General features: G+C 40.5%; 1 protein-coding gene across 1 annotated transcript; it reads right to left on the bottom strand.

Annotated features, from left to right (window-relative positions):
• Positions 1-162420: 162420 nt before the first annotated feature.
• Positions 162421-530368, bottom strand: csmd2 (CUB and Sushi multiple domains 2). The gene is made up of 72 exons (XM_033975230.2): positions 529512-530368; positions 487039-487255; positions 438513-438625; positions 393471-393665; positions 380968-381175; positions 316363-316475; positions 312754-312831; positions 307157-307244; positions 304207-304331; positions 296538-296659; positions 288556-288659; positions 283884-283996; positions 276325-276507; positions 270381-270571; positions 268384-268519; positions 264054-264248; positions 261070-261208; positions 257507-257694; positions 257200-257388; positions 254798-254914; positions 254118-254333; positions 252512-252700; positions 250737-250906; positions 250471-250627; positions 249044-249235; positions 243519-243645; positions 236575-236777; positions 236301-236492; positions 236000-236138; positions 234883-235070; positions 229774-229968; positions 228957-229073; positions 226945-227058; positions 222882-222977; positions 222609-222812; positions 220371-220495; positions 217241-217337; positions 215260-215364; positions 214989-215107; positions 213174-213243; positions 211576-211692; positions 211293-211502; positions 208907-209095; positions 205980-206157; positions 201578-201723; positions 201403-201483; positions 201156-201269; positions 195276-195464; positions 193733-193879; positions 191011-191199; positions 190349-190534; positions 189970-190164; positions 189095-189268; positions 188820-188993; positions 188484-188657; positions 184939-185127; positions 183643-183816; positions 182367-182549; positions 181367-181543; positions 179186-179365; positions 178914-179087; positions 178644-178817; positions 178208-178281; positions 177694-177805; positions 177427-177606; positions 174720-174785; positions 173594-173755; positions 171129-171241; positions 169326-169413; positions 165199-165331; positions 164070-164247; positions 162421-163115 (listed from the first exon to the last, which is right to left on the bottom strand). The coding sequence occupies exons 1-71, from the start codon at positions 529657-529659 to the stop codon at positions 164088-164090; spliced, it is 10779 nt and encodes a 3592-aa protein (XP_033831121.1). The 5' UTR covers positions 529660-530368; the 3' UTR covers positions 162421-163115; positions 164070-164087.
• Between the last annotated feature and the right edge of the window lie 46348 nt (positions 530369-576716).

The following is a 576716-nucleotide window of genomic DNA, read 5'->3' as shown; positions in this document are numbered from 1 at the left end:
CTGGAGTTGTGTTTTGTTTCATTTACACATGTTTAACGCACAAAACCTGCATATTTAGGCTGAGTTTTTCTCTCTCCGCTGTGTTTTTAAACTCCATACACCTTCGCTAGAATCATTTGGATGATTTCAGCCCTGGAATTGCCGATTTCTTCAGAATAAACGATAAAACATAACTTGAAAACATGACATCACAAGGTGGAACGTAGCATTTTCAGCTTTGGAGATGTAGACAGACTAATAATGCAGCTCATAATGCAACTCAAACACATGCAAATGAAACAAAACACAACTCCAGGTGCGTTTTTGATGAAATAACAACATTATAACATGACTTAAAGCTCATAAGAATCAATTGTGTGCAATACAGGACCTTTTAAAACTGATATAGTGCAATATATAGTCATTGTACACGTAATAGAAAACCGTGCTTTTTTAATTCCACGTGCCTTGATACAAAACACCAGTACCTGACTCTGATCTGATGCTCTCTTGTTATCTCCCTGTAGCCTCCACGCTGAGGGCTGCAGAGGCACAGCTGGCACAAGCAGCAGTCTCAGGCAGAAGGACGCTCGCTCAGCACCAAGGGCAGACACGACGGACGCTGCACCTGCACATGTGCTCGGCCAGCTAAAGGAGGAGGGCATTTTTTCAGCCGGCTGTGCACAAAAAAAGGTGAACAAATTAAAACGTACAGATTTTTATTTGGCATTTTTTTGGGGCAGTTTTGTTGTTTGTTTTTTTACTTACTAGGTCAGACGGTTGCAGGTTGGTGGTTCAAAACTTGTGACCGCTTCAATCTCAAGGTGTTTAGGTGCTCTAAGGTGCTCTTTAAGTATGATGCACTACAACGGAATCAGAAAAAGCCCAAATTTGAGGGTCATTTATCATTGTCTTGTTGCAGCTAAACTAACACTAAGACATTTTAATAATATTTAAATAGTCACCTAGCGCTTTTCCACCTTCAAGGCACTCAAACCGCTTTACATCAAGGAAATACTCGCCCATTCACACACACATTCATACACCAGAGTACACAGACGCTGGTGTATGAATGTTGAGTGCGGGATTCAAACTGCAAACCTTTGGATCAATGGGCAAACACGAGCAACTGAGCTACTGTCGCCCATCTGTGTCCAGTGTTTTCTACAGGCTTCTACAGTTTGTGTGTTTATACTGTATGGTTATCTTTCATCTGATTTGTGTTACAGAGGTCCCTCATTTATTGTGGGGGTTACGTTCTAAAAATAACCCGTAATAGGCGAAATCCACAAAGTAGTACAGTTATTCTATATGTTTTTGGCTGTAAAACCCCTCACCACGCACTTTATACACTTTTCTCACACAGGCGTTAACATTTTCTCACATTTCTGTCTTGTTTAAACTCTCTCAAAGTTCAAACCTTCGTAGGCGCCTTTGTCGGTGCAGAACGTTTCATCGACGTTGCGTTTTTGTTGGGGAGAAAACTCGCAAACGTACAGCACTTTAGAGTTACACTGCGATCCAACGTTTATGTAAATTTGTCTGAACACATTCTGTACTGTACAGGAGACACGGCACGGAGGAGACTGATGGACAATGGTCTACAGTCAGTGAAAAATGAGTGAAACAGCAAAAGGTGAACCACGATGTAGCGCGGGACAACTGTACTTCATCATGTTATCTGTAAATTACGCCCATAACATACAGAATTAGCTGATAATGAGCTAGTTATCATGATTATTTTTGAGTATTCCCATTGATCAGATGAATATAGTCCCCCCAGACTTTTTTAAGCTGAAAAAAGACAAAAAACTGAAATGATAATTACGCTTTTTCCTCTTTAACATACAAGTACATCATGTTTAATCTTTAATCAGCCATTCTTCGAGAGACTATACATTTCCCGCTCCACCATCATCTCTAAAATCCTGCAGGAAACGCTGGACACAGATGGATTTTTATGACTTATTTATCAGTTGATGGCGCTTGGCTGATGTTATGTTACTTTTTAAATCCCTGGTGTACAAAATATCAGTGAATAAAAACATGTAGAGGCGAGCGTGTACATGTCATCCTTGTTTTCGCGACAAAAACAGCCAAACCTCATGATGTTCGATGGAAACAGGCTTGCACCAATGCTCCGATGAATCACCTAATAACACGGACACCTGTAGTGGATGGACTAACAATGGCCTAGATTTGGTCATGCTCTGGGGACAGTTGGAGCAGTTAGAGGTTCCACATTTAGAACCTAATTGACATGCTACACCATGCACTGTGGTTAGAAGCACAAAAACCAGCGCTCCATCTCTGCCTTGTGACTGATCTAATTCTGTGTATGGAAAAAGCAAGGATAGGAAGCTAATTTAATTTTAAAATAGATACAGCTTTTGGCTCACCAGATTTCTTTGAGTAATTATATTTGAGGGGAAGAGGTGAATAGAAACGAGTAAGCAAGAGTCTTTAAATCAGTAAAAGTAGTTGTATTGTGTAGCCAAATTGTGTTTGGTTTGTAACAGCAATAACACAAAGAAGGCAAAGTGATATTAGTTGTGGTAGTCGTTGATGAATCGTAGGACCAGAATTGAAACATTTTTAAAGTGGCAGGTGTAGTAGTGTACACAAAATAATACACGGAAAAGGCTCTTTGTTTCATAACAGATGATGGATTTGAGTCCATTGCTGTTTTCTCTATGGAGAAGTGCATTAGCCATCGCTGTTTGTTAGAAGAAAACGGCACTATATGAAATGTATCTTTAAGGAACTACTTCAAAAACTGCCAGAATATCGAACCTGTTTGTTAATTAGTGTTACGGGAACATTTAATACCAGATCACATGACTGCATAAGGCTAAGGCCGAGCTGCACGAAAACTGTGACAAGGAAGAGGGATTTTGCTTCACAAAAATGGAATACAGGGATCCCTTGTTTATCGCGGTGGTCACGTTCTAAAAATAACCTGCAATAGGCGAAATCTGCTAAGTATCAGCTTTATTTTTTACACTTATTCTCTATGTTTTTGTCTGTAAAACCCCTCACCACACACTTTATACACTTTTCTCACACAGGCGTTAACATTTTCTCACATTTCTCTCTTGTTTAAACTCTCTCAAAGTTCAAACCTTCGTAGGCGTCTTTGTCGGTGCAGAACGTTTCATCGACATCGTGGGTTTTGTCGGGGAGAAAACAAATTGCAAACATACAGCACTTCAGAGTCACACTGTGATCCAACGTTTATGTAAATTTGTCTGAACACATTCTGTACTGTACAGGAGACACGGCACGGAGGAGACTGATGGACAATGGTCTACAGTCCAACAGCCAATCAGGACGCAGAACACAATGCACACTCATATGCTGTAAAAAAACATGAAAATTGCACACAAAAAAACCTGCGAAACAGTGATATAGTGAGGGACAACTGTACACTCCAAGGAAAAGCTAAATTGGACACTTTGGTGACATAATCGCAATTAAATAATGCGACAGTAGCTCAGTTAGTAGAGTGTTTGTCCATTGATCTGAAGGTTGGCGGTTCGAATCCCACTCTCGACATAAACATCATTGGTAGAGCGATCAGATGTCTGTGTACACTGGTGTATGAATGGGAGAGTGATTCCTTGACGTGAAGCACCTTGAGCCTTAAAGGTGGAAAAGCGCTGTATAAAAATGTGACCATTTACCATAATCTGTCATCGAACTTTTATACTCACACCTGCATCTGTTTTGAATGTTTGAAAAAGATAGTCCATGTGCTCTCATTGGGTCCCCTGTGTAATTAAAGACAAAGAAAGAAAGCAGTAGTCATAGTAACAGCAGTAACAGTTTAATTACTTAACGTCACATCACATTAACCCAGGTCCCCAAAGGCCACCTGCAGGTAAAGCATCCACCCACCTAAACAGTAAGTGCGTGCAGTCGCCATGTTGCTTAACAAGTTCATTACGACCTCCGGTGTCCGACAGGCGACAGACCACAGGGGGGCAGGGCAGGGGTGGAGTTGATAAAGACGACTTGCCTTGGCCCGCTGGCTGCGCAGAAGAGGTACCGGTGTTTAGGTTCAGTGAAGCAAGACTCCCAGCCCCAGCACATGTCGCACATGTCCCGTGTGACTTCAAACCGTTTGTAGACACAGAAAAGAGAGCTCAGTTTAGCGTTATAGGGTAAAAAGTAACATCACTCAGAATGCATAGCCACAAAAGTCCTGTAATTAGTAGACTGAATGGTCAATTTGGCTGCTAAAACAGAAGAAACAAATGAATCAATGGTTTAAATAAGAACAAAAAGAGGAGAAAGAGTAAAAAAAACACATATTGGAATAAAAAAAAAATGTAATTAAAAAGTATGTGGGTGTATATTGTATAGGAAACATAAACAAAGCGTTGAATTTATGTCTTAAATGAAGATAGAGGTGAGATTTAATAAGTTTTCTTGTTCCCACTCCTTTTTGAGCTTATATAAGGATTAATTTGTGAAATGTGCACCCAATAGTGTACCCAATACATGTGAAATAAATAAATAAATAAAAATAATTAATATATTGCTGAAGTAAATATAGATGATATAAAATATTCTAAATGTACAAAACTGTTAAAAAAAATATGAAATGCAATAAATAAATAACAGAATCTAACACTTCAGTAGTCAGTTTCTAACTATAATGATCCCCCAAAAACTATTCTAAATGTACAAAATGGTTAAAAATATAAACTGCAATAAATAAATAACAGAATGTAACACTTAAGTAGTTTATTTCTATCTAAAAGGAGTCATAGAAGTTCATAATTCAAAACTTTCAGCTCAAATCGCATCGCAGTACCTAAAAATACCCCAAGATCACTACTACACCACTAGCGCAAAAAAATCCAAACTCCCAGGCTAAATATCGACCCCCAAAAATTATCGTTCCATCTGTCGATATAGTATTCATCGTGACAGACCAATATCTCAAGTCTGAACCGGCGCGGAAAAGAATATGGTGCTAAAAACAGATCAGTAAATTAAAGCCAGTGCCAGCTTCTCCTTATGGCGGAGCGTAAGTTACAGATGTCAAGTTATTCTACAAAGCGGCACAATGGCTGACGTAGAGGACACAGAGGAGTAAGGAAGTCGAGGGAAGCCGCAGCCAAGTGGCCATGTGCGCCTCAGTGCTGTTCCAGTCTGTTTGATTCATAATGGCGCTGATGGCAGTTGGAGGCAGGGGCCAGGAGGGGCGTTGTTGGCAGGGATTGAAAAGAGGGAGTGAACAGCCCTGATTTGTAATGCCCCTTATGCAGCGCAGGTTACCGTGTCAGCACTGGGTCACTTCGACAATGGTCATCGACAAAGCTATCCGGCCTCTAGGAACAGCCTGCCACGAACCATACATCAGCTATAATGCGACTGTAGGTGTTCTGTGAAGAAAAAGAACAAGTGAAGTACTAGGTATTATGTCAGGCTTTAAAAAGGCAAATGGAAATGCGTGTTGCTGCCACTTGGGGGCACTGGCGTTCTTAAGAATGAATTACCTTTCACATCTCAGGCTGAAATCTGCAGCTAACAGGTCCATACTGCTGCAAATTATATAATGTTATTCTTCCTTTTCATGCTACGTGCCTTTATTTGCTGCTTTTTCCATGTCACGAATAACACGCTTCCTCAAGTTCAGTGTTGTTTAAGTGAGCAGACTGAAGCGTAGTTAAGATACGGGAAGTGAGAAAGGGAAAAGACGATACAGAATGTTCACTATTTTACATGAAGTGGAGAGAACTAAAACTTTAACCCACCACGCTGACACAGGTGAGCTGCCGTATGTTCTGCCGCTCTACTGCTGAGCCACGAGCCAGCGCCAGAAAGCACATTTGTCAGAGGTGTGTGTGTGTTTTTTTAGGTTCTGGCAGCTGTCACTCAGAGGCTTTTCCCCTCAACAACACATAAGCTCAACAAACACTCCCAAAAAGGTGTACGTGACGCTGACCTGACTGAGGATGTGTGAGTACGTGCTGATATGTGTCCGTTGTAATACATTCTGTTCCTTTGGTGCTTTAAAAAAACACAAATAAATCGTACGATAGGGCAAAGAATCACAATTTTTTCTCTCATTTTGAACACACTGACTGAATAACTCTTGTAAAAGTACACTGCTGTCAAAGCTACACCACAGAACAGAGCCGGGAGCGTGACACGTGTTCAAGGTTTAGACCAAAGTTTTTAAGAAATGAGGTCAAGCATTTGGCAGCCGTGTTCCGTTAATGGCATTTAGCATTTCAATTCACCCAAGAATAGCCAACTACTTGACAGTCAAAAGACCATCTTAAACTAAACAGTGAAAAATGCCAGCGCTCCCCAGTCGGCCGTCTGTGGAGAATGTGTATCAGTCCAGACAGTGGCCACAACTACTGATAAGGTGGAGGGAATAAAACAACTATTATTTAAATATATGAGCTCTGGTGTGAACAGGTCAGATCATATTTAATCAGAAATATAATAAATGTAATATAACAACTTATCAGGGTGAGTCCATATGAGAAATTCCATATTGTCACTGTTTATATTCGTGTCAACTCAAGGCCCGGGGGCGAAATGCGGCCCGCCATGTCATTTTATGTGGCCCGCGACAAAGTCAATTTGGATGTATGTCTGTCTTAAAATGTCAGTTTATCAGGAGTTACGCAGTTAGACAGACATATTTTTTATATCTTTGCAAATTTGAGACGAACCATTTTGCTGATGTGACCCTCGGTGAAATTGACACCCCTGTTTTAAGGTAAGAGCCTCTTTAAGTAGACAATTAACAAACGTGCAACATGCAGTCATGAACCAAACTGATGACAAACCAGCTCATTTAGGTCTGTTGAATATCCAGATCCTGTTTTAAGTACTATGACTGCTACAACAACTACTAAAATGACTACAACTACTTCAACTTCAACATTCTGTCAACTGTTGGTTTAAGTTGAACTCAACCACAGAGTGAGAGACAAAACACTAGTCATCTATGTCTTAGTCATGAATGATTTTCATCTGACAAAATAATTATGAAATAATGACTGTTATTCCAGAGTATTCACCCTCATGAATTATCATTATAGTGTCACCTAAGGGACCATCCCACAGTCACACTAAATTATCCATCATGCACCAGTCTGAATAAATGATGAAATAAAAATATGTAGTTACTGTGCTGTCAGCGCCGAGTGACGATAAACTGACAGGATTATTAAGACAGTGCAGCAGCAGCACCAACAGCACCACCAGCAGCAGCATCACCAACAGCACAGGCACCAGCAGCACCAACAGCACCAACAGCACCACCACCAGCAGCATCACCAACAGCACAGGCACCAGCAGCACCAACAGCACCAACAGCAGCAGCAGCACCAACAGCACCACCAGCACCAACAGCACCAACAGCACCAACAGCAGCAGCACCAACAGCACCAGCACCAACAGCACCAAAAACACCAGCAGTACCAACAGCACCAGCAGCACCAACAGCACCACCAGCAGCAGCAGCAGCACCAACAGCACTAGCACCAACAGCACCAAAAACACCAGCAGCACCAACAGCACCAGCACCAACAGCACCACCAGCAGCAGCAGCATCAGCAGCACCAACAGCAGCATCAGCAGCACCAGCAGCACCAAAAACACCAGCAGCACCAAAAACACCAGCAGCACCAACAGCACCAGCAGCACCACCAGCACAGGCACCAACAGCACCAAAAACACCAGCAGCACCAAAAACACCAGCAGCACCAACAGCAAAAACAGCAGCAGCACCAAAAGCACCAAAAGCACCAACAGCACCAACAACAGCAACAGCCTTACAGCAGCAGCACCAACAGTACCAACAGCACCAGCAGCAGCACCAACAGCACCAGCAGCAGCACCAACAGCACCAACAGCACCAACAGCACCAACAGCACCAACAGCACCAGAATAACCAGCGGCACCAGCCCGAACAGCATCACCAACAGTAGCAGCCCCCAGAGCAGCACCAACAGCAGCAGCACCACAGCACCAGGAGCATCAACAGCAGCAGCAGCAGCAGCTCCAGAGCACCAGCAGCACCTGCCCCACAGCAGCAGCCCCACAGCAACAATGGCGCAGCAGAAAAAACAGTAAAAACAACATCATGATTCTGCCAATAACTAAATACATAGATTTGGCATGTGACATTGCAGATATAATAACACAGCTGAAATAAAGCATCTATTCAGCAGGTAATCCCACAATTCAACAGTATTGTAAATATTTAAATACATTGCAGGGCTCCAGACTGACACTGGTGGGCCAAGATTTTAATTTGGGTGCAGCAGAACACCACAAGAACATTATCTGTGTGCACCAAAACCCAAAGCTTATTTAATCCATCGTAATATATTGTCCTTAAATAGGTTACGTTGTAGTTACTTTCACCCAGATACACAATTCGTACTCTAGATTATACCCTTTCAAACTCTATACTACACACTTATTTATGAAAAAAGGGAAATATTTTAATTATCACTCAATCATAAACATTAATCAATAAAAAGCTACTAAATATTGGCTTCAAAAAGTAGTCCAAGTGAGAGGTCTGTGCTTTTAAGGCTCTTTGCAGTTCCCTATAGCACATGCAGAGTGAGACCTGTTACTTTCAGTTTCAATAGTTGATCTTTGATGTCTTTCGCTGTCTAGTTTTATTTTCTCTTCCACCTTCCGCGTCGGCAACTTCATTTAAGTAACCAAACACAGTGCGGAGGATCTGCAGGTCTGGCGCTTCTCTTTAAAAGGTAAATACTGTGCGTCTCATTCACAAATAGATAAAAAAAAGCCAAAGTTATGGGCTCCGTGGTGAATATTAAGAGCTGTGCACATCGGCCTTAGCTCTGACTGGCTTTAGCGGTTTGGTCAGAAGTGAGGCAAGAGCGAGGAAATGAATGGCTTTTTGATTCGGTTGTCAATTAAACAATCATTTAAATCTGTTTTCTATCATTTAATCCACATTTATTATGAGAAAGGACACAGGGGAAGGATGTTTTCCAAGTCCAAGTGCATAGCATAGTCAGAAATATTCAGCAAATCAGAAATTCTCTATATTTTGAAAGAGGAAATGAAGGACATTTGGGTCTGCTGCAGTTGGTTAGGCTTAGTAGAAATATACATGCACTGAATTTGTAGCATCACATTTCTGCTGCTTTAACAAAGGCACTAGATAATCTTTTCACTGTAGCCATCCTCTGAGAATTGGGACTGATAAGACACAGCCTCCCAAAATCTCAAATTTCAATTTCAAGTATCCATTTCATTGCACATTATATACTCACACTCCTGAAACACTTCCTCTGCAAAGGTAGATCTGTTGTCTCTTTTGCGTTCTGTTCTGCTACTGACTGAGTATCACTTTTTGAGAACCTTAAACACTATTTGATGCTATAACGAGTAACAAATATGGAGTCAACACATTTGAAAAAGCACCAAAAAGATGGGAGCTCGTGGTAATAATAAAGATGCTATTTCGTGTTGACAAAGTGCTAAAAATATTGGCAGTAATGTGTTGTGACTTTGGTTTCTCAATCCTTAGCACACAGCCTCTCTCACACTACACAAACCTCACTACACACACTACACACACTGCACACACTCCACACACGGCACACACTGCACAGGGCTTTAGAATGGCTTTGATCAATAATTGATCAAGGGAATCTTCTAACTGTTCAAAGCGTGCAAAGAGTCTGCGGAGGAAACCACTTTGGCTTCTCTCAGTTCCACACAGAGCGGCGCCCGTGAACCAGTCGCAGCTCCAGCCACTTCTGAACAACCACCAAACAAACCATGGTAACAATGGGGTGACATGTCTGACAAGTCTCCAGACCAGCCAAGTCACTGACAAGGACAAGGACAACTGTTCCTCACCCGAACGATGTTTCCCAACACTGAATCATTTCACTTTTTTTATTTTTATTTTTTTGTTGGCATCAAAACTGAGCCAAATCATAATAATAATAATGCATTAGCGTTATCTTGTGATTTTCCAAATGCCGTTTTACAATGTTGTGCTTTATTCATTCAGTCCATAGTCAGTGGCAGAAAGCCTTTATTGTAGCCACAGCTGCCCTGGGGCAAACGGACAAAAGTGAGGCTGTCAGTCTGGGTCATCTTATTGACAGGTGGACCCAAACTAGAGAGCTGCATGTCAGGATCACTGCAGTTTTTATTTTGTGTTGATAGGACCAATAATAATAATCATTCTTGAGAATGCAATTGTATAATATATTAAGCCCAAAAGCATGTGTGCGATGCTGCTATCGACAGCATGTAATTATAGCCCCAAGGAGAGAACATTTTGTTCACACAACCACAGAACCATGTGGCCAAACTTCCTTGTAAAAGTCTGATCTTGTCAGATCTCAGAAGCTAAGCAGAGCCGGGCCTGGATAGCACCTGGATGAGAGGCCGCTGAGAATACCAGGTGCCACAGTGGGGCGCCAGTGGCAGAAACTGAAGTTATGTCCTTAGGCAAGACACTTTACCCACATTGCCTTGTATGAAAGTGGTGTGTGTGTGAGTGTGTGAGTGTGTAGGAGGGGCTGATGGCAGCCTCGCTCCCGTCAGTCTACCCCAGGGCAGCTGTGGCTACAATAGTAGCCAACCACCACCGAGTGTGGACTGAATGAAAAATGCACAAAATTGTAGAGTCTGGAAAAGCAGAGACTAATTATTATTATTAATTTTATTTTATTATTTTATGATGTTATTATTTTATACTAGTCAATATTAGAGAACTATTGCACTGCTTGACCATTGACTGGTTCCACACAACACACACAATAACTAAAGCCACTTCTAATCCACATCTAATCCACTGCTGTTAAAGCTACAAAACAAAGCCATAACAACAATACCGTGACATTAACTAAAGCTCTGGGACCTGCCAAGTGACATACGTCTGACGGCAGGCAGCTCAGGCCAAGGTAACATGTCACCTACTGGGCTCTCAAATGTCTGGAGATCTGAGATCTGAAAATGCCACGGCCTCCGGGTTCAAGCGCTTCCTGATGGGCAATTTTGCTTGAGAAATCTGTCCTGGGTCCAATGGCTTCGGCCCCACTTGACGCCTCTATTTTGTGGCCCATGAAAAGGACATGTCAGCCTGTCTCGTGAGGTGATTGTCCTCTGTTGGATGTGCATAGATGCAGAAGTGATGCGTCGCTTGAGGAATAAGTGAAATGCCTCTGATGTATGTCAGGCCTGTCACACCGTTCTGTCCTGATTGGGGACAAATTCATTTGAGATATTTAATGGTGCGTTCACGAAGAGTGGAATTAGTTTGGATGTTTCAATACCAGTCTAAATGGGTTTTTTGTGTTGTCCTGATATATATTTTTTTCTTTATCCGATCCAATACTTTGATACCGATACCAGTCCGTCATGTTAGCGCTGTTATTTTTCCAAGTTCAGTGTCCACTCCAAAGGCTAAAAGAAGGCATCAAAGAGGTAACACAAAAGGCTTTTCTGTCATTATTGGCAAGTGTCTGCAGAGCCTCTACAGTCCACATTTAACCTGCTCTGGGTGTTAGCATTTGCTTATTTTCAAGACTCCATCTTGCTGATCACGGCTCTTTGTTGTGATGACGTTTATGGCGACATCAGCTCCTATTGGGAACTGCAGTTTTCTAACATGAAAATCAGTGGATGTTTCAGCTGAATGTTGACATTTAAAATGTGCAAATTATAACATAATGATCCGCAGGTGTCATAGATTATAACTATACAGCAGATACAAGCACACAAGATCTTCTCTCCTCTTTTTAAAAATGTCTGAAAAAGCTGTAAAAGTTCATTTTAATCTTTCCATCAAGTTATCATGATTAGATCTCTAATCCCTCACCTCAATATGTTCTTAAGCACATTGGAAAACTTTCTGTGAGTAGCAGACTGTCATCACGCCTCTGCTAACAGCTAACATGCTAACAGCGTAATCTAATATGTTATTTACTAGATTATTTTCTAGATTAGAGCTGAGTAACTAAACCAAACAAAGCTCCAGAACTGCAAATCATCTGCAGACTTTACCAAAAGGCTATTTCTTTTTGGCAAGTCTTTTACTCTTCAAAGTTATGACTGGACAGAGAATACATTTTACAAAGAAGTCATGTAGCAGCAAAAGAAGCATAAAACCTGTTTTATGATTTTACTGTTAAAATTTTATAGACCCTTCTTACTTTTTGTCACTGAACACGACTTGAACGTTAAAGTCGTTTGTGGGAGGCAGAAGCGGAGCTAAGGGACAAAGTGGGACATGCTTCATGTGTTTCAATCAAGATCCCATGATTTTTTACTGCTGCCACTGTCCCAAACCCCAGTGCACTACTTGTGCAACCACGCCAATTTTATTGTAGTCTTTGAGTATTTATAACCAATTGACTAAAATCCTCTGAAGATAATTCATTCCAAAGAGTCTCCATGCTCACATGTGGTTGCAGCAGCACAGTCCTGTCACAGCCTCTGACTTACACGGCCTCTTAAACTGTGAAGAACTGTGCCACCGGAAAAATTGAAAGGAAAAAAAAAAATGGAACCACTGTGAATAAAAATAAAAGCCTGAAAGTCTAACAGGTCACCCTGTAACCTTCAACCGATTTCTTAACATTCCTCTGGTCTTTTCTCTGTTTAACTCCTGCGACACAAGTAAAAGGGGAATAGATTAGGAAAAAAATTGGAAAGAGGAATAGTGCAGCTTCAGTCTAGGAGCTGTTTATTTTGTCTGCGGGCGACTCTGTGTGTTTAAACAAGTGCGAGTGTGTTTGTTAGTGTGGAGGGGTCATGCTTTTGTGTTTACTGCGGAGGCTTGTACGGCTACCAGGTGTGCTATTGCGGCCAGAGCACGAGACAATAGTTGAGCGAGCGAGTCTGGGCCAAGAGAGCTGCACAGACTGAAGGAGAGAGAGGGAGCGGGCAGAGATGAGTGAATGAAAAATTCATATGGCTACAGGTCCCAAAAGCCCTTCTGTCTTTGCCAGGAGTCTTCAAGCTTCAAACCGCTGGGCAGTGGTGAGGGGACTGTGCCAAGGAGCGCGGCAGAAACGCACGTAGAAATAAAGGGGGGAGAGTCAGTAGTGCTACATACGAGACAACGTGTTTTCACAAAGCCCTTGCACAGATTAAGCAATGTAACCTATGTATTACCGAGACATTATTTAGTATTTACCCCCAATTAAACGCCCTCTTGTCCATAATGCATGCACAAGTCTCTAAGGTTATCGAAACCAAGACTTTGCTCTGACAAGAGGTTGTCAGAGCAAAATCATCAGGACATCTTGATCTTTAATATTTGTATGAACTGTCGGAAACAATGTCTTGAAAATGGTGACGTTTTCGTTTGCCACTAATGTTAACGATGAACAAGTCTAATGTAATTGTGATTAAATTAGTATTTTTAACGTGTTTACCTGCCCAGGGACTGCAGATGAAAAGCAGCAGTAGCAAAATCTAGTACAAATAGTTTTTTTTCTTTTGTAAGATTAATGTATTTGTACACGGTCCCTGACAAATGAACAAAGAAAGAAAGAAATTGTATATTGATAGCATTAGTCATGAGCCATTACTGATGTTTGTTTAGTTAACTGGGGTGAAATATGATCTGTTTAACGCGAATCCTATGGGGCACAAAGCAATCCTGTATACGAGGTTGGTTCTATATCCATTACTAAATAGTGTTGAAATATGGTTTAATGCAAATGAGTCCAAATGAGAAGCACACAACAGACAAATATACCAACACGGGCATACGGAATAAATGAAATGATAAGGATCTGTGCAATTACAAAGACAACATCTTGATGCATAGCCACGAAACTGTCCTGAGCCTGACAGAAGACGGGGAGAAGACGCCTCGTGTTAGTCAGTACTGCAGTGTTGCCATAGCCACCGCTGCATCCTCTAGATCTTCAAAATGCGCGCAGATACGGGGGTAGAACTTTAACCACTCTACCTCTGCCTCCCATGTCTGTGAAAGTGGGTCAGCCAAAACACACACACACACGCACACACACTCACAACTTGTCACACAAAGGAGCGTCACTTTCGGGGCTGGCTCGAGCTCGTCTGTGAACCACGATCAAGGATTTGGAGAGACAGGGTCCTGAAACGGAGCTGTCTCCCGGGGGCACCTGAGAAAGAGCACAAAGACTAACATGATGTGTTTGATGGGGATTGTCTAATGCCTCAGAGCAGTACATCAGCAGCATTTAATCAGGCAAGTCAACACGGGCTGCGGAATATTCATTTGACGGCAATGGATTACAGTGGATGGCAGAAGTATCGTCGCAAAAGGGTTTAGGAAATCATGTTTTAGAAAATTGAACCACTTCAGTGAGGCTTATAAAGCAGCTACGTCTGGATTCATGTATGAATAATTGCATTCCATTACTCGAGGATCTTTTTTGGTCTTTCTATCCCAGGCTGCCCATTCGATCACACGCATGTTAATGTGTACTGAGGAGTAGTTCTGTTTCTGTAGATTGTGCAAAGAAGTGAGCTAAGTGAGAGTGATTTATGGATTTACTGATCAAATGGCAAAATCAAAACACAAAGATCATGTAGAGCGGGTTAATACGAACATTTTAAGATCAAAATGACGAGTCTGACAGCAGCAGGTACAGAGAGGAGCCAGTTTTTCAATAGAAAGTGAACTGGAGCCAGAGTCAATGAAGCAGGAAGTGCGTCCATGCTCACTTCCTGTTTGGAATGTGGCGACTAGCAGGTTAGCCATGTCCATTTATATAAACAGTCTATGTTCCAAACACGTCCAAGGGCGTTGATATTAGAGAAAAAGACAGAAATATGAGCTGCTAAAATAAAGTTTGCCCCAAATAACAGGACATTTTGTGGTTTACAGTGGACATGCTTACCTAAATGATCGTAGTCATTGTGAGTTGAGGATTACATTTACTCAAATTGTGATATTTGTGATACATTGTGCAGCCCTAACTAGGCTTGTCACGATAACACATTATGAATACTACTAAAAATGATGGTACTGAAACCAAAGCATATAAAAGAATTATCTCCTAAAAACTATTCTAAATGCGCAATATCGTTAAAAATATGAGCTGCAATAAAGAAATGACAGAATGTGACACTTAAGTAGTTAGTTTGAATGACAAACTTCTATGACTCATCATAGACACAAACTCAAATCTCATCAGAATGCAGAAAATGAACAAAAAATGTCAAATTAGTACAAAGAAAAAGTACCCACTATAAATATTACGTCCCAAAAATGATTGTTCCATCTCTCACTTACTGAACGATAAGTCGATATAGTATTCATCATAACAGGTCTAGCCCTAACGTTGCTTTCCTTCACCATATGTCCAGGCACTTATATTTTTTACAGCAGTATCAGTGTGAGAAAGTGACAGCCTCCCCTGTGACCGCAGCAGTGACTTCCCAACCCCCATTTTAAGTGCTGGTGTAGATGGCACGCAGTCACTTCATCACCAAAAGTGCACACATCCATCTGGTGTACCTACGCTGGTTTACTGTCATGGTCAGGATGGTCGTTTCTGCCTTGGAGAGGAATCAGGCCCTGGAGAGAGCAGAGGGGTAAGGGCCATTTACCAACAGTATAAGACATATGGAACATAAACACATAACTACTGACTTGTGCACACGCAAACACTCCGACCATTTACCCACATGCCACTAGTGTGGTGAGTGATGGCGGGGGACCCAGATGTCAAGGAAAATATCCTGGATACCACGAGTCCCAGGTTGGCTTTAGACTTAATTTGCATAGACTGTTAATCTAAGTACTCCCAATAGTACAAAAAAATGAATGTTATGGGTTCACATTTCATCTAAAAAATATTTAAGTGTGGTATATAAATTTGAATGACATGAAAAATATAATAAATTTACCTATATTACGTTTTAAAGCAGGAGTCTCAAACTTGCGGCCCGCAAGACGATATTTTGTGACCCGCAGGACAATATGAAAGTTTTATGTTAGTGTGGCATTACCATGTTGTGTGTAGAAGGTTCCGCCAAATCAGTAAAACCTTAAACACATGTGTCACACGCGCTGTGTGCTCCCGTCGCAAAAAATTCAACAAGTAACAATGTATATCCATAAAATCTACAAGAATTGGCATATTTCCTCATATATGTTGAAAACAGCGGTGACTTTTGCAAAGATTTTAACAAAGCTTTTTTTGTGGAATACCTGATGCGGCCCAGCTTCACCCAGACTCTGTCTCCTGCGGCCCCCAGATCATTTCAGTTTGAGACCGCTGTTTTAAAGTGTAGTTACTTTATTTTCTAGTTCACTGACAGGTTTTAACATGTGAACTAAAACCTCTCTCTAACATTGTCTACATTTCATATACTTATGGGCTGTAAAGGAATAAAAATACTTTATTATTAGCCACAGACAACAGGCAGTGGTTTCATTTTGTCGTAAAGTGCTGCCTTTACAAAATACACAAATGTACCAATTCCCAAAAGAAGTCCAGTTAGGGTTATTTAATGGGAACTAATTCATATATACTGTTAAAATAAAGCATGGTCTAGAGCTGTAAATTGAATAAAACAAGACTTAGCTGATTTAACTGATCTCAAAATCTCTTTCCGGTCTATAAAGCTTGTGTCCTGAGGTGTTTTACTCTATTGCATCTCTAACCCTGTGGCTATACTGATGCCACTGTAGCTCATGTTCTATACTTTTTCTTCTTTCATACATACATACATACACTGCCTGGCAAAAAATCAGCTTTGATTATGTCACTCATTCGCTGTTGCATTGTTTCGATTTCGCTTCTGCAACGTCAAAAGATTTATTTCCATCCAGTGTTGCATAAATTTTTCACCCAGATGTTGCATTGATGATGGTCGAGTCTGACGCTGCACAAAGCTTCTCCAGCACATCCCAAAGATTCTCAATGGGGTTAAGGTCTGGACTCTGTGGTGGACAATCCATGTGTGAAAATGACGTCTCATGCTCCTGAACCACTCTGTCACAATTTGAGCCCAATGAATCCTGGCATTGTCATCTTGGAATATGCCCGTGCCATCAGGGAAGAAAAAAATCCACTGATGGAATAACCTGGTCATTCAGTATATTCAGGTTTTTGAGCACAGACTGTTGCTGAACCTAGACCGGACCAACTGCAGGAGGAGAGGACCCATTTGCTTAGTTAAATCCAGATGACAACTTTTTTTTTGGAATATACACACACACTTTTTATTTTTGGAAAGCGCATTTACCGTCATCATTACAACCAATATAACTTTACTTTGCTTGCAGTTTCACGCGCACAGATTTCTCCCCTCTTCATCTTCAACGCCGTTCTTGGATTTTCTTTTAAAACTCCTCCAAAAGAAACTGCCTGTTCTCTGTGTTCTTCCAGCGGTGCCCATGTGTCTCGGGTGATACGATGAGCCGGTGACGGGAGCAGAGCAGCACCGATCTGAGTCATGGTCTCCGGGGAGCAAGCGCCGTGATCAAGTGGCCCTCTGGGAAAGCAGCCGAAGCCTTACCTAAACAGCCTCCTTCTAATTCTCAGTCATCTCCTTTACCACTCACTAACCCGGCTTCATAAATTCACGCACCCGCTCCCCGTAGACCCATACTATACTGAAGCACGTCAAAGAGTAAAAGTGATTGGGGACTATTAGCTCATGTCACTGTGAAAAATATGTGTGGCTTTAGCACGTGGTTATATAAAGCCGCAGGAGAAGAGGTTATACGGATCATACAGGGCCAGGCGTTTTGTCTATCATCAATTGCAAACAGTGAATTACAAGCAGGTCTTTTGTTCAGACAGGTCATCGATGGACCTTTTGGTGGATGAGCCTAGAAGAGTACGATTATTACATGGTACTACAGGGCGCAAACAAAAAAAAAACACAAGAAAGTACCAGATTTTCGCACTGCGGAAGGAGGGAGAAGGTATTTCAAACCCAAGCTCTCGCAAACCTTTTAGCACATTGATAATATCAGCGTGCGTTCATTTGAAGACGTGGATTTGGAGCAGCTTTCTTCAGACTGCAAAGTGAAACTAGAATGGACCACCCAAACAAGCACAGCCAATAATAAGTACGGCACCTTCTTATGAGCTGAAAAGGAATAAAAATACTTTACTATTAGCCACAGACAACAGGCAGTGGTTTCATTTTGTCGTAAAGAGCTGCTTTTACAAAATACGCCAATGTACCAATTCCCAAAAGAAGTCCAGTTAGGGTTATTTAACGGGAACTAATTCATGTATACTGTTAAAATCTAAGTATGTTCTATATCAGAGTATGTGTAAAAAAGCTGTAAATTCAATTTAAAAAAAGACTTAGCTGATTTAACTGATCTCAAAATCACTTTCCGGTGTATAAAGCTTGTGTGAGGTGTTTTACTCTATTGCATCTCTACCCCTGTGGCTATACTGATGCCACAGTAGCTCCCGCGCTATACATTTTCTTCTTTCTTTGTCAACTTTGCCCTTGTTTCCTCAGCTCCTACTGCTCTCTTGGACCACAGTGGCCATAACCAGGTCCAAAAGCCTGCAGCATCGCACGCAGGCACCGCCACAGCAGCTGCGCTCGACACATGTTCACCCAAAACCCTCCTTGGTTCATTTCCTCCTCCAACTCGACTTCTTGTCATTGCAGTCGCCACACTCTTTGGGCACATACGGTCCAGTCTAAATAGGTGACCTTCCCCCCCCATGGGTCCAGTTTTACACCGTTCACTTCTTTTTCACGCGCTGTTCTCCTTCAGCTCGTATACGGTCGACAAAACCCTGTTGTGAGTGACAAGCCTCGACGTCTCAGCAGGTGTGACAGAACAGTTTGAGGCTAAAGTAAATTCTTAAAAAGATCTTACGTGCTAGAAAATGGTAGAAAATGGCACTGGCAATTCTCAGATAAGAAACAGAAGAATCATTTAGTCACAAGTCAGAGTCACTGCCAGATGATTCCCACTTGTAATTCCAAAGTATCTCAACTGTTCCAGGTTTTTTTTTTGAGAGAAAATATGTAAAGGATGTTATTCTCATGAGGCTAGTTATGATTTTGTGTTCCATGGAGTGTGTTGATTATTGTGGTGTCAGATTTGGTAATGAGCGTTTACGTTAGTGTAGCATCATTGTGACATTACAAGTAAAAAAATCCAATAACCAGTGAGCGGGTGCCCAACAAAGCTCAGGTGGATCTCAAGTACCTGCCCATTCGCCCTCGTGGCCAACATATATTTTAGGTTTAATATTTGTCCAATGAAGACAGCAGATGTGTAAAAGCTGCTTTAAACGTTGAACTTTTGTCACGATCCCTGTCTGTCCTGCCTTATTTGTTGTCCTTTCCCCTCCCTCACGTGTCTGAGCTGGAGCTGGGGCGGAGATCTTGGCTCCTCCCCTGCGCACCTGGAAGCAATCACAATCATCTGCACCTGCGATGGATAAGAGGAGCCAGGACCCGACACTCGGCGCCAGATCGTCCGCGTGTTCATGTGAATACACCTTGCGTGGCTCAGTTCATGTTTTTTTCCTGCTTTTTACCTTGCTTACCGGATACTTTTTGCTCCTCACCACGGATTGGACCACGGCAAACTCCTCGCTCCCGACTCACCGTCTGATCTACCGTCATTTGCCTTTTTGCACTTTTGTAAATAAACACTGTTAAAACTTCCCTGAGTTCTGTCTTTTTGGTTCCTCATGCCTAACGTTACGACAACCATAAAGTGTTCTACTCCACCGAAGCTTTTAGCCATTTTTTTCTGACAATCTGATCCATATTTACGCTGTTGTGAGCAAAACAGCGGATTAAATCTCTACTGTCAATAGTGCGAGTATTTCTCAGTAAAGATCTGTTGAATCAAGTGTGTGGACAAAGGTTTTAAGGCTACAAGTCCACAGTCCACAGTCCAGTGTGAGTCTGCGGTTCACAGACAGGGGGCGCTCAGGGCAGTAAAGCTCAGGGAATGAGCAAAAGTTGGGGCTCCACGGGGAACCACTCACAAATGATCAGTATTTGTAAAATGGGAGTTAAACAATTGGCTGTTTTGACATTTGGAGAGAAGTAGGATAAAAACATAAAACTATATCCACTGTTCTGTAACACACTGCTAAGAAATGGGATTCCGTTACACAAAACAAACCAGATTACAGAAATTAGACTTATTTTATTAAAGATTTCTGTGGGAAGAGCCCCCAGGTTCCCTCTTACTTTTCCTTTTTGGCTCTGTCTCCCTCATGTTGGTCCCTCAGTTCATATATACCTGTGCACAAAGCTTTACCGCTAAACCTCAGCAGGCGCACACCTAAACGTTATTTCTAAATGAGCTGAATGAAGTTACATTTGTTTTTAAACTGTAAAAACTGATAACTGGAACCCTCCTCTGATATTGCCACTACATTTATTATCCATTCCTTTTTGTGCATTTTGATTTGATTTTATGAAAAGACAAATGAACACATATGTTTGGGAACACATGCTAAAAAAAAAGCTTGTTGATAAAGCTGATAAAATCTTGACAGATGGCCCGATGATTAGTCACGTTGATGGAACAGAACTAAGGATTTAGAAACTGCATTGCTGAAATAAGATGGACTTATGGCTCATGTCTCTTCACACCAGCTGCGTGCTCATCATAACCAAAAAAATCATGTTTTATTCCACAACTTTTAAGTCTTCACAGATAAATGACTAGCCACATACTTTAGCCAAAGAAGCACAGCAAATAATCAGATACTTTTTGCAAATTTCAGAACTGTGTCTTCAAATATCAATAGTTTGAACACCCTGAGGTGAGCAGAAATGAAATTTATCAGGCCTAAAGCTTGCGTCAATATCTCCCAACATTGGTCCCTGACTCCAGCAGTTTGTTCCATTACTATTGCCGCGGCTTTATCTCAAATATGCCTTTTCCAGTCCATTATGCCCACTTTAGAGTCCTATAAGGTCATTAATCCCAATCACAGTGTTCATTTTCACACATGCCAGACCATTATTCTTCACGTGGCATATCTTTTTAGCCCTCCTGTAACGCAATCACATGCACAGACACAACGCTTCTACTTAGTCATTCTGTTTGTGTGTCCCTGTGTGCATACAGACAGACATAAAGGGCTGTGAGAGGGAATCACAAGACGATAATGATCAGAAGATATCGCACCAAATATAGGCTTATGGGCTTCAAATCTATCCTTGATGACAGCCAACATCAGTGGAGTGCATTTGGTTTTTGAAGCACAAGCAGAAATGATTTGCCTTATCCACAACATTTGGTGTGTTGTTAAAAGCTTCTCGTCCCTCCAAACACAATATAATCTTTACATCCCAAAGATTACTGGAGCCTATGGATGTTCTGTACAATGGGTTAAATTGCCCTGTTGTCAGTATAAAATTGTCTTCTTCAAGTGCACAATAGATAAGTGGCCTAATAAGACACATTATAGGTCACAGTACAACACATGTATGTTTTTCTTTACATTTACCATTTTCTACATTTTAGATACATATAGAAGACATCAAATATAAGAAGCAAGATGTATGGAATTATGAAGCAAAGAAAGTGAAACCTAAAATATGTAATGAAAACTATATATTTTTTTGTAATATATTTTATATTTTTCAAATTACCCTCCCTTTGCTTTGTCAACAGTGCTGTAAACCCTCGGCCGTCTCTCAATGAGCTTCATGATGAAGTCACCTGAAGTGGCTTTGATTTCATGAAGCGCAATGTCAGGGTCAAGAAATGTCAACTGTTAAAACCAGTGATAAAAGTAAAGGGTGACTGTTGTTGCAGTGTTCTTTACTACACTCCATATGTGTTCATTCATACTCCAGTGAGAATCTACAATGTAAATAATCATGGCTGGTAGTGTATGTGTTATTTATGTTGTTTTTATTCTTTGACAAATAGTTAAATAGCGAATTTGAAAAACAATTCATGACTAATATCTTAATTAATCTAATTGAGTTGTGCTTTATTCAGTTTGTGTTATAGCTCTATCATACAGGCCAAACATTATTATTTATACAATATAACATTATTTTTATTTGTTGTTTTAGGCTATGACACAAAGAGGGAAAAAAATGCCATTTTGATTGTGCCACTATGCAGCTTAGTATTCACCCGTGGCCACAGTGTTGAGAGGGAAAAGTCCTGCAGTGGGTCGAGAGCAGAAACATAATAGAAAAACTCATTTGAAAGGAACTCAGGAGCTGAAGCGCATTAAGCCCAGCCGCAGGCCTGAATGAAAGATCATGTCCAAGTTATACTTGTTTTTTTACTCTTTTGTGTTACAGGCAAAAAAGGAAATGGAATGAGACAAAATAGTGAATAATGGCTGCTGACTAAACAACTGTAATAGTTATACTTTAGCGTGTAATCTACTATTGCAGACAGTGTAATTTAATTATATAATGAATACTTAGCAATACATTAAATGAACCACTCTCTACAGGCTGCATTCTGCAAAAATCTATCATAAAACTCAAAATAACAAAGTATTTCTAATAAGTTATCCCATTGTCCATCAGGAGACAAACCAATCAAAGTGATATGGCAGATTCATATTGCAACTGTGTGCAATGTGTCAAGAGACACAATGGCAGGATCTCAACCAGGAAAACTTTGGTCAGAGACAAAACCGCCACCACATAAAAGTATAAGTGTCACAGCGACTACACAAACACACTGAAAACAATACAGTTTGTGAATTTGATTACAATAAAAAGAATAATAAATATGTTTGTTAAATAATACAAATATAAATGAATAACAATACTGCAACATACATCAAAAATATAAAATCTTAAAAATGCAGCTGAGACTCAAAGATCATGATCCTGTTTTTACCAGACGCTCCCTGATGTGAACGCGTTTCTTCTAAAGCTCCAGTCAGGGGAACACTGCCTCTAATTCCACCTGGGGTCTTAACCTCCTTTTCTTTTTGCACTGCGTGTTTCTGACTTGAGCTTCTAACAGGCACCAGTTTAGCCCATTTTCTTTCATTTTGTTGAGGTCAGACAGGAAGAACACCTGTGGGATTCACCTTTTGAGGTACTTTCTCATTCTTTACTTCCCTTTGTTCGCTTTCATCTCCTCGGCCAAGGACAAAGATCCTTTAGGCAGTGATTCAGTCCCTCTACAGTATCTCTTCTGTGGTCTCAGGTCTCAAACTGAATTGACAAGCAGTAATTGACAGTATGGATATTTTGCACAGGTCCATTAGGATCCATTACTGCATTCATGATGCTCCATACCTGGGCATTTCCTTGTGCTTCCCAAATGTCATCTGGGGCTCTGAATAAAACATCATCTGTCTCTCAGTCATGGCGGATTTACCTCGGCGTGAACTCTGCAGCGTCAATTTCCCCTGACACATGAGCCTGCGGAGTGACTGACCCATCCACTGACTTATAGAATACATTCAGTCATGGTGGTCTTATGTCATAGGATACAGCAACAATGCAGCAGAACAAGTTTCTGAATGGACTTTTATATGTGGCATTTTAGGTAACGCTTGGGGGTAGTCTGGTGGTTCTTTCTATTGTGAACCCTAGAATACCAATACAATACTTTTAGTCTGGACCAAAATCAACTGGTCCAGGTCCACGTAACCCCAAACAAACCACACTCTGTGAATAAGACTTGTTATTGCACATACTCATTCTGTTTAGTATGCATTCCACCATTTATTGGATCCCCATTTTGATGGAAGATTGCATCGACAAGTCACGGCTTAAGGACTTAATCCGGGAATAGAGCGTCACACCAATGAAGGGTAATTTAAGACTTGGAGAAAGTTCGCTGCCAAATGTGTTTCTGAAGACTATCTGGGTGTATGGAGACTCCACAAAATATCAAATACAGCTGCCTGCTTCAATTCTCCTCCCCCAAATCTCATTCTGAGCTACTAGACGTAGATGTCTCAGGTCTAAACTGATAAGTTGCCAGACCTGAAGTGTCTTTTAGAAGGTGTTTCTGGGGAATTGAATTTCAATCGTGCGGGCGGTAAATGAGGAGATTTATGTGGCTGTGCGTGGGAAAAGTGTATAACAAGGCAACGGCAGCAGCAGCTGTTCACACCCGCACAAAGAAGGCATTAGAGCTTTGACCCACTTCAAGATAGTCTACAATATGACCCTATCGCTAATGCTGGTATAATGAGCATTGTCAACTTTATTCTCTGTGTCACTCTCACAGCATTCACTCTTCTTAAGGACTCTTCCAGCGGAAATGTGTGGCTTTGTTGTCAGGAATTTATCAGAATGAATACAGTAGAAGACAGGAATTATTTAACTCTCCTTGTAGCTCTATTCCCATTTCCCTTCCCTGCTGCTCCTGCTCCAGCCTCTGATGTCAGACTGATCGAGCTTGGAGCGCAGACACTCGCCGTCAGGTCACCACTAATGGAATCAACATGGCTGACAGATAAACCCAAAAGAAAATAAGTTGTCAGAGACGTGGGCCTTTCATCAAGCTCCATCACGTGTGACCCAGCCCCGACCCCCTCCCTCTGAGCACTGCAAGTCTTTTATCTTCACTTTGCCAAATCCCATTTCAACTTTTTTATTTCGATACTAGAAAGCAGCAAAATTGGGTTACAAATTAGGGGAAACATTTGATCTAATTAAATGTCACACGTAAACATTTCTTATATATTTTTTACAGCATAATAAAAGACCAGGAGGAGAAGAACATCAAGTTATTATAGTGTGGTGTTGTGATTGGATACAATTTTCAAGCTATAATGAGTAAAAATGCAGGTTTAAGTGAAGAAATTAGTAAAAACTGAAGAAAAAAAAGTGCTTCGGGACACCAGCAAATGAAACGTGACACATGTTGGTCAAACAGATGTAGGACATGACGTTGGAAACACGATCAGGGCAGTGATGATTGTCGTGCACCTTGAATATGACAAAGAAGAAAGAACAAAAAAGAACAAAAAAATCCCCCAAAAAACCTATTTGACTTTACAATGTCTATGGACACTCTTGTTGTACTTTTCCTGCACAAAGCAAAAGTGGAGAAGCATTGACGCACAGCACTAAGTCACTCAAGTTGTTACTCACACATCAATCTTTCTGAAGAATATTTCCACTTGTTTCCACTGAAAATGCTTCCAACAGGCTGGTCGTGACACCATTCTCGAGAGTTATTTTACCTGTCAGAGATAATGCCAGTGGCTCAGAAAAATAAAACCTTTGCTTGAGACATGTCTGAAGTGGGAGTTTGAAAGATGATAAATTACACATAACTAAACATTAACAGCACAATGACTGGGCTAAAAATATATAACAACTTTTATTATATTATCATACTCACTACTCAACATCAAGGTTAATGAAAAGAGTTCAACGTGCAGTGCAGTTATATAGAAAATATCCCAGCTGTAGGGCCTTTGTATAGAGCACATCTTGACTGGATAATCTATTTCCAATTATATTATCAGTTACACTCACTCAATGCACCGTCAATTAACAATGTCAAAAGCTAAAAGGAAAGAACTCTCTGAAAAATCAAACAGAAATGCATTAATTCAAGTCCTGAGCACATATACCCTGCCCATTGTTATTTTAATATCCATTATACAGTCCAATGACAACTGTAACTTACATACAATAAATGAAGGCAATAACTGTTTTAGCAATTAATCCCAATATGCAGTTTATCCACTGATCTGAAGGTTAGTGGTTCAAATACTTGACGTAAACATCACTGGTGGTCAGATCCATTGACCTACACATTGGTGGTGCGATTCCAGCTCCCACAGATGAATGCTGTTGTTGTGTCCTTGGGCAAGACACTTAACCTACCTCGCCCCTAGTGTCTGCAAACACTGGTGTATGAATGTGTGAGTGAACGGGTGAGTGGTTCCTTGAGTCCTTTGAAAATGTAAAAGTTCTCTATAAAAATGTGACAATTTACCGTTTAGAACAGGGGTGTCAAACTCAATTTCACCGAGGGCCACTTCAGCAAAATGGTTCATCTCAAATTTGCAAAGATATAAAAACTGTGTCTGTGTAACTGCGTAAGTCCTGATAAAGTGACGTTTTAAGACAGTCATACATTTAAATTTACCTTGTCGCGGCCGCATGAAATGACATGGCGGGCCGCATTTGGCCCCCGGGCCTTGAGTTTGACACATGTGATTTAGAATATGCAACACACACGCAGCATAAGAAAGAAGAGATTTCTTGAGAGCTTAAAAATAACTATTAGAATTCACTGCTAATCATATTTTTGCTACAGCATTGCTCACACTGTGGTCAATGAAGATGTGTTATTGATGTGAATTGATGAATCTAGTCCAGTGTTTAAACAGCGCTGCACATAACAGCAGTATCACAGCAACATGAAAGTAACAGCTGTGAAAGTCAGCAGAAATACATTAAGCCAGGGCTAATTTAAAAGCAACATATTTATCAAGTCAGAAGAGATTTCAACATCAATGCGATTACCAGCAGTTGTCTAAATCTAGGTCAAAGATTTTGCATATTATAATGATTCTCCTTACGCAGTACTTTAGAGGTTCACTAGGAGCCACTGGTGATCCATGCAGAAAAATTGTGTTTTGGGGGCATGCAAGGAGGTAAATGTGCTCAGTGCGTTAGAGCAGCCATCCTATTGCTTTTGTATACCGACAACCATGCTCCGTACCCCACTCGACAAGATAAAAAATTCAAACTGGACTCCTAATCCCAGACGCTATCTCTGTTCACTTCTGCGTTCTAAGCACAATAATGAAAACTTCTTAACACTGTAGGGCATTTTTACTCAAAAATCCCTCAATCAGTGCCTGTAAATCAAAGTTACGAGCTCAAGAAATATAGAGCTGGCGTAAATATTCAAGTACTATGATGCTACTGCGAGGATTTCTACAGTACGTGTCAAACACATACCTCCAGGCAGAGTGCGGAGTGTGTCGATCCTTTGTTGATCTGTCTCGAGTCATTTCAACGCAGTGGGCTTCTTTTCGGGGCCTTATGTTACGGCGTTAACTTGCCAGCTTGACGTTTTTTGACAGCTGTCTACTCTTGGAAACCAGGATGACAGAAGTAGAAAACCGTATCTCCTTACTGACTCAAACCTAGAGCTTGTGAGCGGCTCTTTGACTCGGTGGCGACTGTGGGAAAATCCTAGTCGATCGCCATAATGAATGAATGAAATGCGACTGTAGCTGTGAAAAGTCTGCTCCTGCTTTCACGGGACGCAGTCAGCCAAGCTCTACCCGGGTGCGGCATGATACACGGGGTTGTCGTGGTGCAGCTAAACCAATGGGACCAACTTCTTCTACTCCAGGGGTGCTCAGACTTTTTCAGTATGTGAGCTACTTTTAAAATGATCGTGTCTGAAAGATCTACCATCTAATACAAAAATGTTAAACATATATTTATTTGTAAATGTATTCTGAATTCTTACATGTACAGTGCATTTTCATGTTCCTTGCACAACGTCATGAGATAATACTGCACAACACAATTGAACTTCTTACATGTTCATAATTACTTGAATGATGATTACTGCTCTGACTTGCACTGAATAGAATCAGTGAGGGATGAATAGTTCGGGCAGTAGCTTCTGACAGCCAGGAGTAAAATTGCATTTTTCGTTTAAAAGCGATAACAGAGCTAATCATGTTGATTACAGTTTTGTCTTTTTTTTATAGCCACACAAATCATGTTAAACGAAGTATCAGAATTTACTGCATTTTTTCACACAACTACTTCTATTTTACACATCCATCCGTATTTTTTCTTTTACGCATTGAATAAATGACTGGAAAAATCCCCGCAGCCCCGCGCTCTCATTCGTCACCTTCGAGGGACAACAGAGGCAGATTACTGTAATGATGGTAAAATATTTAGATAGCCCCATGTCTCCGCTTTGAGACGCCGTTTGAATTTACATGAGAGCACGACTGGTTGCAGAGTTATGCTGCTGGAAAGTCCACAACCGCGCTCTATCAGCGACGATAGGATCCAACGCTATAGGGTTAAACTAACTTGCACTTGTTTATGCGTGTGCAGCGCCCATGATGTGACCTAGGGTCAGGTGTAATCTGACTGGTTGTCCTGTATATTAGTCATGTGACTGGATGGATGACGGGACGTGATCTACCCACAATGCCTTCGCGATCGACAGGTAGATCGTGATCGACGTAATGAACACTCCTGTTCTACTCCATCTTGCAACTGGTCCCTTGTTACAAATAGTAAACAAAAGGGAAAGCGCTCACATCACATCATCATGCAAGTCCTAATCAAAGGCATTCTTGACCTGAATGAGTTTTAATGTCTATGAAGTCACGAGGAGTTACAATCTGCTCTTAGACTCACTGCATTATGAAAACAAAATCGAAGTAATCCCCATGTCCATATAGATACTGCAAAACGTGGAAAAGAGGGCGAAAAGTTGCATCCTCATTTGGTAAGGGAACTTCGCTCAATAAGACCTGCCCCTAGCTCCTCATCAGTTCGTCTATGGTACGCCACATAGTCATCCCACCGGCTGAAACTGAGTGCCACCCTAGAGCTCTGGTATTATTGCTGTTGTCTAGGAATTCACTGCCCACACCAGAGCTGAAACTGAAAAAAATAAGAAGCTTTTGGTTATTTTGCTTCCCAAAAATGGAACAAATTTGAAGAACATGCAAAACTGGATACGTTGGTGCCACAAATGCACTTCAAGAATCCATCTAAAATCACACCTGCTCCTGTTTTTAATGTTTTAAATGGATCTATGCAGCTATTTTATTTGTTTTTGTTTGTATAGTAGCGCATTTTAACTGGGCGCTCATGAAAAGTAGTGTCGTACTCTCACTGGGCTCTTCTGGTAATAAACTAAATGAAGCATATAAAGAAACACACAATATTTTGGGCTACCAAGGACCATGTGGTGCATACAGCCAGTTTTTGACACAACAGAAAGTGCGGGCGCATAAATTAGAGGCTGCTTGTAGGATCATCAGCTGTGACCCACTTTGACTGCAGCTTCCAAAGAGCATTTATGCACTTGGAGTTAAGCAGTGGACAAAATCATCTCATTCAGTTGGGGTTTGCAGAGGGAAAAAAGGGGGGATGACTGGGGAGAGATGACTGATGACAGGTGCACAATAGCAGGCAGTACATCTCTCACAGTCACATAGCCAAGTTCTACCTCCAAGCTCCAGTGCCCATTCATCCGTGGCTGGCTGTTTTTGTTGGGTTTGTTTGTTCTGACATGTTAATAGGACAACTGATGGACGGGCGGGCAGATGCAGGGAGAGGGCCACCGGGCTGCTGGCTTGTTTTATTTTCTGACTCCAAGCAGGAAGGTCATCACAACCATACCTCACCTGACTGTATACTCTGGCTCCGTTTACTGCAGCTCACTCTTTGGTCTCCACTTTCAGGCTTCATCAGCGAAGGTAAAGTCCGTCCTGTCATTTCCTCAGAAAGTGAACAATTGCCGAGAACGAGAATTGCGTTACCGTCATGGATGAGTCAAAGTGAAACTAGGTTCAATCGGTCAGCACGGACCAAAGCGCTGCCTGCGTCTCTCCATCTTGAACAAATAGTTCCCGCTGCCCCAACAAGAAGTTATTATTTTCGGATTTTAGGAAGTACTGAACATTGCGCTGAACCATAACTCTCGCAGTTGTTCGTACTCACAACAAAGTTAACAACATTGTCATCCGTAATCCATCACAAAAAAAAATAAAAAATCCTCCCCAAAAACTGAACCAGCCACAACCCAAAGTTTAAAATAACCTCGTCAGAAAGAAAGTAAGAAAATCCTCAAAATCTTCGCACAAAAAGCAGAACCAAAGTAGAACAAAATAGTTAGAAAAATATGTAAAGGAATTTCTGTAGCCTGAAGACTGCCAGAAGGAATGTGTTTTCAAAAACCAACAAGATAGAAGAAGATAGGCATTGTTCTGTTTTTCAGCCATGACAGCCAGAAAAATAGGAACAAGAAAGTTTTGTAAAATGTCTTCAGTCAAAGTGAACTGAGCCACCTGATCAGCAACGACAAAAGAGTGGACTGAGTGAGGGAGATAAAAAAAAAAAGTTTCACACGACTTCTGCTTTTGCTCAGAAAGGCCTGTGCAGAAAAGCCCGGAGCTCTGTTTAGTCAGACTTGTGAGCCATACAAAACATTTATGGAGGATCTGCCACCTGCTTGTCATTATGGAGAGGCTACAGCTTTGCCTGGAATATTCCATAGTATGGCATTAAACTTACTCCTCTCCATGGAGACAATCAGGACCTCCAGGCCAAGTAACAGATCAGATGCGTGTAAAGACAGGCATGCACACAGTGAGAATGATTTTAGCAATGCAAAATGTGAGTTTAATGTCATACTGTGGAACATTCCAGGTAACGCAATAACATTTCCACGATGTTTAAAGAATGAAGCTGGGCAATGTGGTCTGAAGCAGGATGCAAACTCCAAAAATTCCGATTCAACAACGTTTATTCAGAGTCACAGTGGTCAAATGTGGCAAAATAATACATATTTACAAAAAAAATACCGTGCTTAACTTAATAAAAGCAACAAAAATGAACAAAAAACTGAAAAAAGGAAACTTCCACGTGTACCAGGCTACACTGATGTTCGCCCGATGGACTAAACCTGAGTACTTTTATATTCTCCCCAGCAGGAAAGACCTCTCCCAGGTAAGAACGAATCATTTCACAGGTGCGGATCAGATTTTAACTTTAGCAATATCTCAAACTAAATGCTTAATTATGAGGGTTTAAGGGTTTAAGAGGGTTTTAAATGTTCAAAATAAAACTATAAACACTGAAATACTGAAACCAAACTACACAAAGACACTAAAACAAAAAGAAACTCAACCCAGTTCTCTCTTTCACATGGTACGATCCGCGATTTTGCCCCCCAAGGTTTTAAAAATGGCCGACATTGGGCATTGGGCTGTTTGTCTGGACCATGTGGAGACTCAGGTAAGTATGAAAGTACATGTATTGAACTGAATTGTATAACTGAAACGTATAGGTTCAATGAAATAAAATATCTTTAAAGTACCTTGTGTATGTGTGGTATTTACTTAAAGGTGAACTATAACTAAACAAAGAAAAAAACAGGATAATCGTGTCTAGTAGTTTAGCTGGTTAAGCAAAATTAGGGGAAATGAAAGGAACAAATGTGCAAAATTAAATAAAACTGATGTGAGTTTAATGGGATAAAGGCTCACGTTGTCACAGACAGCTTTGTGCGCAAGTGACGACTTAAACCACACATTTCATTTTCAAAAGAATTCTAGACTCAAAGTGCGGCTCATTTTGAATAGACTTTTCAGATTGCATAAACTTATCGAGGCTTTAGACGTAATCGTGATCCACCGTAGCCCACAGTTAATTCGTTACATGTCTCATACGTTAACAGATTTTTCATTTTACACATAACGGCTACACAAAGGCGATGGCACACCAAATTGGATGAATCAAGACTTGTTATAATTTGCCTGCGGTTAATTCTCAGTATTTGCATTCACTCTGTATCAAAGACTGTGTAAAGAAGTGGACTAGGGGAGTGTGACGTCACCAGTAACATTCAGTAGCTCCAGTCAAATGAAGCTCAGCGAGGCTAGCGGTTATAGCGGCGAATTTAGAGCCGAGTTTCATATTTGGACTTCAAGACACGAGTATCATAGCAACCAAAGAGCCAATCCAGAGCGAGGCTGTTGAAGGTAACGCCCCTTCTCACCCACATTGCTGGTTTACAATGAAGCGACCTCGAGAAAAGAAGACACCTGATTTGTCATGTTCTTCCGCAGGAAATCCCAGACTTCCCTCACCCCAGACACGTCCTCCAGCTCCTCCCGTGGGACCCCAAGGCGTTCCCAGGCCTGATTTGTCTTTTACTAACACTCATATCATGATTTAAGGACACAATAGCGAAATAAAAACACCAAGATCATGTAGAGCGGGTTAATACGAACATTTTAAGACCAAAATGACGAGTCTGACAGCAGCAGTTACGGCGAGGAGACAGTTTTTCAATGTAAAGTGAATTGGAGCCAGCAGCGTGGTCATGCTCACTTCCAATTTAAAACGCGGCGGCAGTCTAGGCGCCGTCTACGCTCTGTATCCATCTTAAGAAACAAACTGTTCACTCTCCCCACACGCTCCTCAACAGGGTCGCTATATATTTGCTCGCCTACGTAATTGACTCTTCATATATAAGAGGCAGTAAAAGTTTATGACTATCAACTGTAACAACAAGTGAGCCGTCTTCTTTTTTACCCAACTATTAGCTAGAGGAGGCCTGTTGTGAACCTCCAATTAATTACTTACTCTAGGGATAGCTAATTGCCAATTGTTGTGGTTATTAGCTGATTAGAGGGTGGAATTGACAACCCTGAGAGGCTGAGAGAGGAGGGGACATGCTTTAGTTGACATAATTGGTTGGAGTGTGCAGTTTTGCAAGCGGCTGTCAGGGTAGAGGATGGAAGCGTGATGGCATGCACAGCCTCTTGGTGATTTTATAGAACTGGACTGAGAATAAATGGCTCAAGGTAACTGGTCTTATGCTGTAGCGGTACGGTGTTCCACTGAATTAGGTGATGCAACTCATACTGTCATTTCATATTTGTCTGTGCTATTCCCCTCACACTCTGGTCAGACCATTGAGGTTTTTGAGCCACTTTTGCAGAATTTAGAATAGATTTTTTTTTTTTTTTTTTTTTTGGTTTTGGGAAGAAATTAATAAGGGAGGCCCGGGATGCTGCTTAGTAATCCTTCCACTGGGGCCAACCTTGATGGTTGAAATGACAAATTTAGACATAGACGGTTCCAGTCCAACAAATTAGATCAAGCAAATGGTCCGTGAAAAACGTAACTCTGTGTCCCTGGAAACAAGTGGGAACCAAACTGCTACAAGAAGTGAACTTTGGAAGGTAAAGTTTAAGGAAGTATCAAGACCTTCACACTGTTTGTCGATGGAAATATCGATTCTATAGTAGGAATTTTAATTTTAACATAACCTTCAAAATCTGGTGTTGCAATAACTCACCAAGGGAGTATACTTTTGTCTATATAAACTGTAAAGACTAGTCAATACTAACACTACAGATACAAAAACAGACAATCTACAATCTGCTTAAGCATGAACTATGGTGTACTACACTGTTCAGAGACAGAAAGGGATAAAACCATTTGATAACTGACCTGCCCAGAAATGTAGCTATTTAACCTTTTTCAATTATGCAGCTCCTAGAATAAAGCAGAGTCTAGAGTGTCCTGTGTATGCGTGAGGGGACAGTACAAGTTGTGCGTTTGTAGACATGAAAAAATCAGGTTAATCCCACTTTTGATTTGTGAACCTAAATACCATTTCAACTGCACATACTGTATACTCGCCCCCAGACACACTGATTAACATTAGGCTACTTTCAATACTTGGATATTAGATAACATCACACATGTCTAGAAGCATACTGCTGGGAAGAAAGAATTTTAGTGAACCCATATGACTTGGTGCTGCCTGAAGCATACCCTTGAGGCAGAAAATAAGAAGAAAAAAAAAGAATAAAACCAGCAAAATAAACTTTTGAGTAAGGAAACAAGGAGAAGGCCAAGTTTCAGAAATACTTTCAGAAATATTTCCTTGCATTGGTGTGGATGTTATTAGTAACGTTATTAATATTAGAGCAATGCGGCTTAACCCCAACAAGCAAAGATATAAAGACGAGTCAGTGTATGCGCCGAATATCAAAGATTATAGCACAATAATAGATCAGAGAAAGCAACATGACTGATGGGTCCAGGTTCTTTCTATCGCACTATGATAATCAGACTATTTTACAAGATGAAAGATTGGCACTTCTGTTTTGCATACTTCCTTGTCCTTTGAAGGTTTTGCTTTTTTTTTTTTTAAAAGATGCCACCGTATGCAGATCATCAGAGATCAAAGATTTGAGTGGAAGGCGTGAGGCCGACTCAATCCCCGCATTTTCTTCACCCGCACAACAGGTGGTCAAATAATTAGCGCGTTTAAGCATGGCCAGTTTAAAGACTTCACCATCATCAAGGTGAACAGTTTGAAAAAAAGTGTTTTCTTTGAATGCTACTGAACTAACCTGCAGGCAGGGTTAAAGACTTCAAATAGGGATTGCTATATATCAGTTTGTTAAAAAAAAAAAATGAGCGCTTTCAAAAATGACACATGGAAAGGAGCAAAAATACGCTGTGAGGCATTCTGTTGATTTGGACAAACACGAAATAATTGGATATTTTTTGTATTGCAGTTACTGCATTGAAGTAGCTGGGTGGACCAACCTATGGGCAAAAAAAAGGTAGAATCTCCCAGGGCCATGTCTCTTCTTAACAACGAAGCAAAGACTTGTTCAATTACCGCTAACTTCCAATCAATACAATGACCTACAACACATGAGTGAAACTTGGCTGCCTTCACTGATACCTCCATTTTGGGGAAAAACTAAAAATCTTCCTACGCTATAGATTTTCTCCCTTGTCCTAAGGCTGGTCAATTACATCGATAACTCCCAACAACAACAACAACCAAAGAAAATAAGGTGAAGGAGCTCCTCTGTGAGTTCACTCTCTTCTTTTGCAATCTGTGTTTTTGCCTCTTTTTTTTTTTTTTTTTAAACGAAATTCTATTAAAGTCTTCATGCAATTTTGTAGCCATCCAAAGCTGGCAGCGTAGTGGTTTTACTGCTCGTCTCTCATGACAAGATTGAATTGCTGCCTAAAGGTTGGCAGCAGAGAAATATGGCCTGTATGCTAATGGAGGCACAGGGGGCACACTACCACAAGGAGGAGTTTGTGCCAGCCTCGTTTTATTCGTATGAGTAACGCCAACTATGTGTGCAGCCAAATGTGGGAGGTCTCTGCGTAATCACATGACTGAAAGTTCAACCTTGAAAGTCGCCACCTGGATTTAACTAAGCAAATAGTTAAATCGAGCTTCCTGCAGTTGTTCAGATCTAGGTGCAGCAACAGTCTGTGCTCAAAGAATAAGGTCAGCTGACACCTGAATATACTGAATGACCAGGTTATTCCATCAATGGATTTTTTCTTCCCTGATGGCACGGGCGTATTCCAAGATGACAATGCCAGGATTCAAATTGTGATTCAGGAGCATGAGACATCATTTTCACACATGGATTGTTCACCACAGAGTCCAGACCTTAACCCCATTGAGAATCTTTGGGATGTGCTGGAGAAGCTTTGTACAGCGTCAGACTCGACCATCATCAATGCAACACTGGATGGAAATAAATCTTGTGACGTTGCAGAAGCGAAATCGAAACAATGCCACAGTGAATGTGTGACGTAATCAAAGCTAAAGCCAGTCCAACGAAATATTAGAGTGTGTGACCTTTTTTGTTTTTGGTGGCGACTTTTTTTTTGGCCAAAAAAACTCCTTTCAAATTTGACATTTACCACCAAGTATTATAAGACTAATCCTCAAGGACAGCCTTGAAATCAAAGACAAAAATCTTTGCCATTTCTCTGCAATTAAAATAACAGTGGTTAAATTTTCCTTGAAGGTGAAGACTCATTTTAATCACAAAAAGCCTGTTTCAAATTGATCCTTTGATATGCTATAAGGTCCCCATTAGTATGTACACCAGATGAATGAAATAAATGCAAGTAGAAGCATTGTGGATGTCACTGATCTCAATGACGAGATTCATCCACATTTCAGTAATCCTTCAAACCTCGCCTCAAAATCGGAATCAAACTCCTAAAATGGAAGCGTTCTATTCACCCTGCTCATTATCTCTCCTGTGTGGCACATTGGGGTGATTTGTGGTTGTTAAGCTTCCATGAAGGATCAGACTTGAAAAAGGTTTTGCCTCAGGAGTTTAGACGTACAAAAGGAATAAACAGAATGGAGAGGGACAAAAGGGAAGGTTTCTGTTCTGGTTGTTCAGTTGCTCAAACTCGGAATCCTCAGAAGCGCTGGGAACTTCGCTCCTCCAGGGTTATTTGATGACGCAAGACTCGAAGAGGGATGCTGACAGCGAGAGTTGAGAGAGAAACTTCTGCCACTTCACAAGTTCATTTTATATTCTTGAAAACATTGGGGTAACTATGAAGTAAAAAAAAAGGCTTGTTCTTAAAGTGGACATAAAAGGTTTTGGTCGTTTGTATGTTTTCCATGGGGTTAGTCTCCACCATCAAATTAGGATGACATTTTTAGGAATGACAAGTGATCCATTGCAAGTTTGTAGAAGTGCACTTCCTTGATTATATAAAAGCAGACCTACTGTGCTTGCGTCTGCTATTGAGCTATAATTTATGACACCCGTGGATCATTGTGTTATAATTTGCACATTTTAAATCACAATATTCATCAAAAACAGCTTAATAAACTAAATAAGTCCGCTGACGTTAGAAAACTGCGGCGCCCAACGGGAGCTGACGTCGCCGTAAACGTCATCGCAACAAAGCGCCGTCGAGCTGTCGGTGCCCCCTATGGACAGCGGCAGATCACACTAGTGAGTAGCGGATATTTTTGTACAGAAATGACTACGTGACGCTGCTGAATTCTACGCGTTTCATCGATTAAGAAAATAAAACTGGATAATGAAGTAAGTAGGTCACAATGGGCGTGTATCGGTGGTGGTGAAAACCGGGATTGATCGGCAATATAAAGTCTTGAAAATAAGCAATTAAAGATTTCCCAAATATGCACAAATCACTTTGAGAGGGTAAATGAGAAGGGGAAACAACTATAACTTGTTTAAAAGCTCTGAAAAGTCAATTTTGCAGAATAGGTTTGACGATTTAACGATTATTGATACAAAGTAGATGTTTGTGCACTCATAGACAGACTTGGCAAACTTTAAGAGGAATTGCTTAGATTTTGGTTCGATAAATGAGCCTTTTCTGTCAGGTTATGCATTTCTAGTGGTTGTTTTATTTCCGTTCTTTTCCTTTTCACAACTCCATGTGACTGACTGCTGATTTGAGTATTCACATTCAGAAGCTTAAGTGCTCTACTCTACTAAGTGTTGTCCAGTATTTTAATGTTTGAAGTGTCAATCTGCTGTTATTTTTCAACAGAATTATTTTGTCAATCAGTCCGAATATGTACAGGCTTGAAAATGTGCACACTGCAAACAGCTTTATATATATATAATTTTGTATTTTTCATGAAAAAATGAGAATTGGGCAGGGTACCAGCGGTTTCTTTTAAACATGAAATTCGTACTTTTGCTTTTCAACTTGCTTGGATAACCACAACCCTACATAGCCTTTGCTTAGATAAGGGAACACAACTTTCTCCTATACATCTAAGCCAAAGAAAGAAAGGAAGGAAGGGATATTAGCCGAGAAGAGGATGCAGGCGAGCTAGCGTCTGACAGTGGAATTATGTGGATGGCTGGCACTGGTAAAGAAACGGTGTCAGATCCTCGTGCCAACTGATTGATGGTTATCCTTCCTCACAGCAGTACACCAGCCTTCATTTGTATAATAAACAACTGAAATGTAATCCAAAGTACTTTAGTGTGTCGGCCTTCCCCGTCACTTTAGCCCAGTTGTCACATTCTCCGCTGTTCTAATCTGGCTCTTTCCATACAGTGCCATACTATCCCCTCAGAGATAATGGTCAGATTGGCTTGACGCTGTTGTGCCTCGACGCATCAGTGGTTTGTTTGATGTTGTTTATTTATGTGACCATTTGGTTCGGCCCACGGGAGCGCGGCATAATCGTGTTTATATAAGTGGGCTGACAGTTTACATTTGTGCGCAAAAGTACGGCAAATCATATTATATCAAATAAAAGAAAAAATGCTGTTTAGTTTTGAGTTGGATTTCATGACAACATAATATTCCAGCCTTTAACTGTTTACTATCCAACATTTGCAGTCATTTTAGTGCCATACTGAGTAAAATTCCAAGCAAAGCAATAACATCTCCATGGAGACGAGAAACAAGAAACCCCAATAGGATTCAAAGGGTCCAGTTTTATTTAGCCACGTTTGCCTGATCTTGTAAAAGGGAAGACACAGGAAAGGATGAATTCATTGTATGTTCTTGACCCATTTGATGTTCATTATTGTACTGGAGTTGCTGGTTGGATTCCCAATATATTCTTGTATTAAACTCCTGAGTGAGACTATTTACATTGTTTACTGAATTTATGTAGTTGTGACAAGAGCTTCCACTAGAGATATGCCCATATATCAGGAAAATACACTGCCTGGCCAAAAAAAAAAAAAAGTTGTCACCTGGATTTAACTAAACAAATAGATCCTCTCCTCCTGCAGTTGGTCCGGTCTAGGTTCAGCAACAGTCTGTGCTCAAAGAATGAGGTCAGCTGACACCTGAATATACTGAATGACCAGGTTTTTTCTTCCCTGATGGCACGGGCATGTTCCAAGATGACAATGCCAGGATTCATCGGGCTCAAATTGTGACAGAGTGGTTCAGGAGCATGAGACGTCATTTTCACACATGGATTGTCCACCACAGAGTCCAGACCTTAACCCCATTGAGAATCTTCGGGATGTGCTGGAGAAGCTTTGTGCAGCGTCAGACTCGACCATCATCAATGCAACATCTTGGTGAGAAATTAATGCAACACCGGATGGAAATAAATCTTGTGCCACAGCGAATGCATGCTGTAATCGAAGCTAAACACGGTCCAGTGAAATTTTAGAGTGTGTGACCTATTTTTTTGGCCAGGCAGTGTATTTGAGAGATATTTAGTAGTTACTTTTTAGCATATCGACTATTGGCCTTAAATCTACAGCAGAGTACGATATTTTGTTTTGTTCAATCCGCTGCTAAAAAACACACAAAGCTTTATATTAACACTTTAATACGAAGGGATAGCTGCAGAAAACATGACTACACAGCTCTTTTCTACGTTTAAAGTAAAAACGGGCTTGGGGGAGTTTGTCTTCTGCTTGAGAGAAGGTTTTTATTCTGCACTCTTCTGTTTTAATGGTAATTTTATGATGATTATTTGTGATTATTTATGTTTCGATTTGTGTGATTTTAATGTCTTTTTAATTCTGTACTGCACTTTGAATTACTTTGTCTACGAATTGTGCTATACAAATAAACTTGCCTTGCCGTGTAGTAAATTTAAAGGACATAATTTGGGGAAAATAATCCAAATCGTTCCTACATATCAGCACAAAAATATTGGCAGAGCTCATAGGTCATTGGTTGCTCTGGATTCTAAACAATCATATCGGCATCAGACATAAAAAAACAAACAAAAAACAACATATCGGTCGATCTCTAGCTTCTACTGCATCATAATAAATTTGTCGTGGTAATTCCCCAAAGTACCATAAGTACAAAAAGTGACAGTTCTATGAAAAAACAAAATATTCACCAAAAATTCAATTTCAAAACTTTCAAACCTGCCGTCTTTGAACAAACTTTGGCCACTCATGTTCCAATGGGTCCCCAGCCATTTACATAATGCAAGACATCTACAACACCAAGGAATTACAGCACTCATACTCACCACTGCAAATGAGGCAATTATTAAAATCATAAAATAAACTATTCAATTTCACCGCCAATTATGGGCACATTTTTCTTTTTATTCATTTCCGCTGACCTTTTATAGACTCGCATTTATCTAGGAGATTACAAATAGTTTTCTACTGGCTTTCAAACTGGGAAGAAAAATGTGTCCCCAGCCACAGACTAAGCACAGCTAATGAATCACGACACTGACGCGGCAAGAAAAGTCACGAGAAACATGAAGAAAGCTCCGGCAGTGTTTAAAAGGGACTGGCAAATGTGGGCCGAACGGCAACGCCACAATTGTAAATGGGAAAGAAAGAGCGATTCTGAAGTCTGAAAGTTGAGTTTTATGTGTTTTTCTGGATGAGGAAAATACGCAGACAAGTTGAGATACTTTTGAGATATTGGTAAAAACAAGAGATGCACAATATATCTCCAAAGTATATTGATATCGCAATAATAAATATCGCTACAAAAAAATTGAGATAAAGTACAGTAAAAATTTAAATAAAGGCAATTGATTAGGTATGTGATTGAACCATTGATGAGGCTCTGTTACAGTGAAAATGGCAAGAAATCCAGTCCCGTCTTAATGTGCTTCATGTAACTAATGGAGCCCAGATAGAGGTGTTTTAAATGAGGTCTGATTAACTCAGATTTAGATATCTTGTCAATTGCCTTTGTAATATATTTCTTTAATTGCAAAGAGACTTTATGGACACCCTGTACATCATTTTAATTTTGGTTAACACAAAGGCTTTCAGGGGGCCCTAAGCTGAGTTTGTCTCTTGGGCCCTCGACAGCGGATGCCTCCTGGCTCAGCTATTGGTGATTCACATTTGACACATTCTGACTCTGCTCTCATCACCTTGACCAGTTGTTTTTGTGTTTATCTGAACAACATCAGACTGAAAACATCCAGAATGTCACAATGAACATAGTCACAAGAACAGAACACAAACATAAAGGGGGGTCAAGATTTTTGAAATTCTAGACATTTTTCTTCATTTCTTGTGGATTTTAATGTGTTCCAGTTGACGACAGTGTTCTTACATTTACATTATGTCGGGTCCTTGCTCCGGTGTAAACACAGATCTGCCCTCACCTCTGCCCGACTAATGTACAGTTGCAGATATTTTGCTACTATAGATATAAATCAAATGCAATTGTTTGAGAGGGATATTTAGGCTGCTGTAAACACACAAGCCCTGTGTCCAATAAAACTTGATATATTATATTATTTTCAATATAAATGTATGGGTTTTTGGGAGCCCCCTGGTGGCCTCGGGGCCCTAAGCCGCTGCTCAGTCTGATTATAGGTTGGACCGGCCCCCCACAAAGGTTATTCAGAATTAAAAAGTTAATAAGGGTGATATGTTTTGTTTCATTCACACATGTTTGAGTAACTTTATTATTAGTCTACATCCTCAAAGCTTAAAATGCTCTGTTCCACCTTGTGATGTCATGAAGCAGTAGTTTTCAACTTAGTAGGTTCTTTTACGTTTAGTTTAGTAAAGATTGGAAATTCCAGGGCTGAAATTATCCAAATATCGAAGGTGTATAGAGTTTAAAAACACAGTGGAACACTTCCTGTATTCGCACATGACATCACAAAATGGAACAGTGTTTTCTGAGAGAAGAACTCAGCCTAAATATGCAGAATTTGTGTCTTAAACAAGTGTGAATGAAACAAAGCACAACTCTTGGTCTGTTTGTGATGAGGAAACAACATTATATTATAAAATAGATCAGAAAATAGAGTAATATGGCCCCTTTAATATAACTGAAATTAAGTGTAATATCATAATAATATTGATACAGCCATTCTGCGTAACACAATCATTTCTAATCTCATTCAGCCCGAGCGAGCACACCTGCCCCTCCCTGTTGAGTTTACTGGCTCGCTGTGGCTTGATGTTGACCGGTGAAATAATGAGGAGCTTTCTTCTTGAGCCGCACCTTTGATATGTTAAAGCAGTAACACACACCAACTGGCAGCAGCAGATGAGCCGTGGAGCGCTTCCCTTCTGGAAACTAAAGGCACATGAAGAGAGTGATCAACACAGATTGGAGCTTTGATATGTGTGCACTTGCTCTTTACATTTTCCATCAAAAGGAGTTTAGCGCGGCTCTTTAACTCACACACAGGCTTCTACGTGACAAGAAGGGTTTATGTGAAGTCTTAATAAACCATTGATGTAATCCCTCTTTATATATGGTACAAATGTTCTTCCCGCTAGAACATTTAGGTTTGCTCAGGTACTCAGATCAGAGTGGTGTTACAAAGGTGGTGATGGTGAATACCAACCTGGCTCACCTCCGATGGATATGTGCGTTTTACACATTATCAGTCTGGGATGGCGATCGGAAAACACAGAATGTCACGACAATTATTTCAAACTGATTGGTCGAAGCGTCGTAACAGCGGAAAGAGACAAAAATCTAACTTTTGTTAAATCCAGCTGAGAGAAAAGCGCAGACGTCTTCCCCGTCCACAAACGCACACAGATCTGACCTTCTGCACATTTCTCACAAGCGCAATCATCTGTATTGACGCTGAAATGGGATGACGTGCATCTGTCTGCGCCGCCATATTTGTTTTGGTTCACTTGGGCACTTGGCCTTTGGATTCAAATTTCAATGCTGCTCAGTGATTGGTCCACTCTGAGCTTGTGAACTCATAAATATCACGAGAATCCATCTTACTGTGCGAGGTTAGGTGAATACCAGTTTTCAATTTTACCCTATGGTTTTCTGTAGCACTTTTGATACAGCACAAGGCGTGAAACAAACCAGGAAAAGTCTATTTGTCCTGTTTATGTGATTGCCATTTCTGGTGTCTTTTTAATTAAGGGTCAAGAATAGAAAGGTAAATGTGCAAACGTGGTGATTTTGGCATTTGGAGAAGAGGTGACTGAACAGTTTAAGATGACCAGGTTAAGTGTGCGGTTTATTGCTTCATCGATCTATTAACTATGACCTTGAATGAAATGAGCAGCGCATGTTTAGAATCGCAACAGATCCCTCGTTTTACTAAAAGAGCTCTGTGTGAAAATGATATTTACAACAGAACAAGTTACACAGAGCAAGTGTTAAAAGCCTAATTACACTGTACACGCTTTAGTCGTCTGAAATAACAGGTTTGCATATGTTTACGCCGCCCAACGTCTGATTACTTCATTCAGATGAGAGGAAAATTACATCCAATACACCGCCATTATAAAGACCCAAATTCTGCTGAAACACTGCGGACAGGATACATTATCATTGGCATTTACAGCTAAGTAAGTATTTGAAGAAGGAATCTACTGGGGACTACTTCTGCTTGAAAGGTTTTCTCAGTGAATAAAGTCATCTAAAGATTTTGTCTGGTTGGAAATGTTGTTGATGGCCTTTAGTTGATCCGTTTGTGTACATTTTCTAGACAAAATAGGCATGAGTCTTCTGCGTATGACCTTTGAACGAGTTGCTTTTGGGCTTCAATCTAGGTCCAGCAAATAGTATTATAGTATCAAGTATAGCAGGTTTGGTAGCTTGTGTACTTACATAGACTACCACAAAAAAGTGAATATGTTTTATTTTATTTTTAGTTCATGTCTTGCTACTCACGTTCTAACTTAAACATAGACCGTAATTAAAGAATATAGCCCAGATATTTCAGTATGTTTGATTGTGTAATCCCTCAGTTGTCCAATCAATCGGTCAACTGGGGAAAAAGTTGCAGGAGTGAAGACGTTTTCCTGCTCATCCAAGTCGCTTCTTCAGTTCTCGTCAGATTTCTGCTAGACACTGCCTTATATCTGTCTCAAGGGAGGAGCTAACACTGAAACTGACACAAATATTGTTTACAGTTTCTGTTTGTTGGCTAGGTTTAATGAGCTACACGTGTGACCTGCGCTTGAGTCATACTTAGCATAATCATTCAGGCCCCTAATGACTGCTCTCACATTGATTAGCATAATGGCTAGCACTATTGTTTTCTTAGTTTAGATATAGATCTGAGGATGGAGTTATAAATAGGAGATACATTATGTGTACAGCCGACATTCCTGTTCAAAAAAAGGGTTCGATTTTAGCCAAAGTTAAAGAAGCTTACTATGTTCAAAGGAGTAGTTAGTGGCTATAAAATGGAGATGGAGATTGATTGTGAATTTTAAAACACAAACTGTACACAAATGGTTTACTTCCTACCTCACAGACAGAACATTTATGGTAAGCTTAGACACCTACTCCTCTCAGGTTCATAAAATCACATGTGGTGTGCCCCAGGGTTCCATTTTAGGTCCTAAGGTCCTATACTTTTTAACCTGTACATGCTCCCTCTTGGTGATGTCATCAGGAGACATGGAATCAGCTTCCACAGCTATGCAGATGATACACAGCTTTACATCTCCATGTCTCCTGATGACACCAGCCCAGTGGATGCTCTTTTTAACTGTATTTTAGACATCAAATCCTGGATGGCAGAAAACTTCCTCCAGCTTAACCAGGACAAAACTGAGGTTTTAATCATCGGTCCTGAGGCCCAGAGAGAGAAACTTTTACCCAAATTACAGTCACAGTCTTTTAATCCATCATCAAAAGTAAGAAACCTGGGCGTTATTTTTGACTCTGAGCTGACTTTTATTCCACACATTAAAAACATCACAAAAATTGGTTTTTACCATTTGAAAAACATAGCCAGAGTCCGTCCCATTCTCTCTCGGGCCAACACAGAGACGCTGATGCATGCTTTTATCACCAGTCGTATAGATTACTGTAATGCCCTGCTCTCTGGTCTTCCCAAAAAGGCGATTTCAGGTCTACAATTATTACAAAATTCAGCAGCACGTGTCCTGACTAAGACCAGGGGGCGGGACCACATTACACCGGTTTTAGAATCCCTGCATTGGCTCCCTGTGTGTTTCAGGATCGATTTTAAAGTTCTTTTACTGGTTTTTAAATGTCTTAATGGTCTTGGGCCTTCTTATCTTACAGAACTGCTTTTATCCTATGAACCCTCGCGGCCCCTGCGCTCCTCCGGCAGTAGGCTCCTAGTCATTCCCAAAGTCAGGACACACACGCATGGAGAGGCCTCTTTCCAGTTTTATGGCCCCCGTCTATGGAACAGCCTGCCGGAGGACCTCAGGGCCGCAGAGAACATTCAGGTTTTTAAAAGCAGGCTCAAGACCCATCTTTTTAGCATAGCTTTTGATTAGTATTTATCATTTTAGTTTACTTCTCTATTTATTTAGTCTTATTTAGGCTGGCTAGTGTGTTTATGTTTTACTTATGTTTTATTTACTTGTTTAGTTTTGACTTATTTTATTATTTATTGATTATTTTATTATTTATTGATTATTTATTGACTTATTTATTAGGTTTGACTTATTTTATTATTTTTAATCATTTTAGATTTGCCAGTGTTTCCTCTGAGGAGCCCTCTGCACCGGGAGCTGTGGTTGGCTGTGGCTGCTGGGCCCTGGCTCGTGGGCCCTGGAGGTTTGGTCTTGACCTCATCTCTTCTCGGGGCCCTGGGCTGGTGTCCTGTGGCTGTGGGTGACCCTGTTCCTGGTGCAGATGGTTCCTCTGGTGGCGCTCTCTCATCTGGTTCATCTTTATCCAGCCTGTTCCACTTAAACATATTTTAAATGAAACTGAGGTATTTTAACATGTGTTGAGGTGGGGGGTGGGAGTGTGTGTTGGGGTGGGGGGTTGTTTGGTTATGATTATTGATGTGTTGGGGTTGGGTTGTTGGGCTGTCGGGTGGCTGGGTGGGTTTGGTGGGTGGGACTGATTTTAATGGTTTGTAAAGCACTTTGTGTTACTTTTTTTTTTGTATGAAAAGTGCTATATAAATAAAGTTTGATTTGATTTGATTTGATTTAAAACATTTTGTATGCTTGAACTAAAATAAATAATACAAAAAAATAAAAAAAATACAGGAAGTGCAAGATAAACACGCTGATATCATGTTTCACACAGTCACAGAGCTACACAGCGACTCCATTTGTTCCAAACTTTAGTGCTGAAGAACAAGAGGACAGAGCATGACCCTGTGAAGAATAGACCTGTGTACCTCATTGTGCACGACTCTCTGTCATGCTGTCCAGCCTGCCTCCTTCTCTCACCTTTGTTTTCCAACACCTTGGAAGGGGAAATGATGAGGAAAGGCCACAAATGATAGAAGAGACACCTATCTGCTAGCGAGCGAATGCATTATTGATCCCTGTAGCACTATCATTTCGAACACTCAGTCTCAAGGATCTGGTTCAAAGTAATTGCATCCACGCATGCTGGATCTTTGAACTTTTTTTTGGCAATATCCTCCAGTAGTATACTTTAGGGAACGGGTTAAAGCTCAATCCGCAGACTCTCCACAACTTTTTTCACGATATTAAAGTTTGTTATTAAGTCTATGGCCGCGTCAATATTCAATAAAGAATAAGAAAGTTGCAGAAGAAATAAATAAAACAGGTGAAATGACTGTGGATCTGTGGCTGTCAGCGCCAACGAACACCGCGCTCTACCAAGTCTGCCTTTTTTTTATCACTAACTTTTTATTTTATCTTCAATTCTACCTTTTATAGTTCATTCTTTCACTTGAGCTCACTCTTTTCACTCGCTCTGTCTTCCCTTCAACTTCAACATGCTTTAGCCCGTCACACGCTACACATAAACACTCACGCATGGTTTATTTTTATCCATTATTATTTTTTGACGCTACAAACTGTCTCGTTATGTCTTCTGTCTTGTTATTTGTATCAGTACATCTTGTTATAACTGTGTCTTGGATCTATAATGTATTTAAAAATGCTTAACTTGTATGTCTCTCTGGCTTTAAATAAATACATAAAAAAAAAAAGTTTGTTCCAAGTCATACCCCAAATTTGCTTTCTGGGCATCTCTATCAGACAACACACACAAAAGAATGAATACAAGAGTGCGATGCCAAACACATTTTAAGGATTACAAGTGGAAAGAGCGACGTAAACAGCAGGCGGTTTTATCACAGAGAAGCGATACCAGATGACAACATGTGCCAGTCCTGCCCAGGGCAAATCAGACGCTATATTAATTATAGTAAATATGTGTCCACTTCACTCTGATTGTGAGCGTCAGCCTGTCTGCAGCGAACAGATAACTTCATAAATACAAAATGGAGGACAGACGCAGCCCTGGAGGCGAAATGTGGAGGCACGGAACGTCGAAGTTAAAAATGCGCAGGTGTGAGGTCAGTGTTTAAACAAGTGAGTGGCAGGACAATACAAGTCACAATTCAATTTTAAAAGAGTTAATTAGCAAAACTTTGAGCACGTTCTGTTCTCCAGACGAGGATGCTTCTCAGGCCTGTCGTGATAATTACTATATCGACTTATCGTTTCGTATATGAAAGCTGGAACGACGTATTCTGGGGCTCAGTATTTATCACCTGTACTTTTTTTTTTGCAATAATGGTGAGCTTTTTGTTATTTTATCATAATGCGACGGGATTTGAGCTGTAAAAGATAGAATGAGTACGGATGTAAACTAGCTATTGTGCTAATTCCCGCATATTTACATTGATGCTGTTTGTTGACATGTTGATTAATATGCACTGTCCTAATTAAAATACATAAATAAAAAAAATAAATACATTTCTTTGGCTAATTATTGGTTGATTTTGTTATGTTTGCTGCAACTCATGCCACATAATGATACTGTCTATTTAGAAAATGGTTTACTGGGATTATCCTGCTTTATTGTTATTGTATAAGTGAGATTAAGTAGTTTCAGTATTATTGTTTATCACAGTATATCTATGTAGTGATATAGAGCTTCAAAATGTGTTATGACAGGCTTAATGCTTCTTAAACCTCCATTACACATTTTCTTTGCATTTTGAAGATGAAGTCAGATGTTCAGGTCTAGTAGAAATAGCAAAACAAAAATTCAATTCTGTCAATTGGACAAAAGACGTTTCGCTGCTCATTCAAGCCGTTTCTTCAGTTCTGGTCAGATTACTGGTGGACACTGATTTATATCTATCTGAAGGGAGGAGCTAACTACACTGAAACTAACCATCAAGATCCCAGTCTGGGCGGAGACTCCGGCACCACCCACTACACACCTGCAACTGATCAATCAAGCCTGCACCTTGGGAGCACAAAGATGAGGATCCTACACACACCGCCAGATCGTCAGTGTATCCTCCGTGGTACAGTTCCTGCTTGGCTCAGTCTGGTTTTTGTGATTATGGTCATAGTACTCAGCTGTTTTTTCTCGTTTTTGCCAGATCCCGTTTCTTGGACTCATCTTGCACCTCAGCCTCCGACCCAGCTTCCTACAACTGGTTCGAAGACATCAACCTCCAACCCAGTGCTCTACTACCTGCTCACCAACCATCATTCATATTTCTTTGTTTTTGCCAGATCCTGATTCTTGGACTCACCCTGCACCGCAGCCTCTGACCCAGCTTCCTCCGACCAGTACGAACACCTCAGCCTTCGACCCAGCTCTCTACCACCTGCTCCGTCAACCAACATTCACATTTCCTTGTTTGTAATAAACTGTCAAACCTTTACCCCGAGTCTGTATCTTTGATCCCTTCAGACGTTACGACACTAACACACCTATTGTTTACAGTTTCTATTTGTTGGCTAGGTCTGTTAAACTACACCACTTAAAACAGTTCCATCAGCAATCTGACCAGAACTGAAGTAGCCACTTGGATAGTAGCAAAACATCTTTTGTCCACTTAAAAGGATATAATTTTTCTTTTGCTGTGGATCCTACCTGGATGACTGAGGGATTACACAGAGTCCAGTGCAAATGTTCTACATATTAACAAATGAACGTGACATTTATTAATTTATTCATCATGGTTTGTTTTAAATATTTCATTTTTCTATCCCTGACCCTTATATTTTCCTCAGGTCGTTATTGGTGTATTGTTCGTACCGGCACGTGTAAGCAGCTGCAGATAGAAAGCGCTACCACATTTCTCAAGTTGTTTCATTATTGGTGCAGTCAGGTTTCCATCAGGGATCGGGCGGGCACAAGCCGTTAGCTCTTGTCTAATTCTCTGACTCACCTTTCTGTGGAATAATGGAGTATGGAGGTTTACACCACTCCAGCCATTCAATTACACCGCCTGAACATGATTCCCTGTGAATTGCAAACACACACACATAGGAACACAATCTCTTCTCTCCTCTTATAGATGTAATGGAACTCTGTAAATAGGGCCATTTTGAGTTGAACAAGCTACAGAATGAATTACACCATAGGCTCCGTGAGTAAAGGCAGTGGCATAATGGATTTTCCCCTTTTTTCCCCCCATTTTTTCCCCCTTGTCGCGTCTCTCTGCAGCATTACGTGTCCTGCCAGCCCAGCACATGTAGTGGATAGTCGCGACGGAAAGATGAGATTTCGAAAAAACAAAAACCCCAAAAAATAAAAAACGTGGGGGGCCTTTCTATTGCCCTGAAGGCTAATAAACTCAGTGTTTCTGTTGAGCGGAGGAGAGATAACTTTGTCCTTGGCTCGCTCATAACCTCATCAGAATCACTCAATGAATCACGGAGGGCCATAACTCAACGGTGGGGGCAGCTGGGACACAGTTCAGAAATACCCTTGGTGGGGAGGAGTGGAGGTGCATTGTGGGTAAAGCAAACATGTCATGAGGTGCACCATAAAACAAAAATGACCAGTAGCATTTGTATCCTTAATAAATAGCGCGTGGAGACTCTAACACAAGTCATTTTATATTACAAGGTGGACTAGCGGTGGATGTCGGGAGCTTAAGAACGCGGGATTTCACCTCAGGTGAAACATACGGCACATGTATTATTTTCTTCTCATTTTAGATAACAAGTAACTTAAACACAAAACTGACAGAACCATTTTCTTTTGTGATAATAAATGGCAAATGGTTGCGTTTTTATATAGCGCTTTTACACCTTCAAGGGACTTTAAATCAAGGAATCACTCACCCATTCACACACATTTATACACCAGTGTACACAGGCACAATAGCTTTTGTCTTTATTATTTATTTTATTTGCATCTTTATTTATACATGAAAAGCCCAATGAGAGCACTCAGACTTCCCCTTTCATGGGTGCTCTGTTCAAGTATATAAAAATGCAAAACAAATAAGTACATAAGTCATTAATAACGTTAAAAACAGGTGCAGGTGTGGGTATAACTGCAATTTGGTAATCTGGTAACAAGTTAACATTTTGCTTTTTCTTGAGATATATTCCATTTTTGTCAAGCAAAACAGCCAAAATCCCCTTTTCCCCACCTCAGTTCTAGTGCGTTTAGTCTTTAGTCTTATACAATCGTGATCTTAAAAAGCAGTAGTAAAAGTAAAAATAGCAAGAGCGGTTGAAAAGTGGTAAAATCTGTGGAAATAACTGGCACAGGGATGTCACAATATCATGTTTTAGTGTTAATACTATAGTGAGATACAGTACAATTACTGACGTCAAATTCACTTACACTTAGGCCTGTCACGTAACAACTAAATATACACGATAAACGATACTGAAACCAAACCATGACGCAGAATTATCCCTCAAAAAGGTATTCTAAACGTACAATATTTATACAAAAAAATAAAGGCAATACATACATGGCACAATGCAACACTTAAGTTTGTATCTATAAGTCATAGAAGTAATTTATTCAACCCTCAACAGCTCACATCTAACGATACAGAAAAATAACCAAAACTGTCCCTGTAGTGCAAAGAAAAAGTACCCAGAATAAAGAGTACTGAAACCCAAAAATGAGTGTTCCATCTGTCATGTTCTGAACGTAAAGTCGATGTAGTATTATTGTGACGGGATTACTTACACTGGACTTTTACGTTTTACATCAAATAAGGATGACAGTAGCTCAGTAGGCAGAGAGTTTGTCCACTGATTCACAGGTTGGCGGTGCGATTCTAGCTCCCACAAATGAACACTGTCGTTGTGTCCTCGGGTAAGAGACTTTATCCACCTTGTCCCCAGTGTCTGTGTACACCGGTGGATGAATGTATCAGTGTTTCCTTTAAGTAAAGCGCTTTGAGTGCCTTGAAGGAGGAAAAGCACTATATAAAATTGACCATTTATCAAATAGTGCATATTTAAGTAAAGATCTGGGAAAAACAGGGATACGTGAGGAGACATAAAGAGACGCGCTGTGGCCCTGACTCAGAGCTGTCACCTAAACAAGAGAGAGCCTTTTCAGCGACTCCTTTTCAGCACCAGCGCTCGGCTTATCATCAAGATGAACCAATGTTTTGATCGCTATCTGTCAATCTTTTCAGTTTTGGCACAGCCCTAATCACAATTACTGACAAAATGATTAATCTAGACATCCCTAGTGAAAGCAATACACGTAAAAGCATAACAAAATGTATATTGAGTGAAATACAAAAGCACTAGAACATTCAGTACGCACCGCTTGTACTCTTGTAGGTTACATTTTGTTGTGACGTCTTGCGGCTTAACTCGACACAAACTCTGAAGGGGCTGAGCTTCTAGTTTGTGGATGAGCTTGGTGCAGCAAACAGACTTACATTGTGAATTAACCGGATTATGTGTTTTAAGAGGCTTGTCAGGTAAACCTCCACCTGGCTGCCTAAAAGACCGGAGCCGACTCTGAGCGAGACGCCGCACTTTGAAGTCTTGACTATCTCCTGCATGACTGGCATATCTGCGAGCACGCCGCAGCTACAGTGGTACAACACAAGGGTTTTTGGGGAGACAGGTAAAAAGGGCTGTGTATGCACTGACAGAAAAACACATGAGATTAGACGGGTTTATGTGTACTGGAAAACTCATTTTGTATTTCAGTATAAACAGAGTTACACGCAATATTTGCATGGAACACGGCACTGTAGTACTGGTGGTATGCAGCTAGTGAGGCTAAGTAAAAAGTTAAAAAGCAATTGTTGGACAGATTTTTAACTCAGTAACTCACGACGTAGCACAAACCTGCAATAAATGCCACACAGACACAAAGTAATACTTTATGTGATCTTATACTAGTTTTGCAATCCGGGAATCCAAAACTATTCAAGAAAGTCAAAGTTTGTCCTGTTGGTATTGGTCTCGGTATCGATTTTCTGGCAATATCTTCGTACAAAGCAATATAGCATAAAGTCAACAGCAGGACTTGGCGAAAATATTGTGCTGCTTGCAGTCCTTTGTCTCCCCCTTGGCTCATCTCTTCTGTTTGAACACTGAGCAACGTGACAGAGCTAGCACCTGGCTCTCCGGTGACACCTACGCCGCCAGGCCTGTAGCGGGGGTTGCACTGCACATTTCCCCAATGCCGTCGGAGTGACACGTTTACTTCATCACCTCTTGAATCATACTTCATATCATTAAAACCTTACCCCGGAGAGAGATTTGCCTTCAGCTGCTTTCAGAAGACCTGTGCAGCAGACGCAGCACTTCCTGGTTTATTAGCAAAACGCGCCTCAGATCAAGAGTACGTCTGACTAAGAGAGTGCCAAGAACTTAGTCAGGATCAAAAACCTCTGACAGGAGCAGAACGTCTCCGTACCAAAAACCCAGCGACATCGCAAGTCAAAAACCTCACTTCAGAATGAGAAGTTCACGGCAGCATTTAACAAGCGGTGAGACAAAAGTTACTCAAATTGTACAAATGAAGATTGCGTTTGGTTTAACAATTACATCAGTGCACTTATATTGTACCCATAGTCTGTATAAAGAAGTGGACTAAGTCAGCGTGACGTCATCCATTTGGCGTTCAGCTCCAGCGAAATGGAGCTAATCGAGGCTAGCAGTTACAGAGGTATCATAGCAACCAAAGAGCCAATCCAGAGCGAGGCTGTTGAAGGTAACGCCCCTTTATGTCCACACCACTGGTTTATCAGGGAGCGGGCACTTAGCAACGCTGTCAATCAAACCTGTTGCCAAGGGAATCAAGGCTCCTGATTTGTCTGTTATTAAAGTTCATATCTTAAGTTACGGACACAATAGCGAAATAAAAACACCAGGATCATGTAGAGCGGGTTAGTACGAACATTGTAAGACCAAAATGACAAGTCTGACAACAGCAGTTACAGAGAAAAAAAACTTCCTATTTGAAAAGCGACAGTGCATTAGCTATGTCCATTTATACTTACAGTCTATGCTCGTACTCTAGCCGCATTTTCATTTACTCACATGTACTTCTGCTGGAGTAGGCCTCCGACTTGTCTAAACAATGTATCCTGAGGGGCTGCAGAATATTTTTCACTCAAATCTGAATTTGAGTTGGCGTAAAAGCAGCACTTACTAAGATAATAGAATGTCCTCTGCAAAGAACATAATTTACTTTTTATAGAAGAAAACGTCTGTAAATATGTTCTGAAATGTACTGGATTATGAAGTGGTTTACAATGAGCAATTTTTAAAAGTAGAGATAAACCTAACGGGCTGATATTTGGTCATTTTCATCTATTTATTTAGATATTTTTAGCGTTTCAGCCTTAAATCTCCAACAGTCTGCTGCCAAAAAATACATACAAAGCTTTATTTTAACACTTTAACATGAAGTGATAGCTGCATAAAACATGACTACAGCAGTTTTATACGTTTATGGTAAAAAAAAAAAAAAAAAAAAGGGCTTGGGTAGAGTTTTGTAGTAAATTAAAATAACTTAATTGATATAGATATTGGTAGAGCTTATCAGCCATTGGTTAATTCTAAACAATCGGCATCGGCCATGAAAAAAAAAAAAATTGGTTGATCAACATTTAAACATCTCACAAAATTTAATTACAATCATAAAACTTATAAAATAAATCAAATTGCAGTTGTGTCTGTAATCCCTCAGTCATCCAGGTCTGATCCATAGTAAAAGAAAAACTAAAATCTGTCAACTGGACAAAAAGTTGTAGGAGTGAAGATGTTTCGCTGCTTATCCAAGCCGCTTCTTCAGTTCAGAACTTATATAACTTTGTCAGATATCAATCATTATCAATCTAATCTGGCAAAAAAACAAAACAGAAACTCAACGTCAACTCAATCCCCGGTTTAAGGAGGACGTGAGGGTAAACATCACTCAATGCCCACGTTATCTACAACTTGGACTTGTGGAAATAAAACACGACAGATGAAATAAAACAGGAGTATGGACTACTACCGGAACCATTTCGCTGAATTGCACGAAAAAAATTGGTAAAATTGTCAAAAACCATCATTGCACTTACAAGTTACACAAGCTTTTAGTTTCCCAAAAATGGATGCAGTTCAGTCTGAAATGTAGTGGCCTTCATGTGCACCATCATGATATAACCAACCAAATCTCTTATGTGATGTAACAAACCAAATCTCATGTGTTATGTAACCAAATAAAAGCTTATAAAACTTCATCAGAACCTTGTCTTACTGTATGAAGCAAATTACATGAATATTTTAAGGCCAAATTACATTCATTGCATAGTTTATGATTATTATTCCATCCCTATTAACTCCCCCATCTCTGTTTCCCACCACTAGGTCAAATTCTGAAGTATTTTTGAAGTATATTTAAAGATATATTGTTGAAGAAAATATAGGTGATGAACAATAGTATTGCAACGAATTGATGGCATAGACATGAAGACCCTAAAACAGGATATTTGCTCCAAAAAATATATAAATGTACAATATGATTAAAAAAACACAAACTGCAATAAGTAAACATCAGAATGCAACACTTACGTAGTTATTTTGTATGTATAATGGGTCATGGAAGTTATTTATTCAATCCTCCACAGCTCAAATCTGATAATAATACAAAAAAATAACAAAAAAATCCCCCTCTAGTACAAAGAAAAAGTACACACGATAAATATTGACCCCCAAAATCCATTGTTCCATCATCATATATGGGACGATAAGTCGATGTAGTACTTATCCTGACAGGCCTACCCATCACGTCTCCACAGATCTGACCTTAAACTTAAATTCACTTTCATTTTAAAAAAACTATGTGTGCCTGTCAGACGTCCAATCTTTACGTTGTTACACTGATACTGTTGCGAGATACTGCGGATAGGCCTGTCACTATAATTACTATATCAACTTATCGTTCAGTATATGAAAGTTGGAGCAATATTTTGGTTTTCTTTGCACTACGATAAGATTTAAGCCATAAAAGTTTGGATAACTTCTATGACTCATTACACATGGTAAATGGTCACGTTTTTAGCGCTTTTCCACCTTGAAGTCGCTCAAAACGCTTCACATCAAGGAACCACTCACGCATTCACACACCAGAGACACTGGGGACGAGGTGGGTTAAGTGTCTTGCCCAAGGACACAACGATAGTATTCATTCGTGGGAGCTGGAATCACACCGCTAACCGCTACCAACTGAGATACTGTCGCTCCAAGTACTACAGTTTGTACATTTACAGTAGTTTTGGGGGTTTAAATCTGTTCTTGGCTTCTCGTCAGTGGCATAAATTAGCTTCAATATTACCGTTTATCATCTGTATTTACTTTTTACGCAAAATTTGTTACCGTGACAGGGCTAACCGCGGAGCAACGGTCACACGTGTCACCCAGTTCGCAGCAACACAGAATGACGTGTGGTAAATGCATATATGAGACACAGCTGCTCTCAGTTTGACTCACAGCTAATTTTCCCTTTTAGGAGATTATAAATTAGTAGCGGAATATGAAAGCACTTTACAAAGTGACATAAACAGTTTGAAGTAGGAGATAAAAACTGGTCTGACAGCTGAAAGTGTGGATGAGCCAACTGAGCCATTCACTGCATTAAACTTTATTAAGCTTACAGTTGCCCAATTAAAGTCAATGATTGGTTTTGGAAATGTAGGGAAAAAAAACTTTGTATACTATGAAACTCTCTGCTTGTTCATCAGCCTGAAATTTGTGAAAAACACTACCAACATTACACACAATATTTTTGGGGGGTTAATATTTATCGTGTGTACATTTTCTTTGCAGTAGTGGGACTTTTTTGTTTTTTGGCTTTATGATAAGATTTAAGATGTACAAGGTTGAATTAATAACTTATATGACTCATTACAGATACAAACTTTCTGGACTATAAGTCGCACCAGCCAAGAAATGCAAAATAATGAAGAAATATACATATATAAGTCGCTCTGGAGTATAAGTCGCATTTTTGAGGACATATATTTTACAAAATCTGAGACCAAGAACAGATATTTTATCTGAATAGCAGTACAAAACACTAACACATTTATATTTATTCAGCTACATGAAGCATAGACAGAACTGAACATGTGTCTGGTTTGTTAACGTAAGATATTAACAGTTAATCAGATAAATAAAGCATAAAAAAACAAGCAACAAGTTTACTCTGGATCTCACTCCAATCCACTAAATCCATTGAATTCTTCGTCCTCTGTGTTGCTTCTGAAAAACTGTCAACTCCAGAGGTAGATGGCGGAGCTGTCATCAGATTCAGTAGAATATGATTTTCTTTTAGGAGCATTTCTGTTCAGTCTTTTGAGTTACCGTAATGTTGAGATTTCAAATGTTCAGAGGTACAGGAGTAGTAGATGCTGATACACAAGGCTATAGTGCCCTCGCGCAGTCGTCAGTGTGACAATAACGAAGATGTGACATTATATATTTGAATAATTTCACATATAAGTCGCACCTGAGTATAAGTCGCACCCCTGGACAAACTATGAAAAACACTTATAGTCCGGAAAATACGGTCCTAAAGTGTTCCATTCTACCGTTTTTGTTTATTGCAGCTCATGATTTTTTAACAATATTGTAGATTTAGAACATTTTTGTGGTTTAAATCTGTGTTTTTGTTTATTTTTGAATTTGTTTCTATATTGTTTATCGATTATTTTTACTTCAGCAATACATCAAACTTCAAAATTAGTTATCGTGACAGACATTTTATCCACAAGTGTATTCGATTAATAAATAAATATGATACGATATGATTTTGTCTCTACTGAAACTTTCTTCGAGGTTAGAACATTCACTTTTTTTTTTTTTTTTAGCCTGCGAGCATGTTTAACTTTGACCTGTAACTTCAGAAAGTCAAAATCCCAAAGCAGCACAAAATCCCGGTCAGTTTGATGAAAAGCAGTCACTTGACGTTACTATCTCGAGAGTTCTCTCCAAGTGCTACCATCTACTTGAACTTTGTTATGTTTCGCCCTAGGAGTAGCTGTTTCAAACAATTGGATAAAAAAAAGGTGATTTCCCCTGGACCTTCCGTCTAGTAGCTTTAAAACGGTCAGCACTTTTAAAACTAGACAAAAAAGAAAAACTTGACCACTAAAAATTGGACTGGGTTGGAAAGTCAAACTCTAAAATAATTTGATGAAGGTTTTAGGGCTTGAGACTTCGCTGGCATAATCTGAATTCATGTTCGAGTTGTAAAAGTAAGTTTGCAGTGTTATCTACAGTTCATTGTTTGTGCATGTTTTTTATTTGTAAGTCGTTTGTCCACATTTAAAGCAGATCTATTGTGCTTGTGTCTACAATATAGTAATAATCTATGACACCCATGGATCATTATGTTATCATTTGCACATTTTAACCTCCTGAGACCCGAGCTCTTACATGAGATGCTTTATTCATTTCTCTTTGTTATTTGGGCTGACTGGAACCAGATGAGTGTAAATACAAAGAATTATCTTTTCACATTATGTAGTTTCTGGGAAAACATTATGTAAATTTATTAAGATCCTGAAAACAGCAACATTTGTCCTGAATGTAAAGACAAAATTAGAAACAACAATTGTGCCTCTTGGATCAATGTGTCTCATGTGAAGAGCTGCTGACAGGAGCAGGAAGAAAGAAAAAAATAAAATTAAAATTAAATATTCTAAACATTCTAAACTGTTAAAAAATGAATACATATAATATATTTGATTTGCATTGTTGTTGTTCTTGTTACTGTTATTCTTCTTCTAAAAATTTGCATTGTGGCCTAGACAACCCAAAATGTGTTGTCCACATATGAGGACGCCAGGTCTCAGGAGGTTAAATCACAATGTTCATCTAAAACGACATAATAAAAGAATTGTTTGTTTTATTATGTCGTTATGTCTCACAATGACTTCATCTTTAGAAAACCGCAGTGCCCAATGGGAGCCAACCTCACAGCAAAGATCTGTGAAGTTGTCTGCCTCTCCTATGGATAGCAGCACATCACACTAGCAACTAGATGCTCCCAAATCCTACGTGCATCACTGATTAAGAAAATCAAATTGAAGAACGAAATAAGTACAGATCAGTGGGCGGGTACATGTGGCGATGAAAATGGCATCTGGATCTGATTAAATACGACTCAAACATGCACGAATCACTCCAAAAACAACGTCAAGAGGGTAAATAAGAAGAGGAAACAACTATAACATGATAAAAAAACGGCCTGAAAAGTCGCTTTAAACAGATTTTCGTGCACAAAGCAGTTGAATTCATAGCTGACATTTAGAGATCACTTCTTTTCTTCACATCTATAACTTATGCAGTCCTGGCTGTCAAGTGGGCTGCATGTATCTCCATGGCATCTATACGCAGCCCACTCGAGTATCAGTACTGCATTGCGCCGCTGAAAGGAAAGTACAGAAGTAATTTCCACTGTGCCAAAGTCAAAAATGGATGGCTCTCGCTGGTAGGACTGTCTCGATAATTACTATATCGACTTCTCGTTCAATACATGTTAGATGGAACAATCGTTTTTGGGGGTCAATATTTATCGTGGGGATTTTTTCTTAGTGCTAGTAGGAAACGATTTGTTATTTTTCTTTATTATGATGAGATTTGAGCTGTAGAGGGTTGAACTATGAACTTCTATGGCTCATTATAGACACAAACTACTTAACTGTTGCATTCTGTCATTAGTTGCAACTCATTTTTAACAATTTTGTACATTTCAAATAGTCTTTGGGACATACTGTTGTTCCTCACTATATCGCGATTCACCTTTCGTGGTCTCGCTGTTTCGTGGATTTTTTTGTGCAACTTTATATGCTTTTTTTTATGAACGTGCACTGTGTTCTGCGTCCTGATTGGCTAAGGGACTCTAGACCATTGTAGACCACGTTCGATCGCTAGCATTTTTATTTGCAGTATAGGAAAACGTTATATTTTTATTTCTCGAACACACATTTGGGCCTGAAAACATCTTGATCTTTGGTTTCATTCTGTAATACTGCACTTATTTTTTAAATCTACGAAGGTTTGAACTTTGGGAGTGTTTAAACAAGAGAAAAATGTGAGAAAATGTTAATGCCTGTGTGAGAAAAGTGTATAAAGTGTGTGGTGGGGGGTTTTACGGCCTTAAAACACATAGAATAATTGTAAAAAATAAATCTGATTTTGTGGATTTCGGCTATTGCGGGTTATTTTACGAACGTTTGTTGTCGTGACAGGCCTAGGCAAGTTTATTTGTACAGCACAAATCGTACAAAAAGTAATTCAAAGTGCTTTACAAAATAAGACAGACAACAAATCAAAACATAAATAATCACAAATCCTCGTCGTACTACTAGCCTACTTCCTAGTCACAATGGAATATAGAATACATTGCGCATTTTTATCCCTCTGCTGATCTCTTGACAGGTCTGCAAACAGTCTTCTGCATATCCGTGAACGTACTGCTCGAAGACAGAAGGCGCTCGCAGCTATTGAGAACACAATATTTTACTCGTGCCTATTGGCTGTCGAGTACTTCTTACCGCCATCTTAACCAAAAGATTGCCGCTGATGAGTTTTGGTCCCTCGATGTCTCGTGAGGTCGAGAAGCTGCCATTACAGACACGCCGCCGCACACGAAGCCGGGCAGATGACATTATTGATCACTTCACATTTTATGGCATGTTGACAGAGTTGAAGCGTGCCTTTATGAGTTCGGCTGCGGAGAAAATACTACCTCATAAAGCAGCGGGGATACAATATGGCACCAGAGCAGGGACATGCTTGTGTAAGAATGAACAAAGGATGAGCGATTTCCAAGTGGGTCTATGCACTAAATTTAGAATGAAATCATCTCCGCGCAAACTGTATCAGAGCGAACAATACAAGAGCAAACAATACATTACGGGTTTGTATTACCGATGAGATATCCATATTACAGATGGTGAATGGACACGTTTTTATACAGCGCTTTTCCGCATTCAAGGCTCTCGAAGCGCTTTACATCAAGGAGCTACTCACCCATTCACACACGCATTCACACACAGATGTACACAGACATCGGGTTAAGTGTCTTGCCCAAGGACGTGACGACTCATATTACGTATTCATTTGCGGGAGCCGTCCATCTGTGGGTCAGTGGATCTTACCGCTCGAACCGCCAACGTTAAGCTCAGTGAACAAACTACCAACTGAGCTACTTTCGCCCCTAGATATCATTCTTAGGTAATTTATTTAGATTTTTTTTATATACAGCCTTGTAAACTATCTACAAAGTTGTATTTCTTGGGTTATTTGTACAGAAAATACTTGAACCCCTCTCGAAAGTAAGTACGTCGGAAAAACTACATATATATGATTTTGTATATGCAATTTGACAGTGTAAATAATAACTAATATATAGTAATGAAAGTGCAACGGTCCACGGAAATCATGTTACATAGGCTGTAGTTGTTGTAGTCAAATACAATGTGCAACCTTCAAAGAGTTAGACGCCACAGGACCTCACACGCAGATGATTCATTTGAAATATTGTACAAACACTCCCAGTCAGTGGCTATGGCTGCGTTTGTATCCTGCTGACAGAGTTATATTCATGCAGTAAATGTGGGGAGTAATACAGGCACTTGCACAAGATAAAAGATAAAAGTATTGTAATCGCAATTTCGAAAAATTTGATCTTGACACAAAATACACGTCCCATTTTGCCTTTTATTCTGCACCTCTTTAGGCAGTGGCTATTTCGTGTCTTTTTTTAATCACAGGCAAACACAGCGATGGCCAAAGAACGAACAAAGACGTGGGAGATTATATTCCCATTAAAATCTTGGCTGCTTCCATTGTTACTGACATGGCAGAGATTGCTGCTGTGTCGAGGGCACAAAAGAGCAAACATGTTACAAAGGACTCTGTTGGTCTCTGTCGGTAAAATTCAAACAACACATGCACCACATACGCACCATGTTAAGTCAGGGGCGGCGGGCTTTGGTGGGGTCTCTTGATGAGTTCATTCTCCCGTGTGTTGCTGTGAAAGTATATCAAAGGCACAGAGCTCCCCTGGATCAAACAGGGCTGCTCCGTGTTAAATAGGCACATATGCATTACAGAGACATGGAGATGGAAGTAAATACCCCAGCAGGCGTGCACAAGCACACTGCAAGGACAACACAAACTGTGTAATGTACGAGCCCAGCCCCACAGTAATACACACATGGTGAGTGTGGCCAGTGGACTGCACCGTGAAACGGACAGCCTGCTGTTCTCTCTGATCACACACTGAGTCACTGCTTCTCTGAGCAGCAGAAACACCCAGCGCACCGTCATGTTATGTTACATAGTTAACACGATGTGTTATTAGAATTACAAAACTGCAAAGGTTTAAATGGAAAAATATATGGATGTTTTATCCAACAAGGCTGATGATGATGGGAATGTTTCTGATTTTGTTGCTTGCAATTGCCATTTTATTGATTTATTTTGTTAGTGGACAGTGGGAGTAAAGTCTTGCCTAAAACACAAAGGAGGACAGCGCTTGTTAGCAAAGACCAATGTGCCACTTACACAAGGTGTGTGGGTCTGGTTTGTTAGATATTGATTTCAAATAAAATGAAAACTTATGGGTAAAGATAAATATTTACTGCCATTAGCTGCAGTAACAAATTTCAACATTGCCAAACACTTTTCCAATGACACAAAATCGTACCAATGAAACACCAGTCTTGTGTTGTTTTTTTTATATGGTCTAATTGTTGTGTGGATGTTTCATGCAAATACAAAAGTGATTTTTCATTATATGGACAAAAATTATTTTTATAATGTGGACACAAAATCTGAAAGCAGTTTCTTCGGCTGCATCCAAACTGCTGTGGTAAGGTAACTGTAATCTTCACAAATTGGGTTAAAGTACATCTCTGTAGCATATGGAAACAACAGGATGACTATAATTTGATTTATGCGTATGTCAAATAAAAAGGGTCATCTGTTGCCTGCTTTCCCTTGCAACTTTTATAATTACAATTAAGGCAGGATCACCATCTGCTGCTCATTATGGCTGTCTCAGTAAGCACCCGCATTGAAAGGTTTATGATTTGAGATTTTTTTCCCCCTGACTTCGGCTGCATCAAGGGTGAACCGGCAATTTGTTTTGTTTCATTCTAAGGAAATCAGCAGATAAGACTTTGATACAGCTGTGTGTTTGCGTGAGACTAATCAGTAATACCCAGGCCTGATGGAGTGATACATTGATCGGAGGAGTTCCACGCTGAGGCACATTGGGAGTGTCCTGCCAGGCGGCCAGCTCACACGGAGAAGCAGAAAAGCAGTGCATATCGCTCTTGTATCCCAGTCTCATTTAGCAGGTCCTCAAAGGGCCCATCAGCGCTGGGCTTTATCTGCCTTATCACACTGGCCTGGCCGCACACCCATTTGAGACAGGAACACTGCACAGTCTGGCTCCCTCACCCTGTGTCTGGGCACTTTTCAAAGCAAGTGAGTGGTGCACTGTGTTCTAATTGTGTTATAGAAACTGGAGTTGAACTTTCTGGGACAATAACAGCGTTTGGCTCAAAAAACAACTGGACATGGTAAAAAAAAAAATGTTTGGACCTTTATTCCTCACAGTCTATAAAGTGTTTGTGTTATTTTCATATATGTCTGTGTAATCCCTCAGTCATCCAGGTTTGATCCAGAGTTAAAGAAAAATTCAAATCTGGACAAAAAGTTGTAGGAGTGAAGATATTCAATTCTCATCCAAGCCGCTTTTTCAGTTCTGGTCAGATGGACACTGCCTGAAGGGAGGAGCTAATTACACTGAAACTAACCCACCTGTTGTTTACAGTTTCTGTTTGTTGGCTGTTTCTTAACTGTGCTTGAGTCACACTTAGCATAATCATTCAGGCCCCTAATGGGTGCTCTCACTCCTATTAGCATACTGGCTAGCCCTATTTTCTTTGTCTTGATTTGGGTCTGAGGATGGAGTTATAGATGGGGGATAAATGATGTCTAAGGCCAACATTCCTGTTCAAAGAAGGATTTAAAAAAATTAAATTACTTCTTAAACCTTTCAAACAGTTTATCCCTCATTGTTTTAGTTATGTTTATGTGCTGCTCCATCTTTGTGATTGTAATAAATATTTTAAAAAATACTACAATTATTTAAAGGTGCTTTGCGCAGTTAAAATACTCAAAATAACTATAATTCACTCATAGTTACAGAAGCAAATACCTGATGCGCAGAGTGAGTTTTTTTCTGTTTCCCCGCGGCTCCTTTTATAAGCTCAAACAGTCGATTATATGAGAGCGATCAGAGTTTGAAAAACCCGCTCTGCCTCAGCGGAAGTGATGCAATGCGCGTCCTCTTTTCACTGGATCTGACTTCCCGATACGCCGCCATAACTAAACGCAGCAGGGTTTTCGGCGATCATGGCGAGTTAGAAGATGAATTCTGCATCGTCAAGAAAGAGACCGGCCTCCATCGCTTCCCAAACACCATCAAAAACTCCACGTAAAATCAAGAAATTTTATCTAGTGCGACCAAAAGGACAAAACTAGAGTCCGACGGGCACCAGTGTCAGACGAGAGTAAAAATCAGCGCAGCACTTACAACCTGGAGAGAGCTCAGATTTTAAGTCGGTATCTCGCTTATTTCTCAAGCTAACGTAATAGTTTTAGTTTGTTTATTGCTGTGAATTGGTAAATAGCTGTGTCTCTGCAGCATTATCGCTAATATAGTTATGATTATGTAATTATTATCATTTATTTATTATGATTTAAGTAAAGCGTGCCTCATTCGCAAGCGTATTTACATGAGCCATAATCACATACTGTAGTAACAATTGTTTGGAAAGCTAATTAGCAATTCACGAGTTTGCCAGCATAATCTAATCAATATAGAATCGATGTTTCACCAGCGAGTTTTCAGCTTGATCAACATTATAATGACGCAAATCAAACGTAAATCCACTGTAGAACTTCACACATGTAAATAGTGGCCTTTTTTGTATCCTGCATAGTAACAAAGGCTTCATGGTTTACATTTATCACAAGACTAAAGCAGGTCCTAAAGGTCTGGTTGCAGAATGCACCTACTGTGACTTCTACACGTGTGGGATTAGTCCACCCTCCCAGTTCAGTCAGTCAGATTCTGATGGATGACTTATTTTTGCAGAGACACCCAGGATTAGTATTTGACTGATCCAGCTCTCTTAAACATGTGGATTGGCCGTGACACACTGACGTATTTGACAGAAAAAAATGTTGGGATGACGTTCAGGTGGCAGGAGCATGACTTTTGGCAGAAAAACAAGTGTTGGAGGTTTAAGAGGAGAAGTAAACAAAGTGCACCGTTTTGTATTTTGTTGCAAATTATATTCTCATTATGTAATTTGCACATTGTGATGGTGTTTTGTTTTACATCAAGTCTATGTAGAGAGTAATCCAGAACTTCTCATCTAAAAAACTATGTAAGTAACTAATTTCATCTTTTCTCGTGGATAAACCATGTATTTCATTTATAATTATACATTATCTCCATGTTCACGCTGGATAGATCACATAGATTTTGACCGAGAACTGCCCTCAAACCCATAAGATTCTGATTATGTCCCACCTATATGTTTGAGTAATGTTTTGTTTCAATCCAACTCTGAAATTCTAAAAAGTGCTATAGGAAGTATAACTTGGATTTTCTCTTGTTACACAGAGTTGGTGATACACTTCAGAAAGAAAGTGACAGACTTCCCATCACTGGAGTAGAAGAAGCTGTACTGGACAAATGACAACAATGAGCAAGGGGACGAGACACCGCAGGAACCTAAGATTTTGGAGAATTCCCCTGTTCCCAAAGCCAAATCGCGTGATTGATGAATGTGACCTTGTAAACCAGCAGGCCTGCTTTGCATATACAAAGAACTAGCTCCAAAAGGCCCATTTTCTACAACTGCCAATCAGCAAAAGCCACTAGAGTGACCCTCATCTCTGGAGTTTAGTGTGACGGGAGTAATAATGTTTGAATTTTCATTTACATAAAGCTGTTCTGTAGCTACTCGAGAGATGCATAACCGTTACGTAACACATTTTAATCAGTTTCGTCTTATGTTATTTTTGGTTTAAGGAAATAAATGCTGTTTTCAGTCTCTGCACTGATGTCTGTTAATATTGTATCGGAAGTGAAAAAACTGGATCAGTGTAGCTCTAATCTTAGTGTGGATGTTTAGGGGCAACTCCACTCTAGTAGTAGTTTCTGTAAAGCTGTTAACATATGTAACTATAAAATATAACATCACATGAATTCCTGAATTGCAGAGGAAACCTATGAAAACAAAAACTAATAGAACATGCAAACAGTTTGAGAATGAAATCTGGTATGTTCTTGTTTTGAGGCTGTGACGCGTTGACGTGATGCTCATGACTTCATATTTGTTTTGATATTGAACGACTGAAGTGGCAAATAGGTCCAGTTTTACACAGCAGAAAAAGTTGCCTCACGGTTGTTAGGCAAAGTGACAGAACATGGTCCAAATTGGAGCTTTGATGCTCCCTCCAAAATCAAGCAGGGCTCAAATTAAATGATTACTGGAAACTGGATAAGAAACCACATGCTGGGATGCATTGTTAACCAACGGGATTTAGAATCTTAGGGATAAATCTTTTGATACCATTGCATTATTACATGTTTGCTGATTTATGAGAAGTGTAAAAAATATCACGTCGATCAAGCACAAGAAAGACTTGCCAAACAAAAACGTCATAAATCCGCCATGCCCATATGAGGCAAGCTTATGAAAACTGTTCTATGCATTCAGCAGAAACAGCTTGGCATAGTCGAGCACTTGTAAAGCCTGTACGAGTGTGCCCTCACGTCTTGCACCTTCTTCCTCTCGCAGACTTCAAAGCGGAGAGTGCCCATGTGGCTGGGTGTACACTGGCTTCTTGCCTCGTGGTACCTGCAGAGAGATAAGCAGACGCAGCTCTAAACACCCCTAGACAGACCCTTATCCCACTGGTTTAATGTCCTTGCGGCTAAGGGTAATGCAGAGAGATGGATGGCCCCGACCTATCGTCCACGCCGGGGTCCCTGCCTGTGAGATTGCATGGCTGATACTATCCTCCATCTCTCAGTCTGTGACAACCACCCACCTCCCTCCATCCCCCCTCACCCGCCGCCCCCCCCACCAAACCTCCCAGATCGATGCGACTCGCTGATGTGCCGTCCGTCAAAAGCGTTGGGTAAGCAATCCAGCGCCTCCCTCTGAGGAGTGATGGCTGCGAGACAGTGCATGAAATGAAGCTGGAGGGGAGGGCCACACATACATTCATATATGTGCTGAACCACTTCCTGAAACGGATCATTCAATCTGCTCCAAATGGGGTGCATTCTTTCTGACGGCTGTGCCATCTTTCCCCGTAGATCTCCTGCCCACAATCTCGCTCCACTCACATCCTTGACACGCCGTGATCAACTGGGTGCTTTTAGAGTTCAGCGGATGACCCGGACTCCCACAAGCCCCCCGTTTCATCAAGTCCTGCAGCCTGCATTCCTCCATCACAGTACATCCCTCCATCACTCTTTCATCACACCACACTTCTTTTCTGTCATCAACAAATCCAGTCATTTTTCTTACACTTGAGACACACTCTTTCCAGATCAGTCACCTTCATGTGAACAAACTGTACCTGCACTAAAGCACGAAATGGACCATGAAATGAAAACATGACTGAACCAAAAGTGGTATTTGTAAAAGCAGAGACAAATGTTTACAGCCAGACAAATGTGTATTATCCTAATATCACAGTGAAGTGTTAGGAACAGAACGATTTCTCTTTCATATAAAATCTGTATCAGTCTTTGTATAAATTGAAGTTTTCAGAGATTGCGCCAGACGATTCCAGGGTTTTCCACTGAGAACAATAATATTCAGTCATGAATTACACAATATTCATTTGCGTGGTGAGATTGTATAGCTTTTAGGACCAACATGTGAAGTAACTCATAATATAACTCATATATACTATGAACAAAGGGTCACAGGGAGCACTCTATGAGAGAGCTTTAGTTTCCTGTATTTTTGCACACTGATTATTACTATAGTTCAATTAAATTCAATTCATTTTATTTTTGTAATGCCCAAAATCACAACAACAGTTTTCTCGAAGGGCGTTCATGTTTTGGTTGATGGGGGAAACCGGAGTACCCGGAGGAAACCCATCCAGACATGGGGAGAAACATGCAAAACTCTACAATGAGCTGAATTGCTGACCGTGTGTGGCCTGTTCTGCTACATGGTAAAAAGGAATACAGCATTTTACAGCAGTTACCTGAATAGATCGTGACCTATTGATCTTTAGATTTTTGGCACAGCCCTATAAGATGGATGGTCAATCTCAATAACGCAAGTGCATTTTAATGGACAGGTTTACAGCCAACGTGACAGTAAGAGCACGTGGTACTGAAACAAAGTCACTGCTCACTTGTTTAGGTGAAAGCTCTGAGTCAGAGCCACAGTGTGTCTCTGTCTCACGTGTCCTTGTGTTTCTCAAGTTTTCATTTATCTAAATAATCTGATAATAAAAGTCCAGTGTTGCCTTCTCTCTGCTTGAGTGTGCACAGCCGTCTGACCCCATTCCCTCTCCCTGATCCAGCTGCAACTGCTAACCTTTTCTCCTCTTTTTCTCCTCTGGTGCTTCTTATTATAATCCAAGTTAGGGAATGTAAATGACTATTTTCTCACCATTTATAAGTGAAAATTAAGACCTAATTTAGTGCATGGATATCGCATGTGTTTCTGTCGACAGCAGCAGAGACATGTTCACATACTTGCTTTCGCTAACAGTAATGCGCACACGTTTAGGCTTAATATATTGTACAAACTAATTTCAAACTTTACATGTGGATTTCTCTAGAATTATTGGTCCTAACACAAAATAAAAACTGTAGTGACACCTTGTTCTTTATGCCTTAAGTCACCAACTATCTATGTTTTCAAAAAGATGGAAGAAGATCCAATCAAAACTTGAGATCAATCAATATGGGGGAAAAAAAACAAACTGATTTTCTATTGTTGTTGTTTTTTTTTTAATATCACCCACCCCTACCTGAATATATGACACTTTCCTGGATATCCATCCATCCATCCATTTTCTTCCGCTTATCCGGGGCCGGGTCGCGGGGGCAGCAGTCTAAGCAGGGACTCCCAGACTTCCCTCACCCCGGACACGTCCTCCAGCTCCTCCGGTGGGACCCCAAGGCGTTCCCAGGCCAGCCGAGAGACATAGTCCCTCCAGCGTGTCCTGGGTCTTCCCCGGGGCCTCCTCCCGGTGGGACATGCCCAGAACACCTCCCTAGGGAGGCGTCCAGGAGGCATCCTGAGCAGATGCCCGAGCCACCTCAGCTGGTTCCTCTCAACGTGTAGGAGCAGCGGCTCTACTCCGAGCTCCTCCCGTGTGACCGAGCTCCTCACCCTATCCCTAAGGGTGCGCCCGGCCACTCTGCGGAGGAAACCCATTTCGGCCGCTTGTATCCGCGATCTTGTCCTTTCGGTCATTACCCAAAGCTCATGACCATAGGTGAGGGTAGGAACGTAGATTGACCGGTAAATAGAGAGCTTCGCCTTACGGCTCAGCTCCTTCTTTACCACAACGGACCGATACAGCGACCGCATCACTGCAGACGCTGCACCGATCCGCCTGTCAATCTCACGCTCCATCCTTCCCTCACTCGTGAACAAGACCCCGAGATACTTGAACTCCTCCACTTGGGGCAGAGACTCACCACCCACCCGGAGAGAGCAAACCACCTTTTTCCGGTCGAGAACCATGGCCTCGGATTTGGAGGAGCTGATTCTCATCCCAGCCGCTTCACACTCGGCTGCAAACCGCCCCAGTGCCTGCTGCAGGTCCTGGCTCGAAGAAGCCATCAGGACAACATCATCTGCAAACAGCAGAGATGAAATCCTGTGGTTCCCAAACCAGGCCCCCTCCGGCCCCTGGCTGCGCCTAGAAATTCTGTCCATAAATATAATGAACAGAACCGGTGACAAAGGGCAGCCCTGGCGGAGTCCAACATGCACTGGGAACAGGTCTGACTTACTGCCGGCAATGCGAACACAGCTCCTGCTCCGGTCATACAGGGACCGGACAGCCCTTAGCAAAGAGCCCCGGACCCCATACTCCCAGAGCACCCCCCAAAGGACACCACGAGGGACACGGTCGAATGCCTTCTCCAGATCCACAAAACACATGTGGACTGGTTGGGCATACTCCCATGAACCCTCGAGGACCCGATGGAGAGTATAGAGCTGGTCCAGTGTTCCACGACCAGGGCGAAAACCACACTGCTCCTCCTGAATCCGAGGTTCGACTATCGGTCGGATTCTCCTCTCCAGCACCCTGGAATAGACCTTACCGGGAAGGCTGAGGAGTGTGATTCCCCTGTAATTGGAACACACCCTCCGGTCCCCCTTCTTATACAGAGGGACCACCACCCCGGTCTGCCATTCCACAGGTACTGTCCCCGACCGCCACGCGATGTTGCAGAGACGTGTCAGCCAAGACAGTCCCACAACATCCAGAGACTTGAGGTACTCAGGACGGATCTCATCCACCCCCGGAGCCTTGCCACCGAGGAGCTTGCCAACCACCTCAGTGACTTCAGCCAGGGTGATGGACGAGTCCGCCCCTGGGTCCCCAGTTTCTGCTTCCTCCTCGGAAGACGTGACAGTGGGATTGAGGAGATCCTCAAAGTATTCCTTCCACCGCCCGACAACATCCCCAGTCGAGGTCAGCAGCTCTCCACCCGCACTGTAAACAGTGTTGGTGAAGCACTGCTTTCCCCTCCTGAGGCGTCGGACGGTTTGCCAGAATCTCTTTGAGGCCGTCCGATAGTCCTCCTCCATGGCCTCCCCGAACTCCTCCCAACCCCGAGTTTTTGCCTCTGTGACTGCCCGAGCCGCGGCACGCTTGGCCCGCCGGTACTCATCAGCTGCCTCAGGAGTCCCACGAGCCAACAAGGCTCGATAGGACTCCTTCTTCAGCTTGACGGCATCCCTTACTTCCGGTGTCCACCACCGGGTTCGGGGATTGCCGCCGCGACAAGCACCACAGACCTTACGACCACAGCTACGAGCAGCCGCATCAACAATAGAGGTGGAGAACATGGCCCACTCGGAGTCCATGTCTCCAACCTCCCCCGGGATCAGGGAGAAGCTCTCCCGGAGGTGGGAGTTGAAGACCCCCCTGACAGAGGGCTCCGCCAGACGTTCCCAGCAGACCCTCACAATACGCTTGGGCCTGCCAGGTCTGTCCGGCTTCCTCCTCCGCCAGCGGATCCAACTCACCACCAGGTGGTGATCAGTTGACAGCTCAGCCCCTCTCTTCACCCGAGTGTCCAAGACACGCGGTCGGAGGTCAGATGACACGACAACAAAGTCGATCATCGACCTCTGACCTAGAGTGTCCTGGTGCCATGTGCACCGATGGACACCCTTGTGCTCGAACATGGTGTTTGTTATGGACAAGCTGTGACTAGCACAGAAGTCCAATAACAAAACACCGCTCGGGTTCAGATCGGGGAGGCCGTTCCTCCCAATCACGCCCCTCCAAGTGTCACTGTCGTTACCCACATGGGCGTTGAAGTCCCCCAGGAGAACAACGGAGTCCCCGGTTGGTGCACTGTCTAGTACCCCTCCCAGGGACTCCAAGAAGGCCGGGTACTCTGCACTGCTGTTTGGCCCGTAGGCCGACACAACAGTGAGAGACCTGTCCCCGACCCGAAGGCGCAGGGACGCGACCCTCTCGTTCACCGGAGTGAACCCCAACACGCAGCGGCTGAGCTGTGGGGCAATGAGCAAGCCCACACCAGCTCGCCGCCGCTCCCCGCGGGCAACGCCAGAGAAATGGAGAGTCCAACCCCTCTCAAGAAGTTGGGTTCCAGAGCCCAAGCTGTGCGTGGAGGTGAGGCCGACTATATCTAGCCGGTAACGCTCAACCTCCCGCACAAGCTCAGGCTCCTTCCCCCCCAGCGAGGTGACATTCCATGTCCCCAGAGCTAGTCTCCATGTCCGGAGATCCGGTCGTCGAGGTCCCCGCCTTCGACTGCTACCCGGATCTCTCCGCACCCGCCCCTCATGGCTCCTCCCGCAGGTGGTGGGTCCACGGGAGGACGGCCCCACGTCGTTTCTTCGGGCTGGGCCCGACCGGGCCCCGTGGGGAAAGGCCCGGCCACCAGGCGCTCGCTGCCGAGCACCCACCCCAGGCCTGGCTCCAGGGTGGGGCCCCGGTAACGCCAGTCCGGGCGACGTAACCGGCCTTGGTCTTTTACTTTCCATGCTGGGCTTCTGAACCGCTCTTAGTCAGACCCGTCTCCCAGGACCTGTTTGCCATGGGTGACCCTACCAGGGGCATGAAGCCCCCGACAACATAGCTCCCAGGATCATTCGGGTGCTCAAACCCCTCCACCACGTTAAGGTGGCGGTTCGGGGAGGGGTTTCCTGGATATGGCTCTTGTAAAACAATCCTAAAGATATACAAGAACCACTTTAGATTATTGTTAAATGAGCCAACTACAAAATACAACTGATATCAGCAGAATTGCGCAGTGTTTGGCCTCTATAAATACATCGCCTACTTCACTGCCCGGGTAGAAGCGTGGCATTTGTTTCTGGGACAGTCATTGGATTCTGCTGAGCTCATGGGTAAAGAACAGGGGCAGTGAGATAGAGGAAGGATTAATCAGTCTTATACAGGTTACCTTATTTGAATGCTGCCCCATATAAGAGAAAAGAGGTCACACTTACTCATGCTTAAACTGCCTGAACTGTTGTGGGTGGAGGGTGAGGTGGTGCTGCAGCCACAAAAGGGACGCTGGAAGAACAGAATAGATGTTTACTGTAAATCACAAATAAAATCAGCAGCCTACACATGTGCTATTCTTCATCCCACAGTGCATAACAGTAAGGCAACTCGTATTCAGGCAACTCATAATTATTCATTCTGAACAGATGTTTTGCTACTATCAGAATCTCTGCTTATTTATATCCACGTTAATGTGAATATAATCAGAACGAGAACACTGCGTACAGTACAGCTAATAACAATTATGAAACTGACATATGTCTCCAAAGCTGTGTGAGAAAATAATTGACTGTCGATAGCTCATTTCAAATATTACAATTCACGATCCATAGTCTAAAGCGCAACACACATCAGGCCCGAGTTGCTGTGAAGTTTGTGCATTGCTCAGTCTATAGGGTTGTAATAAAGATACAAAGACACTAAAGCTAGTATCGATACTCATTTGAACAAGTATCAATGCTGAGAAGCCTCACATAAATTGGACGTTTCCTGCAATTTATGTTTTGTGTATCTATTCTCTCATCGAAATGTTTTATCGTCGTCATCATCCCATGGTCTCTATATGTAAATCTATATATAAATGGACAGAGCTAACCTGCTAGCCGCCATGTTCCAAATAGGAAATGCTCATGGATGCGCTTCCGGCTTCATCAACTCTGCTGTCACGCTCATCATTTTTGGTCTTCCTGGTATTTTTATTTCGCTACTGTGTCCGTAAATCAAGATATGAACATTAACAGCAGACAAATCAGGCGCCTTCTTTGCTTAAGTTCACTCCCGCTAGCGTTAGCAACAGTTTTGATTGACAGCGTTGCTAAGTGCCCGCTTCCTGCCAAACCAGCGGTGCGGGTGGGAAGGGGCGTTACTGTCAACAGCGTCGCTCCAGATTGGCTCTTTGGTTGCTATGATACGTACAGTCGGAGTGCCAAATGTGGAAATCGGCTCCAAATTCGCTGCTATAACTGCTAGCCTCAATGAGCTAAACGCTGTGTATGACGTCACACTCACTTAGTCCACTTCTTTATACAGTCTATGCTTGTTCCACCAAACAAAAATAACTACTAATATCAAACCGGAGAAGGGCAGAGCCTGTAGGGGGCGTTAAAGCCAGGGCCAGGACAGATTGAGGCAGGAAGTTGATGAAGGTGCGAGTAGCCATCTTGCTGACATTTGCCATTTCTCGCCCAACTTTCTACACTTTTCACCTTTACAACTGCCCCTTTACAAAGTCTTTTCATAAAATACACTTCGACAACCCAGAAGAAAAAGGTTACATGACCTAATACAGTATTGGAAGTGTTTCTAATTGATTTGAGGGTCACTGACATGTATCTTTACAGACAACAATATACTTCCAAAACCTCTCGCTGAGGATACCCACGAGATGGACCTCGAGTGAAAGAAACTGACCCTAGCAGTCAAATCAGCGCCCTGCAATCACTGATAAACATCCCCTATGGCAAAGAAGAGGCCCGCAGCCAGTGAGATTGTATCTGAGCAAACCTGTCTCGGAAGGGCACTGAATTTTCTGTGCGGAGGTCCATTTACCACATGCTGCAGAATGGAGAGAGAGATGTTACGATAAGTGCAGGTAGACTTGGCTGGAAGAGAAAGAGGTGGGTAATAATAAAGAAAAGATAAATCTATGATACAATTAATGCAGTGAAGGCCAATTAAGCTGCCTAGATAACAAAGAGAAAAGGATCCATTTTGAACACTTGTGAGGGACAGATTAAGCTCATAAAATCCATCCAAATAGCGTGAAAGCCCAGTTCAGGATGGTGGAAATGTAACTGTGGAAAGTGTAGGGCTAGTCTATTGCAGAATGTTCGTAAGCATCTATTTTGACTTGATTTTTTTAATTTTTGTTAAATGCAGTTGCTTCTAGTCCTGTCACAACAGCACATTTTGAAGTGCGATATATTGCTGAACAACGACGATAAACGATAATATTGAAACTCATTTATGGCACTAACACACTAACCCAAGAGCAAATTTAAACCACAAAAAATATTCTAAATCTAAAATATTGTTAAAATATGAGCAGCAATAAACAGCATAATGAAATAGCACTTCGTTTGCATCTATAACACTGGGTTACAAAAAAAACATTTTTGAAAGTTGTCTGTTTTTATGCTAATTTGATTTTGAAAAATCCGATCTTCTGACTAAATCGATTACAATTTTGTGACATTATCAGTTGATTTTCTTTAATATTTCTCATCCAAAAAATGTTTTAGGAGATAAAAAATAGTTTTCTAACAGAATGTATTAATTAAATGTTACGTTGTGTTAATTGATAAAGGTAAGTACATGTAAATTGGAACGTTACGTTATTGTGCAAAATTCAGGACATGAACTTCTGTTTTTATGAACCCCTTGAATGCTCAGCAGCAGGGATGTCTCTCTTCAGAGTCCAACAGTAATCAGCCATCATGACTGCATCCCAGCATCCCTGATACCTGCTCTCCATCTCTTTTATGTCCTGATGGAATCTCTCCACCTGCTCATCACTCAGTGATCCCAGATTCTCAGGAAACCTGAACATTTAGCTCCTTTTGGGAAAAAGGATGTGGAGCATCATCATTAAAACCACACTGGAGGAATCTTTGTCACTGATGTCAGGAACTTCTACAAAGACAGGTACTGGAATTTCATCACAGTGAGCTACAGGACGACGTGCTGATTCACGGTCAGGATACTTGAGGCTGCTTCGGTTCTTTCTGTCAATCCCAGTCACATCAATAGCCCAGAAGTAGCTATTGATGTCGGCTCCCTCCAAACCATGGGAATTCCAAACTTCAGACAATTCTTCTTGCCTTTAGTCCACTGACGCAGATGCTCGGTGCATGACTTGCATGCCATGTGTGTACCAAGCTTCATCTTGGTCACCAAGTTTAATCCCAAAATAAGCATGGAAAGCACGCTTTATGAAACTTGTGACTTGATTCCTGTTAGGAACATTGGTGTATTCACCGCAGATGTAGCAGAATATGTCAGGCTTATTTTTGCAAGATCTTCTAGTCGAAGCCATTTCATTCACTTGTAATATAAAAAAATCAATTAGTCATAAGTTGGCACATGCAAAATCTTCAGAATTTGTTTATAGCGAGAAATATAACAGAATTTTGCATATGAAAATACTCATACATGTAAACAAAATCGTCCAAAAAAAAATATGTAGCTTAGTTCAGAACGTTGACCTGATTGAGCAAAACCAATGTGATTTTTGGATTCAGCACATCAAAATTATCCTAAATCAGCTAAAAAATCAATAAACAATAAATTTAGTGTTGACCAGTGTAATGAGTCATATAGCCAAAAAAACCCAACAGATTTCCCAGTAATGCAAAGGAAATGTGCACATATTGACCCCTGAAAAAGTATTGTTCCATCTCTCATTTACTTAACGGTAAATCGATGTAATTATCATGACAGGCTTATACACTGCTTCAGTACTTTAAGAAAACGTGAGTCTGGTCACCGCTGAATCTCTCCGTTTTCAAATGGCCGTGATTGACAGGTGGATTAACCAATCGGGGACACGCATGATCCGTCTGTATTGGAAATAAAGAAAACAAAATATAGCACACAGATTTCTGCAGAATCAATAAGCGAAGAACTAAACTGTTAATCTGAGGTGAACTTGATTGTATTTGTGAATCATAGGCGACCAATGAGCTTGTTCGTTTTGCATATGTCACAAAAAAATTGATCTGATTGGACGATCACGTTTGATCGAGACACAACAGAGGACGTGGAGACCAGACTGATATCAATCTGTAGAAAAAAACACTCAGTTATCAGCCTGTAGGTATAATTTGTAAGGATTATGATTGATCTAGTTACAAATGAGAAAATACAGAATTACGGGCGAGCTAATACACTGCCCATTTTCAACACAGCAGATATCTTTGAACATCAGATCAGCATGTTGTCACAAAATGCCTTCATGTAACGCAAGTTGTTCTTCCCATAAGCCCACTGCATTCTGGGGAAATAAAACATCATTATATATGCTCTGTGATGAAGCGGATTCAATTTCCCATTTCCAACTGACATCAATCGCTTATCCTTGTTAAAGTGAAATCAATAAATCAGTGACTCGGTAGGCGGTCCCAAATAAAACTTTCTTCAAAAATGTATTAAACTCTCCCATAAATCCATCTCGGAGTGTTTTTAAACGCGGTGGGTACAAGATGACGGGATCCAACAAGCCGAGCGTCTGGCCTCAGCGCGTGTATCCCCAATCTTCAAGGTTATAGCCGAGCCATTTGTTGTGCGTTAGATAATTGACTCTTAGATGAGGGATAACCATGATTTATCGAGAACGAGAATACATATTTCTCCATATCTCAGTGGTGATTTATGGAGCGATAGAGCCCGAGTGATGGCCATTTTATCTGATTGTATGTCATGCAAAGTAGTCGATCAAGTCTGGGGCGATCAGTCACACCTCTCCTCGAACTAAAATGACAAAGAGGCAAAATGCGGGTGAATTTCCTCCGCGTACTTAGAGCTCTTTAAAGGCAAGTGATTATACGCGAAGCTGTGTAAACCAAGACCACCTAAATCATGTCTAGTCCAAACAGCGAAGAAGCCGGTGTGATTGATGACCTTCTTGAGTCCACACAAGGCCTTGGAGGAGCATCAGTCACATGTGGGACACTGTGTGCTCAAGCCCATATCTAAAACATATCTGACCTTTACTTGCACACATTTTATTTCTTACTCTAACAATGCAATTCCACAGCTTATATTCATTTTCTAGGCATACATTGTTAACCACATCAGGTGAACTTGGCACTGTGGCGCTAAATTTCAACAAGTGCTTGACAAAGAGAAAAAAAAAAGCAAAAAACTTTATTACCTCTTGACCTTTTTGAAGTCAATTACTCCGAGTTTGAGAGTGGAGCTCAGGCATGTCTGTTTGTATGGCACTGCAGTGTTTTCAATTATTAATTCTCCATATCTAATTCAGGATTCAGTCCTTTCAAATTGAGGAAAGTGTTCTCCCTGCTTTAACAGTGAGATTGAACTTTATCATAAGAATGGCAAATTGGTTTTGTTCTTACACTTTAGTCTTGAGGGCTGCAGTGCCAAACGTTTGCAATAATCGACCGAATCATCTTTAACCCAAGTCACCGTTTACAGTATTTCAACACAGATGAGCATTTTATCTGACCCCCAGGATGTAGGAAATACTTGTGCCAAAACGGAGTTATCACAAACCTGAAAGTGTATTCAAAACCTCCATGTTGCAGCCATTTAAACTATAAATTACTACTTTGATACTTCCATGTTTTTTGGATCCAACTCAGTCAATCAATCAATATGAAAGATGCAAAGTGCACGTTGTTTTAGTTCTTTTCAGCCTCACACTAAGAGAACAAACAGTTTCTAGACCACACTTGTATTGTTGATTATGACACATTGAGAGTACAAGAGGTTCAGAACCACTTTGTTCAGTGTCAATGTGACTTCTCGTATAGGGTTTTTGCACGAGGCCATAATATGACATATGCTATGAGTCTACCAAATATAACTTTTATGTAATCCCATCCATATTTTGCAAACGGCACTGAACTGAATTTGATATGAATTAAACATCACTGCACATCATTGCTTTTGCCGGCTTATCAAAGTATGGCCAACAGCACGCCTCCCCAAAGTCAGGAGAGAAGCAAACTGGGGCCTAAATCACAAATGATCTGTAATTTAGCCAATCACTCGCTGCCGTCTCAGATTACATTACTGTCAGTGAAAAGAACACTCGACAAATCCACTATCGTCACAAATCCACTTCCTTAATAAAACATCCCAGTGAAAAGTACCTGGCATTACTTTGCCCTTGTCCATATCATGTTTACCATTCAGAGTGTGAAACATCTCTCTGAATAAATCACATTTATTCTGGGCCAAGCTTTAACTGGATACTGACAAATTCTTCATTGTTTCTATGAGCTACTTTCTCCATAAAAGCACATGTAGTTTTTGAGGACTCCTGTCAGCCTGTCTCTTAACTTGTGTGAGTGAAGTGCCAAGGGAGTCTCAGAGACTCCAAAAAAACTCTTGACTGCGCAAATCACTGCGGGAGCAGTATGACCTCTCCCGGGCCCAAAAATGTCTTCACATATTGTCAAAGATTGTTCAAAAAGCAACTTTAATGTGAGAGAGAAGTTGTGACTTTATGAGACACATTCATCCTTGTATATCAGCACAGGCAGAGCTTGATAGTGATTAACAGGTAAGACAGATGGTCTATTATTATGAGGTGCCGCAGTGCCATGTGGTGGAAGTTGGCGGGCAGTTTGTGTGATTGCTGCAAATTACATAAGGAAGATGTAACAGGTTTAGTATTATCATAAGCCAAACATGTTTTGTGTTGGACATTTCATGTCAAATTGTTTTGTGCACATTTCTGTTGGATTGACATAATCAACACATGTCATTATTCATCATTGAAAACATAGTACAAATGCAACTGTATTATTTCACAGGGTATGTTCGGTTGTTATTAGGGAGGCACCGATGCAGATAACAGTATCGGATATCGGTCCGATACCAGGGGGATACCAGAGGCTTGTACTTGTCAGTGGTAAAAGCTGATACCACTGTAACAGCTCCACTCTCAGCTGAACAGAGAGCTCGGAGCGACGAGGTCCAAGCAGTGAGGTGACCATAAAGAAGCAGATTAACTCTCAACAGCACATTAAGATCAGCTTTAATCATGTGACATGTCACATGACCTAGGAAAATATTTAGGACTTTTGAAGATTTTTATAGTTCTAGTTTGCAGTGCTTGTGTTTACAGTAACATGCTAACGAGCTCTGTGGTGCTGGTGAGTCTTTCCTTATTGCATGGTCACTGTAACTGACAAACAAATCCAGCGACTGGACGACTGAGTGTGTCCTGAGCATTAAAAGGGGTATAATATGTTGGTCAAAATATGTCCATGGCAAAGGTAAGAGAACACTCACTGTTATGCTAAAAGTGGCCTCGTTTGTTTGCAGACTGCACTAAATATTAAAGTTACATCTTAAAGTATATTGGAACTAAAACCTAATTAGTGATTTTAGTACAAATTTTAAACAGCCCCTCAAATTAGTATTCCAGAGAAAAAGCAAGCTATGCTGTAATAAAATAAACTATATCATCATCATTATCATATTATTAAATGTGTTATATAATAGGAATGATATAATAAAAATGAATTGGATAATAATCTGATTGGAGAATAAATCATGAAATAATGAACTGGATTTAATACTGTATTAGAACCTCTGTAAAAATTATGTCAGTATCAGCAAGTATTCAAAATGAAATACTCGTACTCGGTTTGGAAACATGCTGAACCGATGCATCATAATTGCCTCAATAAACTTCTCATGGTCCATTTTGTTTACCTTCTTGCTGGCTTGGTTATTTACTACAGGATACATAACTTCATGCCCCTGTTTTATTGTATTGAATCACATTAGACACAGAATAATGTAGTTTGAAAAATGCAAAGGTATTGACTGGTAAACTCGATGAACAATAGTTCCTAGTTTGCATTGCCTTACCTCTACACAGAACCAATTATAATGGACTAAAGCTATGTGGACGGCCCGGCGCATTGTTTCTTTTTCAAGCCTGTCAGTTCTCCAGCGATCATCAGACGCTCCCGCCTACCTTAAACAATCGACCAGTTCATTGTTCTGATGTATGTAACGGAAAGCTGCCTGAACGTGCTTTGTAGAAACTCCTCTTGACAGATCGTTGTGTTCTTGATTCGATCCAGAGCCATGGAGAGTAGAATGTGCAGCAAGCCAATAGAATCACACAAACGGCACTCTTTCATTGAAGGCTGGTCTCTGAGAAGTAAAGCGTCTAGACAGTGTTATTATTTCACCTAATCAGAGGTTGTGACATTTTGTACAATGCTACAGTCTCTGGTGAAATCGATTAGTTCTTTCGTTTCACTGACTGTTTTCTCCCCTTTGTAGTATGCATAGCACTTTATGAAACGCTATCTACTATACAAATATGTATCGTTGTGGTTGAACGCTATAAGTTACCAGTAAAATGTGTCTAATTTACCATTTTTCATGCAATTTGAGATTGTCATTTCTTTAAAAGGTCATGGTAAAGGTGTTTAATGTCCAACACATGGTAAATAGTCTAATTTTTCCACCTTCAAGGCACTTTACACATCAAGGAACCAATCACCCATTCACACACACATTCATACACCTGGGAGCGAGGTGGGTGGGTTAAGTGTCTTGCCCAAGGACACAATGACAGTACTCATCTGTGGGAGCTGGAATCGCACCACCAACCTGTGGGTCAGTGAATTTGACCACGCAACCAATGATGTTTACGTCGAGAGCGGGGTTCGAACCGCTAACCTTCGGATCAGTGGACAAACACTCTAAAAACTAAGCTACTGTCTCCAGGATAACTTGCTTCGTCCAATTCAAACTGATTTTTCAAAATGCATGTACAACCAGGAACTAGAGATCGACCAATATGTGTTTTTTTCATGGTCAATGCCGATACCGATTTTTTAGAATACATAGCAACCGATAGCGGATAAGCTCTGTCGAGATTTTTGTGCTGATATATAATTTGCAGCTTAATTATTTTCCTCAAATGATGTAATTTAAACTTACTACAAAATGACCCACAGCCCTTTTTTCCCCATAAACCTTTAAGACAGCGTTGTATCACATTTAGTGCAGTTGTCTCTTAAAGCTGGGTGTGTATGTCCTCTGCAGTAGATTGATCAAAACAAAATATCTAACAATACCTGTGTTAGAGATTTAAAGCTGATAGACAGAAATTTGGACTTTTTAGCGTATCAGCCATCTCTACCAAGAGATATGATTGAAGTGTCATAGTTCAAATCCCTACAGATCCTAAAAACGCATCTGGAGGAGCCGGTATGTACTCGTATCCTGCTACATATATCACACTCGGATCAGGCGTGGAGAGGCATTCAACTGCACGAGGTAAGAAACAGCCGAATAAATATATGTTTTGGACATGTTTGTGTACGACTGTGTGATAATGTAAGACTGATAATGGGAAAAGGCGGACGCATACTCTGAACTTTCTTGTTCTTTTAGTAAACCAAAACATATTACATTACACTACAGCAATATGCACTCACTCATCTCACTCATTTTAGCAGCAATGCCAAAGTACGAGGCGTCCCCTGCAGACTTATGTCACGGTTTTGGCTAAGTTAAAGTCAATGTAAAACCTAACGGAGTGACACTTTCAATATGTTTATTTCTACTGCAGAGAATAAATAACTTGAGTTAGTTCTTCGCATGCCTGGATCCAATGCTCAATATAAATGAGATGTTAATATCCGTCTATCAAAAGTGTCGTTATGTTAGCAATTATAGCCGCAAAGTATTAGTGCTAACGCTAAAGACGACATGGCTGTTTGGCGCACTCTGAGTTCTCTGTGTAAAAGTAGTCAAAGTCAATTATGTATGTTTCCTCGTACCGAATCTACTCCATTTCCACAAACCAATTATTTTTATTCCTGAATGCACCAACCAATATTTTCCTCACCCGACACAAAAACCCTGTCTCCTCCAGCAAAGCCCCATTCACAGTATTCCTCACTGCGTTCCGGGCCATTCTCCATTCTTCTTGTCAACTCCACACAACTGGAAGCTTGTCCCGGGGCTCAGAGCAGGCATCTCTGATTCAGGATGATGAGACTTGTTTTTCATAGCCTGGCTCACAGTAAACACAATCAAACATTTATGAGAGCTTTATGCAAGGCGTCAGAAAGACCCCAGACTCTTGCTGGATCATAATTTGCCTTCAGTCTCACTCGCCCCGGGCCCCAAGATAAAGCAACTCGGTGTAGATAGACGGTCGAAGCCAAGACCACATCTCTGGCTCGCTACTATAAAGGATTAGTTGACAGTATTGGTTTGATTCGTTTACATTAATGACAAGCTGGTGTGGGAAAGAAAACTTTAACGGACGCTCTAGAATACTCATTTTGATATTTTACAGTACTACTAACTAACTACCCTACTACAGATTGGTTTATTGACCTGGTCAGTTAATCAATACCTATTGTAAATTTGTCCATAATGACCTGTCACAATAACAGAGTTTGAAGCACGATATATTGCTACACAACGATAATACTGAAACTACTTTCTACAGAATACACCTGGGGTTTTTTTCCTTCAGGGCCGATGCCGATTTTTGAGAATCCAGAGCAAACAGCCGATAAGCTCTGTTGATATTTTTGGGCCGATTTTCATTATTTTCCCCAAATTAAGTTATTTAAATTTACTATAAACTCCCCCCAAGTCCTTTCTTACAATAAACTTTTAACAGAACCATGTAGTCACATTTTGTGCAGTTATTTCTTCTTATTAAAGTGTTAAAAAATAAGGTTTTGTGTGTATTTTTTGGCAGCAGACCAAACAAAGTAATCGACCTGTGTTGGAGATTTAAGGCCGATAGCTGATATGCTACAAAGCCAACCGATATATCAACCAACCGATATATCGTCTAACTCTACTACTTTCTGCCACTGACAGAATTAAAACAAAGCAGGATAATCCCAGTAAACCATTTTTAAATAAACAGACTCATTAAAAAGTCTGAGCTGCAAAATATAAATAGCTAAATGAACTATTAATTAGCCAAAGATGTGACTTAGTCAACCCTCTACAGCTCTAAAAATCTTAATGCTTTTGCAAAGAAAAAATACACACAGTAAATATTGAGCCCCAAAACATATATCGAATTTTTGTTGTTGTTTTTACATTTTAATGCACTTGAAAAGCACTTTGGTTCAGTTTTTGCTGTTGTAAAGTGCTATACAAAGAAAGTTTGATTGATTGATTGCTCCAGCGTTCATATATTGAAGGACAAGTGAATATAGTGATTAACGTGACAGTTCTATGCTCATCCCTGATCGGTTAAGAATGTTAACTGGCAATAGTTTTGATCTGTCTGTAATTAACTTCATACCACTAAAAGCACACACTGAAATACTCTAATCGATTCACAACATACAGCACATAATCTGTGAAACGGTCTTAAAGCTCATAATTTAATTTAACTACTCCTCATCCTTCTTTCCACACCTCCGTCTGTCCACTCATCTCTGACAAAGTAGCTACAGAGACTTGAGGGGTTTGGCACAGTTCCACTGAACCCATGTTCCAATCCCCATCCTCTCCTGGGCCAAAGTTGATACAGAGCCATCAATTCCATTAAGCCTGTGCCTGATATAAGAATCTAAAGCTTCCCTGTAGGAAAAGGCCCAGAACCTGATAAGAGCTGGCACGAAAATAGAGTGAGTTGTAATTCATGATGTGTCACTGTCTTTCAAGTTTCCACGGCCACCTTCTCCCTGTAGATACAGTAAGACAGGTCTACTAAGGGACTTAATTACTGAATATAGCAGGTCTAAAAATAAACCGTCTCCTCATAAGTGGCTTGGTTTGTCACAGAATGACACGCCAGATCATTAATGGAATCAAACGCCTACTCTTGGGTAGAACTAAACAATAAGACATGGTATCTGGCAATGGAAGGCCTGAGGTCAAACTGGTCTTCTGCCCATGTGCAACAGTAATACTCATTCTTCATTCATTCCTACTCGATCTTAACACAAACCCACATTTTTAATGACTTTTTGACTTGAATATCTGCTTTTTTAGTAATTTATTTCATTTTTAGAGGGACAAAAGGCCTACCACTGTGAGATACTTTGTCCTTCTGGTCCGTTCTGCTTTGCAATAGTACAAAACTGAATAAAAAGGCTATAAGAACTATTGGCTCACATTTCACAGCACGAGCCGATTGACATTCAGGAAACACCACAAAGATGTCGACAAGCTAAAACATAGGCTAAAAAGGGAGGTGAGAGAGAACAGGTACGACAAAACCCAAAAGGCGCACAAATCCCCTTTCTAGAAGAAGATTTTGGACTAATTCCGGTTTCAGGCGAGGCTTTCAGTGGAGACAAACTAGCACTCTGTAATAAAAGCTTCAAACCGCAGAGTCTGCCTGCTTTACTTGGGAATGCCCTGCGCTATACTGGTGAGTCTTGGGTGTTTTATCTAGGACATTTCTTCACTTAAATGACTCAAGGTGGGATAAACCCTCCGGCGCTTTGAGCAAACACTGTGGAGTTACCATTTCAGACGTTAGCAAACAGTGACAGCTATTAGCAACGGTCAGTGTGATTGGCCACAGAACAAACAATAAAACGAATGTGCGTGGTTTTTACATGACACCCAAAGAGTTATATAATCTAAGTGGATCACAGCGCTGCAAACACGCTACAGTTGATGTTTGATCGAAGCTAATATGACGTTACATCAACCACACTGCATCTTTTTTGTAAACTAATGTGTTTTTTTTTTTCATATGGCTAGTTAAACTTAATAACTAAACAAATGACATTCATACAACACAGTCCAAACAAATGAACGTGCAAAAGATTGTGCTCAAATCGCAGATAGGCCTGTCATGATAATTACTATATCAACTTATCATTCAATATATGCAACTTGGAACAATGTTTTTTGAGGTCAGTATTTATCGTGTGAACATTTTCTTTGCATTATTGTAAAATTTTGTGTTATTTTGTGTCTATATGATGACATTTAAGCTGTAAAAGTTTGAATTCATAACTTCTAGGACTCATTACATTGCAAACTAAGTACTAAAGTGTTTCATTCTGCTGTTTATTTATTGCAGCTTGTGATTTTTTTTAACAATATTGTAGATTTAGAATAGTTTTTGTGGTTTAAATCTACTCTTAGGTTGGTGTGTCAGTGAGTTTCCATATTATCGTTATCGTTTATCAGCAATATATCGAACTGCAACATATCTTTTTGTAACAGGCCTAATTGCAGAGTGCATAAACCCTCACAATAATCTTCATTTCGCCGTTACACCAGCAGAGCTCCAGCGGAAATGCTTTGTTTGTTTGATATTATGGCTCAAGGCCGGCTGTCAGTCTCTGGGTGCATTTATAAAAAGTGACGGGTTGTTGGAAGTGGAACATGGTGTACCAGACCTCACACTGGCTCTATTTGAGATTCTGGATGTTTGAGAGCTGTTCTGTTGAATAGACAAAATGTGCTCATGCAGATGTTGCGTTTTAGTTCAATTCAATTATTGTGAGAAAAATGAATGAAAGTATCCCATGGCTGCCTTTCTATTTTCAAATTTGTATGCCAGGCTGCTTCTGAGGGCGTCTGTTTCAAGGCACATACCCAAAGTAAAACATAATAGCTGATGTTGTCACTTGTATTTTCTTTAATCAGTGATGATATCCGAAATGAGATTTGAGTTTGGCTCAAACGTGGGCCGTTACATTACTTTGAATAGGTTCCCTCAAAAGCATCGTCTCGCATTTAAAGTTTTGGGTCAGACGTAGTTCCCCCCGTGATGCCCCCCTTTACAGATGGTGATTAAATCTTTAATTGTCAAGGGGAGATGGGACTGCGGCACGGGGAGCAGGAAAACTGGCAAACAGATTTTTAATTATGGCCCACTAAATTAAGATCCCCAGATTTGGTCTCATCTCTGCAGCTGATCTGTCTCCCTCCCCTCGCTGCTCGTCCCTGTCCTCAGGATGCCCCATGGCTACAACTGTATTACTCATTCACACAGATCATCAGTCATCTCCAGTCAGGCTACACCGTGGCTACTAATCATAGCATGGCCCGGGACGCTGTGGGCGGAGCATTAAGGTAAATGGACACTGGGAAGAATTGAATTGGTACATAGGCCTGTCACGATAACACATTTTGAAACGCAACATATCACTGAAGTAAATAGACGATAAACAATAATATTGAAACTAATTTATGCCACTGACACAATAACCTAAGAGAAGATTTAAATCACAAAAACTATTCTAAATCTACAATGAGCTGCAATAAATAAACAGCAGAATGAAACACTTTAGTCGTTAGTTTGCATCCTTAATGAGACATATACGCAATTTATTCAATCATTTACGACTTAAATCTTATCATATAGCCTAAAAATAACAAAAAAAATCCCAGTTGTGCAAAGAAAATGGACCCACGATAAAAACTGACCTCAAAAAGTATTGTTGCAACTAATGTGTACTGAATGATAAGTCGATATAGGTGTACAGTGTTTTGTGAGGGCTCATATTATGCAACTTGGGGGTGTCAGGATCCTCCCTTTTTCTGTTCTCCCTGTTGTCTGTCTCTCCTCCCACGTGGGCGTCGGCTTACCTGATCTGACAGCTGGCACACCTGGATCCAATTTCCCTCATTATTTGCAGTATAAGAAGTGGTTTTTCATCCGCTCCTTGTCAGTTCGCCGTAGATGCGTTTAGCTCTACAAAACAAGTTAACCTTTTACAGCATTTTTGTACCACAATCACTTTGTTCTGTGTCCAGGAGCCTCTGTCGCTGCCTTCCTGTCTCCAACCAGTCCCCCCCACACACAAAAAGCCGCAATAGACTTAGGAATAACTGTCTTTTTACTATGTTTAAATTAATAAACAGTACAAAAAAAACCCCAAAGAAACCTGTGGACCATATGGAAAATCTTGGAACATAATTCTACCAAAACACCACCAGATGGCACTAGACCAGAATCTATATCCACAATGGAACAATGAATTTAAAAGGCTAAGGCTGTTTGTGTTAAAGTTGATTAAGTGAGGCAATTTAAAAAAACAAAATGGTCGGAACAAGTTAGGAGAAGATTCACTGTGTACTCGGGACAATTAATCAAATTTTAATCGAGATTCAGTCGTACCTAATCACCAATTATATGCTTGGGGTTTTTAAGAGGCATTGTAATCATTACCAACACAACTTACCTTCTAAAACATAATTGTCGGTTGGTTGCAAACTAATTAAAATCATTTTGTATTGAAAATTCTGTCTGTGTTTAGATACATTCTTCTCACTTCTCATCAAACAGCACAGCCGACTGGGACAAGTTGTCTCATTATAGTCAACATACCGCTGTTCTCATCACTGAAAGTAATGTTGAATATTTTTTTATAGACTCTTTGGGAGCAACATGGCCAGATGTTGGATAAATGTCATTAATGAGAATTTAAGGGCTGTGCAGGAGCAGCTGGTTCCTTTTCTGCATAGTGGCCATTTTCCAGGAGAACATGTAATAAACACACGGGAGACTTTTTTTCTTCTGAGCAGAATGGTTAAGTCGTGTGTTTAATTCCACGGTTAAGATATTTTTTATCCACATATGGGTCAGAATCTGTGGTGGAATCAGCTCTGTTACTTAAGTTAAAGTACAGGTAAAACAGAATTGAGTGACTAAATTGATTAAGTAACATAATTAATTACTTTTTTCTTCTGAGCAGAATGGTTAAGCTGCATGTTTAGTTCCACGGTTTTATTTAGTCAATATTTATCGTGGAAGAAGTAATCAGTTCTGGTACTTAAGTAAAAGTACAGCTACAGAGGTAAAAAGTCCACTCAAGTAAAAGTATCACACAGAAAGTAAAGAAGTTAATTTGTGTAGTGTAGTGTAAATGTAGTGATATTGACATATTTTGGTTAACAGTTGCAATACGAGTCAATTTAGCTGCGTATTTATTTTTGTTTGCTCAAAGCTGAACCTAGAACTCAAACTTTAGTCAGGATGTTAACACGAACACGGTAAAAATAACCTCCCAGATCATATGAAAAGTAGTTTTTACTTTTCAGTCCTGTTCAAAAATACCTGCAGAATACAGATACTGATCTCGAATGTGGTGAAGTAAAATTGTAAAGCATCCACTGTAAAATGTACTTAAGAACAGTACTTTTAACTACTTTTACACTACTGGTCAATACAAGCTGAAGACAACGAGCATCTTTGGATTGGACTCCGACATATTCACCCTCCACACCTATTTCTAGATGGAAACGTTGAGTGCCAATAATAAAACCCATTGTCAACATGGTTAGAGCAGCCAGACGCAGGGTTGCACATCACGAGAGATACAACATCAATTGTGTTCACTTTTGCCCGGGCAATTTTCATATTTAGACCAATGTGATAGAGCAATCAAAACGACACAGTTCAGGGAGCGCTGCCAGGGTGAGCAGACCTTCACACAGGGAGAGAACCGTAGTTTTAAACAGGCAGAATGAGGACAGCCTGACATAGAGTTTGGGTCATCAGTGTTGTCATTAAGCATGCCGTAATGGGCCATGAGAGATGCGCTTCTGCTTTGGCGCCGGGCCGCTCGACCTGTGGATCACACGGCCATTATCAGCCAACGGACTGCCCCATTATGTCCTTGATGGAGGGGAACTCACGCTGTATGCGGCGCAACCCAAAATGATCTAATTCTTTCTGCTAATTTGCAAAAAATGTGTTTAGCAGGTGTAAAAAACAGAGCAAACATCTCGTGTAAACATACAGTAGAAATGAACATGCAGCTATCATTGAAATGCTGGCTCGTTCCACAGTCCATTCTGAAAATTAAATCTAAATACTCCAAGGCGTTTATGGAGCAGCTCATTATTGCAGACCTTGATTACATTAAAGGGATTTGTATGTTCAGTTAATTAAAAGCTATACCTGTGTGACAATCATAACTACTCTGCAATCTGTCTCGTAACATATGCGGAGCGGCGTGAGACAAAGCAGTGAGTGAAGGTGTCAGGTTTTCTCTATAACAAAACACTAATCAAAGTAAATGTCAACCCAACCACTCACAGACTATTTCCTTTTGCATTTCAGTTTCTACCTTAGGAGAATAGGAGGTGAACATGGGCGCTCCAATTCATTTTACATAACAAAAACTGTCGCTTCATCATTTTGTTCTTAAAATGTTTGTTAAAATATTTCACTATTGTGTCTGTAAATCAAGATATGAACATTGATAACAGACAAATCAAATGTTTTTTTCCCCTGAGGTTGCTCCTGCTAGCGTTGGCAACAGATTTGATTGACATCGTTGCTAAGCGCCCACCCACTGCCAATCTAGCAGTGCGGGTGGGGAGGGGCGTTACCTTCAACAGCTTCCTCCAGATTGAGTATAGTAGTAAACAAAGAGCCAGAGTCAGAATTTCTTACATGGAATTCTGCTCCAAATTCACTCCTGTAACTGCTCTATCCTCGATGAGCTTCATTTGACTGGACGCTGTGGGTGACGTCACACTCACTTAATCCACTTCTTTATACAGTCTATGCCTCAGACCTACCTGCTCTTCTAAACTTTCCAATGAAATGAATTACTTCCTCACAAATAGAAGCATCTAGAAGCGTAAACATTGCAATGACATAATGAACCAATTCTCACAGTAACAAAACACTGAAATGTGCCACTGGTTGGATCATTGTTTACCAGATTTCTATCAAAACCGTGACTCACTTTTTGCCAGCTGAAGCCTTTGACCAACACCGACACAACCACAGGAAGTGATGCCTGAACAGAGCAACGTCCCTCATTAAAAAAGACCCTTCCCACCCATCACACGGCCTGTTTCACTGCTGCCTGTGGGATTGTTGTTGTATCGTTGCATGTGAGTTGTTGCATATGACTGAATGTTTTTCACTTTACACTCTTCTCTTTTAATGTTAATTTTATGATGATTATTTGTTTGTATTGTGATTGTAATGTCTTTATTATTCTGTAAAGCACTTTGAATTACTTTGTGTACCAAATGTGCTACACAAATGAACTTGCCTTGCCTTGTAATTCTACTGGGATGAGTGAACTATAGCAGATGGATGCGCTTGCAAGTGTGCGCTGCCTGATCTCATGTGGCATTGAATCGTAATTACGGAGAGCTTTAGATTCATTTTAACTTCAGCTGCATATTTATTATATCGGCTATTTTGCATTTGCTGGTAAAATACTGTGAGAAATGACAAAAGAATAATGTTATCAGACCACATGCAGTATTAGGGGTGTTCATTAACCGGCTAACCAGTTAACCATCATTAAATACGAAATGGAGTAAAAAAGTCTCTTAAACTGCGCGTGTTTAATTTGAATTTTGTCAGAGTAACAGCAGAAAGCGTAAGTGCCCTCATATCTCTCTCACAACTGAAAAAAAAACTTGGATTTGCTCAGTCATTATAAGATAAATGCAAGTGATACCTCCTCCTCCTACCTATTATGGACTAATGCTTATTAATCGTGTCTTAATTAACAAGGTTCTCACATTAGTGAAGAAAGCAGCTGATGCAACTCTGAGATGACGCCTTGATTTGTTTTAACTGCTCAGGCTACGCTACGGCAAGCGCCAAATTTTAGCGACTTTGCAATGAGACTTGATCAGATTATCATCGTCAGCGGTGCATTTAACATTTTACGACGCTTTCATTCGGTTGTGTTTTGAACTGTTCAAAAACCTGCTTGCAATGCATTGTGGTCTTTACTGACGCGTCTAGTGACCACATAAAGTAAAGTGTTAGCATAAACTGTTAGCACCGTTAACTATTGCTACAACTGGTGGTTTAAAAAAGGTGAAAATGTACATCCCTAGTAGACAATATAATTAATCGACACAACCAAACACTCACTTGCTTTAAAGAAGACATTTTGTGCTTGTGTTTGCTCTATACTTATAATCTGTGTCAAGGGTCTCCAACCTTTTGCCTCCAGTGAAGTACCTTTAAAAAACGACAATGCCAGAGGGCTACTAATTTTAGCAGGTGCAAGAAATTGAGTAAATATCAGTGCCACAGCGAGTCTTAGATGCGTACAGTTAGATACCTATAGAACATTAACCATTGCTCATTTATTAGTCCACAAAGTTAGTCATCAACATTATACATTTACAAAGGTAATTAATCAAATGTTTGTTATTCAGTACAATTCATATGGTTCAGAAATCCATTGGTGACTGGTAGCTCAAAAACTACAGGTTGGCGACCCCTGATTTATGACATCCATGGATCATTATGTCATAATTTGCACATTATAAATCGAAATATTCATCTAAAATGACTTAATAAAAGAAACAAGAAACAAACAAGAAAATTGCAATGCCTAATGGGAGCTGACATCATCATAAAATAGCGCCATGACGTTGGTGGCACCTCCTACACATCACATTAGCGAGAAGTGGATGTTTTTTTTTTGTTTCCATTTGTACCAAAATGACTTCGTGACACTGCCGAATCCTACGTGTATCACTAAACAAACTAAGTACAAGGCAGTATGTCTATGCCTATGCCAGTGGCGGTGAAAATGAGTTGATTGGCAATATGGTGTCTTGAAAATAAGCCATAAACACGCAGAAATCACTCTAAATACAACTTCAAGTGAGAAAATGGTGAAGGGAAACAAAAATAACTTGGTTAAAAGCTCTAAAAAAAGTGTATTCAGCAGAAGAGGTAAGCCTTAATTCACAAGAAAACTTTGGCTACAAAATCTCTTTAGCAAAACACGACTCCCTGTCAAGTCATTTTTGTAGTGGTCTGAGATTTAGATGGCCAGCATGTCGCCTGTGGTAGACACTGCAAAACTCATTAAACTTACAGCACTTTGACTGGTGGGAGCAGGGGAATTGTAGCCTGTTATGTCTCTCCGCACATCTACTGAGGGCTCTGAGTCCTGATGGTGCAGCAGCCGCGGTCTGGAGAAGCAAAGAGGCTTGTGGGCAGCAGAGCTCACACTGCAGCTCAAAGAAAAACAGTCTCAAGGCGAGGAGGTAAGCCAGACAAACTGTGCTCAGAGTCAACTTGGCTTAATGCTATGAGAGCAGATTCACAATGGGTGGGGACTTGGCGTACGTGGGGGGGCTGCTTCTTTCAAAAAAAAAATTCTCGATCAAAACATTTCACAGTCAGGGGGTTGCGTCTGATCAACATCTCACGCTATCCGCTTCATCTGTTTTGTGTTTCATTAGATTTTCTTGGTGCGAGCACACAATGTTTCCTACCAATCAGAGGACGATGCTCGTACATGCATGCGTTATGTTCTTTTGGCTAACTCTTCAATGGGCTGCTGGGCTCGAAATGAATTAAAATGGTAACAAAGCAGCCAAAACAGCTTGACTACTAGCAGGGAGCCCGCAATACAATTAAAGAGGTTTTTTTTAGAGCTGAGTTGGACCACGTCACCTGCAGCTCATGTAATGTTATTAAGAAATCTAAAGCACATTACGGTGTTTTCTCGAGTGTTCCGTCAGGGTGATTGATTATGAGGCCAACAGCAGTGACATTCAGAGGTGAAATGGTCTGTGTCCAGTGCTGCTCAGCTATTCTCCAGAGTCTGACCTTTTGTTAAATACATCAATTACAACTTTACAACTCATTTAAAGTGACCACATTAAGCCCCAGAGGACAGGGGGTAAATCAGGGAGGGGGGGTGGAGTGTGTACAGTTAACTTATATGTCAGTCATTTGCATACATGGGAATTCAGAATGTACCCGTGTTAGTTTCAGGGGGATGACATTATGACTGTATAAAACCAAACTTGATAATATTAAAAATTGGCGAGACGGTGATTCAGTGCTTCTCTGTTTAATGCAGCTCGATGCTTTAAGACAAAAACACGCCTTCTGCTTTTCATAATCCACTTTAAGGTAACTCTAAACCATGGAATTGAAATAAATAAGTGTATCGGGTGAATACTGAAGTCAAATCACTGCTCTCCACATTTGCAGATACTTCTATCAGTCTCCAAGTGAATCTTTGTATTGTTTTTCCCCACATGTTAGAGCCATATGAACCATCTCCCACTCTGAGGACTAAACCAGGACTAAAACGTGGACTAAAACGTGGACTAAAACGTGGACTAAAACGTGGACTAAAACGTGGACTAAAACGTGGACTAAAACGTGGACTAAAACGTGGACTAAAACGTGGACTAAAACGTGGACTAAAACTTGGACTAAAACGTGGACTAAAACTTGGACTAAAACTTGGACTAAAACTTGGACTAAAACTTGGACTAAAACTTGGACTAAAACTTGGACTAAAACTTGGACTAAAACTTGGACTAAAACTTGGACTAAAACTTGGACTAAAACTTGGACTAAAACTTGGACTAAAACTTGGACTAAAACTTGGACTAAAACTTGGACTAAAACTTGGACTAAAACTTGGACTAAAACTTGGACTAAAACTTGGACTAAAACTTGGACTAAAACTTGGACTAAAACTTGGACTAAAACTTGGACTAAAACTTGGACTAAAACTTGGACTAAAACTTGGACTAAAACTTGGACTAAAACTTGGACTAAAACTTGGACTAAAACTTGGACTAAGCCAGGACTAAACCGGGACTAAACATGGGGAATCAGCATTTCAGTTTTCTGCATCTAAAACCTGGAACATTCTTCCTGAAGATGTGAGACAGACCTCGACTCTGACAATGTTTAAATCCAGGCTCCAAATGGTTCTGTTCAGCTGTGCAAGTGACTGAAAGGTTTTTATTCTGCACTCTTCTCTTTCAATGTTCATTTTCTGATTATTTATGTTCTGATTTGTTATATTGTCATTTTATTGTCTTTAATATTCTGTAAAGTACTTTGAATTACTTTGTGTGCCAATTGTTCTATACAAATAAACTTGCCTTGCCTTTCTGAAAGTTTAGAAAAGAGCCACTTTACTTTTTAAAACATTATTGCATTTACATAGTTTATATTGTTCAGTGCCTGTTTATGTCCCATCTGTTATTTTTGCTAACCACTGTTTGGGGTCAGTGAAACGCAGCTCGCTTCTATCTCGCTCCTAGAAGTGTTTTTTTTTTTTTTGGTTATTGCTCTACATTATACAGTAAATGTCAGTTTAAAGTGAATGCAGACAGCCTCCTCAGACGTGTTCAGAGTCTACAGTGGATCTTTAAGTCTCCTCATGAAAGCCATTCACGCAGCTATGATGCTTGTCACCAGGCATTTGATCAATGCCTAGGTTTTAAAGCCTCTTTGAAAATGTCATATCCACTTAATTTTACATTAGTCACACGGAAGACTCCAGGCCGTCGTGGCGTTATGTCTTTTACGTAGGAAATTCATGGAAATATGCGGCCACCTGCTGGACATCAATGACTTAGTGCTATTCAGAAGTGACCAGCAAACTGAGATATTACAGTTAACATTGAAATATAACGTCGGCAAATGGAAACTGCTCTTATTAAAATGGGGCTTCACTCTCTATGTGCCAGTGTGTGTCCATTTTATGCAAGAAAGGAATGCACATTTGATTCAGTGTTATTATAGTATAGTTTTAGTACTTATTTGTTGATTTAAGTGTATTTGTGATCTTTTCTTTTTTTCATTTGAATTAGGACAGTACATATTAATCAATGCGTCTACAAAAAAGTTTCCATATTAATACGCCGGAGTTAGCACTGGAGCTAAATTTCATCCGTTGTCCTAAGGCAGGTGCAAACATGAAAAATTCAATATGAAAACACAGACATTTAGACATTTAAACACACAACATGAGAACACAGTAACATGATATTACACTGTTTACAATAGAAGTGCCTCAGTCTAGAGTATAAAGAGCCCAAGACAAAAGGATAGTCATCTATGAGCACAGGACTGCTGCGTTTTCAACCAGTTCTTAAGGGTTTGTTTCAAGGTTAAGTAGTGTCCACAGTTTCTAATGTGCTCTGGTAATGTGTTCCATAATTTTGCGCCTTCATATATTGCAGTCTCCTCTTGTTAATACTCTGGTGTTTATCTCAATATTATTTTTTTTTATTAATAAAATCCTTTAAAGGTGGAGGAGCAAGCTCATTTAGACCTTTAAAAATGAGACAAGCATCCAGGAACATCTGATAACTTTCAAAATCTAAGCTATTGCACTTCCTCAAAATGTTACAATAATGATAGTTTAAAGGTGATTAAAGTGATCCTTGTGTTCACAGGTTAATAGATAATAAATGTGTGGATAAGAGTGACTTGATGTGCCAAGGGTTGAGATATTGATTTAAGTTTGGTTTTTTTTGAGTTTTGAATGTGAAAATGTGTTATATCAAAAGAAATATCATGTGTTTCCTGTTTTTTTCTTTTCATAAACGGTATAAAGAAGCAGACTAAAGCTGTTAAATGGAAACTGCTCTATTTATTACTAAAAATGGAGCTTCCCTCTCTCTGTGCCAATGGCGAGAAAACGTTGACCTACATTTAGCAATTTGCTGTGCTGAGTGTAAGCGCTAAATGCAAACTGCACACCTCACACAGTAGTAAGCTTCAACTGTTGTTTTTGATCTCCCTCTGAAGTGAAAATAGTCGTCTTAACACTAGAGGGCTCACATGTATTGTTGTACAGCGGCTGAGCTCAGGTACATTCACGAGACTCTCCCCCAAATCCAGACAAGTTCCAAGTTTATTGCCAATTAAACGTTGTAAAACGGATGTTAGATTTGACTGGTGAACGTCTCCGCCCCCTTCACATTCAAATTCAGTCATGTTAAGAGTTTAAAGCAGTTTAACCTTTTACAAATGGGTGTCAACTTCAATAGAGATCAGTTGTCATAAGCTCCCTTTAAAGTCCCTCTTTGTTGTAGGATATCGCTGTCATTCTTGGGTCTAATCTTAAAAAGTGACTCCATTTTAGGAGAAGAAGGAAGGAATGTACACGTTTTGATTCAATGTTATGTTATAGTATAGTTTTACTTTTATTTATTTGTTGATTTAAACTGTAAGTGTCTTAGTAATCCTTGTGTTCACAGGTTAATAGATAATACATTTGTGGATAACAGCCACATCAAATCAATAACATCTGCAGCTTTTTACCATCTAAAACAGCACAAATCAAAGGTAAACTGTTTAAATCAGACTTAGAGAGACTTACCTATGCATTTGTCTCCAGTAGGTTAGACGACTAACGGCCTCTCACTTGTGTACAAGTCTCTCCATGGACTAGCACCAAAGTACATCTCCGACATGTTAGTGCCATATGAACCATCTCGCACTTTAGACTTCAGGGACCTGCCTCCTGCTGATGCCCAGGGTCAGAACTAAACAAGGACTGAACAAGGACTAAATAAGGACTAAATAAGGATTAAACACAGATTAAACACGGACTAACCACGGACAAAACAAAAACTAAACAAGGACTAAAAATGCACTAAACAAGGACTAAACACGGACTAAACACGGACAAAACAAAAACTAAACAAGGACTAAAAATGCACTAAAAATGCACTAAACAAGGACTAAACACGGACTAAACAAGGACTAAACAAGGACTAAACCAGGGCTAAATCAGGACTAAACCTGGGGAATCAGCGTTTCAGTTTTATGCAGGCCTCTACTTTGACAATGTTTAAATCCAGGCTCAAATGGTTCTATTTAGTTGTGCATATGACTGAATCGTTTTTATTCTGCCCTCTTCTCTTTTAATGTTAATTTTATGACGATTATTTGTGATTATTTATGTTTTGATTTGTTGTTCTGTTATTTGAATGTCCTTCTTAGTCTGCGAAGCATGTTGAATTACTTTGTGTAAGAATTGTGCTGTACAAATAAAGTGTGAAGTTAGTTATGAAAGTTTTCTTGTTTTTTTTTCAATGATTTGTTTTGAGGGTGAACATATGTTATGCCAAAAATTATTTCCAAATATTCAAAAGCAATATCATGTCCGCCTTTCACCAAGAAATATTTTGTAATACTTCTTGCATTTTGTCCATTTTGCCAAAAAAGTAAGTATTAAATATTATATTAAAAAAGCTTTACATGAACTTGAAGCTTTGAATGAATGCCAGGACACAAAAGAGGCCCACTTTTTGTCATATAAACCCTGAATGGCATGACATTGGTAAACGAAATTAACTAGGAACAGACTGAAAACGGCTATGGCCAACTCCCCTTGAAGAATTACAGAAAATAAGTGAGCAGGCTCCTCCACCTCCACCTTCCACCCACCTAATGAGTGCAAACTGCGTCATATCAGAAAGACACGGTATAGTAGTGCGTTCATGAGCGTCTGTAAACTTGAGCATCTGGTGTCCCCTGTGGGAGTCATTAGCGCTGACGCTCATTGTTTTGTGACATCCTTCAGTGTGGCGTCCCTCACCTCGCAGCTCAACCCGGGGCCCGTCACGTAATACCTCTCGCACACCTGCCTGCACTTCCGCTGTCTTCCCGACATCAAGGCGCTCCCGAATGGCTGCTCCCACCGAAACTGAGCCAGATAAATAGTCAGGAAGAACAGAGAAAGGCAAAGAATGAGGTCTGTCAGCTTTCTACAATCCATTATGTGCGTCATGGAGGACTGCTACTCCCCTACACCTGTCTCTGAATGGTAGAAGACAAAAAGACTTCTCCAACTTTGTGTCTTTGAAGCGAGGGAGTTATAAAGGAGAAGACATGGGAAAAGATTCACTTGTTCAGCCATCTCCAGCGGAGCATCCGTACAGCCATGTGCCTTGTGCCGCGTTTTCGTAGTTCTAAGAAAACCTCCTCTCCTAATCTCACTGAGGCAGGGAGGCTGGTGCTGGCTGTTGTTCACATCTTCACACACTTTCTTTCACATCTCCACACACTTTCTTTCACATCTCCACACACTTTGTTTCACATCTCCACACACTTTGTTTCACATCTCCACACACTTTCTTTCATCTGGCCTGGAAAGTCTCACATGCTCGTAAAGCCTCAGCTGATATCGCCACCTTAGTTCTGTTCATACTTTGATCAAAATTTGACTACTTGCCACTCAGAAAATATTTAAAATAGCATGGAAAAAAAGTGTACTCGGTGTTAATTTTGACAGCAGTTATTTCAATTTAATTCAGAACAGATCTATTACCACCTAATCCTATTTGGACAAGGAATTACTTTATAATCTTGGTTAGCTACATATTTGAATGTTAACATTTTTTTCTTTATTATTATGGTTTTAAGTTAGTGCTACAAAGCTCTAATGTATTTAATAGTCTCTAATAAAACATTTTTTTATGGACACAAGCCTTGAGTGCCTTTACGTGTTAAACCAATTATTACAGCTACAAAGGATGCAATAATATCCAATACATTGTCAAGTTGCTCAAAACGACATGGTGCTATTTGGCACAGCAATAAAAGGCTTAATTCTGAAATATCTGAACAGGCAAGACAGTGTAATAAGGCCTCTCACGATGGCAATTTTTGAGGCACGATGCATCGCTACAGAGATATTGAGATAAACGATAATAAAACTGCTTTATGCCACTCCATTAAATTGATTTTTAAATATATCGTATCATTAAAACGCTTGAGCTGCAACAAGTAAATGGTAAAATGAATAACTTCTATGGTTAATTATTGGTTCATTCTCCTCTCTACAGATCAAATCTTACCTTATTACATAAAAATGGTAAAAATCTCACCATTATTGTGAAGAAATTACACACAATAAATACGATAAATCGATATTGTAATTATAATGACAGGCCTAAGTGTGATTTTATAAAATGTTATGTTATTTTCTTTTGCTCTAGGGCCTAAACTAAGAAAATCGCATCAATATCACGAGTCACGACCTTTGTATCGCGATATATAACAAATGGTGCGGAAAAATTAATTGCAACCACGGTACATTAAATAAAAAACAATCTTTTCCCACATTAGCTAGAGCAGAGCTAACAGTGTGATGTAGATAAAACATGAACACCCACCTAAGAATTTAATCACTGTTCAATGAAGTCAATCGTGGTTTCATCAGCAATGGCCTGCAATTGACCTCAAGTGGAGCTCCAAGAGGAAGAAACTCATTTTTCCCATAATGCAGTGTCCTCAAAATGCAGTTGTCATGGCCTTTGAGTTGGGGAAAAAATAACATACATCCAATCGCTGTCACATGCTATAACTGTTGCACTTGTTCACTGGGAATGGTCCAGGACGCTCTCCAGAGGATCCACGCCATCCTTCACTGGATGTGAACGGAGACAGGCCAGATTGGGAATGAACTCCCTTTATGGATTTCCGTTCCAAATAAAGTGGATCATTCCCACCAAATGGCCATGACCCCAACCCAATTAACCTGGCTATTTGTCACTTTCAAGGGCACCCACTGGGAGTTTGGGGAAATTGGCCAACTTGTCACCATCCTTCACCCTTCCCTGATCAGTAATGGAGGTTCAGGGAATGATTGAAATGATTTACCCCGTCTTCTCCGATATCTCAGTCTCATTTCTTTTCTACCACTGTACTCCATCTCTAATTTTCTGTCACACACCTCCTCCAGGCTCACTTAGCACAGCTGCGATGCTTGAGGAGTCCTAAGGCATTTAATTAAGAACCACTGTATACTGCCCTAACTAGCTTGCTAATTACTGCTGCACCTTACAAAGCAACTTGGGCCCTCCCTACTGGATGAATGAAAATACAATTGATTTCCTATGGAGGCACGGAGCCAGGCCTGAAGCAAAGCGTGATCAGGTGTTAATGAATATCAATGTTAATCTAATGGAGGGACAGAGAAAGGACAGAATGGGGAAAATAATGCTCCATATTATGATGCTACTAAACTGATGCATGTTTTACCACACAGATACAAGCTAGTCTGTGTGTTTTACCGAGGACAAATTGAGCAGAATGGCAAAGGATTTTCCTGGTATTCAATAAAAATACCACACACATCATCGGTTTGCATTCATAGTGCTGCAAGATTTATAGCAATCAGTATAATATGAATGATAACAAATCACTGGCAATACATCAGATAGATCCAGTATTTGGTCTCTGAAAAGCTGCCAGTACCTGTCCGATGCCACAGTGTGTGGATAAAAACAACAGTGAGGCCTGTAAAAGCAGAGCACATGGCTAATTTTGCAGAATAAAGTCTGTTCTAGCCTTGTTGTCTGTGCAGTTAGGTTCCAGTTGAAAGGCTAAACAAGCACATTAAATGTCTTTTATGTTGGTATTTTTTGTGTCCGCCAGGTCTCTAGAGCCTGTATTTAATTTCATTAGTAGTGCCATTAGCCATAAGCAATAAACAGCTGCAGTTCTCATTTAACCTGCTCTTTAAAGAAAAAAAAAAAATCAGTGCGGTATCGGATATGTAAATAGTTTGAGTAGTTGCTGATACGATATCTTAAAATGTGCTGCTTCAAAGCGTTTGCCGGACTCAATAACAGAACAGCCCTAATCCATCCAGAAATTCTTTCTATATTTCAACCCAACTAGTTTTGCTTTATAAAAGGCACAGGAAATGCATGAGATGACTCATCGTCCCTGAAGTTGTGATCACCTCTAAAATATTCAACCCTTTCAAGAGGAACACTGTGCCCAAACAGTCTCGACTTGCACTATGCAGCAAACCTCCCATCCCTCCTACAGGCAGCTGTATGTGCCATAAATACATTTGCTGATATTTGCATTCACACAGTCATTCATGGATGTTGAACAGTGTTCCTTGAGACAGACTCAGAGGGCATTTATTTTATCACAATCTTATTCTGCAGCAATGTAGCGATTATCAGGACGAGGGGCTTCACCCTGTCGCCTTAACACGCACTAGGTCAAGGCGTTTGTCCTCCCCTTGCTCTGCCACCATTGTTAATTCTCCTCCATTTTACACCATTGATCTCCTGCCTCACAGCCCAAACATGCAGGTCTTTGTGGGGCTGTTAAGCGGCTCCAGGGCCGGACTGTCTGGTCTCTTGTTGTGAGCATGATATCGATCTCCAACTCCCCACGAACTGTCGACTTAAGAAATAGACTAAATGCAAGGTACTTTCTTTAAAGAATGGATTCGACTAGAAATTCTTCCTGCAAAGATTAGTGTCACTGGGAGCTGTATTTTACTTTACTTACCCTATAACTTTTTGCTAAATCATAAAAAAGTGATTTACTTGGTACAAGCCTTATGACTTTCACAAGCTTTTGTGCACTTTTCCACTTCATCCCACAGAAAAGAAGGAACAACTGCACAGGACCACAGGTCAGGAACCTTTGTGCTCGCACATCCTGCAAAGACTCTTGGGAGACAGCCAGTGTTTCCAGGTCAGCCGCACAATGTCCCCTTCCCAGAACTCCTCGAGCTCGGGGTCCCTTCTCTCCTCACTTTCACTCAACACTGTGCTGGAGGGTGGCAGTGAGGGCCAAACTCACTTCCTTATTTGGCTTCCCTCGATGTAAAAGGTGCAGTGGCTCAATGTCGAATAGGGGTGGGAGGAGCACTTCAGAGCTAGAACCATGAAATAAGCAACAGGGCAAGAAAAATTGAGGCAGAAGGCTCGGTTTTGTTTGGGTGACAAAAAAAAAAAAAAAAACGAAACGAAACGAAACACACACACTACCATGGCATAGTGTGAGAATTTTAGAGTGACCCTTAATTTTCTTAGTTCTTAAATTTAGGAGATGAAAAAGGCTTGTAGATTACAGCCATTCTGTGTCTAATCCAAACGCTAGCTCAAGTAACATTACAGAACAACTATCACTGGTCAGATTTTTGCTGAAGTGATGTAAGGCAACACTACAATCAAAATGCAACACGCACATCTGATTTTAACGGAAGCTTGCTGGTCATTTTTGCAGAGGGCAGACTTAGCGTTATCAACTGCTCCAGTACCAGATTAAAATTCCTCAGAGATATTATGCTGACTCATAACACAGTATGATTGGACTGGGGGAAACTTCTTCCAAAGTCTAGGCCTAAAAATGTCAACTTGGCATGTACAGAAGCCACGGGGTCACGCCTTAGTGTGCTGATTAAAGGAAACGTTTCAAATGCAATCTACTGAGCCACACAACCGCGGCTTCGTCGGTTTGAAAACGGAGAGGGAACTTGCATCGTCAATGGCTGCCGTGGTGTATCTCAGCTCTAAATCCTAATGTTTTCTGCAAACACCATCTTATTTATAGGGGGATTTTGCAGGAATCTTCTCATAGCATGTGAGTTATTGTTCAGCCAAGAGGAGAATTCTTGTTTACCACGTTATCAAAAGGTGTTATAAACAGAAAAAACACTGAAAGCCTGCATTGTTTTAGCACTGCAATAATTCAGTGTGTGGGAAGCTATTTGAAGTCAAACTTTGATATTTATGAGCTCCGACTGGGCACAGTACAGGTAGGAGTTCTTTGGCGAATATTTAACCTGCTCACCTCTGTCCACCCCCGCGATTTAACTAACTTTAACAATTTGTCGGAAATGTAGAATTTAACACCCCTTCTACCTCGAGTGCCCCAGAACCCCCCCGGCCCTGGTGTGTGCGCTGGCAGCATTAACCTAAGCCAGAGCATTCGAGGTGTAGAAGGTAAGCCTCTGCAGTCCGCTTCATGTTTCATAAAGAGATAACGTCCACTAAATATACCCGAGGTGAGCAAAGAGATAGTCAGGCATTAGAAGAGGTATCTACAGCGAGCAGAGAGGAAAGCGCCCGCTCCTTTAATTCCAACTACAGACATTAAAAGAAGAAAGGGCTTAGGATTCACACACGTTATTAAAATACAGACACATATAGGGGAGAATACAAAAAAGGTCTTTGGGGTTGAAATTATGTGTGGTGAAAAAAATGTACTATAAATATACTAGATTTGGAAAAAAACGTGTTTGGGGTTAAGCCAAAAATCTTGTTAAATGCTACTTAAATCTGAACACTGGAATTCTAGATAAATGTAAGGCCGTTTTTCGAGCATGACCGTCAAAAATCATCAGGAATCGAGACCAGGCAATGCAGTTCATTTTTAATATCTGAGCAATGTTTTAAAAAGACAAATCGACCTTCAAATTTTCCCAAACTTGCATCTCCGATAAAACACACCACCACCAAAAAAATCCCGACCATTTTCCATATCTTTGGCAGGTTCAATGTCAGGAATATTTGGCCAAGCTTGAGTTTTTAGGTCGGAAAAATTCGCACCACAGCTGTCACGATAACTACAATATCGGTGTATATTTAGGGGCTCAGTGTTTATCGTGTGTACAGTTTCTTGGTGAAAGTGGGAGATTTGGGTAATTTTGTTGTAACACGAAAAGTTTTGAGCTGTAAAACGTTGAACAAGTCACTTTTAAAGACTAATTATTGGTTCATTCAGCTCAGGCCTTTTGATATAATACTGTCAAAATGGTTTACTGGGACTATCTTGCATTTTTATTATTGTGTAAGTGGAATGAAGTAGTTTAAATATCGTTTATCGCAGTATATCTCTGTAGCAAGATGTTGTTATTCAAAATTTGTTATCGTGACAGGCCTAACCACAAAGACAAAAAAAAACACTCGAGCATAATCGAAAAACTTCACCCGCTGTTGAACCTTACCCGATACAACACGCCACTGCAAACATCTTTGAACAGTGACTAAAGGAGATAGCAAGTTTAGCATAGCCGATGTCATAACCTGAATCTGACAAACTACTGACTAACACCAAAATAAATCCGGTGCTGCCTTTTCATTTTGTACATCCCAAAAACAGAATCAATCATTAATGGCTGCCACAAACTAAATTTCAGAGCAAATGAGAAGCGATTGCTGCTGCTGACGCACACTATGCCGTCCTCCCACTCTTCACCGTGTGGATTTTTAGCTAGCTAAAGTGGATGTCAAGTCATTGGCTGTTGCTCATTTAAATAGGATATGAAGAGAAAAGGATTAGTGAGTCTACCGTCATGCCAGCCTTCGCCTGCATTTCGGAGATTCATCTCTCAGTGTGATTAAACAGGAGACATCCACAACTCACAGGTTAATCCATCAAAATGGTACCTTGTAGAATAAGGGAGGTTACATTAATCAAGTTTGCAAATTTGTGTTGGCTTGCATGGGGCTCAAATAGATAGGTGTTGTGTATGAGTAACTGGTGAAGGTGCTTTGTCATAAACTCCAGGGGAAAATACATAACACTCCGAGTCACAAAGTCGAGAACTGAGTGACAGAGTGACAGTGACTGGCACATTAAGTCACCTTTAGATCGTCTTAGTTTTTTTTTTTTTTTATTTTGTGGCCTGTCACGATAAATACTATGTAGACTTATCGTTACATAACATAACAGATGGAACGATCCTTTTTGGGAGTCAATTATCGTGGGACTTATTTGGTTATTTTTTGGTACAGCGATGAGATTTAAGCTTTTTAGGTTTATGAACTTTTATGACTCATTATAGACACTAACTAAAGTGTTTCATTCCGTTATTTATTCATTCATATTTTTAACATTTTTTTTAAACATTAACAATATTTTTGTGGGGATAAATCTGTTTTATGGTTTGGTTTCACTATTATTGTTTATCATTTACTTGCTCAATATATCGCACTTCAAAATGTGAGAGGTCTACATTACTAAAATTATATACAACTTTGACTTTAACTTGGTAATGAACATGCAGGAAAAGTATCCCATTGTTAAACTGACAAAGACATTCTCTGTAGCATCGGCCATTAACACTCACTTACGCTGCACTTTAAAAGCACCATTAGGTGAGGTATCATGTTGCACGCTTTTAAATAATTGATTAGAAACCTAAATGACTTACTAAATGAATGACTATCTAGTGCTCCAAACTCTGAGAGCATATTGGGGAATGCCTAGCTCTCTTGCAGATTTGCACACTGTTTACTTGGTCTGTGGGGATGTACATGACTTTAGGAGGGTTACTAACAAGTAAAGACTGCGCTCATGGCCCATCGCGTTTCTCGCCTTTGTCATCTCATTTGTCTCACATGTACAAGGCTTTAGAACAGTCATTAGAAAGTAAATCTCCTTGGCCTAACTTGGCCCTATAAAAGTCTGGCATTCGCTGCTTGATAAATGGACACTCAACACTAGTTATAATGATGAATGGGAATTTCTCAATGGTAACGGTGCCACGAGGACAAAAAAAAGTTCAATGAAACTGCCCCAAAAGTGCTGCCAATAGCTCAGTGGTAAGGGATGACTGTAAAGTCTGTAGACATTCACAACATTGGTCCTTATTGAGGAGTTGGCCCAGGTGGTGGCTTGACAAAAAAAAAAAAAAAATAGAGGTGGCTTACTCAAAAAAAAATCCCTTTGTCCCACTTACATCCAAACGTTACTATGGTTACCAGCTTAATTCAACAGCTTTTCCCCATTTTTGTTTATGAAGTACAGGAGGAAAGTAGTTTACCAGCAGTGCTTAAATTGTATTTCTATTACAAACTGTAAATTTATTTAAAGTGATGTTACAACCGGCTCAGCTACGGAGGAGGGAAGTAACAGTAGACCAGATGTTAAGGTTAACTCACAATTGTAATTTATTCATTGACAAAAAAAAATAACAGAAATAGTCCAAATTTTGGTCAAATATTTTCTACAAATTAAATTATATTTTACAAAGGAATAAATAAAAAAAAGAATTCAAGCTTAACTAAATTGGACTGTAATTACTAATTATTTTTAAATTATACAAGGTTTGTAGTGTCAACAAAAATTACAAAAGTCACTGCAGCTAAGTGAGCCGGCGGCAGAGTGGACGCTTTAATGGACGTGTCCCATCAGGTGGAACTCCAGGATTGGTGGAGCGGTAAGGTGCCTGTCCAACCCAGAACACTGGAGCGGCAGTTACATCACAACAGAGCTGTGGCCCGTAACAAGCGACACAGCAGAATTTTCTGGACATGGAAAGTCACTTGCATGATTCCATGGAAAGTTAATGCCTCAGAACATTCGGATCAATGGTTTATGCCATATTGTGGAAAATTATAAGCAAAAGAACAACATTTTCATGGAGACAAGGGGCAGGAGGCCCTCGTTCAGTTAGGGCTAAGGCTGAATTATTTATAAAACATTATAAAATAATGTTTTTAGTAATGGCTTATTTTTTTCCAGTGGCACTTTAATGTGTGCATGTGATGAACAGTTGCAGTGTTTTCATGCTGGGACGGGGATTACAAGTTTAAATGTATCATGATTTGTTGGTATACTTTTTTAAAACTTTTTTTTCACTGGTTACTGCATCACTTCATTGGACTCACAAAAGAGCTGGTTTTATGAAGAGTGAAATAACATGAAAGAGGCATTCGCAGACTGCACTGGGGGTCTGATCAATGACCAACATCAAGCAAAGGAGAGAGGAGTGTAGCTGAAGTAAAAAGCATGGAGGCGAGGCAGGCCAATTTAATCACAGCCATCTTGCCTGGTAATAAGAAAGGAGCGGCAGAGTATAAATAGTGAGCAGGAGACTAATGGAACTCATTTTAGGAGAGTATTTAACCTATTTTACACTGAGACCAGGCTAATCAATTAAACGTGCTTTTAGCCCAGTTCTTGACTTTAATTACTCCTCAAATGATTATTCTCACATATACTACCTTTCTCCTTGAAATAGATATCATATTAACCATTGTGCCTTTAGCCACTTTTAGACTATGAACTTTTTTGTTTCCATTGAGTCTTTTTGATGTGTTTTCATCTATTGACAACACAAAATGTCACAAATGGAGAAATTGACAGCAACCTCGGGGAAAAAAGGCCCCTGATTTGTCTGTTATTAATGTTCTTATCTTGTTTTACAGACACAATAGCGAGTAGAGCGGGTTAATATGAACATTTTAATACCAAAACGAGTCTGATAGCAGCAGTTACAGAGAGGGTTTCTCAATATAAAGTGTGGCTAGCAGGTTAGCTATGTCCATTTATATATACAGTCTATGATGTGGGGTCAGGGCCTGGACTAGAGCCACACCAATAATATAATTTCTTGGCCAAACAGATTAAGGCTTCTTTGTCTTAAATCAATCAGTTGACACAATGACATGAGTAAAAACACAATTCCTCGCAAAGGCAATACCTGCATTAAAAGAACCGTAGCTGGAGTGACAGTTGTACAATGTCCGCTGACCCGTAAGTGCGGTGACAGTCTCAAATCCTGTCCCTGCAGACCCGGTGTCAAAGCACAAAGCCTGCTGGTCTTCAGGTGTGCAGTTAATGTGTGGAGTCCCCAGAATGCTGCAGAGGCGAGCAGTCGTCCTGTTTATTTGACAGGCAACGCTAATCCACTGCTCCACGGCGCTCTCAGAAGGGGGTAGATATAAAGCTGCAGGCCACACCACTGAAGAGAGTAATGTTGAAATAATATACCACAGAGAAGTGTGTACACTTATTCAAACTACAGCTGGGCCCTATCGTATTGCTCATGATATAGTGTTTTAGGCTTTGGGGAGGCATAAAATTAAGAATATCATCATATAGTTGTTGCATATGGAGCTGATCTTCCAGGTTTGGAGAGATGCCAGGCAAAGATTGACCTAGAGCAGCTTAAACAGTCTGTGGAGGCTCTGCAAGTCTAAAAACTCTAATAAAGGCAGAATTTATAACTGTTCCTTTAACAACTGAAACAAGTTAGATAATGTAAGAGCCTTTATCTGTGCCACAATGAGGAAATCCCTGCCTGGGATCCAGAACACACACTTCTTCAATACTTCAATGATGTGGGTCTGCTCAGCAGTGAACTTCCTGTTTTCAGATGGGCGTGATTGACAGGTGGATAAGCCAATCAGGGCCGTGCATGGTCTGTCTGTATTGAGAAAAAAATCTCAGGAGGCTCAAAAACATCTGCATAGCTCAATCGGTAAAGCACTAAATTTTGAGGTCAGATAAATTAGATTTTATAATCATAGGTGACCAATGAGCTCCTTCGTTTCACATGTGTCACTGAAAAAAATGTATCTGATTAGATCACGGTAAACCGGGCTTCAGATGCAGCAGACGGCGCGGTTATCAGACTGATCTGTTTAAATACAGAGAGATATCATTCTGGATTTGCCAGCCAGGGGAAATCCCAGTGTACAAGAACAAAAAGGGAACTAAAAATATGCAATCAAAAAAGGGAAATGAGTGTTAAAAATGGATTTTGTCCTGCTCTAATTCACACAAACACAACAAAGAAAAGAGTACAATGGAGAAAACAACATGCTTGCTTTGATTTTGTGCTATTTCCTTGCAAAGCATCTGTCATCTGCATGTGATGAATGAAGGCACGAGGAGCACAGGATCAGTTTGTCCTGCCTTTTACTGCTTTTATGCAAAACCAGCCGGGACACAGTAGGATGTTCCCAGTAAGACAGTGAAAGGCCTGTCAGCTTGACATATTTACATGCTAATGCAGCGGAGAAGCTGATCCTCTAACACATAAAATATATGATATATCCCCAACATGCTCCTTTAGGCTGACACTACATATTCTTGAGTCTCATTTTCACCTGCAAAATACAATAAGGACTTGTTTATATGGACACTTTGTTAGCGATATACCCAGATCATATTGAAAAGATGACAAAAGATTATTATTGTTGCTAATGTTACACTAAAAATTTAATTGTGTAGCTATGTTAAGACTAAATCTGAGCTTTCTTGGAAAAACTTTGCTGGCTGGGACTTCAAGAAATAAATTGCTTTTTTTGACTTCCAATAATTCACCTTTACTAAACCAGGGAAAGATTTATATGCAAACTTATGTTTTACTTTGACCGAAAATAGAAAGGTCAAAAATACGAAGGAAAGTAAATGTTCTCTTTGAAACCTCTGCACCAGAAATCAAACTTTAAGATTAGACAAACCAAGTTCTTAAAAAGTTAGAATCAAACTACAAGAATATTTCAAGTAGACTGGAGCCAGCATTCTAGCGGGTGCTCAGATGGGCCTTTCTACCGACGCACTGTGGCCCTTGCCTAACCCTGCTCTTCGAAGCCTTCAATCCCTCTGGCTGTGCTGAAAAAACTCCTCACTAACACTGATGCGGAAGAACAAGCGTAGCCGTGCACTCACACCTATACCCAGTGGATAAGCACTCTCTGACTCCGAGATGGCTCGACAGATGGATTATATCCCTGTTGTGGGTGCCTAGCTAGCGGCCGTGGGGCAGAGGTGTTTGATAAAGGCATGTCAAAACACTTCAACTTCTTGGGCTATGGGGTCTGCACTGAGGGAGGCCAAGATCGTGTCAGACTTTATGCTATGTCACGCATAGAAAAGCGTTGCATATTTTTAGGCGGCGTCTGAGAAGAGAAGAAGAAAAAGATCTTAATGCCAAAACTCTGCCCACAGCCACATTTCAAACAGAGCTGGTAAACTGGCCCATGATTTGAGGACTAAAAAGGAGAGTGAAATGGTGGAGGAAGAGAGGGGTCTGAAGGACTAAAGAGGAGTAAAAGACGAAGTTTAAATCTGTCAGCTGGACAAAATTGTTGTAGGAGTACTATGGATCAGACCTGGACAACTGAAGGATTACACAGATGACTAAAGAGGAGAGTGAAAGGGTGGAGGAGAGGCGGGGTCTGGAGGACTAAAGAGGAGAGTGGAAGGGTGGAGGAGAGGCGGGGTCTGGAGGACTAAAGAGGAGAGTGAAAGGGTGGAGGAGAGGCGGGGTCTGGAGGACTAAAGAGGAGAGTAAGGGGGTGGAGGAGAGGCGGGGTCTGGAGGACTAAAGAGGAGAGTAAGGGGGTGGAGGAGAGGCGGGGTCTGGAGGACTAAAGAGGAGAGTAAGGGGGTGGAGGAGAGGCGGGGTCTGGAGGACTAAAGAGGAGAGTGAAAGGGTGGAGGAGAGGCGGGGTCTGGAGGACTAAAGAGGAGAGTGGAAGGGTGGAGGAGAGGCGGGGTCTGGAGGACTAAAGAGGAGAGTGGAAGGGTGGAGGAGAGGCGGGGTCTGGAGGACTAAAGAGGAGAGTAAGGGGGTGGAGGAGAGGCGGGGTCTGGAGGACTAAAGAGGAGAGTAAGGGGGTGGAGGAGAGGCGGGGTCTGGAGGACTAAAGAGGAGAGTAAGGGGGTGGAGGAGAGGCAGGGTCTGGAGGACTAAAGAGGAGAGTAAGGGGGTGGAGGAGAGGCGGGGTCTGGAGGACTAAAGAGGAGAGTAAGGGGGTGTAGGCGGTAAAAAGGGACAGTGTGATTTGTTCAATCTGTATCCAGACTTCAAGCATTTCCCTTGTAGCCAGGTATTTGTAATCAGAAACACCAATGTGATGTCACATAGCACTTGATGGAAGGAGGTATGGCTGTCAAAAGTACAGAAAATCAGAAGTCAATAAAACAAAACTACATATTCCTTCCTTCTTCATCTTTTCTTTATCAGACGTAATAGAATGACACATGGTAATATTAATGAAACAAAAAAGAATACTCTAGTGTCTAATTATCTAATACAATTGTGGAATCAAAATTGGTATCGAGTATCAGGCATATTAGTAACTGAGTTCAGAATTGTGGTAACACTAGTGGAAGCGCACATTTAGTTTTGATCGGGTTTTTTTTTGGACCAGAAAGCTGCAAATGTACCTGTTTGCACCAAAATATGATGAGGAAGTGTAGACGATGCTATAAAAACTATGTACATACACTTTTTAAAAGGTCCTATATTACAAAATTGACTCTTGTGAGCATTAAGCCAAGTTGTAATGTTGATATCTCCCCAAAACCCTACCTGGAGTTGTGTTTTGTTTCATTATTTGTCTGTCTAAAACTCCAAAGCTCAAAAGGCTTTGTTCCACCTTGTGATGTTGGTAGTTTTTGAGTTAACAGCTACTTTTACCTTTAGTTCAGTAGAGATTGGCGATTACAGGGCTTGAAATCATCCAAATGATTCTAGTGAAGGTGTTTGGAGTTTAAAAACACACTGGAGCACTTCCTGTATCACCATATGACATCACAAGGTGGCACAGACTGTTTAGTTTTGGGAGAAGAACTCTAAATATGCAGGGTTTGTGTGTTAAACGTGGAAACGAAACAAAGCACAAAGCCAGGTCTGTTTGTGATGAGGAAACAACATTATAACATAGATCAGAAAATACTGTAATAGGAGCTCTTTAAAAGCACAGAAGTTGATCCAGCGTTTAGTCCCACTTTAATGGTGTTTTCTGTTTTGGGGATACTGTTCCTGGAAAAAAAGAAAAGAAAAACATGCTGACTAACAGTTCTGCTGCGACCTTGCATCAAGTTTAAGTGCGTTTGCAGGGGTAGCGATAAAGAAGGCGGGGGCTTCTATAGACGTGAGCAGCTTAAGTTTAATTGCTTGTGGTGGCAGTCAAAGTCAATATGCTGGTCAATGGCCCGTGCATCCCACAGGTTCATTTCCCCATAATTACTCTACATGCACCCGGCCAATGCATAAGTCTGTCATCATTAAAATAATAAGAATGGGTTGGAAAAGGGAGCGGGGCAGGAGAAATATAAGAATCGATAAAAAGTGACAAAGGACGACCTGGCTTGGCACGGCACGGAGCGATTTACATGTATATAAGTGGCTCCACGCGTTATAATCTCAACACATGTCAGTTAGCATCTCGGGTGTTAAACAAGTATGACAGTCAAAGGAATAGTAAAGGTAAGATGCCTGAGCTTCCTGAGGTTCCTTAAAGATGAGTCAAACATTACGTAAGCCTGTCGTGATCATTTCTATATCGACTTATCGTTCAGTATATAAAAGCTGGAATAATATATTTTGGGGCTCAAAATTAATCTAGAAAAGATGTCTGTGTAATCCCTCAGTCGTCCAGGTATGATACATAGTAAAAAGAAAATTCAAATGTGTTAACTGGTCAAAAAGCTGCAGGAGTGAAGACTTTTGGCTGTTCATTCAAGCCACTCAGTTCTAGTCAGATTCCAGGTGGACACTGCTAAAAGGTGTACTATTGTGTTAGTTTCAGTGTAGTTTGCTCCTCCCTTCAAACAGATATAAGGCAGTGTCCACCAGTAATCTGACCCTGGGCCAGATCTAATCTTTAGGGGGCCCTAAGTTGAATTTACCCTCGGAGACTCTCACCACTTCAGTGCCACATATTCATATTTGACAACATTAAGACATCATCACAAACACTTATTAAAAAAAACTGCAAATTCTAGAGATCACAACAGCAATAACTACAAGCATAAAACATATATAACAGTATAAAACCATGTGAGGTCTGTCAATGAAATTTGAAAATTCTGGTGATTTTTTTCTTTGTTTCTGATGTATTTTCATGTGTTCTAGTTGACTAAAGTGGGCTTACATTTATTAATTCTTTATGTCATAAAATGTAGAATTGGACAGAGTAGACAAATGATGTACTTCAGCAAAAGTACACTTACTCAAAATCATATCACTCAAGAAGTACAAAGTAGTGATCCAAGTTAAGAGTTGCATAAGAGAAACAGTCTGGACATAACATCAGATTTATAATCATCAGATCATTTGGACTGAACATTAAATAAGAGGATTTTAGGATCACATTATTTTTATTGTCAGGCTTTGGATGCTGTCATTTCACATAAATGTACATGTTAATGAGTAGGATGCACAGATACTCCTACTCGTCAATGAGCTCTGATACCAAGAGCCGATACCACTGTATCTGTGCTGCCTCTTGTTTGACTCACAGCTCATCTCTCCACAGAGCTGCTCTGGACATAAAGCTGCACATTCACTGTTCTGCACATTAAACACAGCTGTGACACATGTGACTGTCACAGGAAATATACAAATATTTAGGACATTATAGGTTTTAATAGTTCACAGAGGACATCAGCCCAGTGCTCCTGTTTATGATAGTAGCATGCTAATGTTGCTAAGTGGCTCTGGTGATTATTTACTTGTGCTGCATTGGAACTTATTATAACTGACAAACACATTTAGCCACTGAACAGAGCGAGTTCAGAGCTTTTAAGACGTACAGTATGTCCTTACTGATGAAAGTGTGGCCCTGGTAAAAGTAACAGTCACTGTTATGCTAACAGCTAACGTTAGCAGCTAGCGCGTTAGCCTTAGCTCAGGGCGCAGTCTGCAGAGGGAGTGGTAAATATTAAAGCCAGAAGTTTATCTAAATAAACTATATTTGAATTATACCCAACTACAGAGATGTCGGTAGATGAGATAGTCTAAGATGGTTTAGAGACAAAAGGATCAGACGCAACCAAAAAAAGCCAGTGTAATAAACAGACTCACCTGCTGTCCTCTGTCCCTCTGAGGTGTGTCCTGTCTGTCCTCTGTCCCTCTGAGGTGTGTCCTGTCTGTCCTCTGTCCCTCTGAGGTGTGTCCTGTCTGTCCTCTGTCCCTCTGAGGTGTGTCCTGTCTGTCCTGTCTGTCCTCTGTCCCTCTGAGGTGTGTCCTGTCTGCAGAATTATACACGTCCAACTTCAATGTGACATATTTCAAGTCTTCTCTGAAAAGTCCTTCTTTCCCCAAATCGATCTTCCTCTGGGCTCTTCACACATTGTCCTGTACTTTAGACAAACTGAACTTGACTAACTAAAGTCTTTTAGTCTGTAAAACACCCATTCAAATGTCCCTCTGCCTCAGTGCACCCACAGAGCACCTGGAGGGGAGGGGTCCTTCACACGTAGCTGTCCACACCACTGCCTGACTCAAAAACAAATGTAGACAGAACATACACTGCCTGGCCAAAAAAAATAACAACCAAAATAAAGGTCACACGCTCTAATATTTGGTTGTTCCGCCTTTAGCTTTGATTACGTCACACATTCGCTGTGACATTGTTTCGATTTCACTTCTGCAACATCACAAGATTTATTTCCATCCATCTTTGCATTAATTTCTCACCAAGATGTTGCATTGATGATGGTCGAGTCTGACGCTGCACAAAGCTTCTCCAGCACATCCCAAAGATTCTCAATGGGGTTAAGGCAGTGGTCCCCAACCTTTTTATCACCGCGGACCGGCCAACGCTTGAAAATTTTACCGTGGACCGGGGGGGGGGGGGTTTACTCATTTTGCTAATTTGTGGGTTAAAAACCCCTTAGCATTCCGGGTCATTTTGGTGAAATTGCCTTTGTTCTGACCTCTCCAAATTAAAATAATCACCACTATTGAACCCTCAGTAGTAAATGCACAAGTTTGGGGTCTTTGTAAAGGTAACACCCTATAGTTTTACCCACAGGTGTCAGAATCACTGTAAGTTTGTCTGCTGAGCATTTATACACTTTGGGGCGCAGATTGGCATTAGTTAATGCTAATGATTACACATGATACACATTTGACCCACAATAGCAGAATAAACTACGCTTACCGATCAGGAACAGTATCCAGTCCATCAAAACATAAGGTCCTCTGCTCCTGAGTCCACCGTGAGATCTTCACTCGGTTCCATGAGCCGCTCCAGGTCCGAGATGCCTCTAGTTTAACTTGTACAAACATCCACAGTGTCCTCGATCGCGCACTTCCTTTGTTTTGTCCGTTTCGTCATGTTTAAAACGCAAAAGTGCTGCAAAACAGTGCGTAAAATTACGCAATTACGCGCGCGGGCCGTCGGAACGCTAAGTGGTTAAGTTGACGGCGCTCAAGTGACGGAAATGTAACCGAGAGAATCCGGTCATTTTTCAAAATAAAATTTTTTTCAAAATAAACGATTGCTCAGACTCAGATAATAAATACAACGGAAATAATTAATTATTTCTTGGACGGCCGGTGGCCCGGTACCAATTGATCCACGGACCGGTACCGGTCCTTAACCCAGTGGTCCCCGGGTTAAGGTCTGGACTCTGTGGTGGACAATCCATGTGTGAAAATGACGTCTCATGCTCCTGAACCACTCTGTCACAATTTGATCCCGATGAATCCTGGCATTGTCATCTTGGAATATGCCCCGTGCCATCAGGGAAGAACAAATCCATTGATGGAATAACCTGGTCATTCAGTATATTCAGGTGTCAGCTGACCTCATTCTTTGAGCACAGACTGATGCTGAACCTAGACCGGACCAACTGCAGGAGGAGAGGACCTATTTGCTTAGTTAAATCCAGGTGGTGACTTTTTTTTTTTAGCTGAGCAGTGTATCTAGTTACTTGAAATAAACAGCAGCGGGCCATCAGGGCCTGCAGGGCCTTCTCTGCTGGCTTAAACATGCTCAGAAAAGTAAATTTATTTTATTTTCATAAATATGTAAACAAAAATCTCTATTCTGTTCTCTTTATGTCATATTATATCCACTTTGTTGACCATTTCCAATGTTGTTTATTGTGGTACAGTTTTTATCCAGTTATATTTCAGCTAGCTGCTATGTTGTCAGGCAAATCTCATTTTCCTGGGGCCTTCAGAGTAAACAGAGTAGGCCCCGTCCACTGTCAGTAACCACAGACATAATCAGTTTCAATAGCCAATCAGATCTCGATGCAAACTGTGTATATATATATATATATATATATATATATATATATATATATATATATATAATATATATATTATATATATATATATATATATTATATATATATATTATATATTTCATATATATATATATATATATATATATATATATATATATATATATATATATATATATATATATATATATATATATATATATATATATACTCAGTGCATGTCATACATACGGTGTTTGTTTCACTTCAGAGATTTTTGGGATAGGGAGACAATTGTATTGGGATGATAGACACACCTCATTTTGTGTTTTCCATGTAATGGTGCCTATTTAAAAATTATTTACTGGGATTATCTTCCGTTATTGTTGGCAGGGAGCGGGCGCTTAGCAACGCTGTCAATCAAACCTGTTGCTAACACTAGCAGGACCAACCTCTGGGAAAGAAGGTGTTTCATTCATCTGTTATTGTTCATTTGTTGATTTACTGACACAATGGTGAAATAAAAATACCAGGCTCATGTAGCACAGATTAATATGAACATTTTAAGACCATTTTAAGAGTCTCACTGCAGCAGTTACAGAGACAGGGAATTATCAATATCAATAGAAATTTAACTGAAGTCAATGGACCCAGAAGCGTGCACGTGCTCACTTCCTTTGGAACATGGCTAGCAGGTTACCTATGTACATTTATTTATACAGTCTATGGTTCTGAATGATAAAGTTAATGTGATATAAACATTCTAATAAAAAGCACATGACATTTACCTTAAGTTTAAGATATGAGTCTTTTTAGCTTCTTAAATTCAAAAGATGTTTTTTGTTCTACCAACTATAAATACGGAGTAAGCAGTGGCCATGTGGGTTTTGTATGTATCTCACAGCAACAAACTGAAAATGCTCCAGTCTCTGTGAGGTTATCTGGCTTGAAAACCCAGCATTTTGATTAAACTTTTATAGACCAGCAAAGCACAATATAAAAGCCCTATGTAGAAGCACTGCCTTGTTTGTTCTTGTTTTGATCTCTGCAAGTTCAATAAATGGACATCGCCTCAACCCCGGCAGAAGCGTAAAAAGTTATTTTCTCAGTGAATATGGCATAATCAACTATAAACTATTAAATACGCAATTGGAAAAACGCTGAAAACATAAAACTCCATAACCACATTTTAGCATCAGATTTAACTTCTACAGCGAAAACATTCACATCTTCCCTCTGTGATAATAAAGCCTCTCAATCTAATAGCCGTTTATAATTTCCCATCATAATACTGTTTGTTTTTTGGATAGAGAGTCCAAAATGCAACAGGCGCTAGTGGAGCACAGCTAATAGGAAGTGTGTGTGTTGTCATGACGCTGACACAGTGCCCACCCTCTGTAGCACGGCCATGTGTTCTAGCTCTCACTAATCCCCCGGACTTTACCAAACGCCCAAAGGCCTTCTGCAAATGTCTCACATGAAAAAATAAACAGGTGGACTTAGTTTTACAGCAGGTGTGTTTTAACAAGCGCATCACACTATTATCATTCAGAGAACTTACATGGTGATGTGTTATGGAATCAGCTCCCTCTCCATGTTAAAGACGCCCCCCCACAGTCTCTACTTTTAAGACCAGGCTTAAAACGTTCCGTGAATTAGCTTGTGGCCAGGTCAGCTAGGTGCAGAAATAAACTGTACTTTCAGTTAAGCTGCCTAGGGGGAGCTATGCTGGGGGAAGTATGGTAACCTGAGCACTAGTCTCTGTTTCCTCCTATTTTCCCTCAACATCGTTCACTATTCAGTTCACCTGGAGTTTGTTCATTGCTATTCACATGTTGTTCCTTGTCTCACACCTCTGGGGAGTGCAACTGTTTCAGATGCCTCGCCCGGTGATGACTGGACTCTAGATCCCCTCCTCTGGACCCGGACCCTCCCTTCCCTCGCTTAAATGAATGGCCCAGTGCCTGGTTGGGGTCGCTCTTATCCTGCCGTGGGTGGGCCGCCCTCTGTCCCTTAGCTCAGTGGCTATGGCCTTACAGACTTGAACTCTATCTGCAGATGGATGCGCACACATGGACACGTCTGCAGCCTGTCCATCCTGGGAGTGGATTTGTCCTTCACTGTGGTTCCCCTCGAGGTTTCTTTTACTCACTGTTTTTTTTTTTTCCTGCAGGAGGAGGGTCTAAGGACAGGGGGCACTCTGGGACACTTCTCCATTTGCTTGTTTTCTGTTGATTAATTTGCTTGTCTGTTTCTGTTTCATTGTTGATTTTCTAACATTCTGTTTGTTAAATCAATTCTCATGTTCAGCAGAGGCGACTGCTGTTGTGATTTTGGGTTTTACAGAAATAAATTGAATCGAATTGATGGCTCATTCCAAAATAACTTCAAACTTAGAACATAACTATGTGTTGGTGATGTTGGCATTTCTCAGTGGGTCTATGTAACGTGCTGATTGACTGATTTGAAAGTTATGACAGCAATTTTAAAAAGTGTTGTGTACAATATTCTGCAGCAAAGTTACAAAAATGTAGACGTTTTATAACTTTTAAAAGGCAAAACACTTTAGTTACATTTAAAACAGTTTGAAAATGGATGAAAAATATCAGGTTTATTGTGTCGTGCCTCAGCATCAGTTAAGCAAATGTTAAAAGAAAAGAAAAGCACTTCCAATAAAGAGTGACTTTTTGGGGGCTCCATCTTCAGGCAGGAAATCAAACAGCCTGGACAGGGAACGTTTCCAGATGGCATGTCACCCAGATCCCCGGTTCTGTTGTCCAAGTGTCTCCACTCCGTTTCACACCAGTGTCGACAAAACTAAATTTGGCAAGAATGTGTGTCCGTGTTAGCCGCTGTCATTCCACAAAATAATAACAATGATTTCAATATATTATAAGATGTAAATAAAATACATTAAATATCTTTGTAATCCCTCAGTCGTCCAGGCATGATCCATAGTAATAGAAAAATTTTAGTCTGTCAGATGGGCAAAAAGTTGTAGGAGTGTAGACGTTTCTCTGCTCATCCAAGCTGCTTTTTCAGTGGGCAAAGCAAAACAAAGAAAACAATAAGGCTAGCCAGTATGTAAATAGGTGTGAGAGCAGCCATTAGGGGCCTGAATGATTATGCTAACTGACTCAAGCACAGTGCACACATACGGTAGCACAATAGACCTCGCGTACAAACAGAAACTAAACAATAGGTGTGTTAGTTTGAGTGTAGTTAGCTCCTCTCTTCAGACAGATATAAGGCAGGGTCCAGCAGGAATCTGACCTGAACTAAAGAAGCGACTTGGATGAGCAGCCAAATATCGTCTTGACTCCTACAACTTTGTGTCCAGATGAGTGATTTGAATTTTTCTTTAACATTTTAACATCTTTTAACAGGAAAGACATCATGCAGGTAGAATCCCCTCTGACTTTCTTCAAAGGTCTATTGTGCTTGTGTCTGCTCTATAATTATAATCTATGACACCGGTGGATCATTATGTTAAACTTTGGACATTTTCAATCGCAATATTGATCTAAAACAACTTAAAAAGAAATAAGTTAGCTGACCTCCGCGTTAGAAAACTGTGGGGCCCAGTGGGAGCTGACATTGCCGTTGTTGTGGAATTTTTAATAGCATCCATCCATTTTCTTCTGCTTATCCAGGGCTGGGTCGTGGGGGCAGCAGTCTACGCAGGGACTCCTAGACTTCCCACACCCCAGACACGTCCTCCAGCTTTTTAATTGTATAAACCTTAAAAATATAAAATCAACAAAGAAGTTTTCTTGAATCAAAAAGTCTGGTTTATTGAATTAATTGTGCACAACTGTCAAAGCTGTTCTCCCTCGTAGTATCGTCTCTCCCTCAGCTGACAAATGAAAATACATACAGTGTATTTATACCATCAAAACGATCATAAAAGTTTAATCTTATCCAAGTGGCTGGAGGCAGCTAGACTCAGAAACAAGAGATACATCCTTGCATAACAACAGATGGTATTACGAAGGTTAGGTCAAAAAGATCCGTAACAATACAAGTAAAGTAGTGAAGAGTGCAGTGAGCGTTACACTGGAGAAATTAAACAGTTACTCCATAAGAGGATGTACCAACACCGGCGTGAGAGCAGCTCAGGACCCCAGTCTGCTGTGCATCTCCATCTCAAAGACACTAACCACTACTTTGAAGATAGTGAAGTTCAGTTTTAAGCCAAAGAAAATAAATGGATTGAGAGGGGAGTTGACAAAGCTATTTTTGTTAGGAAAGAGGTCTACATGCCTTAAACAGGAAAGGAGGCCTCTTTTAGACATCTCTCTCACATCAGTGCTGTTCGCTCCTCCCTCCAGACAGATATAAGGCAGTGTCCACCAGTAATCTGGCCAGAACTGAAGAAGCGGCTTGGATGAGCAGCGAAACGTCTTCACTCTCACAACGATTTGTCCAGTTGACAGATTTAAACTTCGTCTTCTGCTGTCAATACAAGTAAAGATTTAAGATAAAGAAAGGATAACACTGTAAACATCATCACAACAATATAGCTGCATATCACACTAGCGAGCAATGATTTTTTCCTTTAAATTTGTACCAAAATGACTATGTAACATTGCCGAATCTTACGTGTATCACCGATTAAGAAAGTAAAATTGGAGAACGAAGTAAGTACCGAGCAGTGGTGGCGTTGAAAGCAGGGGTTGATATGAAAATAACTGATTAAAGATTGCTCAAAACATGGACAAATCACTCCAAATACAACTTCGGGGTGAGTAAATGTTGAAGAGAAACAACTATAACATGTTTAAAAGCTCTGAAAAGTCAATTTTGCGGAATAGGCCTGCGTTAAAGACAGGACCCAAATAATGTAATGGATTGTAAATGACCGCCCACACTTATATCATAACAATAGCCACTGTACAATACATTAATTACGCCGTTAAATAATCTGGTTACTCAGCAAATATCACAGAATATTACATCGTCTTTCCACGTCTCTGCTGGTCGTATTAACAGGCTCCAGGGATGTCTATGGGAGAGCGTTTAATGTTATGGCAGAAGGTTAACAGCTATTTGAAAGCCCATTAAGTGAGCGTTACATTTAAAGCTTCTCAAACATAAAGCACGTTATGTCTGTGTCAGCCTTTCCCTCAGTGACCTGCGTGGACATGGCTGCATGGATGTACCACACGGAGAGACGCCGGCTTCAGGAACAAGCACCTCGTCACAACATGAAGGATTGGATTTTTATTTCATTTTTAAGGTTATCTTATCTGGTTGGAGTTTGTATTAAAATGAAAGATTGGATTCTAGCTACAACGATACAAAGTGACGAATTAGTCAGGGAATTTTTATGTTTATCTGATTAATAAAAGGAATGACAGTCTTTTTAGGGATGGGGCAATAACCAATAATATCGTTTATCATGATAAAAATAGTGGGCAATAAATAGTTTGTGGGAGATTTTATGTAATCGTGAGAATCGCCAATGAAGATAATCGCCATTACGTCCAGAACAAAGCTACTTATCCATGATGTTCTCGGCTGGATCGTGGTTGTTTTTCGCTGATAATAAAGTACAATTTTATAAAAGATGTTTAAACATGGAACCCATTTATAACAAAACTGTGACGCAGGTGAAACTGGACTCACGTGCAACACAAAAACATCGGCAAACTCCTTGTCTCGGTGCGTGTCTTCTAGATGAACAAAAATGAGCAAACAACCAAATGAACAAACAAAATGAACAAATGACGATCCAGCTCTCAAACAGAACACAGGGGGAACATGAAGGCTACACCCCTGATTAGCAATGAACTTCAGGTATGGGGAAAACGGAGGCAGCAAAACAAAGGACTGGAACAGGCTGGGAAACGAAGCTGGACTGGGGATGAACAAAACAAGCAGAAAACAGGCAGAACTGTGACAAAAACTACAACTATCCATAATGTTTTAAACTGTCATCAACGTTAATCATTGTTAGTCATAGTTATTTTGGCCATGATCGTGACACAAAATTTCAGTATCGTCCCATGGCTAAATCTTATTCGCCCTTGATTGTTGAAACAGTGTCCATGTTCCAAACAAATTTTTTCTTTCTTTATTCTTTCTTTGTCAGGGACCATGTACAAATTCATTAATCTTATGAAAGAAAAGATGATTTGTGCCAGATTTAGCTACTGCTGCTTTCCATATTCAGTCTCTGTGCAGGTGAACACACATTTCATTACGATTACACTATAAGACAAACAGTTCATCATTGACATTAGCAGTAAAATGCAATAAATCTCCATGTCCAATACAGTATATTTGCTACTGTCCAAACCAATTTAAAAAGTCAATTATGTGCAGGTTTTTACAGTGAGGCAGAACATTACGAATTACCGTATTTTCCAGGATATAAGTTGCAATTTTTTCATAGTTTGGCCGGGGGTGCGACTTATACTCAGATGCGATTTATATGTGAAATATGTTTTTTTTTCTTCATTATTATGGATTTTTTGGCAGGTGCGACTTATACTCAGGTGCGACTTATACTCCAGAAAAAACTGTAACTAAACTGGTGTGGACACATTTGATTATCTGAAATGTACTTTTCCAAATTTCTTGTAAAATTATTCAAATCTACAGATGATTTCAGAGTCTGGAGCTGATTCGAAATGAAAAAGCGACTGAGCAAAGGCTGAGGATCTGTTTGGAGCTGTGCAATTTCAGTTCACAGAGACTGAGTGGATTGAGGACTTTATTCAGAAGAAAATTTAAAACATTTTTTTTTTTTTTTTGAAAGTTTAATACATTTTTGCTAAAAATTTGTTCACTTTTTTGGCAAACCTTTCCATCTGTCTTGATATAAAAACACTCACCAATACCACAAAAAGCAACTGTCCATTGCACCACCGCTTATTTCATATCTTTAAAAAAAAAATCTATTGAAAAAGTCATATAGGCTTTTATAGAAGTGAATCCAGCTTGCGCACACAACGCTCGGCTCCTCGCCCTTCAACCAATTCCCCTTTAGCCACTGTTGGGCCTATAAACCTCCTCCATATTTAATAGTCAACTCATGTAATGTAAATTCTACTTTGTTTTATTTGCCCTCTGCTCCGTCCATTAAGCTGGCATGCGTTCTGCTAAAGATCTTAAGGTTTGCTCATAAATATGATACAAGTGTGTGAATACAGGGCGTGAGGCATATCCGGAGAGTATGCATGGGCAGCTTCAACCGTGGTCAAACGGGAATGCACGAAACAGCGTTATTAATTATACACTACGGGCTGGAAGGACTGATTTCTTACAGTGTGTGGGAGGGTTTTCAGCCATCTAGGTTACATTCGGTTGTAATCATACTCTTTAGGGTTTCCACCATCATTATTGTTGTACTGGTGTAAAATTGCCTGGGATTTATAACGCACACTTCTTCAATACTTTACAAAGATGTGAGACTGGTTACTGGGGAATTTTTCTGTTTTTAAATAGGCGTGACTGACAGGTGGATTGGCTAATCGGGGAGATGCACAGTCCGTTCATATTGGAAGTAATAAAAGGGGGAAAAAAAACATCACAAGAGACTGAAAAACATCATAGATTTGCAGAATCAATGAGCGAAGCCTAAAATCTGTTAATCTGAGGTGAGAGAAATGTGATTTTATTGATAAATCATAGGCGACCAATGAGCTGCTTTGTTTCACATGTGTCAATATTTAAAAACAGATCTAATTGGATGATTACGTTTGACCGGGCTTGAGACGCAGCGAAGGATGTGGGGACCAGACTGACATCAATCTGTATAAAAAAAACAAAGATATCAATCTGGATTTACCAGGCAAAATCCTCACTGAAATGAGTTTATCAGTGTGTTTCATAAGTTTCAGTAGTCAAAGCAGAGTTTAGACATCACACCACAGCCAACAACAACTGGCGTCTTTTCCTTTTCCTTCTTTCTTCCAAGGTCTGCAGTGTGTGTTTTATAATCAGATGCAGACAGCACACAGTGGACACATTTTTACCCCATGAGCTGCTTTTACAATATATCTGTACTGAGGCTATGACGTCATGTGTGGGATTCAGACGAACACGGCGAGTTCTTCTGGATGCAGTTGAGGATACTGTATCACTGATCACTATAGGGAAATTATTCCTCTGCATTTCAGTCATCCTCCAATGCCACTATCATGAGAAAGGTACCCATTTCCAGACCTTAAGCAAGGACTGATCAGTACTAGAGACGGATATATCGGTCGACCAATATATCAGGCCGATATTTGGACTTTTTAGCGTATCGTCAATGGTAGAAAGTAGTACAGAGATTCGATTTACTGGTTGGCTGATATATCAACTTTTTAGCGTATGGGATATCGTCCTTAAATCTCCAGCAGAGGTCGATATTTTGCTTTGGTCGATCTGCTGCCAAAAAAAAATACAAACAAAGCTTTATATTCACACATTAATACAAAGAAATGGCTGCACAAAACATGACTACATAGCTTTCTTACAGGTTTGTGGTTAAAAAGGGCTTTGAAGTCAATTTAAACAGCATAATTTGGGGAAAACAATCAAAATCAATCCAACATATCAGCCTAAAAATATCAACCATTGTCCATTGGCTGCTCCAGATTCTAAACAATCAGTATCATGAAAAACCCTTAACGGCCGATCTCTATTTTTTTTTTCTGTTTTAGGATTCTGTAAATAAAATTATGCTTATATTTTTCTCCCCTCTGATCAGAGCAGAAGAAAGTCTAACACTTGTCTTAAGTCTTTTTGGTAAACAGTGCGTCGAGAACAGAGTTTTCTTGATAGATTCTGCCCATTGTCCATGTTTTAGATGGCAACTTATAGGTTCCGTTGATGGATTCAAAGGGTCAAGGGTCTTCTTCTGTCGTATTGACCAGTTCTAGTTATTCGCTTGTCCTTCACTCATGGTCCTTCAGTAGAACTCCGTGATCACAAAAGCACACATTAACGCTAGCCTGTTGTTCCGAAATGTGAAGCGACAGATGGGCAGAATGGTGGTCTTAGGTCGGTCCAGGTTTGTAGCCCTCCCACCTCCCTGCGTGCCAGTGTACTATTGCCAAGGTATTTGTGCCAGCGAGCAAGGGCCCTGCTCCGCCTTAGGGGCTTGGCACGGCCATTTGTGGAGCTTTACTTTGTGTTCTGATGCGTGTCCCACATAAACCATCAGAAGTACAAGCAGAGGACACTTTCCACTTTAATATTCTCAAGAGATCTTCATCTTATAAATACTAGAAACTGACCAAAGTGGACCATTATGGTTGAAGTTTGAGGCATTTTAGTTCAACAGTTCAAGAGCCAAATTCACACACTGCTCTCCCTGCGGTTTTATTTGCTCGTTTACTGCGACTCCATGCCTCTATGCAAGTCATTTTGATGTGGGAAAAAGCTCCAAAGTTATAGAGATTGGTTAGAAATTGCAATAACTGTCCACAGCCATGCAGTTTAAACCAGTCAAGAAATGTTACCCGCCATTTTTAAAGAAGAACAGTGGGAGCCTCACAAGGGAATACGAGGTAGATAGGATTCCTGCAGAGAGACAACTATTCTTAAACTCATTAAAGATATGCCGAGCCTGTGACATTATTACTACACCTATACGCAGTCCTTTTTCCCCCCTCAACACTCGCTCTACAGTTAATGCAAAGATCCCATGAGAATTCTTTTTTTTTTTTATGGATAGAAATGTGTTCAGCGGTTCTTTTATAGGCTCCGTGATGTCAACTCCGAGACGATTCATTTTTACAATAGTGCTATTCATCTGCTGTCTGTTGATGCACATTTAGCATTTTCTTATAAATGAGCAAACGAAGACAAGACTTTAAAAATAATACATCCAATCAATTAGTCCTAAATCAAGATGGATGCCGTTTGAAGTTGTCACTGCCATTTTATTATGTATGGCTGTCTCTCTGCATAATTAAACACACCAAAAGCATTTTAGGCATTTTTTAAATTAATATCATCATCTTTTAATGTTATTTATTTGATTAGTTTGTCTTGTAAATTGAACAGCCAAGCCTGTCATGATAAATACTATATCGACTTTTAATACATGACAGATGGAACAATAATTTGGGGGATGTTTTGTTTACAGCAGTGACATTTTTTATTTTTTATTTTTTTATAAGATAAGCTGTAGAAGTTTGATTAAATAACCTATATGACTCTTTATGGATACAAACTGTTTACTTAAGTAGAGCTCGACCAATATGCTTTTTTTTTTCATGGCCGATGCTGATACTGATTGTTTGGAATACAAAGTAACCGATGGCTGATAAACTCTGCCAATATTTTTGGGCCCATATACAGGGCCAATTTTTATTATTTTCACCAAATTATGTAATTTAAATTTACTGCAAACTCCCCCCCAGGCCATTTTCTTTTATCACAAACTTATAAGGAAGCCGTGTAGTCACATTTTTTTGCATTCATTTCTTCATATTTAAGTGTTAATATAAAGTTATTTCAGCTGTTGTTTTTGTTTTTAAATTTTGTTCATTTTTAATAGTATTTTTTGAGGATAATTCTGTTTCATGGTTTGGTTTCAGTATCAGCGTTTATCGTGTATATTTACTTCAGCAATATATCACACTTCAGAATTTGTTATCGTGACAGGCCTAGGACCAGCTGTAAAACAGGCCGCCATTTTGTGTTTGAGTTTGATTAAGAGACTGAGCGTTACATTTTGCATTGTCGCATTCTGATCCTCTCCACATTCCGTTTATCATCTTTTTCATTCATACCTGTCTGCGCTTTCCCTTGACACTTAACTAACCTCACCAAACTGCGCTCAGTATTTATGAGTCAACAAATGGGAGGTAAACAGGAGAAGATTTCAAAAGCCACAGGCCACAGAGCAGTGAGATACTTTTCAATTGGAAGCGGAGACTCAGTTATGCCCTTTTGATTTGATTTGTATACATCAAATGTGTTTGTATGCATTATTTTCATATTGTTTTATGCGTTGGTCCTTAGTGTGACGGCTATTTTCCCTGACAAAATGCTCCTCGCTCATCATTCTTTCATGGTACTCACCTGACCAACTCTGACTTACCCTTAAAAACTTCAAAGAAAGAGCATTGAAAGGCAAAGAACCTTGAAAAGAACACTAAATACAAAAAAAATATCTTTATGTGAACTATTATCTGCATTATCACCGCTCATTCTTTTACCTTCATAGCAGTGCGGTATAATAATCTGTTTAGTCTGAAGAGATGAGTCCGTTTTTCTCTATTCACGACACCTCCTAAAAGCTCAAGCCCAATTAGCGACTACAGCTAACAGACTGTGCTAATTTTTACAACTTTTTTTAGGCTTTTGTCCCATTTTCTGTGAGTATGCTAAATATTCAAATTCCTTGGCACACAGTTGGAATGTGGGAATGTTACATGCTGGGCCACGCTATGCAGACACCCACAAATTGAACGTTGGGAATCTACTAGGACCACTTGATTAGAAGGGGGAGGGAAAGGTCAGGCCATTCATCACCAACACACCTGGTCATTACTGCAACACCAGTGGAAAGTGTGACAAATGAACCCTTCTCACGTTAATGGACTTGGCATTCTGGTATTCTGAATGCACACTCCAGTGCAACTTGGAGTCAACAAGCCACATTCATTCACTGTAGAGCACTGGAACACTCGTCACCTCTTCAGCCAAGACCTGGCAATTAACAAGCACCTACTCCAAAGAAGGGACACATAATGGATGGGGATGTGGGAGGAAATGGAAATGAATGAGAGAATAACCACTGTGGCAATATCCATTTAGATAGGAAGGCTTTGGGAACCAGCAGGCTGCATGAGAAGAATACATACATTGTTCTGGTGTCTTGACATCCACAAAGCCTCAGCTCTGTCCATGTTTCTTTTCTTCAGTTCCATCTGTATGTGGTTGGACATATCTCAGCAGGCTATGGAACTTCAAGTCACTGAGATTAGCTGAAATAGTTTCATCATGTGAATGGCTACAACTATGGAACCAGGAGAGACGGCAAAGCTGCAGCAGACCAGCTACAATGATTGGAATGTAATAAAAATGTTTTATATAATTTAAAAAAGCTATTTTTTGTTAAGAAAGACAATCCTTCTTTGAACAAAAACAGGGGGCTTAGACATCATCCATTTCCTATTTATAACTCCATCCTCAGACCTATAGCAAACCAAAGAAAACAATAACGCTAGTCAGTATGCTAATAGTGTGTACGGTATGTATGACTCAGGCTCAAGTCACAGTTAGTGTAGCTCATTAGACCAAGCCTACAAACAGAAACTGTAAATAATAGGTGTGTTAGTTTCAGTGTAGTTAGCTCCTCCCTTTACACAGATATAAGTCAGTGTCCAACAGTAATCGGATCAGAACGGAAGAAGCGGCTTGAGCAGCGAAACGTCTTCACTCCTAGCTTCCTTTCAACTTCCATTTTGTCCAGTTGAGAGATTTGAATTTTCCTTTTACTCTATCTATCTGTCTATCCATCCATTCATCCATCCATCGACCGACCGACCGACCGACCTACCTACTACCTACCCACCTATCTGTCTGTCTATCTATCTATCTATCTATCTATCCATCCATCCATCCATCGAACGACCGACTGACCTACCTATCTACTACCTACCCACCTATCTATCTATCTATCTATCTATCTATCTATCTATCTATCTATCTATCTATCTATCTATCTATCTATCTATCTATCTATCTCCACACTTATATCCACACATATACACACTCATATATACAATTACACGTTGCAGTTTTTTTTCTCCTCTTTTTGATTGTGCTGTGAAATAGGGAGGGACAGACATAATCCTCCAAAAGACCAACTTAAACCACTTTACTTGTCGTGTACCGCAGCGTCTCAAATGACCCATCCTTTCTGTGGGTAATACAGACAAATGCAATGCCATCCACACAAATATGGTTGACAATAAGTGGGCAGACAAATGTACTGACTCTGTGGAGCCTCCGTTTTCCAACACTTGACGTCACTTCTGCTCTCTGGCCAAGCCCCAAACACAACACTGGGCACCCACAGGCTACAATTACTGCGCCACTCAAGCCAAATGACAAATGAAGAACACTCCATACATCACACTGATTCCATCCTCTTACATTATGCATTTAATATCCCAAGCCACTTTCAAGGCACAGTAGTTGGTTCTGAGATTGGCCACCGTTTTTGAATACGGTATAAAATAAGGGGTTGAATAGCCTGTCAGGGAGCAGGCAGCCATGTCCACAGCAGCGGGGTCTTACGCCCGGACACTAATTACATTGACAAATTGCACTTGGCTCCGTGTCTCACAAGGAGCGATTTATGGCCTAGATGACCCTAACTACCGCCACACGTGAAGGACAAAGCACGCAGAAGGAGAAGTGTTTGAAAAAGACAGGGATAAAATAGACCCCTCGAAAGCTAAAGAAAACCTGGGACTTCTGGGCGGTGGCGCTTGTTGACATTGACCCTGGGTTTTTCACGGCAGGCACAAAGCTAATTGAATGCGCGCCTCTGTCTTGTAGTGCCGCGGCCGCTCTCCCCGACTTCAGCTAAAGAACACTTCACATCTGACACGCGGCTCGCACACAAGCGCTGCAAATAAATGCGGCTCGCGAAGTTCACTTTTCGATGTGACTAACATGGACAAAATACATCAGTGCTGGGGGTGCATTCACAAAGGCAGAGATTGGCGAAAGGTGAGACTTCAGGAAACTACAAATTTAACTGCAGCAGAAAGTTGTTTATGTTTTGAATTTTTGGTACAGAGAGAACTAGAAAGAAATTGCGGGCTTGAGGTAGGATCGCGGTACAAGTTCATCAGATAATCCATTACTGAACTAATTTAGTAATCAATAAAGTCAACTGGTGTCTACACAAACTTCAAAACATGCTGTGTGCTGAGAAATAACTGTAAACGGTGAATGTTTGATGGAAAAATGGCCTCAAGCAGCCATTAGTAGCAGCTCTAGCACAAGGAGGTGTTACAATTGCAATTACCGTATGTTCTGGAGCATAAATCACTCTGGAGTATAAGTCGCAGCAGCCAAAAAATGCATAATAATGAAGAAAAAAAACATATAAGTCGCACTGGAGTATAAGAAATTTAGAACAGACAATTTATCTTTAAAGGCAAGGCTAACGTAACACATTTATATTTATTCAGCGACATGAAGCGTAAACGGAACTGAACACGTGTCTGGTTTGTTAACATAGGATATTAACAGCTAATCAGATAAATAAAGCATAAAAAACAAGCAATTTTACTCTCGATCTCACTCCAAATCACTAAATCCATTGAATTCTTCATCCTCGGCGTCGCTTCTGAACAACTCCGCCTGCTCCGGAGGTAGATGAAGTGTCTCTTTCTCTTCTGCGTTGCTCATCAGACTGAGCAGAATATGATTTTCTTTTAAGGGGCATTTTTGTTTAGCCTTTTTCAGATGTCTTTTTTCAGTGGTAAAGGAGTTGTAGATACTGTTATGTGAAATTATATATTTGAATAATTACACATATAAGTCGCATCTGAGTATAAGTCACACCCCCGGACAAACTATGACAAAAAGTGCAACTTATACTCCGGAAAATACTGTACTTTAATCTTCAAATGGGACCAATTTCATTACACTTTGCGCAGTGTTGTAAGCATTAAAATTGAAAGTAACAAATCTTACAACTTTCCTGATGCTGGTGTGAATGGGGTAAGTGTTGGAGAACCAGACACAATCCTCCAAAAAAAAACAACCTTAACCACTTTAGTTCTTCCAAACCACAAGCTTAAAAGACCAGGGTCTGTATCCTACTGAACAAGAACTGACAAAAAGTATTCATTTCTATTGGCTATGATAATACAAAGCAGACTTCCATATATTTTTAATGATGCAGGCAGAACAAAGCTGTATCCTGGCCCAGAACGTAGACCTATTCTTTACCGACTTCAAAGGTGGGTATAATTGCAATAAAGCCAGTTCTGTTATGTGAAAAACAATTCTTAAAAAAATAAAAAGAACAATCAACAAACCAACAGCTTGCCAACAGTCAACAAAATGCGTGGCCATATGCTTGTGCGCGCTAGAAGTAAAGTTAGCGGTCTTCCTGACGCGAGTTTGTAGCTCTGTCTTATTGTCATTCACGCGGAGAAACGAAGGCCGAGCGGGATCCTGAAATCCTGCTACGATCCAGGTCTTTGTGAGCCATGTCATGGATGGTGGATCATGATCGAAATGCAAATCCTTTGGAGTAAACAACTGCAGCTTACAAATCAAGAAAGGCTGGGCACGCAAAAATGTAGAAGCTAATAAACAGAGGACCTAATCTCTGACGGTGAAACGTTCCAGTAGATTCCCGTGAGATGCATGAAACGGTTATTTTGTTGGGAACACTGTTTCTCCAAGACGAAGCTACAAGTCTATCAAATTACATGTACCTGCCGCCCGCACGTGTCTCGCGTCAAGCTGAAACCAACCTCCACACTTCTGTTGAACGCAGATATGTCACTTCCTTTTGTTTTTCAAAGTAAAACTAAATGTATACATAAGTCTTTTATATTTATATCAAACACGCTCAAGCCTTGGCATTCCAATAATTACATTTCAGTTTTGTTAACCTTTTCTGAACATATTTTAATCTTAAATTGAAATCATAAACGTCATGCTTTATAATAATCTGAAAGTGTGATTACTCGCATTTCTAAATCTAAGGTTAAATGTCCTATATTACACAAAATTGACTCTTGTGAGGTTTAATCCATGTTAGAAAGTGTTGAAGTTCAAACGTTTTAAATTGTAACAGCCCTAGAGGGAGCGCACATTTAGTTTTGAGCTGTTTTTTGGACCAGAAAGATGCAAATGTACCTGTTTGCACCAAAATATGACGAGGAAGTGTAGTCGATGCTATAAAAACAATGTACATACACAGTTTAAAGGTCCTATATTACGCAAAACTGACTCTAGTGAGCTTTAAGTCATGTTATAATGCTGTTAACTCATCAAAAACATACTTGGAGTTGTGTTTTGTTTCATTCACACATGTTTGATTAACTTTATCATTAGTCTCTGTACATCTCCAAAGCTCAAAACACTCTGTTCCACCTTGTGATGTCATGAAGTGGTAGTTTTCAAGTTAACTACGTTTTACCTTTAGTTCAGTAGAAATTGGAAACTCCAGGACTTGAAATCATCCAAATGATTCTAATGAAGGTGTGTGGAGTTTAAAAACACAGTGCAGCACTTCCTGTATTACCACACGATGACATCACAAGGTGGAACACAGTGTTTGAGAGAAAAACTCAGCGTAAATTTGCAGGATTTGTGTGTTAAACATGTGTGAATGAAACAAAACACAACTCTAGGTCTGTTTGTGATGAAGAAACAATATTAGGACATAGATCAGAAAAAAAAAAACACACACAAAAAAAAACGTACTACGGCCTCTTTAAACTTATGCGTGGACAAAGTTGAAAAGAATAAGACATCAGCTGAGGCAATGTTCAGACATGGAGTTATGTTTACTGATCATTTTGTATCAAGTCAGACCGGCCTCGGGTTTTTCTGCGTACAGCCAACGAGAGGACAGCGCAGTATAACATAAGAAAAATAGACATGCATGTATATTTTAAACCTCTTTTGTAGTCTGCGGCACACTACGAGCAAAGAAAGTGTGCCCCCATCTTTCTCTGCTTTGGATTGTACGCATCATCAAAGTGAGACATGGCCATCTTGAATACAATTAGGCAGGCCGAGCTCTGACGCTGGTCTAATCAAACAGCAGAGTATGGAGGGATGAGGGTGACAGTTGGGCTGCTGCATCTGCACTTTCATCTATTGCCCTTTTCCCATCCCGTCACTGTTCTGCCAATGTGAGCGATGTGTGTACAAATTGAGGTGCATGACAGGTCTAATTTATCAGGTCTGAGTCACCCAGCCCTTTTATTAAAGCAATACTTCTTTCCAATATCAGAGTTAAAGGCCAACTTTGTCCCGCTTTAGACTGCGAATCAAATATGCATGCTTATACACCGAGCCAAAGTACATCTGCACTTTAAGATACATGAAGTAAAGTCTAATGATGATGATTCCCACTAAAACATGTACATGGATTTAACTGTATGTGTAAGGACTTCTTAGAATTCCATGGAAAAGTGATTTTTCAGTATCACGAGAGGCAATATCCAAAGGCAAACAAGAGCTATTCGTAGAGTTTGTAGTCTCCAAATGATTTCTTGTCCTTCTACATTCATGTTTCAGAACCAATCAAGTTCATTGCAGTGCTAAGGAAAGCCAAACAGTGAAGCAATTAGAAATGTGAGAACTAATTATTAGAGGACTCTAAGTGGATCTCTGTCTGTCAATTTAGCTCATTTAAAATGGAGATTGGCTAATCTGAGTATTATGGCTGCACCGAGCCACTTTAGTTGATAATAGTTTTGCAGAGCCAAACACACTATCGTTGCATTGCATTTTTCTATTTGTTTATTATTTTTATAGCAGATGTGTGTTGAATATATAGGGGTATATCTGATGTTTCAGTTTAGCGAGCAAGTAAACATATATTGTCTCGATTCTTTAAAGTCTGTTTTAGAGCAGTTGGCTCCCTGCTGCTCTACTCACTTCCCCTGCTCCTGTTGGGCTCGTCATCCCCGTCTCATCTCTGCTGCTCCTCAGCCAACCCTTCCTTCAGCAAAGGAAGGCCTGTTGCTAGGCAACAGCCCTGAGTGTATGATTAAAACTTTGATTTCCAATCTATCACCTGAGAGTCGTGTGTGGCTCTCTCCTCTGATGCTCGCCAGAGCAGCTGGGATGAACTCACGCTTAGAAGCTCCACACTCCCAAATGTATCCGGACTGTGAAATTTGAGTTCCCATGGAGAGGCTACGCTCATCTCCAACCAGCTCTGCCCCAAATGTCATTCTAACATATGAATTTAGTTACTTCACTTTTAAGGAAGGACAAATATATGAGAAACTTGTTTCTATTTCTGTTACACCAAATAGAGCCTCGCTAAGAGCTGAGTTTTCTACTTATCTTGACAGGAATTTATATCAGACGCCACAATATTTTTATTCAGTTTTGGTTCAGGCAAAATAAGTTCATTATCTAAAATAAGAAAGTGAATTTGCAGTCACAGTCTATTGTCCAAAATATAGTAACACGCATACTGTTTTGTTGAAAATGCTCTGTCTGCATTTCCTTTTGATATACATCTACTTATTTATTTTATATATTTATATATTTATCATTTTGGCACCATTTTGTCCTAAGTCCAGATCAAAGTGAAGCTTGTTAGAGTCTCAGACACATAAAAGCATGCACACATCATCATGTCTGCCCCCTTCAGTGACAGTGAGCCCTCAGACAGATGTTACAGGCATATTCCATCATTATGACTGATCCTTATCACCCCAATGCACAATTTGATTAAGTAATGTTTCAACTGCTTTTGTGCGTGAGTCCCAGGTTCTAAGAAGATGAGCAATGTCACGACACCTCAAGAGTTTTGGCTGCGGGCGTTTCTTGGTGACACGTGAATGACATATCTCGAGCTGTAGACGTCTTCATAGAATTGACAGGTATGAGAGCGCACGTGTGGAGCTAGCATGTAGGTGTGTGTGTGTGAGAGAGAGATTCATCTAAATGGTCCCCTCTGGCAACCTTGGCATCCCAATAGGTAGAAAATCTAATCTTGGGAGCGAGGATGATAAGAAGCTGGTACCGGAGAGGAAAGAGGCAGCAGCTAAGAAGCGGAAAAAAGTGGGAGGTTGGAGGGAAAAAAAAGTGTAAGGGTGAACGGTGACAAACATTTTGTAGCTGGAGGTGAGTGCAAAGGAAAATATTGAGGGCCTAGATTGAATGGAGGGAGGAGACACAAGGGGCTTGAGCATGGGCAGCACATTAGGACAGAAAATGGGGGAAGTTAAAGTGGAGCGCAGGTGTTGACAGAATGTGTCAGGGAGCGGGTCACATGGAGGTGTTTTCAGAATTTTGGGGTGGGGAGTTTTTACTTTACAGTACATCCCTCTCTCCCTTATATGTTCATTAAAATGCACTGTCCCCATAAAATAAACAGTTTTAATTCTCTTTTCAGCGTTTCTATGACTTGACAAATAGCCTGGCTTTGCATTTGTCTCCAGGAGGCTAGACAACTGTAACGTCCTGCTCACGGGTCTCTGCAAACGAGCCTTAAGACAGCTGCAGTAGGTCCAGAACACTGCTGCTCAGGTCCTGACTAGAACCAGGAAGTACTTCACACATGTGTCCGGTGCCCATATATATCCAAACATGTCCAGTTTGCGTCGGGCCTTCCAGCTAGCCCTGAAAAGCATAATCAAGATCTGATTGGCTATTGAAACTGACTGTGTCTGGGGCTACTTACAGTGGACGGGGCCTACTCTGTTTACTCTGAAGGCCCCAGGAAAATGAAATTTGCCTGACAACACAAGCTAGCTGAAATATAATTGGATAAAAACTCCACCATAATAAACAACACTGGATGCCTGTCAATAAAGTGGATATATGACATAAAGAGAACAGAGAATAGAAAATATTTTTGTTTACATATTTCTGAAAATAAAATACATTCACTTTTCTGAGCACGTTTAGGCCAGCAGAAAAGGTCTTGATGGCCCTGATGGCCCGCTGCTGTTTATTTCCCGTAACTAGATACACTGTCCGGCCAAAAGCAAAGTTGCCACCTAGATTTAACTAAGCAAACAGGTCCTCTCCTCCTGCAGTTGGTCAGGTCTGGGTTCAGCAACAGTCTGTACTCAAAGAATGAGGTCAGCTGACACCTGAATATACTGAATTACCAGGTTATTCCATCAATAGATTTTTTCTTCCCTGATGCTTGAGAAGGCTTTGTGCAGCGGTCAGACTTGCCATCATCAATGGAAGATCTTGGTGAAAAATGTGTGCAACGCAGTGAATGCGAGCTGTAATCAAAGCTAAAGCCAATCCAACCAAATATTAGAGTGTGTGACCTTTTTTGTTTTGGTGGCGACTTTTATTTTTGGCCAGGCAGTGTATGTTCTGTCTACATTTGTTTTTGAGTCAGGCAGTGGTGTGGACAGCTACGTGTGAAGGACCCCTCCCCTCCAGGTGCTCTGTGGGTGCACTGAGGCAGAGGGACATTTAAATGGGTGTTTTACAGACTAAAAGACTTTAGTTAGTCAAGTTCAGTTTGTCTAAAGTACAGGACAATGTGTGAAGAGCCCAGAGGAAGATCGATTTGGGGAAAGAAGGACTTTTCAGAGAAGACTTGAAATATGTCACATTGAAGCTGGACGTGGATAATTCTGCAGACAGGACACGCCTCAGAGGGACAGAGGACAGACAGGACACACCTCAGAGGGACAGAGGACAGACAGGACACACCTCAGAGGGACAGAGGATGGACATGACACACCTCAGAGGGACAGAGGACAGCAGGTGAGTCTGTTTATTACACTGGCTGTTTATGGATGTGCCTTGTCCTTTTGTGATAATTTATTTTGATAAACATCTGGCTTTAATATTTACCACTTCCTCTCTGCAGACTGCGCTAACGGCTAACACGTTAACTGCTACCGAGCTAATGGCTAACGCGCTAGCTGCTAACGAGCCACTGTTAGCATAACAGTGACTGTGTTACTTTTACCAAGGCCACACTTTGACCAGTCTGGACAAGTTGTACGTCTTTTAAAACTCTCTGAACTCGCTCTGTTCAGTGGCTAAATGTGTTTGTCAGTTATAATAAGTTCCAATGCAGCACAAGTAAATAATCACCAGCACCACTTAGCAACATTAGCATGCTACTATCATAAACAGGAGCACTGGGCTGATGTCCTCTGTGAACTATAAAAACCTTTAGAGTCCTAAATATTTGTATATTTCCTGTGACAGTCACATGTGTCACAGCTGTGTTTAATGTGCAGAACAGTGAATGTGCAGCTTTATGTCCAGAGCAGCTCTGTGGAGAGATGAGCTGTGAGTCAAACAAGAGGCAGCACAGATACAGTGGTATCGGCTCTTGGTATCGAGAGCTCATTGACGAGTAGGAGTATCTGTGCATCCTACTCATTAACATGTACATTTATGTGAAATGACAGCATCCAAAGCCTGACAATAAACATAAAAATAATGTGATCCTAAAATCCTCTTATTTAAAGTTCAGTCCAAATGATCTGATAATTATAAATCTGATGTTATGTCCAGGCTGTTTCTTTTTTGCAACTCTTAACTTGGGGGACTACGTTGTACTTCTTGAGTGATATGATTTTGAAGTAAGTGTACCCTTACTTAACTGTCATTTGGCTTCATATATGTCATATTATTCAATTCTGCATTTTATGATATAAAGAATTAATAAATGTAAGCCCACTTTAGTAAACTGGAATACATTAAAATGCACCAGAAACCAAGAAAAAATTGCACGAGAATTTAAAAATTTCTTTGGCAGACCCCCCATCCTCACATGGTTTTATACTGTTATATATGTTTTATATTTGTAGTTATTGCTGTTGTGAGCCTCTAGAATTTGCAGTTTTTTTTATAAGCGTTTGTGACGATGTCTTAATATTGTCAAATATGAATATGTGGCACTGAAGTGGCGAGGACCCCTGAGGACAAATTCAGCTTAGGGACGGCCCTGTTGATAGGCCAGTCACACTGATTATATTCAGTGTGAATATGGGCTTTGGGGCATTTCGTGGTTTTGAGTAAAGTCACTTTGAAAAAAAGTTAACCTGGGAGTGCTTTGTACAATTGTGTATTTTGGTTTTGAAAATCCCACGAAATTGTTAAAGATTAATATTAATATATATATATATATATATATATATATATATATATATATATATATATATATATATATACATTTTTTTGTTCCTCTGGAGGAGTTCTCTTTCCATTGACATTGGCAAATTTGAATTATATGCGATAAATACATTTTTCCATCTGATTATTATCAGTGTGACTGTCCTGTGTGGTTCATTCGTGGGAAGATTCACTTTGGTGCATGTTTGTTGTTGCATAAAACTTGCTTTGTTGCATTGGACTCCATAGACTTCCAATATATAATGCCTGTTTTAAGAATCCCCTTTAATTAAAGGTCAAAAAAAGTTTTTGCATCTTATTTATTTTTATTTAATACAATACACAGTACACAATACACAGTAAACAATGGTGTGTCCGCTTTCTCTGTTCTACGAGAGGTGCACTTTACAGCAGTTCTGCCTTTCATTGTATGTTTGTATATATGTGTGTGTGTGTGTGTATATATATATATATATATATATATATATATATGTGTATTCAATTCAATTCATTTATTTTTGTAACGCCCAAAATCACAACAACAGTTGTCTCGAAGGGCGTTCATGTTTTGGTTGATGGGGGAAACCGGAGTACCCGGAGGAAACCCATCCAGACACGGGGAGAAACTGGCAAAACTCCACACAGAAAGGCCTTGGCGACCCAGGGATCGAACCAAACCTTCTTGCTGTGAGGCATGAGTGTTGCCACCGTGCTGCCTACACACAAAAACAAAACAACAGGACCCCTTCGTCGGTCCAGAATTTCTCTCCTCCTTCGTGAAATTTGAAGATTGTTGGGTAACAGTATTGGGTTTATGTTCCCTTTTCATTGTGGAATGTCCAGGAGAACTTGGTCGAACCCTCTTACCACCTACTTCAGAGCTGGAGGTGTGTGTTGGAGAGTTCTGCCTCGCTCTCTTCTGTCCAATCAGTCTTGAACTGGCCTGACCATTTTCAGAACTACGAGAGGTGCAAGTTCCAGAGTTCTGCACCATCCTCTTCTGGTCGACCAGTTTTGAATGGGTCTGCTGCATTGTCAGATCTGAAGATTGATGGACAAGAATAGGTTTATGTCCCATAGTCATTGTACTGGAGTGGGATTTTGGTGGCCCGTCTTTCTTCTCAGAAGGTCTGACATCACTGAGACGCTGGGGCATAGTTGACATTTTAGGCTTTGTAGGTTCAGTGCTGTCTTGTAGCAGATTAACCAGCTCATTGTATTGGAGATGACTTTTCATTATGTCCTTTGCAGAAAGAACACTGGAAAGAAACAGAAAGAAATATTATTAGATTAATTTGAAATATTTCCCCACAAAACAGTGAAGTCTAAGACTGTCTTTTTATCTATAGTAAAAGAAAAATTCAAATCTGTCAACTGGACAAAGTTTTGCTGCTGAACAAGTTGCGTCTTCAGTTCTGGTCAGATCACTGATGGACACTGCTTTTATATATGTCAATTTCAGTTTCAGATTTTTAACATTTCTTTACTATGGATCATACCTGTACAACTGACAGATTACACAGACATTTTTTTATATTTCCGTAATACTTACTATTGACTGCTTTTAAAGGCCTCCAGGTGGCTGAAGCTGAAGAACTTGTGCAACAGAATGTTCTTGGGTGTTTTCCGGACATTAGGATCTAGATGAAACATGCCTTTCAACAGATCCACAAATGCCTGTCTGTCTGAAGCCTCTGCCACTTTATTCACACCATCCTGGAAAACGAGAGGCTGGACCTGGTACAAAAACAGCTGATGTTTAAATACAGTTCAATACAAATACATGATGTGCAAGGGAGATACTTACATAAAATAGCTGGTCCAAACTTTGAAATATTCTGTTTCTCACATCACGTGGAATGCGGCCCGTATCTTTTTGATACTGCCCAGGGGTCTAAACATAGAAAGGACATCATTATGCTCATAATACTTTTCAGTCAACATTATTACAATTATAACCCAATAATCAAAGTCTGGGGTTAAGAAAAATGTCTAGTTACCTTGAGCTTCCACCGTGAAAACTTTTGATCCCAACAGAAGTATGTGGAGGTCTTCACGCCCTGTTGGAGCATGGACTTCGGAAAAGCACCCTGAGTGTCCATGATGGCTTGGAGCTTGACATGAAACAGAAGCAGAATCATTATAGTTATAACTGATCTCAACTGTATTGTAACATTGTAGATTTACAGTATGATAGTATAATAATAATCACCATGTTATACTCCGTTAGACCGTAATACAGTGGGCAGCCAATGTATAAATAGGCAGCTACACAGCCCAGGGACCAGACGTCAATGGCAGTTGTCAAAGGGAGACCCAGTAGGACTTCAGGAGACCTGGAGGAAGTATGAGTGAATGAAGTAAACAGTGTTAATTTGAAAACACAGTTGTAAACAATAATTTCTGTAGTGTCCATGAAGTACAAACCTGTAGTGCCTACTCTGCGTGTACATGCCGACCATAGAGTCTGACTGTTTCATGGCTAAGCCAAAATCAATCACCTTGACCCTGTAGGGTTCTGTGGGATGATTGGCAAACATTATGTTCTCCAGCTTCAGGTCGGCATGCATCAGCCCCATGTCCCGCAGATGATGCAGAGCAATGGCCACTTGTTGGATGATCGGCCGGATTCCACAGACAGACAGAGGTTTACCATATCTGGATTGCAGAAAGTCGTATAGACTTGTTTGTAAATGCTCAAATTCCAGACAGATATAGCCTTTGTCCACGAAGATGTGGTTCCATTTGACCAAGTTGCATTGGTCCATGTCAAGTTTCTTCAACATGTTCAGGGCAGCATACTGAAAAGGGAAAAAGGTTTAAATGATTAAAAGACAATAAAAAAGTGGTGTGGTGATCATTTCAAACAAACTCTTTCTCACCTCAGCCTTTAATTCCTCTCCTCCACCGTGAGATGTGAAGAATGGTGGGTAAAATAGTTGGGTTTTTATTCCCTATTCATAGTTGAGAGTCTGGAGTAATTTGATTTAACTCTCTCCCCACCATATTCAGAGCCGGAGGTGTGGGTTGGAGAGTTCTGCCTCTCCCTCTTCTGTCCAATCGGCCTTGAATTGGCCTGATTCTCTGTCCAATTTGAAGACTGACGGGGAACATATGTGGAAGTATGTCCCAGTTTCATTGTACTGGGTCCAGGAGAATCAGCTCTCGACCTCCTCCAATCTTTCTCAGTACTATGAGGCGTACAGGTTCTAGGGGAGTTCTGTATCACCCTCTGCCGGTCCATTGGTCCAGAATTTCTCTCCTCCGTCATGACATTTGAAGAATGGTGGCTAACGGAGTTCGGTTTATGTTCCCTTTTCACTGTGGAATGTCCAGGAGAACTTGGTCGAACCCTCTTACCACCTACTTCAGAGCTGGAAGTGTGTGTTGGAGAGTTCTGCCTCTTCCTCTTTTGGCCAATCAGCCTTGAATTGGCCTGATTCTCTGTCCAATTTGAAGACTGACGGGGAACATACGTTGAAGTATGTCCCCGTTTCATTGTACTGGGTCCATGAGAATCAGGTCTTGACTTCCTCCAATATTTCTCAGTACTATAAAGGGTACAGGTTCTAGGAGAGTTCTGTATCACCCTCTGTCCATTAACTGGTCCAGAATTCCTCTGCTCCGTCGCGAGATTTGAAGATTGTTGGGTAACTGAGTTGGGTTTCTGTTCCCTTTGCATTGTTGAATCTTCAGGAGAACTTGGTCGAACCCTCTTACCACCTACTTCAGAGCTAGAGGTGTGTGTTGGAGAGTTCTGCCTCTCCCTCTTTTGGCCAATCAGCCTTGAATTGGCCTGATTCTCTGTCCAATTTGAAGACTGACGGGGAACATACGTTGAAGTATGTCCCCGTTTCATTGTACTGGGTCCATGAGAATCAGGTCTTGACTTCCTCCAATCTTTTTCAGTACTATGAGGGGTACAGGTTCTAGGAGAGTTCTGTATCACCCTCTGTCCATTCACTGGTCCAGAATTCCTCTGCTCCGTCGCGAGATTTGAAGATTGTTGGGTAACAGAGTTGGGTTTCTGTTCCCTTTGCATCGTTGAATCTTCAGGAGAACTTGGTCGAATCCTCTTACCACCTACTTCAGAGCTGGAGGTCTGTGTTGGAGAGTTCTGCCTCACTCTCTTCTGTCCAATCAGTCTTGAACTGGCCTGACCATTTTCAGAACTACGAGAGGTGCAAGTTCCAGAGTTCTGCACCATCCTCTTCTGGTCGACCAGTTTTGAATGGGTCTGCTGCATTGTCAGATCTGAAGATTGATGGACAAGAATAGGTTTATGTCCCATAGTCATTGTACTGGAGTGGGATTTTGGTGGCCCGTCTTTCTTCTCAGAAGGTCTGACATCACTGAGACGCTGGGGCATAGTTGACATTTTAGGCTTTGTAGGTTCAGTGCTGTTTTGTAGCAGATTAACCAGCTCATTGTATTGGAGATGACTTTTCATTATGTCCTTTGCAGAAAGAACACTGGAAAGAAACAGAAAGAAATATTATTAGATTAATTTGAAATATTTCCCCACAAAACAGTGAAGTCTAAGACTGTCTTTTTATCTATAGTAAAAGAAAAATTCAAATCTGTCAACTGGACAAAGTTTTGCTGCTGAACAAGTTGCGTCTTCAGTTCTGGTCAGATCACTGATGGACACTGCTTTTATATATGTCAATTTCAGTTTCAGATTTTTAACATTTCTTTACTATGGATCATACCTGTACAACTGACAGATTACACAGACATTTTTTTATATTTCCGTAATACTTACTATTGACTGCTTTTAAAGGCCTCCAGGTGGCTGAAGCTGAAGAACTTGTGCAACAGAATGTTCTTGGGTGTTTTCCGGACATTAGGATCTAGATGAAACATGCCTTTCAACAGATCCATAAATGCCTGTCTGTCTGAAGCCTCTGCCACTTTATTCACACCATCCTGGAAAACGAGAGGCTGGACCTGGTACAAAAACAGCTGATGTTTAAATACAGTTCAATACAAATACATGATGTGCAAGGGAGATACTTACATAAAATAGCTGGTCCAAACTTTGAAATATTCTGTTTCTCACATCACGTGGAATGCGGCCCGTATCTTTTTGATACTGCCCAGGGGTCTAAACATAGAAAGGACATCATTATGCTCATAATACTTTTCAGTCAACATTATTACAATTATAACCCAATAATCAAAGTCTGGGGTTAAGAAAAATGTCTAGTTACCTTGAGCTTCCACCGTGAAAACTTTTGATCCCAACAGAAGTATGTGGAGGTCTTCACGCCCTGTTGGAGCATGGACTTCGGAAAAGCACCCTGAGTGTCCATGATGGCTTGGAGCTTGACATGAAACAGAAGCAGAATCATTATAGTTATAACTGATCTCAACTGTATTGTAACATTGTAGATTTACAGTATGATAGTATAATAATAATCACCATGTTATACTCCGTTAGACCGTAATACAGTGGGCAGCCAATGTATAAATAGGCAGCTACACAGCCCAGGGACCAGACGTCAATGGCAGTTGTCAAAGGGAGACCCAGTAGGACTTCAGGAGACCTGGAGGAAGTATGAGTGAATGAAGTAAACAGTGTTAATTTGAAAACACAGTTGTAAACAATAATTTCTGTAGTGTCCATGAAGTACAAACCTGTAGTGCCTACTCTGCGTGTACATGCCGACCATAGAGTCTGACTGTTTCATGGCTAAGCCAAAATCAATCACCTTGACCCTGTAGGGTTCTGTGGGATGATTGGCAAACATTATGTTCTCCAGCTTCAGGTCGGCATGCATCAGCCCCATGTCCCGCAGATGATGCAGAGCAATGGCCACTTGTTGGATGATCGGCCGGATTCCACAGACAGACAGAGGTTTACCATATCTGGATTGCAGAAAGTCGTATAGACTTGTTTGTAAATGCTCAAATTCCAGACAGATATAGCCTTTGTCCACGAAGATGTGGTTCCATTTGACCAAGTTGCATTGGTCCATGTCAAGTTTCTTCAACATGTTCAGGGCAGCATACTGAAAAGGGAAAAAGGTTTAAATGATTAAAAGACAATAAAAAAGTGGTGTGGTGATCATTTCAAACAAACTCTTTCTCACCTCAGCCTTTAATTCCTCTCCTCCACCGTGAGATGTGAAGAATGGTGGGTAAAATAGTTGGGTTTTTATTCCCTATTCATAGTTGAGAGTCTGGAGTAATTTGATTTAACTCTCTCCCCACCATATTCAGAGCCGGAGGTGTGGGTTGGAGAGTTCTGCCTCTCCCTCTTCTGTCCAATCGGCCTTGAATTGGCCTGATTCTCTGTCCAATTTGAAGACTGACGGGGAACATATGTGGAAGTATGTCCCAGTTTCATTGTACTGGGTCCAGGAGAATCAGCTCTCGACCTCCTCCAATCTTTCTCAGTACTATGAGGCGTACAGGTTCTAGGGGAGTTCTGTATCACCCTCTGCCGGTCCATTGGTCCAGAATTTCTCTCCTCCGTCATGACATTTGAAGAATGGTGGCTAACGGAGTTCGGTTTATGTTCCCTTTTCACTGTGGAATGTCCAGGAGAACTTGGTCGAACCCTCTTACCACCTACTTCAGAGCTGGAAGTGTGTGTTGGAGAGTTCTGCCTCTTCCTCTTTTGGCCAATCAGCCTTGAATTGGCCTGATTCTCTGTCCAATTTGAAGACTGACGGGGAACATACGTTGAAGTATGTCCCCGTTTCATTGTACTGGGTCCATGAGAATCAGGTCTTGACTTCCTCCAATATTTCTCAGTACTATAAAGGGTACAGGTTCTAGGAGAGTTCTGTATCACCCTCTGTCCATTAACTGGTCCAGAATTCCTCTGCTCCGTCGCGAGATTTGAAGATTGTTGGGTAACTGAGTTGGGTTTCTGTTCCCTTTGCATTGTTGAATCTTCAGGAGAACTTGGTCGAACCCTCTTACCACCTACTTCAGAGCTAGAGGTGTGTGTTGGAGAGTTCTGCCTCTCCCTCTTTTGGCCAATCAGCCTTGAATTGGCCTGATTCTCTGTCCAATTTGAAGACTGACGGGGAACATACGTTGAAGTATGTCCCCGTTTCATTGTACTGGGTCCATGAGAATCAGGTCTTGACTTCCTCCAATCTTTTTCAGTACTATGAGGGGTACAGGTTCTAGGAGAGTTCTGTATCACCCTCTGTCCATTCACTGGTCCAGAATTCCTCTGCTCCGTCGCGAGATTTGAAGATTGTTGGGTAACAGAGTTGGGTTTCTGTTCCCTTTGCATCGTTGAATCTTCAGGAGAACTTGGTCGAATCCTCTTACCACCTACTTCAGAGCTGGAGGTCTGTGTTGGAGAGTTCTGCCTCACTCTCTTCTGTCCAATCAGTCTTGAACTGGCCTGACCATTTTCAGAACTACGAGAGGTGCAAGTTCCAGAGTTCTGCACCATCCTCTTCTGGTCGACCAGTTTTGAATGGGTCTGCTGCATTGTCAGATCTGAAGATTGATGGACAAGAATAGGTTTATGTCCCATAGTCATTGTACTGGAGTGGGATTTTGGTGGCCCGTCTTTCTTCTCAGAAGGTCTGACATCACTGAGACGCTGGGGCATAGTTGACATTTTAGGCTTTGTAGGTTCAGTGCTGTTTTGTAGCAGATTAACCAGCTCATTGTATTGGAGATGACTTTTCATTATGTCCTTTGCAGAAAGAACACTGGAAAGAAACAGAAAGAAATATTATTAGATTAATTTGAAATATTTCCCCACAAAACAGTGAAGTCTAAGACTGTCTTTTTATCTATAGTAAAAGAAAAATTCAAATCTGTCAACTGGACAAAGTTTTGCTGCTGAACAAGTTGCGTCTTCAGTTCTGGTCAGATCACTGATGGACACTGCTTTTATATATGTCAATTTCAGTTTCAGATTTTTAACATTTCTTTACTATGGATCATACCTGTACAACTGACAGATTACACAGACATTTTTTTATATTTCCGTAATACTTACTATTGACTGCTTTTAAAGGCCTCCAGGTGGCTGAAGCTGAAGAACTTGTGCAACAGAATGTTCTTGGGTGTTTTCCGGACATTAGGATCTAGATGAAACATGCCTTTCAACAGATCCATAAATGCCTGTCTGTCTGAAGCCTCTGCCACTTTATTCACACCATCCTGGAAAACGAGAGGCTGGACCTGGTACAAAAACAGCTGATGTTTAAATACAGTTCAATACAAATACATGATGTGCAAGGGAGATACTTACATAAAATAGCTGGTCCAAACTTTGAAATATTCTGTTTCTCACATCACGTGGAATGCGGCCCGTATCTTTTTGATACTGCCCAGGGGTCTAAACATAGAAAGGACATCATTATGCTCATAATACTTTTCAGTCAACATTATTACAATTATAACCCAATAATCAAAGTCTGGGGTTAAGAAAAATGTCTAGTTACCTTGAGCTTCCACCGTGAAAACTTTTGATCCCAACAGAAGTATGTGGAGGTCTTCACGCCCTGTTGGAGCATGGACTTCGGAAAAGCACCCTGAGTGTCCATGATGGCTTGGAGCTTGACATGAAACAGAAGCAGAATCATTATAGTTATAACTGATCTCAACTGTATTGTAACATTGTAGATTTACAGTATGATAGTATAATAATAATCACCATGTTATACTCCGTTAGACCGTAATACAGTGGGCAGCCAATGTATAAATAGGCAGCTACACAGCCCAGGGACCAGACGTCAATGGCAGTTGTCAAAGGGAGACCCAGTAGGACTTCAGGAGACCTGGAGGAAGTATGAGTGAATGAAGTAAACAGTGTTAATTTGAAAACACAGTTGTAAACAATAATTTCTGTAGTGTCCATGAAGTACAAACCTGTAGTGCCTACTCTGCGTGTACATGCCGACCATAGAGTCCGACTGTTTCATGGCTAAGCCAAAATCAATCACCTTGACCCTGTAGGGTTCTGTGGGATGATTGACAAACATTATGTTCTCCAGCTTCAGGTCGGCATGCATCAGCCCCATGTCCCGCAGATGATGCAGAGCAATGGCCACTTGTTGGATGATCGGCCGGATTCCACAGACAGACAGAGGTTTACCATATCTGGATTGCAGAAAGTCGTATAGACTTGTTTGTAAATGCTCAAATTCCAGACAGACATAGCCTTTGTCCGCGAAGATGTGGTTCCATTTGACCAAGTTGCATTGGTCCATGTCAAGTTTCTTCAACATGTTCAGGGCAGCATACTGAAAAGGGAAAAAGGTTTAAATGATTAAAAGACAATAAAAAGTGGTGTGGTGATCATCTCAAACAAACTCTTTCTCACCTCTTGCTTGGCACTTCTGATGTAAGCCTCCTGGTTCTTAATCATTTTGACGGCGACAGTTTTCCCGTCTTCGATTCGGACACATTTAGCCACGTTTCCAAATGAGCCCTTTCCCAGAAAGGACTCGATCTTATAACAGGTCGAGCCAGAGAGCAGAGTACTGCCTGTGGTCACGGCCTCCACACACTCACTGGGAGCAGAGGGGAATGTGAATGTCTTATCCATCTTCTGAAAAGTCAAACAGAAACAATAAGTAACATGTTAAGAAAAATGTTTAATGAGCTTTTCTATATATGAACCAGTGACAAAGTTTGTGCACGGTAGGATTAAAATGAGCCTAATCTGACCAATTGTGCTTGGCTCCAGTATGGAACACACAAATTCAATAATACTGAAAAGTTGGTCAGTTATTGTTATTGTAATTCTGAAAGAGGAGGCAAAATGTGTGACAAGTGAGAGCAGATTGTGATGAGCTGCTTCTTTAAACAGCCCCTGCCCAAGTTTGACTAAAACTTTTAACTGTTTTGTAACTTTTTTCTTTAGAACATTCTTTAAACAACAAGTATAAACCATTTTCACAGCACTGCGTGTGTTTAGCCGTAATAATCAGTGTGATATTTAACTGATACAACTCATGCTTCATATTTTGACCTGCTGTTTTGTAAAATTATTGGCAATGCTGATTCACAAATTTTCTGGTAGTTTTGTAGTAGTTTGCACCTTACTTACTTACCTTGTATTTTGAGTTTGAGTTACAGGTTAAAGCTGTAGCGCAGATAATAACTTTGGAGCTCGCAGAAATGTGTACTCTCTCTGGGCTTTCAAGCGCGGGAATGATAAACTTTATAGATTGTGTTGGCTAAGTAAAAGCTTTGACATCAGCCGTTTCTATGCCGTTTCTATGACGACGAGTGATGTCACCGCATTCCATCCATGTGTGGACAAATAATAAGTTTGTTATGATTCAAATTATGGACTTTGCCATAATGGTGCATTGTAATGTATTGTAATTCCCCATTTACACGAGTGCAATAGTAAAAATATGTATGTGAGGTGGATTTTGTTCAGAAAAGATGAAATACCATCTTAATAGCAGTGAAACACATTTGGCTTTTGAAAATATCACTATACTAAGAGTAAACCACAAGCCTCCAATGACTTTTTCAAATGGCACTTTTGTTTTCGTAAATGAACTCTTCAAATAAGATTGCAGAAGAAATTGTTTGGTATAGGCTATATATACCTTTATGCTCAATTTACCTTGACCTCAACAAACAAACGAGCAACAAATAATAAAACCAAAAGGGCGTTTCAAAGTGTGATAAATTGGATGGAGAGTTTTTGTAACATTTGAATAATTGGTGTCAAAGTTGAGATGTTGCAATGCCAACTCCGGTCACCAGGGGCCAGTAAAGGAACTGATTATGTGTCGCAAGTCAAGTGTTAGATGTATAGATTATGCAGCTAATGTGGCTGATAAAAACGATAACGCCCAGAAGATATTTGAGCCCATATTTAGCTATTTAAATGTTTTGAAAAAGTATTAAGATAAACTTGTGTCGCTCAGTGGTAAAAGCAGCTCTTAAGGTCAAAATTAGACTGGTGTGTGCTGTCTGCATCTGGACTATAATAAAGCATTTTACCACCCACAAACCAGGAAGTTGTTGTTAGCATTACCGCGATGGCAAAACTCTGCTCTGGCCTCTGAAAGTGGAGGAAACATTTATTGCAGTGAACAATTAGGATGCTAGAAATGACTTGACCTCAACAAACAAACAAACAAACGTCTATACATTATGTCATTATCATCTTCATGTAATACGTTAATAAATAAAGTCAAACTTGCATCAACTAAGGTCAATTATATATCTGCAGTTATTAGAAAAAAATCTGTAAATTGTCAGTGGCTGCTATGGTTATATGTGCACTCGAGATCTTATTTTCACATTTCTGGAGTTGTAAACATTATAAACACTATTAGTATCAGCAAAGTCATCTAATTTCTTTCTGATCTTGGTCCCTCTGATTACTCACATTAGATCATAACACAACAGTTTCAGCAGGTAATGGGCCTGTGGAAACTGGGCCTCAACACAGCTGCAGTACATCCAGAATTTGTTTGTATTGTGATTTTAATGCCTTTCTTATTCTGTAAAGCACCAGGGCTGAACCGGGACTAAACCAGGACTAAACCGGGACTAAACCAGGACTAAACCAGGACTAAACCAGGACTACACCGGGACTACACCAGGACTAAACGAGAGCTAGACCAGGAACTAAACCAGGGTTAAGCCAGGGTTACAGAAGGACTACACCAGGACTAAAGCAGAACTAGACTGGGGACTAAAGCGGGACTAAAGCGGGACTAAAGCGGGACTAAAGCGGGACTAAAGCGAGACTAAAGCGGGACTAAAGCGGGACTAAAGCAGAATTAGACTGGGGACTAAACCGGGACTAAACCGGGACTAAACCGGGACTAAACCGGGACTAAACCAGGACTAAACCAGGACTAAACCAGGACTAAACCAGGACTAAACCAGGACTAAACCAGGACTAAACCAGGACTAAACCAGGACTATATCAGGACTATACCAGGACTAAAGCAGAATTAGACCGGGGACTAAACTGCAACTAAACCAGGACTACACCGGGACTACACCAGGAATAAACCAGGACTAAAGGAGAGCTAGACCAGGAACTAAACCAGGGTTAAGCCAGGGTTACAGAAGGACTACACCAGGACTAAAGCAGAACTAGACTGGGGACTAAAGCGGGACTAAAGCGGGACTAAAGCGGGACTAAAGCGGGACTAAAGCGGGACTAAAGCGGGACTAAAGCGGGACTAAAGCGGGACTAAAGCGGGACTAAAGCGGGACTAAAGCGGGACTAAAGCGGGACTAAAGCAGAATTAGACTGGGGACTAAACCAGGACTAAACCAGGACTAAACCAGGACTAAACCAGGACTAAACCAGGACTAAACCAGGACTAAACCAGGACTAAACCAGGACTATATCAGGACTATATCAGGACTATATCAGGACTATATCAGGACTATATCAGGACTATATCAGGACTATATCAGGACTATATCAGGACTATATCAGGACTATATCAGGACTATATCAGGACTATATCAGGACTAAACCAGGACTAAACCAGGACTAAACACGGGGTATTAGCATCCTGAAGATGTGAGACAGGCCTCTACTTTGACAATTTTTTAATCCAGACTTCAAACAGTTCTGTTGATCTGTGCATATGACTGAAAGGGTTTTATTCTTCACTCTTTTCTTTTAATGTTTTAATTTCATGATGATTAGTTACGCTTTGATTAGTTTCCATTGTGGTTTCAATATCTTTCTCATTCTGTAAAGCACTTTAAACTTGTTCTATACAAATAAAGTTGCTTTGCTATTGTGTGGGAGTGAGGTGTTTGACTAACACCTGTGTCAAAGCTCACGTGTTCCTCCTTCGTACAGCCTGAGGACCAGCCTCTGCTCTTCAGGCCACTTTACACTGCAGACATGGCCTTGAGCGCTTTCATTACAACTACTCAACGTGATTGTGTTTTCTGCAGTGCTCTGTAAGTGAGTGTAAATAGACCTACCACTAAGTTCAGTTAAAATCAGCCACATTCTCACTGGACATAGAATGTAAGTTTTAATTTTATTGTTGGACTACAATGCTACTTTACTCTTTACGTTTGTGGTTGATTTCTAACTCTGAATTACAGGCCTGGACATTATTTCTTTAGCAGGAAAACAATCAATGTCTTTGGTTGACATAGAACTCAATGCTGAAACAAAAAACAAAATCTAGCCTTACCTCTAAACTGAATTGAATTCGTTGTGAGCTTCTAGTTAAAGTTGCACTATGTAACTTTTCTAGTGGAGAGTCTGTCACCTGCTTGTCTCATGAACATTTTATTCTTTTGCCTGTAGTTCTTGATATGGCATAAACTTCTTTACCTTTCATTTATTCAGTTACAAAGCAACATCTCCATTGAGAAAATAAGGTTTTGGTCACGGCATGTAAAAAAAACAAAAATCATATAGGCAAGGCAAGGCAAGTTTATTTGTATAGCACAATTCGTACACAAGGTAATTCAAAGTGCTTTACAGAATAAGAAAGACATTAAAATCACACAAATCAAACATAAATAATCACAAATAATGATCATAAAATCAACATTAAAAGAGAAGAGTGCAGAATAAAAACCTGTCAGTCATATGCACAGCTAAACAGAACTGTTTTGAGTCTGGATTTAAACATTGTCAAAGTAGAAGCCTGTCTCACATCTTCAGGAAGACTGTTCCAAGTTTTAGCTGCATAAAATTTAAACGCTGATTCCCCATGTTTAGTCCTGACTCTGGGCACCAGCAGGAGGCCGATCCCTGAAGTCCTCAAATTGCGAGATGGTTCATATGGCACTAACATGTCGGAGATATACTTTGGACTTAGGCCATGGAGAGACTTATACACAAGCAGAGCTGCTTTAAAGTCTATTCTTTGAGCTACAGGAGCCAGTGCAGAGACCTGAGCACAGGACTTATGTGCTCATACTTCCTGGTTCTAGTCAGGACCCGAGCAGCAGCATTCTGGATGTACTGCAGCTGTGTTAAGGCTCGTTTGGAGAGGCCAGTGAGCAGGCCGTTACAGTAGTCTAACCTACTGGAGACAAATGCATGGATAAGTCTCTCTAAGTCTGGCTTTGACAGTATACCTTTGATTTTTGCAATGTTTTTTAGGTGGTAAAAAAATATATAGAATTAAATCTTGAAAAACTACAAGGCGTTAATTGTTATGGCTTTTACTTGTAACGTCTTTTATTTGTAACTCATGAATTTTGTTCAAATGTACAAATAAGTCAATCCAACAACAACAAGCAGAGGAAAAAAAAGGCAAAAACAGTAGCTCAGTTAGAGTGTTTGTCCACTGATCCGAAGTTTGGCCGTTGGAATCCCTCTGTCGACATAAACATTATTGGTTGAGCGGTCAGATCCACTGTCCCACAGGTTGGCGATGAGATTCCAGCTCTCACAGATGAATACTGTTGTTGTATCCTTGGGCAAGACACTTAATCCACCTTCGTCTCCAGTGTCTGCGTGCGCTGGTGTATGAATGTCAAGTTTTAGATGTATAGATTATGCGGCTAATGTGGCTGATAAAAACAATAGCAACACCAAGAAGATATTTCAACCGATATTTAGCTATTAAAGTGTACTAAAAAGTATTAAGATAAAGTTGTGTCGCTCAGTGGTAAAAGCAGCTCTTAGACTGGTGTGTGCTGTCTGCATCTCAACTATAATAAAGCATTTTACCACCCACGAACCAGGAAGTTGTTGTTAGCATTACCGCGATGGCAAAACTCTGCTCTGGACTCTGAAAGTGGAGGAAACATTTATTGCAGTGAACAGTTAGGACGCTAGGAATGACTTGACCTCAACAAACAAACAAACGTCTACCCATCCCATTATGTTATCATCATCTTCATGTAATACGTTAATAAAAGAAGACAAATCTGCATCAGCTAAGGTCAATTATATATTTGCAGTTAGTAGAAAAAAATGTAATGTTGATGTAAACCACTTTGAGTGCTTTAAGATAGAAAAGTACTGTAACATTTACCATTTCTAATATGGATCAGAGCAGCTGGTTTGGCCTCAGCGTGTTTCTATAGCTGTATATCATGACATGCCGCTCTGACGTTTCCCTATTAGTAATTGTCCCATTGTTATGAACTGTGAATTGCAGTAATTGGAGAGTCACTGTTGACAGGATTTTCATTTTTACTTTTCATTATTAAATATAATGAGCTATTTTTCCTTGTTCGCAGGAGAGAACGGTCAGACTCTTTTCTGCCCACTTTATTCATTAAAGAAATACTTTATGGAAACAAAGTTGAGCTAAGGAGATTATTGCATTTGGCCTTTTGTATATAAAATTGCATTTTTTTTTTTTCGTAGGGAAAGGTTATTAACTGAATTAACTGAAAAAGTTAAGTAAGTGAAAAGGGCAAAGTGTGAAAAACTGGTTGGAGAGTTTTTACAATATTTGAATAATTGGTGTCAATGTTGAGATGTTGTAATGTTAACTCCGGTCACCAGGGGTCAGTAAAGGAGCTGGTTATGTGTCGCCAGGCAAATGTTAGATGTATAGATTATGCGGATAATGTGGCTGATAAATATCTTCTTGGCGTTATTATCGTTTTTAAGTCCACATTTAGCACAGGAACATTTATAACCGTGTCTGTTTTGGAAAAAAAAGGTTGTAAAATATTTTAAAAGATGTCTTGCTTAGTGGTAAAAGCAGCTCTTAAGGTCAAAATTAGACTGTTGTGTGCTGTCAGCATCGAGCCTATAAAAAAAACCTCTATTAGCTGTGAACCAGGACATGCGCTATAAGCAGGCTAGTTGTTGTTAGCATTACCATGACGCTAAAACTCTGCTCCAGCCTCTGAAAATGGAGGAAACATTTATTGCAGTGAACAATTAGGAGGCTAGAAATGCCTTAGGAAAATAAGGAATAACTTTGGACCTCTGCAAACAGTTTATAATGAACTAGTTCTGTTTTTCACAACAGGAAAAAAACAAAAACAAAAACACAGCACTTGACAAGTCCAAATCTGACCATCAAATTGACTATTTGAAATGCAGAGCGCTGCCACTCGGGGATCTGAATGTTCACTCCAAACAGAAGTACTCAGGTTTGCTACTTAAGTAAAAGTACAGATACTGGAGCAAAATAAAAGTATCAAATCAGCATAAGTAAAAGTATTAAAGTAGCTGTTTAAAAATGTACTTAAGTATTTTGCACATATTTTGAGGTCTTATTAAGCTTCAAATGTAGTGATTTTGATACAGATTTGTACAGTTTTTTTCAATAGAAACAATTGAATCAATAGTTTTTCTAGCTCTTTTAATTTGAATATTTATCTTTCCTCAAAAAAAAAATCCTTAGCCTTTTCAGCAGCTCTCAAACAATAATTAAAAAAAACACTTTTACTTTTCAATCTAGTGAAAAAATGTAGTTTTGTAGAAAGTACAGATACTGCTCTCAAATGTAGTGAAGCAAAAGTAAAATATATAAAGTTTAAAATGTCAACTGGACAGAACGCTGTAGGAGTGAAGACATTTGGCTGCTCGTCCAAGCCGCTTCTTCAGTTCTGGTCAGATCACTGCTGGACACTGCTTTATATCTATCTGAAGGCCTGAAGGGACGACTGAAGGATCAGACAGACACTTTAAAATATATGTAAAAACTACGCTCCAAACGCTCCACCTTTGATTCCTACGTCTATTCCAGCGTCTCTGTGACTATTCCCGCTGTACTTCTCATATGAATGTAATAGTCCTACGGCGCTGCATTCGTCTGTAAATGAAGTCCATAGGTCCTCGAGTCATCCATCAACTTCCACTGGATCCACGTCACTCGGACAGAGCCGGCGCAGCGCCCATCATGGCGGTGTCACGCTTGTCACTGTATAGCCGCTGTCAGATACATCTCCACCAATCCTCCTTTTTCGCACGATTCACCCACGTCAATCCGAGACACCATTTTGAACTCCGTATTAGCCGCGCCCGCCCCGCAGCCGCTGAAGTGTACAGACGTGGCGTGATAATGAATGGCTTTTATATTCAGTGTATAAGTGTTGCTTGCCCCCCACAGGGATAGTGATCTGACAGGGCTGTTACTGTACACACTGCAATCAGTCTATGCCTTCATCCCGAGTCTTTGGGGACGGCAGAAGGGGATTGAGCCTGATATTAGCCAAGGCCCGGGCCAAACCACAGGAGAGTAAGGGGATTTAGAGGGGTAAACCTCTCACTTTGAAGTCCCCTCAAACAGCCCAGCAGGACACTGTAAAACAAGGGATTGTGGGAAACGGAGTGGTCGGTCCAGAGAAGAAGCAGATTCACATGTGTAGTCATCAAAGGCTGTGTTAAACGTGTTGTATGCAGCGGTTGTTACGTAAATTGTAGGTGAAACGCGGCTTTTGTTGATCTGGAAAATATGAAAGAAATGAGTTATACATGGAAAATATCATAAACAAACAAACAAAATGCATAATTAAGGTCGTCGTAACGGTCAAATTTTATATAGCGTTTTTCCACCTTCAAGATACACAAAGCTTTTTAAATCACTCGTTCACACGCACATTCATACACTAATGTACACAGACACCAGGGGCGATGTGGGTTAAGTGTCTTGCCCAAGGACACAGTGACAGCATTCATTTGTGGGAGCCGGAGTCACGCCGTCAACCTGTGGATTAGTGGATCAACCAGTGGTGTTTAAGACAAACGCGGGATTCGAACCACTAACCTTTGGATCTGTGGACAGTGAAGGCAGATGGCTGTATATTTATAATCCATGACACTGTGGATCATTATAATTTTTCATTTTTTTTACTTGTTAAATATTAATCTAGAATGACTTAATAAAAGAAAACGTGCGTTGACTTCTGGCTGAACTCTGATGTCAACCTTCTGTACACTCAGTCACTGTAAATGTCATCACAGCAAACACACACACACACACACACACACACAGAGCATCTTGTTTAGTGGATTCTTTTCATTTTTTGCCAAAATATCCAAGATGCTTCTAAATTTTACATGAATCACTTTTTAATAAAAATGGAGGTGAACAGGATTTTCAGAGCAGCGTCGTGTTGAATTCTGGAGCTAAAGGTCAGTCAACCTGCATGAATCACTCCAAATACGACTGGAGGCGACAGTAGCTCAGGTGATGAAGTGTTTGTCCACTGACTCATAGGTTGGCGGTGCGATTCCAGCTCCCGCAGATGAATTGCTGTCAGCGTGGGCAAGACACTGTTACTGCCCTGGCTTTTGTTTAAGGGACACTTTGATCATCATTTCTGACTTTTGTTATTGTAAAATGTGTGTTTAGTTACTTTACCTTTATTGTCTTTGCTAGGTACCTTTTTGTTTATGTATGTTTAGTTGCCTTTTGTTTAGTTCACCCCTACACACCTGTTAATTTAATCACCTTATTTAACCGTTTTTCCATCTCGATTTTCTTTCTTTTTTGTTCCCTCCCTTCCCCACACGAGCAGGGTTGTAACAGTCTCCTTGATGTAAAGCGCTTTGAGCCTTGAAGGTGGAAAAACGTTATATACAAAAGTTACCCATTTACCATTTTACAGTTTGGAGCGGGGGCATTAGAATGGAAAACAATTATCACAAGGTTAAAAGTAGATTTTGCCTCCTTTTAATCTTTTAATCGGCTTCTCAAACTGGCATATTGTTGAATTGGCCAAAATGTGTTTTTTAGCAATTAGCAATCATCCGGCGTGTGAAGTGATTTTAACTGGGCACAGACTTTATGCCAGATGCTCTACCTGAAGTAAAGTTGTGGCTTGAGATTAGCGTTAAAGATTTTGGAAAAGAGTGTTAATTTAACCCCTTAACATTCCGGGTCATTTTGGTGAAATTGCCTTTGTTTTAACTTCTCCAAATTAAAATATTCACCATTATTGAACCCTCACTAGTAACTGCACTAGTTTGGGGTCTTTGAAAATGTAACACCCTATAGTTTTACCCACAGGCGTCAGAACCACTGTAAGTTTGTCTGCTGAGCATTTATACACTTTGGAACACACATTAATTTTTTCTCATCCTCGCCTAAATTTTTTTGTTAAAATGAAGGTGTAGTAGGTCGCTTGGGACAAAAATACACTATATCTCAACTGAAAATCTTGTTGACCAATCGCATTTCAAATTTGAGGTCAGTATATATATTTAAAAATGAGAGTGTTACGCCATTTTCTGATCTATGTTAAAATGTTGTTTCCTCATCACAAACAGACCTGAAGTCACACATGTTTAACACACAAACCCTGCAGATTTAGGCTTCTCTCAAACAGAAAACACTCTGTTCCACCTTGTGATGTCATCATGTGGTAATACAGGAAGTGCTCCGCTGTGTCTTTAAATTCTATACACCTTCACTAGAATCATTTGGATCATTTCACCCCTGGAATTGCCAATTTCTACTGAACAAAAGGTAAAATGTAGCTGCTAACTTGAAAACTACCACTTCATGACATCACAAGGTGGAACTGAGCATTTTGAAGTTTGGAGATGTAGTCAGACTAATAAAAAAAAGAGTTACTCAAACATGTGTGAATGAAACAAAACACAACTTCAGATCTGTTTTTGAGAACGTAACGACATTCTAACACGACTAAAAGCTCACAAGAGTTAATTTTGCATGGTATAGAAACTTTTTAAGATAAGCCGTAAAAAAAACAACAATATCGCTGTCTGTAACGTAGAGATATATCCAACTATTGACTTTCCAAATTGTCTTATAGTTTTCATAACATCTTCCCTCCTTCCAAAATTAAACATTCACATTGTAAACAACACCAAATTGATACAAAACCCTGCCATTTCCTGAATTCTCTTTACAATAAATTGAACCAATCTCTTTTGCAGCAGTGCGTCTCTGATTAACATACAGGGACGGGAACATGGCTGCCGGACACACAGGTAATTGGAGGAAGCTGTCATCTCGCGCGCAGACAGAGGAGTTCAGACCTGTCATTGTGAAGAGTGGCATTGTGGGAGCTGATAAAAGTGACAAAGCTAATTGTGGTTGTAGCGTATCGCCGGGCTCAACAAAACTCCGGGGACCTCGGAAATGGCTTTTTTTTTTTTTTTCCTCGGTTGTTGTCTTCACATCTCCTCCGCGGGATAGTTTGAAGGAAGGCAGAGTGCGGAGGTGCGCTGTCAAGTACGGATATGGTTATAGCGCTGGAATATGAATGAGTTAATGCCAGTTGAGACGGGGACATTCAAAGTACCGTGACCCGGGATGAGGACAGGCAGTTCTGATTTACTTTACAATCCTACAGAACTCGTTAAAGAAAAGACATATTTGGTTTTTTGAATTTCTGTGAGAGAATATTTGAGTTAATTCAAAATGGCAAATACAGTAATGGTTAGGCCTGGAGTTGAATGTGCACGATGTGATTTTCTGCCAAGGGTCCGCCTCCTGCTGGTTCCCATAGAGGTGTTAATATAAGTATAGCACTTGCTTATATCTCCATAGAGACAATAGAAGAGTTACATAATGCGCCTTTAAATTGCGAAATCAACCCTAATGACGGAACTCTATGATTTATGTTTTCTAATGCCGTTTATCAAGTTTATCATGTTTTTTTTTTGTCAGATTCTAGTTAGTTCTGGATGGTTGGATGAGTTCAAATTGAATTGGACCAGTCTGGACTTGTTCTGGCTGGTTTAACAAAACTAGGCCAAATTACAGGTCAGCTCTGAGGAGAGGCGTCCCCGCTCACAATAAAAATATGGTTTTCGAGGTATTGTTTTAGCACTTCCAGGCAGAGTAATAACGTCTCCATGGAAACAGGTTGCTGCATGAAGTAAAAGTAGTAAAATACTAAGCTTAAGTACAAGTTTGAGGTATCTGTACTTTACTTAAGTACGTTTTACAGTGGATACTTTTTACTTTTACTTCACTACATTTGAGAGCAGTATCTGTACTTTCTACTGCACTACATTTTTGATCAGGACTGAAAAGTAAAAGGGTTTTCAGCAGGTCTCAGACAATAATAAAAATACTTTATTTTAACACATTCATAATTTGAGCAAACAAAAATATACAAGAAAAACAGAAAAAATATTGGTTCAGTTGTTTCTGTTGAAATGGACGTGTGCTCGTCCTGGACACATCCGCAGCTGCTCGTCCTGGGAGTGGATCTCTCCTTCACTGTGGTTCTCCTCGAGGTTTCTCTTTTTCCCACTGGGTTTTTTTTTTGGAGTTTTTCCTTGTTGAGACGGAGGGTCTAAGGACATGGGGCACTCTGGGACACTGGTTCCTGCAGGAGGAGGGTCTAAGGACAAGGAATGTTCTGGAACACTTCCCCATTTGCTTGTTTTCTGTTGTTTTATTTGCTTGTCTGTTTCTGTTTCATTGCTGATTTTCTAACTTTCTGTTGGTTAAATCAGTTCACATGTTCAGCTATAAGAGACGACTGCTGTTGTGATTTTGGGCTTTACAAAATTAACTGAACTGAATCAAAAATCAGCACAAATCTTCATCAAAAGCAACACATTTGAAGCTTTATAAGACCTCAACATATATGTGAAGTACTATAAACTTTTACTCTTTGAGTGCACTTTTAAACCGCTACCTTAATACTTTTTTCAGGTGATACTTTTACTTGAGTATTTTTGGGTCCAGTACCTGTACTTTTAATTAAGTAACAAAACTGAGTACTTCTTCCACCACTGTACATTATTCGCCCTTAGTTTGTACGATTTTAATACACCGCATTATTACCGAAACTAGCTAAACCCATTATTTCTCGGCAAACTATTATGAAAACAGTTATTATATTAACCTTAAAATGTGTTAAGCGACTATCCCAAGTTTGTTTTACCACTATAACTCATTTTCAAACATAAGTGAAAGTGAAGGGGGTCACACTGTACAGGACAATTATGGAAATCCAATCTTAGGGACAGGGCTAACTGCTGCTGGAGTGCGCACTACAGAGGAAGGGCACGGGGACACTTGTGATTAATCACCGTGGTAACTGTGGTCAGAGCGGGCCTGACTAACGCCCTCAAGAGGCTGCTCATTCAATCAGACTCAAAAGGGCTCCGTACAGGTGTACACTCAAAGCCATAGCATAGAGAGCAAACTTGGACGATTATGGAGCTGATTGGTAACACAAGGATGCCTCTTTTCAAAATCCACTTGTCTGAGAGCAATCACTACCTGCGGGGAAACAAATGAAATGATTGTGCGGATTTGCGTGAGTTTTTATCAGACCATTACCTCCTGATATGAGCAGAAAAAATATTAAGGCAGAGTAAAGCCTTGTTTTATCTGAAGCAAAAACAGACTGTGTAAAGTTTAAAGACGGGTGTTATGCAAACTCAACTTTTTGGGGGGCTAACGTTATTTCCTTAAAGGTGCACTGTGTAACTTTTATGGTGGAGAGTCTGTCGTCTACTTGTCTTCATGGAGATGTTGCTGCTTTGCCAGAAATGTCCACAGTATGGCATTAAATTATCCATCTTCTGTTTAATCCATTATATGTGTTGATTGATCTGCTTGTCTGCATGGAGATAGACACGTTTAATGCCTTACTGCGGACAATAGTGTATCCATGAAGACAAGTAGGTGACAGACCCTCCTTCCAAGCGTTAATGCACCTTTAGTACAAAACATGCTTGAAGGGGTCATCCATGCATGTTTGAGTAATCTTGTGATCTCTCCTGGGCCCTAGTTGAACCCTTCTGACAGTGAGTAGTACAATCCCACGCCTCTTGTACAAGGCTCAGCCCACAAGCCCATGTGACCCAGGCTCCTGCAGGCTTTTTTCATAAATATAAAAGTGCAGAATACAAAACAATACACTACAACTTCATAGACTTGATATGATGAGCAAATATAGCATTTTCAAAACAATAAAAGGTAACATGGAGGTCAAGAATTAATATCCCATAGAAGTGTAGTACCCCCCCTGCCCCTGTTACCCACCCCAAAACTCAGAGGAAATAAACAGGTCAATAAACAGCCTGGCAGGAAGTAGGTTTTATATTTTATTCCAAAAACTTTCAAAATAAGTTTCAAGTTCAAGAAAGTAGAATAAGCTTAGACACAATGCAAAGCATCATATACAGACGGATAAAATACATTTTATATATTGCAGACAAGCCATGGTGGGTCTTACATATGTACAATATGTATGTAAACTTTTATGTACAATCTTTTTTACACATACAAAAGCCTTTGTTTCTATTTTCTTTGTATATATTTATATAGAGATTTATTTATATATATATAGAATTTTATATACTCCCCACTAGCATTTGTACTATAATGAAAACGAAAAAAACAAAAAAAACAAAAACATTTACATATATGTCAATCCGTTTTTTTCTTTTTATATTACAAATGTTGCCATAAAAATATATCTCTGTACAAAAAGATTTGATTCATGAACATATTCTCTTTTCTGCACTGGTCTGGCGCCTGCTCCACGTCACAGGCCTTCTGCTGTTTTGTTTGTTTTGCTCGGACTTTGTAGAGGGCTTTTGTCGTCTCACTGAGGGGCTGTGGGCTTATGACGGCTTTATTTCACACATCTACTGGACTGGCATGACACAACCGGCGCACAACACACAACAGAAACGAGAGGATTTGGAATAACCTTGGTAGTAAAATATACAAACGTGTTAACCTCAGGTGATGTGAAGCAGCTCTGCAAATATGTCTCAGGTTTAGTCAGACTTGCAGTCGACTTTACAGGTGCATGAAAGTCAAACCTGTGCCAAATGTGTATCACTTTAGATCATGGGGCAACCTCCAACGGGAAAAACACTGCTCTATAATATATCTATGACTCTATCGTTTGGGCTTTTGAATTTAACCAATGCAATGATTTCAATTTGCAATAACGCTACAATATTCTTACTTTTGATGCCCCTAAAGTTAAAATTGGGATTGCAGTTGTTAATACATTTGTTAAGCTCCTGAATGACTCAACCCATGTTCAAAAATATTTTCCATTTTCCTGTGTTTGAGAATAGACAGAACCAATATTAACACATATCAAAGTATTAAACAAATGGGCGACTCTTGCACTCTTTGTCTCTGTAGATTAGACATGAACCATGAAGGAGCAGAGCCATTACTACGACTTTCTGCCCCACTATACCTCAGTGAGAAATATCTGTGAAGTTAGATGGAACTCGCAGACCTGAGCTTTGGCCCAGTTCATTACGAAAAAGATGGTGAGGAGGAGAAGCCAGCGCTGCGTCGGGCTGATAACGGAAAATGAGTCCAGGATGATTGAGTTTCTCTGCTAAACTATGCAAAGAGAAGCAAACGGCCCACCGCAGACTCCTCGCCAAGTTCAACTCGCGTTTGGGAGAACTTTTTATGAATAAAACAAATGGTAAAAATGACAGTTAGAAAAAGACCGACTTAGACAAACACCGATGTCCTTCCATTTGTGAGACTAGTTTTGATTTGATTGAAATTAGGGATGCGCCAATCAAGCTTTTTCTGATCGGATACCGAGGACGATGCTTTGGCTTTAAGTATCCATGATCCCCGATATCAACCGATACCAGAGACTTAACATATAATTTAGAGCATAAGGTAAAAAAATATCCAAATGTGTTGTAGTTTCACAAAGCTATTCTGTAAAAACTAAAGTTTAACCTTACAAATCTTATGTTTTTTGGGCTAAAATTGATCAGTAAATTGTCTTATTACATCAACGTAAAGACTAAAAAGGGATATCAGCTGAACCGATACCTTAGAATCCGATATCCGATCCACTAAAATCTAGCATCCCTAATTAAAATTCAAAGATACAACCTAGAACGAAGGAAGTGATGGAAATATTTCAACTTTTTATTAGCGTACATCTGCAGAAATGTCAACTACAGTTTGGTTTTTCTGTTATGGCCGAAGGGGGAAAAAAAAATGGCATAGGCAAAACCAAAACCAGTAACTGCGCTGAGATGCAGTATACATTAGCAGCGTGTAAAAAATGAACGGAAATGTGCGTGTAAGGGCCACTTCAGCAACTTAAAATGTTGTGGAAAATCGAGTTTATTGAGAAGTTTAAAGCAGGTACTGAACCACACGTGTCAGTACGCACGCTGTCACATGTTTCAAACTGTTTTATGATTTTGCAATTCATAAAAAAACAAGATTCAATATCTGAGAAAAAGATCATTTTTGTATTTTATTTGTGAAAGAATTGCACTTACCCACAAATTTCTCACATATTGACGTATCTCTTACTTCTAGTTATAATAAATACTTTTGGGACCAAATGTTTTTTTTTATATAAAGCATTTGAATAGACATAATTTCTCTTATTTAAAAGGATTTTGAACACAAATGGAGCCACTATATAGATGTCCGTAACATGAGGTTGTACCAAGGCACTAGAATGAATGTAAAGTGCATGTTGAGAGCCTGGGAAGGTCAACACATGTATGGAAAAAATCTACATATTCTGGCACTTTCTCAACACCTCCAACAACCTCCCCCCGCAATGAAACATCTTATTCAACAGGGATTGGCATGTCTTCTTCCAAAACTATGAAAATAAAGGACCCCAAAGCACCATTCATAATTCAACATGTCTGTCCTAATTCAATCCTTCCCTTCTTCACCAATTCTCATCCCGAGCGGAGCAAAAAGGGCCAATATTCTATCTGTACCGTGCAGATAAGCGCGGAGCCTTAAAAGTTATAAAATTGCAAAACCAATTACTTCCCCGTAGTGAAACTGATTGAAAGAACAATATAGTGATTGATTTCAAAAAGCCGGTGTTTCAGACAGGAGCCGTGTTCTAGAGGTGAGCCTAAAGACTTCATTAAAAGGAGGAACGGTGTAGAGGCCAGATGGATAGATTTTGTGTTATAAATTTGTTGTTATAAATCCGCGATTTCATTCTTTTTGGATGAATTCATTTTTCCATATAAACTGTGAAAAGATACATGAAAAAAGAAGCTATCAGAGTAACAGCTACACATTAATTGGCCTTTGTCAAGTTTACAAAGATGCACCGGTACCGTAAAGGCTCCATTTGTGGCGAGCAAAGAGTAATTTACCCGTATTTAATTCAAATTTTTCTTCAAACAAAGCAATCGATTGGGGAATATAGCTACAAAAATGCATAGTACTTGGCTAGGTCTATGAACGGGACTAAAAAATAGACTAAAAATACAATTTAAAGCATTTCCGTAGGAGTTTAAACTAAGGAGGTCGACAGTTTGGTCCTTGCTCTTTTTAATTCACACCACTACCATCGTGTCCTTGGGCAAGACACATCACCACCTTGCCTCCAGTAGCATGAGTTCTTAATTGTATCCCTAAAATAAATAAATGATGGTGTGAATGTGTGTGTTATCGCCCCTAATGAGCCCTTGTTGCTCTGATGGAATGGTTGGTTTGGGAATATTTTGGAGTTGATTCCACTGGCTTTAATGTGGTCAGTAATCCACACCGTTAAGTGCTTTTAAAGAAGACATAGCCACCTCATAACCTCCCGTGGACACAGCTGCCTCAGCAGAAACAAATGCGTTGCAGACTCCAGCCAAAAAAGAACAGAAAAAAAGTCATGATGGAGTGCAGTACATCCAACAAGGCCTTCAAAACTCACAGATTTTTAATTCATCCAAAAGCCGGAGGATGAAAGATTTCGCCAGCCTCCGGAGCAGACAGTTGAGGAAAGAAATCGCTTCCCAATAACTCACCACAGCAAAGAACGCTGCGTGAGGAAAATCAAATACAAAACAGGAGGAGGATGGATGGAACAGTCCAGGCTGTCTCCACGTCCGTAAGCTACTGGTCAATTCTTCTGATTCAAAGTTGACCGTTTTTAAAAATCCCTTTGGGTTTAGGTGTCGGGCAGGGAGAAAAGTCATCACAGCTTGGCTATCAGCTTTCCTCGAGCTGCAGTAGTTTCAGGTAGCATGTCCTCCAAACACGGAAAACGAGGAAGAAACCAGGTGAAGTCGCAAAAGTGTTGGCGTTTGGATCAGTCATGTCTTCACGTGGTTTCTCTGGGATAATATCCTGTGGGCATAGGAGCTTTTGACACACTGAGTGTCTTTGAGCAAATAAAATCATCTTTGTTTTGCCCTCTGCTCAAGGATCCACAGGTGTCCTCCGTTGGCAGGCAGTCTCCCTCTTCTGTACGAATCAGGAATGAGTGCGCTGATGTGGTGAAAGCATAAGAGAACAAGACAGACAGGAAAGTTACATTTGTGGGCACGCTGATTAAACTCTGCACTATAATTATACTAATTGTCTGTTATTATTAATCTCACATATATTGTAATGTAAATCATTCATCAAACTTAATGCGTTGTGTGCCGACTCCTGTTTCAACAGAAATACACTGCAGACAGGAGGCAACACAAGAGCTTACATAACATGACACAGGTACATTTCCATGACACTTCCATTTGACCCATTTTTTAACTTACTTTAACCTTACTCGTGCTGATATTTCATGATTATCGACCTTATTCTGCCCCGCACACTTTTTCCCTCTGAAAGCTCTAAACCGTGCTTTCTTTGCTTTCTTTCTGAATTTCAAAGGAAAATTTGGGAAAAGTTTCACCTTAACCTGATATAAAGTAAGTTGTTGTGTGTAAACTTTTCTATGTTCATGTGACCAACAAGTCAACACTGCACTGATTCTCTGGAGGCTTTAAAACGTCTCTTTAGTCCCTATAGAAATATAATTTGCTTTCAAGATCAGCCCCATGCAAAGTGGACCACTCAATAATGTTCAGTAATATTTAGAATTTTATTACATTTTTGGTTCCTATTGTTCAGTTTGACAATGTTTAAAAATAAATAAATTATAATAAAATACACCAGAAAAGAAACAACAAACTAAGACCATTAATATAATAATAATAATAATAATAAAATACAAATAGAAAATAAAATACTACTACTACAACTAATAATAATAATTAATAATAATAAAAATAATAAAATACAAATAGAAAATAAAATACTACTACTACAACAATTAATAATAATTAGTAATAATAATAATAATAATATAAAATAAGATCATCTTCTTCCCCTGTCAATGTTTATTATGCTTCATCTGTGTGAAACATAACGATAAATAGAGTGAGGAGTAGTTTGTACCTGAGGAGGAAACAGTTGCTATACCGCCGTACACACTGTGCTGACTGTGAACTCGCTCTCGTTGGCCATGATGTCTGTGGGCTGGATGTTGCGGTCGTACATGGGGTTCTCAAAAGTAGCTCGGCCATTCGTGTTCTCGTGGCCCACATAACCATTGAAGGGGACTTTGGGTCTTCTTCTGAAATACAGCACAGCGAGCAGGTCATTCGAGGGCACAAAACAGCACTCAGTAAGCCGCAATTCAGACGGAAAATAGAATGCTTGAGATTAGATGTTTAAAAAGTAGGATTCTGTTCCGAGCGCACATTGTAAACAACCCTAGGAGCTAGCAAAACATTTGAGTTGAATTTCAGAACACATTTTTAGAGCGAGATTTTTAAAAAGTCAGGATATTCAGTTCTTAGCAGAGGATACGTTATTATCTTAAAAAAAAAAAAATGCAATCTTTGTGATTTCCACCAAATGAAACTGATTCTGATCTGATCATGATATCTTGTACAGTTTATAGAAGTATCTGTAGTAATATTAGGGAATACAGTTTAAAGAGCAAATATTACGCTATTTTTTAATCTGTGTTATGTTTTTTCATCAGCCAAAACAGACCTGGAGTTGTGTTTTGTTTCATTCACATGTTTAACACACAAACCCTGCATATTTAGGCTGAGTTCTTCTCTCAAACAGAAAACACGCTGTTCCACCTTGTGATGTCATCATGTGGTAATACAGGAAGTGCTCCACTGTGTTTTTAAACTCCACACACCTCCACTAGAATCATTTGGATAATTTCAGCCCTGGAATTACCAATTTCTACTGAACTAAATTAAGGTAAAAGGTTGGCTGTTAACTTGAAAACTACCACTTCATGACATCACAAGGTGGAACAGCATTTTGAACATTGGAGATGTAGACAGACTAGTCAAACATGCATAAAATTAAACAAAACACAACTCCAGGTGTGTTTTTGAGGCGGTAACAGCTTTATCACATGGCTTAAAGCTCACAAGAGTCCATTTTGTGTAATATAAGACCTTTAAATACAATGTCAACGATATAAAAAAGTCCCTTATTGCTGTGTTGGTTTGGACCAGAGCAGAAAACATAAAAGCTGAGTGTGTGTGCGGATGTTTACCTGTGTTTGTAGAGGTACAAAGCAAAGCCTGCAATGATCATGGCTATAAAAGGCACTAGAATGGCTGCAGCCACTGAACTGCTGTTGGGGGCGAAGTTGTATCCTGGGTTTTCTCTGCTGGGATCCAAACTCTCTGCAAGAAACATGAAAACAGATAAAAGATTAAACACTGTTCTTTCTATTGTTCGCACCATGCCCTAGAAAAGTGAAAAATATCCTGCTTTCTCTGTCAGAAGCTACGAATTTAGTAAACAATCAGTTTCTGACCGATTATTTTAAGACACAACAGGTTTTAAGTGTAATATCACATGCTAGGCTACTCATTCACTAAAATGGTTAACGTCATTATCAAGATTTACTAAAAGTCTTAGTAGGCTTAGTTTATAATTTTACTTTCTGGTTGGACAGCAGATATGACAAAGAGATCCTTCCAAAACTGTATTCGTAGTAACCATAAATGTCTGAATAACACATTTGTTATGATTTGACTAATAAAAAACATAACTAAATAGACGCGTTATCACCTAAACAAATGAACTATCTATTTGTTCCTTGCCTGTACAATATCCCTGCATTTTGATGACACAAGGCAGAGGTATTCCATTTTTGAACTCAGCACTACTTCCTGTATTTTTTAGTGTTTTATGTGTTTAGTTATTTTATGTGAAGCACTTTGGTTTTTAAATGTGCTATATAAATAAACTTTAATTGAATTGAATAGAATAGATTGGCACTTAACTGATTTAAAACTATGATAAATAATTAGTAAATAAATAATAATTAGAAAAAAAACAAACATGAAAACCCATGTGTCAAAACCTGATCTCGGTAGATTTCAGAAGCTAAGCAGGGGCAGGTCTGGTTAGTACTTGGATGGGAGACCGCAGGGAATGTCAGGTGCCACAGTGAGGCGCTAGTGGCAAAAACTGACACTGGTAAATAGTCACGGTCACATTTTTGTATAGGGCTTTTCCACCTTCAAATCACTCAAACCGCTTTACATCATGGAAACACTCACCCATCCACGCACACATTCATACACCGGTGTACACAGATACTGGGGGCGAGGAGGGTGAAGTGTCTTGCCCAAGGACACAACGACAGCAGCATTGGAACACCGAGAGCGAACCACCAATCTGCAGATCAATGGATGAACGTCCTACAAACTGAGCTACTGTCGCCCCAATGTGTCCTTAAGCAAGACACTTTACCCACATTGCCTAGTATGAAAGTGGTGTGTGTGTAGGGGTGTGTGTGTGTGTGTGTGTGAGCGAGTGTGAGGGGGTGAGTTTGTATGTCAGTGTCTGAGTTTGTGTGTGTGAGTGTGTATTAGTGACGGGGTGTGTATGTATGAGTGTGAGTGGGGGTGTATGTGTGAGTGTGTGTGTATGAGCTAGTGTGTGTGTGTGTGTGAAAAAGTGTGGGGGTGTGTGTGTGTGTGTGTGTATTAGTGAGTGTGAGCATGTATGTGTCAGTGAGTGTGTGTGTATGAGTTTGTATGTCGGGGTGTGTGTGTGTGTGTGTGAGGGTGTGTGTATGTATGAGTTTGTATGTCAGTGTCTGTGTGTGCCTGTGAGTGAGCGATCAAATGTGTGCGTGAGTGTGCATTAGTGAGTGTGTATGTATGAGTGAGTGTGCGTATGGGGGTGTGTGTGTGAGTGTGTGAGTATGCGTGTGAGTGTGTGTGTGCGTGTCGTTGTCGGTCGTAGATATACAGATTGTCCGCCTCTCTTCTGTCGGTCTGCACACTCAGCCATTCCCGTCTCATTCTCCAGCACCAGATGCCACTTGAATTTGCTTAGGGTAAAAACAGAAGAAACAAACGAGCGCGAGGCCAGCGAGAGGATTATTCAGGTAGACCGGCCTCCGTGTGTGTTGTTTTTTGACAGGAGCTGAGCACACATCTCCATAACGCCCCAGTCTCCTTTTTAATAAGCGCTGTTTTCTCCATCAGAACTCAGGAGCTGTACCCGCCGCTAAGACACCTCTCTCCTGACATCCCCACACCCGCCTAACTCAGCCTCTCCCATATTCCTTTATCATGCCAGCACATGCATAATCTATGTTAACACCACTTCCCTCCATGCTCCATTTCAAATGCCTGCTCCCATGTGATTACTCTTTAACGCTCCCGTCTTCTGTCTGTCAGCACAACCAAAAGTAGCTCACGTGGCTCTGCTTCTAAAGGTCTGGAACACTTATTAGCATTAACGCACAGAGCCTGGTAAATGCACCTACACCAGACGATGTAAAAGAACGCGGAGGTGGGCTAAAATGTAGCTAAAATGCACTGGGAATTAGTGCCGATATGCGGATTGTTAGAGCGAAAATGTTACTTCACACAGTGTTTTCAGTTCCAGCTTTATTCGTGTATTTGTTCGTTTTATTTTTGTATTATTATCTATATATACAAAGGGCGGACTGTCAAAGGCTATACTGAATTGTAAAGTTTGCCTTTTCCGTGTGTGCCAAATCTCTTCTATATAATATTTGAACTTTGACGCTTTTACCCTTGTGGTTTTTAACTACAAATAGCTTCAAACTATAATATAAACTTAAAGTAGCAACACAGACAAATAGTAAATGGTCACGTTTTTATACAGCGCTTTTTCACTTTTAAGACACTCAAAGCGCTTTACATCAACTCGCCCATTCACACGCATATTCCAGTGTACAATTGCACCGCCAACCTGTGGGTCAGTGGTCTCACCGCTCAACCAATGATGTTTATGTCAAGAGCGGGATTCGAACCGCTAACCTTCGGATCAGTGGACAAACAACTCGACCAACTAAGTAACTGTCACCCGTGCAGAACATATTTGTGCAATTAGAGTTTCAATAACATGATCTATATACCATAAATTTTGGACTATAAGCCGCTACTGTTTACCTATTTTTTGACCCGTGTGGCTAATTTATATTTTTTTACTGGCTAATGGCCACTGGGGGGCGCTCTCTAGCAGCAAACGCAAAAGTTACACACGTGGGGAAAGATTATGCGCTGAAGAATACACTAGTTTTGATTTGAACTGTCATTTTGCGCATCAAGCTTCCCCTCGTCACACATGAAGAAATACAAATGATGCGGCTTTTAAGTTAAAGGCAATGGATCTGTGCATCAAAGAAGGAAATAGAGCCGCTGCACGTAAGTTTGGCATCAGTGAACCGATGGTGCGACGTTGGAGGCAGCAGCGGGAAGAAGTTAGTCAATGTAAAAAGACGATTAAAAACTTTCAGAAGTAATAAAAGCAGATGGGCCGTGTTGGTGCCGTTTTATTTTCTAAACCTGCAGGTATGTTCATCCTGTGTTGGTGCTGATTTTCAGGCACAGTTTGACAAAAAGCGTGTCTTAAAATAAAACTCAAAAAACCTCAATGTACCGTCTTTTTGTATAAATATGTCACGTTACAACATGAAAACCTGCAGCTTATATTCAAGTGCGGCCTATATATGTACAAATTTTTATTTTATTTTCAAAATTAGCTGGTGCGGCTTATATTCAGGTGCGCTCAATAGTCCGAAATTTAAGTATGTCGGACATTTTCTGATCAAATACGCAATCAAAAATCAGAAATCCTTGCTTCGAGTTGCCAGATTCTACACCTAAAACCAACTTGTGTGTGTCTTCAGTATATGACATCTCCCAAATCCCCAGGTTACGACTGTGGTAGAGTTTATTAAGATTATAAATCCATAGGGACGACATATACTACCTTTAAGATCACATCAATCACGGAAATGAACGAGTTTATTAATGAGAAAATATATTGAACACATAAATTGAAGGAACATTAAACGCTGACAGCAAATTAAATACGAGGTGCTTGGTTCAAAACACCCTGAAAAGCCTACATCCATTAACCCGTCAATCATTCCATAGACTCCAATATGTGGCCTCGAACGGAACCGATTTACTGATTCTAAAGTGAGACGTGCCCCCTCGCGCTAAATTACTGCTATACTTTGTTTAAAATGTTTTCCACTTTGCACTCTAATGAAGAATCCAAACAAGTTAAGTGCACGCTGTGAAAGCATGTCTAATTAAGTTGACTCGAGTCGTTGCCAGATTGAAACAGTTCTTATCAGCCTCGCAGCGGGGAGAAGAATGGGTAAGACAGCTCACTCACCTAACCTCTGGAGACCGAACTGGCCGAAGCCCTTCCCCTTGACAAAGCCCTGGTACACAAAGGAGTTGGACGAGGAGATGTAGGACACCTAGAAAAAGGGGGAGCAGAAGACAGTCACTTTATGTGTCACATCCAGGCCTCACAAAGAGTCAGCGGTTGGTGCGAACACGAAATGAAATACGGTGTCAAAGAGCTGAGAGGCACACTCATGGATGACATTTAATACAGCGTTTTTCTGCTCAAGAGAACAAACAGCACTCTGCGGCCGGCTACAAGACAAGTATTAGACTTTTTACACGCGCTGTACGCTTGTGTTTGAGAATGGGACCACGGTGAAGCAATGAAAGATGTAAAGACACAAGGAACTAAAATACTATAGATCTGATATAACAGTGTATGAGTCCTGGCATGTGGGCTTTTTATGTTTACTTCAAACACATTTCTATTCTTGAATCTATATTTAAAACTCCATGACATCTGCGTGTGTCTGTGTTACTCGCTGCCATTGGGGGACAGAAAGATTTTAAAAGGAGCAATGAATTTTAATTAAACTTACTCATTCATTTATTTTTTGTGATCAAATTTTTATTGTTCTCAACTGCAGCTATACAGATTAGAGTCGAATTACATTTTTCCTCCTTTTCAACTCCCCCCAATGGGCATATACATAGAACAGAAAACTTAGCTAGTAATTTTAATAATAATAATAATAAATACACAATAAAGACAAAATAAATACAAAATAAACATACAGAAACAATACAATGTAAAAAATAAATAAATACATACAAAATAATAATAATAATAATAATAATAATAATAATAATAATAATAATAGTAAATAATATTATAAATAATATACAAATTAAAATAATGAAAATAATCCCATCCAGGTTTGAATTCCTTCCATACAGTGATTGCAAATTTCCTCCATCAAAATACTTCAGCAGAAATTGCATTATACATCTCATTAATCATTAAACTGAATCATTCATTTATTTTAATTTAAGTAATAACACCAAACTTTAGTGCTTGTCTCTTAACATCACACCACACAAGCGAATGGTTGGAACGCTTTTGGAGATTTCGGTGTCGCTGTGTAGCTTTTCCAGAGGAGGGTACACCACCTGCGTGTCGCCATGGAGATATACAAGTGTAATGCCATAGTCTGAATAATGCAGGCGTGCATGGAGACGAGCTGGTAGCGTACCCTTCACCAGAAAAGTTCGACAGTGCGTCATTAGTATGTTGTGTGAATTGGATACAACAGTTAATAAAACATCTGCTTATAATCCTCATTAGATATTTATACAATTTGTTTTCTACACGCCTGGTTCAGTCACTTTTTACAATAATTACTCGTTATTATATCATAACATGCACCACACCACTACAACTGAGACCCTTACACATAAAAACGCACAAAAAAAAAACGACTCAAGCATTCACTACATAAAAGAATTGAAGCACTACCGCTTTGACCTGCTTTTAAATGAGACCGTGTTCTCGTTGCCGGAGGTGGACGAGAATATGAGGGAGCTGAGTGGAGCGAGGGAGGGGAGGGGCTCTGCTGCTGAATCCTGATTACCAGCCAATGATTTAACTGACATTTTAATTAAAGAGAAAACTCTCGGAGGGCTCTATATCTCCCGGGACTGACAAGGTTACTGTGCATGTGTGCCCTGTATATTTCATAGAATATCAGACAGCGTGTGTGTCTTAGAGTGATGAAATATGTGCGTAATTAAACTGGGGGGAAATCTAAGCGGTCTGGTAGGGCAGCTGACCCGAGCGTGCACTTACGTGTCCATCCAGGGCCCAGTTGTCGATCTTGAACTTGTTGACAAAGATTTCCACAGGGCCACGGATCTGATGGACCTGCAGCAACAGGTGAGCCTCCTCCCGTTTATATGTGCCTGGAATGAACAAAGGTTTAAGGCAAAGTGCAGCAGTAAAGGTCTTTTTAGTGTCATATGAACCATCTCGCACTCTGAGGACTTCAGGGACCAGTCTCCTGCTGATGCAGAGAGTCAGGACTAAACAAGGACTAAACATGGATTAAACCAGGACTAAAGCAGGGCTAAACCAGCACTAAACATGGACTAAACCGGGGCTAAATCAGGGCTAAACCAGGACTAAACCAGGGCTAATCCAGGGCTAAACCAGGATTAAACCAGGGCTAAACCAGCACTAAACATGGACTAAACCGGGGCTAAATCAGGGCTAAACCAGGACTAAACCAGGGCTAATCCAGGGCTAAACCAGGATTAAACCAGGGCTAAACCAGCACTAAACATGGACTAAACCGGGGCTAAATCAGGGCTAAACCAGGGCTAAACCAGGACTAAACCAGGGCTAATCCAGGATTAAACCAGGATTAAACCAGGACTAAACCAGGACTAAACCAGGACTAAACCAGGACTAAACCAGGACTAAATCAGGACTAAACCAGGATTAAACTAGAGCCAAACCAGGACTAAACCAGGATTAAACTAGAGCTAAACCAGGAATAAACCGGGCGCAAACATGGACCAAACATGGACTAAACATGGACTAAACATGGATTAAATCAGGACTAAACCAGGACCTAAACCAGGACCTAAACCAGGAACTAAACCAGGACTAAACCAGGACTAAACATGGACTAAACCAGGACCTAAACCAGGACCTAAAACAGGAACTAAACCAGGACTAAACATGGATTAAACCATTTCACTTTTCTGCAGCTAAAACCTGGAACATTCTTCCTGAAGATGTGAGACAGGCCTCGACTTTGACGATGTTTAAATCCAGGCTCAAACGGTTCTGTTTATCTGTGCATATGACTGAAAGGGTTTTATTCTGCACTTTTCTCCTTTCATGTTCATTCTGTAAAGCAGTTTGAAATACTTTGTGTACGAATCTCGCTACACAAATAAACTCCTTGCATATGATTACTGTACATAAGATTCTAATGCTGTATGTGAAGAATCAGCAATTTTCTTTTCAAACACTCACTTGTAGGTTTCAGCTTCTGTTATATGTACATCTTAAGGATTTTTCCTATTTCAAAAGACATAATATTTTATTTTAAATTGCTCATTCTGAAACCCATGGATTTAATTGAATGACTCAACAACTTGAAATGCAAACTATAGCTAAGTGGGATATATATGGCTGAAGTAAATATAGACGATAAACGATAATATTGAAACAAATTTATGCCACTGATGTAATAACAGAGCAGATTTAAACCACAAAAACTATTCTAAATCTATAATATTGTAAAAAATGTGAGCTACACTAAGGAAAAACAGAATGAAACACTTCTTTGGCTCAAATCTTATCATACAGCCAAAAAAATAACCCAAAATTTCCCAGTAGAGCAAAGAAAATGTACACACGATTAATATTAACCCCCAAAATTACAGTTTGATAAGTTGTAATAATCATGACAGGCGTAACTATAGCTAGAATTGAACAGCCTTTTAACTTTCAGATGAACAGAACAGAAAAATAAAAAAGTAAATTGTGCTTTTTTAAACATTGCCGTTGCTTAACTGCTTAAACGATACGTGTGGCGTGATTTCATGTTTTACTATTGGTAATAATGGCCTTTATGTTACACAGTAGAATTCTACGGTGGCTCTATATTCACGAGAAGAACAGCACAGTTAAAATCAAATGTGATCTTTTATATTCACAGCTGCACCATAATTGTGCCAAGAGGTTCATATCAAAATGTCGACTGCTTGGGGAAAACACCAGTCTCGTGTACATTTATATCAGATTAGGCGTGGGATCATGAGAAAATTTGGTATCACGATTTTCACGGCCAAAATAAATGTGATTAACGATTACGTAATTATTAAAGTTGCTGACAATTTAAAAATGTTATGGCTATGAATAATTATAGTTTTGATATTATGAATAGGTTCCATTTTAGTCTTTTCTTCTGGTTTCTTCTAAAAGGTGATTATCTTTGTTGCTGATTCTCACATTTGTATAAAAAGTCCCACGATAAATGATAGTATTTTGTATCGTCCCATCCCTATCACGATAAACGATATTATTGTGTATCGTCCCATCATAATAAATTATATTATTGTGTATCGTCCCATCCCTATCACGATAAACAATATTATTGTGTATCGTCCCATCATGATAAATTATATTATTGTGTATCGTCCCATCATGATAAATTATATTATTGTGTATCGTCCCATCCCTATCAATGATTCTAGATTTAAAATACAGTACAACATTCAAGAGCCTGTGTATTTTCTCACCAGCCAGTTTGAGCTCCACTCCGCTGTGGTCAATCAGTGTCCCATTAACTCGGTTGCTAAAGGGCTCAAAGGCAGTGATGCTGAGCATGGCGGGCTGCTTCTTCCCCAGGTACTCGTAAGAACCTCTCCACAGAGAGTTCTTTGCAAATACACCTCCTGGGACTAACAGAGCACAGAGCACGAGACAAGGGAGATTTATGAGTAACCAGTAGTAATTCAGGCGATAGCAAATATAAGTACTGGACTGTACCAACTCAGAGAAATTCAGCATCATAACGCTGTGTCCAGGGTCTATGTACTGCACGTTTTAATACAATTTATGTGTATAAATTAGTTTGAAGGTTCTGATTTACTGTATTTGTCATCCAATACTTGCATTTGTTAAAAGAATAAGTAGATTATAGTAAAAAGGTGCACAATGTAACTTCTCTGACACCTGCTTGTCTCCATGGATATCAGCTACGTGGAATGTTTAAAGTGATTTTTGGCCAATAAATTAAATGCAGTGGTGGATGAAGGACTCAATTTGGTTACTGAAGTAAAAGTAAAGATACCAGAACAAAAAATACTCAAGTAAAAGTATCACATGAAAAAACCTACAAAAGTAAGAGTATTAAAGTACCCGTTTATAAATGTACTTAAAAAGTAAAAAGTAAAAGTATTTTGCATGTTTTAAGATCTAATAAAGCTTGAAATAAAGTGATTTTGTTCAACAGAAACAACTGAATTCATATTTTTTTCTAGCTGTTTTTTAATTGTACTGCGGTGTATTTTGTTTGCTCAAATTATGAATGTTTTAAAAATAAACCCTCAGCTTTAAAAAACAATAATAAAAAACTTACTTTTCAGTCCAGTAAAAACTAAATATGACAGATACCTGCTCTCAAATGCAATGAAGTAAAAGTAAAAAGCATCCATTTTAAAATCTAAAGTAAAGAACATATACTTGAGATTTATACTTAAGTACGGTACTTTTACTTCATTACGTTCCACTGCTGATTAAATCCAAGATTGCTAAGCTGAATGCCATAGTGTGAAACATTCCAGGCAAAGCAATAACATCTCCATGGGGACAAGTGGCCGGTGGCATACTGGAGATTATAAATTTCATAAACAATAGCATTACCTGGCAATTTGGAGGGTGGCTCCTGCACCGTGCCCACTGGACTCTTCCCACTCGGCCTGTTATCAGCTGCAGAAAACACAAGAAAGAGACACTGACAGACCGCGACACACAGCGACCTCACCGTAGGGCGCCCAACACCCATTTCCAGCTGTACACGCTCGTCCCACGCTGGGGTCACAGTCTCACACCGCTCTCCTAATAACCCCCCCAGCGCCCGAAGCGAGACGTGCCGGAGACGAGGCCTGACTCATGAGGCGTGGGGCGGTCCCTGATGTCTACTGTACCGAGGCTCAACACGAGACACTTTCACAGCTTCCAGGAAAGCGCTTTAATAATGTCTTACTCACTGTAGGCTGAGGGGCCACTACAATTGTAAACACACCCACGCCATGGCCCCTTAGGTCGACCGGGGCTTTACATTGGAGTACAAACAAAGACAGGTATACTAGTGGTAAGTTATGAATGCACACATCCCACACAGACTCAGCCGACAGCCAGGTTCTTTATGAGCTGCCACTCTTTTGATTTGCCCTTCTATCACCAGGCCCAAAGGTGCAGTTAATAATCTCTATGTGCTGAGGCCAGTTTTCTTTCCTTTACCCCCCCCCTCCCTTCAGCGCCTTAAAAACACCCAACGCCTTGATATATTTCCGCAACGGTGAGACGCGGGATCCATCACCTGCGTGTATCTCTGACTCTTTCTCTCCGACCCTATTAGCATTCGTCTTGGCCGGATAATTGTGTGTCGATTGGACCCCTTTTCTCCTATATGTTTTTGAGGCTACCGCTATGAGGGGTGTTAACAGCGGTCTATTTGTCTGCGAGACCTTGTTAACACCGCCGGACCATTTATAAGGAGTACTTGTGCTAACCGAATCAATGGGATGTATTGGCCTAATCAAGTTTTGCACCCCTGTTAATGCATCAGTGTGTGTGTGCGTGCGTGTGTGTGCGTATGTGTGTGTGATTTCAGCCAGGGTAATTGGGTGATGGATGAGCTGTCCCATTCTGGCATGTTGGCTGGAGCGACACAAGGCTATCCATCATAATTAACCATTTCACCTCCTATTCTTACACTGGTTATTCTAAAAGTTAAATACAGCTATGTTCTTAGTAAGTTGCGAGTTACAAGTCATACTAATATTGTTTTGTTTACGTTTTTTCTTCAGCTACACGGATTCGCCAATACTACAGCCTTCTCGTTCAAGGTCCTGGCCACCTCGTGCGTCACGTTTTAGAAGTCAATATAACGTCTGTGTTTGGCTTACGCAATTTATCACTATTTCCATTGATAAGATTTGCTTTAGAGCTCTCTGTTGTAGCGACGTGACTTTGGCGAACGAGTCGGCTCTTTTGAACGGTTCCTTAAGGCAGTAGGGTCTCCAACTGGTACCAGGCCGCACAAAAACAGAAAATAATTTATCAGAGATCGCCTCTTCTCAAATGTAACGCTCGCCTGTTCCTTATGACACGCTAATAAGCTCGTCTGTAGATATATAATGAAAAAAATGACCCACCGACTGCGCGTGAATGGATCCGCGGCCCATTTGTGAGTAAACTGGGCGAATCGAGCGCGTCTGTGCAACAAGAGGATCAGCTGTTGGATCTAAAATGATGTTGGTCTTAAATGTAAATGTACAGAATATCCTGAGCACTGGAAAAACTTACTACCATTTCCAACATCCTGTCTGGCTTTTCTGCAGTGACGGCAACTGAGACTGAGCCTGGACAGAACTAGAAGAAACACTGTCTCCCATTGCTCCTCGATGGGACCACCTCATCGCAAAGAAACAAGCGCAGGGTTTCCTCTTGATTCAGCGGTGTGGTGAGTTGTATTTTTTTATGCACTTAACTTATTTTTGCCATATTTATCTGCCATGCGTAGAAGGCCGATCCGTAAAAATAAAACCTACATTATTCCGGTGGAGCAAAAAAAGTTGGGGACCCTGCCTTAAGGTGAATGGTTGGAACCAAATCTAATTTTTTTTTAAAAGAACCGAATCTTTTTCTTTACAATTTGTATACTAAATCAACACGAGCATCAAGCAGAGCAGGTGACACGAGTGAGAGATTTGTGCGCTTAAAACATTTGGTGTCGTAATAAGAGTTTTTAATTGATATTATAGTCATGCAATGCAATAATTATATTTTCATAATCGCAAAGGGTAAACACTCTCAGTTTGAACCATTTTAATCAAATTTTAGCCTTGGTCTTGTGATTAGTTCGTAGATAAAATTAGCTCTCACACTGGCTTCTGTCATATAAACGCACATTAAAAGGGCCAGTCTTTTGAACGACTCTTTGAAATGAACAGATCCAGAAGATTCGGATCCCATAAAAGAGTCGAAAGTCCCATCACTACTCACAAATTTTGGAAGCCGTTTAGCAACAAGGCGATACATCTATGTGTCTGTAGTGACCGCAGTGAGAGCAGAAAAGCTCAAAATATCGATGGTTTATGGACTTAGACACCGCGCAGGAAAATTTACCTCAGAGAAAGACGACCTCATAAACTGGATTAATGAAACGAGCGTGAGTGACGCAAAATACAACACCGGAGTCATGGTTAAAAGCTTAAAAAACTGAATACTGTACGGGCAAATGAAATCAACACCAAATAAACTCCAATTATTTTTGTGCCTTTAATGGTCTAAACTTGTAATTAAAAAACTAGTACCTGTAAAAAACAACATGGTGAGGACGTACCTGCACAAAGGGGTGGTTTGCCTGTCCAGCTCCCGTCGGATCTGCAGGTTCTGTGCTCCGAGCCTCCCACCAAGTAGAAGCCCGCCTGACACGTGTAGATCAGAGTGTAGCCCAGAGACGGCAGCTCAATGGCCCTTACATCAGACTGCGCTGGCAGCTCCGGCTGGCTGCAGTGATGGGCTGTAGAATGAAGAAAAATACAGGTTTGCGAATATCAATGCGCCCTATACAGTAAATACAATAATCTAAGTGCGTTTCTACTCCTACCTATGCACTCAGGTTGAAAGCCACTCCATGTGAGGTTAGGTAGACAGGTTCGAGATATTGATCCTTGCAGTAAGTAGCCCTTTCTGCAGTTAAAGAATACAGTACTGCTTATCTGAAAAAGGAAGAATAAAGGAATAAATACAAATATAAGAAATGATTGTCTCAGTTTCAAAAAAAATATTTCATTTTCCACCATGACGACAAAAAGTAGGCCACATTTCAAATTGTTTTGTATTACGCCAGGCACAAAGGGAATAATAGGCCAACTCTGATAAAGACAGCCAGAGTTAAATAAAGAATCAAATATTGCTTTGAAAGAAAAGCATCCCTTTATGTCTGTGTAACTCAGACAATGTTATTTTTAAAGAGCGCCATGTCAAATATTTGTTCATCATATTGTAATGTTTGCCGTACACGTGTCAAACTGTTGGATTTATTTCGACAAAAAAGTTTTAATTCAAGGTCAGATTTAGAAAGTGCCAGAAAATAAATATGACAGACTTTTTTTTCACACCTGGTAGCCTTGAGTGTTGTTCTGATTGCCAAACAGTGGGGTGCCGGGGTCTCCGCAGGTAGTGTGAGTAGGGTCTGAAATGAATACAGAGGTTTACGATCAATATAATGTAACGTAGTCCACTTAAGACAAACACAATACACACATACAGCAATTCAGAACTACGTTGCAGTGAGGAAAAACACATTGATCACACGTCAAAGTAGAAAACGTACTCGTAAATGTTTTATTCCTTCAGTACATTGCAACTCTGAAGATTTAAACTATTCGGCTGTAACTAATGCCTCACTAGAATGGCAGTTACTTTGGTCTTATATCTAGCATTGGAACATATTAGTCCCTGGCTCCCGACAGTCTCTCCTTTTTCATTTTTTTCCTGATATATCCCTTAAGCAGAGATAAGACAAGTACGAGCGAAATTCACAGTAAACATTACCTATGCAAGAGGGCTGTGTGCCGCTCCAAGTCCCATCATACTGGCAGTAGCGCCTGGCAGAGCCCACCAAAACAAAAGGAGAGTAGCAAGAAAATGATACAGAAGACAGGTAGGTGAATCCTCTGTCCTCTCTCCTGCCCTGGGCTGGTATCCCGGGGTCTCCGCAGAACACAGCTTCAAAGACAAAAATCACAGTTAATCATCAGATTCTCGTCAAACTGCCTACTTAAAAACCAACGCTTAAATGAATAAATGTGAAAATTAGCTCACGAAAACACTGAGGTTTCTCTCCGCTCCAGTTGCCGTTGCCTTGGCATGTCAGCACAGTGGGCAGGGACAGCTGGTAGCCCTGGTTACACGAATAACTGATGCTCGAGCCCCAAACGAAATCAGTGCCGACGACCTGCCCATTGGGGATGTTGGGAGGTGGCCCACACACAATGGCTAAAAAACATGGAGCAAATATTTAAAAAAATATGTTTCACTGTGATAAACCGGCACTATTGTGGAATACGAGTACGGTATATATGATCGATTCGTACCTTTACAGTGTGGCTTGGTGCCGTTCCAGGTGCGATCTTTGGTGCAGAGCAGAGTGGAGGCTCGGTCGGCGTCCATAGTGAAACCAGGTGAACACTGGAAGCTCACAGTGTGGTTGTATGTGAAGTCATTTCCCAATCGCACACCGTTGGCTGGTACTCCTGGGTCCCCGCAGTTGATCACTAAAGAGGAAACACACAAGATAAAGATTTTAAACATTTAAGACCCGACTTTATTCTATGGCTTTAAGCACAGCATGAGATGTGTGGTCCTTTGTGGCTTATATTTGTTTAATTGTTTTTGTTTTCTCTTCCATCGATCCAAGTTCTTCTGGGTCGCGGGGACAGTCTAACCAGGGACTCCCAGACTTTTGTTATGACATTCTTTGCCCTAAATCCTTACGTGTATTGATATGTAATATTATCTATCTCTTTGACCTAATTTTTGTGATACTATCAGTTACGCACGGACATATCTCTTGTTTGTTAGCGTACAAGACGATGTGTCCAGCAGCGTGAAGTCACTTGGACTAAAATAAGACTGGTACGAATATTTTTATGGTATAAACACACTGTATGTATGTTTATTTGTGAGCTGAGGGCGAGACGACACCATCAGGGACAAGACAACTTCTCTATTGATTTCATTAAGGCTTTTACTCTTAGAAATTCCACGCTTCCCTCACTCCCAACACGTTCTCCAGCTCCTCCGATGAGACCCCAAGGTGTTCCCAGGGCAGCCGAGAGACATAGTCCCTCCGGCGTGTCCTGGATCATCCCTGAGGCCTCCTCCCAGTGGGACAGGAGGCATCCAGAACAGACGCCCAAACCACCTCAGCTGACTCCTCTCCACGTGGAGGAGCAGCGTCTCTACTCCGACCTCCTCCCGTATCACTGAACAGCACATTCAAAACTTCTGCATGTGTATAAAATGTGGATTTAGATTATATTGAGGCTATAATAAATGCTGCTTATGGTGCAGATGGTACAGATACGCACAGGGGAAGGAAACAGCACTCAAACTGTCTATAATAATCCATCTAAAAGTATAGTATTATGCCCGTCTAATCTTCCAAACACTAAAATGAGAAGACTCTGTATGCACATTATTGCATTAGGGTCGATAAAACAGACACTTAAAGAAAATTCTCCAAACAAACAGAGTAAATTGTAACATATACCAACAACATTAAAGACTCATTTTACTACGCTACTTGTGCAAATGTAATTTTTATGAATCTGATTGGATCTGAGGCGTAGAGGCAGCTTCACAAACTCCACTCACTGCATGTGTGTGTATGTGTGTGTGTGTGTGTGTGTGTGTGTGTGTGTGTATGTGTGTGTTTGAACTCTCCAACATGTAACCTTTGGCTCTCTTGGATTATGGACTTCTGAAATCTGTAATGGCACTGCTTAGGCTTTATCCCCCCTATTCAGGAGAAAGTGCGCCTGGATGACCCCTATTTGCCGGGGTCATCCAGCTCTGTACGGCAGCGGCTCTTTCTGTGAACGCAGTAAAAAGGCACTCATAGTCGGGCTGGCATTGAGGGGACCGTGACATGAACCTGAAGAATGTCATGTACAAAAGGTGCGCCATGTTCTTTTGTGTTCTGGGTGTGAGCAAGTTTAACAATATGGCTGCACAGTAGATTGCAGATGCCAAAAGCATTTTAGTAAACCTGTGGATAGTTTTGTTAGTCATATCTTGAAATAAAAATAATCTAATCAAATACAGTTTAAAATAACTTGGGTAAAATAACTTACTTGGGTAGGGAAATGTGGAGGACAAAAAAGGACATAACTGGTAATAAATAATGCAAGAATGTAAAAAAAATTGTGTTAACAAATACATATATTTACACATTAATGCATAGATTTTCAGGATTAAAACGCCAACATTTGCTTGTTTTTATATTTCTGTATTAGTTAAGTCATTTCTACATTTATTTATCTGTATATTAAATTTTAGAATAATTAATTTGTAAGACATTTGTGAACATATCCATGGGTTTCAGAATAATAACAAATTAGGACCTTTGCCGTAGCAGTTAACAGTTTAAAAACAGAATATCCAATCTTTTGAATTAGAAAAAGTCCTCAAAATGTGGCATATTACAGGACGCATGAATATAGGAAATGCTGACAATGAAGTTTGATCATAAATGTCTTTAAAAAAAGGCTTACGTGAGCACTCAGGCATGTTCCCCGTCCATGTGCCGTTGACGGTGCAGTGCCGGGTGAGCAGACCGGTCGAGTAGTAGCCCTCCCGACACGAGTATGTGATGGATTTAGAAAAAGTTAAGCCGTCGTGGATCAGAATCTGCGCATTCTTTGGAGTCCCAGGATTCCCACATGAGATGACTGAAAGAGACAAAGAAGAAATAGATAAGAGTAAATAACAAGGGATTACTGTAGAGACACCCAGATATTAATCAATACTAAAACTAATATTGAAACTAGACACTCAATTGAACAAATATTGATATTGAAATAAACACCCAAACAAGATTAAATGTGACCTTTCTTGCTCGGTTTTAAAATAAGACCATTATTTTGAGTTGAAAAGTACAGTTTCATTCTAAAAAATAGTATTGTTTTATATGATCTTGGTATTGAAATTGCTGAAAACATGGAGTTATTTCAGCTCTCCTAATCATAGCTCCTCTAGAGTCTGCCCATTAGCCCGCCCCGCTGAGTCCACCGCCAGGGCTCCAGCTTGCCCCGAGTTCTCCTGAGCAGTGCCCTCGCGTTACCGCCAGATGTGGTCTGGTCCTTGAAGTCACTGCCAACCGAGAACAGGTGGGCAACCTTGGCTACTGGGCATAGTTCACGGCACACTAGAGAGGGCATTAAACTAAGTGAAGCAAAGGCGGCACTGGAGTGAAAAGTCATTTGTGAAATACGTGAGAAAACCAAAAAAAAAAAGCAGCGGAATTTGCTACAAAAATGTTCAAAACCAAATAGTTGCTTTTTTAATTTTTTATTTTACTGACTCCACACCAGTTATTTGAGCATTTCCAAAATTTTTCACCAAATTGGGCTGAGTCACACGCTGACCCTACCTGCGCTTAGCTGAATATATTATCATTAGTGTTATTTTGCTGTTACTAACGGTTACCAAAAAAACAGGCACACACTGTTCTTGGTAGACGATGGTCGGAGAATTTCCAAATACAAATGTTACCATGACACTCCGGTTGCGAGCCGATCCAGGTGCCATTAGCCAGGCAGGTTCTCTCCGGCGATCCCTTCAGCGTGTAGCCCGGTTCACAGCTGAAACGGACCACGCTGCCCACCGTAAACTCCTCGCCGAGACGAATGCCATGGACAGGAACGCCGGGATCCCCACACAGCCCAGAGGAGTCACCTAAACAAACAGAGGTGTGGCGTTACGCAAACTGGATGAGTCAACGAATATGATTTCAAATACAGGACGTTCACACCCACTTAATATCTGAACACCAATTATACTTTGTTATAAACGTCTTTATCGTCTTCGTTGGCAAAGAGTTGAGTGACCCCTATGTACAAATGTCACATTTTACAAGCTAATGGTCCACTTTAATGGTGCTGAATAAAAAGTCAGTCAAATCTTCATAATAATGGCATTATTAACACTGGGCATTCCAGAGAAACTAAATGAAAGTCATGAATTGTAACATTGGGCTGACCCTGTGCTATTTTATTGTCAGCCGGCTCATGAGCTGCTGCGTTATAGCCTGTGTGAACGCTCATTTGCACACATGGCATAATGGTGGACGGGCGTATTAGGGTCCGAGATGAGACAGATGTAAGAGGCAGATGATGGTTCATTCTCCATCTGAAGTAACCAACTGTTATTCTGCGTAATATACAAGATTAAAGCTCCCTGACCTTGATGGCTACACAGATTATAACGTGGTTCATCTAAAAGTCTAACTTTCCTAATCGAGGGGCGGAGTACACCACCACCTGCTTATCTCCCTGGAAAGGTTATTGCTTTTCCTGTTATTTTCAATAGTTTGGCATTAAATGAATCTATCTCCACATCAGGAGACGCCACGGGGCCAAGTTACAGGTCGGAGCTGTGAAAAAGCCACCCTGCAGAGTAAGAATCCATGTATTTCAATGTGTTTGTTAGCAATAAAAACATCTGTAATAGAATAGATGCAAGAAAGAAAGATTTAAGGCCATTCTGTGGAAGATTCCAGTCAAAGCAAGTCTATACACCATAAATGTTTTACCTGTCTGTTACAATTACAACAGACTGTTCACCTAATCGCGAGGATTTAATTTGGTAGAAATAAATGTTATTACTTCACCGTGTTTGAAATCCACACAGACTTTTAATTTAGTTGGAAATGTAACCAAACCTCAAATTATCATCACAAAAATGCCTGTTCAAATGATAAGCCCTAACTGTCCCAAAATCGGATTGTTTGAGGCACCATTCCCGTCTGTCTGGGCGTAGTGCTGCATACCGGAGCAGTGTGGTGGGGAGCCGCTCCACTGGCCGTCCAGCTGGCACATGCGGGTGGTGTTGCCCATGACGGTGCGCTGGCCCATGCAGCTGTAGCGGATGACCGAGCCCACAGTCCGACGCTCGCCTGAGATCTGGGCGTAGGGAGGCATGCTGGGACGGTCGCACAGCACCACTGTCCAAACACATGGGATTAAGTCTGAAAATTCTGATCAATTTCAAAATATATCTTTGTATTACACCTTTGGCAACAGATAATGACAGTTTATTAAGAACGACTGAGGTTTCATTAATTGGTTATGATTAGGAGTTAGTGTTCATGCGTTATAAAGGCTAATTATAGTGGATCTATTATAATTTTGTCCCTTATTTTAACAATCTATTTGAATTTTAAGGCACGAAGAACCTTTTGAGCAGCAAGTTCAAGCTCCGCATACATAGAGCGGTGTTTTGAACCAGAACTCGGGTCCCTAGAATAGCAATCGCTTTGAAACTTTATCAGTCTGATCAAAGATAAGATTTACGAACCAGTGGAAAAGAGCCTTCTGAATATGTATTAAAACTATTTATATTCTTAATACAATTAGAAGCAATACAAAACAAATACCCAAAAGTCACTGACACTTTTAAATCTTCAATAGCTCCTATAATTCTTAAGTTATACTCACCAAATTTTAGCGGTAGGTAAACTGAACCTTCTGAGATTTTTGCAAGATATATGGTTATAATTGTTCAGTTACAATTGAACTTATCACTGCTTAAACTAGGGGAAGTAAAAATGGTTGTTTTCGCCCTGAATAGCCCGATCCAACGCACTTTACATAACATTTGAAAGCATTTCCGGGCTTATGTTTCTTATTTGATCCTCGATATTATGTTTTAAGTCGTCTGAGGTTTATTCACAAACACCTTTTCTTTAAGATCGCCCCACAGGAAGAAATCAGGACTAGTCAGGTCTGTGGAGATCACATACTGCCCCCTGTCTTTGAAAAACACTTATTATTATTCCTTTAATGGCATTTACGCTCGGGGCATCTCTGGTATTAAAATGTCGACAGTAAAACACCACTGGGTTTGTGAATTTGACCCATGTGACTCAAAGTACCACTGTACGATGAGGGTTTGTTCCTCGGTGCTGTATTTGCTCATATTAATATCGAAAGGGCTCTTCTAAATGCTCTGAAAAAATAAAAGAGAAATATTTAGAAACAAAAGATTTATGATTTTTTTTCAACTGTCAGTGACTTTTGGACCACCCTGTACAAACGAACACACCGACACAATAAGAGTTACTCACGCAAACACTTGGGCAGAGAGCGGTCCCAGGTGCCGTCCCCCTGACAGGAGATAGAGCTGGTTCCCAGGAGGTAGTACCCAGGGTTACAGCGGTACGAGACGGCGGTCTGGAAGCTGTAGCGGTGTGGTCCACTGGAGAGGACCTGCTTAATGCTGTTATCCACATGGCCTGGCTCTGTGCAGTTCACAACTACAAATGAAAGCAAGGGCAAATATGAAAGTCGTCCAATTTCCGCAAAGAGATTCACATTTTTCAAAAGTAAAACACCAAAAAAATCTTAAAATCACCAAGCTCTACTACTACAAAAGTGACAAATTGGCTCCCTTTGTTAAAACCATCTTGTTCACTCCTAATTGGTGTTTTTGGCGGTTTGTCATTTAAAAAAAACTAAAACGTTATCGCTCACAATTTAATGTCAAAAACACATTTTGAAGTACATGCTAATATACTTCAACAAGAATATTTTTTCCCATTGGTAATTCCAATATTGACCCTTCCCTCAGCCACTGCTTTGCTTCATAATTTAGCTATTCATCCACCCAAATCCAAACGGGAAAGCAGACTCCGGAAATAAACATTTGCTTCATTAGAGTCAGTCTCCTGCTGCTGCTGAGATGCTGATGGATTGAGGAGTCAGAGGAGAAGAGGCACCAGATGGACAGAGTTAGAGAAGGAGAGAAGGAAGGGCAAAAAGGATCAACAGGAGGGGCTACTGTTACACAAGAGGCGGCAAATTAGACCAGCAAATACGGCATTTTGTTTTCTCGTTCAAACGCTGGGCCGACAGTCTTTTTCGTAGCAGTTGATAGATCTTCAGCGAGGGAGCACCCGTTTCCTGCATCATCTACATTTATCAGGGAATATAAATCAAATTGCCGGCACTCGTATTTCTCACATGTTTTTTTAGTAATCTGCAACTTTTCTCTGACAGTTTTTGAGCCGAAAACAGCAGACAGCTTTCTCAAAGTGTGACGTATCCTCTGCTTTCAGCCAATAACGCATCTGGAAATGTTCTTGTTCCTGTTCCTTCAACTTTTGCCGTGCTCCGTGTTGGTATGAACGTGGGAAGCTGAAGCAACGCAACTTCATTTTACACCTATTTTGTGCTACGTTTTTTGAGACTTGTATTGTGCATCTCTACCACCAATCTGTTTTAAAACGTCTGCACTGTCCCCGTCTTTCACAGCAACTTCACTAACATAACTGCACCAACAAACACCAACACAAACACCAAAAGGGTCCACAAAAGAAGGAAACACACTCTCACACTGGCATTATTGCGATATGAAGCCAATCTCCAGCCGCTGTTATGTTTGTGTGAGTGAACAGCTGTGTGTTGCTGCTCGCTGACTGGTTCACAATCAAAATCTACGCCGTACTATTGGCTCACGGTCGTGGTGTTTGCGTGAACCATTGACCAGATAAAAGTGCGACTTTCGTGAAAATGTGCAAGAATCTGGAGTGGCGAAAAAGCTGTTCTCATTCATTTACTTATATGTTGAAATCCGTGTCCTCTCATAAAAGAAAGCAGATAAACGCTCTCAGCCCACAACCTAAAACGTGCATTTACAAGATGATTTTGGAGATAATTGTTTTCAGAACACAGGAAGTAAAGGTTTATAATGAAACCAAGTAACGTGGATATATTTTTCTTCTGATTGTATTGCCTGGATTGTTCCACAGTACATAATTATACTTATCCATCTTGCATTTATTCATTTATAGATGATTTATGGCTCAGAAGTGTCTTGCATCCCTTTTCTCTCCAGAGATCTGAACTGTAACTTGTCTCTATGTAGACGCCGACCAGACACATGAATAACATCTCCATATAGACAGATGGCTAACCCTCCACAGGGAAAGCTACTTTAATTGTGGTTACTTAATACAAAAGTGTTGACTTTTTTGTATGGGGGAAATACAAAACTCAAAAACTTCAAATAAGTTATTACACAGTGAGTGGAAAAAACAGAATGTGTTGAACAAATCCAACCTCTAATAGCTTATAAAACACTGTGTAGGAGTGCCTAAGCAGCCATTATGCCCCAGTTTGCCTTGGCAGCCTAGCCCCCATGACAGAGCCGAAAATAAATTCATTGTATGCTAATGCATGTTCAAGTGCTCTCATTTTCATTCTCTCGTGCTGCTGCTAAAATAAATCTCAGGTCAAAAAGTGGTGCTGATGTATTCTGTCCAGTCGCTCGCTGACCCACAGAAACTCTACGTCTTTTCTACCGTTGGATTCGAATACAAACTTAACGCACACAAAACGTCAATCTTCAATCACCAAATATTGCTTTTTTTTTTACTTAACTCAGACATCTGTCACTTTATTCTTTTTTAATAAATTCTGTTTTATAAATGTCTTGAAAGCTTTTTGTTTCTAATAATTTAAAGCTCATAAGTCAATCCGTCAACGTTACTGTCAGCGCCTTGTCACACTCAGGCCCTGACCTCGCATGTGGCCTCTCTCTGTGTCTGTCACACAAGGCTCATTTAATGGGACCCAGAGGCAGATGTGGGCTCCATTTGTCAAAAAAAAAAAAGAAAGAAAGAAAGAATGTCCATATGGTGTAAAAGAAAATAAGATATTACAATTCTATGACTTTTTCCATTTCATTTTCATTTATAGAGTTTTGACATCTATACTCTTGCGGTCACCAGAGGCAAAGAGTGTGTTGTTCAAGGAAAACACCGATGTAATGTATACGCTCCCAGAATACTGAATCATACATACGCCACCTGGATTTAACTAAGCAAATAGGTCCTCTCCTCCTGCAGTTGGTCCGGTCTAGGTTCAGCAACAGTCTGTGCTCAAAGAATGAGGTCAGCTGACACCTGAATATACTGAATGACCAGGTTATTCCATCAGTGGATTTGTTCTTCCCTGATGGCACGGGCATATTCCAAGATGACAATGCCAGGATTCATTGGGATCAAATTGTGACAGAGTGGTTCAGGAGCATGAGACGTCATTTTCACACATGGATTGTCCACCACAGAGTCCAGACCTTAACCCCATTGAGAATCTTTGGGATGTGCTGGAGAAGCTTTGTGCAGCGTCAGACTCGACCATCATCAATGCAACATCTTAGTGAAAAATTAAAGCAACACTGGGATGGAAATGAAGCTTGTGATGTTGCAGAAGCGAAATCAAAACAATGCCACAGCGAATGTGCGACGTAATCAAAGCTAAAGGCGGAACAACGGAATATTAGAGTGTGTGACCTTTTTTTTTGGCCAGGCATTATAATATATACACAAGAGATGTCTCAGTCTTTACTGTTGAAGGCTAAATGGTCAACTTTTCATATAGTGTTTTTCCAACTTCAAAGCACTGTCTTGCCCAAGGACACAACAACAACATTCATCTATGTGAGCTGGAATCGCACCACCAATCTGTGGATCAGTAAATCTGACCTTTCTACCAATGATGCTTATGTCAAGAGCTGGATTTGAACGGTCAACCTTCAGATCAGTGGATTAAACACTAAACACTATGCGCCTAAAATATAAATGACACTGTTTTTGTGTAAATTACTTACTTCTACACCTGGGCAGAGGGTTGCTCCATTGTCCGTTGGCCAGACAGGTAGACTTCACAGACCCTTGTAGAACATATCCAGTGTTACAGACAAAGCGGACAGCATCGTTCAGATTGAACTGGTTGCCCTGGGTCACTCCATAAGTCGGGTTTCCTGGATGTCCGCATGTGATCGCTGAAAGAAATGAACATTAGATGAGTTTACAAAGGTTAAAATCAGGGGAGTGTGTTGTTCCAAGCCCCTGAATTAAACCTTTTCCCTATTCATTTATATTAGAGGGGGTCTGGCTGGTTAAAAGCTTATAAAAGAAATAGTTTAGTTCAAAATTACACTTACGGACGCAGACAGGTGTTCTTCCCGACCATCTGTGATCTTGTTCACAGATTCTGACTGAAACTCCGATAAGACGGAATCCTGGGTTACACTGGTACACAACGCTGCCTCTGTAGTTGTAGTTCTCTCCAGTGATCTGCCCGTTCACTATGGGCTCGGGTGTACCACAGTGTCCAGCTAATAAGACAAACAAGAAAAATATATATATAAATGAAGCAAGACAAATTATGATTATACGATTAATAAATGAAATGAATATGGTGATAAAAGAAGCCTACCTAAGCACTGGACTTGTGACCCACTCCAAAGGCCATTGGACATGCATTCACGAACACGGGACCCGACCAAAGTGTAGCCCGTGTTACAGGAAAAGATGGCTGTAGCTCCGTAGACTGTTAGCGTTCCGATTTTGTGTCCGTTTGGTGGCGTCCCAAGATCTCCACATGAAATGACTAAAAGGAAAAAGGAATAAAATACTGTATAACGACTGGATACAAAAAGAATAAGCCAAAATTCAGCTAATGCGATAGTGGAAGGTAACAAAGTAAAAGTAGTAAAGTGTAAATTTTGGGTATCTGTACTTTCCTTAGTGGATAAAGTGGATTTTTTACTTTTACTTCAGTGCATCTGAGAGTAGTATCTGTACTTTCTACTCCACTACATTTTTGAACAGGACTGAAAAGTATTTAATAAGTAAAGTAAGTATTTTTCATTACAGTTTGAGACGTGTAGAAAAGGCTGAGAGGTTTATTTTTAACATGTCCGTAGACTGAACAAACAAAAACATACAAAAACGGCTGGGAAAAACTATGAATTCTATTGTTTCTGCTACAAATTCTACCCACATCTATATAAAAACAGAACACTGATGCTTTATTATCTGAATCTGATCTGAAAATCAGTTTGAAATACTTTTACTTTTTTCTCTTTAAGTACATTTTTAAACGGGTACTTTAATACTTTTACTCAAGTGGATTTTTCATGTGATACTTTTACTTTTAGCTCTTCTTCCACCACTCAGTGAACGTAAACTCAAGCATTGCGGCTCTTGTAGTGCCAATTCAAAACATATTGTGGTTTCGCTCATAAAATCAAGTACTTCAGCAAAGAAAATACATGAACCGTAATGTAATAAAAAGCCATTTAGACTTACTGTCACAAACAGGACGTGGATCAGGGTAGTTCCAGGACCCATTAGCCTGACAGCGAATGACTCTTTGACCCCTGTAGTAGTAACCAGGGTCACATACGAGCATCATGAGTGCATCGTATTGGTTTTGGGTCCCATAAATTAGCCTCCATCTGCCGTGCTCTACAGCGTTGTGTCCAATATCTGGGCATGTCACAGCTGAAAAAGAAGAAAACGAGGTATAGTTAATACAATAAAATGCATAAAAAAATCTTAAAAATACAAATTGCAGAGATGAACTTACTAAAAAATGACTACATGACTACTACTACTACTATTTGGCAATTAATTTTGTGTCTGAATCTATTTGTTTTTTGATTTAAGTACTAGATTTTACACTTACGGATGCATCTGGGTGGTGCTTCTATAGAGCTCCACCTCCCAGACTCCTGACAGGTCACAGAGGTGGTGACGGGTCCTGCCAGTCTAAACCCGGGGTTACATTGGTACGTGGCCCTGGCTCCCAGAGAGAAGTCCTGCCCGGCGATACTGCCGTTGACAGGTGGCACGGGCATTCCACAGGACATGACTGGAAAGAGAAGAGGAGGAAAGAGACGCTCGAGTGAGAGACGAACTTGGCAGACAAAAACTTAGGTTGCAAAGTGTATTTAATGGGGATATTTGTATGCAAAGGACCTATCCCACAATGGGTTTTTTGTACAAACACCGTCCCTGAGTCGGTATTGATGTGCGGTAAACATTAGCTCGGGCAGCCATCTGCACAACAGTAAACAATCAAATCTACGGAGAGAGTGCATAGAATTCATGTGGTGATTACACCTGGTGCAGAGTTGACCAAACTGTAATGGCTTCTCTCCTGCTCATAGCACTTGAAATGATGCCTAGCACCAAAGGGTGTAAACTTTATGATGCAAGTCAAACTCAACTCAAGAAACAATCCTCTACAAGAGAATAGCATTCATAAATAAACATCATATAGCAGCTGTAAATAATTCAAAGAAATAAATGTGTTCTGACGCAGATAAAGTCAGTTTGGGTCATTACCTTGGCACAGTGGCACCGGTGCGTTCCACTGGTAGATGCCATATACGGTGCGGGTGCAGGTGGCGCTGCTCTGACCAATCAGCCGAAAGCCCTGATCACAGCTGAAGCGCAGGGTGCTGCCCAGCTTGGTGCCAGTCAGACTGTGAACGGTGCCATTCATAGGGTTGTTGGGAGGACTGCAGTAAGCAGCTACAATGAAAAAACATTACATTAAACAGTAGTTCTGGGCAATACAGAGACTAAACATTAAAATGTGGTCTCATTCCTGTGATGATCTGCTGTTATGGCGATATCTCCAGATTATATGTTTCATGCAGCTCTATATTCAAACAAACAATTCACCCGCTGCCCCTACTGGTCAGACTCCATAAGAGACAGGTGGATTTCACCAGTCACAGAGAAACTTACAAGAAGCAGATCACTTGAGTTACATCTTAAAGTCATTGTAAAGATACATGAAGGTTACATGAATCGTGATGAAATAGTTTTCATGTTGCTGTGCTGTATCCACCACCCCATTTATTTATTTTATTTCATTTTACCTTTATTTAATTGTGAGGTCTTACTGAGATTCAGAATCTCTTTTTCAAGAGAGACCTGACCCAGATATCAGCCACAATCAACACAAAACAGTAAAAACACAAAATATCACATTAAAAAACCATTTGCATCTCTCAAAAACAACATGCACACGTCTCAGTCACCACAAGTTTTACCATTTTCTTAAATCTATAAAGTGACAAGAGAGATTTACGTTATTGGGGAAAAAAGACCAGCTGGAAGACACATTACATGCCATAGTACCTGAATAGTCTCTGAAATAGGATAAAGGTCCCTAATTATACACCAAACTTAAGTTGAAAGAATCCCAACCAGCCAATAATGAATCTTTTTATATCATAATTTGTTATTTTTGTAGCAATCGCTCCCTGCAGTAAACAGCGCGTTTCGTAGCAAAGCCGCCTTGTGTCTGTCACCGTGACTGACAGCTGCTGAGGCACCCTTGAGTTCAATTTTTCACTCCGCCCTGTAGCTAACTCATTTCTGTGTTACTTGCTTTCTCTCCTGTCCCTCTGTCTGCTGCCGTATACAGCTTGTCTCACAGTAGTCTGCCCAACAGCCCGAATTGTGATCCAGACAGGCAGCTGACTTGATTGGAATAGATAAAGAGAGCGGAGGAAGGAGAGGCGCTAGTGACACGGGCAAAAAGGGATGTATAAAATAGAAAACAGTAAGTCGGGAACTGCATGCTCCAAAAATATAATCCTCCTCTCCCTCCCTATAGGTTGCAAAAGCTGTATACTTCATCCTTTCTATTGTACTTAGAGGTGCGTACAGAATTAGAAGCAACTATAGACTGTATATATAAATGGACGTAGCTAACCTGCTAGCCGCCGCGCTCCAAATAGAATGTGATCATGCGCATGCTCCCGGCTTCATCGACTCTGGCTCCAATTCACTTTACATTGGAAAAACTGAACGCCTCTAAGTGAGAATCCCCCCTAAATGTGATGATACCGTAGCGCTTTGGATCTTTGAGTGGACAAGGATAGCCGGCCCGCGGGGATCGGTGAGAAGAGCCGTTCGTGACAGGGCTGGGGCGCGGCCAACACGTGTCGCCCCTCTCCCATCTCGCACCTCATGTTTGTGGAGAACCAGGCGCTAAATCACGTGCAGACGACCTGATTTACGGAAGATATAAACATTAATAACAGACGAATCAGGCGGCTTCTTTTCACAAAATCGCTCCGGCTGGTGTTAGGTTGGATTGACAGCGTGGCTAAGTCGCTCGTTTAGCTTGGAGTGGGCGGGAAAAGGCGTTGCGTTCATGACCCTCGCTGTAGATTGGCTCTTTGGTTGCTATGATACTCGCGGTTGCAATTCCTAATATGCAACTTAGCTCCAAATTCGCTGCTATAACCGCTAGCCTCGATGAGCTTCATTTGACTGGAGCTGAACTCTATTGGTGACGTCACACTTGCTTCATCCACTTCTTTATACAGACTATGGTAGCAACACAAAGCACTCTTGGATACAAACTACAAATTAATCCATGAAACTGACAAATGATAGCATAAGATGAGAATGGAAGTATGGAACGATGCAAAAAAAACAGAGTTAATTTTTTTCCCCCATGTACTGAAACAGCCTCAAACTCGGTAACCACTCTGCAAATATAGCTTAACTTCTTCTAAAGCTTTACAAAAAGAGTGATGTGTTTTTCAGCTGGCTTCATATCGCACTCCATCTTGACAGGTGACAAAGTCTAAATAAGGTAAAAATAGACAGGTGAAGCGGGGCAGAGCAACCCCAGAACATCCGGCTGGGGAGACACCGCTCTCCGCAGAGAGGATGACGGAGACGATTAGTCAATACGGCTGAATGCTGTTGATACAGAACACGGGGAGCCTTTTAAATATTTACACAGTCATAACTCATCACCGGTTATGCAGGTGTCGTGTAGCTCCAGATCTTCCGCACGAGCCCAACAAAACAGAGCAATAATAAGAAACAAGAGGAGAGAGGTTGTACCGATGCCCTGCCCCGTGGAGCGCAATTTGGCACCGGTTTGCCGCCCTTTCCTCTGGTTGTCACAGTAATGCACCATATTTCTGGCCGCTTCAGAGCAAAGTTTTATTGACACAGGTGATAAAAATGATGGAAGAGGAAAATAATAGTGATTTACAGTGTAGTTGTAAATATAGTTATGTTTAATTCTCACCTGAGTAACGGATGCGGAAGCCTTTATGACTGGTGGTGTGATCGAAGGACCAGTGCAGGTAGACTTTGTTACTGGAGCTGGTTATGCTCAGAGGGTTGGAGTAGTTCCCACTTAATGTTATTAGGAGAGGACTCTGCCGGGATGGACCTGAGGAATGAAAGAACAAGGCACAAAGGAAATGTTTTGAGTGGGGATTTATTTATATTATTTCCATCTATCTGTTACTTAGGGTTAGGGTCTTAAATTGGAGCTAATTATGCGCAAATCAAACCCAAATTGAACAAACATAACTTGAACAACTTGGTGTAACCTTAAATCGAAATCAGTGATGGTAATGGTTCTATTTTTATATACAGTTGTCCCTCGCTATATCGCAGTTCATCTTTCACAGTCTCACTGTTTCATGGATTTTTTGTGTGCAGTTTTTCATGCTTTTTTACGGTGTATGAATGTGCATTGTGTTCTGCGTCCTGATTGGCTAAGGGACTGTAGACCATTGTCCATCAGTCTCCTCCGTGCCGTGTCTCCTGTACAGTACAGAATGTGTTCAGACAAATTTACATAAACGTTGGATCGCAGTGTGACTCTGAAGTGCTGTATGTTTGCAGTTTGTTTTCTCCCCGACAAAACCCACAATGTCGATGAAACGTTCTGCAATGACAAAGGCGCCGACGAAGGTTTGAACTTTGAGAGAGTTTAAACGAGAGAGAAATGTGAGAAAATGTTAACGCCTGTGTGAGAAAAGTGTATAAAGTGTGTGGTGAGGGGTTTTACAGCCTTAAAATATTTATAATAATTGTGAAAAATTGTGAAAATGTAGCTCTTTTCCACTGTCAAAGCGCTTTACATCAAGGAACCACTCAACATTCACACACACATTCATACACCACTGTACACAGACTCTGGGGGTGAGGTGGGTCAAGTGTCTTCCAAGGATACAACGACGGCATTCATCTGTGGGAGCTGGAATCGCCACGCTGACCTTCAGTTCAATGGACAAACACTCTACCTCTACTACGACTGTCGCTCTCCAAATGACAAGAGACACGTTTTACTTCTGAGACACTTTTATAGACGCAGTTATGTTTTTTATTGAGGGTAAACACCATTTTGTCGTGTACAAGAGCGTGATATCCCGACGACTAAATATAACAAAGCTTATGAAAGATGTTATTCAGTCTCTGTGTTATTAAATTTGCCATAAAAATCAAGATATGGTCAGTTATTTTTCCTTATGACAAAACGGCGTTGGCAGCCTCGGGGTTAGTAAGTGTCCTTTCTTGTTTAGCTGGCAGATGATAAAAAGCTCTAATCAGCAACACCGGACTATATGACCATTTTCTCTGTGCGCCTGGTAGAGATGCTGACACTGCCTTTAATCATATGCAAATGTACAGCGCTGCGGCAGATTTAAGAGCGGCTATGGGTGAGATTCCTTCATCATCTCTGCAGATTTCTTTGATAGATTCTTAAACTATGTGTTTAATTAAGCATGTATGCATTTTTCTGATGGATTCCGTTCCTCTGTGCGATTTGTTCTTACCATCAAATATTTCCAGCTCATCAAACTGCCGGCTGGTCTGAAAATGTTCAATGGTGAAGGTGACGTTGTAGCCGGGCTCCACTTTGACGACCCAGGAGCAGGACTCAAAGTGAGGGAAACTGCTGCCCGGGGACTGGCTCATGATGACCCCGGTGGAGGCGGTCAGGACTTCGTTCATTGGGCAGGTGACTGTTGCCATAAACACAAATATGCAAAGAAATTAGTTAAGAAATGTGCAATCTTTTGGAATACACCCACAGTAGCAGTTTGTAGCTGTAGTAGTAATGGTATCAGCGTTATTGGAGGCAGAAGAGATGAGGATTTCCTGTGTTTTTTGTGAGTTGCACAGCTCCGACTGAAGCGTGACAGGTCCCACACTCATCACAGAGTAGTACTGTGGTTTAGTGATTTAGTTTAGAGGCAGAGCATGTTCATCATAAACCTTGTCAACCAATAACACATCCACTTCAATAGGCTCTACTTTGACGTAACAGAACCTATAATCAAGAACAGTTCTTGCAGCGTGTCACCTGTTCACTTCAGTGGTTGAATTCCAAGTCGAGATTAGATTAGACCCACAGCGATGGAGGACACCTCAATGTGACTATAAGCATTGCAGAGCTAATTGTCATTCGGGTCCAGTTGCACCAAACACATTTGTCGATGGTGGACAAGGCGATTAGGCTATTATCATTTTAGTGACTGTCCCTGGGCATGTGTGGCAGATGTGGCCCTAAAGTGGCCAGCGACACATCTGCCTATAAGCCTCATTAGAGTGACAGCCCCTGCCTCATTCTGTCCCATCATTGTTATTCTTAGGGGACTCTTCTGTGAGATCCATTGACATTCGCTCTGTTTTAGTCAGCATTATCACACATTACACAGCATTCCTGTCAGGGGCACGCTGCTGCAGTCTGCTGAGGACACCTAACGAATCCACACAGTCTATACAACAACACCGCACAATGCCAACGCTGCCAGAGTCAAACAATGTATGTGCCTCTCCAATAAGGAGGAACAAAAGCTCCCAATGAAGACAAAAACATCAATGTGTTTTTTCTATTGTGTCATATTTTCAATAGAAGTTTCCACAAAACAAAAATCAGTAGGTGAGAACACAATGCATACTGCAAATAATAAACCCTTTTTGCCGGAGTGCAGACTTTCACAGATGTATTTTGTCTGAGATGGATAGAGTACACACAGCTGTCACTCAAAAAACAAAAGTAAGAGTGCAAAAGTGCTCCATCTATAAAGCCTTTTGGTTATTTTCTCGCGCAATTGGATGGCAATATTGCATAAAGTCCTTGATTCAAACAGACTCATTCTATACACATCAAATAATCTATAGTGTATAACATCCACACCAATACATCATACATCTCTTGCATTTGCAGTCACATTGTTAACTTGTTCTTTGTTAATTAATATACTGTTTGAGTGTTGAGACGCAATAGAGTGTAGAGAACAAAGCCAGAAGTCACCCACACATTCCTTTGTGGATAATTGAACCTTGTTCCTTGTCGCTGTATAGATATTCACTGTACTTCATCAAAAAGCTGTTGAAATGCCACTGTTACGTAACGCGCTGGGCGACACAGTCCGGCATGTCCAGCCTCGGGCTACGGCTGAACTTGGCACTTTGCAGGTCCTTCATTACACCAGTGAAAAGAGCACAGCTTCATCTCAGCGGCGTTATTAGTCCTGTTTGTGCAGTGGGTCTTTGTGTTCGGGAGCACACCTCATACTGCATGTGTGAGGAAATACGTCTTATGTGTTAAACAGCAATTTTCAATTATGCTGAACATTTCCTTTTCACCTTGACGCCTAAAATTGATTTCCTTTTTAAAAGCTAAACAGGGCAGTTCTTAGTTTAGCGTAAAATAAGTTTTAACGGGAAGTCTTCAAGGCAGAACTTATCATTGATTTAAATCTACAAAATACCAGCCCAAAATAATACATAAGAATCACTTTTTGAAGAAATATATAAAAAAGAAAGATGAATAAAGCAACGGCACACTGACAGAGGGTAGGCGGGTATATTACATAATAGTATACATTGTGTGTGGGCTGTCGAGATCTAAATGGTTCAAATATTCCACAATCAGCCTGAGACATTTTAATTGAGATATACATCCAGTCCTATGTCAGTAACAGCGTGTGGTTCAGAGCAGACTCAGACTAATTGAGGATTAAACTGGACTATATTTTGCGCTAAATGGCACTAATTAAAAGTCTTACGTTCAAGAAATTAAGACCGACATTGTCAAGCTGAAAATTGCGTTCTTGATTCATTTTTTGCCATATCACTTAGCCTCTTTTTTCCTTGTCAAAGTCGCTATATCAACACATAAGCCAGTAGTTTCATAACATGTATCCTGTGATCTTAAATTCCCTAGTACAAATAAAATCAAACGAGCTTGAAGTTGATTCACATGGTGCATTTCTGACGAGGGCTTCTCTCTTGTTGATGTCCTATCAAAGTGTCATCAAACGTGCTTTCAGCCTGTCCTCTGAATGGACCCGAAAACAGCTCTTATCTATAGACTTTTACTTATTAAACTAATCCACTTTGAAATGCAGCGTCTTTTAGTTTGACAGTTAACAGAAAGGCGCTTGGCAAAAAAAAAAATCCGACAGCCGGTGAAAAGACCTCTCCAACACTCAAGGTGAGATGGCTGCTGATGGAGCGCTATTGAAATTGCACTTTGATTGGACAAATAGAATACATGAGTAGCAAGACGACAACCTCTTAAGGGGCCATGGCGTTTGTGGATAAATTGCTTAGGTTGGGATTGAAAAATACCAGTGATGATGTGCAGACAAGTACAGATGCACAAATCACTCAGTCGTGCACAAACATTTAGCCACTCGAAGGCCATATGCATAAATCCACAATATATCAAGCCTGGAGTCGTGCTGTGGAGCTGCCCCTCTCATCTTTAATTAGTATCGGCTCAGGGGTGATAACATGCTGGTTAAAAGGAGGGGCCACGGCAATAATATGAGGCTTATTTAACAAGTGCCAGACAGCGAGGGCAAGGATAACAACGGTGATTTGAAAAAGTAATCGGCAGCTGAAGGTGGAAAAATAGACTACATTTCTCACACAAAGGTGGATTTTTTTGTCGGGAATGTTAGTAACAGGCCACTTGGTGAGGATTTTGAACATGTGATACTACCTTTAGTCGCTAAGAGTCATAATCTTTTATTTTATTATTTAGAGTGTATGAATAACTTGAGCCTTTACTCCAAAACTAGCATTCTCGAAGATACAGTCTTAAGTTTGTCATCTGTGTAAAGGTTTGTCAGTGCTTAATGTGTTTACATTTTTAGAAGACTATTGCGCTTGTGTCTGTTATAGTTATAATCTATGACACCCGTGGATCGTTATGTTATAATTCATACATTTAAACTCACAATATTTATTTAAAACGACTTAATAAAAGCTGCACATCGCACTAGTGAGCAGCAGATTTTTTGTCATTCTTGTCAAAATAACTACGTGACGCTGCAGAATCCTACGCGTATTAAGATTAACAAAATAAAATTGGATAACGAAGTAAGTACGTCACAGCGGGCGTGTGCCGGTGGCAGTGAAAATGAGTTAATCGACAATGGTGTCTTGAAAATAAGCTATTAAAGATTGCTCAAACATGCACGAATCAGTCCAAAAACAACTTTGAGAGCGTAAATGAGAAGGAAACAACTATACAGTCGTCCCTCACTATATTGTGGTTCACCTTTCGCAGTCTCCATGTTTTGCAGATTTTTTTTTTTTTAGCAGTTTTACATGCTTTTTTCACAGAGTATGAGCGTGCATTGTGTTCTGTGTCCTGATTGGCTAAAGGACTCTCCTCCGTGCCGTATCTCCTGACAGGATGAAGAGGGACAGTCAGAGGAACTGTGAAATAATTGTGAGTCACTATTAATAATTTCCTAAATGTTTGGGCCTGAAAACATCTTGATCTTTGGTTTCATTCTATAATACTGTACTTATTTTATTTAATCTACGAAGGTTTGAACTTTGAGAGTGTTTAAACAAGAGAGAAATGTGAGAAAATGTTAATCCCTGTGTGAGAAAAGTGTATAAAGTGTGTGGTGAGGGGTTTTACAGCTGCAAAACATATAGAATAATTGTAAAAAAAAGCTGACTACTTTGCAGATTTCACTTAATTGCAGGTTGTTTTTTTTAGAACGTGACCCCCGCAATAAACGAGGGACCAATGTAATATGGTTAAAAGCTCCGAAAAGTCGATTTTGTAGAATAGGTTTGACTTCAGCAACACAATTTCCAGCTATAACTTTTTTATACATCTGTACATTTGTCAGAGGAGCAACATTTCTTAATTCTGAGAGATTTTTCTATGGCTAATATTCTGTCATATCTTTGCCAGCTCTCGTATGTGTTAAAAATGACTAATATTTTGCTCATTTTAAACACGATATGCCAAACTAGTCGAACTCTCTTCCTGAGTACAACGTTACATAAGTGAACCAGACGGAGGCAGTTGGAAGGACAGCCTATACCGCCACAATGCAGATCCAGCTGCGTCTCTCTCATTGTGTCGAAAGACGTGTGAACGAGTGTGTTGGAGATATTGAAGGCGTCCCGGTGCAGGTGTGTGTGTGTGTGTGGGGGGGTTGGGGGTGTGTATGTGTGGGGGTGGGGGGGTGCGGGGTGGCTGTGCTTGTCAGGGCTCCGTGTGGTGATGTGATAGGTGCAGCTGCAGCCGGCATGTCTCCTGCATCTCAATGAGCTCTACCTTGTGTGTGTCCTGTCCCGCCTCGCTATGCCCCCTCTCCACTGTCTGCCTCGCTAATGCATTATACTTTCGCCTCATCTGGCGCTCTCTCTGTGCCGTCTGCATCCTAAAAAGCGTGTGTCCCGACTGCGATTAACAGATTTTGTTGTTTTTTTTTAAAGGCGCGCTGTGGAACTTTTCAGGTGGAGGTGTGCCATCTGCTTGTCTTCGGATTGAAACGTCTTTTTCTTCTGGAGTGTTCCACAGAAATCCCTTTAACTTCAATCATAGTTATTAAATTGCAGGTGTTTTTATTGTTAAAGAAATGCCTCGATGCACTCTTAGGGGGAGCAGGGTCGCCTCTCCGCAGATCTGGCTTGTAACATGGATTTGAGGTCATGGAGATAGATCAGTTTAATGCCGTATTGTTGACAAACCAGCTTGCGAACCATAGTGTATAATATTTTAACAATACCACAAAGACACTTACTAAGACTCTATAAAATGACCGTAGGGTAGTGGTTTAAGCACTTGCCCATGAACCATTAGATTGCCAGTCTGTTTCCTGCCTTTACACTGTGATTTTTGGAAGAAACTCCAATATAAAGTGCTAAAACATTTGTGCTCCCTATTCCTTTCCCAGCGTAAAAGCACATCATACATTTATAAGGCGGTGTGGAAAACCGGGGACCTTTGGGAACAGAATATCATAGGAAGCAGAAGTCAGCCCCAGGAGAGCAAAGTATTCACACAAATAACGAATGCAACCCAAATGCAATGTGGTGGCTGCTCTTTCTATGGGCAGCAGCAGCAGGCTCCTGGGAGAGGAAAAGGCACACATTAAATTCTATCTTATGAGATATAAATGACCCTTTGCCCTAGCGTAGACTTGCCTTCGGAAAATGCTTTTAAAGTCCTTTGAAATTGTGTTCAAATTCATATATTACTCTTCATAAAAACGGTGCCGGGATGTCAGCAGTAAGATTTTTGCTGTGACCCAAGAATATCTGACTGCGAAACTAGAACTAGAAGAATTCCCGTACACACATTCCACTCCTTTTTACAACTTTAAACACAAATGTCCTTAAAACAGATTGAAAATACATATATATTTACTTGTACTAGCTTTACTCACCATCACATGAAGGTGGCGGCCCCTCAAACTCTAAGTGCGTTCCCAGCCGGCAGGTCATTATACTGTTTCCACTTAACTGGTAACCCGGAAAGCATCTATATCGCACTATATCACCTAGAAATAAATAAAAACATTGAAAAACAGAGATAATACACGTTATTTACACTGCACAAAACACCGACTACTCTTCTCCGAGGCTTAAAGTAAAAGGTAAAAAGTTATCGTTCTCAATTGTAATTCCACGTACCAATTTTGAACTCTTTGCTCGCCATGAGAATTTCCGCGTTTGGAATGATGGGAGGAGGAAGGCAGAACTGCAGTCTATACGCTATAAAGAAAAAGATCAAAACACATCAGGTGAGCCAGGTCGTTTTAATAGTCCTGCCAGTAGAAGGCACAAACAAGCAACATCATTTACATACCTTGATAGCTAATACGGAACAGGCCGCCTTTTTCGGTGTTGCTGCGAAATCGTATTAAGACCTGATTGGATGTGCTGCTGGGTGGTTCATTGGGTTCACCATCAGTGAAAATACCAAGTTTCCTGGCTGTTTCCTGTGGACCGTCCCTAAAGAAAAAACACCAAAAAACACAAGTTATATTTTGTCCATCATCAACTTCTAAATGACCCCATTAACTTTATGTCCCAGTATGTAGACAGCTGCTGATCCACGCAGACCCCTCGAGCTAAGTATTTCCTCCTGCATAAAAAAAAAAAAAGGTTACGTTCTCACCTGTCTTGAGTTTCTTGATTGGTGCGATTGCCAATGTTTTAGCACGGTAACTTATTAATGTGTAAAGTGACGTGTAAGTGGTGGCGAGTGGAGGCAAAACGGCATAAATTGGCAGCCTTGCTTTTGTGAACGGCGGCACGCTAGCTAGCTCACTCACTTGTGTCTCAAAGAATTACTTTTACTAAACATAATTCATTCAAACTAATTAAAATAAAGACTACCCATTTATTTTTATATGCAGAGAACCTCAGTTTGTGACGTTTTTTTAGTATTATGTCTCAAAATTAGCATTAGCGTTAGCATTAAGACGTCTTTTTCCAAACACAGAAGCGTTCTCCGGTGACGTATTGCTTTAGCGTTTAACGTGTGATCTTTAAATACTTATTGACTTTAGCGTGCATCTGCAAAAAACTTCATAGAGATCAAACTGGACAGGAAGTAGTGACGCTAACAGTGAGGTTGAAACAATAATGACAAGAGTGTAGCACTTTGAGAGGCTTGTCAAGCTACTAAAGCGTAAGAAAAACACATCATTACTGCAACAGTTCATTCGAGAAATCCACTGTATGATTATGTAAAAAAAAAAAAAGAAATATATACTAAGGCAGGGGCGTCAAACACAACACATTTTCACCGAGGGCCACATCAGCAAAACAGTCACTCTCTAAGGGCCACATGTAATGTAAATAAACAACTTCTTTAACTTGTTCATTAACTGTCTCTGTATTTATTTCTTATTCAAGTTACAAATATTACATATACATTTCCATAGATGTAAAAATATGGCTGTATAACTATCTCCTAATAAACTGACATTTTAAGACAGACAAACCTTTTAATTTATCTTGTTGTGGGCCACATAAAATTATGTGGGGGGCCACATTTATCCCGGGGGCCTTGAGTTTGACACATGTGTACTAAGGGATACAGCAGCTGTTAGTGTTAAGCGATAAAGGTTAGTAAACGTATATACAGGATTATTCCGTGTTTGGAGATCACAACATTTCCTCAGCTAAAACATTCAAATCAAGAGAAGAACAAGGTGTAGTAAACACGAATAACAAATCCAGGTTAGCATCCTCCTTGCTTAGTGTCACCCAATGGGAACAGACCTTCTGGAAGCCGCGGCCTCCGTCTTGGCAGTTCCCCGGTGTGGGCATGGCCGATTAAGCCGGCTCCCAGGATTGTGGCACAACTATTCAGCTTAAAAACCATCTGTCTTTGGCTGTCAGACTGGGCATAGGAGATTACAAGCAGCTCTGGAAACGGCTGGCTGGGGAGTGCTGCCTGACAGCTCTCTGGCCAAGCCACCATTACGGGGCCTATTTCGTTGGCTGGCGAGTTCAGTGGAGAGATGCAGAGCAAACTGGGAGACATGATGAAAGGACAACTAACATCTAGGATTTGTCAGATGTTTAAAAATTAAGATTATTAAGATGCGAGTGAATCTTGGAGCCATTTCTTTTCACGTAATAATCTGTAATCAATGCGTGTATATTGACTGGAGCTTCCTTACATGATTTTTTTTTCCATCTAACCCTGTTCCATCTTTTCCGAATTGCACAAAGCGACACTGACAACAATGCGTATTTCACAACAAATCTGAAATGGAAATAACTCAGAACACAAGACATCAAACGACTCTAAGTGGACTTTCATGTTATTGTCAGGTTGCCAAATTGGCGGACAGTCACGTATCCGGTCTCTCTGCGAACTGGGACCTTTAAAGCCGGTCTCGGGAACAGGAGATCAACTGGGACTGGCAACCGTCACGCATGCAAAATCCTGGCTTTGGTTGCACATATGGCCGGTCTCAGTATGCATTATGGAGGTGATGAAAGGAGGCTTTGCGCACTTGAAATGGCACAGACAAGAAGACGACCTGAAGTAGCAAACATGTATCCCTACGCAAATATTACATGTAAACAGAGCACGAGTTTAACCCTGACAAATCCACTCCTTTTCGATCGCAGTGTGGATTGTGTCACTGCTTAGGGAATAGCCACGTCTACTGTTGGTATAATGACTAGTATGAATAAATTTTAAATGAGTTGTACAGCGGAAAAGCAGCAGTTATCCATGCTACATATAATAAAACTCTGCGGGCATGCTACTGACAAAATGTAACTGGTTGTCAATGTAAAATGACTATATTTGTCAATTCTAGCCCATATTCTACACTAATGTTTCACAACCAGTGGTGCAAGGACCCCTGGGGTACGAAAAGACGAGCCAGGGTACACTTCGAATGATTTCAGACTTAAAATAAAGATGGCGTTGAATGGTATTTGAATGTATAATAATGTCTCTGTTGTACATTTTACATTGTCTGCGTAATCCCAGGTATGTGTGTGTTGTCCAGGTATGAGCCATAGTACAAGAAAAATTCAAATCTATCAACTGGGCTAAAGGTTGTAGGAGTGAAGGTGTTTCGCTGCTCATCCAAGGTGTTTCTTCAGTTCAGGTCAGATTACTGGTGGGGAATTGGTGAGCGTGTTTGCTAGCTCTGCTCCTGGATGCTGATTTTTTTCATCTTTTTCGTATACTATTTCTTGTCTTTTTAAATGTAATGCACAAATGCCATGCACTGCGGACATACAGTAGACGGGCATTACTGGACTTTGCCAATTTACACAGTACAATTTTGATGGGATTATACTGCTATACCTGCAACCCTTTGTTCACCGCCACCCCCAGGAAGGCTCCGTAGCACCGACCGATTTAGCACACGGACCTGGGGAAAGTGCGCTGTAGATGGCATCGCAAGCGAGGCTAGAGAGGCTAGAGAGGCGGGCCCCAATGCTAGGCTAAAGGCCCACGCTAGCCGACCACCGCTACCCAGCCTGATACCAAACGTATGGTCTTTGGAGAACAAACTGGACGGGTTACGAGCGAGGATTACATATTTTTACACGCTTCTCTTTATCTTATTATTTATCTATTTTATACCAAATTTTTTTAATATACTTTTGGCATCCAGTGCGGGCAACAAAGTAAGAATTTAATTGTACAGGAAAACGTTTCTTTACTGTGCATCTGACAAAGCTTTGAATCTTGGACACTGCCTTATATCCATCCATCCATCCATCATTTTCTTCCGCTTATCCGGGGCCGGGTCGTGGGGGCAGCAGTTTAAGTAGGGACTCCCAGACTTCCCTCACCCCAGACACGTCCTCCAGCTCCTCCGGTGGGACCCCAAGGCGTTCCCAGGCCAGATGAGCCACATAGTCCCTCCAGCGACTGCCTTATATCCTCCCTTCAAATAGATATAAGGCAGTGTCCACCAGTAATCTGACCAGAACTGAATTGTACGAGTAAACGGATTTATAATTACTAAAGAAGATACTCGAGACAAAAACGGTTGGGACCAGTGTTCTGTACCATCACTTTTCAGTCACACATAATGAACGTGTAACTACAGCTACTTCCACATATTGATTATTCCTCTATTCTGTACAATGGCTCATTTAACCATTTCTCTCCATCAATAACACTCAGTCTGTGTCACATTCCACGTAATGTCAAGATTAATGAAAAGCATGATGTTGAGCTCTGTTATGTGCATCAATCACACGGGAAAACACAAATCAATAGCATGAAGAAATGTGTGAGTACGTTTCACCACAACTAGATGTGACTGATGACAAAGCTTCAGTGTGAATCGAAATGTGAATCGAGATCGAGATTCAGTCGTTTCGTAATCGCCGTTGGGCAGCTGGGGTCATGTTACTCAAGAGGTATCATGTGGTTTGGAGCAGAGTTTGGACTTTGGAGGAATAAATTAGACATTATTCAAGTATTTTTATGTTCAGGAAATTAAAATCGAAAGCCATTTTCATTCTTTATCTTTTCATAAGACGAAATCAAATCAAATAAACCACAATAAACCAATATGAGGGAAAAAAACAACAAAAACTTCATTCTTTTTTATGTTGTATAACCCAGATTTAGTTGAAGGTCAAGCACACGGTGGAATCACAAGTAGTACACAGCAAAGAATTTCAGTCAGGAATAAACCAACTCTAGCTGGCTAGTGGATAACTCTAATAATCCAATAAATAGTTCTTTAAAATATAATTGAACTGCTCACCAGACAGTGATGAAATCATGCGGCCCATGGACCTGGAGGAGTGTGAAGTTGACTTTGATGCCGAAGCCAGGGGCCACTGTGATGAGCCAGGAGCAGTCAGCCGAGTTGGGGTACTCCTCTGGGTAATTGGGGGAGAAAATGGTCCCATTGTCTGAGGTAATGTTCCCTCCACAAGGCACTGAGGAAGCAAGCAATGGAAGTGAAAGCTGTAATCAGTTAAAGAATTATTAATAGCAAATTAGATCAAAATATTTTAAAATCCCTTTCTCCCATTCCTCGTATCTCTAAACCACTCATCCGTGCTCAGTGTCTGGTATCCAAGCACTTGTCTGCACTAAAGATTAGCCTGTAAAGCCTGTTAGCAAGTAGGGACTTGGAGGGAGTGTTTTCCTAAGATAAGACCCCAACCCATTCCTATTGGGGGGTGAAAATACAGTTGGAGAAGATGATGTAAGAGGTTGCGACTTGACCAATGCTCTAAACTGTACACGGCATGTAGGAAACGCACACAAAAATATCCTAAGGTTAAAGAGAGTACACGTCTCCAAATTCTGGGTCACAGGAGTATATCCGACCGCTGTGTAATATAGGGAGGCTTAAAAGATTCAAACCAACTCAACATTTAGTGAGACTAACATTGTAGCGGGTGCCCTGAGAGATGCCTCATAGTCTCTGTGGTGAAGCATGGAGAATCAGCAAGGCATGATAATCACCAAAGTGCAGCCGTTTCAAGTAAAACCCCGATTGGGAGTTAAGCTTAGCGGCACACCCTTGGATGCCGCGCTATGGAATCATTCCCCAAGCAAAAGACGTGCCTGTTTTATTCTCGTTCCTTTCTTAGGTTAGCGGTGAGCCTTTGCCGCCTGCTTTAGCCCCGCGCTCGAGCTGGTTCCACTAATGCCGCCTCACCTGTTAAATGAGCTATTGATCAAAGTGATTGATTAAAGCCAGGACACTCTATGGAGTTGCACCTCCAGCTGCTGCCATTGACAAACATGTCAGCGCAAGTGTATACGTGTGAGCGTGTGTTTGCTTAGCGAGCCTGGCCGGAACAAAACGCATGTCCCTGATTATTTATTTACATAGAGGTCACGAGTGGCTTGTCTAAAGTGAATGTTTTCTTTATAATTAATTGCAGTGGAGACCAAAATATACCGAACAATCTGGCTGACATAAAATAGACTTATAATAAAAAATTCCTTCTATAATTATCTTTTTTTTTTTTTAAATGTATTATTATTATTAATGTATTTATTTATTATCATTATTATTATTATTATTATTATTATTATTATTATTATTATTATTATTATTATTATTGTACTGAGATAATCCATGGATTTCAGAATAATGAAACATTAAGACCACTGTCATAGCAATAATAAAAAATACAGTTAAACAAATTATAGCTGAAACCCACAGATAAGTAGCATTTTATATGAGAATAACATCAATTCCAGTCCGATTAATAAAAAAATAGTAATAATAAAGAATTGTGTTATAATCTCAGTAACATAAGAGGATTTGGAAACAGTCCAACCAATCAATTACAAATGTTTACTGTGACAGCAAGTAGCATAATGGATTAGAAAACACACGCATCCTACTCCTGTCACCAAAGGCAGTTCTCATTAAGTCACTTGTGGATTTGTACGGAGAAAATAAGATGAGGTGAATTACGGGTAATACAACTATTGTCTATAGAAGCTATCTCTATTTTCACCACGCCATTATTGGTTTTAAAGGGTATAGCAGATTAAAAATAGCTGTTCGCCAAATCCACTTTATTTCTGTTTTGTGTTTGCGATCCCAGTGTCAAGGCTGTGCTCTCCCTGTGTAAATCTGCCTGTCCTATTAAACAATCAGTGAATAATATGGGTCAAGGACGGGGAGGAAATGATGAACCTGTATGTTTATTTCAACACTGCATTTCTTGTGTTGGTTCTGAGGTAATGTTTGTTTTTTTTTTTGTTAATTAAATGTCTGTGGAATCCTTCAGTCGTCCAGGTCTGATCCATAGTCAAATGTGTCAACTGGACAAAAAGTTGTAGGAGTGAAGACGTTTTGCTGCTCGTCCAAGCTGCTTCTTCAGTTCTGGTCAGATTCCTGCTGCAAACGGCCTTATATCTGTCTGAAGGGAGGAGCTAACCACACTGAAACTGAAAACGGCAGCCTACACACAGTTTCTGTATGTAGGCTAGGTCTATTGACTGTAAACAAAAGCTGTTTACAGTTTCAGTGTAGTTGTAGTGTCCAGCAGTAATCTGACCAGAACTGAAGAATGGATGAGCAGCTAAACATCTTCACCCCTACAATGTTTTGTCCAGTTGACATTTTACTTTTGGGTTTTACTATTAATTAACTTTTGTGTTCTCAAATACACTGCCTGGCCAAAAAAAAAAGTCGCCACCAAAAAAAAGGTTGCTCTAATATTTTGTTGTTCCGCCTTTAGCTTTGATTACATCACATATTTTCTGTTGCATTATTTTGATTTCTCTTCTGCAACGTCACAAGATTTATTTCCATCCAGTGTTGCATTAATTTTCCACCCAGATGTTGCATTGATGATGGTCGAGTCTGACGCTGCACAAAGCTTCTCCAGCACATCCCAAAGATTCTCAGTGGGGTTAAGGTCTGGACTCTGTGGTGGACAATCCATGTGTGAAAATGACGTCTCATGCTCCTGATCCACTCTGTCACAATTTGAGCCCGATGAATCCTGGCATTGTCATCTTGGAATATGCCCGTGCCATCAGGGAAGAACAAATCCACTGATGGAATAACCTGGTCATTCAGTATATTCAGGTGTCAGCTGAACTCATTCTTTGAGCACAGACTGTTGCTGAACCTTGACCTGACCAACTGCAGGAGGAGAGGACCTATTTGCTTTGTTAAATCCAGGTGGCAACTTTTTTTTAATGTTTTACCTTCACATCGGGGGAAGGGGTGGTCCCAGTTTCGAGTGGTGCCATGTTCGCAGGTGAGGATGGAGTGTCCTACGAGCTGGTATCCAGGCAGACACTCAAAGGAGATGGACTGGCCCACGTTGTAGCCCGCCCCCACCACGGCACCGTAGCGGAACGGCTCAGGGTCTGGGCATTCTTGAAGCTCGTAAGCTAAACAAACAAGGAAATAAAATAAAACAAATCAAAGATAGATTCATCACAACATAAGTCATACATTTGGTCCACTTGAAAATCGTTTTGTGAAATAATTCTATGCAAATACCAAAGCGTGGGAAGAGTGGGCCCGGTGCTGCTAAATAGTCCGATTGTGGAATCCAATTTTATCCATTAAAATTTAGCAGTGACCCATTTGTTACATAACCAGCTTTTTAGCATGATTCTACCAAGACCTACATTACACCATTACGCCATTAAAACTATATTATGGATTCAAATGAGTTTGACATTCAAATTATGTTCAACCTCTGTGCAAAAGCATTTACATGAGTGGATGGAACAAGTTAGATTTATTTCATTGATGAACTTCTAGGATAAAATGTCCTTGAAGTGCACTTTTAATATTCTTGCACCGTGATTGTCTTTTGGTTTTTATCTTGGAGGGAAAAAAAGTGAAGAATCCATTTTGTACTTTTCCACATGCTGCCATTTATCTGACGTAAAACTATTCTATCCCACCAAACCAAGTCATAATTAGAAACACATAAAAACCTCACATGTACTTCAACTTACCTTAACATTATTATAGTGTCTATCTCTGCTCATTGGTGTGTTCCAAACATAGACTGTATAAAAAAGTGGACAAAGTGAGTGTGACGTCACCCACAGTGTTCAGCTCCGGTCAAATGAAGCTCATCGAGGCTCGAGCAGTTATCGAGGCGAATTTGGAGTTCCATATTTGGAATTCCGACTGCAAGTAACTCTCAAGATCCCAGTCTGTCTGTGTTTTCTGTGCTGTCTTCCCCCCCCTCCCTTCTGTGCCTGGAGATGGGAGGAGACTCTGGCACCACCCACCACCCACTACACAGAGTTTTTAAAGGGTGCAAACGAGTGGGTGAGAGAGTTGCAGATTGGGTGATTATTTATGTTTTGATTTGTGTGATTTTAATGTCTTTCTTATTCTGTAAAGCACTTTGAATTACCTTGTGTACGAATTGTGCTATATAAATAAACTTGCCTTGCCTTACACACCTGCAGCCTCCACCTCTGGAGTACAAAGGGACCAAGGATCCTACACACACTGCCAATTCGTCAGTGTATCCTCTGTGGTACAGTTTCTGCTCAGTCTGTTTTTTTGTGGTTATGGTCATAGTACTCAGTTGGTATTTCTCGTTTTGCGCCAGATCCTATTTCTTGAACCCACCGTGCACCTCAGCCTCCGACCCAGCGTCCTACGACTGATTGAAATACCTCAGCCTCTGACCCAGCTACCTATGACCAGTTCGAGCTCCTCCGCTGCCGACCCAGCTTCCTACTACCCTCTCCTCCAACCAGCATTCACATCCTCTTGTTAAACCTTACTCTGAGTCTGCATCTTTGATCCCTCAGACGTTACGACAGTATCAGAGCAACCAAAGAGCCAATCTGAAGCAAAGCTGTTGAAGGTAAAGCCCCGTCCTGCCCGCACCGCTGGTTCAGCAGGCGACGGGCGCTTAGCAACGCTGTCAATCATAACTTTTACTAACGTTAGCAGGAACGACCGTGAGAAAAGAAGGCAACTGATTTGTCTGTTATTAATGTTCATAGCTTGATTTACAGGCACAATAGCAAAATAAAAACCCCAGGATCATGTAGAGCAGGTTAATACGAACATGTTAAGACCAAAATGACGAGTCTGAGAGCAGCAGGTACAGAGAGAGGCCACAGTTTTCCAATGTAAAGTGAATTGGAGTCGGATGCACGCACATGATCTCGTCCTATTTGTAACGCAGCAGCAGCAGCTATGTCCACTTATATATACAGACTATGGTTCCAAACGGCAATTTAGAAAACATGTCTTCAACCAGTGTGGAAACGCCATGCACATAACCCACTTATTATGTAAATGGAGTGAAACACAGTTTGCCATCACAGTTGTTGAATTGGAAAATAAACTCGCCTGTTGGATTTATATAGAGGAATAATTTATTTGACACTACTTCATACAAAAGCACTGGAGCCTTTTACTGGCACAGAAGTGAAGAAATAAGTGAAGTGATCTGCAGTTTTACATGGAGAGTTTATAGGAGCGTGGGATTTACTGGCTTCTCGTGCTGATTACTCTGACACATTCCATTTAACATTATAGTAATTTTATAGCTTTACAAGAATTCATCCCACTAAGTCACTTCCAGGCTGTTCGGTTACCTACCTTGGTATTCAAATCGAAACCCGGGCTTGTTCTGTGAGTGGTCGCTATGAAAATACACCGTGGTCTCGTGCGAAGTAGTGAGGAGAGAGGAGGGGACGTCCGACCCGCTGTATCGGCCAATCACGGCGCTCGTATCCAGCGGTCCGTTGCGAATCTCCAGGAAATCGTGGTTGGCCTCAGTTGAGAAGTTGAGGAATTGAATGTGCGCACCTAAAACAATGAAAAAAGTTGGTTTTGACTGTAAAAATGAAATCTATTCTTAGAGTTTTTATATGATGCATACCAAAACCAACAGGCAAGTAGATCCTCCATGTGCAGTCACTGTTGCTGGGGTAGTTGCCAGGGAAACCAGGGCTAAGAATCATCCCCTCCATCTCCTCACGGATTCCACCACACTGAGCTTTGAGAGGATTTACAAGTGATTTATTAGCAAACCAGAGCCATACTAATAAAAAAACATTCATGAAAAGATTGTAAAAAATAGTCAAGGCTATTTAAAGTCGCTGAAGTGGAATATTAAAATGGTAAATGGGCAAATTTTTATTTTTCTACCTTCAAGGCACTCAAAACGCTTTACGTCAAGGAATCATTCACGCATTCACACACACATGCAGGGCCGGTTCTAGCTTTAAGGGGGCCCTAACCTGAATGTGTCTCTGGGGCCCCCTCCTGCCTCAGCTATTAGTGATTCACATTTGACACATTCTGACTCTGCTCTCATCACCTTAACCAGTTGTTTTTGTGTTTATTTGACCAACATCAGACTGAAAACATCCAGAATGTCACAACTACCACAGCCACAAGAACAGAACACAAACATTTAAGGGGCGGGGGTTCAAGATTTTTTAAATTCTAGACATTTTTTCCTCGTTTCTGATGGATTTTAATGTGTTCCAGTTGGCGACAGTGTTTCTTACATTTACATTATGTCGGGTCCTTGCTCCGGTGTAAACACAGAGCTGCCCTCACCTCTGCCCGACTCAAAAACAAATATAGCAGCAGCAGATATTTTGCAACTATAGCTATAAAATAAATGTAATTGTTTTATTATGGCTGCTATAAACACACAAGCCCTGTGTCCAATAAAACTTGAGATATTACATTATTTTCAATATAAATGTATGGGCTCTTGAGGGCCCCCTGGTGGTCTTGGGGCCCTAAGCAGCTGCTCAGTCTGATAATAGGTTGGACCGGCCCTGCACACATTCATACAAAAGACGGGTTAAGAGTCTTGCCCAAGGACCCAACGACAGCATTCATCTGTAGGAGCTAGAATCGCAGTGAGTGGATCTGATCGCTCAACCAATGATGTTTACGTTGAGAGCAGGATTCAAACCGCCAACCTTTAAATTAGTGGACAAACGCTCTACCAACTGAGCCACTGTCTCCCCCAGCATTCACCTAAAATGGCCAATACATAAAAAATTGCAAGGTAATGGGGCAAGGCAAGGCGCAAACCGTTTATCTCTTACTTTTAGCTTCCAGAAGTATTAATAATAACAAGAGAGAATGTGTTTTTCTCAATGTACAATGTATTTTTGTTTTTTTTCACTCAAGAACTATCGTACAGCTATGCCTCGCTTGTTGTTACGCGCTACACAAACAAAAAAGAATCGATTTTTTTTTTCAAACACTAAACTTCACAATGCTCTTACTGTTTACCGTCTGCTCCAGAACGTCTCTCAGAGTTTAATTGCAGCTGTACAGACTTACATTATCCAGGTGGGGAGTGTCATTTAGTGAGCTCAGTGTAGCATTTGCATGTCGTTTAAACTGATATAATTGGAGCAATATTTCACATTTCTCTTTGCGCATGTAAATTTGTAGAACAGTGAGGCATGAGCAAATGGATAAGAATAAGAATAAGTTAAGCGTTTTTACCTATGCACAGAGGAGGGGGGTAGTTCCAGCGTCGCACGGTCCCGGGCATACAGGTGATGTGTGAATTCCCCTGCAAAACACAAAGCAGTGCAAATGAGGTACTGCATCAATACTTCTGCTCAGCCCTCGCTCTAAGCCTGCTGCCAGTCTCCACATGACTCCACGTGTCAACCAAACGACTTAATCCATCTGATGTGACAGGGGACAATAGAAAACCACAAGCATATAAAGGTAATTAGACAGTGGAGGGATGAAAAATGCTTTCACGACAACGCGTCTTTTCTGTTTTGGGAGTACTACATGCATACATACAAATGGAGTGGCGTCGGCTACACCTGGTACAAATACAAAACTGCATCCTCAAGCCCCTGAAGAAGAAAGACTCTGCGGTTTGTGGGAGATGGAGAAGTGGAAAGTGAAGCTCGTTTTTTTTTTTTTTGGTGTATTGTTCATTTTATGATAAATTTAGAAATCCTTTATTTGATGAAATGTTCACCCAGTGCCCTGAGATGTTCTGGTGTAATGACGACAAGAGGAAATGGTTATTTAATTCTAATGTTTATAAGTTGGTATAATTTCTCTGTAAAGTCTGGAAGAAGCGGCAAATAAGTTGGTTTAAATGAGTCTATTGGAGGCAACTGGCCTATTGTATTTTATTGGTGTGCAAGACAAAATATATATATATATATATATATATATATATATATTTATTTATTTATTTATTTATACCAGGTGTCGGTGCTGTCATTCAACACATTGAGCTTTCAGTGGTGGGCAGCAGTGTATACTTAAATACATTTTACAGTGGATACTTTTTACTTTTGCTTCACTATGTTTGAGAAGAAGTATCTGTACTTTCTACTCCACTACATTTCTGAACTGGACTGAAAAGTAAAACGTACTTTTCATAAGATTTGAGGGGTTACTTTTTACCATGTTTGAGGAAACATCCTGGCTAAAGTTTTTGAGTTCAAGCTTCGGCTTTGAGCAAAACTAAAATAAATACACAAAATTCATAAGAAAAAATAAAACACTGATTCGTATTACAACTGTTGACTAGTGATATTGATTCTTTTTAAAAAAAAATCTAAATCACGACATTTACACTTTACAACATGTGTGAAATACTTTTACTTTTTAATCTTAAAATTACAGGTACTTTTAAGTAGACTTTTTTCATGTGATACTTTTACTTTAGTAACTTTTTGCCCCCGTGTCTGTACTTAAATAAGAAAACTGAGTACTTCATCCGCACTGCTTGATTTACAGTTTATACGACTTTAAAGATGAACTTTAAAAGAAAAAAATAATTTTTCTACTGCCATTTTGTCTCTGAGGGTGACACCACCAGGTCAAGTTACAGGTAAGTTCTGTGGAGCGGCAGTCTCAGTATAAATGCACATTTTTAAAGATATTTTCACAATAAAACCACTTTTAATTAAAGTAAGTAAACATATTAAAGAAGTGTAAAGTGCAAGGCTATACTGTGGATTATTCCAGGCAGACGAGCAAGTGACAGATCTGCATTTCACCTTTAAGCAAAAAGTCAGTGGGAAGATACTGCCACAATGCTGAAGCATATCCGCCATCCAAAGGTGCACTATTATTAGTCTAGTCAACAGCTCCAGTCAGAAGAGGTCAGCGAGAGGACAGAGGATTCAAGCAGGTACTTTAGCCTCGAGAAACAAAGAGGCTTAAAAATGTATTTACCCATCAATTAAACAGCACAGTGCTCTCTCTAACAGTGACATCATCGTCTCTGGACTGAATAAACTGCTAATAAAGCCCAAAACGCTGTGTACGGAGGGATTTTACCTGCAGAGTGTATCCAGGCTCGCACTGAAAAGACACCACATTATTCATCTGAAGACGCTCGCCGACCTTGATGCCGTTCATAGGCACCACCGGCTCTGGACAGTTGGTCAGAGAGACAGCTGCGGGAATGACAAATTGGCAAATATTCAGGGATGGCAAAGTTTACTACTAACTCAATACAAAGTTTAAAAAGCATTTAGTTGAAAATACTTTGGAAACCTTGCAGAAAAGAATGATTTGGTACATAACCGTCCTTGGAGCAGACACTCACTTTTGTACTCCAGCCTGAATCCAGCAGCAGAGACACTGATGTCGGAGAAGAAGTGGAGGTAGAGCTGATTGGAGGTGCTGTTGAGGAGAGCTGGGACCGTGGTGCCTGTAAGAGAAAAGAGAAGCAGCTGGTGTGAGAACTAATGCATAATTTTAAGACTTTAAGATTTTAAGACTCAATGCACTATTCCAGTTGTTATTAGTAGTGATAAAGAGCAACTAGTTAGAAATATCCTCATTCACTCAAACATAAAACTCATTACAGTAGACGTTTTTTTGCCCTATCTATGAGTTTCAGAATGATTGAAACTATGGAGCGTTGCCATAGCGATTAACAATTTAAAAAAACATGCATTGATACTTTGAATGGGGGGGGGGGGGGGGGGGGAAAGCCATTAAAGTTTCAGAGATAACAGGAAGCTGAAACTCGTGAATACCTAATATTTACTGTAAGTTCTAGTCTTCAAGGATGAGTTTGCTTAATCATTCTTAATAAACTATGTATTCGTCACGAAATAAGTCTGTTTTAAGGCTTTATTAAGGCTATGGATAGGGAATAGAGATAAACAGACCAAACCAAAAACAGTATTTCCAGTATGACTTTCCCAACACAAGGGCTAACATAAGATGAATACCTTTTGGAACAGATTTGTATCATAGCAATGAATAATATTTTACTTTTACTAAAAGTCCAATCGTGTTGATCACTTGTTCTTTACAGAGTAGCTGACCTAGTTTTGAAACATCTTGAGGATACTTTCACCACTATTACCACACCCTATGATGATAAGATAATGAAAACAAGAACATGGCCTATCTAAAGGCACAAAAAAAAAAACTCTTATACGGAATCCCACTCAAATACTTGATTATACGCATCAGTCTGTTTATTAACCATATTTTCCAAAAGTGAATGCCTTTGTGCACAGTATTCTCAAGAGTGAGTGCCCTACTTTAAGAGAAATGGAAATGAATTCAAATGCAAATCACATGTGTATATATTTAAATGTGTCTTAATATACATATTCTAATTCCAGCTTTATTTTCTGCCAACTGTGCTGCCCTGGACTTTATATGCAACCCTTACACCACATTTTAAAGTAAGTTAACTATTGAACTTAGAGAAAAGGGTAACGTATAATAACTGCATAGGATTAGCCATAATAAAGTATGAAGAAAGACACATCCGGCTCCATCAACACTGGCTCCAGTTCACTTTCTATTGAAAAACTGTGGCCTCTCTCTGTACCTGCTGCTGTCAGACTCGTCATTTTGATCTTAAAATGTTCGTATTAACCCGCTCTACATGATCCTGGAGTTTTTATTTCACTATTTTGTCCATAAATCAACATATCGACATTAATAACAGACAAATCAGGCGCCTTCTTCCCCGAGGTCACACCTGCTAGCGTTAGCAACAGGTTTGATTGACAGCGTTGCTAAGCGCTCGCTCCTTCCTAAACCAGCGGTGCGGACAGGAATGTTACCTTCAACATCCTCGCTCCGGATTGGCTCTTCCGTTACTATGATACTCGTGGACGGAATTCCTATCATGAAACTCTATAACTGCTAGCCTCGATTAGCTTAATTTGACTGGAGCTGAACGCTGTGGTTGACGTCACACTCACTTCGTCCACTTCTTTATACAGTCTGTGATTGCGCAACACTGTGATTGCGCTAACTGTCCCTGAGTCATATTTTACATAACCATTCAGGCCCTTAATAGTTGCTCTCACACTTATTAGCTCACTGGCTATCGCTGTAGTTTTCCTTGTTTTGATGATAGTTTCAGGCTAAGTAATAACTCCTAACTGTAACCCTTAATTACATAGTTACGAAGCCTGAATCATTCTTTATAAAAACTGAATAAACCATTAGTTCACTCTCAGCTACGTCGCTATTCACGCTGTAATGAGGCTAATCAAAGTGTATTTACTATAGTTTAACAGAGAAATGCACAGATATACCTCAAAATAAAATACCTGAAAAGCTGCCAAGCATGGTGTCTGTGTTGTCTCCTCCATCGAACACCTCAAGCGAGTCCCAGTTCTGCTCTGTGACGAAGCTGATTACCTGAATCTGAGATGGAGACGGAGAGAGAGGGGCACAGCGGAAAATGAATTTAACAACGTTTGGTCTGGAGAGTGAAAGGCAGGCGCACATACATAACCCATGCTGCATAAAAGAGAGAGATGCTTCAAATTGGTTAAATAAGACATAAAGCTCTATAATATTGATTTGTTTTTCATGAAACTTTGAACCGAACCTAGTCGTTAGCTTCTGAGTGACATAACTGCGTACGCTTTAAATAAATATATCCTTTGTAAGCGGTTTCCTTTCGTCACGCCTTTAAATATTAAGTCATCTCTGAAAGTACTTTTTATCTACTTTTCCCCCACTCTACTGTAACTGTCCTTCACTCTTGATCTCGCATCCTCTGTGCTGCTCAGCTTTGCCTCTGATGGTTATAGATCGGATACAAGCCAATTAAAGGGGCGGTCGGGGCTGTGGCGCTTCCCGGGGAGACGCGGCAGATCACAGATTGATCTTTCATTAGAGTTTCTGCAGCAAATGTGCCGGCGAGGCTCCTCACTCCTTTAAGTTCTCTTCTGGATCGTGACACTCCACTTTAATGTGCGTCTGCGAGGTGGTAAAAGGGGAATAACAGTTAAGAGAGGGGCGAGGATGGTGTGGGCTGAGACTGGGCCAAGACGGGGCAGTATAGTTTGGAAGTATACAAGCGAGAAAGGCGCTTGGGGGCTACACGTTTAGATTTAGGTAAAGTGTTGTGGAGGAAACAGAGGGTGGTAGGAGTATCAACTGTAATTTCTTTGCAGTAGTGGTAGAAGTAGTACTAGATAGATGGTGATAGATTATAAAAGTATAGCCTGTGCTCTCCGATCAGCTGACGCCAACCTCCTGTCTCCCCCCATCAGGACTAAACATAAGACCAGAGGGGACAGGCTCTTCTCCGCTGCTGCCTCCACCCTCTGGAACTCCCCACCCAAACACTTCAGAGACTCAGTCAGACTCAGCATGTTCAAAAAAGCCCTGAAAACTCATCTGTTCAAAACTACCTTCAAATAATAATGTCATTTTTGATTTGATTCTTTCATTTGTTTTTTTGGGGGGGTGGGGGTGGGGGGGGGTTATTATTATTATTAGCATTATTATTATTATTAGCATTATTAGCATTGTTAGTAGTAGTAATTTCATTATTATTATTATTATTAGCATTGTTATTGTCATCATTATTATTATTAGCATTATTATTAACATTATTATTGTTATCATTATTACTAGTAGTAGTATTATTAGCATTAGCATTATTATTATTATTATTAGCATTATTATTGTCATTGTTATTATTATTGTTATTATTTTTATTATGACCATTTACCAGTTAGTAGTGACAGTAATAGTACTTGCCTTAACTTACAAAGTACTATGCTAACATGTTTCTGAATGTTTTATTTACACATATTTGGAGTAAATCTATCAATCTATGTGAATTTGACCTACAAGGACAGTCTGCCAGGGCGGTGGAGCTAATAGCTGAGGGAGTGCGCTAAGGTCATTACAAAGTCTGAGGCATAAGCCTAAAAACTTTTTATCAGTCTGCCCCAGAGGCTCCGCCGACAGATTCCTGGTGGAGTTCAATCACAAACGCATCCAAGAGTGACAATATGTAAACCGCATGCTAATAATCAGATACAAAGATGCTAAAGTATGGAAAATTTAATTACTGCATGTTTCATACTTTCAATTATATCAACTTATCTATGTATTTAGTACTGTACCACACATAAGGATGGGACAATAATATCATTTTTGTTTGATAAAAAGGGTAGATTGTAACAAAGATAATCGCAATTACATCACCAGAATGTGCAGAAAAAACTTGACTCTTGGTTAAATCATAGTTCCTTTCACTGATAACAAAGTACAATTATATAAAAGTTGTTTAAACATGGAACAAATTCATAGCATTAAAATTATAATTATTAATATCCATAGTGTTTTTAAACTGTCAGCAACTTTAATCCTTATCGTGATATAATCGTTAATCACAATTATTTTGACATTTCAATATTGTCCCTGGCGTAAACACACACGGAGCGTAGACGTTCTAGATAACATGTGTCAAACTCAAGGCCCAGGGGCGAAATCTGGCCCGCTATGTCATTTTATGTGGCCGCGACAAGGTAAATTAAAATGTATGACTGTCTTAAAATGTCAGTTTATCTGTAGATAGGCAGTTACACAGTCATATTTTTATTTTTTTTACATCTATGCAAATTGGCCCTCGGTGAAATTGAGTTTGACACCCCTGTATCTAGATATTAGACCAGTGCAGTCATTGTTAAGTGCCATTAGATTCATATCCCAGTTACTGACCATTATAACAAGAGGCCAGTCTGTAAATACATTTATTGATTTTGAATATGATCTTGATAATTGTTTTTATCTATGGTGCAATGTTTCCAAGGTACTAACATTTCCCTTGGCCCATTATGGACACTGGAGTATTACAGGATGTCCATTAAGTCTCGTTACAATTTAAAAATGTTATTACAAAGCCAGTTGATAAGATATATTAATTAGATGTGTGCTGTGGTACTCAGTGGTTATAAACGTTTTCATTAACCTTCACGTTGCGTTTTTGTATTTCAACCCCTAAGAAACGGCTCCTCCTCAAGAAAAGGCACAGTGTGTATCGTGGTTTATTGAGACAAAATGGGATACGCGGACTCAACGAAACTACAGAACAAAGTGTGGAAGAGACGCGTGTCCATCTATTCAAGAAATGCATGGAGACAGAAACAGTGCTAGTGAGAAAGAAGTGAACCAAGAACGTCTGAGGAAAACATCGATTGTGTGAGAGAGTTGTATTAAATGAGATGAAAAAAACTTTGTAAACCACTGAGCGCAATAGAAAAAGTCTGATTAAATATCTTATCAATCGCCTTTGTAATATGTTTATTTTACGGACACCCTGCATATTATACTTTATTAGACAATGGAAGCTTAAAAAGACAGTAACATAATGAGTGCGTTAGCGAAGTTAATGAAGTGAAATACAATAGATTATTAATACTTGTATAGTTCTACCTGAATCCCTGAACCCTCTGGAACAGTGATTTTCCAAACACAGTTGAGGCTGTTGAGATAAGGCTCTGGAAAGCCGGGAGATAAGATGGTTCCAGTTCGAGACGTCAGGTTTCCGCCACAAGGAACTGCGGAGGGGAAAAAAAAGCAGAGAATTAGTCGTGTCAGACGCAATATGCCGCAGACAACATCGAGCTCCGCCCACTATTCAGGAAGTCACAGTCATTCATTAGCCCGCTCAATGCTCTATTGGCTCCGTCTGCTATCAGGGATACTCTTTTTTTTTTTTTTTCGCGTAGTCACAACACACCCAACCTAACCAATCGAAGCAGCAGGTGTTATACTTGAAATAATGCAAGCAAAATCCATCATGTTTTCATACGAGTGGCTTGACCTGGATGAGCTGCCACACTCTCCGTATGAAGACAGATAGCGGTTTCATAACACTCCTCTCAGCTCCGCGCGGTTCACATCTGCTGACAGCGTGCACCAGAAAAAGCAGCTGTAAGTCTAAGTCGGTGCGTTCCTATGCGTACGCGGAAACTCATGTGTGTTTGACCCTTTAGAGGTGCCACCTGTGTGCTGCACGGATGACTACAGGCACAGACTGTAGCTGGCGGCCCACGGATGTGTCAAACTAGGTGACTCTCAAGGAACTGTGTAGGAGGAAGAGAGGGTTGAGTAGTAAATACATTTCAGATGCACTGTTGTATATAAAAACGCAGTATATGAAGGAAATACACTGGGAAACTGTGTGAAAATTAAACATTGACACACAGATACATACAAAATCATGTAAAAAAAAAACTGTGTAACTCCCTAAAATTTATGAGGGTCTCTTACAACTGAGGCATCGAACATGTATTTAAATTGTATGATTTTGTCACGTTTTCTGTACTGCATAACACGCTGGTCGCAGGCTTGCCAAACAGCTCTAAATCCTCTTGAATCAATGTGTAAATGTGCGATTCATGACAACAAATCCAGACAATATCACCACGGTCATATCCTCTCCAAGTATGGTTTTCTAAAGTTTAATAATCTGCTAATAAATGCAAACATCTGTCTACTATTTAAAATTATTCATGGTATTGCTAGTCCTCGCTTAAGGTTTGTCTCACTGAGCTCAGAAAAAAACAACTCGAGTCACTAGTGCGCCCTCTAGAGGAGAGTGCAGCAGTCCAAAACGTAGGACTTCTTTCGCTAAATCGGCTTTCTCGATTGTTGCTACGAGTCAGTGGAATAGTTGAAGCCAAATGAGATTATAACATGCACAAGTTTTCAAAAGTTTGCACAGGTGACAAAGAAATGGCTAATATCAAAGAAAATTTGCACTCATTAGTGAATGTGTGTGAAAGAAAGAGGATTTGCATATCTGAAACTCAGTGTTTGTGTGTGTGAATAATTTGGTATGGAAGTGTGTGTGTGTGTGAACTGAATGTTTTTAGAAATGTCGTATTTGAGGGTGAGTTGTGTTGTATTAGATGTATGTACCATATGTTTACAGGTTTTTTCATCCATCTACACCACATGTGTCAAACTCAAGGCCCGGGGGTCAAATGCGGTCCGCCATGTTATTTTATGTGGCCCGCGAGAAGATAAATTAAAAGGCATGACTGTGCTGCTTTAATGCGTGCACTGACAATAAACAAATGAGATTTTCCCAGCAAGTGTAACTGAGAAATATTTGCAAATAATCATCACAAAATGTTCACGAAGAGGAAAATTGTTGACATGAAAGGAAGTTGGAAAGAAGAAAGGTGAAGGCGAATACAAGTTTGTGCTTTGAGGAGAAAAACCTGTATGTTTTTTGTGTTATGAGGCGGGGTCAGTACAGTCTACGTCGACATTCGGTTTAGTGACATTTACACTGCTGCACAGTTACACCTGGCCCTTGATGGCGGCCATTTTGCTGATGTGGCCCTCGGTGAAAATGAGTTTGACGCCACTGATCTACACCAAACGTATTTTTACTAAACATCAGCCTGTCCAGGGACTACAGGTGGAAATGAGTATTTTTGCTATAACTTGGCATCAAACATCTTTCCTGTTTTTTAAGGTCAATGTAAAGTTGTGCACTGTCCCTGTTCAAATAAAAGCATATCATACCATACACAAAGCTTTCAGTACACATCATATTTTATTTTTTTTACACAATTATGAAACCAAACACAGAATCTGAATAATAATTACCACTAAAAACGGTATTTTCAATGTCACTTAGTTAGCCAACTCTCTTACCTATACAGCTTGGCGTGGAGCTGTTCCACTGTGCCAGCGCATTGGGGACAGTCAAACATTCAATAGCCCCAGATCCCTCCAGCACATAACCTGGACTGCACTCAAAGCGAACGACCGCGCCAACAGCGAAGTTATTCCCCATTCGACGTCCATTACGGGGCTCGGGGACAGAGCTGCACTGGGTGGCACTAGTCCTTGGTACAGCTGTGGAGAAACAGATAGAACAGATGAGGTTATACGGGCGAGGTAAAGGTTTTCTCGTGGTGTACGTACCCTGATAGACCAAGTGAAATCCTCGTGCGCTCGACTGGCCTTTGGACGTGAAGCGGATCAGGATCTGGTTGGATGTCGCTAATGGGAGAGATTCACCTAAAAAGAAAAAAAAATGCAGGTTTTTAATCATCATCAAGATAAAATCCATAATTTTCTTGTTCTTCATACAGGTTAAACGACTTGAACTGTTGTTTCACCTGCAATATTGTTAATTTTCTCATCACTAAACCTATATTTTGATGAGTTAAATACCTCTTACTTTAGATCAACCATGTCCCATAAGTAGATAAGTCTGTATAATAACTATATCGACTTATAGTTCAATATATGAAAGTTGGAACAATACTCTTTGGTGTCAGTATTAATCCTGTGTGCTTTTCTTTGCACTACTGGGGACATTTTTGGTTATTTTTTAGCTATATGATAAAATTTAAGCTGTAAAAGGTTGAATGAATCACTTCTATGACTCATTACAGATGCAAACTAACGACTAAAGTGTTTCATTCTGCCGTTTATTTACTGCAGCTCGTGATTTTTTAACAGTATTTTAGATTCAGAATAGGTTTTGTGGTTTAAATCTGCTCTTGGGTTTTTGTTTCAGTGGCATAAGTGAGTTTCAGTATTATCGTTTAGCGTCTATATTTACTTCAGCGATATATCAAACTTATATTCGTCTTTTTGAGTGAACCAATACATATAATACAGGGTCTCTGACACTTTTAAATCTTCAATAGCTCCTATAATTCTTAGGTTAAACTCACCAAATTTTAGCGGTAGGTTAAACTGAACCTTCTGAGATTTTTGGGGATATATACGGTTATAATTGTTCAGTTACACTTGAACTTATCACTACTTAAACTAGGTGTTTTTTTAAGTGTCCACCATTTTCGTTTTCGCCCTGAATAGCCCGATCCAACACATTTTACAAAACATTTAAAAGCATTTCCGGGCTTATGTCTCTTATTTGATCCTCGATATTACATTTCAAGTCGTTTATCGTCTGAGGTTTATTCACTAACACCTTTTCTTTAAGATCGCTCCACAGGAAGAAATCAGGACTAGTCAGGTCTGTGGAGATCACATACTGCCCCCTGTCTTTGAAAACCACTTATTATTCCTTTAATGGCATTTACGCATCTCTGGTATTAAAATGTCGATGGTAAAACACGGCTGGGTTTGTGAATTTGACCCATGTGACTCAAAGTACCACTGGACAATGAGGGTTCGTTCCTCGGTGTTGTATTTGCTCAGATTAATGTCTGAAGAGTCATTCTAAATGCTCTGAAAAAATAAAATAAAAATATTTAAAAACAAAAGAGTTATGACTTTTTTCCAACTGTCAGTGACTTTTGGGCCACCCTGTATTACTCCACACTTAAACAGTATCTAGAGTACTTTTGAGCGAGTTATCTTGTTTTTAGTTAGCTGAAGAGTGACTGTGTTAATCCAGTGTATCTCATTATTTTGCCTGTTTGCTGCCTCACTGCAGGGAGGGCACACACGCTTAACCCTGGAGACAACATCTGCTTCTGAGAGCCCCTCGCGCTCTCATCGGGGATCAACCTCATGTGTTTACCCACCGTATTTTAAAAGACATTTCAATAGAGGACCTCATCATTGTTCATATCTCACTATACGACCCTGGGGCATGCTGGGTAGTTTATGAAAGGCCCCCTCGGCGCACAGTGTCAAGACAGAGTTTCATAAGTCACCGTACGGGCAGCTATTCATCTTTGCAGTTCAACACATGTCAGCGTGTAACTTATTAAGCCACTGGCCTCTGTCCAACTTCAAACCTGCTCTTAACATTCTCCACTGAGCCGGCACGTAAAAGTCAAGGACGCATAAATCTTCCGCAAAGGGTCAAGTGACGGCCTTCAAAGTCTAAATTAAGGGAAGTTAATGTTACGTCTCATTCTTCTGCTATAAGAAGATTCTGCTGATGTGATCTGATGTAGCTGTTCCTTTCAAAATATGTGGAGTAAAAAATACGTAGACCCGTTCTCGCTTAGCGCCAACATACGTGCAGTAAATTGGTTTGACATCGGCGACAAATAAAACCTTGGACAAGTACTACAACAGTATTACTTTCTCCTGTAGGCTGACTGCGGGGGTAACGGTTGCTTGGGAACTTGTGAGGTTTGTCAGAAATAGCCCGTTGTGTATAATGTGTTGTGATGTGGTTTAATTAACTATTCAATATAACGTAAATGTAATTAGAACAAACGCAGTATTTCCAAGTATTGCTTCCAAAGTCGGAAACGAGTTGCAGTATTTCACTTTTCCGGTGGACTGCGCACCACCTGCTCGTCTCCATGGAGATGTTATAGCTTTTCTTGTAGTATTCAGTGTAGCATTTCACTTTTATATTATGCATACGTGTGCTTTTGTTGTTTCTATTGCTCAAAAATACATGGGAGTTCTAGTATTCTTACGCAGAGGAGGCTTGCTTCTCCCAAGATCTGACTTCGCCATTAGATAAATGTCATGCTGTGGGACATTTCATGCAAAGCAACAACATCTACGTGGAGACAAAGAGGTGGCAGAACCCCCCGAACGGAAAGTTGCATGTTGCACCTTTCAGTAAATTAATATAAGGAACGTTTTTAAATACTTTCAAACTCAGCAGGACCACGACACATTTAGGCGACTCTGGCTGTTTGTGAATGTCCAGCCCAGTCCTTAAACTCTCCTTCAATACACAGCCCCACACGAGCAAACTCTACAGTGTCTTATTCACGTTTGGGTCACATGATTCTGGCATCAGGATGAAAAAAAGTCCTTGATAAAACTTGATTTCTGTGATAAATAATGGTCAAATCCGAAGCACCGTATTTTCTGGACTTGTCACACCTTGTTTCAGTTTGTTCTGGGGGTGCGACTTATACCCAGATGCGACTTATATGTGAAATTATTAAAACATATAATTTCACATCTTCGTTATTGTCACACTGACAACTGCGTGAGGGCACTCTAGGCTTGTGTACCAGTATCTACTCCTCCAGCACCATTGAAAATTTAAAAAAGACATCTGAGAAAGACTGAACAAAAATGCAAAAATTGTATTCTGCGGAAGTGGTGCTTCATCTTCCTCCAGAGTTGGTGGAGTTGTTCAGAAGCGACACAGAGCATGAAGAATTTAATGGATTTTCGTGAATTAGGGTGAGATCGAGAGTTTTTTATGCTTTAGTTATCGATTAACTGTTAATATCTTACGTTAACAAACCAGACACGTGTTCAGTTCTGTCTATGCTTCACGTAGCTCAATAAATATAAATGTGTTACGTTAGCGTGATGTACTGATATTCAGCCTGTTGTTCTCTATTTTACTGTCATTATTATAACTTGCCTTTAAAGATAAAATGTCTGTTTCCCATAAAAATGTGACTTACAGTTCAGTGCAACTTATATATGTTTTTTTCTTCATTATTATTGGCTGGTGTGACTTATACTCCAGAGCGACGTATAGTCTGGAAAATACAGTATTTATGGACTAATAATAACCATACACATCTTTGTCAAGCTGATTTCATCTCACAAAAACAGCCTGGATTTTGTCTAAGATGTGGAAATAATCACTCTTAACAGCTCAAGCTAAAGTAAGTGGTTAACGCTAGCAACGTTACACAGAAACAGTTTATTTTAAAGTGTTTTAATCATAATCAAGACTCATCCGTGCGATAAATCCATGCTTCTGTCTGCTTCATTCAGTCGTGTTGTGTCCAGTTAAAGACCTGCCACTGTCCACTGTTGTTTTCCCGACTCCCGTGATGCATTTTGGTCCGGTCTAGTGAGCAGCGATGGACTTTACGATACTTTACAAGGTGCATTGTAGGAAGTTTTGAGTGCACTACTTTTTCACCAAGTGGACATTCAGACAGCGGTAAAAATGGCGTGACCCCTAAATAGCTCCTTAAGTACGGAATAGCGTGGACATTTGGACACAGCCCGTATTTTTACTCAAGGCGGATACTTCATACTGTGCTAGCCTTAAAGGTTATACAAACCGATGAGTTACAGCTCAATAGAATGAGGGCAGACATTCATACAGTTGTCCCATTACCTGTGTGTGCACCAGATAAGGAGCTGAGAACACGGGAGTGCTGTGTTGCGCCGTCATACACCTCCACGATGTCGTTCAGAGCTGTCTGGAAGAAGGTGAACTGACTGAAGACCACTAAAACACATTTGACAGAAGAGAGAAGGAGTTAGACCACCTGCTCCCGGCTTCAAAAAAACACACCGCTGGTTAATATGAGTCACATTTAAACAGTAACAGCGGAGGAGAGGAAATATTCGGCTGCGGCAGTGGTCAGTGTTGGGAGGAATAGTTTGAAAATGCGCTTAGTTACAGAACACCTGAATTTTGTAACGTATTCTGTTATATGGTCCAATCAGAGTACTGTATTCTGAATACTTTCATAGTATTTTGCATTAGATCATAGTGTTAAAACGCAACATAGGATTAAAACATATTGAAACACAGGACGTATCACTCGTTTGGGGAGGGAAAAATCACACATGCGCTCATCACGTTTTCTACGGTGCCATTTGAAGCCTAAATTGTGTGATCAAATACAGTAATTTATTTCTGTTGATTTTTGGAAAGTAACTGTAGTCTGAAAACCAGCAAATTAAAGCGCAACTGCACTAGAATACAGTCAAAATGTGTACAGTGGTTCCTCGTTTATAGGCAAATAGGTGAAATCCACGAAGTATCAGCTTTATTTTTAAATTATTCTATGTTTTGCAGCTGTAAAAAAACCCTCACCACGCACTTTATACACTTTTCACACAGGCGTTAACATTTTCTCACAGTTCTCTCTCGTTTAAACTCTCTCAAAGTTCAAACCTTCGTAGGTGCCTTCGTCGGTGCAAAACGTTTCATCAACATCGTGGGTTTTGGATGCAGAAAATGTAAAAGAGCATGTAAAATTGGACTAAAATAATCCGCGAAACAGCGAAGACGCGAAAGGTGAACTGCGATATACTGAGGAACAACCGCTTTTTGATAAATGTACTTAGTTACTTCCCAACTCTGGCAATGTCCCGACATATTCAGCTTCCAAATAACTAGTGTATACTGCATCTCATGTGTCATCTACAAACGCTGAGGCACGTGCAGCCGGAGCAGTGCCACCCATTCAGTCCCCAGCACTAAGAAAAATAGCCCTTCATTAGGCCTGGTGCATCAGCCTAATGGGGAGTGGCAAGAATGGAGGCGAGAGGCGTTTGTGGCTGTGTGTTGCTTTCGGCCGTGTCATTTCCAGGAAAATGCAAATGTGGGCTTTAATTATTGCAATTTCCTCCCTCACTTTAACGTAACTGGTTGAAATATGCTGCCGAGCGGGTCCAGCTAAGATAAGCACCGAGTGATTTTGGAGCAAAGCCAAACCTCTGATGAGAAACAAAAAAAACAAAACAGATGCCTCAAAGCCTAATACTTTCTATCCCGAGACATCAGGGTCAGTTTAATATTATGATAGGATATTTTCCTTTCAAATGGACAGATGGAGATTACATGTTTTGCTTGAGGAAAGGGTTAGGTTTGTACCCTCAATGTCCCGTGCTTAATGACGTTAGGGAATAAGTGTAACTTCAAATAGTATCAACACTTAAGTGGAGATTATGACGAACACAGATGGGCAAAATAAACAACATGAATGAGGTGTTTTTATGCCTCCTCTTACATGGATTACATCGTTTTTAAAGGGAAACTACAGTAATCTGCTCCTGAGAGTTCATACGTCTCTGTGGTTAAGTCAGAACTTTACAAAGGTTGACCAAAATAAGATAAGTAGGTGTTTTTTTTCTCTAAAATAGCATGTTGTCACAAGGATGAGACACAAGGAATTATCTGAAATGATGAAATGGACTTTAAAAACACGTCAACAAGTGTAATTTAACAGAAATAAAACACAACGCAACCACTGAATGTATATAAGATGTGCATAATGTACATCTTATTTGTGTATGGGTCAGAAAAAAAGGACTTAACAAAACTGTAAGACGTTGCAGCCATAATTCTTGCCCCATTGGTGTGCACAAAATGAACAATATCGTGCATAATCTTACCATAGTCTTTGGGTACGACCACAGAGTACAGACAGGTCCTCGCCCGGCTGTAATTCCCAGGATAACCAGGAGACAGGACCACTCCCTCCAGGCCAGAGTACTGCCCACCGCACGGAGCTGAACAAACACCGTGAGCCAGGGCGGACGTGAAGAGAAGCAGGACAAAAAGGACAGAGTCAGAACGATGGCCCATAGCCAATAAGGGACCATCCCATTTCTCCATCACTGCTATACCATTCCCTCCATTCCGTCAATCCTAAATTACTTTTCTTGTCTGATTGGGACTCGGATGGAACATGTCCCTAGTGTTTGCCACAGTGAAATTGCAATGTTTTCCAAGTGTCCTTCTGGGTTAGTGCTAGTGAGATCGGCCCCAGCAGTCTCCCCTCTGTTAGTTCCAGTAGAAAGGTAGAACGGAAGTGTTTTAATAGAGCCAGTCCAGACAGTAGTCACCAAACATACCGATGCTTTTAATTCAGTCCAAGTATAGGCACAATTTAGTCCTCATTTTGTCCTTAGTTTGTCTTAAGTCCAGTTTAAAGAAATGTATATTTAATAAAGATGTACACTGCATTATTTAGTACTCTGACCTAGCCAAAGGAAAAATGCATAAAAACATAATTGTATACAGAAACTAATATGAAATCTAGCTTGCTTTGCTAATAAAGTAACACATCTCATTAATGAGATAACAAAAACATGTATACATGAATAGCTAAGGGGTGTTTTGCTGATGCATAACCTGCATGTTTACATGAGATAAAATAAAGTTGGGATCTTGTGCTGCTAACAACAGTCTCCAGATGTCAGTGTTTACCGATGCAGATGGGCTTGGGCTTGTTCCAGCTTGGCTTCCCGTCTCCTCCCATGATGCAAGTCAAGGTGGCGTCTCCCTCCAGAGTGTAGCCGCTGTCGCACTGGTACGCCACGATGGCGCCCAGCTTGAGGTCCGTCCCTACCCGCGTGCCGTTACGCACCAGTCCTGGTTCGAAGCATGACTCCCTAGGGTTCTCTGTGAAGAGGTAACACGGTAGAAAATGAGCAACAGAAGGAAATGCGCACATCTTTTCAATAAAATGATTTTATACTAAGCTGCAGAGACAAGACAAGACAAGACTTTATATTTTCACTGCTCTATTTTAATCAAGAGAGTTTGATATGGATGTCAAAATTCTAAGTGATTTGTAATAATACTGCCTTGTTTTTGCCCTACATGGATTCAGAAAGTTTCATCTTCTGGAAGGAGCAACGAGAGAAGCTGATAGTCACAAGATATGCAGTTGCCAAGGTGACCCCTGCAGAGAGCAGCAGAGGAAAACTGAAGATTTTTCTAAAGCTTCGCCATTTTGGACATTTACATAAAATTGAGCTTCAGAACTACATTTTGTATTGCTGTAGTGCCATCTCATCTGTATTTGTTCAGTTATTTATTTGTAGAGTACTGCGTGGCCCTTGTCTATCTCCTCCTCTCCTGTGAGATCGCTCAAGGTACGTATGGAAAAGGAGACAGACAGGCTGTTGATTGAGAGTGGCACGGCTCTGGCTCAAGGTCTGCTGACTGCACAGAACAGCCTCTCCCACCACTCTGCTGCGCACTCGACTGGAGAAGACAACGCACATACGCGAGCCTTCTGCGCTCTCCCACTCTGCCATGACCTACACAAACACACTGCCACCAGCGCACACTCCGCAGCACGCCACACATCACTCAGCGCTCCACAAAGATTGACGTCTTACTTACGTCTTCGAGCATTTTGTTCTACAGCGCAAAAAGCTGATCTAAAAGGACACCTGTCAATATTGATTACTGTCTACTTCATGTAGTTTGAGTAAATACATGTGTGATTGATGAAATGTGTAGCGACTGGATTAGCTACTTAAAAAAAATAAAAAAAATAAAACAGTCGGTCAAATATTAATTGTATGCTTAGATGTAAAATTATGCAGATCTGTTGAATTATTTAAGATTCTTTTAATATACAAATATAGTCTTGTCAATTATGTGGGTAGACTGTATAAAGAAGTGAACTAAGTGAGTGTGATGTAACCCATAGTGTTCATCCCCAGTCAAATGAAGCTCATCGAAGCTAGCAGTTATAGCGGCTAATTCGGAGACAAGTTACACATTTGGAATTGAAACCACGAGTATCATAGCAACCAAAGAACCAATGTGGAGCAAGGCTGCTGAAGGTAACGCCCCTTCCCACCCGCACCGCTGGTTTAGCAACGCTGTCAATCAAACCTGTTGCTAACGCTAGCAGGAGCAACCTCGGGGAAAAAAACGCACCTGATTTGTCTGTTATTAATGTTTATATCTTGATTCACGGCCAAAACAATGAAATAAAGACTTCAGGATCATGTAGAGAAGGTCAAAACAAACATTTTAAGACCAAAATGAGCCTGACAGCAGCAGTTACGGAGAGAGGGGCGACAATTTCTCAGTGTTAAGTGAATTGGAGTCGATGGAGCCGGAAGCGCGCCCATGCTCACGTCCTATTTGGAACGTGGCGGCTAGCAGATTAGCTATGTCCATTTATATATACAGTCTATGGGGTGGTCACAAGTACATTTTGAGCAAGGATTTTTTTGGATTTCACAAGTAGAAAATGTTCTTCCAACCGCGTCAAGTACAAATATTGTCACTACTACATGGAATCCACAGTAATTGACACAATATTTTACAGACCAATAATATTTAAAACACATGGGGGCAGCTCAAATGACTATTGTTCAAATGCAGAATTGTGTTGTAATACAGTGAGTTATTTGATCTACTCAATAATAGAAATGATCAAGCTAAACATTGGGATATTTCATGGCAAAGTACAGTGTAATCAATAGGAACATACCCAACATCTGAGAGTATGAAATCATCACGATCTAAACTCTGAAAACCACCAATACCAGCAAATATACAAAAAGATGCTTATTTAATCTAATCACAAACCGCACACTCCAATAACTCATTTGTTTCGCTGTACAAATCCTGAGATTGACCAATTTCATGCACTTCCAACTTGTGAGTTTGAAGAGCCCTGAGTGAACATGCAAACTCCAGGCCAAACATGCTTTTTTTTTTTTGCCATGTTGTCTGTAACAGAGGAGGTAATTTATGTATTATTTGGTTATGGTTCATTAGTGTGGAGAATTGGAAGTGGGAAGAGGGATTTTTTTTCTCTGAGCCACACACTGAGTCCATCTGCTGTACCAGATTGGCTATACAATATTACACAGTGTATCGTGCATTGCAGTAAATATTGCTGGAAGTAAGTTAAAGGGCACTGTCTGTAAAACTGTCCTACTCCATTTAACATTTATACATAATTTAACCAGTTCCACCTGCGTAAGACGAGAAGCCAAATGATCAGAATCGGAATGACTTTTATTCAGGCCCAATCGGAAACTCTTTTAGTATAGTTCAAATTCTATGTTAAGCTCAGAGACTGTGTGTATAAATGGACATAGCTAACCTGCTAACTGCCACGCTCTGGTTAAAATTCACTTCGTAGCTCCTCTCTCCGTAACTGCTACTGTCAAACTCGTCATTTTGGTCTTAAAATGTTCTTATTAACCCGCTCTACGTGATCCTGGTGTTTTTATTTCGCTACTGTGTCCGTAACTGAAGACCTGAACATTAATAACAGACAAATCAGGCGCCTTCTTTCCTATATGGTTAGCAACAGCTTAGATTGACAACCTTCTAAACCGGCGGTGCAGGCAGGAAGGGGCGTTACTTTCAACCGCCTCGCTCTGGATTGGTTCTTTGGTTGCTACGATACGCCCAGTCAGAATTTCTAATACGCAACTCTGCTCAAATTCACTCCTATAACCGCTAGCCTCGATGAGCTTCATTTGACTGGAGCTGAACGCTGTGGGTGACGTCACACTCCAAACAGGAAGTGATCATGGGCGCGCTTCCGGCTCCATCGACTCCTGGCTCCAATTCACTTTACATTGAGAAACTGTGTCCCCTCTCTCTCATCATTTTGGTCTTAAAATGTTCTTATTAACCCGCTCTACGTGATCCTGGTGTTTTTATTTCGCTGTTGTGTCCATAACTGAAGACCTGAACATTAATAACAGACAAATCAGGTGGTTTCTTTCCCCAAAGTCGCTCCTGTAGGGTTAGCAACAGCTTAGATCGACCTGCTCCCATTCTAAACCAGCGGTGCGAGCGGGAATTGGCGATACCTTCAACCACCTCGCTCTGGATTGGTTCTTTGGTTGCTATGATACTTCCGGTCGGAGCTCCTAATATGCAACTCTACTCCAAATTCGCTCCTATGACTGCCAGCCTCGATGAGCTTCATTTGACTGGAGCTGAACGCTGTTGGGTGACGTCACACTCACTTCGTCCACTTCTTTATACAGTCTACGTTTACGCCCCAACAGAGCGACGCCCAGAGTCAAGTCAATCTAAAATCGGTTAAATGTCTAATACCTTTAAGGCTGCTAATTGAAGAGATCTAGGGATTACGAATGTCCAATTAACCTATGCTCTGTTTCATTTTATCTGCATGTGTAATTCTTATTGTAATAGACACTCCCTTTAACAGTTCACAATAGAAACTCTGTAAGATACGGTGTCTCTGATCATTCTGCAACACAAGTGAAATAGTTGGTGCCTATTGTGAGCAAATAAATTTGACTTCCTCACTAAGATGCTGCACTCAGCAGAGCCCGCTAGGAATCAGACAAGAAACACAGTGCGCTAATTTATGGAAAGCATTTTTGCAACTACAACGTCCTGATCAAAAAAGTGAGAGTGCACAATGTCAGCTTTTTTATTTGTATTATTCTTTGCTGAGTAGAGATGATGCATCACGCCAAGGCTGACCAAGGTACAGATGGGAATAATTATGATCAGAGTGGAGCGGCGTAATGTTTATACTGTAGAATGCTGTAATTTTAAACTATTTAAGGTATTTAAATGTAGCTAATTGATTTATGTAATGGTTGGATAGACTTTAAAGCAGCTCTGCCTGTGAACAAGTCTCTACATGGACCAGCACCAAAGAACATCTCCCTCATGTTACAGCCACATGAACCATCTACACTCTGAGGACTAAACCGGGACTAAACCGGGACTAAACCAGGACTAAACCGGGACTGAACCGGGACTGAACCGGGACTGAACCGGGACTGAACCGGGACTGAACCGGGACTGAACCGGGACTAAACCGGGACTAAACCAGGACTGAACAGGACTAAAATAGGACTAAACCTGAACTGAACCAGGACTAGACCGGGACTAAACCGGGACTAAACCAGGACTAAACCGGGACTAAACCGGGACTAAACCAGGACTGAACCAGGACTGAACTGGGACTAAACCGGGACTAAACCGGGACTAAACTGGGACTAAACCGGGACTAAACCAGGACTAAACCTGGACTAAACCAGGACTAAACCTGGACTAAATCGGGACTAAACCAGGACTGAACCAGGACTGAACCAGGACTAAACCAGGACTGAACATGGGAAATCAGCATTTCAGTTTTATGCCAATGACAATGTTTAAATCCTCCAAATAGTTCTGTTTATCTGTGCATATGACTGAAACATTTTTATTCTGCATTCTTCCTTTTTTTAATGTTTATTTTTACAATGATTATTTATGTTTTGATTGGTTTGTATTGCGATTTTAATGTCCTTCTCATTATGTAAAGCACCTTGAAGTACTTTGTGTCCGAACTATACTATTACTACTGCTAAATAAACTTGCCTTCCCTGTTTAGTTTGAAATATCTAAATGTAAAAATAAATAAATAAAACATAAAATGGCAGCATATAGTTCAGATAATGTCAGTAGTGTTCAGTTTTGTGTCTCTATTGAGGAGATCAGTGCCATCTTAGAATACTTAGGCTTTATTCCACTGGTTAACATCTACCTACAGTATGTTCAGACAGTAATATCAATCCCTACCTGTGTACTGCAGAACAAAACCATTGCTGCTGAGAGAGGCGTCACTGCGAAATGCCAGGAAGAGCGTGTTGGAGCTGCTCTCGATGCGCTCGGGTACGTCTGTGCCATAGAAACTACCGAGCAACGAGCTGAGGGAGTCCGGCCCGTCGTAGATGTGGAGGAAGTCATAGCTTGGTTCTAAACTAAACCTACAGACAAGAATAAACATAAGACAACATTAGGGTTATGGTTAGCACAATATTATTTACAGTTATATACTAGGGCGTTTACATTTGGCTCCGATATAAAAAAGTTTAAACAGTGGTGATCTACAACTTTTGAGAAACTGTAGCTCCGAAAACAGCTCAAATATGAAAAATGTGAGGCCTAAATTGAACAGATTTTTTTTATTATTACATTATTATACCTTATGTCAAAACCTCATCTTGTCTCGCTCTCGTAGACCCAATCTTGTGTCTTGTCTTATGGAAATTGTATCTTGTCCCACTCGGTGATGGCCCCCACTGTCCCGTTAAGGGATGGGCCAGCTACTCAGTGGTACCTGGATGCTGGCTTTATGTAAATGTGTCAGACACTAATGTTTCTGTCCCCTCTTCTCTCCCTAGGACGATGATTGGTAACCCGCGGTGCCCCCACTACGCACCTTTTGCACCTTTGCACATTTTGTTGCTGTAAAATGTTAATCGATGACTAGTATGTAGAAAAAACTATGTGTTTCGTTAACTCTTTGTGTCGGTCTCTACATTTGTTGCGACTCTTGAGCCATTGGTCGTAACGCACCTCTACTGCGTACACAAAACAGTACTTTCTGACTACTCCAGCCCTAACTAGCTTTACGTTTAACAGAAAGAAAGATCATGAGCCTGAGAAACCATGAGACACACATGTAAACAATGGCCTTTTCCACTCTACTGTGTCGGCATCTATTGAAAAGTGGCGCTGAGGATTACTATAAATAGTGCTCTATTTCTCCTCCGTGACACACAGGCTGAGTGAGCACTAAGCACTGTGTCCTCTCTCTTCTTTTTCATTCCACTCTATTTACTTGTGCACAAAGCAACCACAATAAGGTGTTTACAGTCTCAGATATATAATACAAAAGTGTGTACAATCTTACTGGTTGAAGCTGAGGGAGATGACGTAGTCCTGCTGTACAGTGACTTTCCAGTCGCACTCTCTTCCGTGCGGATAAGGTTCGGGATAGTCCGGAGACAGGATGAGGCCACTGGGGCTGGTCAGGTTTCCCCCACAAGGAGCTAAAGGAAAAAAAATCAAGCATAGTTTTGGTTTTATCTGTATGGATCTAGTTGAAGACTTAAATGAACAATTCAAACCTAAATACTCTTTACAATTGTACTCAGAATGTTACCAATTAGCAGGAAGTTTAAAGCCACAAATTTCCAGGTTTGTGCTTTTACCTGAGCATGTGGGAGGGTCCGGTTGCCAGAAGTATCGCCCATTGATCTCAGTGCAGGTTATCTTGTTAGCCCCCTGCAGGATATAACCAGGATCACACTGAAAGACAACATGGTCGCCTGGTTCCCTGCTGTCTCCTCCTCGGGTACCATTCGCGGGCATGCCTGGGTCGTTGCATGAGGTCGCCGTGGAAACTGGAGGAGCAATAGAACTTCCAGTTAGATAAAAATAAGCCTCGTCGTTTTTGATGTGACAGAAGTATACTTGAGGACGCACTTGAAAACTGCAGAGCAAAGCCCTGTTTGCTGGTGAAGAAGTCGGTGGTGAACTGCAGGCTGACAGTGTTAAATGTGCTGTGTGCATCCGGAGGCAGGACTGAGCCACTCAACTCCCTCAGCAGGACTCCTCCATCCTGGGGCCCATCCCAGATCCTGAGCACGTCGTGGATCTCCTCCGTGTGGAAGACCAGAAAGTGAAGACTAGAGAGAAATAAAAGCTTTGGTAAATTCCAGTACCAAGGTCAATACTTCAAGCCAAGGTAGAAATTATAATTCATAAAACTCTATTGATTCTGCTGTAATTGCAAAATCAAATGTGGGCAACTGCAGGTGATTAAAAGCCATTCAACGTTCTGAACACACCAGTCAAATTATTATCAGTCTTATTTTATAATCTCACAGCAGTTTGCAGTTTACAAGACCTTGGCCAAGACACGGGTCCTCGTGGGTGTACTGCTGAGGCTTTCACATAGTTATGTTTTAATATTCTAGACGTTTTATCCACAAAACTCCATTTTCACAAGTAAACATTAAATTAAAATAGTTGATTGTTGGGTTGGATGGGTGGATACTTGGGTTTATACCTTAAAGTCATGAGAATGGACTGAAACAAAGACTTTTTCTATCCAAAAATGTACAGTGGAGCACTTCCTGTATTACCACATGACATCACAAGGTGGAACAGAGTGTTTTCAGTTTGAGAGAAGAACTCAGCCTAAATACGCAGGGTTTGTGTACCCCAGCAACAAGGCACAGGAAGGAAAAAACTTTGTTATCTAAGGGTAAGTGCAAAGAATAAAGGAAGAGAGAGCTTTCTTCCAAAGTGTCACACTCTGCTGGGGATGTTCCTTAATGTCAATCAAACAAATACTCACTGCCTGCCACCACATTTAATGATTTCAGTCTAGACATCACAAAGATGACACTGTCAAAATATCTTCTTTTCACTTTCACGCAGACAGCTGTCAGCCAGCTGGAGGCCCGCTAGTGTTAGATTGCACTGTGGCTTAGCATGTGTGCCTGTGCGAGATAATCACAACTTTATGTACGCACAATGCAAAAAAAAAAAAAAAGTAAAAGGTTGAAAAAAATAAGGTTGGTCCATTTTTTCCTCTCACACTGATCAATCTCAATTTTCAATTCAATTTTGTGGTTTCTTATGAAAACCAGATCGATACGACTTTTAATATAAATTTTTATGAACAAAGACAGGACAGACTTTTTAATAAACCTCTAGTGCAATCTAACACAAAAAACAGTCAAACGGATTCCGCTGAAGTCCAAACTCTGCTCCAAACCACATACTGACAGAACACTGGCTCTGGACCTCTCCTTTCCATTAAATCGACCCGGGACTATCACTGAGGTCCAGAAATGACCCACTCGCAATCTTGATTCAAGTTTGATTAATCCCACAGCTGTAAAAAAGTTTAAATTGGCGGTTTGAATCCCGCTCTCGACCTAAACATCACTGGTTGAGAGGACAGATCCACTGACGCACAGGTTGGCGGTGCGATTCCAGCTCCCATAGTGTCTGAACGTGTGTGTGAATGTGTGAGTGTTTCCCTCGTTTATCGCTGGAGTTACGTTTATAAGTCTTTTATTTGGCCATTACATTCTAAATCAAACAGTATTCAACTTATATTTATTTTATTTGTCTTCATTTATACAGGAGGACCCAATGAAAGCACTTAGGCTCTCTTTTTCATGGCCGCCCTGTTTAAAATGCAACACAAACCGAACAAACAATCAAAAACAAAATAAGTCCATAGAAAACATCAAAAACAAGTGCAGGTGTGTGTATAAATCAGATTATTAAATTGCAATTGTGTCACCAACGTGTCCAGTTTTGCTTTTCCTTGGAGTGTATCAGGTTGTACATAACATTTCTATCACGATCGAACGGGTTTAGGCTGGAGTAAAATTGACTTATAATGTCTAACTCTATTTAATAATAAGAATTACAAGAAAAGCAGCATCAGTTCTACAACAAATGACTCAATATTTAAACAAAAGAAAAACTACAAACCACAGCAGTTCACTTGAATCATTCCTGAGTCCACAAACGGACCTGGAGTGATGTTTTATACTGTACCTCTTTTTAAATGTTTCTATTGCGTAGGAGCTTTTTACTTTATCACACACTAACCCCTCGAACAGAAACACAATGACGTTTTTTACTGGTTCTAGTCGTACTTTTTTTGAATATACCTGTTTGTCTGAGATGATATTGACTCTCTCTGTTCGAATAACATCTGTAAACAAGATTATCTGCCTTATACGTCAATACGGCTGTGCTCAAATCAACAAGATCAGACAATTTTACCAGTTTTAGTTCTAAAAATAACCCGTAATAAGCGAAATCCGCGAAGTATCAGCTTTATTTTTTACGTTTATTCTCTATGTTTTTGTCTGTAAAACCCCTCACCACACACTTTATACACTTTTCTCACACAGGCATTAACATTTTCTCACATTTCTCTCTTGTTTAAACACTCTCAAAGTTCAAACCTTTGTCGATTTAAAAAAGTAAGTACAGTTTTATAGAGTTAAACCAAACATCAAGACCTGAAAACGCAAAAAAAATCTGCAAAACAGCGATGAACCACGTTATAGAGAGGAACAACTGTATAAAAATGTGATTGTTTACCGTCTAAGTTTGCAATTTGAGCTCGCAGTTACATAGAAATCCACAATATCCGTTACCTCGATCTAAGAAACAGCATTATAAACCTTATTCTACTGCACATTATTCGATTGCGCTTATTGTTATGTAGTAATGACAATATTTGATGTGCTGTTGCTATTCTCTTCACACCTACGTTGTCCTTGAGCCGCTGATGACGCCGAAAGGAGACGTGCGCGCCGACGATGTGTTGAGTTTAGCAACAAGTCCCCACTGTTTCTGCATAATTGGTGTCAGACTCGGATGCCTATATCGTGTGATGCATGAGCTGTGCAGCCAGGGGGTACTAAACAATGTGCTGCTTGTGTGAATACTGTACATAACCTACTTGGCAAGTCCTGTCACTGCGCCTGTGAGGGAAACGCACACGGAGAACGCTAACAGATGTAGACAGGCGCACTGCGGTTATGTATACTGTTAGCGAAGGTTAGAGAGGTGCTAGAAAGTCATAAATACTGCATGGGTGTTTGCTTGAAGTACAAACGTAACAAACTATAGTGTTGTTTGTACAGCACCAGGCCTGTCGTTATAATCACTACATCAACTTATCATTGAGTATATGAAAACTGAAACCATTTTTTTTGGTAAATATTGATTGTGCATGTTTTTCTTCGCGCTACAAGGGAAATATTTGGTTATTTTTTGGATGTATGATAAGATTTAAGCCGTAAAAAGTTGAATTAATAACTTCTGTGACTCATTACAGATGCAAACGAACGACTAAAGTGTTTCATTCTGCTGTTTATTTAGTGCAGTGCATGATGTTTTGGTAAACAGAGACACGCACATCTGATAAAAAGTTCCGACTGACAAAACAGCAGGAAAAAAAAATAAAATAAAAAATAAAAAACACATCCGCACTGCAGTTCTTTGGAGCTTATAATTTTTTGTATTATTTTATTATTTTACTATTATACTATTTTATTATTTTATTATTTTATGGTGGGGCTATTAAAAAAAAACAAAAAAGAGAACTCCAAAGAACTGCAGTGCAAAAGTCTTCTTATTTTTCTGCGTTTTTTTCTGCTCATGATGCTTTAACAATATTGCAGATTTAGAATAGTTTTTGTGGTTTAAATTTGCTCTTGCGTTTTTGTGTCAGTGGCATAAATGAGTTTCAATATTATCGTTTATCGTCTGTATTACTTCAGCGATACATCAAACTTCAAACTGTGCTATCGTGACAGGGTTACAAAGCAGCACGCGTAGGAAAGTGCTAAAATATTGAAAGTTTGGGGACACAGTACTGTATTGTGGGCTGCTGTTTCGATATATCGTCACGGGTGCAGCACTATCACTTTGTTGGTTGAGTAAAAATTCATATATTTCATAATAGGTTCGTGAAGATGTAGTTTAAATAAAGAAATTATGTTGTTTAAGGTCCTATATTACACAAAATTGACTCTTTGTGAGCTGTTAGTCATGTTATAATTCTGTTACCACATTAAAACAGACCTGGAGTTGTGTTTTGTTTCATTCACACATGTTTGAGTAACACTTTATTATTAGTCTGTCTACATCTCCAAAGCTCAAAATGCTCTGTTCCACCTTGTGATGTCATGAAGTGGTAGTTTTCAAGTTAACAGCAACTTTTTACCTTGCGTTCAGTAGAGATTGACATTTTCCAAAGCTGAAATCATCCAAATGATTCTAGAAATGAAGGTGTGTGGAGCTTAAAAACACAGCGGAGCACTTCCTGTATCACCACATGATGACATCACGACGTGGAACAGAGTGTTTTCAGTTTGAGAGAAGGAAGAACCCAGCTTAAATATGCAGGATTTGTGTGTTAAACATGTGCGAATAAAACAAAACGCCACTCCAGGTCTGTTTGCGACAAGGAAACATTACAAAACAGCTCAGAAAACAGCGTAATACGGGCCCTTTAAAAAGTATTCGCTTGAAGACAAAACCATTATTTACTAAATGTTTTTCAGTGTCGCTCTTAAAACATTAGTAAGTCGTGAAAATTTGCTTACAGCTTGTGTTTATAATAACCCTATTTTCTAAAGAACATCAAATCCTCCAGTAAAGTATTCCCCTCGTGAAGCGGGGAGACGCAGTGGAAGAGAGGATGCACGTCTTAGTTCTCCAGTTCTGCCTTAACTATTTTGTATTCATACGAGAGAAATGGCGGAATAGGGAGCGCTGGATTCGCCTCCATGCATACAAAACAGAGGAGCTCCAATCACTAGTCCTGTGGGGAGTCTTCACAATAGCTGGTCTGCATCAAGATGATAAATAAGTAAAGGAAGGGAAGGCTAGAGCTGAATGTATGAATGCACGGTATGAATGTGTGCATATCTGAGAAGGCTTGAGGCCCCCTGGAGAGGCGTGGATTGGATAGGCTACTCCAAATCTACTGCAACAACTACCCCCGCAACTACTACTGTTCAAAATAATAACAGTAGAAGGAGGCGGTCCCTTGCACCTCATGTTCTTCTAACAAAATTTGGCTGGAGCAAATTACAGATCAACCCCCAAACATAGCTTCAGCAGTGTAGCGTTTTACCGTCTCATTTCATGTAAGCCCAAAACAGAAAATCATACGATCATCGGGAACATGCTAGTTAGACGCCTGCTGTCGCTTGGCTCCGCTCCCCGTTTCACACGAGCACAGTAGGGTTTGATAACTGTGCCAGCTCCAACCGCACTACTTGATATACGCGGAGTCCCTGGACTACCGCATAGCAAATTCGTCTCAATAATGAACTGCGTGGGTAGGATCAAAGGCAGGGATGTGGAACATACCTTGCAAAGGAATTTGAGTGGAGCCCGAGGAGGTGAAGGCGCTAATGAATGTAAACTAACAGTGGTGAGTGCCCTGTGGAACTCAGATGTGCCTGTGCGGAGAAGGTATCCGCACGGAAATATGGAAATCAAGGATACAAAAAAAAAAAGTTTAATTTAACTTTTCAGCGGTTGGTTCACTTGTTTCAGCTGACCTATTAAAGAGGTGCAAGGCAGATAAGAATTACTGAAAAGAAGGAATGGGATGGTAATGAAATTTTGTGTCAGAGTTATGACCTTTATTTAACCTGGACAGTCCCACTGAGATTAAGAATCTCTTTTTTATAATATTATTACAAAACATTGTAAAAACGTTATAAAAACATAAAAAATACATGAATAATGTCTCATTATGAATAAGTTCTGCTTTAAAACAACAATAGAATTGTCCTTTGTTATAAGAGAAAACATAAGTATTTTTTCTGCACAATCTAGTCGTATAATGACTCTTTTCTTTGTTGGCGATCATCACCTGCTGTGCTTGTGTCGCTCTATAGTTATAATCTATGGCACACGTGGATCACAATGTTACATAATTTGTACATTTTAAAACGCAATATTGATCTAAAAGGACTTGATAAACATTAGAAAACTGAGGTGCCCAATAGGAGCTGACAACACCACAGCAGTGTAGCTGTCGGCTCGTCTGATGGACAGATGCACAGCGACAGTTTGTTTTTTTCCATTTGTACCAAAATGACTATGTGACACTGCTGAATCCTGCCAAAACAGAGTGTGTTCATCTGTGCATCACATTGGCGTAGACCGGTGCCGGTGAAACCGGGGATTGATCTGCTATGGCTTCTTGAAAATACGCAATTCAAGCTCGAACAACACGAATCACTCCAGAAACAACTTCAAGAAGAGAATTGAGAAGTGGAAATTACTACAACAGGGTTAAAAGCTCTTCTGGAAAAGTCTATTACTGCTGTCTATTTTACAGAATTTAACAGATTTAACAAAATGCACCACAAAAGATTATTGTCTTTCTTTTTTTTTATCTCAATTAGCAACATTGTTCATTGTTCCATCCCACTCAAAAGCACTGCATAATACAAATGACAGCTACTAATATGTTTAATACAGATGTTGCTTCTACTACTAACCATCTCCTCGTCTCCTCGTCTCCTCTCTCCTTCTCTCCAGTAAACAGTGTCTACAATACTACATACAATATAATCCTGACACTATAATGCTCCTTTATTCACCATATAAAACTCCAAAGAATGAACAGCACTAGATTCTGTTTAGGTGTTAAAAAATAGCAGACATTTTGCGCAGCCAGTACAAGCTATAGGCCAGACAGGCTCACGGCGGATTGATTACACCACAAAATACTGCTACAAAAAGAGACTCTATATTGGAAGTATATTGAGAAGTAGGAGATTGAAGAAACCCAGAAAAGTACAATGTAATCACAAAACTTCACAGCACTGAGAGTGGACTTAAAGGAGTGTTGGGCAAACCTAATAGTGCTTCCCGGAGCAGCCTCGATGGTCCAAATACAGTGGAGGTTGTGCTCATAGGGCGCTGGGTATCCCGGGGACAGAATCCGGCCAAACGGTTCCTCCTTGATTGTTCCACCGCACTCGGCTGCAAAAGACAGAGTTAAAAAGGTTACAAAATGAATAATAACTAACAATAATGTGAAAAATCTGCTAAATGAATTGGGTTAAGATTGTAAATGTTTGTTATGATGTTGTTTCCTCGTCACAAACGGACCTGGACTTGTGTTTTTCTGTTTCATTCACACATGTTTAACGCACAAACCCTGCACATTTAGGCTAAGTTCGTCTCTCAAACTGAAAAACGCTCACACTGTTCCACCTTGTGATGTCATCATGTGGTGATACAGGAAGTGCTCCACCGTGTTTTTACTAGAATCATTTGGATGATTTCAGCTCTGGAGTTAACAATCTGCATTAAACAAAAGGTGAAATGTAGCTGGTAACTTGAAAACTACCACTTCATGACATCAAAAGGTGGAACAGAGCATTTTGAGCTTTGGAGATGTAGACAGACATGATAAAGTGTTAATGAAACAAAACACAACTTCAGGTCTGTTTTTTGAGGACGACTGCATTATAACATGACTTAAATCTTAAAAGAGACAGTTTTACATAATGCAGGACCTTTAAAAATCAAAATCTATTCAATATGTTGCATTTATAGAGCTTAGAATTGGGTCGTCAGTTGAAATAAAGTTGAAATAACGGAGATTTCGGGATGTGTAGTACTAAAATACATTCAAAAGTCTTAAGATAAATGCATTTAGCAGAAGGGACACATCTGATTATTGACTCTACAACTTATAAATGGTGTTTTTGTCAATACATTTCACTTAACATTTGGCACATCTGGTAAGTTTTTGATGTTCGATCCCGAGCTTTATATCGTGATTTTGTTAGAAATCCATGTGCGAGTGAAACAGGAATCACAAAAACCAGGAAAACCAGGTGGCAATTCCACACGTGCGACTGCTTAGTTGAACCAAGTCACATTTTCTCAGATGACAATAATCTCTTAAAACCAATTTAATATTTTGTTTTCACTATTGTGGAGCAATCCCATTTGACAAGTGGAGGTTGAAATTGTTGTTTGCTTGGCAGCCACTGAGAAGGAAATTGGTTCCTTCACACGGGAGTAAGCAGTAATCAAAGGAATGGTCATTATTGGGCTGTAAAAACCACCAGAAAGAAAACAGATTTAAGTCAGGTTAGTTACCGTCGAAAAAACCATGTTGGAAATATTTTGACAGTCGTTGATTTGAAAGTGACTGAGCAGTCCTTTGTTGAAATGTAGTGTGGAGCATCGAGAAGTGAAAACAGAATACGTCGTACTGACACTGTAAAGTACGACCCCCACACGTCATCTTTTTGAAACGTAAAGAACTGTTATTATTTTGATTGTCCGCAGCTGCTCTACCAGATATGGCTAAAATGTTCAATTGTATGTACCGTATTTTCTGGATTATAAGTCAAAAAATGCATAATAATGAAGAAAAAAAACACGGTGCTGAGGTTGTCAGTGTGACCGTAACCAAGATGTGAAATTATTTACTCAGATGCGACTTATATTCCACTATGAAAAGAAAAAAAGTGCGACCTATAGTCTGGAAAATAAAATATTCATAAGGTGGAGACTTTAATATAAGCCCGTTTAGGTTTTTTGCCTTTTCCATCACCTACTTTTTCTATACAGTGTCCTTTTTATAGTTATGTTATGAGTGCTAGAAAAAAACCCTTAAATAAATAAATGATTGAATGAATAAATTAATAAATAAATGAATGAATAAATGAATAAATAAAATAAAATAAAATAAAATAATAAATAAATAAATAAAAATAACTAACTAAATAAATAAATAAATAAAAAAAATGTATATAAACATTTCTTTGAGGCCAGGGTGATAAGAAATTTAAGTCACTAAAACCAACTCTGTTCTGGAGCTGCCTGTTGGTGACACAAAAGTCACATCTACTCGATTACACCAGCCGAATCTTTAAATATTTTTACATTTTTGGCTGAAAACTAATTTGTTTGCAGTGGCTTTTAACACAAGCTGAGCAGGAACGCTTGTATCGTCTTGTTCTATCGTATTCTTGCATGTTTTGTTTTGTAAGATTGCACTTTATATCGCCTTTGTGCAGCACTTTCGGGAGCTGGGGTTGGATTTAAATGTGTTTTATGAATACATTTGACTTGACCGGTCTAAGCCCCTGATAGTGCTATGGTCAGTGACAATAACAGTACGCTCAGGGCATAAACATTATAAACAGTTTTAGAGCCAGTCAAGCTGTTATTCAGTGGTCCAGACCTCCCTCTGTCTCTCCTCGGCCTTTAGTCCAGCAGGAATGTCCCGGCCAACTCTCGACTTCTGCTCAGTCCTGGTTTGGGACACGCACACTAGGTTCATATTTTTCCTTCCTGTTTCCGTCCGTGACTTTTAGAATGATAAAAACTTATGTGGAAAGGTCTTTAAATGCTGCGTATAACAAGAAGCTAAAACCAGAGGATAGGATTGAACAGGCTCGTCTTCAACAGTGAGTCATCGTTTTAATGGGGTCAACCCTCGCTGAGTCAGAGGTGTTCAGAGTCAGTGGAGAAGTCAAACTCACGCCGTTTCATAACAAAAGGTAACTTAATATTTTGGACCGCTTTTGTAACTTTAACTTTTATATTCCCATTCATTAAATTACACCTTTATTTATACTATTTTAATGTCTTGGGGTTTTTTTTAGCTGGTGTTTTAGCTCGTGCAGTGAGCGTTACATTGGAGAAACTAAACAGCAAGAGCAGCTCAGGACACCAATCTGCTGTTCATCTCCATCTCAAAGACACTAACCACTCCTTTGAACATAGTGAGGTACAGATTTTAGCTGAAGAAAAGAAATGGTTTGAGAGATGAGTTAAAGAAGCAGTTTTTGTTAGGAAAAACAATCCTTCCCTGAACAGAAATATCGGGTTTAGACATCATCCGTCTCCTATTTATAACTCCATCCTCAGACCCAAATCAAGACAAGAAAACAATCGTGCTAGCCAGTATGCTAATAGGAGTGAGAGCAGCCATTAGGGGCCTGAATGATTATGCTAAGTATGATTCAGGCACAGTTCACACTTAATGGAGTTCATTAGACCTAGTTAACAAACAGAAACCGTAAACAAACAGGTGTGTTAGTTTCAGTGTAGTTAGCTCCTCCCTTCAGACAAATATAAGGCAGGGTCCAGCAGTAATCTGACCCGAACTGAAGAAGCGGCCAAACGTCTTCACTCCTACAACTTTTTGTCCAGTTGTTTTTTGTTACTTTAACTTTTACAATCCTGTTCAATCAATTTCCCAAACCACAACTTTATTTATACCATTTTAACATCTTACTTTTTGTTGCTTCCCAAATCCTGGCAGATCTGGGGGATTGTAACACTTGGGATTATATTTTTTTTAGCATAAAGTTGAACTCTTCCTTGTTCTGCTTACCTACCACCTCTGCGTCTTACTCTATACTCTTAAAACAAAAAAGCACATCCAGCATTATGAACACAAGCGGTCCCATTCAGAGCAGATCATCTACAAACAGAGGGCGATGTGTGGGATTAACATGTCTGCGGTTTTACACTGTGCCGAATGCTGTTTAGACTCAGGCTTAAAATTACCTGTCAGCTCAGGATGAAAAGCGAGAAATGCAATATTATTCTAATCACCTCCGCCAGTGTCAAAAACAGCAGTCTGTCACTTTTCTTTACCTTAGCTCACCTCCCTGAGCGTTTGGGGCCACGAAGAAACTGTCAAGGTGTCACCAAAGAAAAGCTCCCAAATATTACACTGGAATTGTTACAATGACAGGGCCACAGTGACACATGCACCGGCCACAGAGTCCCTGAATAATTATGAGCTGGAAATATGTGCAGTGTTTTAGCATCGTTAGCTTTTTAAATGAATGTAACTAAAAGGGCCCGTATTACGCTATTTCTATGTTATAATGTTGTTTCCTCATCACAAACAGACCTGGAGTTGTGTTTTGTTTCATCCACACATGTTTAACGCACAAACCCTGCACTCTGTTCCACCTTGTGATGTCATGAGGTAATACAGGAAGTGCTTCATTGTGTTTTTAAACTCTACACACCTTCACTAGAATCATTTGGATGATTTCAGCCCTGGAATTGCCAATCGACTACTGAACTAAAGGTAAAAGGAGCTGTTAAACTTGAGAACTACCACTACGCGACATCGCAAAGAGGAACAGAGCATTTTGAGGTTTGGAGAACTATACTGTAACTGTGAAAGAAGCGATTCCAGACCAGGTAGAGAGTTGAAAGAAGCGTATCTGATATCAGAGGAGTGTAGGTACAAACAGCAGGAACACGTGTTACATTACAAAGGAGCCTCTACTATTTATACTCAGAGAAAAGTACGATCTATAGAAGCCTGGTCCTGTTTACATTCTGTCCATACAAGGTCATAAATGGATATACCGTTAGCTGTTTACATGAAGATAGAATACATAACTAAAAAGATGCTTGAAGTCACTGAAAAGACGTATTACAAGGCCTCAACGTAAAGAAGAAGAGCTGTGTCGTGTAACCAAAGCAGCAAGCTCCGGGGTAAACAGCTTAAAACAAGTTTGTGTCGCATTTTTACTGAGAAACAAGTTCAATGTTTAAGACACACAGTAATCAACACAAGGTTTAAGAGTAAAGTAATGACACAAAACATTACTCTTTCATAGACTAACAATAAAGTGTTACTCAGACATGTGTGAATGAAACAAAACACAACTCCAGGTCTGTTTTTGAGGAGGGAACAACATTATAACACGACTTAAACCTCACAAGAGTCAATTTTGCGTAATATAGGACCTTTAAATAATGATGCATTGTGTTGATTTTCTTAGCAATGCCAATAAAGTCCTGGCTCTTGAACTCCAGAGCGCAGATGTTGTGGGTTAAATGAGCTACAACGTTCTAATATTTTCTGGAATAATAATGCTATAATATACTATGTAACCTTTGTGGTGCATGCTCTGCCATCTGCTTCTCTTCATTCACAAGTTTATTGCTTTGTCTGGAATGTTCCACACTCATTTAGCTCCATGGAAAGAAGCAGGTGATGGCACTAGGTCAGGTCTGTGGAAAGGCAGCCCCCGCTTACAGTAAGGATGCATGTTTTTTCAAGGGTTTTACTTTGCGCAGTACAAATGAATCGATGTGGAATACTGTAGACAGGTTCAGTGCAAAACTTTGGGACATTCCAGGCGAAGGAAGAACATCTCCACAGAGACAAGCAGATGGTGACACAAATTGTGGAACACTTTGAATTGTCATACGGGAACACTATCGCAAATTGTTCAATCTTCAAGTAATCAAATTTAACTATGCAATTAGTTTTAAATATCTACCTTTAAATCAATTCCATGTTACCCTGATGGTTATATTTTACATGTAGACCCATTTAATTTTTGTACACAAACAGCATTTTTGGCTTGAGACTCACCAACACAGAGAGGAAGGGGGCTGTCCCAGGCTCTGCGCTCCCCCCTCAGGCAGGTCAGCACTTCAGGGCCTTTCAGAGTGTAGCCGGGGTCACAGCTGTACGACACGGTGCTCCCTGCAAAATGACCTTTGTCCTCACGCTTGTAGCCGAACTGCGGGACACCTGGATCCTCGCACTTCACCAGCTCAAAACCTACGAGAAGATAAAGTATTTTTTTATTATGTCAAGTACCGTATTTTCCCGGACTATAGGTCACACTTTTTTTCAGTTTGGCCAGGGGTACGACTTATATATATGTATTTTTCTTCATTATTATGCATTTTTTGGCCGGTGTGACTTATACTCCGGAAAATACGTTTGTTAATTGTTGTAGAATATGTTAAAGCAGACTTATTGTGCTTTGTGTCGCTATATAGTTATAATCTACAACACCCGTGGATCATTAAAGCCTTGTTTCCATAGAGCCAGTAGGGGGCGTTATGGTGCGGACCCTTAGTGTTTCCACTGCATAAAGCGCCCATTTTTAGTTTTCCAAAGCGGACCACTGGAGGTATTATTTTCCAAAGCGGTTCGAAACGCTTGGGACCTGGGACTGGTTTACGAGGAACAGTGCTAGTTATAATTTGCACGTTTTAAAAATTGCAATATTTCTAAGACTTCCGCCGTAAATGTCATTAAAAACAAAGACCCGTAAAGTTGTCAGACACTCTTATGGATAGCTGCAGATCAAACTCGCGAGGAGGGGTTGGAGAATTTGGAGAAAGACGTAAGTATAGAGCAGGAATTGATCTGCAATATGGCGTCTTGATTGAAATAAATTATTAAAGATTACACAAACATCCACGAATCACTTCAAATACAATTTCAAGAAGGTAAATGAGAAGGAAACGACTACAACATGATTAAAAGCTCTGAAAAGTCCATTTTGCAGAACAGGTCTGATTGAAAAACTCTAGATTTGACGACTATCTATGCACATGTAGATCTCGTGTTGTGAGATTAACACAGTTTTATCTTATCTTAGCTTTTGTTTATTGTTGAACTAGGCGTCTTTGTGACACGTCCAGTTTTGAGCTGCACATATAGGTCAGCAGCCTGCTAAATTATTTGTGGGTTGTTTTGATCTCTGGCGTTGTAAACATTTAAAGAGAAAGTCTGGCTGTTGTAGGTTATAATATATTTATGTGGTAACAGAAGGCTTAGAGCAAGTTACAAATGTGGTTTGACAGAGATTGAGTGTCATTTTGAAATATGTACTGCGGTGTAAAGCCAGGATCCTCTCTTTCTCATACACAAAGGCTTTGTTTTTTGCACTTACAAAGGGAGCGAGACAGTGAAGTGTAAGAGTATTTGATGCACAACTGTACTATATTCTAGTATCTAATGCCACACAGGTCTCCAGCATAATACACAGGTTTATAACTCACTCGTAAAGTGCAGTTCAAAGCCTTTACTGGTGTTGTCTGCGTTGCTGATGAACTCCAGCCACATGGAGCTGGAGGTGGAGTTGAGGGTCGAGTCTAGCAGCTCGTTGCCTGTAAACACCCCCAGCAGACGGGCCTCATTACTGCTGCCATCAAAGACCTGGTGGGGAAGAGCAGAGCGAGTGGGAGGAAGAATCAGAAGCTAACATATGCTAACAAGGTTCCCATGCAGCATGCACATGGGGAGGCAGCTCCGAACACCTCCTCACTTTAAGTATGTCATCCTCCTCCAGTCGAAAGTCCCGGGCGCGGAGCTGGATGCCTTTACCCGGCTGCGTCTGGATGGAGTAGATGCACTCGTGGTTGTTGCCGTAGTAACCGGGGTAGTTTGGTGAGAGGAGCACTCCTTGCATGCCAGTCACGGATGAGCCGCATTCAGCTAGATAAAAACAGAGGCAGCGGAGAGAGCGAGGGAGAAAGAGAGAGCGAGAGCAAGGAAAGAGGAAACGAGAGAAAAAAGGTGTGATGGAGCTGGAGGGAGCAGAGATATAAATTGCTGTATGTGTTAAACTTTATCCATGCCGGGACTGGATGGTAGTGGAGGTAATAAGCACAAATGTAGATGCTAACTGTTGCTAAGTGTAGACGAATGCTGAAAAGCCTATTATCATAATCACGCCGCAATCTGAACGTGATTAACTGCAATTTCAGCTCAATTTTTTTTTTCGTCTCTGTCCATTCAAGAAGGTAGTGGCAAAGATTAAGATTTTTTTTTTTCCTCACATGAAATGTCACAGATTTTAACAGGTGCTCTATGTAGGCCACATGCTTGTGCTCATGGAGATGCTTTTTCTTTGTTTCCATGGAGATAAGATATATTAAATGCTATAGGCAAACAGGAGGCACAAAAGGACAGGTTATATGGGTAATGTATGATTTCAAAATGTGAAATTGTGCTGCCATGTGTTGCTGCCGGCCTCATCTGTTCTGTGTTATGTCTGTAGATTTTGTCTGTCTTTGTCACAGTGTTTTACTAATTGCCTGCTTACCTGCACTAACTTTTAGAACATTTTACTAATAACCAAATTAACTTTTAATACAAATTTTGTATTTTATGTGTGGTGGCATTTTACATCTTGCCATAGGGACTGCAGTTGGAAACTAGCTGTATAGCTAATACTGGCGCATTTACAAAAATGTTGATTGATGTGCATTGTCCCTATTCAAATAAACTAATAAATAAAAATAAGTAAAAAATAAATGGATGTTGTTTGCAATAAAAACACCTGCAACTAAATATATAGATTCAAATCCATACAGCGGAACACTCCAGGCTAAGAAATAACATGTCCGTAGAGAAAATAAGTGTCTGAACTATAGACTGTGTACAAATGGACATGGCTAACCTGCTACTTCTGGCTCTAATTTACTCTATATTGAAAAACTGTCGCTCTGTCTTTATAACTGCTACTGTCATACTCATCATTTTGGTCTTAAAATGTTCGTATTAACCCGCTCTACATGATCCTGTTGTGTTTTTATTTCGCTATTGTGTCCGTAAATCAAGATATAAACATTAATTACAGACAAATCAGGCGCCTTCTTTCCCCAAGGTCACTCAAGCGCTAGCGTTAGCAACAGGTTTGATTGACAGTGTTGCTAAGCGCCCACTCCCTCCTAAACCAGTGGGCGAGAAGGGGGGTTACCTTCAACAGCCTCGCTCCGAATTGGCTCTTTGGTTGCTATGATACTCGCAGTCGGACTTCTAAATATGCAACGTGCCTTCCAAATTCGCCGCTATACCCGATCTAGCCTCGATGAGCTTCATTTGACTGGAGCCGAACGCTGTGGGTGACGTCGCACTCACTTAGTCCACTTCTTTATACAGTTTATGGTTTGAACCTCCACTAGCAAAGTTACATAGTGCACCTTTAAATGAATATCTAAACTATCGCTTTCCTGTTGTGAATGACAGATGAGGACTAACAATGTGACGATGAACATAACGGTGATAAAGAGTAATAAAAAGTTTGTGACCACCTACCCACACACCTTGGCAGAGGGGAGCTCCATACTCTCCTTCTGCCCCCTAAACACACCACCCGCGCCGGCCCCTCCAGTCTGTAACCCGGGAAACAGGAGAAGATCAGGACGTCACCCACGCCGTACTGGAGGCCCTTTCTGGTGCTGTAGGGCGGGATTCCGGGGTCCTCGCACGGCTCCAAGTCATACTCTGAGAAAATAAGTAAAAATATTGGGTATTTGATTAATAGTTAAAATCCTACGGGACTTGAATTAACTACAGAATGATGTAGACTTAATCAGTTAAAACCAGTAAAGTATTTTTTGTTGTAACCAAAGCAAAGGAGAAGAAAACATTTTTGAGTGAGGAGAACTATGAGTATTTTCTGGACTATTCGTCACTCTGGAGTACAAGTCGCACCAGCAAAAAAATGTGTAATAATGAAAAAAAAACAAACATATATAAGTCGCATTTTTGGGGAAATTACCTATACACACAACTTTATATTTTACTTGTCAATTGTTTCCTAAATAGTGCTCTGTTGGGTAAGGCTTCACATTAGCGTTACAAAAGGCTGAACCGAAAAACAGGAAGTAGTTTTCCTGACCTTAAACTAGAGTTATGATAAACTAAACATTTACAATATTGCTCCAAATGAAAAATTATCACCTTTTTGGTCTTATAAATGAAGGGGAAATACATAAAGGGAAATTAAATATGGAATGTATAAAAGAAAACGAGTCAAGTAAATTTTCTTACAGGTGTTACGAACAAAACAGTGCCATCTAGTGGTCAGACAAGTGAACTGTAAAATGTATAATCAACCTTTACACAACACATACGCAAACATGTACAGAACTGAATACGTGTCTGGTATGTTAACGTAAGATATGAACCGTTAATCAGATAACTAAAGCATAAATAACAAGCAACAAGTTTACAAGATCTCCCTCCAAATCACTAAATCCCTTGGAATCTTCATCCTCAGTGTCGCTTCTGAACAACTGCGTCAACTCCGGAAGTAGATGGCTGTCATACTGGTGCGCAAGCCTAAAGTGCCCTCATGCAGCTGTCAGTGTATTAATGACGAAGATGTGAAATTATATATTTTAATAATTTCACATATAAGCCGCACCTGAGACAAACTATGAAAAAAAGTGTGACTTATAGTCCAGAAAATACGAGAAATTACTCAACAGTCCCACCCACTTTGAAGCCCGCTGAAGTTCAAAATTTCCCATTCATTTGTCCTATAGACCTTTCGAAAGATTCACAGATTTAAAACTCAAATTTTTGCAACTTGTATTAACAATTTAAAGTTTCAGAAAGTTTTTTGAAATAAAATTCTAAATCTTGTGATCATTAGTAACTTATCTGCTTAATCCCCTGCAGGCTTACAAACTTTTTATATTAATAATTTTGCAAAAAGTCTAAGAAAATATAAATATTAAATTGACTTTGGAAACCTTGAAGTGGGCAGACGCTGTTGTGCTTCATAAAATTGCATCAAAGTTAATACAGAAATGTTATCAAACCGCGATCAGTGTAGCACAAAAATAACTAGTAGTCCCCATATAATATTACACTCAGAATTTTAAACGTCTTCGGGATTTTAATTTGTTCTTACCAGAGAAAGTGATGTTGAATCCCTCATAGGACACGGAGAAGTCTGAGAGAAACCGGATCTGCGCCGTGTAGTTCCCAAAAAGCCCTGCACTTAGCGGCGGAGGGAGAGTGGATCCGGTCAGTCTCCAGAGAGGCTGAGAGAAGCTGCCATTTTCTGTGACCAACAAATGATCGTGCGGGCTCTCGAGATGGAACGTATGGAAGGTGAACTGCACACCTGGATGACGCACAAATAAAGAGCATTAAAAGTTGAGTAAAAACCAGGACGCATTTATTTAAAAGTTTTCAAAAATACAACATGCAACAGACTAATTAGAAAGTTTGAAATATTCCTAATGGTTTCGGGCGATGTTCCAAGATCCATATTTAATAAAGCATAAGACGCAAACAGAAATCTGCATCCCGACTTCCTTGTCTCGTGCTTGTTAATGATCAAACACTTAACGCTGATGCAAGACGAGCTTCCACAAATAAAACTGTGTCAATTTGATGTTATCTTTCCAACCAAACGAAGACTTGACTGCAGTTAAAATCCCTGTATGCTCTCGCCCTAGGCCAGCCTCTCAGCGTATTAGTCTGACGGAGACAGTTTGCTCGGAAGAATAAAAAAAGTCCCTCCAGAGGAAATGACAAAGTAGAGGAAATTGGGTTTGACTGGTGCATGTGTTGACAGGGGCTAACCTTTGCCATGGGAGGTCTCGATGATCCACGTGCAGTTCAGGTTGTGTGGGTAGAAGTCTGGGAAGCCTGGAGACAAAATGGTGCCCGAGTTTCCCTGGATGTAGCCACCACATAACGCTGGGAAGAAGAGACGGGGAGAACGTTAAGAACCAAGTTTAAAGTAGTGTTTGTATGATCTGAGGTGGTAGAAGGTAAAGTACAAACAGTAAAGTACAGTACTTAAGTAGATTTTTTCAGTATCGGCACTTTAAGTACATTTTATAGTGGATACATTCTACTTTTACTTCACTACATCTGAGGGCAGTACTTTCTACTCTTCTACATTTTTGAACAGGACTGAAAAGTAAAAAGTACTTTTCACATGATCTGAGAGGTTATTTTGACCAAACATCCTGACTAAAGTTTTCAAGTTCAAGCTTCAACTTTGAGCAAACAAAAAAATAAACAAACACAAAATTCATAAGAAAAGTAAAGAAATTGATTCGTATTGCAGCTGTTGACCAAAATATGTATCATTTTAATCGATATTCCTACATTCAACACTTTAACTTGTCCAAAATACTTTTACTTTTTAGTCTTAAAGTACATTTTTAAACAGGTACTTAAATACTTTTACTTAAGTTTGATTTTGTCATGTGATACTTTTACTTGAGTAACTTTTTACCTGTGCATCTGTACTTTTACTTCAGTAACATAATTGAGTACTTCATCCACCACTCACGCTCTGGTATTTTGCTTTTAGCTCAGAGTTGACACCTTTTGTTGTTCTTGTATCTGTTTATGTTGTTAACGTAACTGCTTTTGTACGTGACATTTGGTTGCTATGCCGACGAGTTGATGTGAAGGTTTTAATCGTTAGTTACTGGTCTAATTTTGGAGACTGGCTCTAGTGAGTTGAGACTGCTGTTGTTTCGCTCTTGTTTTGACGTGGGTTACGGCCTACAGTAGCTCTTATGTTCAGAAAATAAACATCCAGAAGATATTCAGCGTATTTTCTCTACACCAGAACACTACAGTGTAACGTAAACTCAAAACACACTTGATTCAAAACGACGTTATAACATTTGTACCATTTTACCAATTCACTTCTTCTGTTCAAAGTTCACATTTTAAACACATCCAAGAACTGACATAAAAATCTGAACAAACTAAAACAAGAATCGCATACTTTTGTTTGCACAGATCTAAACTACAGAGTCGGCATTTTTCTATGCAGAATAAGACGAGATGTTGTATTGTTTGTGGAAGAAATGATTGTACTTTCAAAATTGCAGACGCTGTGAATTGCTAATTGTCCTCATTTAAATTTATATAGCGCTTTTCCACTTTCAAGGCTCTCAAAGCGCTTTACGTCAAGGAGCCACTCACCCATTCACACACACATTCATACGCCAGTGTACAGTGGTCCCTCGTTTATCGCGGGGGTTACGTTCTAAAAACAAGTATCAGCTTTATTTTTTAGTTATTCTCTATGTTTATGTCTGTCAAACCCCTCACCACACACTTTATACACTTTTCTCACACAGGCGTTAACGTTTTCTCACATTTCTCTCTCGTTTAAACTCTCTCAAAGTTCAAACCTTCGTAGGCGTCTTTGTCGGCGCAGAACGTTTCATCGACATTGTGGGTTTTGTCGGGGAGAAAACAAATTACAAACATACAGCGCTTCAGAGTCACACTGCGATCCAATGTTTATGTAAATTTGTCTGAACACATTCTGTACTGTACAGGAGACACGGCACGGAGGAGACTGATGGACAATGGTCTACAGTCCAACAGCCAATCAGGACGCACAACACAATGCACGATCATACGATGTAAAAAAGCAGGTAAAATTTGACTTAAAAAATCCACGAAACGAACTGCCAATCTTCAGATCAGAGGACAAACACTCCACCAACTGAGCCACTGTCGCTCCATACGGTATCTATTGAACAAAGTGCTAAAATGCATTCATACTTCTGTGAGAACCCAGTCTAAATAACTCTTAATAATAACTATTAATTCCAACGGGGATCCAACTAGGCAATAGCAACTGTTTGTGCAGGTTTGAAATTCATTATAAGCGCAGTAGAATACGTGTGATAAATATGAGGGACTAAAATACTCAAATTAAAATGCAAATCACTACACAGCCTGCTGGCCAAGTATAATATTATTCCCATTACATTATGTTCTAAGGTAATTACAGGGTTTTGGATCTGAGAAGAAATATAGTTGTCATTTCTGCATTGCGAGGACTTAAAAGCAGTTACAATATGATGCAACACTAGCATAACATTCCACACGTTTCCTCTCTCTACCAACAACAAACAATGTCTTTGATTTAATCCTATTTGAGAGTAAACAGAAAAACCTAGCTGGCTGTTAGTCATTTCTAGGTCAGTCGCTTTGGAACGTACCGTCGCAGCTCGGCAGGGGGCGACTCCACTGGAAATTGGGTTCACACTCCAAAGGCTCCGCGTCGCTGAGTGTGTATCCAGCGTCGCAGCTAAACGTGACCAGGGCCCCCACATAAAAGTCATTTCCGTGTCTTTGTCCGTTCACGGGGATCCCTGGGTCCACGCAGTGATCCGACTGTAACTGAAGCGCTGTGCAAGAGCGGGCAACAAAGTTAGAACTGTTTCCAACTCTTATCTCAACATAAATCAACACTAGCGCTTGCGTAAGATCTGCAAACGCTCTCATTTAGGTGAAAAAAGCCCTTACTTTCATATCGTATGCGAAAACCGATGTCCGAGTGGCTCTTGTCGGTGGAAAATTGCAGGTACAAAAAGTTGGAGGTGCTTATTAGGAACTGTGGAACCTGTGTCCCCTGGTAGCTCCCTATTAGAGGTGAGGAAGGGAAACGTCCATCACGCACCTCCAGGACGTCGTAGTTGACTTCAGTGCGAAACCTAAAAAGTGAAAAATAAAAACAACGGTGTAAGAAAGTCGTGAATTTACAAAATGTCGCTAAACAGTAAGAAACAAATTACCTGTAACAGATTATTTTACCCGTTTATGGATGGGCAAAGGCTGCAAAGGAACAAATGCATAGAAAACTACTGAAATTATTTGGTGAAATGAGATGAACATGTACACAAAAGGTAAATATTGTGTGGCGAGAACATGCCTGGAAAAATGTAGTAAGATTTTTTTAGAGCTCCGGCTCAGATAAAGTATCGAGAGACGAGCTGCTGGAGAAGAGTTGGCAAATCATTTGCATATTTTTTGGGCCTGTCCCTCGTTATAGAATTACTGGGCAGATTTAAAGAAATGCATAGATAAAGTACTCAGTACTGACCTTCCTTACACTTTTGAATTGTTCTATTTGGGCAAACTTGAGGCTAATCTGAAAAAGAACTTGAATATTAAATTGTTTAGGATCCTGTTGCTAGCGGGAAAAAAGGTATTACTAGGAAATGGTTAAAGGCAGAGGCACCAAAAATGGAAAACTGGGTTGATGTGGTGCATGATATTTATGTTATGGAGAAATTGACTTATACTTTAAGATTAGAAACAGAGAGATTTGAAAATATATGGAAAGACTGGCTGAAGTTTGTAAAACCACTAAGATCAGACTTTATTTAAATGCCATTGTTCCCCCTTGTTTTGGTTCTGCTACTCAAATGTGTTATTTCTAATATTATTGTTATTTTTTATTTTATTTATTTATTTATTTTACTTAAGGGAAAGAAAGGTTGTATGTCAATTGTACAATATATGCATATTTTGTACTATAAAATAAAAAAAATCAAAAAGGTAAATATTGGTGTTTTTTCCAAATCTAGAGCCAATAGCCAGATTTTGCCTAAAAGGAAAATTCACAAATGCTGAACCTGATCATTTCTATAAGTGACTAAGACTAAGACTAAATATAATTGGCCTATACGATGTTGTGACATCTTCTGAAACCCAGCAAAACATGTGATTACAGCCCATATTATGAGCTCTATCTAGCCAGAAATAAATGAAAAAAGGTAAAATGGCTGCAGCTAACACTCATTTTGGACCTTTTTTCATAATCGTGGACTAAGCTTCACAACGAGATGATCAAACTTTGCCACTGTATTGTTTCCGTCCATACTTGTCAGTCAAATCTATACATGTGTGGGAGTATATCTCACAGGTGAGCTTTGCCACTTAGGAGGTCCATTTTCCTTCATTGTTCATGTCAGCTGTCAGTCAGTATAAACACTTCACTCATGTCGTTCACCCTCTGATGACACACACTTCCGGACTGCCTTTGTTGTTGTCCCTCGTCGCCCTCGTCTCCAGGTCGTACAGAAAGTCTCGTCTTGTGTCTGCGTGTCGGCCTTGTAATGTCCTGATACAGGTTCATGTCTAAAACGTCGCCTGTAATAACCCATCTTTACACACAGAGATCCCACCTGTGATTTTGCTTTTTCCTCGCCATGCAACAAATTTCAAGACAGACGGACTTAGACGAACTGTGATGATGAACGAGTGAAACAACAGGAAAACAAAGGAACTGTTCAAATCTATTTCAAGTTAACTGTCTGTGTAATCTCTCCGTCGTCCAGGTATGATTCATAGTAAAAGAAAACTTCAATTCCGCCAACTGCGTAAAAAAGTTTTAAGAGTGAAGATGTTTGGCTGTTCATCCAAGACGCTTCTTCAGTTCTGGTCAGATTATTGGTGGACACTGCCTTATATCTGTCTGAAGAGAGGAGCGAACTACACTGAAGCTGAAAACATCTATTTTTCTTTTAGTATCATTTTCTTTTACTGTAATTTCAAGCTAAAAATTATAGTAAAATAATAAATCCTGTGAATGATGCGGACAACGTAAACCAGGGCTGTCCAAACTACGGCCCAGGGGCCAAATGCAGCCCTCAGACCAATTTTTCTTGGCCCTCATGCCTCCTCCTAAACTGGCCAAATCGATCAGGAAGTATTTTTTTTACTACAAACTGAAGAAGTATATAACCTGAATAACATTGCACCGCATTGACACACAGACCTAAGTATAAAATAATCTTCCAAGTCTTATTAACAGTACAATGGCTCACCTGTTTCGGGCCCTTCGCTTCAAATATGTTTCAGTATGCGGCCTTCGGTGTAAAAAATTTGGACACCTTACCACTTAAACCTTGCCTCTGAAGACTCAACAACGAACTTGGGTGCCTCAATTTAAGGTCCTGACCTCATTTCAGGTGACGTTCTTTGGCAAATTCGCTCTGTGCACAACGGCAGCCGGCTAGTTTCAATCAGTGGGACAGTCCGCCTGAACGTTTCCGTCGTAAAATAATGTCTATGAAGCTTTTCCTGAGTTAATAGTAGCGCTAAACATCATGAAATCGTGACAGATCAGACGGCGGACAGGAAGCTGCGGGTGGATGTCACTGACACCATGTTAAACACTTTACAAATGAGAGGAAAACTTCAACATAGGACACTTCTGCTTTTTGAAAGGTGGATCTTTGTGTGTCAAGGCTAATGCTAATGCTAATTCTAACTTCTATTAAAACGTTAGATGTCACATACCAAGAAAATTAAACTTATTGTAAGGATGACCCACTTATTTTTAGTTGTAGATTCCAAAAATAGCACTTGCGAAGCATTAGCATCGACACACAGAGACAAACCTTTGTAAATACAGACGTGTCCTCCGGTGAGGTTTTCCCCGTAAGTGTTTAACATGTTGTCAGTGTCATCCACCCGCAGCTCCCTGTCCGCTGCCTCATCTGTCAGAATTTTGTGATTTTAGTGCGACTGGGCAAAAAACTCTGACGTGATATTACACCGGAAATGGTCAAGCAAACTCTCCGTCCGTCCGTTGTGCGTAGATCCAATTATATTTTGTTTCAGCTAAAGTAAAACGCATTTATATTACATTGGTCATGAGAATAGGATGACACCCCCACAGACTTGGAGACCTTGACAAAAGCCCAAACCTTTCCTCCACCTTTCTCTCTCTCCATGTCACACATCATTAGCTCTTCTCATATTCCTCAGTTCACCTTGACAAGCCCTCTCCGCCGTCTCCGTCCTCGCACCTGCGTAGCCACTGTAGCCCTTCCTGTTTTCATTTTGCACGTTCATAATCTCAAATCACGTCTTCGTAAATCCACACGGGAATAAAGAACTATGCGATGATGGATCAAAACGTGCAAGATCTTTAAATAAAACATAACGTTACTTTGGTTTTTCAATGTGCATTAGATGTTCTGGATTAACTGCAGTGGGACGGGACAGGGGGGGGGGGGTCAAACGATAGCGGTGAGGTAACAGACTGGTTAGCATATGGCGTCTGACGTGTATCTCACTTGTCGAAGATGATCTTGATGGGGTAGCCTGGAGGAGCCTCGATGATCCATTCGCAGTTAAGAGCTTCCTTATAGAGCTCGGGCCAGCCTGGAGAGAGGATGATTCCACTGGGGGCCTTCAGATCGCCTCCGCATGGGGCTAGGAGCAGAAAAGGCGGAGTTATTAGGCTTTATTATGAAAAAAATGTGATCGATCGGCTAAAATTATGTTAAAAATAGAATTAGACTAGCGCTAAATTAGATTATAGATTACAATTCAAGTTAAAACGTGAAGAAGTTGAGTAAAATCATTCATAAATATTAAGAAAGGTTCAAATCAGATATTGATTTCAAAGAAGACATGAGACAGGGAAGGGGAAAACGGTCCGTTGTCCGGGGCCCCAGAGTCTTACAGGCCCAGAATTGGACCCTCTGAGCAGATTACCATAATGCAAGTACCATATTTACCATATTTTCCGGGGTATAAGTCGCACTGGAGTATAAGTCGCACCAGAGTATAAGTCGCACCAGCCAAAAAATGCATAATAATGAAGAAAAAAACATAGATTCCACATATAAACTGCATCTGATTATAAGTCGCACCCAGTATTGGTCAAACTATGACAAAAAGTGCGATTTACAGTCCAGAAAAAAAATTATTTATATTAGAAAAGGGGCCCACATGAGGTTTCTTGCTCCAGGTTTCCAAATTTCTGTTGCAGGATGCAGAAATGCTATGCTATTTTGGTCATAATATACAGTATATGGAAGTAAAAGACATTCCAGTTTAAGTTGTGACGCTAATCTTGCTTCTTATATGAAAACTTACATAAAAAATAGAATAAGAATACATATAGGTTGAAATATGCCTGTTTTTCATGTACGATAGCCTCCATAAAGGATCTTTTTGTATTCAGATGGAGCTTGTTCCCTCTTTCCTCACTTCAAGGCTTTATCTCATGCAAATTGGTGACAGCTCACTTCAAGGTTAACCCTCTCCCTTGGGAACACCCATGCAATGTGCGTTTCTGTTGTTTTTTAATTCGCAAGCCCCTCCCTCCAAACTGCCGGCGCGTTCGCTATCAAACGTCTTAAAGGGAGGGGACTCTGTTTGATTGATTACACCAAAGCCACTCAGGCCTATCGACCCCCCCGTTAGCGCTCACTTTGTCGCGCATCCCTTTAATTGCCTATCCTTAACCAGAACAAGGAAAGGGCTTATGGTTCCTGTGCCAAGTGGCCCGGCTCGCTTTGAAGTGGAATGATTTAATCAGCCAACTCAGCACACTGAAGGACATCTATAAAATGCATTACGCTACAAACGCAGAGGGATGACAGATGGTCTCGCAGGAGTACTGAGCTGTGGTGGTACACTGGGGGGGAAGTGACATACTTTAATAATAGGCTCCTTTTTTGCCATATCATGAATAGAGAAAAGCGATTATGTCTATTAGAATCGCACCCCTGTCTGTGTTTAATGTGGGGCATGAAATGTAGCTACTTAACACTTAGCATTGTCTTAGCCTCAGCACCTCTGTTGGCCCGTTTCAGCCAGATATGGATAGTCTTGGATCTCTATTCACTGATCAGGAATCCAGAAGAACTCACAATGACGTTTCAGCCAGTTTTAATGGAATATTTATTCAATATTCCTCCAGCCAAAAACCAGGCGCATTAAGCTTAGTGATACCATTATAATTTTGGGGAAAGTGCCACAAATGTTAGAAAATTGAAGATGGAGAAATAAGTAACCAAGAAAAATCGTTGTAGAATTATTCCAGGTTTAGCCAATTCTTGTTGTTCAAATGTAACAGATTTGTTATCAGTTTTATCAGGTTTACTGTCAAAACCAGACTTAGACTTATCCATGTGTTTGTCTCCAGTAGGTTTGACGACTGTAACGTCCTGCTCACTGGCCTCTCCAAACGAGCCTTAAGACAGAACAGAACATCCAGAACGCTGCTGCTCGGGTCCTGACTAGAACCAAGAAGTACTTCACACATGTGTCCTGTGGCTCAGGTCTCTGGCTCCTGTGGCTCAGAGACTTTAAAGCAGCTCAGTGTGAACAAGTCTCTCCATGGACCAGCACCAAAGAACATCTCCCACATGAGCCACATGAACCATCTCACACTCTGAGGACTTCAGGGACCGGCCTCCTGCTGGAGCCCAGAGTCAGGACTAAACCAGGGCTAAACAGTGTTTCAGTTTTCTGCAGCTAAAACCTCGAACATTCTTCCTGAAGATAGAGAGAGACAGGCCTCTACTTTGACAATGTTTAAATCCAGGTTCAAAACAGTTATTTTTAGCTGTGAATATCACTGAAAGGTTTTTATTCTGCTCTTTTCTCCTTCACTGTTAATTTTATGATGATTATTTGTGATTATGTTTTGATTTGTGTGATTTTAATGTCTTTCTTATTCTGTAATGTCTTTAAATTGGGAGCTATGTGGGTCTAATGAATAATCACGATTAAAACTTAATTCATTTTTACCCAAAATATATAAATTTCATTTTGAATTGTTAATTGCTACAGCAACATTTCTAGATTTTTCATTCAAACTCCTGCAGATGAATAGGAAAGATTCATTATCAATTTTCAAATGTGCATGTTTTTAAATTGGGAGCCATGTTGGTCAAATGAATCATGATTAAAACTCAATTACCGTATTTTCCGGAGTATAAGTCGCACTGGAGTATAAGTCGCACCAGTCAAAAAAAAGCATAATAATGAAGAGAAAACATATACTCAGATGCAATTTATATGTGAAATATAAGTCACATCCCCAGCCAAACTATGAAAAAAAGTGTGACTTATAGTTTGAAAAATACGGTAATTTTTCTTCTAAATATATACATTTGATTTTGCTACAACAACCGTGTTAGATTTTCACCCCTCTGAAACCCATGCACATTCAAACTCCCGCAGATAAATACGCAGCATTACATTTCTCACAGCAAACTAAACTATAGAAACCGTCCTCTGAGTTTAACGTCCCGCCGCTCACCTTCACAGCGGGGCACTGCATTGTCCCACACCACGTTTCCATCTTTGAGGATACACGAAATGGTCTGAGAGCCGTGGGTCTTCACAAAGCCCTCCTCACACACAAACGAGATGGAGCTCCCCAGCTGAAGGCTCTCACCAAAACGCTTCCCATTCACGGGCACTCCCGGGTCAGGGCACTCATTGTGACGAAAGGCTGTGGGAAAACGGAGACATGTGAAGATAAGAGAGGGTACAAAAAGACACTCCAGCATCCATAAGCCGAGAGAGTTATGTATGTCAAGAGCAGCAAATATGGGTAACATTTTATAATAACTGCACTTACGCAATACATAATAAGGCAAAGTGGACACTGCATTATATCTAACAGGATATTTATCAGGGAAAGATGGACTGGTGTGGGCAGAGTTGTGTTTTAGTTTTTGTTGATGCAGAAAAGAGGGAGCCACTGTCTGTGTGGATGGTTATGTGTGTTAGCTACTTAGAAGGCAAGAAAATGAAACAAATGGATTGATTCAGTCAGTAAATTGAACCCGGTTTAGTTCTGAAATACACCTGCTTTAGGCTTGGTTTTCTTTTCTTTTTTATGAGTGTAAAAAACAGTACAGCTGCATAACAAAGTGGTCATTTTCTTCTAATATTTGTGCATTTGTGGGTGTCACTTTGTAATAACTGCACCTTCATTAGACTAATAAAGTATGAGCAAAGACGACGTTCATAATGAAGAAATCGCTTGTTAAGAATGGTTCTGGCTTAGTGACGACTTCACTGAGGGGTTAGGGTTAGAAGCTAGGGCGTTTATTACGTAATTAGTCCACAAAGGATCAATCTTTCTTAATGAAGTATCTGTGGACTGTGGTATTGGTGGACACTGCCTTATATCTAACAGGAAATCTATCAGGATACATATAAAACAGTGTCCAGCAGTAATCTGACCAGAACTGAAGAAGCGACTTGGATGAGCAGCGAAATGTCTTCACTCCTATTCCTTTATACTTTTCTTTTACTATGGATCAAACCTGGACGACTGAGGGGTTCCACAGATACTTCATTAAGAAAGATTGATCCTTTGTGGACTAATTACGTAATAAACGCCCTAGCTTCTAACCCTAACCCCTCAGTGAAGTGGTCACTAAGCCAGAACCATTCTTAACAAGCGATTTCTTCATTATGAACGTCGTCTTTGCTCATACTTTATTAGTCTAATGAAGGTGCAGTTATTACAAAGTGACACCCACAAATGCACAAATATTAGAAGAAAATGACCACTTTGTTATGCAATTATACTTTTTTTTTTACACTTACAAAAATGAGCCTAAAGCAGGTGAATTTCAGAACTAAAGCCGGTTCAATTTACTGGCTGAATCAATCCATTTATTTCATTCATTTTGTTTTATCTTTATTTATACAGGGAGAGCCCATTGAGAGTAATCGGACTCAAACAGCATACAAACAAAAACAAACCAAGCAAATAACCGGACAGGTCCATTTAAAACATTAAAACAGGTGCAGGTGCGATTATAAATGAACTACTATTTCAATTTTGTCCCAAGTAACATAATTCGTATTCATATTTTTGTAAGATGATAAGAAAATTCCTTCATTACGTTCACTTCTGAGGAGATGTGGCAGTTGTGTCAGTCAGTACGGCAAAAGTAGGTCACTTGCCAAAGTTCTTCAACCATGTTTTAGTTCTTATTTTTATACTTTCCTGTCAAATAACCGAAGCATATGGAACAAGTTATGTAAACATTACATCACCTACGCTCTCCTCGTCCCTATCAGCGCCCTCTGCTGCCACATATGCTGTAGGTGTTGATGAATTCTTTTATAATCATTGGACCAAAGCACAGTGTGAAGCAACTCATCCATCAAAATCATCTAATTTATGAAAAAGAGACTAAATACAGCTTGACACGTCCTTAATTAACACAAGAGATGGAAGCAAAGTCCTGCACTACTTCCAACAAAAACACAAAAAAAACTCCATCCTTACCACAGAACTCAAGATCACACGTCAGCTCCAATTAACTGCGTTCTGACATTCATTTACTATGCTGCATCGGCTATTTATTTATTCATCCGTGTTGCTAATTGACGCATTAGTCACCATGTGTTCTCCACAATGTGGCTGCAGCGCGGCACCTGGGCCGGGCTGACGACATGTCTGCAAATGAGCTCAAGAGCTGCTTTATCGCGCGCTTAAAAGTGACTCAGTGTGCCCCATTTAGGCCCAGACTTTATTAAGACAAACATCCTAATGTCTACTTAGGCCTGCCTCTGTGCCTCTGCAATAAAAGAAGAAGTTGCCAGGATAATGAATGCGCTGCGTTGTTTTGTGTATGTGTATTTTAAGGTTCTAAGCGGATATGTCTCGCTGTGATAATTTAGACCTATGGCTCATGAGACGCTGGGAAAAGAGGGGAAGAAGAAAACTGGCAACGGTGGGTGTAATTCACAATATTAAAATTATAATTATTCATGTCCTTAATGTTTTAAACTGTCAGTGATTTTAATAATTACTGTGATATATATTTGTTAATCGTGATTATTTTGGCCATGATAATCGTCTCATGCCAATTTTGGACCTGGTGTGAAAGGAGGTCAAAATGAAATGTTTTACAAATTTACCGACTCAAAACAATAAATTCTTGTTAATTAATGTTGCTATTGTACCTTGAGTAAATCCCATATACAGCGGTCCCTCGTTTATCACAGGGTTTATGTTTTAAAAATAACCCTCAAGAGCCGAAATCTGTGAAGTATCAGCTTTTTTGACAGTTATTCTCTATGTTTTTGTCTGTAAAACCCCTCACCACACACTTTATACACTTTTCTCACACAGGCGTTAACATTTTCTCACATTTCTCTCTCGTTTAAACTCTCTCAAAGTTCAAACCTTCGTAGGCGTCTTTGTCGGTGCAGAACGTTTCATCGACATTGTGGGTTTTGTCGGGGAGAAAACAAATTGCAAACGTACAGCACTTCAGAGTCACACTGCGATCCAACGTTTATGTAAATTTGTCTGAACACATTCTGTACTGTACAGGAGACACGGCACGGAGGAGACTGATGGACAATGGTCTACAGTCCAACAGCCAATCAGGACGCAGAACACGACGCACGCTCAGACGCTGTGAAAAAAACGTGAACCGTGATATAGCGAGGAACAATTGTATAACATTATAAAGTAGCTCAGTTGGTTGAGTGTTTGTCCACTGATCTGAAGGTTAGAAGTTCAAATCTCGCTCACGACACAAACTTCCACATGTGATTTTGCTATTGTTGTGTCCTTGAGCAAGACACGTAACCCGCCTCGCCCCCAGTGTCTGTGTACACTGCTGTATGAATGTGTGTGTGAATGAATGAGCGGGTTTTGAGTGTGTTCAAAGTGTAAAAGTGCTATCTTTACCATAACGTGTCTAATTTAAGTTAAAATATTTCAACATTTCTTAATCCATTCAGTGATGCAGTTTGTTGTCTAAAATAATCCCGTCTCACGTGTTGAAAATCTTTACAATTTACCAAATCCTACTTTTAAGCTCTTTATTAGAACAAAACAGCACTGACTCAACATGTGTAATTTAATGTAATCACACATTTGAAATTCCCCCGTCCTCATGACTCATTGTAATTCAAGTGAAACAATACAGTTTTGTGTTACAATGGCCATTTTCTAGGCTACAGCAACAAAAAAAACCCAAAACTGGCAAAAGAAATATTCTGTTTTCCAATAAAATGCCATATAAATCCTTCCCCCATTTTATTTTTATTTTTGCTACAGACCGAGAGTGGCTTTAACAACAATACAATGTGAAAGAAAACGAGGGCCAGCGCCGTGACACAATACGAAATGAATGCAGTAATATGGCTGCCAATTGCTCACTATAGTATCTGCATGAAATGGGTTTAGCAGCAGCAGCAGACAGCACTGTGCATCGCATCACAGTCGCAAAAAACCCATCTGGAGTTTGCTCAGAAGTCTGCACTGGCCCAGAATAGAACATAATGAGCACCGCCGCAAATGTAACTGCCAGGTAAGAAAGCACTGTCTTTGTTTGGCTTTTATTTAGATGTCAAAACTCGCTTTAGACTAAAAAGGACAGCTTTTGTCATTTATGTCGCGGGCTTTGCAGTGAGTGTGTAAAGAAAAGTGTCGCCCATGGGTGCTGGAGCCTGTGCAGCGAGCGGGTGACAAGCGCACTGATACTGCGGATGATTCATGAGGCAGTACACACACAAATAGCAGACACCCAGTACAGTTACGAACCCCGAAAATGAAGTAGTGACACGTTTTGAGATGCGTTTTGGACAGAACATTTCATACGTACTTGTAAAGGTGATGTTGAATCCTCTGTCGGTGTACGTGTGATCTGTCAGAAACTCGAGTCGTGCCACGTGACCGCTGGTTGTTATGGGAGGAGGGACCACGTCTCCGGAGAAGGTGCCCAAGATGGGAGACTCCGCCTGCAGATCACACTGTATTTAATCTCTTTTTTAAGCAGAAAAGTCCCAAGAACACTGCGACAAAAAGCTGAAAATGGATGGCATTTGTCCAAATACGATTGTCTTACACCAAGTCCCACGCAAGCCACATGAAGAACCTGAAATAACTGTAGCCTGCTGTATAACGTAGCCTTTCTAAGCTAACAATACAAGCAACTGCATGCTAACGTCTGCAGGAATATAAGAGTTCCTGCAGTTGTGGCCATGGAATTCCAGCATACACCTCCAAAACCAATGGCTGCAACTGACAAACTTCACAGGAGTTTAAAAAATTATGGATTATTGTTGCATTATCAGAAGAAAAGCCCGAGTCTTTTACCGGATTTACAAAGCTCTAGACCAGGGATGTCAAACACATTTTCACACAGAAAATGGCCGCATCAGAAAACGGTCACTCTCAAAGGGCCACATGTAAAATAAATGCAACTACTTTTTAACTTGTTCATTAACTGTCTCTGTATTTATTTCTTTTTTGAGTTACAAATACTGCATATACATTTCCATAGATGTAAAAAGACGTGGGGGGCCACATTTCGCCCGGGGGCCTTGAGTTTGACACATGTGCTCTAGATTGACGGTGGAGATGGATTTCTGCAGCTAAACGGGCTAGCAGCTAATCAAGCCGCACATGAATTAAGCCATGAACAAATTTTTAGATGGATTTTTCTTTTCTTATTTGTTTTTATTTGAAAAACTTAACCATAATCTCACAACGACTCAACAGCCCTAAGTTTGCGTAGTCGATTAACATTATAGTGTACAAATTAGCCAGAGAAAGTAGTTTAAAGAGAAACAATCCCGAATGCACTTTGCTAAACACAGTTCATTTGCTTAGAGATGTTGATTATAGAAAATAAAATCACAAACTAAAGTTAAATCAATGTTTTGTGTGTTTATTACATTGATGTGAGTGAGTTAGCTGCTAATAGGCTACAAGTACATCACATTGAGTTTTCACTATTTCACTACATCTACATCAGTAAACGCTGTAAGTGAAGGGATTTATAATAAAGTCTGTATTTTATAAACATCCCCAGGGGCCGTTTGTGATGATATAAGAAGGTGAAAAGGTCAGATGTCCAGATATTGTCGAGATAAGGCGAAATCTACGCTTTAAAATCAGCCCCGTGCCACGTAAGGGTCACTAATGTTTAATCTGATATGTTTTAAGATTAATCATTGTCTACGATTCCAAACAAAACTCAAATAGAGTCATGCGCAGTGATGTGACATTCGTGAACGAGTTGGCTCTTTTGAATGAGTGAACGTGTGGAAACGAATCGCATTTTTTTAAAGAATCAAATCTTTTTCTTTCAAATTTATATGCATTTTTTTTATCCTGATTAACGTTGAATCAACACAAGAATCAACACAAAAGCAGAGCAGACAACACAAATGAGAGCTTTGTGCACAGAAAATATAACAGTTTTTTAAATAATTTGTTAATTTATTGTTATAGTTTAACGTTGTATTTAGATTATTCATAATTTCAAAGGTTAAACACATTCCCACGCTCAGTTTGAATCATTTTAAACAAATCTTCACCTTAGTCTTGGCCATTTCGTCTATGATTAGTTTGTTGATAAAATTAGTTATCACATTGGTTTCTGTCATAAATAAATAGGGATCCAAAAGATTCGGATCCCGTAAAAGAGCCGAAAGTCCCTTCACTTGTCACGTGGGTGCTCTGTCTTTACATAGACATTAAACTGTTGAACAAATTGTTGCTGAATCTGTAGAGTGGCTAATGCTAATCGCTAATGCTAATTGCTAATGCTAACTACAAGGGGGAAAAAAAAAAAACAACATAACTACAGCCTACCTTCCCGCCATCTTTTATGGACAGAAAGTCAAACTGCTTCTCCATGCTCAGGTCGTTGAAGGCGAGGTTGATCCGGCTCTCGGGGTTAGCGATGATGAGCCACACACAGTGCATGTTGTTGCCGTACTCCTGAGGGTAGTTAGGGGACAACAGCGCCCCCGATGGAGTGGTGAAGTTAAAGAAACAGGAAACTGCAAAGAAATGAAACGATGCGGTAAATAACTTGGGGACAAATTGTGCAAAGTTAGTTGTGCTTGACCTTTGAACTCTGAGGTTTTTGCTTAAAGGGCCCATATTATGCTATTTTCTGATTTGTTCTAATGTTGTTTCCTCATCACAAACAGACCTGGAGTTGTATTTTGTTTAATTAATTCATGTTTAACACACAAACTCTGCATGTTTAGTTCTTCTCTCAAACTGAAAACACTCCAGTTCCACCTTGTGATGTCATCATGTGGTAATACAGGAAGTGCTCCACTGTGTTTTTAAATCTCCGTACACCTTCACTAGAATCATTTGGATGATTTTAGACCTGGAATTGCCAATCTCTATTGAACAAAAGGTAAAAAAGTAGCTTTTAACTTGAAAAGTACAACTTCATGACATCACAAGGTGGAACAGATCATTTCAAGACTCAAACATGTGTGAATCAAGCAAAACACAACTCCAGGTCTATTTTTGAGAAGGTAGCAGCATTATAACACAACTTAAAGCTCACAAGAGTCAATTTTACGTAATATAGGACCTTTAAAGCTGCATTATGTAATTTTTCTGGTTGCGTAGCATCACATTTAACTTGGGTATCTTCCTGGAGACAAGCAGCTGACGCCACCAGGCCAAGTTACAGGTCAGATCTATGGAGATGCGCCCCCGCTTACAGTAAGAATAGATGTTTTTCAATGATTTTTTTAAGCAATAAAAACTTAAATGTTATTCCTTGAACGCAAGATTAATGCCGTACTGTAAAACATTCCAGGCTAAGCAGTAACATCTCCATGGAGACAACCAGGCAGCCCATTCCCTATTAGAAAAGTTACATACTACACCTTTAAAGCTTTGTCTTATTATGAATTTCACCTTTGCAAAGATGGCGACTGTTTTCATCTTAGATTTGGACATGACTCATTAGCCCATGGATTGAAGAAGACAATTAGCTTTGTCCTTGAGTTAAGTAATTCCCATGATACCCAACTAATCTGATCTCTTCCCACCTGTCAAGGATTTATGGTCCAATTTAAAAGACATCATTTCTTAACAGTAAACCTGTACATACATCTACATACTTAATGCCTGTTCTTTCGTTACAGGTTACAGATGACTAGAGCCCGTCCCTGCGGCTATGGGACTTGTAGCGAAAGATAACGTAATAACAGTACCTCTTTGTGCACACAGGGACGAATGTGATTGGTGTGTGTGTGTATGTGTGTGTGTTTGTGTGTTCGTATGTAAAGCCTTGACGGAGGGTGGAACGGGTTAAGACGAGCGATTAACAGTGAATGTGCTCCTGTGTTTGGCTGTATGTTGTTTTTAGAATAGGATTTGAACAACGTGACTCTAGGTATTATCTGTTTAAATCATTTGTGGTCAGTTTATTTATTTATTTACATTTACATTGGCGTAAATGAGCATTCATGCTATAACCTGCACCAGCTTCTCTCCTCCTGATTTGTCTTGGTTAATGTTGTGCACTGTTGTTGTTGCTCTAGGCCTTAAGTTCTTTCGTGTGTGTGTGTTTGTGTCTGAATCTGTCCCCTTTCCCCATAAAATCCTGGTTGTGTGAGTTCTTGCTGACGATTGGAGGACTGTTTTCCCAGCCTGACCAATCATGTCGCTCACCTACAGCGGTTAAGGAGGTTCAGCGCACCTATTCGGGACTGCTGGTCTTATTCAGTTCATCTTTATTTCGGATTCATGGTGCATTTTTAAGAACAGGCAGGGACAGGGACAAAACAAACAGTAAACATCTACATAAAAAAAACAAAAACTGTCACATCAGTGTCTCCACATCCTGCACTGATAAAGAATTGCACTGAATCTTATGCTTATTAGTGACATTATTATTTCATTTTCTAACTTATTCAGTCTGCAGATAAAACTGTACATTAAAGTTCTCAGTACAGCTTGCAGAGTGAATGTGTAGTGACAAATATCTCAGTCGCACTGGTCCATCGTGGCCCGTAAAGCGTCATTTTAATCCACCTGCAGCCTTTGGAAACTGGCTTTTTTGTAATGAGTGTATAATGGTGATTAATATGATTTAAATAACATCAACTTTACATCATCAGAACATGACCCAAACTTGAACAAAATAGTATTAGCTTGAGCGTACAACATCCTGCATTGTCTATAAAGTGTAAATCTTAGTGGCCAGTCTGTCATTTTTGTGTCTCTTTTGTCACTGTGGTGGTACTGACTCTGTGTTTGTCAAGATATTGTCATGTATTTGTAAAATTAGTTCCTTAGTTAATCTTAACCTTTGTTTCTTTTGTTTAAAACCGTGCAAGTACCTTTTATTTAAGTCCATCTATTTTACTTAGTTTACCTTCTACAACCCTGTTCCATTAAATTACTTCTTACTTTCCCATTTTTCCATCCTGTTTTTTGGTTACTCCCCTGACCCTGCACGAGCTGGGCCGTAACAACTGTCCCTGTAGAAATAAAAAGCCATAACATACCATATCATACCATACTATAACAGTACTCAGGCTCCTTCAGGCTGCTCTTCAGTTTGTGCTTTGCCTAATTTAGAGTCCATTTTATCTACTTTTTTGTCCTCTTTTGGCTAATTTGTTGTTTAGACCTACAGTGGAAATGATGTAGTCCACGTTTAGACCTGGTTTAGCCCCAGATTAGACCTGGAATAGTCCTGTTATAGCCCTGGTTTAGATCTGAGGGCACTCCGAAAACCAAATCTTTTCTTTTGGTGGTCCATTATTAGGAAGATTGTTGCAAGTTATGATGTCATTGGTTCACCATAGTCATTACATTACAGCTCTGTTATTACATTACGGGCTTAATACATCTAAACTTGGCCAAAGTTATTACATTACTGGCCATTATTACGTTATCGTTTGTTACAGACATCAAATACGAAGTAGCATCGAAGAAATACACTTTTCATATGCATTTTCATGTTTATCTCACGGCCGTGTTTATTTTTGCTCCATAAGTTTGAAAATCTCTTTGTATTTGGCAACACTGGAACAAACAGCATGTAAAATGTGCATAAAGTCCATTCACAAAAAAACAAAGGCGCTAATGACACTTCCTGAGACGTCCCAGATCTCATTACAATAATTGTGCGCAGTGGCAAAAACAAACAGCGCCCGCATTGTCTCCACATTACCAAAATTGTTTATTCAAAAAAAGAACTGCACGGCGTATCCAAATCGAATCCAGGGCCCGAAACCTCTCCGTTACTTAACTTCCTGATGTTTATCTATGCCCGCTATTGTCCGTCCAATTATCTTATCAATCATACAGGCGGGGGGATGATGTGCCTCGTCAGCTGGCTTTCTCGTTTACCATCGGCTTCTAACGCGGTGTTTGTCTTTCATGCTGGTAATTGGCTAATATGCCCTCCTATTGTTTTCAAATCCACAGCCTCTGCTCGGCAAACTGTAGGGATAATCTGACCATTTATTATGCAGCACGCCCGGCGCACATCGGCACAAACACATAATCAAGAGGCGGAGAGAGTGTGCGCGGCTGCACTCATTCATACTGTAAATACCCCGTATACCATAATTCTTAATGAGAGGCGGCGATATATATATGCGTAATGTGGTATCATCTTTTAAGAATGGAAAAAATAAATACATTATATAAAAAATACACAGAGACGTACATATATATCTCCCATAGAGTGTGTAAAGAAGTGTAATAAGTGAGCGTGAGGTTATCCACAGCGTCCGGCGTCAGTTAAATGAAGCTAATCGAGGCTAGCAGTTATAGCGGCGAATTTGGAGCCGAGTTTCATATTTGGAAATCCGATCACGAGTATCATAGCAACCAAAGAGCCAATCCAGAGCGAGGGTGTTGAAGGTAACACCTCTTCACGCTTGTGGTTTAGCAGGGAGAAGGCACTTAGCAACGCTGTCAATCAAAACTGTTGCTAACGCTAGCGGGAGTGACCTCGTGGAACAAAAGAAGCCTGGTTTGTTTTGAGGTACAGACATAATAGTGAAATAAAAACACCAGGATCATGTAGAGCGGGTTAATACGAACATTTAAAGACCAAAATGACGAGTGACAGCAGCAGATACGGAGAGAGGGGTGACAGTTGTTTTATGGAAAGTGAATTGGAGCCAGAGTCGATGGAGCCGGAAGCGCAGCCCATGATCACTTCTTATTTGGAACGTGGAGGCTAGCGGGTTAGCTATGTCCATTTATATATACAGTCCATGAACAGCCCCCAAAAACATAATCAGGTAAGTCAATCTGTCTAAAATCTTTTACATAATAAAGGTGCAATTCGTAACTTTTCCGTCGGAGCGTCCACCACCAGCTCGTCTCCATTGGCTTGGAAACTGCTCCGTCTGGATTAGGCCACAGTATGGGATTAAACAAGTTCCGGGTCTGTGAGGAGGTGACCCCCGCTCACAGTCAGAATGCAAGTTTTTTTTAGCAATAAAAACAACTTAAAATGAATAAATGTCATACAGAGAAGTTTAATGCCATACTGTGGAACATTGGTGGCAAAGCAATAACATCTACATGGAGCCGACGGAAGACTCCCCACACCGGAAGAGTTCCACGGTGCACCTTTAATGTATGCTAATGTAAGTACGTAAATAAACAGGTAATTTATATGATATTTGCAGCGATATTATTATGGAGATCGTAATTGTCATAGTGATTTATTTGTTGGTGTTATGACTGATACAAACATGAGCAGGAAACAGGAAACAACATGCATTTATTCCTGTTACCTCCTGTAAGCTTTGTCCATCCTATTACCACACTGTTACTATTAATGTGTATTATTGCTATTTTTATGTGTGAGGGCTACAGCAACTACTTTTTTTTATCTGCAATCTTTTCCAACTCCTCAGACAAGTTCTGTAAGAATCCGCTTCAGCTCAAAGGTCAGTCCATTCATTTCCCCTTCACCTTGGGATAACTATTTCACATTTTCAAACTTTAAATAATGTCTATGTTATGGAAACACACAAACTACCCCTCAGTTTCCAATGAGGTATTTAGACATGGTGTGTCTCGGTATGTCTCATTATGTCTCTGTATGTCCTGTTATATCTCGGTATGTCTCAGTACATCTTGGTATGTCTTAGTATATTTTTTTATATCTTGGTATATTTTGGTATATTTCAGTATATCTTGGTATGTCTTGGTATATATTGGTATATTTTTTTTATATTTTTGTATATCTTGGTATATCTCGGTATGTCTCAGTACGTCTTGGTATATCTCGGTATATCTTGGTATATTTTGGTATATTTCAGTATATCTTGGTATGTCTTGGTATATATTGGTATATTTTTGAATATTTTGAAATATCTTCTTATATCTCTGTATATCTCAGTATATCTCGGTATATTTTGATATATCTTGGTATATAATTTGGTATATTTTGGTACATCTTGATCTATCTTGGTCTATCTTGGTATATTTTGGTATATCTCGCTATATCTTGGTATATTTTGGTATACTTTGGTATATTTTGGTATACTTTGGTATATTTTGGTATATCTTGGTATATCTCATTATATCTTGGTATATCTTGGTACATGTTGGTCTATCTTGGTCTATCTTGGTCTATCTTGGTATATTTTGGTACATGTTGGTATATCTTGGTATGTGTTGGTGTGTCTTATCACCACTGTATTTGACAGGTTGTTTGTCTGTCTTGGATTAAAAAACAACAAAAAAAACAACAACCATTGAGACGTGTGACTATAACGACCGTCCGCTCTGTCCCACTTACAGACACAGCTGGGCTTCTTGGCCGACCACTGGTTGTTCTTCTGACAGGTGATGTTCTTCTTCCCGACCAGCTCAAACGCCGGCAGACACTCAAAGAACAGCTTGTCCCCGTGTCTGAAGCCGGTCCCCTCCCTTTTCCCGTAAGCTGGAATCCCCGGGTCTCCGCAGCTGCCTTGGTCAATCTCTGCACAGAACACAACACACAACCATTAGGGGATTTGTGCAAACGAGACCACAACATCAAATTTGTAGTCATATCAATCTGCCATACAGCCTGGAGCGCATATCGACTCCTGCGTGCGCGTTAGATTAAAACTCGGTATCCAAAAGTGAGACATTGCAGGAACATGCATCAACTTGCCTAACCCCAGAGTCTCGGCACAAATCTTTCTATGAACCCAATAGATTTTTATTTAATTACTTTATTGGCAAAGTAAATCGACAGTTTGCGTTTTTGCAGTCTGCACAAATCCTGATGAATTATGCACCCATTTGAGCTCTTTTGAATTGGACTAATGGCTTCCCCGATAACTATTAAAGCCCGAATAGAAAGAACATTTAGACAAAAATAAATATAGCTATCGATTCCTGCAAGCAATAGTAATTAACAAACTATATATATGTGAATAAGCATCGATGGGTTTAAACTGCTGAGGGGCTATTAGCAAAGCCTTTTAAAATGTGAACTTAACTATAGGCAATTAATGACATAATATAAAACACACAAACAAACCCACTGTTTCTTGTTTTCTTGTTGCGTCACTGACAAAAAACACGAGACTGACTGATTATGTTCCATTGCATCATCGCGGTTCAACATTTCAAACTCTTCTTTGACAGTAAACACAATATTACAATCGTTTCCTTAATATTGCCATAGTTGAGATCGTCTAGATTTATTTTTTGTCTGTTTAGGGAGATCCAATAAGTGCACTCAGACTCTTTTTCATGGACGCCCTGTTCGAATGCAGATCGAGGGACAGTTTTGTCTATTATTTGTGCTTTTTTGTGTATTGATACTTGCTCAAATGAGTAGACCATGCCGTTTTGATACTAGCAAGCAAGAAAAGTGTATTTATATAGCACATTTGCAGATAAGGATGTCGCAAAGTGCTTCATAATAAGAAGTTAAAACACATAAAACTACTTCTACAACTGTTGTTAGTATCGATTAGTATGCAGGTATTAATACTTCAGGTGCGACAGTAGTTCAGTTTGTAGAGTATTCACTGATCCAAAGGTTGGTGTTTCGAATCCCACTCTCGACGTAAACATCATTGGTCGAGCTTTGAGAGTTTTGAAGATGGAAATTTATCATTTACCATTAACAACCCTACATCACAGTGTATTATAGATATGGCGACTGTCCAAACCACAGCAGTTTCGTCTCTAGCAAGAACATCTACAAGGACGTTAGAGGTCAACTCTTTCAGGGACAGTTATCGAGGTTGTCACACACCCTTATCCTCCTGAGACCTGACGTCCTCATATGTGGACGACACATTTTGGGTTGTCTAGGCCACAGTGCAAATATTTAGAAGAGGAAGAACAGCATACAAGAACAGAAACAATGCTAAAATATTCAGTTTAGAATATTTTTAAGAGTTTAGAATGTTCAGACTATTTTTTTTTTGTAAAGGCACATGTGATCTTGCTCCTGTCTGCAGCTCTTCACATGAGCCACATTGTTCCAAGAGGCACAATTGTTGTTTTTCATTTTGTTTTTACTCAGGACAAATGTTGTTGTGTTCAGGGTCTTAATAAATAGTTTTTGCAAATCATTATTCAAATGTTCTATCAACATGATTAAAACGTAGAACGAATGTCTTCATATGTGGACATAATTTTTCCCAGAAACTACATAATCTAAAAATATAGTTCTTAGTTTTTACACTCATCAGGTCCAACCAGCCTAAATAACAAAGATAAATTAATACTGCATGTCATGTAAGAGCTCGGGTCTCAGGAGGTTAAAAGTTCCTTTATGACAACAAAATAATCAATCATTTATCAAAATTTTCCAGATTTCCCAGAGATGAATGCTGTTGTTGTGTCCTTGGGCAAAACGCTCCCCTCTCCCTCCCAACCCACGTCGCCCCCAGTGTCTGTCTACATCACATGTGTCAAACTCAAGGCCCGGGGGCCAAATGCGGCCCGCCATGTCATTTTATGTGGCCCGCGACGAGGTAAATTCAAATGTATGTCATGTTAAAATGTCGGTTTATCAGGAGTTATGCAGTTACAGAGACATTTTTTTATATCTTTCCAAATTTGACACAAAACATTTTGCTGATATGGCCCTCGGTGAAATTTTTTTGATATTTCGGTGAGTTTGACACCCCTGTAGCCTGCACTGTTGTATAAATGAATGTGTGCGTGGATGAGTGACTTGTTCCTCGATGTAAACCGCTTTGAAGGTGGAAAAGCGCTCTGTAAAAATGCGTTTCCCATTTAATTTAGTCAAAATCTGAAATAATTTAGAGCTCATTTTAAACGCTATTTGTAATACATTCCAAACAACTATCTATTGTCCCACCTCTACCTGTATTTTAAGAATCACACGCTGTGCTCTCGTCTCGTCTTCTTCCTCAGACAATGGGCAAAACTGCTTCCCATCTGCGTCTTCCTCACCGTCTCCGTATAATTGTTTTCTTCTTTTACTTTCTGACAAATGTTCTCGGGCGTCTTAAAAGCTTACATCTGCACTCCCACACACGTATGACCGTCTCTATACTTCTTAAAAACCGCACGGACCAATTTCATTAACGAAACATTTATGCCGCGTTTAATATTCCGGTCAGTCCTCTCGCCGCCGCTGCTGCTTTCCCGTGGTAGCAGCTCACAGATGGAAACGCAGAGGTATCCCCCGTGGAGCCGTCCGGGATGGGAGAACGCTGAGAGGGAATCAGATCATCCACCCAGGAAAGCATGGCAGGTGCTAATACAGTTTGAAATAGTATCAGGGGTGATGTAAGGTGTGAATCCGTACTCGGCTCTTAATGATGATCACGTACGTGCAGAGTGTGTACGGGTGTCCTGAATCAGCCCCGCTCGCAGCTCACAACTCTCTGATCTCACGCAGAAGAGTCACCTCGGAGAGAGTTTGGGCCGAGAGGACACGCTGTACCCCCGATGAGAACGACTGTACGGACCAGCCGCTGCGCCGTTTTAAACACTTATGTGAAATAACAAACAAAAAACAAAACCTACTCAAGATTTTCCAGCCCCGTGCAACCCCAATTACTGTCGCTCAGACTTAAATTACAGCTTGTATGAACTCAACTTGGAGATACTAACTAAAAGTAGACTGTATAAGAGACCGGAGAGATAAACTACAGCACTGGAAACATGTTTGAATAACACATGTTTTTGTTCTTTCCAGGTAATTTGCATGAAACTATATGTAAATCATTCATCTATACTGTATTTACTTAATGGTAAACTGCAATATTGATCTGAAACGCCTTAATAATAAAAGAGGACTCGCTGTTCCAAACTGCAGACCTGAGAAGCCAAGTCTGTTTGTAGTCGTATTTCACAGCAGGCAGTTCAATTTCAGCTACACTACCAGTACACTACCAGGTTTTTTCTTGACTTTTACGACTTTCTACATTTTAGGTGCATACAGAAGACATCAAATACATGAAGCAAGATATGGGGAATTATGTAGTAAAGAAAAAAAGTTAAAAGCTACTCTACTAGATATTTTTCGACAGAGCAAAAGGCGGTCATTTTGTGAATAAGAAAATATAAAAAATATATATGTAGTAGAGTTGTGTAGCTTTTTTTCCCTGTGCTATATAATTCCATACATCTTACTTCATATATTTGGTGACATTTATACAGCGTTTTTCCACCTTCAAGACTCTCAAAGCGCTTTACATCAACGAACCACTGACGTTTATGTCGCTCCGTACAATCCCAGCTCCACCGTGGCTTAATATTGTTGTGTCCTTGTGCAAGACACTTCACTCAGCATATATTAGCGCCCCCACTGACCATTCAACCAATGATGTTTATGTCAGATCAGAGGACGAGCACTTTTATACACATTCACAGTCTTCTGAATGTGTATACAATGTAGAAAGAAGTAAAAATACAGAAAAAAAAGCATTGAATGAGGGGTGTGTCCAAACTTTTGACTGGTAGTGCACAGTTTAATTTTTATTATTATTGAAAAATGGCTTGCAACAAAGTTTGAAAGTAAGAGCTTGTGCACTCCAGCCTTGAATGCATGGATATACAGGAATACTCAAAAAATATATGAGTCGATCGAAGTAGAAGTCTGAGGTAGCTAGCGAACCTTTACCAGCAATAACATGAAACTATGAGAAAATAACTACAACTACTACTTGAATCTATTCAGAATCTAACCCGATCACGTCTTGTCAAGCCAAGTTTATTGATAAAGCACGTTTAAAACCAACTCCAGCTGCCCAAAGTCTTACAAACTCAATGTAAAGTTCAATCTCATGAAGCAAAACATGCAAAAATACAAGAGTCCCGCTCAGCTCGTGTGCAAACCCACTGCAAACAAATGGGTTTTTTCAACAAATAATTCCAAGTATTTAAAGACTGGGCAGGTTTAACACACAAAGGAAGACTGTTCTAGAGTTTGGGATCAGCTACAGCAAAAGCTGGGACCATGGAACGTCCAAAATCATCGGGTCTGCTCAGGCTGGTCCGCTGATCTTTAAGGAAGCTAACAAACCTTTACCAGCAATAACATGAAACTATGAGTAAAGAGCTACAACTACGACTTGCATCTATGCAGAATCAAACCCGATCACATCTTCTCAAGCCAAATTTATTGATAAAGCAAATTAAAACCAACCCCAGCTGCCTAAAGTGCTGTACAAAGGCGATATAAAGTGCTTACAAAAGAAAACATGCAAAAACACAAGAGTCCCACTCAGCTCGTGTTCAAACCCACTGCAAACAAATGAGTTTTCAACAAAGAATTCAAAATATTTAAAGATTGGGCAGGTCTAACACATAAAGAAAGACTGTTCTAGAGTCTGGGATCAGCTACAGCAAGAGCCGGGACCATGGAACATCCAAAATCATCTGGTCTGCTGATGTCAAAGTTCTCCTGGGAACATGGACGGAAAGAAGCTCTGAGAGACAGGAAGCGGCCAACCCACGGAGGCATTTAAAAACCATCATCAGAATCTTAAAGTCCATCCTGAAGCTCACAGCGAGCCAGTGCAGAGAGGCCAAAACGGGAGAAATGTGCTCATATTTCCTGGCGCACTGCAGCGTTTTGGACAAACTGTACGCGGTGGATGAAGCCCGGTCCAATCCACAGCGCAGAGAGCTACGGTCGTCCAATCTGCAGGTGATAAAGCCATGAACGACACGCTCCTTATCGCACGTTTGTCGTTCTTTCGTTCTCCAACACCTCAGATAAAAAAGTACATCTACGCAGTACTCCAAACGACCGCAACGTCGGTTCTTCGAGTCGACCCTGTTCAAGTACATCACATTCACATCCATTTAGTCCTAATAAACATCACAATGCGTTTTCAATCTGAAGCGTCTGAGGTCAAAGGGCACGTGCTGAAAAGGCTGGTAATTGCGCTTGATGATGGAGCCTAAAATACGAGTAAGTGAGAATGCAGATTAGATTTTGGGTGTTCCATTCTGGGAGGTGAAGTGGTTCAAAGCGTTTCTTCTTCCCCTTCATTAAGTACGACTCGTTGTTTTAATTACTCTTTGCTTCGCCGTGCTGCTCTACTTTCACTGTTATTTTTACTGATGAAAAATAAGCATTTGCTAGCAGGGGAGACGATTCAGAGTGTGCGAGACGGGCACTTATCAGAATGTGGGACTCCCTGAACTCGTAAACACAAAAGGAATCTGCGCGAACCATCTCTCCAAAGGTTTAGTGTATTGTGTTTACTTTACTGTAAGATATGAAGTATGGCATCGGTAATTATGAAGTATTATAGATGGGAATTAAAGGGGCATTGTTCAACTTTTTTGTTTTTTTGGAGGCCTAGGTGGAACAAAATTTAGCTGTAATAAAAACGATGATGTTTCCTTAATCTTGCCATTGTTAAAGGGCCAATATTACGCTATTTTTCTGATCTAAGTTTTAATGTTTCCTCATCACAAACAGACCTGGAGTTGTGTTTTGTTTCATTCACATGTTTAACACACAAATCCTGCATGTTTAGCCTGAGTTCTTCTCTCAAACAGAAAAGAAAACACTCCGCTCCACGTTGTGATGTCATCATGTGGTAATACAGGAAGTGCTTTACTGTGTTTTTAAACTCCACACACCTTCACTGGAATCATTTGGATGATTTCAGCTCTAGAATTGCCAATTTCTACTGAACTAAAGGTAAAAGGCAGATGTTAACTTGAAAACTACCACTTCATGACATCACAAGGTGGAACAGAGCATTTTGGAGATGTACGCAAACGTGTGAATGAAACAAAACACAACTCCAGGTCTGTTTTTGAGGAGGTAACAACATTATAACATGTATTAAAGTTCACAAGAGTCAATTTTATGTAATAGAGTCTTTACGTTTGCCCAGATCAAACCCATATGAAAAATCTATTCAGGAAAGGGCAGATTTTGTCAATTATATGTGCTTTTTCTGTATTGATACTTGCACAAACGAGTAGCCTATGTAATTTTGAAACTAGTTTAAGTATCAATTAGTATTTAGATATTAATTCTTTTACTTTAAACAACCCTACATCACAGAATATTAGACTAGTATAGACCTGTCCTAACCACAACTGTTGTTCTATAAGTTCATTAGAGGTCAACTCTTTCTCTTTCTTTTTCAACAATCAACTCTTTCTCTTTCTTTCTCTTTCAAATGCTCCTTCATAACGACAAAATAATCCATAATTTATTTAAGTTTCATCTAAATCTGGAGTCATTTTGCGCTAATTATAAACGTTTAAAGGGAAAAGATACACACAGATTTATATCATACTGTGGAACATTGACATACAAGCAGATGGCACACCCTCCAAAAGAAAAGTTACATAGTGCAGCTTTAATTTTCATACATATAATCTGAGGCTCTGCACTGCTTTGATTTGAAATGAAGTAAAAAGTGACTCATTTTGGTTGCATGAAGACAAAAAAGTCAATATTGGTCATATTGCTGATAGTTTTATGTGGTGTGTTTGGTCCTCAAAAACTGGTAAATGGTCACAAGTTAAGAGTCTTGCTCAAGGGCACAACAACAGCAGCATTCATCTATAGGAGCTGGAATCGCACCGACAACCTGTGGGCCAGTGGATCTGAACGGTCGATCAATGATGTTTACGCCGAGACCGGGATTTGAACCAACAATCTTCAAATCAATGGACAAACTGAACCACTTGGATGATGTTTGACTTAATTCACATCATTTTTTTTTTGTTTTTGTTTTGTTTTTTCCCCAAAATAAGGTCAAACAGGCATAAAAAAGGTAAAATACAATCTTAGTCATGTAACATATTAATATCAGGGGAAAAAATAATCAAATACCAATGCATTTTTTCTCTTTTTGTGTAAAATTGCTAAAAAAAAACAAGCTCGAACGTCCTTACCCTCGTACGAAACCTTGAAGCCCAGGGAGCCGCTGGTGTCGTCGGTTTTAAAGTTGAGCCACATCTGGTGACTGGTGCTCACGACGAGGTCTGGAGTGGTGGTTCCAGACAGGCTGAGGAGAGAGTGGAGAAAACGTGCGTTAAGGAGATAAGTCTTGATTTCTTCCATCTCATTATATCAGCTGCACAGTTATTATGCAAAAGGTTTGGGCCTGTTCCACTAAGTGTCGCTTCATCGCCAAAGGGCCTGTTTCTACGGCATCATTAAAGACATTATCACAGTTCTCAGACAGCACAAGAAACAATGGAATATGTACACTTTTTTTTTTTTTTTTACTTTTGGAGCCAGTTCTAGCGCAAAGAGCAGAGTGACAGAAAAGGAGAGAAAAAAAGTCCAAATTCAACTTAATATTGACGCTCTAACTGTTTTTGAGGCTGGTAAAATGGCTTCAGTTTGAGAAAATGAATTTGAAGTTTGGTTTTGCCATTGCAGACGACATCCATGTGTTTGTGACTGGTTTTTCAAATGTCTTTGAATGAAAAATCTCATCGTGCTGCACTTTTAAAAGCAAATAATAAACCCATGGAGTGAGTGAAGTACTTACAATATACTGTAAGTAGGATAGAATTACACAAAGGGATAAAATACTGACCAGTGGTGGAACATAACGAAGTAAAAGTAGTAAAATTTTAGGTATCTGTGCTTTACTTAAGTAGATTTTAAACTGGATACTTCTTATTTTTGCTTCACTATATTTGAGAGCAGTATCTGTACTTTCTACTCCACTACATTTTTGAACAGGACTGAAAAGTAAAAGTATTTTCATTGTTGTTTGAGACCCGCTGAAAAGTCTGAGTTTATTTGTAACATGTTTGTAGTTTGACCAAAAAAAATCTACAAAGAAAACAGCTAGAAAAAGAATACTGATTCGTTTCTGTTGAACAAAATCAGCACAAATCTTCATCAAACTCATTACATTTGAAGCTTAATACGACGTCAAAATCTGTGTGAAATACTTTTACTTTTTACTCTTTAAATACATTTTTAAACAAGTACTTTCATACTTTTACTAATATAGATTTTTTCATGTCATACTTTTGCTTTTACTTGACTTTGCTACGGTATCTGTACTTTTACTTAACTGACAAAACTGAGTACTTCTTCCACCACTGACTACAGTAAACTAATAATAATACTGCATAGGTTCTAACGGAGCACTTCAGAGTCTAAAGTTAGTTAAAAATGTGTGCATGATTACTTCACAGGTGGTAAATTACATCTGTAATAAGCCACAGCTGCCCTGGAGCAGACTGGCAGTAATGAGGCTACCGATCTTCTCCACTGGCCCCTGCGACCGCCATTAATCACTCACTTACACAACACAATGACACAAGAAACATGCGTGAAGTGTCTTGCCCAAGGACAAGACCCACACTTCTGCAATAAACACAAACTGTATAAAGAAGTCAACTAAATTATTTTTGGAATTCTGACCTCCAGTATCATAGCAACCAAAGAGCCAATCAGGAGAGAGGTTGTTGAAGGTAACGCCCCTTTCTGCCCACAGCACTGGTTTGACATGGAGTGGGCACTTAGCAACGCTGTCAATCAAACCTGTCGCTAAGGCTAGAAGGAGTGACCTCAGAGAAAAAAAGCAGCCGATTTGACGGATATTAACGTTTATATCTTGATTTACGGACACAATAGCGAAATAAAAACACCAAGATCATGTAGAGCGGGTTAATACGAACATTTTAAGACCAAAAATGGAGCCGGAAGCGCGTCCATGTTCACTTCCTGTTATGAAACGCAGCGGTTCGCAGTTACGCTGTGTCATTTTATATATATAGTCTATGGTAATAAAACGCAGTGAAAAAGAACATTTTGTACTAACTTAAAGTGCACTACTTGAAGGCACAAAATCACCTTCCAGTTCTTACCGATAGCAGCAGTGATTACTACAATATTTGCGAAATTATGACAGAAACCGTGAACGTTTAGAGTGTTTATGCCTTAGTCTATATAGCACATAAACACCCATTCATCTTGCAGCTCCTCTCCGTTCCCAAGCAGGCAAAACAATAATGCGTGAAAATGATTCTATAAAACTTTATTAAGGCATTAAATTTACACAAAATTAATATCACAACTGCAATAGAGCCATCTGGCAGCGCTGACTCCATTAGGGGGTATCAGTGCGCAGTTATCCTTGCTACTCCCCATGACAGCGGACTTGTTTTGAACATTGAGGAGCGATGATTGACAACGTGGAGCCCTATCTATTTTTCATGCGCTGCTGCATCAGGTAGTGATGAAATAAAAGGGAAAGCGGAGGGCTACAGGGGCTGGGAGGAGAACAGGTGCGAGGGAAGCAGGGAAACGGTTCTGTGGAGCAGGAGAGGCAAAAATGAAAATGACTTCTAAAGACTGAGCTGAAATGAAGGGAGGGAGTAAACGCCAAAAGAAGTTAGCGGAGATAAAAGTGACAGACCTCCTAAATATGATGGCCATAATATTATACAGGGAGCTGGGGGGTTTTTGGATGGCTTTTTGTGGCTGCTAAATCTGCCCCGGCACAATTTGGACACCACATCCTTTACAATAGAGGCGTTTAATATCATATAAAACAGTGACATTTTCTCACTCTGCACAAAATCTATATAAATTCTATATAGAGGGCATTTTGGGATGTACATTAAAGCTAACTTCATATCCTCTCAACAGGCGAAACAATTCATTCTGCTCATGTCACAGGTGGTAGGCACAGTTTGTGGTCATGGCAGCCCTGAGTAGAGAAGAATTAAAATGTGCCAGTCGATCTGTGCCTAAGAACAGGCAGCGATTTGTGGGGATGATTTTTTTCTTCACATTTGCACTTTTATGTAGCCAAAACCAAAATGACCATACCTCCAGCATCTCTCCAGCTTTTTCTTTACACGTATCATATGTAAATACACTGTCTGGCCAAAAAAAGAGTGACCACAAAAAAAAAAAAGGTCACACACTCTATTAACTCTAATATTTGGTTGTTCTGCCTTTAGCTTTGATTACGTCACACATTTGCTGTTGCATTGTTTCGATTTCGCTTCCGCAACGTCACAAGATTTATTTCCATCCAGTGTTGCGTTAATTTTTCACCCAGATGTTGCATTGATGATGGTCGAGTCTGACGCTGCACAAAGCTTCTCCAGCACATCCCAAAGATTCTCAATGGGGTTAAGGTCTGGACTCTGTGGTGGACAATCCATGTGTGAAAATGACGTCTCATGCTCCTGAACCACTCTGTCACAATTTGAGCCCGATGAATCCTGGCATTGTCATCTTGGAATATGCCCGTGTCATCAGGGAAGAAAAAAATCCATTGATTAAATAACCTGGTCATTCAGTATATTCAGGTGTCAGCTGACCTCATTCTGCTGAACCTCGACAGGACCAACTGCAGCAACACCAGCATATTTGCTTAGTTAAATCCAGGTGGCAACTTTTTTTTTGGCCAGGCAGTGTAGTAGCTAATAGCCAATGACGCATCATCAACACCGGTGCCATGGTCCACTTAATTCATAAACTCCAGCTCTCGCGGTGCTCTGAGGAGGACGTGCAAATGTCACGCGGTCAAATACGATCACGAAACTCTCCTCCTTTCGTACGATACATCCAACGCACAGGACTTGTGACCTATGTGGTATTAGATCTGTGTTTGTGACTCTGAGCGACACAAACGCGTGAAAATGCTCGGGCACACTACGTCACGATCAAAGCAGGAACGACCCTAACACTAACCTCTACGTGGCCCTGAATAATGCAAAGGATCAGCCACCTCCAGCTGCTCCTAAAGAAGCCCCAGCAGCTGTCGGGCGGAGATGACGACTGTAGCGATGATCAACATGCGACTGTACAGAGTTTGAGCTGCAAATGAACGGCTAAACTACTTGGTAATTTTGTTTTTAACCTCCAGAAGCAGAGAGAAGGACAGACAAACCTACAACCACTCCGACCACAGTCATTCACTTACACACACAGACGTAGTTGGAGTTTTTTTTTTTGGTACATTATTAATTTGCTTTCATTTCCTGGAGCTCGAGTTTAACTTAAAGCATCGACACTGCCTAATCTAAACCTAAACCTAACCTCAATCTATTTTAACCCATATCTGAACTGAACCCATGTTGTTGATCTGAACAGTTTGCACTAAAAAGAACTGGGATGAAACAGTTGACCTTCACGTTTGTGGGTGAACGCTCTAACCACCAAATCGTTTACTATAGATTTTTATGTGACGTGGAAAAATAGTAGACGCATATAGGCCTGTAGTAATTAATAAATAAAGACGAAGTTAAACTGGACTTACACATGGAAAAATGTGAAAGATTATGTCATGGGGACCTGATTTTGGTCCTCATATGGGAAGCAGGTCCCCTTAAAGACTTTAGTCCCCAAAGTTTGAGGAAATACCCACCGTCAACACAACTTTAAAACAAGGCAAAGTCAGAGAAGAGTCTTGCACAAGGACAACAACAATATGCAAAAGACAAAACTAGTTGCAGAACATTTGACTTTCACATTTGTGGGTGAAGGCTCTATCCACCAAATCGTTTACTATGGATTTTTATGCAGCTTGGACGAATAGTAGAAGTTTATTACTACATAAAGACGAGGTTAAACAGGACTTACACGTGGAACACTGTCTTCTGGTCTCCCACCACCTCACCGTCCCCGACTGTCAGCGTGTCGTAGCCTCTCTCCAGGTCAAAGTCCTCAAAGGTCAGCTTGATCACCTGCGGACAGACGGGGGGGACAGACAGGGGACACAGAGGGCGCATGGTTAGGACAGGTGTAGAGGACAGGTGAAGCAGGGTTCAAACTCCAGGTGCAGAGGAGAGTCCCGGTGACACCTGTCAAGTCCCATTCCTCACTCCGTCCATTCATCAATCAATCTCTGTGAACAAGGCGCTGGCACGTTTCCAGTCACAGCTATTCAGCCTGCTCTGGGAGTTCAGTTTGCCGTTGTTTAAAGCGGAGATACTGAGCTAATGTTTGATATCTAGTTAGAATTTATGACACCCGAGGATCATTGTTAGAATTTGCACGTTTTAAATCACAATATTCATCTAAAACGACTTAATAAAAGAAACAAATCCGCTGACTTCCGTGTTAGAAAACTCAACGGGTGCTGACGCCGGTCCCTCTCTTATGGACACTAGCGAAAAGCAGATTTTTTCTCACTTGTACCATTGCCAAATCTTACACATATCATCAAGTAAGAAAATAAATTTGACCAACGAAGTGCGGACGTCACAGTAGGCGTGTGTTGGTGTTGATCAGAAATACGGCGTCTTGAAAATAAGCGATTAAAGATTGCTCAAACACGCACGAATCACTCTAAATATGTCATGATCCCCGTCTATCCTGCCCCTTTTTTGCTCGTTCTTCCCTCCCTTCTGTGTCTGAGCCTGGAGCTGGGGGCGGAGATCTCGGCTCCTCCCTCCCGTGCACACCTGGAGCTAATCTACAATCAGCTGCACCTGGGGAGGATAAGAGGAGCCGGGACCTGACACTCAGCGCCAGATCGTCCACGTATCTCTGTGGTACTCCCCGCTTGGCTCAGTTCATTTTTTTTCCGCTTTTTGACTTTGCTAAACTTGATACTTTTGCTCCTCACCAGATCCCGCTCCCTGCTACTCCCGCTCTACCCCTGGACCACGGCAAACACCTCGCTCCCGACTCACCGATCGATCTGCCATAATTTTTGCACTTGCGCTTCTGTAAATAAACACTGTTAAACCTTTGCCTGAGTTCTATCTTTTTGGTCCCTCCTGTCAGACGTCACGACAAAATCCAACTTTCGGGAGGGTAAATGAGAAGGTAGCAACTAAAACATGGTTAAAAGCTTTAAAAAATGTAGAAATTTTGCAGAATAAGTCTGATTTAAAACTGATAAAATAACAAATATTCACTTTTTCTGTGGAGTTAGACCCTTTTACAGCTATAAGACGTGCGCAAAAAGCCAAAAGATGAACATATTAAGAACTGTAAAAGTATTCTGAAAAGATGGTGATGTGATAGAGCTTGAATAACACTATGTACAATTATATTTTGCAGCTCGATGACCATGGGATTTGTGGATGAACATAGAGCCTTGAACTAGAATCCAGACGTGTTTTTCTTTGGTCTGAATCATAATGAACGCATTGTTAAGCATAAAATATTTTGAAGATGATAAAAGATGGATGAAGAGAATAAGGTAGAGCAAAGTAAGCGAATAAAAAGAAATAATGAATGCCAGAAAGAAACAAGAGCAAGGCCGGTGCCATCAAACAAACGGCAGTGCTAAAGTAAATGGTGCATATGAGGAACTGTCCCGTAGGAGTCATATGACATATAATAAACACCTTTTATCCTGTATTTGGAAATGGGCCAGTGATTTCCGTCAAATCCTCGATGTTTTCAGGGGGGCTGCTGGAGCTAATGAAAAACCTTATTTAAATGCAAATTGCATTCTGTCCTATGTTAAATCCAGCGCCTAATGAAAATTGCCAAGGTGGAGAGAAGAGATGAATGGTGGGTTGGAAAATAGGTCAGATGGTTCGATAAAAAGAGTTCCAGAGCACAGACTCATCTCCTGCCGACAGCCAACCGGTGGAGTCGGGCACTAAAGGGGCTAAAGTGTAACGAAAAGTGTATAGGACCTTTAATCCATCAGCTCAAATCGAACCGATGGATTAAAGGTCCTACATTACGCAAAAGTGACTCTTGTGAACTTTAAGTCATGTTAGAATGTTGTTACTTCATCAAAAACATACCTGGAGTTGTGTTTTGTTTCATTCACACGTTTATTATTAGTCTGTCCACATCTCCAAACCTCAAAATGCTTAATTCCACCTTGTGATGTCATGAAGTGGTAGTTTTCAAGTTAACATGTACCTTTTACCTTTACTTCAGTAGACATTGAGAGTTCCAGGGCTGAAATTATCCAAATGATTCTAATGAAGGTGTGTAGAGATTAAGAACACAGTGGAGCACTTCCTGTATCACGACATGATGACATCACAAGGTGGAACAGAGTGTTTTCTGTTTGAGAGAAGAAAATCGCAATCTAAATGTGCAGGGTTTGTGTGTTAAACATGTGTGAATGAGACAAAACACAACTCTGCTTATGCTTTTGATGAGGAAACATTATAACATCAGAACATGAAGTAATACCGACCCTTTAACGTGAAGAATTATAATCCTTTGACCTTTACTTAACACACAGACTGAAAGCTGATAAGTCAAGTCAAATTAAGGCAATTTAAAACAGTGATGTCCTCATAGACTATCACCATAAAATAAACTAATTCTATCTTCACAACAGTCACTTTGAGGTAAGATTAGGTCAAAACAAATGGAAATTCAATGAAAAAAACGTACTAAAATACAGGTTTTGAGCAGGCAGTGTGAACACAGTTTTAATGTGTTCTGTAGAGCTGTGGTTCTTAATCTTTGTATCACATTCTGAGCCTCCTATCACAGTTCATAGGCAAACTGTATATTATCAATTATTACTGTTAAAAGTGGTTGTCTGGAGACATTTAAGTTCTAAAATTCAACGATCAAGAGTGTAGGAAACTGCAAAATTATGTTTAGAGCATCAGATATTGTATGATTTTGATGTAAATATGAAAATACAATAGCTGCAAGAGCTCATCCAATAACCTCATATATAAACCTCAGTGTAAACATTAGCACAACAATGACATTAGTGCAGGACATGTGCAATAAACCCCTTAACCCCTTCAGGACTGAGCACATTACAGACCAGTACAGCTCGCCTAGACTTTTTTTTCTTTTTTTAGCTATAAAAATCACGTTAAAGGAAGTATCGGCATGTACTTTTGCCTTTTTTCACACAACTACCTCTATTTTACATATCCATCCTTATTATTCCGGCACCTGCGCTGTGATTGGTCATCTTTGAGGGCGACGTGAGCACATTACCGTACTGACAGTAACATATTTAAAGAGCCCCATGCCTCTGCTTTGAGACGCCGTTTGAATTTACATGAAGCACAATTGGTTGCAGAGTTACGATAGACCGCGAGTCTATCGATGGCGAGGGCATCCGACGTTATAGGGATAAGAATGTAACGTGAACTTGTTTTAATACCATTTGATTTGACCTTTTGTAAATATGAAGCCAAATCCCCCTCGGAAAGTCGAAAAGTCGAAAAGTACTCGCACACTCCCAGGATCAAGTCTTTTCTGCTCTGTCTTTGTTCATCTTTGTATACGGGAACATTTGTGTCAACTTAGAGCTACTTTTAGCAGCAGCGGCTTCATGAACCGGCGGTGGGGAGCAGCATCCGTCATGATGTCAAAAGGCAGCGAGGGCGGTCCTGAGCGACCCCGCAGTCCTCTGTCTGCACCGGCCCGGGTCGGCAGGAAAAGAACCACATTAGCCCTTCTAAACAGCAGCAACGGGCTCGCTCTATCTTCATCTGGGCTCGGACACGGAGGCGGAGGCAGTCCAAAGAGCAGTTTCGGCTCGGGCTGAGATCACCCAGGGGTGTCGTAGAGTTGGGGAGAAGTGGAGAGGGCGCGTTATAGACAGGAAGGAACAGCGACTGGTAATCCAATCTCTGCAAATATTGGCACAAATTTGACCTGAATAGAACGTGTAACTGTGGGAACTGGCACGTGTCTTGTCAGAAGGATGTTTCCAGTCGTCTCCTTAAGGGGCTGGAGAACGTCGGTGAATCTGTTACCCTCACAGCATTTGAGGACATAATTTAGCACAAAATCCAGCCTAGATGTTGTGTTTTATTGTTAGGGATTGGGTCCAGAGATTGGCCATATTAATGTTTGTGGCAAAGTCCTAAACTAGACATTTGGGAATCATTCTTTCTAGCACTTGTTTTGCTTCTATAGTGAAAAAAATACACTTCAATAGTTGATTTTGTGTATTACTCTAAGCTATTTTGTTTTATGTACAGAGACTTGGTATTTACAGAGATATTAACCACAAACTAGGTCAAAACATCTGTAATATAAAGTGCTAATTTGACAATAAAACCGAATAACAGGTCTCTCTTGCCTTCCATCTTAATTTTGATGGCAAGAGAGAACTCAGCCTATTGTATATTGAGTAACTGTTAGAAAAGTACCAAAAACTACTACACAATGTTACTTAAGGGTCCTATATTACACAAAACTGACTCGTGAGCTTTAAGTCTTGTTATAATGCTGTTAACTCATCAAAAACAGACCTGGAGTTGTGTTTTGTTTCATTTGCACCTTTATTATTAGTCTGTCTTCATCTCCAAAGCTCAAAATGCTCTGTTCCACCTTGTGATCTCATCAAGTGGTAGTTTTCAAGTTGACTGCTACCTTTGACCTTTAGTTCAGTAGTAGATTGTCAATTCCAGGGCTTGAAATGATCCCAGTGCTTCTAGTGAAGGCGCACAGAGTTTAAAAACACAGTAAAGCACTTCCTGTATTACCACATGATGACATCACAAGGTGGAACAGAGTGTTTTCAGTTTGAGAGATGAACTCTAAAGCCTAAATATGCAGCGTTTGTGTGTTAAACATGTGTGAATGAAACAAAACACAACTCCAGGTACGTTTGAGATGAGGAAACAGCATTATAACAGAAAATGGCGTAATACGGAAAAGGTTTGACCAGTGGAGTCGTGTGAATTCACCTCCGTCAGCCTCGCCTTCACAACAAACGAGCAGATTTGTACAAAAAAACATTTCTCCTGAGTTTGCAGAAAGGGAGCGAGCGCTGCGGTTGCCGAGGCAGCTGGGTGGCCTTGAACACAACTCCAAAGTCAATGGCTGTGACACTTCATGATCTCCTCTGAGCGCGCTCCCAAATCTCACCATTACTCCCCTCTCCACAGGTGTCGACCACAGCTCCCTTTGTCTCGCTTTGGCCCGCTGCCAGGCTTCTCTCACTTTTTCTTATCGCTCACATTTTTCCAGGAGCAAGCCGGAGTCGGAGTCGAAGAGCGCTGAGCTAACCCCCCGAAACCGTCCTAGAGCAATTATGAAACAAATGAAACCACAGCCCCCGGGGGTTCCTGTGTTAACAGGTTGACAGTCTGCAAGTAATACTTTTTAAATTTGGAAATAGTGAGAATTCAGAATGAAATTGGGAGAAAATAACATGGATATTTTTACAATTCTGAAAATAAATGTGACTGACAATTTCTACAGGTGTGTGGTTTGGTAGATTTAGCAGAAGTGAAATGTCCATCCATCCATCCATCTTCTTCCGCTTTATCCGGGGCCGGGTCGCGGGGGCAGCAGTCTAAGCAGGGACTCCCAGACTTCCCTCACCCCGGACACGTCCTCCAGCTCCTCCGGTGGGACCCCAAGGCGTTCCCAGGCCAGCCGAGAGACATAGTCCCTCCAGCGTGTCCTGGGTCTTCCCCGGGGCCTCCTCCCGGTGGGACATGCCCAGAACACCTCCCTAGGGAGGCGTCCAGGAGGCATCCTGAGCAGATGCCCGAGCCACCTCAACTGGTTCCTCTCAACGTGTAGGAGGAGCGGCTCTACTCCGAGCTCCTCCCGTGTGACCGAGCTCCTCACCCTATCCCTAAGGGTGCGCCCGGCCACTCTGCGGAGGAAGCCCATTTCAGCCGCTTGTATCCGCGACCTTGTCCTTTCGGTCATGACCCAGAGCTCATGACCATAGGTGAGGGTAGGAACGTAGATTGACCGGTAAATCGAGAGCTTCGCCTTCCGGCTCAGCTCCTTCTTTACCACAACGGACCGATACAGCGACCGCATCACTGCAGACGCTGCACCGATCCGCCTGTCAATCTCCCGCTCCATCCTTCCCTCACTCGTGAACAAGACCCCGAGATACTTGAACTCCTCCACTTGGGGCAGAGACTCACCACCCACCCGGAGAGGGCAAACCACCTTTTTCCGGTCGAGAACCATGGCCTCGGATTTGGAGGAGCTGATTCTCATCCCAGCCGCTTCACACTCGGCTGCAAACCGCCCCAGTGCCTGCTGCAGGTCCTGGCTCGAAGAAGCCATCAGGACAACATCATCTGCAAACAGCAGAGATGAAATCCTGTGGTTCCCAAACCAGGCCCCCTCCGGCCCCTGGCTGCGCCTAGAAATTCTGTCCATAAATATAATGAACAGAACCGGTGACAAAGGGCAGCCCTGGCGGAGTCCAACATGCACTGGGAACAGGTCTGACTTACTGCCGGCAATGCGAACACAGCTCCTGCTCCGGTCATACAGGGACCGGACAGCCCTTAGCAAAGAGCCCCGGACCCCATACTCCCAGAGCACCCCCCAAAGGACACCACGAGGGACACGGTCGAATGCCTTCTCCAGATCCACAAAACACATGTGGACTGGTTGGGCATACTCCCATGAGCCCTCGAGGACCCGATGGAGAGTATAGAGCTGGTCCAGTGTTCCACGACCAGGACGAAAACCACACTGCTCCTCCTGAATCCGAGGTTCGACTATCGGTCGGATTCTCCTCTCCAGTACCCTGGAATAGACCTTACCGGGAAGGCTGAGGAGTGTGATTCCCCTGTAATTGGAACACACCCTTCGGTCCCCCTTCTTATACAGAGGGACCACCACCCCGGTCTGCCATTCCACAGGCACTGTCCCCGACCGCCACGCAATGTTGCAGAGACGTGTCAGAAGTGAAATGTAACAAAGTAAAAGTTCTGTACTTAAGTAGAATTTTTAGGTATTTGTGCTTTTTACTACTACATTTTTGAACTGGACTGAAAAGTAAAAACTACTTTTCATATGGTTTGAGAAAATGTAACATTTGTGTGAAATACTTTTACTTTTTACTCTTTAAATACATTTTTAAATTGGTGCTTTAATACTTTTACTTAAATAGAGTTTTTTATGTGGTATTTTTACTGTATCTGTACTTTTATTTCATCCACCTCTGGATTTGGTTTGGTCCTGCTCTGATCCAGATTTAGTCCTGGTTTAGTCCTGGTTTAGTCCTGGTTTAGTCCTGGTCTAGTGCTGGTCTAGTCCGGGTTTAGTCCTGTTTTAGTCCTGTTTTAGTCCTGGTCTAGTCCTGGTCTAGTCCTGGTCTAGCCCTGGTCTAGTCCTGGTCTAGTCCTGTTTTAGTCCTGTTTTAGTCCATGTTTTAGTCCCTGGTTTAGTCCTGGTTTAGTCCTGGTTTAGTCCTGGTTTAGTCCTGGTTTAGTCCTGTTTTAGTCCTGGGTTAGTTCTGTTTTAGTCCTGGTTTAGTCCTGGTTTAGTCCTGGTTTAGTCCTGGTTTAGTCCTGGTTTAGTCCTGGTTTAGTCCTGGTTTAGTCCTGTTTTAGTCCCTGTTTTAGTCCTGGTTTAGTCCTGTTTTAGTCCCTGTTTTAATCCTGTTTTAGTCCAGATTTGAGTACAATCCTCCTATATTCCCAATTTTACGTCGATGAGTTGATGATGCAACTATTATCTCAGCCTATGTTAAAAAAACAACATTTTCCTCTTTTTGCATCTTTAAACACGACCAACATTTCAAACCGACGATCTCTATCAGTTATGAAGGTTTTTTTGTTTGTTTTTTGCACTTTAGGTCAATTCATTAGGGCAAACTTCGTGATGCTGTTTTCATTCGTTCATTTCCTCCATTTCCTCAGTCGCGTGAAGACCACACTATGAACACGTGTATTTACCTTGGTTGGATCTGTGGCGGTGATGACCCAGGTACAGTTGGCGTTGTTGTCGTACTGCACTGGGTAATTCGGCGACGTAATGACACCGCCCGGTCCTTTCAGCTGTCCTCCACACATGGGCGCTGTGCACAAAGAAAAATGAAACAGAAACAATATTAGATTTAAAAAAAAAACGCTGCAGTAAGACGTAAAAGGGTCAGTGATTTTAGATACAAGTCGAGGAAATATACCGCACAACTGACCACAAATTAGTAAAGGTGGGACGAGATAGAATTTCCGCAAGAGACGAGACGCGAGTTTGGATCTACGAGAACTAGTAATTTAGAGTAAGCTTGTTTTTTATGCTTTATTTATCTGATTAACTGTTAATATCTTACGTTAACAAACCAGACACGTTTTCAGTTCTGTCTGTGCTTCATGTCGCCGAATAAATATAAATGTGTTACGTTAGTGCGCTGTACTGATATTCAGCCTGTTGTTATCTATTTTATTATTATTTTTTATTATAACTTGCCTTTAAAAATAAAATATCCGTTCTTAGTCTAAAATTTTTTGATAAATTTCCCCAAAAAAAATGCAACTTATATATGTTTTTTTTCTTCATTATTATGCATTTTTTGGTTGGTGCGACTTATACTCCAGCGCGACTTATACTCCGGAAAATGCTGTATACAAGATAAGATAAGATATGCCTTTATTAGTCCCACAGTGGGGAAATTCCAGTATTGCACCGCACAGTTAAAGAACAGAAGGAAAATGGTACATGCAATAAAACAAGATAACAGATAAATAGCTTAAAATAATTTAAAAATAGACTTAAAAATAAACTAAAAATAGACTCTAATATCACATATGAACTTTGTAATGCAATTCCACATAACACATTGCATATCACAATATATAAACTAACGTAAAATAATCTGGACCTAAGGCTATGTGCAAAAAAAAGTGTTAACCACTTTCAAATATACTCAGGTTGTTCCGGGGTTTTTGCTGCACACCTGAGCGAGGAAAAGTTAAGTCCACAGCCGAACCAACTTTCCTAATTCTAATGAGTTACGTCTGAGAGAAGTCCTTTGGGAGCCCGAGCCCAATACGAGGGTGAACGCCTTCCCGTATAACCCCTATTAAAGTCTACAAAAAAAAAGTTAAAGAAGAAACCGGGTAATTAATATAAGTCGTGATTGCAGGGGTGACTTTACGTGGAAAAATACCCTTTCTTACTCGCTACAGAGATAAGCAAAGCAGCAGCAACCCAAGTCTTCAGAATTAAAGCTGTAAATGGAGAGCGCATTTGAAGAGACCCATTTTCTCCCATGCAAACGACAGAGCTGCTTAATTTAATGAGGACTAATGTTAATTTATAACACAGATCTTCAATTATTTCAATGAGATGTTTAATCTGCATTGAAAGGGAGCGAGCGGAACAAAAAGGAGCGGCTCCAAAGGTTAAATGGGGAGGACGGAAGACAATATTCTAAAAGGGCAATATTCTCTCTCATTACTGTCATGTGCTGCCTCCGAACAGGGATGGAAACGGGGCAGACGTGGAAGGATTTGAGACAGTTTGCGGCGACGGTAAAGTACGACAGGGAAAATGATGTGTTTCGTGCGCGTGTTGTGGTCTATTAAGGTTCATCTGGTCTTCTGTCTTGTTCAGTCCTAAGAGGCGACTGCTGTTGTGACCTTGGGCTTTACAAAAATAAACAGATTTGAACATTTAATTGAGTAAAATTTGATATTTGGGCTTTTAAAAGTAGGGAAATGATTCGATTCTGGTCCTGATTAGTAAAACGCAACAAGTATACTTTGCTTTAATAGATTTTTTTTAGGTCTTTTTCCGGACTAAGGTTGGATTTGTTTTCATACCTGATACTCTGGACTGCTCACGAGTGCCTCAGAGTGGTCACACATCAGCTGGTTTAAACACGTTTTGGCGCCATCTGGCTCCAGCGGTAGGACGACAGCGCCATCTGCAGCCCGACTTCTTCAGGACAGTTTCCCAGGTGTGTGAGAGTCAAAAAGTCCAAGGGAAAGCCAGAGTCTGGACTGGGACGGAGCAAACATCATCGGGACAGAGGACAAAAAAAACATCGTTGCTGGATCGTGTCGATGGGACTTTAAACCGGGACGAGGGGGCCTTTTTACTTTCGCACACCTGGGATACTGTCCTGAAGAAGTCTGACAGCAGATGCCGCTGTCATTCTGCCTCCAACGGTAGAAACACAGCACCAAAACCTGTTTAAATCAGCTGAACACATCACAGCAACATCACGTGACCACTCTGAGGCGCTATTGAGCAGAACAAACTAAACTGTCAGGGTTGAAAACAAACTAAACCTTCGTCTGGAAAAATAAGCTATTAAAATAAGTATTCTTGTTTTGTTTTACTAATCAGGACGCGAGTCAGAATTAATCTACTTTTTAAACCCCAAACATCTAATTTTACTCAGTTCAATTTTCAAATCAACTCATTTTTGTAAAGCCCAAAATCACAACAGCAGATCATCGACTTAACCAACAGAAAGTTACAAAATCCAACAGTGAAACAGACTTTGCTCAAAAACAGACAAATTAACCAACGTTTATAGAAAACAAGCAAATGGACAATTGTTCCAGAGCGCCCCCTGGTGTTAGACCTTCCTTCTCGACAAGGGAAAGAGAAAAGTTAAAGGGTTACACATACGTCTAACGGTCTTAATTGCTCTATGGGGGATTATAACATTTTGTGACATTTTAAAAAATTACGCCAAAATATTAAAGACAATTTTTCCAGTGTCTTTGCACAGAAGAGTTTGAACGTATAAGCAGCTATGGAAGTCAAAATAAGCCAGTGTTGAACTATCTGCATCTGGTTATAAAGCGTTAATCAGGAAGTGCGCCGTCAGCATGCCAGAAAAGAAAGGAACTGGTCGCGAGGAAGGGCATCTGCTGCAAAATTTTACGCTAAAATGTTAAAGGCAAGTTTTCCAATGTCTTTGCGCAGTAGAGATTGAATGTATAAGCAGCTATGCAGGCCAAAATAAGTCTGAAAATAAGTTGTCGGTGAACTATCTGCATCTAGTTATAAAGCGTTAAGCAGGAAGTGCGCTGTCAGCTTGCTAGAAAAGAAACAAACTGGATTACTGCTCATTATCTGATCAAGTTAGACTGTTTTGCTGCAGTCGGTGGTTGTTAAAAAGCTCTCATGTCGACTGTGACGAGGTGAAGGACCCTATCCGCTTCTGCTTTCTCCACGTGACGCCTTTCTGTGTAATTACGCTTTGTGCAAATGATCGTGAGGAAGGGCATCTGTAGTAAAAAAAACTGCGCCAAAATGTTGAAGGCAATTTTTCTAATGTCTTTGAGCAGTAGAGACTCAACATATAAGCAGCTACAGAGCCCAAAATAAGTCAGTGATGAACTATCTGCATCAAATTATAAAGCAATAATCAGGAAGTGCGCTGTCAGCTTGCTAGAAAAGAAACAAACTGGATTACTGCTCATTATCTGATCACGTTAGACTGTTTTGCTGCAGTCGGTGGTTGTTAAAGAGCTCTCATGTCGAGTGGGACGAGGTGAAGGACCCTATCCACATCTGATCTCGCCACATGACGCCTTTTTCTGTATAATTGAATCTCGGTACGATTGGATTGGTCCACAGCAGCCACAGCGCGCTGGATTTAGACGTGGCTCAGTGTGACGTGAGCGGCGTATGCTTCAGAGGATGTTAAAGGGATTAAATGCACATATTTCACATTTGGATGCATCTCTTGGTGATAGGTGGTGCCAAAAAGCTGACAGCTCAACACATTCGCTTTTAATCTTGTGGGGAGATGCTGTGTGTATCCTGCCCCCTGTGGAGAGTAACAATATTTATTTGCATACAGCTAGCATTATTCTATAAAGACCTGCAAGCGTAATCTTTAATCTTATGTTCTGTTTTTTGGGGGTTTTTCAGATTTTTTCATGGCTGATATTGATTGTTTAGACGCTGTGCCAATATGGGTTGATATTCAGGGCCAATTTTGATAATCCTCACTGTATCACGTACTTTTTACCACAAATTCAGCTGCAGTCCTTTTGAGAGAGCTGTATTCTTTCTTGCAGTGGCCTCTTCTTTAAACAGGTTGTCAGCCCAGACTAAATACTGGCTTCTGATTGTGATTTAAAGCTACAATCTGTAAGTTTGTTTCATTTTTTTTCGACTACTAGATGGCAATAAATGTGAATCCTCCGGTGGTAGAATGTAACAAAGTACAAGAAGTAAAGTATTGTTCTTAAGTACACTTTTTAGGCATCTACGCTTTAGTACAGTTGAAACCAGACCTTTTCATACACTATATAAAAAGACACATACGTTTTTTTTTCTCACTGTGTAACATGAAATCAGACTAAACTTTTCCTGTTTTAGGTCAATTAGGATTATCAAAATTATTTCGATTTGCTAAATGTCAGAATAATGAGAGAAGGATTTTTTTTTTTTTTTTTTTAAATAGTCATTATAGTCATTGTACTCTATGAAAACTTCTGATGTCTGAAGAAAATAATGAAAAACTGTCTTTAAAAAATCCTTCTCTTATTATTCTGACATTTAGCAAATCGAAATAATTTTGATAATCCTAACTGACCTAAAACAGGAAAAGTTTCGTCTGATTTCTTGTCAGACAGTGAGAAAAAAAAGCGTATGTGTCTTTTTTATATAGTGTATATAAACGTCTGGTTTCAACTGCAAGTACATTTTACAGTGGATACTTTTTACTTTTACTTCACTACATTTGAGAGCAGTATCTGTACTTTCTGCACTACATTTTTGAACAGGACTGAAAAGTAAAAAGTACTTTTCATATGATTTAAGGGGTTATTTTTACCATATTCGTGGAAACATCTTGACTAAAGTTTTCGAGTTCAAGCTTCGACTTTGAGCAAAACAAAAATAAACGCACAAAATTGATTAAAAAAACTAAAAAAACTGATTCATATGGTTTTTATCAACTAAAATATGTCTCATTTTTAATCAATATCACTGCATTTACACTTAATTACACACTTAACAGTCCTAAGTCACTCCCCCTTCAGAGCGCTATCACATTAACGTTCCGCTGATGAAACTACTCCACATCGCATCAGGTTTGTGAAGTTGTAGTGTATTGTTTTGTATCATCCCTTTGAATATTTATGGAGAATTATCATGTGGGAGCGTGGATGACGTAGGCTTGTGGGCGGAGCTTTGGACAGAATCTTACAGCTATTCATAATGAGGGTTCGAATAGGGCCTGAGAGAGATCGCTAAATTACTCAAACATGCACGGGTGACATCTAAAACCTACTTTTTACTCTTAAAGTACATTTTTAAACAGGTACTTAGATACTTTTACTTAAGCAGATTTTTTCATGTGATACTTTTACTTCACTTGAGTACAGTTTTACTTCTTTATCTGTACTTTTACTTAACAAAACTGAGTACTTCACCGCTGCAATCCTCCCTCTTGTCACCTGTCGTTCGTTCGTGCTCACCTGTGCGCTCTGGTGGTCTGTCAAACTGCAGTAACGTAGCATCTAGTGGTGATATGTGAGAATACAACAGGATCAGCAATTATAACTACAAATTGCAACTTTATTACCCCCAAGTACTGCAAATATTACCCCAGTATACCCCGAATTACCAATATATCAGAAATCTCTACATCTACCCTAAGTTTTCCTCGCCATTTTGTGTAAAAATAACTATAACTCTACACTTTTTAGACAATGGCCTGTGATTCTTCGTGCAACTTTGAGGAACTAACACAAAGTACCGCAAACTTTTTTTCCTTTGCAACAAGTACATGTCTTCTTTTAAACGCTGTAGCACCTGTTATATACTGACGTGATAATACTTTCTTTGTTAAGCCTTATTGTTACCGCTTTACAAAGAATAACTGGCAGCTAGTAATCTCTTTCCCTTCAGCGGAAAACACTGAGGTTACTATGAATGAATACATTTAGAGCCTAACTCAAATTGATAGGCTAGCCGCGGTTTACAGCCAATCATTGTCACAGAAAGGCCTGAGGGTTTGGCATTTCCACAGCATATAATCACGCTGAATTTCATTTTGAACATAACAGGGTACTTGTAATAGACTGTCAGTAGGTGGTCCCATATGGATTTTCAGAGCTGGTACCCGTATCCAGGATTTAACTTGCTGTTGCAGAAAAAAGTGCCAAATATCTGATACGTTTTCATATCTTTTATATCTTCATAACGCTGAACATTTGTCTGGAGCTCTGATATTCTTGGTAGATCTCTGGTTTAATCTGAGCTTTGTTTTAACACAATCTGACTATAAAGAACTGGCTTAGCTGGAGGTGCAACAGGTGAGATAATTTGTGCGGCTAAACACTCACGTTCGCCTTTTTGTTAAAAATCTAACACCTAAACGAGACTGAACGGTTGTACTAATCACAGAAGGCTGAAAATGTGTTGTTTAAAGAGGGAGTATTATGCAAAATTAACTTTTTGGAGTGTTCTACCATGTTAAAATGTTATTTCCTCATCAAAAACATGTCTGAAGAGGTTTTACATATCATTCGTGCATGTTTGAGTAATTTAGCGATCTCCCTCTGGCCCTATTCGAACCCTACTTACGGTTAGCTGTAAGATTCTGTACAAAGCTCCGCCCACAAGCCTTTGTCATCCTCGCTCCCACACGGCAATTCTCCATAAATATACAAAAACATGATACGAAACAATACACTACAGCTTCACAAACCTGATGCGATGTGCTGAAGTTTCATTAACAAATCCCTAATGTGATGGTGCTCTGAAGGGGGAGTGACTTAGCACAAAGAGAGGGAGGGATTAAACATATTAATACGCTGTTTGGGTGAATACAACATTTTCAAAACAATAAAAAGTAACATGGTGATATGTGATGTGTTAGTAGTTGATACCCCATAAAAGTGTAATACCCCCTCTTTAATACCCCATAGAGTGTAATACCCCCTCTTTAATACCCCATAGTAGTGTAATACCCCCTCTTTAATACCCCATAGAGTGTAATACCCCCTCTTTAATACCCTATAGAAGTGTAATACCCGCTCTTTAATACCCTATAGAAATGTAATACCTCCTCTTTAATACCCCATACAAATGTAATACCCTCTCTTTAATACCCTATAGAAGTGTAATACCTCCTCTTTAATACCCCATACAAATGTAATACCCTCTCTTTAATACCCTATAGAAGAGTAATACCCTGTCGAAGTGTAATACCCCCTCTTTAATACCCCATAGACGTGTAACACCCCCTCTTTAATACCCCATAGAAGTGTAATACCCCATAGAAATGTAATACCCACTATTTCATACCCCATAGGGGTAAAATACCCCTCTTTAATACCCCATAGAACTAAATATCCCCCCTTTAAACCCCACAGAGGTAAGATACCCCCTCTTTAATACCCCATAGAAGTGTAATACACCATCTTTAAATCTATTTAGTATTTCTTCTTGAGTTTTCAGACTATTTTTCATCTTAAAACTTGTACCGGTGTTTGCTCATGTGCACATAGCGTCACCGTGGTAACTGCTGAACACTCCTCCACACACATACATGCAGTAGCCTCCCTGCAGCGCGACGCCACTGCCATCAATACCCGATAAACCGTCCCTATGGTTTGGATAAGGTGGACCGCCCGTAGTCTATACCTCTGCAGATGGGCCTGTCGTCGCTCCAGCCCACGTAGCTGTCCGTCACCCGCAGACAGCTGATGCTTTTGGAGCCCTGGAGTTCGTAGCCCTCGTCACAGGAGAAATGCACCGTGGCCCCGCGTCTGGAAAGAACAGCACAGGGCAAACGGTCACGTAGAGTCAAAAGACGTAGGTTATAGAGGTAAGAGTCCGGGGCGGTTCCGGGGAGGGGGCTTGAATGGCCAATGCACCTCTATATCCCGCCCAAAGACTTTCCCCCCACTTTCATAGCACATCCAAACGCTAACGCTAGTGGGAGCAACCTCAGGAAAAGAAGGCACCTGATTTGTCAGCGTTTCGTAGTTTTGAGTGTGTTCGCTAAGTGCCAGCTGCATTAAAAAGTAAAACTACACCACTGACCACATTACTCATTAATTATAAAGAACACACTAGTTCAAAATGAGTCAAGAAGAAAATAATATCTAATACTGAATGTGATGGCAGCAAATAACAAACTGACTTAAAATGCTCACTACAAAAACTGAACTATGTACTAAATATATGACTACAACTCATAGCAAAAGATGAAGTTTAAATCTGTCAACTGGACAAATTGTTGTAGGAGTGAAGACGTTTGGCTGCTCATCCAAGACACTTCAGTTCTGGTCAGATTGCTGCTGGTCACTGCCTTATATAGGGAGGAGCAAACTCAGACACGGGCAAACTACGGCCCTTTGGTTTTATTAATACGGCCCTCCAAACATGACCAAATTATATTAAAATAGGTCAGGGTAAAATGAAATGTAATAAATGAATTATTCATTTAATTAACGCATTTGGAAAACAATTGGTACAGTGAGTCTTGCATATTCACGCTTTGCTACATGTTCTCTCTAATGTCATTTTATATATATATATATCCTGGCTCGACCTCTGTCAAACTTTAGAACCCATTATGGCCCATGTGTCAAAAAGTTTACCCACCCCTGAGCTACACTGAATCTGTAAACATCTATTGTGCAGCCAAACGTCTTCACTCCTACAACGATTTGTCCAGTTGACAGATTTAAACTTCGTCTTCTTCTACCGACCGAGGGATTACACAGACATCTACAACTCACAAAAATATTTAAAGGTCTTGTATTACACAAAATTGACCCTTTTAAGTTTTAAGTCATGTTATAATATAAATGACACCTGGAGTTGCGTTTTGTCTCACACATGTTTGAGTAACTCTTAATTATTAGTCTGTCTACATCTCCAAACCTCAAAATGCTCTTTTGCACCTTGTGATGTCATGTAGTGGTATTTTTCAAGTTAACAACCACCTTTTACCTTTCGTTCAGTAGAGATTGCTCCAGTGCTGAAATTCATCCAAATGATTCTAGTGCATTAGTTTCAAAACACAGGGGAGCACTTCCTGTTTTACCACATGATGACATCACAAGGTGGAACAGAGTGTTTTCAGTTTGAGAGAAGAACTCAGCGATAAATCTACAGGGTTTGTGTGTTAAACATGTGTGAATGAAACAAAACACAACTCCAGGTCTGTTTGTGACGAGGAAACAACATTAGAACATAGATCAGAAACTAGCGTAATATGGGACCTTTAAATTGATCGTATTTTATCTTGATTTCAATTGCAAATATATTAAAAAACATGAATCAAACATATAATATTGCCACTGAATCAAAACTACTTCCAAGTGAATAAGACAGATATTTATATTTCACACAAAACTGACTGAAACAGATTTGTCGACGAGCAGATAATGTTATTTGTGCTGTTTCAGTAATGCACCGTGTAATGTGCATTTTCTGCCTTATGTAATAATGGCTGACATGAAAAGCGGCGGAGAATGCGTCGTTGGGAGTGTATTCATGACCATTACCCACAAATTATGAAGTAAAATGATGCTTTTATTACTGCAACAGCTACGTTTTTCCACGAGCAGAACACGGCGATTTCATTCATAATAAAATATGAGAAGGCGCAAAGGTGGATACACGGCGAAGGTGGATAAACGGCGAAGGTGGATACACGGCGAAGGTGGATACATGGCGAAGGTGGATACACGGCGTAGTAAACCAGGAAACTAAGCTCTTTTTCTTCTTTTTTTTTGTAGTATATGTTTATGACTTGGATCACCCTTTATTTCTGCATAATTATCTATTATTAGTATATTACCGTATACACTCTCGCCGTCATTATTAGTATTTCAAGCAGTTTCATAACCACTGCTCTCATTCTGATCAGTTTATCAAACACATACCAAGTTGACACACGCACATACATATTTTTCACTTCTTCCTTCTTCTTCTATTATTATTATTATTACAATCACTATCATCATTCATTTTTATTATTCATATTTTATTTACTAATATTCTTGTTGTTATTCTGATTTTCAAAAAGATATATATAATTAAACAACAAAATAACAATTCGGGTAAGTTGAATAGATGGGGAAGGCCACAATCCAGGTCTGAAATACATCTCCCAGCATCCCCCAGTCCAGGTCAGAGGGCTGCTATGAAGGGGCGGGCAACATCTGAGCTTATTCTTATTTATGTATTTATTTATATTTATTTATTTATGTATTTATTTATATTTATTTATTTTATTTATTGTATTTATTTTATTATATTTTATTTTGATTTAATTTTTTTCCCATCTATATTCTCTATATCTTCCTTTCTCACTTACAAATTACTAGTACTAGCACTCTCTTCTACCATCTCCACCTTACCCTCCCCCTCCAAAATCATGAAAATGTCACATACACAAATACACACACACACACACACTTGTCACTTACAATTGTAAATAGCTGTTACGTACAAACATTATGTCTGTTATGTCTTGCTATGTCTTACCACCACTTGTCACTATGTTGGTATGTCTTGCATAAAAAACAAACAAAAAATAAATAAATAAAATTAAAAAAAAAAAAAATTCAACTCTTACCGGAAATCCGAGCCTTTTCTTTTGCCCCGGTCTGGAATCCCTGGATCGGGACACATGTTATGTCCCTGTGCTACTCCCATTTGAGACACTACGAGAAACAAAAGAGCAGAAAGGAGAAGAATCGTTATAGATCTGTCGTCAGTCTTTAGTTAGTGAAGTCAGTTTAAGCCTCTGGTCCATTAGGAGTCCGCTAGTCCATAAAATGCAGGTTTGTTGATCGTAATTACCTGCCACGGTGAAAGGACTAAAAGTGGATAAAAGTGTTGAACTGTGCGAGTCAAACCCTGCTATTTATGTGTAATGCAACTGAGCCATAGTAAGGAAAGATTATAGAGCCTGTATGGCATTTTGTTCTCACATGTGGAGTGGAGGACGCTTTTGTGCACTGTTGCAAAAAACAAAACAAAAAAAAACTGCCCCACTGAGTGTTTTCAAATGTCAGTTTTTAAAATCCACTTTGTGCTGGAGTGTGTTGAATAAACTCATCACGAGAGGCTATTGTCTATACGAGGATCCGTGTGCTGGAGCCAGACGAGAGCCGCTCCCTCGTAAGTTGGCTCGCCGCTCTCGTATGATTCACGCGCCGCTATGTTTTGAGATATTTTGGGTAAACAAACAAAAGATTACATGACAGTTTATTATAGATTCATACTGACTCACTGTTTGGGTCTTTGAGTGATGCTTGAAATAAACGATACTCCAAAATCAGACCTGTTGTGATTGTGTTTGTGATATTGTTATAATTTACACTGCCCGACCAAAAAAAAAGTCACAAATAAGTACGAGTTGCTGCAGTTTGTCCGGTCTAGGTTCAGCAACAGTTTGTGCTCAAAGAATGAGGTCAGCTGACACCTGAATATACTGAATGACCAGGTTATTCCATCAATTTTTGGATTTTTTCTTCCCTGATGACACGGGGCATATTCCAAGATGACAATGCCAGGATTCATCGGGCTCAAATTGTGACAGAGTGGATCAGGAGCATGAGACGTCATTTTCACACATGGATTGTCCACCACAGAGTCCAGACCTTAACCCCATTGAGAATCTTTGGGATGTGCTGGAGAAGCTTTGTGCAGCGTCAGACTCGACCATCATCAATGCAACATCTTCGTGGAAAATTAATGCAACACTGGATGGAAATAAATGTTGTGACGTTGCAGAAGCGAAATCGAAACAATGTCACAGCGAATGTGCGACGCAATCAAAGCTAAAGGCAGAACAACCAAATATTATGACGGAGTATAAGGGTCACTTAAATAAATAAAAAAAATGCGGGCGCTACGAGAATAAAGTTGTAGCATTTCGACATTAAAGACGTAATATTACGAGAAAAAAGTCATAATATTACGACTTTTTTCTCGTAGCGCCCGCATAATTTTTTTAAATTTAAGTGACCCTTATACTCCGTCGTAAAATATTAGTGTGTGTGACCTTTTTTTTTTTTTTGGCCAGGCAGTGTATGATATAGGTTTTTAAATCGTCAACACATCAGCATTTAAAACACCAAAGCTTTTGTGTATAGTATAGTAGTTTTAAAGTAGTTGGAACTTCAAGTTGGTCCATATTTTTGTGTAAAAATCGGTTTTCTTTCTTAATTCCATGATAGATGAACGTTGTGTTTGTCCCTAAATAGATTTTCGACCATCCTGTATTCTATGTCACGTGTCAAACTCAAGGCCTGTGGGCCAAATGTGACACGCCACGTCATTTTATGCGGCCCGCAACAAAGTAAATTAAAAGGTTTGACTGTCTTAAAATATCAGTTTATCAGGAGATACAGTTACACAGACATTTTTTCATATCTATACAAATTCATATGCAATATTTGTAACTTGAATAAGTAATAAATATAGAAACAGTTAATTACCAAGTTTAAAAAGTAGTTGTTTATATTTTACATTACATTTGTTTACATTTAGTTACATTTATACTGTCTTAAAATTACATCTGGCTTTTTGAGAGCAACTGTTTTGCTGATGTGGCGCTCTGTGAAAATGAATTTGACACCTCTGCTAAATGTTATCAAGGGTTTGGCAAAATAAGAGTGAAATTTCAGCCTAAACCCCTTTGTCTGTAGAATAACTGAAGCATTATGTGTTATTTTTGTGCTATTCATGAATCATTGTAACATGATTAACAATTATGCTAACTGCTAACTCACAAAGAAAATAAACAAACTCGCTCGCTAACTAGTTCTCTCTGCTTATTCTGTTTTGTGATATTAGCCTAAACTGTCTCCGCCCCCACGCAGACATGCTAAAGTTGCATTTGCACTTTCCTGGCGGTGCTCGGTTAAATCATGTCATGAAGGACACGGCAGCCGGAGGGGGTCAGGTAAACAGGACGTCCCGCTGGGGCCCGCTGACACCAGGGGAGGGGTCAAATGTCTGCAGGGCCCAAATCAATGTGACACCTGTTCATTACCGCGGCGACCAATGTGGAGGAAAGAGCAGCAGCCATGAATTTACAAAGAGGCAGCTCAGCATCGGAGCCGTAACAAGAGAACGATATGTAAATGTGCAGGACTGGAGATGTGCCATTTAAGAGTCCTAGATTACACAAAATGGACTCTAGAGAGATTTTAGTGATGTTATAATGCTGTTAATCCTCAAAAACAGACCTGGAGTTGTGTTTTGTCCTTCACACATGTTTGAGTAACACTTTATTATTAGTTTGTCCACATCTCCAAAGCTCAAAATGCTCTGTTCCACCTTGTGATGTCATGAAGTGGTAGTTTTCAAGTTACCAGCTCCGTTTACCTTTAATTCAGTAAAGATTGGCAAATCCAGAGCTGAAATCATCCAAATGATTCTAGTGAAGGTGTGTGGAGTTTAAAAACACAGTGGAGCACTTCCTACTTTACCATATGACATCACAAGGTGGAACAGAGTGTTTTCTGAGAGAAAAACTCAGCCTAAATATGTAGGGTTTGTGTGTTAAATGTGTGAATGAAACAAAACTCAATTCCAGGTCTGTTTGTGATGAGGAAACAACATTAGGACATAGATAAAAAAACAGTAAAAAGAAAAAAACAAAATAAAACAATTGGTTACCAGTGAGAGGGGATCAAATTAATGATTTTTTATTAATTTATGTATTTATTTATTGCTTTTATCATAGTTAAACATTGCAGTGGGTGACACGGTGAACGCCTTGAAAACCAGATGGACCATCTCAAGGGGTGATAATGAAATAAATGAATGTAAAGCTGCACTGCGTAACTTTTTGGGGTTATTTACTGAGTTATTGGATGGATTCTTGCACCTTGGTATTGTATTTTTTATATATATTTAAGAAAAAAATATGGCAATGGTCACACGGGAGGAGCTTGGAGTAGAGCCGCTGCTCCTCCATGTTCCGGATGCCTCCTGGACGGTTCCCTGGGCAGGTGTTCCAAGCATGTCCCACTGGGAAGAGGCCCAGGGGAAGACCCATGACACGCTGGAGGGACTATGTCTCTTGGCTGGCCTGGGAACGCCTTGGGGTCCCACTGGAGGAGCTGGAGGACGTGTCTGGGGTGAGGGAAGACTGGGTGTCCCTGTTTAGACTGCTGCCCCAGAAACATAAGAGGAAGAACATGGATGGATGGACAAAAGCAAAAATAAAAATCTTGAGTCTTAACTTTTTGGTAGAAGGTCTGTTGCTTATTTCTGTGGAGATGTTGCACCACCACGCCAAGTTACAGGTCACATCTGTGGAGGGGCAAATCTGCTAGCTAGGTGTATATAACGCCGTATGGTGGGACATTTCAGACAACGTTACACAGAGCAAATGTAAAGCTTCAACTGAGGAACATCAAACCCAATAGTCCAAACTGTCATGTCCACCCAAAACTGCTATTGTCCAGAACGTGCAGTCACATATACATCTAACTTTGGCGCCTTATGTTTAAAAGTTAGAGGAGAAAAATACATAAAAGATGAGTGAGTGGAATTTTAAGTTTTCAGTGTATAAGAAGCCTGTCAAATGAAGCGGGACAGGCCAACTACGAGTGAACTCAAACACAGAAAAAAAAGGGACAAGAAAGACAGTTGTTAAAGCGAGCGGCCATTGCAATTACGGCTGGACGTGAGCAACTGGAACATCATCCTCAGACGCCGTGGCCTTTGTGCCGCCTTCAGTCAGCGTGCCCTTGTTTGCTCGGGCCAAAGGAGGAGGAAAAAACTTTGAACATTGAAAAAAACAAGGGAGAAAAAAGTTGAAAAGAGGCAACACAACAAAAGTACTTTCATGAGTTCTGTTGTACACTGCAGTGGCCGTGTCTCGCAATAAAGCCAAGTTTGAGGTGGGATTTTCGGCGCTAATGATGAACAAGCTGCAACCGAAACACACATCCTGGTAAAAGTTCTTTCTGTTTTCAGTTTTAAACTTTACAGATGTCAAATAGAAGCGTGTGTTTACCTGCTTTTTACGTGTTTTGGCTACTTCCTGTTGCCTTCGTCCTAAGCGTCACGTTATGGTGTAGTACTCTGTCTTGTACGCTGCTTTACTTGGTTTTGCTAGACAACAGGGAACACTTACGCCCTCTACTGTCCGCCGCCTTCTCCAGGACTGTTTTCCAAGTGCGAGTCAAGGCGTACGCTCCCACCGCTGGATCAGAGACGCCATCGAGATCCGGAAACAAAGTCCGTGGAGCATGAATCGTGACGAGGGAACATACACCTTATCACACACCGGTGGGATGTAGTCCTGGAGAAGCTTACGCCCCCTACTGTCTGGCAAAAGCAAGTAAAGCAGCGTACAAGACACGTCACTACGCCATCACGTGACACTTCAGAGGAAAACTACAGGAAATAGCCGAAACCTGAAGCCTGAATCACTTTAAATAAACTATAACTACGTTCGCTATGAGTGAAATCTTTGTTTGGCTAATTTTGTATGGCGCTAACTATGTGTAGATACAAGTGTTAGCAATGTGTCTTAAATATGGTTTTTACAAATGAGTCCTGTGAGTGTAGTGTTTTGTTGTCAATCACAGTATAGAAGCATTGATTTATGTGTGGAAAAAGACTAAAAACACAACACCAAAAAAAAGTCGCCACCAAAAACAAAAAAGGTCACACACTAATATTTCGTTGTTCCGCCTTTAGCTTTGATTATGACATGCATTTACTGTGGCATTGTTTCGATTTCGCTTCTGCAACGTCACAAGATTTCCATCCAGTGTTGCATTAATTTTTCACCAAGATGTTGCATTGATGATGGTCGAGTCTGACGCTGCACAAAGCTTCTCCAGCACATCCCAAAGATTCTCAATGGGGTTAAGGTCTGGACTCTGTGGTGGACAATCCATGTGTGAAAATGACGTCTCATGCTCCTGATCCACTCTGTCACAATTTGAGCCCGATGAATCCTGGCATTGTCATCTTGGAATATACCCGTGTCATCAGGGAAGAAAAAATCCAAAAATTGATGGAATAACCTGGTCATTCAGTATATTCAGGTGTCAGCTGACCTCATTCTTTGAGCACAGACTGTCGCTGAACCTAGACCTGAACAACTGCAGGAGGAGAGGACCTATTTGCTTTGTTAAATCCAGGTGCCAGGTTCACGTCATAGCTCATTGGGCCATTTTCAAGTTTCCAAATACTCACAAACTGATATCTTGTGCTGGTTGTCTTTGCTGGGCAGCATCTTCACACCTCTGGACTTCAGCTCTGTCATCTTTTTGACTGTGAAGAAACAGAGAAAACACATAACAAGATGGATGTGATATTTATATTGCAGCTAGCATCTATAATGAAGAATAATACTCTTTCCAAAACACACAGATCTTAACCACAGTCGCGTCTCAAACCCAACAAGGTGGTAACAACATAATTTCCCCAAATAGAAAGCTGTACAAAAAAAACAGCTCAATTCTCCTTAATAAAAAATAAGTCCTGAATTATTAAGTTTGATAAATATTGCACAATAATAGCCTCTAAATAAAAGACTCATTAAAATGCATATTTATTCATCAGTTTCCAAACCACCATCAGCGTTATCTGTACTCCCTTTCACACCCAGTTGCTTTAATTACTCCGACTCTTCTCCACAATGGAACTTTACTTGTTTTGCACAAATGTGTTTTCATCCAGAACCTGCTTTGGGCTCAATACTGAATGCAAATGAACATCTCACCCAATCAGCCAGAACATTATGACCACAATTAAAGACGATTAACTGATTGTCTGATTGTCTGTGTAATCGCTCCGTCGTCCAGGTCTGATTCAAAGCAAAAGACGAAAATTAAATCTGTCAACTGGACAAAATGTTGTTTACAATTTCAGTAAAGTTAGCTCCTCCTTACAGACAGATATAAGGCAGTGTCTAGCAGTAATCTGACCAGAACTGAAGAAGCGGCTTGGACGAGCAGCGAAACGTCTTCACTCCTACAACGATTTGTCCAGTTGACAGATTTAAACTTTGTCTTTCGCTATTTGTCCGGTTCTATATCTGGCATTTTGCTGAAATAGTGTTATTCATATCATCCATTTTCATCAGGGTTTTGAAGGATTTGGCCCATTTTTAAAAAGTTTATGTGAGAAAACTCCAATTTTCTGATTATTTGTGCTTTATGGCAAGGCAAGGGAAGTTTATTTGTGCAGCACAATTCGCACACAAGGTGCTTTACAGAATAAGAAAGACAATAGAATCACAATACAACCAATCAAAATATAAATAATCATCATTAAAATTAACATGAGTGGTCAGAACTTTACACCTCAGTATCTCAAAACAACACAGAACCTTAGACTGTTATAAAAAAGTGGACTAATAAGCTTATCGAGGCTAGCAGTTATAGCGGCTAATCTGCATCCAGCGACCATATTTGGAAATCCAGGGGGCAGGCGCCTAGCAACGAGACTGTCAATCAACCTGTTGCTAAGGGTAATGGGAGCAAACTTGGGGAAAGCAGGCATCTGATTGGTCTGTTATTCATGTTCAGATGTTAAATAGCGAAATAAAAACAGCAGAATCACGTAGAGCAGGTTAATACAAACATTTTAAGACCAAAACTACGAGGTTCATCATAGAAGTTACAGAGAAAAAATGCAATTGCTCACTTCCTATTTTGAATGCAGCGGCTAGCACGTTAGCTATGTCCATTTATATATACAGTCTATGCCCAGAACACAGAAAAAACCTTATAATTCTAAAGAGATATATACAATTTTACAGCTAAATGAACACATGGCGCACTATAAAGATTAGATTTTGCTGGTTTAGACTTGTCGGATGTTCCCAGTCCATAAACTGTCCTAAAAAATGTTATTATGCTTTTACTGTGTCTCCATAAAATGTGAAAGGTGAATTACAACAAAACAAGTTCAGCCATTAAAGTCACACTGTGTAAATCTTGTCGCCATGGAGATGTAATTAACCTTTCTGTCTCCGTGATAATGTTACGATCTGCGCAGAGAAGCAACCGTGCCATTAAGAACAGGCTACGTGTGTTTTCAAGGTATTTTTGAGCAGTTTCTAAGTTTATACTGCGGGATATTTCAGGTGCCGTAATGAAATCGCCATAGAGACAAGCAGGTGGCAGACCCTCCAGCGTAAAATACTTTCTCGGCTTGCTGAAAAGGCTTTGAGGAAAAAGCTTTCAGTTGCATTTTATAGACGGCACAACATGGGAAGCACTTGGGATGAAAAGGATAATCAGCCATATTCACTCAGGATCACTCCAACCAATGAGCCGAGAGCCGGGAATCGTGGGAATTTCCATGAGTGAAGCCATATGGGGGTGGGATGAAGGGGCGAGAGAGGTGCTTAATCTAATTAAAGTATAAAAGCCCCATTTCTGTGTGATCTCCTAAACATATTTATCCAACATTCAACCTGTAATCCCGCAGACTCCTCCCCGTTCCTCCCCGTTGCGTGCGCTCCTGCTCCGTTTCCCAGTTCGACGAGGGGAAGTGGTCCTTGGAGATGGCTTCTACTGGGGAAAGCGTAATCCTTTTTTCCCAAGCTTATCCCTGACACCTGAACCTCCCACAGTAATGGACCAAAACTTAATCAAAATAAAACTGAGAAAGGATTGTGTTTGCTTTTATTAAGAGTTTGACCTGTTATATAAGACGTTTTCTATGCATCTTTTGATTTAAAATAGTCTATAAATACACTACAGATTCATTTCATGTATATTAAATAAGTTATATTAAGAGTAAAATAGATTAAATATAGTTATGTTATCCGTCCATTCTCTAGTTGTTCTCAAACTATGCGTTGCAACACTGGAATTTACTCACATGGGACATTTAAAGGTTCTTTTATCTTACGGCAAAACTACAAACATAAAGTATCATTGTGTTCAGTGGTGGAAGAAGTACTAAACACAGTATAAGTACAGATACCTGAGTGAAAGTAAAAAGATACCGCACCAAAAAAATACGTAAAATTATCACATGAAAAAACTACTGTCTATTTTGTGGTCTAAAAACAAGCACATCAGTGAGGGAATGTAACAAATGTAAGTGAAAGTATTAAAGTACCTGTTTAAACATGTACTTTAAGAGTAAAATGTACACATTTTTGCCTCAGCCTCAGCAGCAGCAATAATAAAAATACTTTAAGAAAACAGAAAAGAATTCTACAGAAATTAAAACGATTCTTAGAAAATGGTAAAATGCTAATGTTACTTTTCAGGTAATGTGTCTGCAGAGGTGGACGGAGTACACAGTGTTGTTACTTAAGTAGAAGTACAGATATACAGGTCAAAAGTTACTCAAGTAAAAGTACTCATCTTTGTTACTTGAGTAAAAGTACAGATACAGGGGTAAAACATGACTCAAGTAAAAGTATCACATGAAGAAAAGTAAAACTACTACTACTACAAAACAAATCACTTTCTAAAATTTTAGTTTTGCTCGAAGCTGAAGCTTGAACTCGAAAACTTTAGTCAGGATGTTTCCACAAACGTGGTAAAAATAACACCTGAAATCATATAAAAAGTACTTTTTACTTTTCAGTCCTGTTCTAAAAAGTAGAAAGTACAGATACTGCTCTCAAATGTAGTGAAGTAAAAGTAAGAAGTATCCACTGTAAAATGTACTTAAGTAAAGTACAGATACCTTCATTTTTTACCACTTTTACGTTTGCGTTCAGCTTGTTTTTAGGCTCTGGGGGTAAAAGTTCGACTACGACCGGTGTCCTCTTGATGACACTGTATAATCTGTTGTATATACGGTAAATAAATCCGCGTCTGAGCTGCGTCTCACCTTGGTACTGAGCGCTGAAGCCTCTCATCTTGTGGTTCCCGTCAGACGTAAAATGCAGTCGGAGCCAGTTCTTGCTGCTGATGATGGGAGACGGAAGGTTTGGGCCCGTAAACCTGGACAGACAAAAACAAAAAGAAGATTATTATGAATTCAAATGTCAACAGAAGCATAAAACATGAAAAATACAGCCACAGTCCATCAACTCCTGAAGAATGAGTCTGCAGTAACAAGATGGAAGATGAAACTAATAAAACACCACACCGCAAAAGCCTCGGCGCATTAACTACACTGTAACACTCTGCTATTTTAGCGACGCAGGGCCAGGGCCGTACGCAGAAATAAGGGGGTCCTGGGCAAGACGCTGCACGTGGGCCCCCCTCTAATAGGCCGTACATTTCAGACTATAAGCCGTTACTTTTACCACACTTTGAACCCTGCGGCTTATACAACGGTGCGGCTAATGTATAGATTTTTACTGGCTAATGGCCACCGGGGGCGCTCTCTAGCAGTAAATGCAAAAGTGAGACAGATGTGGGGAAAGATTATGCACTGAAGAATAAACTAGTTTTGTCATTTTGCGCATCATGCACACACCTGCATCATGGAAAACACACAAATAAATGTACATGATGTCGCTTTTAAGTTAAAGACAATGGATCTGTGCATCAAAGAAGGAAATAGAGCCGCTGCACGTAAGTTTGGCATCAGTGAACCGATGGTGCGACGGTGGAGGCAGCAGCGGGAAGAAGTTAGTCAATGTAAAAAGACGACAAAAACTTTCAGGGGAAATAAAAGCAAATGGCCCGTGTTGGTGTTTTATTTTCTAAACCTGCAGGTATGTTCATCCTGTGTTGATGTCGTGTTGGTGCTCATTTTCAGACACAGAAAAAACTGTCTTTCTGTGTAAATATCTTATGTCACAACATGAAAACCTGCGGCGTATATTCAAGTGCGGCCTATATATGTACAAATTTGATGTTCTTTTCAAATTTAGCTCCAAAATTTACGGTAAATCAACAGGAAAAGGGTCAAATTCTGCGTCCTTAAGACAACAGACCCCCTCTTTTCCACCCTTTCAACTCCCTTGTATGCAGTATTTTTAGCTTTGACTTGTTATATCGCAGTAAGATTAGTATTTTATTTGTACTTTTTGTATTTGTTTGTATTTACCGGTGTGTGTACTCGTGTTACTCTTGTGCCTGGACAGCGCAGTCTCCAGCTCCACAAACTCACGGCACATTTAGTTCAAGGACAAACTGTTGACTTCCACTAATGCTATGCCTCATTAATGTATAAAATCAATGTAATGACTACCTTGTGGCAGAGAGCGCGTTCTCTCTCGCTCTTCCTCACTTTTTCCCCCTCGTTCTTCGTCTCTTTCTCTCACTCTTTCTTTCTCTTCCTCTCTTTTCTTTCTTTTTCTCTTTCTTACTTTTACTTTCCTTCTCTCCCACTCTGTCTTCCTCCCTTTCTCCATCTCTCTCTTTCTCTCTTCCTCCCCTTTCTCCATCTCTATATCGCTCTCTTTCTCCCTTCCTCTCTCTTCCACGCTTTTTCTCTCTCTAACTCTCTCTTTCTCCCCTTCTTTCTTTCTCCCTTTCTCTTTCGCTCTCTTCCACCCTTTCTCTCTCTTCCACAGTGTCTCTCTCTATCTCCCTCTCTTTCTCTCTGTCTCACTCTTTTACCTCATTCTCTGTTTCTCTCTTCCTACCTTTCTCTCTCTCTTTCTCGGTTCCTTTCTTTCTCACCCATTCTCTACCTCACTCTCTCTCCCTCCATTTCTAACACTCTCTCTTTTCTCTCTTCCTCCTTTTCTTTCATTCTATCTCTCTCTTCCTCCTTTAGTTTGTCTATTACTAAAGCTCACTGTTAGTAAAAGCTCATCTCTCTTCCTCCCTCCCTCTCTTCTTTCTCTCTTTCCCTCTCTTTAGTTTCTCTGTTAGTAAAAGCTCATCTTTCTCTCTTCCTCCCTCTCTTCTCTTCCTCTCTTTCCCTCTCTTTCTTTGGTTTGTCTGTTAGTAAAAGCTTGTCTTTCTCTCTTCCTCCCTCTCTTCTCTCCCTCTTTTTCCCTCTCTTTCTGTGTTTTGTCTTTCTGTAAAAGTTCGTCTTTCTCTCTCCCTCTCTCTCTTCTCTTCCTCTCTTTCTTTGGTTGTCTGTTAGTGAAAGCTCGTCTTCCTCTCTTCCTCTCTCTCTCTTCTCTTCCTCTCTTTCTCTCTCTTTCTTTGGTTGTCTGTTAGTGAAAGCTCGTCTTCCTCTCTCTCCCTCTCCTCTCTTTCCCTCTCTTTCTGTGTTTTGTCTTTCAGTAAAAGTTCGTCTTTCTCTTCTTTGTCTCTCTCTCTCCCTCTATTTCTTTAGTTTCTCTGTTAGTAAAAGCTCGTCTTTCTCTCTTCCTCCCTCCCTCTTCTCTTTCCCTCTCTTTCTGTGTTGTCTTTCAGTTCTTTCTCTTCTTTGTCTCTCTCTCTTCTCACCTGCCTGTGTTTGGTACAATATGGTATAATTATGTGCTCCATCGTTTAAAGTCAGGGGTAATTATAACCACATACACAGCCCAGAGTGAAACTGTAGTACTCTGTGTCAGAACGACGACTTTATTACACATTTAGACACATGTAGGCTTCACTTTGCCACAATGTCCCGCAGTAGGGCATTAAAACTATTTATACTGCAAAGAAAACACCTTGAATTTAGAGCCGACTTCCATATTTGGAAACTGGAGCGAGGCTGTTGAAGGTAACGCCTCTTACCATAGCAACGCTGTCAATCAAACCTGTTGCTAACGCTAGCGGGCGTGACCTCAGGACAAGAAAACGCCCGATTTGTCAGTTATTAATGTTTATATCTTGAAAACGAACATTTTAAGAGGAAAATAATGAGCCAGGGGGGTGATGTTTTATCAATATCAAAGTAAATTGGAGCCAGAAACGATGGAGCAGGAAGTGCACCCATCATGCTAGCTGTTTAGCCATGTCCATTTATATAAAAATGTATTAATTTACATCGATAAAAATAAGTTAAACGTCATATTGTGGACATTCTAGGCCAGGGATGTCTGAACTTTTTTCACAGAGGGCTGTATACTGAAACATTTGAAGCGGAGGGAGACATTGTACGTTTAATAAGACTTAAGATTATTTTTTAGGTCTGTGTCACAATGCGATGTGATGTTATTCAGGTTATAGAAGTAGAATCTCTTCAGTTTGGAGTAAAAAACATTTCCTGATCAACTGGGCCAGTTAAGGAGGAGGCATAGGACCAACAAAAATCAGTCTGCGGGCCGCATTTGGCCCCTGGGCCGTAGTTTGGACAGCCCCGTTTTAGGCAAAGCAATAACACGTCAATGGAGATAACACACGCCAGCACCAGAAAAGTTCCACAGTCCACTTTTGAATCCTACACAAACACATTTAAACATCTCATAATCCTAATGACGCACAAAAAAACAAAAATTACTAACAAAACTCTTATTATAGCGAAGGCAATTAATCAGTTATTCCTTAATGAATCTTTATTATGTCATAGTCACACACTCAGACTTTTTAAATGCAAACGCGCTGTAAACAACTTTTAATCCAATAAAAAAATGGTGGGCATCCAAACTCGCCATTACCGCTTTAAAACGCTTTGGTAAGTCACAGTTTGCAGACAGATAAAAGGCTTTGTGATATGTATGCTAATGGGGACTTCTGCTTACCCCAGATTCCTTCAGTGGTTTAGACTCGAGTCATCTGGGGACACACGAGCTTAAATGCCAACGCACACGGTTGTGTACTTTTGCTCTATGCTAGCAGCCAACGAGCGGAGCATCAATTCTCATTCCCCGGTTTTCTAAATGACATTTTCGTAGTTCATCTCCCCACCTGTTTTCATCGTACACACAACTATTATTACTAATGCGATCCAGATACGCGAGGTGGAAATGGAGGTTTTGGCTAAAGAAGAAGAGGCTAAATAACAAAAAAAAGAGGCAAAAAGTTAAAAGGGTACACAGCAGATTATTTTTTTGCAAGCTAATAACCGCTGTGCCGTGAATGAGGAATATTTTATGCCTCAGGGAGAAGTAATAAAACTATTTTAATAGCTTCTACAAATCACTGCAGTTACAAAATGTAGATGTACTTAATGTTCCGTTTCTGTTCGGGGTGACCTGCGCATAGATTAAGTTGAGTTGGTGTGGGAGCAGAGTACACCTTTTTTTATTATTATTATTATAGTTAAAAAAAACAACAAAGGAACAGAATTTTGTAGCGTTTTTGTTATTTTTATATGATCTCATGGTTTGGGTTGTGCAAAGAGTCACAAAAGTCAAGATTTAATAAACATTGGGCACTGATTAAAGGATGTAGCAACACTAACAAAAAAAAAGTACATATTTTTACATATTTTTTACATATTTTTACATATTTTGCCAATAAAACCTAGTGTTAGCTATAGATTGTGTATATATAAATGGACATAGCTAACCTGCTAGGCGCCGTATTTCATATTGTCTATCTTTATTGACTCCGGCACTTCAAGAATCCTCTGCACAACCCACTCGGCGATGTACAGCCTCGCCGCAGTCTCTATGGTAACCAGCAGCAAACGAGACATACGCTGGGCTTTTTCTACCAGATATGATCTATAGCAACAGTCGCTAACATATGTCTTTTTTTTTTTTTCTCCGATTGTCAAACTCGTCGAAGTAAAGACGCTTGAAATTCTGACTAGAAAATGTTCGAGAAACCGAGGGTGTCCTAACGGCGGGCTCATCGCTTCATCTTCATCTCTCCGTCTTCCCGAGTTGGATGCGCATTTTAAATTTCATGCAGATTTGTCTCGAGTCTATTTCCGTTTTGTTGTCCGTGGTGTGACTCAGACTTTTGATGAGCGTCCAATAAACATGCAATCAGAGTGTGTTTTAGGCAGAGCAAGGTGAGAGATAGTGAAGCTGACAAAATGGTGCTGAGGAGAGAGCGTGCTGCGCAAGTCAATCACACGATAATGAAAATATCTGTATTGTGTTAAGCAGCAAAAACCTTAATTTACAACAGTCCAAAGCTCAGGTAAACAAGGAGGGACGTGGAGGAAGTGAGGCTGTGACAAAGCATTGATTTCAGGTGATAGATGCCAGTAATGTACAGTATCACGGTACACTTTGATTGAAATACTTTTTGCATGTATCAGTGGTGGATGAAGTACTCAGTTTTGTTAAGTAAAAGTGCAGATGCAAAGGTAAAAAGTTACTGAAGTTAAAGGAAAAGTATCACATGAAAAAATCAACTTAAGTACCTGTTTAAAAATGTACTTTAACCTCCTGAGACCCGAGCTCTTGCATGACCTGCTTTATTAATTTCTCTTTGTTATTTGGGCTGACTGGGACCTGATGAGTCTAAATACAAAGAATTATCTTTTTACATTATGTAGTTTCTCAATCAAATGTCCTCATATGTGACATTTTACTCATTTTGAAAAAACATTTGAATAATGATTTTGCAAAAACTATTTATTAAGACCCTGAACACAGCAACATTTGTCCTGAGTAAAAACAAAATGAGAAACAACAATTGTGCCTCTTGGAACAATGTGTCTCATGTGAAGAGCTGCAGACAGGAGCAGGAAGAAAAACAAAATATTAAAATTAAACATTCTAAACTGTTAAAAATGAATATATATAATACATTTACATTGTTGCTGTTCTTGTTGCTGTTATTCTTCATCTAATAATTTGCATTGTGGCCTAGACAAGCCAAAAACGTGGTGTCCACATATGAGGACGCCAGGTCTCAGGAGGTTAAGAGGAAAAAGTAAAAGTATTTAAGTTAAAGGCTTAAATGTACTGATTTAAAAATGATACATATTTTGTTCAACAGTTGCAATACGGATCAATTTCTTAGTTTTTCTTATGAATTTTGTGTATTTATTTTTGTTTGCTTAAAGCCGAAGCTTGAACTCAAAAACTTTAGTCAGGATTTTACGACGAACATGGTAAAAATAACCCCTCAAATAATATAAAAAGTAGTTTTTACTTTTCAGTCCAGTTAAAAAATGTAGTGGAGTAGAAAGTACAGATACTGCTCTCAAATGTAGTGAAGTAAAAGTAAATAGAATTCACTGTAAAACCTACTTAAGTAAAGTACACACACCTAAAACTTTTACTTTAGTACAGTCATTTACTACTCTTATTTTACTAGGGATTCAAGGATTATGTTATGAACAAAGAGGCGACATTTTTTCAATAGAAAGTGAATTGGAGACAGAATCGGAACATGGCGGCTAGCGGGTTAGCCATGTCCTTTTATAAATACAGCCTATGGTCAATACTCAAAGTGAAATGCAGCAGCCAAATGAAGCTTTTCGCTGAGTTTCAGATGGCGTCACAACTTTCCATAGACTAATTATGTTTAATACAGATGGGGTAATTAAAATAAATTTGGTTAAAATGTAGACTTTTGTTGGAATACAGCAAGTTCTTGGGTCCATTCACTAATGGAAATGATCAGGTTTTTACTTTTCAGTGTTGTTCCAAAGTGTAGTGGAGAAGAAAGTACAGATACCTCTCTAAAATGTAGTGAAGAAAAAGTAAAAAGTATCCCCTGTAAAACCTACTTAAGTAAAGAAGATGCCAAAAACCTTTATTTAAGTACAGGAATTTACGACTTTTACTGTGTTACCTTCCATCACTGTGAGTAATAATAGTATATTTAATTCAAGGGACAGAGCAAAAACATCTTGTCGGGCCTGTATTACATGTTTTCTTTATGACAAATGCACTTTACACACTTCATAAGAGCGTCCTCCTGCACTGGGCTGACCCTTAACACCTCAGTTTAACGCCCACGTGAAGAGAGAAAAAGATAAAAAATGAGAAAATCTTTTGTTAAACTTATACGACAACTACGGGTATAAAGCGTCAAAGTGTCTTGCTCGAGTACAGACTTACACTGAGCATCTAAGCTCCTTGACATGATATAAACTACAGTGAATTCTTACAAAATGCGTTTTTTAATGTTATTTTGTACCAACGCCACGACATTATAAGCCAAACAATGGAATACAAGCAGCCTCTGTGAGAAGACGCCTTGTCAAATCCCCAGGGCAAACTCTCATTGTCACATTACAATGCAAAGGGTGAGAAATACTGAGCTCAATCTCAATCTATTTACGTAGCCGTGGGTCGCGTAGAGACGTCCAGACAGCTATGTGATGTGTCTCATTTCATTCTCTGCGCCTTGGAGCGTTTTGAACCGAGGTCATCATCATCATTAAGACATTCACTGGCTTCCTGGAGAAACTGAGCATACTTCCTGTTGGAATTGTATCGCTGCATATCGTCAAATGTGCTGGAAAGGGCGGAGTCTCAAGTCATAGGTCACTACTAGAGCAGCAGAGTTGGACACAGTGGTTTTCTCTACATTTACAATCCTTCTGTGTGACTGCTGAATAATATGACCATGCAATTTGACCTACACGGAGGTCCCCAACCACCGGTCCCTTACGCATTTACTACCGGGCCGCACAAAAACAGTAAATAATTTATCAGTGACCACATCTTCTACGACGTAACTTTCGTCTGTCCCTCATGACACGCTAATAAGCTCGTCCGTAGATATATAATGACAAGCTTGATAGGAAATCGCCACAGAAATCCATGTGATATAACGGCGAGTTTATTAAATCTGTGGTAGATCTGCTCTTGTCTCCGCGATGACGTATCACGTATAATGCATCAGACACGACGCACAAAAGTAGAGCCACAAGCGAGTGAAAATGAGCCAAAACATGAGCTTTTTTGCAAAGGGGGAAAGGCCAACTGAGAAGACAGAGGAGGAGACTACGACCTCCAAGAAAAAGCTAAATTTAACAGACAATACCAGGAGTCTTACTTAAAATATGGGTGATCCACTTAACTTATTTTTGCCATATTTTCTGCCACGTGTAGAAGGCCGGTCTGTGAAAATAAAACCTACATTATTCCGGTCCATGGTACAAAAAAGGTTGGGGACCCCTGCCCTTACAGATATTTAACAACAGCTTGTTAAATATCTGTTATTGGGTCTAAACCAGGCATGCCCAAACTGTGGTCCGGGGGCCAAATGCGGCCCTCAGACGAGTTTTTCTTGGTCCTCAAGCTTCCAGGTGAAATGGCCCATAATTTAAACAGTACTTTTTACTGCACATTTCTGAAAATCTACTTTAACAAGCCCATATCAAATATTTAACATGTCTCTTTGAGGATGTAAGCGTGAATAAAGGTCTAGTGGTTCAGTCTAACTTGTAATATTAACACAGATTTGAAGTATTTACTGTATCGGCGACCAGTCTATGGCCCTCAATCGACTCTTAGCTTCGTCTGTGTTTTTATATATGGCCCTTAATAAGAAAAGTTTGGACACCCCTGGTCTAATCCCTACATCAGAACTATAACTATACCTATTAAATTCACAAGTTTGGTAGGTCAGCTACACTTAAAATATTTACTTATGCACTTATCAATACCACAGTCACCCATAGTGTTCAACTCCAGTCAAATGAAGCTGATCAGGCTCAACCGTTACATGGGCGAATTCAGAGCAGAGTTCCACGTTTGGAATTCTGACAGCGAGTATCATAGCAACCAAAGAGCCAATCCGGAGCGAGGCTGTTGAGCGTAAAGCCCCTTCCTGTGCGCAACGCTGCAAAAAAGGCAACTTATCGGTCTGTTATTAATGTTTATAGTTTAATTTACGAACAAAACAGCGAAATAAGAAAAAAAAAAAACAGGATTATGTAGAGCATATTAAGATGAACATCGGCTTCTAGCGGCTTAGCTATGTCCATTTATATATCCAATCGATGATAAATACTCAAAGTGAAATATAGTAGCCAAATAAACACTTATGCTGAGTTTCACTTAACTTTCTATAGCCCAGTTATGATTAATACACATGGGGCAGTGAAAATGAATAAAAAAAATTGTTAAAACGCAGATCTTTGTGGGAATACAGCAAGTTCTTGGGTCCAGTCACTACTAGAAATGATCAGGTTCAACAACTGTGAATTTACCTTTTGGATATTTAAAAAAAATACCATGTAATTAATAAAAAAAAGACTAACTCTTACCCCCAACTGGGAGTATGAAAACCGCCCGTAACACTTTAACCACAGTGTAATGCTAATAAACTTGAGAACTGGCAAAATGTGAATGTATTTTCCACACCTCTCCAAAAACAAAATGGAGTTTAGAGTGTCTGGGCATACTGCTTCTGCTCTGACCTTCAGCTGTAACCAAGAGCGGTTTCAGAACAGGCTTTTTCAAATGAACTCTGGCGCCCCTAAACACAACGCCGAATCGCTCAGTGACGGCTTCAAACAAACAACTGACCCGGCTGTGAAATTCATGATACTATGAGGTGAGGCCTGAAGATTAAGAATAGCCTTTAGGGTGTTTTTTATCTCCTGCTGCTCTGGAGAGGAAGTCCAACCAAGAAAGAAAGAGATTGAAACTTTAGAGCGGTCAAGCCTTGAACCGCAGTGCTGAGCCAAGCTGTATACTTCTAGCTTATAGACACACCAACCGAGCGTCTGTTCTACTTCCTGTCTCACACCGCATTTATTATTAATGTTTAAGACCTCTGGCCCCATCAGAAAGCCTTGTTAAATCTTCAGAGACATCCTTTTCATGCTGTTTCCCCCCGATTGTACTATAGAATATGGGCAAATGCTTCAAGAGGTTACTACAGGGAGACAAGCAACAACTATAATCTATAGTATCTGACTTTGTTTCACTTTCATCTTAAAAAACTTCCGGCACTTTGGTTTGAGAAACTTAACAACAGCAAAAGGCATCAGAAAGTTTGAAAGGGAACATGTGACGTTTGGTGGTGCTCTCTCCGTAAAAAAAAAAAACTTCAAACAGATGTGGTCTATAGGAGACAGGACACGCAAACATCTCTGGTATGGGTGCGTTTTGCTTTAAGGGAAAACTTCAGGTACGTGCGCCAAAAAATGTGTTAAAGTTCAACTCCAAACACAAGCAAAATGTTCGACTTAACGCAGCTTTTAAACATGTTATCGTTACCTTCGTATTTACTCTCTCAAAGTTATATTTGGAGTGATTCGTGCGTGTTCGAGCAATCTTTAATCGCTTATTTTCCAGACGCCATATTTCAGATCAATCCTCGTTTTTTACCACCACGCTGCGGTACACGCCCACTGTACGCGGTGTGCTACTAACTTTGTTCTCGTAGGATTCAGCAGGAGTGTAATCATTTCAGTACAAATGAGAAAAAATCCACTGCTTACTAGTGTAATGTAAAGCTACCCATAGGGGGTGTCGACAGCTACACGGCGCTTTGTTTACGGCGATGTCACCTCCCATTGAGCAGCGCAGCTTGTTTTCAAGACGCCATATTGCAGATCGATGGTCGTTTTCACCGCCACGGGTAAACGGATACTGTGACGTACTTACCGTATTTTCCGGAATATAAGTCGCACCAGCTAAAAAATGCAAAATTATGAAGCAAAAAAAAAACATATTTCACATATAAAATGCATCTGAGTAGAAGTCGCACCCCTAGCCAAACTACGTGCTACTAAACGTCCGGAAAATACAATACTTCATTCTTCAATTTCAGTGATACGCGCAGGATTCGGCAGCGCTGTGCAGTAATTTTAGTACAAATGCAAAATAAAATCCGCTACTTGCTAGTGTGATCTGCATCTATCCGTAGTAGAGATCTACATCACCACGGCGCTTTGGTTTTGATGACATTTACGGCGACATCAGCTCCCATTGGGCACCGCAGTTTTCTAACGCGGAAATTAGCGGCCATGTTTGTTTTATTAAGCCGTTTTAGATAAATATTGCGCTTTAAAATGTGCAAGTTATAACATAATAGTCCACGGGTGTCATAGATTATAACTGTAGAGCGACACAAGCGCAATGAGTCTGTTTTAATGCAGTTACTACAAAATGCAAAGGCTGTCGGTCAAAACCTTAACACCTGGAGACTCTGTGCCAAATTAAGATTATAGCCAGGGTTAAGGTACACTTTATTGTCCCTGCATTTGACCCATTCTTCAACGCCACGGGAGAAACTGTGAGAAGCAGTGGTCAGACCGATCTCTAGACCTTGTGCTCAGTTTGGCCAGGGCTACAGTAGATTGAGGACTGCACACTGCCTTCTGAAACAAGACTTGAAGTAAAGTAAAGTCGCTCTTAGGTAGAATACTTCCGCTTTGAGTTCATATCCTAGTACTTCAATGTCTGTACAAGATAAAAACAAACAAACACTGAACTATCAAACTGAAGAATAAAACTGAGAACATCTTCCATTAACCGTTTTCTCTAGAACGGATCATTCTCCAGAGGTGGTTTACCGATTGGTTTTCGATACAATTCAAAAGCGGCTTTGCGAAATAAACCTTTTTAAAACATTTTAGTCCAAATTTTTAAACCACCGATAACTGTTACCCCAGTAAGTAAACCCAGGCACTGTTCTACTGGCAGGACTGTAGCTCAACTTGAGATTAGTTTTGCAAAAAAAAAGATATAACACATACAAATATCCATGAGCGAAAGTGTGTAGAAGAAAATCAGAAACCCATGGCTGGAAGATTGGGGCATATTAGCAAACGTAATGAAAAAAGTCATTCAAAAGTGAACCTGTCCCAAAGCGAGAACGAGGGACTCAGACTGTGACCTTATTAATTCTTTTAGCCAAACCAATTGTGAGTATATTAGAAGGCAATCGTGCTCTATAACCTTTTCCTGAACCAAAACGTGATGGTGACTTTGGAAAGCGTTTCGATAAGGTCCGTAAATGAAACCACGGCCAAAAAAAAAACGGCGTAGCTCCATTCATGCTAGTTAAGAATTTATAGCTTCTTGTTCCACAATTGATCCCTGCGTCTGTGTGATTTATGAGACTTGCTCTGAAAAGTCAAGGTGGATGTAGGCAAAGTCACATGGAGCAGTGCGGTGGGTTTCGATGCTTCTTGTGAATGGACCGGGCGACGACGCAGATCGAGGAGTAGATAGATGGACCGTTCACTCTAAGGACGTAGGAAATAAATATGTTTGTGTTCTGCAGAAATGGGCTCGTAGAGTGTGCTGCTCGCCTGCACCTGATGCCGTTCTGTTGGGACGTTTGCGGTGATGTGAAAAGGAAAGTGATAACAAGACGGGCGATTTGTACGTCATGGTGTGAATCGAGGAGTGAATACGGAGCCGGTAATTATGAACGTCAACCAGTGATAACAAAGAAATATGGTTTATAAACACAAAATACAGTTGCCCCTCACTATACCGCAGTTCAACTTACTGCTTTTGCGGATTTTTTTGGTGCAATTTTACACACTTTTTTACAGAATATGAAGAGTTTCCTCCGTGCCGTGTCTCCTGTACAGTACAGAATGTGTTCAGACAAATTTACATAAACGTTGGATCGCAGTGTGACTCTGAAGTGCTGTACGTTTGCAATTTGTTTTCTCCCCGACAAAACCCACAATGTCGATGAAACGTTCTGCACCGACAAAGACGCCTACGAAGGTTTGAACTTTGAGAGAGTTTAAACGAGAGAGTAATGTGAGAAAATGTTAACGCCTGTGTGAGGAAAGTGTATAAAGTGTGTGGTGAGGGGTTTTAAAGACAAAAACATATAGAATAAGTGTAAAAAATAAAGCTGATACTTCACGGATTTTGCCTCTTGCAGGTTATTTTCAGAACGTAACCCCCGCGATAAACGAGAGACCAATGTATACCACAAAACTCTACTCTGTCCTTCATCGCAACTTGATTTCAGCGTAATTCAGTGAAAATTTGCGTTGTTACCGTAGCAACTGACAATTCTAAAGCATTCCATCTATCACTGTGTTGTGTGAGTGGTAAAAAGTACTCAAAATGGCACCTATAAACCAGGACGCTAAACTGCAACAGATAAATGGTAAATGGTCAAAATTTGAATTAGCGCTTTCCAACTTTTTCCCACTAAAATCGCTTTACCACAAGGAACCACTCACGCAGACACTGAGGGCGAGGTGGGTTAAGTGTCTTGCCCAAGGGAGCTGGAATCGCTTCGCCAACCTGTGGATCAGTGGATTTGACCGCTCAACCGATGATATTTATGTCAAGAGCAGGTTTTGAACCACCAAACTTGAGATCAGTGGACAAACACTCTACAAACTAAGCTACTGTCGCCCGAATGTTGTACCTCAACTTATCCTTGCTGCTTTCGACTCTCTCGGTGAGTAACTAAATGAAAACAAACGCTTCGAGGTCACATTATGAGTTATCTTATTTATAGCGTTATTTTCTACACCTTCATCAAAGCTAAAGAGAAATACTTTTACCTGTATATATACGTATGCTACTTATATCTACTACATGACTCATTCTATTCAACTTTAATGAAACACTTTAGTACTTTGCATCTGTAATGAGTCATACAAGTTTTGGATTTGAACTTTTTGGATCGAATCTTAACATAACGCCCAAAAAACAACACTGACCCCCAAAAAACATCATCCCAACTTTCATATATATCGAAGTCAGTGTAGTAATGATCATGACAGGCCTATTACGGAGCGTTCTACCGTTTCTTCTTTTGACTGGAGAGAGCGTTTGTAGATGGAAGAACCATGCACTGCCCTAATGCCTGTGATTACGCTCTGTTTGCCTTCAGCACAATGACCCTCGCTCGCAAATGGCTTGTTTGAGTAAGACAGGACCAAAGACGTGGGTTTTCTCTCCATTTCTTTGCGTCTATTTAATTTGTTGCACTCGGCTGGCAGAGGGCTTGACCGTCATCATCGGGGGAATTAAAGTCAAACACGAACGCACGCATTTCCAACTCGGGGAAGCTCTGCGGACGCCATTAGTTGTGCTCGGTAAAAGGAGGGAGAAAACCAAATGAGTTTCCAAGGTCAGGTTTAAACGCAGTTGTGATAATTGAGCCAACCGTCGTAGATCTATCAAAAACAACAATAAACAAATGCCAATAATATCCCTGAGGCCCATTACAGCTGCGCCATCCCTTTCCACGAGATAGGGGAAGATTTAGAGAGCAGGAGGGAGAGCGGGAGGAGGAGAGAGGGAAGAAGAACGAGAGGGAGGGAGGGAAAGACAGAATGACCTTCACGTACGCAGCTTGTAAAAACAAACATTTGGAGCACAAAAGGCATCAGTCAGCAGACTTCTGAGGCCACTTTTATGTTGTATTCAGATCCCATTATGATGAAATATTTAATGCAAGTTTTACATCACGACTTTTATTATGTTTCTTTGAACAATTAGATAAAGAAGGTTCAGTGGTGGCATTTGTGATTCATGCAGAGTTTCAAAAAGGGTGTTTCAGATGAGGTATTTGGTTGGTTTGTTAAATGTGCATTATGTAACTTTCATGGGGAGTTTCTGACATTTGCTCATCTCCATGGAGATGATATCGCTGGAATTGAACCGACAACCTGTGGGTCAGTGGATCTCACCGCTCAAGCAACGATGTTTACGTCAAGAGTGGGATTCAAACCGTCAACCTTCTGTTCAGTGGACAAACGCTCTACCAATTGAGCTAAACAGTGCACCATTAAGTACCAGTTTAATATAATATTTTATACAAAATAGTGTCAAATGTGTTGATGTTTTTATTCATCAGTGTAATGCAAAAAATACATTAAAAACATGTATTTGCACAGGTGTAGAATTGGATGTGGAACTTCCTGCAGTACTACAGCTAAAAAAAAATACAAATTAATATATACACTACCAATCAAACGTTTGGATTCAACCTCTCATCTGTTTTTTTGTTTTTTTTTTGCTAATTTCTACATTTTATTTACATAGAGAACATCAAATATATGAAGTAAGGCATATAGAATTATGCAGCAAAGAAAAAAAGTTAAATAAATCTACTGTTTTTATATCCAAATCCTCCAAAAAGTAGCCATTCTTTGCTTTCTCGAAAAATATTTAGTAGACTTATTTAACAGATTTTCTTTACTACATCATTCCATACATCTTGCTTCATGTATTTGATGTCTTCTGTATGCAAATAATATGTGGAAAAACTAAAGCGAAAAAACGTGAATTGAGAGGATATGTCCAAACTTTTGACATACAGCGGTTTATATAGATCATTAAATGTGTTCACTTAGTTCAACTTTCAGACGATTTTTATGCCCTCCATTTTATATAACGATAAGAGATTATTCGATTATTTATAGTGTCATTTCATCAAAACTAAAAATAAATACTTATATCTGACCACATGTCTCATTTTATTCAACTTTATAACAGAATGTAAAGTTCGGGACATCGCTGAAGTAAATATAGACGATAAACGATAAAATTGAAACAAATTTTTTCCATCCATCCATTTTTTTCTGCTTATCCAGGGGCAGCGGTCTCAGCAGGGACTCCCAGACTTCTACCGCCCCAGACACTTCCTCCAGCTCCATCGGCGGGACCCCAAGGCGTTTCCAGACCAGCCGAGAGACACCGTCCCTCCAACGTGTCCTGGCTTTCCTCCTCCATTTTTTTTATATCCTCCATTTTACATAACGACAAGCCACACTGGTAATATTCTTGATTAAAAACATACGCACTCTCATTTCATTGACAAATACTCCAATAAAACCGAACGGCTTAATGATGGCGACTGTGAAGCGGACGTTCCTCACTCTGTCTCTTTCTCCGCTCGGACCACGACGGGAGCGCAGGGGTCTCGGGTTACGCTGAGTGTCAGTTGATACAGTACGAGAAGAGACAGGTGAAACCATGCTAATGATATTGAACCTGCCAACCCTGTCAGCCCTCCGCCCCCCACTACCCACTACCCACCCACCTCCACCCCTCCAACACAGACAGCCTATTGTGCTCCCCTGACACCGGAGCGTCCACAAATAACCACATGACTATTACTGCAGAGTTTGTGGCTCTGGCCTGCTGCATATGAGCCTCTGTTTACTGTAAATGTGTCTGTTATAATGATGCCGTATATCTGGAAACCCTGTAATTTGTCAACACCGATATGTCTAAGTGTATAACTGTGAGACAATGGGATTTTTGAGGGATTTAATTCATTGCTCATGCTGGAATGTTCCGCAGTGCTGCATTAAACACATCAGATTTTTGTCTAGTTAAAAAATAAGTTGAAGTACATCGGTTTATACTCCACAGATCGGAGCTTTATTTAGGCCTGGTGGTGTTGTCTGCATTGAGATACATATGTTTAATGTCATATTGTGTAACTTTCCCGGTAATGCAGTAATATCTCCATGGAGACAAGCAGGTGGTGGAACATCTACCCTGATCTACCCCTTTTTTTTGTTGGTTTTTTTTTACTATTGTTCAGTGGTGGAGCTTAACAGAGTAAAATGAGTAAAGTACTGCACTTAAGTATACATTTGAGGTATCTGTAGTACATTTTAAAGTGGATACCTTTTACTTTTACTTCACTATATTTGTACTTTCTACTCCACTACGTTTTTGAACTGGTCTGAAAATAAAAGTATTTCTCATTATTGTTTGAGAAAAGCTGAAAAAGCTGCGGGTTTATTTTTAACACGTTCATAATTTGAGCAAAGAAAAATATACAAATAAAAACAGCTGAAAAAAAAATAATAAAAAAAATAAATAAATAAATAAATTCAGTTGTTTCTGTTGAACAAAATACAGCTCAAATCTTTATCAAAATCACTACATCTGAAGCTTTATTCGACCTCAAACTCTGCGCAAAATACTTGTACTTTTTATTCTTTAAGTACATTTTTGAATAGATACTTTAATACTTTGACTTAAGTAGATCTTTTCATGTTATACCTTTAATTTTACTTGAATATTTCTTTATTCTGGCATCTGTACTTTTAAATAAGATAAATTGAGTAAATAATATAAAAAAAATTCATATTCTATGTGTTTGGGACAATGACTTGAAATTTTCTGCAATGTAGAAAATAAGAAAAATCTGAAGGACACTTTTATAAGTCAGGAAAACTTGTCCAGAGAATCAAAATACCTTGATAAATGGTCAAATTTTTATGTAGCGCCATTCACACACACATTCATACACCAGTGGACGCAGACAATGGGGGCGAGGTGGGTGAAGTGTCTTGCCCAAGGACACAACAACAGCATTCGCCCGTGTGAGCTGGAATCGCACCATCAACCTGCGGGCGAGTGGATCTGACCGCTCAACCAACAACGTTTATATCAACAGCGGGACGAACACCAACTCCTTCACAGTCGAGTAGCGAAACGTTACTTCCTGTTTGGTTTTGCATTTAAATTCGATACCAGATTAAAGACCAAAAAAAGAGCCATTCTCGGGCTAAAAACGCATTACAGACAATACGGCATAACTTCTAGATTTTCCACAACATTAAACCTTAAATGAAAAAAGTCCTCATTTATAATCATTGTCACTTTTATTGTACCAAAGCGCGTAATAACAGCTGACTAACGGGCCTTCCCCTGTGTGTTGTACAGTCCCGTGCTTTTCTGTGGGGACTTTGCCGAACCTTGTATCTTGGCACAGAACAACATGTAGCGGCCCCCCTGGCAGACGCAATTAAAAGTTTTCAATGAACCCCCTGGTAATAATTTGTAACACAAGAACAATATTGACACGCTTGACAAACGTGGTAAAGAGATCGATAGGACAAGGTAAAAACACGCGAGGATATTAAGTATTGGCTTTCTGAAATTGCCGCAGCCCTGATTCCTCAACGTCTGGACCTGTTTTTATTATTTTTGAGGTTTATGTGGCTATTAAAAGCATGCATGATTTAACAGTAGCCCATTAGTAACACCAACTTCCTGGCATTCATAAAACTAAATGGCATATAAGGCTAGGTTGCGGCAGAATTTGCTCCCGTGCACTTTTTATAATGAAGCTGGGGAATAGTGCAGAGTCAGAATTTTCTTTTAAAACAATGGGCCCCCAGGCTCTCACGTACGAAAGGCTACGGCAGTACAGAAAGGTCAACGCAAAGAGTAAGGCAACTCAATTAGCCGTGTGTACGTTGAAATAACAAGCAATCTATTTGAAGGTTGACTTTAAGAGCGCAAATATCGTATACGAGGGACCGGCACGAGGGATATTTTAAGATATGTTAGGTTTTTTTTTCTAGTATGTGATAAACTTTAACATGTGTAGATTTTAATTTCACATTATGTTCGCTGTAAAACGCTAAAAAATCGAATCAAAAATCAAGAACGGCTCAGGAAAAGACATGAGTCCATCGACCTCGTGTTAAAAATACAGCGTTGATCAGCTTCATCTCGTCATTTTCGACCTTCGCTGTCACAAATAGCAGATTTTTATTTGAAAAATGACAGCACAACAGTGAACCCGATGAAACCTTTAGAAAAGTACAGACCAGTGCGAGGAGATCTCAAAGTACAACTCAAGTAAATGAATGATGAGCGAACTCCGTGATGATGACATAAATAAAAGTTGATTTTGCAGGACGTGTCTCCTTTTGTAAAAATAATAATAGTAATGCACTGGATTTATGGCACTTTTTGTACTCTCAAAGACACATTACACAGCAGTACTCAGTGGTGGGAAGATACACAGCCCTGGAGCAGACTGATGGAAGCGAGGCTGCCAATCTTCAGCCCTCCAACCACGACCAACACGCACACACACACCACTTTCATACTAGGCAATGTGTGAGTGTCATGCCTAAGGACACAACATCAGTTTTTGCCACTGGCGCCCCACTGTGGCACCTGATATTCTCAACAGCTTTGCATCCAAGTTCTAACCAGACCCGGCCCTGCTCTGACGAGATCAGACGTTGAAAAGCCTGGATGGCCACAGGAGCAGAGTAAAGTGTGTTTAGCAGTCAGCCAACCTCATAATAAAAGTTATAGAGTACTAAGCAAGGAATGCAGTTTTAGAAGCAACAGCAGCAGTATTTTTTCACCTCTGTAGCAGAAACTTTTTTGGGAAGCATAGCCTTAAGTGAAATATACTAGTTGGGTAAATAGTAAGTATTTTTTGTATTGTACCTTCATTTTAATAGTCATGGTACTTTATTTTTCTGTATTTCGATATTTTATCATCTCCAACATACACTGGCCAAAAAAAAGGTCACGCACTCTAATATTTGGTTGTTCTGCCTTTAGCTTTGATTACGTCACACATTCGCTGTGTCATTGTTTCGATTTCACTTCTGCAACGTCACAACATTTATTTCCATCCAGTGTTGCTTTAATTTTCCACCGAGATGTTGCATTGATGATGGTCGAGTCTGACGCTGCACAAAGCTTCTCCAGCACATCCCAAAGATTCTCAATGGGGTTAAGGTCTGGACTCTGTGGTGGACAATCCATGTGTGAAAATGACGTCTCATGCTCCTGATCCACTCTGTCACAATTTGAGCCCGATGAATCCTGGCATTGTCATCTTGGAATATGCCCGTGTCATCAGGGAAGAAAAAAATCCAAAAATTGATGGAATAACCTGGTCATTCAGTATATTCAGGAGTCAGCTGACCTCATTCTTTGAGCACAGACTGTTGCTGAACCTAGACCTGACCAACTGCAGGAGGAGAGGACCTTTTTGCTTAGTTAAATCCAGGTGGCGACTTTTTTTTTTGAGACCAGGCAGTGTATTTGACCTCTACATTTAAAGGCCTTGCACCTGATTTTGGCTCAAATCTTGATCCAGAAACTCAGTCAGGATCACGTAGCAGAAGGATAACTCTTGTAGGTTTTGACAGGACCTAGATGAAACCCTAAGCAAAGATTGAACTCTCGGTTGTTTAGTTAAAGACATTTCGCACCTTCAGATCCAGTTTTATTTCACTAGTGTTTACTCTTTACACTTTTACTTCCTGCAATGATCTTTTACTACTGTTATCGCCGAATCTGTGACTACTATTGGCACGGTTTCAGCTCAAATGTGTGGAGATTTTTAAAAGCCAATAAACAACGCTCTATAGCTGTGCCAGTCCTGTACAGCACTCGGGGAGCCGCATTCCCATCTCCCTCTGCAGATTCCGAGCGTTACAGTGTGCCGTGAAGTGGATGGGCAGGCAATCGAGGTGGTAATTATGCAGATCGAATGGTACGGCGTCGTTTCATCCATTTTGGCGAGAGATTGTGCACCCACTCTCGCTCCATTTCAAATCCAAACAGCTCTGGCGTATTTGAAATTTGGTAAAACAATAAAATTACCAACCGGATAGTTCTTGGAGCTTTTGAAACAGAGTTGGGAGAAGTTGGTGTATATTCGGCGCCTTTGCAATTTCCCTCTAAGATCTGGTTATAGGATTATCTGCATGGAGCTAATTAAAAGATACACTTAACGCACAAATAAGAACAAAGCAAATTAGCACTATTATTTTCAATTATAATTCAATTACTTTAACTAGACTCAATGAAAGTACTTAACTTGAGTACTGAACATTTTCTGCAGTGGAAAGTATTACTTCCACTACTAGTACTGCCAGCATTACTATTACTATCAAAATAACGATACATACGACCTTAGCATGCGTGTGTTTGTGCAGGGATTGTGGACGAAGTGTCTTCCCCGGGGACGCAAGAATAGTACGCATCACTACCCATCCACAATTACTACTACTTCAATAGCATTACCGCCATTGCTAACATGACAATAGTGTTGCTAACTATTGCTAAGTGCCGGTATAAAGAAGCGAACGTCACCCATAGCGTTCAACTCCAGTCAAATGAAGCTCATCGAGGCTAGCAGTTTTAGACGCTAATTTGAAGTTCTACATTTGCAAATCTAACCTCAAGCGTCATAGCAACCAAACGGTCAATCCAGAGCGAGGCTGTTGAACGTAACGCCCCTTCCCGCCCACACAGCTGGTTTAGCAGGGAGCAGGCGCTTAGCAACGCTGTCAATCAAGCCTGTTGCTAACGCTAGCAGGAGCAACCTGGGGAAAGAAGGTGCCTTATTTGTCTTTTATTAATGTTCGTATCTTAATTTACGGACACAATAGTGAAATAAAAACACCAGGATCATGTAGAGCGGGTTAATACGAGTCTGACAGCAGGAGTTACAGAGAGAGGGGCCAGTTTTTCAATGGAAAGTGAACTGGAGCCAGAGAAGATGAAGCCGGTAGCGCGCCCATGCTAATTTCCTATCTGGACCACGGTATCAGGTTAGCTATGTCCGTTTATATATACCGTCTAAGCTTGCTACCAAAATCCCTCATTACAAATGCTGAAATCTCATTAAAAATAAACACGTTTGGCTTGATTTTATAGATTGGTTGAATTTTGGCAAAGATCTGGTCCCATCTACTGTAACTGCTCCCCCAGCGCTCTCATGTTGCAGCATTAGCATTATAATTCCACGCAGCAGTCACACGAGGAGCGCTAATGATTACCTCCAGTGATCATGGACTAATTAAGTTAATTCAGGAAACACATTGATGCTTTTACAGAGAAGCTCTCACCGAAGCCTCAATACATGTAATCTTAACACACTTCAAATACTCAGCTCTAATTCCACGTCATTACCATTTCCAAAGGAGATCTGACTGGATAAGTTCTGTGATGACGACTTGCATTCATGACTCGACTCGACTTTTTTTTGCAGACGTTGTCAATTTTCCCTGAACTATGTCACGATGCGCGGCTGCATATCTGAAAGAAATCGGATCGCAGTCCAAGTCTAATCCTTAATAGGATGTTTAAAATGCATGAACATGTTTTAATCCATGCGAGTAATTCAAAAATCTAAGTTATATAAGTTTTAAATGTGATATATCCCATAGCTTTAGCTGTACGTTTACATTTTGTTAGAGTTCTGTGTGTGCAGCGTAATGCCAGAGAGGTACAGATGGACGTAATTCAAAAGTTTAAGGCTTTAGTCACAAAAAAAATCCAAAATTAACAATAACTTGGGTCCGTAAAAAAGGTTAAAATAACATAATGTCGATTGAAAGAATAAAATCTACTCCCTAATTCACACATGACAGAACTGACCAAACAATAGACACACGGGGAACATTTAAATCGGCTAATGAGACCAGCTGTAATGAAAACGAGTGAAAAAAAGACTTGCATAACACTGGACAGTACATAAATACATACATAAATAGATTTAGAGGAGGATTTTGGCGGAGTTTGGTTAATATTTTCTGTTTTTCTTTACGCAGACACCGCAAACTGTGACTATGTGGATTTATTATTACGCATTTTGACTTTGAGACACTGTAAAGGTCCTGCACTGGAGACTTGATGTGTTTTCGATTGGATACGTTGCGACTCTGCATGCGATGTATTTACTGGATAACTGACGCTGGCATTTAAAGCCAAGAAACCGAAAGTTGGCACAGAATGAACAGTGTTTTTTTGGCACCAGTACTTAACGCACCTTTTCGAGTTTGGTGCCCTAGTTACCCACCTTATTCTGCGCTACCACTTCAGTTTCTGACTGCTACTGCGAACCCGGACTTCCGTTGTGGTTGGCATTTTCAAGCGCAAATCACATGGTCGATCTGTGTAAAATGGTGGACGTACCAACCAAGTCAACAACGCACCCTTTTTCTGGAGCTTCTTTCCTGTAGAGATGGCCAGCTCTGAGCAACACCACACAACTGAAATGATAATGGTGTCACCCGTGGGAACAGAAAGGTCAGTAGTATTTTTTTTCCCACTTTTTTTTTTTTGAAACGATCATGCACAAGATGTGACATATTTTCTCCCCTCACAGTCTCCCCCCGAACGCATCTCTCTGCCTCCTCTCTCGTGCCGTAACAAACCTCTGGAGACATCTGTGGAGGTGGACGAAGCACTGAAGGACATCTGCTGCTTCCTCCCCTCTCCTCTTCCTCCTCCTGCTTCCCCCCCCAGGAGACATCCAGACTCCTCTGCACGACCACACTCCTCTGCCCCTGCGCCTCTTTGTTGCTTCTGTAAAGTTTGTTTTTTGCACAATTTACAATGGCTCCCTGAGGTTGTGAAAGAAAGAGAGCGAGAGAAGACGGCTGCAGATTGGCGCGGTGTGCGAGGGAAGAGGAGGTGAGATGGGAGGAACAGTAGCAGATTCTCGGAAATGCGCTGAATGAGTCATGGGGAACGCAACTGCCAAAAAAACTACAGCACAACTTCTACTTTGGCTGTGGGTTTGTGCACTGGGTCTCCTGTCCACCCACGTCACTTCAGGTACCACTGTTTTTTTTTAATTAGTTTGCAGAGAGGCAGAGAGAATATATGCGTGGAAGAATTCATTTGTAGGAGAAGCGAAAGTGCTTGTTTTAATTTAAAAAAAAAAAGATTGTTTTCTAGGTAGTGAGTAACAGAAGTGCTAAAACTGTACTACCTCTGGGTGGCAGTAGCTCAGTTGAGTGTTTGTCCACTGATCCGAAGGTTGGCGGACAAATCCAAGGACTCACAGGTTGGAGGTGTGATTCCAGCTCCCACAAATGAATGCTGTCATTGTGTCCTTGGGCAAGATACTTAACCCACCTGAGCGATTCCTTGCTATAAAGCGCTTTGAGTGTCTTGAAGGCGGAAATGCGGCAATAATTTTACTACCAAAATTGACTACAGCCTCCTCGATAACAGATAAAACGAATTACTTCAATGTGTTTACTTATTGCTGTTTTAGAAATGAGGACTGACCTGTTTATTTTCCAACTATAAAAGACCTGAAGTTTCAACAGACTGTAGTAGTTTTTTCCAGTCCAGTCTTGTGTTTTCAATGTAGGGTTTATACGACCCAGGTAATACAGGGTTATCCGCAAAACAAAATCAATAAGGACTGACTTGGTATGGCAAAAGGAAGTTGAAAATACCTCACACAAGTCAACATATGAAGTAGTAAAAGCCAAGTAATACTTAAACTTAAATAGTTTATCAAGATTGATTCAGGCTTAGTAACCTTAACTTAAACCGCTTCATTCAAGGGTCCATATTACGCTATTTTTTCTTGTTGTTTCTTCTTAAAATCAAATCTGAAGTTGTGTTTTGTTTCATTTACACATGTTCAACACAAACCCTGCGTATTTAGGCCTCTTCAGAGTTCTTTTCTCAAACAGACAACGCTCTGTTGCACCTTGTGATGTCATCATGTGGGAAAACAGGAAATTCATCACTGTGTTTTTAAACTCCACACACCTTCACTAGAATCATTTGGATGATTTCAGCTTTGGAATTGACAATCTCTACAGAACAAATGGTAAAAGGTAGATGCTGACCTGAAAACTATTACTTCATGAGATCATAAGGTGGAACGGAGCATTTTGAGCTTCGGAAATGCAGATAAACTAATAACAAAGGGTTACTCAAACACGTGTGAATGAAACAAAACACAACTCCAGGTAATTTGTGCGTAATATAAGACTTTTAAGTGGTTTCTAAGCCTTAAAAAAATACTTCTGCATTATGATTTAAGTCTTTGTTCATGGTTGATTATCGCTATTAAAGTAGTATCAAAAATATCATATTGTTATTGTTATACTAGGATGGATTTTTCACTGCCTGTACAAAAACTCAAAGTCATCCACCGCTGACATTACGTTTCCACAGACACAGATCAACCTCTCGAGATCAACAGTTCTACGGATGACCCAAATATCCTCCTTAGAAACCATTACATATTTACTGTTTTCCCTCTATAACCGAAGACGACGCCACCGCAATTAGTCACATCAGCTCAGTTTTGATAACTCTTCCCCAGCCCTGTCTTCAAAGTCCCTACTTCAAACACAGCGCAGGTATAAAGTTAAGAGTTTAAGCCGCGTGGAAGTGGGCCAAGACTCTCCTTCCTCCATTACCGCGCCAAGACTGCAGATAGCACTGATCCCCGCTTCCATTAGCCTTTATTGGTCTTCCAGTCCCAAACCACTCCGAGAAGATACGCCCATATAGCGTTTTTATGGCAGCTTAACTCTTCCTATCCATTTCCACTGTTTCTGATGTATTTTGTTTTATGATGATGAAAGTAAATACGAGTTCCATCAGAAGGGAAGCGCTTTTTTCCTTTTTTTTTTTTTTTTACCCGTCATCTGCGACCACGCTTGAGTTCTCGTAAAACCGCCATCCAATTAAGACGAGGCTCTCCATCTGCTTCCTCCTGAGTCAGCGGTGACCTTTGACCCGGCACCTCCAGCGTGATATATATCCTCAATGCAGGTGCGTGGTACAATGCAGCCATTACTGAAGCAAAGGGATCGCTTTAACTCTACACTATACTTGACACTCTTCTATACATTTAAAAGCTCCTGTTTACTTTAAGGTCTTTACGACGGGACTGGACGTGGCACAAACAGAAGCATCGCAGCTCATAAAGGTTAATGGGCACGGCGTATACGGTTGATTAAGTTTACAGCGAAATCAGCGGAGGTCGCGGCGCCCTTTCAGAAAACTTCCAAAAGCATTATCGGATAAACACTTAAGCAGAATGGAGAGCTGAAACTTGTACAGAAAGTGTTCGCTGTGAGATGAGTACGCTTTTTGGACACGGGAGTACAGAGGCGAGAGGAAGGTTGACTGAAAAAAAAAAAAAAGTCGAACGTTTTTAGACAAAAGTTTTGATTCCGATTGGGCGATGGGATCCATTTTGAACATTTTATTATTTTATCTCGATGCGATTCTACTCACGTAACACAATAGCATTAAGCTAGTATTTTGTATTCACACTCGGGGAGAACAGAACGATAAAGTAAACGAATAATAAGTGAATTTAATTTTGAAAGAGAGAGTTTATCTGGGGCGACAGTGGCTCAGTTGGTAGAGCCTTTGTCCGATGATCTGAACGTTGACGGTTAGAATCCCGCTCTTGACATAAACATCATCGGTTGAGCGGTCAGAACCACTAACCCACAGGCTGGCGATGCAATTCCAGCGCCCATAAAAGTATGCTGTTATTGTGTCCTTGGGCAAGACACTTAACCCACCTCGCCCCCGGTGTTTGAATGGATGAGCGGTTCGTTGACGTGCGCAGTTGAGTCATTTTCCAGTTACTCATTAGAATCGATTCCTACTTAGACTGCTACAAATTCCCCTCTGAATTACAATTTTGCAAGCCTGTTTTAAAAAATATTACATGGTGCGCGATGCAAAATTAATGAGCTTTGGTTAAAAAAGAAAAAAAAAAAGAAAAAAAAATGGTGTCAGCCCCATTTTTGCAGGAACGAAGATAACGCTTCATAAAAACTACACTATTTACAGCCTTAAAGCATGACTGAAGACTGGATCCATAATGAACTGTTTATTAAGAATCATTTAGGCTTAGTGGCTTAATTAAGGGGTTATGGTTACGAGTTAGGGTTATTAGAGATGCGCCAGTACTGCAAATTTCCTGGATTGGATATCGGCTTCCAAAGCTTCCAGCTGATATCCTGGTTGGACATGTGAATTGCTGTAATAAGACTATTTCCTGGTCGTAGCCGGTCCAGAAAGTCTCATAATGTTTGAACTTTAATTTGCACCGCGGTGTTCTGTAGTTACTTAGAGATAAATAACAGCTACATGACACATTTGGATCAGTTCTGTCTTATTTTATTCTAGTTTTAAGGATATAAATACTGTTTTCAGTCTCTGGTATCGGTTAAAAGACTGTATATATATAAATGGACATAGCTAACCTGCTAACTGCCACGTTCCTAGCTGCAATTGACTTTACACTGGAAAACGGTTGCCCTCTCTCTGTAACTGCTGCTGTTTCATCATTTTGGTTTTAAAATGTTCGTATTAACCCGCTCCACATAATCCTGGTATTTTTATTCCACTTTTGCGTCTGTAACTCAACATCTGAACATTAATAACAGACAAATCAGGCGCCTTCTTTCCCCGAGGTCGCTCTCGCTAACGTTAGCAACAGGTTTGATTGACAGCGTTGCTATGCACCTGCTCCCAGGTAAACCAGCGGTGCGGGAAGAGGCGTTACCTTCAACAACCTCGCTCCAGATTGGCTCTTTGATCGCTATGATACTCGCGGTTTGAATTCCTAACATGCCACTTAGCTCCAAATCCGCTCCTATGACTGCCAGCCTCGATGAGCTTCATTTGACTGGAGCTGAACGCTACGGTTGACGTCACACTCCCTTAAGTCCACTTCTTTATACAGTCTATGGCAACAACAGATACTTTCAGCTATAGCTGGAATTTGCATTGGAACTGAAAAAGCTGCATCGGCGCATCCCTAAGGGTTATGGTATTAATGAAGTAGTTACTTTAAATAAATTTGTTCCAGCTGCACTAAGTATTTCCTCATGCATTATTAAAGCTAGGGTTAGAGTTAGGCTAAGTACATAGTTATTATAAAGTTAATATCCAGTGTTTTGACAGCAACAATATGGCACAGATACACTCCCCATCCCTCAGAGCACATGTTACTCATACTGACTCGAGCTGCGTAGACTTTTGACTTGTCTCGCCGTCTCGATTGTCTAAATTCGCTGCAGATCACAGTGCGTCTGGTCTTTTAATGTCTGCTCTATCTGACTCCGTCCCCTCTCGCGAGTCTCTGAGGGAAACATGATGCTTGTTCACGGTCACAAAGTTACAAGCCTCTCTCCTTCTATATTTAACAGGCAGGTCTATCCAGGACACTGCAGTAGTAGCATTCTCCCTCCCCCTGTGGATTAATGAGGCCTTAACGGGCTCTGTCATTAGGCTGGGTGGTCAGTGAGTAGACTGCGAAACCCTGGGGATTACATCATTATAACGTATATTATGCTGATGTACGGGCGCATGGGACTGGCATATGGTTTATGATGTGTAGATTATGAGGCAGACATTCGAGAACCATATAGTAACGAACCGTGAAAATACAAGTGTCAAGTGTGACTTGTGTTAAGTCCCAAATGTATTCACCACATAAACAATCAAAAACAAAACAAAAATGCTGACACAACATGCTGATACCACTACTAAAAGATGTTTGTGTAATCCTTCAGTCGTCCAGGTATTGCCAAAAATTCAATTCCGTAACTGGACAAAAGTTTTAGATAGATATAAGGCAGTGTCGTCTGTGTAAATCAGTTCAGTCGTCGAGCTCTGATCCATAGCAAAAGACGACGCTTGTGGCAGAGAGGCAGCAAAGAGGCTGCTGGTGGCTATCCAAAATGGGCCTTCAATAGATCTAAGAGAGCTAAAAAACAGGACAATCTGAACCTAGAAGGATAAGCGTAACTATTCCTTACAGCGGGTGTGTCTGAAAAACTTCAGAGAATTTTCAGACAGTATGAGATTCCGGTCTATTTCAAGCCTACAAACACTTTAAGACAGAAACTGGTTCACCCAAAGGACAAAACCCTGAGCTATAAACAAACTATGTGGTCTAGTCCATTCAGTGTAGTGAAGAGTGCAGTGAGCGTTACACTGGAGAAACTAAACAGACACTTCATAAGAGGATGTACCAACACCGGCGTGAGAGCAGCTCAGGACCACAGTCTGCTGTTCATCTACATCTCAAAGACACTAACCACTGCTTTGAAGAGAGTGAGGTTCAGATCTGAGCCAGAGAAAAGAAATGGTTTGAGAGAGGAGTTAAAGAAGCTATTTTTGCTAGGAAAGACAATCCATCCTTAAACAGGAATTGAACCCTGAGACATAATTTATCTCCGATTTATAACTCCATCCTCAGACCCAAAGCAAACAAAAACAACAAAGAAAAGAGCTAGTTATTAGGCTTGTTTAGGCTGAATGATTATGCTAAGTAGGTCCCAGGCTCAGTTCACACAGAAATACAGTTTTAGTGTAGTTAGCTCCTCCTTTCAGACAGATATAAGGCAGTGTCCAGCAGTAATCTGACCAGAACTGAAGAAGCGTCTTGGATGAGCAGCAGTTGACAGAATTTACTTTGGAAACAACTAGGGAACAACACAGTCTAAAAGCTTTTGATCATTGTAATACTTTAATGCAAGTACTGTGTAAGTTTGCACCTGAAACATCTTGAAGACATACATCACCCCTGAGGCATGAACACATAAACTGCACATGAACTCCAGTCTATATCCAGCCATCCTTCGACACAATAATAAATGCAGAATACGACAGTGAGAGACACGCTCCCACTGGAGACTCTAAGCATGTTAAACGACTGGTATTAATCACCTTTGTCTGCTACTGTGGTGATTATGAACACATTTATCAGCAGCAGTCTGCCAGCTGGAAGCCTCGGTACCATCAGGAGCAATGGATGAGAGAGGAGGAGAGAGGAGGAGGTGAAAATGTGATGAAGACCACCACAGAGACAAAGAGGCGTCGCACAAGTCAAACAAGTTCATGTGGTGTTGTGAGGGGAGACGCAGGTAGAGAGACATTCGTTTTACACGTCATCAGGAAAACGTTTTGAAGCCTTTTGACCTTATCCGGACCCGTGCGTTCGTTGGGGTGGCACTTCCGGTAACGTGGGAATCCCATTCATGTCGATGGAGAATTTGAGAAAAGTTTTACCGCTAAAATCTGAGAAAAAGATAAAAAATGCGCTGATTCTCTGGAGGCTTTAAAACGGCTCTGTAGTTGCTAAAAAAAACTAGGATTTGTTGTCTAGATCAGCAGCTCCATGCAAAATAATACAACCGAATGACGATGGCGATCCCACGGTAACTTCCGGAATAAGGTGAATACATCTAGATTTTTTTTTTTTTAATCTGTTTTGATCGGAACAGGAATGTTGTCTGAAGTACATTTATCAAATTGACATCACCCAAAGTCGGTTATGTTGGCTAGCAGTGCTTTACTACTGTACAAGATGCAGATTTTGTAGCAATTTAGATTTTTTTGAGAAATATGTTACCAGTGTACATTTTTTAAAATATTTCACATAAAAACAACTACTACTACATACAGTACAACACCAAAATGTCAAACACATCTCTAGAGAACTGCAGGTTTAGAAAAACAGATGTTTGTGTCTCAATGCTAACGCTAATGCTAATTTTGAGGTGTAATAAATATTAAAACAGCGTCACAAACTCAAGTATTCTACATATAACATAATTAGGTTTACTTTAATGAATTTGAATTTGAATTTTAATAGGTTGTTTGTTTTATGTTTTCCGATTTGAATAAAAGCGACTGTTAGCTCTGAGACGCAGGGAGCTAGCTAGCATGCTACTGTGCACTGAGCCTATTGCACAGGAGCGTCAAACACATTTTCACCGAGGGCCACATTCGCAAAATGGCTGCCGTCAAAGGGCCAGATGTAAAATAAATGTAACTACTTTTTTAAATTGTTAATTCACTGTTTCTGTATTCATTACTTGTTCAAGTTGCTAATATTACATATGCATTTGCAAAGATGTAAAAATAAATGTGTCTGCTGATAAAATGACATTTTAAGGCCATCATACGTTTTAATTTACAGTCGAGGGCCACATAAAATGACGCGGAGGGCCACATTTAGCCCGCGAGCCTTGAGTTTGACACCTCACTCTTGTCATATATATTCACTATTTTGTAAATAAACTTGAATTTCCCACCATTGTCCTGGAAAGCTTTCAATCTGACAGAAATCTTGGCCTGTATATTACACCACGACAACACATTTTCAAGGACAGGAACAACAAAGTGGAGATTTCTGGTACTTTCTGTGACAGCTGTACTGCAGATTTTTTTGTTCTCCCTCTTCAAATCACCTCACATAAACTCGCTGCAAAGCAAAGCGCAATAAATAACTTCCAAAGTGCCCCTGATCACTTCACCGTGTGTCTTTCAAAATATTGGGTATTCTAACGAGTGCGCTAAAACATCAGGTAATTGAGACAGGGGATCATAATGGTAGCACTATGGCGGCACTGTCATTAATTCTGTTCTCATTAATTGAAGAGCCCCGAGCTGAAATCACTTAGGAAGAAATACAGAGGTGGTGTAGTGTGTGTGCGGTGAGTCTTTGAAGGAAAATACATCATTATGTGTGTACAATGAAAGCAAGAGACTACAGGGGACGGTCGGTTCAAGTCCAATCAGTATCCTGCTAAATATGCTTCAGATTACGTTTTAAACTCCGGAGATCTGCGATGCTATCCACGCGTTAGCATATAGACGCTTTGCACGGAGCTGCCTGGATAGTTCTGGTTCTCTCAAAAAGTGAAGAGCCCGTAGACTGTTTATGTAAATTGACATAGCTAACACGCTAGCCGCAGCGTTCCAAATAGGAAGTGAGCACGGGCGCGCTTCCGGCATTGCATTGAATCTGGCTTCAATTCACTTTACTTTGAAAAATTGTCGTGTAACTGGTTGCGGTCAGACGTCATTTTGGTCTTAAAATGTTCGTATTAACCCGTTCTACATGATCCTGGTGTTTTTATTTCAGTATTTTGTCCAAGAATCAAGAAATGGACGTTAATAACAGACAAATCAGCATTAGCAACAGGTTTGACAGAGTTGCTAAGTGCCTGCTCTCTGCTAAACCATCAGTACGGGTCGGAACCTTCAACGTCCTGGCTCTGGATTGGCTCTTTGGTTGCTATGATACTAGCGGTCGGTCTTTGAAATATACAAGTTGGCTCCAAATTCACTATATATCTTTCGCTATAACCGCTAGCCTCGACGAGCTTCTATTGACTGGAGCCGAATGCTGTGGTTGACGTCGCACTCGCTTAATCCACTTCTTTATACAGTTTACAGAGGAGCCGCACTTCCCCACTCCCTTCATTGTGTATTGGAAATTAGCTGAGTCATGCTAAAATAAATCAATATTGAAATATCAAACAGCTGACAGCAAGTTACGGCTAGATAGTCACAGACAGCATATAAAAACCTTTGCTACGATATAAATACTTCACTGGAGGAAGCTTCTGTCTTTTGAAAAGTAGGTATTTGTTTCTTGAAGCTAATGCTAACACTAACTGAAATTAAAATGAATTAGTGATGTTAAAATAGCGCTACAATCTGAATGACTTTGCACAGAAAAACGTTTGAGTCGTCATTAGATGTATTTTCATGAAGTTGTTTCGTGTTTTTGAGATTTAGATTAGGTTAGCGTTAGCATTAGCATTAGCTTTGAGGTACACAAACACCTGCTTTTATGAACACAGAAGTTTCCTCCAGTTAAATGCTTAAATCGTTGTACGTGGCGTCTGTGATCATTCATCTGAAACCTGCTGTCCACTGTCTGATATTTACTTATTTATTTATTTATTTTAGCCAGACTCTGCTAAATCCTCAGAGAGAAAATAAATGGTGAGAGAACCGTAACTAGCTGGATTTAGCGAACACTGAATTGTCATGTGCACAGCGTTAATAGTAAACGTATTTTAAAACTGAAGAGTGGGCATCCAAGTTAACCGTGGGACTTTCGGCTCCTTTGTGGGATCCGCATATTTTGGATCCGTTCATTTTTAAAATCCATTTAGGAGACTGGCTCTTTTACTATTTATTTATACGACAGAATCCAATGTGAGAACTCATTTTATCTACAAATTAATCGCAGAGAGAAATAACAAAGGCCCAGATGTGTTTAAAATGGTTCAAACTGAGAGTACGAGTGGGTTTACCCTTTGGAATGATCCATAATCTAAATAAAACGTTGCACTACAGTATTAATAATCTAAAAATAACTTATTACGATGCCAGATATGTTTTTTGTGCAGAAAGCTCTCACTCGTGTCACCTGCGCTGCTTCTGTGCTGATTATTGTGCTGGTTTAAGGTTAATCAGAATTAAAATACATGCAAATTAGAAAGAAAAAAAGAAAAAAATTTGAGACCCGGTTCCCACTTTAACAAATTGTTCAAAAGAGCCGGCTCCTTCACAAACGTCACATCTCTAATCCAGATTTTTGTCTTGCGATGGCACAGACCCAAGGATCGAGTTCAGGGATAAGGGCTTATTGATCCACCATTGTCTCTCTGAACTAAAGGTAAAAGGGGCTGTTAACTTGAAAACTACCATTAGGTGACATCACAAGGTGGAACAGAGTATTATTTTGAGCTTTGGAGATGTAGACAGACTAATAAACCAGGATTACTCTAACATAAATGAGTTGGTGGTGGATGTTTGTGAGGATGTTGGTGCTGGATCACTTTTTTTCCTGCCTTTACAACCTTTTGACAGGTTTATTTTGACACCATGTCCAGAGTCCTGTCAAAAACAATTGATGTTTCTCTGTATGTCTCCATCTTTGGTGTTTCAGAAGACTTCCCTCGGTATCCAACATTACAACTACAGGTTTTGGCGTTTATCTCTCTTGTTGCAAGACGCCGTCTCCTCTTACATTGGAAATCAACAAGTTCCCAATCCAGCACTCAATGGATTAATGAGGTTATGTCCTTTTTGAAAATGGAGAAGATTAAATATTCCAAGAAGAGTATTGTAAACAAATTTTATAGAAAGTGGAAACCATTTATTGAGTTTTTTGAAAACCTTTTTTAAATGCATCTTTTTCTTTCCTTTTAATTGTTTTTTTACTATTATTATCATTGTTGTTATTATTATTATGTATTATTTATAATATTTTCATTATTTATTGTGTAATGCTCTTATTTGTCTATTCACTTAAGGTTTTTGATATATATATTTTTTATTTTAATTATTATTATTATTATTGTCATCATCATTATTATCGCTGTTGTTATTTTATTTATAATTTACAATATTTTTATTATTTATTGTGCTTTTCTTTTCTTCCTATTCACTCAAAATTTGTGTGATAGCTTTATTTTTCTTTTTTATTATTATTAATTTTTGTATTATTATTTTTATTATTATTGCCGTTGATATTTTATTTATAATTTACAATATTTTTATCATTTATTGTGTGATGCTCTTCTTATTTGTCTATTCACTCAAAATTTCTGTGATTTATTTTTCTTTTTATTATTATTATTATTATTATTATTATTATTATTATTATTATTATTATTATTATTATTGCTGTTGATATTTTATTTATAATTTACAATATTTTCATTATTTATTGTGTGATGCTCTTCTTATTTGTCTATTCACTCAAGATTTGTGTGACTTATTTATTCTTTTTAAGTTTTTGTTATATAAAAATGCAAAGGTGTGTATACATTTGTTGTCTAAAAAAACTGTAAAATATTTGTTCACACATCAATAAAAATATATGAAACTGAAACATGAATGAGTTGAAACAAAACAACTCCAGGCGTGTTACATGGATTAAACTGCACAAGATTCAGTTTAGTGTAATACAGACCTTTAAATATGAGTTATTATATTATATTATAAAAAAAAAATCAACAGTCACTATATATAATGCATGTATTCAGCGTAAACACAAGCTTCTATAACCAAAGCGCTTAGACATCGCACGGCACCGTATGTAAGACAACAGCATACGTTAAAAATAAATGTTGTGAGTGCGATATCTCCAGGCCACCGGGGGCATCAGACTCAGAGCGTGCAGGCCTTAGTTTAGATGGTAAATGTGATTACAGTAGCAGTGACACAGACCTTGTGCCGGGTGTCAATCAACATCAGTCTCACCGTGACAGAGCGAAAGGGTGAGCCCGGCGAGCGCAGACGCCGGGGAGGAGTGGTGAAGGTTGCTCCCGCTGACTTAAAGAAAAACGGAGCCCGGAGGGTAGGGACATGTCTGGCTTAGCTACGCCAGGCCTAGTGGAGGTCAATGTCACCCACGGTACCATGTAATGAGATGTGATTTGAGTGGGTTGTAAAAAGGGGGTAGACTTGTAGCTCTAATGCCACAAGAGCTGCAATTATCTAATGCTTATGGGGACCGGGTTTATTCAGAATGAAAGGTCAGCGCCAAGAACTAGAACTGGCAAGGTTTTGGCCTTGGTTTTAAGAGTCACGAAGGGGGAGAGTGCATATAATCTATACTTTATAACGCATAATGGCAGGGAATAAATGATACTAAACCTTGTCTCGCCTAAAACCTAAAAGATTAACGACTCTGTACCCGATTTTTCACGAAGTATTTGAGCGAAATGTGTATTGCAGCAGTATAAGTAACTCTTGAGGTCAAAAAAGTTCACCGTGTACTGTCTGGATCTTAATTGTAAAGTGTTATATTGTCGGTTAAACAGGAAGTTAGCATGCTAGTTGTTGTTAGTATTGCCGTGAAAAGAGATGTAACTCATTGAGGTGAATATTTAGGATGCGCAGAATGCAAAAGGTAAGTGAGGAACAACTTTGAACCACTGCGAAATGTTTAAAATGAACTAGTTTTGTTTTTCACATGTTTTAAGATCAGGTACAGCACCTTTAGTAGTTACCAAGCCGAGCTATAATGGTCCATAATGTGCTCAAGTCTGAAAGGGTTAATAAACTATGTGTTTTTTATAAATTTAAGGTCTTATATTACACAAAATTGACTATTCTGAGCTTTAAGCCATGTTATAATGCTGTTACCTCCTCAAAAACAGACCTGGAGTTGTGTTTTGTTTCATTCACACATGTTTGAGGAACACTTTATTATTACATCTACTTCTCCAAAGCTCAAAATGCTCCATTCCACCTTGTGATGTCATGAAGCTAACTTTTACCTTTAGTTCAGTAGAGATTAGTCATTGTTCATGCATTTTAACTCAAAAAACACTGGTGTAGACTGAATTATGCTCAATTTTGCTTGATTTTGGTTGATTAAACTGAAGGAGGCGGTCTCTTAACTTATATAGGGGGAGTGGAAGAGGCTTTCCTCATATCTGCGGAAGGTCAGAGGAACCGAAACATTGTGCGAATAAAAGTGAACCAGGAGTGAGACGTGTACGGGCGTTTTCTTAACCTTTCTGAATCAATTCCAAGATTTATTCAAATGATTCTAACGAAGACGCATGAATTTTAAGCACAGAATGGAGCACGTCCTGTAATACGACATGATGTCACAAGGTGGAACAGAGTGTTTTCAGCTTGAGAGAAGAAGAACTCAGCTTAAATATGCAGGATTTGTCTGTTGATTATGTGTGAACGAACCAAAACACAACTCCAGGTCTGTTTTTGACAAGAAAACATTATAACAAAGATCAGAAACCAGCATAATATGAACCTTTTACGTCTTTATTCGTGCTTTATTAAGGCTATTTGTTGCTGGTAAATTCTTTCTCTTTTTTTTAATCTCTATATATCAATACCATGCAGCCAACTTTAAGTAATACACACAGACAGTGTTTGAACAGAAGTAATCAAAAGCCACTTGAGCAGTCACAGAGGAAGAACTGACTGGCTGCGCTTTGCTAAACAAAGTGAAATATGACGAGCGAGAATCTACGACGTCCCGTGAGTAATGCCCGGCAAGCATCATTAACCACCGCTGCCAACATCTGCATGCTACACTTGTGTTTGTGTTAGCAGGTTGACAAAACAAATGGCTGCGATTTACTTGCTGACGTAGCTGAGCGAAACACCATTTATATATATATTTGTGTAACGCCGCGCTGCGTGCATGCTCACATTGACGATTGTCTGGAGCGGGAGAAAAAAAAAGTTGTGAAAAATCGCAGGTGTAGACGGGATTAGAGCAACGCCATTATATAACACGTACGCGGGGAATCCTCCATCTTCTTTCCATAAATCATTTGCATGTTTTTGTTCATAAAAATCATAACAAATAATCTCACAGGGCTTAATTAGCTAAACAAGCGGAGTGACTTCATTGGTGGGATCGCCTGTGCGCTAAAAATACACACATAGGCGCTTGTATGTACGTGGATATGGCGCCGTTGTCGACAGGGGATCTGCCACAGAGCGTGCAGCCGTGAGAGTGTGATAATGAGCGCAGGGTTCAGCGAGGGGAGGGTAAAACACTGTCCAGTACATGCACTTGTGAGTTTCTGCAAAACAAGGAAGCGGATGTTATATGTATGGATTGGGTAAAGATTCTATAGGAAGACTAACGCAATGTGGGTGGAATAAATAAAGCTCAAGTTGTTTTTTATAATAGTTGACACACTAAATATGTGTTTTTGAGGAGTACCATAAGCCTCTACTGCAGTACTCACACACGCACGTTTTGTTTCCATGCTTCTTGAGAACATTACATTGACTTATATTCATTTTCCTGGAGATTGGCCATAGTCACTACATGATTAACCTTAAACCTAAACCCTAACGGTCACCATTTTAACCGATATCTTAACTTTAAATCGTGTAGTTGATCGTCACAGGGTTTTTGGTCCCATATGAGAGGCAGATCTGTGTATAAAACCGACCGTCAAAGGAATAAAAAATGTTCTAAATGAAACGTTTCTTCCTCCAAAATTCAACTCAACACTGCCCTAATAGGAACTGTATAAATCACATATAGTTTTAGAATGAAGTCGCGTTTAACAAAACACACTAAATATCCTGCAGTGTAACACTTTTCTTTATAAAATTCTAGTGTGAGTGTCTTCATAAAGGTGTTGGTCTAAAGCACATGTGTCAAACTCAAGGCCCGGGGGCGAAATGTGGCCCGCCATGTCAATTTTATGTGGCCGGCGACAAGGCAAATTTAAATGTATGACGCATTTACACAGACATATTTTTTATATCTTTGCAAATTTGAGACGAACCATTTTGCTGATGTGGACCTGTGAAATTGAGTTTGACACCCGTGATCTAAAGAGAAGCATATATAGATTATTTAATAAAACGACAACTTTAGCTCTACTTTAAATCTATAAAAGACATGAGCAGTTTAATCCAAAGCGAGTCCTGCAGCGTGACACGAAAAATCACATGTTTAAAAAGACAGTTACACAAAAACCAGAAGGAGCTCATTGGGCATTTATGCACTAGGGGGCACTCTGGGGTTAAGGGTTTAAGCTAAAAGTCAAAAGAAATAATGATCATTTTCTTGTTTTTGTTAAATTCAACTTTTCTGAAAAAAATCTGACGTTCCAGCGACATGACAGCTGTATTTCCTAAGAAAAAAAGTATCATTCTCACTGTTAAAAAGATGTTCTTGAAGACTGGACATAATTATTAAACTGCACTAGGGGCATATAGAGTCATTTATTTGAATTTTTTGACATGGCAGATTTGCAGTGAGTGTCCAGCGGGGGCAGAAGAGGTCAAAGAACAGGTTCAAATGTCTACAATTAAAAGAGTTACACAAAAAACTGTTACACTTCTTGTGATTTTGTGATCTGGCTCCTTAAAATTGTTGTAGAACTGATTTGTTTTTGAAAATAATCACCACCCACAGATTCAAGGCAAGGAGATAAAGTGTCTTGCCCAGTGACAGCTTGCAGAGGTCAGTGCTGGGATTGAACCCTCTGACAACTAACCCACTGCAGCCCAAACAAATAGAGACAGAATATTGTGTCATTCGAGACCCAGAACTTCCAAAAGAGCTTGGACTCGGTGACGGGGCAGAAGTGATGAGTTTAATGTTATTTGATTTCTAAAACACTGTTCTTTTCCTCTCTGCGGATTACGCGCAACTTCTTTGTTTTTTTGCTGAATTGCTTCTAGCTCAGCTCCTTGTCCTCTCTTGACACCGTCTGATGCCAGTTGTTTCTGCACTTGTACACCTCCCTCTCTTTCTCTCCGTCTCTGTCTCTCTTTTTGTTTCTGGGCACCTCTGATGTCCGACCACAGCCGAACCAAACGCTAATCCACCGCAGTGCCTCCGGGGTCTCGGACGCTGCAATCTAGAGCACGGCACAGGGGCCAAACGACGCGATGGGGCAATGACAGGTCGATGAAGAATTACTTTAGAAGAATTATGTAACACCCAAATGAAACTGGAACATGCTTTGAGTGGTCGATGGTTGCCCTGAAACATGTAAAATGGTAAATAGTCACATTTTTATACGGCAGTTTTCCACGTTCAAGGCTCTCAAAGCGCTTTAAAACAAGAAACCGCTCACCGATTGACACACCAATGGACACAGACACTGGGTTAAGTGTTTTGCTCAAGGACACAACAAAAGTATTCATCTACGGGAGCTGGAATCGCACCGCCAGCCTGGGTCAGTGGATCTCCACCGGCAATCTGACCACAACTGAAGAAGCGTTTTGGATGAGCAGCGAAACGTCTTCACTCCTACAACGATTTGTCCAATTTGTTGACAGATTTAAACTTCGTCTTTTGCTCTGGATCAGACCTGGATGACTGAGGGATTACACCGAAATCTCCCAAAGATGGTTATGTCAAGAGCGGGATTCAAACCGCCAACCTTCGGATCCGTGAACAAACACTCTACCGACGAAGCTACGGTCGCTCCAACTTTGAAACACGGCGAAACCTTACAACTTAGAAGTACCAAACAACCAAAAGCACTGCTATGCTCTTACGAAATTCAAGAACAATTGTTTTCAGAGATAGAAAATCAAACCAGTGAAGGGACAAATTTGATATAATAGCTGGTTTCCTTAGCAACACCTTTAAAAACATGAAAAAATCCCGTTGAGGATCAAAGGGTTGGCAGTAGAACAGGAGGTCACGAGGTTACGCGGTAATTAACTCGAGGAGAAACTAACTGAAACGTTGGGGGGATGAACCAAACTACACCACAAATGTAAATAAATAAAGCGTTATACGTCTCATTGGAAGGTATAGTCTACAGAATGTAATATTAGCTTTGCCGCAGCTCTCCCTTATATCCCTTTCTAATAAAAAAGCGAAGTCCCAATGCAATCCTGTTTACCCAACGGTCTTAAAAAGCTTCTATAAAGGCGCTATAAAAATGACTACCTCATATTTTCATTAAAAAAGTAAAAATATAAAAAAAAAATAGCATGCAAAGGAGTCAGAAAGGCTTCGCTCAGATGTTTGAGGAAGGGAAAACAAAGGGAGCAAAGCCTTATCAGGAAACATTCTTCAGACTAAACAGGACTTTTGAGGCCTTATCAGAACAAGCACATTTAAGTTCACAGCGTTGTATCAGTGACTACAAAAAGAAACGCTGCTTTCTTCGTAGATTAGCCTGCTGCTAATTGCACTGACATAATTAGGCTGAGTAAAAATATACAGCAAATTATATGTTGATAGAGCACCCACGAAAAATCAGATAGACCCGACTTAAATGCAATAGAAAGCTACGAAAATACGAGATTTTTAGCTAGCTTTACTGTGACGGCCATGTTTTTTTAATTTAAATCAAGTACACCGCCTTTAATTAAAGTCATCATTTTAAGGAAGCTATAATATATTTCCATAAAACGGTTAGGGAAGTCTAATTACTTGTTGAGATTGACAATTTATAAAGCAATTAGCCAAAAAACACATGGCCGCGTAACCCGGATTAGCCCGTAGTACATGTTTTTTGCATACTTGCCGCAGTTCAAAATGTCAGTTGTTAGACTCTTTTGAGAATGTTAATTGCTCGACCAGTTGTGCGTAGTAGCCAGTTCATGACAGCTGTTGATTATAATGAGTGCATACCGCCCCCTATGTAACCGATAGCATCCACTCATCCACGCGTGACCTTATGGAGAAGGAAGACCGTCAATGCGAGAAAGCCATTAAGTTCCAATAGCGAAGGTAACGATGGGGTCAAGGTGGAGATATTTAGATTATTTTACCAGTAATTAACAATACAAACAAGACGTGATTTACATTACAATACTAAAAATGTCTGTAATCTCCTTGAAAGGCTATTTATTTGAACAAAGCGTGTAAGTTGGGACTGTCTAGCAATTCTGGCGCCATCTCAAAATCCACCAGGCGAATGGAAAGATATCTTTTTGGCACCTGTTTTTGGTATTAACAGTTTTGTCTGGTACCAGTAATACTTAGTCTACTTCTTTATACAGTAGTACACAAAGCGAGTGTCCCTCCTCGAGTCCGGCTCCGAGTAACACGTCATCCTCACGCAGCTCGTCTGTGTTTGGCATCGATTCTAGCAGTTATAGCGGGCAATTTAGAGACGATTTCTATATGTGGATTTCTGACCGCGAGTATCATAGCAACCAAAGAGCCAATCCGGAGCGAGGTTGTTGAAGGTTGAAGGTAACGCCCACTTCATGCTATATCAGCGATGCGGCCGGGAGGGAGCGTTACCTTAAACAGCCTTGCTCCGGATTGACTCATCGGTTGCTATGATACTCGTGGTCGCGGCTTAGCAACGCTGTCAATCAAACCTGTTGCTAACGCTAATGGGAGCGACCTTGGAGAAAGAAGTGCCTGATTTGTCTGATACTAATGTTTATCTTCTTTAGTGAAATAAAAACACCAGGATCATGTAGAGCGTACGAATACGAAGAGGCAACAGTTTTTCAATAGAAACCGAATTGGAGCCAGAGTCGATAAACCTGGAATTCATTTGGAAAGCGGCGGCTAGCAGGTTAGCTACGTCCATTTACATATACAGTCTATGATGTTAACGAGCCCTAAAAATGTTGAGTTACGTTCAAACAATTATCAAACAGAAAAAAAGGATTACACAGATTTAAAAGACACACAATTACAACACTACAACCACATTTCTTTATTTCATCCCCTCAATATTACGGATGCTAATGTTTACTTTCCACGAAGCATAATTCCTCTCCTCTCTGACTTGGCTCCATTCAAAAAGAGATTCTCTATCCCTGATCCATATCTTCCATGGAAACGGAGCTCTAATTATCCGTGCACATAGACATCACGGTGCTCGCTGTGGTTCACCGACTACCGCACCTTGTGTAATCCTCCCCTTATCACACAACTGGGGAGGCTGCACACGTATGCTAATAACGCCGCGATATTAGCTACAATGATTTCCCAACGATAGCCTGTATTTCCTATGGCGTTCTAATTTGGTTTGCCCTGGTGTGGGAAGTGGGAACCGACAAATCAGTTTCTTAATTATCTCCTTGTCTTATGCCCCCACCTGTGTCATTGTGGACCAATCAGACAATCTAATTAAACAAGGGAAGGTGGCAAGTTGCTGAACAAGATGGAAGTCTCGCGAACATGTAAATTGATTAGATGCAGTCCAAGGTACAAGCTATACCTGTTAAACGCCAGTGGAACGGAGTCAATACCTCCATCAGAACCGTCTAACAAGAACCACATCGAGATAAAAAGTTGGTAGATATTTATTTTGGTCCTCGTCGTGTCAGGGTGCGAGCCGGATTAAGAAAGATTGCAGAGCTGTTGGATCGATATCGCGCTGACACCTCGCTGGCGCATTCCCGAAATTCTCTACAAAGCAAAAAACCCACTTACACAAAGGGGGTCTAATGGATCGCATAACCATTATATCACTCGGACTTAACCCGCGGAGAAGAGGCAGCAGCCACTTCAGCAATAAAACAACATTTGGTTATTGGGAAAGTTTGCTCTAGTGGGAAAAGCCAATCAAACTGATGTGCTTCCATAACAACTGCAGCGCTATGGAATGAATCTGCCATTGTACGAAGGGAAGCTACTTACTTAACAGTGGGATTACTTTGCCGTTCAAAGTGCTGTTAGCTAGTACTACTGTGAACTGCGGAAAGACGGTGAAAAAAAAGCGGAATTAGAAATGAGGTTTTCACAAAGGAAGTTCAAGGGTCTCGGATCTTCTTCAGAACGGCTGGCAGAGAGTGACGAGCAGAAAGACAAGTAGTGTAATGATGTGGATAGTGTTCCAGCGAAGGCACTCATTAAAAACAACCCACTCTCACATGCTAGCACAGGCCAGAAAGGACCGCCGTACACGATCACAGATAGTGATTGAAATGTCACTCATAGAAAGGGGAAACCGGACTTACGGATCTCTGACCGACTTGAAAGAACGTGACCTCGCATGTATGTGTTCTTGAATTTAAGGGTTAGTTTGTGGATACAGCATTCGTAATTCAACAAACGAGATGGAACGCTGCATGGTCTTAATGTTCGGAAATGGAAACTTCCTTGGTGCGGAGTTTGTGTCCTGTGTCTGTCACTAAAACTTGAGGTCTGGGGCTATAACCTTTTGTATTAGCAATTATAGCTACAACGTTTTAGCGCTAAATTACTTACCCCTCCTGTGCGCAACTATCCCATTCTTTGTCCTGCACGTAGACTGGCACAAAAGTGGTCTGAGGAATTGAATTTGGCTGTTTAGTTCACTCCGAGTTCTCTGTAAACGGAGTGAGTGTGTGAGTTTCATTCATTAACACAAGATTAATCAACGGATTTATACATAGCGGTTTTTATAACACCCAAAGTCCTTTACCGTACAGTCGTCCTTCGTTTATCGCCGGGTTTACGTTCTAAAAATAACCAGCAATAGGCAAAATCCGTGAAGTATCAGCTGTATTTTTATTTTTTTTACTATTATTCTATATGTTTTAAGGCTGTAAAACCCCTCACCACACACTTTATACACTTTTCTCACACAGGCGTTAACATTTTCTCACATTTCTCTCTCGTTTAAACTCTCTCAAAGTTCAAACCTTCGTAGGCGTCTTTGTCGGTGCAGAACGTTTCATCGACATTGTGGGTTTTGTCGGGGAGAAAACAAATTGCAAACATACAGCACTTCAGAGTCACACTGCGAGCCGACATTTATGTAAATTTGTCTGAACACATTCTGTACTGTACAGGAGACACGGCACGGAGGAGGCTGATGGACAATGGTCTACAGTCCAACAGCCAATCAGGACGCAGAACACAATACACGTTCATACGCTGTGAAAAAACATGTAAAACTGCATCCAAAAAATCTGCGAAACACAACGAGACCGCGGAAGATGAACCGCAATATAGTGAAAGACGACTGTACGTTACTCAATCACTACACAGTCAGTTGTTGTAGCCGCAGTTGCCCCGGGACGCGCTGACAAAAGCGGGGCTGCCTCTGCGTCATCAGCCCCTCCGACCAACACCAACACGCTCGCGCACACACCCCTTTCATTCTAGGCAATGTGGGTGAAGTATCTTGCCTAAGAACACAACAACCGGCACCCCACTGTGGCACCTGGTATTCCCAATGGCCTCCCACGCGAACACTAACCAGCCCCAGCCTCGCTTAGCTTCTGAAAACCGACGACATCAGGCTTTGGCGAGCTGCTACGGCCACAAGAGGGGGTTGGGCAACTGACAAAAAATCTTCTATTCGAAAACAACACACCCAAGACGTAACAGCAAGTAGGAAAATCTAAAAAGTCTGAAATCTGAAAAGAATAAAGCCCAAGTTTCATAAGAAAAACTTCAAAATTTAGATGTATGCCGCATAGCCTTAGCTCAGAGCAAGGACTGTGAAGGCTGACACCTCCTGTCACCTTTTACCTTGCTCATTTATAGATGCCTTTTAAAGCATTTTTATGGAGGCCCACTGCTGCATGCTTTGTGATTACCGGTCAAGGCACGTTCACCAGAGTTCATAAAGGTGCCTGTGTAAATATATTCTGCTTGGCCTGGTGTCACCTAACCAAAATAATAAAAATAAAAGAGACAGCTACCAACAGATGAATGAGAGGAGGGATGGGGGTTTCGCAGAGGTGGACACACGCTGAAAGAACAAGCACGAGAGCCGCTGTTTTTTGTTTTTTTTTAAGATTAAGATACATTACCGTCCATAGCAACCAGCACGTCCTTGCTCTATTTCACCTTGTAAGTCCCTTCCTCTTTTCCATAATCCCTCGATTCTGCTTTCATTACGCACACAGGATGGCTTTTATGCCCGAGTACATTGATGAATGATAATGGAAATCATCTGCATCATAAGTCTACGCTACCGTTCCTTCATTTTGATTAAGGAAAAAAGGCACATGCGAGACACCGGACGAGAACGCTGCTGGCTCAAGCGGTTTTTCAGGTTGGAGGTTAGACTCCTTTGACTTCTCCAAATTGCCGGCCTAATTTAACCTCAGGAGTCAAATAGGATGTGCATTATTAGTCCCAAGCAAAGAAGTCAAAGGAGAAAAGTCAGGAAGTATAGTTATACAACAATATGCATAGCTGTGTGTACAAAGGTAACGTTGAAGGTAATTACAAAAAAACAAAAAAGCCCCAACAAAATAACAGTGTTGTCACGTTATAAAAAAAAAAATCAAACTCAATTTCCGTACGGAGAAAAAGACTTGATGCTACGGTGACATTTAATTTTTTTGTATATAAATGAACAGGGGTGTCGAGAGTGAGGGGGGCAAAAGGGTCTAGTGTCAGGGCCCCAGGGTCTTAGGGGGCCCCGAATTGGACAGTCTTCCTATTAATTTATATCAGAGGAGGGTCCATGTGAGGTTTCTTGCCTTTGTTATGACTTTCTTTACCTTAAATCTTTACTTGTATTGTTACGGAGCTTATTATTTTTACGGTTTTTACTATTAGAAATTCCACAACACCCAAGGGCTAATTTAACCTCTGGAGTTAAATAGGATGTGTATTATTAGAGTCCCAAGCAAGAGTCGAAGGAGAAAGGTCAGGAAGTAGAGTTATACAACAATATGCATAGCTGTGCGCTCAAAGGTAATGTCGGGGTAGGAACATCGACGGCAATTATCAAATCAAAAAACCCAATTAGTGTTGTCAGATTCAAAAACTCAATTTCCATACTAAGAAAAAGGCTTGATACTTTCTGATTTTGCTGCTACGGTGACATTTAAAGCTTTTTGTATATAACTGAACAGGGAAGTTGAGAGTGAGGGGGGCAAAGGGGTCAAGTGTCCGGGGCCCCAGGGTCTTAGGGGGCCCCGAATTGGACCGTCTTCCTATTAATTTACATCAGAAGAGGTTCCATGTGAGGTTTCTTGCCTTCGTTTTGACATTCTTTACCTTAAAATCTTTACTTGTATTGTTATGGATCTTATTATTTTTACGGGTTTTACTATTACAAATCGAACAACAACCCGGACCCCCAAATTTCTGCCGACAACCCTGATAATAAACGCAATTTTCAACACAGATCTATAGACTTTCAGTAACATTTTTGGTGTCTTACGCTAGTACTGACTGAGATCACAACCTAAAACTATTCAGGAAGTTTGTCCCAGTTATATTTCTTTTGTTTTTTGTTAGAGAAATGACACCTGCTCAATCCAGTATCTGTTTCTGTCCTCATTACTATCTATTATATCGAAGTCACGAGGTTAAGTTTAATCAGAAACATATGGGAAATTGGTGAACCTTGTTGCCGTGTCCGTGTCAGCGTGAGTCAACATATGCTGGCTATAGATAGACTGTGTACTTGGTTGTGCTTGAGCAGTGACCCACATCAGGCAGACACATCTCTGTCCACACCAGGGATGCTCAGGGACAAGTCCTGCTGCTGCCGCTGTTGCTGGGGCATAGGCCAGACTGCGAGATAAGACATCACAATGGGCTCTGTTGTACTGCAGCTTCAGATGGTGGGGAATATCGGTGCTATCGTTCACCACGGGAAGGAGGGGGGTCAACTGTCCGTGCTCACGAAGATGTCAGCGCTTTACCTTGAATGTTTCACAAAATAAGTACATTTAAAACATTAAAACAGGAGCAGGTGTGAGTATAAATGTATATCGCAGATTATTAAAGTGCATTAGTGGCACCAGTTTATCCAGTTTTGCATGTGTCCTTGAAATGTATTCCATTTTTGGGAAGCTGAACAACCAAAAGCTTATTTTTCTCCCCCCATTTCAGTTCTAGTGCGGCCAGTTTTTAGACGTAGACAGTCATGAGATCTTGTATTAAAGGTTTCTGTCTCAAAATTCAACAAACAGGCGACATATTGAGTCAGTTTCTCATCGTAGTCCCTTATAAATACATTTATACGGTGTTCTCTTCTGACAGACAGTGATGGTTAACCTACTTTTACATAGAGTGCACTGTGACGGGTTTAAAATGCATCACCTGTTATGAAACGATGAGGTTTAATGCCATATGATGGAACTTTGCACTTACATATTTCTACAGAGACAAACAAATAACTGGTTCAGGCAATCAGGCAGTAAAGGCACTCGATAAAAAAAAAACCTTTGTTTCACCACTGTAATATATTAAGTACATATGAAATGATCAGTTATGACAATTTAATTCTGTATTCAAATCGAAGAAATGTATTCAAAATTATTAACGCAGCTCCACCTACATTGAAAAAATGTATTAAACTTTCTTGCGAACAAACTCCTCGATCCATTCGGCCTCTGTGAACCCAAATTGCATAGTTCCAAAAGGATCCTCGGCCTTTGCTCAGACGGAGAATCAGCTCCAGACGCTGAAATCATCTGTAGATTTGAACAGTTTTACTACAAATTTGAAAAAGTACATTTTATATAATCAAATCAGTCTCATTAATTTGTATTGTTCTATATTCACTATAAAAACCTGCACGTAATTGATTTTTTAAACTGGTTTGAACTGTAGGAAACTGTCAAGATCCCAGTCTGCCCTGTGTTTTTTCCGGAGCTGGGCGGAGATTCTGGCTCCTCCCACGCACACCTTGCAACTAATCCATCCATCAAGCTGCACCAGGGGAGGACAAAGGGACCGAGGACCTGACACTCAGCGCTAGATCGTCTGCGTACACTCGGTGATCCCGCTTCCTCCGTCTCAGTTCAATTCGACCGGTAAAGACTTCCTCGTTTTTTACCTCTCTACTCACGACTTCGCTCTCAACTGTCTGCTCCATCAACCTTCATTTGCATAACATTAACTGTGAATAAACATTGTTAAACTGTTCACCCGAGTTCTGAATCTTTGGTCCCCCTTTTAGTTGTTAAACAGAAATTTACAGTATTGAACATGGGGACATTTATTGTATTTTCCTGCTAATGTCAATGATGAACTGTTTGTCTTATAATTGTAATGAAATTAGTATTTTAATGTGTTCACTTGCCCAGAGACTACACAGGGAAAGTAAGTAAGTAACTAAATCTGGTTCAAATCATCTCTTTTCTTTTGTAAGATTAATGAATTTGTACACGGTCCCTGACAAATAAAGAAGAAATAAATAAATAAACAGAAAAAATACATAGTGGCTCTAAGTCCCAAACTCTTTTCACCGAGGGCCATATGTTGAAAAATATTCGACACGGAGGTCCAGCAGTGGATAATTGTGGATAATTCAGATGGTTTTATTTAACATTCATACTTTAAATAAGGCTTGAATTATTAATATCAGGTCTGTATGACAATGCTATGTGATGTTATTTAGGTTATATTGGTAGGATTACTCAAATTTTCTGCAAAAAAACTACTATTACTGCTTCTGCAAATACTTCTAAGGCTATTATTACTGCTACTGCTACTGCTGCTACTCAAGCTAAAGCAGCTGCTGGGACTTTAGGCACTTGGGATTAAAATATAGTTTCATTTTCATTTTGGGTTTGAATGTAAAATGATGCACGATTATGATCAATTGGACCAATAAAAACTGGTCTGAGGGCCGTATTTGGACCCCGGGCCATAGTTTGGACAGCTCTAAGTCAACATCGGATCAATCGCTCATCCATTTTCCACTGGTTCTGTTTCGTTTTACTTTCTATACGCCAGTAGAGTCAGTCAGTGGTTCATTTTTTGACTCTTTCGCTGTTTTCAAGCTACTTTTAACTACTGGTAATGCATCTAAAACCAATCAGTTAACAGTGAATCCCTCCACCGAGCGAAGTCTGAGAACCTTGTTGACATTTTGTAAACCAGCTGTACGATAAGAACTGTAAAAAGTTAACTTAAACAGCATGAGTTGACAGTTATTAACGCGTTCTTCACTGCCCTCCTGTCTGCATCTCGCTGCTGTACCCTTGGCCGTCCTCTGCTAAAGACCACTCTTTTACAGCTCCAGCCAGATTGATTTCATATGCAACTCTACGCGCCGCCTTGCCTCTTGCCTTCCGGCTCTATCTCGGCTAATTACTCTGATTGATTAATTGACTGGCGAGACATATTGCACCATCTTGTGAAGCGTCACCCCAATCACACCCCCAAAGCGAACAGTTTGAGGAAAGTGACTCGTATAGGTGTGGAAAGAAGGCGAGAACAAAAGCAAGTCATGTTTACTCTGTGTCCAAATCGATTACCGTAGCGTTTCTATTCCCTTTTGATCACGCGCTAACACACACATCAAACTAGCGTGTTTTTTTGTTTTTTTTAGCTTTTATTTTTCCTTAGGTTAGCCACACTTGACCCAGGAAGTGGATTGAAACATCAAAGCTGCCCAGATCACTACGCTAAGCTAAAATGAGTGAGCTTTTATTGATGTATTTATTTATTATTTAATGCCATGAAAGAACCGGATTGCTGCGTTTTTTCCTGCAAGAACAATAGGCGCGATGCTACGTTGCGGTGTCAACGGGGTCCGGATGGAAGGATCTGGGGAGAAGATCAAAAAGACTTAGAGAATTCAGGTGGGTAATGGAATTATTCACAGGTCTATTTTTTCCTTGTCATGGATGTAGTGGTGTAGCCGCTGAGGATGTGGACATTATTTCTGTATTAAAGCTTTCCCATAGGAGCGAGGTAAAAGCGCAACTCTTCATTTTTTTTATCTCAAAGAGGGAAGAAAAAGCTTTTATTCATTTGCGAGCCCTGGGTGTCGATGCACAGAACTTCAAATACATGGGGGGTGTACGGATCGTAAGGCATTAGTGCTTCTGAGGGGCTGCTAAAAGTAACAGATTGGGTCCCGGTGGTGAAATGCTTAGTAAACACGAGTGAAACAAAGGCCAGGCAGGACAGAGCACTCAGGCCCATTAACCTCTGTGCGCCCGCTAGGATAAGGCCGACACATGCTAACATACTACCACACTGCAATAGGTCGTTTATCGCGGGGGTTACGTTCTAAAATTAACCAACAATAGGCGAAATCCGCGTAGTCAGCTTTATTTTTTACAGTTATTCTATGTTTTTGTCTGTAAAACCCCTCACCACACACTTTATACACTTTTCTCACACAGGCGTTAACATTTTCTCACATTTCTCTCTCGTTTAAACTCTCTCAAAGTTCAAACCTTCGTAGGCGCCTTTGTCGGTGCGGAACGTTTCATCGACATTGTGGGTTTTGTCGGGGAGAAAACAAATTGCAAACGCACAGCACTTCAGAGTCACACCGCGATCCAACGTTTATGTAGATTTGTCTGAACACATTCTGTACTGTACAGGAGACACGGCACGGAGGAGACTGATGGACAATGGTCTACAGTCCAACAGCCAATCAGGACGCACAACACAATGCACGATCACACGGTGTAAAAAAAGCAGGTAAAATTGCACTAAAATAATCCGCGAAAAACAGTGAGACCACGAAAGGTGAACCGCGATATCGTGAGGGACAACTTTACCTCTGGTGGTTACAAAAGTGACAGCCTGATTTGTCTCTTATTAATGTTCATATCTTGAGTTACGGACACAATAGCGAAATAAAAATACCAGGATCATGTACAGCGAGTTTATATGAACATTTTAAGATTGAAATGACTAACGTGACAGCAGCAGTTACCGAAAGACCTGCCACGGTTTTCCAATGTAAAGTGAATTGGAGCCAGAATTGATGGAACCGGAAGCGCGCAAATGGTCACTTCCTGTTTGGAACGCAGCGGCTAGCAGGTTAGCTATGTCGTTTATATATCCAGTCTTTAAACAAACGTTAGCTTACACCATTACACATATATGGTATAAGCAGCTTCCTGTAATATTTTGATTTAAGCAGTAAGTTTTTAATCATATTGTCTTTGCATTTCTTCAATTAAAATCCTCTGCCTAATGTGACCAGATTAAAATTCAAAACTGGGACACACCCCGGTTGGGACGCTTGGTATAAATAAAACTGGGAAAAGCGAGCGTAATTTTGTCCATTCTCGGCGCACTCCTGTCAGTCTTAATCCAAGAGACTTCTGTTGGCGTATTTATTTACCTTATGCTCATTTCCAAGCGCGGTTTTCTGCATTTTAGCTAAACAAATGACAATATGTTCTTTTTTTTTAACGGTCAAAAATAGTGACACCTGGGACGTTTCTTGACTAAAACTGGGACAAATCACTGGTTTTGGATAAATCTGCTGGGACAGGGGATACGCGGCTTAAAACTGGGACTGTCCCGGGTAAATTGGGACACGTTTGGTCACCGTAGCCTAATTATAAAGCGTTTTTACGGACGTGCTAGTTGTTGTTAGCATTAGCGTGATGTTAAACTCAGCTCTGGCTAAAAAACTGCGAAGGAGATTATGTCTGCGAGTAAAAATAAAACTGGTTACTGCAGTATTTTTGTAGTTTTTTTTACTTGTCTTTTGGCTCTCAGTCTGAAACGGCAACTCTTTACAACAACAACTACCGCAGTACGTAATTTCACAATAAAGTTATGTTTGTCGTTCCTGAAAAATGGCCGCTCTCGTGCCCTTGTAGTGGGTGGAAGCCGGCGTACCCTGTCAGAGCGAACTGTAAGACGGATTACCAATACTAGTCATTTTCTCTCTTCACTCGGGTTGCCCTCTTGGTCACGGGGACAACTCGGTGTGAAGCGTCGGGGCAGATGGACTAGCGCCCGGCACCAGGTGTGGGATGTGGAGCTATTTGAGCATTTTTGGCAGCTGCGGCGGAGTGCCTCTTACCTGCGGCTTTGATCGATGGCAGGTTGTAGATTGTGTTCTCAACCAAGAGTTTGTGTTAATAAATCCTGACTCAGACAAACAGACGTTGAGGGGCAGGGGTGGACGGTCCAGTAAAAACACATATTGATCCGTGGGTTGAGCGCTGGCCGATAAACCACAGTGTTTTTCAAATGGCCAGAGCTTGGGCTTGTCCAAGAAATGAATGCGAGATAGATTGGAATTCCATTTCACGGAGCAGATGTCTCCCGATTTTTATACAATACTTCATTTTGAATTTGTAAAATAGACGAGAAACTTAATTTGGGATGGATGTGTTATTGTCCCGCTGGAACGGCTCCACAGCTCGGCTTTAAATGTGTCTGACTCCGTGGAGACGGGCGGGGGACGTCTCTAGATTAAGTTATAAGTCAGATCTGTGGAGATGTGACGGCGTGTGTAGCAAGAGCGCATGGTTACAGGTCAGATCTGTGGACATGTGACGGCGTGTGAAGTAAGAATGCATGGTTACAGGTCAGATCTGTGGAGACGTGACCCTGTGTGCAGTAAGATTGTATAGTTAAAAGTCAGATCTGTGGAGAGGTGACCGTGCGTGCAGTAAAAGCGCATGGTTACAGGTCAGATCTGTGGAGAGTTGACCCCATGTGCAGTAAGAATGCATGGTTACAGGTCAGGTCTGTGGAGAGGTGACCCCATGCATAATAAGAACATATGGTTACAGGTCAGATCTGTGGAGACATGACCGTGTGCACTGTAAAAATGCATGGAGATCTGTGGAGAGGTGACCATGTGCATTAAGAATGTATGATTACAGGTCAGATCTGTGAAGTGGTGACCCTGTGCGCAGTAAGAACATATGGTTACCAGTCAGATCTGCGGAGATGTGACCTCGTGTACAGTAAGAACGCATGGTTACAGGTCAGATCCGCCGAGAGTTGACCCCATGCACAGTAAGAACGCATGGGTACAGGTCAGATCTGCGGGGAGGTGACCATGTCTGCAGTAAGAACGCATTGTTAAAAGTCAGATCTGTGGAGAGGTGACCCCATACAGAGTAAGAATGTATGATTACAGGTCAGATCTGTGGAGAGGTGACCCCGTGCACAGTAAGAGCACATGGTTACAGGTTAGATCTGTGGAGAGGTGACCCCGTGCACAGTAAGAGCACATGGTTACAGGTTAGATCTGTGGAGAGGTGACCCCGTGCACAGTAAGAGCACATGGTTACAGGTTAGATCTGTGGAGAGGTGACCCCGTGCACAGTAAGAGCACATGGTTACAGGTTAGATCTGTGGAGAGGTGACCCCGTGCACAATAAGAACACATAGTTTCAAGGTATTTTTTGAGCAATGACCCATTTAGTTGAATAAATTAAAGGTATAGCGCAGCTCCTTAAATTCCACTGACTTTTCTTGCAATAAAATCACCGTGGACACAAGTAGGTGGCAAACCCCAACTAGAAAAGTTACATAGTGCACAACATTGTTAGCTAGAAGGTTGTGTGTTGAGTTAACCCTTGTAAACGCATGTGAACGAATGTGTCCGTGAGTGAGTTCGGTCTTTAAGGATAACCCACACATAAACGATTATTGTCCAAACTGGGCTTAGTAACCAAACGGATTGATTGTTAAATGAAGACATGATTTACTTTGGCAACTAAACAGCGAAGAAAAAAGACAAGGACCTCCGATAGCTAACTGGAATAAATATGGCCATCAAGAAGCACACATGAGATGGCGACTATATGAGGCTATTTATGTCTTGGCAGGCCATTTCATCACTGTAAACCTTCAGATCCCCACTGCCACATTCATGCAAAGTAATTACTAGTGCGCTTGAATGCACAATGCAAACTGTCTGAATTAGCTCAGTGCCTCAAACTCGCTGAGAAACTTTCCACGTAATGAAATCTCACTCATCTCCTTACTGAAAATCACAATGGGCTACGCGATGAAAGGGAGCTGTAATTAGACAATCAGGCCAAAACTGTCTGGTCTTCATGACACACAAACACAGCAAATCTCCACAGACGTGACTAGACTAATGATGTTACTCTGTACGTTGAATGTCATACTGTGGAACGTTCGAGGCAAAGAAGTAGCATCGCCAAGACGATGACTAAGTCTAAAAAGCAGATTTTATAAAAGTTATGATAGAAAAGAAGTGGGCCAGTTTCAAAGAGACGATTACAACCCAGATTTAAACGTTTATGAATGTTTTGAAGGTCAGCCATCTTGTTTTGATTAGTCTGGTGTTCACGTACACTACCGAAAGTATGGACACACATCTCAGTCAATGTTTTTTTGTCTTAATTTTTTACTACTTTCTACATTTTATATGCATACAGAAGAATCAAATATATGAAGTAAGCTATATGGAATTATGTAGTAAAGAAAAAAAGAAATAATTCTACTAAATATTTTCAAGAAAGCAAAGGGTGGATACATTTAAATTTAAAATAAAATAAAAAAAATAGTACCATATTTTCTGGATGCTCCGGAGTATAAGTCACACCAGCCAAAAAATGCATAATAATGAAGAAAAAAACATTTATAAGTTGCACTGGACTATAAGTCACATTTTGGGGGAAATATATTTTACAAAATCCGAGACCAAGAACAGACATTTTATCTTTAAAGGCAAGTTACAAGAAAAAAAAAAATAGAACAACAGGCTGAATATCAATACAGCACGCTAACATAACACATTTATATTTATTCAGCAACATGAAGCACAGACAGAACTGAACACGTGTCTGGTTTGTTAACGTAAGATATTAACAGTTAATCTGAAAACTAAAGCAGAAAAAAACAAGCAACAAATTTATTCTGGATCTCACTCCAAATCACTAAATCCACTGAATTCTTCATCCTCAACAATAAAGACGATGTGAAATTATATATTTTAATAATTTCACATATAAGTCGCATCTGAGTATAAGTCGCACTCCAGAACAAACTGAAAAAAAGTACTACTTATAGTCCGGGAAATACAGGAGTTATTTAACGTGTTTCCGTTGCTATATAATTCAATATATCTTACTTTATAAATTCGATGTCTTTTGCGTGTATCTAAAATGTAGAAAGTCATAAAAATGCACTCAGCTCTTTACAGAAAATCACTATACGCTGTAATGAAAAGAGGCTGTAATTAGACGTTCAGGCCCAAACTGCCTGGTCTTCATGACACACAAACACAGGACCAACATCTCCCCAGACGTGGCCAGACTAATGCTGTTACTTTGGATTATTGGTTGAAGCACTTTGTATAAAAGAGCAGACCAGAGCATACAAAATGGATAAAAATCTATTTGCCCACCCACTCAACTCTGGCATTGTAACATTTAAAAACACATTCATGCTAAGAGCCTTCGCCTACGCCTGACAGTTGTGTGCCCAAAATAAGAGACCTAAAATCCATTATTTTTATGGTTAGAGAATATGTGGAGTCATTTCTTAAATGTATGACCTCGTTTTGAAAGAGGGAGTGGGTTTATCGGCCTGGTGTGATGGACGTGGACCAGTGGACTCCTGCTGAACATGTGTGGGATGAGCAGCAGAAGACAGAAATAAAATAAAATCGCACGTTTTAAAAACTTCCTTAGCAGAATAACTTCAGCATCTGATTATTTAAAAAGTGCATGGTGTGTACTTGCCGTCTGTACCTTCACTCTCATAATATCAGATAAAAACTTCTTTCAAATCTCTTTATCTGGTTTGGAATTGGTTCCTTCACTATTACATCTATCATTAGGTGTTTTTGTTGGTCAAAAGCTCCTTGGAAAGCACAGATCTGACCTGTGACTTGGTCTGGTGACATCCCCTGCTTGTCTCCATGGAGATACATTTTGACTTTAAAGCAGCTCCATGGAGCAGCACCACAGAACATCTCACACATGTTAGAGCCACATGGACCATCTACACTCTGAGGACTAAAGCGGGACTAAAGCGGGACTAAATCGGGGCTAAACCGGGACTAAACATAGACTAAACATAGACTAAACATAGACTAAACCTGGACTAAAGCAGGACTAAACCGGGAATAAACCAGGACTGAATATGGGGAATTAACATTTCACTTTTCTGCAGCTACAACCTGGAACATTCTTCCTGAAGACGTGAGACCGGCCTCGACTTTGACAATGTTTAAATCCAGGCTCAGAACAGTTCTTTTTATCTGTGTATACAACTGAAAGATTTTTATTCTGCACTTTTTCTCCTTTAATGTTAATCTTATGATGATTATTTGTGATTATTTATGTTTGGATGTTTTATTCTCTAAAGCACTTTGAATTACCTTCTGTTCGAATTGTGTTGTACATATAAACTTGCCTTGCCAAGATTTAACTTTTAGATTCGAAATGTTATCAGTGTTTCTAAGGGCATCCATCTTGTTTTGACGAGTCGACCATTCACACATATAAAACTATATTTGCAGTTAGACCAAGTTTAGTTTCTCATTTTCTGCACTGCACTCCAGCAACCTTTTGTCTGTTGTTTTATTTATTGTTTTTACATCCAGGCTGGACATGCTGACACAGAGGAGCACTGCAGAGATAATCCTTCTGCTATCAGAACACCACTGTCTCAAGTCCATAAGGTATTGGCTTAAAAGGGAGCGGCGCTGTGCTGGGGGACTACCACAGAGTATCAAAACTCAATGGGCTCTTAGATCTGCTTTAAAGGAATAAGAGAGCTGTGTTTAACCAGGGAGCTTTGTGCTGTCAAAGATAGATAAATAAAACAGAAAAAAAAAAAAAAAACGTCTGGGGAGAAGACGAGTTTGAAAAGTTAACAGACCTTAAGTTTGTTGGGAACATCTACAAAATGGCGCAATCAGTGAAACATTGTGTGGCAAGAATCGTCTTTTTTTCCCTCATTCCATAGAGTAATAAAGTTATTCAAAACACTGTCAACTTGCACATTTCAGGCACTTTATACTTATTTACAGTATCAAAAGCAGTTGTGGGAATAGCGCGCCGGTGTCTCGAGGGAGTCTTGCCGGAAGATGAAAAACTATAATGGTACTTTGGAAAACAATGTACCGAAGTACCAAAGAAAACTGCAAGTCAAATAGTTGTGAGTTCCACTTAGAAGCGCACAGGCCAGAATGAGGATCCAGCAATTTGCGAGAGTCAGGCGTTATTTACATTGCCTCAAAGTGGATAGTGATGAGGACGGAAATCAATGTGGATGCAAACAGTGTAATGGCGTAGTAATGCATTCTCCCCGGCAGGATGGGGCTGGGCGGAGGCGCAGGCGAGGCCCTGATGGGGTAAGAACACGTGAGGAGAGGGTCTGGCTCCATCGCAGTAACTTTGTTCAACGAGGATGTACGTCGGCCATTTTGAGAAGCAGGAGAAGTTAGTTAGTAAAGGAAGTTATGATATGTAGAAAGACTTTTGACAGGTCATATAAAGAAATCTGTGTAATCCCTCAGTCGTCCAGGTTCCAAAGCAAAAGAAAAATATAAAATTTGGCAACTGGACAAAACGTTGTAGGAGTGGAGACGTTTTGCCACGTCAGATTACTGCTGGACACGGCCTTATATCTGTCTGAAGGGAGGAGCTAACAACACTGAAACTCAAAAAACACCTATTGTTTGCAGTTTCTAAAGACGTAATAGTCGCGTTTTAATGTTTTTGCGCATAAAATCTCCAAAAAATATCAAAAAACATGGTGTGCATAAGTTATTATGGAACAAGAATCCATGTCAGACCAAACATAACTCTTACATTAACAAAAAGCACATTTAAAGTAAGTAAACTATAAATAAAATACAACAATGTCATGGAACATCTTGGGGTCCAATTGGAGGAGCTGGAGGACATGTCTGGGGTGAGGGAAGTCTGGGAGTCCTTGCTCAGACGGCTGCCCCCACGACCCAGCTCCAGATAAGCGGAAGAAAATGGATGGATGGAATGTTAAAGGAAATTCCGTGAGCCAATGTACAGTGATTTTTGTGAACTTCATAAGCACATTCACGCTAAAGTTGTCATGGGGAGGCTGGAGTTGTGTTTGCCGCACTACACAAAGACACTTTTCTATCACTACCAAACACAGGTACAGGCAGATCGAACCAGAACATCAACACCACCAAGGAGTAAAGATTTTACCAGAACAATGTGACTGCGTCCTTAACACGACTGGACACCGGGATGTGTTACAGTAACTTTCACATTGACTGTTTAGTTTGAACTTGGATTCGTCAATACATCTAAATGCCCTCCCACTCCGGAGGAAAGCGAGACTGTGTGAAGTGAGTGGCTTGTGCTGGAGCTGTTGTGGATCAATCAGGGAAGTGTTGTTTTGACCCTGATCCTTGGCCTTTCTTCTCCGACTAGACCAATGAACCTGTCCATCACATATCAATCAATACAACTCTCCAGTGGCAGTGCTAGCAGGAAGTACGCCTTGTGTTCTGTACATAACCCCACTGCTATTCTTAGCCTATAACGCAGACAGAGTGCCAGACAAAGCAGACGGCATTGACTGAAGACACATTACAATATGATCACAGAAGGGAATAATCAGCCCGTCACAAGAACAGGTGAACTTTTGGTCCTCAAAGCAGGAAAACTGACTAATTGTGAGTTTGACACGAGCTAAAGGGCAGCTCTGAAATTACGTTGTTCCCAGTCAAGTATGGTCAGAACAGAAGGGATTCAAAAAAGGGGTGGGACGAGACACAAGTTCCACAAGATGAGACCAGACGAGATTTCGATAATGTTCATTCTAAAGAGATTGTGTGAAGCAGGTCACTATTAGGTCTATCTAGTACTGCTTTAAAGAACTAGACCCAAAGCGTGAATGTCCATCTATCCATCCATTTTCTTCCGCTTATCCGGGGCCGGGTCGCGGGGGCAGCAGTCTAAGCAGGGACTCCCAAACTTCCCTCACCCCAGACACGTCCTCCAGCTCCTCCGGTGGGATCCCAAGGTGTTCCCAGGCCAGACGAGACACATAGTCCCTCCGTTAAACGTGAATGTGAAAGGCTCATTGTACAAATTGTTTTCCAAGTGCATTCTTTTAAAAACTTGCCGTCGGAGAAAGACTCGCTAGCTTTTCCTAATTTGAATCCCAGCAAAAAAACTTGCCTTGGTACTTTGATCGGACTTAGGTGAAAAAATATTTTGTTGTCCACTCTGTATTAAACACTCACTCGCGCTCACTATCCACTTTTCTTCTTTTGGGCAAACGTTAGCATTATAGGACAAAGGTAAAATGAACAAGATTTACCCTTACCTATTTTTCGTATAATTTGGTCACGTTCAGCGGGACGAATTAGTAAGACCAACGGGCCGTGTGTTGCCCCTAGGCCGTAGTTTGCCCACCACTGATCTAGCCCTTCGAGAGAGCCAAACTAGCAGCACTTAACCATTTGTTTGGTCCAATCCAATCTAAACATTTGGGAAAAAAATTCACAAAATAATTTTTCTCACGTGTGCAGAATCTTGCAGCAATTTACTCTTGCGAGATCCTGTCCCATTTCTATTAGTAACAAAATGTATAGAATATAGACGGCATTAGAGTTAGCCGTTAGCGCTGAGCCAGGTTCACAAAGCCTGAGTATATATCAAGTACATGTGCGTATATTAGGAAGTGGTCATCATTATTTTATGTGTGACTGATCTGTGTTTTTTCTGTGAGTGAACAGAGGTTAGTGTAGAAAAAAGGAGGCGCTGTAGTGACAGCCGCTGGCAGTTGGCAGAGAGGACTGCGGCAGCACCAACTGAGCCAATAAACATTGAAATATAGAGCGCTTCACAGTGAAAGACAGATACAGAAAAGTGTTGATAGAGGAAGTAGGTTCAGAAGGAATATGTGAGCAGTCATCTCGGAGCAGAGGGCCCCTGGATATAAGTCACTTTCACTCATTCACTCAGTAGCAAAACATTCAAAGGAAATCTTGATTGACTGTGAGCAGACTGAGGATTGGGCCTTGTAGCTTCATCTCCAAGTCTCTTTGAATCTGCGCTTGGCTATCTGGGATTTGATCACTTCCCAGACTCCCCAGGACTCCAGCCCGACTCTGCCGCAGCCATCGCGCAGCTGTGGCAGACTTGGACTCCCTCATTGTTGATATGTGGGCTTAAATACCCCCCCGGCGGCTCGGTGTAGCCGTGGACGCCTGCGGTGGTGCACCTGCTGAACCTCGCCGCTGTCTGTCACCTTTGAACTCAGCGGGAACAACAATCAGAACGACACGGAGATACTAGAGCGGGCTACATGCAGAGGACACGCGGGAGAACGTCAGGAAATGTGCAGGGATCATCAGAAGTCATGATAATCAATACAACATAAGGTCGAGCTGTGGAACTCCTGTTTCATTAAATGTTCCACAGTATGCCATTAAAGAGAGCTGTCATGCAAATATCAATTACAGGTGTTTTTGATGCTAAAATAATGCTAAAATAATGCTAAAATACCCTATTGTAATTGAATTCACCTCGCTACAAATCTGATTTATACCTTGCTTGTCTTGTTTTCATGGGAGTAGATAAGTTTAATGCCATACTGCGGAGCATGCTGGACAAAGCAATAACCAATACGACAAGCAGGTGGCACAACCTTCATCAGAACATTTACGTAGCGGTCTGTAATGTCTGAGTCTGGTTTGATGACGCTTAATTAAATCTATGTTGTTGTAACTGATTTCTATAATTATATAACACAAACATGATTAACCCTGAAAGGTTTTCCAACTTTGTAATTGAAGAAAAAAAAAAAAAAAAAGAGTAGAACTTTCAAAACAAAATGTCATAGTAATCAAATTGTTACTGTGACATTGGCGCCACGTATAAGATGAAATGAGAAATGATACAAAGGGTCGACAAAAACTGCTGCAGCCCGACTACACTGCGCTGCAATTTCAGAGCAAATAAGTAACTTTAAATAGGTTTTCGGAGCCGCTTTGGAGCAAGAGGAGACAATGACCCTGATTCATTATGGATGCTGCACTACTTTACGAGTTCAGAAGCTCCATTGTAAAATTTGGCACGGTATTACGGCGTCCCAGGCATGCAAAGAGTTTAACCTCACAGATGTTCACAGACTAGATTAGATCAGAGATCAGAGAGTGGTTATAGCGGACGGGTGAGGGCCAAGTCTCAAGTTGACATCCCAAGTTTTGTGATGGCCACTAAGGCAGTTCAAGGGGAGGCTGGGTTGGTCCCTGAGAGCTCCGTGAGAGGAGTGGAGAAGGCTTGTCCTCTGCAGGGAAGAGTGGAAGTACAGAGCAGAGCTGAGGGGGGCAGACCTCTGACTGGTGCCAATTACAGAGGTCAGACACTCACCATCGAGATGCTGACCTCTGTCTCACTGTGTACAGTTTGGTGAGCAAAAACCCACGGAAAAACTCTTGGATCCAATAAGAACTTTAATACCCTGCACTGGAGATAAAACTGAATTAATCAACTCAAACAAATGTAGTTCAAATTCCTCATGTTAGAGTTTCGAGCCTGAATGCACAGCCGTCAGACGAGCCCAACCAATGAGTATTTTAGTTTTCACATATTATTTTTGATTAGTCGACCAGTCAAACAGTTGTTTCTATTGAACATATTGGTTTTTGAAAAGGCAAGGCAAGTTTATTTGTACAGCACAATTCGTACGCAAAGTAATTCAAAGTGCTTTACAGAATAAGAGAGACATTAAAATCACTCAAATCAAAACATAAATAATCACAAATAATCATCATAAAATTAACATTAAAGCAGAAGAGTGCAGCATAAAAACATTTCAGTCGTATGCACAGCTAAAAAGAATTGTTTTGCGCTTGGATTTTTATATATTTTTAAAGAAAAGTTGAAATGTGGTGAAGTTTTCTAGATGGATCATATTTCATAGAAAACATGTGTTAATAAAGGAAATCAGAAATGGTTCATTCTTTAATGTTATACTTATGTTATAAAAGGTCTTCTGCCATCTGCATAGTTGAGGTGACAATTATGATTATAAAAAACATAATTATTAATTAATATCATGATTATAATAATTGCAGTCCTATATTAAAGGTGTCATTTCAAAATCAAGGAACAGAAAATGTTCCTTGTTTATCTGATTATTACAGTGAAATGTAGTATTAGTATCAGCAGCAAAAGAAAAATTTCATTCTGTAACTGGACAAAGGTTTTCGAGTGAAGGGTCATCCAAGTCGCTTCTTCAGTTCTGGTCAGATTCCTGCTGGACACTGCCTTATATCTGTCTGAAAGGAGGAGCTAACTACACTGAGGCTAACACACCTGTTTGTTTACAGTTTCTGTTTGTTGGCGAAGTCTAATGAACTACACTGCTGAGTCATACACAAAAAAAAGTCGCCACCTGGATTTAACTGAGCAAATAGGTCGTCTCCTCCTGCAGTTGGTCCGGTCTAGGTTCAGCAGAATGAGTTCAGCTGACACCTGAATATACTGAATGACCAGGTTATTCCATCAATGGATTTTTTCTTCCCTGATGGCACGGGCGTATTCCAAGATGACAATGCCAGGATTCATCGAGCTCAAATTGTGACAGAGTGGATCAGGAGCATGAGACGTCATTTTCACACATGGATTGTCCACCACAGAGTCCAGACCTTAACCCCATTGAGAATCTTTGGGATGTGCTGGAGAAGCTTTGTGCAGCGTCAGACTCGACCATCATCAATGCAACATCTTGGTGAAAAATTAACGCAACGCTGGATGGAAATAAATGTTGTGACGTTGCAGAAGTGAAATCGAAACAATGCAACAGCGATTGTGTGACGTAATCAAAGCTAAAGGCGGAACAACGGAATATTAGAGTGTGTGACCTTTTTTTTTGGCCAGGCAGTGTATTTTGCATAATCATTCAGGCCCTTAATGGCTGCTGTTACACCTGTTAGCATACTGGCTATCACTAGTGTTTTCCTTGTTTTAATAATAATAATACATTTTATTTGAAAGCGCCTTTCAGGACACTCAAGGACACTGTACAAGACAAAGTTAAAAACACATATTTACAGATAAAACAGAGATACAAAACTGGAAGATGGTGACAGTGACTGATTATGTGGTGTAGGCTTGTGTGAACAGGTGGGTTTTGAGTCTGGATTTGAAAAGTGGAAGAGAGTGAGTGTTTTGATTTAGGTCTGAGGATGGAGTTATAAACGGGAGATAGATAACGTCTAAACCCCACATTCCTGTTCAAAAATGATTGTATTTCCTAAAAAAAAAAAAGGTTGTTTGTATTAATATTCACCTAAAACGCACTTTAGAGGAAAGACGCACCTCCAGTGAGAAAAATAAATGAAAAAAACACTCTACCGACACATATTCTAAAGCGTACAACCGTCTTCAGCGCATTTTATTCTAAGGGAAACCGCACGGGAGCATTGACCAGTTAAAGTTTCCATCATGTTTATCTTGATAGGTGAAATAACAGTATATAGACACAGGCTGGCAGCGGTAATGAAGCTCACTAATTACTTGTCGGTCTGAGAGAGTTGTCAGGCGGAGGAGGAGCTGCCACAGATGGCGGGAGACCAGCGCAGACGCCAGGATAGCCTACCTCTTCATCATTAGAGCCGAGCGCCGTGTTTCTGTGGGGGGGGGGAGCGTGCAGACTGGATGCGGCCAAAAAAAAGAGAGTTCGAATTACACTTGAAAGTCACAGTCGGCTGATCATATAATACACACATTACCGCGACTTTCAATGGGCTCATTACGCGACCGGTATCAGCGGGGCCTCCGTGGTGTTTAAAGCAGCGAGCACTTAGCCCCCTCCCCTCTCTTATCACGCTTCCAAGTGGACAGCGTTTAGGTCGCATTTATGAACACGCTGCAATTAGGTTAAAAAGGAGCCAACCTTTAAAAGCAGTCTTTATCTGGGGAAGCTTTCTAAAGACCTGAATGCGGCGCAGATTTGTATGCGAGGCCGTTCGGTTTAAATAAGGCGGTGGTAGCGATGCGTAAGGGCTGCGTTTCGGCTGTGTCAGGTTCGTGAGGGAAGTAGTAATGATGGTTGCAATGCTGGTTGGGTTCAGGTTTCTGATTGGATAATGATTAAATTACATCTTAAACAGAAAACAGAACTGGATGGAAGGATTTTGGAACGGATTCTGAAGTAACGTTGCGAGAAACGTAGGCTTTCCAAAGAAAAAAATGAATTTCTGGTGAGCTTGAGTTGTTTCCTCGTCACAAACAGACCTGGAGTTGTGTTTTTGTTTCTTTCGCACATGTTTATTTAACGCGATCCCTGCATATTTAGACTGAGTTCTTCTTCATGTGGTAATACAGGAAGTGCTTAAACGCCATACACCTTCACTAGAATCATTTGGATAATTTCAAGCCCTGGAATTGCCAATCTCGCCTGAGCTGATCCTGTGTTCTGTGGACCTGGACCCTCCCTTCCCTCGCCTGAATGGATGACCCGTTGTCTGGGTGGGGGGGCTCCTGTCCTGCCGTGGATGGGCCCCTCTCTGTCTCTTAGTTGAGTGGCTCTGGCCCTACAGACTTGATCTCTATCTGCAGATGGCGGCACATTAGTCCTGGACACATCTGCAGCTGCTCGTCCTGGGAGTGGATCTCTGCTTCACTGTGGTTCTCCTTGAGGTTTCTCTCTTTCCCACTGTTTTTTTTTTTGTTTTTCTTGCAGGAGGAGGGTCTAAGGACAGGGGGCGCTCTGGGACAACTCTCCATTTGCTTGTTTTCTGTTAATTTTCTTGTCCGTTTCTGTTTCATTGTTGATTTTATAACTTTCTGTTGGGTAAATTAATTCTCATGTTCTGCTATTGTGATTTGGGGCTTTACAAAAATAAATTGAACTGAATTAAAAGGTAGATGTTAACTTGAAAACTACCACTTCATGACATCACAAGGTGGAACAGAGCATTTTGAGCTTTGGCGATGTTACAGACTGGTAATAAAGAGTTACTCAAACATGTGTGAATGAAACAAAACACAACTCCAGGTGTGTTTTTGAGGCGGTAACAAGATTCTAACATGGTTAAAACCTCACAAGAGTTAATTTTGTATAATATAGGACCTTTAACTTCCAAAGCACACAAAAAAGCTCTATATTTTTGCGCAGTTTGCTTTAAAACAGCATTAATAACTAAACTTTAACCATATGTTGCATAGTATTATCCAGTCACGTGACGTTTTAAAGCCTAAATATTGAATAAATCATGAAAAACCTTCTGTTTCTGTGCACGAAAAAAGTATCTAGCGCTACTGGACAAAGCATGATGTTCACAGAGCCAACATCAAAGCCATCAGCACTCCCTTGTGTCTTTCTCCAAGCGCTATCCCGCTCTACAGCTCCTGCGTTACACTCCATCACGTGCACCAGAGCCAGCGGGCAGGCGGTGGCTCTGGCCGGACTCGTCTCGCCTCAGTTGCCCTCGTCCTCCCCCCCCAGGTCCCCGAACACTCACCACTGAGAGGAGCCGTCGGTGCCGCTAACCTCCAGCAGGTCGTAATCATCCTCCAACTGAAAGTCAGAGAAAACCAGAGCGATGGTGTCCCCGGGCTCGGCCAGTATAGTCCAGGTGCAGTCGGCGTTGTTGTTGTACTCGCTGGGGTAATTAGGAGTGGTGATGACCCCGCTCTGGCCCCTCAGAGTACCCCCGCACCCGTCGTCCGCTGTCAGGGAAGAAAGAAGGAAGCGGTTATATAAAAGAAATCAAAAAAGTTCTACCTTTCTGGACGACTTTGTCACTGAGAAAGCGATTGAGTCGGATGACACGCTGGGAATGAGATCTGGATAATCAGCGAACGTCGGGGAGGATGGGCTCGTAGATCGCACACAGGGAGCATTTTACTCGAAACTAAGAACGAATATAAGCAAATTTAACCAACAAATGTCTCATCTAAAGGATAAACTCATTTTTTTTTTTATTATCAAGCCAATTCCTTTAGTTAGCATGTTTTTATATAGCGATTTTCCACCTTCAAGGCTCTCAAAATGTCAAAAAAAAAACACTAAACAACTTGTGATGTTTACGTCGAGAGCGGGATTCGAACCGCCAACCTTCAGATCAGAGGACAAACAACAGATATATTCTCAAATTGCGATACGAAGCAGCCTCAGCCTCTTTCAGTCGTTTCTTTCTGTTTGATAAAATACTTAAACGCAAACAGGTCTCGTCTAAAATTTTGCTTTTACAATCTGGGCAAAAATCCAAACTGTACTTATTTATAAGGAAAAATCATGTACTCTGCCTTTCTGTTCTCTGTTTTGACACAGTTTTGGTGCAGATCTTGTGCCAATGTTACGTTTGCATATTTTATGTTGTCACGATACTAAAATGTCACTAATTTACGGGATTAGCTTGATACTTAATTCTGATTTTCATACCGCATTGATAACGTATAACAACACAGCTCTTTTTACACAATAGAATGACATTTTAATTCAAGATAAAAACACTTACCATGTGGTCTTATACTAGTCTGAGTAAAACACTTGTCCTGTAATATTTTTAGTATTGATACTCATTCAAATCTAGTTTTGACACTAGTTTCTGTATCTATTGGTTAATGATTTCCGATACGTTTGACCTCCCTGGTAGAAACGCAAACACAGGATTAACATGTAAACTTCAAATAGTTTATATGTTAAACCTGTGAATGGATTTCATTAAAACTATATGTATAAAGATTTTAATGAAATCCATCGTGAAGCTTAAACTGTCTTTGAATGCAAATAAAACAAAGTATATGTTTTGTTTTGTTTTGTTTTTTTCTAAAAAAAACAAAAACAAAAAAAAAACAAACAAAAAAAAACAAAACATTTAACCTCCTGGGACCTGGTGTTCACATATTTGGGTTGTTTAGGCCACAATGTAAATTTTTAGAAGAAGAAGAAGAACAGCAACAATGCAAAAATGTTCAACTTAGAATATTTTTAAGAGTTTAGAATGTTCAGATTTTTATTTTTTTTTTGAAAGGCATATGTCTGCAACTATTTATTTATTTATTTTTTTATTCTGCACTCTTCTCTTTTAATGTTAATTTTATGATGATTATTTGTGATTATGTTTTGATTTGTGTGATTTTAATCTTTTTCTTATTCTGTAAAGCACTTTGAATTACCTTGTGTATGAATTGTGCTGTACAAATAAACTTGCCTTGCCTATTTATTTATTTATTTATTTATTATGTCCTGCTGTTGTTCCAAGAGGCACAATTGTTGTTTCTCATTTTATTTTTACTCAGGACAAATGTTGCTGTGTTCAGGCACTTAATAGTTTTTGCAAATCATTATTCAAATGTTTTATCAAAATTATTCAAATGTCCACATATGAGGACATTCATTTTACATGACATTTCTCAGAAATTACATAATATAAAAAGATAATTCTATGTTTTTAAACTCATCAGGTCCAATCAGCCTAAATAACAAAGAGAAATGAATAAAGCCATGAAAGAGCTTGGGTTTTAGGAGGTTAAGTAAGGCTCAAGCTACAAATCTTTATACACTAAATGTTACATCCACTGAAAGAATCGACGCTTATAAATATCTTGGATTGAAAACTTATCATTTAAAAAGACATCTCAGAATTATGTAACAGTTTAAAATGTAAATTATAACTTTATTACATGGGAAAAGGGAGTTGTCCATCACTGTTAGAAGAGAACTGTAGAACTGAAGTTTATCTATAAGGAACGACTTCAAAAACTGTGAGAATACTTCACCTGTTTGTAAATCACGGATACAAGAACATTTAATCCCAGATCACATGACCGTATAAGGCTAATGATTGGTTAAAACTGACCGAAACTGAGACGAGAAAGAGGCTTTTAGCTGTTTTGCTTCACAAAAACAGAAAATACTCCAAAGAAAAGCAAAACTGGAGACATAATGAACTTTTGTACATAGACCTGCCCCTGTTTTTAATGTTTTATATTGACTTGTTACTTATTTGTTTAGTTTTTTTCTGCTTGTGTTGTATTTTAAACAGGGCACCTATGAAAAAAGAGCCCAAGTGCTCTCATTGGATTCCCCTGTACAAATAAATAAAATAAAATAAATAAAAATATGAAAGAGAAAGACCCTGCACAACATTTCACAGGGATATTCTGCTGCTTTGCCCTAATGAATCAGCTCTTTAACCGTTTTATATATGACTGGTTTTGCATTTCAACACCAAACAAACGATACTGTGGTAATGTGACGGCCGCATGTGGAGTGGCAGAGCGATAACAGGTGAGGAAATATGTAAACAGGAGGAGCGGGGGTAATGGCTGCTGAAGGTCGCTCTGATCCATGAAGCCGACACAGCCTTGGGTCACACAGAAACCTTATGCCAGCACTAAAGTTGATAAAGGAGGGTATTAGGACGAGGAGATCAGCTCCCAGCTCAGGGCAAAGGGAAGGACATGTGCGCTGGAAGGTGTAATTGTACTGTGCCGTCTGTTAGCCGCATTGCTAACACACTGGGTTGTATTTATTAAGATACGAACGGACTCTGATATGTGAAATCACTACGGTGCTTGCAGAAACAATAACATCCACTTAAAGGTCCTGTATTACAAAAAAACTGATTGTTGCTAGTTTTATGCCATGTTGTAATGTTTTTACATCCTCAAAAACAGACCTGGAATTGTGTTTTGTTTGTTTTATTATTATTTGTCTGTTTATTTATTATTAAATTATTTTTGTTGATTTATTTTAATTTATTTATTTATGGTTTATTTTATTTATGTATTTATATTTATTTATTATGTGTATTTTATTTTATGATGTTTATTTATTTATTATTAGTTGATTATTTAGTATGATTGTTATTTTTTATTTATTTTGTTAATTTATTTTAATGAATTCATTTATTTTATTTTATTTATTTATGTATTTATTATATTTATGTGTATTTTATTTGATGATGTTTATTTATTTATTGATATTAGTTGATTATGTATTATTATTGTTGATTAATTATTTATTTTGTTGATTTATTTTAATTAATGTATTATGTTAATTTTATTTATTTTTTGTATTTTATTTTATGATGTTTATTTATGTATTATTATTAGTCTGTCTCCATTTCCAAAGCTCAAAACACTCTCTTCCACTTTGTGATGTCATGAAGTGATAGTTTTCAAATTAACGGCTCCTTTTACCGTTTGATAGTAGAAATCGGAAATGCCGGGGCTGGAATCATCCAAATGATTCTAGTGAAGGTGTCTGGAGTTTAAAAACACAGTGGAGCACTTCCTGTATTACCACATGATGACATCACAAGGTGGAACAGAGTGTTTCCAGTTTGAGAGAAGAAAAACTCAGCTTAAATCTGCAGTGTTTGTGTGTTAAATGTGTGTGAATGAAACAAAAAACACAACTCCAGGTCCGTTTTTTTGTTCTCGGTAAAGTAGTTCTTCCTTGCAACTTAAAATGGCTGTGTGTGTGATTTTTTTTAACTTTTTATTTTATTTTTTTTAATAAAGTGGAATCTGTAGCCTCAGTACACGTGTGTTAGCAGTACAGAGGCTAGTATCTTAGTACTGCTAATCAGAATCAGAAGCCTTTTTATTGAACAGTGAACACATCTCACAAACTAATAACTTTCTTCGCTGATAAAGTACAACATAAAACACTGAATAAAGTACAAATAAGCGCATCTCCCGCTCTCGCCATAAACACCATCGTTGGTCAAGTGGTCCGATCCACTGACCCACAGGTTGACGGTGCGATTCCAGCTCCCACAGACGAATACTTTTGTTGCGTCCTTGGGCAAAACACTTAACTCACTTCACCCCCAGTGTCCGTGTACACTGCTGTATGAACGTAAAGCACTTTGAGTGACGCAAAGCGTGGAAAAGCGCTGTATAAAAACATGACCATTTACCAGATCTGTATAAATAGTTTGATTATCTGAGAACAAAGAAAGGAAGTGCGATGTTAACATGCCGGTTGTTGTTAAGAAACTCCGCTCTGACCTCTGAAAGTTGTAAAAAACGCTTATAAATTGAAACGTTTACACAGAACAGAAGATCATCTCATCCTAGGTCAAGGTAAGCGTTTATTTACTTCCGTCACTTCTGCGCAAACTTGGAATAATCCGGATCATACGCACAGGACACGTAACTCACGATGAATATTTCCTGGATTAGCAACTATTCAGAAACAATTAATCTCCTGCAAACGTCAATCGCAACTTCGCAGCAATCCAATTCTTCTCTGTTTAGCCGTAGCGTTCTCTAAAGGCTATAAACACCATTAATTATTCACTTTTTTGATTGCGATTTCTATTTCGCCAAAGGACATTTTTAGCAAATACAAAATTCAGAGGCATAATAGAGAGGAGGGGAGCATCTCTTTTTCAGTTCTTTCTCGCCATAGGCCAAATCGACACCCAAAGCATCGGAGCGCTTAACAGGAAGAAACACGGGCGACTGATGCAATTCACAGCAACACGCGGAGAGTGATTAAATTGTGATTAATGCAGATTTGTGTTAATCAAAGAACCTCTTCCCTTTTAAGACTCGGAGCATTTAATAATAAAACACGATGCTAATATGATAATTCCCATGATCTTATTTTGATATCTTCATTATAGCATCTCGAGACAATGCATTTGGAGAAAGGCGGCGAACACGTGGAGCGAAAGTTCTCAGTTTGATACGATATCGAGTCGACAGTGGAGCAACGGTGGTTCTAGTGCGTCCTCTCGTCGTGTCCTTACGCAAGACGCTTCGTTCAGCCGGTATTTTGGGGGCTGGTGACGCAGATTGGTCGATTTTAAAGGTCCGATATTACGCGAACTTGACTCTTGTGAGGTTTAAGACGCGTTACAAAGCTGTTACCCCCTCAAAAAGAGACCTGGAGCTGTGTTTTTTGCTTGAGTAATCCGTCATAATTAGTCTGTCTACATTTCCAAAGCTCAAATTGCTCTGTTCCACCTTGTGATGTCATGAAGTGGTAGTGGCTTTCACCTTTTCTTCAGTAGAGATCGGAAATTCCGAGGCTGAAATGATCCAAATGATTCTAGTGAAGGTCCGTGGAGTTTATGGAGTTCCTGGTTTACCTCGTGACGTCATAAAGTGGCGCAGAGTGTTTTCAGGTTGAAAGAAGAACTCCTAAATATGGAGAGTTTGTGCGTTAAACGTGTGAATGAAACTAAACACAACTACAGGTCTGTTTGTGATGAGGAAACATTACAGTGGTCCCTCGTTTATCGTTCTAAAAATAACACGCGACAGGCGAAATCCGCAAAGTTACATATGTTTTTGTCTGTAAAACCCCTCACCACACACTTTATACACTTTTCTCACACAGGCGTTAACATTTTCTCACATTTCTCTCTTGTTTAAACTCTCTCAAAGTTCAAACCTTCATAGGCGCCTTTGTCGGTGCAGAACGTTTCATCGACATTGTGGGTTTTGTCGGGGAGAAAACAAATTGCAAACGTACAGCACTTCAGAGTCACACTGCGATCCAACGTTTATGTAAATTTGTCTGAACACATTCAGTACTGTACAGGAGACACGGCACGGAGGAGACTGATGGACAATGGTCTACAGCAGAGGTGCCCAAACCTTTTTTTATTGAGGGCCACATCTCAAAACATATTCAAAGCGGAGGGCCACAAACCAGTGATCAATGCAGTGTGGTGCTTTACACACAGCTTTGACTGAGCCGCTGTGGATTAATAAGGCTTGAAACACATTCATTTAAGGTCTGTATCACACTGCAATGTGATGTTTGAGGTTATAGTGGTAGAAATAGTTTAATTTGCTGTTAAAAGTGCTGCTTATGATCAATTGGGCCGGTTCAGCAGGAGGCTTAAGGGCCGATAAAAACTGGTCTGAGCGCCGCATTTCGCCCCCGGGCCTTAGTTTGGACACCCTTGGTCTACAGTACCTTAGCCTATCAGGACAAAAAGCATGTAAAATTGCACTAAGAAAAGGTGAACCGCGTTATATCGAGGGTCAACTGTATCACATAGATCAAAAAATTGCGTAATATCAGTCGTATTTTATCATCCCTTTAGCTTTACGCCAGAGTAACAGGTTTACAGCTTTATTAGACTCTTCTCACTTCTTCCTAGAGGTGGAGATCCGGACACCCCCCTCCCCCCCTCCCCTTCCCGTCCATCATCCGTCCTAGCTGTCACCGTGGCAACCCCCCAGAGGCAGGGCGAGGGAGCATACAGACGAGCGGGAACCTGTGAGGTGTGGACTTGAACGAGGAGGGAAACCACGACAGAAGGGGTCGGCGCAGGGGGGGAAGAGGGGGTATCGGGGATGACAGGAGCAGGAGGAGGAGGAGGGGGAGGAAAGGGGAGCGCGATGGACAGAGCAGAGAGCGGGAGAGAGATGGTGCGAGAGGTGACAGGTGATTGTTGCGCTGGGAGTGACAGGGAGGAGACGGCCCACACAAGAAAGGATGAGGAGGTAAATTGATATTCCACGCAGGACAGTTCCTTCACACTTGAGGAGAAGTCTGGGCGTCCATCTACCCCCCCCCTCCTCCTCCCCCTCTTCCTCGTCACCTCCTCGCCCTCCTCTTCCTCCCGACGCTCCCTCCGTTTGACTCGGCCCAGCGCTTCCACGCCAACAAGAAACTAAAGAGGATGTCTTTTTCGGAGCTGCACGTACACGTTTTCAGTTCGCTTTCTATCGTCAAATTACAGTTTTAGTTGGATCCAAAGTTTCTAAAGCAGCTTCGTCTTCTTCGGTGGATCGTTCATTATAATAGAAGTAAAATTCACGAGTCATTTTTATTATTATTATTATTATGAGATTGTTTTCATGCATCCGTCAATTGCTAATTTCTGCAACGACAGACCGGATCTAAACGCTGTAGCTGAAATATATACGCGAAAAATAGGATAACGACCAACGTGCGAAGCAGAACAGACACATATATTTCCATTGCGTTACTGTTTATTGTTGCCACGGTGATCTGCCAAGCAAAGCCTCGTGGATAAACATGTTGTCAGTAAACGTTTCATGGCTTTCCATAAAACAAGTCTCGGCCAAGTCAATTTTGAAGATTGAATTGGCAACAGATACTCAAGATGTACTGACCGAATATAGTGGACAGCTAAAAATGACACACAAACACACACACAGACAGACAGAGGCGCGTGTGTGTGTTTGTGTTCACACGCACGGCTCAAACGCAATGAAACAGCCTCGACTCTTGGTGGTAAATCACAGAGGCTGCCGTCGCGGTTTGGAAATTGATTTTGCCAAAATATTTTCCGAGGGATTTGATCAACTGTGCCGTGTTTTTTTGTGTTTTTTTTTTCTTCTGATAGTTAAGAATTTGTTGTGTGATCCCGGGAACAGTTTGATGAGTTAAAAATGAGTTAATTGGCTAGTCGGTTAGTTAGTCAGGGGTGTCCAAACTTTTCTCATTAATGCCCTAAGCACCGATTGAGGGCCATAGACTGGTCGCGAATACAGTGAATACTTCAAATCTGCGTTAATATTACAAGTTAGACTGAACCGCTAGACCTTTATTCACGCTTACATCCTCAATGGAACACGTTAAATATTTGATATGGGCTCGTTAAAGTAGATTTTCAGAAATGTACAGTAAAAAGTACTGTTGAACGCAATATTGGCCAATCACCTGGAAGCTTAAGGGCCAAGAAAAATTGGTCTGAAGTTTTGAAGTTCAATATATCTGTCTGAAGGGAGGAGCTAACTACACTGAAGCTAACACACCTGTTTGTCGGTTACGTTTATTGTGGTACGCTAGGTCTGTTTGTGTGTACAAGACGGATATAAGGCAGTGTCCAGCAGTGGACGAGCAGCGAAACGTCTTCACTCCCTCAACATTTTGTCCAGTTGACGAATTTTATATTTGTCTTTTTGCTATAGCCATAAGAGTGACTTATTCAGCCCTCGACAGCTCAAATCTTGTCATATTACAGCTAAAATAACAAAAATCTTCTCATTTTTGCAAAGAAATTGTGCACATGATAAATACTGAGCTGTAAAATATATTCAGTTTTCACATACAGAACGATAAGCTGCTTTAATGTTAATTTTATGATGAGTATTTGTGATTATTTATGTTTAGATTTGTTGTACAGTGGTCCCTCGTTTATCACGGGGGTCACGTTCTAATGTTTTTGGCTGTAAAACCTCTCACCACACACTTTATACACTTTCCTCACACGGGAGTTAACATTTTCTCACATTTCTCTCTTGTTTAAACACAAAGTTCAAACCTTCGTAGGCGCCTTTGTCGGTGCAGTAAATAGTTTTATTGTGATTTTAACATGTTATTTTAATCACGTAATGGCTATAATCCGGTGTGTTCAGATTCATGTTGTATTGTGTCTGTTCATTAGCATGAACTGTCCCAATCACATGAAAAATAAATAAATAAAATAAAGTAAAAATAAATTAAAAAATAAAATGAAGTAAAATAGAAAATAAAATAAAAAACAAAATAAAACAAAATAATAAAATAAAATAAAAATCTTCACTGTAAATTTGTATTCTCTTGGTTTATTATTCACCGCTCTCTGATTGGTTTTAACCTTTAGTTTTTAAATTCCGGTTTTTAGAGTACGTTCAACTGTTTTTTGCCAAGTTTTAGCCTTTTTTTAAAGCCTCTTTCAGCCACATAATGGAATAAGAGATCAGTAGGCGGCAGAACATTTCATCGACATTGTGGGTTTTGTCGAGGAGAAAATAAATTGCAAACATACAGCACTTCAGAGTCACACTGCGATCCAACATTTATGTAAATTTGGCTGAACACATTCTGTACTGTAGCGACAGACCACTGTATTGTGATTTTAATATCTTTCTTATTCTGTAAAGCACTTTGAATGACTTTGTGTACGAATTGCGCTATAAAAATGAACTCACCTCGTCTTGCTTTGCCGACTCAAGTGAAACTCACACTCGTACGCTTTTGTTTATATATAAATAAGGTCAGTGAAAAGGCAGAATTCAGAATCATAAAAAAAGTCAGTTGAAATGACAGGAGTAGCTGCGTGTGTCTCATCCTGGACGTGCATGTGAGTGAGTGGGTGGAGAGGCTGGCGTGAGAGGCCCAGCCATGTGTGTTCCTATGTGGGCTTCCTGACTCCCGGCCTGGCTGCAGATGGCAACGTGTCTCGCTGCTCGCCACTAAAACACAATCTCAGGTCCGCACGGCCGCACAGACAACAGGCGTAACTGTCTAAATTGAGAATTGAATTACCCCGGGTACAAACCTATTTAAAATGCCGCGTGCACCATCAGCATAATAGTATTTTAAGATCTAATTTAGTGCGTGTGTCATGTTGCGTTAGAGAAGACGCTCTGGCAGGTGTCGATGCCGCGGGGCGCTCGCTCGCTGTGAGGGAAGGACAACTGGCACAAGCACCTGACTGGGAGCGCCCACATGAGGTCCTGTCACTGTAAATAAGACATCAGGGTAACCGCGGAGAGCGTGTCCTGCCTGTGTGGGGGTCAACATCCTCGACATGGAACGGGCTGGATGGATGAATATTTAAGGTCATGTACAGTATGTATCCAAGTATAACTGTTCTGTTTATCTGTGGATATGACTCAAAGGTTTTTATTCTGCAGGCTTCTATTTTAATGTTAATTTTATGATGATTATTTATGAAGGTTTTGTGATTTTAATGTCTTTCTTATTCTCTAAAGCACTTTGAATCGCTATATCGCGTTTCAGCTTTCGCGTTCTCGCTGTTTCGCTGATTTTTTTTGGTGCAATTTTACATGTTTTTTTTACATCGTCTGATCGTGCATTGTGTCCTGCGTCCTGATTGGCTGTTGGGCTGTAGACCATCGTTTTCTGCGTCCTGATTGGCTGTTGGACTGTAGACCATTGTCCATCAGTCTCCTCCGTGCCGTGTCTCCTGTACAGTACAGAATGTGTTCAGACAAATTTACATAAACGTTGGATCGCAGTGTGACTCTGAAGTGCTGTACGTTTGCAATTTGTTTTCTCCTCCGACAAAACCCACAATGTCGATGAAACGTTCTGCACCGACAAAGACGCCTACGAAGGTTTGAACTTTGAGAGAGTTTAAACGAGAGAGAAATGTGAGAAAATGTTAACGCCTGTGTGAGAAAAGTGTATAAAGTGTGTGGTGAGGGGTTTTACAGCAAAAAACAGAGAATAATTGTGAAAAATAAAGCTGATACTTCATGGATTTCGACTATTGCGGGTTATTTTTAGAACGGAAGCCCCGCGATAAACGAGGGACCACTGTATAACAAATCAACACATAAATAATCACAAATAATCATCATAAAATTAACATTAAAATACTGATTAGACGTGTCATAATAATTACTACATCCACCTATTGTCCAGTATGTGAAAGCTGAATATATTTTGCAGCTGAAGTGTATGATTTCTTTGCAAAAATGTGGAGATTTTTGTTATTTTCGCTGTAATATGAAAAAAGATTTGAGCTGCAGAGGGCTGAATAAGTCACTGGTGGACAGTCCGCTACCTGATTGTCTCCATTCTCCATGGAGATGTTAATGCTTTTGCCTGGAATGTTCTACAGATTTCCTTTCCTCCAGAGAAGAAGCAGGTGATGCCACTCGATCATGTTACAAAATATGTGAGGAGGTAAAAACGATGACAGAAAGATTAAGGTTTTTTATTTTTGCAGTAAATAAAACTCTTGTGATCTGTGGGGACATGACCTACTTTATTTGTGTGTTTACTGTATTTGACTTATTTGCATGTTTATATGATTTGGGATTATTCGCGGTGTCTTGTGTGTTTTTATTGCACAGAAACCACAGAGGATGAGCGAGAGGAAGAGCGTTAACCTCCCTACAGCGTGTTTACGTGAGCTGGACGGCTGTGAGAGCTGTCCAGACTCGGTGAGCGCTGGACGTACAGGGTGTGGAGCGACGCTTTGCTCCGAGGCCCAGAGGGACGACCTGAGGCTGAGATGTCTACAGGCCGTGGACGACTGGAACTGGACGGCTCTCTACAGCTGCCCAGACGTGGTGAGTTCATCCATTTTTAATTTAATTTATTATTTATTTATTTCGAGCAGATAAATAAACACATGTATCCAGTTCACTTAATGCATATTTCACATATTTTTTTCTTATTTAAGCTCTCCAGGTCGTCCAGGTCTGATCCATAGCAAAAGATGAAGTTAAATCTGTCAACTGGACGAATCGTTGTAGGAGTGAATACGTTTCGCTGCTCATCCAAGCCGCTTCTTTAGTTCTGAAGAAGCGGCTTGGATGAGCAGCAAAACGTCTTCACTCCTACAACGATTTGTCCAGTTGACAGATTTAACTTTGTCGTTTGCCTATTTAAGCTCGAAAAGGAGTGGGTTTGAGTGAGTCTGCGGCGCATGGCGAGGGTAAACTGCAGGAATCTTGTACCTGGCACTGACAGTCCCTCTCTCTGTCCTCCAGGAGCAGTGTGGCAGCAGGAGACGGAGCAGAGGCCGCGGGGGCAGGAGGCGCCTGCAGAGTCTTGCACCCGGAGCCTCGAGCACTTCCCCATCTTTTAATCCTGTTTTTTATTAAGAAATCTCGTATTTTAGCCTTTTTATCTGGGATGGTTTAAATAGTAAATGGTTTTATTGTGATTTTAACATGTTATTGTAAATATGTAATGACTATAATCCAGTGTGTTTATATTCATGTTGTATCAGGTCTGTTCATTAGCATGAACTGTCTCAAATAAATAAATACATTAATTAATTAATTAATGTATAAATTAAAATAAATTAATTAATTAATTAAAATATAAAAAGTAAAAAAATAAGAAATAAAAATTAAAAAATAAATAAATAAATACAAATAAAAAATAAAATAAAAATACAATAAAATTAAATTTAAATAAAAAAATTAAATTCAAATTAAAAATTTACTGACATTTCACCCACGTTCACAGGTAAACGCATATTCCTTTGAGTTGTGAACATTTAGATTTTATTGTGAAGTGACGTCGACGGCCTGTGCTCTGCCTCCTTACCTCTACAGTAGGGCAGGGGGAAGTCCCATGCTGCGTTCCCGGCGGAGGTGGCCAGGCAGGACAGTGTGGTGTGGCCCTCCAGGACGTACCCCGGGCTGCAGCTGTACCGGATTTTGTCCCCGATGTTGAACGTGGCCCCCTGCTGGTGCCCGTTCAGCAGCTGTCCGGGATTACCACAAGTGTAACTGGGCAGCGCTACAAGAACAGAAAACACGCAGAGATTAGACGAGTGGATCTATCAACACACGAGAAGAATTACAGCAAAAGTACTTCAAATCAGCACAACGCCAAGTATAAAAACTTCTTCATGGAGATGTTGCTTTGCTGTATGATATTAAACAATTTGAACTTCACGCCATCGCTCCGAGCTACACGTCAGACAAAAGCACAATGCCACACCAGTAAATGATGCACGGTCGATCAGTTTAATGCCAGGAAAAGTTATAGTTCACCTTTTAAATGAAGTAAGACTCAAAACAAAACAAGACACTGCAATGTTAAACAAACTGTCGAACCAGTGTTTCAATAGTTACACACAAGTCGTGCCAACTTTCGAAGAATCTCCACACATCTGGCAGCGTCTCCGGGCCAAATGGCAGTCTCCCACACAGTCAGGGTCTGGACTGAACATGAGCCGGACTCTGGATAGAACTCAGAGTCTCCACAGGACCTGGACCGGGCTCTGAAGAGAACACAAGACCTCCCACACACCGACAAAACTCAGTGAGCGCACACAGCATCTCTGCCAGCTGTTTAACCTCTGCGATGGTTCACTAATCGGCCAAGACCAGATGGGGAAAGTGACTAAACACCATTACTGACATTATAGGTCATTTACTCGGTAATTTGACTACGCAGAAGTACGTCATCATTATGAGCATTAGAGCAGTGCTGGGTTTCAGATTTTCAGCCGACTTCTTGTTCATGTCCAGGTTCAACAGCACAATTTGTACACGAAGCAATTCAAAGTGCTTTACAGAATAAGAAAATATTAAAATCACACAAATCTAAACATGAATAATCACAAATAATCATCATAAAATTAGCATTAAAACAGAAAAGTGCAGAATAAAAACCTTTCAGTCGTATGCACAGATAAATAGAACTGTTTTGAGTCTGGATTTAAACATTGTCAAAGTCGAGGTCTGAGTCACATCTTCAGGAAGAATGTTCCAGGTTTTAGCTGCATAAAACTGAAACACTGATTCTCCATGTTTATTCCTGGTTTATTCCTGGTTTATTCCTGGTTTAGTCCTGGTTTAGTCCTGGTTTAGTCCTAGTTTAGTCCTAGTTTAGTCCTAGTTTAGTCCTAGTTTAGTCCTAGTTTAGTCCTAGTTTAGTCACAGTTTAGTCCCGGTTTATTCCTGGTTTAGTCCTGGTTTAGTCCTGGTTTAGTCCCAGTTTAGTCCCAGTTTAGTCCCGGTTTATTCCCGGTTTAGTTCCGGTTTATTCCTGGTTTAGTCCTGGTTTAGCCCCGGTTTAGTCCTGGTTTAGTCCTGGTTTAGTCCTGACTCTGGGCAGCAGCAGGAGGCCGGTCCCTGAAGTCCTCAGAGTGTGAAGAAATGGCTAATATTAAAGCAAGTTTGCACCTATTAGTGAATGTGTATGAAAGTAAGAGTATTTGTATGTCTGAAATTGAGTGATTTTGTGTGTAAATAAATTGGTATAGTTGTGTGTGTGGGGGTGTATGTGTGTGTGTGAACTGAATATTTTTCTACATGTCATATTTGAGGGGTGAGTTGTGTTGTATTAGACGTATGTACCATATGTTTACAGGTCCTTCATCCACCTACAACAAACTGTTCTTACTCAACATCAGTCTGTCCTGGGACTACAGCTGGAAATTAGTATTTTTGCTATAACCTGGCACCAAACATCTTTCCTGCTTGTTTTTTTTTTTTTTCTTTTTAAGTCAATGTATTGTTATGCACTGTCCCTGTCCAAATAAAACCAGATCAGACCAAGAAAAGAATCAGAAAACAAATCTATAGCTGGTACTGCAACGTAAAACAAGAAAAAAACAGTTCACTTGGATTTTATTTCATATGGAATTTATAAAAACATCATACTTTTGCTTTTAGTTGGCTACTTTCCGACCAAATATACAAACAGATAATAAACCCATTCAATCAAAACTGTACATTCTTGTATCGCTTGTATGGGACAAATGCACTTTAGTGGTCGCCTGGTCTCAAATCTTTAGGGGGCTGTTTTTGTTTTTCGTCATCTCCACTACATTAAGCCCAAAGCTTTTAGCTACATCTCACAAGGACATATCAATCATTTTGATCGACAGTCGCTGCTTTAGAATAAACTATCGGGTAAAAAGAAAACTCATAAAACTCTGACTTGTGGTGGTTTCAAACGAGAATTCAGATTGTGGAAAATATATAAAACAATAAAGATATCAGTCAGGTGGTTGTCATGGTCAAGAAAGGCGGCGTATCAATAAGATTTTGCCGATACAATGCATACCTCGATACACAGGCCGCGATACAATACTTTTTCGATTCGATACAATACGTTTCAAATTGATTCGGTCCGATTCAGTGAAAAATCTTGCCTTTTGTGACCCTTAATGATCAGCCCCAGCTCCATTTTCACAAAAAAATAAACATCAATGCTGCATTTATCTTCTGTTCACTAAAGATGCATAGGTTTAGTGCATTTTGCTAACTAGAAGCACACATCAGACTGTTCCACTGGTCAATATTACTCATCTACAGCTTATACGAGCTCTACGTTTACATTTACACAGGGACATGTGCGGTTTTGCAGTTTAACGGCTCTGAAGGATCACAAAATATCGACTAAATCACGACTGTGATACTAAAAGTTTTTGTTAAATCACTGTCTGTGCAAAGTTAATATGAAATACACCTGTTTTAATCATGAAAACAGTGAATCAAATGTAAAATGTGCTGCATAAACACGTTTCTTTCCTCTAAACCACATATGTCAAACTCAAGGCCCGTGGGCCAAATGCGGCCCGCCATGTCATTTCATGTGGCCCGCAACAAAGTAAATTAAAAGGTATGACTGTTTTAATATGTCAGTTTATCATTAGATACACAGTTAAACAGCCATTTTTCATATCTATGCAAATCCATCTGCAGTATTTGTAACTTGAATAAGTAATAAATATAGAAACGGTTAATTAACAAGATTCAAAAGTAGCTGCATTTATTTGACATTATATTTGGTTGCATTTAGTGACATTTATCTTACAGTTAGTTACATCTGGCCCTTTGAGAGCGGCCATTTTGTTGATGTGGCCCTTTGTGAAAATGAGTTTGACGCCCCTGCTCTAAACAGTCACAAAATGGTACAGTGACAGAAAAATTTGGTTAAATATACAAAAATATATATCGATACAGCAGCCCACGATAAACGATATTGATATTTTGATATTTTTGCACACTTCTACTGTCAAAAGTAAAAAGATTGGGCTTATGTTGCCAATTATTTCATAGATAAATTATTGGAATATGCTCGGGGTAGGCTGTTATTCTCTATGCAAACTTTATTTCCTCGCTATACGATATTTGAAAGAAGCTAGCACAGATTCGCTAGTCCTGATGGTGGTGATGGTCATGTGACTGCAGAACTACACCCATAGGAAATTTCACATCCAAACTGTTCACCAGAGGCACATTCATCCCTCGCTCCTTTCCCGCACTCACAAAGAGCACCTTAAGGACATGCTTCGCACACGTTTTCCCCACCGCAAACCTGGCAACACGCCTGTCCGATTTCACCACGCCGCTCACTCATGTGCACATTAGCTTTTGTTTGAGCCCTAGGTCTGCTCTGTTTAATCCGTTAAAGGCAGACTAACTTGTCACTTTTCAGCTCCACTGTTCTGCAACCTTTATTTTGATCGGGCAAGGCTTGCTTATTACAGCCCCCTTCCATCAAACCGAGATTAGCATCCGCACAAGGACTCGGCTGCATTAGCATACGAGCTGCTGGAAGGGCTCCGGTGTTAGCGATCAGGCTAGGGGAGACGAGTATCACTTATGCAAGGGGAATTACGTGATCTGATCATGTTGCAAGGTAATAAAATGTGAAAAAAACATGAAAAATATGAATTCATCTCAATATGAAACTTGCTACTGGGATGAGTTCTTATTTTGGATGGCCACAACATGGAAGTAAATGAGCGAATAGGGGAAAAACCTAAAGGAAATACTGTACAAAAAATCAATAAAACGCCTTGCCCAATAACCTAAAGCTTGAGGGTTTGGTTCCCGCTTCTGACATTAGTCTCGTGTCTTTGAGGGATTAAACTAAATGCGTGTTTACTGTTCACAAACGTCCTTGAGAGCGATGCATGCACAGTGAATCACATAGTAGCGTGAGGCTTATACGTACGTACAAAATGATTCAGTGCGGTTCTTGAGCCTAAACAAGGGGTTATTTTGCAGAGGCCTTGACCCCGTAATGCAGCTATCACAATGAGGTCCTAAAGTCATTCAAATCAATAGGCTTTTCTGCTTTTTCTGCATCCAAGGACAAAATATCCTCTTCCTGAAAATGTATTCAGAGTGTCACGGTGAACAGATCATCAGCCTTGATTCCAGTCACATGATTAGAACATGAACATAACCCAACTAAACTGATTTCATTCAATTGTTTATGGCCATAGACGGTGTAAAGAAGTGGACCATAGCGTTCGGCTCCAGCCAAAACTGATGCTATAATGAGTAAAATTAAGTTTTTGCTGCGTCAGGTTTCACTTAAATTATTGCACAATAGTCTAGTCCAACCATATTTGAATTATTGTGTAGAGATTTGGGGTAATACTTATAAATCTAATGTAAAATCTATTTTCTACTCCACCTAAAGTTAGAATGGTTAACCAAGCAGACGATCTCGCGCCAACAAATCCTGTTTTTGTTAAGTTAAACTAGTAAAATTGTTTGATTTTGTTGATTTGAGCACAGCTGTAATGACGTATAAGGCAGATAATCTTGTTTACAGATGTTATTCAAACAGAGTCAATATCATCTCAGACAAACAGGTATATTCAAAAAAGTAAGATTAGAACCAGTAAAAAACGTCATTGTATTTCTATTCGAGGGGTTAGTGCAGCGGTGTCCAGACTTTTTTCACCGAGGGCCGAATACTGAAACATATTTGAAGCGGAGAGCCACAAACCAGTGTCGATACAAAGAGTCAAACGGTGCATTTAACACAAGTTTGACAGAGACATTGCACCGTTTTAGGTCTGTGTCACAATCCAATGCGATGTTGTTCAGGTTATAGAGGTAGAATCTCTTCAGTTTGGAGTAAAAAATACCTCCGGATCAATTGGGCCAGTTTAGGAGGAGGTCTGAGGGCCAACAAAAATTGGTCTGAGGGACACACTTGGCCCGGGGCTGTAGTTTGGACAGCCCTGGGTTAGTGTGTGGAACAACTTTGATGACAGATTATAATAATAATCAATTAAAAAGAGGTATAAAACATTACTTTTTGAAAATTACAGGACTCAGGAGTGATTTATGTGAACTGCTGTGGTTTGTAGTTTTTTCTTTTAAATATTGAGTCATATGTTGTAGAACTGATGCTGCTTTTCTTGTAATTCTTGTACGTTGTTATTATTAAATAGAGTTAGACATTTTAAGTCAATTTTACTTCAGCCTAAACCCGTTCGGTCATGATAGAAATGTTATGTACAACCTTTTGTTTTGAATAATGCTTGATCTTGAATGTAATGACCGAATAAAATAAAAAAAAATACTATAAAAAAGAGTATCATAGCAACCAAATAGCCAATCCTATGCGCTTAAGGGAGGGTAGACAAGTATCACTTCTGCAGGAGAATTACGTGATCTAATCATGTTGCGACGTAATAAAATATGAAAAACACCTGAAAAATATGATTTAATCTCAATATGAAATTAGCTACTCGGACAAGTCCTTATTTTGAAGGAATCAAACAACCAATCTGGAGTGACGCTGTTGAAGGTAACGCACATTCCCGCTCACACCGCTGATTTGACAGGGGTCGGGCGCTTAGCAACACTGTCAATCAAACCTGTTGCTAACACTAAAGGGAGCGACCTTGGGGAAAGAAGGCCCCTCATTGGTCCGTTGTTAATATTCATATCTTGATTTCTGGACAAAATGGAGCGATAAAAACCAAAAAGACGACGATATTTCAATGAAAGCGAATTGGAGCCAGAGTCGACGGAGCCGGAAGCGCGCCCATGATCACTTCCTATTTGGCAGCTAGCGTGTTAGCTATGTCCATTTATATATATACAGTCTATTAACCAAAAATTACAGCGCGGTAAGGGTTTTACACTGTCGTTTTTACTCCTGTCCCAATCCGCTTGTGACATTTGGCGCTCATCAAATTAAAACGTGCATTCCTAATATTTCACAGCATTTTAATTTCGCGTTTTTATGGAAGGTGAATGTGGAGTGTCTGTGCTACGACGCCGCGCACACCACATTCTTGGCGCTCGCTCCTGGCTCACTTAAATGGGACCCCTGCCATAAATTAATACTATCAGCGACACCTGTGATTTCCACCAAGGCGACTCAAAATGTGTGAGGTGGGAAGACTGAAAAAGGGAGGGGAAAAAAAAGCTAAAGGATGAATGATGCGCGATTGTGGGGAAGAGATGTGCGGGCTGACTGATTCCACTGCATTAAAAGTGATAGAGGGTACCGCACTGTCAGATTGGAAATGCGTGCATATATGTGCTGCCATGTATTCAGCGCCGTGTGTGTGTATGTGAGGGAATATTCGCCCTGCTCTCTCCATTTCAGGTTATTAGTTTGGGCAGTAAATTAAGTCTAATAGTACCATAACCGGTGCAATCCCTCGAACGCGGATCAGCCTAGAGCACTGAACTGACAAATACCTTTTTAAACTCCACTGGAGATCAGCCATTTGGACGTTTTATGACTTTGAGGTAAAAATCGACGCTAATAAACTCTCAAAGACAAAAATGTAATATGTGGAGTCGGTTTTAAGAGTTGTCGCTTTCTTCATGCATCCTTTGACACGTTTAATGCTACATATTGTAATTACACAGGCAGCTTTGTGTTTGGACGATTGCCTTTTGGACACGTTTTTCTGTAAATTTTCAAGTTTTCTGATTGTGAACCTACCTGAAAACATCTCTTTCGGTGTTTGAGCAGCTCGGTCGCCTATTTCCTTGGTCTTTGCTGATGTAGAAAAGTTTATTTGACCACCCAGCCAATTGTACCCTGGCCAGAAAGATGAATTCTCACAATATTTGCGCGTTCACAAACTCACAAGAATCCATCTGGCCCGGTTCCCACTGCTGCGATGAGGCTCGGGTCACCAATGGTTCAGACCAATCACGGTGCAGCATTGGAGTTTGGGCAAAAAGCCAAAGGTGAAGCGTCCAAACAACAAAAACAGTGACGCCAACGGATGTACTTCAGTTTGTTATGGCAGAAATATGGATATTTAATCGTTTCTTTTTGGAAAAACCTGCAGAGGATTAGTGTTTTGTGCTTTTGTGGACTGGAAAGATGTGCTTTTCTCTCTACTGCAGGGGTGTCAAACTCATTTGCACCAAGTTTCTGTATTTATTAGTTATTCAAGTTGCAAATATGACATGTCTGTGTAACTCTCCCGATAAACTGACATTTTTCAAAGTGTGTATCGGGGCTCGCTGCTCACCGACCTTCACACTGCTTTAAAAACACACACCCTGAAAAATACTCTAGAGCTAGTTTCACTGATGCATGTTTTTTGGTCGTGGCTTTTGTGAACGTTTTCTACTGTGTGCTGATTACAACCTTTTAATTCTTGGACAATTTGTTGTTTTTCTTAGCTCCGTTTTGGTGTTTGGTGTCCCGCTTCGTAACACAAAAAACATACAGGTTTTTCTCCTTTTAGCTCAAACTTGTATTTAATTTAATTTATTTAATTTATTTTATTTATCTTATTTATCTTTCTATCTATCTATTTATTTTTAAATTTATTTTATTTTATTATTTTATTTATCTATCTATCTATTTATTTTAATTAGGACAGTGCATATTAATCAACATGTCAACAAACAGCATCAGTGTAAATATGCCAGAATTAGCACAATCACCTTTCTTGAAACTGCCCTGTGTGCTGCCAATTTTCCTCTTTTCCACATTAAATCAGCAGAGACTTATTTTAAAATGACAGTTAAGCCTTTAATTTACCTTCTCGCGGCCACATAAAACAACGTGGAGGGCCAGATTTGGTCCTGGGGCCTTGAGTTTGACACACGTGCTCTACTGGATTCAAGAAAAGTTTGATTTCTCCGCTTGTTCCGCTGTTGTGACGCTTTGACCGATATTCTTCACGACTTTCCGCCTTTTTCCGTCTTGTTTTTTCCGTTTTCTTTCACTGGGACTCAATCCCTGCGGCGTGAACCAACTTAAGGTATCTAAGGAGTCTACGATCGACAGGGCACAGCAGACCGTCAATACCATCAGCGTATTTGTAACCGTCTGCCATCAGTTTCACGGGCCCCGACCAACTTCTCTGCTCGCGTGGAACTGAAGCTCGTCCCTTTTGCACCCTCCCCCCTGGCCCGCTACACGAGCCCTTGGGTGTTTTTCATGGCAGGTCCATAAGTCAAGAGGAAGGCGGGATGTGACACAGCTCGTCCCTGGGGTCTGGATGCTTTAAGCACTTCCACTGCTGAAACGGCAAACTGCACCCCTCGTCCATCACTGCATCACCACACACACACACACACGTACATACACACACACGCACGGACACACACGTACACACACCACACTGCATGACATGTTCCCTATAACCCATACATGAGCCCTGTCTGCAAATATTCAAACCATCTATCACTCCACTAAGCTGTTACATCACCTACTTATTCGCCTATTTTTACCACTTTTATCATCCGTTGTCATTTCTCTTGACCGGGACGGAGGACAGTGGAGCCAGATGAAATGGAATGAATGTCCCTTGAACTTTGACCTCCACAAGACAGATGCGCTGGGTTTTCGGTTGTTTTTAGATCAGCTTCTCCATTTGTCATTCTGACGGGATTTTTTTTGGAGGGAGAAACTCAAAAGAAGCCGAAAAATGAGCAGTTTGCAGCCCGCAGAGTGAGGACATGGATTCTATTTGAACACATTTGTCTAGAGCGGCAGACAAACACAGGTGTTTGAAAGAACATCAGTCGACATTTTTAGATGTTTATACTGTATTATATAACATTTCCTTTGGTCTCAAATGGGAGTTCTTTAGTTGACACAGGAGGTTTGAAGTGAGATAACAAATTTGAGCAAATATAGATAAAACGTTTGAATCTGGCACAGAGTATATTATGAGCTCCTCTTTATTGAGACAGACTTTATGAGAATGTCAATAGGTTTATGATTACGAGTCATTTGGTTGTACGTATTTCAGTATACTTTAAAATTCTGTCACGCAGCACAGAGACTTTATTTGAGAAGTTCAATCAGTGGCCATTATTGAGTGACAAAAGTCTAACTTTTAAATAGAGTTCTAGTCATAGCAGAACAATGCTGTTTGTGATTCCTCTCTTCTTGTGCCTGTCTCCCTTTGCTATATGCCAGTGACATTGTGAGATCGATCCTAACACGCAGGTGCATTAGCTCAATAAGCAGTTTCTGCTTTGTCAAGCAGCAATTCAATCAATGCCTCCTGCTCACTACACATGGGCTGGACTAAAGCTGGCAACAGCCATCACTTCTGCTTAAGGAGACAGAATGTGCACACTAACCTCGCTCCATCCAAGAAATACATTCAAGACAAAATGTATCTTGTATTTGATTTGTTCTGTTCCCAGCAGATGACTTCACCTGTCCACCTGCTGTATTAACTCCAGATGTTCCAACCAAACAATTTCAGTATTCAAAAATGCATGTACGTGCGTGTACGTGTGTGTACGTGTGTGTGTATTTTTATTTTTTTCATTTTGAATGAAACGTGCCTAATTATGTAAAAACATATCCTCTTTTAAATATTTAATGTTTGTCTGAACGTCTGAATTAGCAGATCATGGTAGTTTGTAATGCAGGTCATCAGGGGGCGCCGGACCCCAGCACATAAAAGCTCAAAGCAGACTTCACGCGCCCTCTGGCCTCTTGTACTTCTGCTCTGTCGGACTGGGAGGTTTGCGGCGTCTCACAGGAGCAGGTAGAGAATGATTGTTTATATAATGTAACATGAGTTTATTTGACTGGTCCTGACCCACGTTTCCTGGTAGTGCCTGGGGTCCCGGCTGTGCGTCACGGCGCGATGCCTGCTTTTCACTGCAGATTGCGTTGGTGGTCCCGACGGTCCGGTGTAGAGGCCCTAAGCCGTGGTGAGGTGAATCTTGAGTAATGGTATATTGTGTTTTTTTTTTACGGCGGAATATGAAGTCATTGTGAATGTGTGAGTGTAACTGTACATTTAACTGTAGAAACGTGTCCTGCCCAGCGTGAGCCAGATTAAACCAGCCCTGGAGCTGTCTTGTTCTGGTTTGAATGATTTTAAATGAATGAACTGGTTATGAAGTGTTATGTCCATTTACCCACAACAAATGTAACTGTAAATGTGAACAAATCAAAAAAACGTCTAAAAACTAAGACAAATAACAAATAAATTAAGACGAATGGAACGTTGCGTCTGTTTTTCAGTGCACTTACCTGTGAGCTTTGGTGAAATGTTTCAGTATTGCTAAGGTTAAAATGGCCCCAGTGGATTAGACACAGACATATGATCTATTTCAGTTTGGCGAAAACTCGTGCTTTATACAGATCCTCTACAATCTCGCGTATCAGTCCGCTGCACAGGTGGTTTCATTTAACATCTAATTAGGCTTCGTGTTCTCAAGACAAACCGCATGCAGTCCAAACACAGCGCGCTACTTTACGCAATGCATGAATTTGGTCAAGAATTATGCTCATAAGACAAAGAGATAACACCCGTAACTGTACAGAGATGGCGCAGTGCTAGAAATAAAGTAAACGAACATGAATCTTTAAAAAAATCTGCAGATATAAAGACTTCGCTCATGTTTTCAGTCACCAAAACACGCAAAGCCAGAGCTGTTTTGGAGACTGACAGCTTGTGTGGAAGTGATCAGTGCCAAATTAGCTTAAAAAAAAAAAGGATAAGACCCACGTTAATTATAATTACGACAAAACTTTAGCTCAAAGTTGGATATCGGGTGTTAATATGTGTTGCCAAATATGACGAACGCGTAAACAGCAACGATTCCCGCGGCCTACAAATGTCAAAATCCGTGTTTGTATTTTGCTGCCTTATTAAAATGAATGGGACATCATTACCAGGTTGTGTGTGCAGCTATTTTAAGCCAGCCTATCGCGGAAGGGTCTTTACGCTGAATATCGCTCCCTCGCATAGTCCACTCTTTGTTTTCCACACATACAGTACGTTTACCCGTGTAATTTTAACCTTTTGCAGTTCATCACAACCACATATACAATACCACGCCAATGTGGAGACGCCAAACAAACTGCACCGATTTCCACAAACGCAAACACAGACGATGCAGTGGAAATGTGAAGTGGCGGGCGCTGGGCTGTGAAGGAGAGCTCATACGAAATAGATGGCTGCCGACAATGGGAACGCCAAAATGGAATAATGTACCGTTCAGTGTCCCTTCAGCGCATACAGGGATAAACAAAGAGGGATCGCAGTACCGGGGAGTCTTCAAGGAAAACCGGGAGACGGATGAGAGAAAGAGGGAGGGGTTTGGGCTGGAGGGACGAGCGATCAACGCTTGTAGCCTTGACTAGCATCCACGCTAGTCCGCTGCTGGTTCAGATATGGTTTGGAATTGTATTGGAAACACACAAATTGTGAGGAAATGGAGCAACTGCAATGCTTTGTAAGTTATCCACCATTTAATGTTGTGTTGAGTTAGCTAGTAAGCAGGAGATTAGCAAGAAGAGAGGCAGCCATGCACAACTCCACGGGTTATATTTTAGCTGATGAAATATTTAAAAAGGCCAGATGGAGTTGGTTGGTTTAACTCAATTTTTTATTCTTACTACACTGAATTGAGCCGAGCTTGACAAATATCTATATCTCCAAGTAATCTAAGTCTTTCTTCAACAACTTCGTGGTAAGTTTTGTACGTTCACCCGCTTCTGCTCAATGTTTTTTATTAATTTATCAATTTTATTATGCATTTACATTGTTGGTTGGTTTGTTTTAAATGCCATCCGCGTCAGACTTACGGTATTGTTTTAACTTTATGCTTATGTTTGAAATAAAACATACACAACAATATCTATGAAAAAATATGGGCATGTTCCAACTCTGGCCACTAGGTGTCAGTCAACAAACAAATACGTACTTCTAAAAAATGAATAGAAATATAAAAAGTGATGTTTCAAAGTATTTTTTACAATATTTCTGTGCTTGAATGACTGAAGAATTGAAAAAAATAGGGACATGTTCCAACTCTGGCCACTAGGCGTCAGTCAGGAAACAAACAAGTACTTCTAAAAATGAATAGAAATATATAAAGTGGTGTTTCTAAGTATTTTTACAATGTTTCTGTGCTTGTATTAATGAAAAATTGAAAAAATATGGACTTGTTCCAACTCCGGCCACTAGGAGTCAGTCAACAAACAAATAAGTACTTCTAAAAATGAATAGAAATATAAAAAAGTGATGTTTCAAAGTATTTTTACAATGTTTCTGTGCTTGAATGAATAAAACATTTACCACCAAACCGGAGAATCCCGTGAGAGTTTGTGCAAAGGTCTGCTTTTGTCTCTCCAAGGATTTACCAGTGGGCCTATAATACGTAACATCTTAGATTTAAACCATTTCTGTGCTAAAAGGCATCATACAATTGGATTTGTGTGGTCCCTGCATTTTGCCTTGCCGTTATCAACCCGTCCTCTGTCTCCCACTTTACAGGTTGCCTTGGAAACAGTAGCGGCCCAGTCGTGGAGAGTCAGTGAATGGTGAAGCAGATACGTGCAGCAGGTTTGTGTGGAATATGAGCAAAACAATGCAATTTAAAGCACACGTATAACGCCGTTTTCCTAGAACCTGGCATACCAACATGTTCGCTCCGTGTTGTGCACATCCAGGTAACGACAGCCATTCAAATGTAATTGCGAGGTGTGTTTTGTTCTTCTGACGGATTTTACCCATGTGGCCACTTACCGCCATGTTGGTTCTAGTTATGTAAACAGATGTAAAGAATTCACCCGTAGGGATCAGTAAAAGTAATTTCGAATCAGTAATCACCAAAGGAAACATGCATTAACTACCCAAATTATCAGTTTTAAATCAGGTTTTAGGTGCATTTCATTTCTTAAAGCAGACGTATTGCGCTTTTCTCTGGTATATAGTTACGATCTATGACATCCGTGGATCATCATGTTATAATTTGGACATTTTGGGTGAGTAAATGATGAGGAGAAACCACTATGACACAGCTCTGAAAAGTCGATTTTACTTTTCTTCACATTATAAGTATTTGAAAAGCCATGAAAAGGCTGTTTGATGGATCCACTACGACACTGACTGCTCCATAACTCCGCTGACGGCCCTGTTTGACATTATTTGGCAAAAAACAACGTCGAACCCTCTTCTCAGAAAGCAATACGAAAATACTAACTCCAGCCACGAGGGTTCAGTAAACGAACAACGCGTTTGATATGCATCTGCGACACTACAGTAAATCCTGGTTCAGTGTTTACAACTGACAGGAGACTTGATGGATAGAACAATTACACCTTAACTACATCACATTTAGAAGCATGATTATAGACAGTGTGAGCGTATTATGCATTTAGCGCTGTGCAATTATAAAACCAGCACGATACACTTCACATTCACTTCAACTGTCTGTTTTCAGAGGGATCGGGTTTAGCATGTCTCCGCTAATTCTCTCCTTTGGGCTAGTTGTCTGAGTGATGCCTTAGGAGCAAACGCAACATGGTAAAGATGAATCAATATGTTCATTTAACCTTGCCTTCTCCTCCTGATACGTCACCGTGCGTCTGCCGTTCACCCAGGCGAAGGGCGCTGAATCACATGTCCACGTACTTACACCGCTTGCTTACATGCTGTGATGCTTTGATTCATGGCTTGTCATTGGATGTGACTTCTGATCACCGCCAGCCTGTTCAGTCACTTATTCATTAGTTTATTTTACCCGGTCGGTGTCGAGACGCTGAAGCCCCTGTCGTTCATGCATTGGTAGGAGAACCATTCCACAAACAGATGGTTGATATGTTTTTCTTACATAATATAATGTCAGTTGTGTAGCTGCACAGCTCTGGAAATGCAAATGCACTGTAATGACATGTTGCCGTATGGAAGAAAAGCACTATACGGCCATGCTAAAAGCCTATTTGTCAAAACAGGATCAAAGTGACAAACAAAGTGTCAATGAAAGTGGCTCAGTAACAACTCGTGTGGGATTCCAAGGACATAACAACAACAAAGGTGCTTGGCTTTCACAGTTAGTTGTTTGGATAATCCCTAGTCCAGTGACATATTTGAATTCAACGACAGCCCAAACTAGTGCTGCTGATGTATTGCAATCAAACCAAACATGCTCATTTAAATCATTTCCTCTGCAGACAATAAAACATCTCACCCATAAAGCCATATCAGATCTCTAAACGTGTAGATATGTTCATATTTTGTCTTCTCTTCTCAAGCAAGCTGCCATCTGTAACATTTTTGTACCAGTAGATGTCAGGTGTGAAGCCTCCTCTGACTTGGCTCCTCCCTTCACCTGCCTCCTCCCCTCATTTGGCCCCTCCCTTCCTCTCATTTGGCCCCTCCCTTCCTCTCATTTGGCTCCTCCCTTCACCTGGCTTCTCTCCTCACCTGGCCTCTCTTCTCACCTGGCTCCTCCTCTCACCTGGCTCCTCCCCTCACCTGGCCCTTCCCCTCACCTGGCTTCTCCTTCACCTAACTCCTCCCCTCACCTAGCCCCCTCCTCTCACCTAGCCCCCTCCTCTCACCTGGCTTCTCCCTTCACCTGGCTCCTCCCCTCACCTGGCCCCTCCCCTCACCTGGCCCCTCCCCTCACCTGGCCCCTCCCCTCACCTGGCCCCTCCCCTCACCTGTGCTCTCTGCTTTTTTTCTGTCAGGCCAAAGCTGTCAAACAGGATTACGCAGAACACAGCAGGGTTTGATTGGCCACTTTAACTCCAAATAGTAGCTTTAAATTGCACTTTCATCCATATTCAACTATTACAATATAATTTTCAAATCAAGCCAGAGTCACAAAACTTGTTAGAAAAATCTCAGTCCAAAGCTAATCTCATTTTTCTCACCAGGGTTTGGTTGGTCGGATGATCTCGACCTCGGTAACCCTAAGAAAAGACCTCCCCTCTCAACACACTCCTTCTAAAGTTGTACTTGGCTCTTGTTTAAAAAGATCAAATAAAATCCTAGCAAACAAAGCATTTTCAAACTGATCTTGCTGTGAGCACTTAAAGGGGCGGCTCATTGAAGCTGAACTCAGGTGAGCAGTGGAGTGAATAAAAGGCTTCTCGTTTGACTCCGGGCCACAGGATATCTCTGGAACGCTGTTGAAGGATATGTAGTGGTTCTTTTCAAAACTCAATTCACTGCTGCAGGTCAAACGTAAGCTTTGGCCCAATTTAGATAGCGACGGGCAAAGGACGACAGAAATACTGACGGATTAGCTGATTCTATACCGCCGTGACATACAGGCTGTGTTTGCGTTCGCATTTCACGTTTCTGCTGTTTCAAAAGAAAGGTACAGAATTAAATTAGGCAAATTCATGTCCTGATCAATTCATTTACAAGAACTGATTAGTAAAAAATACTTTACAAATCAGAGAAATCAGTGAGACTAAACTTGTTTTTACTCTACTTGAAAAATAGTCACATTCAAGGCACTCGAAGCGCTTTAAATCAAATCAACCACTCACCCATTCACACACACACAGGTAGGTTAAGTGTCTTGCCCAAGGACACAACAACAGCATTCATCTGTGGAAGCTGGAATCGCACCGCCAACCTGTGGGTCAGTGGATCTGATCGCTCAACCAATGATGTTTAAGTCGTGTATCTTGACTTTTTACTTCATATTTCTACTTCCTGGTAATGTTTTTAAACTTTGCACTGCAACACGGCAATTTCCCCCATAGCGAGACGAATAATCCTTCCATTATCTTGAGTTTGTACACTGCCAAAAAAAAGGTCACACACTCTAATATTTGGTTGTTCCGCCTTTAGCTTTGATTACGTCGCACATTCGCTGTTGCATTGTTTCGATTTCGCTTCTGCAACGTCACAAGATTTATTTCCATCCAGTGTTGCATTAATTTTTCCACCAAGTTCTTGCATTGATGCTGGTCGAGTCTGACGCTGCACAAAGCTTCTCCAGCACATCCCAAAGATTCTCAATGGGGTTAAGGTCTGGACTCTGTGGTGGACAAGCCATGTGTGAAAATGACGTCTCATGCTCCTGATCCACTCTGTCACAATTTGAGCCCGATGAATCCTGGCATTGTCATCTTGGAATACGCCCGTGTCATCAGGGAAGAACAAATCCAAAAATTGATGGAATAACCTGGTCATTCAGTATATTCAGGTGTCAGCTGACCTCATTCTGCTGAACCTAGACCGGACCAACTGCAGGAGGCTCGGACCTATTTGCTTAGTTAAATCCAGATGGCGACTTTTTTTTTTTTTTTTTTTGGCCAGGCAGTGTATTTTGAATTCCCTAAAGTCACTATTAAAATATCTATTTATTGATCTTTTTTTTTTTTTTTTTCATCCAAACAAACCTGTCCCACGTAGCCTTGCCTTTAACACATTAATCATATTTCAGCCAATACAACGACAAGTGCCGTTCGGCCAATTTACTAAGCAGTAGTTATGCTGGGATGAGTCATGCAGCCTGAAATCCATTATATCGGCTGGTTCCAGTACGCTGCTAATCCCTTAACTGTTCTATAGATTTTATTTTTTTTTTTCATTCCCTCACTCACTATTATCTTTATGAAGTAATCCATTCTAAACAACCTCTTTACTAGTTCTATAAAAACATGCACACAATCATCTCACATACAGTCGTGAGTCTTGTCTTCTATAGCCTCTAGTGCTTTGAGCTAGCGAGAACCACAAGTAGAACAGGATTTTTTTTTTGTGGATTACTACTCCATATCCGTTCAAATCCCATACAGCGTTCCCCGAGCTAGACATGCCTTTTGATTCCAGACCAGTTTGGATATTTTTGTTCCCCGCAGAGGTTGCCGTTCTATAGACTTTTTCCCTTTTTCGCTGCAGTCGGAAAAATAGCACGGAACAGCACGGATACATTTAGTCTGGAAGGAAAAAAAAAGATTACGTTCATATGCATTATTGAAACGCGGCAATCGGCAAAGAAAACGTTCAAGTGCCAAATCCGTCCGCGGCGTTTGTGGGAGTGGGTGTGGAAACGGCACAGCATCCCAAGGCGGGAACATGGTAAAGCGGTATTTTAAAAATCAGCCAACTAAAGCTCATAAATAACTAATGTAATCATGGTTTTCTCACTCTACATATGCACCCATGTGATGTTGAGCAGAGGGTGACGGAGACGTGTGACGCGTTCACCGAATCGAGGGCAGATGTCCGTTAGCAACAAGGATATGTCAGATATACTGCGGCAAACGTTGTGTCTTTGAGGCCGCAAATGACTCTACAGAGATGGTCCCTCGTTTATCGCGGGGGTTACGTTCTAAAAATAACCCACAGTAGTTGAAATCTGCGAAGTATCAGCTTTATTTTTTACATTTATTCTATATGTTTTTGTCTGTCAAACCCCTCACCACACACTTTATACACTTTTCTCACACAGGCGTTAACATTTTCTCACATTTCTCTCTCGTTTAAACTCTCTCAAAGTTCAAACCTTCGTCGGCGTCTTTGTCGGTGCAGAACGTTTCATCGACGTTGTGGGTTTTGTCGGGGAGAAAACAAATTGCAAACGTACAGCACTTCAGAGTCACACTGCGATCCAACGTTTAAGTAAAATTTGAACACATTCTGTACTGTACTAAAGAAAATGCACGAAACAGCGAGACCGCGAAAGGTGAACCTCAATATATCGAAGGACAACTGTATAAATATTCTCTACCAACTGACAGTACCTCAGTTGGTTCAGTGTATGTCCACTGATCTGAAGGTTGCCGGTTTGAATCCCGCTTTCGACATAAACATCATTGGTTGAGCGATCAGATCCATTGTCCCACAGGTTTATTGGTGCGATTCCAGCTCCCACAGATGAATGATGTCGTTGTGTCCTCGGGCAAGACACTTAACCTTATAAATGTGTGTGAATGAGTGAGTAGTTCCTTGATGTAAAGTGCTTTGAGTGACTTTAAAGGTGGAAAAAGCGCAATATAAAAATGTGACTGTGACCATTTACCTTTAATACATGTAGAAGATGGATACTACTTTTCAAAACTGACATATTTGTTTTTGTAAATTAACTTCTCAATATAGTTAAACAAATAATCCTTAAAGGGGACATACACTGACAGCTTTTACTCATGTTATAACAATATTCCCTCATCATTAGCTTAACCAGTGCTCAGACAATCCCTGTTCTCCCTTAACTCCATCCTCGCCCACATCCCTGTCATTAGTCGCGATTGTTTAAACAAAATGAAAACTCTGAGTCAAACCACAAAGGGTTAAAAAAAAAGCCACGTTACCATGTTTCAAAAATAAAAACACATAAATGAAAATCTGCTGCTTGTTTTTCTGACATTCCCCTCTGAAGATGCGGGGTCTTTCAGTTTTGCAGTTTTGAACAATAAGCCAATTTTCCTGCTCATATTATTAAGCATTTTTAGAGGAATATTACGGTTTACAAAATCAAGGAAAACAAAATGAAATGCTCAAAAAAAGCACAAAATATTTGCTTTAAATGCTTGATATTAGTGCTGCAGTAAAGTTGAACGTTCAAATCCCAAAAAAATACATGTAATATAGCACTGTTTTCCATAACTATGGCTGTGTCTGAATGTCGCCCCCAGCCCCTAACCCCTCATTCACTGCACAGCTGATCATATATAGACACGCAACTCATTACATTCAGGTTATGTGATTCTAACTCGATTTCTGCAATAAATAATGATCAGATTGGACGGTAACGCACGTATTTATGGACTAATAATAACGATACACGTATTTGTCAAGATGGATCTCACGTAAACAGATTGTATTATTAATTTTTTATCAGAGATGTGGAAATTATCGCTCTTTTAACAGCTCACGCTAAGGTAAACGGCTAATGCTAGCAACTTCATACAGCAACGGTTTATTTAAGAGTTTTCCGTTCATAATCAGTGATAAACCAGCGCTTCTATCTGCTTCATTCAGTCTTGTTGTGTCCAGTTAAAGATTTGTCACCGCGCTGTTGTTTTTCCCGACTCTCGCAATGCATTGTGGTCTACATTAAATGCTCTAGTGACCAGTGATGCTCACCGCTTTTCAAGGTGCATTGTGGGAAATTTTTAGTGCACTACTTTTTCACCAACTGGACATTCGGACAGGAGCAAAATGGCGTGACCCCTTAATACCGCCCCTTGTAGGGAATAGTGTGGACATTCGGACACAGCCTTTATTTCATGTTGATCTCGTTCCCAGTTCTTCGAGCATAAATGAGTCAAAAATAATGAATGAAAAGTAATGTGCTGAAATACTACTGAGCGATAGTACTACTAAACAGACTAAAAGCCTGGATTTCTCTTTGGAGGGTTTTAGAGCAGTCTGATTTAGCAAACATGTTCTGGGAAATTTGCCATTTTTTGCATTATCATATTTATCTAACACTCCACCCCATTGTAATTTTGCGATTGTAATTAAATCCACTGCACGTTCCAGACTGTGAAACGACAGAAATGAGACTAAATATCCACAAAAGCTTCTAGTTATTCCTTTTACTCAAACAAACACAATGTGGTAATTACGGCAAGATGGAACTGATATTTGTAGCTTCTCGTCATGTTAGATTATGAAACTTTTTTGTTGGAGATTCGCCACGGGCTTGTTTCCTTTGCAGAATGTTCCGCAGTGTGTCATTAAACTTATCTTGCGTTCGTTCAGTTAAAGCAGGGATGACAAATACATTTTCACCAACAGCCACATCAGCAAAATGGCTGCTCTCAAAGGGCCAGATGTAAAATAAATTGATTTTTTAAACGTGTTAATTAACTATTTCTGTATTTAGTACTTACTCAAGTTACGAATATTGTACATGCATTTTCCTAGATGTAAAAATATGGCTGTGTAACTGTGCATCTCCTGATAAAATTACATTTTAAGACCATAGTACTTTTTAATTTACCCTGTCGAGGGCCACATAAAATGATGTGGAGGGCCACATTTGGCACGCGGGCCTTGAGTTTGACACATGTGAGTTAAAGGCATTACAGTATGTTGCATAAAACACTTTGAAAACATGCAATTTTCCTGTGAGTGGACCTGCCTCTCCAAAGATCTGATCTGGAACTTAAGCTGGTGGCAACACAGATAAGATTAATGCCATACTGTGGAGCATTTCATGAAACATTATCAACTTTAACAGCTGAAGGAGAGCATAAGGCAGACCCTCCACCTACAAAGTACATCATGCAGCTTTAATATTTGTCAGAAACTGTGAGCGCAAATCATGTTCGGCTAAAATTCTGGCACGAAAAAAACCTGCTCAGAAAATGGCCACTGGCTTTCATAAATACCAACTAGCTTCTCCATTTGACACTCCACCTTCAGGCCCGTTTTCGCCTCATTACACTAAATTGCGAGCCGACAATTAAAGTCTCAAATAGAGCGCACGGCATTGCCAAACCACGGGTGAGAGACGAACGGCAAAACAAACAGGTGTGCCTTCTCCTTCCGCTCCGGAGGCAGAGGCGACACAAATCAAAACATGGGGAAAAAACACGAATCAGCTAAAAGCCTCGGCAGATACTCGCCCACTTCCAAGCGGCATGGGCACGGGGGTTTATTCCTCAGTGACATCTCCCTGTTGTCTCTGGCTCCATACTAAATCAAACTGGAATGGCCTCCTCCTCCTCCTCCTCCTCTGCTCCCGACGCTAGTGCGCAGCAAACATTGATTCTGTGTGAGAGGAGCAGACCTGCACAAACACAGCTGACCCGTGTGATGGAGCTGTGTGAAGGAGACTGTGTGTGTGTGTTTATTCTGGTGTGTGTGTACGGTATAAGATTTATTCAACAGTGTCAATTCTGCTGAATGCACGAGGTGTATAGCAATTCTTCCAATGCAGACAAGATTAAAGGTACAGTGTGTAACTTTCTGGAGGTGGTGTATCGCCTGCATGATTCAGTGGAAATAGAAAGTTAAAACCATACTTCCTGGATGTAAATACGTTTTATGTCGTACTGTAGAATAGAACAGCATAGTCAAGGGAAACAAGCAGAAGGAGACACTGCTCCGGGCCGAATAACTGTTGTTGAGATGTAATCCTTCCCAGAATAAGGAGACAGGTTTTTGAGTGCAAAAACAAAACAAAGTTACACAGCGTAGCTTTAAGGCTGCATACATATAGGTACACTCAAAACAAAGGAAGCAGGAAATCAATGGATTCTGTCATTTCTAATTATCAGAGATCAGCTCAGGTCTTTTTACAGCCAGTCGTGGTGAAGAAGGAGTTGAAAGGCAAAGCTCTCGATTCACCGGTCAATCTACGTTCTTACCCTCACCTATGGTCATGAGGGTAAGGACGTAGATTCTTACCCATATGAGCGAAAGGAAAAGATCGTGAATACAAGCGGTTTAAACGAGTTTCCTCTGCAAGCTAACATACATGACCATTCACACAGACAGTGGCTCCCTCTTTTCTGCATCACTCGAGGAAAAACTAAAACTAAAACACAACTCTGCCCATACCAGTCCATCTTTCCCACAATCAGGGATTAATTAGAGATAGGTGAGGTGATAGGGTGAGGAGCTCGGTTACACAGGAGGAGCTCGGACTAGAGCCACTGCTCCTCCACGTCGAGAGGTGTCAGCTGAGGTGGCTCGGGCATCTATTCAGGAGGCTGTCTCGATGCCTCCCTGGAGAGGTGTTCCAGGCATGTCCCCACAGGAGGAGGCCCCGGGGGAGACCCAGGACAGGCTGGAGGGACTGTTTCTCTCGGCTGGCCTTGGGAACGCCTTGGGGTCCCACTGGAGGAGCTGAAGTGTCTGGGGTGAGGGATGTCTGGGAGTCCCTGCTTAGGCTGCTGGCCCCATGACCCGGCCCCGGATGAGAGGAAGAAAATGGATGGATGAATGGGTTGGGGCGTTCAGAGTTGTTTTTTTTGTTTGTTTTTTTTTTCTGTTAAATGGCAATGGAAAAATTATTATTGAAATATTAAAATACATTTGTTTCTAAAAAGGAACCACCCATTCACACACCAGTGTACGCAGGCACAGGGGGTGAGGTGGGTGAGGCTAAGGGCACAAAGACACAAAGACAACATTCATCTGTGGGAGCTGGAATCGCACCGTCAACCCGACCGCTCCAGCAATGATGTTTACGTCAAGAGCGGGATTCGAACCGCCAACCTTCGGATCAACGGATAAACACTTTGCCAACAGAGCTGCAGTCATCCATAAAGAGCTCGTAAACATGCCAGAAGAATGAACTGTGAGCACATCAGTTCCTTGACTCGGTGCACTATCACGTTACACTAATGTAGATACGCCAGGAACGAAAACATTTGGCACAGCACATCGCAATCTCACATAAGTATTACATCATTACAATTACATTCGAAGTGCACATGGGCAATTTCAGTTTACTCAGCAACCCATCTCGTAACCACTCTTCATCTGGAGCTATGATTAATACAGCAGAGCAGAAGCACAACTCCTCCCTAAAGCAAATACATGTACATAGACCTTTGACCTGGAAGTGGCTAACATGTAAATATCCCCAGTCGATACCGTCTGGCAGGGATGAGTGGAAGGAATCGCCCATGTCTGATCGATCGGGACGGCGCTGATGAATGGTGTAGAATTAGCGCAGGCCGGTAAATAGAGGCTTGATTAAAACCACGCAGCATTTGGATGACGCTCGGTTAATATCACTTAGGACAATGAGATAAAGAGAGCGGTGGTTAGTGTTCATAAAGCCTCTGGGCATATATTATAGATGAGAACATGCATGCTAGGCAATCTAAATGACAAATGAGAGTCCGCAACCTCGTTAATGATGAATGTGTTATTGCAGCTGATGTATAAAAATAAAAAAAAAGATTTAAGCTAGCGACGGGTTTGAGGAAGAACAGATGTAAGGAAAGACGTTTGGGATTAAATCTGTGAAAATAAGAGTGTTATATTGGTTTGTTATATGTGTATGGAGACAAACACGTGACACCGAAAGGTCAAGCTACGTGTCAGATCGCCGCGGAGGCCGCTCAGAGTAAGAACGCAGATTTCAATGTATTTTTTGAGCAAAGAAAACACCTCTAGTTGAGTAAATGGTCATGGTTTTCTACCTTCAAGGAACTCAAACCGGTTTACAGTTCACAGACACTTTGGGCGAAGAGGGTAAGTGTCTTGCCCAAGAACACGATGTGGTAGAGCAAGAATCGCACCGCCAACCTGTAGATCAGTGGATTTGACCGCTAAATCGTTGATATTGATGCTGAGGGCAAGAATCGAACCGCCAACTTTCAGATCAATGGACAAACTATCTTGCATTGGGGGCGACAGTTTTAATGCTGCACTGAGGATCATTCCAGGAAAAAGCGGTTACCAATGCCGACAAACAGGTGACAGACCTTCCCCCAGAAAAGTTCCACGGATCACTTTTACGCAAACGTTCATCTTTGTGACACAGGATCAAACACCCTTCGAAACCACAAGGGGGCAGAGCGATCACAGCTTTACACGGATCAATAGATGCGAGTTGTTAAAGCCTTGGCAGAGGTAGCTCCCACGACGCCCTATTGTGATTAAATTTTAAAACACACGGGCTTTCTAAAACACAATCTATCATTATATTGTCATAAAACACGTATGAAAAGCACAGTAGGATTTGTCAGACGTATCATAGTAACAGCAGCAGCTAACCCAGAGACCTGCCAATGAACTACTGCCCCCCGCTGAGAGTTTGTAATGCCACGCTAACACTGAACCCCACCAGGCAATCGATAATGATAGGCCCCTTAAATACCGCATCCGTTTCTCTCCCTCATTTGATGGGGCAAGCTACTGAAGAACAGATGGCACTCTCTCTTCACCTCTTCACTAAAACGTGGTTAACATAAGTATATTTGATATTTGGCTCAGGATTTGACCTCGTTTTTCCTAGTTAGACTGTACTTCCTGGTTGAACTTGGGTAGCAAAGGAGTGAAGTTAATTCCGTAACTGTTACCTAGAAACCAGAATACAAACAAGGACCAAAGCTTGTCCAATTTACTTGACAGCAGCATTGTCTTATAAAATGCATGTATAAACGACCAGGTTACAGCGAACCTTCTGTGTAAATAAATTCGACCTGCGTCCATCCATTTTCTTCCGCTTATCCGGGATCGCAGGGGAGGCAATCCAAGCAGAAACTCCCAGGCTTTTCTCACTCCAGACACTTCCTCCAGCTCTTCCGATGGGACCCTAAGGCGTTCCCAGGCCAGCCAAGAGACATAGGATCTCCAACGTGTCCTGTGTCTTTCCCGAGGCTTCATCACGGTGGGACATTCCCGGAAGGCATCCAGGAGGCAACAACCGGAACAGACGCCCAAGCCACCGCAGCTGACTCTGCTCAACATGGAGGTACAGCGGCTCTACTCCAAGAAATTCCCAAGCATGGACCTGCGTTTTAGAGGAAATTCTGAGTGTTGATGACGTAAAGGGATTCTCTACTTCCAAGACTTTTCAGCTTTTTGTTTTCAACTTTTCTCCTTCCAACTTTTCTTCTTCTTTTCCGCCACGACTGGTAGAAAAAATATATACAAGTCACATGCATTTAAAGCTTCCCTAGCGTCAATGACCTAAGCATATGTAAACTAATTCTATCGAGCTCCTTGGGTACTGTCTCTGTGCTTGGCGAATTTTGAACTTTAAAACTCTCGCAGCTTTGAAGTGGACCAACCAATTAGAGACTCCCAAATCCCATCAAGAACCCCCTTAAACCCCAGTGAGTATTGTACTAAAAGTTTTATGTTCCAAACTCTATGTACAAGCACAAAGTGTTCACAACGTTCTCCGCCTCTTTCCAACCAGAAACAATGTGACGTTAATCCTTGTACAAAACAGACACTAATCCACATAAAACAGGGATTGAGTGTGCACAAAACAGAAATAGAGGAATAAAAGGGAGAGGGATAAGAAACTAGGAAACTCACAGGCATGGAGTTATAGTGGAAATGGTGTTATTAGGCTTGTGGCAAATGTAATTATTATTTGTCGTAGTCTGTGTAATCCCTCAGTCGTCCAGGTATGATCCATAGCACAAGAAAAGTTAAATTCAGTAACTGGACAAAACATTTTAGAGTGAAGACGTTTGGCTGCTAATCCAAAAGGCTTCTTCAGTTCTGGTCAGATTACTGATGGACACTACCTTATATCTGTCTGAAGGGAGGAATCGTTCAAGTGTACCGGCTACCACTAATGTTTTCCTTGTTTTGATTTAGGTCCGAGGATGGAGTTATAAATAGGAGATAAATGATGTCTAATGATGTTCTTGTTCAAACCCAAAACCCTTCATTCTTCTTCAAAGATGGATCGTCTTCCCAACATAAAAAATGCTTCTTTAACTCCCCTCTCAAACCATTTCTTTTCTCTAAGATCTGTACCTCACTATCTTCAAAGCAGTGGTTAGCGGCTTTGAGATGGAGATGTACATCAGATTGGGGTCCCAAGCTGCTCTTGCGAAGATGTCTTCAAAAAACAGCCACTGAGAGAGGCCATTTTTGTTAGCAAAAACAATACATTTTTGAAACAGGAATGGGAGGCTTGGACATCATTTATCTAATATTGATAACTCCGTCCTTAAACCTAAATCAAAACAAGGAAAACAAGTGATAGCCAGTATGCTAATAGATGAGAGAGCAGCCGTTATGGGCCTAGTTAACAAACAGAAACTTTAAACAAATAGGTGTGTTAGTTTCAGTGTAGTTAGCTCCTCTCTTCAGACAAATATAAGGCAGTGTCCAGCAGTAATCTGACCAGAACTTGGATAAACGGCCAAACATCTTCGCTCTAAAACTTTTATCTATTTGACAGAATTGAATTTTTCTTATGTTATTAACTGTAGTAGGATAGTTGTAGTCCTAGTAGTAGTAGTGGCTGTAGTAGTAGCATTTATTTATTTCACACAGGTCATGTTCAGTTCAAATATATCCCAGCTCACATTACACCCTGCCAAAACTAGCCTCTTAAAATGGATTGCTGTAAAAACGTTAAAGCCGTAAGTATCAGTGCTGTCGAATCAATACATTTGGACAAGAATCAGTTCTAAAAAAAATAAAAATAAATCATAAACAGAACAAAATTTGATATTTCTTTAGTAGTTTAAGAGCGGTGTTGATCATTAGCTCATAATAGTGCACCGTAGACACTCAAAACGCACTCAGAAAAAGGTTTTACTGTGCAGTGTGTCAAAATCAAGTTCGAAATGTCTGGCCAGCTCGGGTAAGCATTTTCAAATAAAACAGAACGATCGCTCTACCCAAGGTTCAGCGACGTTTATTCCTTTGTCCATACATTTTTCAAACAAGCCAAATCCAAAAACGATGGCATGAAATTGCAAAGGAAGTCGAGTAAATGAACCATAGATGAAATAATTATACAGTTTAAGCTTGAATGAGAGAGAATAAATGGACAGTGCCACACTCACTTATCACTTGTTGATGGAAAATGCACTGGGAATAATCTCAAACAGGGGAAATATAAATCTGAAAATGAAAACGTAATATGGATTTGTAATGAGTAATGAGTAAATGGTTCGAGGACAAAAGCACATATTTTTAAATGAATTTCTCAGGAAAGTTTGGTTCTGACATAAATAAGAAATGTGTTTTTTTAATTAGAAAGTTTTAGAAGTTCCTCTGCAAATTCAAATAATCTCTGGTATTAGCGCAGTTGAAAACGTTTGACAAATTGTTAGTTTTAAAACAGTGGAACTCCCGAGATTAAGGCGGGCGAGATAAAAATACCTCCACGCTCTAGGGTCTGTTAATATTGTTTTACTTTGTTGAACATTGGCAGTTTGGTGGATTTAGTAAAGTGGAAATTTTTGGACCTTCATTAAAAAAACAAACCGTGGGACTATTATGGGATCATTTTAATGTTATTGTGCAGTCTAGAACTAAATTAGCGACTGTAGCTAAGTTGGTAGAGCGTTTTCCACTGATCTGAAGGTTAGCGGTTCGAATAAACGACATAAACATCGACGGTTGAGCGGTCATATCCACTGACCCACAAGTGAGTGCTGTTGTTGTGTCCTTGGACAAGACACTTAACCCACTTCCCTCCCAAGAAATTATAATAAACCAAGGCCTGCTTCGGCTTTTAGAGTTTTTTTTCATTCTTCTTCCCATTCATCCATCCATTTTCTTCCGCTTATCCGTGAGCCGGGTCGTCTAAGCAGAGACTCAGACTTCCCTCACCCCAGACACTTCCTCCAGCTCCTCCATTGGGACCCCAAGGCGTTCCCAGCCCAGCCAAGCTCCCAGTCCTTCTTGTGTGTCCTGTGTTGTTCTTCTTTGTATTACTTTTATATACACTTTTCAGTACCGTTGTCCCTCACTATATTGCGGTTCACCTTTCACGTTCTCGCTGTTTCGCTGATTTTTCTAGTGCAATTTTACAAGTTTTTTCACAGCGTCTGATCGTGCATTGTGTTGTGCGTCCCGATTGGCTAAGGGACTGTAGACCATTGTGTTCTGCGTCCTGATTGGCTGTTGGACTGTAGACCATTGTCCATCAGTCTCCTCCGTGCCGTGTCTCCTGTCCAGTACAGAATGTGTTCAGACAAATTTACATAAACGTTGGATCTCAGTGTGACTCTGAAGTGCTGTACGTTTGCAATTTGTTTTCTCCCCGACAAAACCCACGACGTCGATGAAACGTTCTGCACCGACAAAGACGCCTACGAAGGTTTGAACTTTGAGAGAGTTTAAACGAGAGAGAAATGTGAGAAAATGTTAACGCCTGTGTGAGAAAAGTGTATAAAGTGTGTGGTGAGGGGTTTTACAGACAAAAACATATAGAATAACTGTACAAAATAAAGCTGACTACGTAATCCCTGCAATAAACAAGGGACCACTGTATAACCATTCTGGGAACTTGATATAACAAATAAGTTTCTATTACCCCTGTTTCTCCGAGCGACCTCTCACCTTTGCTTACCCCACGACAGCTGACGGGGGTTATGTGAGGATGGACTTAATTACATCAAAGTCTCGAATCCAGAAAGCTGCGGCGCATGACATTTACAAGAGGCCAACCGAGCCACTTAATTACATTGTTTGATAAAGTGGCAGAATCACAGTGCCAGCGTGGTACACCTCACATAAAAACAAGCCAAGAACCACAGCCCGAGCAACCTTTCGGACCAGTCAAACCCAATGTTTTCGTGCTGACATTTTCGGCAGCCGGCGCCTAATAACCAAACACCTATGCCAAATGAGCGCAGGGAACAAGGCTGCTCCCTGTTCCTTATTGAGGAGTTGAGCTCACGGGCTTAAAAATGCATGAAGGTGGGGAGGGATGACTTCAGTGAACAGGGAGTAGGATTCTGCAGTAAAACCTGTGTTAGTCAAGTCCCCTTTGTAATCCTTTATCGCAGGTTTAAGTAAAGTATTCTTGAATCCAGGGCTTGAGAAAGCTCCGAGAAAAGATCCAGCTCCAAATAAGTGACGGTTAATCGATAATCTAAACATAAGAATAGCTGTCAGGATTTTAGATGCTGTTTGTTGTCGTTTGAGTTCAGTTTAGACTCAAAAAAAAAAGGAAAAATACACCTAGAGTTTCTTTACGTCAGATCAGTGGTAGAAGAAGTACTTTTTGTTACGTAAAGCAAAAAATACTCAAGTAAAAGTAAAAGTATCAATGAAAATATCTACTTAAGCAAAAGTACTGACGCACCTGTTTAATAATGCCCCTAAAGAGTAAAAAGTAAAAGTTTTTTGCGCAGATTTTGGGATCTAATGTGCCGGATTGTCTTTTGTTCAACAGAAACAACCGAATATTGTTTCCCTCGCAGTTTTTATTTGTATATTTTTGTTTTGCTCCAACTAAAAACTTGTTAAAATAAACCCCTCAGGCTCATCAGATGGTCTCATACAATAATAAAAATACGTTTTACTTTTCAGTCTTGTTCAAAACGTAGTGCAGTAGAAGGTGCAGATACGCGCTCTCAAATGTAGTGAAGTAAAAATACATTAAACGTACAGTAGCCACATTAAAATTAAGTAAAGTACAGATGCCTAACATGTGTATTTACGTACAGTATTTTTACTTTGTTATCGTTCACCACTGCATCGGCTTAATTTTACTTAATGAATCAGATTAATTAATTAAAATATGAAATTAATTAATTGGCTAAAGCTGGTCGTGGGGAAATGGTAATCGAATACAAACTGTGAATGAAACTGAAGCATCTGTTGGGTCACGGTGTCCAAAAATGTGAAGAATTGCAAAACTGTGATGTATCTCTTCCAAATAATAGTGATCCTAAAATCTCTTGTGCTCATTTTCCCATAAATAAAATAAAATAAAAGAGCAACAACAAGAATAACAGCAGTAATAGCAATAATTTCCCTGTGCGCTGGTTTCTCTCATTGTAATCAGTTGAGTTTGTGTCTCAGCCTATAAAGAATATCACAATAGACAATATTAGTTACGACGAACGCCCCGTTTAATCAGAGCGGGAGCTGTATTGGAAAAGCAGTCAAACAGGAAGCACATTCGCGAGAGTTATTTACATGCCACACAATCAGACTGAGCCGGGTTGACGGTTCTATCTCTTTTTCATGGGACACTTGCAGACTGTCCTCGTGTCTGGGTTGGTGGCCTTGTTTTTGTTTGGGTGCGGAGAGGGGACGTCCTGTCAGTTTGGGGAACAGCGGGAGAGAACAGAGCCTTTCACTGAAGAGACATATGCAAGAAGAGCACCGACTCCATAGACCTGGTATGGAAAATACATGCACTTACGTCTACGCAACATGGCGACGCACTGTGGTGGTTGTTTAAACGTAAATTACATTAGATCCATATAAATACAAGGCTCTGAGAAAGTATAGATTTAATATGAAGGCATCTAACGTTTAATACAATTCCTATTAGGTTTATATGGTTTTATCACTAAACTAAATGAATGTTGTTGTTTTTTTCCAATGCACATTTAAACAAACACTAATGAAAGTCTGAAAACTGAACAACCGAAATTGTTGCTTAAAAGAAAATAAGAAATTAAAAGTTTTCTGGTGGTTTATCGTCTTTTATTTGTTTCATAAAAATGTTATTGCTTTGCCCGGGATGTTTCACAATGAGGTGCAAACTCAGTTATCTTTTATTTATTCCATTCCAGGCATTTTACTTACAAAAAAATTGCAAAAATACTTCTGCTTTGGTGGAGTTTGGAGTGATTTTGCTGGAATATTTCAGGCAAAACAACATGCAGAAAAGGTTTTGGATCCTGCACCTAAAAACATAGAGTTCCCGCTTTAAAAATGAATAAATAAACTAAGTAGATTTTGTAATTAAATGTGGCAAATGGTCAAATTTTTATATAGCGCTTTTCCACTTTCAAGGCACTCAAAGGTTTACGTCAAGGAACCATTCACCCATTCACATTCACATTCACACAACAGTGTCCGCAGATAATCTTGCCCAAGGACACAAGAGCAGCATTCATCTGTGGGAGCTGGAATTGCACCGCCAACCTGTGTGTCGGTGGATCTGACCGCTCAACCAATAATGTTTATGTCGAGAGCAGGATTCGACAAAAACACCACTAACTGAACTATTAATGTACATACTAACAAGTACCGTATTTTCCGGAGTATAAGTCGCACTGGAGTATAAGTCGCACCAGCCAAAGATGAATAATAATGAAGAAAAACCCATACATTTCACATATAAATCGTACCTGAGTATAAGTCGCAGTCGCACCAGCCAAAAATATATAATAATGAAACAAAAAAACATATTTCACATATAAATCACATCTATATAAGAGTATAAGTTGCATCCACCCGGCCAAACTATGGAAAAAAAGACTGACTTATAATCTGGAAAATAGGGTAAATATGGCTGTATTGTTGCCTAGCGTCACGGTTTTTATAGCTTTTTAAATAAATGAACTGAATATGTCGACTTTCAATCAATGTAACATATTTCAAGAAGACATTTTAAAGTCAAAAGTCCAGCGTTTTGATTCTTGAGTGCTGTGGTCTGCTTAGTATTTCAAACATATGCAGCTTTATTCAGTCCAAACCCAATCATCTATAAGTAAAATGAAAAAAACGCCTTTCAGTAAAAAACAATGTATCTGGGCATTCTGATTCCATTATGCGTCCTGACCTTGTGCACTATTTGCGTAACCGCTTTTATGCTTCAAGTGCGCGTGTGACTGTAAAGCAGGACGTTTTTCCTTTACTCTTATTTACAACCCAAAGCGCATAACAACTAGTGAACCGTTCTGCCTCTAGCCTTTTCTCTTTACTATTCACCCAGAAAACAAGTCGACAGAAGAATCCAACCAAAAATGACTATATGCAATACCGTTCCGCTCATGGGAGACCTGTCCACTGATCTGCGGGCCAATTCCAGCCGTCCAGAAACGTTTACATCGGTGAAAAATTATGAATATCCCTGTAATCTTGCAGAAAGTGTGGTCTTAAAGAAATATTACACATGATTAGCCTTGGATTTAGCGCTATAAGGCTTAACTCGGCTTGCGCCTCCCAAACGGTGTTCCAACAATTTGTATCGATCTGAAGGTATTTCCAGTGTTTACGGCCAATGCGAGATGGCTCCGTGTATGATTCTTCATCTAGAATCATCCTATTGGAAAATGTCCTTTGCGATTGTGCTCGTATTGAATAGAAATCTCATCTGAATGCTAACCGCGCATCACTCTGGGAAACTGGTGCGTTAACATTAGATATGGACTTCTTCATTAGGAGCACTGCCACAAAGCAATCAGCAATTAATTATGCGTAGGAGACATTTTAATACATGCGAATTACCCCGTTCTATATGCAACGCTAATGGTATGTAAGCTACGTAGGAATGGGATGAATGCAGGGTTTAAGACGACATCACAACACTCTATTGGACGATATGATTTAATACAAATGGGGGCAGATCAAATTTATATAGTTAAAAATGCAGATTTGTGTTGTAATACAGTGAGATTTTGGTTTTAACTAATAAAAAATATCAGGTTCAGCGTTTGTGAATTTACCTTTTGGATGTTTCATGGCAAAGTACGATGTAATCAATAGGGAAAATCGGCTCTTGCTCCGCCCATCTGGAAGTACGACATCGTCACATTGTATAATATTGTATAATCTGAAAACCACCAATGTTAAAATTTGGCGTCACGAATACCATGACCAAAATAATTGCGATTAACGATTATATCACGGTAATTATTAAAGTTGCTGGCATTTTAAAAGTTCTGCATTTGAGTAATTGTAATACAGGTGTCCCTCGCTATACTGTGGCTTTTCGTGGACTCGCTGTTTTCTCAGATTTTTTACAGCGGAGTCAAAATTAATTAATTAAACAAGAGAGAAATGTGCGAAAATGTTAATGCCTGTCTGAGAAAAGTGTATAAAGTGTGTGGTGAGGGGTTTTACAGCTGCAAAACATATAGAATAATTGTAAAAAATAAGGCTGATACTTCACAGATTTCGCCTATTGCGGCTTATTTTTAGAACGTAACCCCCGCGATAAACGAGGGACCACTGTATTATGAACAGGTTGATTGTTTAAACAGCTGGTACAGTGCCGTACTTTGTCTTTAGTGAAAACAACAAGGATCTAAAAGAGAACATCAAGTCGAAGTCGGTTTATTCTGCACATTCTCGTGATGTTACGGCGATTATCTTTGTTGGTGATTATCACGATTACGAGGATTACTGTTTACTGACTCATCGCTAATGCTATATATGTTGCCTGGCAAGTCCTGAATGATGTCCTTCTGTGTTTCTTCTACAGAAGTCACCACTTCGTCCATTGTGCTTTGAGTCAGGCCACACAACCAATCAGATTAAACAAAACGAGCAGACTGGTCATTCATTTGGCATAACCTAGTTCCACCAAATCTAAACCAGGTCTATAACAAGACTATTCACGTCTAACTTTTGGCTAAACCTGCTCTAAAAGTGTTTGATTATTGCCACTGTAGTTCTAAACAAGAAATGATCCAAAGTAAGACAACCAAAGTGGATAAATTCAACTTTAAATTACCCCAAAACCCAGAAACCGAAGAGCTGTCGAACTTACCATCACCTGAAGGACCTCGTGCCACAGTTTGAGAAACGCTGACCTACATGAACTAGTTAGACAAACCTTTGCGAGTTACTAAACATAGAGCCCACACTCACATCATTGTAGTTTTAGGAGTGCTAATGTTATTCCAAGCAGCGATAGTACGATGCCAGTGTGAAAATTTGAACTGACAGCTCGAGCCACTTTGTGCACGGAGCTGATTTGTATTCAATCTTAAATTTGATGAGCGTGACTGGCAACATGAAGAGAGGGATCCAGGCTCTTTGCTCACAGTCAAAAAAAATAAAAAAAAATCGTTTTATGCCCCATCGAAATACTGTTGTGACTCCATCTCCCCTGACCCAGATCTGTCCAGTGTAAATGGATGACTGGTCTATTACTGGCTGTATGGGCTTCAGATGCAAACGTATGGGAGGTGACATTACATATATAGACCTTTACATATGGACGGGACATATGGGGCGCGCAGTATGTGGTCCTGCGTGTCACAAATAAATACGACTATCTAGATTCACGATTGCGTCGCCTTCAAATTAAAGCTTAAATACACCGGTCCACTTGGTTAAACTGATTATAGAGTTCAATATGAATCATTAATTAACCATTGGACTTATATAATCCCTTTCATGACATCCAAAGCGCTTTACAGAGCATTATTCATTCACTTCACATCCGGCGGTAACACAGCTGCCCCGGGACAAACTGACAGAAACGAGGTTGCCAATCTGCGCCATTGCCCTTTCGAAACTAGCACTTGCGCACACTTTCATACAAGGTGATGTAGATGAAGCGTTTCTGCCACTGGCGCCCCTGAGATCTGACGAGACCAGGCTTAAACGAGCTGGTATGGCCGATATAAAGATGTTGACAGAAAAAGCACCATTAAAAACAATAATAAACTACACTGCCTGACCAACTGCAGGAGGAGAAGGACATATTTGCTTAGTTAAATCCAGGTGGCGACTTGGGTTTTTTTTGGCCAGGCAGCGTATTTCTTCATTACGAATGCAGTCTTTCTTTGTGCTTTGTTAAGTCTATGAAAAGTGTTGTTTTTAAAGTGTTAAGAGTTTTTAGCCAAACACAGTCAAAAGCAAAAGCACGTTTATTTTCCATTCTGGTTGTGCTGATTTGCATCTCCAAAAAAAATGAACTGTTACATGGCCCAGAGGAAAGCCTCCTACAGCTCGTTTCAATACAAACACTGTTCCTTTGGCTAAAATATTCCACAGTTTGGAATAAAAGGTATTTATTTTTATAGAGAATATTCAGAAGTATGGTTTTAACTTTATATTTCCACACCACCTCCAGGAAGTTACATGGTGTCGCTTTGAATATTAATGGGAAAAGGCAACATATTTAGACGTGGGAAATACTAAAACGTGTCCTAGTTAGAATCCTGCTAGAAATGAGTAAAAGGTTAAACGTATTAAAAGCCCATTAGTAATTCTGCTTCCACTGCGTTTCATTACTGCTGCTACAACTACCTGACTCCGTTAAAGCAAAAACATGAATTATACAATATCTTGATGGCGAAAAACTATCTCGTTGCATCCTCTCGCTGCCGTACAGTGATCGGAACGGGACTAGCTGCTCCGGGCCCTGCTCCGTTCCGACGTACAAACACGACAACTCCGAACTCTTAAAAGCCACGTTTGTCTCTTCCATCTCACGTCTCTTTAATCAGCTGCCGTCTTAAAGGGATGGGCCTCATTTTTCAATTAGGCCGTACACTTGCTCACGCTCCAGTGCCTTCCATCGCTCTCATCTCCGCAGCCCCCGCCTTCCCCGCTCATGCTAATAGGAGCCAGGCAGTGCTCTCTCACGCCGGGCTGGGGAGAGGGGGGGGGTGGATATAGAGACGCCATTGTAGAGATAGGCTCTGATGGATGAAGCGGAGTTGCGTTGGTGCAGAGAACGAGTCTTCTCATCCATTCTCTGTTTTATTTTAGTTTATAACCCACAGTCCAATCGGGATGGATTTATAACACCCTAGAGGTTCATTTCCAATTGGGTACACGACTATACAGATGTGCTAAATGAAATGGGGGAGATAATGCGAGAGCGTTTGATTTCCGACACCTGCAGTGGCGTAATGCTGAAGAGGCGGGCGGGATCCGAGTTGTGCCGGTAAAATTGGCTGTGGATTTTTTCCCTCTCTTTTTTTTCTTTTTTGAGGTAACCCAGTTGGGAAGCACATTGACTATGCAAGAGCGGGGAAAGCACAGAAGAAAGTTGACAGCACACGACTGTAGAGTTATTGTGTTGGTGTATTATTTAGCAGACAGAGAAGAAGAGATCGTTTTCGGGAGCGGAGAGAATGGAGACGAAAAGAAGCGGTGAGCTGAGGCGCGGTACCAGTCAAAAGTTTGAACGTACCAAAGAAGCAAAAAAAATAATGACTCTGCTAAATATTTTTCGATAAAGTAAAGGGTCAGAGGATGGCTACTTTGAGGATTTGAATACAAAATATATATATATTTAAAAAAAAAAAAAACGTTATTTAACTGTTTACTTTGGTACATAATTACATATATCTTACTTAATATATATTTGATGTCTCGTGTATATATATATATAAAGTGTAGAAAGTAGAAAAAATAAAGAAAAAAACACATTCAATAAGAGGGTTTGTCCAAACTTTTGACTGATAATGTAAATTAAATAATAAAAATACAGTGGTCCCTCGTTTATCGTGGGGTTACGTTCTAAAAACAACCCGCAATAGACAAAATCTGCGACGTAAAAACCCCCTCACCACACACTTTACACTTTTCTCACACAGGCATTAACATTTTCTCACATTTCTATCTTGTTTAAACACAAAGTTCAAACCTTCGTAGGCTTTGTCGGTGCAGAACGTTTCATCGACATTGTGTACTACTGTGCTAAAGTTTTTATGGCCAATGCAGATATAATTTTTAAAGAATCTGGACTCAATACACTCTACTTATATATTTGTGGTACGAGAACCAAATTGTTGGGCAAAGAAGGAGGTAAAGAAAAGATTTGGCAACATAAAGAACATAGAGAACATATAGAGAACAACAATGTGTTCCCATTGTTTTTTTTAGGTCAGTAGTAGTAGTAGTAGTAGTAGTAGTAGTAGCAAGTGGTAATAAAGGTTCGCCATTGCATTTCAAATAAGTACTAATTAACCGAGCCATGTGTACAATAGGGATGTAACAATAACTGAAATATTGTGATGTCATATCGTGAAAAGTCCCACAATAATATCATGGGCCATCACAATATATATCAAATCCCAAGTCACTCCTATTCACCCTGTTTCATCCCGGATTTAATACAAAATCCTTCAGCGGACCCATAAATACATTACTGGTCAGACACCGCTGTATCTGCAAGACCTGATCACTTTGCAATCTTCCAACCGCACCCTCTGATCTTCAGGTGGCACCCCCTCAGATCTTCAGGTGGCACCCCCTCAGATCTTCAGGTGGCACCCCCTCAGATCTTCAGGTGGCACCCTCTCAGATCTTCAGGTGGCTCTTCAGGTCCCCCCACGAGGCTCCGTACGATGGGGGACCATGGCTTCTGTTCAACTGCACCACGACTCTGGACCTGTCTCCCTGTCCAGAGGAGAGCCATACAGAACCTGGACTTCTTTTTAAAGCTAATCTAAAGACCTTTTTATTTAGAAAAGCTTATTGTTGATGTTTCTTAGCAATTAACAATGGTTTAAAGTTCTTATTTTATTGTAGCACTCTGAGATTCTATGGAATGAAGAGTAGATTATAAATAAAATGTATTATTATTATTACTATTATAAGTCTCACCATGATCCTTTCTCTGTTTCACTGCAGAAGAAATAACGGTTATGAAGCACTTTTTAATCTTAATTCTTTAGGTTATGGCAGCAGCAAAGTCTTATCAAGGCATTTTAAAAAGAAAAAGTAATAGCCCATTCACAATTTTCTTAGCCTCCACAAAATATCAGAAAAAAAAATCATACCGTGAGATGCATCTGGTGAAACTATTGTACCTAGAGATTTGATGTACAAACAACTGCCATAGTTTGATCTTAAAAACCTAAAAATAGTTTGTGACGATAATGAAGAGAACATGACGGGGAGAGAGAAAAATTACGAGCCTGTTCTGTCGGTTGCCGTGGCGACAAGCAGAGAAGAGATTCCACAGTGTTGTTGCCCATTACGCGGGGTGTCGGGGAGACGGACCGCGCAGCACTTAGCCTTATTGCAGTGTGGCTAAAACAGATATTTAATATAGACGCGATGGGTCTGGGCAGCAAAATGGTGGACGCTGAGCTCAATGCGAATAAAAAAACAAACAAAGAAAGCTCCGAAAATGTCAGGGCTGTTACAACTGTGACTTAAAGGGGAGGTGTTTTGATATTAAGCCTGTTAAAGGTGGCGTGCGGGCTCAAAGACAAGGAGGTCACGCTCATGTTATGTAATGGGCAATGTAAAATAAATAGCATTGAATGGATTTGTACAGTAAGTTCCTTGGACCTTGGGGAAAGACGGCACCTGATTTGTCTGTTATTAATCTTCATATGCTGAGTTACGGACCCAACAGCGAAATAAAAACACCAGGATCATGTAGAGCGGGTTAATACGAACATTTTAAGACCAAAATGATGAGTCTGACAGCAGCAGGTACAGAGAGAGGGGCGAAAGTTTTCCAATGTAATGTGAATCGGAGCCAGAGTGAATGGAGCCGGAAGTACACCCAGGCTCACTTTCTATTTGAAACGTGGCGGCTAGCAGGTTAGCTACATCCATTTATATCAGAGGTGTCCAAACTACGGCCCGGGGACCAAATGCGGCCCTCACACCAGTTTTTATCGGCCCTTAAGCTTAAGAGATGCGATAAAACAAGTTTGGGCACCTCTGATTTATATACATAGTCTACAGGTTAAACATAATTAACTGAATACACTCTGGCGAGCCTTTTCTACAAATTAAGCTGTTTTTTTTGTCAGAATCTAGTGTTGCCCTGGTCTGAGTCACGATGATCCATTTGATGACACTCTTAAGGCCGACCTCTCTGACTGTAAACCACCGAGACCAAACCCTCCACGAGCCGCTTCTCGTCTCACAACAACAAACCAAAGCTTCTTGTCCGTTTTCCATTTTCATTTCGGCCGTTACAAAAAAAAAAAAAAAAGCAGCGCACCGCTCATGATGATGTATAGAAGCGGCGCTGGAGTAATTGAACAAGATTAAAACAATAAATCTTCGGCGAGATTTGTTTTCACACACAAATATCTTAGGCAAATAACAATTCCCTTTTACTAAATACAATGGGGAAAAAAAGCTCTAAACATGGGAGTGAATCCAGAATGTGTTTTCATGTGTACTCAGGGCTTATCATTGTGTTGATTTCAAGCCCAGTGCTAATTTGAATGAGTAAGTGAGGAGAACAGGTCTTGCCGAGGGCTGCGGATCATTATCTTCAGCCTTTGTGGCAGGGAGCCTGGCACTTCAGAGGCAGAGCATTCAAAGAACTCAAAAATGTGCCGTGAGGAAATCACAACAGTAGTTCAAAGAAATTATACACAAAAAAAGAAAATAGTATAATAAATAAATAAAACTGCTTTAGTTTTGGCTCCTTTATATTAATAAAAGATGAAACCGTGTGAGCTGTTCGGCAAATATACGACGCGGACGGATGGATCCTTGACAATCCTGGAATATTTCTGCGTCTCCATCGTGAGTCATGGCTAAAAGGTCAAATATTACGCAAAATCGACTCTTGTGAACTTTAAGACACGTTATAATGCCGTTTCCTCCACAAAAACACACCTGGAGTTGTGTTTTGTTTCATTCACACGTTTGAGTAACCCTTTGTTATTCGTCTGTCTACATCTCCAAAGCTCAAAATGCTCTGTTCCACCTTGTGATGTCATGAAGTGGTAGTTTTCAAGTTAACATCTACCTTTTACTTTTTGCTCAGTAGAGATTGGCAATTCCAGGGCTGAAATTAAAATTATCCAAATGATTCTAGTGAAAGTGTGTGGAGTTTAAAAACGCAGTGGAGCACTTCCTGTATTACCACATGATGACATCACAAGGTGGAACAGAGTGGGGTTTTTTTCCTGTTTGCGAGGAAAACTCAGTGTAAAAATGCAGGGTTTGTGTGTTAAACATGTGTGAATGAAACAAAACACAACTCCAGGTCTGTTTGTGATGAGAAAACCGCATAATAACAACCATCCATCGATTTTTCTTCCACTTATCCGGGGTCGGGTTGCCGGGGCAGGTTAGCTGAGCGTGTCCTGGGTCTTCCCCGGGGGCCTCCTTCCGGTGGGACATGCCCGGAAGCTGGATGTTCTGGGGCGGTCTTGATTGGCACGTCTCTGCGACATCACGTGGAGGTCAGGGACAGTACCGCGGGACTGGCAGACCCGGGTGGTGGTCCCTCTGTTTAAGGAGGGGGACCAGTGGGTGTGTTCCAACATTTTAACATAGATCAGAAAATAGACCTTTAAAGGAAGTGGGATCCTGGTTCAAATAATATTTAAGCACACAGTTAATGTCTTACATGTGTGGGTGCTTCACATCAGCTAGGACACTTGAACAGGGATCAACTTGAACAAAGATTTTGAGGTTAAAAACGGCATCGAACCAGGTCTAAATCAGTCCTAACACAAAGATTGGAAGCTTACGATTACAATCATGGAAACAGTAAGTGACAAAGCTGCTGTAAACCAGGACTGAAATGTTTTATAGATGAACCCTAACCTAAACTGTGCTAAACTAGGCCAAAAATATGCTAACATGTAAGTTTAAGCGCGCTAGATCAGTGGTTCCCAAAGGATGGATGGGGGCGGAGTCACAAGGCACTGAGCTTGGGAGATATAATATTAAAATGATGACACTGTATCATATCTATTTTAATCAACAATAGTTTATTCTACTGAAATTAGACTGAAGTTAAAGCAAATAATACAACCTTTTGTCCATTTGACAGACTTTACTTTTGGTTTTTACTATGGATCAGACCCGGACGACCGACGGATTACACAGACATTAAAACAAATAACAAAATACACTACTCAAATACAAATATATATGATTCTAAATGTTAAAAGCCATCAATTAATTAAGTGATGCTAACTGTATTGTAGCGTGCAAGGAAACACGCCAAATTTCTTCTTCTAGTTGATTATATTTTCTAAACACAAGGCCTAATGCCGTGTGTGTAGTTAGCATTAGCGTTAGCAGCATGTCTCGGTTGCTGGGTGACGGGAGCGGCTCTGTGGGCTCGACCTGTCCCATGTCGGAGGAGCAGCCTTCGTTGGCCGGGTCCTTCGAAGGATGCACGGCTGTAACCCACGCCAAAACGAGTAAAAAAACAGTAATCTCACCTCACTAGAGTCAGTCTCCAAAACCAGACCAGTAACGGACCAACAGAACCTTGACATCGTTAGCATAGCAACCAAGCGTCACAAACAAAAGCATTTACATTAACAACAAAAGACGTCAACTCTGAACTAAACACAAAACATCAGATATCGTATTACAGTACTGTATTGTAGAACTAAAACATAAACTAGCAAAGACTCCTGAGAAACTTCACTGACCCGTGTGACCTTGTGTCTGTTGTAACGCACGGACTAAAATTCTCCACATTACATTCTGCACCTTCTGTTTACTTCTCCTTCCAATTACCGTCTACGCTGACCAGGGGGCTCACATGCGTAGAGCCTGCGCACGTGGCAAAGGTCAGAGCTGTGGGTGTCTCCGTTGCCACGTGAACGAGGTGACAGGTAATTACTGGGATTGCACTCTCGCTCGCTCGCGTTCTCCTACGGGGCGGCCCATAGGATTGATATTACTCAAACAGCCAGATTGATTTACAATACAAAGAACGGTCCACTGCTAATACATTTAATCTAACATATAGCAAAGAGTATGTGTAGCCGCCATAGCAGGGTTTGTCTTTGTTACGCCTGTAGAATTCAAAATATGGTGGAAATGGTAAATGATGTAATTGTACCACTTACTGTCGTCATGGAGACAATATACAAAAACACATTTTCTAGCATTGTTTTACATTTTGTCAAGATCCCACCCCAGTTCGTCTGTGTGTTTTGTGCCGTCTCCCCCTGTCCCTTCTGTACCTGGAGCTGGGCGGAGACTCTGGCCCCACCCACTACACACCTGCAACCAATCAACAATCAAGCCTCCACCTCTGGAGTACAAAGGGACCAAGGATCCTACACACTCCGCCAGATCGTCAGTGTATCCTCCGTGGTACAGTTTCTGCTTGGTTCAGTCTGTTTTTTGTGGTTATGGTCGTAGTACTCAGTTGGTGTTTCTCGTTTTTTTCGCCAGATCCCGTTTCTTCGAGCCACCTTGCACCTCCTACGACTGATTCGCGCAAGTCCGCCTCCGACCCAGCTTCCTACAACTGGTTCGAGCACCTCCACCTCCGACCCAGCTTCCTACTACCCGCTCCTCCAACCAGCATTCACATCCTCTTGTTTGTAATAAACTCTGTTAAACCTTAATCCGAGTCTGTATCTTCGACTCCCCGGACTTTACGACACATTTACAGTTTACATTTTACATTTTTTCCTGCTTGGAGAACCGATAGCATGGTAATTAGCTGATTTGGTGGTTCGCATCCTGCTCTCGACATAAACATCATTGGTTGAGCGGTCAGATCTCTTTGCAGCTCCTACAAATGTATGCTGTTGGCGTGTCCTTGGGCAAGACACTTAACCCACCTTTCCTCCAGTGTCTGCGTACACTGGTGTATGAATGTGTGTGTGAATGGGTGCGTGTTTTGAAGGTGGAAAACGCTATATAAAAACGACGCGACCACTGGTAGAATCTTAATGCAAAATGGTAAGTGCTTTCTGTAACTGGAGTAAGATAAGCGGGGTGTCTTGCCAAAGGAAACAACAACAGAATATGTTTGGACAAGGTCACATTTTCAAGTACTCTTTCACAATGATGTAAACATATTAGCTGTAACCCCATGCTAACTAATAATACAGTCACGTTGCTCTCCATTTGTAAACTTATTTGTTCCTATTTGTTGCAGAAATAATTGGATCCTCTTAACATTATCGTTTTTGCCTTGTGCTCATTATGAATTTAAAGCTAACCACATGCTACATAGTTACAACATGCTGGAGCTTTTGTTATTTAGTGCTCCAAAGCTCTGGTGACTTTGAATGGCGTTTGATTTTAGTTAATTACATAGGATCCGGTTTTCAACCATCTGACAGTGTTGCAAACATAATGGCCCTGCTGCTTCCCTGTGGAGCGCCCAAAACCGTCTCATTGCTCATTGTCTTGTTTTTATCTAGTCATGGTATGTGGTCCTAAACCTCTCGGGCCATTTAATGTCTCCACCGCCAACATTCACGATATCTCAAAAAGACTGAGAAAGCGCTGTTAGGTAATTAGCCTAATTAGCCGTTTGCTTGTATTTCCATTGCCTCCCGAGGGCTCCCACTCCCCTCGCATGTGAGCCCGAGGAGAGCCGTCATTAATATCATTCTTCCACGGGCCATAAAGCATTTCACGTCACCATGGCAAAGGTCTCAGAGGCAGCCCGCAAATGTGACGATCAGACCTCCTCGAAATAAAACCGCTCGGTCGTAGTTTGATTGAGCGTTTAAAAGCAGCAACAAAATGTGAAATATTGCGCAAAAAGTGATTCCAGTTCGGCAATATCCTAATGGAACGTGCAACAACAAGCAGGTAAACGTGCATCAGATCAGCGTTGTCTTCTTTTCTCGTGGAGAGTCTACCGTCGTCCTGTCTCCATGGAGATGTTATTGCTTAGACTGTATATATAAATGGACATAGCTAACCTGCTAGCCACCGTGTTCCAAATAGTAAAGTGATCTTGGCCGCGCTTTCAGCTCCATCGACTCCAATTCACTGCACATTGAAAAATTGTCACTGCAACTGCTGTAGAGCGCCTCATCATTTTGGTCTTAAAATGCTTCGTATTTACCCAGAAAATCGACAAATCAGACGCCTTCTTTCCCTGAGATCACTTCCACTAGCATTAGCAACAGGTCTGACGGACAGCGTTGCGGCCGTTCCGTGCTAAACCAGTGGCGCGAGCGTAAAGCGGCGTTAGCGTCATCAGCCTCGCTCTGGATTGACTCTTTGGTTGCTATGATACTCACAGTCGGAATTCCACATAAGGAACTCGGCTCAAAAGTCGCCGCTATAACCGTTAGCCTCGACGAGCTTCATTTAACTGGAGCTGAATGCTGTGGGTGACGTCGCACTCACTTTGTCCACTTTTTTATACAGACTACTAAGTGGATTAAACCGATCTATCTCCATGGTAACAACCGAGGAACGTACAGGCTAGATCTTTCAGACCTCAAATTCAATCAATAGTAACATAGATCAGTTCAGTGTGGTATTGTGGAAAATACCAACATGTCATAACATCTCAACGAAGACGAGCAACTGATGACCCCACCACCAGCTGAAAGCCTTTACGCGATATCTATGGCGATACCAAGCCGAGGACAGAACCGATAAAAGCGTGGCTACCGATCTGCCCCTAGTGAATGAATAATGAACTGCAGCCTGCGCTTTGAATCCATAATGTGCACTGAAACACAGGGTAAATCTACGCAATTATTATGAAGAGAACGCATGACGCTCTGCCAAGTCTTTAGATCTTGCAATAGGACTGCCCTCGCTACACTCAGCCTTGGTCGTGTGCTGAGCCTTATGCAACGCAACAGTTTAAAGGTCCTCTATGTAACATTTCTGGAGGAGGGTCTGTCATGTACTTGCTTCCATGACGATGTTCAACGGTATGGTATTAAACGTATTTATCATTTATAAGAAATACCTAGAAAAACATGTCCCCTCGCAGTGAGCGGGCTTGCCACTTGACAGATTTGACCTATAACTTGGTCTAGCGGTGTCATCTGCTTGTTTCCATGGTGATAGAGAAGTTTAAAGGTCCTATATTACACAAAATGGATTCTTGTGAACTTGTTACCTCATCAAAAACATACCTGGAGTTATGTTTTGTTTCATTCACGCATGTTTGAGTAACCTTTTATTATTAGTCTGCCTGCATCTCCAAACCTCAAAATGCTCTGTTCCACCTTGTGATGTCATCAAGTGGCACTTTGCACTTTTCAAGTTAACAGCTGCGTTTTACCTTTTGTTTAGCAGAGATGGGAAATTCCAGGGTTAAAATCATCCAAATGTTTCTAGTGAAGGCGTGTGTAGCTTAAAAACGCAGTGAAACACTTCCTGCATTACCACATGATGACATCACAAGGTTGAACAGAGTGTTTTGAGAGAAGAACTCAGCCTAAATGTGCAGGATGTGTGTGTTAAACATGTGCGAATGAGACAAAACACAACTCCAGGTCTGTTTGTGATGAGAAAACGTTAGAACATAGATCAGAAAATTGAGTAATACGTTCGCTTTAATGTCATACTGTTTAACAATTCAAGCTATAAATAATTAATCTCCATGGAAACAATCAGGTGGCATGCCCTCCACCAGAAACATAGCGCACCTTTAACATTATCAATGCTAATGTGTGCACAGTGGACATACGCAGTGGACACGTCACAGCAGAAGGCACATATGTCTTACTTACCTTCGTAGACCGCCTTAAATCCCTGTCCGCTGACCGCATAGTCCGACAGCAGCCATAGCGTGAGCCTTGATCCCGTGCTCACTATGGGGGCAGGCAGCTGGAACCCCGTTAACCTGAGGACAAATGGACAGAGGGAGTCAGTCGCACGCACACAAAACTGATCCAATCAACAGCGCAGGCGTCCGCAAGGTCAGATATGAAACCTGCTCCATCAAAGCCGCTGTCCCCCCAGGCCTTCCGGCACAACTTTGGGTCTAATGAAGCTTTGCATCACACACGAATTATGAACATGCCAAGGCCGCAACAGGATACAAAACACTCTACGCATTTCGATCCATCAGATGCAGAGTCCATCCCTTTCATGCAGTTAACAGTCTATTAAAACACACCAGCTCCACTGCACTATCTGAGAGCATAAAACTGTCAGCATCAGCCCGGTGATATATCCTCTTTACTTCTTTATTTATTAGATTGATCTCCCTCAATCTATTCACCATGCCTTCATTGTATTTTTCAAGCAGGACTTTACCCAAATTTTATTTTAGTCCATAAAGTGCATTGTGAAAGTAGAGCATTGTGACAAAATCTGACCACATTATAGCATATATTGATCGCAACCTCGTAACAAAGAGCCGTGTGCGTCACTATATGACACTTCAGGGTGAGAGCGGTTTGACTGTGCGCTGGTTCATTCTGTTTTACTTCTCTGTCTGAAAAATAAATAAAAATGTCAGTTTGTGAGAGCTAGGAAGTAGTTTAGAGACAGACTCCCTGCTATCGCGCTTTGAAATTCAGGTAATTTCTATTTCTTGTACTGATTTATTTACTGGGGTGTGCACAATAGACTGTACAAAGAAATAAATACAAAATGTGACATTAGTACCAAATCTGTCACTGCTCTTATCATGCCAAGGTAATGACTGTAACTCGATAATTATGGATTCACCCACCAAACCTTGACAGCACCAATTAACCATAAAACTAATGTTTCTTTGTTTTTAGGCAGAACAAGGTAAGTTTATCTGTACATCAAATTCGTACACAAAGTAATTAAAAAATCAGAATACAACAAATCTAAACATAAATAATCATTATATAATGAACATTAAAAGAGTTTAGTCCCGGTTTAGTCCCGGTTTAGTCCTTGATTAGTCCTACTTTATACCCGTTTTAGTTTTTAGTCCTGGTTTAGTTCTGGATTAGGCCTCGATTAGTCCTGGTTTAGCCCTGGTTTTTAGTCCTGTTTTTTTATTCCTGGTTTTTAGTCCTGCTTTAGTCCCAGTTTAGTCCAGGTTTAGTCCTTGATTTGGCCTCACTTAGTCATGGTATAGTCCTGGTTTAGTCGTGGTTTAGTCCTCGATTAGTCCTGGTTTAGTGCCGATTTAGTCCAGGTTTTTTGTCCTGGTTTAGTCCAGGTTTTTAATCCTGGTTTAGTCTCAGGTTTAATCCTGGTGTAGTCCTGATGTTTAGTCCCGGTTTAGTCTCAATTTTAGTCCCAGTTTAATCCTGGTTTTAGTCCTGTTTTAGTCCTGGTTTAGTTCTGGTTTAGTCCTAGTTTTTAGTCCTGGTTTTTAATCCTGGGTAGTCCTTTATTAGCTCTCGATTAGTCCTGCTTTGTCCTGGTTTTTAGTCCTGCTTTAGTCCTGGTTTTTAGCCCTGCTTTAGTCCTGCTTTTGCCCTGGTTTAGTCCATGTTTAGTCCCGGTTTAGTCCTGACTCTGTTCACCAGCAGGAGGCCGGTCCCTGCAGTCCTCAGAGTGCGAGACGGTTCATACGGCTCCAACATGTCCGTGAGACGTCCGTTTTGTCAGTAGACTCAAAATCACATTGAGGAACATTCCCGTCCATTAGCATACATAAACCAGGCCGTCTCAAGCCCCAGCAGTACAGCTAATAATTCTTCTTTATGTGTCCGATTGATCACGCCCTTAATGTTTAGCACACGTTTATTGTCTGTTTATGTGGAGGGGCTATTTGAGAATGCGGTCATGAATCTCAAAAAACATAACCAATTCCATCTGGGTCAAGAACACTGACCTTTGTGATTAACAGTTGACATTTTAATGCTATTCTACCTGAAGCTGGCTGGAGAACATGAATTATCCATCGCACATGTTGATTATGCATGCATTGGCTTTGAAGTTGTGGCCAAGAGGACCAGGTGCTCACAAGCGCACACACTTCAGCCACACACGAGATTCAAGACAGGATATCATTATTTATTTCGCGGACGAGGGGTTTAAATATTCCTACATCAAACTCAAAGAAAAGATGAATTAAAAACAATACGCTATGGTACTTTGTGTTACAATCCGCCTTTTTTACTGGTAATTAGCTCAATGATATCCCTGCTGATGGTAACGTTAAAGGTTCTACATTACGCAAAACGGACTCTTGTGAGCGTTAAGTCATGTTGTAATGATGTTACCGTCTCAAAAATGCAGTAATTTTGAAGTTAACGGCTGCGTTTTTACCTTTAGTTCAGTCGAGATTAGCAATTGCAGTCTGTTTGTGATGAGGAAACAGCATTATAACAGATCAGAAACCTCTAAAATGGGCCCTTCAAACTGTATTTTAAGCATTTTTGGTATTAAATTAGCTTACAGTACTTTATGTAACATCCCTATTTGTAAGTGTCAAGTCTTTTCGTGCTATAATTAGTCATGGGGTACCACAAGGTTCAGTGCTGGGAACAGTATAATTTCATACCATCTGCTCTTCTCTTAATAATTTGGTAGCGTGGGTCTTATGTTAAGTAAAACGAACTCTTGTGAGCTTTAAGTCATGTTATAATGGTGTTACCGCCTCAAAAACGCTCAAAATGCAGTAATTTTCAAGTTAACAGCTACGTTTTTACCTTTAGTTTAGTCAAAATTAGCAATTCCAGAGCTGAAATGATCCAAATGGTGGAACAGATTGTCTTGTTTGTGTGTTAAACATGTGTGAATGAAGCAAAACACAACTCCAGGTCTGTTTGTGATGAGTAAACAACATTAAAACAGATCAGAAAACAGCGTAAAAAGGGTCCTTCAAACAGAATGCAGTATTTTAAGCATTCTTGGTATTAAATTAGCCTACAGCAGTTCATGTAACATCCCTATTTGTAAGTGTCCGTTCATGCAATAATTAGTCATGGGGTACCACAAGGTTCAGTGCTGGGAACAGTGTAATTTCAAACCATCTGCTCGTCTGTTAATAATTTGGTAGCGTGTTAGTGTTCGGCTCGCAAGTGTCTTAACGAGGAGGTTTTCAGTGAGATACTTAATAATACAGGAAAGGCTCAGGTCTGTAGTTAATTCAAAGTGGCCAATTGCTTCAGTAAAATCCACAAACCCATTGCTTCTTACGATTGTCGAATTTGTACTGGTACTTTCACACTATTTTCTTAATGGGCACAAAGTGGAATTTGTTAATGGTTTTCAAATTGACTTACCATTTCCCCAAAGTCAAGCAAAAAGTAATTTTCTCTTCCTCTATCTCCTTGTAACAATCTTTTTATCAGACGGGCACTCTTCCAATGTCAGAATCTGCCTTTTCCAACATCTTATTCAAAAAGTTGAGGCTGAATGAACTGAACACAATGAGCGCCTGGTTATTGGGTTGTTTAAACACCAGTTTTACATCACGTTTTATTGAACTTTTTAGTTTCAAAGTTTAACTTTGCAAGGCACTTAGTCACTAAATCTCATTTATTCTGTACCCTTGAAAACCTCTACAGAGCACTGTGAAGCGGACTGTGATAATAGGCTTTAAACAGTGGGAATCGTAAAAGAAATAGGCTTTTGGACGCTATAATATTCTGCTATTTAGAATACTCGGACATCACTTGAACATCACTTGAAAAACAGTTTTGTGCGCGGACGTCTAAAGAGAGGTCAAGGTAAGCGGCGTTTAACTCGCAGTGATTTTATGTCATGTTTGTTACCGTGGCGACCAAGGTCTAGCAGTATCGTATAGGTTAAGATCACAAGACGCTTATATAAAACTTATAAAACTTTACAATATGGCTGGAACTGTATCCTGTCCCAATAATTTCCAACAGGGGTGACAGACAGGCGTATTAACCATCAGATAAATTCATGGTTCATTTGCGTCGAGATAAATATGGCGGCTTACAAGTAAAAACGAAACAAAACCTGTCTTCATATTTCCACTACATATACATTAATATGATTTCTGTCATGCTTTAGGGCAGGGGTGTCAAACACATGTTCACCGAAGGCCACATCAGCAAAATGGCTGCTCTGAAAGGGCCAGATGTAAAATAAATCTAACTACTTTTTAAAATTTGTTCATTAACTGTATCTGTATTTATTACTTATTCAAGTTACAGATATTGCATATGCATTTGCCTAGATGTAAAAATGACTGTGTAACTGCATGTCTCCTGGTAAAATGACACTTTAAGTCTATCAAACCTTTTAATTTACCCTGTCGAGGGCCGTATAAAATGAAGCGGAGGGCCACATTTGGCTCGCGGGCCTTGAGTTTGACACATGTGCTTTAGGGTGTATTTGTGGAACAGCATCTCATAGTCCATTTACAGTTCAATTTCCAAGCTACGCGTCCATTCAAAACAATACCGGTTTGACAAAGCAGTCCCTGGCTCCTTGACTCCTTCTCATCTTCGTTAGATCTTGTAGCTTGTGCGTTGTGTGAAGATCTCTCCTGTGCCATTTAACAGTTTCGGCTGAATGAGTTGAGCACTGCCTGGTTATTTTAATAATATAATACATTGCACGGCGCATAATGACTTTCTGTAAACATATTAAAATGAGAAGTGGCAGATAAACCCTACAGTGATTAATAAAGAGGAAATTAGGTAAACTAATAATGTGCCTTAAGTGACGGGGCTGGTGTTTTTAGCAGCGTGGCTATTACACAGATACATCATTTGTCAGGCTCATACTAATAGTGCCACACAGTACATTCACGCACAGGTTTGTCTCTGGTCTTATGTAAGATTTACAGATTGCAATAAAAGGCTGGCTGCGTATCCCGTAGTCCCTTATCTAATTCATTATGGAAGCCCCTCTTCCCAAATGGCACTTGAATTTATACTTCTCCTTCACAGATACAGTGTAATAGGCACAATCTGTTCTACTTTTATCTGTGTACTGTGACGAGGGGCCTTAGATCTGCACTTAATCCTTAAGGCCATACAGACACAGTGCTTTTGTTTCACCTGGTCATACAGTACACTGCCGTTTTAATCAGATATTTTCACTCAACAGGATTTGCAGGTACGTACGCAAACAATTCCAACGTTTTTCCCGTCTTTTGTGTTACCACAGCTCATTCCCAGTGCGTTGGTTTATTATTTAGTTTTGGCAGTCGATGCTCATGTTCCACCAAGAGGCGTTTTACAATTTTACTTTTTTTAAGCTGGGGTACTTCATTTTCATTGTGGCGTTATTAAAATAATAAAGCAATAGGGAGCTCCAACGAACTGCGGTGCGGATACATTTTTTATTTTCTACAATTTTTATCTCTGGACCTAGCATGCAGTCGCAACTTTTATTGGCTGTGCGTGTCTCTGTCTACCAGTACTTGATTTTTAAACCAAAGACGTAAGTATTTATCGGTCTAACTGGTTCTCAGCTCTCAAAAATAGACATAGACCGATATATCAGTTGCCGATATTTACAGTTTTTAGTGTATGGGGTATCGGACTTAAATCTCCAGCACAGGTCGATATTTTATTTTGGCAGACCTGGTGCCTAAAAAGCACACACAAAGCTTTATTTTAACACAGTGCGGATTGATAACTGTAGAAAACATGACTGTTCAGCTCCGTTAGAGGTCTGTGGGCGAGTTTTTAGTAAATAAAAATGACAAAAATTGGGAAAAATGATCAAAATCAGCCCAAAAACATCGATAGAGCTTCAGTCACCGGTTGCTCTGGATCCAAAATAATCAATATCGGCATCGGCCATGAAAAAACCACAAACATATCGATCAATCTTGACTCAAAACCCTTTGCCGCACAACTAGTTTTCACCTGCGTTAATTGTTGGCCACTAACGCAGCTTTAGAACAGCTTTTTCAGACAGAAAAAGGTGGAAACTGGGTGGACCACCATTGCACGGCCAATCAGCTCTCACCTCAAACTGTCATATAATGATTCTGGCCCTTTCATACCAATTTCCAATGGTCATGGTCACATTTTATATAGCGCTTTTCCACTTTCAAGGCACTCAAAGCACTTTAACACTCACCACAAGGAACCACTAGCACATTCGCACACATTCATACATACACCAGTGTACGCAGACATGTTTGTTATTGGTATTAAATTTCCGGAATGGTTATACTGAAAAGTGTATACACAGAAGAAAGACACAGGACACGCAGGAAGAACTGGAAGCTTGGCCTGCCTGGGAACACCTTGGGGTCCCAACGGAGGAGCTGGAGGAAGTGTTTGGGGTGAGGGAAGTCTGAGAGTCGAGACCCAGCCCGGGATAAGTGGAAAAAATGGACAGATGGATTGGAAGAAGAATGAAAAAACTCTGAAAGGAGCTGCAGATGTTGGTTTATTATGATTTCTTGGAGGTGGAGTGTCTTGCCAAAGGACACAACGACAGCATTCATCTATGAGAGCTGGAATCGCACCACTTCCAATGATGTCTATGTCACGTCGAGATCGAGATTCAAACCGTCAACGTTCGGAAAAATGGACAAACACTCCACGCTAACTCAGCTACTTGGCTTAATGCGACATTTAAGTTAAGTATCGATAGAAAAGTCGCCCAAACACAGGGAGAACATGCAAACTCCTGCTCACAAATCAAACCTAGGATCTTCTTGTTGTGAGATAAGAGCGCTTCCATCAGCCACCGCGCCAAAGACATGCCAGGGTGAGTCAAAACTGCTACGGGAAAAGTAAAAGGAAGATGAATGGAACCACGGACAGCGGAGGAGCTTAAAATATGCATGATTCCACCTCTCACTGTCAGATTGTCACAGTAGGACATCGGCTAAATGGTGGGACACATGTTCAAGCAAATAGGCCCTCCGCTGACCGCAAATTGAGTTGGAAGGCGGCCATCTTGAAACAGGCACACGCGAGGAAAAAAAAACACGATAAAAAAGATTGCTCGGCGAACAATTTGCAAAGGGATTCACGCTTCATCCAAACTCTGATCACCAGGTATAAGCAAAAGATATGTCCCTGAATCATTTTTATTCCGAGTGGGAAGAATGGATTCGAAGCAACCTGGATTCGCATGAGAAGGAAGATTAAATATTGCAATGCGATACGGGTAGTGGCAATCTAAACCGCGTGGCGCGCATTGTGCAGGGAGCCAACAGGGGGATTGGTTGTTATCAAGGCGAAAGATGCGAGATATGATTTGAACAAAAGAACGGATTTACAGCGCAGGTGTCGGGAGTGAATGGTAAATTGATGGATAAACGACAAAGAGAGGACGGTATGGAGGGATATTAAGTTGTACGATTCAGAATCTAATCAGGGGGAAGTACGTAAATTAAACGGTGTTATGAAATTGCCACTTAATGCAGGTTATGAATAGGCCTGTCACAATAGCAAGGTTTTGAAGTGCAATATAGACGATAAAAGATAAAATTTTTAACTAAATCCATCCATTTTCTTCCATTTATCTGGGTCGTGGGGGCAGCAGTCTAAGCAGGGACCTCCCAGACTTCTCTCACCTAACCATAAAGTACAATTACATTCTGTTTATTCACCCATTTAGTCATTTTTTAAGATTATTTTGCAATATATAACTAAACAGAACTATCCCAGTTTTATTTAGTTTTCTTTTTCAGTTAGTTTACCTTAAATTTTATCACGTTACTGTTACTTTAAAGATATTTTATTTGGTTATATTTGGTCACTTCTTACCTGAATCTCCACATGGTCCAGACAAAGAGGGGGTGTGTCCTATGTCGGCCATTTTTAAAGGCTTGGCAGTGGGTTAAGTTTTTGTTTTTTGCTTTTTTATGTAATGTTTAAGTCTATATAGTTGTTTTAAACACTTTTTGAGTTAAGAGGATTTAGGCCGGAGGTTTTAGAAGTAGGCAGTGTAGTGTAAGATCCTACGAAACATGTACCTTCCGCACCTGTGAAGTCATCATCTTTGGTCCACAGAAACGTAGAGAAAGTGTCAGCAGTCACCTCCAGTGTCTTTCTCTAAAATCTTCAAATCAGGCTAAAAATCTAGACTCAGACTTGAACTTTAACAGCCACATCAAATCAGTAACATCTGCAGCTTTTTACCATCTAAAACATGTCAAAAATCAAAGATAAACTGTCAAAACCAGACTTACAGAGACTTATCCATGTGTCTCCAGTAGATTAGACGACTGTAACGTCCTCTCACTGTAAGACACTGCAGAACATCCAGAACACTGCTGCTCGGGTCCTGACTAGAACCAGGAAGTACTTCACACATGTGTCCTGTGGCTCAGGTCTAGAACCAGGAAGTACAAGCACATAACACACTCTGAGGACCAGCTAAAACCTGGAACAGTTTTTCTGAAGATGCGAGACAGGCCTCTACTTTGACAATGTTTAAACCCAAACAGTTCTTTTTAGCTGTACATATGGCTGAAAGGTTTTTATTCTACACTCTTCAGTTTTAATGTTAATTTTATGAGAATTATTTGTGATTATTTATGTTTTGATTTGTGTGATTTTAATGTCTTTCTTATTCTGTAAAGCCAGTCTTTCGTGGAGACCATCAGTGTATCCGGGTACATGTGGGTTTTTTCATTTCTGTTGCTTTTCTTTTAGTTAAGCAGAGTTACTTTTTGCAAATATGTATTATTTTTCCACAGTGGACCACGGTGCCCTGTAATCTTTCCAAGTCTGCCTTCTACTTCAACCACATCGGACCAGCCACACTCACAAAGAAATACTCTAAATGTACATTATACTAAATACTCTTGAGCTGTATAAATGAACAGCAGAAAGCAACACTTACGTCATTATAACTTATTTATGCAGACCGGCTTTTAACACTTTGCACAATTGTTTTTATTTCATTGTTTTAAATGTTTTTATATTGCATTTGTTTGATTTGAAAGCATTTTGAGTGTGTAATTTTTGTTCATAATTCAACTTTCTACAGCTCAAATCTAATAATAATAATAATGCATAAAATAATAATGATAATAATAATAATAATAATGCATACAATAATAATAATAATAATAATCAGTAATGCATACAATATTATTATTATTATTATTATTATTAATATTATTATAATCATGCGGAAATATATAACCAAATATTTCCCACTACTATAAAGAAAAAGCACCTACATTAAATACTGACCTCCAAAAATAATTGTTCCATTCATAATATATTAAATGGATAAGTCGATATAGTAATTACTGTGACAGGCCTCGTTATAAATGAAGAATTAAAGATGTAACTGTTTGTTTATGAGGTCAGTAATGGAGGTAGCGTCGTTTCCTCTTACAATAATCGTAACGCTAACGTTTTATTGTATATTTAGGCATGCTTTAAGAGAGTGGTTTAGCTTTTAGTCTTTTGTATTCACTTCTTGGTCGACCAAACCCATAAAAGAACCTCAACGCTGAACCTCTTCATCTCTTCTACAAAGCATCTCCAGGACAGCACCACTCTGCCTCTCAGATCTGAAATTCTCTTTAGCTTTTTGCCAAACTTTGCTCTTCAAACCAGGTCCTGATACATAAGTTCACTCTGCTTTTACCACACAATATAACTGGAACATGTTAGATCATGTTCCAGTTGGGTTTGATGCTAAATGAAAGCTCGGCTCTGTCAGACGCTCTATTAGACTTTAATCTGAGTTTTATTTTAACACAATCTGGCAGAAAAACTGATTTAGCTGGAAGTACAACAGGAGAGCTGATATGTGCGGTTAAACAAGTCTCTCTAACATGACAGTCAGTACTAGCTAGCATTAGCCAACAGATTTTCAGTGAGTCACTCTCACTTTTTTGTTGAAAATCAAACACCTAAACGTGACCATGAACACTCAGATCGATCACAGGCTCCTGAAAATGTGCTGTTTACATCCATTTAAAAAAAAAATTCTTGAGTTTTCAGACCATCTTAAATCTTTTTGTCAGTGTTTGATAATGTGTGCATTGTGTCACCATGGTAACTGCTGAATATTCCACTATGAAGATACATGTAATACACCCCCAGTGTCTGCAGTATCTATAGAGGCTGGTTTGAAATTCCAAATGTCTCATAACAACCAGCTGTCCAATCAGGAGCGAGGTTGTTGGGGAGACTCGGCCTGTCCCAGTTGCACTGCTGGTTTGGCAGAGGATGAGCGCGTAGCAACAAAGTCAATCAAACCAGTTGCTAACGCTAGCAGGTGCAGACTACGGGGAAAGAGCGCTCCTGATTGGTCTTATTAATTTTCATAACTTGATTTAAAGATAAAGCAGCTAAATAAAAACACGAGACCACGCTGGGTTAAAACGAATATTTTAAGACCAGAATGACGAGCCTGACAGCAGCACTTACAGAAAGAGGGACAACCACTTTTCAATTTTGAAAGTGAATTGGAGAGTTGATGGAGCAAAATTGCACCCACGCAGTGGGCAGCGCTACGTCCATTTATACATCCAGGCTCGATTTTTACTTAAAAATGTGAAAACCAAAACTTGTAAAAGTGTTGCAGCAAATTTATTCCTCACTTTCCACATTCTGAGCAAACAAATTATTAATTTTCTAAATGCTTTTTAGAACTTTCAGAAGAGCAGCAAAACAACTAGCATGCTAACAGTGCACTTCCTGATTCTTGGACATTACAACACTTGATAATTAAATTCAGGCAGGAAACAGCGGCCTCATCTTGACCTCAAGAGCTGCTTTTACCATACATCTCAAATAGAACTGGAACAAGATGAATATTGCTCAAATAACTTGCGTCGTCCGACTTGCGTCGTCCGACTTGTCATACACTTTAAAACTGCGACAACCAAAAGTTTGGAGAGCGTCTGAGACTGAAGTGAGAGTGCAACAGAGTGCAGGTAAAAGTATAGAGTGTGTTTGCATCAGGGCCAATGAGTGTGTGCGACAGGAGCAGAAGTCTATTAAGAGGGTTTCCACCTGACTGGCCTCAGCATCATCTCAATGAAGAACCTCTGCTTCCAATTATCTCAGCAGTACCCACGGGAGGGACGACGTGGCATGTGCGGAGCAAGCCACTCTATTCAGCATATTAAACCAATATGGGATTCAGTGTGGATGAGTAAGTATTTCGAGTGCTTTTGAATAGGACTAATTGCAAAATGTACCAAGGTTTAGGAAATTAAAAAAAAAATTAAAAAGCTGTACTTCCCACCCGTACGACACTCTATTGTACCTCTCCTTGAGCAAAAATGACCACGATTTTCTGCAACAACTCCTCAAGTACTGCTGTGACATAACATAATAGATGTTCGCTATCTTTTTAGCAGTTAAACAAGTCAAAAACTGAAATTAAAACCTAATTTAACCCAACATTTCAACTAATCCCCTCTCATAAAATCATCCACCATCATCCTCAATTTTCATCGAGACTCTCAATTTGACTTTGACTCACAAATAAACCTCCAATCATGCTTTTTTTTTTTTCAATTTTTTTCCCTAATTTAAAAAGTGTATTCCTCGAGTAGACTCATTTACGCCCCTGTACTCAGCCGTTTGGATTATCTCTACGAAGGTTTAATCCAGAAATCCATTGGGTTTTTCCAGCTGGTTCAAAACTCCTCTATGTGACTCCAAACCTGCACCAAAAAGTATCAACACATAACTCCTGTCCTGGCTTCCAACTGACTTCAAAATCACCACAAACAAAAAAACTAATCAAAGGATTAAGGAGCAGCAGGTGTGGATCATGAGGAGGGTGGAAACAGGATTTATAAGAGTCTCATGAGAACGAAGATCATTCAAACGTTCACTGTTATACCGTCACATTTACCCAATTATAAAATCAAATTTGTGTAATATGTCTCAGATTGTTGATGTTTTGCGGCTTAACACAAACTAAAACCAGTGGTGGAAGGTAACGAAGTAAAAGTCATATAGTACTGTACTTAAGTTAACATTTTAGGTTACTTAAGTACATTTTACAGTGGATACTTTTTACTTTTACTTCAGTTCATGTGAGAAGAAGCATCTGTACTTTCTACTTCATGACATTTTTTACTGGACTGAAAAGTAAAAAGTACTTTTCATAAGATTTGAGGAGTTATTTTTACCATTTTCGTGGAAACATCCCGGCTAAAGTTTTTGAGTTCAAGTTTCGACTTTGAGCAAAACAAAAATAAACACACAAAATTCATGAGAAAACATAAGAAACTGATTCGTATTGCAACTGCTGACCAAAATATGTCAAATTTTTAATCAATATCACTACATTTACACTTTAAGAAATGAACAACTCCTGTGTGAAATACTTTACTTTTACTTTTAACTGTTAAAAAAGGTATTATTAAACAGGTACTTAAATAATTTACTTAAGTTGATTTTTTGCAGCTCAATACAAACTACAACCGGTGATGGAAGGTAACAAAGTAAAAGTAGTAAAGTACTGTGCTTAAGTTAACATTTTAGGTTACAGAAGTACATTTTACAGTGGATACTTTTTACTTTTACTTCACTACATTTGAGAGCAGCATCTGTACTTTCTACTCCACTACATTATTGAACTGGACTGAAAAGTAAAAAGTACTTTTGATATGATTTGAGGGGTTATTTTTTACCATTTTTACTGACTAAAGTTTCGAGTTCAAGCTTCGGCTTTGAGCAAAACAAAAATAAAACACACAAAATTAAAAAGAAAAGTAAAGAAATTGATTCGTATTTCAACTGTCAACCAAAATATGTCAAATTTTTTATCAATATCACTACATTTACACTTTAAAAAATGAACTTGTGTGAAATACTTTTAACTATTAAAAAGTAAAGTAAATGTTTAAACAGGAACTTTCACTTAAATCAGTTTTTTCATGTGATACTTTAACTTTTTACCTCTATACCTGTACTTTTACTTAAGTAACACAGCTGAGTACTTCACCATCACTGACTAAATGTTACGTTCTTCAAATTGGAGGTTGTAGTTTAAAAAGTTTGGACATCTGTGTCACTGATCAATAACTTTTTCAACGTTTGAGTCACCTCCATAGACCGAGACAACTGTGACTCTCTACAGAAAATGTCAACAGCCAAAAAAAAGAAAAAAAATCCTTCCCATCAGCCTTTGCAGCTCTCCAGCACTTCTCCGCTACAGTCATCCAAACATTCCCCACCACGCTCTTGTGTCTTTGTGATCCCCTCCAAATATATGCATGTTTACAGCTGTAAACACACACACAGACTAAATCAGGCCATTCGTCTTTAATCTCATTCAGCGTTCGCTCTCACAGGACAGAAGGTACCCGGAGTGCTGAGGCAGCCCGTTTTCACCCCTCGAAGGAAAGAGGATGGGAGCAAAAACAGAAAAAGAGTAAGTACAGCAAGATTTTGATGGCTGAGCGGAGGTAGACATTAGCCAATAAATGATGGGTGGTAAGGAGGAAGAGGAGGAGGAGGAGGATGGAGGAGGAGATGGGGCATGTGTGAGCTTTATGGTCTCGCTCTGTGAAAGTGTGTGTACATATAACTCGCCAGTGGTCAGGGCCAAAGCAATCCTATAAGCTCTTTACAATAGCGAGAACGCAATACAGACAAAACCGCTTCAGAAGTTCTATTTCCTATGGTAACACAATATTTCCAAGGATCTTTGTAGAAGTAATAAGCCGCCAATGCTTCATACAGGTTTGGAAATGATAAGATCAGCAACGGACCAAAGTCACGAATACAGAAGGGTCCATGCAACTACGGTGTAAACGTTTTTGATAGGGAATAGTAGGTCAGTTGGTAGAGCGGTCGTCCTCTTATCGAGAAAAAAAGTCGCCACCTGGATTTAACTAAGCAAATATGTCCTCTCCTCCTGCAGTTGGTCAGGTCAAGGTTCAGCAACAGTCTGCGCTCAAAGAATGAGGTCAGCTGACACCTGAATATACTGAATGACCAGGTTATTCCATCAATTTTTTGGATTTTTTTCTTCCCTGATGGCACGGGCATATTCCAAGATGACAATGCCAGGATTCATCGGGCTCAAATTGTGACAGAGTGGATCAGGAGCATGAGACGTCATTTTCACACATGGATTGTCCACCACAGAGTCCAGACCTTAACCCCATTGAGAATCTTTGGGATGTGCTGGAGAAGCTTTGTGCAGCGTCAGACTCCACCATCATCAATGCAACATCTTGGTGAGAAATTAATGCAACATTGGATGGAAATAAATGTTGTGACGTTACAGAAGTGAAATCAAAACAATGCCATGGCGAAATATTAGTTTGTGACCTTTTTTTTTTTTTTTTTGATGGTGACTTTTTTATGGTGCCGCACTACATCAAACTGGTATCTTAATTTACTAATGCTAAGGTAAATAACACGTTTCTTATCTATAGTCCCTCTTACTAGATGGTTATAAAACACTTACTTTGCTCGACGTTGCTTAAAGTTTCCTAATGTGTAACGCCATGCAGACCAGAAGAGGACCCATCCCACACACAAATATACACAAATAAACTGAGAGACACTATAAAAGTTGCCAACATGCACATCTCATAACTCTTTTCTATCCTTTCCTGAGTTTCCGTCGCTTCATTGTTCACTTTACCTGTTTGGAACTCATTAAAACCCTTCTGACTTTATGTTTCAGTCTCTTGCTCGTTGACACTTACACCAGAACGGCCGTTGTGTCCTTGAGCAAGACACTTAACCCCCCTGCGTGCGTGAATGTGTGAGTGGTTCCTCGATGCTTTGAGTGTCTTGAAGGTGCAAAAGCTCTAACCTACACGTCTGTCATATCCACTGCTCATGTCCAACCAGGAAGTTCAATTATAAACATCCAAGATCCCCCAAAATCCAAATCCACTCTATTAATATGTGACATTTTGCAAACAAAGCAGTTTCTAAAGTGCTGCACAGAGATCATAAAAGGAAAACAACAAAAGATAATTGCGAAAAATTGGATCAAACTAGTCCTAACACAATAAAACCAGTATTAAATCAAACAGAAGCAAAACCATTAACCCATAAAATGGCAGTAAATAAGTAAAATAAATAAGAGACACAGAGGCCACATGACTCACGGTGTGTTTAAAGACAGAAGAAGAGCGGGTCTAAAGACGAGACTTAAAACACTCAGTGCGGGCTGTATTGACGTGTGTGTGGAGGGGGCTGTTCGGACAGGTGTGTGCGTGCATGTGTGTGCATGGCAGGGCTGTGTGCACGTGTGTGTGTGTTCGTAAGGGGTCTGTTGAGATGTGTGTGTGTGTGTATGTGCATGTTTGTGCGGGGAGGGGGGGGTGTTGGGACTTGTGTATGTTTGTATATGTGTGTGTGTTTGTAGGTGGTCTGTTGGGATGTGTGTGTGTGTGCGCGCGCATTTGTGTTGGGGGTTTGTTAGGATCTGCCTGTGTATATGTGCATGTGTGTGTTTGTGGGGGGGGGCTTGTTGGGACTTATGTGCGTGTATACGTGCATGTGTGTGTATGTGTGTGTGTGTGTGCGTGTATATGTGCATGAGTGTGCATGTGTGTGCGTGTATATGTGCATGTGTGTGCGTGTATATGTGCATATGTACGTGTGCGTGTATATGCATGTGTGTGTGCGTGTATATGCATGTGTGTGTGCGTGTATATGCATGTGTGTGCGTGTGCGTGTGTGAAGGGGGTTCTGCTCGGACATGAGGGGTGCACAATAAAAACAATAAAACCTAAAATAAAATCAACTCTAGAATTAACGGGAAGCCAGTACAACAACCATAAAATCTTCTACTTCGACTAATATTTACCAAAATGAAAATAGACACAATTTCCAATGAAATCTTAGATATAATAATGTTTACTTATACAGGGGAACCCAATGAGAACACACAGACTCTCTTTGTCATGGGCGCCCTGTTCAAAATCCAATACAAGCAAAAAAACAAGTAACAAGTCCATTTAAAACATTAAAAAAAGGAGCAGGTGTGTGTATAAAAGTTCATTAATGTATCCAATCCTACTATTAAATGTTCCCATATCAATGATGAACAAGCAGCAGGTGAAGTATTCTGCCAGTTTTTGAAGTCGTCCCTTATAAATACATTTCATACAGTTCCGTTCTCTTCTCAGACAGCGATGGCCAACCCACTTTCCCACAGAGAACACAGCGATGGGCCCAAATCCATCACCTGTTATGAAACGAAGCCACTTTAACCTTACTTTAAATCACTCCGAGCTTAAAATTATACCGTACACACGAAATCTCCCAGATATTGTGTGAAGTGAATGGATACCGCCAAGCTCCTTCTGAAAACGCCACAACACTTTCACACCTCATTGCCTGAAAACTCTGTATTTATAACAGTACACGGCACACATTCCACTCTTTACACCGCAACTGTGAAATGTGGTTCTGCTGCTGCTATTAATAACCCAACCCAAATGCTCTTGATCCGGGCTGCCTCACAACGCCTGTGTCTGTGCATGACTCACGGTTCGAGAGGGTGGGTTTAGCCAGTGGTGGTTAAAACATAATGCGCTCTTCCCGTGATACGACGACCCTTCACGAGCACTTTCCATGTATTTCCGTCAACCTCAGCCCCTGGTTTCTGATTGGTTGAGCCGTAATGAATCAGCATCGCGCCCTGCAGGAGCGATCTCAGTCTTGGTTGGGATTAACATGTGTCCCGCAGCACAGTTTCGGCGTTTAATCTACGGGGTATTGTATAGACGGTGCGGTGTCGATGGGACAACGAGAGGTTTAAGGGTTTGGCAGAAGAACGGCGAGGTCGGGCTGCAGCGGTAATACGTTTTGAAGCCGATATATTGCTGAAGTAACTATAGAACACCGTATTTTCCGGACTATAAGTTGCACTTTTTCATAGTTTGTCCAAAGGTGCGACTTATACTCAGATGCGACTTATATGTGAAACTATTTAAATATATAATTTCACACACCAAGGATGAAAAATTCAATGGATTTAGTGATTTGGAGTGTGATCTAGAGTAAAATTGCTTGTTTTTTATGCTTTATTTATCTGATTAACTGTTAATATCTTACGTTAAACCAGACACGTTCAGTTCCGTCTGTGCTTCATGTAGCTGAATGTTGTTTTTTTTATTTTATTATTCTTCTTATTATAAGTTGCCTTTAAAGATAAAATGTCTGTTCTTGGTCTCGGATTTTATAAAATAAATAGATTTTTGATTGATTTTTGTTTGATTTTGTATTTTTTATTTTTTTTATTTCAGCATTCACATAAGAGCGGCCAATATTAACAAAAATGACGTAAACTATCCCCGACAATATTCACGTCAACGCAAATATGTCAAAATGTGTCTTTAAATTCTATTGTCTTGTGTTGAGTTTAAGTATCAAACATATTAAATGACAAAATAAGCCACAACAGGGCATTAAGTATCACTTGGTAGCAGCTCAGTTGATTCGAATCTCGCTCTCGACATAAACATCATTGACTGAGCAATCAGATCCACCGACCCACAGGTTGGCGGTACGATTCCAGCTCCCAATCCATGTACTGTCTTCTGAATACTTGGAATACAGTACTTTTACACCCCGTTGCATTTAAATTATAGTGTAAAATGTGACGTAGGATTGAAAGCAGCTTTATATTTGTTTCAGTGTTTGCTCTGTGTGTACTTTGAGTGACTTAAAAGTGAAAAATCGCTGATAAAAACGTGACAATTTACATCTGCTCATCTGTGTTCACATTTTCCAAAAGTAGCTCACAGAAATCATTAATAATCCAGTTCATTTCTGCCAATACTGCCAAGGTTTCGAAGTAAAAGTAGTACATATTTTAGGCATCTGTACTTTAGTTAAAGAGCACTGTGTAACTTTGCCAGCGGGGGTCTGTCTCCATGGAGATGCTATTACTTTGTTCCACAGTATGGTATTAAACTTATCTAACATGTATTTATTTAGTCACAGGTGTTTGTATGGCTTAAAAAAAAACAATATTTACTGTGAATGGGGTCACCTCTCCACAGATATGAGCTGTACGATATAAACAATAACATGGAGATGAGCAGGTGGTTCTCCCTCCACTAGAAAAATTACGTAGTGCATCTTTAAGTGGGCGTTTTTAACTTTACTTTACTACATTTAAGAGCAAAATCTGCACAAATACTATTACTTTTTATATTTTTCAACGGGTACTTTGTCCACTGATACGAACGATGGCGGTTCGAATTCCGTTCTCGACATAAGCGTCACTGGTCGAGCGGTCAAATCCACTGACCCACAGGTTGGCGGTGCGATTCTGGCGATTCTTTCCCACAGATGAATGTTGTTGTGTCCTTGGGCAAGACACTCAACCAATGTTCCCTCTAATTTTTCACAAGTCTGAGCAAACACACAAACTCCCTGAGCGTTCCATGGGCCAGTGTGAGCGACATCAGACGTGCGCGCTGTGGTCATCAGACGTGCGCGCTGCGGTCATCAGACGTGCGCGCTGTGGTCATCAGACGTGCGCACTGTGGTCATGCTGCATCACATCCATCCAAGTTAAATGGTTTATTAAAAGAATCAAATTACCGCATTTACATTTCTGTTATAAGACTTTTAATTAAGTGCTTTAGCCACTTATACAATGAAAATGACAAAAATCTTGCTCATGACCTGTGCAGTATGTTAATGCTATTGGAAGTATAAATATTTAATTTTAACTATGGCAAAACATGAACTTCCAACCAAACCAAGACAAATGTAAACTCCAATGTTGAAAACACACTTCACATTTTTATTATAAAGCTCTGACTTGTATTATGAGTATAAGTCGTTGTGTGAAGCTTTTGCTGTGACTGAGTGAGATTGTCCTACTGTGTCTGGGAGACAGTCCGTTAACTCTTTTTCAGTTTATGACACGATCATTTGATTTTTACAACTCAAAAACTAGTGACAGTCAACGACCAACACACACTGAGAGGAATCTGTATCTGCAGCTGCTCTATTACTGTACATTTATATAACATATCAAAATACAATATATAATGTGTATTTGTACATAAAATATATTCAAAACAAGGTGTATGGTATAAGAACACACTGGACATGATTGTACAGCGTGACACTCACGCGGGGGGGGGGGGTAATTAGCTAATGCTAATGATTACACATGGTATATTTGACCCACAATTAAGTCAATAGCAGAATAAACGACGCTTACCGACCAGGAACAGCATCCAGTCCATGAGCACATCAGGTCCTCTGCTCCTGAGTCCATCATGATCTTCACTCGGTTCCATGAGCCGCTCCGGGTCCAGATGTCTCTAGTTTAACTTGTACAAACATCCACAGTGTCCTCGGTCGCGCACTTCCTTTGTTTTGTCCGTTTCCTCATGTTTAAAACGCAAAACTGCTGCAAAATAGTGCGTAACAGTGCGCCCGAGGGCGGGCCGTGGGAACGTTAAGGGGATAAACACTTAGCGTCATTAGCGAGTTTTCACTCCACATCGGCTAAACCTCTGGTAGCGGCGCATGAGGAGTCTGTCAATGACGTAGATAAACTGCGCAGATGCGTCTGTGAATCACATAATTGTCTGGAGCAGCTCGTCCCCGGTCACACTCACTGACTCACATTGAAAAATAGCGCAGAATGAATTGTTGTGTGTTTATTTTATATTCGATCCCGGTTCGATTGTTTTTGTGCGCAGCGCAGATTTTCTGTGCGCGGAGACTGCGTCAGCAGTGCGCAAGTGCGCATGCGCGCAGTTTGGAATGAACAGCGCACTCAGCCCCTCCCCCCGTGTCTCTGTGCACTGGGGCCTTGATGTAAAGAGCTTGTTGAAGGTGGAAATGTACTGTATAAAAATGTGACTATTTATTTTAATACTTTTTTTTTATGTGATACTTTTACTCAGGTATTTTTTTTGCTCCGATATTTGTACTTTTACTAAACAGAACTGAGTACTTCATGCACCACTGCAACCCGTCAATATTTTATGGGACAGTTTGAAGAAAATGACAGAACAATATGTTGGTGGTATTTTTGAAGAGGAAAAACACATGGTGATTGTGGCTCTGACTGTGGCTCTGACTCCAGCTCTGACTGTGGCTCTGCTCGTGGCTCTGACTGTGGCTCTGCTCGTGGCTCTGACTGTGGCTCTGCTTGTGGCTCTGACTGTGGCTCTGACTGTGGCTCTGACTGTGGCTCTGACTGTGGCTCTGCTCGTGGCTCTGACTGTGGCTCTGCTCATGGCTCTGCTCGTGGCTCTGACTGTGGCTCTGCTCGTGGCTCTGCTCGTGGCTCTGCTCGTGGCTCTGCTCGTGGCTCTGCTCGTGGCTCTTCTCGTGGCTCTGCTCGTGGCTCTGCTCGTGGCTCTGATGTCTGCCCGTGAATACTGATGCAAGACTATCAGCCAGTCAGCATCGAGCGTGAGAGAGAGAGGGAGAAAGAGGCAGACCACAGAAAAGTCATTAACGAACCAGGGTCTCCAGAGAACGAGGGAACGGGAGGAGGAGGAGAGAGGAGAGAAGAAGTGAGGGATGAAGATGAGAGGAAAGGAACAGAGGAGGCCAAGGAGAGAGAGCGGAGAGCAGAGATCTACGTGACCATTCATGATGAAGATGTGACAGCTGAATGCCGCCAACGCATCTAAAAATTGGGATTGAACTAAATGTTTTTAACTTATTTCCCCAGATGACATCCTTTTGAAATTGTATTATTGCAGTTTTAGATCAAAGTTGGGCAAAATTGGGAAACTAAATTACTTCTGACATTGTTGGTTTGACTGTGTGTGTGTGTGTTGAGGAAAGCGTAACGTGAAAACCACTGGCCTAAACAAATAGAGGTAGAATGTCTTACTCATGAACTTTAACAGCCACATCAAATCAATAACATCTGCAGCTTTTCCCCATCTAAAAAAAACAGCAAAAATCAAATATATACTGTCAAAACTAGACTTACAGAGACTTATCCATGTGTTTGTCTCCAGTAGATTAGACGACTGTAACGTCCTCTCACTGTAAGATACTGCAGAACATCCAGAACACTGCTGCTCAGGACTGAACCAGGAAGTACTTCACACATGTGTCCTGTGGCTCAGGTCTCTGGCTCCTGTGGCTCAGAGACTTTAAAGCAGCTCAGTGTGAACAAGTCTCTCCATGGACCAGCACCAAAGAACATCTCCCACATGAGCCACATGAACCATCTACACTCTGAGGACTAAACCGGGACTAAACCAGGACTAAACATGGACTAAACCAGGAGTAAACCAGGATCAAACATGGACTAAACCAGGACTAAACCAGGATCAAACATGGACTAAACCAGGACTAAACCAGGACTAAACATGGACTGAACCAGGACTAAACCAGGACTAAACCAGGACTAAACCGGGACTGAACCAGGACCAAACCAGGACTAAACATGGACTAAAACAGGACTAAACCAGGGCTAAAACAACTAAAAACTGAACCAGGACTAGACCCGGAATAAACTTGGACTAAACTGGGACTAAACCGGGACTAAACAAGTACTAAAGCAGGGCTAAACTGGAACTAAACCAGGACTGAACTTGCACTAAACCAGGACTAAACCAGGACTAAACCAGGACTAAACCAGGACTAAACCAGGACTAAACCAGGACTAAACATGGGGAATCAGCATTTCAGTTTTCTGCAGCTAAAACCTGGAATCTTCCTGAAGATCTACTTTGACAATGTTCAAATCCAGACTCCGAACGGTTCTTTTTATCTGTGCACACGACTGAAAGGGTTTTATTCTACACTCTTCTGTTTTAATGTTCATTTTATGCTTTGATTATTTATCTTTTGATTTGTTTGTATTGCGATTTTAATGTCTTCCTTATTGCGTGAAGCACTTTGAATTACTTTGTGTACCACTTGTGCTATCCAAATAAACTTGCCTTTCCATGGGTCGCCCTCACTTGGTCCATAAAATGACTCGCTTGGCAGCACAGGAGTGATTAGATGTCATTGGCGGCGCAGAACAGCCAAAGTCATTACAGGCTAAATGAATGGAAGTGTGTCAGATAACGCAGCCTTATCTCACATAAGTGCTCCTCCTTGAATCTGATCGGACCCGGGGCCTGCAGGAAGTCTAACCTTACACGGGGCTGTTGTTCACCGTCTGCTGGTCAGTGACAGAATAGACTGACCGCTAAATCTCCATTACAAGTGGGTTAGCATGCTCCGATGGTATCTGAATGAGCAGCACTATGGGTAATGTAAAATACTTGAAAAAGGCAAAAAAATCAACTAAAACAGTAATAAACACACAAAATTCATAAGAAAAGTAAAGAAATTGATTCGTATTGCAGCTGTTGACCAAAATATGTCTCATTTTTAATCAATATCACTACATTTACACTTTAAGAAATGAACAACTCCTGTGTGAAATACTTTACTTTTTACTGTTAAAAAGTAAAGTAAATTTTTAAACAGGTGCAGATACTTTTACTTAAGTCGTTTTTTTCATGCAGTACTTTTACTTGTCTCAGATTGTTGATGTTTTGCAGCTTAACACAAACTAAAACCAGTGATGGAAGGTAACGAAGTAAAAGTAGTAAAATACTGTACTTAATTTAACATTTTAGGTATCTGTACTTTACTTAAGTGGACTTTACAGTGGATACTTTTTACTTTTACTTCACTACATTTGAGAGCAGTGTCTGTACTTTCTACTCCACTACATTTTTGAACAGGACTGAAAAGTAAAAAGTACTTTTCATATGATTTGAGGGGTTATTTTTACCATGTTCGTGGAAACATCCTGACTAAAGTTTTCGAGTTCAAGCGTTAAATAAATAGACAAAATTCACAAGAAAAACGCAAAAAAAATTGACTAAAATGGGCGACAATAGCTCAGTTGGAGCGTTTGTCCACTGATCTGAAGGTTGCTGGTTCAAATCGTCTTTCCTCCTCCTCGTTTATCCTCTTGACATAAACATCGTTGGTTGAACGGTGAGATCCGGTGACGAACAGGTTGGCGGTGCGATTCCGCCTGAGGAACGTCAGAGGAACCGAAACATTGTACTGATAAAAGTGAACCAGGTTTGAACCAGCGTGTGCGAATTTTCTTAAAACCATTCAGTCAGGTGTGATTCAGGCTCCCACAGATGAATGCTGTTGTTGTGTCCTTGGGCAAGACACTTAACCCACCTCTTCCCCAGCGTCTGTGCGCACTGGTGTATGAATGTGTGTGTGAATGAGTGAGTGGTTCCTTGATGTAAAGTGCTTTGATTGACTTAAAGGTGGAAAAGCGCTGTATAAAATGATGACATATGGAAATACTTGTACAGTTGTCCCTCGCTATATCACGGTTCACCTTTCGCGGTCTAGCATATTTTTTGTGCAATTTTGGGTGTTTTTTTACATCGTCTGATCGTGCATTGTGTCCTGCGTCCTGATTGGCTGTTGGACTGTAGACCATTGTCCATCAGTCTCCTCCGTGCCGTGTCTCCTGTCCAGTACAGAATGTGTTCAGACAAATTTACATAAACGTTGGATCGCAGTGTGACTCTGAAGTGCTGTACGTTTGCAATTTGTTTTCTCCCCGACAAAACCCACAATGTCGATGAAACGTTCTGCACCGACAAAGACGCCTACAAAGGTTTGAACTTTGAGAGAGTTTAAACGAGAGAGAGAAATGTGAGAAAATGTTAACGCCCGTGTGAGAAAAGTGTATAAAGTGTGTGGTGAGGGGTTTTACAGACAAAAACATATAGAATAACTGTAAAAAAATAAAGCTGATACTTCGTGGATTTCGACTATTGCGGGTTATTTTTAGAACGTAACCCCCGCGATAAACGAGGGACCACTGTATACAAAAATATTTACAATTTACCACAAAAATCTTGGCGTAAACCAGGTCTAAAATAGAACTGTACAACTGATACACTACTTTTAAACAAGAACAAACCCAAAGGAGGACACAAATGTTGACTCTCAGCAAATATTTGAACTGCAGAGGAAGCAGAGTACCACAGTTTGAGAACCACTGGCCTAGTTTATCCCTGAAGTATTTTTGGGATAAATGCCGTAGGAAAGCACACACTTAAGACTCCCTCACCACAACACAGTCAGCTTCACATACAAATCGCCCACTGTAACTTATTATTCATTGAAATCATAGCACTGTGGTCACCATGGAGATCTGTAGAGCAGCTTGTCAACATGTAATATTTATGTTAGCGTCGCACTGACAAATCAAATCTATCTCTGTGTGCTGTTCAGTATTCATGCATGCAGTCAATTTAAGCTCTTAAAGGTCCTATATTACGCAAAATGGACTCTTGTGAACGTTAAGTCGTGTTAGAATGTTGTTATCGCCTCAAAAACACCCCTGGAGTTGTGTTTTTTTTCATTCACGCATATTTGAGTCACACTTTATTATTAGTCTGTCTACACCTCCAAGGCTCAAAATGCTCCGTTCCACCTTGTGATGTCATGAAGTGTTAGTTTTCAAGTTAACAGCTTCGTTTTTACCTTTTGTTCAGTAGAGATTGGCAATTCCAGGGCTGAAATGATTAAAATGATTCTAGTGAAGGTGTATGGAGTTTAAAAACACAGCGGAGCACTTCCTGTATTACCACATGATGACATCACAAGGTGGAACAGAGTGTTTCCAGTTTGAGAGAAGAACTAAATCTGCAGGGTTTGTGCGTTAAACACGTGTGAATGAAACAAAACACAACTCCAGGTCTGTTTGTGATGAGGAAACAACATTAGAACATAGATAAAATAATAAAATAATCCTTTACTTCACGGCGTAGAAGTAAAAATTATTAGCAAATATAAGAAGAATCGGTTAAAGGTGCATTACGGAACACTTGCCAACTTGTTACTGCCTTGCCTGGACAGTTCCACAGTATGGCCTTTGAACGTACAGTATCTATCTCCATGGAGACAAGTAGGAGACACCATCAGTCCAAGTTACAAGGCAGGTCTGTGAAGAGGTGAACCCACACAGTATGAATGCACTCAAGGCTACATACTGCCCGTGATGGAAGGTAACAAAGTACACGTGAAGTACTGAACTTAAGTAGAATTTTTAGGCATCTGTGCTTTACTTAAGTACGTTTTACAGTGGATACTTTTTACTTTTACTTCACCACATTTGAGAGCAGTGTCTGTACTTTCTACTCCACTACATTTTTGAACAGGACTGAAAAGTAAAAAGTACTTTTCATATGATTTGAGGGGTTATTTTTACCATGTTCGTGGAAACATCCTGACTAAAGTTTTCGAGTTCAAGCTTCGGCTTTGAGAAAAACAGTAATAAACACACAAAATTCATGAGAAAAGTAAAGAAATTGATTCGTATTGCAGCTGTTGACCAAAATATGTCTAATTTTTTTTTATCAATATCACTACATTTACACTTTAAGAAATCAACAACTCCTGTGTGAAATACTTTACTTTTTACTGTTAAAAAGTAAAGTAAATTTTTAAACAGGTGCAGATACTTTTACTTAAGTCGTTTTTTTCATGCAATACTTTTACTTGTCTCAGATTGTTGATGTTTTGCAGCTTAACACAAACTAAAACCAGAGATGGAAGGTAACGAAGTAAAAGTAGTAAAATACTGTACTTAATTTAACATTTTAGGCATCTGTACTTTAATTAAGCGGACTTTACAGTGGATACTTTTTACTTTTACTTCACTACATTTGAGAGCAGTGTCTGTACTTTCTACTCCACTACATTTTTGAACAGGACTGAAAAGTAAAAAGTACTTTTCATATGATTTGAGCGGTTATTTTTACCATGTTCGTGGAAACATCCTGACTAAAGTTTTCGAGTTCAAGCGTTAAATAAATAGACAAAATTCACAAGAAAAATTTCAAAAGCGATTGAACATTGTTACTGTTGAACAAAATATGTCTTATTTTTAATCAATATTACTACATTTACACTGTTTAAATTCATTTACTTTTAACTCTTAAGTCACACTTTTTAACAGGTACTAAAACAGTTTCACTTAAATTGACTTTTCATGTGATACTTTTACTTTTACTTGACTAACTTTGTACCTCTGTATCTGTACTTCTACAACAAAAATCGAGTACTTCCCCCTCGTTTAAATAGTAACTGTACTCTTGTATTTCTGGATGTAATATTCTCAACCCATTTTTTTTTGGCTTTAACGAAACTATAATCCAACTGACAATTAGACTTTCCACCTTTTAAAATTAAACCGTCCAATCGCGCGGTGCCAACCAAACATATCACTGGCGTAGATTAAAACGCCGCTCGGCAGGAGTCTACAGTATTGGCAGCTTTTAAACTTGGCCGGTGTCTTCAATATTCCGTCTGCATTGCGAGCGCAGCAGCCCGTGCATCAGGCCTGAATAATCACCTCGGTAGTGTAATCCTTCAAAAGCGTTTGTTATGAATTTAGTCAAGTGCATACCCGAGTACAAAGACGGAAATATGGAGGAAGCTTACGTTAAAATAAAGTGCCCTAATCGCAACCCTCCAAAGACGTCACCGGGGCCGGATTGGCATGAGAATTAAACCCGATGAATGGCGTCTTGTGCGTTTGGTCCTCCTTGTAGAGACATAAGTCAATTATACTTACAGCAAACAAATCAAGGCTGACAAATGAAACAAGGTGGCGTCCGCGCGTTCACTGTGATTTCCGCCGCGCTCGGCACAAATCGCTTCGCAATAATCCTCGGGCAGAAAACAATTAGGGATGAAATAAAACTAATTCAATGCCGTGCCACTCTCACCCCGAGCGTGGTGACAGGGCTAAGTGCTGCCTGTGAGATGTGCAGTTGTTTACTCTCCCTGTGCGGTCCGCCGTGGTCCGCTGTGGCGCCGCGAGCAACGGGACGGGCCCAGTTCGAGATGTACGAATGGAGAAGGCGATCGCAAGGTTCTGGTGGTGATATCGGTTTAAAGAGCTCATATTAAAGCTATTTTTTGAGCTGTTATAATGCCACTCAAAGCGCTTTACGTGAAGGATGTCAGACACTGGGGTGGGTTAAGCGGTATTCATCTGTGGGAGCTGGACCGCCGTTTGTGTCGAGAGTCGGTTTCGAACTGCTAACTTTTGGATCACAGCACGAACACTTTACCAGCTGACACGATATCAGTTTAATAATACCGATGTGATTAGTTAACCCCTTACAATTCAGGGTCATTTTGGTGAAACTGCCTTTGTTCTGACCTCTCCAAATTAAAATGATCACTATTATTGGACGCTCAGTCGTAAATACACAAGTTTGGGGTCTTTGTAAAGGTAACACCCTATAATTTTACCCATAGCCCTCAGCTCGTGATTGACACCAAAGTTGGCCAATAAGTTAACAAGTTTGTTTCGTACTGAGGAACAAAGTTGGCACTGTCAGAAGGTTATTACGCTTGAAATTGACAAAAGAAATGCAAAAATGTGACGGAGCAGATTTCACTTTCCTGCAGCAGATTGGACATGGAGGATCTACTTTCCTTTGTGGACATAATTTCTTGACTGGATTATATTCTCTGGACCTTTACGGAACGAATGAGACCAACTTTGTGTGGATATGTTGATGTCTGACAGAACCAGAGCGCTCAATGTTGAGTGAAGTCCAAATGCACATTTCTGACTTCTCTATAAAAACAGCTTTCCTTTCCTCTTCCAGAAAGTTGAGAGTCGTAGCTTTCATTTGATGTGTAGATTGTTTGTGTGGGTGACGCAGAAATATACGTACATTGCTGTAAATTTGTAACGTAAAAGCGAACGTTAAGGGGTTAATCAATTATTAAATATAAATGTTTCTATGGCCTCATTGTTAGTTCTGACTGCAATCATTCAAAAAATAATCCATAAATTGTCATATTTATTTAATTTATGCAAACCTTAAAATCTGAACACACCCGTTTTTTTGCTGTAGTTTGCAGAAATGTCAACTTCAAACCACAGAATTCCCTTTTTATAATTAATGTAACTTTTCCGGTGGAGGACTTGCCACTTCCTCGTCTCCATCGACATTAAACTCATCTATCTCCACAAAGACACACACAATGCTAAGTTCCAGGCCAGCTCAGTGGAGAAGCAAGCTTGCCAACAGTAAGAATGGTAAATCGTCACAGCGCTTTTTTCCAGTTTCAAGGCTCTACATCAAGCGCTTTACATCAAGGAAACACTGCGGACGAGATGGATTAAGCGTCTCACCCAAGGACACGACGATAGTATTCATCTGTGGGAGCTGGAATTGCACCGTCAACCTGTGGATCTGTGGATAAACGCTCTACTAATCGAGCTACTGCTACTGTAAGTTCCAGTCTGAGGTATTTTTAGCCATGAAAACACCTCAATAAATGCATAAATGTAAGATTGAAAGTTAAATGTCATACTGTGGAGCATTCAAAGCATAATAGGGTCATTAGGAGGGCCATTAAAGGTTGCACAGGGTCGTTAAGGCTGAAACTGGAGATAATAGCTGTTTACAGTTCAGATAGAAGTCAGTGTCCAGCAGTAATCTGACCAGAATTGAAGAAGGAGCAACCAAAAGTCATCACTCCTACAGCTTTTTGTCCAGTTGACAGATTTAAACTTCGTCTTTTACTATTCAACGCAAAAACACAAGCAGGTGACGTAACCTCCGCCGGAAAGTTCCACAGCCACTTTTACATTTGAAAACAATTACAATATAATTTACCCCCAGAACTTCGAGTACTACCACATCTCTGCGAAGTGTTGTGAGGGCGGGGGCACGGCAGATGGTAACTAACTAAATCCTGCTGAGTTACATGGGCTGTGATGTCTACACAACATGACTTTTCATTAAAAAAAAACAAAAAACCGCAATCCATTTCTGAGCGCATTTGTAAATAGAGCTTTGAGTGAATATTCCAGAGCTGCGTGGCACTGGTCATGTGATCCAGCTCTCCACAGAGGGCTGCCACTAATAAACCAGAACAAGGCGGGAGGGCAGATCTGATTAACCAGCGGGCTGAGAGGGACACAGTGACCGATGCTGCTCCTGAACAATGCTATTTACTTTCTCACCATCACTATTCTGTCGCTCTCCACGGCTCCGGTGATCAAAGAGCGGCAGAGGGAGGAGAGACGGGAGCTGGAAGTGTCCTGCTAAAACTACAAGGGGGAGTAAGATGCCACAAGTACTTTTATTAATACTATAAACACGACACTTTGTAAACCGGTCGCTATTTGTTCTGTCAAATAATCTTACGTTCAAGATATATTCGCGTTTGTTTTACAGTTTTGTGCGTTTATTACGGTGTTGATGGATCGGTTCTGTCTTGGGGTAGAGTAACTGAAGTGTGGCAAGGTTATTATTGGGTTTTAGCTTCCTGATTATACACTGCCTGGCCAAAAAACAACAACAAAAAAAACAAAAAAACACCTGGATTTAACTGAGCAAATAGGTCGTCTCCTCCTGCAGTTGGTCCGGTCTAGGTTCAGCAGAATGAGGTCAGCTGACACCTGAATATACTGAATGACCAGGTTATTCCATCAGTGGATTTTTTCTTCCCTGATGACACGGGGCATATTCCAAGATGACAATGCCAGGATTCATCAGCTGAAATTGTGACAGAGTGGATCAGGAGCATGAGACGTCATTTTCACACATGGATTGTCCACCACAGAGTCCAGACCTTAACCCCATTGAGAATCTTTGGGATGTGCTGGAGAAGCTTTGTGCAGCGTCAGACTCGACCATCATCAATGCAACATCTTGGTGAAAAATTAACGCAACACTGGATGGAAATAAATGTTGTGACGTTGCAGAAGTGAAATCGAAACAATGCCACAGCGAATGTGCGACGTAATCAAAGCTAAAGGCGGAACAACCAAATATTAGAGTGTGTGACCTTTTTTTTGGCCAGGCAGTGTAATTTGAGAACTTTTTTACTTTAAAAAGCTTTCATAACTAGCTTTAAATGGTTAATTGCTATGTAGTGATAGACAAATATACTGGTTGGTCGATAAACTGGGTCGATATTTGCACTTTTTAGCGTATGAGCTATCAGCCTTAAACCTCCAGCACGGGTCGATATTTTGCTTTGGCTGACCTGCTGCCTGAAGAGGACACACGAAGCTTTATTCAAACACTTAAATGCAAATAGATAACTGTTCAAAACATGACTACACTTGAAGGTTTGTGGTAAAAATGGGCTGTCGGGTCATAACATTCATATTGACGAATGCTCAAAATAGGTAAAATAATTATAAAACCATCTGCTGCTTTGGATTCTAAGCAATCGTATCGACATCAGCCATGAAAAACCTGTATTTGTCGATCTCTTTTCATCACTCTGAGACCTTTGGATAAACAAACGCTCTCACAACAGCCATTGACAAGAAACTGTTATCTACACTTACGCATTACAACTTACAAAGTACAAAAACGTGCTTGAGTATATATTCCACGTATATATGTGTCGGTGTCAGTGATATAATTAAAATGCATGCAGCTGATGACCTTGTTACAGTGAGTAGTGCAAACACCAGTATAATCAGCAGGTGTGTTATAATCATTAGACCTTACGCCGTGTGTTTACATTCCCTATACGTCCCTATATTGTAACGTTAATGCTCATTATTACAGCAATTATATGGAAATGACCAGGAAAGAAAAACAAACGGTAAAGAACTTTTCTCCCTTCTCGCATTTCATTTAAGTTTGACATAATACTTTCTATAGTTTTCACACACGCCATTACGCCAGCTCAGGAGGTCTCCGGGTGCGGCGTTCTTATGTAATCACTCACCGCTGAATTAAGCCCTCACCTTCAGAATCAAAGCCCGCAAATATGCTCAAGAGCAACTGGTCACATGCAACAAGTGTCTAATTACATGCCAAGCAAATCCTTTTGACACAGCCGCGCACTCACGTTCGGATGCGCACACAATGCTTTGTCCATTATCGCATTTCGCAAGGTGTTTGGGTAACTAATTAGACCGCTATGCACAGCGTCTCCCTGGGACAAACACCCGGAAACAAAGGCGAGGGTGAGATGAAGAAAGAAATGGGACTGGATGAAAAAAACACAGACACACACACAAAAAAAACCCCACACATGTAAAAATATGGCTGGGTTTTCGCCTATAAGCCCTGATACAAATGTACGCTTTACAGTCCCATGGCTCAGAGCTTATCCAGAGTGGATTTGTGCAGGGTCTGGCGTGTGTTGCATGTGCTCATAGAGGACCAAACATAAAAGCTGCCTTTGTCTTTGAGGCTGTTTTTTCCCCATTCTTTGCCAATATCTTTGCCCAGGGCTTCTCATTCCCAACATGCAGGCTAGATGTCTGTCCTCTCCATGCTTTCTTATCCTCTTTAAACGCTCCGTGTTGAGTTAAATGGACTTTCTTGAGCTTATAAGCATGTTGTTTTCTCCTTAAGTTGGGATTTGTTTGGTTCACATGTGTTTTAGTAACCCCAGGCTGACTCTATCTAAAAATGTGGTCCATTGGTGATCATTTGTATGTTTCTTTTGAAGTATATATAAACCTTAGTCAGACGTATTTTGTGCTTCACGTTCACCGTTTTTGGAAGAAGAATCAAAAAGTAGCTCCACAAACTTGACAAACTAAACTTAAAACTCAAAATCCTTTCAATCGACAATAATCACGTCGTTGGGGTTGAATAATGGCACTCGTTTCTAAAGCTAAAAAGATCTGCTTTTGTTTATTTATACTGACAGAGAAGACTTAGCGCTCGGAACTTAATGCTAGTTTTTTGTTTCTCGTGGACAGACCTAGTAATTGAGACACTAACCACAAACCAGGCAAGAGGTTAAACTGAGCAGACTCTGGACTTTCAGTGTGTGCATCAAATTACTCAAGATCTTCTACCAGTACTTGGCTGTGGTCTGCAGGGGGAGCAGCACCAGCAAAATTGGACATTGGACGGATTGACAAACTGCTGCGTCACATGATCGTCTGTGAGCTGGAGACATTTGGACAAACTGCTTATTACAATCCCGCTCAGCTAAGGACAAGAGAAGTAACAAACAAGATGGTAGATTGTAAAACTAAAGTTATAATTTATTTAAAAGGAATGTTAAAGTAAAAACTAAAAACTCTATAGAAATTACAATAACACAAAACAAACCAGTCTCAGAACTAGATAGATAACAGATAATACTCCCTACAACTATAACAACTCACCTTATGTAATAGATAATACTCCCTACAACTGTACAACAACTCACCCTTATGTAATAGATAATACTCCCTACAACTGTACAACAACTCACCCTTTTGTACTAGATAATAATCCCTACAACTGTACAACAACTCACCCTGATGTAATAGATAATCATCCATACAACTGTACAACTTGATAAATGCTCCAAACAAATGTACAACCCATCTTATGTAACAGATAATACTCCCTACAAATGTACAACTCACCTTATGTAATAGATAATACTCGCTACAACTACACAACAACTCAATAAATACTCCAAAACAAACGTACAACTCACCCTTATGTAACAGATAATATCCCCTATAACTGTACAACAACTTCATAAATGCTCCAAACAACTGTACAACAACTCACCTTATGTAAGAGATAATACTCCCTACAACTGTACAGCTCACATTATGTAACAGATAATACTCCCTACAACTGTACATCTCACATTATGTAAGAGATAACCCTATGTCATGTCAATCACAGTTTTTCCTCACCCATCTCTTGTGTATAGCCCAGATATATTATGTATTTACGATATTTCTATTTTTATACAGTTACATAATTGTGCCTTATTTGACCTCACTCTCTTTCTATTTTTACTATTTATTTTGCATGCATTATACCGTTTACATTCCACAGTGATGCGACGTGTGAGCCTCTCTGTCCAAATCATTTTCTCTTGTGGATCAATAGTTTGTCTAAGTCTAAACAGCCAAGTCAGTCCCACATTTTTTGACCTTTCCTCCAGCTGAATTTTAAACTCATGGGATTATAGATCGTTGTGATGCCGCGCGAACACAACTTAGAGCAAACACAGAGGTCTAGAACAGTCCGTTTTGTTCCCGTACTTCATCATCGACTAAGAACGGGCTTCGGTCCAATCCGCCAGCCGCATTACCCTTGTTTTTGTGGCGAAACAGCCTTTGTCGTTGGCGTCCGTTTGTTCTTACCGACAACATGCTTCAGACCAAACGGGATGCCAGTGCACGGCGGGGGTCCTCGGCGGTAAAGTGTCGCCTCTGATGAAAGCTGAAATCTTGGTTTTATTGACACAGAATACGCGGTGCATGTGTCGCGGGGACCAGGCGCAGAGGCATCAGTCGGAGTGCGTTTGAATTACATATTCCGGTCCTCCCTGCCGATCGCTCACTAGAATCATGTCACTTATTTTCTCCTCTTTGGCAGTGACAAATTTGGCAGCAGTGGCAGCCTCCGCAGGTGGGCTCGCGTGCTTTTACTGCTCAGGAGTGATGCGGCGCAGCGGGTGAACGGGGCCCGGGTGGAGCATAGAGATATTGGAGCTCCACTTTGTTTCCCAGCTCTCAGTTCTATGTTAAATTTAGACGGTAGATGAAACATTATATACGACACCTTTGTGCATTGAGTTATTTCTTTAAATAATAAAAAAAAAAAAGACTTATTCAGGTCTACTTTTGAACTATTTCTGAACACATTTTGGTTTTACAGCTTAAAACGTTTTTCTTTTCTTTTTTTTTGTAACTTACATTTTATTATTTTCAAAGATGTAACAATAGAACAGTGAACATTCGGTCAGCCGTCATTTTAAATACAAAAAGCATTTATCCCAGTTTTCTTTATATTTTTCCTTTTGTATATATGTGAGTCTCTCCATAGCGTGAATTTAAAACGTTTTTTTTTTTTTTCCAAGAATCAAGAGCGTCTGTCCCGATCGCTGCGCAAGTACAACGCCACGATTGCTAGCCCTTTGCAGAAAAATAGCACGGAAATACTGTCAAAAAATGTTGATTTAGTGTAATATAGGACATTTACACTAGGCCTGTCCATGATAACACGTTTTGAAGCACGATAGGTTGCTGTAGAGATAAACTACGATAAACGATAACACTGAAATCGCTTTGTAACACTGACACGAAAACAATGAAACCGGATTATCACAGTAAACAAATGTGTATGTAAAGACAGTAGCATTAAACAACAAGCAGCAACAAGACGTTTATAGCAAAAAGACGAAGTTTAAATCTGTCAACTGGACAAATCGTTGTAGGAGTGAAGACGTTTCGCTGCGGGAATCTGAACCGAGAAGTAAAGGTGTAACTATTCCTTACACAGACAGTATGAGATTCCGGTCTATTTCAAACCTACAAACACTTTAAGACAGAAAATGGTTCACCCAAAGAACAAAACCCCGAGTCATAAACAGAGTAATGTGGTCTACTCCATTCAGTGTAGTGAAGAGTGCAGTGAGAAACTAAACACACACTTCATAAGAGACTGTACCAACACCAGCGTGAGAGCAGCTCAGGACCCCAGTCTGCTGTACATCTACATCTCAAAGACACTAACCACTACTTTGAAGAGAGTGAGGTTCAGATCTGAGCCAGAGAAAAGAAATGGATGGAGAGGAGAGTTAAAGAAGCTATTTTTGTTCAGAAAGAGAATTCTCAGGCCCCCATTCCTGTTTAAGGAATGGGGGCCTGAGACATCATCTATCCCCCATCTAGAACTCCATCCTCAGACCCAAAACAAAGAGAACAATAGCAGGGTGGATAAAGGTTGAATAGGGTAATTTCAGCTGAAACTGGAGACAATAGATGTTTACAGTTTCAGTGTAGTTCGCTCCTCCCTTCAGACAGATATAAGGCAGTGTCCAGGAGTAATCTGACCAGAACTGAAGAAGAGGTTTGGACGAGCAGCAAAACGTCTTCAATCCTACAACGATTTGTCCAGGTGACAGATTTAAACTTTGGCTTTTTGGTATGGATCAGACCTGGACGACACTCATAGAAGTTACATTTTCAACCCTCTGCCGCTTAAATGCAAAAATGTTCCAGCTACTGTAAAGATATATTGTCCCGCTTTTCATATATTGGCCTAATTTACACCAGGTTATACAAGAACACTGCCTAAAATCTGTCCAGCAGCAGCAATCTGACCAGAACTGAAGAAGCAGCTTGGATGAGCAGCGAAACATCTTCATCCAAAAAACGCTTTGTCCAGTTGACAGAGCTGAATTTTTCTTTTACTTGGGATCATAGCTGGACAACTGATTGATTACACAGACACCAGGTTTATACCAAAGCAGCCTCTGTGTTATTGTGTAAACCTGGCCTGTGCTGGTAAAACGCACAAAAGTAGAAGTATCGCCTTAAATATATGTGCCAAACCTGCCCGATTTAGAGCATAAACAAGGCGTCAAACTGTTCCACAAAACTTACAGAACATCGCAATCATTCCCAGGAGAAATAAAAGCAATGAAAGATAATTCTGCCAAAAAATGAGAAAAAAACAAACAAAAACTAAATGCTGGTTTCTAAAACACCTGTTGTTCAGTGAATCAAAGCAACATCCAAACACAACACACAAAGCTTTTTCTCATTCTTTCAATTGGCTCGGATAGAGAATTTCTTGATTGATCCAACATTGCGGCAACATGTTACAAATCCTTTTGTTTTTAAAGTTACCTCAAATCTAACTCTTAAAAAAAAAAAAAATCTTTGCTGATTGCTTTTCCTTCGAGACGGCGCACATTGCCGTGTCGTCTTTTACAATTACGTCTTGATTGATTTGCAGTTTTATGACTGTTTAATGACCCACAGACCAAACAACATTCATGAGAACAGTACAAAGACTCGACAAAGACATGCTTCAGAGCCCACGGTAACAGCGGTGTACTCCGTGTGCATGCTAAAACAACCACACATGCGTACTGGGGACTGCAGGGAGCCTAAGGTGCGGTAAGTGGCAAATTGTGACTGACATGATTTGCATAAGTTGTAATGCGGATCAGCTAAATGAATTCCTCGGAGCGCCACAAGCCAGAACATCCACCTCCCACCATCCCTTTGTAAGGTGTGTTTATCAATTTGGATTGTGGAATCTGCTGTCTTTGTCAAAGCTACCGGTGCATCTGGTGCAATACGGGGAAAAAAAAATAAAAAATCTTGTGTTGCATTCACGTGGTCCTGATGTCAAAAACATTACGGTGGTGCAGGGTAAAGTTGGACAGGAAGAGAGAAGGGTCAATGGATGCATTTTATTTCCAACATAAAAGGGAATTACTGAGGCTGGAACGTATAACGGAGCTGGAGTTGTGGACCTAAGCACTTTCTTCGTAGAATATCATTAGAAAAGAAAATTTTATTCTGTCAGCAATAGTGAAGAGTGAATATGTTTTGCCACTCGAGTAGCTTCTTCATTTCTGACAAGGTTCTGGTGAGACACTGACTTCAATATGTGTCTGAAGGAAGGAGCGAACTGCGCTGAAGCCAACACGCCACAGTCGTTTACAGTAAGGAGTATTGAAGTATCCTAAGAACAAATATAAGCAAAACATATATGATATTACAACATATATATATATATTTTAATTTTATTTCATTTTAATGCTTATTTAAATTTTTATGTCAATGCTTATTTAAGTTTTAATTTTATTTAATTTTAATTCTAATTGATTTTATTTATTTTATTTTATTTTTTATTTTATTTTATTAATCTTGTGAAAACTGTGCTTATACATGCTACATACAATAAACGCCAATGACTTTATTCACCATTTTCCCTCAATCTGGTAAATAGTCACATTTTTATATAGCACTTTTCCACCTTCAAGACACTCAAAGCATTTTACATCAAAGAACCACTCCAGCCACTCGCTCCAGTCAAATGAAGCTCATCGATCGAATTTGGACCCGAGTTCCATATTTGGAATTCTGACTGTGAGTATCATAGCAACCAAAGAGCCAATTCGGAGCGAGGCTGTTGAAGGTAACGCCCCAGGGGATGGACGCTTAGCAACACTGTCAATCAAACCTGTTGCTAACGACACCGGGAGCAACCTTGGACAAAGAAAGCGACTGATTTGTCTATTATTAACGTTCATATCTTGATTTACAGACACAATAGCGAAATAAAAACCCCAGGATCAAGTCGAGCGGGTTAATACGAACATTTTAAGACGAAAAGGACGAATCTGACAGGAGCAGTTACAGAGAGAGGGGACGACAGTTTCCCAAAACAAAGTGAAGTGGAGCCAGAGTCGATGGAGCTGGAAGTACGCCCATGCTCACGTCCTATTTGGAACGGCGGCGGCTAGCAGGTTAGCTATGTCCATTTATATATACAGTCTATGATCTCCCCACATCATAATTGGCTTGTTTGGGGGTAAACACAGTTAATCACAGTTATGATGTTTGATGTAGGAGCTTTTGTCCAGAATATGATAAGAACAACGGCTCGGTCGAGGATATAAAGTGTCTGTTACTGATACGCAGGACGCGGCGTATAAATCCACGGCCATCTAGTTGATTATTTCTCTAATCTGAGGTTACAGGGCCTAATATTTCTGCCTCCCAGGTGAGCGTGCGTCGTAAATCTCTTCTTCATTTCACTTTTCGCAGCGTGAGATGATGAAAAACAAACTATCACTCTTCTGTGTGTTTCCAGCGCTCTGTCGTTCCGCCTGGCTCTGATAAGTGGCAGTATCTCCATTAACAGCCCGGACTCAAAGGAACAATAAATCCACCAATGTGTGAGCGGACTCGGTCTCTGTGCACGCCACACTCTGTCTGCACACACCGCAATTTACATATTTGGACAAGAGAGCGTCAAGTGAGAATAAGCCGTGTTGCTAGCTTCAGTGGCAATCGTGTTTGGAATTATTTTGAACAGATCAGTAAAAATCGAATGGATAAACTAATAATTACAGCTGGTTTTTGGTGTGGGTTTCATAGACTGTATAAAGAAGTTGACTAAGTGAGTGTCGTCCATAGCGTTCGGGGAAAGGCGGCGCCATATTTGAATGTTATTAATGTCCATATTTTGATTTACAAAACAAAAATCGGGAAATAAAAACACCAGGATCATGTAGAGCGGGTGGAAACGGGCATTTTAAGACTAAAACGTTGATAATTTTTCAATGAACCGAAGCCGAAACCGAGGCGTCGATGGAGCCAGAAACGCGCCAATGCTCGCTTCCTACTTGAAATGCGGCGGCTAGCAGGTTAGCTATGTCCATTTTTACATACAGTCTACGTTGGGTTTACTTTCACAACCCAAATCCTCATAAACACCTGGTTCATCTCATTAAACTTGTATTAAAAAAACAAATTTCAATGAGTTTCAAAATAACTCGTTCAATCTTCTGCGTTTTCTCTTTGACCTTTTGCCCTTTTTGCATCATTTTTTTCTTGTCAAAACCTGCACGGGTGTGAACAATCAGAAATAAATCAGTTTACGCACAACAGATGCAACTACACGACCTTTCCATAATCTGATAACTCCAGAAATCAGATAACAATGAGATTTTCGGTGTATATACGTAAAAACAGTCATGGTTACCAAATACGCCAGTCATAATAATTACTACATCAACTTATCGTGCTGTTTATTTATTGGACCTCATGTTTTTTTTAACAATATTGTAGACTTAGAATAGTTTTTGTGGTTTAAATCTGCTCTTGGGTTGTTGTGTCAGTGGCATAAATGAGTTAAATATTATTGTTTATCATCTATATTTAGTTCAGAGATATATCAAACTTCAAAATATGTTATGTTAGCGTGACAGGCTAATGGCTATGGAGTATATAACAAGCCAAATCTGTGCGGAAGAGTTATATATGTAGGGTCAAATCTCAAATAAACAAGTTGGAACAGAGCATTTTGAGTTTCGGAGGATGTAGACAGACTAATAATAATAATTCCAGTCAGTTTTGCGTAATATAGGACCTTAAAGTGAGCGGTTACAGCTAAAAGGCAGGTGAATGTAGCTCCATAATTTATCCTACAAAGAATCCCTGTAATTCCTCAAGACAGAGCTGTGGCAGATTGTGATGCTCCAGTCTGACATAGGTATCTGCAGTGCGCTAACATATGGTGTGAGCATGTGTACATCAGGACAGATAGATGCTAACGCTCGGTGAGCATGTGTGCACGGTGTGTTGCCATACTGCAGTCATTTTCCAAAGTATGCATCCGAGGTGATTGATGGCAAAAGCCTTCAGGCAGGAAGACTTATGGCTCAGGCGAGTGATTAGGAAGGAGGTGCATAAGGAAACAGCTCCTGCCCCAACACCACGCGATGCTCGGGTTTAACTGTGGGCTTTGTAAATGGGGGTTATTTTAATATTTGTTGTGTTCTAGAGTCACTTAAGGACCAAAAGCACATTTTTATTCTGCGAAAAGATGCATCTAATAAACATACAAAGCTGTTTATTTGGCAGAGCTGCCTTCTCTTTTGAAGCAGTCAGTGTATTCCACCGTTTCCTCTCAATTATGTGTTAGAAAAAAAATAATTAGGTCAGTACTTGTGAGACTAGCATTCAAAAGAAAACATTATGAATCTCTAGAACACAATCCACTTTGACACACATCCTTTTTTAAAATGATGACAATATACATGAATGTTGAACATAATGTAATCTGATTACAGGAGCTCTGGTCACTAATACAGTCGAGGTTCTGGAGGATCAGCCTCCAGAGCCTTTAACCTTTCCACAGTGTAGTGGCTTGTGACCACGCTGTCACAGCCAGTCTCATGCACTAGTGCTCCTTATTTAGGTCTTATCAAGGCTTTGGGCGAAAATCTGTCCCATCCACGCCTCCTCCTGCCCGATTCCTCACCACGAGTGTCATGCCAGACAGCCCACCCCCATCCAGCCTCCATCAATGAGCTCACCCTCTGTGCAGCGTGACACACTTTTCCCCTGTTGTGCTTATTTCAGAATAAAATGATTGCAGTTATATTTGTGCAAATACTTAAAAATGCCCTCACTCTACAAAGGGTCAGGAGACACAGTCTCCATTTTAAACAAATCCACAATTCCAAGAATCATTTATGTAACACCTTAGCTCTGTGGGTTTCCTTTAAAAATATGACTTTCTTCTAAATCACATGTGTTTTTTGTATGTATATGTATATATATATATATATATATATATATATTTAGATATATACATATATACACACACACATATGTAATATATATATTACATATATATATTACATATATATTACACACACATTTTCTGTGGTACAGCTCGCAGGAGGTTTTTAAGGTTAGCTCTAATGGAGTGTAGCAGAAGCACAGTGACATTTCTGTTTTGTTTTTGAGCGTTTGTGGCTGTGGTAAGTAGCTCTGACTCAAAGCATCTGCCACACACTTAACACTGCAGTTCAACTCACTCATCCTGCCCCAACTGTCATCGACTGTCATCTCGAAAGTGATAGTGGAACAAAAATACATAAACACAAATAAAAACAATGCAATATTTGACACAACTGTCGTCTTAATAGTCTTAAATCAGACCTATTATGAAAAATCGACTTGTCAGAACTTTTAACCATGTTATCTCAAATTTGTATTTGAAGCATGTTTGAACAATCATGAATCAACTCAACCGTTTTCACTGGTACACGCCCACTGGGACGTACACACTTCTTTCTCCAATTTTATTTTCTTAGTCAGTGACACACACGGGATTTGGCAGCGTCACATAGACATTTTGGCACAAATGGAAAAAAAAAAAAAAAAAAAAGTGCATCTGTCCATTGGAGGTACTGACAGCTTCACGGCTCTTTGTGTGATGACGTTTACAGCGACATCAGCTCCCATTGGGCACTGCAGTTTTCTAACACAGAAATTAGCAAAGAATAAGAATCAGTTACGCTGTTAGTTTCAGTGTGGGGAGCTCCTACTTTCACACAGATATAAGGCAGTGTCCAGCAGTAATCTGACCAGAACTGAAGAAGCATCTTAGACGAGCAGTGAAACGTCTTCAATCCTACAACATTTTGTCCAGTTGACAGGTTAGAATTTTTACTTTACTATAGTTTCCTGATCTTGTTACATCAATATTTTCCGGAGTATAAGTCGCACCAGCCAAAATATACATAATAATGAAGAAAAAAACATATATAAGTCGCTCTGGACTATAAGTCGCATTTTTGGGGGAAATTTATTTTACAAAATCCAAGACCAAGAGCAGACAATTTATCTTTAAAGGCAAGGCTAACGTAACACATTTATATTTATTCAGTGACATGAAGCGTAGACAGAACTGAACATGTGTCTGGTTTGTTAACGTAAGATATTAACAGTTAATCAGATAAATAAAGTATAAAAAACAAGCAACAAGTTTACTCTGGATCTCACTCCAAATCACTAAATCCATTGAATTCTTCATCCTCGGTGTCGCTTCTGAACAACTCCACCAACTCCGGAAGTAGATGGTAGCGGCACTTCCTCTTCTGCGTGGCTGTCATACTGGCGCAGAAGCCTAGAGCGCCCTCGTGTGGTGTTCAGTGTGACAATAACGAAGATTTAAAATGATATGTTTTAATACATTTCATATATAAGGACAAACTATGAAAAAAGTGCGACTTATAGACTGGAAAATACGGTATTTACTTTTACTTTACATTTTTTTAAGCGCTTTTCTATGTTTTCTGTTTTCTTTTTACGCTAAAATCCTCTCCCGATGGCTATAATGATTATCCGGCGAGCTTAACTACAGCCTCGACGACGCGACAGCTATGAATGAATTATGAGACAAATAAACAAAGATGGCGTCTTCGAAAAAAAACAGAAACCAAAGCCGAGCGCTCCAAAGTGAAGCGAAGCAAAACGTCGTTGTTTGAATACTGCAGGGTCGTACGACGTAAAGTGTCATCCACGAGAAAGAGCGATCGAATTCAACTGAGCCGGCGCCAACGAGGCAGGATGCAAGGGGACCGGTGGAGATAAGGTATGGGGGGAAAAAAAAGACAAGGAAATGAGGGAGAAATTGGAGGAAGGGGACCCTGAGAGAGACATGGAGAGAAAATGACACAAGGGGGAGATGGAGGAGCAGATGTGCGTCGCAATGCAATAAAATGTGTGTGTGCTTGTGTGTGTTTGTGTGCGTTTGGACAGGATACAGGACCTCAACTCCCAGCCTCAACCCAAGATAAAACCTGAAGACTCACTCTACCTAAAAATCCATTACAGCGCAGCACAAAACTGAGGACAACGTGTTCCTTTTCAAAATTCAGGAGTTTTGTTTTTCCCCATTTGCATTTGGTTGGGTTAAAATCAGAAAATAGGAACCCGGTGACTACAGAGAAAAGAGCAGTGTTGGGCTGTAAAAGGAAATATTTAAGGCACGTGTGTTTCTCGTATTGGCAAAAAAGAGTTTTAGCATCGTCTTTGTGTATATTAGAATTAGTATAAGACTATGTGGTGATATTAAATACGCTTTTTTTTTTTTTTAAACGTCCCATTTTACGCTGTTTTTTGATGTGTTCTGATGTTGTTTCCTCGTCACAAACAGACCTGGAGTTGTGTTTTGTTCCATTCACACATGTTTAACTCACAAACTCTGCATATTTAGGCTGAGTTCTTCTTTCAAACAAAAACGACAACACTCTATTCCACCTTGTGATGTCATTATGTGCTAAAACAGGAAGTGCTCCACTGTGTTTTTAAACTCCGTACACCTTCACTAGAATCATTTGGATCATTTCAGCCCTGGAATTGCCAATCTTTACTGAACTAAAGGTAAAAAGTAGTAGTAAAAACTTGAAAACTACCACTTCATGACATCACAAGGTGGAATAGAGCAAAATAAATAAATAGAAAAACACAACTCCAGGTCTGTTTTTGATGAGGTAACAGCATTAAAACACGACTTAAAGCTCACAAGAGTCAATTTGTGTAATACAGGACCTTGAATTATTCATTTAAATCACTTCGGTGAATAAAAAATACCTGTTATTATCTTTGTACTTTTGAAATTGGGATCGCAAACCATTTACTTTGTGCCGAATCGGGTTTACAATTTTGATATCCTTGACACAAACACTTCGAATAGCTCCCATCACCATTTACTACACAGTACGTCTCAATAAATCTAACACCGACTTGACAACGCTGTTAATAATTATAGTTCCTTATTCTTTCTCTTTTAATAAAATCCGACATAGACCCCATTCTTCGCCCGGTCACACTGACACATCAATATACAAGAGCACCCTCAGGTCCAAATAGGAGAAAAGGCTGAGGTGTACAGCGATCTATAATGGATTTTCTTCTCCCTTTCATTGGTTTTCTGCAGGGATAAGATGTGGAATAGCACCAGCAGCACCAAAAAGAGAGACCGAATATATCGACCGCTACAAATACACTCGAAAAAATGTCAATAACGCGGCTCTTTATAGGGATACTCCTCTCTTTGGTCTCTCCGGAGTTGTTGTGCATTCGCGAGGTAATGCTAATAGCGCGGGGGTGACGTGGATGAAAGTGGCCACTCGTGTAGTTTGAAGTGATCTGATAAAAATATGTAGCTAATTATGCTAACGCGAGATCATGCGAAATCAGTGCCAAAAGGTTTGCTAATGAGTTGCCCGTTCAGTTATGTGGATAAAAATAACGCGCCATGACCATGAGACGAAAGGCATTGAAACCACAGACTGTTTAGGTAAATGGACATAGCTAACGTGCTAGCTGTCGCGTTTCAAATAGGAATCACTTCACGGGCGCAGCTTTTGACTCCATCGACTCTCTTGACTCGTCGTTTTGGTGTTTAAATGTTCGTATTAACCCGCTCTACATGATCTTGGTGTGTTTATTTCGCGATTGTTTCCGTAAATCCAGATACGAACATTAATAACAGACAAATCAAGCGCCTTCTTTCGCTGATTTCGCTCCCGCTAGCGTTAGCAACAGGTTTGATTGACCCTGCTAAACCAGCGATGCAGAAGGGGCGTTTCTGATTGGCTCTTTGGTTGCTATGACACTTGCGATCGGAATTCCAAATATGCAACGTACCTCCAAATTCACCGCTATAACTGCTAGCCTCGATTAGCTTCATTTAACTGGCGCCGAACGCTTTGGGAGACGTCACACTCACTTGGTCCACTTCTTTACACAGTCTACGATTCAAAACCGTGATAACAAAACAGTTAAACGTAACTTTTCCGGTGGGGAGTTTGCCGCTTGCTCGTCGTTGTACAAACGTGGTAAAAGATGTGAGGAATCAGACCTCGGTGTATTGTCCAAATTGATTCCAGATAGTGTTAGACTGAGCCAGTTTGTTGTGTCAGCAGGTCAGTTAACCTCCTAACCCCCAATAAGTGAATCTTTTTCAGTGTTTAGTGCAACGCAATAGTCGACTAAACGTTTGGTTTTGGCTGTGTAAGGTCCCTGCATCTAATCATGTCTGTTTAGAGCAGGAGTGTCAACCACATTTTCACCAAGAGCCACATCAGCAAAATGGCTGCCGTCAAATGGCCAGATGTGAAATAAGTCTAAGTACGTTTTTAACTTTTTAATTAACAGTTTCTGTATTTATTACTTATTCAAGTTACAAATCTTGCATATGGATTTGCCTAGATGTAAAAACTATGATACCTTTAATTTATCCTGTTGGGGGCCACATAAAATGATGCGGAGGGCCACATTTTGCCCACGGGCCTTGGGTTTGACACATGTGCTTTAGAGGTTTGTGATGAGGAAACAACATTATAACATAGATCAGAAAACTGCATAATACGGCCCTTTATAATGACTGTTTTTCTTTAACTGAAAAAGGATGTAGTGGTAATTGTCTTGGCCATAACATAGACTGTATATATAAATGGACATAGCTAACCTGCTAGCCGCATGTGCACGCTTCCGGCTCCATCAACTCTGGCTCCAATTCACTTTCTATTGAACAACCCTCGCTCCGTAACTGCCACTGCCAGGCCTGTCAATATTAACACATTTGTATTCATCCGTGTTGCGTGATCCTGATGTTTTTATTCGGCTGTTTTGTCCGTAAATCAAGATACAAACATTAATGACAGACCAATGAGGCGCTTTGTTTCTGCTAGCACTAGGCAAAAATGTAAAACGGAAAAATGATATCCCAGATCTGTCCAGCTGTATTAAAACATGCTAACTGCAGTATTTTGCGATGAAAAATGTATGTATGTTCTTGATTTGTGAAAACGGGTTTGATTTTGTCTGAATACATGGCTATTGCAAGTGTAAAATTTTGTTTTTTTTTGTTGGTGTCATAGACTGTATACATAAATGGACATAGCTAACACGCTAGCCACCGCGATCCAAATATGAAGTGAAAATCAACTCTTTTTTGGTCTTAAAATATTCGTACTGACCCGCTCTACGTGATCCTCAATTTTTTTTTCCGCTATTTTGTCCGTAAATCAAGATATGAACATTAATAGACGAATCAGGCGCCTCCTTTCCCTGAGATTGCCCCGCTAGCGTTAGCAATAGGTTTGATTGACAGCGTTGCTAAGCGCCTGCTCCCTGCTAAACCAGTGGTGCAGGCGGGAAAGGGCGTTATCTTCAACATCCTCGCTCCGGATTGGCTCTTTGGTTGCTATGATACTTGCAGTCAGATTTCCAAATGTGGAATCCGGCTCCAAATTGGCCGCTACAAGTGCTAGCCTTGATTAGTTTCATTTGACCAAACGCTATAGGTGACGTAACACTCACTTAGTCCACTTCTTTACACAGTCTATGGTGCAAACTTGTTCTAATTATCAAGACTTTAAGCTGAGAACTGCATCCTTAGGTTACTGTTAGTCCAACAGCTTTACCACGAAACTACTACAGTCAGGTATTACTTTGTATATTTGTACTTCCTCCCTTTGCTTGTCCAGGGAGAGATTAACAGTATCCCCTTGAATAAACTGAACTATTGCTGAGGTTAGTGAGCATGACATGCAGCAAAGCAGAAGGCCTATAAGCGCTGTGCTCTTTGAGGTTGTTAAAGTGCAGACAGATGAGATTGTCAGTTCAGAAAATGTTTGTTTGAGTTTTCACACTCAAGTAACTTTCATTTCATTTCCCCAGTACAGGGTCTGTGTGTGTGTATGTGTGTGTATGTGTGCTCTTCAACGCTACTGTCTCCTTAAAGTCAACAGGGCAGAAGTCAGGGTCTCATTTAGAGTCCCATCATAGTCCACTGCACTTTATAAAGACACTAGTGGTCACTTTTGGTGTGGCTATTTATATAGGAAGCCATTTTAAAGTATTTTCTGAGCTATGATATAACGTTTCCTCACCACAAACGGACCTGGAGTTGTGTTTTGTTTCCTTCACACATGTTTAACACACAAACCCTGCGTATTTAGGCTGAGTTCTTCTCTCAAACACTCTGTTCCACCTTGTGATGTCATCATGTGGTAATACAGGAAGTGCTCCGCTGTGTTTTTAAACTCCACACACCTCCACGGGAATCATTTGGATGATTTCAGCCTTGGAATTTTCAGTCTCAACTGAAGTAAAGGTGAAAAAGGCAGCTGGTACTTTGAAAACAAGGTGGAACAGAGGATTTTTGAGCTTTGGACATGTGGACAGACCAATAATAATGAAGGATAACATGTGTGAATAAAACAAAACGCAACTCCAGGTCTGTTTTTGATGAGGTAACAGCATAAAAACACGACTTGAAGCTCAATTTTTTCAGTATAGGACCTTTAATTATTATTTTAAATCACTTCAATGTATAAAAAATAGCTTTTTATTATCATTGCATTTTTGAAAACGGGAAAAGTGTGTAAAATCAGGTTTGCAACTTTGATATTATCACAACACGGTATCCTTGAAACAAATACTTCCAATATCTCCCATCACTATTTACTACACAGTACGTATGACTTCAGCCCTGGAAATTGCCAATCTCTACTGAACTAAAGGTAAAAGGAGCTGCTTAACGGGTATGTTTTTGAGGAGACGACGACATTATAACAAGATTTAAAGCTCAAGTCAATTTTACATAATATAGGACGTTTAACAGATGTATAAAAATATCTCCTTGGTCAGTAGCAGAAGCATTTAAACGTCCTGTAATAGATGTTTTTCAGGTATTTGAGCAACATGTGCAGAAGCAGCACTTGAGGTCAAAGTACGTCTGTTGTGTACTGTCCGTATCTAATTATTACGTAAGTATTATTAAGTGTTTTATGATCCGAGAATCAAAAAGTGCACTGTTAGCATGTTGTTAGCATTACCGTGATGGCAATATTCCACTCTGGTCGTTGAAAGTTGCAAAAAGGGATTAGAAATTCATAAGGTAAGTGTGGAATAACCTTGATCCACTGCTGTTTTTCACATTTTAAGAGTAAAAATCAGGTGCAGTAACTTTCAAACAGTACATGAGGACAAACTACTAACGCTTAAGCCGTCAAAAACAGCAGTATAGAGTGAATAAACCCTGGACTGGTTGGACAATTTGAAGGCTTCATCTATTTAAAGAACTCAATGCATCCAATACTGTAACCTTTTGTTACTGAGGTCGGTAGAACTCAGTGTTGATAAAAGAACACACCGAAGCAAGTCTAATAAAGAGGTTAGTGAATGCATTTTGTAGGCAACGCTATAATGAACAGAACCACTTTACATGACAGACGCAAGTTACGATCCAGAGCTTAAGCTGGAGAGCAGAGCAGGGTTTGTGTTCTAAACGTTCTTAAAGCGGCGCTATTACTGACCTTCCAGAGCTTTTAGCCATGTTTTAGTTGTTTTCTTCTCATTTACGCTCTCGAAGTTGTATTTGGGTGGTTCGTGCATGTTAGAACTATCTTTATTCGATTATTTTCGAGACACAATTACGCCGATTAACTCTGGTACACGCCCGCTGTGACGTACTAACTTTGTTCTTTAGTTTTACTTTCTTGATCTGTGATACACGTAAGATTCAGCAGCGTCGTGTAGTCTTTTAGGTACAAATGAACAAAAATCTGCCGCTCAGTAGTGTGATCTGCAGCTGTCCACAGGGGGCGCCAACAAACTCACAGGTCTTTGTGGTGATGACGTTTACAGCAGCGTCGGCTCCCATTGAGTTTCGCAGTTTTCTAACGCATCAGCAGACTAGTTTTAGATCAATATTGCGATTTAAAATGTTAAAATTATAACAAAATGATCCATGGGTGTTATATATTTTAATTTTATAGCCGACACAAGCACAATACGGCTTCTTTAAACGTGGTATACGTGATTATCGAACCGTAACAGGAGAAAGCAGCTTAGATATTTAATAATTTAGAAGCTTCCACAAACCCACATTGCTAATATTTACGTACATTTTATATTTTAGGTGTGCTTTTCCAGAGAGAAGTAAGACGGACCACTCTTTCACAGCCAATCAGCTCTTACCCCCAAAATGCTATGCTACGTACGTATTTATGAGAAACGAGTATGAACATCTACACAAAACAGACAAAACAAACATACTGAACACTGAAGTTGTATCTCCAGTTCGCACTCCAGCAAAACCGTCCCCTCGTGCATTTCTCCCATTTCCAAAACTACACTCATTAAAACAACACGCTCGTGCCAAACCCAGCTGGTATTTACCTTGTGCGCAGGTTTCCAGGACTGGGAGGTCCGTCATAAACCGACAAGATGTCAAAGTCCTCCTCCAGGGCGAAGCCTTGAAACACCAGCTGTATCCTGTTGTGTTCTGCGGCCACGATCACCCATGTGCAGTTGGCGTAGTTTGGGTAGCCGTAAGGATAACCAGGGCTCTCTATCGTTCCGTTGGGACTGTGTAATGTGTAGCTGCAGTTCTGAGCTGTGGAGAGAGCACAGGATACACATGGGATTAAAATGTGTTTCAGTTTAGACTGCAGGGGGCGTCAAACTCATTTTCACCGAGGGCCACATCAGCAAAATGGCCGCTGTGAAGCAGTGTAAATGTCACTAAATGTAAACAAATATCATGTAAAATAAATGTAACTACTTTTAAACTTGTTAAATAACTGCTTCTGTATTTATTACTTATTCAAGTTGTAAATATTATATGTCTGTGTAACTCCTTGTAACTGTATATCCTGATAAACTGACATTTTTAAAAGTGTGTATCTGGTCAGAGCACAACTTCAGCTCTGCTTCAAAAACAGACTTTTAATTATTGGACAATTTGTTGTTTTTCTTGTTGGGAAAATCTCATTAGTTTATTGTCGATGCTCACATTAAAGCAGTATAGACTTATTTTAAAATGACAGTCAAGTCTTAATTTACCTTCTTGCGGGCCACATAAAATGACGTGGCGGGCCGCATTTGGCCCCCGGGCCTTGAGTTTGACACATGTGGTTTAGAGGAATGACGAAAAAACCAACACAGATAAAGACGGACAACTAAACACTGACCGTTTCCAGCAAATGTGAACATGTGAATGTGGCAGTGGGAATCTAAATAAAGATAAAGATAAATAAATATGTCCATAGGTTTAAGGATGATGAAAAACAGTCAGACTGAGATCCAGAACACACACTTCTTTAATACTTTACGAGTGAGTCTGGAAACCGGTGAATCTCCTCGTTTTCAAATGGCCATGATTGACAGGTGGATTAGCCAATCAGGGACGTGTGGGCCGTCCGTATTGGAAATAATAAAGAAAAATATACATCACAGGTGACTGAAAAACATGGTGGAGTTCGGAATCAATGAGCAAAGCCTAAACGCTGTTAATAAGAGGTGAGATAAATTAGATTTTTTTTCAGTGACACATGTGAAACAAAGATGCTCATTGGTCACCTATGATTAGCAAATAAAATCTGATTTGCTCGAGACGCAACGGACGACGTAAACCTTTATTATTAGTCGTGGAAACCAGACTGACATCCATCTGTAGAAAAAAACACAGAGAGATACAGAATTTTCGGAATAATCTTCGATCAGATTAAATCACAATTGATAAAATCCGACCACTCACATCGTATGAAACTGTTTACATTTTAATAACACGATCACGTCGGAAACCAGATAATGGTCCGTTTTCAAACACGCCCACGGTGAATCTGATCAGGTGTAAGGAAAAGTCTGTAGACGAGCGGGATATTCGCTCTAGTTGCGGTTTCTATAGGAACACGGTCGTTATTGGCGTTTTTGTCAGATGTGATGACGTCAAACTCCCAGAGGGGATGGAGGCAAGACGCAGTTTTTCTTATTAATTACACTGTACCTTGCCATGAAATATACAAAAACGTCAATTCTATCAGTGATTAGACTCAAGAACTCACTGTAAAACATAAGAATCTGCGTTTTAACTACTCGCATTTCATCTGCCGTCCACCCGTATTCACTATTTTTGGCCTATAGTGTGTTGTGATATCGCCTGAAACCAAAAGATAATAATCCCCGATCAAATGCGACTCGCTGATCTCTCCAACTCGATCTGGCGACCGCTCTTTTACGATGATTAGCTGTGTTTGCGAGCGCCGATCAGTGAATTCCCTTTGCTTTTGTATCGCGCGAGTCAATACAAGACAAGACACATTGCTTTACATGGCTGCAGCAAATAATGAATGTTCCTTCTTGGCACGACACTATGGTAATGATCAGTGTGTTTCCATATGTACTTGAATAGAGTGTGTTACGATTTGAAAAGAGAGCTATCCCTGCCAAATGTTTCTGTTCTAAATCTCTAGACAGCATGACTTGTCTCCGACTGATGTAAACGCAGCCAAGACTTTTAATCAATGGGTTTTAATCACAAATGTAGACCCATGTGTGATTAAACGTGTATTTGGTGTGCGGTCTGGCTAATTCTCACTGTGTACATGCAAATAAATATGGATCAGGGGATTACGCGAGATGGCGGAATGTCACAGAATGAGTTATTAAAGGTTCTACATTGCACAAAATTGACTCTTGTGAGCGTTACGTCGTGTTATAATGCTGTTACGGTGTCAAAAAAACAGACCTGGAGTCGTGTTTTGTTTGAGTAATCCTTTGTTATTAGTCTGTTTAAGTCTACAAAGCTCAAATTGCACCGTTACACCTTGTGATGTCATGAAGTGGGAGTTTTCAACAGCTCCTTTTACCTTTTTTTCAGTAGAAATGGGCAATTCCAGGGCTGAAATGATCCAAATGATTCTAGTGAAGGTGAATGGAGTTTAAAGACACAGTGGAGCACTTCCTGTATTACCACATGATGACATCACAGGGTGGAACGGAGTGTTTTCAGTTTAAGAGAAGAACTCAGGCTAATTGTGCAGGATTTGTTGTTTTTGTTGTGTTAAACGTGTGTGAATGAAACAAAAAAAAAACACAACTCCAGGTCTGTTTGTGATGAGGAAACATTATAAAATAGATCAGAAAACAGCAAAACATGAATTTAATGGAAATATATTCTACTCGTGTCATTTGGTATTTTGTTTTTTTGGTGCGGTTTATTATAATACACGCCAAAGACAATAGGTGGCGCTCAGGTGGGACATGATCAAAAGTCAGAGTAATACGTCTTTATGTAACTACACAACTATTAAAGTGTCTGCCATCTGCATGTCCTCATAAACCCTACACCCGAAAAGTTACATAATGCCTTTAAAGCAACATTTGTTTTGCCTCTTAGGGTCAAAATAACTCTGCCCGTGGTGTGAATCTAATTAAAAAGGATTTTACTGTCCAATAATCTGTGTAAGTGTGTGTTAGCATGCTAGTTGTTGTTACCGTCAAGGCAAAGTTACACACGTCTGTCTAAGAGCTGTAAAAAGCACATTAAACTCATCAGGGTGAATAATTAGGATGCTCAGAGTGTGTAATGTAAGTGAGGAATGACAACTCTGGACCACTGCTGTTTAAAATGTTCTAGTTCTGATTTTCTCATAAAAAAAACAATCTGCTATGTGTACATTTAACTGGCAATGACAGGTATTGTGATTAAATTTGCAGTGCATGTTTAAAAAGCTGGATTCTGTTCAGAGAGGACTCAAATATGAATGGATGAATTAAAAGAATCCCATGACTTTGAGTAGTTCCATGTTCGACGTCTAAATGGCCGATACAAACAGACAGGTCCATAAACAGACTGGATGTGTGGTCCTTTTTAGAGACTCTGTGACCTAAAGAACTGCAGCAGCTGTGATTCGACTGGGAAAGATGCACAGTCCTGCATTTAACCACAGCTACTACTGTGTCTGTGTCAGCCAATCACATTTCAAACCATCTCTGTCGTTTGATTCATTTGAAATCTTCTCTTAACATAATGACTTCCCCATTGCATTTACCCCAGAATTAAAAACTGTTGTATTTTTACTATAGCAGGAGGCTGGACCTGCCAGTAACATGATTCTCATGATTTTTGTGAGTCTTGAAAAGCCCCAGCTGAACTGTCTGTATGTGATTGGTCAGTTTCTGCAACAAACAGTGGTGCAGAAACTGACCAATCACAGCGGCAAACAAACCAAAACAAACATGGCGATGCCGACTAATGTACTTCTGCATATTTTATCAGAAATATGGTTTATTTTGTTTGTGAAAAACATGCAGAGGGAGGAGCTGTGTCAGTCTGTGGATGTAACACTCGTGTGCTTTTCCCTCCACTGGACTGAACTGAAGTTTAATTGTTTGGCTTGTTTCATCGTGATGTATTGTTTGTGGCTCTGATCACTGGTTCCGATCGCTTTCAGCGAGAGTCGTCCCAGATTGATGTGTAGGATTCTATTCAGGGGCTAAACATATTAATCTGGAGCGAGGCAGGTTTAGATGTGACTCTGTCAATGTGATGTTTCATTGACATTCTCATTAATAGTGTCTAATTATAATGGTCTTTGATTTGTGCTAACCTGATTATGTGTGTTTTAATTATAGTGACATTTTGAGCTTTAATTATAGATAAACACGGTGCTAAATATATTCAAGATAAAACACGACGGGTCAGAGCCGTGTCCAGAATGCTGCTGTTAATATAAGTGACATTTTCCTCTTTGTTTGTATCAGCTTGAATCACACCAGCCTGATTTCATTTAATTAGTAGTGGTTAATTAGGGAACATTTACATAACCCACATACAACAAAAGTGACAATGAAGCAACACGTTTGGTGCCAATAAGAAACATGTTATTTTCTCACTTTCTTTTATATCCGCTGGTAAATGAATTAAACTGTGGAAAAACGCAGCGCCTGCAGCCATAAGATATCCTTAAATGTAATGGTCCCACAGAAGGAAAATTCCATTTGATTGATTCAAACAGGATCTCAAATAAACACAAGTATGAGCCGGAGACACTTCTAGAAGCCTTCAGGGGGAACGCTGCATGGAGTTTCTCAAGAAGGCATCATCCGGATTTGAATTTTTCTCAATTTGAGTGGGCAGAACAATGTCATAACTGACAACTGCGCTGTGAGGGGTTTTTGTGTAGAACCACTTTACATTACTTTATAAGAAAACAAAAACAAATATGGTAGATTACAAGTAAAATTTAAAAAAGGAAGAAAAAAGGAAGGCAAACTAACAGAGGACTGAGAAACAGCAGATTTTTTAAAGCAGGTCTATTCTGTAAAATCGACTTTATAAAGCTTTTAACCATGTTATAGTTGTTTCTCCTTCTGTGTTTGTATTTAGAGTGATTTGTGCATATTTGAGCATCTTTAAACACTTATTTTCAAGACACTGTTCAACTCCCTTTTTCTCTATTCTTAGTTCACGCCCACTTCTCTGTACACACTTCATTCTCCAATTTTATGTTCTTAATTGGTAATACTTGTAGGATTTGGCAGCGTCACACAAAAAAATCTGCTACTGGCTAGAGTGACGTGCAGCGATCCATAGGGGGCGCCGACAGCTACATGACTCTTTGTTGTGATGGCGAGGTCAACTCCCATTACGCAACCGCAGTTTTCAACACGGAAGTCAGCGGATTTGTTTCTTTTATTAAGTCGTTTTAGATGAGTATTGTGATTTAAAATGTCCAAATTACAACATGAGGATCCACGGGGAGAGCAGACACAAGCACAGGTCTGATTTAGGGTTTAAGGTTCAAGCTGCACTGTATTTGTTCTCTGCATTTGACCCACCTTTTAATGTCGCTGAAGTATTTTGCCAAAATCAATGAGCAAAGCACTAAACTCTGTAAATCTGAGGTTAAAGGAGTTTGAAGTAACCTGTTAGGCGTGTAAGAACCCTTTAAGAGCTGTATGAACATGCTAAGTAGGTCTCAGGCACAGAGCACACGCCTACAAACAGAAGAGTTTCAGTGTAGTTAGCGCCCCCTTCAGACAAATATAAAGCAGTGTCCAGGAGTAATCTGACCAGAACTGAAGAAGCGGCTTGGACGAGCAGCGAAACGTCTTCACTCCTACAACAATTTGTCCAGTTGACACATTTAAACTTCATCTTTTACTATTCAACGCAAAAACACAAGCAGGTGACGTAACCTCCACCAGAAAGTTACACAGCCACTTTTACATTTGAAAACAATTAAAATACAGATTTTACTTTTGGTTTTTACTCAAAGGAGTTTAGTTACTGACATGTGGATATTCATGGGCTTCACTTTGCCTTTTATACGCAGCATTTTGAGAACTTTTTCCCATTCAAATAAAACAATAGGTGCAATAGTTGATTTCTTCCACATTTGAGAGACATGTGCCACAAATCAGATCTCTATTCCCGCCCGATTCCCTCCTGCATTCAAACAGAAAGTAGGAAGCAACAGAAGAAGTGGCGGATCTGAATTCCAGCCTAACCAGTGAAATATAGTTGTGATATGTTAGGACAGAGGTGTCAAACTCAATTTCACCGAGGGTCACATCAGCAAAATGGTTATAAAATATGTCTCTGTAACTGCGCAAGTCCTGATAAACTGACGTACATTTAAATTTACCTCGTCACGGGCCACATAAAATGACTTGGCGGGCCGCATTTGGCCCCCGGGCCTTGAGGTTGACATGTGCGTTAGGACCAATCACATGAGAGAGCCACAGGAGGTACACACTATAGCGCTACACAATATGTCACAATCCAATCAAAATCACACTATGGCACAACAAAACTCTCTCCTCTGCAAAGAACAAAACCATTTTAATAGAAAAACGTGTTGTACCTGTCGTTAAAATTCACTAGATTCTTGCATTAGTTTATCAGCTATTTGATCATCTGATTATCTGCTTTCTTTGACAGTTCAGACCAAATCGTGCTCGCTTAAATCCATCTGTCGCTCTTTCAAATCCCGACAAAGGTGGACCAAAGGGAAAGGATTAGGAACAGCGCATTAACATTCTCTCCATATCCCGCAATTGGATAAAAGACATTAACAGCATCAGAACTTGCAGCTTCCACACTGTAAACAAACCACTCCGCCGCCACCACCGCCACCGCCGCACATTCAGCTTCCAGTGTTCAGCAATTGACGGTTTAAAAGGTCAATTATGGCAATATAACCACCCCGCTACCGCCATTTATTTACAATACTCCTGCAATCCACTCCACCGGGGGGAACCGCGAATCCGTAATGCCTCTCAACGTCGCACACGCTCACGAAAACAATAGGAAATCAGCCTTTTGTTGCAACGTATAGCCGTGCGCGGGTGGAGGGCTAGCACGCCGAGCTAAAGATCTGTACGCGGCGTGGTTAGCATCGCAGCCGGGTAATAGCACTCGCAGTCAGAGCGGATCCATCACCGAGCTGTCGACTCCCCGAGGCCCGTCTCATCGCTAAATACGCAGAGGCCCGTCGCGCACGCTTGACCTCCCTTACAAGATGCTAACGCGCGTCGACCCAGTGAAGCTAGCGCACACTTTAGGCAGGTTGGCACGGGATGGTTAAGAGTCTATAGCTTTGACAAGTGTAACGCTTCCTGTGAGCGAAGTACAAGTGCGTGGAGGGTACAGTGAGGAGTGAGTAATGGAAAGTGACCTATATGAGCGGCGTGAGGCTTAAAATAACCGCAACATAATGTGCTTTGTTGGTCCGTTCTCTGTAGTCCCGCCTAAAAGGGAACGACGAGGGAGAGTACAGCGGATCAAAAGAGCAGCACTGTGTTTTAAATAGAGCTGCGGAGGGCGGCTAATCATCCACGTTAACGCTAAAGCTAAGACTAAACGCCCTGAACGCCATTGAGTCATGGAATCAGTTATTTGAATGTATATCACATACAACTGTCAACACAAAAAAAAAAGTCGCCACCTGGATTTAACTAAACAAATATGTCAGAGAATCCTGCAGTTGGTCAGTTCTAGGTTCAGCAACAGTCTGTGCTCAAACAAAAAGGTCAGCTGACACCTGAATATACTGAATGACCAGGTTATTCCATCAGTTTTTGGATTTTTTCTTCCCTGATGACACGGGCGTATTCCAAGATGACAATGCCAGGATTCATCGGGCTCAAATTGTGACAGAGTGGATCAGGAGCATGAGACGTCATTTTCACACATGGATTGTCCACCACAGAGTCCAGACCTTAACCCCATTGAGAATCTTTGGGATGTGCTGGAGAAGCTTTGTGCAGCGTCAGACTCGACCATCATCAATGCAACATCTGGGTGAACAATTAACGCAACACTGGATGGAAATAAATCTTGTGACGTTGCAGAAGCATGCTGACAATTCTACCTCGTAACAAAAAGGTCTAAAGTTCAATTCCAGGACTTTCTAATGGACCTCTTTGCATAAGCTCCTTGCGTGTAGGTGTTTTTTGTCTGCGTTTCTAAATGCAGGAAGAAAAATCCCAATTGTTTACTGTAGATATCCTCTGCTTTCTCTCCATAGGGACAATAAATGTAGATTTTTCCTCTGCATTTGACCCGTACTTTGTTTTAATTGGGTTGATGGAGGAAACTGGAGTGCGCTGAGTATAGACGGAAAACACAAGGGGGGACGGGGCTGACTAGTGTCCCCCTCTCCCCTCTCTTTTTGCATTAATGCCTCATAAAAAATACCAAATTGTGTTAAAACCTATTTGTATATCAGAATGTACACAGTATCCACACAGTTCATTTTAATAATATCGGTATTGAATTTAAGATTAGGTATCGTTACAACCGCCTTCAGTAGGTAGTTCTAATTTACATCGATTTATTGTCCCCTCCTTGGACCAAATTGAGAGTTTTTAACCCTGATCCTGAAGAAATACAGCGACCCACACAGACGCAGACACAGGGAGAAACACGCAAAAAACACAGAAAGGCCTGGACAACTCAGAAATCGAACCTGGAACCTTCTCGTGCTACTCAGCCACTGTGCCACTATCATTAAGATGTTGTTTCTTCGCCTGGACTTTTCCCACAGTTTGCACAGTTTTATTAAATGTATCTATGCATCAGGAGAGATAAAAAGATGAAACCAGGTCAAGTTAGAGGTCAGATCTGTGGAGAGGTGAAATATCTTCAGAGACAAGAGGTGGAGAATTTGGACCTCACACCAGAAAAGCGACATAGTGCACCTTTAATGTATTTATTTGTTGTACTTTTATTATTCAAATGATGTATTTACTTCAAACTGTAACCTGGAAACCCATGACCTCCGACCTTAAACACCACACACACGGCAATCAACGAGCGAAGCAACAGTACGATGGCGAGCTGGTCAGAGCGAGTGGGCAGGGCGGAGCTGGCTGGTCAGAGCGAGCGGAGAGGGCGGAGCTGGTCAGAGCGAGTGGGCAGGGCGGAGCTGGCTGGTCAGAGCGAGTGGGCAGGGTGGAGCTGGTCAAAGCGAGCGGGCAGGGCGGAGCTGGTCAGAGCGAGCGGAGAGGGCGGAGCTGGTCAGAGCGAGCGGGCAGGGCGGAGCTGGTCAGAGCGAGCGGAGAGGGCGGAGCTGGTCAGAGCGAGCGGGCAGGGCGGAGCTGGTCAGAGCGAAGCATCTGTCAGTGATCAGAGACGAGGGCTGGAGTCACATGACGAGAAAAAACTTAAATTTATCAATAAAAGCGATGAAAGAAGTGACAACAAGAGTCTGCAGGTCAACAGAGAAGCATGGAATAAAATACTACTACTATTACTACTACTACGACTACGTCTACTATCACATAAAACACTATTACTGTTACTACTACCATAACATAAAATTCTCCTACCATTACTACTACTACAACTACTATCACATAAAATACTACTGCTATAACTATTACTACTACCATCACATAAAATACTACTACTATAACTATTACTACTACCATCACATAAAATACTACTACTATAACTACTACTACTACGACTACTACTATCATATAAATACTACTACTATTATTAGTACTACGACTACTATCACATAAATTACTACTATAACTTCTACTACTAGTATCACATAAAATACTATTACTATCACATAAAAGACTACTACTACTACTAGTATCACATAAAATACTACTATCACATAAAATACTATTATTACTACTACTACTATCACATAAAATACTACTACTATTACTGCTACAACTACTATCACAGTGGAAGAAGTATTCAGTTTTGTTACTTAAGTAAAACTACAGCAAGAGCAAAAAAAGATATATATAAGATGAAAAAATCTACTTAAGTAAAAGTATTAAAGTGCCCGTTTAAAACTGTACTGATGAGTAAAAAGTAAAAGTATTTTGAGTTTGAGATTTAAAAAAGCTTCAAATGTTTGAAAAAGATTTGTCCTGAATTTTGTTCAACAGAAACAGTTGAATTATTGTTTTCATTTGTGTATTTTTGCTCAAACTATGACCTTGATGAATAAACCCCACAGGTTTTTCAGCAGGTTTCAAAGTACAGTAAAAAAAAAAACTTTTATTTTTCAGTCAAGTTCTAAAATGTAATAAAGTAGAAAGTACAGATACTGCTCTTGGATGTACTGAAGTAAAAGTAAAATGTATCCACTTTAAAATGTACTTAAGTGGAGATACCTACGTGTTTTACTTAAGTGCAGTACTTTACTACTTTTACTTTCTTCTGTTTCACCACTGCCATTACTACTACTACTACAACTACTTCTACATCATCCATTACTTATTTTTACTTTTTCAGATGAAGCAATAACCTTGGAAATCTTGAAAATGTTTAAATATTTACTCAAAAGTCTATATGAAGTATTTTAATTTGATTTGGCTCAGATGAAGTGAAGTAAAAGTAAAATGTATCCACTTTAAAATGTACTTAAGTTAAAAAAAAATAGGTATCACTGTTTTACTTAAGTACAGTATTTTACTACTTTTTACTTTGTCACTGCCATTACTACTATTACTGCTACTACTACTACTACTACTACTACTACTACTTACTACTGCTACCATTACTTATTTTTACTTTTTCAGATGAAGCAATACATTTGGAAATCTTGAAAATGTTTAAATATTTACTCAAAAGTCTATATGAAGTATTTTAATCTGATTTGGCTCAGATGAAGTGAAGTAAAAGTAAAATGTATCCACTTTAAAATGTACTGAAGTAAAAAATGTAGGTATCACTGTTTTACTTAAGTACAGTATTTTACTACTTTTTACTTTGTCACTGCCATTACTACTATTACTGCTACTACTACTACTACTACTACTGCTACCATTACTTAATTTTACTTTTTCAGATGAAGCAATAACCTTGGAAATCTTGTAAATGTTTAAATATTTACTTAAAAGTCTATATGAAGTCACTTTATCTGATTTGCGAGTCACACTTGGTAATTCAAAAAAACAAAAAAATAAAATAAATAAATAAAAAAAACAGGAAAAAAGGGAAAAAAATACATGAGAAAAAAGAAAAAAGCTCAAAATAAAATGAATTCATACTTGATTTCATTTCATAATAAGACGTTTAGTTGTGGCAGGTGCTGAGGCAACATTAGTGATTGATGATGACAATAATCTGACAACATAAATTTTAAAAAGTATATTTTCGGTGGAAGACATCAAGTAGTAATTTCTGAAAGAATGTCTAAACTTTTACAGATGAGACATAACATTTTTATCACAGATGTAGCTCTTCACCGCAGCATCTGGTGAGAGGACATTAAAACAGCAGAAGAACATGGTCTCGAAACTGTTGAAAGTACAAAAAAAAAAAAAGTGGGTTTGGAAACGACAACTCGCCTAAAGCTTCTCCAAAAAACTGCAGTAGGAGTTTCAAAGACAGAAGAGCGGAACAGTAATACCATCGATACAACGCAGTACTCCTGACGCTGTGATGGAACTGATCGATACTCAAACTAGTACTGAAACTGGAGACTCATTTCAAGCAACGATACAAAAGAAAATAATACACCTGCAGCAGACTGGTGTTTCTTTTTTACATGACAACGAGCTCTACGTGTTTATTAAAAAAAAAGTATTCGGTCTGCGCTCTGCTGAGAACATGGAAGAGGTAGTTTCTTTTGGGGACGGGAAGCCGTTTTGAGCTCATATAGAGGCTTCAGGGTAAATCAGTTCTCTCGTGTCACGTTCACGTTCAACGCATCGAATCTTCAGACAGGCAGGTGCAGCATTGAGCCGAAGACACAGGTGAAGAGGTCTGGGTGTTGAGTTTGGTCTGCGATCTTGTCTACTTTTATTTAACATCAGGAGTCACAGGCGGTAGGTTCATTGGAGACGGCTCAGAGGGGCAGCAGATTCTCCTTTCTCGGCTTCTGTGATCTTGCTGCGGGGGGCGGGGCTTTGGTGATGGCTGCTCATGAGCCAGGATGCCGCTGTCTCGTCGTGGTGGACATCAGGATTTTGAGCAAGTCTCTTTGCCATGGTCACTTTGGAAGGGTCTCTTCAGTGTGATCTTTATAGCACGTTCTCCTCTGGTACTCAGGGTGGTCTCTTAGGTGTGGTCTACTCAGGGTGGTCTTTACAGCGTGGTCTACTCAGGGTGGTCTTTACAGCGTGGTCTACTCAGGGTGGTCTCTTAGGCGTGGTCTACTCAGGGTGGTCTCTTAGGCGTGGTCTACTCAGGGTGGGCTTTACAGCGTGGTCTACTCAGGGTGGTCTCTTAGGCGTGGTCTACTCAGGGTGGTCTCTTAGGCGTGGTCTACTCAGGGTGGTCTCTTAGGCGTGGTCTACTCAGGGTGGTCTCTTAGGCGTGGTCTACTCAGGGTGGTCTTTACAGCGTGGTCTACTCAGGGTGGTCTCTTAGGCGTGGTCTACTCAGGGTAGTCTTTACAGCGTGGTCTACTCAGGGTGGTCTTTACAGCGTGGTCTACTCAGGGTGGTCTCTTAGGCGTGGTCTACTCAGGGTGGTCTTTACAGCGTGGTCTACTCAGGGTGGTCTCTTAGGTGTGGTCTACTCAGCGTGGTCTACTCAGGGTGGTCTCTTAGGCGTGGTCTACTCAGGGTGGTCTCTTAGGCGTGGTCTACTCAGGGTGGTCTTTACAGCGTGGTCTATGCAGGGTGGTCTCTTAGGCGTGGTCTACTCTGGGTGGTCTCTTAGGAGTGGTCTACTCAGGGTGGTCTTTACAGCGTGGTCTACTCAGGGTGGTCTCTTAGGCGTGGTCTACTCAGGGTGGTCTTTACAGCGTGGTCTACTCAGGGTGGTCTCTTAGGCGTGGTCTACTCTGGGTGGTCTCTTAGGCGTGGTCTACTCAGGGTGGTCTCTTAGGTGTGGTCTACTCAGGGTGGTCTCTTAGGTGTGGTCTACTCAGGGTGGTCTTTACAGCGTGGTCTACTCAGGGTGGTCTCTTAGGCGTGGTCTACTCAGGGTGGTCTCTTAGGTGTGGTCTACTCAGGGTGGTCTTTACAGCGTGGTCTACTCAGGGTGGTCTCTTAGGCGTGGTCTACTCAGGGTGGTCTTTACAGCGTGGTCTACTCAGGGTGGTCTCTTAGGCGTGGTCTACTCAGGGTGGGCTTTACAGCGTGGTCTACTCAGGGTGGTCTCTTAGGCGTGGTCTACTCAGGGTGGTCTTTACAGCGTGGTCTACTCAGGGTGGTCTTTACAGCGTGGTCTACTCAGGGTGGTCTCTTAGGCGTGGTTTCTCCAGCGGGTTACATTCAGGGTGGTCTCTTCAGAGTGGCATCTCCGTCGTGACATTTTTGGTGTGGTATCTTCAGGGTGGTCTCTCAGGAGGTGTGGTCTATCCGGCGTGGTATCTTCAGAGTGGTCTCTTTAGTGTGGTCTATCCGGCGTGGCACCTCCGTTGTGAAGTTTTCGGCGTGGTATCTTAAGCGCAGTCTCTTCAGCGTGGTCTCCGAGTGGCTGGGGCCCTCTCCTCCAGACACACAGAACCACACCAAACTTATAAAAGCCCAGGGGACAGTCTGTCTGCTCCAGATACAGGGTCATCTCTGTGTTTCGTAGCTAAATATTGCTCTTTATGTGTGGAAATCCTGGAGCAGAGTCAAAAGTTTATGAACCTGAAGGAATTAAATTAAAGATGGAGGAAGAACTCAGCGCACAGGACGTACAGGAGGAACAGGAGCTGATTAAATGGCTCTAAACAGTAAGTCATGTATGTTTTGTTCGATTATGTTTTTACCTGTTAAAATATTGTGACTGGATTGAATATAAACGCGACAGCTACATGTCAAATACGTTGGGCCTACACTTACACAAACAAAAGAGTTTGACTTGCAAATTTGAGCATTTACAGGTTTGTTTTTAGTTTGTTTTTAATGTCATTTGAATCCAATTGGCTGTCCGCAGACACTATGCAGCTGACACTAATGTTTGGATTCAGAAAACACATTATTTGTCCTCATACATTTATACCTAAACAAGAAACTGTTACAAAAACACAAATAATTACTTACATTTACTTTTAAATCTTTCAGCAAAGCCCCAGAAAACCACATGATCTAAAAGTGAACCCAAAGTTGTAAACAAAGAGGAGGTCGCATTTCTTCTCCGCTTAAATGCACAGTGTCAGTATCAGCACAGTGCCATTTAGTGGACAAATATGTGTACTGCATCTATTCACATCTAAAATGGTTCGTCTTCGAAATCAGCAGGAATAAAACATTTTCCTGGACAACTAGACCAAGTACAGCAGAACAGAAAGAAAGTATGATTATTTTGTTTTGAAAATGCAAGTCAAAATGCCAAAAAAAAAAGTAAAAATCAGTATCGAATAGCAAGTCTAGTCCTTAGTATCGAAATCAAGCGTGAAATGTCAGTTTATAAGCAGTATACAGCACTTCCGAGTAGAAATATGACACTTCCCCGACCAGTTCAGGGCCATGCTAACGCTAATTCACTCACACTTTCCAACTGCCAAAAGCGAGTCTAGTTTTGGTGTTTTTTGGCTGTGAAAGCTCTTGATTAAGTGGATTTTGCAGCTGAAATATTTAAGCCTGCCCCGAGTGCATTATGAAATTAACTACAGCGCCGTGGTGACCCTCTCCGCAGCCTTCCAGTGTAAATCCAGGGAGGAAAAGCCCATCTTGCAGTTGACCCGGGTGACTCCGTATAAAGAGCCCATAAACAGACTGCTGGCTGCGCTGTTTTGGTCCGGCCACAGCGGCGTCTAAGCGGAAGGTCATGTTTTCTTAAGCTGCATAGGTTTAGGTAAATTAAGTTCTCTATGAATATGGAGGAGCTGGAAATCGCCCGGTTCAGCAAGTCAATGCTACGAGCGGAGTGAGGCGCCGATACTTCAGACACTGATGAAATGTTATTAGAATATCCCCGTGTGCTGCTACACTTCAGCGTTTTGAGTCATATTTAATTTGTGTATATGGGTTTTTTCTGTGGGAGGATGTTTTTTTTTTTTTGGTGTTAATGAATACGGAATAGAAATGATTTTAAGTCATTTTAGAAAACAAGTTCTGGGGAAAAATGGAGCTGAACTGAACTGACATGAATGTGCTAAAACAAAGTATGACTAGACAAAGAGGAAGAAGAAGTAGAAGGAGGAGGAGTAGAAGAAGCAGAAGAAGAGGATGAAGTAGAAGAAGAAGAAGCAGAAGAAGAAGATGTAGTAGGAGGAGGAGTAGAAGAAGAAGGAGAAGATGTGGAAGTAGAAGAAGAAGTAGATGAAGAAGAGGCAGTGCAAGGTGTAAAAGAAGTAGGAGGAGAAGAAGAAAAGGCAGAAGAAGAAGATGTAGAAGAAGCAGAAGAAGAGGATGAAGTAGAAGAAGAAGAAGACGCAGAAGAAGAAGAAGATGTAGTAGGAGGAGGAGTAGAAGAAGAAGAAGGAGAAGATGTGGAAGTAGAAGAAGAAGTAGATGAAGAAGAAGAAGAGGATGAAGTAGAAGAAGAAGTAGACGCAGAAGAAGAAGAAGATGTAGTAGGAGGAGGAGTAGAAGAAGAAGAAGGAGAAGATGTGGAAGTAGAAGTAGATGAAGAAGAAGAGGCAGTGCAAGGTGTAAAAGAAGTAGAAGGAGGAGGAGAAGAAGAAAAGGCAGAAGAAGAAGATGTAGAAGAAGTAGAAGGAGGAGAAGTAGAAGAAGCAGAAGAAGAGGATGAAGTAGAAGAAGAGGCAGAAGAAGAAGATGTAGTAGTAGGAGGAGTAGTAGAAGAAGAAGAAATAGGAAGTAGAGGAAGAAAAAGGAGGGGCAAAGGAAGAAGAAGGAGAAGATGTGGAAGTGGAAGAAGTAGATGAAGAAGAAGGAGAGGCAGAACAAGATGTAGAAGAAGTAGAAGGAGGAGGAGTAGAAGAAGCAGAAGAAGAGGATGAAGTAGAAGAAGAAGAAGTGGGAAGTAGGGGAAGAAAAATGAGGAGCAGAGGAAGTAGAAGAAGAAGAAGAGGCAGAAGAAGAAGATGTAGTAGTAGGAGGAGGAGGAGGAGTAGAAAAAGAAGAAGAAATAGGAAGTAGAGGAAGAAAAAGGAGGAGCAGAGGAAGAAGAAGGAGAAGATGTGGAAGTAGAAGAAGTCGATGAAGAAGAAGAGGCAGAACAAGATGTAGAAGAAGTAGAAGGAGAAGTAGAAGAAGCAGAAGAAGAGGATGAAGTAGAAGAAGAAGAGGCAGAAGAAGAAGAAGAAGAAATAGGAAGTAGAGGAAGAAAAAGGAGGAGCAGAGGAAGAAGGAGAAGGAGTAGAGGAAAAAGAAGGATAAGTAGAAGAAGATGAAGAAGTAGACTTTTAACAGTACATTTAGCCCCTCCTACAGCACTAACTGCCCCTCCCTCACTGTCCACACCGCCTCAAAGTCCTCCACCTGCTCCACCAGTTTGCTGTACGTAAACTCCACTAAGAGTTTATAACTTAATTAGTGGCTTTTATTTATAATGTATTTGTGCAGCACTTTGGAAACTGCGTTTGTTTGTGAAATGTGCTGTAGAAATAAAGTGGATTGGATGAGCCTCTTTAACAGAAGCTCCAGGTCACATGCTCATCTTAGCCTGACCCAGGACAAAGTTTATTAAAACAACGGGAAGAAGAAGAAGAAGAAGAAGGAGAAGAAGAAGAACACATGAACAGTGGGGACAAAAATCTGGTCCCCATGAGGTAAATGTCATATTAGATGTTAAAGTTCAGACATGGTTTAAAACATGTCACATTCAGGACTAAGGCTGGACGAGGAGTCGCTGGTTAATGTTTGGATCTCCACAAAATGAACTTAAGTCAGTGTAACGTCTCTAAATGTGATGAAGACCCATATGAGACGCTCCTGAGCTGGTGCTTTAGTATCATTTACTTTGTCTAAGATAAATAAATATCGTGTTGAATTATACTGTACTTAAACTGGAGCCCAAAATTTGACTCGTCTATTCACAAAGATTAGAGTTGAGGGTTTACTAACGAGCTTTAAGCGTGAACAACAGCTTTCCTCCTCACCCCTCCCTCTCTCCCTTTTTCTCTTTGTCTCCTTTTCTCTCCATTTCTCTCCCTCTCTCCAGGTTGCCCTTGCTGCCAAATAGGTGTTGAGGGAGTGGAGTGACCTTTCAGGGGCAGCCCACTCCCACTGCCCCTGTGCCACCGCCCGTGTGCCGCCGCCCGTGTGCCGCCGCCCGTGTGCCGCCGCCCGTGTGCCGCCCGTGTGCCGCCGCCCGTGTGCCGCCGCCCGTGTGCCGCCGCCCGTGTGCCGCCCGTGTGCCGCCCGTGTGCCGCCCGTGTGCCGCCCGTGTACTTTTTCTCATGGACTATTGTTTCGTTTGTTGGAGAAGTTATTTGGGAGCAGCCCCTTAAAGCTGCACAGTTTGTTCTGACATTTTGAAGAATGGACGGTCAGTGGGTTGAGCTCTGGTAAAAGAAGAGAAACAGGAGAATAAAGTGACCCCGGGTGAAAGACGAACAGATACACACTGTGCTAGGAATGCACCGATACTGATACTGGAATCAAATATCTGTATCAACTGAACCGATACCTGTTCCACCAAATTTTCCTGGATCAGATCAGATCCATTATATCGGTTCAGCTGAAAAGGTGGAAGTACTAGTAGTAGTTTTAGTAGTAGTTGTAGTAGTAGTTTTAGAAGCTGTAGCAGTAAGGTACTATAGTGGTGGTAGTCCGATACCCGATCCAAGAACATTTGCTGGATTGGATATCGGTTCCATGATATCGGTTCAGCTGAAAAGTTAGAAAGTCTTAAAAGGTAGACACAGCAGTAGCAGTAGTAGCAGCAATAGTAGCAGTATTTGCAGTAGTAGTAGCAGTAGTAGCAGTAGATGCAGTAGTAGTAGTAGTAGTAGCAGTAGATGCAGTAGTAGTAGTAGTAGTAGTAGCAGTAGGTACTACAGTGGTATCATGGAACCGATACCTGATCTAGCAAATGTTCCTGGATCGGGTATCAGTTCCAAGATATTGGTTCAGCTCATGATATTCAGCTGAAAAGGCAGAAAGTCTTGAAAAGGTGGAAGGAGTAGTTGTAATAGTAGTAGTAGTAGTAGTAGTAGTAGTAGTAGTAGTAGTAGTAGAAGTAGTAGTAGTAGTAGCAGTAAGGTACAATAGTGATACTAGTCTGATACCTGATCCAGGAACATTTGCTAGATCAGGTATCGTTTTATTTTGTTGCAGATGATACCGATATTTGATTCCAGTATCTCTAGCACAAAGTCTGTCAATCAAGAGTTTATTTAGATGAACACAGCCCTCGTTGTTTCTCCGATATCAGATCCATTATATCCCTTCAACTGAAAAAAGTCGTAGAAAAGACTGAAGCAGCAGTAGTAGTAGTAGTAGTAGTAGCAGTAGCAGTAGCAGTAGTAGTAGTTGCAGTAGCTTTAGCAGTAACGTACAACAGTTTTGTCAGTTTATTTTGTTATTAGACCACTCTCTCAACCTCTTTTTTGTACTTTATAATGGTATTTTCCACAAAGTTCTCGTATATTTTGAGCAGAGATGAACACACTGCAGCAAAAGCATGAGTCCGTCAAAAGTTAAAATGAGGCAGTGGCCAGTGGGAATAAATGGGTTGGAAAGAGGGAGCGTAGTACATTATGGGGAAAGCTTCTCGGCTATTTTCTGCCCCTGTACGCCCTCCTGCTCTGAGGACACAGACGGAGTGACATTCTCAGCAAGATAGAGCCTAATGTGCTCTGTTAGCAAAAGTCGCAGAGCTATTTCAGGCCAGGAAGCACTGTTTATGTTGGATTAGGGCTATTTAATGTACTCTCTCTCCTTTCTAGGACAATGGGGTGCTGCGTGGTCCTGACAGGTGGAGGTTCAACTTAGTGCATTCGAGGTTAGCAAGCTAGCTTCACGGGCTCTAAGTTACATTTTTGAGACTTTAAAAGCGACGGAATTCGACATTAGCGAAGTTTGTGGAGTGTTTGCGCACAGGTTTGAAGGTTGGCAGTCTGAATCCCGCTCTCGACATAAACATCGTTGGTAGAGCGGACGTTCAGTCAGCTCTTTGGTTCATTACAACGGACCCTCGTTTATCGCGGGGGTTACGTTCTAAAAATAACCCGCGATAGAAGAAATACGTTAAGTATCAGCTTTATTTTTTACATTTATTCTATATGTTTTTGCTGTAAAACCCCTCACCACACACTTTATACACTTTTCTCACACAGGTATTAACATTTTCTCACATTTCTCTCTCGTTTAAACTCTCTCAAAGTTCAAACCTTCGTAGGCGTCTTTGTCGGTGCAGAACGTTTCATCGACATTGTGGGTTTTGTCGGAGGAGAAAACAAATTGCAAACGTACAGCACTTCAGAGTCACACTGCGATCCAACGTTTATGTAAATTTGTCTGAACACATTCTGTACTGTACAGGAGACACGGCACGGAGGAGACTGATGGACAATGGTCTACAGTCCAACAGCCAATCAGGACGCAGAACACAATGCACGATCAGACGGTCAAAAACAGCCAGAATTCCTCACCTGTTTGTTAATCACTGATACTAGAACATTTAATCTCAGATCATGTGACTGTTTAAGGCTAAGGACGAGCCGCACCAGAACTGAGATGAAGAAGAGGCTTTTGGCTGTTTTGCTTCACAATTTAACAATCTGGTAACAAACGTTTACACACACTGCTCCAGTTTTTAATGTTTTATATGGGCTTATATACTCATTTGGGGTTTTTTGTATTGTATTTTGAACAAAGCATCCATTGAAAAGAGTCCAACTGCTCTCATTAGGTTGCCCTATATAGATAAAGATAAAGAAAGCTCCCACAGATGAATCCAACAAACAGAAACTGTACACAATAGGTGTTTTTAGTTTCAGTGTAGCTAGTCTTGCTTGGTGTACGAGAGGTAGCGGGATTGATGGCCACATTCTCCACTGAGTTTCTCTGTCGGTTTCTGTTCTGTTGCATGAAGAACAGGTGCAGAGGGTCGAGGTGAGAGTCGTTCTGTAGATCTTTATTGTCTGTTACAGCAATATAGTCGAGTTAAAGGCAGAAAAATTTAAAGCAGAGTCTAGCGAACAGTCTAGTGCAGAGTCTAGTGAAGAGTCTAGTGCAGAGTCAAGCGCAGAGTCTAGAGTCTCCCGCAGAGTCTACAGTCGAGCGCAGAGTCGAGCGCAGTGTCTAGTGCAGAGTCTAATGCGGAGTCTAGCGAAGAGTCTAGCAAAGAGTCCAGTGCAGAGTCTGACAGGGTGAGATTGTACCAGGCGTTTATACTAGAAAAGTGAGGGTTATACACTCTATAGATAAGAAATTTAAAGCAAAGTTGAACAAGGTGAGTGTTTTATATCCCTCCCAGAGCATTACAGAGTGAGGGGTACACATTACTGAGATGAGAGGGGCCACAGATAACCAAACAGATAACCAAAATGACCAGAACATAGCTGTTATCTCTTAGTGTGATATATGACCTACTGCTGTTTTGTCCAGTTGACACATTATATATATATTTTTTGCTCTTAAAACCAAATGAACCTGCCATTTTTGCCTCAAAGTTAGGTGGGCCTTCAACAATTTCCCATCGCAGAATCATGAAACAGTAAGGAAAAAACATCCTTTCATAATGTTACTTCTGTCTTTCTCTTTACGGCACAACTATAATGCAAAGATCAGCTTATTAAAACACCACAGCAACAATTAGCTCTTATCAAATTGTACACATTTAAACTATCTTTTCCTCCAGAGCGCCATCATCCTCTCATGTGCAAATCGTAACACAAACTCATCACATAAAGCCACATCCCTTAAGAGCATTTAGAAGATCGTTTTCCTCTAAACACACCGGTCCCATTGGCAGAAGTGTGTAACTGAGCTGTCAACCATCACGTGTAACCAACCCCTTGAGTCAACAACAACAACAATAACAGCTACAGCGGTGTTAAGTATGTCTGCGTATGCTAGCGAGTGCATCCCAGGAGATAGACCCTTCCTTCCGCCCACTGGCTTCTCAACACCACTATCTGTCTCCCAGAATGTGTCAGTGTGTGCATGCTCTGACCGCATCATATCTGAATTAACCTCGGGATGGCCGGCATTAAAATGGAAATAGGCGAGCTCAGCGATCTCTCTCTCTCTCTTTCTCTCCATACATTAGGCTAATGCATGAGCCAGGGCATCCGCTTCTGCCATTAGAGCCGAGCCAAATGCACTGGAAGGCACTCGTGACGATGCCGTTACTGCAGAGTCCTCTAAACAAAGGCTGGGTCGGTTCAGCGAGAAGTTATGACGATAGAAAAGTGTAATTGTGAAGGAAGTGACTGCGGAGAGGTGAAAGAAGTTTTATCTGATAGCAGGGATGTGCGTTACCTTACAAAGAAGTCTCCAGTACGTCCTCTGAGAAAGGTTCTATCAATCGAAGGCTGGTCCTATAAGGATTTTGACTAAGGTTACATACTTCCCGTAAAAGGTCGCAAATGCGTAGGCTGTTAACTGTTACCAGAAGGCAGAATGTAATCGAATAATTGTAATTAAATGAATGAAATGAAGGTATTATCTGTCCAAAGTGGGAACCTCAGAAACAGAATCGGAAGAATCAGAAGACTTTTTATTGCCATTGTCAGTGAAGCTCACAAACTAGGAACGCTCTTTGGTGATGATAAAATGCAACATAAAAACACTAAATAAGTACAAATATAAATAAAATAAAATACTTAGAGATAGATATATACAACAACATTAGAACAACAGTGCAAACATGGATTATTAAGGCGACCGGTGTTGTAAAGTGTCCAGTTTAGTGCAGATCTTCTAAAGTGTCAATGGTACAGATATTATAAAGTGTGAGTCATGAGACAAACAGCAGAGGGGAAGAAACTTGTTCTTATGACGAGAGGATCTGGTCCAGAGGGAAGTGGCTCAAATAGTCCATGTCCGGGGCGAGAAGTGTCGCCCCTGAGTCCTGGAGATGTACAGGACCTGGGGAGATGGAAAGCTGCAGCCATTCACCTTCTGCAGGATTCCATCTCTCCAGGACCTGTGGAATATTCTCCCTGTAACCCTGAGAGAATGTCCCACGTACAGTTCTTTTAAAGCTGAAAAAATCAAACCAAACATTCACTCATCTATAGTGGAAATGTGATTTTAACTTTTCTATAGAGATGCATTTGCATCAATGGGCAAATATGAAGGGGGTGGGTGGTTTTTTAACGTGGAAGTCAGCGAAGTTGTTTCTTTTATTGAGTCGTTTTAGATGAATATTGCGATTTAACACGGTGTCAGGTGTCAGAGATTAAAACTACAGAGCGAACACAAGCACAATATGTCTGATTTAATAATGTGATATATGCAAATAACAAAACTAAAGTAGAAGGGATAATATGAGAGAATAAATGAACATTTTCACGGATTTGCCAGATCGTCACTGTATCCTCTACTTGGCTCAGTCTGTTTTGTGATTATGATCATAGTACTCAGCTAGTTTTTTCCTCATTTTTGCCAGATCCAGATTCTTGAACCCACCTTGCACCTCTGCCTCCGACCCAGCTTCCCACGACTGGTTCAAGCACCTCAGCCTCCGCCCCAGCTTCCCACGACCTGCTCCTTCAACCGGCATTCCCATCGTTTTGTTTGTAATAAACTCTGCTAAACCTTTGCCTCCAAGTCTGTATCTTTGGAGCTCCAGACGTTACGACAGATACGCTAATAATACACCAGAATAATCCAACAGTTTTCAGTTCAAACGTTATTTTCTTACACCAAAAATACCCCAAATCTCCGCAGTTTTACAAGTTGTACAAGCGATACACTGTACTGAGCCCCAAAACACATTGTTCTAGCTTCGATGTATTGAACAAAAAGTTGAAATACTGAAGTAATCGTCATCACAGGTCAAAATATAGAGACAGATTTGTAGAGAATCGATCGTAACAATATATAACAAGAGACAGTGGACGCATTCAGTAAGGTTTGGGGGTTTTAACTGTTCCGCTTCTTGATTCTAGCTCAACTTTGAGAGCTTTGTTGATGCCTTTAGCGGCACGAAGCTGCTGCAGACTCAGACCCGACGTGTACAAAGTAAACGCTATTGTCGCAGAAACATCGCTCGGGGCCAAATTGTGTGGGGTAAAAAAAAAATAATAAAAAAAACCCCCAAAAACAACCACAACCGCCATGATTAAGGCAGACCAGAGACACGGGGAGCTGCCTGCTAATAGATGGAGACACCGATACGGGGAAGTGCACACGTCCTGACTGTTAGCGACCCGAGCGTCGCACTCACAATGGTGCATGTGTCCCCGCAGACAGGGAGGAGGAGGAAGAGGAGGAGGAAGAGGAGAAAAGGAGAGCAGTTCCTTCCAGCTGGGTCATATTTAACCAGCAGTTATCAAGCTAGCAAAAAAAACAAACAAAAAAACACACCAAAAAAACTAAAAAACACATTACCGCCCACGACAAGAATCCCACACAATTCATTGGTTTTACAGTGATGAAATCTAGCAGGGTTGCCATAGCAATTAGCGATCCAAAAATAAATACAGATTTCACAGATTTTTACAAAGTTTTATTATTAAGCTAAGAAATAAAAGCTCAAAATGACTCAATAACTGATTAAATACTCATAAATTGGGCAGTTTGTTTACATTAGCGACGGCAACCAATATGGCAGCAGATGGAAAATAGTAAAAGCAAGTAAAATAATTTAAAAAAAGGAAAAAAAGGGAAAAAACCTGTTTATCTGTTAGCAATAAGTTAGTTGTTTTTTTTTTTGTTTTTTTTTTTTTGCATATTTAGAGTTTTAATAAAGCTTCAAATATATCTTTTTTGTTCAATTTTGATAAAGATTTGTGCTGAATTTTGTGCAACAACTTAACAAATTAATCGATAGTTGTTGTTTTTTCCGGCTGTTTTTATTTGCATATTTTTCTTTGCTCAAATTATGACCTTCAGACTTTTCAGCAGGTCTCAGATAATAATAAAAATACTTTAACTTTTTTTCAGTCCTGTTTAAAATGTAGTGGAGGAGAAAAAACAGATACTGTGCTCAAATGTACTAAAGTAAAAGTAAAAAAAAAACGAAAAAAAGGAAAAATTTCACTTTAAATGGACTTTAATAATGTACAGATCTTTTTTTTTTTTTTACTTAAGTACAGTCCTTTTACTTTATTACATAAACACACATTTCCATCTTTTGTCCCGAGAGCTGGGGTCACGAAAGGGTCAACATAAAAATTGCACAGTTTCCATAATTGCACCATAGCCATTAGCTCTTCAAAAATAAATATTGGTTCTATCTTCAGGCTTTTTTACACAGATTTTCACAAAGTTTTATTATTAAGCTAAGAAATAAAAGCTCAAAATAACTTAATAACTGATTAAATATTCATAAGTTGGGCAGTTTGTTTAGATTAGCAACGACAACCAAAATAGCGGCCGGTGGAAAACAAGACAAACAGGAAACGGAAACTCATGAATAGATGTTATTAACCGTTAGCATGTAACATATTTAAATCACCACGTTAGCTTTTATTGTTTTGAAAATGCTATATTCACCCAAAACCACAACACGTACTAACATGTTTTATACGTTTTACTTTTGTTTTTGATGCTCTGAGTTTCCCTTCCCTTTGCTCTCTGCGCTAAGTCACTCCCCTTTCAGAGCGCTGCCACATTACAATCAGCGTGAATCCTGCTAATGAAACTACTTCACATCGATTCAGGTTTGTGAAGTTGTAGCGTACAGTTTTATATCATGTTTTTTGTATATTTATGGACAGTTGTTGTTGTTGTGGGCGGAGTCTTAGACAGAATCTTGCTGCTAACTGTAAGTAGGGTTTGAATAGGGCCTGAGAAAGATCGCTAAATTACTCAAACATGCATGGATAACATCTAAAACCACTTCAGGTAGGTTTTTGACAAAGGAACACTGTTATAACACGGCAGAAAGGTTAAAAAAATGGTATAACACATAAAACTAAAGTCAAGTAAATGCATAAAAACATCCAAAAGTTACACATAGAGCTCAGTTTGGCGATAAGTTCACGTGTGTTTAATCGTACAAGAACAAATGTAAAGAAGAAAGTGCAAACAGTAGTGAATAACCACAATGCTAACACGTTACCTAGCCTCTTGTCTCTAAACCATGATTTAAAACAGGATTGGCTCGACCCGTTGTACAATAAAATAAAACCATGCACTCTGTAAAAACATGTGACCTGGACTTAATGAACTGTGTAATGAGCAACTTAGATAAATATGTAATTACATCAGGCTCAGAGGTGGAAGAAGTACTCAGGTTTGATATTTAAGTAAATGTACAGATACTGGAGCAAGTAAAAATTTTAAAAAGTAAAAAAAAAAACGTTAATAACAAGTAAATGTCTTTTTGTGCCTATTTTGAGGTATAATAAAGCTTCAAATATATCTTTCTTGTTCAAGTTTGATAAAGATTTGTGCTGGATTTTGTGCAGCAGAAACAAATTAATTGATAGTTGTTTTTTCCAGCTGTTTTTTTTTTTTTTTGGGCATATTTTTCTTTCAAATTATGAACGTGTTAAAAATAAACGGACAGATTTTTCAGCAGGTCTCAGATAATAATGAAAATACTTGCATTTTTTTTCCAGACCTGCTCAAAATGCAGTGGAGCAAAAAGTACAGATACTGCGCTTAAATGTAGTGAAATAAAAGTTTAAAAAAAGTTAAAATAAATGGACTTTAGTAATGTACAGATACCAACATTTTTACTTAAGTCCAGTACTTTTACTTCATTACGTTCCACCACTGTTTGTGCTTAAGTTTGGGTTTTAAAATATCCACAGAAGCATAAAGAAATACAAACAAAAACCTCACTCGGAGTCAACTTTCCGATGCCCTCCTGCGCTAACAACATCCATACATCTCTATATTTTGGTACAAACGTGTATTTTTGCGCTTCTTCATCTGTCACTCATTCCTGGCATTTGTCAAGACGCCATTTTGTGATCACCCGGAGGTAATCCGTCTCACTCCGAATAAGTTGTCATGTTTGATTCGCTTCATTGATTTGGATAAAACTTTGAGCTCTCCGCGTTCTATTTGGGGGGGGGGGGGGGCGGGGTCTATACTGTCGGCATCAAAAAGCCGCCAATCAAAGAGCGTCTGAACATAAGAGCCGTCTGCATTAACGAGCGGCTTTTGTTTACTCAAGAGAAGATAATGAGGAGAGTGGCTTATTAATCTCAAGATCATAGGTGCGAGCTTGATTTCCGATTCATCAATTAGCCGAGTTAATTAAAAAGGCATAATGGTTCGTAATAGCGGCGCTTATGTCGTTATGATTCTGTTTATTCGTTTCTGCTGCATTTCTCACAAACTTAAAGGTAAGAGTTGGGAAAAGAGGCTGGAGTTCTAACGCAGGAGGAGTTTATTTACCGTCGATAAAGGACCTGGAGGCATCAACACACTGTGATATTGTCCATTCCAGTCTACTCTACTGGTTATTCATCCATTGTAGGGAGTATTATACCTCACACAATCGAAAATGACATGCATGTGGTCTGAGAAAACGAGCTTTTAACTGGTAAATTCTAACATGTGTAAATGTAAAGGCTGATTTATAGTCCAGTGTCGGGTCAACACGATGTTCCACGCAGCTCCCTGACACGCAGCAAATCAGAAATCTCGCTGTGCTCTGTGTGTCGCGTACGCGTTGTGTACGTGCAACTTGGACAAAAAACTTGCAACGTGTTGAATTTTCGGTGAATGCGAAGGCTGCGATTGGTTGATCCACAAAGAAAAACTGATCAAAAACAGCTCAGAGCGACTAGAGTTTGTCACAGAGATACAGTATCTGCATATGGACCTATGTGAACGTGTATTGTGCGAGTAAATAAACAAATGCAAATGAAGTCGTTTGGATTCCCACGATGCACTTGGAGCCTGGTTATCTCTACAGAAGCTCGTTTGGTTCAGGTTTGCGTCAGGATGTTCTCTCTCGGCTGTACAGAGCTGATCAGACCATAAACCAGCCTCAACAAAGTCACGTTTTTCTAAGATACTGAGAGGATTTGAGCCATTTCCAAACTGCATACGATACCGATACAATACTGGTGTCGAATAGAAACGTTTGGTGGATCGGATATCGCCTTCCAAGATATTGGTTCAACTGATTTTGGCCTAAAACGTTATTTTTCCAAAGCAGTTCTGTTTAAATGATAAATAACAGTTACAAAAAACATTTGAACCAAGTATGAACATTGATATCGAAACAGAAAAAGCATAATCGGCGTATCCCTAATCAGTACCAGCACTTACTTAAAGGTACACTATGTAACTTTTTCTATTGAGACATCTTTGAAGAGTTCGTTTCCTCTGAGATATTATAATTTTCCCCAGAATGCTCCAAAAAAAAAAAAAAAGCAAAAAACAAAACTCCCTTAATTATTCAAGACTCCACAGATGTGTTTTACTGGAGAATAATCCAAACCAAGCAACACTCCATCTGCCAATCTCTACGGAAACGAGCAGGTGAAAAGTTCCACAGTGCACTTTTAAATACAACACTGGGTCCTGGATCAGTTCCGTCCGGCTGCACAGTTTCACATACCGTCGCTCACCGGGCGTCGTATCAATACCATAAATCAAACTTAATCCAGTTTGATTTTTTTTTTTTTTTTTTTTTTTTAAGCAGATAACAATTGTCTGTTTCTCCTTACTCATCCTTTGCGCATTGATTCCTTCGCTTTTTAACAATATATCTGAAAACTCCAGTGGGCGGTGTGTTGGTTTCTCCTCGGCAACCCACTCCTCTGCAAGCATCCGGCTGATCAATAGAAGAGGCCTATTCAGAGTCAAAAGCAGAGCGCACTTGATATTCTTCCCTTTCAGAAAGACCCTGCGGTTGCGGAGGCGTCGGTAAAAACGTGCCTCCCACCACAAAACGGCGCACGCCCTTGGACAAGTGCGTATATTTCTGTTTGTTCACCTCGTAATGAAGAGGAAAAGAAGACACAGCAACATGGACGTGGAGTAGAGGTTCATTAGCCGCTTTTGTCGTGGATCGTACAGAAATCTAGACGTTATATATAGTGAGTTATTTTATTCCGGGTGAATGTGGGTACACGGTTCGCCTGGCGTGATTTCAGTTTTCTTCAGTCTCCAGTGGCGCTCATGAGGAAAAGCGCAAATATGTGTGACACTAATGTGCGAAACAGTGAAATACAATTACCACCTAATTTTCAGTCGGCGTCGCCCGAGTGACAGCCGGGATCTGGACGAGTTTTCTCTCATTATTCGACCGGCTTTTATGCTATGTTTGCGGTATGAAAAATATATTTGCATTTGGACAGGAGCGTTTGGGGCCAGGCGAAATGACGGTAATAATAGATCTGTTCTGTTTTTTATTTTTAAAATGAAATGGCGTTTGACGTTCATTTCTCGAACATAAACAATGCGGGAGTTTAATCATCGTCACGAAGCTCCAAACGGTGAACGGTTCATGTTTGTACAGCGTTATTTATTACTAGAATCGCACCGCCAACCTGTGGATCGGTGTACCTGACCAGCCAATCAAGCAGAATTTGAACCTCCAACCTCCAGAGTAATGGGCAAATGCTCTACCAACTGAGCCACTGTCGCCTACTGACACAGGATTGGCTGTAGATGTTTCAATTAAAATGATCCATCCGTCCATTTTCTTCGTCTTATCCGGGGTCGGGTCGCGTGGGCTCCAGTCTAAGCAGGGACTCCCAGACTTCCCTCACCCCAGACATGTCCTCCAGCTCCTCCGGTGGGACCCCAAGGTGTTCACAGGCCAGACGAGAGACATGGTCCTGCCAATTTGATCATTTTTTGGTTGTAAATTTCTGAATCTCAGCTGATCGAAGTTTAAATACTTGCAAATCTCCGTTTGGTCAATCAGAATTTACCACAGAGTGATTGACGTGTTTTTGTTGTGCATTTTAACCTCACTGTTTTCACAAATGATCACATGTTTTGTAATGGTTGATGGATTCACCACAAATTATTACACCGATTTAGCTTTTTCTGTTCCGATATCGATGTCGAGACTTTGCCTTTAAGCGTTGGCTGACACCAGAAGTCAATCAGGTCTAGCACCAAAGTACATCTTTAACATGATAGTGTCACATGAACCAGGACTAGACCAGGACTAAACCAGGACTAAACCAGGACTAAACTAGGACTAAACTGGGACTAAATCAGGACTAAACCAGGACTAAACCGGGACTAAACCGGGGCTAAACCGGGACTAAACCGGGACTAAACCAGGACTAAACCAAGACTAAACCAGGTCTCAAACAGGACTAAACCGGGACTAAAGCAGGACTAAACCGGGAATAAACCAGGACTAAACCGGGACTAAACTGGGACTAAACCAGGGCTAAAGCAGGACTAAACTGGGACTAAACCGAGACTAAAGCAGGACTAAACTGGGACTAAACCGAGACTAAAGCAGGACTAAACTGGGACTAAACCGAGACTAAAGCAGGACTAAACCGGGACTAAACCGGGGCTAAACCAGGACTAAACCGGGACAAAACCAGGGCTAAATCAGGGCTAAACCAGAACTAAACCAGGACTAAACCAGGACTCAATCAGAACTAAACCAGGACTAAACCAGGACTAAACCAAAACAGTTCTTTTTAGCTGTTCAACTTGACTGAAAGTTTTTTATTGTTCACTTTTCTCCTTTACTGCTAATTTTATGACGATTATTTGTGATTATTTATGTTTTGCTTTGTTGTATTGTGATTTTAATGTCTTTCTTATTCTGTAAAGCTCTCTGAACTACCTTTTGTACAAATTGTGCTGTACAAATAAACTTGCCTTGCCTTAATTTCCTTTTAACATAAACAGTGTATGGTAAGAAATGATCTAAATGTGTTTTGTAGCTGTTATCTACAATTCAAAGTAGCTACAAAACAACTTCGAAAAAAATACAACTTCAGTGTCATGATTGATATAATTAGCTTGTAAATCATCTTATTACAACAATTTATAAACCAAAATGGAATACGATAGCTGATATCTGACCCACGTTCTTTAACTTCTTGAAACGTCTCGTAAATAAACGTTAATAGAACAATTAATCCAATGTCTGTACCATGGAAACCGACAGAGCAAACTACAAATACGCTCGTCTTTTCTGTCTCTTTTTGCGACCAACATGCATCAAACGCAAAGACCAGGTCACGACTATCCCGAGAGAACCATCCCTCCATCGATAACTCCAGAATTAGAAGCAGACGCTAACCCTCGCTTACCGTGCGCTTTAACCTTTCACCTTTCAACCCCGCTGTCCCCTTGGAAATCTCGCGTGTCGACATGGCTCTTCAAACACACACCAGATGGGGCCCGCGCGCTACTTCAGGATTCATATTTCAGTCCTGGACGTTTGAGTAAATCACATGTTTTGGCCTAAAAAGTTACATTACGATGCATTTATGGGTTTGCAAAGACACGGTCGCTAAGTGGCGCGGGCTGGAAAACACTGTAACACGGACATGCATGGATCGCGAAATGAAAGTTCTGCTCCACACACTCAATTTTAAGCCCTTCAGAGGCGTTCAAGTGAAAATAAATAGGATTAGCTGGATGTGAGAGTGAAAAAAAGGAGGAATTGTAGGTTTTTTCCTTTGATTTGGCCTATCCCCCTGTAAAAGGCGGGCGATAGGGAGGAAGGGGAGGAGTCTGTAGAGGTCTGAGCACGGCACATCCCAGTTTCATTGTCCAGTAGAAATGTCTGTTTAATCCGTCAGTCGTCCAGGTCTGATCCATAGTAAAACCCAAAAGTAAAATCCGTCAACTGGACAAAAAGTTGCAGGAGTGAAGACGTCCCAGCTGCTTCTTCAGAACTTTTTATCCCGCGGACAGTTTTTACTTTTAGATTTTGCCGTCTAACAATGCATTTCTATCACTTTCATTACTTTTGGAGCCATTTTCAGTCATATCGTTAAACGTCCACGATGTAACTTTTCTAGTGGACGACACTGGTATCGATTTAAACTCAGGAGACGAGTACGTCAAGCCAGGTCAAGTAAGAGGTCAGATCTGTGGAGAGGCAGCACACACACACTCACAGTACAAACGCATGTCTTTCAAGGTGTTTTTGAGCAGTAAAAACACCCCGTACTTGAATACATCCGCGATCGATAGGTGTAATGCCATACTGTGAAACATTCCAAGCCAGACGATACATAATAAAAAGCAGAAAATGTATATAGCGCATGTAGTTAATCGTTAGAGTGAGGTAGGAGTATTTTATTTCACTTTAGTTTACTTTTGAATAGATGAGCGTCATAACAGCTGTTTTTTTTTTTAAACAAGTAAGTAATGGTTTCATAAAAAGGTCAGTGAAAGTTATTCTCCAAAACAAATTATAAATAAATACGCAAATAAATAAAAATCTGCAAAAATATAATGTTTCATAAGTCTATTGGTAAAATAGTCACATTTTTATACAGTGGTCCCTCGTTTATCTTAGGGGTCACGTTCTAAAAATAACCCGCAACAGGTGAAATCTGTGAAGTATCAGCCTTATTTTTTACAGTTATTCTATATGTTTTAAGGCTGTAAAACCCCTCACCACACACTTTATACACTTTTCTCACACAGGCGTTAACATTTTCTCACATTTCTCTCTCGTTTAAACTCTCTCAAAGTTCAAACCTTCGTCGGCGTCTTTGTCGGTGCAGAACGTTTCATCGACATTGTGGGTTTTGTCGGAGGAGAAAACAAATTGCAAACGTACAGCACTTCAGAGTCACACTGAGATCCAACGTTTATGTAAATTTGTCTGAACAGGTTCTGTACTGGACAGGAGACACGGCACGGAGGAGACTGATGGACAATGGTCTACAGTCCAACAGCCAATCAGGACGCAGAACACAATGCACGATCAGACGGTGTAAAAATTGCGCAAAAAAAAATGTACGAAACAGCAAAACCACGAAAGGTGAACCGCGATATAGCGAGGGACAACTGTATAGCGCTTTTCCACAGTCAAGTCACTCAAAGTGCTTTACGTTAAGGAACCACTCACCCATTCACACACACAGACAGCTAAGGGTGAGGCGGGTTAAGTGCCTTGCCCAAGAACACAACAACAACAACAACAACACCATTCATCTGTGGGAGCTGGAATCGCACCGCCAACCTGTTCGCTCAACCAATGACGTTTATGTCGAGAGCGGGACTCCACTCACTGAGCCACTATCGTCTATTGACTGATCTGAATTTTTAAACGCGCCCACGTTTGACCTACCGCGCCCCGCCTCGTCGCAACCTTGACTAAAACCAATAACGGATAATCATTTCACTTGGCGGGGCTGTTCCGTGGAGTTTGCCGCATTTCAAACTTGACTATAATTTCCCCTGACGCGTCGTACAGGACTGACAGATTTCCCATAGGCTGGATCAGGGGGGAAGGAGGTAGAGTGAAGGCAAAAAGACAAGGACAAGGCAGAGACAGCGCCAGCCCTGATCTAATCTCCCATCTTTGGCATCAACGAGATCTGATAGCGACTGTGTAAATCAGCAGGCAAGAGTCCTCAGAGTGGACTTTGTCTGTAAGAGATAACCAGGCTATCTGCATCCATCTGACCGTTCATTTGAGAGATTACTCATCGTGTTTTTTTTATCCAGGTAGTAGTATATCCTGGTAGAACGTGGCCTTATAGTCGGGATGATACAAGGACGAAGCCAGAAACAACCAAAAAAAACAACATTTTCTCTACTGGGAATTAAAACGTAGGCGGGAATGTTCCGACGATTTCAACTGTTCTGTTTCTACTCTGGAGCTGTGAGGCGGTTTTTGTACTAAAAAGACATAAAAAATTCAACGTTACATGAAATTATTTTTTAAAAGTTAATAGTAAAGTAGGAGCAGCGAAAGGGTTTTAAAAGGTTAGGAACAAAACGGATGTAGCTGATCTAGAAAGGAACATAGTCACATTTATATAGATATACAATTGTCCCTCGTTTATCGCAGAGGTTATGTTCTAGCTTTAGTTTTTTACAATTATTCTACATGTTTTTGTCTGTAAAACCCCTCACCACACACTTTATACACTTTTCTCACACAGGCGTTAACATTTTCTCACATTTCTCTCTCGTTTAAACTCTCTCAAAGTTCAAACCTTCGTAGGCGCCTTTGTCGGTGCGGAACGTTTCATCGACATTGTGGGTTTTGTCGGAGGAGAAAACAAATCGCAAACGTACAGCACTTCAGAGTCACACTGCGATCCAACGTTTGTGTAAATTTGGAGAGCTGAGAGCATTCTGAAAGGTGAGCCGCGATATAGCGAGGGACAACTGTATCTCTAACAAAAAGCACGTACAGAAAGGAAGCCATCAACCATTCACGTGGCGGGTTAAGTGTCTTGCCCAAGGACACAACAGCAGAACAACCAAAAACCTCCAAACTACAACAGTAGCTCAGCGCGTCACAGTTGGTAGAGTGTCAGATCCACGGATTCAAAGGTTGGCGTTTCGATTCACATTTTCTACGTAAACTTCATTGGTTGATTGGTACGATTCCAGCTCTCAAAGATTAACGCTGTCGTTGTGTCCTTGGGCAAGACACTTAACCCACTTCGGCCCCAGTGTCTGCGTACACCGGTGTATGGATGTGTGATTGGTTCCTTCATGTAAAGCGATTTTGAAGATGGAAAAGCGCTGCATAAAAGTGACTATTTACCATTTTACCAACATCGTTAATCAGGAGCTAGGAGTAGAATCGAACCACCGACCTTTGGGTTAATGGGCATGCACTCTACCAACTAAATCACTGAGGTTACGGTTCTGAAACAGTCCATTTTCTCTCGAGTGAAATTGCTATGTTTGGTTTCAGAGTTTCAATATCACAAAAACAATATTCATTTCGTCTTTTGGCCACATAAAGTTCGACTGACCATTTACTGGCGTCAAATCGGAATAACAGCGTCGTAAATCCGCCGGAATAGCTTCAAAGCAAACTCCCAAAATAGCCCAATTTCTGACAAAGGAATTATTAAAAACTACAGCTTCAGATTAATGTTTTTAGGTTGAACAGAATCGTCGTGATAAGTTTGGATTGAATCAGGCCACATGTCACAGTGAGACGCGACTTTTGCGCGAATCTCTAAGAAAATGTCACCTCAGCGTAACCTTCAAATCGGAGAGTTTTGGACCAACGTGCGGAAGAGTGTGGGCAGGTCAGGCACAAGAGCGCACCACAGGCTGTTTTATTTTATCGGGAGTTGTGGGAATTGAGGAAGACGGAGTGAATATAGGAAAATATCACAAGGAAGAGGCGATCCAACTGAAGGTTTGACGACTTTTCTAACATTTTACTTCGGTATAAATTGAACGGACATCGCCGCTGATGTTACGTAGAGGTAATTCCGTAACTGTTACTTAGCAACCGTACTGTAAACAAGAACCGGAGCTGATCTAAACAGTCATAATGAAAATATGACTTGTTTATTTTGTTACGTTGATGTTTAAATGATCCTCGTTATACTATTTTCTGATCTATGTCATTATAATGTTTCCTCATCACAAACACACCTGGAATTTTGTTGTTTTGTGTTTCCTTCGCACACGTTTAACACACGAACCCCGCATATTTAGACTTTAGCTCTTCTCTCAAACAGAAAACACTGCGCTCCACCTTGTGATGTCATCATGTGGTAATACGGGAAGTGTTTTTAGACTCCATACACGTTCACTAGAATCATTTGGTTTTGATTTGATTTCAAGCCCTGGAATTGCCAATTTCGACTGAACAAAAGGTAAAAGGTTTGATGTTAGCTTGAGAACTACCACTTGATGACATCACAAGGTGGAACAGAGCATTTTGAGCTTTGGAGATGTTACAAACTAATAATCAATTGTTACTCAGACATGTGTGAATGAAACAAAACACAACTCCAGGTCCGTTTTCGAGGACGTAACATCATTATAACGTGTCAAAAAGCACATAAGAGTCAGTTTTGCGTCATACAGGACCTTTAAAGACGCAGAAAAACAACGTGGAAGCGACGGGAGCACGGCGATCGTTTGCTGTTTGCACATGGATTCGGTGTGACTGGGTGTGATGAGTGTGACAAAGCCCAGTGACAGAGCCGTGGCCATCGAGAAACACATGACAGTGTGAATCAGCGCGAGGAGGAGGACGAGGCTCAGAGGGAGGGCCGGGGAGCGAGGGGCGGGTGGGCCGGGGAGCGAGGGGCGGGTGGGCCGGGGGGGGGGGGGGACCCAAGGGTAAACGCAAACGGACAGAGAAATGGGATCTGACCAATGCTTGTGCAAGTCAGCTCGGTAAGTGTGAAGAGCTAATGATGTGGTTGTGATTTGTTTTAGAATGGAGGGAGGAGGACGAAGGGAAAATTGATTTCTTATACAATTACGTTTTTTGTGATCTACTTTTTAAATTTTTTTTATCATCTGCAGTTATACAAGTTACAATTTGATTACATTTTTCTCCTTTTTAAACCTCGCACCTCCCACCTGTTTTCCCCGAGATCCCCTTTTGATGGACATATACAAAGAAGAAAAAAAAAAAATAAAAATACACAATAAGGATAAAAATATACATATAGTAATAATAAAAATAAATAAATAAATATTAAAAATAAATAAATAAATATTAAAAATAAATAAATAAATATATAAGCAAATAAGTACATAAAAATTAATAAAATAAATACATAAATAAAAAAATAAAATAAAAATAATACAGTCATCCCTAGTCATCCCTAACAAACAAAAGGATTATAAATAAAAAAAAAAATAAAAAAATCATACAATAAATAGTACAATTATACAATTAACTTTACAAGATTATAGCCATTATTTGTTCAGGCAAAGTCTATTGACACAAAATAAAAGCTAAAAGTGTCCAAACACCAGAGTAAAAATCCTCAAATAGGACAAGTAATCGTTCAAATATAAGTATCATAGAATAGATAGAAAAAGGCACAGATTTCACCCATTGGGCAACTTTTCTGTCCAATACCTGCTTTTTTTTCCATGGAGACTTCATTTTTATGTCTCACTGCATAGTCTTAACCTCAAATGTGCCACAGCGCAGCATTAAACTTATCCCTGTGTTATTCATCTATGTAATTTCACTTGTTTTATGCCTAAAATCCCTTGAAAAACACACTGGGTCATCTTGCCTCTCCACAGATATGGCTTGTACCTCAGCCTGGTTGCCTGGTCTCCATTGAGATGTGCAACGTCGCACTACGGAACATTCCAGGATGCCATAGCTTGACTAATGCTTCTTTCTCCTCGACTTTTGCTGCGTTATAGGATAGACGTCACACTGTCTGACTTGGCTCACTATCTCCTCATCCTCTTTCGAAACTCGCTAATGACCTTCTTGTCGCTAATTCAATCTCGAGCGACTGAGGGTGGCAAGTTTTCGAAATCCCAGACACCCATCTCGTGCCCACCAGCTCTCTTACATGCTGTTAGTTTTCCAAATCCACGTCTGTGTGATGCTCGATAAGAAAATGAGCCGTCCAAATGGAGCGTTTAACATGGAGGAGGGAAATCAGCCAGCGCTCTCAAGTCGACCCGAACACAGGGCCCAGATTACGACACAGCTGTGAGGCCTTATCAGCGCCTCCACCCAACAACCGTCTGGTCCTACTCTCCACAGCAGTCACGTCCGGACAGACACGTGTGATCTTTCATCCTCGTATCTGCGCTTAGCTGCGAAAACGCTACACGGAGACCACACGGCAACGTCTACGCTGCGACACCACCGTTTTAACGCTCGTCTGTGTGTCACAACGAGCCCAGGGACAAAGCCACATCAGAACATGGACGGAGAGGGACGAGAATCGACACAGCTCCACAAACTGAAGTAAAAACAAGACCAGATTAAAGTTATTCCAGGTGTGATGGTTAAAGATGGATTGTGTCACTTTCGCCTGATTGTCTCCATGGAGATGTCATCGCCGGACAAGTCTAAGTACAAGTAGTAAAGTATTGTGTTGTCGAATTTTTAGGTATCTGGACTTTACGTAAGCACATTTTACAGTGGATACTTTTTACTTTTACTTCACTACATTTGAGAGCAGTATCTGTACTTTCTACTCCACTACATTTTTGAACAGGACTGAAAAGTAAAAAGTACTTTCTCTATGATTTGAGGGAGTATTTATTTATTTATTTATTTTTTTTTGTTACTGTTAAACAAAATGTGTGTCATTTAAAAAAAAAATCTATTTCACTTCATTTATACTTTAACAACACTTGACTTGTGTGAAATACTTTTACCTTTTCCTCTTAAAGTACATTTTTAAACAGGTACTTAAATATTTTTACTTAAGTAGATTTTTTCATGTGACAACGTTTTACCTCTGTATCTGTACTTCTATTTAAGTAACAAAGAAGAGTACTTTTACTTGAGTAACATTTTACCTCTGTATCTGTACTTTTATTTAAGTAACAAAGATGAGTACTTTAAAAAAAAACTTGAGTAACGTTTTACCTCTGTATCTGTACTTTTACTTAAGTGACAAAGATGAGTACTTTTACTTTCACTTGAGTAATGTTTTACCTCTGTATCTGTACTTTTATTTAAGTAACAAAGAAGAGTACTTTTACTTGAGTAATGTTTTACCTCTGTATCTGTGTTTTACTTGAGTAACAACATTGAGTATGTTTACTTTTACTTGAGTAACATTTTGGCTCTGTATCTGTACTTCTACTTAAGTGACAAAGAAGAGTACTTTTACTTTTACTTGACTAACTTTTGACCTCTGTATCTGTACTTCTACTTAAGTAACCCCTGTGGACTCACTACCTGAAAAGTAACTTCAACATTTTACCATTTTCTAAGAATCATTTTCATTTCTGTAAAATTCCATTTCTGTTTTCTCAAAGCAAAATAATTGATTAAATTTTACATTTATCGTGAACTAAAATGTTTCATTTTTTTGTTTCGGTGAAAACTGAATTAAATATTTGGCCGTGAGAAAATAAGAACAAATCTCATCTAATTAGTCTGTTAAAACTTTATATCTGACTGAAAAAGACAAGTCAAATCCAGGACAGAGTTTTATCTGAGTCTTTAGCTCCAGAAGAATGAATATTCACACATACAGACCTGTCAGGAGAATGAATGAATGAATGAATGAATAAATAAATAAATAAATAAATAAATAAATAAATAAATAAAATAAATAAAATAAATAAAATAAATAAAATAAATAAAATAAATAAAATAAATAAAATAAATAAATAAAAAAAATAAAATAAGTACTATATCAACTTATGGCTCGATAAATGAGACCTGGATACATATGTTTTGGGTCTCAGTTTCATCATGTGTTCAGTTTATTTGCAAGAACAGTTAGATTTTTGTTGTTTTTGTTGTGATATGATACGATTTGAGCTGCTGAGGGTTAAAAATGTCACTTCTGTGGTTAAGTATTGCTTCATTTTGCTCTTAATATGTTGCGGCTCATGTCTTTAAATGATACTATAAAAAAAAGAAGGGGGAAAGGGGAAAGAAAGAGAAAGGAAGAGAGGAAATAAATAAATAAGAATAGAGACTCAACCCTGAAACTGAATGTCAAAACTATATAACTTCATAACTAAACACTCACTCATTCATTCATTTTATCTGCTCAATAATAAAACATTAGCTCATTGTAAATAAATAAATAGAATAAATAAAATAATACAAAAATAAATAAAATAAAATAAATAAAATAAAATAAATAAAATAATACAAAAAAAAAATAAAAAAAAGAAATAAAAGAAATAAACTAACATAACATAAAATAAAATAAAATGGTACTGTTTGTTTAAAAATGCCCTACTGGGATTATCTTGATCGTGAAAATGAAGGAGTTTCAATAGTTCAATAATTTTAATAGTTTCAATATTATCGTTTATCGACGTATTTCTATCTTTTGCCTGGAATCATCTCCAGCAAACGTCACATTTTAAGACATATTTTATTGGAAAATTCAGCCGTATCCATCTAAATTCTTTGACAGACTTCCATGTTTCCATTTCCCTAAAAGTTCTTTTTCTTTAACCGCTGCTTCAAAACTGTTTTTCACTGTAACATATTTTGTCCTACGCTATTTGTTTTAACTTGAAGCGGAGAACCTCAGTCGTCCCGCTTGACTTTTCATCATCCAAAACCTGGGATGTTTTGTTTTGAATTGTTAGTCGCTATGGAAACGACGCTAGTTTTTCACGATTCCAAACCCCGCGGACCGACACTGTGGTTTTAACTGATTTTGTCAAACTGCTCTACACATATAGAAATTACAGTTTCTAACAACATAATCACCAACACTGCACAAAACAAGTCAAATACAACTAAACCACATGTGTCAAACTCAAGGCCCCGGGGCCAAATGTAGCCCACCATGTCATTTTATGTGGCCGCGACAAGGTAAATTAATGACTGTCTTAAAATGTCAGTTCATCAGGAGATACGCAGTTACACAGTCATATTTTTTTACATCTATACAAATTTGAGGGCATTTTGCTGATGTGGCCCAAGGTGAAATTGAGCTTGACACCCCTGATACTAAACGCTGCAGCTCGAAGATACAAGCTTTTCAGACGAAGTTTATTTAAAAAAACTAAAGCGCTTCACATAAAAAGTCAACAAAAAACTAATATACAGACAGACAGCACACAGATACATCGGAAAAGAGCAATAAAACAGCAAGATATCCTGTTGAGTTCGTATTAAATGCCAGGGAGAAGAGGTGGATTTTCAGTCTGAGAGGATCTGACAGTAATACGCTCGTGTTTGAAGTATTCCCAAATGACCCTGTAGTGAAATATTTAAGAATACAATCAAAACAAAGGGAAAAACATGACATTTTCTTGCAGCAGGTGGAGCTATCCATGGTGCTGAAAAGGACTCGGGCACATTCAGACGCATCTGCCTCTGTCCTTGGTGCTGAAAAGTCAAACCACGGCTTCTTTTGTGATCCGCGCATAAAGCTCGGATTCCGATTTGACTTAGATGTGAATAAAAACACAGCACGGTCGCTCTACACGTATAACCACAGCCTTTACCTTCACTCGTTATGATACATGTGAGTATTTGTACAAGTTTCGAGTCCCCAAGGTTGTTCCTTTTGAATCGCGTATCGCCGCAACCTTCGCCGATGCGGAGTCTTACGAGTGAGAAAGTCAGAGCAAATGTCATAAAGAAGAAAAGATTAAAAGGAAAGAAGGGGGCATCGGGCCCTCGAGTCCTTATAACGTTACAGGCCGTTGCATCATCAGCACAACACGGGGAGAGCAGAGGCCGCGTGTGGGAGAAGGGATCTGGCGCGTAAAAGTAAAAGGGTCCACCGCTACTGACACACACACACACACACAGACATGTCAATCACAGCGTGTGGCAGTTGTCGCCGCCTCGTGCCCTTTGGCTTCGCTCCCCTGCGGAATTTTAAATGAATAGAGCCTGATTACGGCTTATTGAGCCACGGATCCATAGGGACAGCGCTGATGTCATAGAAACTGCCCACTGCTCTGTGTGTGTGTGTGTGTGTGGGGGGGTGTGTGTGTGTGCAGCTCTATCCCCGTGTATGTGTCCCCAGGGAGCTATAATACACCCCAGTAGGAATACACAATAGAAACTCGACGCACAACGGATACCGGTTTAGTTTAAAATAAATAAAAGAGTGGAACTTTATGGCTGGTGCTTGTCGTGGTTGAGTGGGAGGCTTTGGTGCCGCTCAATGGGAGGATGGGGCAACTGCTGCTGCTGCTGGTGGTGGTGGTGGTGGCTGCAGCTGCACCGCGGGGACAGGGGAGCGCGCGCACACACACAGTCGCTCCAACCCTCTCCATATTTCAGCAACATACTGTAACCCGAGCGCGTTTAAAAGGAGGGAGTGATCCAAACTGAGCACAGTCTGGATTCTCTCAGTGTCCCGTTAATGCGCGCAGTAAGTTCAGTCCTGGCTCCAAAGCGGTAGCAGTAAAAAAAAAAGAAAAAAAAAGCTCCCAGGACGCAAATAAAAACTCGACACAAGTGAGATTTACTCAGGAGAGAGTTGGCAGTAGTATCAATGGGACCAAAGTGCCTGGAATAAACCCACACCTGAAAAAAAAAAGGATAACGATGCGAGGGGGAGGAACGTGACTGCGTGCGCTGGTGGGAGTTGGACAAGAGGGACTTTTGTGCAATGCTGCGCGCACGTTAGCAGTTTTTTTTTGTTTTTTTTTTGGTGATGCTTGGTCGTGGGTTTAGGTGCTGTCCGAGCGGAGTGGGCGAGCGCGCAACAATGAGTCACTGTCAAATTCTTATTGTATCTGTGGCAGTATTCTCAGCTTTGGCTAAAAATAGGAAAAGGGGGCCCGTTTTGGGATGTGCAGAGGGAAGATACAGATACAGATAGTGGTAAAAAACACAACAACACAGGGGTTTCTACGCTGAGATGTGTGTTTTCATGGTAAAAGTCGTTATTTTTACGCACGGTTTTGGATAAATTGGGTAAACTGTTATCCAGCCTGTGCCAATGCGTGAGTTTCGTGCGTAATTATGACCAGAACAAGAGCAGAGAAGTCACTTAACAGGCTTTATCAGACGTATGAGTGAAGCAAACCTGTTCTTTTTTTCTTCTATAACTAAAAAAGTCGTGCGTAAAGTCGTATCACATGTCGAGGTTATGAATATTTAAAGCCTCGCTGTAGCAGAGGAGATAGTTCTGATAGATAAGGGGTATGTACCGAATGAATAATTGATGTTGTTAGTAAACCCAGTCCTTTAGAAGTCAATAGGAACTTGTAGCTAACGTTTTAATAAGGAAAAAGCACGTTTGGAACCCACGTGACGCGAATAACGAACCAAAAGACGCGTCGATGGCGGCACTGCACCTGCCCCTAACCCTAAACTCCCAAGTATTTACCATCACGACGTGAAAGCAACTTCTATCACGTCGTGTCGTGGCGTGACAGACGTTTTTTTTTTTTTTTTTTTTACGCGTGGAAAAGTTGCGTTTTTCCCAACGCGCAACAACAACACGTACCACCCCCGAGCGCCTCAACTCCTCAACCCCTCGCGTCGTTCGTCGTTTCCCTTGCACCCACTTGAAGAATAATCCCCGCAGACCCGCTCATCCCCCGCGTACGCATCCCCAAAACGCGCGGATACACACGAGAAACGACAAACACCCCCCACCCAACAGACCAAAAGAACGTCACGGACACAGCCATCAGCCACCATCAACCACGAACCACCATCACAACCATCACTATCCCGCTCTCTCCTTCTGTTCTGGAATAACTTCGGACGCAACAGCAGCGAGGATGAGGGCGCAGAGCAGAGAGAGAGAGCGTCATCTCCTCAAAAATGCGCCTTTAGGATGCGAGGAGCTTGATTCGCATTCAGCCACAGACCGGGATGGAGAGGAGGGAGGGAAATAAGGAAGGAGGGAGGGAGGGAAGGAAAGAGGGAGGGAGTGAGTGGTGCATTTGTATAGCTGGTACAGATGGGGACTTACCCTTTACCGAGGCGCCTAGTAGCCCCATGTAAAAGAACAGTAACCGGCTCCAGTGGTGCGCGTGCAAAAGCCCTATTCCATCTCTTTTTCTGTATGCGCATTCCGCTCTGGCTACGTCCTGGTTAGTCATGGCACGGCTTGTTTTCATTGATTTTTTTTAGAAATTCACGGGCACGATAGTTCAGATCAGATGGTCAGAAAAGGGAGATTCACTCGTTGGAGGCGCTGAGCAAAATCCCAATGCATGGAGAACAGGACTCGGTTCTCGCAGCTGGACTGAACCATGTCATGTGTGTGTGCGGGGACCGGCGTCTTCTCCTTCTTCTCTTTCGTGTTCTGCTGCCGCTGCTGCTGGCTGGCTTGTGTCTCTGAAGGTTTCACGCGTTCCCCGCTTTTGGAGGGTGAAAAGAAAGGAGAAAGCAGAAGCCAGAGAAGCGAGATGCGACTGGAGCGGTCCTGCGTTTGCTCTAAAAATCCCTGCTCCTTCGCTCTGATGAGACGGAGACCAAAAACCGGGTGATCCCCATTCGTTCAGTTTGTCCCGTTGTACTTGTATGTCCTTCTTTTTTCCCCCCTCTCAATTTACCTCCATGAGCCCACGAGAATAATCCACCTATAAGGTAACTGGTGATGGTAAAGCCAAAGGTATCCGCATCCGAGGATAGAAAAATGACAGAAAACGCATCAAACCACAGGCGTGTAGAAGTTCTCCATCAGTCCAGGACACCGAAACGCGCGCACACAAGTGGGATAAGCAGTATGTTGGTATGTAATTCCCAGGATTGGCAGAGCGTGGTCACACAGCGTCGTCTCGGGTGTGCACGACGCTAAAGATTCAGACTGCAGACCTGCTCTCCAGTCTGCGCGCCTCTCTGCCTCTCTCTACGTGCAGCTCCCCCCGCCCTCGCTCTACAGCTCCTCTCCCCCTGTCTTCTCTCTGTCCAGTCAAGAACACTTAAGGGGCATTTGGAAATAAACTCAAGGGTACTAACGAGATGATTCGGACAATCCTCAGGCAGTGTGTACAAATGAAATCTCCAAATTGTGCTGGAGTGGGTCAAAATAAGTTGGAGAGATGCTAAAATTTCAAGCAGGGTCAATGTTTTTATTCCATTTGGGGATGGAGTACAGATATGGGCTCTCCGATCTCGCTATGTCGCTTAAAAAAAAGAGAAAAGTTCGTGCCAAATTCTAGCTTTCGAGTCCAATCACTTTGAAGGATTATTGAGTTGCACAAACAGATCATCACCCCCCGGGGCCAGTGCTGCTTATGTTGGGCGGCCATTTTAAACGTCTAAAATGATCCAGAATATACACAAAAATACATTTAGTGCCAGTGCAATGTGCTTTCTCGATAACATATTAAGAAGTTTGATGTATAGTTGATAAACGATAATATTGAAACGACTTTATGCCACTGATGCAACAATCCAAGAGCAGATTTAAGCCACAAAAACTATTCTAAATCTAAAATACTGTTAAAAAATCATAAGCTACTGCACTTTTTGGAGTCCCGACTGTTAATGTGTGCCTTAATAACAAACAAAAGAATGTCTTGAGTTACCACAAGCTTAATTTTATTGAACTGGAAAAGCAAAAAACAAAATAAAAATAAAATAACAACTCACCAAAATCCTCTCAGACATAATGCAATACTTAGAACTAGGAAAAAAATAAAAAAATAAAATCTCACTGTGAAACAAACAAGAGCTTTTTTACACCATCTGGCAGCTTTTTATTGATTATTTTAATAATAGAACAATATTGAGACTGTGTGTAAATGTATGAATATAAATATATGTATAGATTTATATGTGTATGTATGTACTGTATGTTTATGTGTGCAGGTATTCAGTTATATATATATATATATATATATATATATATATATATATAATTTTTATTTTATTTGTAATTTATAATATTTTCATTATTTATTGTGTGATGCTCTTATTTGTCTATTCACTAAAGATTTGTGTTAAATTTATTATTTTTCTTTTCATTATTATTATTATTATTATTATTATTATTATTATTATTATTATTATCATTATCATTATTATTATTTTTATTATTATGTTTTTGTTTGTTTTATATTACAAAAACATAATAAAAAAGTTAAAAAAAATTTTAAAAAATCATGAGCTGCAATGAATGTAATGTGTCCCCTTTTGTGACCCCAGCCCTTGGGACAACAGGTGGAAATGAGCCTTTGTCTATAATAAAATAAAATAAAATAATGTCTGTTCATTAACATGCATTGACCCAATCAGATAAACACATAAATAATTAAACAGCACAATGAAACAGTTTAGTCGTTAGTTTGGATCCGTAATGAGTCACACAAGTCATTAGTTCAACCTTTTATGGCTTAAATCTGATCATAGAGCTAAAAAAAAAATACAAAAAATCTCCAAGTAGTACAAAGAAAATGTGCACACGAAAAATATTAACCTCAAAAATTATATATTCATATACTGAACGATAAGTCGATATATTGATTATCATGAGACGCCAATGTGTCACCACAAACAAAAAAGTGAAGCTAAAATACTTACTATGATTTCAAATGTTAGAATTGTTATTTATTTATTTATTTATTTTTTTTATTTATTTTGAGCACAAGTATCGGATACACTTCAAGCACATTTCACAAATTTATCCTTATATAAACTCAAAAAGGAGTGGAAAGAAGAAAACTTATTAAATCCCACCCCTGTCTTCATTTAAGACGTAAATTCAATGTTTTGTTTAAGCTTCCTATTCCGTTGAAAAAGAAATATAGAATAAATATAATATAATATACGACAAAATAGAAAAATAGAATAGAATAATATAGAATAAAACCAGCAGTTACATTTAAAAAGCAGCTTTGGACAGTTCAGCTTCTAAAACAAAACCAACTCATTACGGGACTTGATTAAGAGACTTGAAAGTTGTCGGTTCGAATCCCGCTCTCGACGTAAACATCATTGGTTGAGCTCAGGTTGGCGATGCGATTCCAGCTCCCACAGATGAATCCTGTCGTTGTGTCCTTGGGCAAAACACTACACTACAATGTTGTATGAACGTACGTGCGACTGGCTGAGTTTTTCCTTGACGTAAAGCGTTTTGAGCGTCGTAAAAGCAAAAGCGGGAAAGCGCTGTATAAAACTGTCACCGTTCACCATTTAGCAAGACTCCCGCTACCGACGCTTTATTTTTTAATTGTTTTGGGACAGTCAGACGCGAAACAAAGCCCGCAGCTGATGAAATGCAAACAGTACAACTCCAAATCCACAACTTCCATGTCGTACAAAACACATACATGAGTTTGAGGAAAGCAGATCAATCTCTTCATGTATTCCTCCGGCGCGGGAGAAAAGTAATTGAATTAAACAATAGCACTCCCGGCTGTAATGCGTTTCCTCCAATAACTATAACGCAAAACATATGACGAATATAAAACGCCAATAACCCTGCTCGCCTGGTTTCATTGACTTTCTATAGCTTATCTCCATTATCGCCAATCAGGGGTTGCCCGGCGCTTTAATGCAGACGTCCACTTCCTGCTCAGCACACGTGAAATTGATGGCTAACCGTCCGGAACCCATGGCGTGTAAATCTGAATGTCACTCCCACTTTTGCATATGACCGCTGTAATTAGCTGGATTCTATTCACGAGGCACAGGGGAGAAAGCAGTCCGGATGCGCTCGCCTTATATGTATCTCGAGCGTATGCAGGGAATCTTAAACAGGCTGTGGTCAGACGCTGCTGATTTATTCAGGGTTATAGTGGGTACATATTGTGAATAATTTACACATGCGGTATGCAACAGTCAACAGTCCTAACTCGCTCTGTGCTGGGGAGATAATGGTTTTGGACTGCAGTGTTTGGGTGGTGCAGTGTTACTGGAGGAGTGCGAGGAGTAATTTGTGTTATAACATCGAAATCGAAACCAGTACGCAAGAATGTACATGGAATCGAAACTTCTAATCCAAGAATTCAGTTAAAAGTAAAAGTTAGATTATGATTTTGTGCATAAAAACTTTACTCCACACCCGTCTGACCACCACCAATAAGATAAGATAAAGATAAGATAAGATCTGCCTTTATTAGTCCCACAGTGGGGAAATTCCAGTATTGCACCGCACAGTTAAAGAACAGAAGGAAAATGGTACATGCAATAAAACAAGATAATAGATAAATAGTTTAAAATAATTTTAAAAATATACTTAAAAATAAACTAAATATAGACTCTAATATAACATCTCTGTAAAGTGACTTGAGTATTGCACTATTGATAAAACTTCACCCCTCTGGCTCATTATTTTGTTCTTAAAATGTCTGTATTCAAGATTTAAACATTAATAACAGACAAATTAGCAAATTAGGAGCCTTCTTTTCCTGAGGTTGCACCCGCTAGCGTTAGCAACAGGTTTGATTGACAGCGTTGCTAAGCGGTAAAGGGCGTTACCTCCAGCTCCAATTCGCTTTACATTAAGAAATTGTCGCCCTCTCTCTATAACTGCTGCCAGACTCGTCATTTTGGTCTTAAAATGTTCGGATTAACCCGGATTGGCTCTTTGGTTGCTATGATACTTACAGTCAAAACTCTGCTCCAAATTCGCTTTTATAACTGCTCTAGCCTCGATTAGCTTCATTTGAAAGGAGCTGAACGCTGTAGGTGACGTCACACTCACTTAGTTCACTTCTTTACACAGTCTATGGATCAAACCTCTGACCTTTCAGTTTGTGGGAGAACATTGTTTCCTGTAAGCAGCTCAGTAGCGTATTCGTCTGTTACAAAAAGATGAAAACTAGGACTGTCGCTATGGCCGTTAACAATTCCAAACAAACTGTATCGTTTGTGAGAGTTAGCGCTTAATTTGTAAGTTGCATCGAGCTTCGTTAAAATAAACTGAAATAACACAATGCCACACTCATTTAACATCAGTTTTACAGCAGAGGAATGCTATGCGCCGTTGCTACGGTAACGCGTTCCACTCAGAGTAAATCGTTTCCTTTCAAATCGCCTCTGTTTTGTATCACATCACATTACAATTGCAACTAGAACTACAACACACATCCAGAAATACTACTACTACTAAGATGGTCGCCCGAAACCAGCCCAGGATAGGATTTCGTCGCGTTTACCCGCCTCTGCCCCGTTGTACCTGGATGCACCCGCACGCGCCGGTGGACAAGTACGATGTGGTCTGCAAGTGCATCTGGTTGAAGGCGAAGAACACCAAAGAAGCCCTGGATACGCGGCAGAAACTTCACGCGACCAATGTTCGGTTAGACAGCAGCGACAGACAGTCCACACAGAGGTAGGAACGTCGCTCGTAACACGCTAATTTCTCAGGTTTTGACAAATTATGATCATGTACAGACTCAGGACCGCGCTAGATTTACTGTCTGATCTACCCTGAGTTTGTGAGTAGAAATTCCAATGTGTGTTTTCCGGTCTGGAGGTGAGAAATTCCAAATCAGCTGGAATGCATCATGGGAACTGAAGTATTTGGCAGCCATTTTGAATAAATTATATATTCAGTCTAATCTCTGGGTTTCAAAATGGTGAGGAATATCAAATAGTTACTCAAGTAAAAGTAAAAGTATGACATGAAAAGATCGACTTAAGTAAAAGTGTTTAAATACCTGTTTGAAAATGTACTTTAAGAGAGTAAAAAGTGTAAAAGTAACGGTATTTAAAAACGATACAGCACATATTTTGCTCACAGTAACAATACTAATCAATTTCATCGTTTTTCTTATGAATTTTGTGTATTTAGCAAAAGTACTCAGTCTGGTTACTTAAGTAAAAGTAAAAGTATGATATAAAGAGATTGACTTAAGTAAAAGTGTTTAAGTACCTGTTTGAAAATGTACTTAAAGAGTAAAAAGTGTAAAAGTATTTAAAAACGATACAGTACATATTTTGATCACAGTAATGATACAAATCAATTTCTTCATTTTTCTTATAAATTTTGTGTATTTAGTAAAAGTACTCAATTTGGTTACTTTGGTTACTTAAGTAAAAGTGCAGATACAGAAGCAAAACATTACTCGAGTAAAAGTATCACATGAAGTAAAAGTATTAACGTACCTGTTTAAAAATGTACTTTAAGAGGAAAAAGTTGTGTTGGTAAAGCGTAAATTTAGTGAAATAGATTAAAAAAAGATACATATTTTTTTTTCCAACAGCAACAAAACAAATCACTTTCTAAAGTTTTCTTATGAATTTTAAGTAAAAGTACTCAGTGTTGTTACTTAAGTAAAAGTACAGATACAGAGGTAAAACGTTGCTCAAGTAAAAGTTAAAGTATCACATGAAAAAACCTACTTAAGTAAAAGTATTAAAGTATCTGTTTTAAAATGTACTTTAAGAGGAAAAAGTAAAAGTATTTCACACAAGTCAAGAGTTGTTGAAGTATAAATGTAGTGAAATAGATTAAAAATGACACATATTTTGTTCAACAGTAACAAAAACAAATCACTTTATAAAATTTTTGTTTTGCTCAAACCCGAAGCTTGAACTCGTAAACTTTAGTCAGGATTTTACGACAAACATGGTAAAAATAACTCCTCAAATCATACGAAAAGTACTTTTTACTTCTCAGTCCTGTTCTAAAATGTAGTAGAGTAAAAAATACAGATACTGCTCTCAATTGTAGTCAAGTAAAATCCAATCTACTTTATTTATATGGCACATTTCACAAACAAATGCAGTTTCCAAAGTGCTGCACAAATACATTATAAATAAAAACAACTAATTAAGTAAATTTGGACTAGAATCAAATAGCAAAATTAAAATAATAAATATGTATATAAAAGCAATAAAACAATTTCCAGTAAAACAATGAAATAAAATAAAACAAGCAAATAAAATCAATAGGAACAAATAAATAAAAGACAGAGGATCATACGACTCACGCAGAGTTAAAAGCCAGAGAGTAAAAGTGGGTCTTAAGACGAGACTTAAAACTCTCCACAGGGGGCGCTGTTTTGACGTGAGGAGGCAGAACATTCCAGAGCTTTGGACCGGCCACAGAAAACGCTCTGTCTCCTCTGGTTTTAAGTCTCGTCTTCGGCCCCACGAGCTGGAGCTGGCCCTCGAGATGTAATCTGGGGCCAGTCCATTCAAAGCTTTAAAAACAAACAATAAAATCTTAAAATCAATTCTAAAAAAGTAAAGTAAAAGTAAAAAATAAGTACAGATACCTAAAAGTTCTCCGTTACCTTCCATCGCTGTTTTCTCCAGTCCTCCAAATGTCAGATGACCCAGGAAGCTAAAAAAAAACATCTCCTAAATAAGTAAATCAAGTATCTAAAAGGTTTAAAAAGAGCACGGCTTATACGAACCATTTCACCCCAGAAATAACTGAGGGTTACGATCTGTGAAGTATCATGTGACGTTTTATCAAGCCTATAATTAACCCTATCTGTGGGGGTTTGTAATCTACACCCCTCATTACCGTGTATCCGGGTCCGGGACGTGTTTCCGTGTGACCGTTGCTCTACTGTACAATGTTAATTTACCCCCATCTGCCGAGCGGGCACCCAGACTCCCGATGACGTCTCGGTTTAAGCTGGGCGTCCCCGGTCTCTCAGGGCCGTCTGTTCTGCTTGGCGGCGTCTCTGTCCACGGGCTGCTCCTCGCTAAATAGTAGGCTCATTAAAAAGTAATGCGTTGAAGGGTGCTACACGTACAACAGCGGAGTCATGCTCGCTCTGACTCATCCTGGAGCACAGCGGGCCCAAACACGCCGCACTCACTGTCCGCCGCTGATGTAGTCCCACGCGGGCGGACCTGTCATAGCCACGGTGCGTCTTCATAACCACGGGCTACGTAAGATGTCGCCTGTAGACCCTTCTGATTACGATACACCAGACCTGTCGCGATAGGAAACGATATAACGCTACAGAGAAATGCAACGATAGTATTGGAACTGCTTTACGACACTGACGCAACAACAACGAAGCCGGTTAATCCCAGTGAAATGTTTTTAAAATAAGCCGTATCGCTAAAAAGCCCAAACTGCAGCAAATTAATAGCAGAATTAAGCAATGTTTAGCCATAGAAGTGACATATTCAGCAGTCTACAGCTCAAATCTTATCGTATTACAACAAAAATAACAAAAAATCCTACCATTATTGCAAAGAAACTGTACTGAGCCCCGAAATAGATCGTTCCAGATTTCATATACTGAATGCTAAGTCGATATAGTGATTATCATGACAGACCAAACGGAAATCTAATCTAACGGTCACTTCGTTTGCTAAAAATATATCGTAAAATGTCAGAAAGTTGGAATATTTGATCAAACTGTGGAAAAAAAACATACTAAATACTTCAAAACAATCTCTTCTCTTGTGAAATTAATCAGATTTCAACTGCGATTATGATTATTGCTCACCTGGGATCCAAAACACGCACTTCTTCAATACTTTACAAAGATATGACTGTGGTTACCGGTGAATGGGCGTGATTGACAGGTGGATTAGCCAATCAGGGAGAGGCATGGACCGCCCGTTTAGAAATAATAAAGAAAAAAACTATCACAGGGACTGAAAAACATGGCGGATTTCTGTAGAATCAATGAGCGAAGCCTGAACTCTGTTAATCTCAGGTGAGAGAAATGTGATTTTATTTGTGAATCACAGGTGACCAATGAGCTCCTTTGTTTCAGATGTGTCACTGAAAAGAAAGGATCTGATTGGACGATCCCCTTTGACCGGGTTTTGAGATGTAACGGAGGATGTGGAGACCAGACTGATATTAATCTGTATAAAAAACACAGAAAGATATAAGTTTGGATGTCCTAGTCAAGATTTTTGCTCTAACTGATTACAAAAAAAATGTGTAATTGAATAATATTGAACATTTAGGTGAATTTAAGTGCATCACACATTTCCTTGAGCATAAATGTGTCTCTGTATTACCTGTAGCTCATGTTTACTGCACTATTTTCTCTGAGATACGTCATCTACTTTCATTTTATCTGTTTGTTCCCTTCACTTTTGGCACGCTCACGCTCCGGCCTCTATCTACATAAGTAATCATTTGAATCGTGATTTCAATTCTGATTTACGACCGCAGCAAATCTGTCAAATCAAACACACAAGACCGCGGACTTTTTTACGGCTCCGACAGGAAGACGTCAGAAAAAGCGTAAAAAAGTTGAATGTGATTTACAAGTCGTAGTAAAGATGATCTTGCATTATCGTGAAAAATGTCCTTGGTTGTTGTCAGGGGCGAGGAGAAAGAAACGGAGCCGGAGAGCGCGCACGTGGATACGGCGAGGACGCAACGACTTCAGGAGGGACGACAGACGCAACAGACGCAACGGACGCTACAAACGCAACGACGACAGGAGCAACAGGAGTCGTCAGAAGAACCGTTGTCACCGGTGTTTTTTTACAGTTATTAGTTAGTTTTTGTCTGTAAAACCCCTCACCACACACTTTATACACTTTTCTCACACAGGCGTTAACATTTTCTCACATTTCTCTCTCGTTTAAACTCTCTCAAAGTTCAAACCTTCGTAGGCGTCTTTGTCGGTGCAGAACGTTTCATCGACATTGTGGGTTTTGTCGGGGAGAAAACAAATTGCGAACGTACAGCACTTCAGAGTCACACTGCGATCCAACGTTTATGTAAATTTGTCTGAACACATTCTGTACTGGACAGGAGACACGGCACGGAGGAGACTGATGGACAATGGTCTACAGTCCAACAGCCAATCAGGACGCAGGACAAAATGCACGTTCAGACACTGTAACAAAATTATCTGGATTCATGCACATTTGATCTCTTTATATTCCCCAAGTCTTATAATTAGTTTGAAGAACTTTGCGATGATCGGTTAAAGCCGCCTGTCACTCGCTTATAACCTTAAGGACCTTGACCAAAAGGAGACGTGGGTGAAGAAAAATGTCAGACAGTGGGATTAAACTGAGACCTTCAGAATTACAACATAATTTCACCAAATCAACTTATTGTCAGAATGAGAGAAAAGTATATAAATAAGACTTTTTAAAATTTTTATTGTGTTGATATTGTGCAGATTGTCGAAAAGGAGCCCAAAGAACTATCTCCACCAGTCCCCGTTGACATGGACACAAATACAACAGACAAAGCAAAACCCTTGCCTGCAATTCCTCGCTCCAGAACAGAGGGCGCTGCTGCAAACTCACCTCAGGAGGACCCTTCTTCTCCTGAACCCAAGCCGGCTAGGTATTTATCGTGTGAGAGCGAGGACGACACAAAAGCCAGCAGCAGCAGCAGCAGCAGAGGAAGCAGAAGTTCAGATGAGAGCTTTAAATTACCTCGTATTCGGAGCGCTGCGTCGGACAGCGGGGACGAGACGGAGATGGAGGAGATGAAGCATTCACCTGAGTATGAGGAAGAAACATCTCAATGCCCTACACCAAGCTATGAAAAGAAGGCCGAAAGAAAGACGGCAACGGAAAAGGCACCCAAAAAGTCGACCCACGGCCCAAGGGAGAGTCCAGTGTTCGTAGAGACAACGCAGGGCTGGGACAACAGAAGGGTTTGCCCCAAATGCTCACCGAAAAATCTGGGAACCCATAGAAGCGAACGGTAATGTATGGTTCATGTTTTTGCTAGTTCACGTGCACACCAGGCTGTACCATGTCAGTTGTTTCCGAGCTATTTTGTCTCAAGTACACCCCAACGTAGCAGTATATTTCCAATGAATACTATTACATTGGTTTTGTTTTAATTACATGTTAGTTAAACATGTGTGAATGAAACAAAACACAACTCCAGGTCTGTTTTTGAGGAAGTAGCAGCATTATAACATGGCTTAAAGCTCAAAAGAGTCAATTTTGCGTAATATAAACCAAAAAACGGTATAATTCTGAGGGGATGAAGAATTGAAATGCGGGTTTAGATTGAATTTTAATGAAGAAAACTGAAATAAAGGAAATATTTAAAGCAAAGAAATGACCCCATAACAGAAATATTTTGAAATAACCCAGCATTTGTTTCTACTTCCTCATCTCAGACTGTCCCCGTCAAGAGAAGGCGACAAAAACGACAGAACACAAGCCACGTGCCGCAGAGCAGAAACCTGTAGAGGAGCGTCAGCCTAACAGGTCAGGTAAACAGAAGAAAGATGGCAGCACGTTTCAAACCGTGGCTCCCCGTCCATCGAGTCATGAGTTTCCTCCGCTTTGTAACACGGTGGACGCCAAACGCAAGGCAGAGATGGAAAACCCGCCCAAAGAGCACATTCAGGGTCCATGGGAGATTCCATTGTTGGCAGAGACGGAGCAGGACCAGAAGAACAAAATGGCTGACCCCCAACGTCACTGGGAAAAACAACAAGAACAGCAAGCAAATGGTAAAGTATTCTTATATTCTTCTCTTTTTTTAATTTCTGTTTCAAAAGTACAAAGTTCAAGTGCATCTGAGCAGAAAAACAAACCCTAACAATGATCATATGTTCAACCCGGCGTCATTTCCAAGAACGAATAATTTGAACAAGTTTACAATTTTATCATTATTGTACCATAGAAATGATGATTATACAAATAAACAAAAAAGGAAGGAAAGGAGGGATGGAATATAAAGTACTGAAAAATAAGTAAATACAATTACATAAGAAATTAAATAATAATAATAATGATAATAAAATAAAAATATCATATAATAATAATAATAATAATAATAATAATAATAATAATATAAAAAACAACAAAAACAAAACAAACAAAAAAAAACCCCAAAAAACAAGAAGATACAAAAAAAAAAGAAAGAAAACAAATGCAGAGGTAAAATTAGTCAGTGCTCCCTTCATTAAGAGGTGTTCGTAGTCTCTCAAAATAATAAAAAAAAATGGAGTCCAGGTCTCTAAAAACTGCTGTGTGGTTTTCTTTAAGGTGTATCTATTTTTTTCTAATTTCAAAAGTTACATAATGCCTCTGATTGTAGTAACTAATAGTGCACTTTAATATTTTTACATGGTATATTTTTAATAGATTTTTTTGTTTTTGTTTGTTTGTTTTTATCCCTAACAGTTTGTTTTGCTCTCTAGCGCCTCAGAGTGGTCACGTGATGTTGCTGTGACGTGTCCGATCAGCTGATTTAAACAGGTTGTGGCGCTGTCTTTCTACTGGTGGAGACAGGACGACAGCGCCATCTGCAGCCCGACTTCTTCAGGACACTCCAATTCCATTATGGACTTGGACGAAGCAAACATCATTGGGACAGAGGACACCAAACATTATTGCTGGACTTTAAACCAGGACGAGGGGCCGTTTCATTCTCACACACCTGGGATACTGTCCTGAAGAAGTCGGACTGTAGATGGCGCTGTCGTCCTGCCTCCACCGGTAGAAAGACGGCGCCACAACCTGTTTAAATCAGCTCATCGGACGCAACACAGCAATATCACGTGACCACTCTGAGGCGCTAGAGAGCAGAACAAACGGTCAGAGATGAAAACAAACTAAACCTTGGTCTGAAAAAAGAATCTATTAAAATTCATTAATGGGAATCCAGATGAACCTCATTGGAGTATTTTAACAAGTGTTTCAGAATGATGAAAACTTAGGAGCGATGAAGAATTTAAAGCAAACTATTATCTTTTCTTTTGAGTATGAAAAAGTCCTCAAACGGAGGTTAAAACCCATGAACAGATTTTAGATGCCACATTTTGTCAGATTTAAAAAATGAAATTCCCAAAAGACCAAGATCTGATGCAACTCTGCAATTCACTTGCAAATTTAGGCAGGTTCTGAGGCAGGCCGCTTTGAAATCTTCAAATTTAAGCAACTGAAGTCTGTGAAGTTTGATCAATTCAAAATATTTAAATAAAATGCAATAATGATGAAAACGTACGACCTTCAAATCGCCCTTCTTAGGCTGGTCCATAAAGAAATTCATTTGGAGTCAAAGAGTAGGTTAACTGGACCAAAACAAACAAAAATGATAATAATAATAAAAAAATAATAATTAAAAAAACAAAACAAAACAAAAAAAAAACCAAAAACCCTCCAAACTCAAAAAGTGCAAATTACAGGTAAATACTTAATAACCACAAACACATATAGTTTTATTTTAAATGCACAATATGGAATTTTTGACAAGCAACAAATTAGGGTGGAAGTACAAAACAGGAAGTAGAACATAAAGCCAGTTATAGATGAATTTCAAAATAAAACACCAAGAACAAAAAGGGTAAAAAAAAAAGTTGTACAATGTTAATTTTCTGTGACGCGTTCAAAGAGTTTTGCCTTGAATGTTCAAAATTGCCGTAAAACGTAACAATCTCCATGGAGACAAGCATTTGGGGTTTTTTTTGCATTAAAACGATTTGGAATTGAATAAATCAGAGGTATATGAGTTTATATACATTTACTGTGGAACATCAGTAATATAATAACAATTTTATTTCGAACCAGGTCAATGGTGCGTGATTTTCTTTGAGAAGGACTCTGTGTCCTTTGTAGATTGAATTATATATATTTTTAATAAATGCTTGTTAATCTAGCCAACATGATCCATTATAATTGGTTAAGAAAAGAAAGGCTGTTTTTTTTCTGTCCCACAGTGAGCCACGCCTTTGTAGCAAAATCCCAAAATTATCTTCAGAAACAAATCAGTTCTGCCCTGTGACTTCTCCTGCCCCTTCTGGACACTCACTACAAATCAGCCTTGTCAAAATAATAAATAACTTAATATGTCTTAATGCGAGTTTAATAATTATGTAACTGTCCATTTTTTAAGAACATCTTTTTAACAGTGAGAATGCTTTTTTTTTGTTGTTTTTTTTAAATGAAATACATCTGTCACGCCGCAAAACATCAAACTGGAGCATGTTCAGAATTTTTTCCAAATTTTACAAAAATAAGAATAGGATCATTATTTCCTTTGACATCGGGCTTAACCCCTTAACCCCAGAGCGCCCCCTGGTGCAGAAATGCCAGATGAGCTCCTTCTGTTCTTTTCTTTCTTTTAAAACATGTAATTTTTCATGTCACACCTGAGGACACACTTTGGATTACTGCATGAAACTACTCAAACAACTGCTTTTATAGATTTAAAGTAGAGATGAAGGTGTAGTTTTATTAGATTATGCGTATATGCTTCTCTTTAGACCAACACCTTTATGAACCGTCTCCGTCTTGTGAAAGATTCTATAATTTTGTGAATGAAAGTATTACAGCCAGACCACAGGACATTTTAGTTTTTCTTTTTGTTAAAATACAACGAAATTAAACACGACTTTATTCTAAAACTATATGCAATTTATAGAAAACATATCTGTGAACAGTTGAGTTGAATTTTAGAGGAAGAAACGTTTTATTTAGAAATTCATTTGAAGTGACAACGCCGAAAATGGGCGTCACACGAAGTACCCGCATAGTGCAAAACTCCGCCCCCGAGTAACACATGTCTCCGCTTGTTTCACGCTACAGATTCCCATCAAGAGAATGTGACAAAGAGGCCCAAGAACGAGCCACAGCGGGGTCCTTCCATCTGCGCTGGAGCTCGCAAACCTGTGGTAGACCCTCAGACCCCCAGCCAGCCCAGCCAGCGCCTCTCTGCTCCCGTCAGCTGTGACGCGGCCGCAGCCAAGAACCATCTGGCTCCTGGAGGTGACCACTCTGCCAAGTCCTTCTCTCCAGCTCTTTCTGCTCGTCTTATGTTCCACTCCAATCATAATACGGCCTTTGGAGTGTACAGCAAAAGATCAATGCGTAATTTTGGAGGAAAAAAAAAAAGAAACGTGGCGTCATTTTGAGAGTATTAACCCAAATAAAACTCAAATCTGTCGACTGGGCAAAGGTTTTAAAGTGAAGACGGTTTCGCTCTGGATCATACCTGGACGACGGAGGGATTTCACAGACAGACGTAGATTAGCTTGTTGAGCCGATAAGGAATCAGGTCAACGACACAAGGTAATCTTTGAGAAGAATTTAATTTTAATTGTGGTTTAAATGTGTCGTAACGTCTGGGGGATCAAAGATACAGCCTCGGAGTACGGTTTAACAGTTTATTACTAACAAGAGGATGTGAATGCTGGTTGGAGGAGCAGGTAGTAGGAAGCTGGGTCGGAGGCAGAGGTGCTTGTACCGGTCGTAGGACACTGGGTCGGAGGCGGAGATGCTTGAATCAGTTGTAGGAAGCTCGGTCAGAGGTGCTCGAACCGGTTGTAGCAAGCTGGGTTGGGGTCAGAGGTGCTCGAACGGTCGTAGAAAGCTGTGTTTGGAGGCAGAGGTGCTCAAACCAGTTGTAGGACGCTGGGTAAGAGGTGCTCGAACGTTCACAGGACGCTGGGTTGGAGGCGAAGGTGCTCAAAATGGTCGTAGGACACTGAGTCGGGGGCGGAGGTGCTCAAATCAGCAGTAGTAAGCTGGGTCGGAGGTGGAGGTGCTTGAACAGGTCGTAGGACGCTGGGTCAGAAGCGGAAGTGTGAAGTGGGTCCAAGAAATGGGAACTGGCGAAAAATGAGAAACACCAACTGAGTAATATGAACTTAACCAAAAAAAAAAACAGCCTGAGCCGAGCAGAACAGTACAGGATACACTGACGATCTGGCGGCGTGTGTAGGATCCTTGGTCTCTTTGTACTCCAGAGGTGGAGGCTTGATGGTTGATCGGTTGCAGGTGTGTAGTGGGTGGTGCCAGAATCTCCCCCTAGCTCCAGACACAGAAGGGAGGAGGGAAGACAGAGCAGAAAATACAGACAGACTGGGATCTTGACAAAATGCTTCCAAATCCAGCCTAATTGAGCTATCGTAACCGGTGAAGACACATTGTATAACTATAGGGTGTCCATTTCCCACCGTCCTCCATTAGTGTTGGTATCTGCTTTTCAGAATGATGAGAATCTAGGCCAGTTTCCATAGCGATTAACAATTCAAATTAAACTATTATACCACAGGAGGAGAGCAGCTTCAGAGAACACAGTCACACCTAAAACCACGTCTCTGATGAAGGTTATGAAGGATTCTTAAGAAAATCCTCACAAACCTTGAGTGAGCAATTCCCAGCAGGTTAAGATTTAAGATTTTTTACTATTTTGTGAAGAAACTTGGCCCTCCTTCTCTGCTCATCTAATGGGTTTTACAACTTCACAAGACCAGGCATCTGAAGTAGACACATGTAAGAATAACTGGAAACACTGGCAGCGTGGGGTTTGCAGCAGCAGGACTTAGAATGAAAGTCTCATCAGTTACAATTACATCAGTTATGACCTAAAACACACATTTATTTAAGCATTTAAGCATTTATTTAATCACAAGTTTTTAATTGCTCCCTTGCCACCAAGAAAAACATGAGTGTCTCTACAGACATGACTTATGGCATGGCTAAATACCAGTTGTTGTTTGCAGTTATGTGGCTCAACATTAAAAATGTCAGAGTGGTCAGAGTGGTGTGATTCCAGGTCCCACGGATGAATGCTGTTGTTGTGTCCTTGGGCAAGACACCTTCTCTCCAGTGTCCGTGTAACTGGTGTATGAATGGTCCCTTGGTGTAAAGCCCTTGAGTGCTTTGAAGGTGGAAAGACACTATTATAAAAATGTGACAATATCAATTTTTAAAATTAATTACTTGGTCCCAGTGGGAAGACCCAGGACACGCTGGAGGGACTATGTTTCTCATCTGGCCTGGGAATGCCTCGGGATCCTCCCGGAAGAGCTGGAGGAATGTGTGTAGAGGAAAGTCTGAGCCTCTCTGCTCAGGCTGCTGCCTCCGCGACCCGGCTCCAGATAAAGTGGAAGAAAATGGATTTATTACTGGGTTTGGTGGGACAGTACTTGTGGGTAGTTTGCCCGTAGTTCTTCAAACGATGTCAGTGTAATCCCTCAGTCGTCCAGGTGTGATCCAGAGCAAAACATTATGCAAAATTTATGTGTAATATGTCTTTTTTTTTTCTTCATTATTATGCATTTTTTGGCTGGTGCAACTTATACTTCAGTGTGAAAATACAGTAAATGTTTCTTTTGCTGTAGTACCTGGGATAAATATTCATCATAATTGTACATTTTAGTTACTTGGTAATAGACTTTTACACCATATCTGCTACCTGTGTCCAACCAGGAAGTAAAATTATACCCTTCAGCGAAATTACAAAACTACAAAAGACTACGCCGTTTTTTTTTTTGGGAGGGAAAATTCTATCTAATCTAATGCTGCTAACTAGATTTTAGCTAAAAGCGTCGTCTAACCTTTCACAGGCACTTTGAGCTTAACCCCGCTATCACTCCCAACTCCACGTGCAGTACAACGTTAGAATTTTCATCGATATAGAAATCTTACAGCGCAGTCGATTCAATAACGCTCGCTCTGATCCCCGAGGACCCGCCGCTGAAGACGGAGCTGCAGAAAACATCTCTATTTAGCCTCATCTCTGCCTCTTGGACCATGACTTGAGCAGACAGCTCTGTATCCGCGCGCGATGTGTCTCCAGCATTTAGCCTGCTGCCCCCTTGCTGTGAGCGGTGGCGGTACAGATGGCATAGGTGTAGCTGCCAGGACCCGTGCCAGTACTGCCAAAAGCGGGTACCGACCAATCAGCAGTGACCCCGCGCCCCTCGGGAGAAAGCGAGACCTTGTACACCGAGCGTTACGGAGCGAATGTGTGTTTGGGGGGGGGGATAGGAAATATAGCGTTTCACATAAAGAATTTATCATGATCATTACTGGTTGACCGCGTTTATTTTACTACGCTCTCTAAAGGCTGAAGGCTACTACGAGCGCGTATTCCCCTGCCCTTTTCTCCATGAAAGGAAAAAAAGTACTTTAGTATTTTAGATGAAAAACGGCGGACTGGGTTGGAACGAGCAAAAGCAAATGAGGAAAGATTTTTTTTTAGTAAACAGGGAAATAATTTGAGCGTTGTTTTTGTTGCCAACATGTTACGCTAACGAAGAGCCAGAGCAGACTGTCGTTGTTGTTGTTGTTGTTGTTGTGTTCTCAGGCAGGACACATCCTCCAGCGCTCTTCCTCTTGCCCGCGTTTGAATTTGGCGCGGAAAGGGGAAGGCAGATGGCGCAAACTGGCAGTGTCGCTTCCGCCAGTCTTCCCCAGGGCAGCTGTGACTCCGATAGTAGCTTATACCACTGCAGAGTATGGAGCGTATTAATAACCAACCGCTTTGAAAATCTGGAAACTGATGCATTTTTTATTAATATTAAAAAGTTTCGAATGACTGTAGAAGAAAAATGTAGGTCCTTTTTGTCGCAGTCGCCTCAACAAAGCGCAAAAGACGTGTCCTTGTTTCTATTTTGAGCGTCTTTAAAGGTTTACTGGTTTAAAAAGCCACTAAAATCACAACTGAACCTGTTTTCCCGAAGCCTAAACCTGCAGAATCGAGGACACATACACAAGACACAAGCGTTTCTCAGGAAGTGGAAAGACGTGAAAGCGCAGAACCTCCACAATTCACTCCGAGGCTTTACAAACCCCAATTAATGATCGGCTGCGGGTGTTCGGGTTTAGATTGTGAGGATTCAGATCAGAGCGTCCCTTTTAGAGAAATGAGAGATGCACGTGAGGCTTATTCTGCTTTTTGATGATCAGCGAGAACCGGACCATCAAATTCTCCTGTGTTTTTGTAATTGAGGATAAATCAACGTAAAACTGCTGTTGGTAAAAGTTAGATTTGACGGGTTTTTTTTAATCTGGGGACACAGATAAGTCAAGCGTACCTGGGATCCAGAACGTACACTTTTTCATTATTTGCGAAGATATGAGTCTGGTCACTGGTGAAGCTCAACGTTTTCAAATGGGCGTGATTGACAGGTGGATTAGCCAATGAGGGACGCGCGTGGTCCGTTCGTATCTGGAAAAATAAAGGAAAAAAATATCACAGACGGATGAAAAACATGGCGGATTTTTGCAGAATCAATGAGTGACGTACCATCCGTCCGTCTGTTTTCTTACGCTTATCCGGAACTGGGTCGTGGGGGCAGCAGTCTAAGCAGGGACTCCCAGACTTCCCTCACCCCAGACACGTCCTCCAGCTCCTCCGGTGGGACCCCAAGGCGTTCCCAGGCCAGCCGAGAGACCATAGGTGAGGGTAAGAACGTAGATTGACGGGTAAATCGAGAGTGAAGCACGAAACTCTTAATTTAATCTGAGGTGAGAGAAGTGTGATTTTATTTGTGAGCTCCTTCGTTCCACACGTGTCACCGAAAAACACGATCTGATTGGGCGATCACGTACAACCGGGGCTTGAGACGCAACGAAGGACGTGGAGACCAGACTGATATCAATCTGTAGAAAAAATACAGAGAGATATCTTTTAAAAAAATGCGTTCTTATTGGTCACTTGTGGGTAAATCTGTACATCATCGCAGCTTTAGTTCCTCCGTTATATTTCTGAGGTGCAAATGAGCTCGTGTCTGACTTGACTGGCAGCGTGCATATCCCAGCAGGGTTTGTGACATCAATTAATCCCCGTTTTCTCCGCCCCGAGCTCTGACAGATTACTGGTTACAGCGTGAGGAGCCCTGGCATAAACAATACTGTGACATTTTAACAACAACAGGCGAGGGAACAAGTCTCTTTTTGAAACGGGATCTAACAGAAACACACTGAAAAGGTTAGACTCCTCCAAAAATGACAAGCTATTAACACAGCGCTTGTAGCAACTTAAACACTTTTTGACTACGCGTTTTCCTCCGTGTTCTGCTGAATCCTGTCGGGCTTTTCTCCTCTGTGTTTCCGAAGTAGAGGTGTGGAGACCTGGGAGGTGACGCAGGAGAACTTAGAACGATTTCTGATTTAAAACAACGAGTTAAGTGACATTTGAAGAGAGGTCGATACTAGCCAAAACATCTACTCGAATAATATTACTAAGTGGAAGTAGTGGTCCTTTAAATCAGTGTAACTTGGGGAAACTACTGCTCAAGTTCATGTAACTGCAACAAAACATTAAATATGCTCAAAAGATGTATTTTCAAAGGACGACAAAAAGGAAAGCAGCGACATTAGAGCTGAAGGAGAACACATAAACACAAACAAATATTCACTTCATTCACTTGTAGACTCCACTAAGTAAGTAAGAGTACTGTTACTTCAAATAAAACATGACTCAAGTAGCAGTAAAAGTGTGTGAAAGCTACTCCAGGAAGTACAATTTCTTCAAAAAGTTACTCAAATAACACTGAGTAAATGGGAGTACAGTGGTGCCTCGCTATAATGCAGTTCATCTTTCGTGGTCTCGCTGTTTTGCAGATTTTTTGTGTGCAATTTTGCGTTTTTTTACAGCGCAGTATGAGCGTGCATTGTGTCCTGCGTCCTGATTGGCTGTTGGACTGTAGACCATTGTCCATCAGTCTCCTCCATGCCGTGTCTCCTGTACAGTACAGAATGTGTTCAGACAAATTTACATAAATGTTGGATCGCAGTGTGACTCTGAAGTGCTGTACGTTTGCAATTTGTTTTCTCCCCGACAAAACCCACAATGTCGATGAAACGTTCTGCACCGACAAAGACGCCTACGAAGGTTTGAACTTTGAGAGAGTTTAAACGAGAGAAATGTGCGAAAATATTAACGCCTGTGTGAGAAAAGTGTATAAAGTGTGTGGTGAGGGGTTTTACAGACAAAAACATCTAGAATAATCGTAAAAAATAAAGCTGATTTCGCCTGTTGCGGATTATTTTTAGAACATGACCCCCGCAATAAACAAGGGACTACGTTTAATACCCACCTTTGTATTTGAATCTAAAACTTTTATGCCGTAAACTTTCTTCTGGATGTTTTATAGGACAATATTGGACATAAAAATGATCAAAACTGAAAACGTAACAGTAACCACTGACAACAGTAAACAGATTTATACCTAATTAAGGATCAGCATTACTCGAGTTTGGAGGTTTTTTATCTAGAAGCCGATTTATTCCGTAGCGTAAAGGAAAACTCATGGCTATGTTTCAGGGGTGGGGGGGGGGCTCTCGCTGATTTAAGCCGAGCGTTGACACATGGTGCGCTCCCTTTACTGCCCCGCACAGAACACTTTCAGTATGCAGCCAGGATCTTGTTACCTGTGGCTGACAGAGCTGAAATTATGTTTTAATTGTTCTAAGGGAATTTGATGTACTATTAATTAGCAGAAGTGACGCAGCCGGAGTTAAAATAGTAAATTTGGAGGAAATCTGCATGTTAATTAAACATATAAATCACTTTGATAGCGGCTGTACGGAAACACTGTCCCTTCACTGTACGTTTTTAATTTTATGTGTTTTAGATTCAATGTTCAGCTCATCACGTTTGAGTCACATGATTAAGTGTGATATCAACAGTTACTTTAATTTACATGTAATTAGCATTTAACATAAAGGTCACATTACACAGTGTGTGTGTGTTTCTGTCTGTGTGTGTCTGTGTGGAGAATGTTTTAAAGAAGTGACGAGTTGATTTTGTGTAAGTGTTTGTGTGTATGTTTGTGTCTGCATGTGTGTGTTTGTGTGCGCGTGTATGTCGGTGTGTGTTTGTGTGTGTGTATGTATGTTTGTGTGTGGATGCGTGTGTGTATGTATGTTTGTGTGCATGTGTTTTTGTCTGTCTGTGTGTGTATATATGTGTATGTCTGTGTGTGTATGTTTGTTTGTGTCTGTGTGTGCGTGTGTTTCTGTCTGTCTGTGTGTGTATATATGTGTATGTGTGTGTGTGTATGTTTGTTTGTGTCTGTGTGTGTGTGTGCGTGTGTTTCTGTCTGTCTGTGTGTGTGTTTGTGTGCACGTGTATGTCTGTTTGTGTGTGTACTCGGATAATCTACATAAAGACCACTTACTTTTTTCCCAAAATTCTGTCAAAGCTCTACTATGTAACTTTTCTGCCACCTGTTTCCATGGAGATATTATAGCTTTGCTGTGAATGTTCTACAGCGTGGCATTACATTCATCATGAATGTCATAAATTACAGTTAATTGCTGAAAAAGTTCCTTAAAGGGCCCGTATTATGCTGTTCTCTGATCTATGTTCTAATGTTTCTTCGTCACAAACAGACCTGGAGTTGTGTTTTGTTTCATTCACACATGTTTAACACACAAACCCACACTCTGTTCCACCTGGTGATGTCATCATGTGGTATTACAGGAAGTACTCCGCTGCGTTTTTAAACTCCAAACACCTTCACTAGAATCATTCAGATCATTTCAGCCCTGGAATCGCTGATCTCTACTGAAAAAAAGCTAAAAAAAAAACAAAAACAAAAAAAAGGGTAGCTGTTAACTTGAAAACCACCACTTGATGACATCACAAGGTGGAACAGAGCATTTTGAGCTTTGGAGATGTAGACAGACCAATAATAAAGAGTTAATCAAACTTGTGAATGAAACAAAACACAACTCCAGGTCTGTTTTTGATGAGATAAAAGCTTTATAACACGACTTAAAGCTCACAAGAGTTTTGCACAATATTGGACCTTTTTTTATTTACTTTGAGCTCGGGTTGCCTCTCCACAGATCTGACGTATACCTTGCCCTGGCCCTGGCGACTTTCATCTTACACTATAGATCATTCCAGTGTCCTGCAAAAACCCCAGGAGTTGAAACGATGGCTAATTCTTTCTGTATTGCTTCTCTTTGCAGTTGGACACAGTGGCGCACCAAACAGATCCGGCCTCAATCAAAGAAACAATCCGGGGCTGAACACAAAGTCGCGAGGTCAAAACCAGAAAAAAGCTGCAAACCTGAAAGGCAAGCCTGTCCAAAACTCTAAGGTCAGTGTTTCATTTCAAACCTCGTTCATCCGAAGTTATATCATCTCGTTTTGCCTCCCCGTTGCGCTCGTACGGCTTAACGAATCTCCGAACACGACCCCGAATAAATCCTATACTGTACAATTCTACTCCGATCTCATTTAAGAATTGCATTGTCTAAACAAAATCTCTCCACTATTCCACTTAAAACATATTCTATAATTTCTACTAACGCTACGGTTTCCAATGCCACTTTCTAACCTTGAACGCACCATCCTGCAAATTGCCAATACGAGAACTCTTTTGAGGACTCTGGTACTCGAGCAGGCCGTTAATAGCAGTAAATGCACTGTACTCTTTTCATTTAATCGAATTTCACTGGAAAAATAAAACGTCGTCCCTGTTCTGCTTCATACGAACTGCAAAAAAAAATGATAAAAGATTGATACAGCGGAAATTAATTACAACTCGGATCCGTACGAGCGTCTCTAATGGGATCTATCTCTGGCCTTGGCGCGTGTTGGGCGGTAAAACTGTACTTTGCCCCGCGCGGTCTGCCCCCTTGGTCCCGGCTCCTCTGAGGTCTCCCCCCCTTTGGCCCCGGCTCCTCCGCGCAGCCTTATAATTACCGGATCGCCGACGCGCGGTACTGCCGGGTGAGAGGTGCTCTACATGGGTCTCGGGGTGTACGTTAGAGCGAGAGCGAGAGGGAAGGACCGCGGGCAATGTCAGAACGGGAAGGAGGCATTATAAAAGTCTATTTTTTTGGCACTCGAACAGCTGATGCGTATATCTCTGAAGGTTTATGAGGCAGATCTTAAGGAAATGAAAGAAACCGATGTGTTCTTCACTTGTTGTTAAGCGCCCTTTTTAGTAATCACTTTGGACCATCCATTTTAGCTGCCAAAACAGATTGTATCGTCTGGGAAAATAAGGTAAAAGTTTTTTTAAGAGTGAATAAATTTGACCACTCATCTAAATAGCTTCTTGAGTTGTGTCGCAGCTAATATACTTATCTCGACCGCAGAGGGTTGGAGATCGTGAAGAGATACACATGGAGGCTCGTCTTTGTAATTGCGAGATGGGGCAGTTTGAGGTTTGCTTCTCCAAGGAACGTGTACGGCTTAGTTTTTGTGCGTGGGTTTGCTAATATAGTTATAATCTATGACACCCGTGGGAGCCAAGTTTTGGTTCATGTTTAGTAATGCATGCTAATTCAGAGCGTTGATATTTTAATGTTAATAAATTCTGTTTTATGTTAATATTTGATTTATATGTATGGGCGACATTTGATTTGTGGCATTAATGTTGATTTAGAAAATATCTTAGGATTGCCATTGTTTAAGTTACGTAAATATGTTACCGTCGCTTTAAGAGCCATAACGGGCATAAGGGGGAAAACGGCACGCGCTGTGAAAGTGTTTTTAGTTTAGTTTAGTTTAGATTTGTGTGATTTTAATGTCTTTCTTATTCTGTAAAGCACTTTGAATTACCTTGTGTGCGAATTGTGCTGTATAAATAAATTTGCTTTGCCTTGTTGAGGCAGCGCGTGAGGACGGAGCCAAACGTTTTTTTTTACCGTAGTTTTGTTTGTTTTTGAGATTAACTTCATTTGCTTAAAAAAGAAAGATAAAAGATATTTTGCAACTGTGAATTAAAGTGTTTTTTTTTTTTTGTAACTTTTTTACATTGGAGTCCAGGGCAAGTTATTTTTCTCATCGATAAAAATACACGAGTAACACCAATGGAAACACACCAGGCCTCAACTCGCACAACACCCGTGGATCATTCTGTTATAATTTGGACATTTTAAATCACAATATTCATCTAAAACGACTTAATAAAAGAAACAAGTTCGCTGAAGTGATGGAAATTTAAGTATATTCTTATCGTATGTCTTTAAATGCGTTTGATCTGTGTCAGTCTGTCATCCATCAATTCCTTTTTCTTACGCTTATCCCGTGCTGGGTCACGGGGCAGCAGTCTAAACAGGGACTCCCAGACTTCCCTCACCCCAGACACGTCCTCCAGCTCCTTCAGTGGGACCCCAAGGTGTTCCCAGTCCAGCCGAGAGACATAGTCCCCAGGAAACACTTTAATATGTGTGAAGGCTCTGTTCCGTCCTCCAGGAAAGCCTTTGTCGTCTTATGTGTCCTCAGGTGTAAAAGTTCGTTATCTCATGGGTGTGAAACAAAAGTCACTGCTTTGAAATGTACACTGGCCAAAAAAAAAGTCGCCACCTGGATTTAACTAAACAAATAGGTCCTCTCCTCCTGCAGTTGGTCTGGTTTGGTTCAGCAGAATGAGGTCAGCTGACACCTGAATATACTGAATGACCAGGTTATTCCATCAGTGGATTTTTTCTTCCCTGATGACACGGGCATATTCCAAGATGACAATGCCAGGATTCATCGGGCTCAAATTGTGACAGAGTGGATCAGGAGCATGAGACGTCATTTTCACACATGGATTGTCCACCACAGAGTCCAGACCTTAACCTCAGTGAGAATCTTTGGGATGTGCTGGAGAAGCTTTGTGCAGCGTCAGACTCCACCATCATCAATGCAACATCTTGGTGGAAAATGAATGCAACACTGGATGGAAATAAATGTTGTGACGTTGCAGAAGCGAAATCGAAACAATGCCACAGCGAATGTGCGACGTAATCAAAGCTAAAGGCGGAACAACCAAATATTAGAGTGTGTGACGTTTTTTTGGCCGGGCAGTGTATGTAACTTTGTCATTCTGGTGTAAATACTCAAAGCTCAGATGCTCGGGGAGACTGGGAGGGAAACTAAGGACCAGGAGGTGAGATGATCTACGAGAGACTCGGGACAGCAAAATACTGTCGGTCTGAGTCCAGGGCAGGTCTGGGCTCAGTCCTGTCTGCATCTGCTGTAACAAAGAATAAACCTTTTTTTGTATTTCAAAACTCACCGGGCTACGCAGATGGATTACTTTTCATCAGGAATTGTAATTTTTCCACAACAGCTGACTTCCACGTTAAAAAACTGCAGTGTCCAATGGGACCTGACGTCGCTGTAAAACAAAGCGACGCCGTGTAGCTGTTGGATTTTTAAAGGTTTTGTACTAAAATGACTATGTGATGCAGCCGAATCCTACATGCGTCACCGATTACTAAAATAAAACTGAAGAACGGTGAAAAAAGCGTGAAAATAAGTGATTAAAGATTGCTGAAATATGCACGAATCACCCCAAAATCAACTTTTAGAGGGTAAATGAGGAGGAGAAACAACTGTAAAATAGTCAAAAGGTCTGAAAAGTTTTTGCATAATAGGTCTGCTTTAAAGGTGCACGCCGTAACCTTTGCCGTACTGTTACCTGCTCGTCTTGCCCCCGAAAATGAGCCTGCACTCACACCGTACCTAAATTAGACTTGTCTGGGGCTTGCCATCTTTCACTTAACCACCTTGAGAATTGTTTAACATTGATTTAAACCTCCCTTCACGCTAATCAAATCCAATGTATTAGATATCGCCTAAGAGAGCGACCAATTAAGAGAAGCCTCTTTTATTCCGGAGGGGAGTTGGCTGGCAGTCCGCGGTGCCACACCATTCCGAAACAAAAACAAAGTAACAAATTGACTATTAAAAATGCTGGGTTCCTGGCAAATGGGCGCCCGATAAAAAAAAAAGAAAAGAAAGAGAAGGGAGAACAACGTCGCAGCCAAATGGTTGTGGTTTTCGCGGCGTGATCGATGGGCTGTTGCTAATGCGCGCTATAGAACAAGGAGGCGCATTGCATTGGGCGTGAGGAGGCTGCAGAGGTTGATAAGGGGGGCACGAGGACACGGGGCCGGGAGGAGTCGAGGAAAATGGCAGGAGCACGTAGCAAACTTTCCCCTCCTGAATGCCTCCCCGATCCCCCAGCTAATAAGCCTGTCTTGGCGCTGTTGCTAGGCTACACTGGTCTGTTGTTCTTCTCTGGCAGGTGGCCTTTTCCTCCTCGGAGCGTGCGTTTTGTGTGTTGGGTTTTGTGTCATACGGAGGAGAGGAGGTTGACGGGTGCACGGAGGTGAAGATGGGCGCGGCTTGACACTCAGATCTATAAAAGACGCAGGATGGTTCTGTTTTTAGCTGTTTGATAAGGAGACGGAGAGAAATACTGTTGGACATTTAATAACAGCTTTTGAACGATATGAGCGTGTCAGTACTCTGTTTGTATTTATAGACTTTTTTTAATTAGAAATGGCGGGTTCTTTAACAAACACTACTACATTGTTGTGTTTGGCGATCAGAATGACATCATGTAATCGTTCGTATTTATTATTAAACAGTTGTGTCTCTAGAGTGTAGAATAAAACTCTTTCAGTCACATGTACAGAAACAGAATCGATTGAGCCTGGATTTAAACATTGTCAAAGTTGAGGCCCGAGTCAAATCTTCAGGAAGAATGTTCCAGGTTTAAACTGCACAAAACTGAAACACTGATTCCCCATGTTTAGTCCTGTTTTATTCCTGGTTCAGTCCTGGCTTTAGTTCTGGTTTAGCCCTGGTTTAGTCCTGGTTCAGTCCTGGTTTAGTCCTGATTTTTAGTCCCGGTTCAGTCCTGGTTTAGTCCTGGTTCAGTCCTGGTTTAGTCCTGGTTTAGTCCTGTTTTAGTCCTGCTTTAGTCCTGGTTCAGTCCTGGTTCAGTCCTGGTTCAGTCCTGCTTTAGTCCTGCTTTAGTCCTGCTTTAGTCCTGGTTCAGTCCTGGTTCAGTCCTGGTTCAGTCCTGGTTCAGTCCTGGTTCAGTCCCGGTTTAGTCCCGGTTTAGTCCCGGTTTAGTCCTGGTTTAGCCCTCAGAGTGTAGATGGCTCATGTGGCTCATGTGGCTCATGTTCTTTGGTGCTGGTCCATGGAGAGACTTGGAAAATGTGCAATTAACAAAAAAAGTAAAAATAACTTACATTGTCTGGCCCTCAGCAGAACAACAGTGAATACAACGTGAACAAACAGCATTAACTTTTAAAAAATCCATTTCGGAGAGCACCAGCAGATCTAAAAATGTTCAGCAGCAGCACAAGCCTGAAACACATAATCCAAACAACGCCACGATTTGCAGCTTCTTTATTTGCTGTTTACTGTTTAAGTGACTTGGTACAACACTTAGACGTTAGGAGGCCACAAACAGAACTATTACATTTGCTTATAATCGCAGGCTCATTATCTGTGTAGCAGCATTAAACACTGCTCTATCGCCAAATAAAAACAACTCCAAGATCCGCTCCCAACTTGTTTGCGGCGACTTTATAGTTCGCAGCGAGATCACCCTTAGTGTAATGCGTCACTGTTGTGTTTTTAAAGGAAATTGCATTCTCTAATTCCTTTATTTTCTCGACTTTAAACCCAAAGAACCCACACGAGCCTTTTTGCCCCAGTGGATTGCGCGCGCTGGTTATCGGTGCTGGGAAGGCAGCGGCCCAGATGCCTAATAGTCCCCGGGAGAGGTCTATAGATCGGTTTAAAGGTGGACGTGAGACGCAGAAGTCGTTACGGATCCGATCAATGTGTTTGTTCATAATTAGGAAATCTGATTCCTCCTACTGCCCCCCCTTTTTTTTTTTTCACACCCCCACTGTATCCCTCGGAGCCGTGGAGAAAATGCGTTTAAATAGAAGGTAGCTCAAATAAGAATACAGCTATTTTTGAACGTAACCGGGAAAGGAGGGCGTAGCGGTTCAGTGACTCAATACGTTACTTGCCAAATGTTGTTTTTTTGGAAGTTTTTGGATTACGCAGTGTGCTTTTTGGATCAAACCGCCGCCCACTTTTTTGGCATTTTCAAACATGGAGGACGCGCAACGATGAGCGAGCAGCACCTGGCAACATACGGGCCGCTCTCCTCGCGCTCCCGAATGACAAAGTAGCGGCGCTATTATTAGTCTTATTACGGTACTCATTTGCATCGTGATAGATTACCTCCTCGCTTTCATTGTCAATTGGATCTTTGCTCCTAATTAGCTCATTTGCACGTCTCTGCAGTGACTTTGTGATTAATACAACGCGCAGACGAATCAAAACATATAACCAAAGTTGATTAATGGTAATTATCATTTAATCAGAAGGGACTGAACTTTGAATTGTTCTCTTTACAACATGGGGTGCCCGAGCATGTCAAATGAGAACTGCTTTAATGGAGTGTGAAAAATGGAGTTAGCTTAGCACATTAAACGGCGTAGTTATTGTCTTAACACTCAAGAGGAGCACGTAATGGTTCATTTTGGTCAACTTATCCCGTGCACATCGTCACACGAGCATGAAAACGACGTGTCAAAAAAAGATCTTCAAAACAAAACATAAATACTGACCCATTTTACGTTACTTTCTGATGCATGGTATAATGTTTCCTCGTCACAAACAGACCTGGAGTTGTGTTGTGTCTCATTCACACATGTTTAACACGCAAAACCTGCATATTTAGGCTGAGTTATGCTCTCAACACTCAGAAAACGCTCTGTTCCACCTTGTGATGTCATGCGGTGATACAGGAAGTGCCCCTCATCCACCTTCACTAGAATCATTTGGGTAATTTCAGCCTCAGAACTGCCAATCTCTACTGAACTAAAGGTAAACGGTATCAATTTACTTGAAATCTACCACTACATGATGTCACAAGATGGCAGGGCCGGTCCAGCCTACAATCAGAGTAGGCAGCTGCTTAGGGCCCCGAGGCCAGCAGGGGGCCCCCAAGAGCCCATACATTTACATTCAAAATATCACGTTTTATTGGACACGGGGCTTGTGTGTTTACAGCAGCCTAAATATCCCGCTAAAACAATTGCATTTGGTTTATATCTATAGTCGCAAAATATCTACAGCTGTCTACGTTTGTTTTTGAGTCGGGCAGAGGTGAGGGCAGCTCTGTGTTTACACCGGAGCAAGGACCCGACATAATGTAAATGTAAGAAACACTATCGCCAACTGGAACACATTAAAATCCAACAGAAACGAAGAAAAAATGTCTAGAATTTCAAAAATCTCGACTCCCCCCTTATATGTTTGTGTTCTGTTGTTGTGACTGTGGTCGTTTTTGTGACATTCTGGATGTTTTCAGTCTGATGTTGTTCAGATAAACACAAAAACAACTGGTCAAAGTGATGAGAGCAGAGTCAGAATGTGTCAAATGTGAATCACCAACAGCTGAGCCAGGAGGGGGCCCCAGAGACAAATTCAGCTTAGGGTCCCCTTAAAGCTGGGACCGGCCCTGCAAGGTGGTACAGAGTATTATGAGATTTGGAGATGTAGACAGACATACAACAAAAGAGTTACTCAAATATGCCTAGAATGAAACAAAACACAACTCCAGGTCTGTTTTTGAGGCAGTTAAAACATTCTACGACGGCTTAAAGCTGCGTCACATAGGACCTTTAAATGACATTTTCACACAGCCTTCTAAATTAACTCCATTTTCACATCTGGGTGAAAACTGGCACAATTCAGTATCCAAACACGACGCCAAATCTGTGCACCATTACACACCAGGAGGCAGCTGATTGTCTGTGGAAACATCTCAATGAGGAAAAAAAACCCAAGGAGAATAAATAAAACAAATGCGACTTCCATATTTGGCAAATTAAATAGTTTACGACTGATGCAAAAATAAACCGGCAACCTTTTTTTTGGTTTTTTTTGGTTTTGTTTTTTTTACTTTTCTGCTCAAACAAATTATTTCAACCCCCTGTAGACCCAAGTACCCCCAGTGGAAATAGGGAAACGCAGTGTGTTGTTACCAGCCAATTAAATCTCGGGAGCATGGAGCAGAGCCACACAGGTTTAAATGTCCATTCCTTTCCAATGGACTGAAACTTAGCATAAATAAAGCAGTTTCCTGAAATTGTCTTGACAGTCTGAAAATCGGCTTTGTAGCAGCTCCAGGCACCAGTCCCCGGCTCCACGGTGAGGGAGCTCCCACCTTTATGTTATGGAGACTTTCCAATGCCATTTGCCCAGATTGTTTTCTTCAAAGTACCTTGGCCCTCGAATGTATTTTGTATATGTGAGTTATTGCCCATTGACAGCCCACCGAAGCTTTCTCTTAACTTATTCTCCCTCGGCCGAACTTGGCTAGCGTCACGGGCTGTTTATCTAGAGCGAAGTACCTCTAAAATCTGCCCATGTGACACTTTCTTGGCCTCAAAACATAGTCATGTAGAACAAAAGATAAAACATATTTGAAATGAATGTAAGTACTGTGTAGATTGGTTGGAATAAAGAATTGATGCAACCGCTGCGATTTCTGTTCCAACCCAACGTCGAGATCAATGGAGAGGGTTATGTCACGAAGGGCATCTTGGGTAAATCTAATCTATACTGTATGAGAAGATAATCAGCTCAACCAACCAAGCAGCTCTATGGGAAAACTCGCTTGCGCCGCCACCGAGCTGCGTCGAACGGGTCATAAATAGATGCTGTTTCATGTCGTAGTACTTGTAGTCGAAGTGCACCTAAGCAAATGTTCTGGTAGACGAGGCGCCGTCTTCTTCTCGTCCGATGAAAATGTTATTGCTTTGCCTGTGCAGTGGTGCGGATGATGCGCGTCCCCGTCCCCCCATTCTCGCTCCGTTATAAAAGCGTTCACTCTGCATTCTGCTCGTCCCACCTGACCTCTGACCCTTGACGTCACGTGGCGGCGGGAGCGGAGACGCGGCGGTTGCGCTAGCCCGGTGTAGCAAGAGTAAAGTCCTGTCGTTGTTTCCTTTGTGTCAAGCAGCAGCGACGTGCAGCTCTCTGATATACAAACTATCAGCGAGTGGCTAGTTTAGTGGTTTTAATTCATTTTGGCAGCTTTGTGGACTGGGCAGAGCTAACGCAGCTAATTGTTTGTAGCATTCTGGCTGCTCTTCTGTGTGTGTCTGGGCGCTGGACATCCCTTGTGTTTAGAGGTCGCATTTGAGGCATGTCTAGGTATGTTTTCTTAGGCTGTATCGCTGTATGTCTGTGAAATCCAGGTCTGATCCACAGCAAAAGACAAAAATAAATCTGTCAACTGGACAAATCGTTGTAGAAGTGAAGACGTTTCGCTGCTCTTTCTCAGTTCTGATCAGATTGCTGGTGGAGATTGAACTATGAGATTCCGGTCTATTTCAAACCTGCAAACACTTTAAGATGAAAACTGGTTCACCCAAAGGACAAAACCTCGAGGCATAAACGACGTAAGAAAGTAACGTGGTCTACTCCATTCAGTGTAGTGAAGAGTGCAGTGAGAAACTAAACAGCCGCTCCATAAGAGGATGTACCAACACCAGCGTGAGAGCAGCTCAGGACCACAGTCTGCTGTTCATCTACATCTCAAAGACACTAACCACTGCTTTGAAGAGAGTGAGGTTCAGATCTGAGCCAGAGAAAAGAAATGGTTTGAGAGAGGAGTTGAAGAAGTTATTTTGTTAGGAAAGACAATCCATCCTTAAACAGGAATGGGGGCCTGAGACATAACCACCGATCTGCAACTCTATCCTCAGACTCAAAACAAAGAGAACAATAGCGATGGTTGAATAGGGTCATTTAAACTAAAACTGGAGACAATAGCTGTTTACAGTTTCAGTGTAGTTAGCTCCTCCCTCCAGACAGATATAAGGCAGTGTCCAGGAGTAATCTGACCAGAACTGAAGAAGCGACTTGGTTGAGCAGCGAAACATCTTCACTCCTACGATTTGTCCAGGTGACAGATTTAATTTAGTCTTAATAAGTGTGTGAATGTAATGGAAAGTGTATGTAATGTGTATGTATGCTAATGTAGCCAGTTCTAGCCAACAGCCTCTTGTCTGAACTGGCTTCCCCACCCCCCCTTTTTTTTTTTTTTTTGCTACGGGTCAACCCACTCGTCCAGTAACAATGGACAAGTGGGTAGTAAGAGGCTGCAGAGAAGCGGCAGCAGTGTCAAGCCTCCAAAGCGCAGTAGGATGTTGCTGCTGCTGCTTCTTGCGAGGGACAATTACTGTAATGGGGCTGAACCAAAGGACGAATGGATGTTGGTGTTGGGGTAAACATGTGAACAAGCGTGAGCCATACTGTGTCTTCATGCTGAACTTCTAACCTAAACTTGTGTGTGTCCTTGTGGGAGGAGAAAGTTGTTTAGATCTGGTTTCCTTTGATACCATTAAAATCGAGGTGATGTTGTTAATGTTTTGGGGCAAGTCCATAAAGAAAAATTACACAGATTAGCCTCTCATGATTAGTCCTCATGTTGCCACACCTGGAATGTTGCGCAGTACGGTATTATCTTATCCATTTATTCAATTAGAGTTGTTGTAGCTGTTAAACTTGGGTTTGATGGAGACGCCTCTTAGGGCTGAACATGAGAGTTGATTTAAGTTAAAAAATCAACAAAGAAAGAGAAACAGACAAGCAAATGAATCAACAGAAAACAAGCAAATGGAGGAACTTTCCTAGAACGTTCCTTGTCCTTAGACCCTCCTTCTGCAGGAAAAACTCACAAAAACCCAGTGGGAAAAAGAGAAACCTCGAGGAGAACCACCGTGAAGGACAGATCCACTCCCAGGACGAGCAGCTGCAGATGTGTCCAGGACTAATGTGCCTCCATCTGCAGATAGAGTTCAAGTCTGTAGGCCATTCTTATAGTTTTTCAGGCAAGATAACTCTGAAGATGAAACGTTTTGGAAGCTCTATCTATCAGCTTACACAGTGCCTTTTGTACGCAATGAATGACTTCTGGAGGAATCATAATCAAAGGTGAATTGTGAATTAGTTTGGCGTATTCCCCACACAGACCTGAACCGGATCGAGTCGTCTATAGATTGACTTTATGCAACAAGAGCCACATCGTTGCAGAACATAAATGGCGCCGTGTGGTCTTGTCACACGCTCGATGTCAGCGCACGTGCCCATGTTCACCCTATGTGACTGTTTGAGCTTTTATTTTTTCTCCTGTCACGCCTGATGGATGCCTCTCATAAGACAGCCTCAATCAGGGATCATTCCTCATCCATCCGCCCACTCCTCTCCTGCCTCCTCCTCTGCATTCTGCCTCTGCTCTTAGTCCAACGCGCCACTTTTCCCTGATACTTGGTCGGGTTTGGCTGGAGCCGCGCTGGTGTCACAGTGAATTTCACGCTGCCACATGTTGTGTCTCTTCTGTCCTAATTGAGAGGGAGGCAGCCTGTCATTAATAATAAATCCTGTGATCAGACTGGGTTATGCTCCAGATGCATATTCACATCGTTTTAGGCTTTGTGGAATTACTTCTGAAGTCTCCAATCCAAAGATCAAACTATTTTTATCTACTTTTAAACTTAATCTAATTTTGATCTGTAATGAGTGAATGTGGCCTATAACTGGATAGATATTACGCCTCTCAGAAATGAAGGCCTCCAAAATTGACTTTTATTTAATAACGTTCCCTCCTCATAAGCGTAGATAATGATGTACAAATGATATAATTTAATAATAGCTTCCAGGAGGGAAAAAAAAGCATAATATGTCTTCGTTAAAAACTTCCACAAACTCCACAAAGCTCGAGGTACAATATTTTGATACAAGATTTTTGGAAATAACTTGAATTTCGCAAAAAATGTCAGATAAATGTGACAATTTTGAAAAGGGAACTGCTAAAACATAACATATTTAGACAACCATGTTAGCTTTTATAGTTTTGAAAGTGCTATATACATCAAGAACAACGTATTGGCATGTTTTATATTTCACTTTTGTTGTTGACGGTCTGAGTCTCCTCTATGTTTGCTCTCTGCGCTAAGTCACTCCCACCTCAGAGCGCTTTCAGAACACGATCAGCTACATCCCGCTAATGAAACTACTGCACATCACATCACGTTTGGCACCATGTTTGAGTAATCCCTCCGTCGTCCAGGTCTGATCCAAAGAAAAAGACTAAATTAAATCTGTCTCGACTGGTTTTGTATCATGTTTTTGTATATTTATGTAGAATTGTCGAGCGGGAGCACATATTCTTACATATAACCGTAAAAAGAGCTGGAATATGTCCCTGGAGAGATCGAAAAATCACCGAAAACATGCATGAACGTTATTTAAAACCTCTTCAGGCGTGTTTTTGATGAGGGAACAACATTCAAACATGGTAGAAAGCTCCAAAATATCCGTTTTGCATAATACCCCCCTCTTGAAGGAAACAGCAAATTTCCATAATGTGATTTGTACTTTGAATACATAACAAAAATTGATATCTGAAAATATAACTGTATAATTCTAGAAAATTATTGCTATTTTGGCAGTTTCGAAATTGCGTTTTCGTCATTGCGAATACAGTATAGCAATAATTTCGGGATGTACTGCCCCAGCCGCACCACCCATCATCTCTTAATGATTAGCCATAATTAGTGTTGATTGCTCCTGTCCATCTTGGCCACTCGCCTCTCCGGTTTATACAGGAGTCTATGGGACCAATATATCACCTCCTGTTGAGGCCTCATTACCATCACTTGGAGAGTTGTTTCAAAGAAGAGACCCAACTCATCATTTGTACGTGTGATTCATATTTGTTCCATTAGACCTGGCAGACAGATGGCGATGAACAAGCACATTCCACATTTATTGCCAAGGTAACAATCCTATTACACTAAATACTCGGGCATCAAGTGTAATTGACTATCACGTAAGAAAAGTGATCGCGTATGTCCTCATCAATTGTAACATGCTTATAATAACACCAGGCTCAGAAGACATGACTCAGAGAATATTAGTTCAGCGTTTCAGTATAAACAGGTAACAAGAAAGCCGTTTCATTCTTCAGATTGTAGATGTATTGTTATTTTTATCGGCTGAGATCATCCGAACCTTCTTTGCTTTGACCTTGAACGCATTTCTCATTGAAAAAAGACGCTGAACCGCTGCCCGATGGGTTTCAATTTGTCAACATTTTGCTACTGAGATCATTTTAAATCTATTTAGTGTTTTAGGTGATTCGTTTTAGGTCATTTACAGGAGAGATGCAGCAGTTTCAATACCAGATATCAAACGATTTCGAGAATAAAAGCTGGAATGTTCAGTACTGGGACATAAATAGAGGTACTACACTTTAGAACTACACTACTACTATGTTTTTTTCTCATAAACAGCCACTTGACTGATGTAAAACTGTCCCACCAAACCAAAAATTCTAGTCTTATGCACTTTTAGTAACTGTGGAACAGTTTTGATTGTTGAAGTTCACACATTTTGACAGGTTCTGGGTAAATAGTCTTTAATTAACTGATGGTCCAGTCCTGTTGTTCTGGAGCAGATATCTGATATTGTCAATTTTCTTGGATCACAGCCGATACCCGATACCAGTATGAGCATTTCCCTTTAAGCTTCACAGTGGAGGTCTTTGTCTTTGCTTCTGTCTTATCTGTATAAAGATGTTATCGTCAACAGTTGGAACTCTACCTTTCGTAAATTCAAACAGGACTTCCCCTTGGCCCCATTATTTTTTGTCTTTATATCAATAATCGCGTCTGGTATGAACTGTACCACTGAAAACTTGACACACACTTGGCTAAAGGAGTTCTGTTTAACCCTTAATACTAAGAAAACTAGGTATATTTGTTTCTCCATCAAAAAAACCCCCCAAAAAACAATCCCCTTCAGGTTCAAATAAATGTGGATTTCATTGATCCGGTCCCAGAGGAGAGGAATATTTAGGGATAATTTTAGACTCACAGTTGAATTTCAAAAGTTAAGTTCAAAGACTGCGTAAAACCATCAGAGCAAACATTAATTGTTTCAAGATAATGAGAAAATGGCTGACTCCTGAGTGCACATACATTGTCTCCCATCTGTTCTGCGGAGCCACTGTCTGGTCACAGACTAGTCCAGACGATCTGAAGATTTTACAACTGGACCCTAAAAGTGTTCAACCAAAAAACCTGGATTTGTTTCCGCCACCGTTGCATTTTATCAAAGCACGACTTTTTATGGTTTTCAAATGTTATTTAATCGTTTTCAGCATTCTTAAACTGTTTTTAGATGTGTAAATGGTTTTGTACCGACGCCTTTGAACAGCTGCATTAGCAAACTGCAGAACTGTGGCAGGTCCACCCGAGCAGCCTCATGTGGAGACTGTAATGTGCCTTTTTGTAAACCCTCCGTGGGGCTCTCTGGGGGAAAGGGGACTCTATGAAATACACTCTCTGTCCATTTAACAGCAGTGACAAAATGTGCTCTCTTCAAAAAGTAAGTAAACATAAGTCCTGAGTTTCTAACATGTGTTTTTGTCCTCTCGTATTTCACTGTCATTACTTTCCTTTGTTCTGCGTTGTATTAAAAGCCCTTCTAAGTACAAGTCCTGTGAATTTGCTCCAGGTGGAAGCTCTATGATGCTCCTGTTCTACCGTCAGTCAGTTTTTTTTTTTGTATCTGTCCATATTCAAATAAACTGCAAAAGACAGAGTGCGACGTTTCACCTTGGGCAGTGAATAGCACTTTGCCGCGGGGACCACTTCTGTCTGAGCTTCCAACAGTATCTAATAGTGGCTCAAAGGACGTCCCGCTCCTCTCACCTGTCCCCCCGTCTTTATCCAGCCTGAAGTAGTTGTTCGCAAATGAGTAAAGATTTAACTGGATTTAAAAAAGCTTTTATTAATATTCGACAGTGCCCTTTAAACTTACACGGCACAGTCGAGCTACACAGAGAAAGAAACGAAAACTCAACGATATAAATGAGAAGGAGCGAATGGAGTTTTAGTCTTTAGAAATGGTTTTCTGACATTCAAAAGTCCAAAAAAAAGTTCTCAAACTCCGAAGGGTGGCATTTGAATAAGATGAATGGGAAATCTGTTCTAAAATATAGCAGGGATTACACATTATGCGGGAGAGAAGCTGACAGTTTACCTCCTCTCGTCTTGATGCGCTGAAATATTAAATGAGTAAACATACCACCTGCAGTGTGTGGGGAACATGGAGGCCTCTACATATGTGCTGTGCAGAAATACTTCGGCGAAACTAACACTGAAAACCGAAAATAAAAATGTAATTAGGTTGAACTTTCAAAACTTGCACTGGGAACATGTTTTGAATGAAAAGTTAGCCTCATTGTTGGGTTTGGGTTCGAAGAATCAATAAGAAATCACATAAATAGAGCTTGCTTTACGTCTTTTAACTTAACTGTGCAAACTCCAGGACAGAGGGACAAATATTACGCTTATTCCGGTGTTTTGTAAGTGCTAGATTACATAGCTCTGGTGCGATAAACAGGCCTAAGCTACAGTTTTACATTTAATTTATGAGATGAGTTAAGGGTAGCACGTGACTTCAGCCGTAACTACATGAATTGGATTTCTGTACCTGTTTTAAAAGATGAAAAGTGGCTTTGTTTTGGTTTGAACAAAAAGTAGTATTTTTAATGAATGTTTTATTGGGCACTTTCACACCTGCATCAAACACTTTAGTTCTGTCCAATCCAATTTAAAAGTGAAAGGGTTGGCAGACAATAGCGCGCCGACGAAACGAGCCAACGGAAATAGCAGAATGTTTTTGAGGATGCCATTTTAACTGAGTGACAAAGTGCTAATCCAAAAGTGTAGGATTTTCTGTGTAGTTTATTTGTAGTTTTTTTTTTTTCGTGCGCCGACAGTCTTCGAAACACGGGGAAAGAACACAGACCTTTTCATTCATTTAAAGAACATTGCATCTTGGCATAAGTCTGCTTGTTGACTTGACCTATTTTCCATTTGGAGGGATGTTTTAAGTCCTCAACGCCCGTAAGAGCCGGTTCTTCGCTCAGACCGCAAGTAATTTCGACCGAAGTGCCAATCCAATCACTTTTCTGAGACACCGGCGTAGTGCACGAACCTAAATTCTACAGATTGCGCAACGGCGGTTTATCAAAGGTAGTGATTAATATGCAAGATAAGACTAAAGAGATTTGGTTTTGGAAATGAAAAGAAAAGAAAAATCCAATACCCGATGAGGTTCTGCACCAAACATCCCAACATTCAGTCTGGATGGAGTGTCCAAAAACAACTGTTACCATGGAAATACGCCATGTTTTTGGCAGCGGTGCAAAACCATAGACATATGCTAATTCTGTCATCCACTTAGCAACTCAGCTAGTCCGGGAAGACTTTGGAAGCGAGTCCCCTGTGTTTTTTTTCCCCATAGCCGTTAACATTAGCCCAGAAAAATGGAAAATTGTGAGTAATAACAAAGCTGTCAGCTGGTACTAACCAATCGAACGCATTTAGACGAGAGTGAAGACTTGTTTAAAGTCAGTGTTGAGCGTGTAAACCTTTTGGTGTTTTATTTTAGATAATAATTAGCGTGAAACAGTGGCGTCTGAGCTAACGGCTAACCGCTTTTCAGCTGAGATTGCTAAACTTGTGCGCGTCTGGTAAACATCTAGTGACCACGAAACACTTTAATGTACGTGCTACTGGTGAGAAGACCAGATAAATGACATAAATATCATGAAATAAATGCTTTAATGTGGGGATTCTCTTCACTATTCATTTGTAGGTGGTGGAGGGTTCGAATTGACGTAATTTGTTGTAGCAACGTGCAGAGATTGAGTTTCTTGTCGATGAACGTCTATGTGCAAAATGGCCATAAATACTGTAATATAGATTCTATGGAACAAGGAAACGAACATCTCCTTGGAAACTCGACGATGTCAGACTCAGACAACTGAACAAACTCGATGCAAATCAAGCCTTGCCTCTTTTACTGAACTGTAAAACTCTTAAGACACTTTGAAGAAGAAGAAAATCCTTGGAAAAAAAATATATAGTTTATTGTTCTCCTCTTTGATGCATTTTATCCGCGGTCATCAACTTCGTGCACAGTCTGTTTGCTTTGTCGTTTCATCCTTGGACTCAGGGCTTGATAATGGGGGACTCGAGCACAAATGGTCGAAGACGGAGTGTCTCGGCCTGCTGCGTGTCAGACACTGGAGAGGTGAGAGGTGACGGCTGCACCATTGTACTTACAGGCCTTTGCTTGGACCGCACAGGAAGAGCCGGAATGGAGCAGGGACAAAGCCCAGTTTAAAGCTCTTTGTGTCTCCTCTTGAGATATGGCAGATTTCAGCAGTAACGGTCGTTTGTTGACATTCCATGCGAAGCTTTATAGTTTTGATTTCAAAATTTAAAACATAAAAACTATACTTTGCCGACAGAGAATCAGAACTACTGCCCTGATCAAATTGGAGCATGATTTTAATAACTTCATGTGACTGGAAAGCAACGATTTATAATTCATAGCACACTCAGATTATGCAAGAAGAGGGATTTAAGTCCAAAGTCATTCACTGTGTCTTCTTTTATATTTATTTTTAAAGACAATACAGTAGATTACAGTATTTACCTTGTTGCTGCTGGGCTGAGCCGTCTTCAGAACTGTCCCCGATGTTGGTGGAGATGTGTCTTATGTCAGATGTTGTTACTTCCTGGAGGCGTGGTCAGTCTGATGGAGCTCACAGAACACTCAGACTGACCACCCCGAGCGTTAAGACACTGTAGTACATCCAGAACACTGCTGCTCGGGTCCCGACTAGAACCAGGAAGTACTTCACACATGTGTCCTGTGGCTCAGAGACTTTAAAGCAGCTCAGTGTGAACAAGTCTCTCCATGGACCAGCACCAAAGAACATCTCCCACATGAGCCACAAGAACCATCTACACTCTGAGGACTAAACCAGGACTAAACCAGGACTGAACCAGGACTAAACCAGGACTAAACCAGGACTAAACATGGACTACACCAGGACTAAACCAGGGCTAAACCAGGGCTAAACCAGGACTAAACCAGGACTAAACCAGGACTAAACCAGGTCTAAACCGGGACTAAACCAGTTCTGAACCAGTCTTTTTATCTGTGCATATGACTGAAAGGGTTTTTTATTCTGCACTTTTCTCCTAATGTTAATCTCATGATGATTATTTGTTATTATTTATGTTTCGATTTATTGTATTGTGATATTTCTTACTCTGTAAAGCATTTTTAATTACCTTGTGTATGATTTGTGCTGCACATATAAACTCGCTTTGCTTTGACGCTGTGTGTTGTTTTCCAATCCAATCTATAATGTGGTTATTTCTTTTAAAAAGAACCCAAGTTGCTAAGAGGCATTCAAATCCACAAGGGCCCGCAACTAATGATTATTTCTCTAATGCATTCATCTCGCAGTTATTGTTTAGATGAATTCATTAGTAGATTGTTCAAAGGCTCGTGGTGTTTTTTTTAAATAAAATTTGACTCCGATGAAGCCGTGGTGATGTCACTTGAGAACATCCTGGTGGACGATTTCCAGATAAATTTGGCTTTTCATCAAGAAGACTAAATGTACTTGTTTCTTTTGTCCTTCTGATGTCATTCTTGTTTTATCTGAACGATCGAACCTCCTCTCTCCGTACACGGCATGCTCTGGAGTCTGTTTACAGTCCAGAAGATTTTATGAATTCGTCGACTATTATCTGACTGATTAATTAAGTAACCGCAATTATTTGTATCTCTCTCTGTTTCTCTTTGTCAGGTTCAAACAGCTATTTCCGTACTTACCGATCATTATCTGATTTCTGTAATTATCATGTTATTTAAATGTTACGTAAACAGTTGCATCTGTTCAGGTGTTGACGAGAACAATTACGCAAAAAAAAGGCCAATCTCTGACAAAAAAACAACAACAATGAAACAGAAAATGTTAGACAGAGTTCATATTTTTTCATACCTCGTTTCCCAAATACAACAATTACAGAAAAAAAAGCCACTGACTGACTTCCTCGCTAAGTGTTTTCGGTGATTTTTGCTGCTCAGATTCTTTCTTTTGTTCTTTTGTGTCAGTTTGGTTTTTGCTGCCAGTCTTAGACGCCATAATCCTGTGAGTAATGTGCCACCGCGAGACAAGGTCAGACTTATTAACTCCACAAAGGGGTTAGTAAAGGAGACGCGCCCCGAGACGTACGCGCTCACGGACATCGCCGAACAATTATTCTCCATAGGTTCAGGTAATAAAACCGTACGATTCCGCCTGGTGTTTTACGACTATGTGCCTTACACTGTTTGAGTAGTCTATGCTTTACATCCTCTGAAACATCATGTTATCAATGGATTTTTAGACCTCTCACTGCAGCGGAGTATTTATGATTCATTTGTCAGCGCGATTTGAAAGCTCGAAGGAAAACTCATTTTTTGGAGGAAATGAAACAAGATGGAAGATTTTTCATATTTGTTCATATTTTTCCACTTTTTTTTTGTGTGTGTTAACCATCAAAGCGACAACATAAAAGGCATATCACAGCTAGGACCGATATTTCTTTGTCGTCCAAACAGAATTCCCGGGTACATTTATCTCGTCATGGGGTGTACATGTAAGACCGCAAATCACACGTGGCACTACAGCGAGCCTTGATGCACACACTGATGGTTATTACGTTTCGCCATCTGTCATAAGCGTAGGATGACACGCGGTAATCGCTCGCACCGACGTACGAACATACCGCAACGGACCGCGGCACAAACTGGCATAGACAAGTACCATCCATCAAGACGGGCATGCCCCATCTCGCTGCACATCTTTCCCTTTGCCCTCTAGTGTCTTAAATATTTAGACTGTTTGACATTAAGTGCATACATGAATACCAATGAGCCACATCCCGGGTCGGATAATCGTCCAAGTCTGGGGAATGATGGAAGCTCCAAAAGCTCCAAAACAAAAGGGGCTTTGTAGTTTCTAGCCTGGTTTATTGTACATTCAAGCACTATTTTGGACGAAATAGGCTGGAGATTGCCAGTGTGCCGAACTGAAGTGTGGGAGACATCTTTTGATTGTTACTTCAAGGAAAAATTGGGTCCCCAAGCTCTTGACATGCACGAGAAGCGGAAAAAAAGACCAGTTTAAATAGGTTTTTATAGTGCGATCCTATTCTTCTCGAAGGGGGAAGCCAAAGTGAAGAAGAGGAGCCAGAGCACCTGTCGATAATAGACTGGTGAAAAGGACCAGAGAGTATTGCATTGGAAACACTCAACACTGATATTCATGTTTTATTCTGAAACGGCAAGTGGTGAAATGCAACACAATGTGAAGGTTTAATAACGATAGAACAGTTTGAAATGGTTTTAAACTAAAATTGTATTTTAAAAGTGGAAATTTGGGAATTTACATTTACAATTTTGCCTTTTGTGTTTGTATTATTATGATTATTTTGATTATTATGATGATGATTATGATTGTAATTATTATGATGATTATGATTATGGTGATTATGATTATTATGGTTATGGTTGCTGTTGTGGTTATGGCTGTTGTTATGGTTGTTGTGTTTTTTGTTGCGGTTATGGTTGTTGGTTGTTGTTGTGGTTATAGTTCTTGTGGCTGTTGTAGCTGTTGTGGTTATGATTGTTGTTATGGTTGTTGTGGTAATGGTTGCTGTGTTTTTTGTTGTGGTTATGGTTGTTGTGGTTGTTGGTTGTTGTAGTGTTGTGGTTGCTGTTGTTGTTGTTGTAGTTGTTGTTGTGGTTATGGTTGTTTTGGTTGTTGCGTTGTATTGTTTTATCATTTTTAATTAATGTATTCTTTTATCAATAGCAGCCCATATTGTTTTATTGATTGATTTCTGATGGGCAAAGTTAAAGGAAATATTCAAATGTATTTTTTCAAGTTTTCAGATTTTAGGATGTGGTGATTTCATATTTTCAGATGGAGAACATTGTATTTTTATAGTTAATGTCTAATAGGTAAATTCACAAATATTTAAAGGTCCCATATTACGCAAAATGGACTCTTGTGAGATTTAAGTCACGTTATAATGTTGTTACCTCCTTCAAAAACAGACCTGGACTTGAGTTTTGTTGTTTGAGTAACACTTTATTATCAGTCTGTTCCATCTCCAAAGCTCAAAACGCTCTGTTCCACCTTGTGATGTCATGAAGTAGTAGTTTTCACGTTAACAGCTCCTTTTACCTTTAGTTCAGTAAAGATTTGCAATTCTAGGACTGAAATCATCCAAAAGATTCTAGTGAAGGTATGTGGAGTTTAAAAACACAGTGGAGCACTTCCTGTATCACCACATGATGACATCACAAGGTGGAACGGAGCGTTTTGAGAGAAGAACTCAGCCTAAATATGCAGGGTTTGCGTGTTACTTTAGGCATGTTTGTGACGCCTAAAGTAACAGAAAACAGAGTACTGGTAATACATGACCTTTCACGTGATTATTTAAATTAGCGACTAAATGCAAAATCTGCATTTCGGCCATCTTTGTTTTTGCTGCCCACGTATGTACTAAATATTACTGTCCAATAGAGTGTTCTGATGTCTTCTGAAACCCAGTTATATTCAAATGCGAGTGCGCCTTTTGCAGTCAACCTCATATTTCAAAGAATGCAGTGATTTGCACGTTATCTGTCAAAACATTTTAGACCTCTGTGTCATCCCCATGCCTGAATAATTAGCGAGAAAACACTTAGGTCACTTGTTATGCTCCTAAAACCTAATTAATTTGTGACAAGACACTTAATTCCCCCAAACTTCTGAGGTTGGTCCAAAACTTTGATAAATCACCAAACTGGCAGCGTTCACATTGTCTGACCTCATCCCTTTTTTGGAGCAGACTTCCAGACACAGTTTCCAATGACGACCGCTGATAAATGAGCAAATACAAATGAGTCCAAACTTGGAAATAACAAATGCAAAAACTGGCAGTGACGAGAGGAGGATTCAGTGTGGAAGAATACTCCCCAGAATGGTACTTACAGAAGTGGCGGGGATCCAGATGGTTGTGTTGTGTTGTGTTTAAGTTCTTTGGTGAGAAATCAATTTCCTTTTCGGAGAAGCATTATGCACTCAGTACTTCCGATGTTTTCGTAGAGCTTTTGTGGTTAATAAAAACATCTATTGCAGTGGAAATATTTGTGTCTCTGAATCAGGTTCAATTTAGTTTCTGAGGAATGAGATTTATTGACGTGCATGAAAAAAATATGCTGCGCTGATGCAATACTTTCCTGCTGAGTATGTGTACTATTTTTGACACACGGAATTACTTGTATTTTGTACTCGGCGGAAGAGAGTGAAGCACAAGCACAGTGTCAAAATGTGTTTTCAAAATGGGCCAAAAAGGAGACAACGATCAAAATCTGTTGTTGCTTTTAATTGCATTGAAATCAATCAAAGAAAATGCAACTTAGTGCAGGAGTTCATCCATGAGACTGATGGCATAACGATTAACAATAAAAAAATAAAATAAAATGGTGCTTTTATCTTTTAAATGGGAAAAGTTTGGTACATAGAAAAGTATTCAAATGTCTCACCTAAGGACACAAGAAGAGTGAATCAGTCCTCTTTGAGTTGGTCAACGAATGATCTAACACAGACATGGGCAAACTACGGCAAACGTGGCCAAATTATATTGAAATAGATAAGGGTGAACCTTGCTCAAAGTTTTTTCTGCTGTGTTTATTTAACTGAAATGTAATAAATAAATAAATAATTTAATTAATGCATTTGGAAAACAATTTGTACCATGAGCCTTGCATATTCGTGCTTTGCTACAGGCCAAATACAGGCCAAATCGCTAATGTAATATATACATGTTTATATCCTGGCCCCTGGCCCAAATATTAGCACCCATTGTGGCCCATGTGTCAAAAAGTTTGCCCACCCCTGGTCTGACCACTGGACCACTGTCTCCCTCGTTTAGTTTGAATTATAAAAGACAACGAATAAAAAACTGTAGTGGATTTTAATTGAATTGATACCAGTCAAAGAATGTGCAATTTAGCGCCACAATTATCCACGGGTTTTAAGAATAATGAGGAATTAGGATGAGGATATATATATATAAAGTATTCAAATGTCTTACCTAATGACATCCAAGGACACAACGACCTGTTGGTCAGTGGATTAAACAGCTCAACCAATGATGCAGGATTAGAACCTCCAACCTTCAGATCAGTGGACAAACGCTCTACCAACTCAGCGACTGTCATTTACCTAAAGACACAACCAGAGGGATTCAGTCGTCTTCGGGTTGTTGAACGAACAGTCTGACCACTGGGCCACTGTCAGCCTCATTTAGTTTCAAATATAAACATCATCCCTCATAAATCCTAATAACCAAACTAGATTATTGAAACTGAAGCATCCCCGTGTACAAAGTGAACACAGAATTGCAGTCACCCGGAGCTGTCTGGTTGTTGTAATGCGTCTCACCTCAGTCTGAACTCTTGCTGTTGAGGAGGTGCAGAGTGGAAGCGCTCTGTGACGAGTGATGCTCGTACACCACCGAGCACTTTAGGAAGAGGGCGGCCTAGGAGAGCAGCTCCGGATAGACGCGCCTTTATCAAATTACACTGCTCCCTACGCGTCCCCGATAGGATAGGAGAGTTTGTTTAAGCCAACAGCGTTTCTTTGTGTGTGAGCGGGGTGTACTCAAGACCCCGACAGACACCAGGGGCCGCCTCAAAGCTGCCTTTTGTTTGGTGTAATTACCTAAAAAGTTTCTTTCAAAAACCATCTGGGCTTTGTATAAATAAACAGAAGTGTGTTAGACTGGATATTGATTCATTTCTCCTTCACAGCGGTAAATATTAATCAGCAATAGTTATTTTCTTATCGGGTTTGTTCGTTTGCATGCTTTGGGCCTGGTGGATTGTCTTTTTTAATAAGCACTCAGGATACATGTTGGGAGCATTCATGTTCTGCTTTTTTTTTTTTAACGAATACACAACCAGTTCTTAATAAGTACAGCTTAATGTGAGCCTGAAACACTCTTAATAAACATGAATCGAAGAGTCCATTTGCAAAACCAGACAAGTGCCATTTGAAAAAGTCATCAGAGGATTGCAGTTTACTCTTAGTATCCTCCTAAGACCCGAACTCGTGCAGGACTTTATCAATTTCTCTTTGTTATCTGGGCTGATTGGACCTGATGAGTGTAAAAACACAGAGTTATAGTTTTACATTATGTAGTTTCTGAGAAAAATGATGTCCACATGTGAGGAGATTCATTCTACGTTTTAAGCATTTTGATAAAACATTTGAATAATGATTTGCAAAAACTATTTATTAAGACCCTGAACACAGCAACATTTGTCCTGAGTAAAAACAAAATGAGAAACAACAATTGTGCCTCTTGGAACAATGTGTCCTACTGACAGGAGCAGGAAGGTATATGCCTTTAAATAAATAAATAAATAAAAAAAAAAAAATAAATAAATAAATAAAGTATTCTACATTTAACATTTTTCAATTGTTGGTGTTCTTCTAAAAATTTGCACTGTGGCCTAAACAACCCAAAATGTGTCGTCCAAATACGTCGACACCAGGTCCTAGGAGGTTAAAGTACTATTTCCAAAAGCCAAAATGTATTTTACCGCTATCAAGACATGATTCCATCCCCTCTTGATTAAATCCACTATACATATTTTTTCAACAATTTTCGAAGGCCGATATATTACTGAAGTAAATATAGACGATAAATGATAATATTGAACACTTACGATAATTTATTTGTATCTATAATGAGTCATAGAAGTTATTTATTCAGTTTTCTACAGCTCAAATCTAATCATATTGCAAAAAAATAACCAGAAATATCGCACTACTCCAAAGAAAAAGTACCCTCGATAAAT

The sequence above is a fragment of the Periophthalmus magnuspinnatus genome, chromosome 11, assembly GCF_009829125.3.
Source record: "Periophthalmus magnuspinnatus isolate fPerMag1 chromosome 11, fPerMag1.2.pri, whole genome shotgun sequence".
NCBI lineage: Eukaryota > Metazoa > Chordata > Actinopteri > Gobiiformes > Gobiidae > Periophthalmus > Periophthalmus magnuspinnatus.
This window is presented reverse-complemented; position numbering and strand designations above follow the sequence as displayed.

Coding starts and splice junctions, on each gene's coding strand:
- csmd2 (XM_033975230.2), bottom strand. CDS start 529,659: ATGAAAACAAGCCGTGCCATGACTAACCAGGACGTAGCCAGAGCGGAA. Junction 215,108..215,259: donor ATTCAGGCTGGAGTACAAAA/GTGAGTGTCTGC, acceptor TCATTCCCGCAG/CTGTCTCTCTGACCAACTGT. Junction 177,607..177,693: donor CTTTCAACCTGAGTGCATAG/GTAGGAGTAGAA, acceptor TTCATTCTACAG/CCCATCACTGCAGCCAGCCG.